General features: G+C 43.9%; 4 protein-coding genes and 2 long non-coding RNA genes across 7 annotated transcripts; 4 read left to right on the top strand and 2 right to left on the bottom strand.

The window, feature by feature from the left end:
* Positions 1 to 6,667: 6,667 nt before the first annotated feature.
* Positions 6,668 to 18,524, top strand: CREBL2 (cAMP responsive element binding protein like 2). Its single transcript, XM_039570938.1, has 4 exons — positions 6,668 to 6,837; positions 15,212 to 15,409; positions 16,500 to 16,647; positions 17,355 to 18,524. Coding segments are annotated over exons 1-4 (363 nt in total). The 5' UTR covers positions 6,668 to 6,822; the 3' UTR covers positions 17,357 to 18,524.
* Positions 18,525 to 28,167: 9,643 nt separating this feature from the next.
* Positions 28,168 to 40,715, bottom strand: LOC104696105 (probable G-protein coupled receptor 19). Its single transcript, XM_010410229.4, has 2 exons — positions 40,315 to 40,715; positions 28,168 to 31,371 (listed from the first exon to the last, which is right to left on the bottom strand). Exon 2 carries the CDS (start codon positions 31,334 to 31,336, stop codon positions 30,107 to 30,109), a length of 1,230 nt encoding a protein of 409 aa, XP_010408531.3. The 5' UTR covers positions 31,337 to 31,371; positions 40,315 to 40,715; the 3' UTR covers positions 28,168 to 30,106.
* Positions 40,716 to 125,332: 84,617 nt separating this feature from the next.
* CDKN1B (cyclin dependent kinase inhibitor 1B) lies at positions 125,333 to 129,058 on the top strand. The gene is made up of 3 exons (XM_039571431.1): positions 125,333 to 126,259; positions 126,825 to 126,955; positions 128,169 to 129,058. The coding sequence occupies exons 1-2, from the start codon at positions 125,785 to 125,787 to the stop codon at positions 126,944 to 126,946; spliced, it is 597 nt and encodes a 198-aa protein (XP_039427365.1). The 5' UTR covers positions 125,333 to 125,784; the 3' UTR covers positions 126,947 to 126,955; positions 128,169 to 129,058.
* Positions 129,059 to 181,946: 52,888 nt separating this feature from the next.
* On the bottom strand, positions 181,947 to 468,703 carry LOC120411941 (potassium voltage-gated channel subfamily KQT member 1-like). Of its 2 annotated transcripts, none has more exons than XM_039571408.1 (6): positions 468,605 to 468,703; positions 377,714 to 377,789; positions 374,083 to 374,177; positions 373,060 to 373,100; positions 366,326 to 366,387; positions 181,947 to 183,928 (listed from the first exon to the last, which is right to left on the bottom strand). In XM_039571408.1, the coding sequence occupies exons 1-6, from the start codon at positions 468,637 to 468,639 to the stop codon at positions 183,773 to 183,775; spliced, it is 465 nt and encodes a 154-aa protein (XP_039427342.1). In that variant the 5' UTR covers positions 468,640 to 468,703; the 3' UTR covers positions 181,947 to 183,772. The 2 variants fall into 2 exon arrangements, with proteins under 2 accessions (XP_039427342.1, XP_039427343.1); XM_039571409.1 differs by lacking the exon at positions 181,947 to 183,928 and adding an exon at positions 306,084 to 306,474.
* LOC109146160 lies at positions 188,535 to 200,926 on the top strand. The gene is made up of 3 exons (XR_002048018.3): positions 188,535 to 188,673; positions 191,336 to 192,088; positions 199,505 to 200,926. It is a non-coding gene; the product is annotated as an uncharacterized LOC109146160 (long non-coding RNA).
* Positions 315,717 to 321,064, top strand: LOC109146159. Its single transcript, XR_002048017.3, has 3 exons — positions 315,717 to 316,242; positions 319,360 to 319,464; positions 320,622 to 321,064. It is a non-coding gene; the product is annotated as an uncharacterized LOC109146159 (long non-coding RNA).
* Positions 468,704 to 492,184: the final 23,481 nt, after the last annotated feature.

Below are 492,184 nucleotides of genomic sequence, written 5' to 3'. Positions count from 1 at the left end.
GGGAGAGCCATTCAGGATTTGGTAAAGCTTTAATGCCCACTGCTCCCAGGTCTGAGAGCAAAACTGCTGGAGACAGTGCAGGAAAGGGGCACAAACACCTTCTGCTGCACACAGAACCACCCTGCACAGCCTGACCAGGAGTGGTTTGTAACACCAGACTGTACAGACATACATGAAGCAAAGTATTTTGTATAGTTTCTAAAACTCTAGTCTTATTTTCCAGTTCTGGGGGGACAATATAGTCCCCAGTTGCAAATTCTAAGGGGAAATCCTGAGGTAGAAGTTCAAAAATGACCACTTGCTTAAAAAACAGGTAACTTGATTTCAGTGCTAGTGTTTCACAGAGCCCATTTCCTTCTTCCCTTGGATCAATCTTGTCTGACATTTGTCTGGTAGTGTTGTAAAATTCAAAAGAAAAAATAAGAGTTCAATGTGTGGGTTTTTATTATGGTCCTTTTAGACATAGGGGAAATCCATACACACCCACCCCACCCCTGCCCCCATCTTGTACTTTAATGCTTTTTGCAAACTAGTCAATATTTTCTAATTTTGATCTTATAATTACAGCTAATCCTCCAAATCTTCAAACAGTTGCCACGTATCAATTATGCTTTCAAGTCAGAGATAGTTTGGAGCTTACAATTGTTTTGTGTATATATGTGTGTGTGAATGAGAAAACTAGATCTTTATGTGCATTTGTAGTCAATCTTCTTGGTTGTTACATTTTTGATATCATAGTTTGAGAACTATCAGCAGTCTGACTTGCAAATTTAAATGCCATTTCTTCCAGTGATGCCAAGATCAAAGTGAGCAGAGTTAGAGGCATATGCCTGACTGAGGAGTTTAACAGAACTTCTAAGACTCTCATTTTAGTTGTTATGTAAATTACTCTGAATACCTGAGAAGCCATTCCAATTTGCTTCGATTTACCAAGAGAGAAGCATGGGAGAATTTACATTCATTGTTTAGGTGTCAATAGTACTTTTCAAGGAATCTGACGAAGCATCATGTTGTGTGAATGTAAAAAAAGAAATTCAAGAGTATCTGCACTTTTTTACAGGGTTGCACCTGGCCCACCTGATAGGCAAATTTTTGCAACCTCAGTGAAGTAAAATGCAAAATTTGATCAGCCTATTTTTCAAAATACACGCTTAAAAGTAATTTTCTCTAAAGCCAACCTACCCATGTGAGTCAAACTGTGGTAGCCCCAGTGACATTAAAAAAATTGTTACCTGTTATTGTTCTTCCCCTTTCATCTGTCCCATGTTCACTGAGCATGACCATGTCCATCTGTGACTCCTTTAGGCACTGGAAGGCTGCTCTAAGGTCTGCCTGGAGCCTTCTCTTTTCCAGGCTGAACAAGCCCAGCTCTCTCCAAAGGAAGGGAAAACTTGGGAGCTTTTTTTTTAGGAGATATTGGTGGAATGGGAGCTCTGGGACATGTCAGGAAGATTTTGGGAGCCATGGAGAAAGGAGCTGACAACAGGGTAAGGGGTAACTGTGCTTTTTTCAGTGTATTTCTGAAACAACCCACTTTTATTTCCCCTGTATGGATATGGATGGGTGAGGCAGGCAGCCTGTCAGCTCCCAGGAACCTGCTGCGTATTTTCCCTGTTGCATTGAAATTGCCTGTGAACAAGTGTGTGTTATCCAGGAGTGTATCCTTCATTTACATTTATTACACATTACTGCAACACTTTTTGTGGTGCAGGTTTGATCCTGTAAGTAACTCCTGTTCACATGAGCAGTCTCATTAAATATGAACCTCATTAAACACAAATATGAGGCTCATCGGCAGCTACAACAACGTAGGAAATCCAATACACTTAAACACAGTTGCAAACCAGAATTTAGCTGGTATGATGCTGACTGAAGATGGGGTGAGCAGTGCAGACCACGGCAAAGGGCTGTATATGATGCCCCAAGCCTCCATATGAGGGACAGTGGCATTTCTGAAAGTAGTCAAGGTTGTCATGGAAGTCCTCTGACCCAGTTCCAGTGCAGCTCCAGCTTGCCATATAAGTCCTTCAGTTTTTGCTCAAGCTATGCAGAAACCTTGTTTGTGCCCTTGGACAAACAGTATCAGGCTTAGATTAGTAAATGTTTTGAGTGTGAGCACAGCCCATGCCATAGAATGTGGGGCTGGACAAAACTGTTTAAAATGATTTTACATGTTGTGGAAAGCAGCCAGAAATGCTCTTACCAAAACAGCCCGCTACTGACAGCAGTTCTTGACTGGCTCTAGTAGGTATGCATATGCAGGCATATTTGTTTGTGTAGGCCAAAGGGGAGGAGCATGTTGCAAAATATCTTAAGAACCAAGAAGAGACACTGAGCTGAAGTGGATTTTTAAACCTCTTGAGAATGAACAATATGCCTTTTTAGTAAACCAGTTGTGCATAGAGATCAATGTACACAATTAAAAGACTAATCCTGCTGTAAGTTCACCTCAAGTATTTCATGAATTTCACATGATCCACCCACTTTTTTCTGTACCTCTGCAATTACCATATCACCAGCAATAATTCTCTGTTGTTCAAGTGCCAGATACAACATGGCTCTCACATTCCTGAATGTGGCATATTGTGCTGTTCTGTTTGTTTGTTGTTTCGGAACAAGATTAAATTTTACTCAATTGCACACCTCACTGAACTTCAGCCCACTCTTTGTGAGCTCCTTAATCAGTGATTTGTCTATCTTGATCCTTGGCTCTCAGTTTCTTGTATTTAGTTTAAATTTTGTAAAATCCATGTTATTTAAATGACTTTTTGAACCATTCCTAGTTTTCCCCTTTGATCATATTTGAAACTACCAATCATACGTGTGAAGCATAGGATCATCTGACATCTTTTTCTCCCTTCCACAAGCTAGAAAACATGAAGTAGCTCCTTTCCAACTGCCCCATAAGCATTTTAATTCAATATTTTAATTTACAGATAGTCTTCAGCAATATAAAAGCATCATGAACACTGTCTCAAGATTTTGCTTATGTGGGAAAGTTAGTTTGGCTAGATAAAGCAGTAACTTTTCTGCCTGTGTGTATGCACAGGAAAAGAGCTGATTATTCCAAATTATCTTATTTCAAGTCCATTTTACTTGAGAAGTACATTTGCAATAGCTAAACAGGAAGAACTGCCCTTGTAGATGTGACTTCAAGCATTTGCAGCTACAGAAGGCGCTCATCTTGTCACAAAGTAGAATTTAGCAAATATTAGAGTAACCCCCTTATCAACGTTTAATTATAGTGTATAGGAAGTAGTTGCAGATCAGGCTTCCAGTGTGCTGTGTTTTGTTCAAACACTGATTAAGTTTTAAAAACCAACTTTCAAAGAGCTTTTGTTTTAAACAGAATTTTCTTTTAATCAATCACTGTACTTGTGAGCATGTGCTGTTCATGTGTTTACCAGGTCTTCTAGGTCTTTAGCATAGACAGCTGATTTCTCTAACGTAAGGAAAAAAAATCCAAACCAACAACAAACTGGTATACTTTTATCCTAGTTATATAAACAACAATAAGATATAGAATATTAGGTAAGTAAACTTTTTTTCAGTCACTCCTTGGTGACAAATACTTTAAGTGGTGGGTTTAAGTGACAAGTTAAAAGTTCTCTGTCTCAGTGTGAACAGAGTCTACAAACTGAAAGACAGAGAATTTCTTGTATTTCCAGAAACATTTCTTGGGTATCATATTAAAGGATCTAGAAAAGTGCAATTTCTCTATCAGTTCCACAAAAAACCCCCAAACCCCAAGGGATTGAAAGACAGGCTGTTGTTGCACATTCTTTGCCCCATGGCAAATGAGTTAGCATCTCTATTAAAGCAATTAGCATCTCAGTACATTTGGAAAACAAACAAGAGAATATCTTAGCTTTATCTTTGCCTTCACATCCATAAATGAACTCATCTCAAAGGCTCTGAATCTCTAAAGGCTCCACAAATGTACAGTGGAGCAATTGCAGCAAAACACTTGATACCAAAAGATTGCAAGATTTATTTCAGGCAGGCTTTCAGAGGAACAGATTTTGAATTACCCAAATTAACACATTTACAGTTATAGGGAGAATAAACACCCTGTTGGGATGTGTTGAAATATGAGCACATGGTGCAAAATCACTGTGAGTTACATCTCTTTTTTAGTCACACTGACATCGGCAATGATTTTTAAGCTATTGCCTGATTGCCGAACTCACTTTATTTATCTTCCTCAAAGTTCTCTCTGGATCTCAGAAGCAGGACCCTTCTTTTAATAAATATTACTAGTTTCATCAGGGACCTGCCAATAGTTATTGCACAAAATGATTTGTGACACTGAGTGTATCACAAGGTAGTATTTCCTTGGTGTACATCACTATGGCTCAGCAATAAAGCCCTCAGGATGTCTCAGAGAATTTCTTCGGAGTTACCAGAAGTAACCTGCAGTTAGTGGGGATGAGTTGGTCTAGGAAAGAGATCATCTGCCTTTACTTTTACCAAGGAAGTTTTACTTAAAAATCTTAATTCATTTGTCAGTTTTTGGGGGTCAAAATGGTGACCAAAAAAAAAACCCCAAAAAACCCACCTGCTGAGTCAGACCTTTGGTCATCAAGAAGAGACACTTCCTAGGAAGAATATGTGAACTTGGCCTTTTACTGTCCTCTGCTCCTCTCATCCCCAATATCCCAAACTGTTGGATTAGGGGTGATAGAGAATACATGGTTCCCTTCATGAAACATAAATTTTTTTTCAGCTTGCTGTACTCTCTGCCTTACAGTATCCTGTGGCAGTAAGCTCCAAGAATTCACTATTTGCTGTGTAAAGTACTTCCTCTAGCTGCTAAAATCAGTTTAAAATGTTATAATCATATGCTCTCTCTATATGAGCATATATATATAATATCCAGTTCCATTCACAATTGTTCTTTCTGACAGACTCCCACTCAACTTGCATATCCAAATTCATCCAGAAGGACAGCAGAGCCAGAGTGGAAAAGCAGACTGAAATGCATAGTTTGAGTTGTTCCCTGCTAACATACAGAAGCTCTTAGGTGCTGAGGCAGGCAACTTGTGCTTATCCTGCTCAGAAGCTGGGAGCTCTGCTTCTTACATGATATAAAGCAGGATGGGTAGTGTGGGGCAATCTAGTGGGAGGAAAAGATGCAGCTAAAACTTTAATTTGCTGGTTAAAAGGATTCTGGCCTTTCTGAATCAGCACCAGGGCTCTGTCTAATCTCCTTCCTCCACTCATGTTGCAACAGAGGGTTGCCTAAGTGAGCTATGTTGGCTCTTTGCCACTCAATATTTCCCTTCACCGGGGAAACCCCCAGCTGGCTTTTAAAGCCAGCTTTATGGCCCCAGGATAGTGCCAAAGGCAGTATGAGGTGCCTCACCACCTTCTGGAAGAATTTGAAGGCAAAGGTGGGGGTGGGATCACGGGAGACAAGCTCATACGAGCTATTCCTTCCACTTTATTAGCTGCTGCCTCTTGTTTAACACACTAATCATCCCTGCTCTTTTATTACTATTATTTCAGGGGGAAGTTGCCAGAACTGATTCATTGTTTTCGGACAAGCAAATAGGAAGCAGTGTGCAAACTGACTTGACTTTGACAACTGAGCAGCATATAAGCTTATAGAGAAAAAAAAAAAGCTTTGGAAAGTGCTTTGTCTCTGCCATCTAGCAAGCATATCCCTACAAGGGGAAGGTCTGTGATTCAGGGGGAAAATCCCATGACAAAGCCTTCAGCCCCAGCAATTGCATGTAAGAGAGATTAAGTCATGGGAAACTCCTGTGGATAGAGTTGCATGAATAAAAAGAAACATGCAGCAACATGAAACACGCCAAGCTTCAGGTTTCACCGCGAGCTTGAAACGTGGGCCGTGCTTAAAGAATTGTGCACTGGGGTACCTGTGTCTTTCCAGCAAGCACAGGACTAATTTCAAGGGACAGGCACGGGACGATGCATGGCCTTGCTTTGCATCGAGCATTCAACATTAAATCTCTGCCATGTGTCCACAGGAAAACGGGAGGGAACTGGGTATTCTCAAAGGATTATACAGGATTGCTTCTCCAGGCTTGGGGGAGCTCAGTACGGTGTCCAGGTGGTCTGGAAAACTCGGCTCTGTCTTCAGGAACTCTTAGGGGAAAGCAAGGCAAACAACACCTTTTGGGGGTCAAAATGGTGACCAAAAAAAACACTTAAACGTGTTGTTGTGTTGTTTTGTTGGCTTTTTTTGTTGTTGTTGTTGTTTTGGTTTGTTTTTTTTCATCTAGCTCGAGACAGCCCCGGCCCCACCAGCCGCTGGTCATGGTTCCCGAGCCATTGGGGTTGCAGGAGAGCAGCCGTGGAATGTCGGAAGCGTTAGAAAACAGACAAACAGACAGACAGACAGCACCACCCCACCCCCCCCCAAAAAAAAAAAAACCCCAAAAAAACCCAAAACCCAAAAAACCACCAATAAAACAACAAACTCAGTTGGTCCGCGAGGCGGGGGAGCGCCCCCAGCCTCCTGGGAAATGTAGTTCGCCCAGCTGGCGAGGCGAGGACCAATTGCCGTGCCGCTCCTCGGCTGGGCCTGCTGGGAGTTGTAGTTTTTTCAGTTCCCATCAGGGCAGCGGCCAATGGCGACGGGGCCGAACAAGACTATACTTCCCAGCGTGCACCGCTCTGCCGGCGCTACCGCGCCCATCGGCTGTAAACAAACATGGCGGTGGGCGATGGCGGCGGCCGCGGGCGGCCCTGAGGCTCTGTGAGCGCCGGTGTCCGCCGGGGCCGCGGGCGGGCGGGCGGCTCCGCCTGCTCCTCCTGCAGGGGCTGCGGCGAGGCGGATCGGGGCTGGCAGCACACATGGATGACAGCAAGGTAAGGGCTGCGGGGCCTATCCGGGAGCTGGAGCCGAGGGCAGCCCGTGAGGCTGTGGGTGCAGGGAGCCTTCTGAATTCTGCTTTTGAAGGGCTCTGCTCGCTGCAGCCGCCAGGAAGGAGGGGTTGCCCCCTTCGTTCTTGCTTGCAGCGCTTCGGTGCTGCCTCTGGTGTTTCCTTAAAGCCCCAGGCATGGGCCAAAGGCTGGATACTACCAGTGGTGTGGTGCAGTGGTTCATGCTGCCAACAGCACCCTGAATTTATTAGATAAATAGCAACTGTGCATAAATGGTGGGGTACGAGCGTGAGTTGCAGCCTTGTACTGGGTGCTGGAGCTTGGATTCTTCCAGCATTGTCTCATGAGAGCAGCAGAGCGGCATCCCTGACGGTGCAGGGCTTCCACTTGAGCAGTGCCAAACATGGGAAGATGCCCAAGGAATGCAGCTTCCAGCTGCTTGTACCGGGGTGCCCCTAAAGCCGGGCCGGCAGGGACAGCTGCTGTGCCCACTCCGTGCCGCGTTCTGCAACTCAGCTGAGTTTGGGTATTTCAGCTCACGGGGGTGCTGGTTAGGGGCTGTCCTGGGGGTCGTGCTGGAGACACCACTTGAATTTTTCTTTTTCACGCAGCCTGTGCTGATCTGCCTTAATTCAAAGAGGGGAAAAATACTTGATACGATTTCTTGGGGAATAAAGAAATTTAGAAGCGATCAGTAATTTGGCAATCCACAATCCACAGAGTGGATTGTAAGTATATGAAAGGTTTATGGTCATCTGCTGTTTTAACAGGTATACTAATTTATTTTGTTAAAGCCTTGTCTGAAAGCTGTGAAGGAGGTTGGGGGAAATCTGCATGTCTGAGAACTGCATCAAAGTTTGTGTAATTGGGGCAGTAGTTTAGAAGATCCAGAAGATTGAGTTCTGGAGGCATATATAGTTCATGAGTATTATGTGATTTTTATTTCTCTATCAGATGTAGGTTATTTGTACTATCCAACTTCCAGATTTTCATTTAAAAATAATTTTTGATCTACCATTGTGTTATGTGGGGGCCTGATAGTCTGCATTTTTTTTCCTGAAACATTTTATGACACATTTGCTAAATAAAGTGTATCTATTTACAAAGTCAAATCTTTGGTCTTTTTTTTTTTTTTTTTTTTGACTGATTTTGAGTTGAATAGGAAAAACCCAAAAAACAACAGAGTGGAATAGTCACTCTTCTTCCTGTCTTCACTCCCAATTACAATTTTTATAGTTGAGGCTGCAGGTCACCCTGAGGGTTTGGTGACTCTGTTCAAGAGATGCCATTTCCCTTGGGAGGGCTCTTCCCATGGCAGGTTGCTGTGTCAGGATGAGGCAAGCACTATTTATACCTCATCTTATGGCCACTGTGGTTACAACTGGAGCCAGCATGTCCTTGAAATCTCCTAAAAATTCCACTGAGTCATGCTTTCCTCCTTGCTGGCCTGTGAAAGGACTTTCCCTGCAAAAACTCAATCAACTAAATTGTGTTGGTAGTGTAGTGACCATTCCATAGCTGCCTGCAGCCAAGTTCAGTGTTTGCCTTCATCTATGTGATATAAAGAATTTAGAATTGAGCTTGCAGGCTGAAAAGTTTTCCCTAATTCATGGTGCACTTTAATTTAGCCTTAACTGGTTTAAGAGAGCATTAGAAGAATGGTTCTTGTTAACATATTCCTCAAAATTGGAAGGAAACAGTAAGAAATAAAGGGATAGATAGAATATCTTAACATCAGATCTAGAAAAATGTCATGTTTCATTTCAGAAGGATGTTCTTAAATTATTCATACACACACAAAAAAAACCCCCAGACCCAAAATATTACCTTTTTTTCTTCTACAGAACTGCTTTTAAAGTAGGGTTTATTCAGGTACTGGCCTCACTTCTTGCTGTGGTTTGAGCTATGGTGTAAGGTGTATGGTATGGTGTGTAAGGGAAAGAGTTTAGTGATGTAGCAGTTCCTTGGCAAGTAATTCCTGTTAAAACAAAACTTGAGCATCTCTGAAGTATTTAGACAGAGGAAAAAGGAGAAGCTCTGTTACTGTGGTTTCAGCCTTTACAGGTGAAATTTCTTGGTCAGTTTACAAGACTACATATAACATATTATGTATTTGTTGTATGCATTGGGGAGCAGGGACTAGGGTAAGAAGTTGATAACTCTTGTTAGTAAATATTAAAATACAGTTTTATACATCTAACTGCAATCTTTTGTATTAATTACAGAGGTTTTTATAGGGAACACTGACAAGTTTTCTTTGAGTAATTAGATTTTCAGTTTATAGCTAGAAATGAGAAATAAAAGTTTTTAACATCAGATCACTTTTGTTATTCCAGTGAAGTTAAAAACAAGCGAACAAAAACCAGACCGCCACCAAAAAAGGTTGGGGTTGCTCTCTTTTATTACAACTATTCTTGCCTTGCACAAAAAAGATGTTATGTTACTATATTTATGGATCCAGCAGTTGTTGATGTCTTGCTCTGGTGTTCATGCAGCTTTCCTTTTTGAGGGAACGCTTGGTGTTAGAGCAGGGGAAGGCTCTCAGCAAAGACCTGCGCTCAAGGAGTTGGGTTGCTTTCCACAGCCTGGCTGTGAGGCATCAAATACGCAGTCCTGTGTGGTCCTGAGTCATAATTGTGGGGATGCAGGTGTCCCTTGGAGGGAGTGTGGGAGCAAGCCAGGTGTGAAATCTTGTGTTTAAAGCAGAGAGCTTGAGGGGTCTTTGGCCATGAACTGTCTTGTAGCCTGTGACCCTTGCTGGTGTGGCTGACTGGGATCAGGGAGAGAGATCTCCCAGGCAATGCTGGAGTCAGCTCTGGGTAATGCTTTGAGTGCCACAACAGGGCCAGAGCTACTGTGGAGATGATCTCAGTTGTTAAGGAGGTGGGCTGCTATGTTTTCAGCCTTCACGGCCTTTTCAGAGTATGCAGGTTCTCAATGTGCTAGAGAAGTCTTCCACCCAGGATCATGTCCAAACATAAAGCATTCTCATTGCTGCTTGCTTGGAAATATAAAACCTTAACAGTTTTGGTTATAATTTGATACAAGCAATTTCAAATCATTAACTGTTTTAAGAAGCTGCTGCTCAGCATTGCTCAGATGACACGTCTGCTCATATTTGCGAGGAGTGAGTAAAATGGAGGAGCTGAAAGCCTCTAAACCAGGTAGAACAGTTTTATTTCATTGTTACAGTGGGCTGGGAGGATGCACATGTTAGAGTTAGCTGACCATCCCTGACCCTGAGTTGTAACAGAGACAGATTTAGAAAAGTGCCTGGTTTCTGTTCGTGTGAACTGAGAGAATGTGTAGGGCACAGTGGTGGACATAATTCCCTGTGTGAGGCTGTGTAAGTCCTTCAGGGGGGGAAGAGGAGGGTTGTCACCAGTGGAGTGGCAAGGTGGCATCTGAGTGACTGCTGCCCTGAACATTAGCACTTACTCATCTGGGTGCCTGAATAACACCTTATGAAAACTTGATATTTAGTCCTAGCTCATGCTTTTTTAAAACAGACGTTGGCAGCAAAGACAGACAGTATTCTTTATGCATCTGTGCTGAACATGATATTCTTACTACATGAAGCACTTTGTATGGTGAGAGTTTTAGGATTCATTTCTGTTGACACATCTGCCTAAGACTTAGATCATGTTTGCTCACTATATAGTATCTTACATTTTTGGTTCCTTATCAGATGCATTTTGTCTGCCAATGAAAGTAAAATAATTGTGTTGGGCATATAAAATGTCATTCAATGGAGGAATAACAAGCATGCTCTCTAGCTGGGTTTTGTACTGCTACTGTGAGTGGTATGCTTTGAACTGGAAGATCAGAAACCTTCATCTTTATTAGGAGACTTGTGACTGGCTTCATTTGCTGTCTGATTTTGTGAAAATGTTTGCAAGGGGGAATAGATTCTTCCCCCCTCTACTGTAACACAACACTTAGGTTTTATTTCTTACTAATAATTTTTAAAGTTTTATATAAATTCTCTAGATGATCACCAGTTCCATGCTAAGTTAAGTTCTGCAGACCTATACCTTCAGCTGCCAGTGCAATGAAGGAAGAGTCGGCTTAAGATGATTCCTTGAGCTGGATCTCAAGTACTGGTTGATGGAGCTGCTTGTTTATTGGTTGTACTAGTTGGAAAGCAAACCAGTGAGAGATTCCAAGTCAGAACTGCAACTTAATAGGAAAATTAAAATAAATGCAGTAGTACAGAAACACTGACAAAGTCAGTGCACAATCTGACACCCTGTCGGTCAGGGTGGTGGTAGCAGTCCGATTAAATGGTGGCTGCAGTCCTTGCTGGAGTGATGGATGTGATGCTGTCAAAGCAGTGATCCTGTAGAAAGATCTGGTCCTTCTCCAGTGATGGTTGTCAAGCTCTTATCCTCTGGGAATCCTGTGGTAGATGCTCCTGTAGGAATGCTTGGTTCCTCCCCCTGGGCAGAGCATCTCACAATGGGATGATGTAATTTATGAGTCATGCAGTGAGACCTTGATGGCCTATTAGCAGAAGGTATCCCTTGGAGGGAGTTATCAGGGATGAGTCATGAAGGAGGTAAGGAACACAGCCCCACCTGGTTTTAACTGCTTATGAAGATGGCGATAGAATACATACTTTTGGTTACATCTTACATTGTAACCTCGGACACTGGTAAATGAACTCAGAGCTTCTGTGAGATGCTGACCTGCTCAGTGTGATCATCATTGCTGATCACAGGTGCTGAGCAGTGCCTAGGATGGTGTGGCTTTAATCTGCTAAATTGATTCAAACCTGTAGATGTCATGATGAGGCCAATTTTATCACAGTCTTCTGTCCGAGGGGCTCAGCTCCTCAGGGCTGTGAGTGCTAGTAGCTGTGTTATGAGTGCATCTCCTTCCTGAGGAGGACCTCTCTGCTGTGCATTCTGGCAAGGATTTTGGAGAGATCTGCTGCATCCTTCTAATAAAACAATCCAGAAGTCTGAGGGATTTTCTGTATCAGGTTGAGTAACTGCAGCTATTTCCAATCCCAGGTCAAATAACTTTGTGCCTGGACACTGATGGGAGGCAAGAATGAGGTTATGATCTAAGCAGTGTATTAAAAAGGAAATAATGGAATCACAGAATAGGCTGAGTTGGAAGGGACCCATCAGGATCATCGAGTCCCAACTCGTAGCCCTGTGCAGGACACCCCAAGAATCACACCATGTGCCTGAGAAAAGAATTATGTTCTTCTATTTTCTGAACTGTGAGCGAACTGAAATGGGAGCTCTGTCAGATCTCTAACTAATGCGTGCCTTTATTAATATTTCTATGAAAACTTTTATGATTAATGTTCTGAGTCTTGATTGCTTATGACTCCCTGAAAAAAACCCACATCCCCACTGCTGAATGCTAATAGATCATGTTCCTTTATAAGCTCAAGAGGAATACAAAGGGACAAAAAATGTGTGCTTGGTCTGTTGCCATGTTCAACATCAACTATCACTTCTGCTTTGTCTCCTTTCTGTCACATCAGCATAGCAACTGAGTAGGCAAACATGACTAGAAGCCAGGGAGATACGGTGATGCTGGATGGGGGCAAAGGATTTCCCAGGCCTTTTTCTCCCCAGCTGGGTTGCTTAAGGTTACAGCAGGAGTTTCTGAGTATTGGTGAGACAAAACTGACGAGGATGTAGGATTTAATTATATTGCTTTCCACTTGCTGCCTTTGCAGGGTGATGTGTAATTGCGTGGCGAAGTCCAGGAGCCATGAAGATAGTATGAGTCTTTGGGGATGGTGTGAAGGCAGATTATTAGGGTGTTAGTGCTTAGAGTCAAAAGGCAAGGAAGCTTTTTGTTATTTCCATTGTCCTGGTGGTTAGAGTGTTGGCAAGCAACAGTGGTTGAATGGTTGAGAGGTACAAGCCTTTTCCTGCCCTAAGGGAGCTTGAGTGCAGGGCTGCTACAGTGGTAAAAGATCTTGGAGGGAGAGCAATTGGCACACCTGTCTGTAGAATGCTCTCTGGAATGATCAAAGGGAAAGCAATTTATGGATAATGGTGGATCCGGATCTGTTTGCCTTGTGCTGAGCAGCCTTTAACTTGCTGTTTGTGAGAAACGGCGAGGTGGGAACCATGTACCTGCCTGAGGCTGGGGGGAGAGGGCATGGCTGTCAGTGCTCCCCTGCAGGACTAGGACTCGAGGTACTGCTTTGTTCACACAGCAGTGTGGGGTGTGCTGGGGCCCCAGCCTTGAGTGCCAGCTCACTCGAGCTCTAGAGGGTCAGAACCCAGAGTGGCCAAGGTTTTTTGAGAGAGCTGCAGTGTATGTCTCTACAAGACCTTATCTAGCTCTTGAATTCAAAGATTTACTTTGAACTACCTTGCATTGGCACAGAAAAGCCTCAGGTGCTAAAAGTCTTTGAGAACTGAAGTACTTTGGCTGTAGTGTGTATAATGTAATATCCATCAATCTTCCAAGTGCAAGTAATATTAGAAAGCAAATTGTGACTGCCTGCAGCCCCACCTGAGAAGACTCTGTATAGTTCTGCATTCTGCTGAACTGGGAGTATGGATCACACCACGCATAGCCAGGAGTGTGTTTCCATGAGAGGACAGACCTTGTCATGCCTGAAAGAGGACAGTCAGTTTCCCTTTTTCAGAGCTCCTGCGCCCTGCCTTGGCCACACCTGGTTAGTTTGAACTTTGAACTACACTAGATTTTCTGAACTAGAAAATTTTAAGGGGAGCACTTTGATGGAGTACAGAATTATTCAAACTGTATTCAGCAGTTCAAGTGTAAAAGAGCTTCATTTTTTTTCCTTTGCTCTTCTGAATGTATTGTGTTTGTTTCATTATCATAGATGTCCATTAAGTACTTTCTGTTCTTTCATTTGCTTATGGTAGGCAGCTACTCCTGAATAAATTAGGAGGGACAATACAGAGAGGGTAGGATTACGTTGGCATGTGATTGTTGACTCACTTTCCAAAGAAAGAATAGGCTCAATTGTATAATCCTTTTTTCCCCTCTTCATTCTGGCACATCAATTCACTGTTATTGTTTTTATTGCAGCTTGCTAAGTTTGCAGAACAAGTGACTTCTTTGAATGTTAAAAATGACTTATTTTGTACCTTTTCACAGTAAAAGTGCCTTTTTTTTTTTTTTTTTTTTAATGATGAACTCTGATATTTTGAACACTGCCTATTAGAAAAAGTCCTGTCTGTATACAGGATGGTGAAATACTAAGGCAGCAGTGAAATTCTTGTATGCAGGTGTGTGTTAGGTGTATTTCTCCACACCCCCTCCAGTCAAACAGTGTGGTCAGAATGCAAATAAAGACAAATCCTCGCTTCAGAGGGGAGCTGGGGTGTGTGGCTGATGTAATGTTTACAGGGTGATACTACCCAATGACCAGTGAACTGAGCTTCAGACCATATTTAAGACTTTCTTGTGCCATGCCCCCATGTTAAGAATAAAATATTTGGGTGGGGAAGAACAGAGTAAACACACAGGAAACTGGTTTTGGTTTGGTGGGGCTTTTTTTGTTGTTTTTGTGTTTTGTTTTGGGTTTGGTTGTTTTTTTTTTTTTTTGTTTTTTGTTTTTTAGTTTATTGTAGCAGGAGAAGTTCTCAGACCTGTAAAAAAGGAGCCACAAAGAAAAGGGGAAAGTGATTGCAAAAGCTGCATTCCATAGGGCAAGAAGCTAGGGAGTTACATTTCTGCAATGGAGATCTAAATTAGGAACAGGGAGAGTTCAACACTGATGGGTTGTGTGAGGTGTGAGGAGACTCACCAGGCTGTGTAGTAGTGTTTTGAGGGTGAACGTGGCCAGAGTGGTGATGTTCTACTGGAGCAGAGGCAGCAGAGATCGGGCTCAGTGTGACTGAGTTCCCTGTTCAGTAAAACTCCTCAAGATTCCTTTGAAAGAAATCTAGCCCAGGGAAGCTCAGATGGCTAGTGAATAATTCTGAATTTAGAGTAGGCCAAAACTGTTGACTGCAGCAAAACTGAGTTTTGCATTATATTGATAGAAATAACTATATTTTTTTCTAAATTGAAGTGTTAAACTCCATAATACAGTATTTCCAGACCTGGCAACTACTAGAGCAGGGGCTGTTGGTTATATGAAAGCAGCTTCACTACAAGCTGACTATGCCTCCTCGATACCCTTGTAGACACCTGGAGTAGTGTGTTCAGTTCTGGGCTCCCCAGTATGAGAGAGAAATAGAGCCACTGGAGAGAGTCCTGAAAACTTCATAGCTCAGCATTCTTATTTCCTCTGTTGCTCCAGAATTTGTATGGAAGATTTTATACTTGGGACTCCTAGTAGTTACAATCACATGGTTCCAGCATTACCTTTGCAGAACAGGATCTTTATTGTGCTCTTCCTTTCCAGGTGGTTGGAGGCAAGGTAAAGAAACCAGGCAAGCGAGGTCGTAAACCAGCCAAAATAGACTTGAAGGCAAAACTTGAAAGAAGTCGTCAGAGTGCAAGAGAGTGCAGAGCCAGGAAGAAGCTGAGGTACCAGTACCTGGAAGAGCTGGTTTCAAGTAGAGAGCGAGCCATCTGTGCTCTCAGAGAAGAGCTTGAAATGGTGAGGAGCTATCACTTAACCTAACCCTCAGTATTATCTGGGACCTGTCCTCGTGAACACTTGTTCTTGAGACCACAGTGACTGACAGTGGCATTTGGCTGGCCCGGAGGTATCAAAACATCAGATGCATCCAGCTGTTTGCCTCCTTTGGTGTGTAGAATATGAATTCACGTCACAAGTTATGTGCTGGTTCCGAACTGGAAGCAAGTGAAGGAAGTGCCATTACATTTGAGTCTGTTGTCTTTGAAATGTCTGGTTTTGAAAAACCTTTGACAGAGGTAGATTGTGGGAAGAGGTGTTAAAATATCAAAGGGGAAACATATATCCACAGGGTGTCATTGCTTCTCTGTTGGGGAAGTGGATTCTTGCAGCATGCTCTCTGTGTCGATGGTTCCAGCATGTGTAAGATGGGGTCTTGGCCAAATGAGCAGCATTAACCAAAGAGAGTGTTTCATCTGGAAATACAGACACAGCTCCTCAGGGATGCCATTGAAGTGTCACCAGTGCTGAGGACACTGCTTTGCCCTGGCTTTAGGTTCGTTTGAATGGGCAGGGCTGATCACTACGAGGCAGTAGGTTTAGGATCAGGTGAAAAGCCAGCCAACTGTCCCCAGGTTTTTTTGGTGTACTTCAGGGTTTGGCAATGAAGAGTTTAAGATGAAGGAAGTAGGAATAAGGCACATGTGCTTCCACTGTGCCTTGCGCAATGGGAAAGGACCTCTTAATAGTCCATCAGCCCCAGAGTCATGTGAAATATTTGTTTTTAATAAGCCATGAACTGGAACAGTGTTCTTGCATGCCAGCAGCGAGAAATTGCACAGAGTGTTCCATGTTGTTTAATAATTACAGTGTTCTGTCTAGTGCTGCCTCTGAGTAGCAGTTTATTGACTGAAAGAGCCTTTGCTGAGGCCAGGTATGCAGCCATGGACACGTGCTCAGCTCATTAGTGCTCTGCAGTTTCGTAAGAGGCTTCAGCTCAGTAAATTCAGACCTTAAATGAGTATACCGGAAGGTAAAGATTACAGCCCTGTTTTGTCTGCTAATGTGATCCTGGCAGTTTGCTAAGGCCTAATGTGTTTGCATATTTCAGTACAAGCAGTGGTGCATGGCCATGGACCAAGGGAAAATCCCCTCAGAAATAAAAGCCCTGCTAACTGGAGAGGAGCAAGGCAAAGCACAGCAGAACTCAACCAAACTTGCCAAGGCTGCGAAGACAGAAGCAAACAGCAGCAATCCCTGTAAGTATCCAGGCTATGATTAATTCCTGTTTTGTTACATCTTTTGTGGTGTAGGAGGATGGCTGTGGTGTAGGAAGAAACATAAGGATGTGCTTTTGGGCACAAATAGTTGATTGAAGCAAAGAGCTTAGTGGGTGGTACAAAGGCTCTGTGTAATGTTTACATGGACAACACAGAAATTACACTATAGAGGAAGCTGGGCAGTTACTTTAAAAGAAGACTTTGTGTTTCACCAAAGCCTGTGGAGACCTGTGAAGACCTTAATTTCTTACAGCATATTCTGTTTTTTTAATGCAAGCTAAATGGAATGCATAAAACACAATTGAATTTTAAAAACTCCACCAAGAAAACATTATTCTAGCTGCAAGCACTCCAAGAGAGAAATGCCGGGCTTGGGATTTCCTATGGGGTCTTCTTTTTGACTCCTTTGTGCTTGTGCAGGGAATGGAATAGGGTTCTTCTGGGAATTGGAAGGTGAAAAGACCAAGTGATATGAAGTCATATTCCTGATATGTTTATGCAAAGAGAGAGAGTTAAGGTGTAGCATAGGCAATTCTATATACTTCTTATTTTGTAATAGTTCATGCAACAGGGTAAATTGCACTTCACTGAAGATTTTTTAAAAATAGGAGTTTCTAGCTTTGTAAGATTCAACATGAAAACCACTTTTTAAACTGTAACAATGTTCCCTGGTGCATCATTCTCAGGAGGCCGATGCAGAACCTTCTGCGCTGCAGCAGAGGTGGCTCGGGAGCTCGCAGAAGGAAGAATGCTGTTCTGAAGAGTGGATGCATCCCCAGGTGCAGGGGAAAGGATCCCAGTGGTCTCTTCTCTTTGTTCCTCCCCATCTGAAATTCTTTGATTATGGTGTTCCTAAGGCTTCGTGGAGTGGGGCTTTTGGGGCAGCAGGTGCTTGTGTAAGTGGAGCGTTGTTCTTCCTTTCGCTACACTGCCCTCCCCATAGAGCTATGGCAGCTTTGGGACATTCCCAGCACAAGAGTGGGGCTGCTTTTATATCAGAGCCCAGAACTGGGCTGGCTTCGTGTTTGGTGGTTATGTGGTTGTTAACTGTTGTGGGAGTCTGGGAGGTTCTGTAAAAGAAAAGCAAGATAAGGATCTTGGTAACAGCTTTGCTAAAGCCAAACCTGGTACTGGTGAGGAGAAGGAGCTGGATCAAAAGCTTTCAGTAAGAAGATTTATAGCAATGTCATTTGTAACGTGAATGAAGGTGTTGCTCTCAGCATCCATCTGTAATGCAGCGTCTCTTGTGTGTGACTGGGATTCTTAAAGAGAGGTACTAGATACATTTCCTGCTTCTGCCCATACTTCTTCCACCGGGTGCATTTTCCACCTGCCGTGCTCCCAGGAAGAGAGTCAAGGCATGTCCCTGCATCCTGCTTCCAGCAGGGGAACAGCAGCCATTCCCTCTCACCCACTGGGTCCTGAAACCTTCCTGTAGCTACCTACATTTTGGGCCCTATTACCTCTCTGGACAGCAAATTAATGTGAATTCTGCTGTGCTATCCTGGTTGCCCAGCCAAAGACAATGCCAGGAACTGGTAGCAAGGAAAGCAAGTTGCATCAGTTTAGTTTTGTGATCAGAGAGGTGATGTCAAAACTCTTGTGGGCTGATGTTATCCCAGTTATTGACAGATAACCTGCCACTTTCCTCAGACTGCTCTTTCTCCTGGATATGCTTTTTGTATTCATCAGATGCAGTGTGGAGAGTGGAGCTCAGGATTTTCAGAGGGGGTTTGTCTTGCTTATTCTGTTTTGTTTATGACAATGTCTTTCTCTGTATTTTATGAAATGCATGGAACATTTTTTAATCTTATGTTTTCAGCATTGTTTCATAGAATAAATATTATAATGAATGACTTTGCTAGACTGAATGTTGCCTTCTTTTTATTGAACGAATTGGGTCTGTTTAGCATTATCTCAATTTAGGGGGGGTCAGAAGCACTGAAAATAGTCGAGTGCTGTATTTCAGGGTACAGCACAATTGTTTTCAGGATTCCATTCTAAGCACCTGTATGTTGAAGGTTAACACATGGTTTTAAGTTTATTCTTTAGACCCTGCAACCATGTACTCAGTTAGCAATTGCTAGAAATGTTGCACAGACCCACAAGACTGTTAAGAGAGGTCAAGTCACACTGAAGCAGAGATGGGGAGGATATTAGGGTTCATGTTGTGTTGTCTGTGTCCTATCCCTCCCACCCCATCTCCATCATCCACCCTCTGCATCTGAAGTTCTGCACTGCAGTTTGTCCTGAAAGATAGCAGTAAAGCCATCCTGTAAGTTTGGGGATTTGTCGATGTTGCATCCTTACCTGTTCCTTTTCCTGGATTTTCTGGAGGAAGAAAAACCCTAGGCCAAATGTTCAGAATTATACTCTGCCAACCTTGTAGTTGGACTTTATAACATGATCATACCAGAAGTATAATGGATTATTTTGGGTTAGAATTAGTCTTACACAGCCCACTTTCGGATGTAAACAATGTATTGTAATTAGACACATATTCCAAATGTTATGCATATGTGTAAGTGTCTTTCAGAATCAGGGATATAGAAAACATGCAGAGGAGTTATGGTATGTGACCAGAACATCTCTGCCCAGCACTAGGTAATGTGACAAACGCAGCTCTGATCTTGCCAGAAATACCCTGCTTGCTTTCTTCCCTCTCTCTGTTTCACGTGCTGTGATACCAAACAAGAAGCCTCTCAGCAGAAGGGTTTCTTTTCTGGAGGAAGTGGAGAGTTGGAATTTCTCATTGTGGTAAGCAAAGTTCCTTGTCATGGTGGTTCCTGCTTCTTGGCTTAGTCAGCACCTGACATTCCAGGGCTGTGTTTGGCAAGCCTGGGCCCAGCTCTGTGGCACAAATGGGGATATCCATGTTCTGACGGGTTTCTTGTGCTTTGTGCAGATGGACAGGAGGCCTGGTACAGCCTCTGTCATTCTTGATTGTCCTGCAAGCAAAAATCTGTGACATGCATCTTTTCCATCTGCTCTAGATGCTGTAGTCCATTACAAAATGTAGGATTCCCAGCTGTAATCTTCATTAAAGTTCTGTGGCTTCCATCACACAGCAGATTGTGCTGTGTACCATTTTTTGGCCTTAGCTGGATTTCTGGGAGTCCTTTATTTTGGAGCTTGAAGTTTAGCAGTTCCCCTTGAAAACCAGCAAGTGTTTGTGGTTTGTGCTTGTTTGCTGCTCTAATGCTTATACTCTTCATCCTTGTTGGGGTGGCTCCTAGAAGTGATACAGCCAAGTCCTCTGGCCAGGAGTCTCATCTAGTTCCCTGAATAATGGAGGGTGGTATAGTCTTACCCTCTCTTTGTGTGTAGGCTGGGTACAGCCTTTCACATGTTTCTCGTCCAGTGAGTGAGCACAGTTGGTTCTCTCTCACAAGGGCTGAAGGAAGGAAATGAGCCTGGAAATGCCTCATTTTCCCACTTGCCATGGAAATCTAATGCTCCGCCAGAGCCATTTACCCAGCTAAAGGTGGGTTTCTCTTGGAAATATGAAATAAGTCTTTAAAGTCTTGGAAATAAGTGTTTAAAAAATGCTGTCTGTACTATTTGGTGTTTACACCAACACTAGAACTGCTGGTAGGGTTAAGTGTAGTAAGGCTGAACTCAGTGGATGATGGTGGACTAAGCACTGTACAGTTACACCAATCCTTTTGGGGAATGTAACCCAAGGATGGACCAGATAGTGGCAGCTTCGTAAGAAAAACATGCAGGAAATCTTGTCTCTTTATATGCTGCATATGTGCTGCATGCACAGAATCCTGCAGTGGATACATTTAATTGACTCATCACTTAACTGAGAACATTTGTAATTATGTGGAAAAGAAAAAGAAACTAATCACAGTCTGCTTTCATAATCTGATAATTAATGTTTGTCAAAGAATCAGTATCCTGTTAAGTTCTTTTCAAATACTATCTTAACTTGAATTGGGTTTTTTTTAATGTATTAGATAAATTTAAAAAACTTTTCTCTTTCTTGACAGCTGAAATCTGGCCAACTTTGAGAGTGCCTGTGACTGTTTGTTTTTCCATTTCTTTCCCTTTTACATTTTAGGGTGAAGATTAATCTACATCAATAATGAATCTAGTTTTTCCTGAAGAGCTGGAGAAGGTTTGGGATCATGGATGCATTTGCTACTTTCCAAGAAATCATGATCTCTATAATTACCTATAAAATTCCTGTTAATAAAAGAAGCAAATGCTTGAGACTAGTGTCAAAATGCAGAAAAATCTGAAGTAAGGACCATAGTCCTCCTCATCGCTCAAGAGTTACAGCATGGGTGACAGAGGATGGGCTGATGTAGAAATCCCTGTTGGAGGTAAGCAGGGCAGAATACCAGTGAGTTCCTGCTCTTTGTGCCACTGAGCATTAATTCCTCCATAAATTATGTCAATAACTGAATTTCTTACATGACTCCATTGTGAATTTGTATGAGAAAACATAAGCTTCTAATCCACAGTAAAATCTGAGGTATCCCACACTGAATAGCACATCAGTGGACTAAAATGCAACTGATGCTGTATTTATGGGATGTACAGATTTTTGTATGTGATCTGTCATGGCCTTCCAGTGCCTGAGGGGAACCTGCAGGAAAGGTGGAGAGGGACTGCTGACAAGGGCCTGGAGTGGCAGGACAAGGGGGAATGGCTTCAGACTGAGAGAGAAGGTTTAGATCGGGTATTAAGAAAAAATTCTTTACTGTGAACCCTGTAACAGATTTCCCAGAGAAGCTGTGGATGCCCCGTCCCTGGAGGTGTTCAAGATCAGGTTGGATGGGGCTCTGAACAATCTTTAAATTGCAACTAGAAAATGCTGTCATTGGTCAGCTAATGATTTTCAGCAGCCCTTCATGAAAAAAATAAACTAAAAGCCCTAAACTGCTTTTCAGTTTGGTTTTTTTTCCCTCCATAAAAAGCACTTGGGAGGCAGGAGTTTTGCTTCCATAACTAGTACAAGATTAACTCTGCTTTTTTATGTGTCAGCCTGTGTCTTACAAATGGCTTAATCAACATTACTGACACTAACTGCTGCTTCAAGGAATTCTTGTGTGTGATCTCTGTATGTTTGGGTGGGTATTGGTGATATTCCTAACTATGCTGCAGCTGATGAAATAAATGTGTGAATAAAAGACTACAAGTGGATTATAAAATGTGTGTTTTCATGAGACAGGCTGTTCAGTGTGAATAGAAATAGCCCATGAAGGGTGACTTATTCCCATACCTTCTTTCTTGTGACAACTTTCATGACAGAATACATTTTGATCAAGTTTGACAGTGCTGCCAACAGCAGTGCTGGGTGTTCTTGTGGCAGTGCATTCCAGCAGTGTCCTCCTACTTCACCGTCTTTATGTGGCATGCTCTGAGTGCCTGCTGATGTAAGAACAGTCCTTTCCTGCTCCCTATCAAACACAGAGCTGGCCATGTTGCTAGGTCAGTGTTTTCCAGTTTGCATTTCTGGGCTTTTTCTTTCCTCTCCCCTTTGAAATCTCCTTTTTGGAATGCATTCCTTCTTTGGTACAGAAAAAGGCTTTCTGTGAATCTCCTTTCTTTCTCAAGTGGCCTGGCAGCTACTTTCAAAAGCTGTCAAGGTTTCCCTTTCTAGAGGACTGTGTATGAGTAACCATGAGTTACTCTGCTGTTTCTGCCTCCGCACATGTGTACCACACCCACCAACCCACCCCTTCTGCATTTCAAGCTCTGTGACATCAGTGTAAATACCCCTTCTGCACTGTCCTTAATAACAGCATCACCTTCTGTAGCTCAGGACCTTCTTGTTTCTCAGCCCAGCACAAGCAGTGCTTGCTCAGGCATTCTGATGAGCTGTATGACCAGGAAGAAGGTGACAGCATTAGCAGACAGCAGTTGTGCAGTAGATGCTGGGCATGCATTGAAACAGTTCTGCAAAGCCCAAAGTGTAATTCTTCTTTCACTTGAAACACTGGAATTTAGATGATTCTGTTACTTGTATTTCTGTACAATTCTAGGTTGCCCAGCATTTTCAGCAGTAGTTCCAAACAAAAGGGCAAGCTCAGTTTAGGTTTACATATCTGAAACAGTCTGTGGAGTTAAGGGAGGGATTCATTTAAAAAATTTTGGCCCAAAGTTATTTATCTCATGAACATAACCCAAAAAAAGATTTCATCAAAGTAATACAGTAGTAGTGTTAGTTTTCCATTTAAAGCTAGAATCATATCTGGGATCTCAGATAGTGAAAGGGGAAGGAGGTATCTTCTAGCTTTCTAATTAGCTAATTACTCTTGTGACAAGTCTGTGTGCAAACCTTCCCAAGGTGATGGTGCTGTGGGGGTCTCTTGGTGAGAACAGCGTTACCATTCTCACTTCAGCAAGCTGCATTCTCATTACTTTATTCTTAGGGTTTCTCACTTTCTGCAATAAAATAGTAATTAGCTTTTTAATTACTGCTACACCAGTGGAGCCAATGTTGCTTGCTGTGGGTGTTTGAGGAACAGCCAATTAACTGTTTCAGCTTTTTGGATTTATGTAATCTTTTTTTTTTTTTCCTATTTTTTTTTCAGTGGCCACTTAATGTTGTCATCATTTCAATCCAGTGCCACTAAATGAGTGGCATTGTTAATGCAGCTGATATTGTCTGCACATGCTGGCAGATAAAAAAGGTTGACTGATAGCTGGAGAACAATTATAAAGGTTGGCTGTTTTAATCTCTCTGCCCTGAGCTACCTGTGGAATGAGCACAGTTGCAGTTCTGTGAATGTATTAATAAAAAAATGTAGGCAGAGTGATGAATGGCCTCTTGTGATTGCTTGCATTCACCTTGCATTTTTTTTCTCAGTTGTCTCCTTTGCATGAAATAGGGCATAGAAACAAAACAAATGTGCCTGTTACTAATACAGTTTATCCTTGATCTCTCCTAAATACTGCCACCAGCTGTAACTTTAAATACCACCTGTTAGCATGGATTAAAATTATTTTCTTTATTACTCTAAAACTTCCTTTTCTCTGTCTTTTACTAGCATATAACTGTTTTCAGATATCATTGAGAATTTTATGAAGTAGCAATTTCAAGTTAATTAGAAAGGATGGAGAGAAGTGCAGGGATTGACGGGGATGCTTCTAAGTGCTAATTTCTTCTCTGTATGCCATTTTTCTGCCACACTTGATTGGAAGATCTACATGGAGGTGGTAAGAGTAAAGTGGAGGATCAACACTGGTGCACTCCAGTTCTGTTTCTGCTGTCAGGAGCTTTCCAAGGAGCACTGAGAGCCTTTGAGGACACAATTTTACTGTAGCGAGGGACAGGGAAAGCTTAGCTAGTAATGTTTGCACTGCAGTGATCAGGCTACAGGAAAGAACCAAGGTGTGGGGGCCAGAGCTTGGCAGCAGTTGTTTGTCCTGGATAGGTGACATTTGGAAACCTGGCCCCCTGCAAACTCCTCTTTTGGCCTTCAAAGAAAAAATGGAACTTGAGTTGCTTCTCATTAAATGTTTCCCTTAAAGACAAGTCTCCCATGATTTGTTAACTGGTTAGGAATTTCTTTGGGCAGTTAACAGGATCAACGTGCAGGAAGTGATCTTTTGAGGATGCAGTTGTGCTGAGGGCCACATCCCCAGCATCCCTCTTCTTACAGGAAAAAACCCCATAAAACCCCAAGAATGAAGATTCTGACAAAGGTGCCCTGAAACAGTGTGAAAGACCAAGTCAGTAGTGTGGCAAGAGCTGTTTCAGAGTCTGCAGAAAGGCAGAGGGCAGATCAGCTCCCAGCAGTGAGTTAATGAGGGCTACTCCTGCTGCATTTACAGCTTCCTGGTAACTAGTCTGAAATCTTGCTAACTCTGGATATTTCTTAATAATTTTCCTTCCTGTATTTGGATCAATATGGGGAGAGGCTCTGTGGAGTATGTGTAGAAGTGGAGACAGTAAATCTCCAGGGCTGAAGAGCTGTAGTGCCTTTGGAAATAAGGTGGCTAATTATATCCATCCATATGTGGCCTCTGCTGCCTAATTCTACATGGCATCAAAAAAATTCAAGTCTTTGATCAGTCCCTCTTCCCCAAACCATGTAAACAAAAGCATCTCTTCCTTTTACTGGTGCATGCAGAGAAAAAGCTTGTGTCTGGCCAGCCATGAGACAAGAGCAAATTTAATTTTTTGGTGATGTAATACTTTTTTCTTTTTCTATTCCCCTGCAAATGTAAGACCAAATCAAGAGCTGGTGTAAAATGGTTGAGATGCTGCACACAAAGGAATTACTGCTGTCTTTGTCACTCCTGAATTTTATCCAGGGACCATTTTCATGAAACAAATGAAAGACTTTGTGTGCGTTAGCAGTAGTGTAGAAAAAAATCTGTGGTTTAGTCCAGACTGGTCATTGGGAGGTGACATTTATGCAACAATTTTCCAGTAGGTCTGTTATGTTTTACTAGAAGCCAGTTCAAGTAAAGCTTCTGTAATTTATAATGGGCTATTCCACAACACTTGCTAAGTTGAAAAGAGCCAACTAATAAAGACATATTAACTTACAGGATCACTTAGGGAGTTAATAACCCTTCATTTGAGCCTATGGGTCTGGCTTTAATAAACTTCAAATCTGCTTTTTGTTCTTTTAAACAGGAAGGATCTGATATTGAGAAGGGCTGAGCACTCAGAATTTCAGCTGCAATTGATGGCGTGTGTTCAACACCTTGGAAAACCAACTCCTAAATCAATGTCAGTTAAACCTGAATTTAAATGGGTTGAGTTGAGGAGACTGAAAAACTCTGGGGATTCTTAAGTGGGCGTATGGAAACCCTTAAATCCAATTATTGGTGATAGCCACTTTGGTATCACCTCTGTAAGGCTGATGGAAAAATAGGTACAAGTGATGTGAGTCTCTGCTTCTCACTAGCCCCAGCCCCTCAGCTGGAAATTTTTAAAATATACTTAACCAAAAATCCAACTTTCTGCTGAAATTAAAAGGAAGGGACATAATTTGACAATTTGTAATAAGATTTCCCAAGGGCAAGCCACTTAATACCAAATATAAACAGCAGTGATGGAATCTCTACTGAATGTGTGTCTGCTTAATGGGAAAAAAAATGTTTCATGGTCAGCACTGTATCATGTTCTTACACAGGAAACATTTAAAACTAAGGGGTGGATGGGCAAGAGATGCAGGAGTGCTTTCTCCCAGAACTTCTTTGCAGAGGGGGTTGAGATGTGTTTGTGATCTGGGATTTTATTCTGTTTGTTTTGTGTCTGTATTGATCAGGCAAATCCTACAGAATTTTCCATTTCTTGCTTAGATAATCCATGATCTTCCTCCTGTCTCTGGGGCCTTGGCAAACCAGGAGGTACCTGGTGTTGGTGCTACCAAACCCACCCATTGCCTGTCCTAAAGTGATGGAAGGAGTGAGAAAGATTTCTCCTTGCTCTTGTGTTTTAACCAGTGTAGTTTGGGCTAAAAGAGTGAGCCATGCTCACTCTGCTGCAAGTGTGATTGGGGTTTTGCTGATGTGGAAAGGTGGTTTAAGAGACCCAGCCACCAGACTTCACTCATGGTTGCAGGGCTGGTTATGCCCATGATATCAGTGCAGAGCTACCAGCTCTTTCAGCCTGGTGACATTGTGTCCCTAGCTGTTGTGTCATGGCAATCCTGGCCTTTTCCTGGCCACCTTCCGTGGTTAAAAACCTTTTGAAGGTGGGGAAACACAGTAGACTTGAAGAAACAAGTGTCCTGGCTGCCTCTGGACTCAGACCTAGCAGGAGGTGGGTGAACATGACCCTGTGGTCCTCTGTGACTTCAGGGCTCATTCTATTCAGTTCCTTCTCTTTAATAAAACTACTAACCAAAAGGACAAGTGTTTTGTTTCAATCTCCAACCCAAAGTTAAAATTAATGTTGAAAAATTGAACTGGTCTGCTTATCCTAGATCTGATTTTACTGTGTTAGAGGCAATTAAATGGCAAAGAAAAACTAAGCATATGGTGATGTTTCAGGGAGAAACAACCAGCCCAGAATATGAACCACACAGAAAATACTGGTCTTGTCTCAGTTTCAAGGTCCTCTCATCTCCTAATTCATGGGAGTTTTTTGCTAGTGGCTTTAATGAGAAATATCAGATCCTTATTTAATGGGGATTTCTGAATTTGTGAAATACATACTGGATGTGTTCCTGTGGTCAGTGAGGGTTCTTCCAACCCTACTTTGTGTTTCAGAGGAGGAGGATGAAGGAAGTTTTTTACCAGACAAGTCAGATATTTCTCAACAAAAGGGATTCCCCACTCCTGCATTGCCAGCAGAAATTCTCTTCAGAGGATGTAAGCTTGGGGCTTCAACACACGTGTTCTTCTGCTCCCTGCTGATGGCAAAGGGAGACACTCAGCCCTGTTCATTACACCCTGTGGTACCTGCTGCTCTTGTTCTATTGACTTCCACTGCTGCAGCACTTTCAGACTCCAGGCATGCACAGGAACCCAAGTGTGCCACATTTGCTCTGAAAGCAGAAGAAAAAAGATAATCCTCTGAGGGGGCTGTGACTAGGGATGTCTCTTGCCAACAGACAGCAGGGAGCTGGAGATTTTGAAACAGAAGTATGAGGAAGGATAGCTGACACCTGCACACTATCTTCCATTGTCTGCTTTAACACCTGGGTTCAAAGTGTTCACAACGCTTTTAGGATGCCTTGAGTGTGAAATGCCTCTGATAGCCTGGACTCGAGGATGTTTGGCCATGCCCTAGCTGCTCCGAGGAGAGGCTGGTCTGGAGCCAGTTCTGTGCAAGAAATGAAAAAGTTGGGTAAAGAAATAATTGAGAATACATGACAGAAGTTTACAAACTCAGGACTGGCCCAGAGGGAGTGGATGGGACCAACTATTCACCAGGTACTGACTTTGTCAGAGCTAGTCGAGAAGAAAATAAAGAATAGGAAGAAAGTACTTGAGATCCTCAACTGAAAAGAGGTAAAATCCTTGGTTCTTAGGCAAAATGCTCCTGAAATCTGCTCAGATGGGGTCTGAGCAAGCAGAGTTGGGCTGTTTGTCCTGTCTTTCAGGCTTTGTGACTCTGTCATTCTGGACCCACTCTGGATTTACAGAACGGCACTGCTCTTTGGCAGCTACCCTGTGAAGGGTGTTCATTCCTACCAGTGACAGCTGGAGGCTGGGAGGATGTGTCAGGAGTCCTTTATCTTCTCTGCTTTCTCTGCCCTGTCCTCAAGTAACCAAGGCTACAGTAAAGAGTGGAATACTGGGAGGGACAGACCTCCACTCTGAACCCTTCAGAACTCTCCTGTCAATTTTGTAAGAATTATAAAAAGGAAATCTTTGCAGGCAAGGGGTGCACTAGCAGCCTGGGCTGGACCTTCCATGGGCCACAGAACCATAGTTATCCAGCAGAGTGAGGGGAATTCACCAACAGGATGCTAGTGCTGCCGTAATTTAGAGGGCAGATAGTTACCTTTTCTGGGGGTATGCTACTGTACTTGTGGGCAGTGCTATGGGAATTGAGAAAATAAATCAATATTCCACACATAGACTCAGTCCAATTCTTATTAAAGAGATTGATAACTAGGAGAAAGAAAGAAAGAAAGGAAGGAAAAAAAATGCTTTCTGTTTCAGGAAGTATAGATGGTTTTGGGTGAAGAAATTTTAATTCACAAAGTCCATTTTAAAAGAGAATGGCTTGGATTACAGTCCCTTTTTCCTCCCCTTTCTTTCATTAAGTCCTCTTCTTTACCTGCCAGACCCTTGCAGTCCTTCCTCCTGCTTTCCACCCCCTCTACGGGCACTGCCCTGCCTGAGCATTGACCACATACAGCCTTCATGGCTCAGAGGCTGGGTAGAGAACGTCAGCAAATTGGTGAGCACGAGGCAAGAAAAGGGGTTGGAGTGGGGTAGAACAGACAGGATGGGTCTGTGGGCTGCCAACCAGCTCTCTATCAGGTGGATCATAGCTAAGCTTGGGGTTTCTAAGCAGCACAAAGTGGTCATCACACATGGTGAGAGTCCAGCACTCGTTCTCTCATTGCTGACTACACCATCCCCTGAACAATAACACAGTCAATAATCCATCTGCTTCTTAGATGATGTTTTTCCTGCCTGGATGCTCAAGGGACCTCTGCATTTCTGAGCTAGCACTGAAACAGAGCTTCTGGGACCTAACCATGTTGTTACCTCCTCCTTGGGATACAAGTGGACCTACTTGCCCTAGGGAGGAAGCACAGTTTGCTTCCAGAGCACGTGCTTCCAGCGGCAGGACCCAAGGTGTACACACCCAGAGTCACATGTCCCCCATGCACAGTGCCTGTTTCCCATGAGCTCGTCATCACTGTGCGAGACAGGGCTGTGCAAAGAAGCTCCTGCCTCTCCCTACTGGTCTCCACTGTCATTCCCCTTTTCAGCAGAGCTGAAGACCCAGCCATTCCCACTGGGTTGTTTTTTCACTGTGCTGGCAGAGGAAGAGCAGCAGGAGTTGGCTCCACCTGCAGCCAAGAGCTCCCAGGCAGGTTGTGTCCTCTGGGACACCAGTTAGGGACCTCTTCTAACACACCTGAACAGTGGCAGATGCTGCCAGGCCACTGTGAGACTACAGAGCTCGTGTTCCTGCTCCTGTTTGGGAAAGGCCGCTCTTTGCTGCACGTGCCACGGCCGTGCCTCAGCAGGAGGGATGCAGACCAGGGGACACGGCCAATTTCAGATGTGAGGAGGCCCTGGGTGCCTGGCATAGGTGTGGCCCCTTTTGCTCAGCAGCTCTTCTCCCCGGCTGTGCCCACCCCTGGGTGGGTGCAGCAGACTGGGGGTAGAAGCAGCTTGAGGGGCTGAGGAGGGTGAGACCAAGGAGGGGGACTTTTCCTGGGCAGTTCAGACCACGAGACCTCCAGAGAGGTGAAGGACAAAGATGCAGAAGCATCCAGCGCTGGCCCAATGCTGACCCTGCTGGGGCAGTGGGAACTTTGTCACTGATGAGGCCAGTGGCCTCAGGCTGAAGCCAACAGGGCCCCCATATGGACATCTTACCTGTGGGGTCTCAACAGGAGGGACAACCCCGGTGCAACTCTGTTTGTGGGAACATAATGGAAGGAAGCCTAGATGGCTCTGGGTGGATTTAGGCATTTATGCACCATGGCCCATCCTGTACAGGGATTAAAACAAGCAGTATTTCTTTCTTTCCCTTTTCTGCCTACAGATAGAGAGTGTAAGGACTCTTGTTTTGCAGATAACCGCTACAGCATTGCTCATGATTCTGGGTGAGGAGTTCCCCAAAGCAGAATGTAGTAGCAGAGTGTAGCAGAGTGTAGAAATGAAATAGAACGAAAGCATCAAACCCAAGGCATTTAATAAAATAAAACATCTCTTCTTTTTCCCCCCCTAAAAGCTGTGTTAAAAATACATAACTGTACATTGGTTCAAAAGGGAGAGAAAAGTCCTTCTTCTGGGGATACAGAGTAACTTTACAAAACAATGAAGCCCACTAGACAAACGTATTTGGGGGATTGGATGGAATAGGCCAGGCAAGCTTTCTTTCCTTGGCTTCTCTGTTAAAAGCATCATAGGTGGAGTCTTTGGTGACACTTTTGGCTGTAGCTGGAATATCTACAATACCAACATGATTTTTTTTTGCCATCCTCGAACTGGTGGTGATGGTGTATGCATTGCTTCTGTAGCATTTCATGGCAGACATGCAAAAAGTTTCTTTCATCCCTCTTCTGAAGTTTGCATTATAGATGGAGTAGAGGGTTGGCTTAGAGGCTGAGGAACTGAAAGAGATCCAGGTGACAGCCAGGAAAAGCAAGGAGCTCTTTCTGTAGTCTGTTTCCTGTGGGTGCCACAACTGTACTGTGAAGAAAGGGAGCCAGGACAGGAGAAACATCGAGTTTAACATTAAGAACATCTTGATGGTTTTCACTTTTGTTCTTGGAACAATATTTGTTGTTCTCCTGACAGTCATTCCATCTGTGCCTATTCTCCAAATGTACTTAATGATTTTCTGGTAAAAAAGGATTATAAGGAGTGATGGGATCAAAAACACCACCAGGAGGTGGATGACACTGTAGGCAGCTCCTTGCCAAGAATCGGGGAGGAAGAAGTTGCAGTGGTGGTCACTGTCGGAGCCATAGAGAAAACAGGCTGGTGATGCAAACAGAGCACCACAGAGCCAAGAGGCCAAAATCATTTTTTTGGCTTTCCCCCTGGACACTTTGAAGCTCAAGGGGTAGACAATAGTGTAGAATCGATCCACACCTATGGAGAAGAGCACGTAGATCTGGACCCCGGGCGTGAGGTACTGGATGTACCTCACCAGCCGGCACACCCCGCTGCCCAGCATCCACCGCCCGGAGCTCAGCTGCAGCAGCAGGAAGGGCGCGCTCCCCACGCTGCTCACAAGGTCTGCACAGGCCATGGACACCACGAAATAGTTGGTGGTGGACTGTGTCCTCCTGCTCCTGTGTATCACTAAGCAAACAAGGAAGTTTCCCAAGACAGAAATCAGCCACAGCGCTCCCCAAACCACGCTGGCAGCTGCGATTTCCCCCGGCCTCAGCCCGTATTCTACCAGAGAGTGGTTCCTGCTGGAGCTGGCGCCTGGAGCTGGGGGTTCTGCCATTTCGTAGCCAGCACAAGGAGTGGAGGCTTTGGGGTTGCTCATGTTCTGCAGCAGGAGCAAGGTAAAGGGAAGAACAGGACAACTGCTGTTATCCATGCTGCGAGCAAACTCGGCCACGTCTTTTGCTCAGGCTGCAGACAGAGAGGAGAGAAAAGGTTCTCTTGAACAGCTGTGTATGAAAAGCCCATCTTAACCTACAAAAGAATATTCTCAGTAGTAGAAATATATACTGTGAGTTCTATATTTCTGAGCTAACACTGAAATACAGCTTCTGGGTTCCACTGTAGCTGGTCCTTTGTGGTGGTATGACATGCTGTGTCAGGGCGATCCCACCCCACCCCCTGGCTGGTTTGTGGTGGCTGCCAGCCTTTCACGCCCCCTCACTTGTGTTCCTAACAGCCCCATTCCACATCTGCAGCATGGGCACCGTGACAGGCAACAACTGACAGAACAAGAGGACACAGTCTCAAGCTGCGCCAAGGGAAATTTAGGTTAGATGTAGGAAAAATTTTTTTACTGAAGGAGTGATAAAGTTCTGGAATCGTTTGCCCAGGGAGGTGGTGGAGTCACCATCCCTGGATGTGTTTAAAAAAAGATTGGATGTGGCACTCAGTGCCATGGTTTAGTTGAGGTGGTGTTAGGGCATGGGTGGGACTCGGTGATCTTGAAGGTCTCTTCCAACCTGGTGATTCTGTGTGTGATTCTGTGACCCCAACGCTGCCTTCATGGGGGGAATGAGAAGGGCAGGACCCCTTGGTCAGCACAGAAGGTCCCCAGGTATTAAGAGGCCTAAGTCCAGAGAAGTTTCTGGACCGTTACCATATATGTCCACAAGCCCTGACCCAACCAGGTTATAACTCCCTTTTTGCTGTGGTTTTCCTTGGAGCAGGATGTCTGCAGCGGGAAGCCCTTCCCTTGGGGCTGGGGTGCTGCCCAAGGAGACTTCCTGGGATTGGGCACCCTCACCACCAGCACCAGACCTCTGGAAGAATGACTGGTTTGATCTTGAGTGGTCCTTAGACCCTTGTGGATGAAGTGAGCAGAATTTTGGGGAACCCTTCAGTGAGAGGACTTCGGGGTGCATGTGAGTGTGCGTGCACTTTGGGACATCGTTCTTGTCTGTGGCATAACAAGATCCCCGACTGGTAACACCAAACCTGCCACCTGTCAAACGTCACTGCTTGTGAGTTACAGTTTGTCTGAGGGTGTTACCTGTGTCAAATTGTTCTCCTGCACCCTCATGGCACACACACCACAGAATGCGATAGGTATGACCTCCTGTTCTGAGGAGCAAGAGACAAGAATGCCTATATTGATAGAGTTTCTAGTGTTGACTTTAGCCAGATGGTTGGGTTGGTCTTAGCCTGTTGCAGGGATAAAATGGAAAAATAGCTAATTTTAGTGGCTATACATATGCAAACACCCTGCTGCTATCTGATGTCCTTTCAGTCATCATCTTGACATGCAAAGCCTTTTATTCACTAGAAACACAAAGTCTTTTCTGTGGTTCTACTGCGAGAATGCTGAACTCCAGAGCTTGATAATGTGCAAGATAAATCAGGATTCAGTGAACAAGCAGAAGATCAAAAGGTTCATCCTAGAAGCCAAATGAACAAGCTCAAAAAGCCACCATCATCCTCCTCAGCTTTTCAAGTGATCCAAATTCCCATGTTTGCTTTCTCTTGGGCTTTTTTCAATGCTTTGCTGATGCTTTTTTCTGTGCTTACTCTAGCTCTGCATCTACCACCTATTATTTTCTCCTTGTCTGCCTACTCAGAGTGAAGCCTGAAGGCACAGAGCCCCTGGATGAATTTGGGATCTTGCCCCTTGTGCTGTTTCACATGTCCCCTTCAATAATGCAGTGCAAAAAAGTCATCAGATGTGGAAGAAGAAAAGATGTACTAATTGCTTGTTGTGGTTATAGAAGATTTTTTTCCTCTAGCTTTTTAGAGCCTGTACTTCATGTGACTGTTTGTGTCACATGAAGGAACACCATCAGCAACATTGTCCCTTGTCCCCGCTTCTGCTAGAGGGCTGTGGGTGCTGCCCAGCCTGGCCTTGCTTTCCCCCTCATCCTTGGTTGCCTTCCCTCATAGTTTTCTTAGTGGCTTTGCCTGGCAGATGATTCCTGATTTCTCCAAGGGCTCCTGCTTGTCTTTCCCCACCCTACTTTGGATGGATCTGCTCCCCTGGAAAAATCCTGCGGTTACTAGCTGTTGGCAGGGCATTTGGGCTGCTGTGTCTGGCAGAGTGGCAGGATGCATTGTCAGTGCAACCTGCTAAATTACCTGTTAGAATTATCTGTAATAAAATAATACATGTGGAGCCTATTAACTAGATAGAAAGGAACCTTATGGGATAATTTTCTTCCTTAATTTCCCTTCTTGCCGTGCAGAAGTATGTCCCATTTAAAAATAGCCAGCTGTACAAATTAGGCTTCATAGAAGAATAATCAGATAAAATGTCTTGACCAGTACTGAAGAGCAGTGGAAGTCTGGTATGAGAATGAAATGGCCTTTCTTAAGCTGTTAAAATAGGCAGACTTGCTAACACTGTTCTCATGATATTTCTTCTCATGAGACAAATCTGCTCTCTGTGTCTGTTTAGACCTGGCGCATTTAGTTTTGCATGTGAGTAAACCCCAAAATATTTACAGGGTTGTAGTGCTCAGATAATACTTTTTTGGATTTTTTTTCTGATGCATCTTGCCTAAGAGCCAGCCCAACCACTGTTCACGGGAGAACTTGGGTTAGCTGCCAGCACACCTTGGAGAAGGCAGGAACCGAGCAGCCCCAGGCAGAGAACAATGTGTGACCCCCATGGAGAGCAACCAGTGGGTGCCCAAAGGAAGGAGGATGCCAGGAGATGTATCCTGCTGCCTTGTGCTGGAGCTTTGCTGGCAGAGGAAGCAACATGAGAGCAGGAAAAGCCGCCCATGTTCAGCAGAGATGGTTCTTGTGTGGTGCTGGTTTCCTCGCTGTGAACAGAACAGGAGAGGCACCAAACAGAGCAGCAAGTAGTGCTGTGTTTATTGATTCTTCCTTGGAAAAATTCCAGGCCATCCAGCACACTGCCCACGAGGCAGAGGTGAAAATACAGGCACAATTATAGGGAGTTTGACTGACTTGAGCATAGGGTTTCACTGGTTGTACAGCAATCACTTGTTTTATTTTTCTAAAAAGTAAAATGCTATCTGATTAACCAGTGTGCTCTGAGATTCCTGCATTCCTGGTCATAGATAATTTTGTCTTCAAATGGACCAGAAACTGATATCTTTTATTTTAAGTGATCTCTATTCAAGCCTATTTTCCTTATGTGGCACTGAGATCTGGATCATACCCTGATTTAGTACTAAGAACCTGAGTGTCTATGGCCCAACATATATTTTTCTTCAGTGGGCAAGTCTGGTTTTTATGAGTCTTTTTTTTACAGTGGAGACTTGAACTTCTTGCATTATGAGTAATGCTCCAAAAGGAAACGTGACCATAAAAAGCTCAGCATAGGCACAGCTCTGTAGGGGTCTGGGACACAAATAACTGGAGATTCCATGACTTGCTACCATATTTATCTCCAATTCCCACATCCATGTTTGCTGCATTGTTTGCTGAAATATGGTTTAAGTGTTAGGGAACCATTCAGCTTGCAAATATCAGATCCATAAAAACCAGTGATGAGTTCTGTCACCTCCCTCTGCCCTGAAGGCCAATAAGCAAAAATTTAGAAGCACAACAAGTAAAAATTACATATAGCAAGTAGGTGAGGCCTAATTACATTTTTAGTAAACAAAAATGCTTTTATTAATTTTCCCTTTAAACCAATATAATACTGGTCTGAATGGCTGCTTTCCAGTAATTATGAGTCTTCATGGATGGAGCAGTACCAAAAATCTCACTTTGTCTTTCAAGCATTTTAGAGTGGGAATCCTTTTAAAACTGCTATGAGGCCTTTCTGTATTTCTGTTTAAAAACCTACTTTTTTGTGCATTAACTTCAGAAAAGAAAGAGCATGTGAGATGACTCATAATCATTGAAGAGGGATTTCCTGGTGCCATGGTTCCATTTTATTGACCTCAATTTGCAGTTTGGAAACCAAATCACTCCATTTTGAGCTGATAGCTCTCCAAAACAGATCTGTTACTTAGAGATTAACTATTTGAGTCACAAAAATTTTGTGAAATCACTGCCACATATACTTGGCTGTTGCACAAAGCCCATATGGCATAGTCACTGTGTGTTTGCATGTTTACTGTCCTGTCTAAAAATGCAGCACCCATTGCAATTGGGAAGAGCAAAACCTAGTAAGATTCACCAAGGGTTGCAGTAAATGGGTTTTTAAAAAATGTTTAGTCAAAAGAAAAAGCATTTTGTTTCCCAACTAGTGTTTTTCAGGATTAAAAACAGCTAAAGAAGCAGATCATTGTGCATGATTTGACCTAAGCACTAGCAGAGGGGCTTTTTTATTCAACATATTTTACCTCTCTGCATCGTAGCTGCAAAACATCAGGCAAGCATTGATCCAACAAATTATTTCAAAAGCATTAAGCTGGTAATTTACTCCATAAACTTCCCTCTCTGGAGAGTATCTCGGGAAAAGTTGCCAGACTGGAAGAGAAATGCTTCATCTAACTGAGTTTAATCAACATTAGGAGTGTGAGTAAATTGAATCTGGATGGGGGAGGGGGGCTTTTGTCCGGCTGTGAGATGCTAGAAGGTGACATCCACCCTGCCTAAATTCAAATGAACTGCCCTGTGCGTGCATGGTGCCAGTGTAGAAATCCCTTTGTAGAAGAGCACACTCCTTCAGCCTCAATCTGTCCCTTGCTAAGCAGAGATGACTGTTGTGCATATTGAGGCCATTTAGTCCTCCTGCTTCCAGGGGAGGAATGCGGATGCACATGCTTTTGTAAGCACACAGTTTCCCTGCCAGTTCTTTTCCCTGCTCTAGTGCTCATAAAAATGCTCAGCTCTTTGCCCTGCTCCTCTTACCAAGGCGTTTCTATTCTCTGGGCAGCTCTTCTGAGCAAAGCCTGAAATTCTCCCGAGGTGAAGTGTGTTACTTCTCACTCTCTGCATTCCAGTGTGTGGGGATAGGAAACATCTGCCCCTATTTTATCAGGAGAACAACATGTTTTGAGTGCAGTGAAGCTTTGAGATCTGTACCCACATCTCACACGCTGCTGCCTGCTCTCTAGCTTCACCCAGCTGGTGGAGATCCCTGTCCTGCAGCGTGGATAACCAAGGATGACATGACTGTAAGCAGGGATTGGTTAATGGATGGAGCTCTCAGTGCTGGTGTGGACACGGCTCAGCTGATTGTCAAAGCTTCAGAGCTGAACCGATTGTGTGAGCTGATCTGTGTTTTTGCATCTCACATCAGGATCTGAGGGCATAACCTGCACTGAGCGGTGAGGTCATGGGAGCAGGAAATATGGATGGAATCAAATAAAAGAAGGAAGTGTTCTAATTTTCAGCACTTCTAAAGAATATATGTTATACTCTTCTACTGAATGAACGTGAATCTAAACAAGCTTTTTCTGCTGTGGGCTGGAGGAAATTCAGGGTACCCAGGCAGCCTCTTTCCCATCGACCTTTGACCCTTCAAGTTCTTTTCTGACTGTTTTAACAAGGTATTAAAACTGAGGACAAGGTATAACACTGCAACAACTGCTGGGATTGGAATCAATTTTTATTTCTTGAACTGGCTGCTTGAGGAAGAATCCTTTTTCAGCTTCATCCTTCTAACTAAGCTTAGAAAGGAGTGAGACATGCAGTGGAACAAGAACAGGGTCCATCTATTGCTTCTGGGTCTGTCAGCTCACACCTGGAGTAACTACTCTGACCTGGAGCACCGGGCTCAGGGCAAATCCACGAGGTATGATTTTGATGAGCAAGCAGGATTCAAACCCGTGCACAAGTCACAAGTCACTGCATTTTGGCTGAGTCTCCTTAACAGATGTTGCCATCTCCTGAAGTTCATTGCGGTTTTAAATGTTCTGGGAGCAGTGGCTTTTCCCTGCATCTGGAGGGAATGAATTTTTCTCATGTATTTCCTGTGGGTTAGGATTGACCCACAGGGAGCCACTGTAGGTCTGTTAACCTGGGGTAAGTTGCTAAAACCCAGTAATTATTCATGCACCTAAACCTTAAGATGTTCATTCTCTCTTGGCACTGCGAAGGAGCCCTCACTGTAATGGCAGATTCCACTTACACCCAGCATTGTGCTCTGGTCCAGGTACAGGCAGCGGTAAAATATGAGCCAGGTTTGTGCTCAGTGTTACGCAGACAGACATCCTCAGCTCCTCAGAGGGCACCACACTGTTTACAAACAGGTACACAATGGTTGCAAGTCTCTTGTTAGAGATCTAACTCTTGCCCCCAAAGGACAGCCCCACAGGTTTAAGTGTTTCAGGGCTTTATTTCATCCTCCTACTGCTGGGGTTAGTATGCAAAACTCCAGATTAGCCCTGTTCTAAAAATGATGGCAGAACCCAGATCTGTGCCCAGTGTGACTGTGGGGGCATGAGAAAGTGGGAGCAAGCAGAAGGACTGACCTAATTTCCAACTCTGCTGCCACAACAGCTTCCACCTACTGGAATTGTCCAAGAGGAGTGTAACAAGCTTGAAATACAACTTTGGAGGCTTTTTGTCCTCCCTGATGGGGATTGGGTCTGTCCTTGGGCATGGATAGGCTGTACCCTTTCCTGATTCAGAGGTAAAAATATAGATGCTCTCTCCCACGCGCTTGCAACAATTTTTGGCAACACCAGGCCCTGCCCACAGCACAGCACGTTCTTCTGCTTGATGTGAGGAACATGGTGCTTACCAGGGCTGCTTTGCCATGGTGGGTGTTGACAGATAAGAGGTGGTGAATCTCATGCCTGGCTGATTTCTCTGCCCATCTCTTGGAAATTCTCACCCTCTTCCCACTGAGTGTCCTCTCCCCCACAGGGAAAATGCACCAGCAGCTACAGCAAGGACTTTGGCAGCTTAGCTCACCCTCTCACCAGCAGTGAGCACAAATTCTCCCCCTACAAAAACCTGGGGAGGTTTTTTTATTGTTGGTTTTGTGTGAAAAGGTTATGTAGAAAGGAATTCTTGCTAGGAAATCTTGTGAAAACTGCTTTCTCATTGCACAAGAAGTTAATACGGCAACAGGATCTTTGCACTGGTGCGAACATTTGTGCTGGGCTGCAAGAGGTCCTGTCACATGGCTCTTGACCCTTCTTGGTAACATGGGTCCCCTGTGCCAGACATGGTGACAGGGAGTGGGGTGACAGTGGTGGCTTATAACCAGAGATGCCTGAGATGCTTCCAGGAGGACTTCTCTGGTAGGACTGAGAGGAGCTGAGCTGCACGAGCAGTAGAATGACACTCCCACGGCCTCTGCCAGAGGATATGGCCATTAGTGAGAGCATTTCAGTTGTCCTGTACCAGCTTTATCGGAGAAGCTGGGAGGGCTGAGGGCCATGCACAGCCCAAAGCTGAGTTGGAAATGCCTGATGGGGAGATGATTGTGGGAAGGGAGTCTCCCTGCTGAGCAAGGCTCGGGGAGGATGAAAGCAGCCTAGGGGAAGCCACTGAGGCAAGGTGTCAGCCTGCTGATAGCCCCTGAACTGGAGATGCCTTCGAGGACTGGGTGCCAGTTGCAAGAACTGTGTTGGCTGCCTGCCAGAGGGAAAACCTAGGGAAAGATGGAAGCTGCTGGAATGAAGAAATCCCAAACACACAAGCGCTGCGTCATATCTTGGTGCTGGGAGAACTGTGTGGTGGGGACGGTGAACTGACTCCACCTGAGAGTGTTAGGGGTTTGTTCTGCATTGTCTGACTGAAATTGCTCTCTGTTGAGCACCTGAGAGAGGATGCCTGGTGGGGCTGCAAAGGAAAATGCAGATGGAGATCATATGGTGTGACCCAGATGTGGGAATTGCACTGCACAGCTCTGCAAACAGAGGCCTCACAGGAGAGCTGTGGGGGAGCGAGGGTCTGCAGGCTCTTACTTTGAGACAAGGAGCAGAGCTCCCCACATGTGTTTAAGGTGTAGAGATTCCTCCCCTTACTGACTCATCTGAGACCAAGATGCCTAAAATAAATTAGAAATCAAGCTTACTCATAAATCAAGTTTCAAAAAATCCATATTTAGACACCCAAATAAGCTTTTAAGGATGCCTCAGGGTTGGCAACCAGTTTTTCTGCAAACCAAGCCACTTGTTTAAGTGGTTAAGAGTGACTTTAACAACAAACCTTCAAGAACCACATCTGCAAACCTTTGCCAGAAAGAACTGGCTATGAATCCTGCCTCATACACACAAATGGCCTTTTGAAAGCAGAAGGCAGCTTTACTTCCCCATTACTCTGTGGAGCCAACATACTGTTTGACATGCTGGAAGCCAGCTGGATAAATGGGAAATATTGCTATGCATTCTTAGAGAGTCTGTGCCTGAATTAGCTAAACTGGAACAGCCCTCTTGCCTGTGCTGGCTACAGATAAGCAAGGATTGCTCTGCCTGTGGGGTTTCCCTGAGTAGCTGCACCCAGGCACCCACACAGAAAAAGGGAGACAGCGCTTTAAGAAAGTATGATTTGAAATTAATGACTGAAAAATACAAAAGCAGCTGTTCTAGAGCAATGACATGAGGAAGAAAGAAGCTGTTTGAATGTATTTAGAGACAGAAAAAACCAGATGAGCAGATCAGTCTGCTCCATTGCCATAAAGTAATTTTCTGTTTTCACTGAACTGATGATGTCAGGAGATTGTTTCAAACAAATAGGTAGCATAATTGAAAGATAATGAATATAGATAGAGAGAATGTAGATTTGTGAAGAAAATATGGGCAGTTATTCTGCAGTAATTCTACACACCCCCTGCTTTCAGCAGATAATCTTAAAATTCTAGCCCCACAGAACATTTTCTCCTGGGGAATGAGTCCTCCTGGCTAAAACCCTAGTGATTTAAACGCACATAAGTAAATACACGTAAGATAAATTACTGGAAAAGATCATGTCGTTTGCCTCCACAGGGAGAATTACCCCTTTAGCTACAGCAGTGCTCAGCACAGCCCCTATCCATCTACATACCTGCTCCAAAGCATAATCCCAAAGCCGCTGGTCTCCTCCTTGCTCTGCTGGTTATCCCAAGTGAAGCCACGTCTGGGAAGGTGCCGGTCATACTGGGAACCCCGCGGTACCTCCAGGTCTGCAGCTACCTCTGCCCGGCTGCTTGCAAAGCCGCTTGAGGGGAGGGACGGGGTATTCTACCCCTCTTCTTCACCGGAGGAAAAAATGACGTTTGGCAGGGGTGGCCGCTGCCCAGCGCCTTTCCGTGTCATGTGCCATGCGGATCATGCGGCCGCCCCCCGGCCGGTCCCGCGCCTCCTCCCGCCCCGTCGGGGCCATCAGCACCACGGACAGCGCCGGGCGCGGCGGGGCGGCCGCACCGCGGGGACACCGGGGGGACACCGCGGGGACACCGGGGGGACACCGGGGGGACACCGCGGGGACACCGGGAGGGCCCCGGGGGAACACCGGGAGGGCCCCGGGGCTGGGCCGCCCCCGGCCCGCGGCGGGGCCCGGCTGCCGGCGCTGACGTGCCGGTTGCCATGGCGAGCGCGGCGGCTGGAGAGGATGCTTTTCTCCCACGATGGTCGCCATGGGACCCCGCCAATTGAAAGGAACGGAGCGAATGAATAAGAGGAGCGAGGTGGAGAGAATATTTAACTAGCTTCCTCCGGGAATTTGTGCCCTTTTCCCCCTTTCTTTTTCCTTTTTTTTTTTTAATTCCCATGTGGATACTGAAACTCCGACAGCCTGGTCCGTACCCCTGCTTCCCCCCTCATTTAAAACTGGGCACCTTTTATGTTTTGTGGGGAATGGCACCGACACCATTTCCTTATGTTCTCTGTCACACACACTTTATTAAGCAAGTTGGAATAATAACAACCCTCCCCAAATCTTAATCTGTCCTCTCTCACAAACGTTTTTCCCGCAGAATTACAGCAGCTCCATAAATTATATTACACTGCAAGCTTAAGGAAGGAAGGGATCATTTTAGTCTTGACAAACTTTCTGCCTGGGAACTAAGCAAGAAATTTGTTTGGAGAATGGATTTCTATTATTTTGGGCTTTCTGACTTGAAATGCATTGGTAAACTGAACCAACAAAGCCTGGGTATTTTCCTTTGTTTTCCCTCATTTTTCAGTAGAGAACTCCAAGTGTATTTTAAAATTTTTTTTACCAGATGTCTTCAGTGGAGAAAAAGTACAGTTGTATATTGAAAAATACAGTCAAGGAAGAAATAATCAATGTGATTTTTTTACATGAATTACTGTGGCGTAGTTCAGTTCCCTATATTTTACACTTTTAAGTTACATTACATACAGTGGAATGGGTGTGCTGGGAATCAGGTCAGAAACATAGAATAACTTCTATACAAAGATTAGACTAGGTTAGAAATGAGTAAGGTGTGGGAAGATTTTTTAGACTGAATTACATGGAGAGTGTCAACAGGAATTATCTGTTCATCTTCCAATGGGAGAACTTGGAAGGGAGCATCAGATAAAGGAACCTGGTTCAGAACACGAAGAAGGGGTAGGGGGAAGTTCCTCAAAGTGTGGGTGCAACCTCCTGGGGTTCCTTGCCAGAGGATGGTGTGGGTGCAGAATTGCATGTGAAACTGAGGAGAGGTTGAACAAATGTTTAGAAAAATGCCAGATAGAACTGAAGTCTCTAAACTAATAAAACCCATTGCTTTCAGAAAATCATCTGAGCTCAGTGCACTGGAGGTCGGGAGAACTCCTGGAGAAAGGATTGTACTGAGGTTCAGTGAAAGGCATTTTTACAAAAAACCCAATAATTTTATGAAGTTTGGGCTGGGAGTGTGACTTTCCAAATACACCTACAATATGCCTTTGTCCTCTTAGAGAATGGCAATAGCAATGGCAGCTTGGCCATACACCAGCTTCATTGCCAGGTACTTCACACAGTGTATTTCAAAGTTTGTTGGGTTTTTTCCCAGCAAATTGGGTTTTATGTTTTGTTTTGGGTGTTTTTTTGTTTTGTTGTTGGTTTTTTTTACTGTTCTCCTCCCTGATTGTCAGTGTTAGAGGAAAGTAATCTTAATTTTCACCTTCTCTCCAGATTGGTTTTCCTGACAGTGCAGGAGGGTGAGGGAAAGTTTCATGACACCTGTGTTGAGGAAGTGTTGCCCAGGGAGATGGAAACTGCTCACAGCTCAGTTCCTCCAGTTCAGGGGTGGAACCTTTGGCAGCTGTAAATGCACCATGTTTTGAAAGAAGGCATAAAACCCTGACAGTTGCTTTGGGGCTCACTTTCTCCTTCTCACCACATAGACATAAGGATGAGTGCTTGAAATATTTAGTGATATTAGTTTTTCATGAGCTTTGCTCACATTATCTTCTCCAGTGGCTGTTGGATTGATCACACCTTTGTAAAATCTGAGCACATCATTTTGGTGTTGATAAACTGGAAGAGTGTGAGGACGTGCACCTCGTTCAGCATATCCAGAGAGCCTGAGGCATGAGGCCTTATTGCTTGGAGACTTGTTTCTCTGACAAGACCTAAGCATTTTCTCAAATTTGTCCCAAACAACCCACGTTGTTCCAAATCTGATGTCAGTTGTTGCCAGAGCCACAGTTGCTGTTGATTATTTTGGAACTGTTTTTGCAGGGCAAAGTAATTTTCATTCAGCATTGATTTGATTTTATTGTGTGGTTTTTTTGACCAGACCTGGAAGTAAATCTCAGATTTTTTTTTTTTTTTTTTTTTTTTTGACTCCTGTAACATTCCTGGTATTAAAGATGCTTTTATTCCTGCCAATGAATCCAGAGACAAACCCAGACAGAGACGGCAAGTACCCCAGCTGACACTTGACAAGTCACAAAAGGGTTCACCCCCAGAAAGTTTGCTGTGGGGAGGGGGAGCAGAGAAATAAATCCTTTGAAGGGATGAGAGATAATAGGTGCAAATTAAAGGCTGTGCCTTTGGTACATTGGGATCATTATGGCTGAGTTACTCCCTGGGGTGCGACTCCACATGGAGTCTGTGTTTGCAGGGGCAGGCAGGGAGAAAGCATTGTCATTTTTGCACAGGGCCAGACTCTGATCTGGCCTCAGTAGTCCTTATGGGTCCCTTCCATCTCAGGATATTCTGCCATCCCGAGTTTTCCATTTTATTCAGGGGGATCAGGCTCTGGGGCTCAGTACACAAAGGTCTGGCGGGCTGGAGGCAGCTCGGGGGTTGCACCAGGAAAAGTCTGTCCTTAATTCCTGCCTGTGTTAGTGCCTCAGAGGTGTGGTTTTGGATCCATCATTTAACATCTCTGGGCTAAATTCTGATCAGGAGAATCTGCACTGGGTTAAAGTGAAGTCCACTAAAGCCACGTGGCAAAACCCAGCCTGTTACCAGTTAAACACATCTGCACTGGTTGTCCTTGGGCTGAATTTGGCTCAGGACCTCGAGAATGAACAGTGCATAAATGACTCCAGGTTCTCTAAGAACGCTGCATTTCAGCCTGGTTTTGTTTCAGGGATGGACAAGGATCCCTAAGTGTGAATTGTGCCACCTAAGGGTAGCCGACCAAGAGCAGGAGTTTTTGTTTTGTTTTGTTTGTTGTTTTCACCTGCTTAAATCCCAACAGTGGTTCAGAGAGTAGTAAGAAATGCCCCACAGCTGAGTTAAAACCTTATCTTTTCTTAGCTGTGCTCAGACCCCTCTAAGGTCTGACCTTGCCCTTCTGGGGTCTGAGCACAGACGTGAATAGAAGTGAGATTCTGGGATAACAAGCTCCAGGGACACCTTATATGTGCTTAGTGTGGAAAATAGTAACTTGCCTGGAGGAAATATGACTCACTCTCACTGGAGTTTGGAAAAGTAGGGGGAGTTCTAGGTTTCTGTTCAATTAAAGCTTATTATGAACTCATTTACTTTGCCTCCTCCCCAAGCATTGCATGCAAAGCAGGAGTCACTGGCCCTTGGAGTGAACATACTGTACTGTGCATCCTGATGGATGTCATTCCATGTGACCTACATGCACAGAGAGCAGCTGGGATGAGTCAGGTCTCTGTGGCTGAGGCTGCCACAGCTCCTGCACTCTTGAATTAATGCATATGTTTGAAACAGAGCAGGACTGATGTCGAACCATTCATTGAGAAGCAGCAGTAAGATCTGCAGCAGCTTTAAAGAGGAACTCATTCCCTGGAGACATTGATCCTTTGCCTCTTACTTAGAGAGAGTTTCCAGTCCTGTGGTGATGTCAAAGAGGATTAGGACAGAAAAGATTGCTGGCAATGCCAGTCAGGGAATCCTGAACAGGGAGGGAGCTATGGCAAGCACAGCAAACATGGATAATCCAGTGCTAAGGAAAACAGTCACAATTTATTATTGCAGTCTGTACACACTCTTGGCTGAACATGACTGAATGGGAGGTCTTTCTTGATTGTTGGGGTGGCTACCTCCTGCTCAGCAGAACAAAAGCTGTATTACTTTCCTGATAGGGCCAGAGAACCCAGGATGGCTCAGACTCAGTCAGTGTAGTTTGGAGACCTGGTACAGGGCAGAACTGGTGGTGTGAGCTTGCCTTAAACCAAACCAAAGCAAAACAACCCTCACTCACCCCCAAGTTTATGAGTTGCTCTCATCTGCCTACCTTCAGGTGAGAAGACTGGATCCATTCAGATTTCCACGGCTCTCCTTGGAAGAACTGTCCCCATTAGAAGTTCAACATGCTCATCAATAGGCAGGATTAGTGCTAACCCTGCTTTATAGCAGCATCACCTGAGGGGCTGCAGAGATGGGAACTGGCTCTACATCCACACTGCAAAATGTAATACTCTTCCCAGCAGCAGATCTGATTTCCCAGGGACGTGGAGGGTGAGAGGAGCTGCTTTTTAGCTGCTGTGTTACATACTCTTGGTCAGGTCAGGGGCATGTCCAGCCCTGAGCATGTGCTCCAGCTTGGTACAGCAGCTCAGGGCTCAGCCTGGCTCAGTGCCATGGGCAAGGGCCCCAAAGGGACTGGTGTTTAAACACAGAATCTTACCACAAAGCTGTCTCTTGTACCACACAGACCTGCTGCAGCCATAAAAGCATCCTGCCATATCCTAGCCCTTAGTCCTCAGCCTCTTTTACCCAGTTAAGACTTTTACATAAAATTTTGCCCAGTGAGCCAAAAATGAACTAGGCATTGAAGAGACAAAGCCTTCCTTGCACTAGAGGTAATGAGTCTCTTTGGTGCTGAAGTGTCTCCTGAAAATGGAATGAGAGGCTTGCTGTGTTGATGAGAGCAATGGTAAAATAGATTGCCAAAATCTGGGCTAAATTCTAACGAGCTCTGTCTTATGCTTGGGGAAACAGAAGCAAAAGGAAGTGAAATTGTAGAGCTGTGAATTGAGCCCTTATTACCCAGGCCAATGTAGAGAATGTGCTTCTCACTGGGCCTAGGGAAATAAAGAAATAGGACTCCCTTGAAAATCTGAAATTTTGCTCTTTTGAATAATCACCAAGATTCTTCGTATAAAAATCCCCATAAATACTTTCACATGTTCACATTTAATACATTGGCTACTTTCAGGTATTTTTCAGAAAATCCTTGCCTTGTCTCATCTTTGGTGAAGGAGGGCCAGGGGTCCCCATAACTTTCTCATCTTCTGTACTTTCCTTTCTCATGCTGTCTTTTTAAACATGGAGACACTTGCCTGTGCTGTGATGGAGTCTATTTAGCAAATCTGGTATTGGGCTTGGAAATTCTGTGTGCTCCGACCTGTCCTTGTTCACATTCCTCTGGTCAAGCCTGGCTGCTGCTGATGGCTGAGAAACCAGATCCACCTGTTCCCTCCAAAAGAGGCAATAGAGTGGCTTTACAAGGAAAACACACCCAAGAAGTGCTACAGGTGTGTTTGCTTTCAGCCTGATGGCAGTCTCATTAAAACCATTAAAAAGGCTCCCCCTGACTTCAGGAGGGAGAGCATTTCCTCCTCTGGAGTTGTCTGCTTGAGTTACGCAATGGAAACAAGGTCGGGCCTTATCTTAAAGTTGCTTGTATAAATAACTTGTTCCAGGGTTAATAACTGATGAGCCAATTCTTATAGAGCCCCAGAGGTCAAAGGGTTGCTTATGACAACTGATAAACCACCCCTGAGTGGTGTTTTCCCAGCATCCCTGATAATGCTGCTGGTAGGCATATCATGCTTATCCATCAGCCCTTTATGGGCTGCTTATAAATGGCACATCACTGTGAATCTCAGCTAGCAAAACAAGCAACATCTGTGTCACAGAGCTGCACAAAAAGTTGGGAAACTCGTGTGATTCTTGGCATTTGCAGAATGCTTGATTGGTGGATTGAATGTTGTGAAGTGTATTTCTGGGAGAACATGAGAGATGCTCCAGCCACAAGGCTCCCTAACGTGTCATTAGAAAGTCAACTTATTTTCTGGCTTAACTTTACCATTGTAAACAAAAAAAAAGTGTGTGGGGCGGAGGGGATAAGTTTACTTATTTCAAACAAAAAATACTGCAAATGATGGACAAACCCTGAGAATGGACACCAGGTTTTCCCACATATCAGCTGTTTTCCCCCCTCACCTCTGAATTTGCTTTTAAAAATGACTGTGGGGCCATTATATGAGTCTGTTATAAAAATAGCCATTGTCTGCTCACTAGGGACACCAGATTTTCTTACTTGAAGAGATATGGTAATTTCTTTCTCCCCACTGTGCAAAGAGCTGAGCTTATTTGTGAAGCACTCCAACCCTTAGTTTGAATCCTCTCTGTCTGGGAGCAGCCTAAATGGAGTCACCCTCTGAAGTGTCAACAGTGGCACTGCTGAACTGGGACCCTTTGTCTTCCCTGGGTGAAGCAGTAGCTGCACACCCAGCCCCAGTGCCAAAGGGGGGATGGGATGGTGCAGGAAGGTGGGGGTGGCTGTGGGGACCCGGGCGCTCCCCTTGAGTCAAGCCCGGGGGACCGTAGGGCTTTGGGAAGTGGTGATCCCAGAGTGACCTCACAGAGCAGGGGAATTTGGTGAGGAGACACCTGTGTCAGGATGTAAATTCCTCTCTGAGCATCAGCTGAGCCCCCAGGTCATTAATCCTTTCTGGGACAGGTTCAGGTTTTACTGCTCGAGCTGGGAGAGCTCACAGACATCCGTGGCTCTTAGGAACGGCTGCAGCAGGGCAGAGCCCTGGCAGCTCTCTCCCTCAGGGGGAGGGACAGAGAAGGATGCACAGGGGCTTCCACCTCTCCCCTGTTTTCCCAACAGATTTTCACAATCGTGGCAGAGAAATTTCCCACATGAATAAAACTGTACGAGTGAGAAGGGTATTATTCCAAAGAGACAGAGAAAACAGTGGCCACAGGTGGTTTTGGGCATTTACTGTCTATAGTCAGGTTGCTTTTGGGAAAATGATGTACAAAGGGATCTGTTCCTTGTCCCAGCCTCCTGGCCAAGAAGGCTCCACCACCAGGAATTTGGCTCGAAGGGTTTAGAAACCAGAAGAGAGATGCAGCAGAAATCTGCCAAGGCTGCACTTACACTTCCTTAGTGACCCTCCGCTGTAGCTTTTCACACGTTCGCCCGGACAAGAACCCGCAGCAGTTCCACGTGGTTCGTCTTTAACAAGCTCGCTGCGTAAAGAGTGGAGCTCGCTGCGCTCCGCCGCGTCTCGGAACGCAAATCGCTGCTGCCCTCCCGCGGCATCCCCGCACGGATCCTCTGCTCCGCAGGCACGAGGGAGAGCCACCGGGCACGGCCATCTCCGCACCGGGGCGTCTCACACCTGCCCCCACTCTGACACCTGGGGTCGAAGCCTCATTTTTTAAATCAAGGAGCGGTAACAGCTTAACGAGGTTGGTCATTTCCCAACCCCGCCCTTGGAGGAACGTGCTTTTCCCCTTGAGAGGGTGGTGAAGTCAAGACTGTCAATGTAGAGTCATTGAATCTGTGCAATGACAGTGCCAGCCACGGCAAGGTTTCCCTGAAACCCATTTCCCCCCTGCATTTGCCTATTTAGGCCTTCCCAGTGACTGGTTGGAGGAGGGGATGACTCTTCAAGAGGCTGTGTTGTCTCGTTTTCCCTATCTCACACATATACACTCATTTCTAGCACCAAGGGCCAGAGATGCCTGCCCTGCTACAATGAGACTTCAGGAAAGGAGGATTATTATTGGAGGAACGTCGAGACAACAGCAGTTGCAGATTGAACAAATGTACTGTGCTGGGTGACAGCTGGGGAGGTGGGGATGTGTTAAACAGGGCTAAATTCTGTACCAAGTCTGGAGCAACCACCCCAAAATAAGTGAAGTAACTTTGGTCTGACTCCAGTGTATTGGAGAGCAAAATTGGCCTTGCAATTATGTGAAAAAGTAGAGCAGATGAAGAGTTTTAGATAAAGCTCACTCAAGGGAAGGTTGGTCAAAGCTGTTGTATTTCACTCTGTCTTCTCTTTTCTGGTAGCATTTCTGGGTCTGGATTCTCATACCACATTTCTCTATGTTTAGGGGGATTTTTGGATTTTTATAAAAGAGGCCTGGACTCTGCTCTTACTTATACTTGTTGTACACCTGCTTATTTCAGTGTAGTTCAGCTCTACTTGAGCTTTCATAGGCAAGAAAAAAGAAATCACCATTGGTCTTATTGTAGCTGAGCAGCGGGTGAGTCACGATGGGTTCAACAGACACCTTGAATGCTGTGAACAGAAAGACTTGGGGCTGACTTCTGTCCTCACACACAAACCCTGCTGACTTCAACATCTCAGGGTAAAATTTTGCATCTCTTGCCTCTTCCTGTCCCTCAGCTTTGTAGTTGGGAAAACAAGCCAGTAGTTGTGAGGAATCTCTCCAGAGGGCAAGATTACTCCTGCAGGAGTAAATTTTCTGGGTTTTATGAGTGGATTTTAGTGCTTATCAGATGTAAAGTGCAGAGGAGGAATAATGAAGCCCCAGCAGGGTGTCACTTCTGCTGAGAAATGGCCAGGCATGTAAATGTGTTCATGCTGAGGGACCATACTTGTAGCAGATTAAAGTGCATTCTATAAAGTATTACATACAGTTAGGGCTGCAGGTAAAGCTGCTTTAGGGTTTGAAATGAAAAGGGCACATCAGCCACACGACTGCTGCGTGCACTCTGCATGTGTGCGCTGGCTTGAAGATCAGAGGACAAATCTCACTGCTGGCAGCCTTGTGCTGGGGCCATGGCGTGAATTACCTGTCCCACCTCATCTCTTCCTCCAGGCCCTACATATTCTGGTGAAATTCAGCATGATGATGGTGCTAATTCTCTTCTTCCAAACCTCTGCTCATACCAGTCTTGGTTTGCAAATGGACCCAAGTTTTGCCCAAGTCAGTGGTGCTGCGTTGGTTTGTGCAGCTGGAGCTCTGGAGCACTGAAGTTACGGGAATTTTTAAATTCTCGGGAAAGGAAAATCGAGGCGGATGTCTCCCCTGTTGTTACTGTCTGACCTTTTTTCCTGTATGTTCTCCAGTGTATCATTTAGCATGTGAGCACCTCAGGGAAGAGAGGAAGGAAGTATCCTTAATGGGCTCCTTTGTGAAATGAGGTAGATTTGGTGACTGTTTTTTTTTTTTTTTTCCCATGGAGGACTGTAGATTTAACACTGCAGACTTCACTCTTTCAGTGTTCTCCCTTAAACTGTGAACTTGGCTTAGAAAGGATGAAAAGGTTGCAGTGCTTACATCTGAGTGAGGTTAAACCCTACCTTTGCACTTGCACTGGATGATAGGTTTTTTAGTCAATATGCCTGAAATCTGTGTAGAGGCACGTGGCCTGTCAGTCTGGAGTCTCTGTAGATGGAAATGATGGATAATGTTATTGGAAGGGATTGAAAATAATTTGTCTTTGGTGCTTCTGAAATAGACTGGTCCCAAGACACTGCAGTGTTGTTCTACCCAACATGAGTACATTGTTCTTACCCTCCTTGGTCTGACCTGCAACTGCTTTGCCAGCATGGAAAGACAGCTGGTAAGGGTATTTAGGGGGCAATGCTGCTTTTATCAACAAGCTGTGAAGCCCATGGTCAGTATCTTTAGAGATCTGGACTAAGTAATTGAATGGTGCAGGTATAATCAAGTTGCCCTGCTCTGGGCTGGAGGTGGCTGCCTGCAGCAGGGTGATGGATGTGACTCAGTTCTGCAGAACCCTGCTCCTGAAGTGGTGAGCTAATGAAATGTCAGTGGCAGTGATGGACTGAGTTAGAGGCAGATGGGATTTTGAATCTGCTGCTGCCAGTGCTCTCCTGTTATCTACAGTGAATCATGCACAGCTGTGGCTGCTGGAAGATAAGCTCTGGGGTCTGGGCTAAAAAAGGAGCAAAGGGAAGTTCTCAGTTTCTGCTCTTCAGGCATGAGATAATTTTTGTATATGGTGAGTGAGATGTGTTGCCTTGTGCTAAGTTACCCAGAGGAGGGAACAGAATACAACTCTTCTTTTTAATGATTCCTTGCGGGGACTCAAGGCCTGGCAGCCCTGGGAACAGGAGGACTAAACACTCCTTCAGTCTTCCAAATCACAGAAATATAAGTCTCTTACAGATGCCTCAGTAGGTGGTTTAACTATAGCCTTTAATCCTCCTGTGCCTCAGCTCCCTCTTTTTTAGGATACAGATATACTTTGCAGCCATGCTGGCAGTATAAATATCTCAGGGACTGTGATATTTTCTGCTCTCTTTTTACTGTGGTGGCAAAATATAGAGGCAGGGCATTACTATTTACTGTTAAATTTCCAGAGCTGGCATTTTAACCTAGTGTATGTTTTGGAAACACAGTGAGGGAGAGCTGGAGACAGAGAGGACTTGCTCTGTCTGGGCAGGGAATGGGCAAAAAGGCTGCTCCCAATCTTCCTCTCTGCTTATGGGGCCACGTTGGTGGATTTTGAGGGGAAAACCTGCCTGACTTCCAGGCAGTCTGCTGCTGAGCTCTGAAGGTCTGGCACTCAGGAGCAGAGGTGTCGGGAAGCTTGTCAAAACCCACCGTGGATCTGCTCAAATAGCCTTCATAAAATAATAAAAGATGCACCTTGACATGTCTGAGCATGAGGGATGAGAGGAGGTCACAGGAACTTGGGGTCCTGCAGCAATGCTCTTACAGGCAGCAGTATTTTGGAGCTTTCCTGTTTTGTGCTGTACCCTATGGAAGGCATGTGATTAATCCACTTAACTTGTGGGTACCAAATGCTTGACTTAAGGAGAGAAAGGATCTAATACAGGGCTTAACACCTCAAGTGGATTTCCTGGCAAGCCTAGGCATGAGATTTTCCTTACAGAGATTAGTTAGGTTGTTTGGTAGAAATGGAAATCAGAAGACCTGGGCATGGTTAAAGGAGGAAACAGGCAAAGGATGGTGTAACTTCAGGGCTATGGGAAGATAAGAATGTACTTTGGGAAGTGGAAGGTACTTTTTTAGTGATGGGAAAGGACTGTGCTTTGAAAAGCCATGATATGAGAGGGATGGAATGGAGGATATGTAGAAATAAAAGGCTCTGAGACCAGGAGAGTACATTTATGAAGTGTAGCCAAGTGAGGAATGATACAACAGTGAAGAAAAAAAAGAGCTCAGCATGGTCAGCAGCTCATTCTTACTTTTCTTTAACATTTTCCTGGCAGAACCTGGAAGAATCACAAAATGAAATTGCCAGTTCATGCTATGTTTCAGCTTCTATCTGGGACAGTACTTGTTCTGCACCTGATACAGAAGCCTCCAAAATCTGCTATGAAACGGAGGGGTCATGTAATGCCTGTGTTGGTAACAGCATTTCTGCGGGTGACCAGAGGGGTGTTTGAGCAGCTGCTGGCAGTCCCACAGCCCAGGCAGGGAGGCTGACCGAGCCGCACGAGTGATCTTTAACGCAAATTTGGAGGTGTGCAAGTGTTCACAGCACAGTACATGCAAACACACGTACACATTTATCCAAGGAAAATTTTCCCCAGCGCCGGTGCTGTCCTGTTCTACACCTCCAGCTCTTTCTCCCCTGGTGCAGGAGAAGGGTGAGAGGTCCTCCTCTGGCTGCTGCCTGCTCGGAGGGCGAGATGAAGGTTTTGACCCCCTCGGTGCGCTGGATGCTGCAGACATCAGTTGTGTGGGAGACTCAGCAGAGGGAGCCTCGCGTTCAGTCCTGGAGCAGAGCTGATGCAGCTCGGAAGGAAAGGTCGCCTGCCTTTCCTCCCTCCCCGGGGAGCCTGAGCTTGCCGCAGGAGTGGGAATGCCTCGGCAGGATCGCACGGTTCCCTGTGGGAGTGCTTTATGCTGCCTGTGCCGTTTTTTGAAGCACTCAGAGCCTGTCCCTGTGACGCTGCGCTCCCAAATGCAGCTCTCCCACCACATCCCTGGGGCAGCTGTCATTCTGCTGGAAAAAGTGATGGAGGAGGAGGAGAACTCTGTATGGAGTTGGTCTGCATTGTCCGAACTTGTTTGTTACTCTGAAACTGCCCAAACATCCTGCCTGGCAGTGGCTCTGGTGTGTGCAGGCTGGGGAGGTGTTTCTCTTGTGTGGCAGATCCTGAGCATCCTCCCCATGTTAAATATTAACCTGTTGCTGCTGATCTTCCGGGCCATTTTACTCTATCTCCAGTTCTGTTGACACACGAGGAGAATACTTGAAGTGTAATGTGAATTTTCTATGCCTGGCTGCTTCACTGTTGATTTTTTGATTGAAAAATCAGGTTTTCAGGTAAATGATTATTTTTTAAGCAAACGCCTACTACTCATAAAATATTTTTGGTCAAAACCTAACATATTTTAGCTTTCATCTGCAAGGCTTTCGTATTTGTGACAGTCATTGTGTGAAAACGTTTGCTTCTCATGTTAACATATTTTTTCCCCCCAACAGCAATTAGGACTTTATTTTGGAAACGTCCTGTTTCCCAAGGAGTTTTCTGTTTGAGCAGCCTGTGTGCCCAGCCCTAGTTCAACAAAAGCTGTTCTTGTTCCAGGCCAAGAGGCAGAGGAGAGGATGGGCAGCGGTGGTGTTTTTGTGGCTATGCATTTTTCAGGACAGCAATAGTTAAGAAAAAATGACTTTGAAACAGAACAAGCAAAGAACCAACTTTGGCGATGTATGTCATGTAAAACATTTCCTGCTTTTTTATCCCAGAACTTCAGGGTCTGAGACATTTTCAGGTGGGTCTGTTTTGTTTGTTTACATGTCCATGTCTTACCTGAGCTGACGTAGTTCCTGTGTCCCTGGTGGGCAGGAGGTGAAGCCCCAGCCCAAGGCATCAGACATGATGTTCCTGTGAGCTCACTTTTTGTTTTCCTCACTTCTTCCCTCTCTTTTCTCTTTGCAGTGAAGGGGGAGCCTGTCCCCTGTGGGGTCCCCAACTGAGTTTTGACACAGTCACCCTGCAACTTGAGCTAAAACCAGTTTGCCTGTTCCAATAGGTAAGGGTGAAGAAAACAACCCCTACTAGAAAATGTATTGGCCTTGCCTATGATTTTAAACACCATTTGGCATGTAATTTGATTCCCTTTCAAACAGGCCAGCTGGTAAAAGTCTGGCTCTAACAGGCACTTGAGAGGAATCTCAGCAAGTTAACATGCTTTTAACACATCCTGCTCCATCATTCATAAAGACCTGATGGAGAGCAAGCAATTGTGCTCTCTAACGGTGCTGTCTGATCTGCTGGAGCACTTTCCAGTCTCTACCACCACCCTCTCTTCTGAAACAGAGAGCAATAAACCTGAGGAACAGCTCGTGAGCCTCTGTCTCATGTGCAGTTGTGACCTAACTGAACAGGACAGCTCCCACCCTTAAGGAGTAGCATCCACGCAGGTGTGGCTGCTTTGATGGATAGACCTCCCTGCAGAGGTTTCACCCTTGATCAGAGCAAGGCAGTCATGACCATCGTGGGCAATTGCTGTCCTGGGAGGACAAGTAAGTACTCCAAAATGCCGGTGGGAGAAAAGAGGGACCTTGAAGCCCCTGCCCCGTGTATAGTAATGCAAATTAATATTCCCTGCAAGCACACCAGATCTCCTCAGGGGACCACAGCAGCTCTCTTAAGTTGAACCAGCTGAGCCCACGGGCTAAAATCCTTATGGGCACCCTTGCCTGGGCTGGCAGGCAGCTCATTGTTCAGAGAGTAACTGCTTTATGGCATTCCTTCCTGGATATGGAGAACTGGCAGGGGTTTCTCCCTCAGAACAGGTAAAGTGGGAGCACTGCGGTGGGCTGTATGGGAAACAGAGGAAATTCAGAGGGGCTGCTTGGATAAACATGAGTGAACAGCTTTTATTCCCAGAGCCCTGTGGGTGCTGTGCTGCCTTGGCAGAGGAGCTGTCTGAGGCAGGACATCTCTGCCAGCCCTTCACCACCTGCTCTTCTGCTCTTCCACAAAGCCAGCCAACCCCAATCCCAGTCCAACCAAAGACGCCTTTGAATTTCATCCATGCCAGTCCAAAAATCATAATAAAGTTCTGTAGGGCTGACTTGCACCCTGTACTCCACCCTCATGCCCTACATATCCCCTGTACTGATGGGCAGACCCCCAGACACTTTGGCAGGCCCTGCAGCTGTACTGCTTGGGGGTGAAGCGAACAGCGATGGGGTGGATCTGGGTCCAGGGCTATGGTGGTGTGGTCATCCAGCTCCCAAGCCCACCCATATATGGCAGTCATGTAGCTGAATTACTGCTGGAAACCCCTGAGCTGAAGGAGATCAAACCACTCTCTGGGTCCTGGAAAATGTGAGGATGTGACCAACAATTCCAGGAGGAAGACAGGAGCATTTTGAGGTGAATAGCAGTGCATAGCACCAGTCCAAATCACTTTCTTTAACCAGGTTGACTACCAAGGGTGAAGATGATGGGCTTGAACCAGGGCGACCAATCTCCCCAGCTGCCTGCAGCGAGAGCAGCCCTGCTGGGCACCCCAAGGCTGGCAGGGCTCGTTTCCAGCTCTCTGCCTCACGGGAGAGTGCCTGCTGCTCCTGCTCGAGGGGTGCTCATGGTGTGCAGCCCAGCTGGCTGAGGCCCCAGCACGGTGTGGGAGGATCTCATGGCACCAGCACGAGAAGGGGGAACAGCTGTGGGGCGGGTGCCACCTCTGAGGAGTGCTGGTGGGAGGCTGAGACACGCTGAGGGTGCTTGGCCCAAAGCCTGGTGGCTGCATTAAGTGCAGCCACTGGGAGGCCATTTATCATCCCCTGTGCAACCAGCCACCCATCAGCAGCAAAACTGCTCTTTAACAGCTTCCAAACAGTGTTCCAAGCTGTGCTTGCTGTCATAACCTAAAAAACAGACAGAGGATGAAAAATCTCAAACCTAACCAAACAAAAACACAGCTTTGCAGGGATTTTGTGCTTTTCTTTTAAAATCAACAGGTGTTCCTGGTCACTCCACAAAACCACAGGGAAAATATCTGCATACCACTGAAATGAGCAACTCCAAACTAAGCTCTGTGAAGATAATCCCATCTTTTGCTTTTGTTTGGTAGAAATGAATGGGGGGGTGGGGGATAAAAAGGTTCAACTCTGGGTTTTCATGATGATAGAGTGGGAGCTTTCACCACCATCCCAGTTTTGGACTGCATCTGATGCAGGCTCATGGAGACAGGGGACTGTTATTAGAGCTGCGTGAATAATCTACAGCAAGTAACTGAATGGAAGTGTTTGGCCTTTTATCTGTTTGCAAACTATCTGTGAGCCTGCCTGGATGTTCTTGAATGTGTTTGTTGTTTGAAATAATACTGCCCATAATTTCTGTGAATAATCATTTATTTGTAGCCTGCCTATGAGCATTTAGATAGTCAAAATGTCATTTCTGTTCCATGGTTCCATGAGTGCAACCCTGAGATTCCCACCAAGAGTACCCACAGTCAGGAGTGATAAATTCACTTTCTATAAAAACCTATTGAAATCTTCTCAGGAAATGTGAGTTCATCTGCAGTAGTTGTGGGGGAAAAAGGGAGGAAAATGCAGTTAAATAACAGGGAGGGCCTGGTAAAGTGTTAAAAAGCATTTCCTCTAATTCTTTCTACGGCCAATTGGATGATTTAAGTTTTTATGGTTTGCAGTCTGGAACCACTCAATCAGAAGTAAGTTTGCTTAGAAGATTTCTGCTTGAGCCAGACACGGTGGCCTGGCCCTGTGACTCTAAAAGCATCTCTGCGTGGCTTAGTCCAGATCTGACCCACTTCCAGATTCCAGAAGTTGTGTGCTGACATACTCAGGTCTCCAGCTGCTAAAGGACTGTTCAAAGCTCAAAAGAAGAACTCACCATTTGGTTTCGGAGCAGGGCCATCCTGGCTGTTGGTGTGTATTGGGTTTGTGTGGTGTGGCTTTGGTAGCAGAGGGGGCTACAGGGGTGGGTTCTCTGAGAAGCTGCTGGAAGCTTCCCCCAAGCCCAGCAGAGCCAATGCCTCCAAACCCAGGATGGACCTACCACTGAGCAAGGCTGGGCCAGTCAGGGATGGTGGTAACGCTTCTGGGATAATGTATTTAAGAAGAAGGAAAATAAAAGTGATTGTGTGGTTGTGGTTGTGGCCAGAGAAGAGCAGGGTGAGAACATGTGAGAGGAACACTGCAGACACCAAGAGCAGTGAGGAAGGAGGAGCAGAAGAGTCCCCTGTGCCCCTGCAGCCCATGGAGGTCCATGGGGATGCAGAGATCCACTTGCAGCCCCTGGAGGAGCCCACACTGGAGCAGGGGGATGCCCAAAGGAGGCTGTGACCCCCTGGGAAACCTGTACTGGAGCAGGGTCCTGGCAGGGACCTGCGGACCCATGGAGAGAGGAGCCCACACTGGAGCAGGTTTGCTGGCAGGACTTGTGACCCTGTGGGGGACACAGGCTGGAGCAGCAGCCTGTGGCTGAGGGACTGACCCTGTGGAAGGGTGATCCTCCTGGCAGCAGCTCGTGCAGGGCTGTTGCCCATGAGATGGACTCACACTGGAGGAACTCATGGAGAACTGTCTCCCATGGGAGGCACCCCATGGTGGAGCAGAGGAAGGACCCCTCTGCCTGAGCAGCAGCAGGAGCAATGTGTGATGTACTGACGGTACCATTCCCTGTCTCCTTGCAGCACTGGGGGAGGGGAGGAGATAGAGCTGGGAAGGAGGAAGTGATAGGGGGAAGGTATTTTTTAAGGTTTTATTTAACTTCTCCACCATCCTGACTCTGAACTGACTCAAGTCAGTTAAGATCTCCAATTCAAGCCTGTTTTGCCCGTGGTGGTATTTGGGGAGTGATTCCTCTCTGCCCTTACCTCAACCCATGAACCCTCAGTTACATTTCCTCTCCCCTGTCCCCTGTGGAGGGGAGTGGGAAGGGGCTTTGGTGGGTGCCTGGAATCCAGCCAGGGTTGAAGCAGTACGCGGGGTGCTGGTGTCCCAGCAGGGGCTGCTGCCTCCTGTGCTCCCCAGGTCTGGGCACCGGCGCCGCCGGGAGCTGACCCAGCTCAGCCCGGCACCCGCAGCTCGCCGCTGCTCCCGGCCGCGCTTTCGGGAGCAGGGAGCGATCCCTGCCCTGGAGGAACCCGCTGTACTGGGGTGTTTGCCATGTGCTCATGGCAGAGACGGAGCAAACATTCCACCCACGTGCTCCATGAGCCGCCCAAAGGGGTTTATAACCATCTTGTGCTTCAAACAAATGGTGCAAACTGCATGCCTGGAACACTCTGAGCCCTGTCATGTTGTGACCACTTGTCCAGGAGCACCCCAGGCCAGGTCTTTGGCAGCCACCAAACTCTGCTGGCAGCTCTGAGAGGTGTTTCTTTGGCAGCAGTGCAGGCAGGACCAAGAAAAGTTTGCAGGAATCCCTCTTGTGTTTGTCTTCCTCCACAGTTCATGGGTTCCCCAGCGTGGCTGGATGGTTTTGTGATAAGGACACCTTGAGGGATAAACTGCATAGGAGTAGTAAGGAAAAAATTGTCAATGCTGTAGGCAGGCTAAGTACCTGCATTGCAAATGGAGATTTATTTTCAGGGGAAAACCAATATTTTGCAAACAAAATAGGGCATGAATCCATTTTGGGTGTCTGTAAAACTTTCTTCTTTAATTTCTTCAACAGAGACTTGTTGTTTATCTATTGCGTTCTGAAAGAAATGTACTACAGAAAATTATTTTTTCTGCAAATATTTCTCAAATCCTGAACCCTCTGTTTCCAAACAGCTTTTCTCTGAACTATTCTATGTGGGTAGGCATTTCCAAAATATTAGATCTCTTTTGGCTCCCCAAAGAGTGGTGTGGGCTCCACCTTTCTGTTATCTTGTTACAGGCTGCTTAGAAAGCTAATGGACAGCACGTCAGTGACAGCAAAACCTAAAGCTGTGTGGGCAAAGGTGTGGGCTCGGGTTTGGGAGATGAAACAGGCTGTGACCTCATGCAACTCTACTCTGTTTCCTTTCCCAGGCTTTGTCTTTACCACTTAAAACCATAAACATGTGGGGTTTTCTACAACAGATGAAGAAAAGAAAATTAAACTTTCTGTAATGGAAGGGGGAGAAAAAAATAACACTGTTCTTTCTTTCACCCTTCCTGCTCTCCCTCTCTGTGTCATTTTGCTGAGTACTTTCATCCTCTTTTCTTCTGTTCTACCCCTCATTGTGACTCCTTTATTGCCCCTCTTCCTTGTCTTATTCTTCCTTCCCCAGGCAAATTTTAGTGGAGGGGAGTAATTGGAGGGAGTAAATATCTGCCCATCCAGCTTGTGGCCAGTACAGACTGAGATGAGTGTTGCACTGAAGATGAGACTTTTTTTGTGGAAAATGAAAGCAACAATAAGTTTTTCTCATATTATTGACATTTTTCGGAGGGTATCGTCATTGGTAGAGTGAACTAAAGCCAGAATTTAGGCTTTGGCTGTTGAAATGTTTTGACGAAAATTTGCCAAACTCTTAATTTATTTTTCCAATTCTCCAATTAAGGAAAAAACCCCCCACAATTATTTAAAGCATCTTGCCCACACAGCTCCCACAGCTCCCTCCTTCCCCTGTTTTTTTTTTTTTCTTTTTGGTCAAAGAACCAATTTTCCACTTGCACTAATTCAATACACTCCTTTTGTTTCAGAAGCCACATTGCAGTAATGCTGAGAAAGGAGTCCAGAACCAGCTGATTTACTGCTTTGCTCATGGTTGTTTGTACCCTTCTCACTTTGCTTTACCTGTTTTTGAGCTGCATTTGGGGAGGAGTGTTTTATATGCTCAAGTACAGACAGCAATTCTGTACTCTACAATTCTGCCTTAATGCTGAGCTGTATCACCTGAGCTGTGGCTGCAGGGCTGCATTGTGAGGTCACCTCCTGCCTCAGCCAGCTGATAGCTGATGGTGGAGGTTCATGTATGCATGATCTGGTTTTTTTTCCTCCTCTGGAGGAAAAAAAAAGTCTTTTAAAATTGTTCTCAACGAGTTAGGCTGAAAGCCAGTCTGTCATTTTGGGCTCTACATGATGTGTGCGTGTGGAGGGTAATGGAGGGTTGGGATTGATTTCGACCTGACAAAAAATTGTGTGAAATGTTGGTAGTGAAGTCATGGAGCTCCAGACCAGTAATTAAGCTGTGGGAAGGCTTCATCCTTCCCCCTCCTGCAGAGGAAATTAATTAATGTAATTTACTTTGAAAATCTCGGGTTCTGTTTCTTAAGTGATAAAAGGTCTTGGGGTCATGTTTAAAAGTGAGTGCTGTGAAGGGATGTGGTGATGGGATCCAAAGCTGTTGTGAAGGACTGCAGAGGATCCTTACCTGCAGCATTTCCATGGGGGATGAAAAAGATGTCTTTAAAACCAGCATTGATTTGCACCTTAAACATGCTGCTGGTGTGCCTGTCTGTCCTTGCCTTGCTTCAGGACATCACCAGCTCACAGCACCCAGCCTGGTTCCAGGCTCTGGGCTCTGCCTCAGCCTTTAAACACGTGGAAGATGCACATTCTTTGAGCAAGATAAAGGATACTGGTTCTGGGGGAGGTGGGATGCTCCTTTCTTGGTCGTAACTCTGAGGGACTTGGGAAGGGAGACCTGAAGTGGAGCACAGCCTGAGTGCAGGAAGTGTGAGGAGTCAGCAAGGGGGGAGTAGTGGCTCACTGCCAGAATGACCTTAGCAACTGTTGATATTTAACAATATATTGGACGGAACCAGCCCCAGGACAGACCTCTTTGCCCCAGTGGGTTGGGAACAGTGACTGAATGGGGCTGCAGCCAGGTTCCAGAGCTTTACTCAGGTCCTAAGGCATTAAGTCACCTTCATTTGCAGCTAGGACAATGATGCCAGTGTCATTTTGCAAAGAAAGAAATGAGCTGGCTGGTGGGGATTAGTGCACCTAGGTGCACCTCGTTTGTGGGGATGCCATGGTTAGGTCACCAGGAAGGTTAAATTCCATTTTTTAGGCATGACAGAGACTTGGCCCAAGATGCCTGAAGGGTCTGGCAGCACCCAGGACAAGGAGTTAACAATGGAGCTGGGAAAGTGGGTGTCTGCTGCTTCCTTGTCATTAATTAGGGACACTTGGTCACAGCAGGGTAACTCAGGCCAGGCTAGTTAGGCAACTCAGGCCAGGAGAGTTAGCTACGGAAAAAGGTTTGACTCTAGCCCTTGCTAAGAATAACTGTTTCTTTCACAGGGAATATCCAAGACTGAAGCAGATTTTGCATGAAAAGTGTTCTCCATCTTTGTAACCTTAGGGATTTGTGGCACGATCTGGAAACACAAGAAGGAGAGGCTCTGGGGCTCTGGGTGCCTCTGTGTTCCTGTGACTCTGAAGCAGTATTTAAACCCTGCCCAATTCCTGACTCTTGCAACATCATAAATTTTCTTAATATGAATCTAAATATCACAAACTTCTATCTTAAGCTGCCACTGATTAGTAAAAGATACAGTCCTGGAGCAGAGTCGAAACACATGGACAGGATGGTCAAGGCCAAGATATTCAATAGTTCTCATGGTTCTGTCTCCAAACTTTCTCCTCACAGCCTGTCCCAGCATGGGCATTCTGTAAATGGGCACTTAGGACGTGCCCAGCACGGGAAGAATCTGGAATAATCGTTCATGTTGCAGTCTTCCTACCAGATGTATTTACACCTGGAAAACAAACTTCGTTATCCTTCTGGTCACTATCTAGGTGAGACTATGCAGACAAGGTTTATGTGCCTGCAGTTATGTCCCCCAGACCTTCAGTTTTCAGCTGCAAAGACAAAAATCAGTGGCTGAAACGCTCCTCCTGAAGACCCTACAGATCTTGTGTGTTGGCACTTCATGATCCTAGAAATGCTGTTGAGCTTGGCAGGACTGGCCTAAAAGCAGCAGTGCCTCAGACCAGGATGGAAGTTCACTGGCCAAACAATGTGGAGGAGTGCTTGACTGTGCTTTGATTTACTGTCTTGCACTGCTAGCAAAGCTAGGTGCATAAATCATAGTGATTAATAAATCTGTTATATCCTCCTTTACTTCCTATTTGCAAACTGCCCAAGCAATTTTCTCAGCTGCATTTTTTATTGGGAATTTTTCACTGAGTAATTTCTGGAGATAATTCTTGTGTTTTTATCTTGTCTGGGAAGTTGTGCTGAGCCTGACATTGGAGCTGTTTTCATTAGAGACATAAATCTTTCTTTTGTTGTTTCAAAATCACATTTCCCATGCTACCATTTGCAATTACAGATATGAAACTTGCTTTCTTTGACTGCTCTTCAACATCCATTTATCACTGGCTGCTTCAGCTGCTGTTGAAATGCTGGTAAACTGTATCACCCTCATATTTGGGACCAAACACTGTACAGAGAAGCATGAATTTACTTGTACAGAGGTTAAAAAGTGTGAATGATCATCCGTGAAATTTTGGGGATGGGGCGGTGGGTAAAGAAAAAAGAAAGTGAACATTCTGTGAACTACTTCATTCTGTACTTTAAAAGAAAATATTGGCCACCACGGCCTTCTGGAGGGAGGAGAATCCTGAAAATATACCCTGAGAATGGTTTCTAGGTCAGGAGTCTCAGGGAAAAGTGGAGGAGAAATGTTTTGGTCCTTGCCCATAATTCAGATTAGGCACTAGCCTGCTCAGAGAACTTTAGGAATGCAGAAATGGAGATGTCTTGTTTCTGGGATCAGGATTCAGCTGAGAAAAAGGTTCTCCAAGACAGTTTTTGTAACTGGGTGCCCAAATTCCCCTGATATCTCATGGGCTACAGCCTCTTTGACCTTGTCTGATATAAGTGTAAGGCTTTGGGGCACACCTGTGAAAGGAGAGGTTGGGACAGAGAAACTGCAGGAAAACACCTTAGTTGAGGAATTTTATTGTTGCATATTTTAGTGGGGTAATAGAGGGGAAATCTCCTGACAAGCTTGAATTCTAGGGCTTTCACCTCGAATTAAGCAAAGGGTGGCAGCAGCAGTTGGTGGAATAAGAGTCTCTGAACTCAAAAGCAAGCCAATGCATGCATGAAAAAACATTTGCAATTGTTTAGTGGAACAACGACAGCCTTAATAGTACAGCATTAGGCAGAGAGCCAAGAGGCAAAAATATTTGTAAATAGGGTTTGCTAATATTTTCCACTGGCAAACATAGCAAAAGAAGGAGGGGGGAGTTGGTGCTCTGAAGAGACAGTCAGACTGGGAGCACAGGTCCTTCTAGGTTTTTGAACAGAATCCCTCTGCAATCCACTTCCCAAATGCAAATAAGAAGTTTGTCTCTGGGTGTTCGTGGGGTTTTTATTTGTGTGTGTGTGTGAGTGTGTGTGCATAGCAGGGGGATATAAAGAAGACATGGTAAGGAGACATTCCTCCAGCTCAGAAACAGGAGCTGTAGGATAGCAAGAAATATAGAAGGAACTTTCCTTTCCCTAAAAGGATGTCAAGGACTAATTGTGAAGCAGGCAATGTTGGGTATTTCTTCCTGGAGAACTGTCTTTGGAAGGTTCTCTCACGTGTTGGTGGTGGGGAGCTGATGGGGAGGCTGTGTCCCTACTCCAGCTCTCCTCCCTCCCCTCCACGGCTTCCTCCTGGCTGTGGAAGGAGTTCTCATCTTAGAGAGGCACTCTGGAGCACACTGAGATAAAAGGATTTGGGAGATCTGCAGCAGAATCCCCCAGCAATTGGGCCTGGAGAAGGTTTTCTGCCTCCCTCTGACACACAGCTCAGAGATGTTTCTTCCACAACCCCTTTTCATTTAGAAAGAAAATCCTCTGCACAGGTTCTGTCTGTTCTGTGGCTGCTGCACCTGCATGGTGAACCCGAGCTATGTGCTGTGGGCAGAGAAACTGGTGGAAGTCATCAGGGGTGTCACCTCTGTAGAAATCAAGAGATTAATCATCCTTTGAGTACAAGCTAACAGAGCTCTTGCAGTTTGTGTATGGTGGCAAATAGAAGGGCTTTTCACAGGGAGTATCAAAGTGTGGGCTGCAATTTTATAAAAACATTCATTTGTCTCCATTCTGACACTTGCTCATCAGATCTACTTTTGCACCCACCTGTTGCTCCTTGCCACAGTAAGAATAGGATCGACTGAGACACAACTTTACTGCAGAAAAGGACAGGCTATAATTTTTTTTTTTTTTAATTGAACTGTCTCCTCAAATTCAACATTCTACTGTTAATGTTTCTTCTTGACCTTGAGGCACGATCATTCACCTCTTTGATCTGCACACATTTCAGTATCCGAGCAGGTGATACTTGTATCTGAACTGGACAAACTGAAGCCTTTTGAGGTTCCCTTTTGAGGTGGAGCTTATCTGAAGACTGCAATCAGTTTGGCTTCAGATTAGACAAAACTCAAGCTGCGAATAATTTGTATCTAAACAGTGAAAAAAGGAATCTTGCAACACTCACTGTTCATGTGAATAGTATAAACTCTTACAAAAACCCAAAGGTGGTTAATGATAAACCTCCTGTTAACATTTACCTGAAAAGAAAAAAGGCATCTTAAAGGTGATGAGAAGGAACTAATGAGTGTTTTACACAAATAACGCCAGCAGTTCAGCAGAACTCTCTAAATCAGGGTCTGCCATTCTTCCTTCCTCTGAAGTAGTCTGACCACATACAAATGAAAAAAGAGAAGACTCTTCTTTAGAGTCCAAGGAAGAGCTTGCACATGTAGCAGCACTTTCAGAGGGGACTGGGAGCAGAGTCAAACCAAAGTGTGTTAAGCTAAAATCACCACATGATGGTTAACAATGCCCTGCTGGCATGTTTAGGTTTTCTGTAAAATGTTTTGCACCACCAAGTCCTTACTTGCACAAGAGCTGAGAAAATGTGTGGAAGAGCTTTGGGTGCCCCTCCTTTTTAAAACCAAACACTGTGCTGCATCCTTGACGGTATATGGAAGTGAGGAGAAGGTTCTTGGGGCAGGCAGACATTTAGTGAAGGTTCAGGCACCGGTTTTTACATCTCCTTTTCAACTTGTCAGCCGCATGCCTGAAGACTTCATGTTTTACCCATCTGGTGGTGGGAGGATGAGCCAAACTCCCTCTCCAGTTCACTGATGTTGCACTAATTAGGTGAGCATGCAGCATCTTTGCACCTTCCCGATTTGGGAGGGGATGTGGGAGCCATGCAGGAACGAGACAAGGTAGCTGAAACATGTCTGGCCTCCACCAGACCTCTCCTGTTCCTCCTGTTTGGTCTGGGGGCTCTGCCACTCGTGTTTGCCTGCAGACTGGGGCTGCAGAAGCCTGGAACTAGACCCTGGGAGTTCAACTTGTACTTATTTAATAATACATTTAATAAATATTGAAAGATGAAAAGGTCATGGACTGACCCTGATGTGAAGGTTGTGCTCTTTCCAGAGAGTACAGAAAGTTGCTAACAGGGAGATTGAGAAGTAACCCCCCAGCTCACTGCTTTTGTGGCTTGTGACAGAATCCCACTAAAAACAACTTGTGATTTATTTCAGCTGCATAATAATATTACAAAGTAATAAAAATAAAGGCATATTTAATGATGTCCTTCCATTAAATGGTATGCCCTGGCTGTCTACCAATGGCTCCACAGACCTACTGGCGCCTGTGTGAAGACTCTTTCTTTCAGCGTGGGGAGAGACATTAAATACCATGATAGAGTCCTGTGTACCACCAGGTTATGCTGCACAATTCATTTCCATTAGGCAGGTCATTTTTTCCTTTCCTTGGCCATTGCTACTTCGTTATGCTAATAAATATGCTTGTGCAGTGGGACCCAATTTAAACAGAGACTTGACACAGTAACTTTGCTGGACACATCCAGAATGGGACATCTGGGTCTCATCACAGCCAAAGGTCTCTCCCTTCATCCTCTCATCTTCACAGCATATCAATGCTCTCAAACACAGCTCTCTTCAAGTCTCCAGAATGCATTTGTTATTTTCATTATTAGCTGGAAAAAAATCAGGCAATCCCTGCTCAGAAGAGGACAGGGAGAAGGATTTTCAATTGTAAAGGAAACTGGAGAAAAAAATGACGAGAGGAATTACTAAAGTGGGATAGAAATAATTTATTGACATCCTCCTTCTCAAAGTTTTCAGAAGCATTTTACAAACTGCATCATATCATTTTTCCAAAACACAAAATGCTGCTATCTCTTGGGCAAGAGCACTGGGGCTGTGCTTGCTGTCCTGGTGTACAATGAGATGCATGAGATGGATCCTACCCCAAGCAGCAGTTCAGCAGGGGAGGGCTGAGCAGGCAGGATTACAGCTCACCAAAGGTTCAGAGTGTCAAAAGCCAGTTTCTGGGGAAAGTGCACTTGCATGTGCTCGTTAGAATCACCATTTTCTGTCTTTTCTGAGCTATTTAGGGAAGGCTGGAAGTCTCTCTCAAGCAGTCAGAGTGAGGTGAACAGCTTGTACTCCCATGTGCTGACTGGCTGCAGAAAGAAATGGAGCTGTGTGTGCTCACATCATCCCATCCCATCCCATCCCATCCCATCCCATCCCATCCCATCCCATCCCAACCTGCTGTGTCCTACCTGGACAGCACCCAGTATCCCACACTAAGGCTGCCCAAGCCGTGGGGTTGAGCTGCTTGACCAGCCTGCTCTGTTCTGAGGGGCAGCACAGCAGACAGGCAGGTGCAGGGGTACCTGGAGGTCAGAAACAGAGTGTCTGAGGATGGCTGTGCTGCACTCCCCCCACCGGAACAAACACAAATGCACGGAGGAGGGAAGCAGGGAAGAGGGCAGGCAAAGGTGGATGAGTCACACACAAAACCTCAGCAGTTTCCTGGAGCTGCTGCTGGAGTTTTGTGGTGTAGTTGTTGTGCAGTGTCACGTTAAAGCTACCGCCAGGAATGGTAGTGCCATGAAGGTCCTTTCTGCCGTGTAAAGGGCTCGGTTCATCTCCGACTCAGGGATGGTTCCCCACAGAGTTACCAGAACCACTTTGGTAGTGCTTGTGCTTTTCTTGAAGGTTTCCCATCCAAGGATCCAGCAATGTTGACCTTGGTTAATTATTCCCAGAGGGAGCCTACACACACAGCATCCTCCCGCATGAACCTGCACTGCCAGATGAATCCCAGCCTGTTTCAGAGGAGGAGAACAAGGAGCCTGGGGGCAGGGAGAGCAGCTCTGCCCACTTGCTGAATCCTGGCTTACCCCATTCTTAAGCCTGACCTTGAGCTACCCATGCTTTTGGGTTGAAGAGGCGAGTTTGGCACCTGCCACTTTTCCATTTACAAATTAGTAGCCAATGCTGAATGTGTTCTATTCATTTTTATCCTCTTCTCATAAGATATTGTTTGTTTAGTCATAGGAACGAAGCATAAATGATTACAACAAGGTTTCTGCCAAGCGATTTTGGTGCACTCCAGAGAGAGCCCCTTCTCAAGCCAGGATTGTGTCCACTTAGAGGTAGTGGAGACCTTTTCGAGAGAGGCAAAAAGATGTGTTCTTCAAAGAGTCTTCTGGCTTTTCAGGTCCTCAGCAGTGCATGATGAGGAGGAGGAGGCAGAGGAGGAGAAGAAGAGGAAAGGGAAGGAGGGGATGAAGGAGGAGAAGGAGAAGAGGAAAGGGAAGGAGGGGATGAAGAAGGAGGAGAGAAATAGAAGGTGTAGGAGAAGGAGAAAGAGAGAAGGTGGAAAGAGGAGAAGAAGAAAAAGTGAAAAAGAAGGAGGAGAAGAAGAAAGGAGGAGGAGAAGGAGGAGAAGGAGAAGGAGAAGGAGAAGGAGAAGGAGAAGGAGAAGAAGGGAGAGCCCAGCATTTTTCCCTTCCCACTTTGCATGTTAGTGAAATTGCAGGTCTGTCCAGCTCTTTGATAAAAACCCAAGCTCCCGAGCAGGGAGGGGGTGTGTGACTCAGGGAGATTGGCTCGCCTGGTGCAGGGCCTAACCTTTAATCTGCCTTGATCGCTCCTCCACGACCTCTTTCAAAAGCTCTTTTTCTGCACTGTAATGTTCTGCCAATCATAATTTGCATTTCTGAACGCATGAAAGAACAGTTTCCTGTCTCTGGTGGAAAAAGGGGGGCGGGGTGGGGGAGAAGTATTTAAAGTCAAAACGAGATTTTTCTTTTAAAGCCTACTACGGGAAAACAAAAGGCGTTTCCTGTCCGGGCACGGCTCAAGAGCAGCCGCAGCCGGGAGGTGTTAACAAGCGCGGGGTTACAGCCCCGGTCCCGCTCGGGTGCTTTGCCATCGGGGCGGGTGGGTGAGTGATCCCTGGCGGAGCGCATCCCACAGGTCTGATGTCACGGCACTCCATCCATCCATCCCCGGCCCCGCCGCTCCATCACTGCCGGGGAATCGCCGGGAGGGCAGCGCGGAACCCCCCGAGCTGCAGCGCTGGAAGCTCTCCTCTCTCACCCAGCCGCCGAGCGCTGGAGCAGGTCCTGGGCACCGGCGGGGAACAAAAGCTCTTTGACGGGGCTGGGATGCCAGGCCCTGCTCGGAGGTGCCGGTGTGTGCGCAGCAGCTCCCCCCAGCACTCGGCTAATCTCTATTACATATCTACAGACAAAACAGCTACTTGGCATCGTGTGGCGGATGTCTGCAACTTCTGCCAGGACGCTGAACAGGGGCCAGGAACTTGGGTGGAGACAGGAGCCAGAAGGTCATCTGGGGTTGCTGCTCTTTGTTAGAGCTAAATAACGTTGTGAATGTATTAAGCTCCTTTCCACGCACCGATTTTATTTTTTTTTTAATGCCTTCAATAGTCTTTTTTTTTTTTTTTTTTCCCACTGGGCTGGATTCACGTACAAATATGCAAGGCAGAGCAGTCTGCTCATTTGCACTTAGCATGAAACCCGGAGTTTGACTTTTTTTGAGAAAAATGAACCAATATACTCACTGCAAAGGTTTGCTCTGTGAGAACAACAGCTCGTGTGCTTTGTCATTTCCTCACTTTCAGATGCTGATCAGACAGTCACCTTCGCAAAACTATCAGGTGATCTCATTATTGTTCCCTAAGAGAAGTTGTTTTTCTTTTTTTAAATAAAGCTGAAAGTGGGCCGAAGCAAGTCGTGGCACCTGGAATTGCAAAGCTGCAGCTGGATCCCAAAGCCCTGCTGAGCACGGGCATGTTGCTGGAACCTGTGGGGACTGAAAAATGGCACAAGTACGATCTGCATTTTATACAATTGATGCTATTAAATGAGTTCCGTGGCTGCATGGATGTATCTGCTTGTTCTGACCTGTCAGATGCCAGAGTTTATAAATATATAAAAATATGAATAGAAATAGAATTAGAAATAAAACTGAGTCATTCGTGTGGATCTCCTTCTTAAAACAGCCTGCAGATGAAAGGAGGTTAATAGCTCAGCAATCCAAAGTGCAGTTTCTTTCCATGTCAAATTACAGGAAAACAGTTACTTACATGGAAATAGTAAACCATCTACTATCAAGAAAATCATGGTTTCTTTTGGACACCCTGAGAAGTGCCTGGGTGGGTGAACACGTGGACTTCAGGGTTTCATGGCAAAGACTCCTCTTCCCTGCTGAGACTGATGCTCCTGTGACTTCTTCCTTTTTTTGTTCAGGTATTCTTTTACCTAAACATGTGCTGTCTATTGAATTTCACCTCTTCCCTGCTCCCCTGCGTGAGGTTCACAGTCATGGGAGATGCGTTGTTAAAGTTGACATAACCAGGCTTTTTGGTGGTGAGCAACAGCCCTATTCTTCTCCAGACTGGACAACATATATGTGAACATCCCCGTTCTGTTTTTCCTTCAGCCCCTGTTATTTTAACCAGCCCTTTCCATGTCAGATAGCACAAAGTACGACAGAAAAATCACAGGCCCTTAAAAAAATGGTGCTCTCTGCAGTCACCTCTGCTGAGCCAGGCATGATGTGCTTGGGCTGGGATGCAAAAAATCCCACTGGAGACCACAAAAATCCCATCATGGATGCCCTTGGCAGACCTGGGGGAGGTCATAGCACATCTTCTGTGAGGCCCCTCTCTCAGGAAAAGCTTTGTGCTGCTTCCTTGTTATGTAAAAGGCATCACAAGCATTACGTGTCACCCACCTGCTGCTCCAGTTCACCCCTGGAACAGGATTCCTTTGTATCAGGCCAAAAAGTGTTTGGGTCTGAGATGCAGACACACCTGTATCTCCATATGTTTATATAATGATATGAAACATCTTATTATTTCTTAAATAGTAAATAAGTGCTTTTACAGGTTTTTCCCCCTGGAGCCTTGCTGGATGAAAGGTGTTGTTACATAAAATATTTTATTCATGGCTGTGTTTATCCAGATTGTGACACCCTTTTCCAGGGACGTTATCTAATTCTAGCATCTGAGAGAATCTTTGAATAAGATTTTGTGGTAACCACAAATAACAAAGGGAGGAAGACTGTGGAAAGGTAAAAAGGCTGATCTTGATTTGCAGCAGGTGAACTAAAAATTCCCCGCAGTCCCTCAGTCCTACATCCCAGTCTCTTTGTGCTTCTTTGCTCTTTAATAATGGCTTTTTTTTTTTTTTTTTTTTTTTTTTTTTTAAGGACAAGACAAATTGTCTAGCCACAAGAATTTAAACAATGCTTTTAATCTGAGTGAAGAAATGTACTGCACTGCTCGGCTGCCTTTAAAGTCTGCTATTGCAATATCTCAGCAAAAGGTGTATTTGTAGAAGAGAGAGCTGTAGCTTAATGTAGCTGCACCATAAAGTTATTTATCCCTGCTCTGCTTGATTTACAGTTCTCAATGACATCCTTGCCATTTTTTTTTTCAACTGAGAAACCTTGAGGTGGTGCGTACACTGGTGGAAGCAGGGGGTGATTCACAACTCCTCACCCCTGGTTCTGCCCTTACCCCTCAGTCAGACAAGCTGGTTGATGATTAATTTTAATTCTTCTTTAAATAACCTGAGTTTTAAGAAAAAGGAAATTTCACTGCACCTTTTCACTCTGAAGCCATGGGGAAATGCACTGAACAGCACAAATTTTCCTTGAATGGAAATAAACCTTTGCACCCTAAGGGCTGGTGACATTTTGATGCTCTTTTTGCACAGATCAAGTGCCTGACATGAGCCTCTGCCCTGCTGGTGTCCAGCTCTGTCCTTCCTCCCTTGGCCCAAGACAGTCTGCTATACAGGGCCCCCACATCACTGGTGAGATCTTGTGTGCACATCTCTGTCAGGCCACACAGGTGGGTTGTGGAGGAGATTCCATAAAACCATGTGAACAGACAGGGATTCAGTTCATGTCTCATTTCCCATCAGGGGAGACCGTGCCAGATGCTGCTCTGGGACCCAACCCCGACCCAACACCAGCCCTGACAGACTGGTGGGAGCAAAGGGGATCAAAAAGTGTTTCCCATTAACTCCTGGAGTCCCCAGTTTCCTTGACACACCAAAATGTGCATCTTGTGGTTCACAGCCCCATGAATAACTTGATACATGGCTTGTAAGGTCAGAAGTTTTGGCTGTTCCTGGGTGCACACGTTTTCTTACCACACATTTGGGAGGGTCTGTGCACTCTGTTAGTGAAAACAGCTCTGCACACAGATATAAATCCATGTATTGGAAAGCAGGGAGACAGATGGCCTCTATTACCCCATGTAACCAAACACAGGATGCAGATGATCTGAAACAATTAGAATGGGAGTTTTCCTATCTGAGTTTTAAAGAGATGTCATTCATCATGTGCTTAGTGGCATGGCTCCAGCTCCAAGGATGTATCTGAGGCAGAGATTTTAAAATATTCATAATAAAGCTTTTCTGCTCACTATAACTTTATGATTTTAAAGTATTACTTTGCTTGAGCCCTTACAACCAGAAGCAACTGATATGCATCACCCGAAATCCTGTGAGTTTCCCTTTTTTGGGGGGGTCATGAGAGTGTTCCTTCACTTCCTTCCTGCCAAAACTCACCTTAATTTTTAGGAACAGTGCAGCAAAACACTTGTGTGGGGCACTCCTTTCCAATGGCCAGCTCTCCTTGGCCCAATGGCGATGGAGTGGGGAAGGCTCCTGTTTTCAGGCCTAATTGTGTGGGAAGAATTGTTGTTGCCTGTTCCAAGCAAGCTGGGGAGAATGTTTGTTTAGCAGGTGTGTGTGTTCTGGCTTTACCCCATCTGCTGAGGCTGCTCAGCACTCTGGAATGCTCCTTGCCTGCACCGAGGGGATTACTGGGCAGGGGGAAGGTTTTTATCCTATAAACACAGCTGATCACATGGAGCCACCACTTCTCAGCACCGCCTTGTAAGACAAAGGGATGAGTTGGGAAGAGATCATGTGAAAGAGGGACCTAGAGAATCAGAATCCTAGAATCCATATTTAGTTCCTGAGCTGATTTTTTGTTTTTCAGAAGAGTTGCTTCTGAGTAACTCCTCCTGTTCAGTAGAAGTCACCGTAAAAAGAAAACCAGTGTATGTGCATGCCATGTACTATAAATCACTTCATCACACATTGAAGCATGGCCAGTCCTGGGTGAAAACCAGGAGATGTTTAACATGCCATGGCACAGCAGCTCCCTGGAGCAGATTTCAGTGGGGCAGGAAGAACGCCACAAAACTGCAAAGAAAGGTTGAGTTAGGCGAGACGTAATTACCAACCTTGGACTATGTCCAGGACACCGGGGCAAACCCTCCTTCCTCTGCAAATTTGATTTTAACAACTTTAATTTTAAACACCTGATAGTCGTATTTCTTGCCAAGCGAACAGATTGCTGAAGGTAAGAGAGGCAGCATTTCCTAAACAGAAAAAAACCCCTTAGAAAATTAGGAAAGGGAAGGGAAAAAGCAACAAGAGTTTCGTCCTATAAGATTTGTGACACCTCCGTGGGAAACCATGAAATATCCACTGCAAAAACACATTTTCTGGGTGGTAGGTAAGCTTAAGCACCCCACAGATCAGGCCAATATTTTGTGTGTGGAAGTGATGAATTGTAGGAAGTGGAACCACACAGGGGCATCAGCAGAGGGAGTCCGGGTCAGAGCAGTACAGAAACAAAACAAGAAGAACCTGCGTAAAATAAGAGGAACACTCAGCTTCTTTTGCTATTGAAATGTATTTGTGCACCAGCATTTATCGATGATTGCAAATATCCACCTCTGACAACCAAATGGTTTGACACACCAGGTTGCTTATGTGGAATTCAGCTGTGCCTACAGTCCCACAACAGAACAAGCAAAGCAAAACGAACACCTGAAAGAAAACCTCTTGTATAACACAGACCCTCGGGATATTGGGAGGAACACTGCTGACCTTGGCTACCCCTGAGATTTGCCACGTGAGCAGAGCAAATCAAATCAGTTCTCACAGCGGTTTGCAAGCTCTGGAATAAGCAAGTCCTGACCCTGCTTTAGCACAGGGGGATGGAATAGGTGATTTTCTAGGTTCCCTTCCAGCCAGAAATTTCTGTGATATTAAGGCCCACTCCCAAACCCTATAAGCCAGGATCCAAAAGATAATGGTAAAATAATAAAGCATCAACTACTGCAAGCTGGTGGGTGCTGCAGGAAGACAATGCTACCCTGCAGAAGGGTGCCCCAGAGTAGTTTGCAGAGGAGTGTCTTTAAGTAGAAGAAGCTGTACTTGCATCACCCTGAAGTAACTAGAAGCACATGGAGAATCTATTTTCCTGGCTTTTTCAACCAAGTGAAACAACCTTCTCGAGTTGCTGCTGAAAGGAATTTAATGAAATAATCTATAAGTGAGATTATTTCCATATTTGCACAAAACATAAAACAAGTGTTTGGGACTTGCTCTGTCCCATTTTCAAGCTCTGGTTGTGTTGCACACATTCATCTCAGATGGAAAAAGTCTGCAGCACTGATTTCCCTAATGTGTGTGCCAGTCCCACCGGGGTGTTGGATACCACTGTAAGAGCAGAGCCTGAGGTGTGGCTACTGAGCACATGGCCCTGAGTCACACTTGAGCTTCCATTCCCAAAAGGGGAAGAGGAGGGCTCAGGCAGGTGCAGCGGTACCTGTCTGTCAGCGTGCTGAGGATGCTGTGGGCTCCAGTTGCAGCCTCCTGCTGCGTAATCCTCAGACCTTACACCAGCGCTGCCACCCGGTCCTGAATACCCCGAGTCTGAGCACATCCACCATGAGAAAGTGCCACTTTGGGCTTTGAGGGATGGCCACAAAACCCTGCAGCCAACCAAAGCCAGAGGTCAGCACGCGAACCCTCAACAGCTTTGTTGTGGGGTTGGGCTTAGCATGTCCAAGGCAGTTTATGCCCAGGGAAGGCAGCAGACCCAGGCTGTGGGGTATTGCATTTTTAATCAGCTCTGCTGCCTCATTTCAAGAATGGGAGTGTTTACATGGCCTATTTTAAAAAGTGTTATTATTCCAGCTTTTCTACGTACTGGCACGTTGCCAGCTGCACACTCTTAAACAAGAAAGTGCAATTCACAAGTTGAACAAAATAGCAAAACATTCCATGTTCCACAGTCCCTCCAGCAGCCTGGTAACAAAACACAGAGAGACTTTATCCACCCTGCCGGTGATGAAGCTCAGACACTCGTCAGAGGTTTGTTGTTATTTTTAACCGTGACGCAGAGAAAACTATAGCAGAAACCATTTTTCTTTCCCTTTCAAAACCCTTGTATGTGGAAAGGAGGCAATGGCTTTACATGGCTATTTGTCCATTACACAGCTGCTTGTCCATTTTTTCTGAGCAGAGTAAGGAAAAGCAGCAGAGCAAAGCTCCAGCTGCAGTTCTCCTCTGGTGTAAATCAAGACAGTTCCACCACAGAGCAGTGGAGCTGTCGTACAGTGCACACCAGGGTAGGGTTAGGCCCTCTGATACAAGTGTAAGACACTAATTGCAAACACTGGAATGAAAACAATATTTCCCTCTTCATTTGTGTTACTCTATATCCTCACCTCCGATATTCTGTCTCTCCTAGAACTATTAATGAGTCGTTTTTTTAATGCAAAAATGACTTTAATGAATTGGCAAGCAAAAGACATCACCTTTTCTAATCAACAGGAAACCCTTTTCTACCCTAGTCCTGAGCTCTCAGTCACCATCACAGCTGAGATTGTCTATAAACACGGACAGGACCAATGTCCAGCCATGGTCTGCACCTTTCAGTCTCAGGACACTGAAATTCCACTCTAAGCCCATTACCTGAATTGGTATCCAAAACCTGTGTTATCAATAAAATAAACAAGTGTTTTACTGATTCCTATGACAACCCAGTGTCCCTATTGCAAAACATTTAGGGAGATAATTCCTTTTAAATATAGGCCTAAGCACTGAGGTGTTTTGGTATTAATATGAAAAACAAAAATACCTTTCTTGTTTTTCTGGGACAGCAGTGCATTGAGTCATTATTTCTCCTAATAAAAGAAGCATTCCTTTTTCACTTAAAGACTTCAAGATAACCTTGTGCATGGCCGACTTTAGGGCTTTTATGCACAGCTCATGTCACCTCAGTCAGAAAGTAATTCTGCAATTAACCTTGCTACAACCCCAAAAGGTGCACAGTGTCATTGGTCTGCTTTAAAATCACAAACACATGGAGAAACAGGGGTGCAATTTTTCTTAATTAGAGAAAATGACCACACTTCAAAAAAAGGAATAATAGATTAGACTGTTCTAATCACAATCAATGTTTAAAAATTAACCCAAATATACAAAAAAGCCCAGTCCTGCACCTTCATGCTACGTCCCAATAATCTGAAAAGCTTGTAACAGACTGGCCTAGCCCATGAAGTCTATTCAGAAACAGACTGAAATCACTGTCTTATGTCATTTGGGGGAAACCCAACTAACTCCTTTATTTATGTCTAAATAAAGAAAAAAAGAAACACAGTAAGCCCTTGCGATGTTGCCTGTAATGTATTGCTTCCACCACTTCTCATGCACACACCTGACACACACACACAAGCACGTTAATTTTTACTGCTCAGGAGAAGCCTTAGTTTGTTTAGATTTGAGACAAAAAGCAGCAGTCCATCACCTCATGCCGTTCTAAACCCCTGACATTTACAGAGCTCTTTCCAAACCAGTTCATTAAACACTGCATGCATCTTAGGGCCATATGCAGCAGTATAATTTAGAGTGTATATTTTATAGGTTTCTTTTTCTGGTTTACCCGCTGATTATTATGTGCTGTAAAATTTCAATTATTCCAACCAGTCAGGGGAATAAAAAAGGGAAATAAAAAGCAGGTGATGGAAAAGTGTGTGTTAACAAATGCCGTAGAAAAGAAGCCAAAGCAACACTCAGATTTCAGTGTTATTAATGCACTTTTCTCACAGACAGATTAGCAGTATGAATAAAAAGCACAAAATGACAACTAAATAATCTCCCTCATTCTTACATGCAGCAGACCTTTCAAAACACAGTGGACAAATCCGTGGGTGAAATTTATCTTAGCTTTCACTGTGCAAACTCATAGACCTGGGAGGAGCAGCACAACCCAAATTAAGGGCTGAATTTGGCCCAGCTAGTAACAGGAAAGACTTGAAGGAGACAAGAATATGCCTGCAAATTTTCCACATAACATGTAAGTTAAACAACCCAATTCTCGTTTGTGGGGCAGACGTACAGGGCTAGAATGGCTGCTGATATAAAGGGGGATGTTCCCAAATAATTTCAGCTTTGTCCATTTACATAGTTTACATTGACACCCAATGCAAACACAAAATGCTGTACCTGAAAAAAATAATCACAGAAAGGGCTGGGAATTTGTTTTTCAGTGTGCCAAACCTGTAAAGCTGAGAAGGTGAAACTTGGTAAGTTGTCCCTGCTAAATCCAAAAAAGAGGGTGTGTAAACATGTGGCAATATGAAAGGGCCCAACTGTACAGGGACTTGTCCAAGCACATTATTTCACACATACAGTTGTTTTAACTCTGTACCACTTTCTCATGCACCATGATTTTTAATGCACATTAACCTGGTAGTCTCAGCCAATTTCTGTAGTGTCCAAACTTGTTAAGGCAAACAATTTCTCACCAAAGTGATTCCAGCTGATTAGGCCTGACCCCGTGGCAACGGTGTATTTGCTGTTGTCACTGCTGCTGTCAGGAGCACACCTCTGAGGGATGCCCCTAAGTATCCACAGCCTGCACACAGAGTTTTTGAAAGCTGAGGAAGCTTGGCAGATGTTTCCAATCTCTTATTGTTTTTAAGAAGTTGACTTCTTTGCAGCAGCTTGCACATTCCTTCTTACTTGCTTCTTTGCTGAGTAGTAACCTGGAAAACACACAAACAGAATGAGGGTGCGACACTGAGAACAGCTGCTCTTCAAGAAATCTCTCAAATCTCGTTTTCGTGTTGAAGAAATCATTTTGACTTCTCTACAGCTCCTGAATGAACAAAACTAATACCTTTAGCATGTCCCACATAAAGTTATGTAATACCAAGCAAAACAAAGGAAATGTGCTGGCTTTTATCCAGTTGAGATCAAAAGCATTTGGACCCTCTCATGCAAGATGAGCAATGCAACATTACACTCCAGCTTTGAGATCCACTGCTGCGATGCTCTCCTGGCAGAAATAGGGCTGGGGTTTTTTCCTCCTTAAAAGTAACAAAAATTATGCTGTAAAACAACATCAGAAGAACTATGTATAGGCAGCACTTTATTTCTGCTTACTATCTCAAACTGCAGATTCAAGGGCTGCATCGAAACTTGCTATCGCTGAGTTATAACTAATTCTTTGCTCACAGATGATGAACTGTGGCTCACGGGGACAACATCCTTTATATTTTCACCTGTACATGCAGCTGAATCTTTGTTTCAGGTGCGAACTTAAATCATCCCGAACTATAGAAATGTGATTATAACACAGGAGTTCCTGTATGAGTTCCTTCTCTGCTTCCCAATCTTGCACAAAAAACCCCCAAACATACTTTTTTCAGGCCATAGAGCAGAACTAGCTGAAATGGAAGCTAGGTGAGTATTCATCTTTAGAGTTCATGGCATTTACTTGGTGTAGATTGTTTATATCCATAGCAATGAATTTGTTTCAATTTCAGTTCAGGATGATATTTAAACCTGAGCTTTCTACACAGTCAAATTGGCAACAGCTATCAGGTCCTCTCAGCATGAAGTCTCGCATTAATTTCAAAGCAGAACATTACTGGCAGCATGACTGGAATTCTGTAGGCTTTAACTGCCAAGTTTGTGCAGAGAGATTCCGGCAGCCAACTTCCTTAAGGATGTGTCTGCTCAGCACAGTGGTACCTGAGCTAGCCCTAAGTCAAATTTCTGGAGCAGGATGTGACCCCAAGGAGAATGCACTGTTAACTCTGTTAACTTGGTAGAAAAGCTAATCCTGCTATTACCATAACCCTCTGTAGTCTCTTGGTGGAGCAGTAAGCAAAAATTGCCTGAATTACTGAATGTGATCCTTACTATTTATTTCTTCCATTCAAAAAGCTTCTCATAGCTAACCTTAATTTTGTTTTGGGGAAAGAAATGCATTAGGAATTATGTTTAGCAGATGAAATTCAGAAAAGACTGAAATAGTTGGTATTCCCATTTCTGCCTGTGGAGAATTTTAGCAAGAGCCCAGCTGCTCAGATGCCCACATGATGGAGCCTGGTTTCAAAACTGAGCAGCCAGGAGGATGCAGGTTCCCCAGAGCCATGTTCAGAGGGTGTAGCCTCCATCTAAGATGCTACACAGAGTCCATGGGAATTGGCTGGTTTGCCTAAGGAACCCCAAAGAGCACTTGCACTGGCACAAATAAGTGAGGGTGCTGGAGCCTGTCAGAAGGAAAGCCTGGCTAGAGAAACCTGGGAGGGAAAGATTTCTGTTGTTCAAATAAACCTGCCCAAACAACTGCTTTCCTTTCCTCCCCATTTTCTCCCCAGCCATTTTGCATGGGGTCTCTGCTTCACAAGTAAGACAGCATAACAAAAACATAGGATTTTTACCAATTTTCACTTTGACTTTTTGCAGAGGAGGCAAGGATTTATGAATGTCTCCTTGGAGAGCCAAGGTCTAAGTGTAACAGGCAGAGGCAAGCCACAAACTTTGGAAGAGAAGAGCTGGCATGGAGCACCAATCTCGCTAGTGGCAGGGGAAAAAAAAGGGAAAAAAGGAAAAAGGCCTGCATTGGACCTACTTTTTGAATTTCAGACTCTCCCAGAAAACAGAGCAGAACCATCCTGGGTCCACATTGAAAAAGAGAGAATGGAGATGGAATATGTCTATATAAAAGAGTTGGGAAGTAGAAGGAAAGAAGGAAAAACCTACTTTTGTGCTGGTTGTCTCTCTGCATGACTGAGGAGTCAAAAGCAGCAGTAAAAACTCTGCTCCTTCCATTCTGGAGGCTCCAATGTCCATGAAACCCCGTGGCTGGGTTCAAATACATTGATATTCATTTGGAAGTCTAAATTAAATGCACATTGCTGAATCTCAGTGTAATGCATTACAGTGTTCTTGACCAAAGCAGAACACAGATAACCAGGATCACATCCAGACTCAGATCCTAATCCCAAAGTGATCTTCCCTTATGGGATGGCAGAAGATGAACAAAGGGGTGGTACCGTGGGGTCAGACCCTGTCTGTAGGTGTGACTTTCCCTGGCTCATTTTTGCCTGAATTACTTCAGTTGTGCCCAGAGGGTCAAGGTGACACCGGAGGGGAACACCTAATGCCCCCTTCAGCTGGCAACGAGAAGGATCTGTGTGTGTGAGAGAAGGATTAAGAGGCCTGATCTCCAGGCCTCACCAAAAGAGTAGACTGCAAATGGTCTTCCTGGCCCATCTTGCACCCCTACAGTCCTTGGGGACAAGAGGACTGGTTTCTCTTATGAAAACACATGTGGGAAAGTGTTAAACTGTGCAGTGTGGTATTTTGGTTTCTACATCCCCTGATGAAATGCTTCTTGCCTGGGGAAAACAAAACGGAAGAAAAATATCCCCTGGAAATATCTGCATAATTTACTCCCACACACCTAGTGAGAGATTTACAATTGAACAGCAGTTCCCCTGAAACCATCACCATGTTGTGCTCTGAATTACACTTCTGTACTCCTACCTGCAAATTATACTGTTAATTAGTTAATGGCTGTAAAGTGCTTTGGAGAAGAAAAGAGCACTCATTAAATACCATTGTTCTGCTCTCCAGTGTGTAATGTTCCACTCTTCATTAATCTCCAACCTCTTCCCAAACCTCTTGCTAGTAATTAAGTTTCATAATCTCAAGTAGCAAATTAGTCTGAGATCAACATCACTGTTCCAAACGTGTTTCCTGAAACTTTAGCTTCAATTACATCCTAGAAGATTTCAAGCTGGTGTCTTACATGAAATTCCTCAGACAAAATCCTTGATCTATGTCCTGAAAATCTCCCTTTGGATAAACCAAAACCTGCTTTCCTTTCCTTGTCCTTTCCTATGGACAAGGAAAATCTAATATATGGGACGAGATTTTTCGAAGACATTCAAACCCCACTGAGAAGAGCAAACAAGGGGCAAGATGCTCAGAAGAGCTCAGCACGCAGAATACTGAGAACTAAAGCTTTTTTCTGTCTGCTGGAACCCAGTCCTGGCAGCATATCCTGGTGAGAGGCATTTGAAAACTTAGCCCCTTCTGCCACCCAGCCAAATTTAAGATCGATTTGCCCTTAAAATTCCTGGATGCCTTCACTGAGTATAATATCCAAGCTGAAGTTAGCAGGAGACCTGGCTGCTTTCTTTAGTTTTGGGTTTAGATGGCTGAACTGTGTTCCTTGCTGTACTTGGGAAAAGATGCCCACAGCCAAACTTATAAGCAAGCAAAAAACCAAAAAGGAAGTGAAAAATGTCCTTTGAATTGCATGACCTGGGGCAGGAAAAGACAGACAGCACAGAAGTGGTACCTGGAGAAAAAAACCATGACTATCACCTTTAACAAGGGAAAGGGCCTGAAAAAAAGATTTCCATGGCAACAAAGTCTGATGGCAAACCAGTGAAGTACAGAAGACATGTTTAATTTACAGCTGAGGTGGTATCTCTGTCCTGACTGCTTTTACCACAATTTGCTTTGCAGTTTCAGCCAAGCTGGGAGTTAAAGATGATCTGGGAAGTCACCTGATTCTTGCCTGGTATTTTCATTCCCTTTTCTTGAAGCAACTCTTGCCTGAGAAACGGTCACAGTCAACAAAAACACTGCCTTTCCTACAATGGCAAATCCCATGCAAGCAACCAGTACCTGGCTTTCCCATTTCCCAGAGGCTGCCATGGGGACAGAAGAGATCAGGTTTTCACCTCCTCCTCTAGCAGGTAAGGTGGGGACATGACAAGATAGAGAAAATCTGGCATTTTTCAGGTTTCATAGATCAGAAGGGCATAAATATACCAAATGCATTCACATACTAATTCCTGCACCAGGAATTCTTCAATTTCTGGAAGAGCTTAAAAATAGATCTTAAAGGTCATTAAATTCTTTCTATCTCTCTGGATCCACAAAATTCAGCCCCTGCTCACAAGCAGTGGATAGTTTAAAAAAAAAAAATCTCAGAGAAATATTAACAAACAGCCAAATTCTGGATTTGTTGTGCTACTGGATTCTAAAGGGCATAAAGAGTCTGGGAAGAGAGCTGAGAGGTATGAACTGGTGATTTGTCTACAGACCATGCAGACAGGCAGAATTCCTGCAGAACCTGAAGCTTCAGCTTTGTTCTTCAAGATCTCAAAGGGTGCTCCAGCCACAGCAAACACAAATCCGGGTGTGACCGGAATAATCGCCACCCCATGTTATCTTTGCAGGGTCGTATCTGAGCTCTGAGCATCGCCTCCTAATCACACACCAAGTGCCTACTCTGAGAATGTCTCTTGGTGGTTTTGGTATCAAGAGATTGTCAGGGACAGGGCAGTGTTGGCACTTAGGTGGTTCTGCACAGAAAAGTGCCACAGAAAACTCAGATACTGAGGGATGGGGCTCCCTGCTCCTAGGCAGAAGCAAAGTGTCAGTTCTGCAGCTGATAAGACTGATACCACACCTAAGCAGGATGCCCAAAGATGGGTCCTCATCATTTATAAATCTTATTCCCTGTCCTTAGTGGCTCTGAACCAGTGTCCTGCAAACACATGGCCTAGAGCCACAGGAAATTAAACCAGGGAGTGCCAGGTCTGGGTCACGCTTCTGGTACATGCGCTGATTTCCAAATCTTGTTCTCCGGAGGTGGATGGAGCTCCAGGGTGGAAAAGAGAGCGTGAGACACCATCTGGGGCTGACCATGAGGTGTGGTGGGACTGCAGTGGCTCCTGGGCCCCAGCCAGGTCCCACTGGTGGTTCTGCATCCTTCTGCGTGGTTCCACCTGCTCATCCAGCGTGAGCCCTCGGCGCTCCGCTGCCCACGGGAGCAAAGTTGGCAGGGCCCCACCAGATGCTCCCTGCCCCCTGCAGGGCTCAGGAAAGGTGGAAAAGCACTTTTCCTGAGGAAAAGCCGCAGAGAGCACAAGGACAAGGATAATCCTCTAGGTGGCATCCAGAAACTCCAAACTTCGCACAAAACCCTTGCCGGGGCTGCGCACAGCCTTGTCCTTCGCCATCGGGATACTCGGCGGGGCCGGCTGTCATTATAGCTGGTAACAATCACACCTCCGATGCTTCTTCACCCCGTGCCAAGCCCTCGGCAGCTTAAACTGATCTCAGTCTGAGGCAATCAGCTCTTAGGAAATGGCAAGAAGTCTAAGGAAAGGTGCTTTACAGGAATCTCCGTGTTAGAAATTTTCCTCATTCGTAGGAGGAACTGGTTGAAACCAGTGAATCAGGGTAGGGAAGAAAGGAGGTATTTATCAAATAATTATGGCCTTTCCTATTAGCACACTTTAATAACATACAAGAATGAAGTAGAAAAGACCCAGTGTTGCTCTGTTAATGATTATGTCTATTCCACTGCAGCTTGTGAATCCAGTGCCTTGTCTTTAAGACTGTCTAATTCCAGGTGTTTCAAAGGAAGATAAAATGCCTGCAGAGAGGATAATTATAGAACAACCTTTCCCTGTGGAAAGTTTCCTTCTAATGTGCTTAGTTATGTCATCAATCACAAAGGTTCTAACTCCTCTAAACTTACATCATGTGTATATAATGCCTGTTGTCATTGCCATTATTTACGGTCACATCCAGGGCGAAACTGCGGCCCTATAGAGTCAGTGCAAGTTCACTGCAGCACAACCGGGATGTGGCTCCTCACTTTTTTCAGGACTCTTTTCAGGTCTGGGCTCCAAAGCTGCACTGTCACTATTCCCACGGCTCGGTCTGGGCTGCGTGGGTGTATTAAAACATCTGTAAAACAAGACCAAAATGCTTCTGAAATGCAAAGGCTTTACCGGTGGGGTCCTTTCTCAGCCCATGATTTTTGTGCCACCTAAGAGCACACTGTCAGGTGAACTTTGTGGGTTGAGATATGAACAAGTGAATAATTAAAACAGGATAAAATCTATTATTACTACTAATTGCAATGAGAATGAGAGAGAGGGAGAGAAATAAAACTCAAGAGAAACAAGTAATTCCCAGTACAGTTGCACCCCACCCACTGATTGATGCCCAGCCTGTCCCTGAGCAGTGGTCAGTGGCTCTCGACCAACTCTCCCAATTTCTATACTGACCATGATGTTCTGTGGTGTGGAACATCCCTTTGGCCAGTTCAGGTCAGTGTCCTGGCTGTGCTCCCTCTCAGCTCCTTGTGTCCTGCTCACTGGCAGAGCATGAGACACTGGGAAGTCCTTGATTGCAGTGAGCCCTGCTCAGCACCAAGTAAAACATCATTGTGTTATCAACATTCTTCTCACCCTGAATCCAAACCATACCACTGTACCAGCTCCTAGGGAGAAAATTAACCCTATCCCAGCCCAAATCAGGACATTATCTACCTCTTATTCCATGCCATGTAAGTCATGCCAGTTCCTACATTTCCCAATACGTGATCATCTTTCCTGTCTTTTGATATATAGATATATAGATATATAGATATATAGATATATATACATACAGAAGTAACATTCCCACATTCCCTCAGTCATGGACCCTACCTATACAAGTCCATTATGTTCATTTAGTCCTTAGTTCATAACCTGGGGTTCCACCTGTTAACAGTCTTTCAGGACAGGAAAGGTGGTGCCGAGCAGCTTAACAGTATTCCTTCTGCTAGAGATGGAAAGAAAGGTGCTGAGAGTATTTTTGTGGATTTTAGTAGCACTTTGGCTGAGATTATGGAGGGTCTGGACAAGCTGAGGTGCTCCAGGGGCACCAGAGCCCCTCTGGGTGTGGGTGTCTAAGCCAGGCTTGAGTACCTGGAGATGCTGGTGATGACCTTTGTGGTGTGTGCATGGGGGGGGGTCACATTCTACATCAGCAGAGGAATGATGAAGGTACTGCTGTGATGGACTGATCACTGACAGTCATGGTCAGATTTGGTCACAGACAGAACCCCAGAGTGGGTCAGGTTTGAAGGGACCGGAGTGGGTCATCTGGGCCAACCTCCCTGCTCAAGCAGGGTCATCCTAGAGCACACAGACATTTATGTCATAATCAACATTATATTTTCTAGGGTTTTAGTAATCTAAAAAAATTCTTCAGATGTAAAGTGTTTTAATTTCCATGTTGCTCTCAGCAGACTTGTGAGGCAGGCTGAAAAACACCTTTGTGGGAAGGTAGGACTGTATTATTTACTCCATTTTTCAGGTTATGATACACAGCCAGAAGTGGGCAGAGGGTTTGTTTGTACTGGCGGTGGGGAGGGACTCTGCCTTTGGAATTTTCATTTCTGAACTTGAAAGGCCTGGTTGTTTTTATTCTTCTCTGTTCCTGTACTAATGTTCAAGAGCAGGAAGAGAGGGAAGAAGTGGAAAAAGGCTACAGGGTTCCTTAGTTCACAAACCAGGAAGTAAACTGTCATTAATGATCAGAAAGATGAAGATTTCAACTGAGAAAGGCCCAAAAATATTAATTCTATGAGACATGACTGTTGTTAAATTCAGGCATCAGAGCCCTTTTTTCCATCTTCCTCCACCCCCAATGATAAGACTCACACCATACTTTCATATTCTATCCCTTGGTATCACCCCTGCAAAGGCAGAGGACGAAAATTTGCTTTACATCTCCCCGTTCCAAACCAGCTTTAAACTCTTGTGGGGAAAACTGGGCATGGCCTGGGGAGACCCTTTTTGCTCCATCTGTGCTACAGGTGCTCCTGTGCTAGTCCAGCGTTTCAGCGTGGGGGGATGCAAATGGGGAGCTTTCATTTTAAGTCTAATGGCAATTTCAGGTGTTAAGAAAACCTGCCTCTATCTTCATTGTTACATCTTGCAAAGTGTTTTGAGGTTGTTCCTTCATCAAATCACAAACTATGAAACCATGTGTTTTGCTGGCAACATTTGTTTTTCTTGTAGTCTAAGCAATTTCCTATGGAAGTAGCAATGTTAGGGCTTGGGTTCGTTTCACAGAAAATTGAACTCTTTGGAAACCGAATTCTGGGTTTTCTTACTGAATTTTTTATTTTAGGAAGCTCAAATTAATAATACAGTTTCTGGCATAGCTATGTGTAATCACATGCCTTATCTTAGGCACATGGAGGTATTTGTGCCAAATGCAATGAATCATCTTCTTAGCCATTTCCAATCCTGATCTGAGGTTTCACAAGACTTATAAAGGCAATTCATGTTTAGGCACCACCTCAACCTCAAGGTTCTGCTCTTGGTTTACAATGTGCTTTTTACAGTGGATTACTTCCTGCAGGATCATTCCCTGAGGCTAGGATTGCTATCCGTGCTGAATTTCTGGAATCACTCGTGCTTTGACATCTCTAGCTCTCAATTTGATGCACAGCTACTCCTCACAATTCACGACAGCAGGTGAGGACAAGGGGATGAAGCAGGGGCTTGCAGCAGAAAGAAGGTTGTATGGATGTGTCTCTCTTCCAGCCATGTACCAGCTGTTTCTTCATGCCCTTTGATCCATTGGGATTATCACTCTGAGATGTGATGCTGCCTTTATGGTTGGGAAAAGTAGACTAAGAAAGGAAGGGACATCAACACAGTAGGTCTTCATAAACACCCTTTTTTTCCCTTACTTGTGGCTGTGTAGAGTTTTGCAGCTTCTTATTTCTTACGCCAGTAAGATTTAAATGATAATTAAAAAGTACAGCGTTTGTATTCCTGAACATTCTTGACAACCCAGACTAAAACCCAAAGAAAAATGAAGGATGATGGCAGGTTTGGTGGGAAAGGATTGTTAACTTAAGTCAAGTGTGATAAATGTGAAGAGAGACAGCTACGTTATTCTATCAGTTCTGGTGTCTGTGCAAAGCTAGGGGCTTGGATATTCTGTAGCTCATAGCCTTTATGAAGTGCCAGTGAACTAAAAGACAAATTGCTGCATGACGCCAGTGCTTTCTAATAGTGTGTGCCTTGAAAAACGGCACTGAACGAGCTCCTATTTTCAATTAACTCTCTAAGTGAAAAGATAAATGGAGACAGAAGAATCACCACTCCATTATCTATTCACCTGTTCACTGGAGATTAATTTTCAAATAGGCTTAGGAGTATTGACTATAACATAAAACCCAGATGTAAACACAGGAGAAATTAGGGGCTAGGCAATCTTTCACACTCCATTTATTGTCCTGCACTGCATTTAAAACTCAGTCACAGAAACTAGACCCTCTAAGATTTTGAGGAAATAGAACTTTTTCCTCCCCCTACCCACCCCAGAAACAGATTCCCCATTAGTTTTCATATCTGCAGTGTCCTTCACCTACTGAAACAAAACTACTTTTGCCTTCTGAAGAGTGTGTGATTTAGTTAGCCTATAGAAAACCCAGCTAAGTATATTTCTGAGCAAGTATACCCCATTTTAGGGATGGAGCAGTAGGGATGGCCTTTTGCCTGTTGGCATATCCCTGAACAAATATCGAAAAAGAAAGCATATATATAAAAGAAAGAGGAAGGCTGTTGCAAGAAATATCAAAAATACTTATGCAGAAGTAACATAGATGCTAGTGCAGGGAAAGCTGACACTGTACGGAGGAGAGGAAAAATGCATGGTCATGTGGAGAGGTGGTAAATGTAAAAGCACAGCCAGGAGCCTCTGTTTTGGAAGGGAGGTGGGAAAAGCCCTCACTGAACCTGCCCTGCATATCCTGGCAGGACAGCTGAGATCCAGGCAAACAAAGGCAAAGTTCTCTTCTGGCCATGGACACAGGGCTTTCCTGGGACTGTGAGTGTTTGAAGGGGATGTTTGCAGCTGCTCAATGCCACCTTTAAAATGAACTTTGGCCCTCAGTCCTTAAGCAGCAAAATTCAGTCACCTCTGCCTTTTGGTCAGCTTTTTCTCAAGTGACAATCAGCAAGACCACAAAACAAAGGTGTGTAAATTAATAGTGTGCTTCTGGAGAGGAGTTCTTGAGCTACATATTGTAATTCTATCTGTCTTCATTCACTCCTGTGCAGAGATGTCAAAGGTGTGAGCAGGAGATGGAAACACAGTGCTCCTGAGCTTTTGCTTTTCTTCTTCCCCTTTTTGGAGAGCAGGAGCTCTAGCTGCTCTATATTCCAGGCCTTTTCTGCTGGGCATACCATGGAAGGGGGTGTGCAACCTCTTAGCCATTGCCAGACAACAAAGCATCAGAAATAGATACAACACCCAAGGACGCCTGGGCACCTGATGCTCTTTGCCAGCTGTGCAGCTTTAGTGAGACTCTTTGGATCTCCATAATGTTTAAACTTGCAGATACCCCAAAAGCTTTCTTTACAAAACCAAGTTACATAAACTCGGTGTTGCTGTGTCTGCAGAACTCACTGTGAACATCACACAGTAGTTTCCACCTTATTAGAATGGGTTAAATGTTAGGTTACAGTATTGAAAGTGAAGGTAAAAGTAAGAGTATTTCTAATACAGAAACAAAAATGCAAACTATAGCTGATGTAATTTCCTTGCTGCCATTTTATCCTGGTCTCCTGAGGAAACAAAAGGCCTAAGAGGTCTGGCAGTTGTCCCCTAATCACTTTTAAGCTCATGGCTCAGAAGCCACCAGCCTTGAGGAGCAATGGGAGGGAAATTTTTCCAGGCAGGCTTTGTCCTGCAGTGAGAGGAAGTCCACAGCTTCTGTTTGTTTCCAGTACAACAGTCAAATTTTCCCACAGAACCTGTGGATGCCCCATTTTTGGAAGTGTTCAAGGCCAGGCTGGACAGGGCTCAGATCAGTCTGGTATCTCTGACCATAGCAGGGGGGTTGGACTAGATGATCATCAAAGGTTCAACCTGACTCCAACTGTTCTTTTCTCCTAATCTGACAGTATTTTTGGCCCTTTTTTACCCACTCTCCCAAAGCTGGTAGGAACCTAAAGGATGTGGAAAGCCAAAGGGTTTCAATCATTTTCTCTCGGCTGGACACCAGTGCCACCAATGTTCCACAAGTGTCAGAAGTGATGAGCCTGCTTCTTAAGGATTTGAGCCCTTTGCCTACCCTCTTGCTGAGAGAGCTGTGACACACAGGATTAAGGCTAAAACTGTGCATGCCTTGCCTGAGCAGCTGGATGTCACTAGATTAGAGTACATGACTGAGCTCTGTTTGCCTTCTGCACTGGCACCTAAATTTGGGGGCATTTCCTTTATTCAGCTGCCAATTTTCACAAAACTTGAGAAAACATCTTTTTTTTTGGTATGTTTTTTCCCTTTACACCGAATGTGCCAAAGCTGTGAGGCAACGTTTGGGGTCAGCGAGGAAAAATTTCACTGGCTGTTCAGCTGTGATCCTGGATTTGTAAGGCAAAACTGTGCTTGGCCACAGTTACCTGTAATCACATAAATGAGCCTATCTAAACCTTATTAAATATATTTTGTACAACCTCAAGAGCTAAATAAATTTCTAGCTAAATAATAATTAAGATGCTGCATAGGGCAACCTAGGACAGTGTTAATGCCCTGAATGAGGTTTTAAGTGATAAGGGGATAAGGATGCTTGGTGTGCACACAGCCTATAGCAACCTCTCCTCTGATCTAAAACTCTGGGAAATGTTCTCACTGCAGTTGTTGTCCTGGAATTACGTGCCCAAAAGGGAAGGATTGGTGTTTATTACACATGTTAAAAACATGATTTCTTTGAACCCATGGGATCTGAGTTCAAAGTTTTTGGTCAGTGTTTGTAGCTCTGTTCACACCTCTGTTTGTCTCTGCACTTAAGAGGTGGTTGTATTTTAGCAGAGTGGATGTGTTATTTCTCACATACTGTGTTTCTGCTAAAAGGGCTGTTTTCTGTGTGAGATGGAGTAAAATGGGCCATATAAACATAGGAGATAGCTTTAACCCAAGAAACACTGTAGTTTAGAGCCTGTACTGCCCTCCACGATTAGGCCTTTGAGGGACTTGGGAGTGAAACTGAATTCCTCAAAGCTAGTGTGGATGGGATGGGCAGAAAAGGGAATAAAGGGAGAGAAGGCACATGGTGAAGAGGTGACCTGCTCTCTTGTACAAGCTACAGTCTCTGAGAGGCAGAGGACATCCTGGATGGTCACCTGAGGCTGACAGAGAGGTAGGGAGCTCACAGTGCAGATCTCATTTTGGCCAGCCAGAAGAATTACAGTTTCTGTAACATCCTTGCTATGGAAACAGCCCCAGATCTGTCAAGTTATTGGAGAAAGACCTGGTCCTCAGAGATCATAGACTCACAGAATCAGAATGTTAAGGGACGGGAGGGACCTTAAAGATCATCTATTTGCAACCCCCCTGCAGTGTGCAGGGACACCTCCCACTATCCCAGGTTGCTCAAGGCCTTATCCAACCCAGCCTTGAACTCTGACAGGGTTGGGGCAGCCACAGCTTGTCTGGGCATCCTGTCCAGATGCATCAGGGCTCCCACTGGGAGCAGTACCAATGTCACTGGGAGAGCCTCTGCTCAATTCTGACCCTTTTCCATCAATTTTGCTTGCACCTGGGGCTGGGGTGTGTCTGCTTTTGGCCAGCAAGCTGCACTGGTGGCTGTCCTGGCTAGAGTGGGGTTCTAAGGACTTGCTGTCTTCATGCCTCAGCACAGTGCCTGACAGGGCAGGGCTTCCCTCCTTGAATGATGCTGTGCAAATAGGGGTGTGGGGGGTGTTTTCTCCCTTCCCCTGGAGCACCTGGCCCTGGTCACTGTCTGGGACAGGCTGCTGGGCGGGTGAGGCACCGCTCTACTCCAGTGCTGCAATGCCGACGTTGCTGTCTCCCTGGTGGGCTGGAGTCCTGTGATATCTTTCCAGCTGGGAACATGCCCAGGACAGAGTTTTAGCACCATCCGCCACTTGAGCTGTTTGCAGCCTCGGTGTAGCATTACCAAAAATAAGGCTGTTTGAATGAAACAAGTGTTGGGAAACGAGCTGTCTCTCTCCCGCCCTCTTTATCTCTCCCCGCCGAGGGTGGCCGAGTGTGCAAGAGTGGAGGGAGGAGAGGAGCCTGGTGAGGGCTGACCAGGCACAAACTCTCCCTCTTTTTCCTTCTGTTCCTTCTCAGGGAAGCAAAAATCCTTACACCTCACAGAACAAGCTCACTAAAAAAAACGCCCTGATTTCCTCTGCCAAAAGGAGCTCTCAGGATCGGGTTCCCATCCCTTAACCCATCACCCGACACATTGAAAGAGAAGGGAATCAGGAGCCAAACACAACATTAATCAGATTAGGACCTTTCTTGGGACACCTTTATTTTTACTTTGGTTTCCCCGTTTCAGTTACTTACCTCATCTCTCCTGAACACCAGGGGCGGTATCCCAGACAATGGCCTGTAACATCCTTCACAGCATAGATTTTCTAGTCTCCAGCCCAAATGTTTACTCCTAGGTCTGGCTAGTCCCCAGCTGAAGCAGTTAGTCCGTTGGCTGGACATCTCTTTGTACAGTTCATGCTTTCATCAGGGGCTGCAGCGAGCCTGCACCGTCAAGGGAGACAGCAGGGTTTTTTTATTCTATTTTCACATTATGAGCTCTGAAACAGCTCAGCTGGGACAAGTTAAGTCTTCGAGGCATGTGCATTGCTGCAGAAGTGTCAAGGAAGATTAAAAACAGGCACAGAAGTATGACTGCTAGACTAACCCCCAGAAAATGCTAGAGGGGAGCTTTTTGTCTCAGTGCAAGGTAGATGGAGGTTAAAAACTCTGAGCAAAAGACCACCTTCATCTGCTGCCTTTTCATTTCTACATTGTGTCTTTAGGTTACAGGCTGGTTATTCATGCTTGGTAGTAAAAGACAGAAGCCAATTTTTGCCTGTAACAGGGAAAAAAGGAAGAGCATTCAGCCAACTGTTCCAGTTAGAAAACACCACGGCAGTGGTGGTGCCATCAGTTTACTAGTGCAGGTATGTGACGGAAACACTGCTGTCCCTGGGCTTCCTGTCTGGCTGAGCAGCAGAGATGGATGAAAAGTGACATCAGCACTGTTTGGTTAAGAGAGGATGGGCGGGAGAAGGGAGCAGTGGGAGGCTGGACCAGCCTGCTGGCATTTGAGTGTATTGAGGCAGAGGCGAAGCGGGGAGTGTTTCACATCATGAGCAATGAGGAGTCAAAGGCTGGGTTAGAGGATATGCAAAAGGAAAGTTTAGTCTCGCTCTCAGGAAAGATGTTCCGTCAGCTGCTGTATTGTTGACGGCTTTCCCAGGGGAAATCATAAGGATGGGATTTTTTTAAAACCAAATGGGGCAAAGAACAAGAAAATTCACAGTCAAAACCAGTCCTAAACCAGCTCCTGCATGAACAACTGAGGTCCCTTCCCTTCTTTATTGACCTCTGTTGCTCCTGCTCCCCAGCTAATTCCTCCCTTTAACCTGTTTATAAGAGCAGCCACAGTGTCTCAGATGCCTGTGGACATGACATGTTGGCTCCTCTTGTCCCTCTTCCCCTCTGCTCTGTGCTCTCCATTCTCCTTCCTTCCCTTGCTCTCTCATCCGCTCCCACCCTGCTGCCTGCCACCAGAGTCCAAACTTCTGGGGACCTCCTGCTTCTGCTTTCATCTCTCCCCCAGGTTTCTGTGAATTTCTTACTGCGGAGGACTGCAGTGTTCCCAGTCATGGGTCACTGGCCAGGAGACAGAATTTTTCATCCCTACAGCTCCATGCACCTGGCTAGGAGCAGGGGAGGCTGTGATCCATATTTTGCTTATATGAAGAAGCTGAGAGGCAGCCAAGAGAAGAGGTTTACTTGAAGTGGGACACAGGAATGGGCTGACTCAGTTCTCTGGTATTCCATCCCAAATCCTTTCCACTGGCTCGTGGTTCCCGCACTCCTGCCTGACCTATTCGTCAGGAAAGCCTGTAATGTGAGAGCACTCCCAGCATGTTAGGCAGTACAGAGGAAAAAACATGATAGAGGGGGAGATTAGACTTAGGTGTGAGGCTGGAAACTTCCCTCTGGATCAGGAATTGAAACCATTTTTGGCATTTCTTTCAACAAGAGACATGGCACTAAACAATAAACAAGGCACAAGTAGCATTATTTACCAATTAAGGAAGTCGGAAGTCTCCATAAAACATTCCCCAGATTTGAAGTAATCATGTTTTTCAATGGAATATTTAAAAAAAAAAAAAAAATTGGCACACAGCATCTTTCCTGAAATCTAGGCTAGAGGCACATATTTATTTGCAGTAGCAGCACAGACCGTACTGAATGTAACTAGGTGAGAATGCTAAACACACCCAGTTTCCTTGCTGGCCTCTGAAAACAGGGATAAATTCTTCTGCAGACAAAAGACAGATGGTGTGGGCATTGCTGAGATCCTGGCTTCCCAGAATCAGGAGGCCGTGCAAATCCGGAGGTTCAGAGTGTGAAAGATTGCTAATTAATTATTATCTTTGTTGGGATGCTGTCATGCTCTGCCAGCGGTGCTGAGGTCTGGCAGAAAGCTCAGCCCTATGGCCGGGCAGGGTATTTCTGGGATGGTCTTAATTTATCCTCCCTGGATGACTCATGTGCTATTTCTTGTGCAGAGGAAGAGCAGTCGGGCTGTTGTTGTCACAGAGGTGGGGGATGCTAAAAACGACCAGGAATCAGGATCTTTGACAGCTCTTGTCTTCTGGAGCATTTGACTGCACTGTCAGAGCATGAATCAAGCAGCACGAAGGTGGTGAATAGGAGCAGGTGGTTAAAAGTGAAGCTGAATCAGTGGAAGGATGACTGATGGCCAGGCTGGGGAAGAAGGCAAACTGAAGAAGGGCAGTGAAAGCAGAAGCCCAGAGGGAGAGTGGGAATAGAGCTGGGAGGTCTGGTTGTCTTGCTGGGAAACAGAGATGAGAGATCTACTTTAGCTAACTGGGAAAAAATGGCCTGGAACAGGGAACCAGAAATACAAAAGAGATAAAACAGGACAACACTGGGAGGAGCTTATATGCATGGTTTGCAAGAAATACTTGTCCAAGGAGTACAGCCCCCTCAAACCTAGAAGGGAGCCACAGCTTGCTGTTCTCCTCCAGCTGACAAGTCTCAGTGAAACCCGAGGGCACATGTCCTATCTGTCTGTGGTACAGGGACAACTTTTTGGCTACCTGATGCTTAGTTCAGGTGACAGAAATGTCCTGGGCATCGGGAAACTGTTTTACTATGAGGGTGACTGAGCACTGGCATAGGTGGCCAAGAAGGGCTGTAGAGTCTCCCTTCTTGGAAACACACAAAAGTCGTCTGGACATGGTCCTGGGCAGCTGGCCCTAAGCAGTTCCGCTTGAGCAAGGGTGGCTGGACCAGAAGACCTCCAGAGACGCCTTCCGACCTCAAGTAGTCTGTGGTTCTGTGGTTCCTGAGGCTGTCTCATCTTCACACACTCCCCTCCTGCCTCTCTCTACAGCATGAACTGTTACACCAGCTGACCTCTCCTCCTTCCTATAGCTGGATTTGGCAGGCTGAGGTGCTTGAGAGGCCTTGAGTACTGAGGAAGACTCTAGAGAGGTCTGTAGTACAGATGGTTGAGCAAGTGCACGTGTATGATTCTAGTTGTTTCTTTGTGTGGTCAGCAGTGTTTCTGGAAGGGCTTGTTTTACTTCTGTGCTCATAGATAAAACAGCATCCAATCCTGGTAAGGGGTATATCTGGAAACACATTAATCATGGCAGCCAGATGGCCAATTTCAATGACTCACAAGGGCTTCCCAAAAGGCTTCTTAGTGCACATCGTGTGACATAAATATTCCTTTGATCCTCTCAGAAACTGTATTGTGATTTCTCCCTTGTTTGATTTGAAAAGAGCATTTGTCCCATTTCTCAGCTAGTTCAGGCTTTTGCTTCTCCTGATTTTACAGCATATTAGAATGCTGAAAATTTACACGTGGCTCCCAAAATTTGCACAGATTACAGGATGGGGAGGAGGTGGGAGAAGGAAATACATCCTCTTACCACTTCTTCTAATGCTGGAGGCTTCTTTCCAGTAAAAACATGGCTTTGTCAGGTTTACTTATCTCAGGGATCTTAAACGTGTTGTGTGTGCTTCAACAGCCTGCAGGCAAGAGACCTCACTCTCTGCTGTGCTGGAGGGAGGCTGCTGATATTCTTGGAGCCTGATGACTGTTGCTCCACTTGAGAGCTTTTACAGCACCAAAACATTGGCTCATTTGCCACCTGCTCCCTCCCAGCCTCTAAAGGAGGGCTGTGGGTTACTGCTGTGCATCAGTTGTGTGCAACGTGACTGCTGTGGCACATCACTGTTGTTTTCTTAGTCCTTTCTGTCGGTGTCCTGAAAGCTTTTCATTACTCATCCTGGAGGGGGGAGAAACCTCAACCCTCTCTCTTCACATTCTCATGGCGAGTTTTCCAGCCTGACTTTTTTTTTTTAAGATGCAAGCTTTGGATCCACACATGAATTTTTTTGCAGTCATGAACAACCAGGTCAGGAAACCATGGTTTGTAAAAAAATGGGTCATTTGGGCTTCCAGGTTTGTGGCTCACTTCATTTTGCCGCCAGACTGCATAGCGCTGTCTTGGCTCTGCCATGTGAGCCACGACTGCTCAGCACTTCTGGACATTTGGGCCATTTACTGGTAGGGGATTGAGAAACAGATTTAGATTCCTGATTCTAGCTCTCTAACTTTAGAGAAGGTATCTTCGGTTTTTGTGCAGGACACCTAACACCAAACAGTCCCTGCTATTTTTAACAAAATCGTAAGAATAGGGTAAAAACCTGGAGGCCCCTTTGAGGTTCTTTGGAAAATCCAGGGGCTATAAACTGAATTTTTATCTTTCTCAAAGGGATCCTTAAGCATTTTTTGCACTAAACTGTGGAAGATTAATCTCCAAGCTATTCTGCATATAATTCCCTAAGGGAGTCTGGGCTTGACAGGGCATTTTTAGCCAAAGAACACCACTTTTCCTCCCAGACCATTTTGCTGGATGAGGAGATGTGCAAGGATGGAGACACCCAGCACTGGGGCAGGTCCTAAACTCTGCCCAGATCCTTTTTCATCTCCACAGTGGGCTGATTCCAGGCCTTTACAGGTGGCTGCTCATGAGAAATATGAAGTGTAGTGCCTAAGGGGAGGTTGGGCTGGCTAAGTGGGGCCCCTGATATCCCTGGCTCAGTAGGGTATGGATATCCAGCTTAGTCAGGCTCCCTTGGATAGTCCTGGCCAGGAAGCAGCTGGAGATCCTCAGCCATACAAGGTCCTGTTTGCACTTGCTGTGATATGAGTCTAATCTGGTTATTGATGCCATCGGTGCTGTGGCCATCCCACAAGGGGGTCAGCTCACACTGGAGGTCTGGCACTTGACTGCCATGGCCCTTGGAGGTGGCTTGGTTTCCCACAGAGACTTCCAGAGAGGTGCTGGGGAATCAACACCATGGTTTGGGGTGGGCACAGGTCTGGGATCAAGCAAAGAAAGCAGAAGCACATCTCAAACTTGGGCATTACAACACAGAGGTTCAACTCTAGAGCCAGAACTAAGGGGGACTTTGTTCTTCTTGTTGCTGTGGTGATCCTGTTTTTTGACTGAAGGTACTCTGTGTCTCTTCCTTATGTGTCAGTCTTCAGCCCCCCTGTCTGAGATCTCTCCTGGCTTGATCTTTGCTTCATAAACACCATATTCAAAGCTGCTGAGGTCTCAAAATAAACCACAAAAGGAAGGAGTTAATTTGCTATGGGGTTTTGGTTATCTCAGAATAGGTCAGCACTGCTGACCACCACTCATTTCCAGTTTCCCCCCACATTGCCAGTTTCTCTCTTCTCTGCATCCCCTCCATAATTTTCTCATACTTTATGTCCTCCCTGGCCACCCTTCAGTCACCAAGTCCTGTGCAGGTGGTGTCATCCCATCCTGGCAGCAGGACAGAAGCTGGGTAGGAGTGGATCAGGGGCCAGGAGGATGCTGAGACCTGGTGCTGCTTGTTCAGACAGTCCAAGGGGCAGCAGTGGGTTAGGGGAGCCAAGCTCTGCCTATTTTCATGCCTGTGTTCCCCTTGCACTGGGCTGTTTGTGTTTGGGGTGTGGAAGCCACATAGCTGTGTTCCCACTATGCTCCTGGGACATCTGGCTTGGCCTGGTATCAGCTCATGGAATCCCTGCAGACCACTGCTGGGATGTCTGTGTCCTTTTTGTTTTTTCCTTTCCCTCTCCCTGGACATTTGCAGGTCACATAGGCTTGGTACAACCATGGCTTTCCTTGTTTCAGGTTTTTGTTTAGGGAAAGATTTCATAAAGTGGCCCAGCTCGTGCCTTTGTCCCCTCTTTGGGGGACATGTACTCTTTGTCATAGGAGGATGGTGGCCCCACCATGGAGGTGTTTCCCTCCAGCATCACCATTGCCCCACATCATCCCCACCATTCCCTCTCATTGCCCATATGATTCAGTGATGACTGGGAGGAAAGTGCTCATTGTCTCTGAAAATGGGGCGTGTTGTGAGCAGAGAGAGGGAAAGAAGACCACCAGTACTGACCTCCTCGCCCTGCTAAGCCATAGCACCACCAAATAATCAGCAGGAAAGTCCCCATTAAACACTTGGGATCACACAAGGATTTGAGTAGCTGGTGCAGGAAGTAAAAGGCAGAAGAGCGTGTCTCAGCAGGAAACCTGGCTAGTGTGATGTAAGGACAGAACAAAAAGGAAACCCAGCCCTCCCTGGTTTTTCCTTAGAAATATGCCCATGAGTGAAAGCCTGTCATCCCCATGGCACAGCTTTTTTGCTGGGGGTGAATTCCTTTATCCTCCTGTGAGGTGGGTGCTTTGCAGTTGTGGTGTGTTGGAGCACACTTGTGTTTCCAAACCAAGCCTCTCATGTGAGACTCTGACATCCTTCACTGAACACACAGGAAAAAAGGATCCCCTTTCTTCTCACTGCCTAAGACCAGATAGGGCAGGGGTGGAAGGAGAGGTAATTCAATACCCCAATTCAACAAGGTTTTTTTTTTAAGGCCTAAGGTATCTAAAGGCTGTTTCTAAAACTCATATTTCCACATCCCTGCACGTGTGCCTTTGCCCAGTCCTGGCTCCCCTGCAACCTGCTGGGCAGCTGTGCCTGTGTCCCTCTCTGTGCCCTACATACACTGAGGGCATCTCCCCAAGTTCTGGGTCAGAACCCTTTCCACTTGTGGGTAACTGCTCTAGGACAGGCTGGAGCCTCAGAAGGAAAGAAGGAAGATAGTATCAAAGCCTGGAAGGAAAGCTAATTTTCCATTTAAAGCCATCTTCAGTCTGGAATTGCATTTAGTGTCTTATTAAATGACACTACTGAGTACTATTCTAGCACAGAGCTGCTTAGAAATAGCTTTAAATAAAAAAACCAGGAGAATGAGTTACAGAGCCCAAGGTACAGATGTTCAGCCAGCAGAAATCATCTTTCTGACATGGGAGTCCATTGAATTGAACACTTTTACAGCTGCTGATCTCTGAACATCTAAATTGATTTGCACAGAATTAAATAACAACAATAAATTAGAATACTTAAACAGATAGCTGGCTATCCTTTAATTACTGTTAGAAATCTGTGGTGAACTAGAACAACACCCCATCACCTGAAACTGGTATCATGGCTGTGAATGCCAGTGAGGAGCCTGTGGAGGAAGCCACTGTGGACTATATTCCCTCAATTCTAAAGAAAAGGGACCAGATTTGAGAACTGCAGTGCTGGAGGCGGTGGTTTGTAGGTGCCAAGTGAACACGCTCTTCATCCTGGCACAAAAAGCAATGGCTTGGGCATGTCTGCCACTGCAGCAGCGAGGACAAGGCTGGGTTTGGTATGTGTTATGGAAAAAGCTTTTGCTAAATGCAGATCAAGCAGGGAGGAGGAATCCGTTAGCTCCTGGAGGATGAGTTTGCATGACAGAGGTGGGGTTAGGGTGGGCAGCAGCAACGGAGAGTGGAGGAAGAGGTGAGTAAAGACAGGATGGGTTTGGAGGAAGGAAAATGCATTTGGTCTTGGCTGTATTAACCCTGATCTGTCAAGGAGAAGCATATGAAGGATAGACAGAGACAGGGGGCTGGCACTAAGAGATGGAGGTGGGATGGGGAGGCCTGTGCATCTGTGGCCCATCAGCTCCAGGGGTGCAGCTAAAGAGGGTGATCCTGAGGGACAGTGAAGCTCCACGGCAGGGCCGTGCTCCTCCAGCTCCCTTTTCTGCCCTCGTGTCCATCTCCTCCAGCCCAGTGAATCGCTCCTGGTGCCCCCTCTGCAGCCTTTGGCTTGGTTTCCACCACCTCTGCCACTGGCCATCCCACCATCTGCAATGGAGGTGTTTTCCCAGCAGGTTTGATGCTTTTCAGGGCGCTCTGCTTCCACACGGGGGTTCAGATCCTGGAATTGTCTAATTACTGGGGAGTGTCAGGAGCACAGATCCCTTTGAGGGTGCTGGGTCTCCCCTTCTGGGTGTGCTGTGGGTGCAGGGGAACAGTCTAGAGCAGCCTGAGTGATTTGTTCAAAACCTCTCCTAGTCTGAAACTGAATTAGTGGGAGATCTGTGCTTTGTTTTGGTTCTTAAGTAGAAGCAGCTGGGTTGAAGGGCTGGGGAGGGGGAATAAAAAGAAACTACTAAATCAGCCTTACTTTTGGGCAGCTGCTTGGAGATCTCCCCACAGGGCTGGGTTCCTGCTTCCCATACTCATCTACTGCCATGTCTTCCTGGGGTTTTTCTTTTTCAGTTTGAGAATGTGGGTCATTGATAGAGCAGAAGTTACAGCATGCTGGAATATGTAGGTCAGGAAAACTGTACCGAGAAAAGAAAAAAAAAAAAAAAAATTTACAACTGCTTCCAGCAGGAAAAGGCCACACTGGGATTTGTGCTTTTGAATGGGATATCCTCTCCTGATCCAAGTGCCCCGGCTGAAACGCCCAGCAGTTTGTGGCCAAGAATAACAGGAAGATCAGAGAAGGGGGAGGGGGGAAAAGGGGAAGGCAGGGGGTCTGACCAGCTCATATGACCCTCCATTAGAGACTTATAAAAAGGGCTGGTACGAGCTCATTTTTCATGAGTTTTAATCCCTCCTGCTTATGATGCTGAGCCAAGGGTTTTCTGGAGAATCTGAGTCACAAGGCTTGCAGCTGGAAAGAGAGGATTGATAGCAGTGGCTCAGCAGGCACAACCACGTCTGGAGAGCTGGGAGGGGAGCAGCAAAGCCACCGGTTTTCAACACCACCACAGATGTCTTTGAAGGAATGGAGGAAAAGTGGGAGGAACACACCAAAAATATTAGGAAGGGGAAGACAGCAGTAGTCCTTATGTCACTGTTTCTGCTGCTCTCAGGAGCTCCCGGAGCAGAGGATTTTTACAAAGAGTGTTGTGCATGTGTGCGTGCATGCAGGAGAAGTGAGTTGTGAGTGGAGTTGTGATTTCACAGTAGGCTTAGCCAGACGCATGTTTGGAAGCAAGGAGATGTCTTATGAAGTTTGGTGTCCCATCTTGTATTTGTCTGTCTCTGGTTTTACTTAGAAATTGATGTCAAATTTTTTGGGTTGTTGTTTGGGGTTTTTTTCCATGGAGAGAGGGTTTTTTGCTGGAGCTTGACTGACTGGAGTCCTGTCCCCTGTGCTGCCAAGTCTGATATCTGAGCAGGAGAAGGGAGGAGCAAGGAGAGATGCTTTTGCCCTGGCTCAGCCTCAGCACATTCCCTCACGGTATGGGCTGGGCTTCCTTTAGGCAGGAGAGCATTAAAGCTGTTTGGAATGAAACACAAGGCGCTTTCCCAGTTCCAGTTGGGGTTTTGTCTTTCAGTCAGTATTTCATTAACGTGTTCCATAGCAGATGCTGATGAGGGACATGAGGTGCCTTCTGTCCTGTTACATCTCTCTGCCTGCTCTTTCTGTCTGACAGTCCCAAATCTTATTTTCTACTATCCTTTTCCCAGGATAGGTGGCAAGCAAAGGCCATTGTAATAGTTAAGTCTTGTTAACTCTAACAGGAGTTGCCTGCATGAACGACTTTGCTCTGGGAGTGGGAAGAACATCCCCTTGGGTGTTAACCAGAACATGTCTCTCCTCAATCCTCACTGCAGACTGATGTGTACAGCTGGTGCTTTTCTAATTCATTTTTAATTATGAAATCTGATGAGGGGTATCTCACAGTGTGCTGGCAAAGGGCATTTACACAATGGCAGAGCGCTTTCTCGAGCTCCTCTGACTGGTGGGACACTTAGCTTCCCTGGCCATGGTGGCATTACTGTCACCTGAGCAAAGGAATATACCCAGACAAAAACACTGTCTGCAGCTCTGTTCAGACATTCTCTGGTTGAATCACTCTTTTCTGCCCCTTGAAGGAATTTCAGTTCATATGGAGGAAGGAATTTCACTGTGCCATCAGAGCTGGTTAAACAAGGCAAACTCCAATCTGCAGCCTGCCTTCATTTCACTGCAGGACCTGGGAATGCCTGTGGGTATTTCCTGAACCCTGCTATCCAGGCAAAGGATGCCTGGGTCGGGAGGGGCTGCTGCCTCCTCTAGCAGGTCTGGGGACTGGGACACACCAGGGGTCTGTGCTGCAGTGCAGGCACAGTCCTAACACTGAACTATGCACAGCAGTCCCTTGGCTCTTCCCACAAACCTGGATCCTGCTCCTCATCTCCTTTCTATGCCATGCCATCACAGCTGACATCTCCAAAGCATCCCCAGTCCTACAACTCAGCTGTGGTGCTCTTCTCATGCCAGACCTTCATACCCATCCACACCATACCATCATCATCACCTTCACCTGAGCTTCCCCTGTAACACTCCCAGCTCTGCCCTGTGGGCTGTCATGTTTGATCTCCTTCCTACTCTATTTTACCAGTCTTGGAGCTTTTAAACAGCTCAGTTATATCCCACTAAACATCCTGAATGAGCAGGCTGGTTCCTCTGCCCCTGGTTCAAAGGCAGCTGTGGCTGTGGAGCTCACTGACAGATGTTTTGGACCATCAAATATCAAGCCTCAAGAGCTCAAACAGACCCTTTTCTCCTAGTTGCATCCTTACCTAAATCCCTTTAAAATGTGGACCCAAATCCCTTCTGAAAGTGGGACATGGGCTCCTAAATCACGGAGAGATTGTTTGGAAATGTTAACTTGTGTTAGGAGTTTGTGGCTAAATGAATCTGTCCTTACGTATGCACAGAGGATTTGCCTCTCAAGTCTGTTTTGCAAGTCAGGGAGGAAAACTGACCTGAAGGTAATAGACTGACAGTGGTGTAAAGCTGAGGTAAAATGGAGTGAACATCCAAGCCTGCATCAATTTCCTTTGAGCGCCTGGCTGTGTACTAAAAAGCATAACAAGCAGAAATAGCATGGACAACAAAAAAATGCAGAGTCTTAAACTCTGGAGAAACTAAAGGCAATATCAGGGGAAAAAAAATGCCAAATGGTATTATCTGAACATCCTAAAAATGCATTAAAATTGAAGCCATGGTCACCAGGTAGTCTGGTGGTGTGCATTTGTATATTCATCTGCAAATACCCATCTTCCAATGCTGAATGTGAGATAAAATCATACAATGATGGTGTTGCATCCAGGCTGGACTGTTGTGATACTCCAAGCACTCTACTGGCAGATCATCCTGAAAGGCCTGATTTTGAGCTCTTAATTTTACCCCAGTGTCTTTTGAATTTCAGTGGAACCAATCGTGTGCTTATAAATTAACCACAAGCAGTGTAAGTGTTGGCAAACTTGGAGCTGAATCATTTCCCATAAGGAATGGAATTGGTGCATGGAAAGACATTCAAACCAGAGTTAATAACAAGGAAAAGCTGTTTTACATCTGCTTCGTACAAAGGTGGAAGAGTCCTACAATGCAAAGCTGTGGAGAATCAAGTTGACTTGGTTTTCCTGTGTTTCATTAAATCAGACTCCTCAGTTACCTTCCAGAGCAGCAAGGAAACACTGTAAGATCTCATGGCAGAGGATGTCTGGTGCCTCCAGCTGTGTGACACAAGATGTGATGTGTCACTAGTGGGTAGCTGTGAATTTTACCTTCTTGGATGACCCTTCCCAGCATTATCTGTAAGTGCCATTGTCACCTGCAGTTCTCACACACAGTTTTACTGCGTGGAAATGACATCCTCATTGCACAGGTCATGTCTCTGGGGAATCTGTGCCAGCCTTTGAATGTCATGTCTGGGATCCTGTGTGCTGGACCCACCCTCATATCCTTCCAGTGTAGTAAATACTGATTTACACTACTGTAAAAGTGGGTAAAATTGGTTCACTCATCCATCTAAGGGCAGAAAATTTTAGGAAAACATGATAACTGCAGTCAGCCTGGAAACACCATGATACAAACTTTCCTAGCATTTATAAACCAAGTTCCTAGTTTACCAGTGAGAATGGCTCAACCTCTCTGTGTTTAAAACCAGATTCATTTAGCAGAGTTTAGCTCAGAGGTCTACTGTTTTACACCAAGTGCTGAGGTAGATTTAACAGTGGTAGCTTTCTCCAAATACCAAAGAAATTCAGGTTTGGTCAGAGTTGTGAACAAAGCTTTGGATTGCTTTGGCATAAACCAGGTTAATGGAAGTGGTCTAAGCAGTGAGTCCTTCCTGGTCCCTCTCCTTCAGGCTGGAAAACATTTGGAGCTGCTCATGGATAGGTAATCGGGCTCACCTTGGGGCTGGCAGCTTTGGCATCTCTTTAACAAGCAAGTGTCCAGTAAGTCCAGTGTCTTTAACAAGTGTCCAGCTATGTAGATGATACCACTGCTGTACATCTAGCTGGACAATTCGGATGACTAAATAAAGTCAGAAAAGAGGTTTGAAGTTACTCTTGCCATCCACAGGTAAGGTGTAAGTCATTTCTACTCCTGCAGACACCTTGGGAGGCTCCTCGGGAGGTGTTTGTTAGGGGGCAGAAGATGTCAAATGAGGAGAAACTTCCCCTGTGGTTTGTGACCCTCACCAAGAGGTCAGGGGCAACCAAAACAAGAGCCAGAGTGATGGTACAGCCATGAGCCAGGCCATGGGAGAGTCAAGAGAGAGCCCACTTCTCTCTGGTTGTTTTTTTTTTCTGTCTCTTACTACAGAGGAAACCTCAAAATAAAACATCTTCCTCAAAGCAGCAGCCCACAGGTTCCTTCCCTGCCCAGCTGGGCATACCCTTCGTCTTAAAGCTCCACTGCAAATGTCTGTCAGAGACCTGAAATCTCAACTCTTTCATAATTGTTTTACACAGGAATTGTTCCATGGTGGGAATATCCTGATCTTTTTTTACAATTTTTTTTGACTGCCCATACCCTTCTCTTCCTGGCTTTCTCACCTCAGGTTGCCTCTGTCCTGCAAAAGTAAAAAATTACACCCTCAACAAGGGTAACAAGGATGTAAGAAAAAGCATTAATTTTAGGCTTCCTATCCTGCAATGAGCTCAAGATTTACCCTGTAGTCTCTGCAAACACTCCTGGTTTTGACAACAGCAAGACAAAAGAATTCAAATTCCCTTGTCATCAGCTATCAAACAAGATGCTTCTTTCTTGCCTTCTATTTTCCCAACTCTGAAAGGAGTGAACTTGCCAAGAAGATACAGACCCTGCTGCCTGCAGTGGAACAGGGCTGCAAGGTGGGTGAGAATGGCCTGAAGCAATCTGCATGAGTTCAGCTTGCATTTATATCCAGGGAGGTGGGGTAAAGTCTCCTTTCACGTTACTGTGATGAGATTAGAGGGGATGCAAGGTGTTAATTAACAACCACTTTAAATAATTTTGACGTTTTTACTTTACAAGACAATGATACTGAAGCTCCTTGATCTGATATGAAAATCAGATCAAAATGGACATCTATATTTCTCTGTTGGCAGATGGAATAACAAGTTGGGAGTGTAGCTGCCAGGATGATGCCTAAATGCCATGCAAACTGAATTTTGCTTGAAAGTGAGTTCAGGCTGTTACATGCATGAGATTTTTCAGAACTGTCCTGAAACAGATTAACCCAGTTTCACTGAGAGTGGGATGGCAAAGGAGCTTGGAGGAAGGTCTGGTCCATCCATGTTATGTGTAAATGCAGTAACTAGCAGCTTGTCTGGGAGTTGAAGGGAATTCTTGGTACCCATGAAGGGAGTGGTTATGTAGTAGTTTTTATTTTCAAAACAATTACCCATCCTCTCTGCACACACAATTTGTAATGTGTATTGTATTGTTTACAACTCATCACCCAAAAGGGAGCAACTCCCTGAGGGATGGAAGCAGAGGGGGAAGGTAAGAGGAGAACACTGTAAATAACTAGGTATCTTCTCATTCCCAGTGTCTGCAAGGCTAATCCTGAGCTACTTGGGGTACTTGGGGAAGGGATCCCATGACGTAAGGGGGATTTTTGCTGCAGCAAAGAAAACAGAGTTCAGATCTTTCCTTTAGTGTAAATAAATATGTGGGGGAACTTCCAGAACCAGCAGAAGCAGCGGGCATTGTGGAGCTGAGCAATTTTGTCTGTTAGGAAGATAATATCTAAATGGACTAATTATAGCTCCAGTTTAGCATCCTAGGGGAATCCCCACCATTACTTTTTAGTAGCTGCTACTGTAAAGTTTCAGGATCTGAGCCATGACCTCCTTGATAACTTAAGTTTACTACAAGCCTGTCAAACTACAAATATTTCTGTTGTTGAAAAAATCCTCCTTTGCTGACCCATCCCTTCTCTGTCCTGTATTGAGAACAGTCTGCATTGGGAGCTGACTGCAGCTCAGTTTCCACGAGCACACCTGTGGCCTCAGGATTCACAGAAGGATCACACAAATACTGATGATGCTGTGGCTCCACTTGTCACACAGAAAGCCTTGAGAGCTCCCCAGGGCACTCAGACCTTCAGGCCATGTGTATGACAACCCATTCCGTGCCTCCACTGAGCTTTTCTTGCCTTCCTCAACTCCTCTCCTGAGGGTGGGTCATTTCAATGGTGATGCCTGAGAGCTTCCAAAGCAGAGTGAGCCACCTTGCAATCACTGGACTCAGTTGATGGAGGACTCCCTGCCCTTGTTTCACTGCCAGTATTCTCCTCTCCCTCCCCCATAGCGAGGTGCAAAAGCAGGGCAAGCCATGGGACCAAAGTGCTCAGGGCTGGGTTCGGGGATGTTGTGGGGCTGCTGAAGCACCAGTTTGACCAAGAGATGATCCCAGAGTCTCGCTTATGCACCAAGGTGCAGCTTCCACCATGAAAGGAAGTCTCTCATGGACAGATCCTGACCTCATGGAGAGTAGGGGATTAACTGAGGGAGGGACTGACCACCCGTTTCCGAGCCCTCCTCAGGCCCACTGATGTTTCCTCCAGAAATCCTTTGCATGGCACTTGCCTTATATCTCCTATTTCATGATCCTGTCAGTCCCCTGGGGATCCCATAGGAATAGCAATCCCAATAATAATAATAAATGCAAGCCCAGAAGAACCTTCTGGCAAGGCACAAGTTCTCAGACCAGTCATCTCTGTTCAGGCCTTACCCTGGTGAGTGCCTCAGTCACACACAGTGCTGTACTTTGCCCCTGTTATCACCTACTTGTAGAACAGGAGCCTAAAACCTGAAGGGAGACAACAGGGTTGGCATAGGGTTCTGTATGAACTGATTGATATGGAGTCAGTATCCATACTGGGAATTTCCACTGGCAGAGTCACAGAGGTCCCATTGCTTGGAGGGCTACATGACAGGGGCCTCTCTGCTTGTCTGCCTTCCAAAGTTGCCCTAGTGCAGTGGACAGGACAGGCACAAATCTCTTGCGTAGGCAAGAGGAAGGAAGGCATAGTTACATGAGCATTAGATCTGGAGAGTCACTGGGTCATCTTGGACAAGTCACTTGGACATCTGAGTTTCTGTTCCCTGTGAGTTAATGGGTAAACAGGACTGCCCTGCCTCCCAGGAGTGTTTTCAGGATAAATATAGCAGAGATGCGTGGGTGGCACAGCACATTTACCCTGACAACAAGAAAGGCCTAAAATCCACACAAACCCTGAGTGCATCGCACAGTTTAACAGCTTTCTTGTATGAATTCCAAACGACCTACCAGACACCACTTGCTTAAACTCCTTCAATAAGTCTCTTTGGTGTTTAGATGTTGGGATTTTTTTGTTGCCATTGTTGTTATTTTTGGTTGTTGGGGTATTTTTTGCTTATACCTTTGAGGAGAGGGGAAGCAGCCCAGTCAGAAGCTGAGGGTGCACTTGCACTGTCTGTGCCATTGATGCAAATATTGAAGAGCCCCGGTCTTGAGCCAGAGCCCTGAGAGCCACCACTTGTCACCAGCCTCCACCTGGACACAGAGCCCTTGACCACAGCTCTCTGGCTGAGCCCATCCAGCCAATTCCTTATCCACTGAATGTCTGTCCTTCAAATCCATGCCTCTCCAGTTTGGGGATCGGGATGTCATGCGGGACCATGTCAGAGGCCTTAGTAAGCCTTACGCCTAAGGAGAGTCTGCTTAGGTGACACCAGCTGGTCTTCCCTTGTTGAGCATTGCAGTCACTCCCTCACAGAGGGCCACCAGACTGGTCAGGCACAGTTTGCCCTTACTGTGGATCTGCTCCATGACCTTCCCAGGCACAGAGGTGAGACTCTGTAGTTCCCCAGGTCTTCCTTCCTGCCATCTCTGAAAATAGGAGTGGTGTTTCCCCTCTTCCATTCATAGAATCAACAGAATATATCAAGGTGGACGGGACCCAGCAGGATCATCGAGTCCAACTCCTGGCCCTGCACAGGACACACCAACAATCCCACGCTGTCCCCGAGAGCATTGTCCAAACAGTTCTTGAACTCAGACAGGTTCACTGCTGTGACCATTCCCTTGGGAGCCTGCTCAGTGCCCCACCACCCTCTGGAGGAAGAACTCCATTCACTAGAGACTTTGCCTGACTGCCATGCCTTTTCAAATGTGGCGGAGAGTGACTTGGATCCAACATAGCCAGCTCCCTGGGGATCCTGGGATGCATGTCATCAGGCCCCATAGACTTGTGCCTGTCCAATTTCATCAGATGGTCCTGAACCTGCTCTTTGCTTACAGAGGGAGACCATCTGGTCCCAGCAGATGATATCAGAGCAGGGTCAGCTCAAGCAGGTTGCACAGGGCCTCATCCTCTTTGGTTTGAATACCTCAAAATGATAAAGCCTTCTGACTTTTGGGGGGGGGGGGGGGAAGTATAAACTTTAACTCTCAAGCAAAACAAAATCAGATCACCTGAGCTACTTATGCAGTGAAGCCCTATCTTTTAAATTTACATTCAGCACAAGACCATAGTGGACAAAACAGTTTTGGTATCTGACAAGAGACTACTGAGTGAGTGTAGTCTGTTAACTGACTAGGTGGGGTGCAATCCAGGGACAGAAAAATAAATTTTAACTTTGTCCTAGACTCAGAGAGGATGGCAGGTGGGAGGGATATTGAGGTGAGCAGCATTGCTTTCTCCCTGGATACCCACCTGGGCAAAGCAGAGCTGACCCTGTTGCTTCTCCTCTCTGGCAGCTCTCTCCAGGGTTGTAGTTACACAACATGTCACGAGGAGAAGAAAAACAAAGTCTTTTTTTATCTCCTCACCCATCTGTACTTCCTCTTTCTGAACCAGTACCGCAAAGAAAATTATCAGAAGCATCATGTTGGCAGCATTTTTAGTAAACAGCCAGAGACTCATGTGAACTTGTTCCTCCTTGTCCTTGTCCCTTTTACAGACAACAGATTGGAGAGTTTTCTGGGCAGAATCTTTTGAGGTTCTCCTATTTCTGCCTTCCAGGCAAAACAGCTGGATTGTTACAGCAGGTCTAGAGCTGATTGGAGAGGCAAGTGCTTTTGAGGTCTAAAGAATAATTCCCCCCTTGAATGGTAATACCAGGTTAGGATTCCCAGAGTTCCAGGGATTGACTTGCTGTTGGATCATGAATGGCTCTGTACACAATAGCTGGCAAAGGAAGATGATGGAAATCCACAGGGGAATACAGGAAAAGAAAATAGAAAGTATGTTTATTAATTAGGAATGTTCCCAAGGGTTTCCAAATTGTCCTAAAATAAGCACACGCATTCCTAAGGACAGTGCAAATGTGGGTGGCAAGATCCTCCTGCTACTGTTTGGGGAGAAATGGGGAGGGAGGTAGAAAATAAATTTGAAAAGGTGTTTTCATTTGGTTCCCTGGCTTGGCTGAAGCAAGGAAACCACTATCAACTTTTAACCTGCACTGTTCCAAGAGCATTTCTGCCAAGAGCTGCGTCCTAAGACTGGTTTGAACTTTGCCACTGGTCTGACCCTCAGCCCCACAGAAGGGAAGAGTTGGCTGGGCCAATTCTTGCCTGGTGCTTCAGGAATACAGACTGCGCTGCTCCCTGTAACCTCTTTCCTCTGTTTCATAAAATCCCTTTTTTTCACATTTTGAGCTGTCACTTCCACAGCACCTCTGGTTTTATAATGGTACCTGTGCACCATAAAGTTCCTGATGTGGAGGGCGGTTGCTTGCCCCCACCCCACCTTTATGTGGGAAACTTTTTCTTGGTGGTCTTCATTTTCCTCCCAGTCTTTTCCTTCCTGTTCCTCACAGTTTGGATTGACACCTACTACCTGGGACAACTTCTGCAGGGCTCTGCTCCCTCTCTCATGCCAAAACACTTGCTTTATATAAAGAAATGTAGGCCTTGGGCTGGAGGAATTTATCCAGAGAAGTTGAAGGAGAACCTCCGCTTGCATCTCCTTCTAATCTGCAGTTCTCCATCCATCTCCCTGTGAAGTGAAAATTCCTTGATTTTAATATGTCAGGCTACCACTTAAAAAGCCCCATTATTTCCTCTTCCTTTTGCTCCTAGTTTTTAAGGTGCATCATCCTGTGTTTCACCAGAGAAATTCCATGTGTCTGCACGAAATCCATTGGTTTTATTTTGCAGAGGTAGTAGGTGTTCATAAATAATCAGCGTAGTCTGGGCTAAGCTAATTTTCTGCTGTTTGCTCTAATTTTTGTGTTTTGTGTTCCCTTGTTGAATTGTTTTAAATGAAGCAAAACAAATGAAAAAGTAATTACTGAGCATTTCCCCACATTTCCCAAGCTTCCTTTTTGAGTCATTGTTTGTGTGCCCTCCCTGGGAACTTAACTCTGAACTCTTCTGCTTCCTTGCTGACATGGTCTGAAATATTTTGAAATCTGCAGGATAATTTAACCAACACACATTTCTACCCTGGCCTTGCATTTGGTATCACAGTAACTTTTAAAATGTGCTACTACTCCTTGCCACTGCTTTTTTTTTTTTTTTTAATCCTGCAGTTTATCAATAAACTGATTTTCCAAGCTTACATTTACCCACCAAATCACTTTAATGACTTCATGAGTATGGGGGGAGGGGTTGGTGGGGGTGATTTAATTTAATAAAGATTTGTGTCCTGTTTGGCTTTTATCAGATTCACTTTGAAACGATACAGATGAAATATCTTACAACATATGGCTTTTCTTTCATTAGTCATGTTTCATTCACAGAAAAATGGATCTTGTACCAAGTAGTTCCCATTTATGTGTGCTGTAAAATTAACTGAGTAGTCACTCTACACATAAATAAAGCATGTGCCTACGACACAAATTAAAAACACCCCAAATACTTCATGTCCTATCTTAGCATCTCTTTTTGGCATGCCTAGCCATGAAAAGCCTTTTTTAACTTATTGGATTTGCCATGTGTCTGGTAACTCTGGTTTCTCTATACAAGCCTGGATATCTAAATGTGGCCAGAGATATCCCCCAGCCCCAATGCTCCAGAGCAGGGGAAAGAAAAACAGCTCCATCTTTCCAATGGAAGCACTGGTCCTGGGCTGTGCTGAAGGATACAGCAGTAGCTGAGCAGTGCTGAGCAGGGGTTGTAGGACCCTACCAGATTTTCATGGATTTTCCATTTGACCCAAAGAGACAACAAGAGGTGCAAATCGCAAGAAAAGTTACTAGTGTGTAATAAAAACCATTCAAGTAAATTGGTGACTCGAGTAGGCAGAGTAATGGGATAAAGGTGGAAATGTGATGTTTGTAACCATGGCCATTTGTTTCTGAGAGCATCTGTCAGAGAGAGAAGTCCAAGAGCAGCCAGTTGCCTTTACAGGCTTTGGTTAGAAGGGGTTCATTCTGGCTGGGCTGTGAAGAGCAGGGATGGGTGTAGAGGGTCAGGTAAGGGGGAGGGGGTGAGCCCGAGGTTCTGTCTGTACCTGATAGTCGCCCCCACTGTTACCCCTGGGGTGGGCATGCTGCCTCCTTGCCTCTGGCTTGGTACCCGGATGACAGCCAGCCCTTGAAGCTGCAGCTTGCTCTGTGGCAAGAGGGACAGGGAGCTGTGCAGGAGCACTGGGCTCTGAACAACAGCATATGAACGAGCTGAAGAGCAGCTCAGTGGGAACAGGCAGCATGGATACATTATTAGTGTCACTGTGGATAAACACAGAGTGATGCATATGGGAAAAAGCCTCCCATGGAAACAATGGGCTGAGTGCTCACCGCTGTCATGGAGGAACAGTCGTGGGCTGTAATGCAGGAACAGGGGTCAGCAGGGGTCAAAGACCTTGACTCATTTTAAAAATGAAATCTTGTCAGAAATCAGAACTCTTCACCCTGCCCCTATGCAAATCTGTGGTATGCCTACCTCCACGAGCAGTTCTGCTCTTCTCAGCTTGGAAAAGACTTGTGGAAATGGGAAACATTCAGAAGATGACAAATGTGATCCAAAGTATGGAATGGCTTGCCAATATGCAAGCATTAATTGGGCTTTTTCTTGGAACCTTCCCTAATTCTTCGGCCTGGAGAGGATTGATTGAGGACATCTATGATAGATGCCAATAAAATCATGAATGTCTTGGCCACTTTCTCTTGCAGGACAAAGCAAAGAGCTGTCAAGGCAGCAGTTGAGAATAAACAAAGGTGAGCAGTTTTTTCCAGTTCCCAAAGGTACATGTTTCCAGTGGAATTCCCTCTGAAAATCACCCTCATTTATCTGAGGTGCTGTTATTTCTTCTAAAAACCAACAAAACCGACAAAAAAGCAACAATCTAGAGTAAAATATGGCATGGAAGGCAATCTCTCAGGTCCAAGGGGCTCGACTTCCCTCAGAAAAGTTTTCTGCTGTTAGACTTACAGTCAACAAACACATTTGGTCAATTTGCATGACTTCAGACCCAAATGAGTTCAGACTCATCATTTCCAAATGAGGGCTTTTCATCTGCATATCCTGGCAAATGCTATTGGAAAGCAGGAGGATCTAGTGGTCTTGTAGCAACAGCCTGGTTCCCTCAGTGGATCTTTCTGATGCTCCTTACTTAGATACCCCCAGCTCCTAAAAGGGGAGATGGAAAAGGTCCAGTAGTTAAGCCTTCCTGAGGTGGGATGTCCCAAAAATGGCTGCAGCAGTTCCACAATGACACCAATGACTGTCCCAATTCCTGCCCACTGTCAGCAATTCTCATTTAATCTTTTAAGCTTTCTGAAGGCAGTGTTTAGCCCACGCATCCTTCAAACACAATAAGTCTACTTTGCTACAGTGGAAAGCTGGGCATATACACAATTGTTTTTCTTGATACAGTATTAAAGGCTTTTATTCTGAGCACAAGTGTGGATCCACTGTGCAGCCTTGTCACAAATCCGGAGCAGAAATTGTCTTTTCTTTCTTTGCAGGAAATCTAACCGAGGTGGAAGTGCCGAATACTTACAAGTGGGGAAAGCCTGTGAGCTTGGTCCAACACCCTTAACCCCTGGCAAAGCTTTCATTTTGTAATGTGTCTTGGAAGATAAATACTCTAATAGGAGGTAGGAAGGCAAATGAAAACAGGGGTGTTAATTTGGGGTGGGTGTGACTCTTTTGAAATGGCTGAAACTGCCCTTCCTTTCACGGAGTCCGGATTTGCTGCCTTTCCCCTCCCCATACCTGTGGAAGAGCAGGTGTCCCACTCAGCTCAGGTGGGAGCCTGGGTGTGCATCCTCAGCTCTCAGTCCTGCCCTTACCCCGTCTTTTTACCAAGTCAAAAACAAGCCCAGAGGAATTTTAACCTGCTGTTTTTGTTCTGTTAACAAATACCAACCACAAACCTGTTTTTCTTGCTTCCTTGATGGAGAGGGAATGACAGTATATGGAGATGGAACTGATGTTTGTGCTTGTGGAGGTCAGGAAGGCTGAAAGGGTTAAACAGGCCTGGGTTTGAAAGCAGTGGAGAAAAAGAGCATGACAGCAAAAAATATTAAAAATAAAGCCAAAACAGGAAAAACTGGCTGCAAAGACAGACTTGGGCAAAAGCTTTTTATTGGAAGAGTCATAGACACATATGGGATAAATTACAGAGAAAGGGCAGGGAAAAAAAAGCCCATCTTAAATATATATTTAAAAGCAAAAGAGCAAGGGGGGGAGAAGAAGAGACACGGGATGTTGCTAAAGAAATATGATGAGAAAGACAGTGTAGGAGCCAGCAGGAAATGGTAGCAAAAGAGCTGCCAGCAAAGGACTGGTGGGGCCAATGGTGCTCTGCTGCCCTGGTTTGTCCAAGGCTTTGTAGTACCTTTCCTGCTCGATTTTATATGGATGCACATGGAAAAGAGAAGTAAAACACCTGATCCCTCTTTGGGGGAATTCCTGTGGACTGAAGGGCAGGGGGGAGAAGTAAGAGAAAGGGAGCACAGTACTCATTGCAAAATATTCCCCTTGGCTGCCACCCAAGAATTCCTATGGGAACCTAAGGTGTTTTTGGCATGTGTGGTGCTAAAACAAACCTTATCTACGCCACAGAAAATTAGATCAGCACTGATTATCTGCACACACTGACGAAGGCAGCTGCACTGTGACTGTTCTGGTTCGTACCTGCTCTGCTCCCCAGGTTTATCCCTGCTTCCAGCCAGGTCTCATCGTGGCTGCAGCAACACTGCTGAACTTAGCTTGTCCTTGTCTACACTTGCGGCTAATTCACATTCAGCCCTGGTTCAGCCGCTCCTGTTGCTGACACCTGTTGTCAGCAGTCGGTAATTTCTTTTTTTAGGACCAGCCTACATTGCCCTGGAGCTTAGAAAGGGCCTTAAATTAGACTTAATTCTATTCAGATGTAGTTAGCAGTATTTAATTAGCACAGTCCTAAAGCAAAAGTCAGTCTATTCCTTGGATCACTGGAGTGCATTCTGGATAGCTTCCATATTGCTGCAGGAGTATGACCTTTTTTTTAATTAATTTTTTTATTTTTTATCTTTAGTCCAAGAAATGTGCTGGGGCTTTTCAAGCACTTCCAGAGTAGGGGCCATGTCTTAATAGACAGATTCCTTTGCAGATGGCTTCCTGCTCGTTTGCAATTGCAAAACTCCACTGAGGCAATTACCATGATTGCAGACATGGGAATGTGACATTAGGAAAGCATTTAATGTATTCTCAGCATCTGTTACAGTGCTGCTGCAAATGGAAACCTCGGGGAGATGCCAGCACTGTGGGCAAGACTCGCTTAGATTTGGCTGACTGGAAGTTCACATCCAGTCTGATCTCGACATGTAGGTACTCTCCGAAGCCCACGAACAGACACGGGCACCTCCAGAGGGTGATTCACCTATCCCAGCTGGTGTCCCAGAGAAGAGGGATGACTTGTCTTCTGATGGTGCTCCATCCTGTGGGAAAATGAGTAGTTTAGATGAGGAATCCCATTTTAGGCAGCTAAAATGAGGTAACTTGTACCCTGTCCTCTGTGATTGCTGTGATTTTCACAGACCACTGGAAACTGCCCCAGAAATGATGAGCCAATGCTATTTCACTGCCATGGACTTGTAAGCTGACAAACTAGGAGATCTTCTGCTTGCCAGAAGAGCTCAGTTTCCCACAAAGTGATGCAGGAGCTGGCAAGAAGATACTCTATGGGAATAAGGAGAAAGAGGGATGTATCAGCAGTGATGAAGACAAATCCCAGCCTTAAGATTAAAAGCCTTAGCTGTGTAGAGAACAATGCTCTGGGAACTATTTCTTTTAACTTTGCTGCTTTTTCATCCATTTTCTCCCTTATTTCTATGAAGATGCCTACACCACATGGCTAGGCAATCATCCTGCTTGAATCCATTTTTAAATGGATGTTCAGAGAAGACTATTGAACTGCTTATCTTAGAGTCTCTCTGATGAAATATTTTCATTTTTCGTAAATATGAGAACAAAAGAAACAGAGAGAATTAATAACATATATATTCATTTTAAAAAGACCTATGTTTCAGGCCCTGAACATGAAGCAACCCCAAAAGACAAGGAGGAAGCCCCAGGCTGGGTGACCTGGGAGAGCTTGTTGGTTGGGGTGCAGGTGGGATCTGAAATGGGGGTGCTGGATGAGCTCTGTGCTCCGCACACAGCCGTGCTTTGAAGGGATTGATTCCTTGTTTCTGGAAAGGAGGAGTTTGGGCCTCTTCATGGCTGCAGGTCTTAAGAGGACAGGCTGCTGAAATGGTGCGGACTCACCCAACCGAGATGGGTCTCCCAAACAGGCTGGGAACCACAATTTAACGAGGTTTCACTTCCCTCATCCCCTCCTCCTGCGGGTTTTGGGGCTTGTGCAGAGCTGGGTCCTCCTTGCAGTTCCATGGTTTCCAGAAGAGCCTGCAGCAGGCACGGGTGGTGACTAGAGCAGGTCTTGAGAGCAGCAGGTCTTAGGCCAGAGCTTCCCACCTCAGCCTTTGCTATTTCTCACCTACTTGGATCCTTGCTCAAAGTGCTGCTTCAGCTCCTCACACGTCCACTCACATTGTGGAGGGCAGTGTGATCCAGCGACCTCACAGCTTGTGAAAACATCTCATTTGCTTTGGGGGATCTCCCCCTCACGTTGCATGGAAATACCAGCTGGCAGGGACCAGCCGAGGACTGGGAATCCCCTCCGTGGCTGAGCACCTGTGGCCAAGGTTCAGTGCCTACCACCTACTGACCCGTGGGCCCTGCCAACACTGCTGTTGGTGGGGTTGTGGTGTGAACCAGACCTGGGAGCTACACTGAATATTAAACACACCCCCACTCTGTCCCTCCTTTATTGCTAGTTTAACCCAAGGCACTTCCCAGGCCTAGCTAAAACCTTGCCGAAGACGGGCATCCACTCCACTGAGGGAGAAGGTGAAACCAGGGTGAAAACGTGCAGCTGGAAATGGTGATGGTGGAAAAAAAGCAACTTTGAAGCAGATCTTAAGAGTTTTATTTTGGTGGGCTTTTTGTAAGAGTCTAGGCCTAGATTTTAAGAAGTTAGCCTGAAGTTTGGACTAACGTGATTAGTTTCATATCAGCTGTTAGGGACAAACACACTGCTTCTTTGAATTGAAAGTACCTTTGAGTACTCAAAGTACTTTAAGTACTTCTGAGCCTTTGAGTATCTCAATCTGTCTGGCAGAGGGAATCCCATCCCCTACAAACACTCTGATGGGACACTGCCACAGAAATCATCCAGCTCACCTTCCCTCTTCTCCAAACCCTCATTCCCTCTGCTGTCACAAACATTAGCATGGCTGTGTGCTGACACAGGTTGGGGAAATAGTCCTGTGGTTACTACTGAGTTTAGCATCTTCTTTCCTGCCTCAGAAAAGGCCACTTTGTGACCTCCCTCTTCCTCAGCAGTGAAAGTGCAACAGTTTGTAGCAGTGCTGCAAAATTATCTGGATTATTCCTCCCTCACAATCCTTTTATTTTTGTTAATTTCTTTTCTTACTTTTCAGTTTCATTTTAAAGGCCTTGTTTAAAGCTGAGGTGAGAATAAGTGGCAAAGGATGGAAGCCTCTTAAATTGGCTTTGTGATATTGTAGTTCTGGAGGGGATGGTGCAGCAAATTGAATTGTTCAACCCTGCCCTACTGGGGCCAGGAGCTCAGCTAGGGGCTGCTTTTGGCACTGGAGCCCATCCCTTTGGTGTGTGCCCATCTGCAGGACACTCCATGCTGCCCACTCCTCCTCCAGGATTTTGGGGAGCTCTGTCAGGGGCACACAGGCTTGCGACAACTCGCTTACGCAACACAGGCTGTATCTGCTTGCTGCTGCCAGATTGTGGAAATCTGCAAATAATTGCAAAGTCTGCCAGTTTAATTGGATTGTGGTGTATTTGCACAGATGGGTGAAGTCTTCCAGGCCAATATTTTCCAGAGTGACTTAGCAGTCTCTCAGCTTTAAGGTACTCAATATGAGAGAACATAGAAGCAATGGGTTTCTGCAGCCTTTTTTTAAGAGAAGCACCCCCAAACTGAAATAATCCAAACCATCAATAACCCAGATATCCCTTGCCACAGAGACCTTGAGATGGGGGATCTTTCACAGTAGCTTGATGTAAGCCAAACTAAATTCATAAAAATAATACAAGACATCCTAACACATCATTTGTTCAGCAGAAAAATCCAGTGTAAATGTGTATGTGTGCAGGCACTTTTACAGGAAGCATAATGAATAAATGAATATTTGTAAAACAAGAGGAGGAGGAAAAGAAAGACGTTTTATTTCATGTGCGAGTTGGCTGTTGTTGTTATTTTTTTTAATGAGGTACAAAATGTTACTGTGGAACATTGTCCCTGTGTGCTCTGGCCCTTTTCCAGGCCTAGAGCTCAGTACCTACTGGGGAAAAGAAAGCCTCGTACTTGACTTTCTGAAAGATAGGCTGGTATTGCTTGTTAGAGGCTGAAAAGGAAAAGAATCAAATTACTTATTAATTAAATACAAACTCTGTAAAATTGCTCAGAAGGAACTAGCCCCAGGGCCCAAGCTACAGATGTCCAATATCTGAGTGTACAAAAGAAAAACAGTTGATTAGCATTATCATCAGCTTTTTCTACCAAGAATTCACAGGGAGACAAGAAAGCTGTAGAAGATGCTGCTGTTCTCTCTGAGAGGGTCCACTAAATTACCCTTACAAAAATCCGCAATTTCTAAGAAGAAATAAATGGCTATTTTACAATATTGTTAGGAACATTCACAGAAGCGGTAGGACCAACTTAAAATCATTTCAAATAAAACATTTTTCAATCAAAACATTTTTCACAGGCAGCAAAATGATGTAGTTACTTGATCTTGGTGTAACTACTTCTGAGAATGTGACCTTGGAGGTCTGCACGGCTGTAATGAAGTCAAAGTGCCCTGGTGCTAAAGTCACTCCTGAACACAGAACTTCAGTAGCTTTGAACGTAACCAAGTTGGCTTTGGAAAGTCTTCCCAAATACTTCTCCAGATCATATGTCCAGAGCTGAAGTACCTTTCCTTTGAGTAGACAAAGTGGACCTCAGCTCCTGGTGCGAGCACTTCTCACTGTTTTGCTGTGTCAATTAGCTTTTGTCTTAAAGCTCATGGTCCTGAAGCCATGCTACTGCCAGAATCTTTGAATCTTTCCTTCACAGAAAAATGAGCTTCTGGTTCTTGTGGGTAAGGAGGAAGCCTCAAAAAAACAGAAGAAATGATAAAGAGCCCCAACATTTATTTTTTTGAAAATTCAGCATTATGAAGTCCCTGAAGTGACTTTGCACCCTCAGAGCCATTAGATCCCAACCTCCCCCTTCCCACCAGGCACCCTGAGAAGGTTTCTTGCCAACCACCCTCTAGAGCATTAGAAACAGGTTTTCAAAGGTGCTTAGACACCTGAATGCCTTGGAGGAGTTGGCCCTGACTTCTCAGCAGGCTTAACCTGGCCTGGTGGGGGGCTGACCAGCCTCTTCTGTGTGTTCAGAGTTGGGGTTTTTGTTTCTAACTCTGGGGCTGAGCAAACCAACCACACTAGAGCAAGGCAATCCCAAGGCAGGGTCTAGCAAGGTCTCATTGTTTGCTCTGAAGACTTGCAAGAAAGGGCTCCCCACTGGCCTGGGAACCTCCGGCTGCGCTCAGGTTCTTCAGTCCCCTTTGAAACGACAGGGTGCTGTAGGCTCAAAAAGACACCCACAGGGCCAGATGAGGGCTTGGGTTAATTTTTGGTAGTTTTCATTGCTTTTGAAGGGCAGAGGAGTTCTGAGAGGTTGGCAATGGCTTCAGAGTGCTGGAGACCACCAGGAATAGAAGAACTTCTTTTAGGACCTTGTTGCAGAGATCCAAGGAGCAATTTTTGAGTCAGACCATAGCTTTTGCTGCTTTTGTGATTTCCCACCTGTCTTTTGCAGGTTTGGGGGGGGGGGGGGGGGAGGGGGACAACAGAAGAAAAGGAGAATTGCCAGGGCCTCTCATAGTATTAGCCATGTTTCATTGTTGTCAGTAAAGACAGTTATTAAATATAAACCGTGATATTTGCAATGCTAACTTTGCCCTTTGAAAACATTTTGAGTGGAAGTTGTTCTCAAAAAGCCGTTCAAACTAGAGATAACAAGGTGACAAATCCTTTAAAGTGATGCTTTCAGGTACTCCTCTTTGAATAGATGTCCCAGTTTAGCTGCTGGCAGCCAGAACAAAGGGAGTAACCAGGCAGCTTTAGAGACTCAAAATCACAGCAGATTAGGCCTCTGCTCAGAGAAACCTTAACTCCTTAGGAGGGAAACCCAGAACACATGCTGGTAAATAAAAGTCCTCTCTTTTTCTGTCTTTCTCATAAGCCACTGAAATCATGGCCGCAGTGCATTTTGCAATAGACTGGCTTCAGTGAAATAATGTTTGCTTTTTGACTTGCCAGCTTGCTCTACTTTTTTAGGCTTGGCTGGTTTAGGTCAGCCATGAACAGGCTTAGGAGCACTGATGCAGCCCTTTGGTAACCGGGCTCAGGAGGCTCTTGGCCTGGCAGGACCATCCTGATGGGCACAGCTGGAGGGATGGTGATAGAGCACTTCTTTTTACAAGGGCATGGAGTGATAGGACAAGGGGCAATGGCTTCACACTGACAGAGAGGAGATTTAGATTGGATTTTAGGAAGAAATTCTTCCCTGTGAGGGTGGTGAGGCCCTGGCACAGGTTGCCCAGAGAAGCTGTGGCTGCCCCATCCCTGGAAGTGTTCCAGGCCAGGCTGGACGGGGCTTGGAGCAACCCAGGATAGTGAAAGGTGTCCCTTACCATGGTGGGGGGTGGGACTAGATGGGCTTTAAGGTCCCTTCCAACCCAAACCATTCTGTGATTCTGTGATTCTCTGAAATGCCTGTCACCTGCCTCACTACAATTTTCTCATTGCCAGATGCTTGCAGAATCCACTTTCAATCTTCCTCTGTAATAACATCCCATTACTGTAGGTTAATGCCCTGGCTTTTGCATCCTGGAGCTGTACAATTCCCTTGCTAGGTTGGTTAACACAAACAAGATGTGGTACTGTACAAAGAGAGTGTTTCCAACAGCTAAAAGTCTAAATAGATTAGGAAGAGGGTGAGGGAAGAAATGTAGGTGCCAAGAGTTACAGCAATGTGCAGTGACATGGCCAAGGGAAGCCAGAACCAGAACTCAGATCCCAAGCCCTGATAGTAATCTGTTACTTAATGCCATCATTTTGGTATGTGAGATGGGTCATCTTCCTTAAAGGGTTTAGAAAGTAGCCAGACCAGTTCCTCTGTTTATATAAGGAAGATGTTTGTAGATCTCTTTATCCTAAGGCAATTAATACAGCCCATTGGTGAAAGAAAAAAATAAAAAAGGGGGAAAAAAAAGAAAAAGAAAGAAAAAAGAAAAAACAATGAAAAATAATAAAAAGGAAAGGAAAAAGAAAAATAAAAGTAAAAAAGAGAACTGGGCTGAGAGTCTCATGTAAACAGCACCCAGAATGCCTAAAATTCTAACAGATGCAAATGTTTTTATGTCGGGGTGCTTTTTTCGTGAGCGGCCTCTTTGTGGTCAGCTGTAAGCATCACATTTACATAGTTCTGTATTTCTGAAAAAGCCTATTGCATGAAGTTGGGAACCTACCAAATGAAAACAAAACACACCAACAAAAAATAACAAGCTCTTCCAACAATGTTCAGTAACTGACTTAGAGGTTAGTGCTGTGTTCTGGGAAAAAAAATTATCCAGGCACCATAGAATTTCATGCACTAAAAACTTTCAGCATTTCAGAGGAACATAACATATGACACAGGGTGTTTTTATTTAATGAATGGCTGTAAGAAATGGGGCCAGCATCCCTTCTCACAGATGAACGCCTTGTGCCAAGAGCGTTGCTGTACAATGTGTCATCACTCGGGAACCTAAAGAATTGTACTTGAGAAAACATTGCTACAAAATATCATCCCCTTCCCAGAAAGGTTCACTTCAGGCTTTGTAGAAAAACAGGACAACTCATTTCCACTGCACATAATTCTTCTGTTGGGAAACTTTCTTAAAGGCATAGGTGGTGGAGCAAGGGGCTGGAAAACTGTTTAATTTCAGAGTGACAGTAACAGTTCCTGGTTTTTGTTGGTAATCAGCTCTTGCTTTGGGCTTTTAATATTCAGAACTCTACAAACATGGAGCAGGTTAATCCTCTACACACCCTGAAAAGGGGGAGGGAGAGGGAGAGAGGGAGAAGGAAAGGGAAAGAGAAGGGGAAGGGGAGCAAAAGGAAGAGGAGGGGAGGGGAATGGACATGGAAAGGCAAAGGAAGTTTAGTTGCCATAAGAAACCTCTAGTTAACTCTTATGTCAAAAATTTGCTATTCTAACAAAGTGGTGTGAGTTATGTGATGTATTGAATGGGAAGTCTTACAGACACGGAGTTAGACTGGCCTGAAAATGACTTTTTTTTTTTAATATGTTGTGTTTTCTTCCAAGAAATTAGGTCAGTTCACAGCAAGTAATCAATTTAGGCCTCACCTCTACAACAGTAGTGTTTGCTGGGATAACTCAACATAATCATGTGTGAGTGTGTGTGTTTATTTTTAGGGACTGTATATTAACATCCTCTTTCTTGTTCCTGATTTGAAAAAGGAGAAGCTGGTTACTGAGAATGGTGCATCCATCACTGCTGGCTTTAGGACACTCCTGGCTTCACCTGCTTTAAGAGCAGTTTAAGCTTGCTCCTATTTTGCACTTCAAACAAAATGAAAAACAAAGATAAAATTGTCTGAGCCATACCAGAAAAGTCTTCCCTGAGACCAAATCAGGGCACTTTGGAAGGGCTGCTCCTTTAGCAAGTCAAGGGAAGGCTGATGACAAGCAGAGAGCTCCAAAGAGAGAAGAATGAGTACTTCCAGTGCTAGTAATTCAACTTGTATCTTCTGCAGACATAACTGTTTGTGTAACCTGCCCAACAGTTATAGCACAGAGAAGGCGTTTCTGACACATCACCCGCTTCTTAAAACAAATCCCATTAAGGACACCCTCAAAGCCCATTAAGGACACCCCAAACCCCATTAAGGACACCCCAAGCTGTACCTGCAGCCAGCACCCTCTCAAGGACTCAAAATGCCCTGGGTCGGTCCTCACACCTGAGCCCTCCCAAGGCTGCTGCAGGTGGTGACGGGGCCGGTATCCCTGGGCACCGCTGCTCCCCGCCTGCCGGGAGGGGAGCGGGAGCAGAGCCCCCCGAAGCGCCGGCAGCGGGGATGGCAGCGGGGATGGCAGCGGGGATGGCAGCGGGGATGGCAGCGGGGACAGCCCGGGGACAGCCCGGGCGGGCAGCGGGGAAGCTGCCAGCTGCGAGGCCAGGTCCTGGCGCTGGCCTGATCTCTGTCCTTAGGCTCCCTCTAGAGTTCACAGCAAAGGAGCAAAAGGTCTCAAACGCCGCTTGCACAGGAGGGTAGCAGCTCCTCGCCCCCCCCTAGGCAGTGAGTGCTCTCTGGTCCTGGGCACTGCTGGATTGTATCCCAGGGCCTTTGTACACTCAAATGGCTCTTTCCTTCTTGACAGCCCCTGCTGCTGAACCTCACGGGGTCCTAATCCTGCCAGGAGGAAAGGGCTCCTGTTAAGTAAATGTTATATGGTGAATACTTGGGGCCTGCACCTCGAATCTCATGGCAGGCTCGCCCCACATCTCTTGAAGAAATTGGCACTTGGCCTGAGAACTGGAGAGGTGGAGAAGCAGCACTGGCTCAGTAACAGCTGAGGTGGGTTAGGAGCAAATCTCAAACCTCCAAATGGGTCATGCCACATCCCTGCCTTCTTCATCCTCAACTCTGGAAGACACATCCCATGGAGGAGCTCCAGTATTATTCCCAATTTCCCTGCTATTTGCAAGGGAATGTATAAAATCCCAAGCAACCCAGATGCTTTATGTGTGCGGTTCAGATGGGCTTTGCTGGTTCCCTGGACAGCCTTATAAAGTGCTGGGGAAGGAGGGTGGCCAAAAAGAAGACGGGAAGCTTGCCTAAGCGATTCTGGAGGAAAGAAAAACAGCGAGCAGCTTTGCCAGTGGAAAAGCCCAAACAAGAGCGAGGAGAGGGGTAATGGGAAGAGAGGGGACAGGGTGTCCAGAGCCTGTTAGAGAAGCCAGGACATTCTTCGCCCAGACCTCCCTGTAAACACTCCTCCCTCCTTCCTGGTTCACTCCTCCAAGTTTTGTTGAGCTTGGGGTTTTTTGCTGTTGTTTGTTTTCCTTTCTTTCTCTAATCCTCTCCTCCGATCTTTGACTGGCTGCATCTCCAGCCGAAGCGGCCGCAGAGCGGGGCAGAGCCGGCTGCGGGAGGCTGGAGCTCTGCGGGGGAGGCTCAGCTCTCGCCCCCGTCCCACCCCGCACCGCCTCCCCCGCAGCCCCACTGTTGTGCCCCTCTTTTGCAAGACGATGGCGCTCTGATCTTTCCACAGCTTCACTCCGGGACTTTCGAGTATATTTTTTTCCTGCATTCTTTTTTTTTTTTTCCACGCTTCACTGCTACTACGGGCGGGCGCCTGCCTCTGTCCCGATTTGCTGCAGCCATCGGGGGTGCCTGACTGTAAACAAAACACTTTAGATCATGGCAAGGTCGCTGCAGACACAGCCTTTTTTTTTTTTTTTTTTTTTTTTTTTTTTTTTTTTTTTTCCCCTCTGCAGCCGCAGCGATTTAAGGTGGATTGCCGAGATCGCCTGGAAGAGGAGGGAGGACGAGCCGAAAGAGCGGCGGGGCCCAGCCCCGATCCCCGAGCATGGCCGCGGATGCTCCAGGCCGCGGATGCTCCCACCCCGGGGCAGACACTCTGATTTTTTTTTTTTTAATTATTTTTCTCTTTAATTTTACCCCCTTTCCTGATGATTTGTCCCAGCGCGACCCCAGCGTTTCCGGCTGCGTGGGCTGGGGGCTGCGCTGCCCGCGGAAAGACGCGCAGCTACCGCGGCTGCGGGGGTATACCCCCGCCCCTTTTCCCTTTCCCCAGCCCCTCGGAGAGCAAGGCAGGGTGATTGAGGAGAAGGGATAGAGGGATAAACCAAGGGGCAGACCGCTCCTCTTTCATTTTTTCCATTGCTTCCATCAGTGGCTTAAATTATTCGCGCCCCTCTTCTCCTCCCCCACCCCCCATCCCCCCTCCTCCGCCCCTTTGGATTTAATTATTCGTGCTCAATATACTTGTACAGCATCCAGGGACTCAGTCTCAGGTCCTTGTGCTAAGGGAGGTATAAACAGAACAACAGCAAAAAACCCCCAGAAGGTACTTGTCCTGCAGTAACTTGGTTTTTTTCCTTTTCCGAAGGCTTCAGATAAATCAGTGCTCTCTGTTGCACTGCCATCATGTTGCTGCTGCTTTACTCGTGGGGCACAGAAGCTATTCCAGTATTTGGAAACCCACACTCCCCACTTCTTTTTTCTCTTTCCTAGTTTGTGCTTATACTCTGGTACACTGTCATAATCCTACACACAAGAGGGTTGCCTTTCCCTCGTGGATTAGGGAGAGAAGAAGTGTCTCCCAGGGAGCAGAGAATGGGAGCTCCTCACCTAAGGAGTCAGGGGTGGGACACTCAGCAGGTTACCAGCAGGCAAGCCCCCATCATCAGGATGAGCCCTGGGCAACCTCAGAAATATTCTGCACATCCCTTTGTTACAATGCCCTTGTGTGGATCAACAAAACAAGCTCAGTGTCCCTCCACCTGACAGAGAAAATGAAGTGTGAAATGAAGCTTCCTTGCTGGTGGCAATGGAAGTCAAAGACAGGAAAACCTAGAGAAATGAAGATGAAATCCTGCAAATACAGCAGATGCAGGCCCCACTTTTTCCAGCTGATGGAGTTTTATCATGGACTTGCAACTTCAAAAAAACATCTCACGTCCTGCAAACATGTGAATATTAGCTTTAATTTTCTGCAAGTGAATTGCTAGAACTTGTGGTTTCTGAGAAGAGCTGGAAAACAATTCCAAGTACTAAAATGCCCAGCATATAAATAAAAATAACATGGCTAATATTGTATTTCAACCTTGTGGTTTTTAAACTAATCTCTTTTTTTTTTTTTTTCTTGTACACATAATTTTTTTGAGCATGCTGATGATACGAGATTACTCTGCTGAGTGGTATGAGCAGAAGCTGGAGGCCTTGAGTCTGATGATGGTCAGCAAAGTGCTCTGGGCTTGAGCACTGTGTAAAGGTTGTGTCCTCTCTCCAGTGTGTAAAATCTCCACATCTTCAAGGCCAAACGTGCTGACTCTCGTTTCAGCCAGTTAAACCCAATTGTGTTGACCCCTGCCTTGTTGAGATAGCTTGCTACTTGTGTAGCAGGCGATCTCAACCCCTCCTCACCCTCCCACCCCGAAGCAAAGTTTGCACAGGGTTGCTCTGCTTGCAAAGGAGACCTGGCCAGATGGACTGGTGTGAAGAGCTTTCAGGGCCCTCCAAAGATTCAGGCACAGGATCTGGGCACCTGGGAATGTCATAGCCTTTAGTGCCTGGGAGAACCCGCAGTGTCACACAACACACTGAGGGGCCTGCCCTACCTGGTAAGGGAATATGGCTGTGGAAAGGGGCTGGAGAAAAGGGGGCCAGAGAGGAGGGCACAATTGCTCTCATGTCCACCACACCTGCTCTAACTAACCGAGGAAGTTGCTTAGAAAATCCCTGGCTGTGACTCTTTGCTCATCTAATCTTTTGAGTACACAAACAGGACAAACCCCAATGGTTATTTTTTTTTTTCTTTCCACGGGTTGCTGATATCTGAAATCTCAGCAGAGGTTATTACAGAGATATTTCTTAACCTAGTCCTTTCTCTGCCGAGAGGGCAGGAGATGATCGTCTCGGCACCAGGAGCCGCCAGCCCATCTGCGCAGGCAGTGGGGTCAGGGTGCTGGTCGCCGCTGCATGCCCTGGGGTGGCCATTCTGCCCATTAGCCCCGAGCTTGCCCCCAAGCCCGGACTTCGGCGGCGATGTGTCGCCAGAGCCCAACCCGGGCAAACCAGAGCGGTGGGACACTCCTGTCACAGCCCAGAATCAAAGCCAGCCGTCACCATTTCTCAGGCCGCTCGGGCGAGCGGCGGGATGGGGTGGGTGTTTTTGTGGGGTGGCACAAACCCCGCCGGGCTTTGCGGGGGGCTGAGGAGAGCGGGCCCCGCGGTGCCGTCCCACCCCTCTCGTTTTCTCCTTCGCTCCCGGGCTCGGCTCACCGTAGCCGGCCGGGCTCGGTCCCGCTGGGCAGCACCCAGCTCGCCCCGTCCCGTCCCACCTTTAGAGCCGGCGGCGGCGGCGGGGCAGGGCGGGGAAGGGCCGGGCGAACGGGGCGGCGCCCGCCGCCGTAACCAATGGTTCGGCGGGGCTGTTTAAATAGACTCGTCCTGTCAATCATTTTCTTCTTCGTCAGCCTCCCTTCAATCGCCATATTGGGCAACCGAGAAAAGGGCTCGTCTGCTCTTGTTTTTTTTCGTCTCACTTTTACTACGCGGCGGCGGTGCGAGCGGCAGGGGCATCAGCAGCGCCATCGCCATCGGCGGCGGGCCGGCACCGCGGAGGCAGCGCCGCGCTCCGCTCCTCACCCGCCCGGGGCTCCCCGGCGGCGGCAGCGGCGGCTCTCGGGGCTCATCCCCGGGCCGGCGCTTATGCAAGGGCGCCTCCTCGCCCCTTCTCCGCGGGCCGAGGGCGAGCGGGGCCGAGGCGGGGCCGCAGCGCGGGGCAGCGCGGAGCGGAGGCGCGGAGCGGAGCCGCCGGGCGCCGGGCAATAAAGGGCGGCGGAGAGGCGGCGGCGGCCGCGGAGAGAGAGCAGCGAGCGCAACAACCGCCGCCTGGAGCCACACGGTGCGGGGAGATGTCAAACGTCCGCATTTCTAATGGGAGCCCTACCCTGGAGCGCATGGAGGCCAGGCAGTCGGAGTACCCGAAGCCGTCAGCGTGCAGGAACCTCTTCGGGCCGGTGAACCACGAAGAGCTCAGCAGGGAGTTCAAGAAACACCTGCAGGAGATGGAGGAGGCGTACCAGAGGAAGTGGAATTTCGATTTCCAGAATCACAGGCCGCTGGAAGGCAGGTACGAGTGGCAAGCCGTGGAGAAGGGAAGCTCGCCCGACTTCTACTTCAGACCCCCCCGGCTACGGAAAGCCGTCTGCAAGTCCGCCGGCCGCCAGAGCTTGGATGTAAACGGGAATTGCCAAACCGTGGTTTTTGTCGGTTCTCAGGGAATCTCAGAGGACACTCACTGTGTAGCTCAAAAGACTGATGTTTCAGAAAATCAGACGGACTTAGCAGAGCAGTGCACTGGCCAGAGGAAAAGACCCGCGGCCGATGGTAATGTACCCCATGGCTCTGCCCCGCGCCCCATTCGTGTCAGCGCCGGGGCTCCGGCCCTTCCGCCCCTGCCACGCGTGGCCCCGCCGCGGCGGGCTGTGCCCCGCCGGGCACCGGCTCGGCGTGCCCCCCCCCCCCCCCCCCCGCCCCTTTCCCCCTAAAAAAGCCCGGGTAGTGTTTGCAGTCCCGGGGGGCCCGCCTAGAGTGGGAGCCAGTAGATGATTTGCAAGGAAGAGCCCTTAGACGCGGGTCATCCCCCTCGACCCCTCGCCGCCCCTCCGCGGGGACCCGGCCTCCTGCCCAGCTGCGAGGAGGTTCACAGCGCTCAGCAAAAGACGAATATGGATTTTAGCCGAAAAGAGGGAACTCGGATCTCCTGCCTAGGGAGAAGCCCATCTCCCCACTCCCTGCTCGCTTCACGCAGCCGATACCTGACACGGGGATCCGGGAATGTTCCCCCCTCGGCTCCGTCTATCCCCCCTGGATGCCGAGCAAACATCTGGAAAGAAAATATTTTAATATCTTTCCCCCATCCCTCTCCTCGTTTTTAATTTTCCCCTCCTAGATTCCTCTCCTCAAAATAAAAGAGCCAACACAACAGAAGAAGAGGTTTCAGAAGACTCCCCCAGTGCCAGTTCAGTGGAGCAAACACCCAAGAAATCAAGCCCGGGAAGACATCAAACGTAAAGCGTTTAGGTCAGTGCCCTTTAGGGTCTGGCATTAGGATGCAAAGAAGGGAAAGAAGGGGTAACCGAGTGTCTATCCCGCGTCTCTGAGGGGGTGGGGAGGGGGCTTCGTGCCTCTGTGGGCTCGCTGAGGGGTGTTTTCTTCGAGGAAGGGTAGCTTCCCCCGACCGCTCGGGAATGGGTGTGTGTTGGAGGGTGGGGAGTGGGAGGCGTAGGGCTTGAAAAGAACAAAACAAGGAGCGAAGCCCAGCCTGGGCTCGGCAGCGTCAGGGGCTGGGGCAGGGGCTGTAGTGGGACTGACCCTGCCTTCCTCCGGGATGGGCACCGGGGCAGGGAGGGCCCTTTCCTAAGGACCGTGCGGGTGGAGGGACGGAGACGCGGCTGGTGCATCATGTTAGATGCTAGAGGATTTCGGGGGGCTTCCCCTGTACCCCGCCCCCGGGGCTTTTTCACCTCCAGTGTCAGCCTTGCCGTCGCATGTCGCGGCCACTTCCCACTGCGGGAGAAATAAGTCAAGAAGTTGGGTTTAAGGGGAATCCGGGCACTTTCTCAAAATCCGAGCGATGAAAGGTTGTTTTGTTTTTGTTTGGTTTGGGTTGTTTTTTTTTTCCCTCCCCCCCTTTTTTGTTTCTGTTGTTTTGGTTTGGTTTTAGAGGCTGGCAGGGGGAAGGGAGCGGGTTAATGGGAGGTTGGGTTCTGCAGCTTTTTTTTTTTTTTTCCCCCTTCTCCCCTACCCCCTTCTTGTTGTTTTGTTTTAAGGCGAGGGCTGGGGCGGGGAGAGTTGGTAAAAATTGCGCCGGCGGTTTGGGAGCCGAGGTTAGGAGCGAGGTTTACAAAAACGATTTGCGATTGTGCAGAGAGAGATTAAGCTGTAAAGCAGAAGTTGCAACAAATTAGTCCCGCTGGGGTGAGCCGTGGCCGAGCGCGGCCATGCGAATGCCGCTACTCCCGCCCGCTTTTGGGGGTGGGGGCACGGGAGGGGCCCCCCCCGCGCTGCCCGGAGGGGCCGGGGCCGCTGCAGAGGTGCGGGGAATACGGCCCGGCCCGGCGGGGGCGGGGGGGCGGCGGGGGCCCCGCCCGGGCTGGGCCCGCCCGCCCCGGGGATGCGGTGTCGGTTTGAACCGGTTGTGCCGCGGATCGCGTTTCTTGTCGATGTTTTCTAATCGCTTTCCCCCTCCCCGTCCTTTTTTTTTTTTTTTTTTCCTTCATTATTCCCGTTGCAGAGCGGAGGATGTGCGTCCTCGTTCGTCGAGTGCGGCGGGCGGCGATGAAGCGAGGAAGATGTAAAGTTGTAGTGGGAAAGAAAAAACACATATCGCCGATCTCTGTGGGATGGAGGTCCTGTACAAGCACTGAAAAAAAAAAAAAAAGAACAGTAACAAAAAGCAAACAATAACACTAAATTTTAGGCACTCTTAAAAGACCTGCCTCTAAAAGCATTGGATGTAGCATTGTGCAATTAGGTGTTTCCTTATTTGCTTTATTGTACTACCTGTGTATATAGTTTTTACCTTATGTAGCACATAAAACTTGTTGGGAGGGGGGAGGGACTGGAAGAGGGTGACCGATTGGAACTTGCTTTCACAATCTAGCAAGCAAAGAAATCTATGAAGAGAAGCAGTGTAGGTTTTTTATTACTTAAAGATGTATTGTCCCTTTAAGTGGGTCCGCAGTGTTTTTCTTTTTTAATTTTAAAAAAAATTTTTTAGTATTTTTAAAAATGTATAATTGTGGTAACTGTTCAGAGCAGATTTTTGTCAAATTTCTTCCTACTGCATTAAGCTGAAGAGGTGGGAGCTGTGATGATTCCGTTATGTTATGTAGTAGCAAAAGTTCCCCCCCAAATCCATATACGAAAACTGAATGCCTGTAAAAAGTTGTATAAAATCATCCCACCTGATTACATTGCCTGATTCTCTTGGTTTGTTTTTTTTTTTTTTTTTTAGCCTAATCTGGAAGGCTTTTGCTCTGAATCTGGAATATTGTTGTTTTCTGATCTGACCCACTTCCCAAAGTGCTTGTGTGTGAGGGAAAAAGGGATACTACATCTTTAAACAGTATTTCTACGTTGCCTGTGTACCTGTATGTAAAAATAAAAAAAAAAAAGTTTGAAGTGTACCTGTGTACATAACTCTGTAAAGACACTGAGAAATTATACTAACTTATTTATGTTAAAGATTTTTTTTAATCTAGAAGACAATATTTTTTCCCCATAAAGCCAAAGTGGCATGTTTTTGTGCATTTGTAAATGCTCTATTTGGTAGACTTTTTAGAGGGTTTTTTTCCGTTTGGGTTTTTTTTTTCTTCCTTTTTTTTTTCTTTTTTTTTTCTTTTTCTCATAATTAATATGGCTGTGCTTAAGAGATTGCAGACTGAGCCAATTAAATTTTTTTTTTTTGTAATGTGTGGGGAAAAAAAAATCCAGATTGATATTGTTTCACATCAAGCAATCAATAAAGAAAACTGCCATATATAAGAAATATGGTCTTCATTAGTGTGTGTTTCAACCTCCCTCAGCCTGGCACAGGAGGAAATAAGACTGCAAGAAATAACAGCACTTTTCCTTTGGGTATCCGTTTCTTCACGGGTCTGTGGCGCAGGTGAAAGTAAGGGATGCGGCACCCTTAGTGCAGGGATGCCATTTCTTCATGGAAGGGTGCTCAGGCATTGGAACGAGCTGCCTCGGGCAGCGGTGGAGTCCCCATCCCGGGAGAGATTTCAAAGATGTGTAGATGTGGCACTTGGGGACAGCGTTTAGGCTGGGTTAACAGTTGGATTCAAAAGAGGGCTTTCCCAACGTTAATGCTTCTGAGTTCCTCTGTGATAATTGGGAATGATGTGCCCTCTTAGTGCAAAAGAGTGGAATTTCCTGTGTTATAACGCTTTTTGGGTTTGGGGTGGGGTTTTGGTTTTTTTTTTGAAAGAGAAGAGGTATTTCGAGGTACTTCTTGCACATAGTCCTGTGACTCCTAGGGCTTCAAACTCGAGCCCAAAAAGCGCACCTCCTGGGCCGGGACCGGAGAGCCAGCGCATCCTCGGGATTCCCGGGATCGTCCCTCCGTCCCTCGCTCCCGGGGCCAGCACCGGTGACCGGAGCCCCGGGGCATCTTCCCCGGGCGGTCGCTCGTGGCTATCAAAGATGGCGCCTCGCACGCCCCGGTCCCGGCAGATGCTGGCGGAGGCACCGGCCCCGCTCCCCCGGCCCCGCAGCACCGCCGGCATTGCTCAGGGCCGGGCTCCGCCGGACAGAGGCGAGGGATGGCACCGCAGGGTGGAGGAGGGGATGCCCGAGGTGCGGGGGGGATGGCGGGGGCTGCCTGGCCCTGCCCGCCACGCCCGCCAAGGTGCGAGCGGCCCCCTCCGCCCGGGGATGCGGGGGAGCAGCGTTCTCATCCCCAGGGCTTGCGAGAAATAAATAAACACGCAAATGAACAGAACGGGGGCGCGGGGGGGAGCACAGCTCTCTGCGAGGCTCGCCAGGGTCTTCCCCCCTCCCCGGTGCAACGCGATCCTGTTGTTTATCCCGGCCGCGCCCCGGCTCGCCCTCGCTCCGAAACCTCCCCGAGAACGCGGGGCTGTGCCGGGCTGGCGCTGGCGAGGGACGGGGAGAGGGGGCGAGCCCGCGGCCGCCAGCCCCACTTCAGTGTCGGCCCCGAGTCGGCCAGGGAGGGGCCGGAGCGGGCACGGCCCGGCGCTGGCGCTGCCCTTCCCCGGCTCCGCCGGCTGCGAGGGATCGCCGGACACGCTGCCGCCCGCCGCCGGCGCGCTCCGTGTCCCGGCCTCCTGCCCCACGCGCAGCGACTGCAGCCGCCCCGGCGGGGCTGCGCGCCGTGTGCGCAACTCAGCCCGCTGAACGTGGACAACACTCGCGAAGATTTAGAAAAACAAAAGTAAAAAAAAAAAAAAAAAAGTTACGTGGTGGAGTGGTTTTTTTTTTTTTTTTGTTTTTTGTTTTTTTTTTTTTTTGCCCCAGCACGAACAAAGTGATCTCGGTGGAAAATAAATAGCGGCGCCTTCCCGAGCCGGCCTATCCCCGCGGCCGGCGCAAGCCAAACCCCCCCGGGCGGGGGACGGGGGCAGGGCGGGGGGGGGGGGGGGGCCGGCGCTGCAGCTCCCGGGCCGGGGAGGGAGGCGGCGGGCGGGGTCTAGCCCGCTTCTCCGTCACGTAGGGTTTGGATGTGCCCTCTGACCGCCCCCCCGCTATTATTTTGGTATTTTTTTCGTTGCTGCTGTTGTTGTTGCCGCGGCCGATCGATGCCGCTTCTCTCCCTGCGCGGCGGCCCAGGGCCGCCCCGGCCGCCGCTTCCACCGGGGGCCGCGCCCGCCGCTATCGCAACACCGCGGGGGTAGCGCCGTGCGGCCTCCACCGCCGCCTCCTCCTCCTCCCCCGGTGACCCCCCCAGGGCATGCGCGGGGCCGGAGCCAGCGGGGGGAACATCCCCGCCGCCCCACCCGCAGCGAGGGGGGCAGGGCGGCAAAGGCTCGGGCCCGCCCCGCGCCCCGTCCCTCAGGGGCTGCTTGTGGCGGCGGAGCCCGCGACCCGCACGGCCGCGGCCCCGCGGGGAACTAGAGACGGGGTCGGAACCGCGCGGCGGGGGCAAATTTTTAAATTTTTATTTCCCCCCTCCCTTTCCGCTCCTCGCCGCAACGTTTCCTCCTCGGGCGGCTGGAGGCAACCTTGCCTCGCTGCTTTCCTGCGCCTGGCAGCTCTCCCCGGGCCGGGCGGGGCCGGGCAAAGGCCGCGACGGGGGAGGGGAAGGGCGGAGCGCGGCCGCGGCCCGGCCCGCCCCGTCTGATGCAACCGCGCGGCCGCCCCGCGGGGCGCGCGCGCAGCCTCCGCACTCCCCCTCTGCTTTTCCCCTCCCTCCCTCCCTCTCTCCCTCCGTCGCTCCGCGGACACACGTACGCGCAGCTGCGCGCACCCCCCGCGTGGGCACACGCACGTACCTGCGCGCACACGGCTGCGCGTCCCTGCTGTGCCGGGGCCGCTGTCGCCGCGGGGCTGCGGCGCTCCCCCGGGTGGAGGCACGGCCCGACGCGCGCCCCGCCATGCGCCGCGCTCGGGTTCCCGTCCCGCGTCGCTCCCGGTCTGCCCACTGTGGGAGCGCGGCTTCTCCTCTCGGGGCTTCCATGCGGGGCCGTGATGCAGGAAGGGTTGACTTTCCCTTCCATAAAACCGCGTGTTCCCGTGCCAGAGAAGAGGGATATGACCCCTTCCTTAGCAGGAATATTTTGGACGTAGATCTGACCGTTTTTCACTGGAGACGTTTGACTGGAAGAAAAAGTACTAACTATGTGTCCTTAAAGTCAGTATTAACACCCATTGCTTTTCAGCTGCAGAGCCAGCCTCCTTCTTCCTCAGATGGGGAAATTAGCTGCAAAACGGTGTTTTCCGACATCCATACCCATCTGTACTTCTCAGTAGCTTCAGCTGAAAAAAACCGAAACCGAATTTCAAAAGAAAACATTCCACTTCAGAAATGTCAACATGTTTTGTTTCAACATTTTACAGCATTTTTTTTTAAGTTGAAAAGTAATTTACTATCCTCATTTATTTTTGTTTTTAAATACTCTCCAAAATAAAAAGGCCACAGTATAATGGCTGAAGCCAAAAGGTTATTAAGTTAAAGAATGAAAGTTGTTGGTTATATGTGGTGATGTTTTTGGTTTGGATTTGCTCCGGTTGGTTTGTTGGGTGTTGCTGAGCGCTGGCAGGGGGGCGGGGCTGGAGACCTGACTGAGAGAGAGGTGGGACGAGAGGGGAGGGGAGAGAAGGGTAGGCGGTCGGGAGAGAATGTAAGTTCCCGAGTACCCAGCCAATGGGCAAGGGGACAGGGACCGCCCCGGCCGGGACAGGGCATAAAGTGTAGCCATTTTGTGGGAAGGTGTGTGTGTTCGGCTCTCAGGGCAGGGAGATGTCCAGTCGGCTGAGCGGAATCGTTACTAATAAGCAGCTTTGTTTTGCTTCGACGACTTTGTCCCCATTCATTTGTATCTGAAAGTTAGTTACACTCTAACAGTAGCTTCAGCTGAAAAAAACCGAAACCGAATTTCATTTTCAGAAGAAAATTCCACTTCAGAAATGCCAACATGTTTTGTTTCAACATCTTACAGCATTTTGTCTGTTTTTTTTAAAAAAGCATTGAAAAGTAGTTTACTACCCTCATTTATTATTGTTATAAATACTGTCCAAAATAAAAAGACCACAATATAGTGGATTTAACAAAATGTGTGATCTGCAGTAAAATAATAAGATTATACTGTATGAATTGTTTTGCTCTGTCCCTAAATTAGATGTTTTCTGCTTTCATTTTGCTGGAAAAACTTTGGAGACTTTCTGTACTTTTTTAATACCGATTTTTTTTGCCCCATCTCTGATGTTTCATTTACTTACGGAGCTGAAAAAAGGCATTTTTTTTCCTGCTGGACGAGTTGTATCTGCACTTGTGGTTTGCTGTGCTTCATCCAGGCTCAGCCACCTCCTCCATCCAGGCAGCTTGCGTGCCCTTCCTCTCCCTGCTTGCTTTCTGTCTTGCCCTCATCAGTCACTGCAAGACTCAAAATTAGGCCAAAAAATAGAGGGAATGTGGTTTTTTTCTCTGTTTTTTTTTCTTTTTAATAAAAATAATTCCCAATTCACTTCACTCAAAAAAGCAAGCAAAGGTATCTTTTCCTATAATATAAAATTAATAATGATGAGAAAAATATGAAAATAACATGTTAATATATAATGATAATATACAAAGTGCAACTGCCTAAAAACAAGCCAGCATTGCACTCTCTGCTTCTCCCTGGAGAAAACAAAGCTGCCACTGCTGCGGGTGAACAGGCCTCGGAGGGTTTCGAGCTGCATCTCCCTGCTTAGAAGCAGCAGTATGGGATGTGATGGCTTCACAGGACAGGTGGAGAAGAGCAGGGTGATGCCTGTCCTTTCGTGGGACACTGCCACTGTGTGCACCTCATCCACACAGGAGCTGTGAGATAATGGAACTTCTCTGCTTCCAGAGGGGCCAGCTTGTGTTCACACAAGTCTGTCTGCCATTGGGATGTACTCGAGTTAAACAGACACAGCTGCTTTGCCTTTTCTTTTTTGTGCTCCCACCTCAGCCAGGGGTGCAGCTCTGCATCAGTGGAGTGTCTGTCCTGTGAGATGGGGCAGCTCCTGCCCGCTCCCCACTGCTCCTGCACTCTGCTGGCACTGAGGAGTGGGATTGGGGGTAACCTCTCTGGAATCCCCCCATTTCCCAGCTGTGCCTGGCTGTGTGTGCCCTCCCCATTTTAATTAACCTGCAGATCCACAGGTTCTCCACGAGCCCTAGGCAAAAGCATTTTGTTTGCTTTTGAGGATCCTGTGGGGATCCGCTCTCAGGCCTCTGGGGGCAGTTCCGTGGCTCTGCATTTTGGAAAAGTTGTTGCTGCAGCTGACACATTGAGGGATATCACTGGAGTGGAGGACACCAGTCCATGGCCCAGCTGGACCAGAATTACCTGGATGGTTGCTTGTGGCAGGCTGTTCTGTGCTGTGGTGTGTTTTTCTGTGCTGTGCTGTAGTGTGTTTTTCTGTGCTGTGGTGTGTTTTTCTGTGCTGTGCTGTGCTGTGTTTTTCTGTGCTGTGCTGTGCTGTGGTGTGTTTTTCTGTGCTGTGCTGTGCTGTGTTTTTCTGTGCTGTGCTGGCAGGGGCTGCCCCGCTCCTCCCAGCAGCTTTGGCACCTGCCAGCCGGCTCTGGGTGGAAGCAGGGAGCAGCACACCTTGTGGTTCAGCGTTCCCCATCTGCAAAGACAGGCTGTGCCAGCTCAAGCTTTTATACCTGGCCATCCTACTGTGCCTGCAGCTGTTTGGAGGAGACAGCAGGCGGGAACATTAGTTTCATTCCGGTTTTATCCTTGGCCTCACATCTGAGGCTTCAAGCAAGGATTCCAGTCGTGGGCAGACACCCCATTTTGTGTGCTCCAGACGCTACTCCCACAAAGACCCAGCAAGTCCTTTACATGACGGCCAAAAATCCAGCTGTTGCCTGATAAAGCCCTTCTGTCATGACTGGCTCTATCCAGAGTGAAACCGGGCACCTACAAGTGCAGAAAGGGCTCCTATCCCCTGCTACCTGGGCAGGCTGGAAAAGCTCTGCAAGCAGGTGGCTGTGTCCCAGCAAGCACAGTTGCAGCTATGGTCCTCGCCTTCTTTGGGGAGAGAAGCTGGAGGTCTGGGACTGGCTGTACTGTAAATTTTTCCTGCCAGATGCGAAGCCTGAAGTTGATAACCACGAACTTGGTAACCTGGTACACCACACCAACTTCCTTTTTTTAAACTTTTTTTTCTGGAACAAAGTGTTCCCATCTGAGCTGCTGGCTGCTGGATGTATATGTTTTATTCTAGTTTGAGACTGGGGATCCCAAGTGAGGACACATGCATATACAGAAGAATAAAGATATTTATTTATTTTTATTAGTGGAAGAGAGACCTCTACTGGCTCAGCTCACAGAGCCACTCGACTGACCACAGCCGAGCTCTCTCTCACCTTCTCTTCCCCTACTTGGGAAATCTCCTCCTGCATCACAGCCATCTGCCAAGGGAAGCTAAGAAGCAACAACCTTTCATGTTTTCTCATTGAAAGATCCAGCATGTGGGGAGTCCCTCAATTGCGATTGCTAGCACGTGAATTTGTGAGGGCCCTTGGTGTAGTAAATCAAGTAGCTTATTTCCTTTAGGAGGGGATGAATCTTGGGCACTGATGCAGAGCAGAGGATTAGAGTGTTATTGGTGCCGGAGGACAAGTCAGCAGGGTGTTTTCATCCGCTCCATTGGTTTCAGTCGCCTTTTATTCTCTTTATGTTCTTCCTCCAAGCTGGTTCTGTAGCGCTGTGATGAGGGTGGCTTCAGAAACCATCTCTTGTGGGTCAGGGCTCTTTAGCATCTTGCCTCTGCTATCAGGTGGATAGGTGTTGACTCCTACCTGGGCTGTACCTGGGGTTGATGATCAGTTGTGTGCTTCTCTTCCTGGGTTGGGGAAGAGTTAATATATAGTGTGTTTTTCTAGCAAAGCTATCTTTATCTGAGCACAAGTAATGCAAAACAGGGCTTGGTGCTTGCAAACAGGTGGAGCTGGGTGAGCCAGTCGTGTAAGGCCTGTAGGTCCTGAGCTGCCAGTCAGGCTGAAAGCAACAGAGGCAGTAGTTCCACAAAGTTGATCAGGGGCCTGGAGCATCTCCCTGACAGGGAAAGGCTGAGGGAGCTGGGGCTGTCCAGCCTCGAGAGGAGCCCCAGCTGAGAGGGGCCCTCAGCCCTGTGTGTCCCTGTGTGCAGGGAGGGCTCCGAGCAGGGCCCAGGCTCTGCTCCGTGGGGCCCAGCCATGGCACCAGAGGAACGGGCAGGGACTGATGCCCAGGAAGTTCCACCTGGACAGGAGGCAGAACTTCTTCCCTGGCCAGTGCCCGAGCCCTGAACAGATTGTCCAGAGAGGGTGTGGGGTCTCCTCACTGGAAATATTCCAGACCCCTCTGGACACATCCTGTGCTGTGTGCTCTGGGATGGCCCTGCTGGAGCAGGGAGGTGGGATCAGATGAGTCACTGTGGTCCCTTCCAGCCTGACACACCCTGGGATTCTGTGATTCTCAGTACTGCTGAAATGCTGGTTTAGGCATCCCCTTCCTTCCTCATCCAGCCCACTCATTCCTGCCCCTGGCACTGCTGGTGAAGTTAGTTCAGGCACTGGAGTAGGGAATGGATCTTGCAAAGATTTCCCACCTTCCCTTCTTTGTTGTTGGTTTGTGTGTTGATATCTTTTTCTCGCCAGCTGGATCCATTTCTGGTCTCACTCCTCACGGAGCTGGCACTGAGACCTTGGCCACAGTGGGTGGGAAGGAGCAAGCTGGCTGCACTTCCATGAAGTCACAGCCTTGGAGCTGGTGTGTCTTGCTTGTTCCTTGCAGTAAAGCAAAAATTAAAGCCTTGTGTGGGACAGCTGCTGCCCATCTTATGGCTATGAGGCTTGCTGGAAGGTGCTGGGCAACCTCTGGTACTGCAGCCCAGGGCTCTGCCTACCAGCTTTCTCCTCACGTCTCTGGCCATCAAAATCTGCTCCACAAATGACCTGAGAGCTGCTTAGCTGGGGAAACAGAGGTTGGTGTCGATAGCCTGGAGTTTCTGTGTTGTTTGCCAGGGGATCCCTATCACAGAGCTGTTCCAGAGAGATCTGCTGAGTCACAGTTGTTAATTTTTTGTGGGATAGTGGCCTGGTGCACTGGATGCAAAGATAGAGGAACATGCAGCAGTGGTTTCTGGAGCTGTAGGCTGGTGGAGTAGGTACTCTCACTGTGCCTTTCCTGACAGATCTCTGTAGCTAAAGCACTTGCTTTATTTCAAAAGAAAAAGTTGCTCTGCAGCCACCTTTTATACCTTTTCCTTTCACCTCTCTCATCTGTACCCCTTTTCCAGTCACTGAGTGGTGAGAGCACCCACTAATTTGCAGACATTAATTACCTCTTCTTACCAAATTTCTTTTCTCTCTGGAGAGCATTTTGGGTGCTGTATTCTTGGCTTGCCTGGGTCCTGCTGTCCTTGTGAGCTGCTTCATACTAAAAAAAAAAAAAAAAAAAAAAAAAAAAAAAAAAAGGTGTATTGAGTAGAAATCTTTTGGGGAGGAGCTAGAGCATTGTTCTGAGATGAGTGTCCCAGATGCTAAGTACTGAGCCTGTTTTGTTTTTTTTTTTCCCCCCTTTCCTTTCATCCTTCCTCTCTCCTTTCAGATCTTTGAGGCCCTTGTGAGAAGAAAAGCTTGACAGACCTGATCAGGTTCTAGCATGTCAAAGTCTCCAAGACCAGCTAAGCTCACTGCAGCAGGTGAACTCCTCTGCTGTACTCACTTAAAATCTAACTAAAAGCATACCTCTAATTTCTACACCTTACTGCATCACTCCCAAGGCCATTTGCTGCTCCATCTAATCTGCATTTGTACTGGCCTGTTTGTTTGAAATTGCTCTTGGTGCCACCACATCCATAGGACCATGTCCTACCTGCCACTCTCACCTTAAAGTGTAGTTCTTGTCTGAAAAAAAAGATCCTGAGGGTATTTTATTTAGCTATCGTGTTCAGCACAAAAAAGTAAGAGGGTCTCTGGTTCTTCTCCTGAAGAGCAGTGGAGCAGTTTGCATTGCCCTCGTTCATACCCAGTGGTTAGCAAGGGTGTTGCAGGGGGCTTTGCTGGCTGGTGGTTTACTGGGATTTAAGGAATCACTGTTGCTTCTTACAGAAACCTGCCCTCTGTTTCTGACTGCAATGGCTTGGAATGGAAGAGTTGCATCAAGCTTGTGTCTTCTGTCTTTATGTTCCAGATGTTTGGTGGCTTGAACATCTCCTAAACGAAAAATCTGAATTTCAAACCCCTGCCTTTCAGAAGGGATTGTAGAATCACAGGATGGTTTTGGTTGGAGAAGACCTTTAAAGATCATCTAGTTCAACACCTCCCCCTGCAATGAGCAGGGACGTTTTCAGCTCGGTTGGGTTGCTTAGAGCCCAGTTCAACCTGGCCTCGAATGTTTCCAGGGATGGGGCTTTTGCAGCCTCTCTGGGCAACCTGTTCCACAATCATCATAAACAATTCCAGATCAAGGGGAACTGTTAAACTTACCTGTCTGGGAGACAGACACTTTCTCAAGGACCAGGCTAAGACCAAATGGTGGAAATTGCACCAAGGAGAATCACAGACTTCCATCTTTCTGCTCTCTGTTTAAGGTATGCTTCCTGGTGCTGATTTCTCTTTGCTAGAAAAGATCCAGAAGAACCTTAAAAATAAAATGCCAAATGAAACAGGGCACTGAACACACAGACCTTCCCTGGGCAAGAGGATGGGAGTGAGCAAGCAAACCACATGTGACGAGTGTTAGGCATGTCACTGAATGCAACTCTGGAAGCTGCTTAGATGCTGTGGTCAGGTGGGTGGGCATTACAAACGTATCTGGGCTAGAAAAGAGAAACATTTGTTCTAGAAAATGAAAACTATCTGGTGGACAGAGCACTGAGAGGTAACAAACATGCAGCAGAAGCCCTTTTGGGGTAAAGCTGCATCATTGTGGTGCTTTATATAAGCAAGCAATCCATCGCTTCAGAGTTAGGAGGTACCAGATGTGCTCGTGGCAGTGCTGCTGAGGCAGGAAACACGAGAGACAGAGCTGCTGTATCTTGGCTTCAGACTGGGTTTGCTTCTTTCCAAACAGCCAGAGACTTCTGAGAGGGTTTTTTTCCCAGTTCCTGGATGTCCTGCATGGGTTTTGCAAGAAGCCCCGAATGAAGGGCTTGTTGTGAGTACTTGCTTTGAGTAAGAGTGCTTTGTGCTTGCTCTTCAGTTTGTCTCTTTGCTGGCTGAAGAGTTCAGTGCAGTGAATTGCTCTTTCTTAGATTCTGTGTGCCTTCTAAAAAAGACTAAAAATATTGTTTGGTGAAACAATGTTTTGTAACTGTGGAGAAATTACGGAGGCTAAAACTGATATACAAGTTAGTGTTTTGTCTGAGGAGATGAGAAACTGTGATTCAGAAATCCCAGGGCCATTATTAGACCTTTCCCAGTACAAATCTCAGTGCTGAGGATGCTGCCGTGCTCCTTGGAAAAGCTCTGTTAACCAAAACCAGGTACGTTCCTCTTGGCCCCCTGATGATCCATACTTTGAACTGAGCCTGTGAACCTCTGTGGTGATGGGACTTTCATTAGGGCATTTGCTTGCAGAACCTGGGACTTGAGTAACATATGGGAAAGTAGCCACTGCTCTAGGTACACTGTAAGAAAAGGGTGGGAGAGTACAGGGAGAGACATGGGGAGACCATCTGAATTTGAAGTCTTTGATCAAATGCAAATTTTTTGAGAGGTCAGTGAACAGAAACAGGGCAGAAAAGCTGTAAGAAGCCATGATGCATGAATATTTTTTGGGTTTTTTGCTTGCTTGCATTGGTTTTGAAGCCTGATAAGTGTAAAGTTTTCTCCTATATGACGCATAAAATAGCACACAGGATGATGGAGTTCTTTCAGGCTGCCAGTCTCCCTCTGTCTGGAGATAGATAATTTATTGTCATATATGACCTTTCACTAATATCTGATGGTACCCCAGGGTGGCAATCTCAAAAGACCAAAAGAAACTGAGGACACCAGGATTATGCTGAAGAATCGGAACTTCTTTTTCCTGCTTTTTGCACCAGCCACAAAGAATTACAGCATTTCTTTGGTCAAATGAGGGGCAAATATCCATTTTTCACTTTTTCATTAGTATCCCACCAGAGGCTGGATGTCTGTAATTTTACAGGAATACTCAGAATTGACAGATGGCCATAGGTGTTTTTTGTGGGATCTCAGTGGAGGTAGGTAACACTGCATCTTTAATCTGCCCTGAAACAGATTAAAAATGACAAATGGGCCTGTCCAAAGAAAGGGTAAAGGTTTTCCTTCTTTAAGAAAATTTGCAAACAACCTATCCCCTCCATCTCTTCCCTCTTTGCTCTGCAATTGTTCTGCAATCTGGGCCAAAACCCTTCCAAGGACTTGAGGAACTGTGGCCAAGGCTGGGGAGACCACTGATTCTCCACTTCCCTACAGTTTGTTGCCTCTTTGAAGAGCAGCTGTTGCCTAAGTTTGAAGTGAAGTTTCAAGTGAACTTTTCTGAGCAGATGACTATCAGAGAGGGTGAGATTTTGGCTGGACATGGACGGCAGAAAATTCCCTTCCCAGAGGGGACTCTGCTGGCAGAAGCCTTGCAAGATTGAGGTTCAGCTGCTCCACCAGCCCCTTCTCACTGGGAATACACAACAAGTGGGGATGAAGCAGAGGCACAACAGAGCTGCTGTGTGTGAATCTCCTCCTGGCCTGAAGTCCTTGGGAAGGAGGGAGCTCGCTGTCCTGTGTAGCTCCAACCCCTCAGTCTTTTTGCTGCATTTCTGAGCTGACCTGGAGCTCAGGTAAACGCAGAGTTTGAAGTCCAGGCTAACCTGCCTCCAGAGCAGGATGGAGTGCTGTGTTGCATACATTTTGTCTGTGTTACAGAGGCCTTACTGGGCAGGGTTGAGTCATTCCAGAGAAGCACCGAGTCCTGCAAATGCCCAAATGCCTTTGTATTACCCTTCTGCCCCCTTTTGTTCCTAGTGGTTTTTTCCATATCCAGTTATGTCTTTATTCTCTGCAAGATGTCCTTGTTTTCTCTACACTTCTCATCCGACCTGCCCCTGACCTCTGAATCCAAACCCAGTCATGCTGGTGGTTTGTGCTCGTATTCAGGGCTATTCCCTGTTTCTCCTGAGCATCTGGTACGTGCCCCAACCCTGAGTGGCTGCCTCTGGCTGTGAGGGAGGTGGCAGGTTAATGTATTAGAGACTGGAGCCAGAGCCTGACTTTTCATGTTAGGTGCTTAAAACCCAAATGTCTGTCCTTAAAACTCTGTTGTCTGTTGCCTGAATCTGAAGGTGCCTCAAGTTCCTTGGTACCTGCTTTACATGTGATGCTGCTGAGGTGTCAGGGTCAGGAGTCCTGAGCATGGCTGGCTTGCTCCCATGAGATCCTCCTGAAGGTATCCCTCTGTCACTCCTGGGATGCTGGCACTGGGTTCAGACTTTGCAAATATTACCAGGAGGGCAAAGACTGCGAATTCAGTAAGGGAAAATGTCACTCTATAACTTAGTTTGGTGGGATAATGGCTCTGTAATACACACTGTGAGGCAGGTGTGGGTGTGGGTGTATATGGCTGTACATACACACTTTTCTGTGCAGGACTTGCCCTTTGGAAAGTCAAACCTGGAACCTGCTGCATGGCTTTATTGATTTTTGGGTTTGCTTTGTGCAGGGCGTTTTCAGAAACAAGACTTGTTCGTGGACATCAGGCCAGTCACTGTGTTTTTATACAGCTTTTCACAAGCACTAATAGAGAAACAAAGCAGTCTTCATGACCACTCAAATTTGTCTTGAATAAGCACACCATTGCTGAATAAAGTATGCACCTATTGTTTGCAGACAGCTGTAATCCCTCTGCAGACTTTAGGGTAATTTAATCTCTTGACATGACTGTGCAAGTCCTGTTATTTTTAGGCACATACATTAAGAAAAGAAAAGGTCCATTTAATCTGAAAACATATTAGCAAGCATTCCAGGTTTCACAAATCTGAACCAGGTACCACAGGGAATAAACTGAAAGTCATTAACATGTGATTGCTGTTTGATGGCCAGAATGAAGCAGTTTCAGACCTTCTCCCTACCTCCTTTTGCAGATACTGCAAAGTGAATTGCTACTCTTGAAGATCATGTCAGCAAAGGTTAAAAACTCATTGCAGATTGTTCTTTGCTGATACCAGCTGTCCACAATCTGTGTGTGGCAGCCTGCTGGCCATGTGGGTGAGCTGGTGGGGATGAGGGAAAGGCCTGAAGTCCTTTCGTGTCAGTGATGGTTGCATGTCAGTGCCCTTCCCAATGATGCCTGAGGATGCTGAACTCACCTGGCTGCCATCCCTGGTGTTGCAGCCCAGAGGACTGTCACTGCCTGCTCTCCTCCTCCTCCTTCTCCCAAACTCCTGAGTCACTCAGGACAAGTGACAATGGAGACTGTTAGGCTATGTGATGAAGCTGGTGGCTGTGGGCTTGTAGCTTCCAGATGCTGGAGCTGAGGCTCTAAGTCTCCTCTTTGGCACAGCAGGGAGCTCCTGTACTGCTCAGCATGGTCCTTGTGCAAAGCTGTTTCCCTCCCCAGCTCTACAGGGGAGATGGGGTTACTAAAACCACTAAAATCGAAGCAGTTTCCTGAAGGAGGTGAGGATTTAGTTTCTTTCTGGGTATTCCTAGCAGCATCATCCAACGGGCACTGGGACATCTGATGGAAACTGAGGAGGATGTTGTTCAGGCCTCCACAGACTTTTCTAGGCTTAGCTTGGGTGGGAAAGTGAGGTTATGCTCAGGCTCTGCTTATAACAGTCCTCTTTGAGAATGAATGAGGGAAGGCAATGTTGAGGGACAAAGTGAGGAAAAAACCTTAAACTGTGGCATTTCATGGGGTGGACAGCTAGCAGGAGATTGTTGACTGTTTGTTGAAAAGCCTCACTGGCTGTGTTTGCTTTGGATACCACAAGTCACTGGGTCCTGGTGGGGACTGTGAGTCATGTTCCTCCTTGCAATGGAAAACACGGATTCATCGCCGTGGTGCTGCGCTCCTGGCAGGGCGGACAGCCCCTCGGGAAAATGGGAAGGTGGCACAAGGCAGGAGGCGTGGAGGCCTTCCCTCCAAAGGGTGTAGGAAAGTGTTTCTGAAATGCTTTTTTCCCTTTGGGCATCCATCCTTAGTTTTGGGGAGAGCTTTGCTGTGGCCTCGAAAAAGGGACGTGCTGGAGTTCTTGTGTCTTTGTGCTGCTGTGGATACAGGGCTCTATTTTTGTGCCTCTTGCCTAAGTTTTACCTGCATCTTGCCATGCTTTAAATGCATTTTTATGGTTTAGGGACCTGGGTAGCTCAAAGCATTGAAGTTGGATCTTCTGTGGTCTGTGTGGGAGTTTTGAGAAGGTTCGTTGTGACCACATTCCCTCTGCTGTCTGTTCCTTTGGCAGAACGAAACCAAGTGGTGGTTTCATCTAGTTTATAAAGGAGAGATGCCTTTGTCAGAAAGAGATGCTAGAACTCCCTTTCTTTGGCTCACAGGGAGAAGCCCTCAGTAGAAGAGTAGTGCCAGCAGCTGTTGGAGGGCCAGCATGGGGTCAGTGTGGTCCTACACTGTCAAAATACCAGCGCTAGTTCTGGCCCTGAGCGCACAGAGCACACAAATCACCTATGACTCTTGGTTTTCCTTGTACCAGTCCAGATTCAACCCTTGATTTTATTCCTGCTGGAAAGGAAGCACAGACCTGCCATGGCTCCAGGTGTGGGTACAGGCTGTCACTGGCCTTGCCTAGCAGGGGAAAAGGACCTCTGTGCCAGGTGGTGGTGAGCTGTTAACTCCTTCCTTTACATCAGGGACAAGAAATTCTTTCCCTGCTCAGGGACCAATAAGTCCTTTGTTCTGCTGCACATTAACACGTGCCTTAGTGTTACCCAGTAAACGGTGGAATAATAATAATGTGGTTACAGGCCATCTGAAAAGAGGTTGTGACTGTAGCTGTCCCCATGGGCTGCCTGCCCCTGCCTCCTGTGGAAGACTGGTGGGCTGGTAAAGAGGCTGTGTGTGGTAAGAGAACAGGTATTTAAGGAAATGGGGTTTAAATGAGAACTTAATTACTCGCTTTTGGCCTTGTATCTGAGCAAGAATAACATGAAAACCTGAAATTAAGCACTTGTTGCATTCCAATACAGGGAAGAATGCCTCCAGTATTTGAAAATAATTCGAAGATAAATAGAATTAATACTTAACATATAAAAGAGACAGCTAATGTTTTGACAGACGAGCTTTCTCCTCAGAGCCAAGAACATGCATTACCTAAAGGAGGAAAATCCTCATTTGTACTTCAGGTTGCCAGGAGTCATAATTAAAGAACAAAATTAGTTGAGGAGAGGGTGGAATGAAGAGCAAAAAAGATTGCTGTTTCTTAGATAACTGTGCAGGTGTTGCTGAAGGAGCACACACACATTTCTGTGTGGGGTTTTTTTCTTGATCTGTGTCCATCAGAACATTCACTGCAGGTTTCCTTATAGTAAAAATAAAAATAGAAATGTTCTGCTGAGCAAGCTGTTCTGCCATGGGTGGAGATAAGCCAGCCTGCCCTCTGTTGTGTAGAGTCTCTGATGTCTAATTAGGGGCAAGGTGGTTTTTTTTGCTATTTTAGTGAGTCCATCATTGGTGTTTCTTTCCTTTGTCATCCACTTGAACAAAGTGTGAGGGTTCCTACAACCTTGGATACAACTGCCCCTCTGGCACATTTGATGGCAATTTCCTGGGCTGCTGAAAAGCTCCTGGAAGTGTGAAGGGGAAGGGCAGAAACCAGTAGTATGGACCCACCCACAGGCTGTATAATTGCTCATTTCTGCAGGAAACCAGCCTGAAGTTTCACAGAGGATTGGACCCGTTTGTAGGAGATTTATTACTCTGATATTATTAACACTGGCATTGGTTACCCAGATCTTCCCAAAAGGCAGGGAAAGGTAGATAACAGCAGCGCCATGGCCAGAGAAATGGTTAGCTGGAAAGGAGAACCTGAGGCATTTTTTGTCAGTGAAAAACAGTGTCTCTCTTAGATATATCAAACACAGTCTTCTCCACCTTGCACACCTTTCATAGCTGCAAATGTGTAAATCTTTTCTTCCAGAAAGGAATCCAGATGCTCACTTACTTTAATTTGAGCCAAGACAAGGTGGCCACATTTTCCCTGCCTGACACATCTGCAGAAATGCCACTGAGGTATTTTGGCTTGTTGTTTTAGTTAGAGAATTACAGAAGTCCTCCCATTTTCTCCTCTTTCGAGGTTAGACCAAGAATACATTCAGCAGTCATAAGCTGTGGCACATTAATAGAAAGATTTTCTCTTAAAAATGTCCACTACTCCTAGAGGGAGATTTATACTATATAATCCACCATTTCAAAGGCTAAGGTCACCACCAAACATGTCAGCCCACCGGGATATCATAACACATAAATTACATAATCAATAGCACATGTTTTCCCCCTTTCTCTACCAATTAATGGATTTTTGAGGTAGAGAGCTTGTCTTATATTTTTCCAACCATGCTGTATGGGGAAACGCTTCAGATGGAGGATTCAGAAGGAAAAAAGCTGGTGTTTATGGTGTTCACATAAATTCTTTCTTCAGCATATGCACAGGAGCACCAGCTGTACTTCCAATTCTGCTTCCTGCCTTCTGACAATTTTATTGATTCTTCACAAAAATGAACGTATGTACTACCAGAAGATACTCAAATTTTTAAGTTTCATCTCAGATTTGTAATGTTTCCATGCCAAAAGACTTCTCCTCACAGAACCATCTCATTATTCTTTACCTCTTCAGTTCTTCTTGCAGATTCTGATTAGAGCATTCCTCTAATTTTGAATGGGATTAGGATAAGATAATGAGTGATTTATATCAAGTGATAGGATGTTTCCTGCTGTTACCATGATGTTTTTGTATAAATTAGGTATTTCTTTGTCAAGGTAATGGGAGTTTTTGCCTCACTCAGCTCTTTGCACTAGTTTTTCTTCCTATTGATTTACTTACTGAAGTAGAGGTATTTGGGACTGAACTGTGAAACTCACTGTCACTTGTAAGGATAGTCCCATAATCATACTTACCAGTTCAGCTTGGCTTAATTCTTGTTTGCTTGCAAAAACCATCCAGAGCAGCGCAATATTTCATGATATTGATACCTGATCATGTCATGTGAAATTTTTAAATGTGCATAGGGAAGAGAGACAAACACAAGCTCATTTTCCTGCTGGTTTTCTTAACTGTTCCAGGCTTGGCTTTTTCACCTTCACTTTTTGCTTAGGATTTTGTGGATATAGAGTTAGTGTTCTTAAATGAGAAAAAACTAGAGAGAAACCAAACTCCCCAAAGCAAACTGTCTCTGCATTTGTGTTGTGTGGAGGATTTCCTGAGTCCCAGACTCAGCATGTTTCCCAGAACATCTTTCCTAAGGCAGCCAGAGGCATCAGGGGCACATTTCTCTTGGCTAGCCTCTCTCTGGAGAGATCCCTTGGAGGAAGCCCATGCTCTGGTAGGTTTTGCTCTCAGTTGAGATGAGACTCAAGGAACCAGTTCCTGCTCCAGAGGGACAGTCCCATCCTTTTGTTTTCTTGTGGCAATGGTTAACCACCGTTAATGGAAGATCTGCTGTGCAGTGCTTGGCAAATGCAGAGGCTGAGCATATGAGAGGGCATTGCTTCTCTTCTGGGGAGTGACTGGTTGGCAGCAACTCACCTTTTGTGAGCCAGAAGCTTTTGGAGAGCCCAGAGCTTGGGAAGACAGGCCCCTCATAGTTTGTCCATTGCTTCCCTGCAGCCCCTTATTCAAATGAGACATCGTCCTTCATTCCACCATGATCCAGGCACTTGGTTAAAGCACACAGGTGGAGTTTTCCAACCCTAAAAACTCTCCCCTGAGCCTGCACAGACTGAGGTTTCTGGAAAGCTTATAATGTGGCTGATTTGGGGAAAATCACACAAGGGCAGCAGAAGGTCAGGTATTGATGGCACAAATGCCATATTCCTTTTCCAGTGTGTGGACCCATCACAGAATCCCCCAAACAGCTCTTTTCATACACATAGTCTGTATAACAGGGTCAAAATGTGTTTTTTTCCCTAGCCTTGTGCTGAGAAGCAACTGAGCCATTTTGCTGAAGCTTTCCCAAAAACCACTTAGCCTGGGGCAGGCAGCAAACGTGGAAAAAATCCAGCCCAAACAGCTGAAATCTGGCAAAGTTGAACACAAACTGAAACACATTCTTCTCATGGAAAAGTGTTGGGTGACCTCTGATGTGCAGAGTTCCCTGCTCCACCTAAGTGAGACACACAGGCAAAGAGTGCAGCTCGCTCTCTGTGCTCTTCACATTGGGTCTGTGTGCTCTGAACTGCAGGTCTTACGTATAAAAATGTACACCCTTCTCTGTATACATAGAGCTGCACAGCTCCCTGCTGCACAGGATTCCTGGCTCCAGATCATTGCATCACTCCCCTGATGTCATCCTGGCATATACCACCTCCAGCACTCTTCTCTGCCCAGAGGAACAGTATAGTCCACACTGGGTTTTATATTTTTTCTTTTTCTTTTTTTTTTTTCCCCCTGGTTGGTTGCTGCCACTGCAGAAAATCAAAGGCAGCCTCACACATTTGTCTCTGTTTTTCATTTTGTTTTGCTACAGAAGTTAAAAAGAAAAGCTTTGGAAGGACTTTCTCTCAGCACAAGTGAGGAAGCAGCTGTTTACCATGAAAAAAAGCCCACAAGTTTGTGCTTCCTGAGCTAGGAAATAGCTGCTGCTGCTGCCACCACTACTGTTTCTCTAGACATTTCTTGTGGCCTGGGAGATGACACTGTGGCATACAGAAGGCTGGAGGACAACACTGGGGTGGGGATGGGAGACCAGGCAAAGTCATATGGCTCTGACTCACTGGAAGTTATTTTTCAAAAACTTTACTGAGACCTTATGTCCAACAGTCTTTGCCAAGCCCAGTAAGAAATCTACCCTGTTATACTTTCCTTGAAAGAAGAGTGGAAGGAGCAAATGCTGTGGGAATGTTGGTCAGCAAAGCCTGTGAAACTGGTGGCAAGGAAGGGACATTTTGCTGTTTTTGCAAATTTGAGAGAGCAAGATCACTGTGATCCACTATCGGTGTTGGCACTCAGCTAAAATCTGTCTGTGTGAAGACTGAGCAGGGGAGCTGGGGCAGGAGGTACAGGCCTGCATGTGGCATGTGTTGCCTAATGTCACAGAATCATGGAATACGCTGAGTTGGGAGGGACCCACCAGGATCACTGAGTGCAACTCCCGGCCCTGCACAGACACCCCAACAATCCCACCCTGTGCATCCCTGAGAGCGGTGTCCAAATGCTCCTGGAGCTCTGGCAGCCTTGGGGCCGTGCCCATTCCCCGGGGAGCCTGTTCAGTAGGGGGAGCCTGGGGAGCCCCCAGCACCCTCTGGGGAAGAACCTTTCCCTGATACCCAGCCTCACCCTCCCTGACACAGCTCCAGCCGTTCCCTGGGTCCTGTCCCTGGTCCCAGAGAGCAGAGCTCAGAGCCTGCCCCTCCTCTTCCCCTCACGAGAAGCTGGAACTGCGCTGTCTCCCCTCAGTCTCCTCCAGCTGAACAGAGCAAGTGTCCTCAGCTGCTCCTCACACGCTTCCCCTCAAGGCCCTTCACCATCCTGGTGCCCTCCTTTGCACACTCTCTAATGGCTTTATGTCTTTCTCACATTGTGGCACCCAAAACTTCACACAGTATTCGAGGTGAGGCTGCCCCAGCCCAGAGCAGAGCCGGACATTCCCTCCCTGGCCTGGCCAGCCATGCTGGGCCTGGTGCCCCCAGGACAGGGATGTCCCTCCTGGCTCCAGGGCACTGCTGCCTCATGTCCAACTGGCCATCGACCGGGACCCCCAGGTCCCTTTCCCTGGCACTGCTTTCCAGAATCTCATTCCCAGTCTGTCTGTACATCCAGGGGTGCCCCATCCCAGGTGGAGAATCCAGCACTGTCCCTTTTGAACTTCACATGGTTGGGGATTGCCCAGCCCCATCATTTGTAGAGGTCTCTCTGCAGGGCCCCCCTGCCATCGAGGGAGTTGACAGCTCCTCCCAGTTCCGTATCATCTGTGAACTTGCTCAATATCCCTTCCAATCCTGCATCCAGGTCATTTATGAAGATGTTGAACGTGGGTCTCCAAGTGTGTATGGAACTGTGAAACCTGTGTCAAGGGCTGTGTAGGCATTTAAGACGTCTCCACATGTGATGTTCTTTGAGTGGCCTGCACTCAGTGGTGCTCTGTGGCCCTGTGTAGGATGAGGAAGGCAGGCACCTGCCACAGTGCTGTGGGACCCGCTCTGATGGCCAAAGACCTGTTGCCTGTAGGTTATTTTTGAGGCCATGGAAGAAGTATGCTGCTGGACAAGGATTTGAAGGCAGGCCCCACCTGCTCTAGGCTGGTGTTTTATGCATAGTCCCTTCTGTGTTCTTTCATACATGCAAGAAGCTGGACATGCAGTGGGGTCTGACAAAGGGGGTATAAGCACAGGTCTCAGACATGGTCTGGTGTGATCTGATTTAGTAACTCCACCACTGACACACCTGAAAGCAGGAAATCAAAGAGAACTTTTACCTCACGTTTCTTCTGCTCTGCCCTTGGGAACTGGCTCTCCTCAGCAGATGCTCCCTGCCAGGCTCTGCAGGGGCAGTAGGTACGTTCCACCTTCAGGTCCAGTGAAGGTGAAAACACTCACCATTTCCCTTTCAATAAGGGAGCAGTACTAGACAGGGACTGCCACAAGAGCGTCATTGATGGGCTTGGGGTTGCTGTCACTAGAGTAGCACCCAGCAGTGAAGACCACCTGGGCAGTGATGGAAATCAGCCAGGTTTGTGGGAGAATTTTGTTTCCTATACTGCTGAAAGCCCAGTACTTTTGAGTATTAATTTCCTTTCTCGCTTTGGTGGGGGCAAGAGGGTGAAGTGTTATATATGGAAAAGGAGCATAATGAGGTTACTTTTTTCCCCCGGGAGGTCACAGTGACAAGTCCTTGAAGGACACGGAAGTTAAGTGCATGCCAAGAGAGCCCAGGATACCAGGTTTGGAAAAACCTAACCTGTATTTTTTTTCTGGAGAAAGGGGAGAATGCAGGAAGAAAAGGCTTTTACATAGAAAGTAACAAATAGCAGGACCAGAAGATTGTCTGATTGGGAGGAAGCGGGGGGGCCGGCTGGTGCCTTTACAAGCTGCTCTGAACAAGGTGCCGAACTTCCTGGGAAGCTGTTTGGGGTTACCCAGTTTTTGCAGCCGTGCCTCTGGCTCGGGATTTTGCCCTTTCCCTGTGGGCAGTTCACGCTCTCCCTCATCGTCCGGCCAGTTTACATCGCTGGTTAACTGGGAGGAGAAGTAGTTCCCCCTTAGCTTCCCCTCCCAGAGTGGAAGTGGGAAGCTGGAGCCCTCCCTTTCTTCTCGGGGCTGGGATCCTGGACCCGTGGCTCAGGGTGAGTCCTTACAGCCGTGGATGGAGAAGTAGTCGGGGGCAAATGAGGAAGCGGTGGGCTGAGCAAAACCCTTGCGCTATAGAAATCTGTCTTCCAGAAAAGCGGGAAGGGGGCGGGGCAGGGAAGGCAGGGCACCAGCCACCCTTGCTGCAGTAGCAGCGTGTTTTCATTGTGATGCAAATCTCTTCATGTAATTTGGGTCACATTCAGGTTCACCCAGTTCTTGTGGCTGGAACTGAAACCAGCACGTTTTCACTTTTGCTCACAGCTCTCCTCTCTCACGTTCCCAGAGCTTGTTTTGCGACAAGGCGTCTGTATCCCCGGAGCGGTGCCGTTCCATGGAGGATATCGGCGACCTCAGGGAGCCGGGAGGTCACCACGCCCCTCTCCCCCTCGCAGGTGGCTCTTTGGGGGGATGTGCCCAGGCACTCACGGGCGTGCTCTGATGCTGTGGGGTTTCGAAGAGCGGTTTCGTTCAATCAGAGTTGCTCACACCAAAACCTTGCAGGGCTGACACCCCGAGCAGCGCCTGCAAACACAGAAAGCAGCCCCACAGCACCCGGATGCAATCGCCGAGACACTGCCCTGCACCCCAGTCCGGACGGCTCTGAAAACACTGCCTTTGCTTCTGGGAAGCCTGATGTACAGATTTGAACAGGAAATTTACAGCCTTCTTGCACAAAACTTGACTTCTCCTCACCCCCCGCTTGGAGGGAGCCTGTAAATGTTTAAGTCACCTCACTGTTATCCTGTGTGGGGTCTTTGTTCCTCTCCTCCCCTGCTTAAGTTGACCTTCTCTTGCTGCACAGTCGGCATTAAATTCTGGGGCACAGGGCAAAGGCAGGGCTTGGTCACCTCTTCCCTGCCCCCCTTGGAAGGGCTGACTTTTGCTGCTGTCTGATATGGATTAGTGGGGCTCCCCTCTAGTTTTGGGCCCTGGGCAGTCACCTCAGTTGCTCTCTCCTAAATCTAATTCTGTTCCGCTTTGTCCGGAATATAATGCTCCCTGGAATTCATTTTAAATGCAGAGCAGGGTCAGGGGAGGCTTCAGGGACAGCTCGGGTGCTGTTAGGACTCGGGCTGTGCTAAAGGCACTTCAGGCCCATTTTGTACAATTGGCTGTTAAGTCATAGTGGTTTTCTGAGCCGGCTGTTAGAAAATCACCTTCAGCGGGCTCGGCTCCCTGCAGCTGCTGCTGTCTCTCCTGCTACCCAGGCTCACAGGGTGGGCTCTGTGCATGGCTCCTCCTCCCACCCACGCCAGCTCAGACCTAAAAAATCTATGGTGTCCATCAGTGGAGGGTCCAGCCTTTGGTACTTCTCCATCCTGATCCTGTCCCTTGTGCTTTCTGGCCCAGCTCTGACTCAGCTGACAGGAACCTGCCTGTGTTCAACACTCATCAAGCCATTTTGGTGCACTGAGTGGGGACTGAGCATGGTGGAAGAGGCACACATCTCAAAGTCTTGCATTTCAAAATCACCTCTTGCTTTGAAAGGATCTGATCCCGCTTTAGTCTCACACTCCCATAAGGCAATCTGGTTTCCTTGCACTTCACTGCAGCTGCTTCTGGTGAGAAGTATGGCAGCTGCTCCACACTGCATAAGAGAACACTTTGGTAAAAGAGACCTAATGATTGTGCTTGGCTGAATCTGCAGAGGAAAATTAGGGAGAGGGAATGTAATTATTGGAGTTCGGCCAGGACACTGGGATAAAACACCTGCATTTGTGCCGTGACATGATCATTTGCAGCAAAGGAAAGGGTACACAGTCAGTGTTAGGTCACTCTTCTGCATGCACAGCGTCGTGAGGAATGTTCTGCCCTCTCCATCCACGGGGAATGGGTTTTAATTCTTTGTACATGACAATTGTGTGAGCCAGCCATTTCCCTTACATAACTCATAGAAAGAGGTAGTGGTCCTCTCTACTTTTGTAGGGGCTTTGGGGAAGCTGTTGGTATGTTCTTCTGAAACAACTCTGGTTTCCTGGTCTTTGGTTTCACGTATAATTAGAGAAATAAAGGCAAAACCAGACTCTTGGATCTGTACAGCCTGAAACAGTAGGGATGGAGGAATAAGGGTTTCTTCATTACAACTGTGTCTCTTCAACCCTACCCCAGCTGAGACCCTAAGAGGTGAGGGGCTGAGTTTGGGTTTTGAGGTGGTAGTGCTCAAGATGCTGAAGTTCTAGTGGATTTGGTGTGGGACAAGATGGTGCCCTGGTCAACCTGAAACTGAAGTTAAGAGAACAGCTTCTTTGGTTTTTCTGTTGATTTGTATCATCCCTAACCCATAAGCAGTCCCAAACCCAACTGAGGGGAGAATTTTGCCTTGGTGACCATCTCTGACCTTTCACAGTTATTTTAAGATCCCTTGGAGATGAAGATTATAAGATCATCACAGAGGAAAAAAAAAATTTTTGTGTTGTGTTTTGGCAGTGGCTAACCTGAGGGGGTGGTGAAATCTGTAACCTAACTCATGGATGTGACTCATATCAAAGTACAGATGATAAATGCATGTAGCTTATATTGATCCCAAATTTGACATCACTTTGATCAGCTTCAGGATTAGCTGTGCCTGACAGCATTAATTCTTGTAGCTGGACTCCTTCTCGAGGTGAACAATAGCATCAAATTATCTTTTATTAAGTAAAAAAAAGAAGAAAAAAAAAAGAAGAAAAACTCCTCGAGGCTCACTGCCATCCCTAAGAAAACAATCAGCTTGTTTGGGATGAGCCACAGAACTGCTGTGAGAAGGAGCCACTGACTTTTTCTGATGGAGGAGGAAGTGTTGTATTGCTCAGAGAGCATGAGGAGCCTACAGATAGTGGCACTAGCTCTTGGAAACAGCTCTACTAGTTTTTTTCCCAAACAAATTCAGGAAAATGTAAGGGGATTTCCAAAGAGGAGAGTTGTGGCTGTAAAGAATGGGGGCTGCTCCAAGCAGTCTCCAAACACAGTGATCCCCAAGAGAAATTGTGCTGTTTTCTCCCAGCTATTAGTGAGACAATTATTAACCCCCACAAGAAGGTTAAGAGGAAGTTCTTATGATGCAATGTTTACAAACAGGAAAACCCCATGGACTGTCCTCTTAGTACCTAAAGAAAAGCCCAATTCTGCTGGGGGGAGGTGAAAGGCATTCCTTAAACCAGGGAATGAACTTCCCATTCTTTCAGCTCTTCAGACCTTCAAAGGGGCATCAGGAAACCCCTCAGCCATCAGGGGAGTTGGGCTGCAGGATCCCTGTCACATGTGGACACATGGCCCCACTGCTCCACACTGTCAGCTCACAACTGATTGATTTTATCTTTGTTCCCTCTTGGAGGAACCGTGTGTGATACCCAGAACATCCCAGAGAGGCAAGAAGGCAAATGCCACCTTTGCCTTGAAATGTTGAGCAATAGCAGCTCGGACCTTCAACATTTCTTGGAAGCTGCTTTCAGTTTCCAGAACTGCTGGTTCTGGCTGATCTGCCACCTATCTCCGAGGCACACATCTCCTGTGCTGTGTGTAAATCTGCAGCAATGCATCCTAGATTCCTGTAAGCTCAGACATCCCCCTGCCCCCATTCGATTAATAGAAACCCCGAGTTCCTTTTTTAGCTTCCTTTGTTGACCACAACTCGCGTCAGCAGTGAAGTCCCGCCTGCCATGCTGCCTGCCAGCATGTGTGCATATGGTCTGCAGAACATGAATGCACCAAACCACTTCACAGCATTGTTGTTTTCTTTTGCCTGTTTTTTTCATTCTCTCGGTGGAAACTATTAAGGACCGAAAGCCTTTGCTAATAAAATTCACACAGCTGCTGTTGCTGCAGATGAAATCCTGACACCACAATAGGGATTTCGGGCCATGGCTGCCCCCCTTGCAGAGTGCACTGAAAGAGGACAACACATTTCGAGAGCGTGGAAAGCCCTAGCAAAGACAGGTCACTGTGTGTCTGGCCACCAGACCTGTGAGGCTGCTCTCTGCAATCAGTGCAGGTTTGCCATTTCCCCCCTCACCCCTGCCCTTCCCCCAGGCACAGCTTGGTTTGGTGAAGTCAGATTTAGATGCCAATTCTGTCCTGAAGGTGCAGGATAATAGAGTTCACCCAGGGCTCACACTTGGCCTGTCAACAGCTGGCCACTTTTCTTCCCAGCTTCCAGTTGTCTGATAATGAAATATTGTAATGAGAGTGCTGACACTTCAGTGTGGCTCTGCTAAAGGGCAAAGGTAGGGGGCAAAATTACCTCTGTTATTGCTTTTCCCTTTCTCCTAAACAGAACTGAAGGTGCTGTTTAAAGGACCCCAGCTAAATTAATTCACAAGTTTGGGAGTGGCTCCATTTCAGGAGGAGTGGCTGGCCATGCTACAGAAATAACATTTTATGTTGCATCCAGCCATGCCAGGCTGAATGGCCTTTGTAGGGTGGCAGACACCTCACACTGGGCAGGAGTGTTTAAAGGGCAGAAGAATGTTCAGTTTCCATGGAGGTCTCTGCTTCTGAACTTCCCTCTCTTTTTCAGTACAAGCCAGTATTTCTCCATTGGTTTGTGGAGGACAAGCCACATCTGAACCAGTACCTTTTGGTGCAAATATAGCCTAAATAGCCACAATGGGAAATTGCTCTTACTCTGTCTGACTATTCAAGCCATCAACACACAGACATAAGATTTCCAAGCCACGGGGCTTTCAGTTCTTGTGTGTGATAATTTGTGCCAATTGCAATAGGGGCTGCTTGAGGTGGTTGCTTCTAGTAACAGAGTTGGGAGTGAAGGAAGGTCTTGATGGGAAAGAGAGCCCTGCTGCCCTGTTTGAGGGCCAACAGAGCTTTTACAGAGCCTGCCTGAACTTTGCTTCACTATGCGTGTTGTCCCAAGTGTGAGATGGATGGCTGAACCATGAGGCAGGGCTGGATCCATCACTTAGGGGAAGGGGGAAGGAAGAGTCTTTTAAACAGTCCTGGCTGTTTGTGCTGTTAAAAAAATAAATAACTCTAGGGGAAAAAATTCCCCTCCTTCTCCTCAGTAGTGTTTCCCAATTTCTTCAAAATCTTGTCCCTGAGCATTTTGCTGTGTTTGTTAGAAACCACACGTTCACGAAGATACTCCTGCAAGGGTTAAGGCTTCTGCTCCTGTGGCCCAGGAATGGGATGTGCCAGCTGGGGTCTGTGGGGCTTGATCCTGCAGCTCGTGTTCACACAAAGGTCTCCGTCTTGCACCTGTGCAGGGGTGCAGTGCAAACCCTCATCCCATTCAAGCACGATGTGAACAGGGCCTTGTTCAATGCTCAGCCTTTCCTTGGGTTTGTGGGTGAAGGGGTAAAGGGAAAAGAGGACTAAGGGAAAAGAAGTCTTCATTGACTTCAGGGGGAATAGGCCTTCTGGCTTGATTGGAGACTACTTGTGAAGGTAAGTGTGAGCCGGTCCTGGCAGTGCCTGTTGCCATCTTCCATCCGTAGTAAGATACCTCACCATGTGAGCAGCTGTTAGTTGCTTACTTATAAATAACCTACATATGTTGGCCTGATTCAGTAAAATTGGCTATTCAAAATTATAGCTCTTCAGACTTGTTGCCTTCCAGCTCTGCCCCTCCCATCACTGCTTTTTCCCTGGAGAAATGGTCCATGTTTTCTTGGTCTCTCTGCTCCCCCGTCCTGTTCCAGCCTGGATGCAGGAGTCTTTCTTCCAGCCCCAGCTGCACCAGAGTAGGTTATTGTCCATCCTGCTCCTGCCCAAGCCCTGACAACCCCAGACATTTCAATTCTCAGGGGCCATATTCTGTTTTTCTGAGAGCAGAGGGCCACTGAGCTCAAAACATCTGAGGTGAGTGGAGAGATCTGCTACCTGCTCACCTGTTGAAGAAGAGCACAGAAGTTTATTGCTCTTTCTTTTGAGCCTTTTAGGCACGAGCTTCAGGCTGCTGACAAAGTGCTGTTTGGTTTAGTACTAATCTGGCAGAGAGCGAGCCCCATATCTCTTATTTACAGCTGCACTCCTAATTAGTTAGCAGCAAAAATACATAATAAAATACAGCTTGTACTCAGACGAGTCCTGGCTAAAGCCAAGCTGAGATACAGTAAGGTAAAAAACCCCTCAAGACTCTGAGCCATGCTTAAGGTAAATCCCACAGAATACAGAAAATTACCTCAACCCTGGGAAAAGCAGGAATTTTAAGGTGTTCTCCATGCAGAAAGCCCTGAAAGTAACAAATCAGAGCCAAGACTAGACTAATACTCATAATGTGCACATAATGAAGCCTCTGGATATTGAACAGGCTGGAGCTTGAATCTTTCCCACTGTGGCAACTCCTGCATAAAATACATAGTTGTGATGATGAAGTCAGAGGATGTTTTCTTTTTAAAATATTACTTTCAGATGAGATGTACAACTTTTCCCATGTTTAAAAATAAGAGTGTGTGGTACACCACCTTTGGTTTTACTGCTCTTCTATCTCTTTTGCTGGGTGTTTGCTAGCAGGGCACAGAGAATGCAGAATGACCCAGATACTTGTGCATTTTAACCTCACACTTGTGTTTTGCTTGGAGACCCACAGTAGGCCTGTGCTGGTAACATCCCAGACCTGTCCTATGGCTAGAGATGTGCAATACCCACAGTGCAGGGCTGGGAGGATTCCTACCTGTTTCTACTAAAGCAGCCTTCTCCCATATTGCTTGCTGTGACTTGGCTTTCAGGACATGCCAGACCTTTTTTGCATGTTTTTGCCAACATGAAGTGCCCTCTTGTGCTTTATCCCAGAGCCTCCCTGGGAGGGTGTTCATGGATGCTGTCAGAGAGTCCTCCTTCTGCCTTCAGGGACTTTGGCCTGTCTCTCCCAGGTGGCTGTGGTGACATCTGGGCTTTTGGGGGATCAAGCCTGGCTTTTCTCAGCCCCAGAAATCAAAGCACTTGTGCATCAGCCTTAGCCAGTTTTCAGAATGGAAACTGGATGCCAGTTGTCTTAGTCCTAGATGAGTGCCCATCCTACTCGACTACTGTTGGCACTGGCTTTCTTCTCCTCTCACTTTTCCATCTCTCTCTCCATCCTTTTGAGCTATGTGGATATGGTGAGGGCTGTAACTCAGGGCTGTGAATCCCATCAGTCAGCAAACATTTGGAGTGTGGTGGCCTGCTTTGTGAACTCACTGAGTCCAGCTCACCAGCCTTATTTCTTCCTGAGGCTCTGCAGAATGTTGTCTAAGAGTCCTTGGGATGTGGTGATATGTTGTGGTTTCTTTTTATTTCGATTAAAAAATAATTATTATTCTGTTTTATTCAAGCATTTTCCAAAGCACAAGCAAAACAACCTTTTAAATTTCTTTTTAGCTCTCTGGTGCATGAGTGAGTAATGCTGAAAGAGGAGCTCAGGGCCAGTGCTGTGTCAGGTACTTTCTTTCAACATAAATACTGCTTGTAGATGCTCCTTGTTGCTCTCAACCAGACACATCCCCCCTTGCTGGTGAGCCAGAAAAAGTATTTTAAAACCTTCTGCTGGCTATATTATTCCTGTACCTGTTAAATGGAAGGGTTACCTTTTCATTAGAAGTGACTTTCTATGTGTCTTGAGGGATGTCTTTTCCGATGCAGAAGGCAGCAGTGGTGCCAGACCAGAATCAGACCACACACTTGTGTCTGCCTTTGTCTGACCCCAACCTGCTTTGTCAGATGAATAAACATCAGCCTCAGGGGGACTTCAGTGCACCAACTTCCCCATTTTCAAGTTTTGAGGAAAAAAAAGAAAAGGTTTTTCTGTGATTTCTGATGAAATTGGCTGTGTCAAGATCAGCAGAAATGCTGCTTCCTCTGTCTCCTTTTGAGGCTTAGCAGTGATTAGGGCAGAGCTTTCACCCCTGATCTGGAGAAGTGCACATATGAACGCTGCCATAAACAATGCAAAGGTGCATGTAATTCCCTTCCCTCCAGGTGAGGCCCAAGGCAGCAGGTGTGCTGGGAGCATGAGGATGTCTGTGAGGGGAAAAAAAAACTCCAAACAATCACAGAAGAAAAATACATGGAAAAATTAGAAAGTGATCAGGAGATCAATTAAATAACCAGACAGTTAGAAAAACAGAAAACCCCAAAGCAGTTTGTGTATTTTTATCTCCTTCCTTGTGATAGTGATGTTGGTACTTTTCCTCTCCACAGCAGTGTGGCTCTTCTCTGAGAGCTTCAGTGACAGGCGTTGCATTTGGGACAAAACTACACCCATCAACAAGAAAGCCCAGAAATAACCTCTGCAGGCTATAAAATTTCAGAGGAAATGGAGAAAAGGTGGTCCCCAGACAGGGGAATCAGGCTTGGCTGGGCTGTGCCACCCAGGGAAGACATCCGTCTCCCAGTCCAGGGCTGCCTCTAGAAAGATGGATGAAAGAGGGGCAGACCTGATGTACCCATCCCATGGAGTGGCCACTCATCCTAACACGGCTGCTCCTTGAAAGGCCTGGCCTTCCCCCCTGGAGAAGCAGCAGCAGCTGGGCAAAACTGGGCAAAGGCATTTCTGCCTTTTGTCAGCCTGGGACAGGGCTCGGCCCTGAAACTCTTGTCCTGTGAGCTGGTGGTGACGTGGTGTTGGTTGGAAAGGGGAGGCTTCCAGCAAGGTGTTAAAAAAAAAATTTAAAAAATGGAGAAAACTGCAAAAAATCCTGGTGAGAAAGGTTGCAGGAAGAAACCGGGGCTTCCCCTGGGGAAACTCCCTTTGGCCCTTTTAAGGCACATGAGCATCTTTCTTGTCCACAGCCTTGTGGACTTGACTGACTGCAGGCCATGCCCTCTCCTGCAGTGCAGTGGGTCTGTCGTTCTCGACGCCCTCCCTGACCTCTCCCTGCCCTCCTGCAGGGCTCCACTCATGCACAGAGAGTCTTCTGCATGGTTTTGGCCACTCTGCTTTCTGCAGTTTTCTCTTGAGCCTCTCCTTTTGATGACTGCTACCAGCACCACCTCCCCTCTCTCTTTGCAGGAGGGTCTTTAGCCACAGCCAGGAGCATCTGCAAGCCAACAGCTCCTCGTCCCTCTCCTCTGCCCTGGGATTTGGACATGGAGCTGGGACATCACCCATCCAGAGGGTTTGCACAGGTCCACAGTGCTGGCATAAACTCCAGCTGCCAAAGCCTTGCCACAGTGCTGTCTTCCCATCCCTTTCCACATCAGATAATGTCCTGAGGCTTGGAAATCTGAGTCTAAGCCATTGGTTATTGTAATCTGTTCCTGCTACAGCTGCTTCCCATCCCTGCTTCCCTCCCCTTCCCCAGTCTTTTATTTGTCTTTCCTGGCATGGGCTTAGGTGGGCATGCATGACTTACGAGTTTTAATTTCCTGTGGGAAACATGTCTCATGGCCTGCAGGTAGGTGCTTTTTTTCCACCCTCCCCTGCCTCCCCCATTAAGCTTTTCCTTAGCTTTAGAGCTTTTCTGTGTCCCTAAACTGCCCCTTTTAAGATCCCAAGCCCCTTTGCATCTCATTTACTCCAGGATGTTACTTGACTGGTTTCAGTGGTGTTAGCACTCATTCACGTACTGGATAAATGAGGGGAAACCCTTTTTCCTTGGCAAGCGTAAAATAGCCTGTCCATGCTGATATTTGCAACTGGGAAACTTTCAGTACCAGTGCATCCTTGCACACAGCATTTAGTGGTCTGTCTGGTATGGGAGACTCTGGATGGGGGGAGGAAAGTGAAATGAAAACTTGTAACTTCCATGCTTACCGAAGGGGCAAGGGATGGACACGTGGGTGGGGTGTGTGCTCTGCATGGTTGTGTATGCCAGTGCCTAAAGAGGCCTATGCATATCCATACACACATACAGACACATCTAGAAATGCATACACATAGTCTGAGCTTTGAAGTGTATCTCTTCCCACCCAAATTTTTCCATCTGGGATCCCAAAAGATACTCCTTTTTCATTTCACTCCCACTCACAGATTCCCTTGGCTTTTAGGACGTAGGGTAGGACTTCATAAAATCATCCTTCCCCAGGACTCTTGTCTGGTTAAGCCATTTAACCATCACTTGCAAAGAGACTCACGGCCAACACGTGTCCTGCTGCTCCTGGGGTCTCTCCCAGCAGCCAGAGAGCCAAGCACATGGGTTCTCCGGGGTCTTGGTCTGTCCACCAGAGCCTGAGACTGCCCCAGCTGTGCTGACTGATTCCCTGAGCTCACCTCAGCATCATGGGGAAAGCTGTGGCAGGTCTGTGCCACAGCCTGCTCTTCTTGGGAGTGTCAAAGAGGAAATCACAGCCAGGGAAGGAGCTCTGGCAACCTGTGCGTTCGGGAGAGTCCAGTGGGGCAGCTACTGAGGTGAGAAGGGCAACCTGGACTGATGTTTACTCCTTTTTTTTTTAGGGCAGCCCTCATCCTGACATCCCATATATTTAGCTGGTTCTTTTAAGAACAGTTTGGAAATACCTGACCTAGATTGAGTAAAAGGCTTGACTAGTGAAGCACAGAACTCAGTGCTTTGCATTGGGAAGAAATTTGGAGGTTTTGCTGAAAACTGAAGCTTTTTTTCTCTCCAGTCCTTCCTTTCTCATTTATTAGCTGCCTCTGGCTTGGGTACCTGCATAGCCCCACATAGCATTGCACAGATGCTCTCCTTGCTCAGCAGCCCCATAAAATCCTGATCTTCAAACGAGCCGAGTGTCTGAGCAGGTTCCACAGGCTTCACCTTATTATCACGGGGCTCCTGCACCAACCTACCAGTCAGACCCACCAACATCAAAGGCCTTGTGCAGATTCACAGCAGATAAAAGCCTGGCCCAGCCCTCGTGGGATACACCCATTCCCTGCCCACGTAATGCTGCTTTTCCACCTGGCTGTGGGGTGGGAGGAAGGGTGGGACCACTGCTCAGCAGGGCAGCCTCTGACCCCGTTCCCTCTCTGCTGGAGGCACCCACAGCCCAAAATGCTGCCTTTGGCCCGGGCCTGGCAGTGCCCTCCCTGGCAAGAAATGCCACACACTGCAGACAGGCACAGCGGGGTCTTTTCCTGTAGCCACACAGTGCACTTTTCCAGGGACTATTTGGACAGTAGCACTTTGCCTACGGATTTGTGGGAATCCAGCACGAAGTGTCTGAAATCCTCTTTGTTTACACCCATTTTTTAACCTGCGGGTTGGAAGAGTCCCAGTCCCTGTCTGCCTTGCATCCTTCCCATCTTCCAGGGTAATGCAACTTATCCTGGACTGCAGTTGTTTTGGGCAAAACCAAGAGCTTTGCTCTCCTTTCCTGGGCACAGGACTTGCCTGGATGCGACCTCCTGATTGTATTGAAGTGAATTGGTTTTAAAATCCTGGATTCCACTGGGTTTCCTGTGAAATTGAATCCTGAAAGCAGGCTGCACCTTTTCAAGAAAAGGCCCTGCTGTCAGCGAAATGCAGCTCGGAATAGTGGGGCGGCATCCCTGTGTGGTGTAACAGGCTGCCTACAGGCTGGAAAGGGATGAGTTTGCACAGCTTAGCTTATATAAATTGAACAGCAAGTGCCAGCAAACTGCAGCCATACGAGAGAGCTCAAAAGGTTTGAAGTGTTGCAGAACAAAGCTACTTTTATGATTTATACACTTGCCAGACAACCATCAAATTCTTTGCTGAAACTGGAGCTTCCCTGGTAGCACCACGAGGGCTGGCCAGCCTGTGTGGAATTCTTGGCATCGGAGCAGCTGTCCCAGAGTGGTACAAAGGGCTTTGCCAGTGTGAGATGGAGCTATCAATAGGATGTCTATCAGGGCAGGCAACAAACGGGCCGCTGATCTTGGCTTCCTCTGACTCTCCAGCCCAGAGAGTGTGATAGACAGTGGTAACAACCCCTAGACAACTGTCACAACATTTCTGTGCAAGGTGTGGTAGCCCCTGAGCTACCCCTGTGCCTCATAAGGAGCTCTGGGCAGAGCTGAGGGGCCGGAGCACAGGGAGAAGCCTGCGGGGTCTGATGCCCTTGTGCAGACAGGCTTTGGTCTGGCCATGGGGCACAGTGTGCTCAGGCAGTGGGCAGGAGCTGTCTCTATGGGGCAGGACACTCTTGGGCCATCCTGTGGACTGTCCCCCAGGCATGTAATCCAAGGAAATGGTCTGGAAGTCAGGTTTATGTAGGATTTTGTTCATGAGGAGAGTCCTACCAGGCTCGCAGCTTCGCAGTACTTCTGAGCTCCTGCATTCCCAGTGAGGGGGTCTCAGCTGTGACCTTTCTGAGGGACTGTTCTCTCCTGTGTAAAATGGAGGTGATAGCAATTAATTACTTTATAGCCAGATGAAGCCTTTTTCATAGGGAGAACAGGAAGGGTGAGGACTCCTGGAATTTTGCGAGTTGAGTGAGCTTTGGTGACTGTACCCACCTGGGTGTATGGCTTCATGAAAGGAGCTTGTGCACCAGTGCCTCCCTGAAGAGGGGTAAGAAACACTGGTTAGAGCCTTCAGCCCAAGGTCTCTGTGCTAATGCTAAGCTTGTATGCATTGAGACATTATTTATTTAGAGAACAGCTCTTATTGCTGCTGTTTTGCCAGAAAACATCCTCTGGTTTCCGCTGGCCTCTGCCCCTGCAGCATTAGAGATTATTTTCCACATTTGTTTGCACATTGCTCTCATTAACGCTTCCAGCAGAAGTCTGTGGGCACTAAGCGAGGAGACAGGGCACGAAACCAATGGCAGACAGGCAGAAGGATGTGGCATGTGAAAGCCCTGCAGGAATGTCTTTGAATACCACCATAGGAAAGGGTTTGGAGGTTTTGCAGTGGTTGTAATGCTACACAGCCGTGGTGGGGCTGTCCCATTAGAACTGTGTCCCATTGGATTCCTCGGATGAAGGGACTTCACCTCAAGTAAGGAGCTGTGTCTGCTCAAAAGATTTTACAGGGCTGACAGTATCCAGGGATCTCCTGTACCCAACAAACTGTCACTGGAGAGCACCAGACAAGTGCACAAAATAAATAGCTGATTTTACTTTGGGCATGGACTATGGTAAGCCCGGCCAGTTCCTTCCTCTGGCTTCCCCTTACAAAATGCACGTCATCTGGGATTTCTGTACCAGCTGGAGTGACTCATTTTGCAGGAGTGTAATGGTGGTGGTGCTCTGTAGTGAATAGGGGCAGGGGGAAACCCATGCCAGAAGAGAAACATGTCAGGTTATTCTGGAACCAGGTGGAGTGGGGGACTGGTCCCATTTAAATAACAGATTTTGGCTCAGACTCCCAGTGCATCCATTCTTTTCGGGTGAGGCAAAGAGGGAGGCCAGTTAACACATGGTGAAAGAACTGGTCCTTCCTGTTGGGAGCAGTTGGTTTTGCCCTGCTCATCCTGTTTATTTGCAGGAAGCTGACCTGTCTTCTTCTTGGCTTTCTCTTCGCCCAGCTAATGCAGACTGGCCATCTCTTCCATTTAAACAGATTCCAGCAGTATTTTGATGCCAGGGAAAATACTGAAATGTTGCTCTGAAAGCCACAAAGGGTTCAATTATTTCCTGGAGACGATATGAAACCTATTGAATTGCAAGTGATGGTTATCGGCTCTCACTTGTGGAAGAAAAGGGCTGAGAGTGAGTGGACTAGAAATCATTGTGCAGGCAGCTTTTGCCTATGAAAGTCACCCAGCTCAGCTGATAAAATTAGGTTAAGCATGGAGTGCAGGATGAGAAAAGGGGGACTGAAAAACTTGGTGCTTTCTTATTGTTATCTCTTCTGGTCTGCACTGGGTCTGGGCTCCAGGGATTGATGACTGTAAAATGGGAGCATGCTCAGCTCTGGATAGCAGGAGAGGCAGGGATGTTTCCAGGAGTCCTCTCCGCTGCTCCTCCTGGAAACCAGCAGACCCCAGAAGGGCAAAACTGCAGGAACGAGAGGGAGCTCATTAGCTGTCTGAATGTTTTATTGGGTGGAGGAGAAATGCTGTTCTGGGAGAGCAAGGGAGGAGGACACTAAGAAGTCATTTTTAGTCCACTGTTTTTTAGCCCACTTGCTTATTTTCTGTAAGAACTGTCATTTTCTGAAGATGGAAAACAGGAGATGTATCAAGAGACCATCAGGGAACTGGTTTATGTGGCTGTGCCTGGTAGTAAACAGGAGGCATGTGGAAGCATGTGTGCATAATGCCTGTTGTACAGGACTGTCTTTGTGTAGGATTTCAAAATAGTTCAGAGACTTAATTGTGGTAAAAACAAGTAATCTTCAGTGCGTGGTGTGGAGGAGCTGGGAGAAAGCGCAGTTGGCTCTTTGAGACAGCCTCCCTAGCAAAGGCTGGGGAAGGAGAGTTGCAGTTATTTCACCAGTTAAAGCACCTGCATTTTGGCTATTCAGTGACAAGAAACTCAGGTTTTATATATGGACTTTGTAGACTCAGCCAAGAAAAAGCATTTGTTAGGTAGCCCAGTAACAGAGTCTGGTACAAAGAGATCGTAGCTTCTACAAAGAAGCTCAGATAAGCAACAGCTGATTCCAAAAGCATTGCCTGAGATATAGCCTTTAATCCTATTATGGCAAGCAGTGGCCTCTCCAGGTCTCTTTCAGTTTGCTGCTGCTTTGTATTTTAAACAGGCAGGATTTTCAGTTTGCTGCATGGGAAGACACTCTCTTTTTTAAGGAAAGAGGAGGAAAACAGACTTACATGGCGTGTACACTTAGGTTCTTCTGCGTTGTAAGAGCTGTTGTGGTCACAGCAGGGTTAAGGAGAAAGAGGAAGGTTCCTTTGTGTGCCAATAGGTGGGGATTGGAGCTCAGTTTTCAAATTAAGAGTTACTAAGGAGAGAAAGCAATACCCTGATATAGAGTCCAATATGGTGGGAGAGTCCAAGAACAAGAGCTGCTGGCTTGGCTCAGCCTCACAGAGTTGTTCCTGCAGAGGAATGTGAGCAGGAATAGAAAACATAGCTCGCCTCTGCTCCCAGCATGATGCTGAGGGCCAGGGAACTGCCCAGAGCACTGTCCTGGCCAGAGGGGATGAGGCACTGGTGCCAAAAGGGCTGCTTGCCACTTTCCTTCTATCTCTCTTAGCATGGTCGCAGTCCTGCAGGGGAGCCCTCAGCTTTGCTACTCAGAAACCAGCAGCATCAGGTAATCCTGGGGATTCAGGAGGGTGCCCAGGCTGTCTGGTCCCACAGCTGACTCTTCTGGCCATGTGGGCGCACGTGCTTCTCTCTCTTTAAGGTTTGCAACCTAAGATCCTGAACTGTAGCGCAAAGCACAAGTTCTCCTCTCCATCAGAGCCAGTCCTGTGGGTGTTTTGGTGTGAGAGCCCCCAGAGTGTCTGGAGCTGCAGTGTGGATTGCTGGTGGCAGTTTGGGCTTGGGATGGAGCTTGAAGCATTTTGTTGCTCACCAAGGAAAGTGGGGCATTTCTTGACTGTGGAGATGTCCATTCATTGTTTGTCTTCCTACTTCAAGGCTTAATACAGCAAACACTGAAAATGTTTCAGCTGGTCCTCCCGCTGCCTACCTCCCCACCTTCACTTCCTCCAGCTGTTTGCTTTGAGTTATTTGCTCAGGATTTGTTTTCCCTCTGATTTTACAAGTTTGCCTTGCACAGCAAAAAACCTGCTATTTTGTTCTCTCTGGTATTTGGCAGGAAAACAAAAAGAACACAAAGAAGAAAAGGATAATAATGTTTTTTTCCAGATGATTTAACACACAAGAGTTCTTTTTAGTGCTACTGTTGCTGCTGTGTTAAAGCATCTTCTTTTCTTAGGCATGCCAAGAGCTACGGTGGAGAGAAGAAAACAGGGTATCTCTTAACTGTGCTTTGCTGGGCTGGCAGTGGGCTCTGAGCTGAGACCTGCCCATCTGCCTGGTGCTCGCTTGCAAGGCTCCCTCACATGTTATTTTGATCCAGGTGATGGAATTGGACAGAGCAGCTTTTGTGCAGGGATTTGCAGAGCTCATCTCTGTGCTGTTCTACTCCAGTGGAAGATGAAACAGGTGTGCCGGAGCCACTGCATTTTTTTTTTTTTTTGTGGTTCATGTTCCCATGCATTATTTTGCTTCATGACACTCCTTATTTCAGGTTGGGGTAACCTTCATCTCCTCGGGACATGCAAAGTGCTTGGTAAAAGATCCCTAGCAACTTCTTCCAATTAAGTGGGAAGGACTGGTTTGACAGCAGGGTTGGTTTAGGAGGTTCAGGAGTGTAACTGAGCAGTTTGATCCTTTAATTTGGGTTGCATACTTCCTAGTTTCAGCCGTGAGACTTGCGTCTTTCATGATATTTTTGGTTTTTTCTTCCCCCACCTGCTGAGAGCAGATGATGCACAGGGAACACTGAACTAGAAGGCAACGCAGCAAGGCCAGTGAGGTCAACTCTCCTGAAGGACTCTTCTGAGGGCTAGAAGGAAGAAGCTTGAGGGTACAGGCTGTTTTTTCACCTTTCTCTCTCCAATGTTATCAGTCATTCCCTGGCCTCTCCTGTTTGCACAAGAAAAAGGAGTCCCTCACCTTCCTCTTACTGCCCAGTGGGTGAAAAAGGCTTGGTCACAGAATGAAAGAAGAAGCAGGAAGAGGAAAATAAACAGCTGAGTCATTGCTGCAAAAAAAACCAAAAAACAAACAAAAAAAACCTACCAAAAACCTACAGGAAAGGGGAGGACTAGAAGGGGCTGGCCATGAAGCTTTGAGAGAAACCACAAATGCAGCAGTGGACCTTTACAGAGGCATCCTTCCATCTGCTAAGGGAAGGCTACAAGGGCTCCCACAGAGGATGTGGAGGGTACCAGGCAGCACTTGCCCAGGGACAGTGGCAGCATTCAGTGGGTTCCAGCTGCTGAGAAATATGTGGAAATTACACGCTGTAAGTCAGCTAAATAAACCAGGCGGAAAAATAGCTGAGTCAGAAAAACTGGGCCATTAAGTTCAAATGCGTTATTAATTGGAAAACTGCTTAACACAGCTGGAGATCCTCTGGGTATGGGTAAACAAAAATATGATGGTGAGAGAACCAATTAAAACACTAATTAGTCCTTTTAGGAAGTTCTCCAGGTCCATTAATGATAACCCTTAATTGTGAGCTATGGAAGAGAAAACTTATCTATATTTCTGCTGCTGCCTGGAACATTAGTGCTCTGTGTGTGTGTGTGTCTTGCCTTTTTGTGTCTATACAAAAATCATTAACTCAAGAAACTGCACACTTACCAGTGGCAAGTGCAGGTTAATGAAAAATTAGAGACTTGGTCTCCCAACCCCCGCCACAGTAGTTCAACAAAGAATTATATACCGGGATATAATTTATGCAGGCCCACTTTTTGAAAGGAAGGACTACCAATTCTTCCCTCTCATTCTCACAGCAGCAGAAACAAAGCAGCAGCACTGGAGCTGAAACAGTTTGCAAGAGTTTGCATTAAGTGTTAATAACCAAGTAATTATCATACCAATAACTCTAATGAAAAACACAAGGTCTTGCTTCCAGAAGATTGTGTTTTGGAGAGATGGAAAGAGATCTCGTGTGGTCCGCTGCCCTGGCTTACAGAATACAGTTTCTAGACTGAGGAATTCAGCAATTACTGAAGTGAATGTTCACTTAATCTTGGCCTCTGCAGCTCTGCCTTCACCAATAAAAGCAACCTTGCAATGAGTAGGGTGAGGAAAAATGCTGATGTGCTTGCAAATAAGAACACCAGCCCCTCAATTTCTATGTGGAGCTGTTTTCCTGTTCAGGCACCTCTAGAAGAAAGCAGTCCCACATTTGTATCTTATTTGAATGAGTATGTGTGAAGGGCAACTTCTGCTCAGAGGCAAAAGAACATCTACAACAAACAGCAAAATTACCAGGACACCAGGAGCCCTCTTGTACATTGGTGAAACTTTTCTCAGACCATCATGTTGGCCTATGGTGTTTTCCCAAATCTCTGATTCTTAAGTTTTCTTTGAAATACTAGGTTTTATGCTCCTGAGACAATTTAGGTTGGCATGCAAGTTGCTGAGAAGGTTTTCATTAGCTCTGATTTTCATTTACTTCACTGGTGTGTGAGCTAAACTGCACATGGACCTTTGCATTCACCCCTTTAGTTTGCAAACTCCAGGGCGGGCAAGAAGCACCTTGCTCTAAGTAAAACAGTTATATTGTCTGGCGTCCTGCTGCAAGGAACTGGAAATGAATGCTCTGTTTATCAAATGATTGAGGCTTATTTCCCTCTTTCCATGACTGGGTGGTTAGTCCTCTGCATCCTTCTGATGCTTGGCCCCAGCTAAAACTGCACCACAAGTGCTTCAGTAGCTAAATTGTCCACTCAAAACATGAAGTCCAGAGATGCCCAGTTTTCTCATGCTGCCTGGTATCTTGAATTTTGTAAAAAGTTGTGTGGAGTCCACCCGCATAAGGATTTTACCCTGGATCTCACACATTTTTTGAGAGATTTTTGAAGACATCTTTGCATTAACGCATTTGAAAAATGCTGGAGATAAAAGGTTTTGTAACTTTTGAAGCAGAGCTATAAAGATGTATTATGCTTTTTTTTTTTTTAGAACTAGCAATTGGGCAAAAGTACTGAATCCTTAGATTTCCCTCATATCTGAAATTTTATGTTGAAACCAGGTGGGATAAATTGTCTCTCAAGAAGCATCTGTCTGTCACTGGTGGCTGAGTGCTTGATTTAGAGCAGATGCCCAACTTTTAAATAGATGGCTCAAAATAGGTGACAGAAATCCCACCCACAGGGAAGGTTTGTGGTCAGTTGAAACTTGTGCAAGATTATGGGAATGGGTGTTACATTTTCCATTGCTGAGATTTAAAAAAATACTGGGAAAATCAAATATCCAATAACTATAGAAATGATAATAGCCTAGAACAACCTTGCAAACCACTGGCTCATTGAACAAAACATCATCTTACAGCTCTTGTGTGGTGGAGACTCCTCTATTTGCTTTCCTTTCAAGATGCAGCTGCAATAACAAGGCATATGTGATTTTAATGTGCAGCCATAATCTGTCAGCCCTGAGAACCAGGGAGCAGGCCCATATAAGATAACTAGCTCACCCTAACAATGATAAACATGTCAAGATACAGAAATCACTTCTTCCCTTACAAATGAGAGAAAGATGTAATGTAATTGGAGATGTCATGCTATGCTGGGATGAGCAACATTCCCACAATTAATCATACCAAATACATTATGTAGTAGTTGCTGCCTGAAGACAAAGGAGGAATAAATACTCGTGTAAACATGCCAAATATGAACTCTCCACAGATGTTTGATTGCTGCTCCATATTTAGCATGAAGCACAGCCGTACGTGGAAGATTTGCTCTATATCCAAGCAGAAGGAGAGCTTGGAAAAGGGCTTATGATGCTGCTGGGAACGTGGCTGGTGTCTTTTCTAGGGGCCTTAGGGGACTGGTTGTTAGGAGCTCCCCCCTGGACACCAAAGGAAAATTTGCCATTTTCTTGAATTAGGCCTGCATCGGAGTCCTGGTTGAACAAGAAATGTTTGGCTGACAGTGCAGCAGCTTAGAAACTGAAGTTCCCAACAACGCTTCCAAACAAGAACTTTGTGAATACAATGCAAAAGCCACCATGCATATTTGCTGGAATAAAAAACCAAATTAGCTTCAAACTGGGTTTGTGATTCCTCCCTGACTTGTATGTTTACTTTTCATTAATATTGATTCCTTCTGACCTTCCAGTGCCTCTTCGTCATTGTACTTACTCCCCAGTGAATAGCTTACTGGCAACAATATTAACAGCAAAAGAAAATGTTAATGATAGAAATGACTTGCATGGAGGATTTTCACCTTGTGAATAAAGATTTTTATTTAATCAGAAAACCTCATTTGGAGACTTCAGATGATGTACTGTGTGTGACCCCATATGTGGTGAAGCTGACTGGCATTGCATGAATTCTGATATCATAACAAATGCTTGACAAGCAGTGCAGAGACATATGATATATCCTGAAAACAGCTCTGACATGAGATCGATACATAAGATTAGGAAGCCATAACCTCTAGGTGACCCATATGGAAACAAGAGCAAGGCTACATTTGGTGAGTAAGATGCTGGCTTAGATCTAGCTGAAACAAAGAAGTCTTGCACTGAATTGATGTTTGCCCTGGCTGTTTTTTAATGCTTCTCTTTGATTTCCTGGTCAGCAGCAATGTTTCTCTTCTCATGACCAGCAGTGATTTGGGAGTGTTGTTGAGGAGGGCTTCTGAAGACACTCCTCCCTTGGCATCTGCCCCGGATTCTGTGGCTGTGTTAGTCCCTTCCAGTCTTTGGCCTGGGTTTCCTTCAGCTGTGTCTCTCTGTCCTCATGAGAGGCAGCTAGGAACGGCAAAGGCTGCTCCCTGTTCCTGAAGTGTGTATTCCATGATGGGATGCTCCCCTAGGTGCCATGAGATCCTAGAGATCAGCATCCTGCAACACATACCCAGAGTTAAACAGCATAGACCTTGGTGTTCCTTTGCTGATTGATTTCTGCTCCTTGTGCTGGCTTGCTCAGTAAGTGAAACTCTCCTAGAAGGAAAAACTGCTTTTTGTTCCATGTTTTCCATGGGGAGCTCTTGCAGAATTAGAAGTATGGAACGGCTTACTCTGAAATAGCTGTGCCAGGAGTCCTTTGGCCTTTCTTCCAGGGTGAAATTTGGTTTTTGTTTTCTTTGTTTTTTGTTTTAATACTATGGAAAAAGTGCTCTTTCCATAAGAAGCAGCTAAACACAGAAACCTTTTACAGTCCCCCCATACAACTGTAATAAAGTTTGCATGAGAGAAGAAATTGTGCTTGTTTATTTGGTGCCCTTTATACCCCCTATGGCCTAGAGCTAGCACATCTGACAGCAATGATGAGCTGTGGATATGGGAATAACAGTGCTGTGAAATCTTCCCCAAAACAACAGCATTTGTGGTCTGGTTCATAACTGCAAATGCTCTGGTGTGGTATCCATGGCATAGAAGCTGACTCCAGGCTTTAAAAACTGGTTTAAGTTTAGAGTCGTGTTGAACATGGGAATCCATATTAGGTGTGATTCTTTGAGCAGGATCAGGCCAGCAGACAAAGTGTGATGGATGCCCCACTTCCTTGGAAGAATCCTCACCCCTGGCTGCCACAGCAGCTACTGTGAGCTCTGGGCATTTAAAAATCCTATCGCTAAAGATGTGGATGGAGGGCTGAGATTTTCCAGAGCCTTTAAGAAGTGCTATACGAGGCACTTAGATTCCTGTGTTATTAAGATGCTTTTGAAGCTTTTACCCAGGAGAGACTAATTTTAGGCACCCACTTTTGAGAATCTTAGCCAGAAGGGAAACAAACCACTGATAAAAGTTAGACAGAGTCTGTGTTTTGGAAACCTACCCACAGTTATTTACATGTCTGTGTATTATCTTGTATTGGTCACTGGTTTTTTGTATGTGTATGTGTGGTTTGTTTGTGTTTTCTTGTTTTGTTTTGCTTTTTTACAGTGCACCTACCACAAACCTCAACTCAAATACACCCCAAGCACCCAAGCAGTCCCCAGCGTGTCGGGACCCCATCCAGGGGGAATGTTTTGTAGAGGAGGAGCACATACAATCCAAGCAGCAGTCTCTTGATGCACAGATGCACGATGGGCTGCCAAAGGTTACCTGGCTCAGTTCTCATCTCATGGCAAGTTTGCAGCTGCTCCCTGAGTATTGAAGGTGATGCGGTGAGAGGTTGCCATGGAAATCTGCTTGGAACTGTCTGGATGGCCATATGCAAAGAGTTGCTTGTGTGAGAGCAGCCCTATGGAGAAGGACCTGGGAGAAGGACTTTTCATGGTTGATCAACGTGAGATGGCAACTCCATAACTAAGCTTCTTTTTTTTCCTTTACATTCTTTCAAGAATTGTGAGGCCCCAGAGACTTGAGGGAAAATTCATACAGCTCAGGTCATTTTACCAGTCTGTGCAGCCATTCAGTCAGTAATAAACACTCTAGCAGGGCAATGATTACTGGAATAGTAGGGGGCATTCTAGCCAGCAAGCCACATGAAAATGATAGACAGTTGCTGAAATCAAGAGAACTACAAAGCAAAAGAACAAAAGCATAAGTAAGTGAATCAGTAGGCTGGGCTCAGAGACGTGACATACCAAGTGCTGTGCCTCCTATAAATTTGGTGAGTTGATGATTTACCATAGCAGGGCTTTTCAGTAAAGAAAATTAAAACTTCAGGAGGGCTCTTCAGTTCCAAGAAACAGCACCAAGAGAAACATACCCTTTATGTCACAACAGCTGACTTGGTATTAAAAGCATTGATACCAGTGAATGAGCCTGGAATAGGCTTCAGACTCTCTCACTCCTATTAGGGTTTAAGAGCACCAGTGCCAGATCCTGCAGTTCTTACTCGAGCAAAGCTCCCATTGATGTGTTCTTAATCTGGAAAAAGTCAACATGGATATTTATGGAGCTGTAGTGCCTAGGGGCTCTAATAAAAACTGTGCTAGACATTGTACCTATATTTAGTAGCAGCCAGTTCATGTCTCATAGAATTTGTGGTCTGCATAGACAAGACTGATAAAGCAGATATGGGGTAGGAATTGCTGTTATTCCTGTTTTACAGATGGGAAGTGAGGGTTGGAGATTGTAGGGGGATTTTCAAAGCCCCATAGTGATGCTGGATATTTATTTCCTGTGCATTTTAAAGGGAACTGGATGTACAGATGCCTTGGTGGTGTTGAAAGGCTCAGCCAAACACAGGCATCCCGGTTTTGGCGGGATGACGGGAAGTCTGTGACAGATGTGTAATTAGTTTAGATCTAGACATTCCAGGCCAGTCTACTACACCAAAGACATCCATTTTTGGAAGGAGTTTGCCTCAAGTTAGGGCTGTAGAATTCTGACCTATGGACAATGGCTGCTGCCAGTGCATGGGTGTAAAACCAAAAGGGTAGAAACCAGAGTGAGAGGGAAAGGGGAATCCTCAGATTCTCAACTACTCTGAATCATCCTTTGTCTTTTGTTCAGGTGGCTGCTCCTTCTTGCCTTTTCAAAAGCCATGTGAACCCAACCAAGGCTTGGATGTGTCACATCTGGGTACTTGAGCCCAGGCTGGTGAGCTGTAGTGAACACTTTTAAGGGGAATTTGGCAGCTGTGCTTGGAGCATCTTGGTCCATAGAAACCTCACCTGTCACAGGAACTTCCAGGCCAATGACAACCACCATGTCTTGGAAAGAGACCATCAGGGCTGAGAAAAGGGCTTGGAAAATGGGAAAGGGTTCAGAGAAACCTGCCTTGCATTGGGAGTCATGAGAAGCTCCATGTGTTTTACTCAAGGGAAGACTGTAAAGTGATTTGGTAGAAACGTCTGGGAGGGCAGTGATTTTTCAAAAGAGGCAAGATGATTTACTCTTAATTTATCAGACTCCTCCCTATAAGACTCTGTGACTGAAAAATGCCTTTGGACAAATTTGGTCACAAAATCTTATTTGCTTTGTGAAGGATTAATTTCACCGCTAGAACAGCAGATTGTCCACCACTGAAAGACTTGACAGCAAATGTGAAGCTTTTCTCCAAGCTGTGGCCTTAGCCAGGCATGATGATCACTGCACTTTTTCAACTCACAAGTTGAGTGAAGGTTTGTTTATCTGCGAATATTGTATTTTTAAACATCTGATAAAAATAACAGCAGAATAATAATAATAGTAAAAGTCCGAGTTAGCAAAAAAAGGGGATTAGGTGCATGAGTAAAAATAATGAACTACACTGGTTTGTGAATACAGAGTCACGGAATTTTTATTTTGCCTTTTTACTGTGCATTTTGCTGCTCCAAAAGTGCCCACTGCCTTTAGTGGGAAAGCCTTCAATCCTAGACAAAAAGGAAAGACTTGTCCTTTTAATGCTTTTTTTCCCCTTGTTCCAAAGGATCATCTGGAAGATAGAAGAAGGGCAGAGTTTTTCCGCAGGGCGAGACGGAAAGAAAAATCAGCATCCCTCAGATACCCATCCAGCACCCCGTGAATACTGAGGGAAAAGCAGGGACGCTGTGTGCTGTCAGTTGCTGGGTTCCCCTCCGCTTTCCTCCTCCCCACTTGTCCCCAGCCCCTCTGGAAGTGTGAGATGGGATTTCAAGGAGCTGTGTCCTTGGGGGGTGAGGCAGCGAGGCTGACACAGCCAAGATGAAATGTCCAGGTGCAAGGAGTGGGGACAAAAACATAAAAAAAAGAAAGATGAAAAGACGAAAACGCTCGGGTGTGCCTGCACACAAATCAATAAAAAGTGTAATGCATCTTTCTTTAATTAAATCCCACCCTGAATTGGCCAGGCAGCCCTGACCTCTGCCCCTCCAGTTTGCTGACTGGCACAGCTGTTAGTAAATCACCTGCTGGGGCTGCTCTCCAGGGCTTTAAAGGTCATCTGTCAGCCACTGCTGGGGAGAGATAAAGAAGGAAAAGAGAACCAAAAAAGTCTGGAAAAAAAAAGGCACTTTATGAAAGCAAAGCCATTTGAGTGCTCCAGCCTTTCCAATGTTTACGTTGCTGGCACCTGGGGGTGGGGGACATTTTATTAATCCAATTCCCCTGACTCTTTTGTATGCATTTTTCCAAATTTTTAGATACTTTTATAATCCTTTTGTTTTAAGCTTTTCTTTCCTGCAGGCAATACGAACAGCTTGAGCCTGGCTTTAGTCCTGTGGGTCCCTGTCAGTGACACCACGGCCTCTGCTGGCCTCCTTACCCCCCGTGGGCATCTCCCCTTCTCACACAGAGCAGTCAGCCTTCATACCCCTCACTCCCTGCTCCAGGTTATGCCAGGAGCAGCCAGAAGAAGCTGTGCAAGCTCAGCCTGCTCTTTCATTTCCAGGCTCCAGGTTCTCCAAAGCAGTCACTTCAAACAGGGCTGCCTGTTGAAGGCCAAAGACATGATTTCACCTACACTGGAGAGTAGGCTGGGAGCACACAGAGCAGCTTCGTTCCAGAACATGAAAGAGCATGATTGTCATAGGTGATTCCTTGCCACAAACCCCTTCTTCAGCTATTTATGCTTGAAGGGATAAGCTGGCTTTATGCTTATTCAACACTTGCACTGTCACCTTAATCTTTAGCCTCACGCAAAATGTTGCCAGTGAAAATGATGTTATTTTTGCAAAATGGGTACATGGGCAAGGCCCAAATAATTTGGGAGCTTTTCCCCACCTGATCATCACTGAGATATTTTCAATTACTTGCCATTTTAATTCAGCCCTGAACATGCAGCAACCTTCTCAGACACTGATCCAAGTCAGGAAGACTGTGCAGGTTCTGCTGCAGTTGCCACTTTTTTGCTTTGGGTTCATTCATACATTAAACTCAGAGGGAAGCTCAGGGATCTGAGAACCCACTCAAAGTAGTGCCATTCACAAAATAAATCACAGTCCCTGGGTACCTCCATCGTATCTGTCTCTGTCCAAACTCAGGTTTTCTGTGGAATGAAAACTACTATCTGCCGTGTAATACATGGGTTTGAAGGCCACTGGAAAATTTTTACTCCAATTCAGAGCTCCAGTAAGGTTAGTGAAACCAGGGGGGTTTTTTTAAGCCTCCCAACTACTTATTCAGACACGTGGTAAGAGAGATCAAGCCAAATTCATCTGTGGTGTAAGCCCATGACTCCAGTAGGTTCATGTCTGCATTGAATTTTGCCTGCTTTGAGCACAGACCCATCAAGTACACAACCTCTCAGTGGTCCGTGTCTGCAGAAATTTCCATTCTTCTCCCTGATGCTCTTCCCTGGAAAGGAATGACTGTAGCCTGTCAGCTGCAGCCCTTTGGACTAGTTCTGGGTTGATGCTGAAGTTTATTGCCAGCTTTCCGAATGCAATAGCCTTCCTCATCTGGAGGACTGGCTTAACTGGACTGTGGTGAGGGGAATAATATGATAACGCAGAGGGGAGAATGCACCAGCTCAGTGAAAGGGACACACGTGGCTCTGAGGATGGAGACTCTGTTGCTCTCTTACTGCACTCTGCTTGTCTCCAGCCAAAGCAGCAGCTCCCTGGGAGTTGGCCAGTGGGGTTGGTGGAGTCCAAGAGTGATGACACTCATGGTGTAGCCAAACTGAAGAGTTTGGCACAGCACTGATGTGTAACAGGAGCTGTCCCTCGCTCTTCTTGGCCTCCTGACCTGCTATCAAACAAATGGAAACTTGTACTTACAATACCAACCATTAGAAATAAAAAGGAGGGAAAAATCAGTAGCTGGCAGGATCATTTGTTTAGATTGGAAGAAATGAGCTGTTTAGTGTTTCAGAAAGGGGGAAATTCTCAGCAAAGAAAACAAAGGGAATGAGGACACTGAATCAGGCAATTGTTCTTCTGCTACAGGAACAGTGCACAGGTGGTCCCCCTTCCCCCTCATGTTGAGGATATAAACCCCAGCCCCTCCACCACAAACACTGGCTGCTTGAAGGGCCTTGGTGACCAGGATGGATCTGTCTCTGTGCCAGAGATTGTGTGAGCTTCTGTCCATAAGGAGGACTGGGGTAATTTGGATCAAATCTCAGAACCAACTGGTGAAGTGTCCCAAGTCACCAAGCCTCAGGAGCAGAGTGACTTCACATTGCACTGCGGGACGATGACAGAGGGAAGCTGTAGGCACAGAGGGACCCACACACTGCCCTTGCCTGCTGTCACAGCACCCATGGTGCCAGAGATGGCTGAACCATGAGCTGGGCTGCCCTTCAGCAAACCACTGCTTGCTTGACAAAGCAGAGGCCGAGAGATGTGGCCAGAGCCCATTCCTGCCTCTTCTGCTGCTCAAGGACTCTGGATGTCTTTGGAGCAAGTGAAACTCATGTGCTTATCCTGCTGTGAGCATTTCCATCTCTCAGGGCCTGCTTTATGAAGCATTTCTTTAATCTTTTGACAGAGAAAACACCCTTTTTGGTGAGGGTCATCTATAAGGTGTGAGCTGGCCAGAGGTTGCTGCATTTGAAGCACCGGGGAGGTCATTGCTTCTCTGTAAAGTAAAGTAGGTGTAAAATGCTGCTGGGCTGTTTGGCTGCATGTAACTCTGCTAACAAGAGACATGACAACCCAAAGTATGTGGCAGTAAAGGAGAAAAGCTGCATTTTGGCTAAGCCTAAGTAATGCTCGACAGGTATTTTTGAAATGTGAATTTTCTTTCCCCTCTAAGGCTGAGGTGAGTCTCAGGCAAATGCTTCAAGGCATTGTTCTTGAAAATTATGATTCTTTGGTTAAACAAAGAACAACCTTTGCCTGTCTGTTTGGCCAGACAAGATACAGCAGTTTCATTAATCACAGAGTTCAAAAATTCCCTTCCCCTCACTGCTTATGTCAGGTTGGTCCCTTGCACGCAGTTCCACCCACCCCAAGGGGAGATCAAACAACATAATGAAGATGAGTTAAAATTCTGTTCACAAACTCATGTGTGCCAAATCCAAGCCCTTAGACGAATGGGTGTTCAGCCAGGAATCTAAGCAGAGACACTGTACTTTTACAGAGTCATTTGGGAGCCACTGTAACCCTTAATGAGGGCTAAACACAAGGTAGTAAGTGTTTTGGCAAAGCAGCTCCTTGTAGGGAGGATGCTCTTTTGCTGTTTCTCTCTTTCCTGTCTGACAGGCAGGGAACACATGCACATCCCCAGCACCAGTAACATGAATCCAGTCCGGAGCTCAGGGTCCTCTGGAGGTTAGAAAAGCATGTGGGAAAAGGGATAATGACCATTAGTTAATTAGACTTTTTTTCTCTCTTTTGGTATCTAATATTTCCAGCTACCTTGGAGTGTCTCTTGACTAAGAGCAGAGGTTGCTTTAAGTGAGAAAAGAGGTTGCTCTTCGGGCTGGTTGAGAGGGACTCAAACCTTTTCCTACCATGGAGGTAGCACAGTACCATCTTGTCTAGTTCTGCTGGCTGGGCTCTGCTGCAGCTAGAAATTATGTCTGAGAAAGATCTACCCTGGGCCCTTTACCATGCCTTTCCTTGGCCATTGCAATGATTCTAGCATGTACTCCTTCCAAGTACTAAATAATGCAGTTTTGATGTTTGGGATTCTTTACCCGGCGGCATTTTTCTCCCTAAACCATGGTTTTCTTTTTAGACACATTGTTCAGATTGTTCAAAAGAGTGCTGAATGGGCTCTGCTGTTTAGGGCTGCACGAGATACAGCACATCCTAAATGTATTGTCACTCCACACCCTTCAGGGCTTAGCTTGGAAACATCAGTGAGAAGAGAAAACTGCTTGAGCTACGGAGAAAAGAGGCATCCAAAGAACCCTGCTCATTCACTGAGCTGGGAATTTAGCTGTCCTGGTCCTACAGAGATTGGAGGGGCTTCCAGCACAGGTTCCTCTGGTGATACCACATCAAGACAGCTGGATGGAAAACATCCATGGCTGCTGGACAGGCCCACTTCTGAAATGGGCAGGTGTGTCTGAGAGTCTTTTCTCACTTTTTACTCTCCAGAGATGAAGAGAGTGTTCTGGATGAGGCAGCAGATATGTGATCTGTCACCCATATCATCTGTTCTGGGGGCACAGTTACCTTTTCTCAGGAATGAAAACCCCCAGCTGATGGAAGCTGAACATTCATCTCCCCACTGCTGCGGCCTTATCATACACAGGACTTTAATCCCACACATCACTTAAGAAATATCCTCATCAAAGATCTGAGTACACATCACTTAAAAAATATCATCATCAAAGATCTGAGTACACGTTTTCGTTTTCAGATAAGATTGGTTCATGATATTATTACTGACTGTGTAATTATGGAAATGAGAAAATAATCCCCTCGGGCTTTGTTGTAATGACTTCTGAGCATCTTGCATCATCGCAGGCAGACAGCAGACTTCAGGATGCCATGCATTATTAGAAGGAATGTGGAAAATCTTGTTTTAGTTGGTGTCGATTTCTCTGGTAAGGGAGGACACCATGTATCTTCCACAGTGAAATTGGATCAGGCAGAAAACCATGTGATCTTTTGGGAAAAAAGTAGCTCATCTTTACTTGATCTCCTGCACTCTTGTCTTTTGATGCCCTGGTAAACTGCACTCCTGACAGCTACCCCTACTGATCCTGTGGCCTTGGGAGACCTTGACTGCCTGGGCTGTGCCTCTGTTCTGAGTCAAAAGGCAGTGTGGGACCACTGCAGACCTGGCTGCACAGTGCTGACAACTTCATGGGCCATGTCCAGTCATGGCATTGTCACTATTTCACTGGCGTGAGAGGAGGTGCTGTGGGAGTGACCTTCCTGAGTGTTCCCTGCTCAGCAGCTGCACTCCCATCCAGCAGAAATTAATAGGGTGAACACCAGTGCACCAGTGTCAGCACAAATGGAGATAAAAACACACACACGGACTTCCCTGGGAATGCTTTCTGTAATTTTGGCTTGTGTTAGAGCTACCGCCGGGGGGAACACTTGGTATCACACTTTTTTACAAGGGGGAACAAGCAGGACCCTGGGACTGCTGACCAGTCAGCCTCACCCTAGTGCCCAGTAAGATCATGGGACAGATCCTCCTGGAAGTCCTATTGAATTATATGGAAGACAAGGAGGAGATTAGTGAGAGTGACCATGACTTCAGCACGTGCAGTCATGCCTGACCAATCTACTTACTTACTACAACAGTGACAACTGAGATCATTTACCTGGACTTCTTTAAGGCCTTTGATAGACTCCCCCTTGACAGCCTTAGCTCAGAATTGGAGAGGTATGGATGGAAAATTAGATGGACAAGGAATTTTCTGGATGGTTGCATCCAAAGTGTTTCAGTTTACAGATCAGTGTCAAAATGGAAACAAGTAATGAGTGACGTGCTTCAAGGGCCTGTACTGGGAAAACCACTATTTAATATAATCCTCAGTGCCCCAGCCTGCGGGATGGAGTGCCCCCTCAGCAGGTTTGCATGTGACAGCAAGCTGAGTTGGGCATGGATGGGCTTGAGGGAAGGGATGCTATCCAGAGGGACCTGGACAGACCCAGGAAGTGAGCCCATAAGAACCACATGAAGTTCAACAAGGCCAAGTGCAACTGTATTAATATACAGTTTGTTCCCTGTACCAAACAATTTTTGCTCAGAAGAAGGGTCAGGAAGTGTCACCAGGTGGTCACATCAGTGCCAATTCTGTGTACATTTCCCCCTGGGCAATCAGAAAGATTTTGCTGGATGGCAACTCCTGTCTTAGCTGTGGGTGTGGAGATTTTCTTAAGTATGGCTAATCTATGTTGCTTGAATTTTTTTACCATTAATCTCTTCATATGGTGTCAAAATGGGTGTCTCCCACCAGTCTTCTTCCTTCCTCACTGCAATTTGCCCAGGCTGCACCCTCATCTCTCTGTTTTAGCAACAGGGAGTGTTGTGGTCACGGGTTCTGCCACACTGTGGTGTCCACAGCACCAGCTGTAAAGTAGATGTACGGCCAGCACTGCTGGACTTTAAAACTCGAGAAGTTCTGGCTCTGGCCTCACTCAAGACTTGCCTGGGAAACCCTGGCTTGTGTTTAAAAAAGATATGTTTGCACACACAGATGCATACACACAGTCTGGGACACATTCTGTTTTTCTGTTTGTCTTTTCCTCCCACCCACTCATCCCTTCTGACACTCACCATAGCTGTGACCACTCGTATTCTATTTGGCTGGATTTTCCAGGCACTTCAGAGTAGTAGGTGTTGCTATATATATAGTGCCTAAACACTTCTGTTGAGGCTGAATAGTAAGTAAAACACTGTTGCATTACTTGTTCCACCAAGTGATCAGGATATCCCTCACACAAATATCTGCAGTGTTGCAGGAGGAAGCATCGCCTTGTGTTGGCCACAGCAGCCCCTGAGCTCTTCTGCTGAAAGCTGCACTGCTCCTCTTATGAACCTCCACGGCAAAGGGATCTCCAGGCAGATTTATTTTCTTTTAGCTGTGGCTGATGAAATGATGTTAGCCCTAATTTGGTGTCCAGTTGCCCATTTAGCTCTGGCTGGCCAGAGTCAGGGACATTTAATGAAGGACCAGAAGCTCAAGACCCTGACTGAAAGCCAGGAGCAAGTCAATGCTCTGGCAATGATTATTTACTGTTTTTCCCATGTTACATGCTGTATTTGGTCATGTTCAGTAACTCTGTAGTAATCAGACAAGATGGAACGGCAGCTTGTCAGCTGATTTAATTAAAACCACATTGTTTCTTTTTTTTTTTATTGCCTCTCACACATCATTAATATTCTGTCTAAGACGCGCCTGCAATCTAAAGATTGGAATCAGTCTCATTGTGCTCTTTCCAAGCTTGAATTCCCAGACACACAAACCTGGGAAAGAGTTTTAAAGGGACAGGTAATAGTTAGAAACTAATTTGATTACATTGAAATGGACCACTCATTTGTCCAAATAAATGCTTATTAAGGGACCAGTCTTTCAGGTTGCTTTTAAATGCAGTGCAGGCTTGGCTTTCATGGATATGAGTGGGAATAGAATATATTTAGGATTTCCCAGGACTCAGGTCTTTGCTCTGCAGTCTTCTGCTCATTCAAATTGTTGGTTATGTAAATATATTAAAAAAGACTGGAGTAAGTAACACTGCACCCATTTTAGCTTGGTTTATTATTTAGGTCTTTAGCAACAGTGTTGTATTGTCCCTTTTCTGAAGTGCCAGGTAAGATCCATTTTATGGTGACAGTGTTAAGGAAACTCCCCAGTCGGACCATTCCCAGGACTCCCTGGCAGGGGCACTCCCAAGGTCAGGGACTTTCTGGGACCGAAGGCCCTTCCCCAGCTCCAGGGACCGACAGGTCCCTGCCTGGCTCCCCACACACCCCCCTCACATCACGCCAGGTTTGCATGGCAGAGGTGGCAGAGTCCCAGATGTCTCATTCCATAAAGCCATTTTATTCCTGGGGCAGTGACACACAAACAGCCGAGCTGGTGCCTCCAAGGAGGGACCCCAGCAAAGGAACCCCTGGGATTTTATCTCATCACAGCCTCCCCGTGGCCAGTCTTGCTCTTCCTCCCGAGTCTTCGGCTCCTGCCCCCATCTCTGTGTCCATCCACCTCGCAGGCATCACCCGTCTTCATCTCCCTTGCTGTCCAAAAGGTCGGCAATTCCCGGCTGCTGCTGTGTCTCAGTGTCCAGTCACCTGGCTGGCATCACCTGCCTTTGTGTTTTTGTCATCCCAAAGGTCGGCAGTTCATCCTCTTGTCCCAGGCTCCCACCCAGATCTCAACCTGTACTTCAATCTGCATTTCCATCTGCAGCTTGCGAGCCCAGCTACCTGCATATAACCCATGACACTGCACCAGATGTGTTCCTCAACAGCAGTACATCAGCCAGCATATGCACTCGATCTACAGCCAGATTACAAGGCAAAAAATAAATCTAGCATTTAAAATTATATACAGCAGTTTATTTAAACAGCGATTAACTTTCATCAACAGTGCGTGCATTTCTGTTTTCCTTAAGAAACCCTGCCACTCTCAGTCACAGCTGCAGCCCTCCTGCAGCACCCTGCTACTCGGTGGCTAGAACCCAGCTTCACAGACAGTCACAGCCAATTACCATGCAGGTTTCTTACGTTAAAATTAAGGTAACTGGAGTCAACAACCGCTGCTGAATGAAGGTAAAAGCTTGAGAACATTTTGCATAACAGTCATCAGCGTAGCTGATAGCTATTACAGTGTTCTGGTGCAGTAAGCCTACGCAGATCCTATCTCTCCTGCCTGTCTGTTCCAACATGCATCTCATCTCACTGGCAACCCTTTGCTTTAATTAGCTGAAATCTTTGCTTCAGCCTTTCATATGTCAACCAGCCTGTGTACACTTCCATATTTTTAATCAGTAGCCTGTTGTCTTTACTTTGTCATTCGCACTAGCATATAAATCTGCCCTTCTTATGATCCTCACTGCTTGGTAGAAGTCAAAACATGCTGTTTAATTTTCCTGTTCACTGATTTCCATTTGTTTCATGTTCAAATGCTGGCTCCTTTCCCCCTTTCGGGCATGCTGTGAGCATTAAACTTAGTGATTAAATGCCAAAAGAACAGTTCTTTTCCCCTTCTGTGCCCACAAATGGGTCATCCTAACCCTGGCTGGGATGCTTCCCTCGACGGCGTGCCCGGTGCCTGTGTGCTCAGCCCGAATGGGGCTGGGGGGATGGGACCGCCGCGGGCTGGCAGAGTTTAGCTAACGATGGCTAAAATAAAACAGGTGCAAAACTTATGTGCTCTTCTTCTAAGGTCATGACTGGCTTCTTGCTGTTTCTTCTCTTTTTTTTTTTTCTCTATTTTTGTTTTTCCTCATTAACCTACTACTGCAGAATATTTAATTTCACCCACAACACAGCTGAAGACACCAAGACTGAGAAATACTCGGATGTGAAAGAACAAGAGGGTCACATGTGAGTGTCCACTGGCTTTCACATTTTCTGGTTCACTGGGGGGGACTCTGTGGTTGTCTGCAGAGGTCTGACAGGTGGGATGGCTGGCCCTGGCATCTGTGCCTGGGACTGATCCCCCAGCTGAGCCTGGAGCGTGCTCAGGATGTCATCCAGCTTCTGGTCCATCTGCATGACCTGTTAAGGAATCAGAGAGCAGACGAGCTGTCAGATGGTTGCAAATGCTTCTGGTGAGAGGCATTCCAAGGCCAAAAGCAAGGAAAAGGCCTGGCAGGGAGCACGGGCATCTGAGAACCACCAGCTCCTGACTTTTGTCCAGCCTACTACTCTAGACCAGATGACACTACAAAGTCACAGGGTAAATGGCAGCAGAATGACAGGACATGGCTGGCCCAAGGACTCAACTCAACCATTTTGTCTCTCAGCCTTTTCCCAGGGTTGATGATGATGATGCATCTTGCAAATATCTGCCCTGAAACTCCCCTTCACTCTTCGGTTTATTGTGAATGTTTTTTTCCCAGTACCTCTCCCAGCCTTCACCACCCTTGGTTGTAGGACATCATGCTTTCCATTAGTGTCTTGGGAAATGAAACAGCCTCCCCTCCCTTCACACTGTAAATAGATGCCTCTGTGATACGTTACAGTCAGAGATCCTACCAGATAGGGTGTTTATTCCCATGCGTTTTTAGGATAGCCTCCTAAAAACCACATAATAACACCAATGACTTCATTAAAAAAAAAAAAAGAACAACCATTCTATAGGAAGACTGACATGCTAATTCCTTCTATCATTTCTTTGCTTTCTAGCTGAAATTTCTCAGCTGTAGTCCCTAGGTAAAGGAGTCTTTCCTAATTGTTATTATTATTATTACCACGAAGCAGGGAAAGGCAAATCTAGATTGTTAAATGGAAGCTTCACTCATGCTTCCCTGTATTTTTTTTTAAAGTTCTGACCTTTTTTTAGGAGCACACAGCAGGTATTTCCCCCCTGTGCTGGTAGGGCTTGCCTTCACTGCAAATGGCTCCCACTCACCTTAGCATCACCCAGTGGGACAGGCTGGGGGCCGGGGGCTGCTTGACTTTGCTCCAAAGGCAGAACTATGGCCAGCATCATGTAATCAGCTGGGACCACTTCTAATGATGCTTGAACACAGTGCAGCTTTGTGTTACAGATGAGCCCAAGAAAAATGAGCATTTTGAAGAACATTGAATGGTTCACTTTACAGTTATCTGCTGTGAAACTATGAGCCTCTGCAAACTGTGATCTGTCCCAGTGGGTCTAATAAACTTTGATAGCAAACCTTTTAGAGTGATATCAGATCTAAACTGAGCTTGCATTAAAATGTGAGGCAGAGAGAATGAGAGAGAGAAGGATTCCAGCCTTTTTCTGTGCAAAGATAACTTTGGAAATAGCCATTGGCAGCATGGACTGAAAGCTTAGCAGGCTGAGATTGCTTTAAAAACCAAGGCAAGGAAAATCACCTTATCTGCTTTCGCCTCTTCTGTCTCTTCTCACTCCAAGTGTTGGCTTCCCTGGGGGCCCCTCAAACCTCAAGGTACCAGGAGCTTATTCAAGTTCTATCTTTTTGGCAACCACTACTCTCTCCTAAATACAACCTGCTGGGGGAAGAAGGAGTGGAAAACCTCTCCTACAGCATAGAGGGAGAGATGTGCTGGTCTCTCTTCCATTCCTACATTTACGACTGCTAGCTTCTGGTAGAAAAGCCCTTCTCCCTGCCTCCGTTTTGGTGTGGGTCTGGGTTATCTGAGGCAGAGTTTACAAGCAAGAAGGGAGTATTTAGGACGTGGGCTGGACAGCAGAGACCTTCACTACAATTTCTGCCTTCCAGGTACATGGCCAGCACTGCCTGAGTGGTCAATCACTGACAAAAAGCACTGACATTGCTCTGTCTCAGGCACAACAGCCCCAAATACTGCTCAGCATTAACTTGGCTGAGAGTCTGCAAGTCACTAGTGGTTTAAGGGTTAAGCAGCATGGAATTAATTTAAAAACCACAGCCTTTATTTTCTCCTCCATTCTTGAAAAGCCTGTTTGGCTGATGCTGGTAATGACTCAACAGAATCTTTCTTAAGCAGAAATGTTGCTGCAGAGCACAAACTAAAGCAGAACTAATGTATTGCAATAGGATAAAAAGAGGTGTAGGCAGGGAAATGGGATCAGGCAGATGAAAGCTTTTCTGGGGCTTTCTTTTGTGAGGCTTTGTTGATTTCGATCTGCACGCTTTATCTTAGATAAGCTATGCCTGCATATTCCATATCATTTAAACTCACTGTATTTCACTGTGTTTTGCCAGCTCAGTGAAAGAATGTGACGGGGAATAATTTTATGCACTTTTCTTTCCAGGAGAAGAGGAGGGTGGAGAATATTCATTTGTAGGGATGGAAACTGAGAAATTCTTGCATAGGGGAGTAGAATACACTACACTTCTGTCACACCTTCCACATGAGGATCAGTAAATATTTCCTGAGCGTCAGCAAACAAAACTGCAAAGTTCTCCTGTGTCAACCGTACACACAGGAGGGTTTTCTTGATAATTTTTGAGATTAGAAGCAGGACTCTGCAAAATTAAGTGGCCCATAAGAAAATGTAGTTAGTGGCAGATCTGTTCTAATCCTTAGCTTTGTATTTTATACACAGGCTCAGGCCACCCTTTTCTGGCTTCAGATGCTCTAAAGTATGCCTTACTTGTAAGCAAGCAACCAGGCTGGTAAAACTTTAGTCAGAAAGACAAATTCTTAAGCACCTTGTTGAATTGGGGCTTTTTAAAGAAGGGTCAGATTTGGAGGCTGGGTAACTGTGATCAGGGAGTGGCAAAAGAAGAGCTGTGGACACTTTGCCCGAAGTCAGTAGGATGACTTGCAGGGTTAGAGGAATTTTCATGTGGGTGAAGGTTTTTTTTTTCCACAGGAGGGTCCTGATTTCAGGTTTCTCCAGATCTACCTCACAGCTCTTACTTTCCCTAAGCCCAAACAGAAGTTGCTTGTTTTGAGCAACACTCCCAAACAAGTGCTGGGAAAGGGTTAAACTGAGCAACGTGTTTTTCAGATGAGTAAAGTGAGAAGCCATCCAGAGCTGGCCGAAGAGTTTCCAGAGAGATGTGATACGGCCCTGGAAGGCTCAGTGGAGACAGGTGAGCTTGGCAGCTGTCCATGAGCAAATGGCAACAAAACTCCTGTTCTCCCACATCACAATAGCGCGCCGGAGATGATCTATAAAATTGTTAAAATGCTTTAATATCCTTTCAACTGCCCTGTAGAAAAGAGACTTGCAAAAGCAGTTTAAAATATTGCACTGTTGTTATTGGGTCTGTGAGGTGAGCTGAAGGAGTGTTGAAATGTGTGTTTATTCTAACATCCCCCTGTGAAAGCAGGCTGGACTCCATGGTGACATGCAGCAGTGTTAGACAAAAAAATAAAAATGCCCTGCCACCAGCTCCAGCGAGGCACAGCAAGCCACAAAGTCACTCAACCCATGGAGCTCAAGGTGTCCCTCCCCTTCACCTTGAGCACTAGATTGGCTTTCAACACCTATGGGCTGTTTGGGGATACTTTTGAGCCTCTGTTTGCGAGAGCTGGTGTTGCTTAAATACCTCTTTTTACCTCAGTTGACTCCTGCTGCAGAAATGCCTTGTGGAGAAAGACCCCTGGAATGGCAGCAGGATGGAGGAGGAGGGCTGGGTCATACTGGGGATTTGCCACATGCTGGACAGATTCCTACCTGCCCTGAGAGCTTTTTTTTCCTGACATATTTTGCACACACAGACCATGAAAAAAATGTATGTGTGGAAAACTCAGTTGGACTAGCCACATGGTCTCCCCAGCTCCTGTCACATTAGGCCAGAAAAATCCCTCCCCCTAGGTTTTGTCTATCTTTTTAATATGATTTCTGGAGGCTGGGAAAGCCAGTACCAATTATGTGCACAACACACTGACTTGAACTGTTTCCACAGAAGCAGCAGAAGGGGAGGATGGTCTGCTGGAGCACTGGAGTAAATCTGTAAACCCACAAACACACTCACATGTTGCCAAGTCAGTGAAGCTTTGTATCAAAACTTAACCCCATTCATTTCATAGAGTTGCTGTCACCTCCTGGAGGCTCTGCTCTGTCCCTCCCTGGAGCAGTCCTACCCGGGCTGCTGGACACGGCTGAGCAGGGCAGCCTTGGTGCAGTTGTCTGCAGCACCTCTGGGCTGCTGGTCCCAGGGATGCAGCACGAAATGGAGGAGGGAGAAGGGGCAGCCCAAGTTGTGCCACCAATCAAAATGTCATGGAGCAAGTTCTGCTTTTGGTTGAGCTAGATTGACTTTGGCTTCCTGTTTGCCTCACTGCAGTGCAGAAAGCTGTGAGCCCACAGGACAGCCCAAGGTGTCCTGGCAGGGGTGGAGGATGGAAGAGACCCTGTGTGGCTGAGCCCCATCCCCTGCTGACAGAGCTGCTGCATGAGGGGGGCTTTGTCCTGGGAGATAAGATATCCAGACCTCCCCTCCGTGCCATGCAGCCCTCATCCCACAGCAAACTGCATACCTAAGCACGGACAACCCAGAGCCACCAGAACCCAGTGGAGCTCAGCAAGGGCATCCCCAGGGCTTTGCCTGGTGGTGTGATATTTTCCAGCTGACACTGCAAAGTCAAGCCCATCTGGGGCCATGTAAACATTATGTCCCAGCCTAGGGTTTCCAAACCACCGGAAGCCTGAGCTCAGCCCACTGAACACCCCTTCTCTAGCAGTGGCCCAACTCTGTGCTCTTGGCTTTGCCACCTCCTCTGTTTCCAGCCCTTGCTGCAGCTCCTGCTCCCAAGGTAGCTCCAATGAATCAGGATCCACTCTCTGCAGCTCTGACTTAAACACACCTGCCTGGAGGGTTTTAACACCAACTGCTTGGAAAAGAGTCATTTGATAGGTAGGATTTATTTTGTATGGATAGAAGTGTGCATATGAACCTTAGTCTGCCATGAGCTATTTCTACCGGCGTGTACTTGTTTCTGATACTCCCAGCTTGTTATTTGTGATAGGTCACCTAAGGTCAGTTTGTAGGAGAAAATGGTATTAATGTAGTAAAATCAGATGTGATTTAGTTGAACTGGTGTGATCCATTTTATGGATACTTCCACTTCTGACTCACGTGACATACTGATTTAGCTTAAGCTGGTTATCCTGAAATTTGTGCCATTTTCACATGTTGACCAGGTCTGTCACATGATGTTTCTTCTCATTCCAGATGGTGGACTGATTTGATTAGATTCTGTAAAGCCCATGTTTAGCTTTATATGCACATCTGGTCTTGTAGCTTCTCTCTGCCTACAGTTACACCCAATTATTCAAACTAATTGCCTATTGTACAGTTCGAAGCCTGAATTGTTTATTTTAGGAATTGCTTTATTTTTTAGCATGTGGATTTATTGGTGCCCAGAGACTGCTGATTCTGGGAAGGAAAATCTTTTCTCTACAGCACTGCATGCAAAACTGCCTCCCTCTCACCTTGCTTGTATTGCTGGAGATATTTCACTGAGGTGAAATGCTGAATCCACTGAAACTTTTTTCCCTTCAGCAAGGCCAGGCAATGTCAATGTTGACATAGCTTGTTGGTAGCTGTGAGGAAGCCACTGGCCACACCAGCCACAGAGACTGGGACTGGCTTGGGGAGATTTCTCTTGTGCAAGGTGTGGCTCTAGTGCAGCCTCTGAGCCCGCTCCAATGAAGTGCTTATGGATGTGTTAACTTGAAGCATGTGAAGAATCTTCCTGAGTCCACCAAATATTTAAGTGCTTTGCTGGAGTAGAGCCAGAATGGTCAACAGTTTGCAGGGTTATACCTTTAGGATAAGCTTTTGGAGTCTCCTAAATACTCGTACACACATATGCCCAGAAATATATCTACACCACCATTTTTCAAGTCTCTGAGGAGCAATAATTGCCATCTATCATGATATCCTTCTTGAAAACACTTTGGCATTCATATTAGCAGAGAACTAGCAGGTCGTGTCTCTTAAACAACAGGAAGGCTTTGATGAACAGGATCCCATTAACTGTCTGGTTTTGGGATGAGTTGTAACAGATTTGGAATTGGCCTCAACTCTACAACGATGCTGTAGGAAAATAGCCATGTGGCCAGACACAGGGAAACACCTCACTGGGGGACATCAGCGTCCTGTAGCCAACTGCCAGCACTCCCTGGCCCAGCACTGAGCTGTGCACCCCTTGCTGGGCTCTGCTGAGGGTGCAAACAGCACAGAAGCACCAGCTCCAGACCAGGGGAGCTCTTGCCAGTAACTTCAAAGGTCTGGTAAACAGGTACATGAGTAGAACCTAGATAAGCTCCGTTGCCATGGCAGTTGTTCTGGCAGACCCAATTCTTCATGAACACCAAAAAAATATATGAACCACCAGACTGTCTTGTTTGACTTATTCTGTGTACCCCTTAGCAGATACCAGCTGTTTATTTTCATTCCATGAAACTTATCTAGATAATGCCACAATTTTCCAGGCCTCCCTTCCTTTATCCCAAACATCCCCACCCATCCTTAGGTCAGGTGTTACAACCTCTGTCGGCCTAGAGTATAGTAATCTTTATTTTAAGTATAGCTTCATTTATTTTGGTTTCCATGTACCTTTCCTGTTTCAATGGTAGCACAGAGGTCTATCCCTGTGCCCTGTGCTCCTGGGGTATTTCCTGCTGGTACCCTCTCGGTGAGCATTTTATTTTTGTATTTCCCATGCCACAGTTGCACTGATGAAGCTCCCCAGTAAGACCTGTGTCTGTGGTTGCTGTTTCTGGTGTAAGATGCTGTTTGCTTAACTGCTAAGCAACTATCACAAGTTGAGCCCTGGCTTTCTAAAGCAGGCCTGGTCAGCACACAGATCATGTGCTACTGCTTTGGGGAAGGTGTGATTTATTTTTTGAATATGAATCCTCTCTTCCTAAACAAATGAGGTTTGGCTGAAGATGTATCTGTGTGTATATTGCCACGGCAGCTTTGGATGAAGCTGGCCAACTTCAGGCATGTTTGCCAGAGAGTCCTTACAGATATAAAGTTCATACAGATTTCTGCAAGTTTGGCACTTGTGCAGAAGACAGACATCCAAATTAGAGCCTCTTTGAAGGAAAGGCAGAAGAGGAAGGTGAACTGTATTATTAGACCCTGGAGAATCCACACAGGATGCCCTGACCACAGGAAAAGCTTTATTCAGCTCTTGCCCCTTATTAGCCTCGGATAATCAACCACAAAATAGAGAGTCACAGGAAACCAGGCAGCATAATTTCTGCTGCTCCCAGAAGTACTTGTTTCTGGCTCAAGAAATTCAAGTGGTGCCACTCTTTGAGTGGACACTAGGGTAACTTCCTAGCTGCCATTCCACAGCAGCAGCACTTGGCCACTGGCTGAGCCGGACCCTTGTGAGAGCTTGTCCCATTCCAGCTCTTTGCACACGCACCTGTCTGTCTTTGTGTCTGCAGCCAGTGCTTTCTGACGTTTGGAATTTGTTCCCCCCAGTAGGTGAATGAGACTTTGCAGAACTCTCTGTCTCCTGAGTCACACACATAAATGGATATTTCTATTGTTGCAGGGCATTTTGTTCCTCACCCTCCTCCGGATCCTGCTCAGATCCTCCCTGTAATCTTGCCATCTCTCTCTGTGACATCGCTCCTCAGCCACACCCGGGATGACGCACTGCCATTTCTCAGCTCATTGCACTGTGTGGCTACAAGTCCTGCTGCAGAACCAGCGTGGAGACAAACAACAGGCAAAAATAGAGCCAGGCTGGCCTCAAAGGTGGATCTGCAGCCTCTGTGAGTCACGCTGCAATTTCACAATAAAGCCACCTCGGAACTTACGCTCCAAGATGCTGATTAATTTAATTTTTAAATCTCTAAACAATACTGGGCAGAGAGGAACAATAAGAAGGAAAAGCAGCACTGAGTATTCAGATGATACCAAAGGAGCACTGAGAAAGAAGTGACCTTATGCCTTTCACTAGATGGGTGCGATAACTCAGCATTTTAGATGGGTGTGATGAACTTGGTGTTTGCATCTCACCTAACCCTTGGAAGAGATGGGATCAAGCCTTCTATGCTCTGATTGCTTTGCCTTCACTTTGGCTTTTTTGAGCTCAGATAAATCCCCTCCATGAGAACAACATCTAACCACACCAGCCTCATGGCTAGATAGGGTTCACCAGTTCCTGCAAGAGAGAGGTCACTTTGGACTGATTCTTCTCAGCTGAGTTGCAAGAATAACTTGCTGATACTGAACCCAGTGGGAGAATTCCCTTAATCCAGCCCTGGTGACCTGACACAGATGATGGACTGTGTGTGCCAAGGTAACTTTCACACACTTTATCACAGGTGTTGATACACAACTACCCTCCATTCACACACACACACACACACACACACACACACAAATCCTTACTTCAAATTATCCGCTCATCTTTACTTATAGGTTGGTGAGAAGGGCAAAGCGAGAGGGAGAGAGGGAGTGCTGTTATTGGGAGGAGTACAGGCATCATGGTGATGGAGATTTAGATAGAGAGACATGTAGGTACTAGAAGAGTTCCAGGCAGCTCTTGTAGGACTTGACCAGGAGCTCAGAAACCCAAAATCCAGTCTATACTCCAGCCCAGCCTTTGTGCATTGAGGACAAGTCACTTCCTGGATGAGCCTTACCAATATTAACCACGTGGATCACATAATCTGTCATTTCCTGTGTTTCTGACATGAAATCACTTGAAATTGGATAGGTTTCAGTCTTGGAACAAAACAGAAGACCCAGACCAACACAAAAGTAAGAGTAATCTAATATGGGGGCTGAAATGTTGGCTATAGGAAGGAAGGAAGTTGTGTTGGAAAAAGAAGATCAGTCCCTGTTGGCAGAGGACAGGAGAAGAGAACGTGGTGGTGGTACTTTGCCTTTCTTAGTGTTGGCTCTTTGAGGATTGACATGGACACAGTAGAACAAGGCTGGAAGTGTGGCCTGCTGCTCATCCCAGGAAGAGAAAAGTGATCAGGAAGCAAAAGGATGATTGTCTGGAGATCAGAGAGTGTCACTGGGAGGCCACTGTCTGGGTCTCTATTTTCAGCTTACACCATTTTAGCCAAACCCTGTAGCCAGAGTAAGGGTTGGTCTGTGTGCAGATTTGTGCTGCTGTCAGAAAAGCCAAGCTCACAACATGTCCTGGGGATTGTGGAGCCTGTCCTGGGCCCTCATTCTGCTGTGCCCTGTTTCAGTGAAAGCAATGCAGAAAACTTGGGAGAAGCTCACTTGTGAGGGTCTTGGGAAGTAAGAGCTGGGCCTTTGCACCATGAGCTGTCGAACAGGTTAAATGAAAACTTGTGCCCTCATTCCTTCTCTGCTCAGCATGGGACGAGTCCCTGGGGTTGTCTTTACACAACACACTCATTGAAACTCCCATGGGCTCTGAAGGTGCCACAGGACTTTGCCCAACGCTCATGAGGCGATTGGAGGGAGAAGCTGCAGAAGCACAGTGTGCTGTTACGTGTTTAAACAGCCAGGATTACAAAACACCATTGTTTCCTCATTAAAACACAGAAACCCAAAGCAAGTGAAATATTATCAGGCAGTGCTGACTGAGGGTGTAGCAGTTCTTGATTCTGACTGACTCAAACATGCTCTGCTGAACTCTTTGGTTTTAGCCTGTCTGGCTTATCTGTCATTTGATGGATTTTACTGGCTTGACGGTGTAGTCCAGGCCTGATTAACAGCACTGCCACACATTTTTAATGAGTTCTTGAAAAAACCATGGCAAGTGGGTAGACTCTGGACTCCCTCATCCACATTTGGGGCCACAGTGACCTGGTGCTGAGGGTGTCCATCTGTGTTCAGTGACACCAAGCAACAGCATTTTATCCCAGATCAGCAAAACCCACAGGCATTGACGGTGCAGGAAAAACAACAACGCAGCAAGAAATGGTTCCTGACTTGATCTGGGATAGCTCAGCACCTGGAAGGGTCTGAGCAATGTGTGGGGTGTGACAACACAAACCAGTGCATGAACAGGCTGTAGCTGCAGTACCGTGTATGCAGGACAGCAGAAGAGGTTACAGGGACAACAAATTTGGCTGGATGTGTCTTTTTCTCCTTCCCAAGCTAGAGAATTTATTATGTTCTGTAGCTAAAGAGATGTCCATGGGCATTTAAAACACTGACTGAGAACAGAAGACTGAGCAAAGCAAATTTCCCAAATGCAGAATCTCAACAGCAGCCATTTTCCATTTCTTTCGTGCTTGAAAAATAAGCGAGAATTTTGAAAAATCAGCAAGGCTACATCCCCAGGGGAGACTCAAATAATGCATTAATTAAAATGAAGAAAGGGAGGTGTCTTATTTGAACTCTGCTGAGCTGGATGGATTACCTATGAGAGCTGGCAGTGACAGGACAGCTGTGTGAAGAAGCCTGTGGCAGAAGCACCGGCGTCTTACACAAACAACAGGAGACAGGGCGGGAGATGCAAAGCCATAATTGCCAGATAGATTTCTTCCTCATGAGGCACTTGCTAAGTCAGCAGAAACCTGCCTCAATTTTCTGTTGCAAGGCACTGTGCTGTTAATTAAGGGGAAAAAAATATTCAGCTATGACTACTATCACTTTTACAGCTCTTTAGCCTTATCCTGCAGGGAATGCTGCCAGGGGAGATGAGTATATACCATATATATATATATAACTTTTCTCCTCCATGTTTCTTCTTTTTCATATATCATTGCAGAGAAAAAGTACAGCAATAAAAAGGGACGTGTATTAACATGAACATGGAGGTGTACGAATATGAGAATGGCCTGGTGAGATTTCACTGTCCCAGCATTTAGTAGAACAGTTTAAACCAGTGCTGCAGTTTAATTAAGATTTTGGGTTACTGGGTTTCTTGAGGTTCTAGAGGTGGAACTGGGAAGCCATGGAGATCTTCACACAAATTTCTGCCATGAGGGAAAACATATATTTTTCAGGTCAGAAAGCTCAAATCCATTAATAAAAGAGGAATAAGCTAAAATTCATTAATAAAATAGTGAAAAAATTCATTTTAAAAAGTCATTAATAAAACAAAACTTGTGACTACTGAGAACCCCACAGATTTAATTGCTTACAATAAGTAGCTACATCTACTTATGATAGAATTGTAGAAAACTTTAGGGTGGGAAAAGACCTTCAAGATCATCGAGTCCAACCTTTGATTTACTTTTACTCACCATGAGCTGTGACTTTGATCTACTGGCTCAATATAATCTATATGTCGAAGCCATATTTAAAAATGCCTGGGTTATTTGCTGGAGCTGCCTCCAGTCTGGATCCCAGGGCCACGGATGCCTCCTCCTCCTCCATGCAGAAGTGACCATTTTACTGCTGGCAGATAACACAGGAGCAGAGGGCAAAAGCAAAAGCCCCAAGAAGAGGGTCTTATGCTGTGCTCCAGCTGAGGCACAGTGCACCCCACCAAAAAAAATGGGGCTCCTCACCCTTCTTCCCCTTACCTCTGCCACAGTCAGCTGAAATGTCCATGGTAAGGCACAAAACTGCTTTTTTTCTAGGAATTTGAGCTAAGGTTTTAATTACTGTTAATAAGGATGTGGATTTTATGTCCTGCAAAAAGATTAAGGAAAAATTCTCCAAGCCCCCAGACTGTGCCAAGCCTGGGTAAAAGCAAATAGTTTCTTTGCCATGCAATCTAATTTCTCCCCTTTATTGTTTGCTAATGATCTGCAGAAGAGAAAAATCACTGTGAAATACATGATCCCCTCCCCTTTCATTTTTAAAACACTGAAAAACCTCCATTCAAATCTTTGTTTGTTTTTGCTTATCATTCCTGAAAAATTCATCAAAATCAATACAATTTCTTGCAGCGCAGCAGATCCTGAAGTTTTGCCTGGGAAGGGACTTCCTGATGCAAGAGCTCCTGCCAGCTTTAATTCAGACACTTGAGACTTAGCACGTGCCAAAAGCACACGTCCTGTTGGGAGCCTCGGGAGCCAGCCTGGCTCACAGAGATCGTGGAGGAGTCTGGGAGACAGGAGGTTCTCTCCTTCCCAAGCTGCTGGATGTCCTGCTAGGAGCACCAGGCCACAGCACCCTTACGGGCAGGTCCAAGGTGTCCACATTTCCTCTCCCCTGGCCAGAGCTCTGCAGAGCCTGCTGCTCTTTATCGCAGGCACGGAGTGGAAGTGGCTTGATTTGTAATGCTTTTGTATGATGTATTTATGGACAACCAGCTCTTTGGAAAGCTCTCCTATACCCTGTTAGCTCCAGGTGGAGTCCCGTGTACATCTGCCCTGGGTCCAGGGCCTCTCCCAGTCTGGGGAAACCGTGACCTTCCCCTCCTCTCTGATTTTGTGGCCTGTCCCTGGTGCACAGTGTTGCCCAACTAACCAGCCTTGGGCTGTTTGGCTGCAGAGCCATCACTACTGTTCTGGCACTCAAGCCCTTCACCTCCATCCCCAGGTCTGGCAAGAGAGGCAGAGGGGAGCAGGACCCGTGTGCACAAGGGGGGGATAGTGAAGGCCTGCGCATCTGTGGTACCAGCCAAAATGCTGTGCTTTCCTCAGCCCTATGCAGCGTTTCCCAGGGCCTTCCCCAGGGACTCACAGGGATTACTCAGCTCACAGTGGTTTCAGTGCCATACCCTGGGTCAGAGCAGGATTTTGGACACAGCTCTATTTACCCACATCACTTGGGCATGGCCAGTGAATGTGGCAATCTGAAACACTGTTTCTGAAAGCCAGATGTGGTGCTCATGAGTGGATCTGCACTGGCAGCTGGGGAAGATTAAATCATCTTGTTAGCCACAGGGCAGCATGGTGTGGTACTTGGTATGTTAGGCAGAGCTGAGAGAGACTTTGGTAATGAAACCAAAAACTTTCCTGGCCCCCAAAGTCTGAAAAGGCTCAAGAACCTTTCAGTTCTTGAGCAGATTTATAATTTCAAGGAGGAACCTCTAAAAACACCCTGGTATGTGCACGATTTTGAGCCTGGACCCAGCCACACTTGGCACTTTGAGAGTTTTGCTTTGGGTTTTTTGCATACAAATCCAAAACACAATGTAGACTCAGCAGGGAGGAACCAATGCAAACCAAAACTGCTGAGTTTTGCACAGCTCTAATTATAATCTCTTCACAGTGCTGGTTTTATTTATTATTGTTTGTACTGTGGTAGCAGCGTGGGGCTCCAACCAGCTCTGGAGCTGCGCTGTGGTAAAGGCAGGAGAGGGAGGCAGCATCCCCAGCCTCAAGAGTGTATAATCTAAATAAACAAAAAAGATAAAGAATGAGGGAAAGACATAAGGCACGTAAGCAGAGCGATTGGGAGCAGTGTTGGCAAGACAACGCTTCTCTTTGCGTCTCTCTCACCCACACACAAAATCATGTTTATTTATCCTGTAAACCCTTCGGGGTCAGGGCTGCATTTTCCAAAATGTGTAGGGAGATGGGATGCAAGAAATGTGTGGAGAAATGGAGGTGCTGAAGGCAGCAGCAGGAGATCAGCAGCCCATGGGGCTGCCATGCCAGATTTTGGCAGCGAGGGTGGGAGCAGGAGGAAGGTGATGGGGAGGGAGGGACAGAGCAGGAGGCTGAGTGCCCTCCTTAGCTTGGGTCAGGTCAGAAAGCCCACTGTGACAACCTGGGACAAGTCACCAGACCACTCCATGCTGCAGATTCCTCTAGGCTTGAGCAGAGAAAAAATGGCATAATTCTTCCTTGGTGTAAACTGCTTTGAGATACTCAGGTGAAAGGTGCTAGAGGAATGCAAAGATTTATTTTTCATAAACCTCTTGACATATTCTTTTCAGTGCCAAGTCAAGGCCTGAAGCCAGGAATTTTGGAGAAACAGACTTCTCTCTAATTATATATATATATATGAATATAAAAATATATTTATGAAAGAGGCCAAGGTATATTTTTTCAAAATGAGGGCTTAGGTTAGATTTCCTAAATCTATATATAGGATCTTAAATGAACTACCAGATTTAAAATCAGGACACTTCATTAAAACTGAGTTCAGGAGTCTAGCTATAAGTTCTTACTTGAAAATGTTTAGCCACAAGCTAGATGGAAGTTTCATATCTTAAAAGAAGTTTTTAATGTCTGGTTTTGTTTTTTATTTTTTTCCTGTAGGATTTAGGTGAAAGTTTGGGCCATTATTCACCATTCTGCAACTATTAATTAAAACAAACAGCTCTCTGAACCTATTTCTCACAATGGGGAAGATTTATATCTTGAAACTGAAGCTTGTTTTTTTCACTATTTTCTACACTGCGTAAACATCCAAGGTTGTTATTGCAGCAATCACCAACACAAGCTCTCAGAGCTCCTTGCCAGGCTTGTGATATTTATTGCTTGAAAAGCCCCAGCTCCCGGAGTGAAGTGATTAGATGAGAACCTCAGCTTTCAGTTCAAAAACAAAAAGTCATTTTGAGAGAAATGGGAAACCATGAGCAGAAGGCAGAGTCAAGGGTCCAAACATCAGAAAGGCAAGCAAAAAGAGAAAACCCCACATGTATTATTATTTTTTAAAGCCTAAGGACACTTAAACCAACCTCCCCCTTATAATTTGGCAGAGGGGGGCTGACTCATGGCTTGTGGCTGCCAGGGCATGGCCGTGGCAGGGGTTACTCATCGCCTTGGAGTGCCCAGAGGTTTTTCCCCAAGGGGCTGCTCACCCTCTGCTGGGCTGCACGTGTTTGTACTGCCAGGTGCTGGGCTCCAGCCACTTCTATTTTCATGTTATCTTTTTCTTTTTCCTTTCAAACCAACTTTACTGAGGCATTTGTTTATGAAAATATCCTGCACAAGGAATTAGCACCGACTTGGCAAATAGAGACAATAGGTCAACTCCTGGTCCTTCCAAATCTGACAGGATCTCTTTAGCTTTCAAAAAAAGAAGAAAAACAGAACTATTCAAAAGTCTTGGCCGCCAAATAGTCCATAAGCCCATAACAATGTAAAGCAAATGTAAATATTATATGATGAAATGCATTTTTCAAAAAGCCCTCTTTTCTCAGCAGTTAGATGGGCTTTATATACAATGGGAGGATTCATTCCTGAAGGTAACTCCAGCCTATGAAAGAAACCCCTACATATCATGGCCTAAAATATCTATTTTATACAATGCTTTTACCTTGTGAAAGCTCATTCAGCCTCCTGATTTATGAAAGCTGTACTTCTCCCTGCTCTGCTCTCCACACACCCTCTGGGGAGAGGAGAAAAATACAAAGAAACCTGGCTAACTCCAGTGTGACTAAGGGGCATTAATACTGGAAAACCCATGCAAGGAGTGCAACAAAAACACAAGCAGGATAAAACCAAGAATGTTTGTGCATGGCAAAATAGCACGCGTGGTGAAACCTTTTGTACACAAAAGGCAGGGTGGGGATGCCCAGATGAGGCAGGAGAGAGGAGTGAGGTCTTTTCAGCTGGCTGGAGGTACAGCCCAATGCCATGTTGCACTTTGTATGGTTTGCATTTGTTCATTTATGGGGTACAACTCCCACCTCTCTTCAGGGTGCAGTTAAACCTGATTTCTTCAAATGGTGGCTTCAGGAATCAGGACAGCTATAGACCAGCAACAGATACAGCTCAGAGGAGAGATAAATCTGCTCTTGCAGGAGTGAATAGATGCCAGAATACTCTGAGATGCCCCTCTTTACCAGAGAGCCTTGCATTATGAATGTAGCTCTCTACTGGAGCTTGGGTTGTGCCTCAGTAATGACCTGGTATTGTCCTTTCTGTTTCAGACATACTTTGTGAGCTGGTGGAAGACAAATGTTGGACACACCAGTGCTGTCAGCTGCTCCAGCACTCTTGAGGAACGCCATTCTTCCTATTGCTGCCGTTAACTCAGCCACACACCCTGCCAATAAACCATAGCAAGAGCTGCCTAACAGGTCATCCTCACTGCACAAGAGCGGGCAGTTTGCCAGCACCAGACAACTTAACCACCAACCGTGGCTGTTTTGGGATAGCCAAATTCCCGAGGCTAATGACAGCCCCTTCTGAACCGATGTCTTGTCCCACTGAAGTCCAGGGGCTTCCCAAACTTTTGGAGTCACAGCTGGTGAACACAAAGGTGCAGCCTGATACAGTCCTACTGTTCTGTGCGTGCTGTTGTGGTCCAGAGTGAGCCAGCACTGGGGTGTCCACAGCTGGTGAAACCCAGGCCAAGTGTCTCTGCTCTGCCATGTCTCAGCCTGGGTGAGCTGCTGAGCACTGTTTTGTCAAGGTTACAAGGCAGGGCTGAAGTGGCCTCCAGCCAAATCATCACCTACCCAGTCCTTACGTCCAGAGAGATGCACAAAGGCAAACAGCTGGAACAACTGGGCACTCGCTGGAAGGGAGGACACGACAAACCAGAGACTTCTCGTTAACTTTTGCAGACAGATCAAGGGACAAAGGCAAGTATCCCACAATAACTTGGCAAATACCGCAGTACAATGCTCAAATCTGTGGGATGTGGCTTCACAGAAGAGCTCACCACCTAACGCAGCCCAAAAAGCTTGGCACAACCATATGGCTCAACTCAAACACTGCTCCAGACTTTGGAGGCTGAAACTCAAGAATGCCAGGCCCAGAAAAATTCTGCTGCAAAGACAAAGTCAAAGCAACTCAGGCAGATTTGTAGATTGAAATGGAAATGCCCTCACCGTACTGATTACTTAACGCCATTTTATTTCTTCCTTCCCCTTTGAAGAGAACTGTTGTGCGAGCAAACAGAGCCTCAGTTCTCTTGTTGAAACTCCTGACGCCAGTGATCTCCCACTTCCATGCAAAGCAAAGCTATGTGGAAGTCATAGGGTCAATTTGTTTACCTTGCCTGTGGCAAGGCTTGGGTTCATCAGGTTAATTCCAGTAGTTGCTAAAAGGTCTTGAAATTTTTTCTCTGGTGTCATATGGCTTTTGCATTTTTTTTTTGTTTCAAAGCAGGGGGTAACCATGAACTGTTCAAAACACACCGAAGTAAACAACATTTTTCTGCATCAAGCTCATCCTGTGGATTAATTCATTTGCATTTCTGGCCCTTTCAAGTGAGGGGAAGTCATACAGATGTGAGCAGTCATTTAAGGATTTTAAGGGTTATGGTTCACATCATCCAAAATTGATACCAGGACTACTCATTCACAGGAAAAGGAAAGATTATGGTGGACATACTGATGTTTTGGGGAAAATAGGGGATTTTTAATAATAAAGAAATGTATTTTACAACTGCTATTATTTGTTTAAGTTCAAAGCCTCTGGCACATCCACACTGATCTGTTGTGAATTGCTTCTTTGTTTTTGGTGGTAGAAAAGTTGATTTCATATTGCTGATTCATCTACTGGGTTTGGATTACTCTTGTTATCCTTTCAGATAATGGACCATTGAGCCTGCAAACAAGTCTGCTGTCTGGTACCATCAGCTGATTTACATCAGATTTCTGAAATTGAGTAGTTCCAGTTCTTGGGGCTTGCATGTATGAAGGAAAAGCAAGAACTTCATGACAACCAGGGCAGCAAAACACTCTTTTGCTCAAGAACCAGCACATCTTAAATATTGCTAGGGTGAACTAGGCCTGTATACAGGAACGAGTTAATCCTGAGATAACTGTCAATAATTTGCCATTAGCCATGGCTATTGATTCTGCAGCCTGGCCTTGGGTGAAAATGTAAAAAACCCCACAGTGGCAATAACAACAGAGTGCAGTGTTTTCTGGCAGGCTCTGCGAGCCCCTTCAATGCAGGAAGCAATAGATTATAAACAACTTTTATTTTAATCCCCGCAGGACGCATTGTGAGAGTCCAAAAACAAGACCTGTTTTTCTCAAAGCCCTCCTGAGAAAAAAAAGGTCTTGATATTCCAATACAATATCAAAGAGATCAGCAAGTAAAGAAAAACTATCTGTTCCTGGCAAGACATCAGAACAGTTCCCACAAGTTTATAGTTGTCCAACTGATCATCAAAAAAAGAGTTTTGGTTGGGTTCAGGACGTTTTAGTGCCAAGAGGTGTTGTTGATTGTGAGACGCCTGGTATTTTCAAGTGTGCCAGCCAAAGGACTGTTGAGGGAACATAAAAGGTCCTTACTATGTGAAATGTGTTATCTCTGGGCTATTTTATGCATAAACTGGTCTGTGAGCAAAATGTTCCATGGCGTGCTCAATGCAGGCAGCTATTATGCACACAGAAGCTTCTACTTGCACACCCTGCCATTCACCTAAAAAGTGTGCACAGATCTATTTCCTGTGAAAAACCCCTAATATCCAATTCTTCGAAGTACGCAAGTCCATCAGTTTTTGCAGTGCTCACCATGAGCACATAGCAAGGGTTTATTTTCACAGATTTTTTAGGCAGGGACTTAAGGAAGCCAGCTTTTCCCTTGCACCAATGGCTGGATATGGGGTTTTTCTTTCTCTCCTTCTCTTTTCTTCACTCTCTTCCCACCTCCTGCCTGCTCCCCAGGCCAGTGACAAGGGGCTGATTGAGTGGCAGTGGCCAGGGGACAGCTGCAGGCTTGGCGCAGCTCTGGTCCCCCAGCAGCAAGGTCCAAATATGCAGCCACCCCAGGGTCTGTGTTGTGCTCGCAGCCATCGTGTGAGCTGGGCTGGGAGCTGGGCTTTCACACTGAATGGGGACTCAGAGAAAAGCAGCCAAAAGCAGGAATGGGTCTTCTGGCTCTAAAGGAAACCTGCTTTTGGAAGGTCAGCTGCAAATGCTTCTGAGCTCCCAGACAGTCATGAGGTGAAGCTGTGCTGGGGAGGGCTCTGTGCTGAGCAGTGCTGCTGCCTGGGACAAACACAGTGTCTCTGGGAGCACAAGCACAGGGATTTTGGCAAATCTTCCTCAGTGTCAGCTTAGACTTTGACTCAGATGATGCTGTAAGGCCATTTCCATCTTAACACACAGCCTTGCCATCCGATCTGAGTCATTTTACAGTCTGTATTCACCCTTCTTACAGACTAGCAGAGTATGTACTTATCTAAGGTGACCAAAGTGGTCACTTGAATGCTGATAATTCCCCTAGATGGAAGGGAGGTCTGGGGGCAGTCCACTATCTTCTCAGTACCTTCCTTCCTTCCCTCTCCCCCACCTGCTCCCCTTCAACCATCTCACAAGTTGTCAGGAGAGCACCTCGGTTCCCAGAAGCATGAAACAAATGCTGTCCTGGCAATGCATAGCTTTAATGAAACACCAGGTGGGGGCTGGTGCTTGCACATCACTCTGCAAAGCTGCTGGAGGGACTGCAACACCCGGCCTAACTCTGAAGGAAGCTCATTGTCACTGCAGGGTGCCCCATGCCTTCCTATCTGTTCCCCACACACCTTAGTCGTGGTCCTTGCCCCTCCAGAGCTGGAAGCTGGTGCTAGATGGTGTCTGTCCCCACAACTGCTTTGTGCACTCCGAGCTTCTGAGCCACCACCCAGCACAACTCACCCTAAATATGTACCAGACAAAATACTGGCAGTGCCAACATTCAAACCCTGTCACTTAAAGGTCGTGGTCCCACAGAAGCAATGTCCTTGGCGAGGCTGCAGCCGCAGCCCTCCTCTCTTCAGGAGAGTGGAGATTTCAGAAAAGCGCAGCTCTGACAACAGGCAGTGCTTACTTGAAGTGTTGCCAGCAATTTGGTGAGTTATTAGCTTTGCAAATCTCCTCAGCCATAGCTGCCCAGTCATCCTCCTCAACACAAATGTTCCTGTCATCTGTCACAGGGTCCTGCCATTTTGCTGCAGCCCAGACTGTCGAGATAGGAACTGGACTTTGGCAGGAGATCTGTGTGAGTGGGGAGTGAAAAAAAATCCTGAGGTGGAAACAAGCCAGCAGGAAAATCACACTGCACTGAGAAAGCAGAGGTGCAAAATTTCTGAAAGCAAGGGGGCAAGCCCTCTTCAGTGTCTGCCCTTCCCAGAGTAAGGTAGTTTGCTGGGAAGTCAGACTGTTTGTTGTGAAAGCCACATCCCAGTGGCCACTGCTGTTAGGCATGGCAGGGAGTTTTGGAAACAGCACGAAGCAAATTCCAGCTCTCGGAGCCGAGCACGGAGTCCTGCAGATTGCCACGAATACTGACCCTCAAAACTGATTCTAACTGTGCTTCGTCCTCAGAGATTCCACCTGCATTCCTCGTGACCAGAATCCTGGGAGGAGAAATTCAGCTGGCGATTTTCACTAAACCGTTTCCTACGTCTTTGCAAAGAACGCCTTTGCAAGGGACTTAATGAGATTTTGTTTTGCTGCACAACTTTTTTCATACATGCTAGTCATTTGAAATGGTAAATCACCAGCTCTGGATATGCAATCCTAAAATAAAACAATAGAAGGGTTGAAAAATATTTCTGTAAGTGTTTTTCACTGAATTATACTGCTTAATGATTTCTTTTTAGTGATATAAAAGGTACTCAGAATTTTCCTCTTTCCTTTTTAAAGCTAAGTTAACACCCTAAATTTCCAGCCTTTGATTTTTTTTAAAAGTCTTTTACTAAAAGTGTGTGTATTTTAACCAAACCCTTTTCTAAGGAGTTAAAAAAAAGTTAAAGTTTTTATTAAAATGGAAGAAAATTGATAAAGATAAGGGAACCCTCCCCACTCCACTGTTCCATTCATAATTGCCTTTTTATTTTAAATCAGCTCAGCAACAACGGCAAATAAAAGCCTGAATCCCAAGCATCTGTGACTTAAACCAACAACACGGCACGACAAAGTGTGCAATTACACTAGATTTGTGCAGTTTTTAGAGAGGCAAAAACTCCTGGCCCTTTGCCACATCTTACAGGCTGAGAGGGGGCTCTGGGACACCTTGGGGTGACTGCTGGGGGGTGCCCAACCTCCCACCCACCTCGATGGGCCCAGGCACAAGTTACTTGCCTGGCCTTTCCACTCAGGCTTTAGCAACTGGCTACAATTTTCAACTGTTGTTCAGGATTTAAAATGACATTTTTATTTGCCTGACCAAATTCTGAATGTGACTCAATCCTCCCCCACACCAGAGCTGTGTCCTCTGCAACAGGAATAATGTTTAGGATTCAATTCATAGGCCACCAGGCAAGTATAATCAAAGTGACTTGGCACACTTGGGTGTGGGGGGGAACAAAAAACAAAAGGAAAAATCCCAAACAAGCCACTCCTTCCCCCCCCCTCAGCCCTTTCCTGGTACAGAACAGAGTGTCTTGTACTCCATTCAGGTGGCCTGGCTGCAATGGTTTTGTGCACAGGTACAGTGACCTGCCGCTGCTGCTGCTAAACAACTGGGGGAGGCCCTGTGATTTTGGGGGTGAAATTCCCTGATGGATGTGTTTCCCTAGGTCAGCCCAGGGTGACAGCTCCTCTCTGTCCCTGTCCTGCCACGCTGTGCATGCTGTGTGTGTGTGTGTATTTCTAGGGAAGTATTAAAAAGAAAGAAAAAAAGAAAAAAAGAAACATTTTCAGGGACTGCACAGAAACGGCTGCAGGAGTTGCTAGAGCAGTGTGCATACGCTCGAGAGGAATCCCTTTCAGTTCCTCTTTTCTTCAGCTTTATTTAAAAAGGGTTTGAAGGCTGGTTTAATTACGAAAACCAGCTCTCTAGACACCAAACAAAACGGCAGCCTAGCCTAAGTTGGCACCAGGACAGATGCATATTTTGCTCCCTTCTCCATGCCAATCGGCTGTAGCTCATCCAGTATGTCAATCCAAGTTGGCTGTCTGAAATCCGAGTTTAGTGGTCTGAAAATATCCCGGTCCGGCTTTGTTTCATGTGGTAAACAGCTTGCTCAGTTTATTTCTTCAATGTTCAAAACAAAAATCAACACACACCCTCCCCCCCAAAAAAACCCCCACATTACTACATATTTTGGTAATAGCCTCTCTCTGCATTTCACCCCACTGCAGGATTTCCCTTTTCCCCCTCTGTATACACTGACCATGAAACGCTGGCAAAACACACTGCTTTTGAAAAGATAGGCCCGATTCTGCCAGGCACTGAGCTCTGGTGAATGGGCTCGAAGTTAAGACTGAAACAACTGAGTTCTGCAACAAAAATCTTTGAGGCTGTTTTGCCCTTGCAGCTTTGCCAGCTCCTCTGAGCTGCCTGGCCATCTCCTGGATTCAGCTAAAATTGGATCTGGCCACTGTTGCAGGATCCCCACTATGTTGCAGTGGGGATCCTGCAACAGGCCACCTGTGGGAGCAGGCAGGGCTCGGATGGTGGCTTTGCAAAGCTGGGTGTTTGTGGAGCCTGGTGGCTCTGTGGGGTTCAGCCCCCCACCCTATAAAGGTTTGCAGGACAATGTGCATAGGGCAAGAATAGCAGGCAGTAGCAGGGAGGGTTTATCGTGATTTACCATTGATGCAAATTCCCTCCCCTCCCTTCCCCCTCTGCCATTTTAGCACAAATAAAGGGGCCCAGGCTCCCTAGTCAGCCAACAGGATCGGGACTGCCAAAAGAAAACAAACCCAGTGTGGGGAGGCTGCCCACAAAACACGGCTTAGTCAGTACTGCGGGGATGAGAAAAAACCCAACAGCCTCCCAAAGGCCAGGGATGGAGTATGGTTTCCTTGATAATTAAACTTAAGCAAGGACTCATCTCTCCAGGTTTCTTACTGCCTGTTTCTTCACAAAGGAGATTGGACATCTCTGAAAACCTGAAATTGGGTCTCACCTTGCCAGCTTTCTAAGCAGAAGCAACAGTTTTCCACAGGGTACAGCTAAACCCCAGGAGATGATTAACAAGTCACTCATCTAATTTTCACCTTTCCTGATAGCTTTGCAATTGACCCAGTGTTTACCAATACATTTACGGGTCACTGAAGAAGAAAAAAAAGAGAGATAGAATGTGAAGGGATGAAAGAGATATATAGCTTGGGAAAAAAGGAGATTAAAAATGTCAGGGCAACTGGAGAAATCCCTAGGAAGTCAAGAAATACCCCCAGTTGTCACCTTTCTTCTTCTACCTTCCTAGTGAGGAGTTATATGGTCTTCAAACAAGGCAAGAGCATGCCACCTTTTAATTACCATACTTACATGGGTGCTTTATATGGGTACTTCATGTAGTGGAAATGCTGGGCAAATATTAACTTTGACTCTTTGGAGCCTTTGGTTTAAAACAAAGAAGCCTGGGAGGCATGGGGAAGCAAACACTGGGAGAAGAGGCTCAGTTCCAGCTTTTAACCCATCAGTGAGTCCGACTGCAGAGGAAGATGCCACTGAGCATGGAGGAGAATTCAGCTGTGCTGAGAGCATATGTTCTGTCCTGCCCTGTGCCTTCTGCCCCAGTGCAACCTCTGCTTTGTGTTTACATCGAGAGGCCATAAGAACAGAACCTGAACGCAGGCAGCCTCTGTCCCTCCTGGTCTGGGCTTTCCTGAATACGCTTTTCCTCTTCCAAACTGCAAGGCAGGGACACAGGATGGGCACTGCCTCTATTCCAGGGCAGTGGTGCTGTTAAATTTGGCAGGTTTGGTTAAAATCACCAGCAAGAGGCAAGCAGCCCTGCCCTGCCCTTCCCTGCCCGGCCCGCGTGTGCTGGGATGGAGAGGTGTGGATGCTGCATGGCTTGGGAATATGCCACCCCATTCTCTGAAAACAGAGCATTTCTGAGACTCGGGCCATCCATCCTGATGCCACACCGCAGTGGGGAGAGAGGGTTTTGGGGAGCAGGAGGGGAGGGCAGCCCAAGCAGCTATGGGAGGCACCACGCAGGCACAACCCAGGGCCCTGCCAAGCCCAGGGGAGCCGGGGCAGCACAGGCAGGGTTAATCCTGACCACAGCACACACTTCCCCTTTCCCCTCCCCGGAAAGAAAATAACATATTTCCTGTAAGGGGACGATGACTTTGCAGTGCTCCGAGCAGCTCTCCCAGTGGCCAGGGGATTTTCTAGGCTGGGAGGCTTCAAAAGCCTGTGTTTTTCCACCAAAAGGCTCTCTCAGTATCTCTTGGGCTCAATTTCAATTGCTCCAGTGAGGAACACACAGATTCATCTGGCTTCTGTACTAACCCAACAGGATAAAGGCACGGAGGGTTATGCTCCCAAAGGCATCTGCCTATTTGCAGGCAGTTCTCAGGAAACGCACATCAGCACATGTAGACAGACACATGGGTGCATGGAGAAAATGCCTGCTTGCTGGATAACTCTGGTGAGCTTTTATCTCTTGTGCAAAATGATTCATATGATACGCTGCCTACTGAAACTCACGGGCGTTTGATTTCTTTGCTGCCTCCCAGGAAAAAGAGCAGAAGCTCGTTTTAGATATTTGAGGAGGAAAGAGGAGGAAGAGGAGAGGAGAAGCAGAAGAACAAAGAAAGGAGAAAAGGAGGGTGGGCATTATTTGCTGGTGAAATCTTAGCACAGGGACTTGATGTTTTCTCACTGGAAGTGGAAATTCCATGGTCGCGCCTTTGAGAGGGGGGATGGCGAAGGCTGAAGGAGCAGAGATCTGCCCTGGTGAGCAGGGGGGTTGCTGTGTCACTGCCAGGCAGCCTCACTGACCCCTCAGGTGTAGGCAGCCAGGCCTTGGAGGGTTGTCAGCAGAAGGGTGGCAAAGGGAATGTGTCTCCTGGAGGACCATGAGACCCTCGGGGATACAGACCCATCTCCAGCTCAGGAACATTTTGATACCAATGGGAAGCAAAAGCAAAAGTCATTTGCTGCCGTGGGTACAGCAATGCAGCTGTGTTTAACAGAGGCACAGACATCCAGAAGACAGGGAGGATTGCCAAACCCAGGCTTTTTCTTTCTTAGCAATACCTGGCATTTTCTTTTTGTCTGGATGCTGTCCATCCAGTCTGGCCCCCTTCTCTGCTCTCAAGTTTCCCCCCAGGATTTAGATCTTAACACCTCCAAATGCAACTTGGCTTCCTTCCTAGAAGGAGCAGGCCTGTGGGAAAGGGGTTGCACAATGGCAACACCTTGGTTCAGTAGGGACAACAGACCTGCAAACCTTTTCAAGCCCAAAAGCCAGGGTGATTTGCCTTTATACAGGAGGGGCAACCCAGTGTCACTGGAGCAGCTTCCATTCCCAGAGCTGAAGGACTTGGGCTCCCTCTCTGTTTCACATCTGCACAGATGGAGAGGGCATGGTGTTCGTACTTTATGTAATAAGGTCTTATTTGCACAGTAATCTCAGCTGTGGAAAGGAAACGTCTTCTCTGGCCCAAGTTGTGAGCTGTTAAAAATCTGGCAGATCCCATGCTGGAGGTGGCTGCATTTCAGTGGTGGGAAAAGTGATTTTCATATTGTTCTGGCATGGTTCTTGTAAACTGAACTTCTGTAACACTTCTCTTTGAGATCCATGGGAGTTTTTGCCTTCTCTAAGGCCTGTGGTGCAGGACTATCAGTTTGTAAAACTGACTGAGAGGAATGCTATAATGAAATTTGTTTGTCAGAGGTTTTCTTTTTGTCCTTCTGTTTCATTTCTCTTGAGATAATCAGAGTTGACTTTTGCATGTCACACTTGAATCTTTTTCAAAACTATCCGCCCTCAACAGGACACAACTCACTTGTACAGTTATGCCAGTGAAGCATGTTTTTGATACATGTGCAGATGCAAATGACTGTTTTGTGATGACTGTCTTGTGTAAATGACAATGACTTTGCCTGCTAATGAGGTGTGCCACTGGGTGCCATTCAAAACCAGATCCTTTCCAAGGCTGAGGTGAATATTCAGCATGAAAACTTCATGAACCAACTTCAGCAGCTCTTTTTCTCTGCTCCTCCACTTGTGGGCACTTTTTTCTGCCTGTCACACTGTGGGCCCACGTAGCTGTGTGGCTACACAGGAAACGGATAGAGGAAACTGATGCAAGTTAAAGATAGTTCAGAAAACAAAAATGGTTATTATTCAGCAGGATCTATTCCCTGACCTGCTCTACTGCACGGCCCCATCAACAGTTGTGCTGGCACAGTGCAATAAGGTGGTGCAAGGGTGGAAACAAGGGGGTCAAGGCTTCCCAGAATCACAGGATGGGTCAGGATGGAAGAGACCGCAGTGGGTCATGTGATCCCACCTCCCTGCTCCAGCAGGGTCAGAGCACACAGCACAGGATTGTGTCCAGACAGTTCTGGAATATCTCCAGTGAGGAGACTCCACACCCTCTCTGGATAATCTGTTCAGGGCTTGGGCACTGGCCAGGGAAGAAGTTCTTTCTTCAGGTGGAACTTTCTGTACATAAGTTTCTGCCCATTCCTCTTGTCCTACTGCTTAGCATCTCTAAGAAGAACTTGGTGCATCCTCTGGCTCCTTCCTGCAGATACTGACAGACACTGATAAGATTGAAGCAGCTGCAGCCTGGGTTCCTTCTCAGATATTCCCAAGATTTATTTAAGATGATCTGTTTGCAGGGTCTTTTCCAAGAAAAGATCTCATCCTCAATGACTTAACAGAGGATCAGATGCAAGCATGGACTCACCTAGACATGTCTGAGGCTGCAGCTCAGGCAGTCCTCAAGGTGATGTCCTGTTCTGGACCCTCAACACAGTCTGGCAGAACAAGGGCAAATAAAGAGCAGCCTGTTTCCTCTGGCTTTTGCTTGTACAGCTTAAACCATCAATGCCATTAGGGATAGGCTATAGTGGAGGCACACAGTAATTTCCCAGTTGGCGTGCGAGATCTGCTGTACAACCTTGTAAGATCTCATGCGAAAACCATTTAGTTCCATCCACATTTTGCGCTGCATCTCGTCCCTCTTCTTATGCAATTCCAGGGAGCAGCTGAGTTTTTGCTCGTATAATAATACTTAAAAAAGCCCAACCACCCCAAACCCAAAAAAACAAGACCCAAAGGAAATTAAACCACAAACAACTATATTCAAAAAACAAAGGGTCTGGCCGCTACCCAAGAAAACAAGGAAATTTAAAGATAAAGCAAAGTGTCCTTATTTCACCCTGTTGTGCCTGAGGATGGCTGGGATTTCCAAAGAAGGCAAGACACGGCTTGTCCCACTCTGCCAGGGAGTGGCCAGCAAAGGCCAGGCCCTCCCAGCAGATGAGCTGGACTTATCCCCACTCCTTAATGGGAAAGTCATGCAGCAACGTTGAAACCCAGACATTGGAATCTAAAAGACCTCTCAGCCATGTGTGCGGCTGGGATGGATTAGGACTAAATGAGCCCGGACTCACTGATGGACATGGAATAGGGGCAGGCTCAAATGGGATGAGTGTGCCTCAAACCCACTGATGGGGGTGATGTTTTGAAGGAGCAAGTGGGCCCTTTTAAATTTTTATTCTTTTGTGATACCAGTTTTACTACTATCACAGTTCTCCAGAGAAGCTAACTCTTACCATTTCCATTCATAAGTCATCATCAATTTAGCAAAATCTATTTGATTTGTTCTGGAATAATTTGAATAGCAAAGGCTTTCCTCTATCCTCCTTCTGAGCCTACGTGGCCCTGGTGAATGTCTGTGCTTTAATTTATGATGAAATTAAAAGGCATAGGCAGTGGCCTGGAACGGGAAGATGTTCCAAACCGCTGGGAAAAAATATACCAACCCCCACCCATGACATCTGCATCCCTGTGAATGCTTCTTGCAGGTGCATGTCCTGGGACAGGGTAAAATGCACACATCTGATTTTGATGTTCATGTTGCTTGCTGAAATCCCATTAAACAAATGAGCTGCATATTTTTTTCTGGTCTTTTCTCAGTGTCATGTTTAGACTCTACTAATTCCCCTGTGCTCACTTGGACCCATCAATATTTTATGCCATGAAGTGAAAAACCAGCAACAAAGACAGTCCTTTCAAACCTCCTATGTCTTAAAGACTGAAATTGTTTCCAAGTGGTCAGAACATTTTGCCAACTTTTGTTTTTGATAACGCCCTTTTCTAATCCAGGAATCAGAGGTGGATCCAGGTCTTAGAGCTGACTTCATTTATAAGCACATTTCCTAAAGATAATGGGGTGCAAAAGCTACCTTCTCCTTGCAGCTGCACTGACAGAACCAGCTGCCCTGAAATCCAAGCTTTTTGGCAGTTTCCAGGGGCGCTGGGAACCTAGAGGCCATCTCCGAGGGACCCCTCATTGCTCGGAAATAACAAGCTCCCCCCAAGGCTGCCAGCCAAGAATACTGGGGAGCCTCAACTCCCCAGCAGGCTGGGAACGTGGGGAGCTGAATTTGGCCTCCCATGTCCCAGCTGACAGCCCTAGTTTCAGACCTGCTGATTATTCTGGGGTCTGGGTTTCTTTTTTGCCACGCAACATTTCCAAAGGTCTCAGTTTCATGAGTGAGGGAAATTTGATGGAAGCTTGAAAAAACTTGGCAGGATGGAAAAGCTCTTTCTCACCCATCTAAAGTCTTCTGTTTTCTCCTGGATGAGTGTAGGAGTTTTCGAGCTTATCTAAATTTTCCCAGTGGAAGTGAAGACTCCTGCCCAATGAAGTAGTGAGAATAGCTTGCTTCTCTCAGTTATCTTTTGTTGAGCTTTCAGAAGTGGCACACAGTCTCTCTGAGCTGGATACTGTTCAGTGAGAGGGACAAATGCTGATATCCAGCATGGGCACTCCTGTGTCCAATTCCTCCAGAGGCACTCCTTTCCTCTGCTCTTTGAAATGTCTCTATCACCAGTTATTTAAAACTGCGCCTTTTCTTACTCTGGCCCTGAGGAATCAATGCATCTGGCAGGAGACCACAGCACTGTTTCAGAGCCATTTGTGTGAAATACTGATGTCCAGACTCCTATTAGTTCTTACCAGCTGCTAAATAAGAACACCTTTTCCAGTGATTCCTAATTCCCTGAAGCAGTGTAGTGCTGCCCAAGCCTTTCAGCGACTGGGCCCTTGTACGTATTTTTCAGTAGTCAGGGCGCAGTGCAGGAAACTGTTGGAGAATTAGTTTGAACTGGATACACACACAGATAACACTGCTAAGAAGTGCTTCCTTGTTACAGCGGGGATACTGCAACACGCATATCAGACAACAAGGCCCGTGGAAAAGAAATATATATGGACAGATTCTTGGTAGATGTTTCAGAGATGTTTATTTCTCCAGCCGCATGGCCGGAGCTCTGCCGAGGAACTGCGGCAATCATGGGACCCAAGGGTCCTTGCCCGCACAGGGGAACACAAACCAACCAATGGGAATGAGGCTGACCAGGAGCAGGGAAACCCTGTGCCTCCCTCCCAGGACCCCTCTCCCAGGGCTACACGGCAGGAGGGAGGAGCCCCAACACTTCACCCGTTTATTTTTAACAAAAAGAGATTTAAAACTTAACATTGAAAACAACTGGATAAACATAACAAGAACCGTTTCAAAACAAAACAAGCCACCCTCCTGAGTCTTTAAATGTCCAAACAGATTCTCTGGAACATCTTAAGGCTGACAGAAGGGAGACAGGACTCTCCGTGCATGCTTTGTGGGGAAACTAAGACAGGAGAGGGTTTCTTCCATTTGTGCCTGTTGGAACTCTAAACAACAGTAGTTAATTTCTTCCCTCCCCCTTTTCATCCCCCCCTCAGCATTGGAGAGGGGTTGTAAGGAAAGGGAACATTATAGGGAAGTCATGGGGTGAAAAATGGATTAGGAATAAACTGGGGATGGGGTAAACTTAGGAAAGGGTTCATATTGGGTATAGGGTAAAAGGGGGAAGTAGGTTGTGAGTAGGGAGGTTGCTGGGATGGATATTGTTTATAATTTTGTGCATAACGGCTGCCTTTGACTGGAATACCTCCAGGCCCAGTAACATTTGCTGCTTGTAAACCCTTCTTTCCTTGCACTATATCAAACTGTACAACTTCTCCATCTCCTACACTTTGCAGGTAATTTTTAGGGTTATTCCTTTTAATGGCGGTTCTATGGATGAATAGATCTTCTTCCCCTGTATCATCTCGTGTTATAAATCCATAGTTGTTTTTTACATTGTACCATTTCACAGTTCCTGTGATTTTCGTTGCTACTTCTCCTATCATGTGCTTGCGTGTTCGTCGTGGCTGCTGGTCCCGCGTGGCCGCCGCCTCGCCGACTCTGACATCTTGGCCGGGCCCCCGCGTTGCAGCTGCTCCTCGCTCTCCGAGCGGCGCAGCTCCGGCGCATGTCTGGGCTCTGCGCGGCCCCGCATTGCCATCCCTGCTGGCTCCATGCCCTGTGAGCGGTTCCGCTCCGCAAACTCCACGCTGCTTTGGGTGCAGCCCCGTTTCAGCTCGGTGCTGCGCTGCGCGGCTTCTCGTGTCGCTGTGGAAACCGATGCTTCTCCCTCCATAGAGCTTTCCGAGCCATGTGCTCAGAGCGGCCTGCCACGCCGAGCCCCGGTTCCTGGCTGCTCCTGGGGGCTGCCTCTCTGCTGCACGTGGCCCACAGCACCCGCGGCGCCTGCGGCATCGCTCCCTCACTCGTGGTCACGTGGCCGGGGACCCCGAGACAGGGATGGGGTCCGCGATAAGGCGCGCGCTCCCGAGGGGGCCGGGCGCATCCAGCACAGGCACCTCCGCCAGCACGGCTGCAGTCATGCGCTCCTGGGATGGCGGCTGCACGGTCTCGGCCATGGGATTACGGCCATCCTTTACTTTAGGGGTAATGGGACCATACAAATGCTCCTCAAGAGCTTCGCTGATTACAAGGGATGCACAGAGAGGTTCTATCACTAGTGCATGTTTTGTTTGATCCTTTATCTCACACAAGATCTCGGACCAAAAACACCCGTGACTAGTTCCAGGAGGATCAATATCAAAAAGTAAGTCTCAAGAAATATAAAAGAAATTTTTGAAAAGCCAGTTAAAAAAATGTTGTAGATCTCCCGGAACAAATACTTTCCTGTTTTGTTGTTCAAGGATTCCTTTAACTTCTAGGTACATTTCTTTCTGTGACTCAGAGAGCCACATTTCCCACGATTCTTCCATAGTCCAGAGAGAATATCCAAACCAAGGTGAGAAGAGAGAGATCTAGAGTGGTTTTTACTCACGAATTTTCTGTCCTTAGGGATCGGGGATCGTTCTGCCTGCATTCTCTACCATTTGTTACAGCGGGGATACTGCAACACGCATATCAGACAACGAGGCCCGTGGAAAAGAAATAGATATGGACTGATTCTTGGTAGATGTTTCAGAGATGTTTATTTCTCCAGCCGCATGGCCGGGGCTCTGCCGAGGAACTGTGGCAATCATGGGACCCGAGGGTCCTTGCCTGTGCAGGGGAACACAAAACAACCAATGGGGAACGAGGCTGACCAGGGGCAGGGAAACCCCGTGTCTCCCCCCCAGGGACCCTCTCCCAGGGCCCCACGGCAGGGGGTAAGGGACCCCGACACTTCCTCTTCCAAGTGTCCTTTATGCCTGTTGTCTTGATAGTTTGCAGCATGGACTTTCTCCAAGGAAGCCTCCTTCCAAGTCCAGTCTCTGTGTGGAAGCTGGCACGGAGTCCCTGCTGTGGGTGACTCAGTGGGGAGTGTGCACAGCTCCATGTTCCCAAATGTCAGCTCCTTGCCTGCCAGCAGCATCCCAACTGCACTTCCCAACAAGAGAAGGACTAACAGGGTGGGCATCTGTCTCACCCTGACATTCATCAACTGCCTGAGAGGCACAGCTCCAGTGTGTAAATGCTCTGCTTGTAGCCAGGGCTGCAGCTTGCCTGCCCTGTGGCTCTGACTCACGGCACCACCCCTGCAGCGGGGTGATGGCTGTGAGCTTGGATGGGATTAGGCAGCACAGGTGGTACCACCTGCTGCAAAGCTGTCCTGCCCCAGCTCACTCCCCAGTGGCTCCCAGACGTGTAAGAGCCGGCTCAGTTGCTGAAGGGGAAGTGGCCAGGGGACAATGGGCTCCTTGTAGCTGTTCAGCAGCATCACTGCCCTTGCCACTGGCTGGCATTTGGCACAGCTCCTTGGGCTGGGTGCAAATGGGGCCAGTGGTTTTGGCTGTGCCCCTCTGGAAAGGTGGCAGGACGAGTCACAGGTTTGTGTGGATCTCTAACACAGACTGGGGCTTTCTCTTTGCCATGAGATCCACAGGGATGTGAACCACTGCAGCCTCTGTCACAGCCACTCCGGCCTTTGTCACAGCCACTGCAGGTCAGCGGTTTATGGCTGCTGCTCTCCTTTATTCCCGTGCTTTCCTTGCTGTGCTTTCTACTCGTTTGGATAAAGTACCCAACTAGGCATGTTTCCTGGAGGAGAGCCTAAAACCTCCCTAGAGCCAAGACACTGCACCCTGACGGTGCTGCTACCTTTGCCTGCAGCCTAAGGGTTTAAACCAGTGGAGTCATCTATTGATAAAGCCACTGCCGATGTCCCTGTCGCTGTCACTGCTTACCACAAGACCTGCTTTGAGCAAGTAGGGTCCAGCACTGCCAGAACCTGTAGCTCTACTGTCCTTAGCATCTTCTATGTTGGTAGATGGGAACTGTGTGTGGCATTTTTAAACAAATCCCATATGGAGGCCAATCTAAAGTCTGTGAGTCTCATTACACACCTCACCTCTCTGCCCCCTCTCCCTTACATCCCTCAAGCATCCAAGAGGTAGAACCCCCAAGCCCAGACCCTCTGAACTTCAACTCTTAGCTGGCTGGCTGCGCTGCAGAAGAGTCTTGGTGTTCAGAGGATTTAGGGGAGCCTTTTGTTTGTATTCTGATGCAGGTTTGTTTTTTTTTACCAGGGCCCCAATATCTCGTGCAGATAAATGCTGTATGCTCCATGGGCATGTGTTGTTTGGCTTTAACAGCCAATAAAGTGACCACAGAAATCAAAGTGGATGTGACTTCCTCTACCCCATGCCACAGAGGTCACTGCCACAGTCACCTCTCTTCTTAGGGCAGGCCACACCATGAGCTTTGACAGAAGGCCAGGTACCTGCAGACTGACCCCAAAGCAAAGCACAAAACCTGCTCTAGCACACCACTGATGTAATTTCTTGTACTGTACCATCCCACGGTGCCAAGATTACACATGGAAAACCAAGATTAAACTCTGCTTCTTGTGGCAAGGGCCCTTTGATAACTCCAGGAGGAGGTCTGTAGGCAAAGTATGAAGTGTAAACATCCCAGACCCCAGTCCAGCTCCAGGAAACTGGAAAGAAGGACTGATAAATTTACCCATATTCATAGCTTCAAGCTTCCTCTTTAATCAAAAGAAAGTTCAAGTGACTTTCACTCTACAGCCCCCAAATGATAAGACTTTTCTAGTTGTAGCTTGTCCTCACACACTGTAGATGTGATTTGTGTATGTAGTCCAAAGAAAGCAAGGGTTTGAAATTTTTGGAGGACAATCTATGCTCACTTAAAAATTCCAGAGTATCCAGACATGATGAGTATTCATTGTAATGCCAAAGTCAGGAGAAGCAATTGGCACCAGTTGTCAGAGTTCATCCTTCAGACAGTTCACTTGGGATAAATTTTTTTTCAGGTAAGGCAGCTGAGGAAAAAAGGACCTGTGTTCCCTGCAAGTCCATTTCTAAATGCAAGGACATTCTGATCTACATATTTGTGTGAGTTTAGAGAGAGCTTCATCCTGTGGGCCTTTTGTGCAGTTTTCTTCATTTCCTGAAAGCACATCCTGCAACAAATGCTCAAAACCTAAAAACCTGATGACATTAAAGTACCTAGATTCATTTACTTCCCTGAATGTCATGCGGTGGAAAGATGAGACAGATTTTCTGCCTCTGGCCTAGTCCTCCCTTTCTGGTCTGGAGATGTCGGCACCGCTAAAGCATCTTGGTTTGGCATTTGCTTTATCTGTTGTTTGCACAGATACTGCTCTGAATAGTACTTTATTTTTTGTGGTACCAGATGGCTGGATACTAAAGGAGGAAAACACTAGTGGAAGAGACATTTGTCTTTTCTGAAGAACAACAAACAGAGCTCAGTGTTGACCTACAGCCTCCAACTGTCTGGTGGACTGGCTGCCCCAAGCTGCAGAATATCCATCCTTACTGGAGCCAACCTCCCAGCATTCCCATGCACTCCCACACTGGCATTCACACCTCACAGCTTGGTTCACTTCAGTGCTGATTCTTCAAATTACTCAAAAGCATCCAATGAAAAGTAATGAAAATCATAACAATATTTTCAGCCCTTGATTGAGCTACTCAGTTTCTACAGCTGGTGTGTACAAGTTTTTGTGTATGCTGTAGGGTTTCTAAGAGTGTCACTAAATTGACAACAAGTGTCAATCTGGGAGGCAAGAGGAGGAAGAAAAGGTTTCTGCTGTCACACAACAGGTTTAATTGAACAGGAGCAATGCATGACTTTTAAATGCTCATCTCCTTAATGCTGCATTGACATATTAATGTCTCTTTAATACATTACCGTTAAAAAAGAGAGATTCCTTAAAGCTCCAGCCATCCTTCTGCTGTATTAAAACCACAAGAAGTCAGGAAAGGGAAACTTTGTGTGTCTTAATATAGTTTACATTGCACACCTGATAGCAATCAGTTTGAAAATGTTATGCATATGTACGTTTAAATTATCTTTTATTATTTAATCTATTTTTCATTATTCATTGTTATTAATTATTATACTTTAAAATTATTATTTATTTTTATTATTTATTTCATTAGAACCTGGGAGTCTCCTGAAATCAGCTGCCAATTCTTTCACATCTGAAGGACCTCACTAGGACCATGTCTTTCATCAGAAGTGGCTGCCCAGGAGTGCAGCGATGGGCTGGTTGTGCAAACCCCAGTGGCTGAGGCACCCACTGAGGAGAGGTCAGTTTTCTCCTTTGCCCAAGGAATGCGGACTCACATCTCTAGTGGTGACTGCTCTCACAGCTGGGAAGGAAACTGTGCCCCCAGTGACTCCAGCTAAATGCATCTTTCATGGCTGGGAGTCATGTGCAGTAGGCTGAGTAGGAAGGCTGGGAATGACCTTCCCCTCTCAGGACAGCTCAAGGAGTTTGACACTTGGAGGAGAGAAATCTGTGTCTAGCCCTCCAGCCCCAGAAGCTGAAGTCAGACCCCCCATACTCCCCAGAGGAATGCAGGCATTGTTGAAGCAGGAGTCACGCCACCCTGTCACCCTCTGGGCTCGGAAGGAAAGCCACCCTGACCACAGCGTCTCATACAGAGCATCATTCAAGGGGCTGCTCAGTGATGGCTGAATGAATCGAACCATTTGTGTGAAATCTGTAGAAAAATGCTACATCTGTGGTCATGATAGGGCCTAGGATTGAGGCAGGCACTGAGCAGCACAGTCCAGGGGCACTGCTGGTCACACCCTGGAGCACAGACTTAAGTACATTTGTACACTTCTGTGCACAGAGCTGTGGGTGCTGGGGATGAGTGTTGAGTGTGAGGTGCTAAAGTCTTATTTTGGGCACCTAAAGCCTCGGATAGCTCTAGATATGCCTACAAAAAGCCCATTTACATCCACAGAAATGCCTTTGCAATGACAAGGAGAGGTTGCCAGTGCTACACTAACCAGGGCTGGGGCCAGAGGGCTCTGCATCACAGGAAGGAGCCCGAGGGCGAGGACTGGAATGACACTCCCTGCCTTCCCTGGGACACTCCCAGCAGGCAGATAGAATGCACAGAATTCTCCAGCCTGTCTCCACATGGCTGAACACACTTGAGGGAGAGGGGACAGGGGTGACAAGTCCCTGCCCAGCACAGCAGACATGTCTCCTTTGTGACTGCCCCACCTCCCCACCTAACACATCCCAAAACCCACAGGTAATTGATAACTTCCTATTACAGTAACAGGATAAAACTGCTTATTTTGTGTGTGTGTGTTGCAGAGAGAAGGTTTGGTTTCACTGATACTTTTCTACTGCCAGTGTATTCACACTTGAGTTGCTTCAAAGTGCTCCTGCCTGTTCCCTTGGATGACAGGCCATCACAAGGTGCCCTTGGACAGCAGGTGCCAGTGGAACTGAGCAGTGATGATGACAGTGGTTCTCTGGTATGGAGGTGTCAGCTTATGTCCCTCTTCAAAGCTGCTTCCAGAAAGGAAAAAGACTGGTTATTGGTCATAGGGGACTCTCTCCCGAGGGAACAGGAGGGCACTTATGCAAACTGGACCCACTTGGTGGGGATGTTTGCTGTCTCCGTGGGGCCCAGGTTAAAGATGTGAAGATAATGAAGATAAATCTTCCCAACCCTGGTGCAGACCTCTGATTACTATTCATTACTGATATTCCAGCTGGACAATAATGGAGTTCCTACAAGAAGTCTGAGGTCAGTCAAGAGACTTCAGTACCTTGGGATGACTTGTTAAGGGATCTGGAGTGTAAAGAGTGCTCCTCTCTGTCTTCTTGTGGCAAGGAATGAGAGAAGAAACAGGAAGACCCTTTGAGCCTGGTGTCAGTGGCAGAATTTTGGGTTTTTTGATTGTAGAATAATAGTTGGAAAAGACGCCTCAGATCATGGTGTCCGTGGCCTGGCTTATCTCTAGCAGGTCCGGTTTTATCTCTTTCTTCCCTCAACTCTAGTGCAAAGCTCTTTCCATCAGCCCTGCTAACTCCTGCACAAAGATCCTTTCCCTCTTTAAGGCAGATGGACCCTGTCTGTTGCCAGCAGGGGACATCTCACTCTAAACTACCTCAGGAGATGTCAGGCTCTTCTCCCACGTAACAAGTGACAGGACAAGAGGAAACACCAGGGGAGTTTTAGATTGGATATTGGGAAAAAGCTATTCACTGAAAGGGCTGTCAAGGACTGAAAGAGTGGTCAGGCATTGGAATAAATTGCCTAGGGAGGTGGTGGAGTCACAAGAGGTGTCTGGATGTGGCACGTGGGGACATGGTTTTGGGGTGGATACGGTGGTGCTGGTTAATGGTTGGAGTAGGTGATTTTGAAGGTCTCTTCCACATTGGTGATCCTGTGGGAATACCCCAGGATCAAATCCTACTTGCTGCCAAGCACCACTTGCCCAGGAGTGCAGGCAGTAAATGCAGAGCACTGTGTTCAACCAAAATTAAGGAGCTGCTGTAGACACGCTGATATATCCAGCCACTAATATGGGATAAATTCGGTGTAATGCCTTGTAAAAATCTGTTTGTCACTTCCAGATGCTTGTACTTGTAGCTGGTTACTGAGCTTGGGGGGCTCAGATGTAAGTAATTAACGTTCTGGCCCTGTTAACTTTCCACTTTCTTCCATTCTGATGAAGCGTCCCATTGTAAAGCAGACAACAATGAAAAGCATGTCCATTTTCAAATTGTTTAAATGTATTAAGCATACAGGCCGGGGTGGATTTTCATTAATCATTTTTAAAGTTGTGTATGGGGGGAGGGATTAGCTGACAGAACTGTGCAATGTCACTGCCAAAAGCCCTGACTCTTTTAGTAACTGTGTATGAAATTAGGGGGAAAAAAATCTTTAGCTTAGTGACCAGACCAAAATATATTTTTACAGCTGCCAAGGTTCTCACTGCAGATATAAACCAGAATCTAAAGGGATCCTGTGTATGTGCATGCTACACTATGACATCCTACTTCCAACAGCACTGGCATTACTTTTGTTGGAGGCTGAGTGGTGGACGGGGAGGGCAAGGGCTTGGCAGCAGCGGCACCCTGGCCAGGGCTGTGTTATACACCCAAACAAAATCATTTAGGGAGACAAGGTTCATGCCACGAGCTGCTGTTGTATTTTGAGTGTGTGTAATGGCTCTGGCGGGGCCGGGTTCACCCCTGTGTCCCGCAGGTGCCGGGTGGGGCTGGGCTGTGAGGAGATGCTGCTCCTGGGAGCAAGTGCAGACACAGAATTGCAGAATCACAGAATTAACTGAGTTGGAAAAGACCTTTGAGAACATCGAGTCCAACCTGTGACCCAACACCACCTTGTCAACCACTGGCACCACTGAGTGCCACATCCAGTCTTTCCTGCAACACCTCCAGGGACCGTGGCTCCACCGCCTCCCCGGGCAGCCCATTCCAATGCCCAATCACCCTTTCTGTGAAGAAATTCCTCCTGATGTTCAGCCTAAACCTCCCTTGGTGCAGCTTAATGCTGTGTCCTCTTGTCCTATTGCCTGGGAGCCACCGTGGTCTCTCAGTGTCTCCCTCCCCCTTCCCACCTCAGCCCAGGCACTGCAGTCACCTGAAGGGATAGGTGAGCTCTGCTGCAGTAATCACCCCTCTAGGCTGTGACATCTCTTAAGGAGCCTGTTCCATCCCCCAAGTGCCCCAAGGACAGCCCTTTGCTGGATCAGAAAATGAAAAGGCAGTCAGGAGCTCAGGCACAGGATGAAACTGATTCTCAACACTCGCCTGGTGGCTGGTGCAGCTACAGGGAAACACTGCAAAATTGAAACTCAGCACAGAGAGAACTGGGCTTGTGCTTTTGCCATGTGTTCTTTTAAGTTCCCTTAGTACTTCTGTTGCATGAGCTCTGAAGATCTAATGTCATAATTCATAAGTACCATAACGCTGTTTCCACTTAGAGGTTTTCAGCAAATTTTGCAAATAAACAAATGGCTTCATGACATGTATTAAATGCAAACTGAACAAGATGAAGATACCTGAGCAAAACAAAGTACAAAATAAAGGAATAGCCACAGATTGTAAATAGCAATTCATAAATTGCAGAGAATAAATCACAATTTATAAATCACATATTATAAATCTCAATTGCCCTTCAAAATCTCCCACCCAGACTTTTGAATTTCTTTTCTGATGCTGATGGCCTAATCCATGTCCAAGTTATCACTTGGCACTTGCAATAAATTCTTAAGATGAATGCAAAAGATTATTAGTTTGTTCTATTACGTTAGAAAATGCTGTGCAACATTTGAAACATATCCTCTCAGATGAATGGAAATCAGATGCAGCCCTGTTTTCTCACAGTCTTTTTCTCCCACTTTTAACAAAAAAGTGCAAAGAAACATGAAATGGGTCTGGAAGGGCAACTAGTTTTGTAACATTTTCCTGGAGAACGGAAGAAGTTGGATTTTCTTCCTTCAGACTAAATCTGAAGCACATTTGAAAAATGAGCAAGAATCATATGTCTGAAATCTTCAAGGAATATTAAGGCTAGCAGGCCAAATGTCTGCCTCAGAGATGCTCTGGAGGATGCACATTGGCTAAATGATGTCCAGCCTTTGAAAACCTGGATATGCTCCAGCTTGGGGCTTGGAGAAAAGGGCCTTAAGGAGCCTCCAGTATCTGCATCTACTGTTCAACAGAACATCTCGGGCTGGGTGAAAGATGGATGCAATTTGTGAGGATCTAAACCTAAGGCAGCGGCTCCTGTCCTTATTTGCACTGCTTCAAAGGCTTCCTGTGAAGTCTGGGAGATCAAGGAAAAGAGAAAGATCAAGGAGAAGGGAATGAACTGTCTCAGCCTGACCTGCCCTTTGGCCAGGCTGTCTGGGGAGGTGGTGTGGGGGAGCTTTTAGACCATTCTGCTCCCCAACCCAGCGACCTTGGGCTCAGGAGAGGCTGGGATTGCCTCTGCCTTCGTCCACATCATCAGCTGTGCCATCATATGGACCTGAGGGTTTGGGTGGCCACGTGCTGCTGCCACTGGGCAGTTCCACTATTACCCTCCTACACACTGAAAAGGGAAATGTACTTGATGGTTTTCCTCTTTTTTTACCCCCTTGGCTGGAAGAGAATGCCCAGCTATTGAAAGAAAACATAGGACAAGATGCAGGAGTAAGAAATAGCTTGGAGGGACTCAGTTCAGGTCAAGTTTATGGAAACCCACAGCTCTACCAATTTGCTAACTTGAATCAGCAAAAAAAAAGTCATTTGTAGCCCATGCCCCCCTCAACTCTCTGCAGTCTGTAAAATGTGTTTTTAATCCCAAAAAGCCTCACCACTGCTGGCAGTCCCAACTCTGCTCCTGCTGCCAGGGGAAAATTGGGGGAAAAGATGTAAAGTGACTGGATGGCATAGGAAATTTTAGTGAAATATTCTGAAAAATGATTGGCTGGAACACATTTCACAGATTGAGCAAGCACCTAACATTCCCATCAGGTTGGGTTTGACAATGAGAGGGTCACCTTGAGGAGTGACAGATTAAACAAGCTTATAAAGCCGTAAGAGAATTTTAGAAAGTATTATTTAGCCTTGGTGAGGACAAACAGGGAAACAAAAAAGCCAGCTCTGCTCATGTCTCAGGACAGCCCTGCCGCCAAGAGTGCACTGTTCCTGGCTACCTTAAATGTCTTTGGGCTGTGCTGTTCCTTGTTTCTATTTTGCTTCACAGCTGCCCCCAAAGTGAAAAGTACTTCGGATAAAACAGAAAAAACTGATTAGCAAGTTGTACCAAGCATGCAAGATCCAGCCTCCTGAAGTGGGACAAAGCCAAGAAACATAATGGAAATTTTGACTGCGTTTGAAAATGGTTATTGTCACAACTTCAAAGCTACTCTCGAAGTTTTCTGCATACTTAATCTGCTTTTAGCATTTCACCAGTACACTCAAAATCTACTGCCTGTATGTCCAACCATCACCATAAACATGCAGTGTTGTTGTTGGGATGTAGGGCCCAGTTATGCATTTTGAAGCACAAGTAAGCCATGCCAGTTTCCTGATACTCAAAAGTAAACAGAAGGCACAATTTTGATCCAGTAAAATTTGGTCGTGAGGGTCATGAACAACTAGAAAGCTGTGCTCATGGGTGATAGGATGGAAACTGCATTCATGATTTGCTGGTGTACAACCACAATAAAACATCGTTAATCAGCTTTGATGGAAGATGCAAGTCTGTTACTCCAGTGGATTCTGTGGGACTAACAAAAAGCCTTTTTCTAAGATGGGGAAGGTTCCTTTCCAAACACCACTGGCCCTCTAAACTAAACACACCTCTGGTCTAAAATTTTTTATGCAACCGTGGAAAATAATGGAAATGAAGGTGCATGGCCAAAATTGCTATCCTGCCCTGGGAAAGCATTTTAAGAAAGCTCACTATCCATGGGCAACGCTTACTGGAATCCTGTCACAGAACAGATGAAGTCTGAGCTTATGATAGCCCCAGATGTGCCAGGCCTCCTGAAAAGAAAATGTGAGAGAAGGCAGGTTCTGTTTCCACTGGGCTGGAAAGAACAAGAGTGAATTATCCTGTACAGAGCTGTGCTGCTTCTGGTACCCAAACCAGTTCACTTAAAGCGAGTGTGGCTCTCTCTGCCCTCTTCTGCCACTGACAGTCCCTTTGAGTCCTCCTTAAATGAACAAGGAAATCCAGATTTCTCTTCCACAAGGTGAAAAGATAGAGCTGTTGAGGTCAGGTAGACTGCACTTACTTTGCTATTTTATTTTATTTATTTTATTTTATTTTATTTTATTTTACTGAAGGAGGGCTAGCACAGGGTGGAGGCTCTTCTGCAAGCAGAGGATGAAGGCAATGGGTGCCTGTCACAGGGCAGCACCAGCCCTGCAGCCCTGGTGGTGTTTTGTGCCATCAGAGGGAAGAAGCCAGCGAGGTCTTGCTCCCATTTGGCCTTAGGAAGAAAGGTTTAATCACCACCGTTTTTGCCAGCTGGGGAGGCACCAAGCCAACAGAAAATTGGGAGGGGAAGCAGGACAACCAGCTTTTGGGAGTGGGAGGGAAGAGGGGCTGCCAGGCCCTACTGTTTGTGTTTCTATTTCTGTTTTAAGTTCTGTTTTGAAATAAAACACATTATTACACCTCTGCAAACTGCTGCATTTTCTAAGCCAGCCCAGAAACACGGCCTATGATCTCATGGCAGCAAAGTCTGGGGGCACACGTAGAAATACAAAGGCAAAAGAAGACAGGCTGTGGTCTCAGCAGCTCCTTGTGCTGGCAGGAGCAAATCTTTGCATAAAAGCAAAGCTAGGAAAACATCCATCTGATATCCCTTCCAAACTGCAGCTTGACTCAGTCACAGCTCTGTTTTTCAAGCTCAGCTCCTTTGTTCCAGCCCTACTACTGCTTGTTTTCAGATCGACTCTTTGCTGCAGGAATTTTGCTTGTAATTTCCCAGGCAGCTGGAGCTTATTAAATGTGATTTTCCAGAGCAGTATTTTACATCAGTACCCGATAATGGCTCACCTGTAAACACCCTCTCTAACGAGCACCTTTGGGCGCCCCTGGCTGTGGTTGACACGGGGGGGGGATGCCGGGTAAAAAGTTTAAGCCCCAACTTTCTTCAGTGCATTTTTCCCCTGCTCCCTAATCTCTCCTGACATAATGTTGAAAGTTATTACTTAGCTGCATAAAGAAAACCATCTGTCAATTATTTACCTGCTCACATGTGGGACCAGGTACCCAGAAACTGTTAGTGCAAGCCAAGGCAACCACTGCCCAGCTTCTGAGAGAGCAAAAATCCACTTTTAGTCCTCTGATTCAATCATCTGCATAGGGTAAGTCAGTAAAAAACCTCTGCTCTCCCTCAGAGAACAACTGAGACTCCTCCAAATACCATTTTTGACATCCAAGTCACAGCTGAGGAGCCTTTCAACTTCTTTTGAGAGCATTTGGAAAATGAGATTGTTAGCAGCTGTAAATAAGTATTTAAGTGCACATCTTGATGAAGAGATGTGTGGAGGTTGTTTGTGCTCATCTGCGAAGTGTATTCTCATGCTGTGTAGTAAAAATGCAACACTTGAGCTCCAGTCAGCATCCAGAACACTCAGAAATGACAACATTTACTGCTTCTCCAGTTTCCCTGTCATGGAAACTGGGCTTTTCAGAAGCACTTGCTGGATCCTGGTCCTGTCACCATCAGTTTAACAACAATTTCAGTTGAGCTAGACTCTGAATAGAGGGCTTTGGCTATGTGTGCCTTGACTAAAATGCCCATTTTTTTGCCTTGCATCCTGCAAATAACAGGAAATTGCACCAAAGATTTTGTGAGACTGCTCGAAAAGAGCATCTGGGAAAAAAGTCACTCTTGACGAAACTCATGAACTGTAGGCAGACTTCTGCTAATGTTACTCCACAGCAGATACTTTCTGCTGTGGTTAGCAGAATCACTTGAGGTCTGTGGATTTCTTATTGGCCTCTCTGGAGCTTAAAAGGAAAAAAACCAGGACTTCTTGTTTTGGGCTTGTGTGCTTGAATTTGCTGTAGCATAGCCTTCAATGGACACTGCCCCCCTGGGTCCATAGAATTGGGAAAAAGCCTGAAAGCCAGCATTTAAGAGAATCCTTGCTTAAAATCAAAATATATATTTTGGTAAACAACGATTCTGCCATTTAAAAATCTGTCTCGTGTTGTTAATGTTTTCATTGTTCTTACAATCTTTTTTTCTTCTGGTGATCTCCAAGGAGAGGCCGGCAGTTCCGAAACTGAGTTGTCTAGATGGGTCTTTACTGACACCCTGAATCCAAGCTCGGTAAAGCTGGCTGGGTTGGTGGGGGTGCCTCAGCTGAGATTTACTAAAAGAAAAAAAGGCTAATTCCCAAGGAATTTATGCTATATACCAGCAGCAATATTGCCAGACCTGGGGAGGGTTAAAATGCTTGCTAATAGATAATTCCAGGCAATTGTTACTCACTTCCCTGTAGAAGGACTGAAAGCTTCAGGAAGATGTTTTTCCTCCAAGACTCCGAACTGGATGGAATAATAGAACTGTTTCCTTGAATTATACACTCACAAATCATAGCAGTTATAACTTGAACTCCCAGAAACAACGTGCTAAAGATTTTGTAGAAGATAAACTGGGATTACATTTGCTGTAAATAGCCAGCATTCATGGAGCAGCGTGTCAGCTACTGGAATAACTGTGCCTTAATTTTGCAGATGATCTGCTATTTGTGGGTGCTCCATCCTCTCCAGAATAAAAGGAAGAGGAAAACAGAGCACACTCGATATTGGTTACAGTGAGATCAGTCAGGTCAGTGCTGAGCATTTTCAGAAATCCCAGGCAAGGGAAGCTAAACTGCTTGTTGTGCTGGCTGGATAGGAAAAATGTGGAATCTGTAGAAGCCAGAAACAAAATGGCCAGCTTAAGGCAGCATTATCAGCAGCTGTCTTTTGGTCTTAAATAGAAAGTGCTTTTTAAGGAGGTCTGTTGGGAATACTCCTACAACTAAGTGAGCCCACAGCAGCGTGCTGCTGATGACTAAGTAAATGGAGATGGAGCAGAGTTGAATGGCTCCCCAAGGAGTTGCCATATTTCTTTCCAGGATTTCTTGGACAGGACTGTATGTCTGAGCTGTTTGTGATGCCTTCATAATAAGTATGGCCCTGTGAGACTGGGTATGCACAGACTGCTCCAGCGCTGAGGGGTGAGCAGTGTGTCCAAGGCACTGGGAACACCTCAGGCTGTCCCTGTACCCAGCACCCAGGGCCAGCCCTGGCACCTGACCAGCCCTGCTGTGAAAAGCAGCATGGGGCTGGCTCTCTTTGGGCCAGCTCTTGTCCTCCCAGACAGTGCATGGGTATGGAAACACTTCTGTGTTGGGAGGTGCAATAGGATGAGTGGGAACTGTGCCAGGCCTGTTGTGTTTCATGTTAAAAACAGGATCCCTGTGCATGGGCTGCAGAGCTGAGCTAGGATGCCTTTTGCTGCTCTACAGGGGGCCTCTCTGAGATGTGCACAGGGGGATGTCCCAGAGAGTTGTACAAAATCTCCAGATTTTCCCAAGACAGAGACAGATAATTGGAAAAATTTGCATAAAGGATATTCCAGGATTTATAACTTCCTTTCAGCAATGTTTGAACAATTTTGCCAGCATCCAGTGTTTCTGTTGCATACAAGATGCTGTACAGCCAATGCAGCAATGAAGAAATCACTGCTTTGCTACAACTTCAGCATAAATTTACAGCTCACAGTGACATCCAAGGATGCTGAGACCCAGCCATAGATGATAGTGTGTTCTAGATCCTCCTCTCTTTGGTTCCTAAAATCACCTCTTCCATTCAGGACATGCTTTTTCTAAACACATTTCCTTGTCAGTTTACAAATTCTATTTCTGAATGCTTCATTTTTACCTGCAGTGGGAGCAGCCTGACAGCACAGAGGACAACTGTCAGGGGCACACACGCTGCAGATGCCATTAGAGGCAAGTCAGCCCTTTCAAAGACATTTTTAAAATATCATCTCCACAGCCGGTGTGGCCATTTGTTAAAAACAAATGGCACTTGGGGAGCCTGGAAACCAGGGTCAGCCATTAGGTGGATCTAAAATATGTGTCATCTGTTTAGTGTTGTATCCCCTTACGCACTGCCTTTTCTCAGAAGGCCGGTCCCTCGAGGCTGGGGAGATCAGAGGGAAACAGGAGACCCATCTGCAACCTGCTGATGAGCCACTCATCAACAGATTATCTCTGCTGAGGGTGAGAGCCACGGGCTGAGTGCATCTGTGGCAGTGACAGCACCAGTGCCACAGCCATGGCAAGGACCAGCTGAGGTGACTTCTGAGGAGGGCACCTTCACACAGGCAGCAAAAGAAGGGTGGGATTGTTGGGTGAGTCACTCCAGGGTACTTGGCACTGGTATAAAATCAGTGGGCTCAGCCTGGCCCTGCGGTTTCCTTTCTTTCTGGGCAGGGATCTGCACAAGCCGGAGGAGCTGCTGGGTGGATGGGATTTGCAACCGCTTTATTTTCTCTGGGCTAAAAATACTCGGCAAACTTGGGTTTTATTTTCCACTCCTAACAGCTGAGCCCCGGTCTGGAGGGAATGAATGTGTTATCCCACTGTGAAAACATCTAAACAGGTGGAAAAGACAAGGGAGGGTAGAAAGAGAGGGTGGAGAGTCTGCTTTTAGACAGAAATCCTGTTTCCTTTCTAAAAACAGACCAAAGGCCCTGTAGGTCATTTTAAACTAAAACTCGTATTCACCTTCTCACCTATTTTCTTATGTGAAAGAGCCTTGTGTTGGAAAACACCAGGAGGAAAATAGTTATGGAGACACTGTCAGAGGAAAGAGAAAACTGTGGGCACTGTGCTGCTCTTTCAGTCAGACCCAAACATTCTGCCAATAAACCTCATTTTTCACCTGTAGCTTCTGTTGTGCCAGCTGGACTCTCCCATTCAGCTTTACCGAAGGGCTTTCTTTTATCTTCTGAGAAAGCTCTTTATGAAAACTATCCTAGCTCTGAGACAGCTCTGTTGAGGCATCTCAGTGTTGCCTAGTGGTGCTGTTTCTCCAGCCACCCCCGTGCCTCAGCACAGAAAAGGCTATCAGACAGGTTGAATTGTGCTAAATGCTACATTTCCCATTTTTTCAGTATGGAAATATTTTCCACTAAGAAGTGTGATCCTGCCTGGTAAGACTCCCTTCATCCAAATCCTGTCTGGATTGCAAGTAAGTCTGCAAAGGCAAGGGCTAATGCACTAATCCATTCTGGTACTGTATGTCTTTATAGGAGCTTTCTAGATGAGAAAAATACAAGTAAGAGTCCAGAGACTTGTGCTATAAAGAATGTAATCAATAAAGTTATTCAAAGTTTTACAAAAAAGTGCTCACACGGATCATTAGGGCAGAAACTTTAATCCACTGAGCTTTAGAAATGAGGAATTTCTTAAGTAGCACCTGAGTTGTTTTTTTTTTCCCTCTGCAAGTCTTTAGGGCTTTGTGGATTGTAAATCCTGCGAAAACACTTATTTTCAAATAAATATTGTGGAGGAAAAATGAAAAGAGGAGGGATTTTGGGACACGATGCTCTTGTGGTAACTTCTGCCACTGCCATCATTTGTGTGGCCTCTTTGGTCCAAAGCAGAGGGAAGTGTGGGGGATGGAGTAGCATGTGGGAACTACACAATAAATGAGTGAAAAGACACATCTAGCTGGTATAGTCTGCTCAGGTAAGGCAGTTGTACATCTCAGCTGTGCATTTACTGCACATGTGCTATTTGCAGTGTTGTAGGCATCAGGCTACAAGCCCATTCGAGTTGTCTGTACTAGGCCTCCACAGCAGGTCTAGTGAAGATGTGAGGGTTGTCCCCCTCCACCAGGACTCCTGTGGCCTTTACAATGGAAATTCAGGAATCCTGCTGTTGCTGGATGAGTCTGGGTGCATGACCTAGAGGTGCCTCGGACAGCCACATCAACTAAGAACTTCTGTGCTCATTAGTTTTATGCTAAGACTAAGACTAAGTTCATTTCAGGGCTGCCAGAGGCTCATGGCTGGGAATAGCTGATGTAGGCTTGTTTGGGGGGCCATTTCTGCTTGTGGGTAAAAGAGAACACGGGGGAGAACTCCTCACAGATTTCTTCTGCTCTCTATAAGCCACTGGAGCAAAAGGTGAGTGGAGTTTGCTATGATTCATTCAGACTCCACAACACTAATGGCCATTACAATGGATTCAGAATAAGAGAAAAAAAGTTAAAAACAGCAGAGCCAGAAGAACTGGTGGGGTCACCACCAACAGAAATATTTTTACTTCATCCTGGTTACAAATAGTCACAGTTCAATATTGAAAATGTTGTCATGCGGGTACTGGTGTTCTAGAGAGCCCCTGTGAATTGGAAGTCAGGGAAAAGCAGCCTGGCCAAAGTCAAACACACCAGAAGCAAGTGCCTGAGGGGGGAGAATGGAGAAAGACGACTGAAGGAGGAACACATGAGCAGGGAAAAATGATTTTGCTGCCTGACTGCTGGTTTCAAGGTTAAAGAGAAAAGATGAAATCAAAGTACCCATTAATTCTAACTGTTCAATCTAACTTAGTTTGCTAATGCTGCAAAACCACTGGTTCACTTTTATCTAAAATTGCAAAAGCGTAATTCAAAGCCTGTTCAAAGAGAATAATGAGATAGCCTGGAAGACCATTACCTAAAACCCAGTTAGAATTATATGTTATCTGTGTGGACTCAAGTTTTTATTAGCTTGCATTTGCCCTCCGGGGCATCAGACAAAGGCCATCTATTTGTCAGGCTTTGGAGGAGTGCTAAAGCTCAGCTGTTTGGCCAGGGTTGAGGGCAGAACTCCATCTCTCTCCCTGGGATTTCCTGGAGGGATGTAAGCATGCGTGACTTATGCAGTGCCTTCACCCCGTGCATGTCCTGCACCAGTGATCTGCAAATGCATGGCTGGATTCCCCTGGGCTTTGGTCTGCAGCAGGAGCCCTGCCTTGGCTATAGGACTTGCAGTCTTATCGCAGGCAAATGACTAAAATTGATTTCTTTTTCAGCTGAGCAAGATTTCTGGACAGAAAAGTGGATTCAGAGCTGGGGGAAGCAGGAGGGGGGACTGCTGTACCTCCTGTTGGTTAAATACCCCTTGCTCTTGTGTGCTAGTGGCTGCCTGACAATCTTGTCTGAGTTGTTGTCAGAGTATGGCTCATGTAGAGGCAGAGGAAGTGTGTTAAATCCAAGTAAGTTCATGATACACTGGACAGTTGGAAGCAGCTAATTCTTATTTTGCCCATCAGAAGCCCAGTCCCTCCCTCTGCAGCTGTGATTTAGTAACAGGGTACTGTTTTGCAGTCTCAGATTAGTCTGCCTTTGAGTACAAAATTAATTCCTTACATAACTCAGTTATGAAATTAATGGATTGATTGATGTTGATGATTTGATGTTATTCTGTTAAACTGTTTTTGCCAAGGCAGAAAAATGTGTCATGATATGTTTATTTGTATGCTGCAGAGCATAAATGAAAGAGTTGATTGAACTGTTTTTTATTTAAAAAAAAAAAAGGATAATAATATCTTGGCTGTCAGTACTCTTTTGTATCTTTATTGTCTTTGATTCTTTATGGTCTTTACTGGCTTCAGTGGACTTTGGATCAGACAGTTGCTAATTCATCTTCAAATCTTTACACAAATGACAACGGCAAGTTCACCATGTGTGCAAATTCCTTTATCTTCTGGGAAAAAGTGAAGCTTACATCATAAACCAGAGGCCTACGGTAAGTTCTGAGGCCACTTCTGTCACCTCTACAAAAGGATCATTTATCAACCATCCGATGTGTTTCCTCGCCAAACGGCCAATATGAGGAAAAGTAGGTTTGTGTGTGATGCTGTGTGTGATGTCACGTAGCTGTGGGCAAAGAGTCACTTTTAACAGACATTTTTCTAAGGAAAAAACCATCCAAGAACAACATCTTGTCTAGCAGAGAATGATGGCTAAAGGCAAAGGACAAGGATATTCAGAGATGGAAAAGCTGTTACTTCAATGTGCAGTGGTAACATACCCCATGTGAGCAAGAAGTTCAAGGTCCCCCTTATTTAAAGTGTTTAGGACACGGAGAAATGCAGGGGTGGAGCACAGGAGACAAAAATCTCTCTGCATGTTCTCTAAGACTTGAAGACAGCTCTGGAAGGAGCCTCTTGCAGAAAGAGATTTTAAGGAAAAAAAAGTGGAGAAGCAACTGCTCTAGTCTGAATTTGGATCCAGGCAAAGCTTAACATCCATGGTGAATAAGGACAACTCCTTTGGCAGGTGACATGGAAAGGTGTGACTGTCCTGTCACCATGCTGAGCTGAAATCTTACATGATCTGGCTGATGTGATCAAATGAATGTTTCTTCCACTTGACTGCAGCTTCTCTGAAAGTATCAAGCCCCAGTCTCTGGGGTGAATGTAGAATTTTGCTCCTCATTATTACAGATTATTATATTTCCCGTGCCAGTCACTGGAAACCTGCCTGAAAAGACATAGATCCCCGTGGAGCAACAGCCAGAACCTGGATCCCAAAGCATCCCTCAAAAGGCTGCACGATGGTAAGTGCTGGGTCATTCTGAAGCACTTCCAAGCCATGACTGTTATTTTTCTCTGCTAAAAACCATTAAAAAACTCTGAGGAGTAACACAAATAACAGGGATGAAAGCCTGACCTTTGTCAGAGATCCAGACACTGGCTGCATTGTAGTTTCAGCAGTGGGCATGTGGCTGACTTAAAATCAAGGAGGCAAATAAAATAGGAGCACTCAATGCAGCCATGAAAAACTGGGATTTAACCCTTTTTCAGCCTAACCAGTTGCAGCTTGGAGTGAACAGTGACCATGTATTTCGTAAAGGAGGAGCTGTTTTTGTTTTTGTTTTAACAAGAGCATTCAGATCAGCTGAGTTTGAGCCAATGCTGAAAACAGAGCTGCCAAATTTATCATTGACCAGAAGATTTGTATGGGGCCAAAGGAGGTTGGTACAGAGAGATTAGAAGCAGATTATCAGCATGCTTTTAGCTTTATCTGTTTCTAGAAGCAAATAATTAGCCTCAGATACAACCTCATCTTAAAATAAGTTCTAAAATATAAATGATTGGTGTGAAAAGACTGATAAAAGTTTTAGGAACTGTTATTTTTGTCAGAAGAAATTAATTCCCCGAGGACTTAATTTCAATCAATGTGGTTCCCGTAGCTCTGCTACAAAAAGCCAATTTCAAGAAACTCATTTAGTTCCTTATTTCAAATCCTCCCTGCAGCCTGCCTGAAGAAAAGGGCAAAAAAAGAAACAGTTCTGATGACAGAAATGGGGTCATGCAACTTCTGGAGCTTTGTTACAAAATGGAGAAAATTGCTGGTAATGGTTTCTTTTTTTTTTTTTTTTTTTTTTTTTGGTAGATAAAGTGGGTTGATTGACCTTGTTTTCTGAATTGAGTGACAGGAGCAGCTCCCAGCAGGAGCACTGGGCTTATCCAGGAGAGATTGTCACCCAGGGAAATGAGTGTTATCAAGTTGAGAAGGGACATTAATTTGTGCTTGTGCCATGTGTGGTCCCAATAACTTTGGAAATGAAGGAACTGCCCATGGTTTGTCAGCACCATCCAGGTTTCCTTATGTTCTCCATGGCAGCCTGGGTATCTGATGTCACCTCTTGCAGCTTAGACAACCATGTGGAAAGCATTATAGGATTTTTGGCAACAATGGGGAAAGAGTGGTTGGTTTAAAACGGGTATGTTTACATGTTTTTTCAAAGCAATGAAGATTCAAGTAGTTTCCTTATGCCCTGTTCCCTTATGCTGCTTTGAAAGCCTCCATTAAAGAAATTATGGACCTTTCTGGAGAGTAGACATAAGTCCTTTCTCATATATGAAAAATTACAAAAAATTATTGGAAAAAATAAGCTTAAAATAAAATATTGTCCCATATCTCAACATAGGCAAAGTGATAAAGGCAAATCAGAAATGAAAACTCTCTGTACACTGGTCTAGACACTAGAGAGGATTTTTATAAGACAAAACTTTATGCTGCTGGTACTCTGACGAATAAGAAAGCAGACCTTTTCAGCTATATGATGGGCTCCTTGGCCAAACTTGAAAACTGCTGATTTTGCCCAGCCTCCTTCCTTCCTGGGAAAACATCTTCCATGCTGTGCCTCCAGCACTGTTAAATTCTCTTCTGCCTCCCCATTCTGGGTGTCTCCACCTGGTGAAATCCACATTTCCAGTGGAACACAAATCCTCAGGAGGCCAGATCAGAAGGTAAGGCTGAGGTCTCCAGTGTGTCTGTGCCAGGAGACTATCCCTGACCTTCCCCTCTGTAAGGAAGAGCTGGCAAAAAAACAGACCTTGCTGCAGGGTTGGGACTGGCATATGTGGATGGAAACACTTCTGCCACTGGAGATTCACCACCAAGGCTTTTAATTTCCCATATGAGTGTATCTCCCTGTCCCCCTCTGACAGCTGGGTCACTCCTGGTGACTTAGGACTTATCAAGTTCTTTCCTAGGTAGTTTTAAATCCAGGAATTCAATTGTTACCAAGAAATCCAGGACAAAGGTACATAGAAAAAGGGCATCCTTCTCAATGAAATGCAAGTTAACCCCCAACTCCCTCCAAGTTACTTGATGAATAAGAAGCTGCATTTTTTCACAAGGATGTCCTGATTTCTCTGCTCTGGGCCATTGGGACAGTGCTCCAGGGAAGGTGACAGTTCCATGCCTGGTGGGACATGAGGGAGGAGCAAAAGTATTTGCCCCACTGGCGGCTCCCAGTTCAAGGTGACCAGTGGCCTGTCCAGGCAGTGACTTTGGTGAGGGTGTGATGCCTGCTCGGGTGGCACGAGCTACCTCACAGCGCCCTAAAGAGAGGGATGCCACTCTGCTCAGTGTGAAAATAAACCTGCATTTCTTCCTTATGGCAAAAGTGTTTGTGAACCTGTGCCCGAGTCAGGGGGTGGGGGCAAAGAAAGAAAAGACACAAATGGGGCCCAGCATGTGCCAAATATATGAGCTGTTCTAAAAGTACTATGTGTCATGGGCTCATTATTCATCAATGCTTCATCACACTGAGTTTATGGTGGCATTAAAACTGGAGAAAAAAAAAGATGTCATTTACATGAAATGCTGGAGACACTCCCTCCACCCTTTGATTCCTTCAGTAAGCTGGAAGGATGTTTGTGTGCGCATGAGAAAGTGTGCTATACAATGCCAGCCTTTATTCTCTCCTTGAATTACTCATACTGTGCAGTATGTAGAAAAAAAAAAAAAAAAAAAAAAAAAAAAAAAAAAAAGAAAAAGAAAAAGAAAAAAAAAGAAAAAAAGGAAAAATGTTTGGGGCTTATTTTGCTATAAAGAAATAACAGTGAAACACTGGAGCCAAGCTGCAATGTGAGCGAATGCACTGATGGCTTCTGGAGTTTGTTTTTCAAGTGGCTTTTTTGAATGCTGGTATCTCTCCATGCTTTTCGCTGCAGTTGCTACTTTCCTCTGCACACAGGACAACCCAGATTCCTTCCACAGCCCCCTGCATCCTGACCTCAACAAAGGAGTGACTGTTGTCCCACTGCATGAGGTTCTGCAGGCTGTTAAACCACGGAGGTGGAGAGCACCAGGCTGGTCCTGGGGAAAGGGCTGGAAATTTGGGATCATCAGCACAAGGGATTGGGGCAAGGTGGAGAGCTCTGCATGAGAATCCAAATCTCACTGTCTAACAGAGGACTTGTGAGTTCCACAGCTGACCTCCTTCCCCAGGGTTTTGGGGTTTTTTTGAACCTTTGGGGTTTTTTTGAACCTTCTGGGTTTTTTCTCCTGGCAAAAATGGGCATGTTTTAAAACCCAAGCCATGGCACAGAGCAAGGAGGGATATGGGAGGCTGAGGCCAGTGGCCTTGGAATGGGGCACTGCTGCCTCAGAGCCAGGGGAGCACAGCCAGAGAGGGGCAGGACACCCTTGGAAGGACATGGGAGACAGAGCAGGGGGTGGAGGGCTGTGCATTTATGCCTTGTGCTGACGTCCACCCTAAGGAATTCACATGGGTGTGTTCTCACTGAGTGTCTGGCCATCAGCTAAGGTTTAAGATGATTTGATAGCTCATTTTGGAGGCTGTTTAGTTCTCCAAAGTTAATTTCCTAATTTAGGCAAAACACCAACCTTTTTTCCCTATCTTTTCCCCATTTTTTGCTAAGAGGGGAGAGTCAACTTTTACTACCTGTGGCATTATCCAAGGTTTCTTCAAGCCCAACATAACACAATAGATTGGCCTGGCTCCAGAAGAGTTTGTTTTGTCCCATATATAATTATTACCTTGTAAACAGGATGCACCTTTAAGTTATAATTTAAATATGATAAATGGGCCAAACCCAAGAGTTTTATTATCCCAGGACACAGTTATTACCAACTTAACAGGAAACACCTGCAAGTTATTGTTACAATTAGAGATGGCTGAAAAATGGGGAAATCATTTTTGTGTAACAAAAAAATAGAATTATTGAAGTTATTACATTCTAAAAGGTTCAAATGTATCCATTTGGGCAAAAATTTTATGTATCGTTTTTATTGAAATCATGTTTTAATGTTCTCATTGGCAGAGAACCATTACAATTTTTCACTGAGAATTAGTGTTTAGATAGAGGAAGGGTATAAATGATATTTGAAGCCATGTAAACTTAAAATCTCATCAAAACAGTGATCACAGGTCGGGGTTCAGTGAGGAGAGTGATCTCAGCAGTGGGAGGCGTGAAGGTCACTGGAGAAGGCTTTAGGAGAGCCACAGAGCACTGGTGAAAGGTCAAGAAGTGTCTGTCAGCAGTGTGGTCACCATCTGAGAGGGCTTTCCCAGCAACTCAGTGTTGACGTTTGTTTTTTTTTTTTAAGAAAGTGCTTAATTTCAGAAAGTTCTATAAAACCATTTGAAGATTTTTACTTCATGGCTTTGAAAGTGTTTTTGTTTTACTGGTCATCCTTCTGCTGATGTCAAGAGAGATGAAACAGATGATATTATATTAAAAATCAGGAAGGGCAAAAAAGATTCATTATCCTGTCCTCCAGATTAAAATGATCTACTGTGTAGGCTGTGCTTTAAATGCTGCTGCTACATTAATGTGCCACTGTCAGATGTACAACCACAAGTTTGCATGTGTTTCAAATGACACTGTTGGGCTAAACCTTGCAGGGGTGACACGAAACCCTTAATGAAAACAGTTTTCCAATCTTTGAAACAAGGTGGCATTAGATCAAGGGATCATTACTAAATTAATTAGCATGGAAAATGCATAACGATGTGTCATTGAACAGACCATCAACCTGAATAGATTACTGTAGAGGCAAAGTGTTTAATTCTGACTTTTTAGTGATACAGTTTAAGTGCTGCAGATTTTTAAATTAAATAATACTTCTTTTTTTCAGTAGATAAATGGGCATAGTTGGTGAGCTGTTTCATGACAAAACTTTTAGAATGATGGAATATGTCTGTAAGAGATGGTTTTGAGAGTCTGTGAGTCTCAGGAGACTTCCTTAGGCCTGGATCACTTAAACATGGGAATGGGGTCATCAAGTCAGTAGGAGGCTTTAGAAATGTTACCTGACACACACTGTCTACTCCATCTCCCCAGACCTGATTAGGAAGAGTGTATTTTGTACATGCACTTTTCCTGTAAAATGTACTACACTCCTTTAAAGCAGCATGCTGTTTGGATGACAACACTTCTTTTTGCAGCATGAACAGAAAGACAGAGAGCAGAAGGCCAAGCTGACTGGAAATCGTGGTAAACAAAAATGAAATAGAGTTATTGCCATCCTTTACTCCTGGACATTTTTAACCTGTCATTTCCCTTTAAATTCAGATTCGCCTTCTAAATGTGCAAAGGTGAAATGTCTTATTACTCACTCTTGTTATAATGATTGGCTTTTTAGTTTTGCTACAGCGAAGTGGTGAATAAGAGAAGCGACTGGAACACATGCTGCTCCTCTTTCCCCTGGTTCCATCAGACTTTCCCATTGTGCACACACAAGGAGGAGGGGACATGACTGAGTAATCAAAATGAGTCACTTTTCTATCTTTGGTGAAATAACTCTCTGTTCAGCACTCCCCTCTGCCAAGTAGCAGGCAGCTCTTGCAAGTAGGTAATTGCCCTGCTAACACATGCCAGGGCTCAGATAAGAACCAAGCTGGGTACACGCAGAGTATTAACAAATTCTCCAAGCCCTGACTCTGCAGAATAAGATTCAGCATTTTCATCCAAGATAATATGCTCTAATTAACCAGTGCATGGTACTTTACACTAAATACAGGGCTTGAGAAGAACTTTGGGAATGGGATAATGGAGGCTTATTAGGTTAATAAAGAATCATGTGTTCCAAGGCTGACTTAAAAACACAATTAGACTTCCTTTAAAATAGGCCAAAGTATTTCAGATTTAATCAGTCCCCTGGAGGTTATTGAAATTATGAAATAGGTTTGGCAATCGATAAGTGACATCATTTATGCTGTTCAGAAAATGAAAATGCTCTAAAGAAACACCAGGAGCTTTGGTGGCTAAAAGCCACCTGAAAACAGCCTCAGAGACTGGATGCTTTTTGTCCAGCACTTGGATAGAAAACATTTTATTACAAAAGTGGGAACCAATCTCTAATATTGTGTGAGACATGTAAGATGTGTATTTTCCCCCAGAGCAGGGGCTTCAGGCACTTTGATGAGCTAATGGTGTCTTACAAAATGCTTTCACAGTGCTCCTTTCTCATCAAACCTTGGGAATATCACAGTTTTTCCACAGGGTTCCATGGGCCAGTTTTGGGTCACCTGGTCTACAGCTCTGAGTATTTGAGTGGTCCATTGTCTGTGAAGCACCACTACAGTGGTGTCCCTACTGGCCTCTCCTTAAGCCCATGTGGCATCTACGTGACATCAGTGGGCACCTTCAGGTGGCCACAAATGCTGGGCTGCACATATCCAGGCACAGGGAACTGATTCGAAGCTCTGTGCTAGATCTGCATGACTTCCTTGGGGTGCTGGTGGATGGGCTGGACACGAGTCAGCAATGTGGACTTGCAGCCCAGAAAAGCCAATCCTGTCCTGGGATGCATCAAAAAAAAGCAGGATTCTGCCTGTCTGCCCCGCTTAGGTGAGATCACCCCTCCCTGCAGAGCTGCCTGCAACCCTGGGAGCCCAGCACAGGAAGGACAGGGAGCTGCTAGAGCCAGTCCAGGGCAGGGACATCGAGATGCTGAGAGGGATGGAGCAGCTCTGCTGGGAGGAAAGGCTGAGAGAATTGGGACTGTTGTGCCTGGAGAAGGGAAGGGAATCTTTGGGGTGACGCAACTGTGGCCTTCCAGTGCCTGAAGGGAGCCTGCAAAAAAATGGAGAGAGACTCTTGACAAGGGCCTGGAGTGACAGGACAAGGGGCAATGGCTTCACACTGACAGAGAGCAGGTTTAGATGGGATATCAGGAGGAAATTCTTCCCTGTGAGGGTGGTGAGGCCCTGGCACAGGTTGCCCAGAGAAGCTGTGGCTGCCCCATCCCTGGAAGTGTCCAAGGCCAGGCTGGATGTGGCTTGGAGCAGCCTGGTCCAGTGGGAGGTGTCCCTGCCCTTGGCAGGGGGTGGGACTCGATGGGCTTTAAGGCACAAACTCTTGGAGCTCTCAATCCCATAGAATGGTGGGAGTTTATCTTCTCTTTTTCTCAGCAATTTTCTCTCAACAACTGCTCTCAGCAACTTGAAACAGTTGCCGGGTTGGTCTGACATTTGTCATTGCTGTCTGAATCCCTCCTTGAGCCTTCTGTTGTGAATGTATAACACAGTAACACACACAACATTAGCTGCGTTTCTACTTTTTTTTTTTCTTTTTTTTTTGAAGGGGCGATTTTTCTTACATATACAGCCTGAAATGTATTTGCTCTGCCAGCAATCTGTGCCATTATTCCTGCTTTTTATCAATTCAAATTTTTCTTCGCTGATTACGTAGCAACTGATGAGCCAAACACCCCAGGGCCTGATCATTAGGCAAAAATCCTCACCTGAAATCAAAGGGAGTTTCAGCCTAAAGGGTGGGACTGTCTGTCATGAATATTGAAAAACATCATCAAAATGGATCATGCCATCATGTATGTGTAATCTTAACAGCCAAATGTGTTTTAACCTTTCTAGTGGAAATAATATTTAAAAAGAAAAATACCGGAAGGGTGGGAACACATCTGAGGAAAGAGTCTGCAAGTAAAATTTAGCTCGTGACTGGTTTGGTACATTAACAGGGGATTATTTCTAGTACTGGTGCTGGCAGAATTTAATCTTTCCTCTGCAGATCTTCTCAGATTAATTTGAATTTTCTCACATTTTAAAAAATCAAATATTCATCCAACTTTTTTCAGTTTTTCTCCACTCACCACCCATCTTCCTCCATCTTAGCTGAAATTAAACTCTAGCTGTCCCATAACTAATACATGAAAGACTGTAACTCTCAATAGCTGCAAAAAAATATTTTAAAACACTTCAGCCTGTCAAGGCACAAACTGTTCTCCTCCTCCTCCAGCTATTCAGTGAGAATCACTGTATTTCATTGCTGTCTCCTCTAAAAAATGTCAAAGAGAGTTAAGTACATAGGACAAATCCAGGCTTCTAGGAGGACTCCCACATGCTTTGCACTGAACTCAAATTTCAGAGCCTACCATAAAATACAGCTATTTAGACTCAGTTCAGTGCCAGCCCCCCCAGCCAAGAGATATGCAGGAAATATGTGCAGGACTGGCACCAGCTCCTGAATGCCAGGTGAGTGTTATCTGTGCATCTCTTCTTATCCCAGGATGTGACAGAGGTCTGAACAAAGCTGTCCTTTGCCGGGATAGGCCATTAGGAAAAATATTTCCTGAATTCTATGCAATTTCTGGAATTATGTGCAGAATTTTCAGGCCAATAAGAGTTACGTTTAACCACGCAGTGCGATACTGCTCTATACTGGCTGCACAGAATAATTAAAATAACAAAGCCCATAGCTGTAGTTTGTTTGCCTCAAATCACATTAGAGTACAAGGAGATAAGAAAGTCAGTCTTCCTTTCATGTTCTGGAAGTCTGCTTCCTGCTTCCATGCAGATGCACTCTAGGACACAGCAGGTTAGGTGCGTTTGGAAGTGCATCTGTCAGCCACTTTGTTCACGCTACACTTGGGTGATATTTGCCTGGAGCAGGGCTGACTCCACCAGGCTTCTGCTGTTTTTCAAGGCACCAGCTGATGGTCAATCTGCTACTGATTTGTCCCAAAAAGGCAAAAGGAAGAATTTACCTTCTTCAGTGGCTTAAACACAATTTCAGCCCAAATGCTGGGCACATGCAACTCAGCACACATTTCTCCAGTGGGATGCTGCTCCCTTTCCCTTTGAGAAGAGCAGGCACATATTGTCAAAACAGGAGAATCCAGGAGAGCTGATGGAAATGCAGTTCTGGGTACCCCAGTGATGCCGCAGCTGTTCACATGCCGTGCCACCAGCACATGGGTGGGTAACGTGCAGGGTGACTTGGGTAACACAGGGCAAGATTTTACCCTTTTCCTGTCTGTAATTCTTCATCCTGACTCTTTCCAGCTGTGGCCAAGTCAAACACCCCTAAAATGTGAGATGGCTGCATTCAGCAAAGCCACATGCAGCAACTTCTTAGAGATGCCACAAGCCTTTTGTCCCCTCTCCATTGCATGGCTGCACTTGAAGCCCTCTTTGTTCTTGCAAAGGTTCAGCTCTGCACATCTGCAGCTGTGCAGAGCCCCACCAGGAAAGGAATACATTTACAGCAAGTGTAAGGATAAATATTTACCAGAATTCATCTGTAACAGCACAACAGGAAAACTATTTAAAAACAACAACAACAACAAGAACAACAATAAAGAAAGCAGCCAAGAAATAAAGGAGCGGTTAATCCCATTGCCTGGACTGATCTATTTTTACACCAGTAACAACAAAGAGATTGGCAATGAATTGCACTTACTATCTTCAGTACAATAGCACTGAGGACCCATGTTCAAGAATGTCTGTCCCTGACATTGCTGGGTTTTATATCAAAAACTGAAGCATTGCTTTTTTATAGCCTATAATGCCAGTGTTCACAAAATATCCAAGTGCTCAGGTTTCACTCCCACTGAAGGGAATTTAAAGGCTCCTGCTGACTTATGTGGGAGTTGGATCAGGCCCCGTAGCAACTGCTTATGCCCAAATGCAACCTATTGCTGCTGCAAGTAGGGGCAAGCCTTAGGTTTGCATGATGATGATTCTATTTTAAATTTTGTGTAGGGAACACACACACACACACACACACACACACATATACATATATATATATTATTGTTTGTTTTTCAGAACTGCTTTTATCTCTAAGTGTTATGATAACCTTTTATTAGGCTCTAAGCTGGGACTCTGCAGGTTCAGGGAGGAGTGAATGCTTCTAGTGCCTCTGCCTAGGAATAGATCTGGGATTTATGGATGCTTTTGTTTGGGTTGTAACAAGCTTGGGAAGAACAAAGGAGTAATTGCTCCCTGGTTAGAGCCACTTTTCTGAAACTTCTCTGTGGAGGGCAAGGTCTCCAGGGAGCAGGTGCCTCCCAGGAGGGAGGAACAGGAGTCAGCACACAAACCTCAGAAGGAGCTGCAGACAGAAGTCCTAAGGAGGATGGAAGAGGAAATGGACATACAACTGTGGGGAAATACCATGCTGGAGCTACGAGAGTCTCATTGCAAGACTCAGACAACGTAATTCATGTAAATCTGAGGTGACCTGAAATCTTGAGAAGACACTGGTGTAATACATGAGGAACAGTAGCCAACAATGGGGGAAGAGCAGCAGAGAGTGAATAAGAAGGGTGTCTAAACTTACCCAGATCAGTACAGCCTTAATGTTTCTTTTCAGTAAACAAAAGTGCATCAGAGGACTTTTTCAAGTTTTAAAGACTTTTAAAGATGGAGAATGGTACAAGAAAGAGAGGAGGAGGCATAATGCAGCACAGAAAATCAAATGGCCACCAAGCACGTCCTCTGTTTCCAGCAGCAGATGTTTATGGGAGAGTATAAAGCTGAGGTTGTGTTATTCATTTCCTTGTTTGGCCTCAGTAATCGTCTCTTCAGGGGCTTCCTGAGGTGGATGCACAGCATGGACAGTCATGTCCTCCCGGGCCAGCCTTCCGGCATGCATGTGGCCAGTGTCTCCTGGAACCTCTTGGAATATCACCCTCCTCACTGTCCCGTGACAAGACACTCTGCAAAGTTACTCTGTGCTGCCCAGTAAAACAGGGAGCACTTCTTTCCCTCCATCCTGCTAATGCCACTTTTTGTGTCCTGTCACTTTGTTGTAACACTTGGCCACTAATGGTTAACTGCTGTCTCTGTCCCCCCACTTACGAATTTGGACACATCTCCCACATCTCTCCCCTCAATCATGTCTTTTCCAGATCATCTTCATATAACTTATTTATGGTAAATTCTTCCCTTTCTCTGTAAACTAAGATAATGTTCCCAAGGACAAACAGGCAAAATTAATACCCAAATGTATTTCTGGTTTCAAGAAAGTGTCCATGTGAGCTGGGCTTAAAAGCATCTATGGGGAATCATAGCACGCACATTTGAAAATCCCAAATTCAGTCTTTGGATTTTTATGGAGAGACCTATAAGACATGCATTCTTAAAAAAAATAAATAATGATTTTAAAATTAGGTGTTTAAAAATAATCCACTGGCTGCTGAACAATCACGACTGTTTTACTGTTTGGAGCATCATTGTTAATTTACGTAAAGAAGGCAGATAATTCAAATAATGGGAAGACCACTCCTTGCTCAACCTTTACAGCTGATCCAGTGTCTCAGCCCTGTTTTCATTCAACTGTCTAAATAGTCATCTAAACTATTGACCGGATGCAGTGTGGAAAAAAACTCTTGAAATAAACAGGCTTCTATATTTATACACATTCTGTTGTGCTTGTGCTGGGGCTGATCAAGAAGACATGTGTTCCTGGAAATCAAATAATTCTGCACAGAAATGAAGATTAAAATGAAAGAAAAAGACAATCCAGTGTTGCATCAGTGGACAAAGCCACATCTCAGTGAGTTTCCCTGTTCTCAGGGGCTAAGGTGGCATATAATACTTTCTCTGTTGTGGCCATTTTAATTATGTATTTTGATTGAGCACACGGGTGCTCTGATGAAGGACACAGCCATATCAGAGTTGGTGAGCTGCACACCTGGTATCTGCGGCATTTATTTAGGTGTAAGTCAGCTACCTGAGTCACACCAACGGGGGGAGACCAGTTCTCAGGTGCTTTTTTACAACTGTTTGGTTTAGCTTTCCATAAAAATAAAGAGGAGCAGTGGAAACAAAGTTTCAATCACTGTTATCCAGAATTTTATCAGCATTATACAATTTTTTAATCATGGTTTATCATTTCAGAGCAATAAGAAAACACTGAGCAGAAGGCTTATTGCCCACTAAATCTTATCTCAAACAGAAAGTCCTGGCAAGGCACAAATCATCCAAGGCAAGTTCTGCTGGCATGAGAGTTATAATACCCAGATTAAGTCAGTAGATATACCTGAGAAGGTATGAAAAAAGCACTATAATTTTAAGGCTATTGCTGGTATCTTGACAATGTTATAAATGAGATCCCATCTCATTTTGTGCAGCAACGTGACCTTATTGACTTCAGCAACAGTTGCATGAAAATTATTGCAGGGTAGAAACTGAGTCAGTGCCAATGGAAAAGAACAGTATCCCCCAAATTTAAGGTTACGCAACCACGTGGCAATGCAGACCAATCAGAAACAGAGAGCTCTGAAGAAACATGAAAGAGTAGGACACAAAGTTTGTGCAAATTATTTATAAAGGGAGTTTTTTCCCTTTAATGAAGTGATGTACCATTAGCTGATGTACTTGTTCTTACCTAGAAGGTGCATGAGGACATTCTCAGCATTGAGAAAAGAGAATAGCTTTGCCCTCTTGGATTGCAGACAGCAAAGCGCAGGAAAAAAAGATACTGTGTGTCTGAACATGGGAAATATGAGGCAACACACACAGAGAAGTAAGTAAGGTGTTATTGTCTATACAGCTATATTTAGCACTGAGGACTGGTTAAAAGAGAGAAGACAAAAGATGCCCAAACTCCTTTAGAGGTCAGCTGATTCAGCACCAAGCTCTAGGGACCTCTCAAGAAAAATAAGGAAAACATCCCCAGACAAGGAAAATTCAGTGAAATCCAGCCTTGGACACACGCTGAATAACAGCACTGCCTGGAGAGAAGAAGGTTTTGGGGAGAAATGAGAAAGGCCATAATTCCTAGGCCTTTATTTCCACAGGGTCCCAAACTTTGAAGTGTACTTTAACTAAACCTCAGATCGCTCTCAGATGGTTTCTCTCAAGGACGAGCACAAGTTAAAAGAGAACAGGAAAACATAAACAAGTTGTAAGTCACATGTAAATAACAACAAGCGGCGCTTCTGAAGGAATGGCTGCGGATTTCAGGGAGACATGGACTCATGCAGGATGTGAGTAACTCCCAGAGACTTCCCACTATCTTTCAGTGGGCTCCCACTGACGTTGCTGGTATCCTGTGGCGAGAGAATAGGACCAATATTTTTAGATGTGTGTGCTGGCTGTTCTCTGGAGCCTTCACAGAGCCGGGGTATTTTTAGTGGTTCATTATACGAAGTGGAGGAGTCTTTGCGTTGTGTTGTGTCACATGCAGCATGTGAACTTCCTGTCCCTGCTCCTCCATGCCTTTGATCCTGCCCATCCAGCCACCACAGCAGCAGAGCTGACACATCAGCCATGGCCATTTTTTCCTTAATAGGACTTCCCAGGTGGGCGGAAATGTGCCAAACAGGGCAGGGTGCCACTGCACTGACACGACAGCCACTGCAGAGGGACCAGTCAGAGCAATGCCAGAGATACTGTGGGTATTTCAACCCTTTGCCTGTCAATATTCTCTATTCCACGTCGCTGTATCCTAAGCATATTTTGCAGCTGTAGTAATGTCTCCTTGCCACGTACAGCTGCCTGTGCTATGGTGTACATGACACAGTTTGCTAGATTGATGACAAGGCCTGATGCACATTTAGAACTCATAATTGAGTGGATCATGACTAATAAGTTGATCTAGAGAGGTCACTTCTGGTGGATTTTTTTTGGTGTATATTTATAGGAAAGAAGTTCAGTTTTCCTTTGTAAAGTTTCTTAGACTTTCTTGTTATGATTGTTATTCAAAATAACCAAAAAGCGATGTTCTACTAAATCTATGTTTTTCTTACTGCCTTCCTTTTCATCAGTGAATCCTTAATAGGTGGTGTCAATAACACATGCTAGCTGTTGGAAAATCCAAATGAAATTATACAATGCCTCATGACAGATGCACTGTTCCCCATTCCTCACTGTTATGCACCCAATCCATCATGACAGCTGTTTAAGACCCACAGTGCCAGTTTCATAGGTGAATTTCCTAGAAAAAATAACACAGTACTCCTTTTAACTTTGAAAACATGGGAGTAGCTAGATTCTTATTTCCCAGTATTTTGAGAATGGTTATGTAAGTTTAGCTTTATGCATTTCAACAGAATTTGTGAAACACTTACATTTGAGAGAATCACACAATGTATTTTGATGTATTTTCATCACATTTTCTGTACTGACTCTTCAGACTTTTGGTAGTTTATGAAGCAACATGACTATTTTCTGAGAGCCATTATCTTTTTGTCTTTTTCTCTCCATCTCTCACAGGTAGAACAGCTTGACTACTTGCTTCCTTCCTTTTTATTTTTATTTTTTCCCTTAATTTTGTGTGTGCACATTCATTGCACCACAAATTTCTATTAGTGAAAGAAATTCCAGGCCTCAGTAACACTTGAACGGGAGATCTCCAGGCAGTGTTGAGATTTGTGTCAGAAAGTTGCATCAGGGACTTCACAGGTGGCATACTGGAATAGTGCTGGCCCAGCATGTTTGTAGGGACAGAATATTGCAAGAGAGCAGTGGCTTTATTTTCAGCTGCTTTGCACAATCCTTACCTCAGCATGACAGTGAGAAGTGGGAGCCAGAAGAGAGGAGCGAGATAAGGCTTTTGAGAAGAAATTCTGCTGCTCCTGTCCTAGGCCTCTCTGTGCAGGGTTATTGCCACATGCCACAGCTCAAAGGGTGGCTGCTGAGACTATGAATGACAGGGCTTCTCTGCCAAGGGTGCTGGCCCTTCACAAAATAAAAGAACCAAAGTTTTCAACCGCCTTTTTTTCCCCCAAAGAATTGAAATCCAATGAGAGTGGATTTCAAGCTCTCCTAAAATCTCCTGCAGCCTCTCTAAGGGAACCCAGAGAGTACAGAGGCCCTGGTTGCCACCTCATTTTTTAAAAAAATACTGGGCTCCCCAGATGCTGTGGGGTGCACAGGAGCTGTCTGTTGTGAGGCCTTTTTCCTCCTTTGGGTTGATTCCCAGGGGAATGTCTGAAGTGCCCTAACCTGACATTGTCCTCACAGTTTCTGTGTATCTGTGCACACTCGTACATTCATATATCTGCACACATGAACGTGGACACACGCAAACCCTTCAGGCAAGAAAGGAGAGACAAGTTGTTGATTACAGAAGAAATTCTATCATTATATGTAAGGTAAAACTGAGTGGCTTAGTCAGGATATTTATTATTGTTTTTGCTCTGCTTTGGTAGGTGGCAACCCCAATGAAAGGGAGGAAGAAAAACCAGAGTTGGGCACCAGCCAGTGATGGGAATGGAAACATCCCTCTGCTCCTTCCAAATGTGATCTCCAGACCAGCCTTACTTCATGCTGCTCCTTCAGGCAGCGATACTTTGGAAAGATTTTACAGCTCCAACTGTTTTCTCTATGCTCAGGAGAGATTCCTGGTCTCAGGAATGTTTTAACTGAGATTCATGCTTGGCTATTCAGGTCACTGCTTTCTCTTCCGGCCCACACAGGCCAAAATGCATCTATATAAGCACAAAGTGTCCAAAATCAACACAGTACTTTTCACTTGAACACACCCATGGCACGTGGCTCCCTCAAAGTACAGGATACAATGCCAAGCAGTAGATTTGTACATTTGCCTGATATGAACTTAGCATGATTTATAAAAAAAAGAGGCAATGGGCCGGTTGTGTGCCCGAACAAATCTGGCTTGGCAGAAACTATCATTCCAAAGAAGGAACTCAAGGAAATCAAGCTCTCCCTCTGGTCTTGAGAAAGGACTTATCTAATGTAGGAAGTGTTCTCGAAATATTTAATTTGTATTATTACAATGTATTTCTTTCTGAATTCAAGTAACCCTCTATCTCCTTTGCTGGAAGAATAAAATAAATTTCCTTCTGCTGTTTTGACTTTATGGTTTAAGGGGTTTAGGGACACCTTGAAGCTCAACAGCATTTAAATGATTAAAACACCTTCAGTTTTAGAAAGACCCAGATACCTCTAGAGACAGATTTAACCAATGCACAAATTTTCAGGGATTCTGTTCCCACATATTCTCATCCTGCCTGCAACTCTTTGTATGTCATAAAAAACAACAGCTTTTCCCACAGCTGATCTTGCAAAACAGGAGGAGGAGGACTTTCCCTAAACTTGGGAAAACAATGAACAAATAAGGCTCCAGAGCAAAGAGATTGATGTAGCTGTCTTAAACTATCTCCACTGGTGCATCATTGTCATTGTCACCACTGTCACAACTCCCCCTTCTCTTTGCCAGAGGGAGGTGCTGCCCATGAGCCTTCCCACCCAAGAACCACCAACATGTCTTAACTACAGCAAAGGAATGCTCTAACTGCTATTTGACAGGCATCACATTTTTTCTCCCCCACTTTTAAAATCTATATCCACGTTCTAGCCTTGTATTTCTTTCCAACAATATTTATCTCCACAGATTTGGGTAAAAGTTAGCAATAGTTCTGGGAGAAGAAAGTCACTATATTTGAGAAATCAGTATTGGCAGAAAAAAAAAAAAAATCAAATATTTTTCTCCTTTTGTTCAGGGCAAAGTTACTCTGACCTCTAGATAGCCCAAACTGCAAATGCATCTGTGTGCATCACTGTAAGTAAACAAACTTCCCCCAGGAGGCAGAAGAATATTTATGTGCTGCAAAATGCTTAATGAATCTCCTCCTGAAGGACATGTTGCTCACTGTGTACCTTCCCAGCTGCATTAATTACAAGTAGTAATTATGCCTGGTACAGGTAAAGGCAGGTGATTCACATGATGGGCCAGTGTAAAAGGTGCCTCACGGAGGACAAAAGTCAAAACAATGCAGAAGTTGAAAATATTTTTCCATAGGCTTCTCCCCCCCCTTCAGAATCAATGAAGTTGTGACACTGACATTTTAGGGCAACTGTCACTTGCCTCAGCATCTTCAATTCACTCGGTATTTCTAACAAGATGCATTGACACGGCCTTAATGCTGGGATTCAAATTCATATACCAGAGCAGACTACCAGACTGAAGGAAAAATATGTTAAATTTCAACTCAAGTTTGAGATATAGAAGGCGAAGTGTGTACTGGTGAAATCTGAGTAACTGTAGGGGCAAATATTGTACTGTTCTTGAATTCCACTTAGTTCCACTTAATTGTTTCTTTTGGGTTTTTTTAACCACACATCCACACCAGCTGCCACATCTGCTCCAGATGTGGTACCAGGACAATATGGAGTAGCTCCAGGCCAGGTTAGAGCTGCACATTTAAGTCCCTTAGCAGTATTTTGGGTAGCTTTAGGGGAAAGCAATAAAGCCACCCAATGACACATAAAGCAGAGCCCAGCATGAGTGAACAGGACCATCCATCCCCATTTCCCTCACACACCTCACTTTGCATTAACAACTTATTTAATGTAAGGTTGCATTTTGAAGTTTTTTTAGTAGAGAAGTTTTTTTTTTTTCCCTCCAAGTTTTCAGCCACTTCCCATTAGTTTCTATTCAGTCTGTGTAATTCTGTCTTATAACAAGTGGCCTAGCAAGTCATGGCATCAGAGTTTTCCTTATGGCAGCAATCAGTGATCCATAACCACTGTGCTGGCTGCTGGGGAAACACTCACTTGTCCTAAACGTTTTACACAGCCAAGATTAGTGAAGTGTAAAAGGAAACACGAACACCCTCATTATGGATTGGAAATAAAAAATGGAGAGTTACTCAGAGCTTTTCCCAAGTTCAGACAGAGGCCTGAATCACAGTTTCAGCTCCCTTAATGCCAGACCTACACTCCAGTCACCAAAACTACACTTCTGTCAGTAAACCTTTAAATGTGCTGATTCCTTCTCCGGCACAGGCTGCTTCCAGATGCTTCCAGCCTGAATGATAAACTAAGTCAATTTTCTTGCTAGGTAAGGATGCAGATTATGTCTGAGCCTTCATAATTTTAGAAGTCTATTTTGGTAACTTTGATTTGATGACTCTTTTAGAAGCAAATAATGAAGTGTGAATCTCAGAAGACATGATCTGGTGGCAGCAGTAATGCCAGATATTCCAAGCCTGCACCCTGCTTGTTCCTATGCCTTGAACTGTGCCAGGAAAAATCTAGCATATGAAGAAGGCCAGGGAATTTGGTACATCCTCCCAAAACCAAGTTGTTTTGTTTTGCATAATTTAAAAATAAGGGAATTTATTCTCGTAGATGCAGAAATGAGAAGTGTTACACTGGAAAACCTGAAGCCACATGGCTGCTGAGCAGTCTCTGCTCTGGAATCTGTGATGCAGATGTGAAATTGTAGGAAATTTCATTTAATACCTGTGTTATATGTCCTGACCAACACCATACCCACAAAAGATAAGTGAATGTGCATCTTGTAAATGAGTCACCTTTAATGAAATACACAGCCTGAATCCCCCTCATCCTGCTCCCCATGTTTTGTTGGGCTTCATCTTAAAATGAGCTGTATTTCCATGCAACAAAACATCTATGAGGGACCATGTTTTACTTATGATCCCAAGAGAAAATGTACTATTACCATGCTAATTTGGAGAAGAGGATGCCAGATGGCTGGAACAGACTGCAGAACCTATTTGAAGTTAGGAGGGCTATACATTCTGTGTAGGATGTGCAACATAAAAAAATTAAAACAAAAAGAAAGAGAAGAAAAAATGCTAAGTCTATAGTAGCCTAGGGGTGCTTTATCAGTCATGGAGAGCATGTGAGTAAAATATTGCTAATTAATAAGGGTCAAGACGTGCTTAAGGAGGAAGAAAGAAGAATATGTCTGGTATAGAAGCTAACACAGCCCACTCAGCAAGCATCCACACTGCAAGCCTGAAGCAAATCCTAGTACTGCTGATAAAAAACCCCATGAGAGCTGCCAGAGGTCTTGGTCTAAGAGACAAATCTAAGAAAGAAAATACAACAGCACACTGCCTGTTACATGTAAGAATATCCAGATCCATCTATATGTAACATCCTGTATCTCACAGCATCCAGAAAGAGACAATTAAAGAGTTTGCTTTTCCCTATTTCATTTTCCCTGTGAGCTGTGGCTGAAGGTTGCACCCACGTTGTCAGAGCACTTGATGCACCCTGGTTTTGTTAATTGGTCTACATTACCATTTTGGATCTGTTTATGTATATCTAAACTAACCTGCAATGGTGCATTCAACGTTAGCCACAAACATGGCATTTCCTTTGATTAAGTTGGCAACTGCTGTTCTCATTTGCTGCCCTTTATTTCTTGTACAACTGGAAGGAGGGAATGGCCATTGCTCCTTTTTCTCCCACATGTTATGTTTGGTCTGATGGACGCTCTCCAGTGACTCTTTTCCAGGCTGAATAGTCCCGGTCTCCTCAATCTAGAGTTGTACAGAAACCTCATGTGTACATTCCTGCTCCCCAGGCACGCCTCCTTTCTAGCTTTGTTATAGCCTTTCTGGAGCTGCACACAGAGATCCACAGAGTGGGGTCACCAGGGATTTATGCTGCAGAAAAATGCAGTATACCTTCTCCTCACTTTTCATTTCTCTCCCAGTAATTCCCAAATGCCCTTTCCACTGCTGGCCTCAGAGAACGGTAGGAAAGGACTCCAAGATCTGTCCTTTGCGAGTGCTACCTGCTCCTGCAGGGCCTTCCCAGTAGAGAAATTCTTAGGTTCTTTATCCTCTTACTTATTCCTTTGCATTTACTGACTCTGACCTCTGTCTATTTTTTTACCACCCTGTCGGCTGAAGCTTTTCACAGTCATTACAGTTTTGATACCTTGAATAATTTTGCAGCAACAGAGGACTGCATTTCTGAAATGCTAAATACTTCTAAAGGGCTGGTTTTTGTTGCCACTGCTCACAGGTCCCATTAACACTTTGGTCTTACATGTCTGTCCCATGAAGGGTGTGTTCAATCAACCTTTACACAATGCAGAGAAGGAACACATACACAAACCCCAAACATAATGGCAGAAGAACATGTCTGCACTGTTGGAAGGGGTTTGTCTATTGTACCTCAAGTCTGTGTGAAATGAAATCGAAACCATAAAAGAGCCAGTGGTGCAAGTCAATTATATCAGAAGAGTCACTGAACTCCAGGGATCTCTTTCTCTGCCTGCCACAAATGTTCAGAGTAGCCTGGTGTCTCCAGAGCCTCCAGGGCATTGCTTTGGTCCACTCACACAGAATTGCTGTCCCAAACTGAAGTTAATAAGGATTTATCCCCCCAATATAATAATCCTCCTTAATCTGTAAGCCTGGTTGCTGGGCTGGTCGTGTGCCTTATCCGTTGTGTCAGAAGATAAACCTTTAACTCCACAACTGTGGCAATCCCTCAGTGATCCCACGCAGAAAACACAGCAGAGGAGCTGTGTATGGCGTCTGCCTCTGATTTCTTTCTGCAGTTAAAGTACACGAGAATCACTCTCAGTTTTTGAAGCAGCCCCCCTTTCTTATCTTCCTGACCACTGCTTGCAACATCTGTCAGTGCTTATTTAGGAGGGCCCTAAGACACAAAGAGCACCAGGACAATTACTCTGAGCTCTGTACTCCACTGTCAGGATGCTCTTGTCTTGGCTTGGAAAAAATATGTTCAATGGGAATAAGATAAAACCATGTGAAATTTTTTATGGTTTAGAAAGTATACGTTGGCAAAGTCTTGCCTCTAACAAATGCTGTTTCTTTCTTAAATAACGTCAGGGGAAAACCCCACCATAACTCTTTTTAACTATTGTAAGACAATAAACCGCTCTACCCAAGTAACATATGACATTTTTCTCATTTCAACCTGCACTATGTCTCTTTGGCAGACTTCAAAATGTCCTCATAGTCACAGGGGGACAACTCTGACAGATACAGAGCTCAGGAAAGTTAAATGAAAATTTTCCAATCGTTTCAATGGGAATCTTGGCAGAAGAGGGAAGAGGATAAGACAATGGAATTTCAGCTGATGGGAATAGACGATCCTTCTGCTGCCACAGAAAGCCTAATGAATCTGCTGACAGTTGTTGAAAGATGCATTTCCTTCATTACTTTTTTGTTGAATACCTGTATGTTTAGGGACAGTTCTGTTCTCATGCCTACTTAGTGTTGAGAAAAACAAAGGAAGGGCAACTTTCTTCCCTTCCAAACTGAAAGAAAATTCAATGCAAAACTTTTATTTTCATTTTTGAAAGCAGCTCATGAAAAGTAGCAACTAGAAGCACATGTAAAAGCAAGCAATTACTGTTGAGCATCACAAGAGCCCCAGCCCTGCAGGCATTTATGTGGCAAGTTCTGGGACCGCCTGCTGAAATAAGCACAGCTGACAGAGTTACACACCTGAAGCACATCTTTACACGGAAATATCTGCTCAACCTGGGTGCCAATGCACGTGTTTTCACAGAAGGTTCTAAGGCTCGACTAAATCCCACTGAAGCTGGTGGAAAGGGTCCAGGAGCTCGTAGGAATCAAATCAAAAGGAAGCATATTGTACCTTCAACCCAAGTCTGCTTTAGCAAAGGTAACTTGGGTATCTCTCCCACTACAAAGCCATGTCCAGTGTGCCTTTGCTCTTTAAGGATCAGATTTTCCTTTCATCAGACCCACAGCTCTTCCCTTCTTACAGACGAAAACCCACGAAAGGAAAAAACACTGCAACTCACAACTTCATGCTGAAAACTTATGCAGACTAGAAGAAGCAAAACAGCTCATAATTATGATTGCTCAGTAGGTATAAAGTAATTCCTCCTCCTCTCCTTCCTCCAACACTCCCATGAACTAGAGAGAAGCACAAACAGCACAGTGTAGTTTAGATGAAAATATTACCAGCTGAATTAAAAATCTGAGATACCAAATGACTTCACTTGCCCAGTTGGTTAATTGACTGTAAGGGAGACTTGCTCTGTTTGTGGCCAGGGCAGAATTCTGCTCAGAGTTGTCATCTGGGTGGCTGTGAAAAGCCTGTGTGTACCCTTTGTGACTGACTGGGATGTTCTATGTGGCAGACCAGTTTGAGAAACTGTTGTGCACCTAAAACTAAAAAGGAAGAATTGCTTGTGCTTATGGAAGAGAATTTAGAGAAAAAATTTAATTTCCACTAACTAGAATACTCTGAAATATGCTGTTGATGTGCCCATAATAACTGTAATAATCCTCCCTGATAAAGGCCCCAGAATACATTTCACTGTTACACCATGAGACATGCAACTATTCTGTGGAATGACTGACAATTTAAATAATCTCCCAAAATAGTGTCAAGTGTGGAAGTAACTGATTGCATGGTTCCATAGAAATGCATGTGTAGAAAAATCATGCCAAATTTTGAGAAATTAATTAAACAGCAATTTTACTAAGTGACTGGATGAAACAATAATTCCACGAAATGACTGGAAATTTTAGTCATTTTGTAGATGACTAATTTTGCAATGGGAATAGAGCCTACTGATGTGCTTGGAAGTGAACTTAACACCCAAGAAAATGAAGGATTAACTAGCAATCACTACTCCCCAGATTCACTCCTTAGCCCTTTGAACTCCTCAGCCCCAGCTCTACAATCCATCTGTCTCTTGTCCTGAGCTGTCCCTCCCAGGGCAACTGTTGGCTTCCTGGGGAGATGATTTTATGTTGGATGGCCCAAGGAACTGTAAGAACAGCTGGCTCAGGACTGAGAGTGATGCGGCTCCTTGGCTGCCTCTGCTAATCTGACCCAAATGGATCTGCAGCTTGAAAAATCAGCAGAATGCCCAAATGCCAAAAATTCTGCAACTAAACATGCAGGCAATCCCCAGGTTTGTGGGAATGTGTGGGTGTTGGAGCCTGGGGTGTGCATGTGCATGCCCACAGCAAATCCACACCCACAGTGACTGCCATTAATCACCCTGGGATGTCTACTCCTGGCCCATCAGGATGCATCCAAAGAGCAAATTCTTGGTTTCAGAGGGCATTACATTCATAGACATTTAAAAAAAAAGATAATTGTGTTTCTTGAGCCCCAACCACCCCACAATGGATTTTCTCTTCTGTGGTCTTAAACAGGCTGAAGATGATGGCCCAGCTGTAAACTGTGTGGGACAGGGATCATCTTTTTTGCACATGCACACAACATGCAGAAACCAGCTTATGACAAATGGCAGAGCCTTGGCCAATGCCTTTTCCAGGAGAAGGGGTCTTTATTCTCCTGGCCTTCCCACTTGCCCTGTCTCCAGCCATGACATCAGCTGAGGTCTCTTTTGCCAGCTTGCTTCCTTCCATCCATTGATGGCATTATGAGGAAAACACAGAACATCTGGTGATCACCTGCGAATGTTTCTATTAGAGGTTCTGATTCTTGCTAGCAGGCTACAGAAAATGAATACACACATCTGAAAATGAAAATACACATTGGCATCCACTGCACAACACTTCTGCAGCAGCCCAAAGACACCAGAAGCTATTTAGTGGGGCAAAAATGCAAAGGGATGCTCTGAATCTTCCTTTAAATGCAGAGTGTTAAATTCTGCATTGCCCTAACTCCTCATCACTTTCTTCGTCTGCAGCTGTGAGGAAAGCTCCCACCCGAGCACAGAGCTGCCTATGGGAATGGGCCATGGTTTATGGTAACAGGAGCCATCAAAGTGGTCATCTCTTTGGCTGAAAGGAGATGTTTGCTTGCCATCTCAGTTGTTTTTTGTTTTATTACATCCCAAACACCAGGGAAATTACCTGTATATTGCTACCTGCCTAGGTAGAATGAGTAATCAAAGGGAGTTGTACAAGAAAGGCTGGAAGGGTTATTTATGGTCCCTAAGCTCCACTTCTCAAATGAAATGACTGGTGATTGTCTCTTCTGTCAGACAGTCTCACCTCCCAGTTTCATGTGAGAAATCCTCAAGGGATCAGCTGGAAGAGGGACCCTGAATCTTCCCTGACTGAGAACATCTTCATATGGGGGAGTCTCTCATCTGACTCCATAACTAGGGAGAAAAGAATCAGGCTCCATGTAAAAATTCACAGAAGTTTTCTTGCAACAGAAGATATCTGAGATTCCCAAAATCATCCCTCTCCTCTTGCTTAGTCCTTTGCTCCTTAGCCTGCATTTATGTTGCACAGAAGAAAAGTCCTTTTATTGTGAGACCAAGCTCCCAGGTACCCAGATCCTAACAGAACTGTGTTTTTCAGTTCCTATCACTGTACTGAGTAAAAATAAAAATAAAAATTAAAAAAACTAAACTAAAACTAAAACAAAAACGAAAACTAAAACTAAAAAAATTGGAGACCATCTACAATCAATGTCCTGTACAGAAAGTAAAATAATTAATCCTTGAGAGATCTGGTTTTGTTCTCCAAACACAGGTATGACTTGGCGGCCTTTCTGAAGCAAACCTGTGCTTAAATTGTCTGAGACATTCAAAAGTAGAACATGAGTGCTATAAAATGCCTTCAAAAGATTTGTTTTTATGGAGAGGACAATTTAGGGTTTGGGGAGATTGCCTTAATGAAAATGCAGTGGATAATACACCTCAAGCATGAACTAAACCAAAGCATATTAACCTTTGGGTTGGTCTAGGAGCTGGACTTTGATGATCCTAGTGGGTTCCTTCCAACTCAGGATATTCTATGATTCTATGAAATCCACTTCTATTCTTTTCAGTCAGAATAATGTTTTAAAATGTTGTGTATCACCTCCACATAAACACAGTGGGCACACACACAAACAGGCATGCACAGATTTGGGTAGAACAATAAATAGCACATAGATTTATATGAGAACTTCTGCGTGCAGTGCAGAAGGTGCCAAACAAAGAGAACTTTTGTCTGCCGACGTTTGCACATCGACCTGGACAGGAAATAATGAAGATACAGCTGAGGCAGTAAAGGAGCAATTTCTTCAGAGCAAATTTACTCAACATCTAGAAAAATGAATAACACAACACTGAACCAACTGAAAACAGTCTCAACCTTTGTTGCTTCCCAACGGCCATGACACTATTTGGAAACCTCCTGTGAAACATACACAAGGACTGGCATCATTTCTTGGGTTTGCTGCTTACTTTTTCCAAAAAAGGGACCTTCAGACCGGTGCACCTGGAGGACACCATATGCAGTAAAATAATAATAATAAAAAGGAAACTACTCAGAAATACTTCTTTGCCTCCAACCCTAACAAGACTTTGGGGATGTAAAAATTCTGTAATACTGAACAGATGTTAAGGTAACTCAAATACAATACCCAGAATCCCTTTTCCAGCCTGTTATTTTATAATTTATCAAAATGTTTAAATGCTCCTTCACTTGGCTATTAAAAAAAATATTATTAAATGAAAGTAAGACTCTTGAGAAGGCTTTGAGCTTTAATGCATTTCACAGAACACCCAGTCAGAGAGGAATGAAGGTGCAAAAACCCTGCCAAGGGCTCAGTGAATGGATAAAGTGTTAGAGGTGATGTGTGTTTTCAGAAGATTTTAGACAGTATAATAATTTCAAAATTAGGAAAAAAGTCTCATTCAGGTAAGATGTTCATGGGATGAAATGAGTGGGGAAGGGCAGATGCTCAGCTTGGGCTTCTTGAGGTCATCTATTCAGCCTGGAAGTTTCTGTTTAGTAGACACGATTCTCTTCTTTAAATGCTAAATATTAGCCTATATCTAGCACAGTAAACGAGTTTACATTCTCACTTGTACACATATCAGAGTCCTCATGCATCTTGCACAAAAGCAAGGACATGAGTCCAAAAGCAAGAGTCCATTCTCTGATACCAACAAAATTAGCTAAAAGTTGATAGAGCTACACCCATCTAACCCTGACTCAGAGGGAAATCAGAAACTCTAGAAAGGAATGTGCTCAAATCCATATTCTATATTTGAAAATTTGGAATACTGGTGAGGAAGGAGCAAAGCCAAGACCTAGATGTGAGTTTGGCAAGTGTTACAAATCCCAACTCAAACCACTCAGGAGCTTTGGACACTTAAGTTACGCTTCCAAATTGGCTGCTGGGCCTTGAGCACATCTTGAACCTGGGGTGGATAAGTAAATCACAGCACCAAGATGATTTATTTTTACCTTCTCTTATATGCAGTGAGATTGTTTTTATATTCATTCATTTTTGATACCTGCCTTGCTTACAGGATTTACAGATGTCTGTTTCTTGGAAACTCCTTTCGCTCCATTGCTGTTTTCCTTCTAGCCAGCAGGGAATGCTGGTGTATGGAAGTAACTCTCTCCCTGTCATAGGCAGAAATGTCTCTTCCTCAGTTAGGAAAGCATAGAAAACACTCCCTGCACAATCTGGAAGAGATTTGTTTCTGGAACAGTGCTGTTCAAACAAAAGGCCGAGCTGGCTTTCAAAGGCAGAGTACTCTTACCTTAGTCCACCCTGCTTTGCTAGTGCTTTGAGCAGCCTTAAAGCAGGATGCCCTATTTTACCTATTTTTCCCATTTTAGTGCTTGCTCCTAAGGCTTCAGCCAAGAAGGACCCTCATGCTGCAGTCGTAGAAAGCCCAGCTTGTCTCCAGGCTGGAAGAAATTCTGATCCTTGATCTGCCAGCCTCTATTCTTAAATAAGTGAATGCTCCAATGGTCTCTCAGAGCTTGATGTGATATGACAAAAGAAAAGGTATTTATGTTCCATGGCTATTTTCCCTTGTCAGATCCAGTGAGGATAACATACAGATGTACTCCAAGCCTTTCAGTATTCTCAAGAGAGAAAGCCCCTTTGGCAGGCATCCTCACTTTTTCAATAAACATAAGGTTTTTCTCAATTTTGATTTATAGCACTGAACATGTCTCTTTTCCATTCTGCAGTTGATGATACTGAAAGATGGAAGTTAATAGCGTCATAAAAACCCCCAAAGCCTTGTTTTCAAAACCTGCACATATTTAAATTTCTGAAGCAGAGGATATTTGGGAGCAAATTCTCCAAAGTAACTGAACTCAAAGATAAATTTCCATGGGGACATTCTCCACTTTGCACTCCAAACCCACAGTCTCCAAGGAATAAGTTGCTCCCCACTTACTGTGCCCCATAAGAATATCAAATGGAAATGTCTGCCAAAGGAGGGAGGAAAGGAGGGTGAACCCATTCCTGTTTTGCAATTGCAAACCTGCTGGGATGAATTGGTTGAGACCAGCTCTCTAGAGAAGGATTTGAGATTACTGGTTTGTGAAAAATTGGATATGAGCTGGCAATGTGTGTTTGCAGCCCAGAAATCCTGTGACGCATCCAAAGCAGGTAGGGCAGCAGGGGAAGGGGGGGAATCCTGCCCCTCTGCCCCGCTCAGGTGAGATCACCCCTCCCTGCAGAGCTGCCTGCAACCCTGGGAGCCCAGCACAGGAAGGACAGGGAGCTGCTGCAGCCAGTCCAGGGCAGGGACACCGAGATGCTGAGAGGGATGGAGCAGCCCTGCTGGGAGGAAAGGCTGAGAGAATTGGGATTGTTGTGCCTGGAGAAGGGAAGGCTCCAGGGTGACCTAATTGTGGCCTTTCAATAGTTAAAGGGGGCTTATAAGGAAGATGGGGAGAGACTTTTTACCAAGGGCTATAATCATAGGTTCATGAAGGTTGGAAGAGACCTTTGAGATTATCAAGTCCAAGCTTTGACCAAACACCTTGTCAACTCAACCACAGCACTGAGTCCAGTCATTCCTTGGACACCTCCAGGGATGGAGACTCCACCACCTCCCTGGGCAGCCCCTTGTGATACCTGACCACCCTTTCAGTGAAGAAATTCTTCCTGATGTCCAACCTGAACCTCCCCTGGTGCAGTTTGAGGCTGTTTCATCTTGCCCTGTCACTCCTCACATTATCTGTGAAGGAAGCCAGAGCACTGAAAGAGCAGTTTATGACAAGACAGAGCTGTTTATCAGTTTGTGACACAAGCCACCAGGATACACACTGTCCTGACTTTCCATCCCCTGCTTTTTTTCCCCTCTGAGCCTCCATCCTTTTACTAACAGCCCTCCCTGGAACTTCTGGAGCCCTCTCCCTGCCACAGCCACAGGAGAATGACTTTCCTAGGTGCAGGCTACCTTCCTCTTCTTTGTGCAGGCTGCCCACAAGTAATGGGAAATCTGTAAGTTCTAGATATGAAGGGTTCCCAGGAGCTAAGGCTGGAGTTCCTCCTGCCACAGAGAAGCTCCTGAATCAAAAGAACAAAAAAAGTGTTGGTTTTTTTTCTTTTTTTCTTTTCTTTTTTTTTTTTTTTTGATTTCTCTCTCTGAATAGGCCACATTTGCACAGACAAGCAGTGACCCAGAAAGAATGCTTTCATTGCTACTGCATATTGCTGTTTTTAAACACTAAGCTCCTATCCTGATGGAGGTAGCTAGGCAGAGATAATTCCAAAGAGCAGTTCCTGTGAAACTGCAGCCTTAACTTTTACAACAGGATACTGGGGAAAACTGTTATTTTTAGAGTCCTGGTTTATCTGGGAAATTTCAGCCTGCAGTTGAAATATTACTTTTGTGATCCATACACATGGATTTTTATGAATGGTTCTTGAGGGATCCTTTTTGCTTCCAAGCCAGTCTTTGGTGACATTTAAAGTTATAATAGCAGCCCTGTGAGCAGTAACCTGGTCCAAGAGCCCTTTAGATCCATGAGCACGCGTAGCAGATGTGCAGCTTCCACGGGCAGCTCTTCCATTCACCAAGGTGTGCAGGCTCTGCAAAAAAAAACTCTCATGGACAAAGCTGCACAAGCCACCACGTCAGCTGGGCTGTTTGGGCTGCTCCTCTGCTGTTCCATGGCCTCCCTGAGCAGAGCAGAGCAGAGCAGAGCATTTGCCATGGCTGTGGAGAGTGCTCCTCTCAGAGATCACAGGCCTCCCTGGTGCAGCTGAAACACTGCAGAGGCTTTGCACCCCAACACTCCCCTGCCCTCAGGAAAATGAGCTTTATCAAACAACTGGGCCCCCAGTGTCTGTCTCTCTGGGGGAAACACCTGAAAAATTCACTCTCTTTTATGCCAGGATATCAGTCCATGGTGTGACCTGCACACCCCCACCAGGGCCACTCTGAGAGCCCCCTGTGAGGCTTCCAGCAGTGGCACTCTCCCTACGTCTTTTTTCTCTTGCCTCCTTTTTTCTTTGTTTACTTTCCAGGAATTGTCTGAAGTGTTTCCAGTCTGCCTTTACCCAGCTTCAGTTCTGATCTTTCTTTTTTTTCTTCTTTCTTTCTTTACTTTTTTTTCCCCCTGGGCAGCCTCAGTTGAACCTTGTGGCAGCTGAGCAGCAAAGTCTGCTGACTTGCAGCATCCCTGGGGAGCTGATTCAGTCACTCTCTGTCTGTGGGTCTCTTCAAAGGGCTTCAGCTCAGCGCTGCAGCAAACTGGCAGCTTGCTCTGCTTTTAAATACATCATGGAACGAACTGAATGTCAGAGCAGGAGAGCTGGGAGGGTGGGGAGCAGAGGGCTGGAGTCCTGAGGGAACTGGGGCAGGAGAGGAGGGGAAGGGCCTGAAAAATATCCTGGCAAAATCCACAGATATACCACAGGGAGAGACCCAAGGTGGGAGTGCAACCTGTGAGGTATTGAAATTTTATGAATTTTATAATGAAATAGAGGAACTATAAAATTTTCTTTTCAGTTGACTTGAAATGTATTGTTCTGCTTTTGGAAGTTTATCCCTTAAAAGCCCTCCTTCCCTTGCTTTTAATGAAATACGGTTTGATTTTTTTTTTAAAGGCCATCTTGGCGTAAAATAAAGTTTAATTGCAGGATGGTTGATACACAACATTTCAGCTTTCCATAAGCAACATGTTTTTGAAAATATTGAACTGTTCTTTCTTGATACTTTCAAAACCCTTCCCTCCTTACTTTTGCTGGGACAGATCCCTAAGTTAAAGTGGATTCATGAGTGTTTTAATTTCTCCAGAACTCTGGGGCTGGATTTACTCTCCAGGAACGCTGGAGCCATGTGGTGCTGTCAGCCCTTGTGTGGAAGAGCAGACTCATGGCTCAGCCATCACCCTGGGACTCAGGAGGCCTCAGCAGAGCTTCTGGTTCTTCCAACTGCCTTCACGTCAGTCTTCACCCAAGGCCAAATTCTTGAAGACACTGGCAAGCTATTTTTTATTTTAAAAGGTGCCCAAATAGGCTGGGCATCTAACACAGGCATTGACGTGATTTCCTGATAATTACAGCCAGCAGAAGCCCTGGGGGGATGCAGGATGGCAGAGCTGCCCTTGCATTTCTTTGCTGGGTCCTGCTGTGCTCCATTCAGGGTGAAAAGCCACCCAGAGAGGACACCCAGAGATGCTGCTGGACTCTGGGTCTGGCACCCAGATCCATAAGACACAAATCTAATCTGTTCCTGATTACCTCGTAACAATTAATTGCTACATGGCAAACTGGCAACCCAACACACTAATTAAAGATGATAGCATAGAAAAAAACAGTGAATGTGGAAGGTATTACATAATTCAGAAATATTCTGGGGAAATGAGTGCAAAGGAGAGCTAAGGAAAGGCTAGAACACCAGAGCAAGTTGTCTGTCAGCCTCCCTGCAATCTATATTCCAGCCAAACTCTCCTCATTCCCCCTGAGACACTGCATGCCTGGGTCACACTGCAGCACAGATGGTTAATCCATCAGAACAAGTTCTAAATCCAGACAGTTCTGGGATGGTCTTTTCCTAACTTAAAAATCAAAGGTGGTAGCTGCTCTGAAGGAAGGCACTTCCACTGTCACCACACAGACAGGGGAGATGAGGAAAGTGTCAGAAGAGAGATTTGTCCCTCATTATACTCTGAAGCACCACAGGGGAGAGACTGTCGCACAGTGTCACAATTAATTTTTTCTCTTTTCTGCCCTTGCTTTCTTGGTGGTATCCCACACCTTTGTAAGAGGCTGTCAGCCCCTCAGAGCAGGAGGCACCATTGCAATCAGAGGTACAAGCATGGGTACAGCCATAGCCAAGCTGCCCTAGAGCTGCCCCACTCACTGATGCAGGTGGAGCAGCAGAGGCTTGAAATTCAGGGAGCACTAGATACAAAGGTGTGCAAGAGGAAGAGGCACTGGCTCTTGGACAAGGTCACAAATTAAATTAAATTAAAGCTAAATTCAGCTCAGATGCTGTAATCACATCTCCAGGTTCCACCTGAGATGTAGCTGTGTGCACTTCACTGATCCCCTGGGTTACCCTACACATGCACTACTTATATACAGATTGCATGAATTCCTTGCTCAAACTGATAGTCTGACTTCTGCACTGGTATTGAGACTCCTCTGTGGTTCCTGGGAATGACATATTAAATTATTAAACATGGCTGATCTCTGAGCAACTGCACTTTTCAGAGCTGACACAATGTATGCTCTCTTTATGAAAAACTACCCTATCCAGTCAGTTACACTCACTTGGAATTACCTCCATCATTAAGGCCTTTAACAATATTTTTTTATCAATGATAGTACCCAAGATGCTAAAAGCTCCCTCCTTTGTAAATGAAATCACATCTTTCTTAAGGCAAGAACTTGAATGTGAGTCTCCTACACCACAGGGAGATGCTGAACCAATTTCTCCCTGCTCTGGCACAAGGCTCAATGTCAGGGCAGGGACTAACCCCGAGATGCCTTTGCCACCTCTGGAGGGAAGATCTTGCTCTCTTGAGCTGAAATCCTTCCCTGCACCAAAGTTGCTGCCAATGACAAGTTCCAATGAAAGATCATGTTTGTGGCAAGGCAGTGTTTTGTTGAGCAAAACATCTTTTGCAGAGAAATTCTTTAGCTGCTCCTGCCTACTCACTGCCCAGCTCTGCAGGGGGAAATATGGGTAGGCAATGAATTCCCTCCTCTTTTCCACTTGCAACCCTGGCCTGCAGGTACCTGTATGGACTCACAGAGCTGCACCCTTCTAAACTCCCATGGTGCTGTAAAAAAACCTCAAGATGTGAATTTTTTAGTGGAGTTTCCTGCAAAAAAATGAAGAAAGGATCCTTGGAGGGTGTATCCTGGATGTACACAGGAGTGCTGTATAGCTTGAGAGTGAGTTCCTAAAATAAATGCCTCTGTGCACAGTCCCTGTGAAATTGTCATCTGTAGAAACCCTCTTGGATCAGACACTTGTACAGAAACGTGTTTTCCTAGCTGGCACTGCATCTGTTTGTCCAGCTCTGTAAAGCACAGAATTGTCAAGGTTGGAAGAGGTTTTTAAGATCATCAAGTCGAATCTCCAGCCTTGGAGATGGATAAGGAGGTGGATTTAGTTTTCAGACTGGTAACCTTTCACAGGCAGCCAGTTCTCACTTAAAAGGTTCAGAAACTCCCCTCTGGTAAAATGCTTGTAAAAAATGAAGCATCTCTGCTCTGACAGAGGAGTGGACCATGCTGTCTTACGAAGTGCAGTTTTTTAAGTCCAAAAAGAATTGAGAGAAGAGGGTATGTATGAAAAAAAGGATTCTGACTGCTAAGGAATTATCTGCATGTGAACAATAAAAATAAGCAAGTACTGCTCATTTTGGAACTGGGAGGTGCAAGCCTGAGGGTTGTTTGTGCATCAACTTGTCATGGTGGCTTTACAAGTGTGTGCCTGCCTGTTTATTCATGGCTGCAGCGAGAACAGCCTGCTTTCCACCCAGTCTGTACTGTAAGCAAGAAATATAACTTGCAGATAAGTAGTGTTGTGGGGAGACAAAACACCCATCAAAAAACGGTGGGAACTTTGGTGTCTTTTTAAAACGTGTTTTGATGGGGAAAGACTAGTATAACAACAAAGTTATCTCACTGGTAACAGGAGTTCACATTTCTCCTAATTTCATTAATGATTTAATTCTGAAAGGAAGAAAGGCTGGCAGAGTTCATTTGGTTGTAATTAGAGGGGTGAAGTAATAGGTGACTAGGGTTTGCAAATCACTCATGTTGTTTTGAGAAACCGGTGTACAAAAATATTATTTTGCTTATGATTTGCTTTCTTAAAAAAAAGAAAAGAAAAGAAAAGAAAAGAAAAGAAAAGAAAAGAAAAGAAAAGAAAATCTTTTCCAGGTATGTTTCCTAGCTTAAATGAGGCTTGTAATAGGTGCTGGGGTAAAAGTAGAAATCCAGGGGGACTAGAAATAATGATTTTGAAATTGTTTTTCCCTGTCTTGAATTTATGTTCAGACTTCATGAGCTCTTTCCAGTGCATGTCTTCGGCGCCTCTTACCACAACATGCTCTTCTCAAACACAGGCTTGTAAAACTCACAAGGGGACAGGCAGTCACCCACTTAACGATCTTCTTTAGTGTGGTTTTTCACACCACATGAGCTGAGAGCTGGGTTTCAGGAGGAGAGAAGTGTTTGTTTTGCTGTTTTGTTGCATTTGCCCAAGCGAAAAAAAAAAGTCAGACGAAATCTGGATTCATTGCAATGATGCCAAAGAAGGCCATAAAGTGATTTTTACTAGAGTTCAGCTCTTGGTCAATGAGATTCATGTTTGCACATCTATGAGTGAGCCGTGGGGGTCCTGCAGCAGGTGTTGTGTGGGGAAAGGCTCAGCACCACCACGGCACCTGTGCCCATGAAGCCATCACCCACCATGGATTAGTTGGGTTGGGAAGGGTTAATGGCACAACCACCCTCTCCCCTCCTTGGGGCAACAACTGCCAGTGCCACACTTCCCTCCTGCCCCTCGCCAGCCCCGCTCCCAGACAATGGAGAGGTCTGGCTGCAGCTGCGAGGATGTCAGGCTGAGCACCTGTGGCCAAACAGGCACAGCTGCAGCAGAGCTGAGCACCTGTGGGCCAAACATGCCCAGCTGAGCGTGCCAGGGCTGAGCTCTTCTTGTGCAAGCTCTGCACACCCCACTGCCAGTGCCTGGGAATGATGCAAGTCAAGAGATGGGGCCATTGGAGGTGGCAGAAACAGGGGTTGCCAGAGCCCCATTATCTGATTTTACTCAAATGCCCTGCGAAGTCTTTCTGTGCAGAGGGAGTTTCCTAGAGCTGTGCAATGTATGGAAACCACTTCTATGCCTGAAGAATTAAGTGCCTGCTGAGGAACTTCCTCGTGAGGGGAAGAGGAGGGGCAGGCTCTGAGCTCTGCTCTCTGGGACCAGGGACAGGACCCAGGGAACAGCTGGAGCTGTGTCAGGGAAGGTGAGGCTGGGTATCAGGGAAAGGTTCTTCCCCCAGAGGGTGCTGGGGCACTGAACAGGCTCCCCGGGGAATGGGCACGGCCCCAAGGCTGCCAGAGCTCCAGGAGTGTTTGGACACCGCTCTCAGGGATGTTGGGGTGTCTGTGCAGGGCCAGAGGTTGGACTCGATGATCCTTTTGGGTCCCTCCCAGCTCAGGATATTCTGTGTGTGTGTGAAGGCCCCTTCAGAGACCTCTTCCCGCATGTTACCATGAATACCCAGACACTTGCATGTGTCTGACTGCTTCTAGGTCTGTGCTCAGTGTTCCCACTTCTGACCAGACAAAATAGGTCATCACCTTCAGAACAGTTTATTCTGTCAGCTTTTTTTGGTTTTTAGGGATGCTTGGAAATATCCAGGGAACAGGCTGGAGGCCTGCCAGTATTCCTGTGGACCCTGTGATGTCTTGCTGGGTATGACAAAAGTCAGGGTCTTTTGAGCCCCAGCAAACAGGCAGAGACAAGGAATGGGATGGATGAATTGTCTTGGTGACTGCATATGTCCCATGAGTGTCGAGTGGACAGTGCAGGACTGTCTGGTTTTGTACTGTTACTTCAGACTCTTAAATAAGTTGGACTATCTGACCAGGGCAGAAACATGAGCACCCTTTTTTCCGGGTGGGAAATTGACTGTGGGGCTTCTAAATGTTCAAGTCAACCTGAAAATGAAAATATTTGCTGTGGGTGTGTTCCATTTATTTATTTATTTAATATTTCCAGTCCATGAAGCTGTTTTCTTGGTGAATTTTTTAATATATTCAAAACAAAAGAAATTAAGAACCTGAACTTAATATGTCAAGGTGCTTTTGGAGGGTCTGTGTTTACTATGTTCTCTGCATGGCAGTGCAGATCAGCTCAATTCAGTAAGAATTGGTGGCTTTTGGGAAGCTGTCACTTGTGAAAAACAAACACCCAAACCAGTTGTTTTTCCCCCAAACCAGTGAACAACACAAGGAAAAATCATTATTCAGCCCATGTACCCACACACTGATATGAACAAAACTTCCAAAAAGGAGAGCCTTTGCCAGCTTATGGGAACTATTAAAAGCGTGTTGAGTTTTTTATGCTCACTGGGAAATGGACAGAGGCCACCAAACTCATTTCACAAAGGCTGCTACAAATCCTGCAGTCAGTAAAAACCTTCAGTCATCCACGGCTGGATTTGAGCTGGCAACTGCTGTATCCCTTCAGCACTTAGCCCCTCCTCCCCCATTTTTATGGTCAGCAGGTGTGTGTGTAGGAGAGACTGTGGTCTCCCATTTAATTTGTTGCTGCTGATTTACAGCATAGTATTAGTTAGGCAGGCTTCATAAAGCTGGGGGCCAGAAGGGACAGCTCGATCATCTGCCCTGTCCTCCTGTCTAGCACAGCCCATTAAGTTTCACCCGGACACCAGTATATTAAGCTCACAAATGAAATTGAGACTGCAGCACTTTTAAGTACACAGGGGATTAAACCATGTGCCACAGACGGAAACAGGAGAAATGAAAAGTCATCGCTGCTCAAGAGCTCTGCAGTCTCAAGGAAGAAGAGAGTTGAGAGAAGTCCAGCTGATACCAGCAGACAAACCCATCCCTGTCTTGGAGAAAGAGGGGAGAGTCCCCAGATAAAAAGCAACGAGGCAAGAGAATCTAGTCTGAGAGGAGAACAACAGCCAGAAACTTGTGCCAACCTGATTTGTGAACAAATCGTATCTTAAATCCAGATATAGTGATAGGCAGAGCCCTGGGTATGACAAGAAGGAACTGCAGCAGGAGTAGAGGATAAAAACCTCTCTGTCATCACATTCTCTTTCCTTCTCCCTTCAAGCTTCTGAGGAACACCAAAGTGGGGGCGGGGGGGAAGGCAAAAGGTTGCCTTTATGGATAATGTTAGAATTGCCTTTTATACAGGTTTATAAGGGCACTTGGAAACATTGGGCATGTGATGCTGAGGAGTGATGAGTGTAATGTCATCTCACCATGAGAAGTTACAGCATGGGGAAAACCAACCCTCGGGACAAGCCGTGACACCAGGGCAGCTCTCCTGAGCCCTAACCTTCCTGACTAGGAAACAACTGACTAATGAGGAACACACATGGAATTAATTTACTGTCAGACCAGGGGCAAAAATGATAGCTTTGTTTTATTCCTTCAGAGCAAAAGCATCACTGGAGAAAAGTCAGCCTGAGCTCCACAGTTTCTAAGGAATTAAGAATGGGAAAAAAGAGAAGCATTGGAAGCAAATACAAAGTTCAAACAATATTTGGTGGACTTTAGCATCTTGTTGCCTTCAACAGGTTTTAGGGAGAAAACATGTAATATCTTCCCTGGAATTATTAGGTGAAATATTACGGCTTTTTAATGGGTCAAAATCCTCAGTCGTCATCTCCTTTCCAATTTTATTCTTCTGTCTGTTTCAGCACTGTCTGTTGCTGCCCAACAGCATAGTGTGACTTCATTTGTGCAACTCATTTTGCTCATTTAAATGGTATTTCTCCAGCAAAAAAAAATTGCATGTGTACTTGGGGTTTCTTTTGGGTTCAGATGAAGGCTTTGCCTTTGCAGACAGTGAGAGAGAGAGTCTGTCTGTCTGTCTTTGCACTCGCCTTGTGCTTTCTGAAGTTCATCCATGTCCTATTATTGAATCTGATTCAAGGGGGACTTCAAGAAGTAAAACCACAACATAGGGCATGTATTGGTTAAGGATATTCCACAGATCAGCTTGTCCACTGCCCCTGAATAACAGAGCAAGTCATTTTTTCCGCTGATATTTCCAGGTTTCCCCTTCTGGTTGTTTTCTGAACATCATGGTTTTAAGGAGTAGAATTATCTTCTCTCATTGTGTATCTGACATATTTCTCTTTAGCTGCACTAACTTCTGGAAAAAATACGCTCTTGTGGACACCATCATCAACTCCTATTCTGAATAACTACAGGGGAAAAAAACCCTTTGTTATTAAAGAAAAAAAAAAAAAAGAAGGAAACAGGAACATCAGAAAATACTGGCCTAAACTGAAGATTTTATAAGATTCCGGATATAAGACCAAGTTTTCTTGTGCAATGATGTCACCTGCACATACAATGTGATTGGGAAAGCCTCTTTTGATAAAGCCCCCCTTGCACCAAACTCTCTCTTGATGTTTTTCTAAGCACCAAAGAGACTTTGGGCTCCCTCCACAAGCAATGGGAGGGAGGGAAAAATTAAGAGCTGTGGGGAGAGGCTGGAAGGGAAAACAAGGAAATGATGAAGGTTGTTTTAATAAACCAAAAGAGAGAAGGATGCAAAGTGCTGGAAAATATGTCTAGAAGGAAAAAGTGTAGAAGTGGAAAGGAAAGAGGAAATTCAGCAAAATATGTAAAAGTCAGAGATCAGCAAGCCAGGTTTTCAGCTGGGGTAAGCCAGTCAAACTCCACTAAAGTGAGTGGAGCTGAAATGAGTCCCAGCAATTGGGAATCTATCCCATTCTGTTCCATCAAAGAAATAAAGAACAGGAAATTGACTTTATAGAGAAGCTAGAACTCATGAATTAAGTGTGATTTAGCTGGTTCCCAGAAAAAAATCAGCAAGAACCCTGCTAAGGCCTGCTGTTCTATAAATACTACCTGATTAGGCTAGTTCTATTTCAGAAAGCCTGGTGTTCATACACTCAGGGTGGATCCTGGGGATGCCCAAGAAGATCCAAATGTGATGCCTGGGGTCCTGGATGTGTCCAAGTACAACAGGGAATAACTAAAGGCGGACTGGGATTTGCCCACTGCATCTACACGTTCAAAACAGGTCACCCAACTTCCCCTGAGCCTTCATATTTGTATCACTCAGTCCTCGGGTTTATCACAGCAGGCTGAGGAGGCAGCAAATCCCAGCCTCTTGTTAGCAATTGCCAGACCACCAGAAAGATCTAGAGAGCTGCTGGCCCAGCTTTGGAGGACAGGGCTATTTGATTTGACACAGAATGAATAATAAATCAAACAACTCCCTGCCCCATAATTAAACCTCATGGAAGGCTGTCCTTCTTGAAAAGCTGGACTAGTCAAGGCTAAAGGCAGACGTGTCTTGTGGGGTGGCAGGGAGGACTCCAGAGCTCCCCTCCCACCCTCAGTCTCTCCCTGCTGCACTGTGGCAGCCCTCCATCCATCTGGAAACACTCTGGAGTTCGGAGGAAGCTCGAGAGCAGCAATGTGCAGTGATCCCTCTCCCAGCCTGGGGAGCTGTGCCAGGGACCAAGTTCAAGACCTGGACAATGCCCTGCTTGGCCAGTTGATTGGATAGAAAAATTAATTTACAGCCACATTATGGAGGAGGGCCCAGATTCCACAGAACACTGAAGTCCCTGGAAGCTTAGCTGAGAGATCAGCAGTGCTGCTGCAGCAGCTGAGATTTCCACTTGTTGCAAACAGAGATGAAATGGGATGGTCACGTACACAGGGAGCCCAAGGGGACCTGCTCTTCACGCTGGGTGATGCTGGCTGCAGGCACCAGCCAGGAACAGGGTCTGGCTTTTCACCATGACCACAGGGAAGGTCAGGTCCTCTTGCCCATCCAGGTGGTGGGTGTTTAAACTGGAGGAAACACGGAGATGCTCAGAGCTGCAGTGCATTGTACCTGAGTGCAACGCGTGGAAGTGCTTCTCCTTTGTGTCAAACACCAGAATGGGTGCAAGCAGATCTTCTCCTGGAGGCTAAGAGCAGGTTCCCCAGCTGCTGGAGAAGAGCCAGGATTTCTCCCAGGCCAGCAGGATTGCCTGGTGCTATCAGCTACCACATCTCCATTTCAGTGTCCCCCTGACTCTGCTGTGTCAATACATTTAGACAGTGGAAGGATTTACATTTACAGTGGAAGGATTGCTGAATTGCTGCGCTCAGGAAAAGGCCTGCACCAGTCTGGAGTGAGGGAAACCATCCAGCACTGGTTTTAAAACTTGTGCAGCAGACTGTGACACCCAGCCCTCCCCCCAGGGGCTGTGGCTGCTGAGATGTGCAGTACAGGGAGCAGCAGGAGAGGAAGATGCTGAAGACTCTTCCCTAAAGCAAGGGGAGATGTTAGGGGTTTCCCAGGGGAAAACAAGATCTGTTTCAACAACAACAACAACCAAGTGGGATTTTTAAGAAGTGTAACACAGATCACAGGCCTATTTATACTGTGGCCAATGAGTATTTCTGAAAAACTTTCAAAAGCTCTATTTCACATTTTTACTTGAATTCTCTACTACCTTACAGAGAGGATGCATCTTTTGGCAGTAAAACAAAGCACAATAAATGTTGCAAATTTAATCTGACTTCCCAAGTTTTGGGATAAAAGAAGAGGTTTTGAATCTGGTAAAAAAGACCCAATGCATTCTTGTCTCTGAGTGAGTGGCTACTAAGAATAGATCTTGACTACCTGCCCCATTCATTGCCCTCAAAACACGGGGAGCCATCCCTTGCAAAAGGTGTGCCAAGCCTGTTCAAAGGCAGTGGCTCGTGAAATAAAACTTTACAGCTAAAAAGCTAAAAATAAAACTTCACTTCTTCTCAAGAGTCTGGCTTAACAGCCCCCTCTGTTATTCTTCTTATTCTGATGATTCTTCCTGTTATTTGTACAGCTGAGCCAAAGTTTCCAGGCAATTCACGAAGTTACTCAGAGAGCTCAAGTGGGACATAAGGTATTACAAAATGTAATTCTGACTCTGGTTTACACTACAGTTTCATTTACACCCATTTTTATAATCTCTTTACATTCAAAGAGGTATGAGGGGACTTTTTTTTGGTAATATTATCAGAGGTATTCTACATGTACCATCACATTATTATTATTATTAATTTGATTATAATATCTCCTAATCAAGTTTTGGGGTTTTCCAAGAAGAATTCAATGCTTGGTAAAATTCTCACAGAAATCAAGGGAATATTAAAAAGAATTGTTTTGCCCACTCCCATTAGATTTAATACTTATTCTACTACATGAAAGAAAACTGGAAGAGTGATACAGAGTGCAAATTAGGTTACTCAAAACAGGTTCTTTCTGGAGTTCATATGCAGGAATGCTGTCAACTTTTGTAGCCTTGTAAAAAATAAAAAGAGTTCTCAATGATAGTGATTCATTTTATAATTCATTAATCCTATTTCCCTCAGGTAAAGGTAAGATTATTAAAAGTCTTTTCAGTACAAAGGCAAGGTATTTCTCCTACTGTAGGGGTTTTTTAACAGCAGTTTTTTTAGTTAGTAGGGTAGTTACAAAATTAATCCAATCATTTTCTCCATACCCATAACCACCCCAAACCTGCTTTCAGTTGACCAGACTATCATTTATTCTCTTGCCTTTCCCAGCAATTAGGAGTAACATGGGTTATGGGAATATGGGAAGATAATATTTAATGTAATGAGATTTTATATATACACTTGTAAATAAAATAATTCCATGCTGTGGAAGGTATTTTTATACTTGAACACCACACTAGTATTTTTTAAAAAAACCTTTAGTATAGATTAAAAGGAGAGTTATTTGGAACTGAGTAATGCTTTGTTCTCCATTCAATCTTCATAAGCATCCTTTTATTTCTCTGCCTTCTCTTCCTCCCTCTCCACCTTTTCTTGGCTGGTGCAAATGTACAGGAGAAACTCTTTTAATAAAAGCTCATGCAGATTTTTCAAACTTTTCTTTTCACAGGGATAGCTCAGGTCCAAGGAGCATGCCTGCACATGTGGGGATTTTGTTTCAAGACACAGTATGAGAGAATTTTTGAAGGTAGTCATAGGCTGGATTGAGCTCACCCCATATAATGCGCTAACATTTTTTGTTGTATGGGATGACATCACCTAAAATTGGCTTTTGATACCGGGAGCAGGGCTGGTTCAGAGCATGCTGAAAGCAGTAGGAGTCTCTCTACTGACTGCAGTGCACTTATGATCAAGTCCTTTCATACCATCTGCAGAAGGCAATTTCAAGGCGTTCCTTTCATTTAAAAACCTCACAGACCCTCTGGTGCACAGCTAGGCTTTAAGAAGCTGCCTGCATCCAGTGGAGCTGCCAGCCTACCTGCTTCCTGCATGTTCCAGAGCCCTGCAAATTGCCCTCAGTGTTTGTTTGGGTCAAAAAGATCGTAATACTACTCATTGTACCATCTTGACAGCTGAATGCAGAGACCCCTTGAATCAATAAAGTACTGCTGATATGCCAGGGGCTAAAAAGCCTTTGCTTCATTTTGACTTTTTACTCCTACCAAATTTCCATTCACATTCCAACAAAATTAAATATCCTTCTGTTTAGGTGCCAGCAACTGATGGGAGCAGTAAAAGAAGTTAATTGAAAGCTACTGGCTGCAATACTCAGGCAAGATTAATAAAAAAAAACCCCCAAACCCAATAAAACCTAAAAGAAAGAAAAAGTCATGGTTTCCTATAAGTTCTGCTGCTGTGACACAAAGTTACTTAAGACTATAAAAAATAGAATATTCATAGAAACTTCATGTTCTATTTTGGAATGTTCTGTTGCATGGACTCCTTCTTGCACTCAGATGACCATTTTGACTTTGCAGCAGTCTGTGTGAGCCACAGTTTGCATCAGGTGGCTCCCTGCACCAGTCACTGTCCCCACCCCTCTGTCTCGCTCCAACCAGCATAAGGTGTCGCCCACCCCTACCCACAGACAGCTCTTCCCTCCCAGGCATTCCTGCTTGTAGAATAGCCCACAGACCTCCCTGGGGGAAAAGGAAGCAGAACCAGGCCCAGAGGTGTGCACAACCTCCACCTGAGCTCGGGCAGATGAGCAAGGAGAGAAGGGGCTGCAGCTGGGGACCTGTGGCTGCTGCCAGCACTGATGCTCCCTGCAGCTGGTACATGGGATAGAGGTGCTGGTGTAGGCCATAGTGCCCCAGAGAAAAATGGGAAGCACATGGGAAGCAGGGGGGAGAAACTCATGGGGGAGAAGGAAGCATAAAGCCCCTCTAGCCCCTGCTCAGGAAAATGTGAGCTGTGGGGACTGTAAGATGCCATGAGCAGCAGGATGTAGGCAGCTGCTGTGTCCTTGTGGGGCACGTCTGAAGCTGGGTGGGCATAGCCAAGTCCAGCATTCAGCCCCCAATCCTGCAGCCTACTAAGCTAAAAGTTGAACCCAAGAGAGCACTATGTCCACTAGCAAAAGTGTACAGGATCAGGTTCAAAGTATGCAATTTTACTGGAAACAAAGTTAACCTACATGTGGGGAATAGGAGCAGGCAAGACAGCAGGATGAGAAGGCAAAGCAGATGGGACCCACACTTGTGTCCACAGCTATGAAGTTCTGTGACTGCTTCCAGGCCTCTCACTACCTTTACTGGCTGCTGGTGTGACCCAGGGCTAAGGAAGGTGTGGCTCCTGGTGTGATCCTTCCTGCTGCAGGAGCCTCCTCCTGCCTCTGCTCCATGCTTTTACCTCTAAATGCAACCCCTCATGGCACAGGGGTCACACAGAGCATGGAAACAAACATAACTTCTAAACCAAACTAGGAATTTTAGCATGGATACTATTCCTTTCTTGTTGTACTTCACTAAAAGCAAACTCAGGTGGACTTGATGCCTCCTTCTGCTCCACATGTATTTGGGGTTTCCCTGTAAGCTCTGCTTTATAGATTATTCCACGCAGATCCTGCTTCTCCGAGCCTGCCTTTGATGCTAATCATCATCAAAGCTGTCTGAGAAGAGCTCCAGAAATGCTGCAGGAGGAAGTCATGCTCTGGGTTTTCAACTCCTTTCACTTGCTAGTTTTGCCTGCAGAAATTGCAATTGGCCACATACATACACTCATTCCTTCTTTGACCAGAGCCAAACTCTCACCTCAGCAGCTTCCTGCAGTCGTGAAACCTGTAATCTAATTACACACCCTCTGAGAAAATGGTTCCTTTCATCAGTTGTGAATAGGCTATTTTTTGGTCTCATTGTCTCCTTTTCCCAATATTTTTAGACAGAATCCCATTCTGAGCAAATAACTTAAAAGCCCCAGATCAACTCATCACTTACAATATATACACAGACTGAAGACAGATTTCCCTCTTTCTCCTCTGGGGCTTTTCTTTTTCATTGGCAAATTCAACATTGACTTTTAGTTTCTCCTGGCAGAATCTGCTGTCTGCTGGGTGAATTGTGCTCATACAATCTGGTCTTCATAAGAGATTTTTTTTCTTTTTTTTTTTTGGTTTCCTATTAATTCAATACTTGGCTGACTAAACAGAGTAGAAGCAGGTACCTGGCACAGGATGGACTGATCTCACTTCTACGTACTCTGCTTTTAGAATTCAAGACATCTCTGTCATCAGAGCTTAGGCTTGCCTTTATTTTTTATTATTTTTATTTATATATCTATCTAAAAGAATTAAAGCCTAGAAAATTTAGTTCCTGGTATGACTGCAAATAATCAGGCAAAGCTGGTTCTGCTGTTTGGGTAGATGAGCATGATCTCCAAAACCTCCCAGAGGTCACTGTAGCTTCCTTGTGTAATAGATGAGTTTTCTAACAGGTTCCACCCACAAGAGTTGCCAGAAGACCTGCAGTTTCCAGTAAGAATCAGAGATCTTGACACCAAAATCTTCTCAGGTCTCCAAAGGAGCTTTTTTTTTTATTTTATTCATGACAAAAGCTGTTAAAACCATGTATTAAAGTACTAACGTCACATATCCATGAAACACCAGTGGCAGACACCCAACTTGCTGCATAATTCCATTTAAAAATTACTATGAATATTGATCTAGCTGTGTTCCTATAGCTCCAAGAGTCCAAGACTATTTGAATGGCCCTTCCAGGATGTGCATTGAAATGTCCAAAATGGCACTAAGAGTTAAGAGGGATAAGCTTCTATTATAAGATAAATTCAGGTGTGAACTTACAGCAACTCTGGTGCACATGTGGCAGCTTGTTTGGCTGTCCATACCTTAAATTATTGAAGATCAGTCTAGTTAAATGAAGGACTTTCCCAAAAAAGCAAAGACAAGCTGCATAATCCTTTATACAGAATCAGCAGCCACCATGGCTTTGTAAAATGATCTAAAAAGCTCATTTACAAACAAACTAGAAGATTATGTCTTAATTCAATGTAACTCTAAAAAGAAGGGTTTTATAAAATAAGTTATTTTAGTTAGAATTATTTAGTTTTAATAATAAGTTACTTTAGTTAGAAGAATGAGTTAGTTACTCATTCAAGTACACTGGTACTCCCCTTTTTGACCTCTGCAAATGCTAACTCAGGTCTGGATGGAATATTCTTCGGGGTTATGAGACACGAAAAAGCTTCTTTTCAAGCTGGATTTCTTAAGAGGAAAGGAGGAGAGGAAAAAGGAATTGACCATCTGTGACAACAGAAAAGAGAACCTCTATGGATTTACTTCTTTTTAGAAATCAAGACGCAAGTGCTGGAGGAGATCTTTGTGGTCCCCAAACCTGGTCCTAGTCCCCAACACATGGAATAAAGGGTATTACAGCAGCTGAAAGAACAGGGGAGAACAGAAGGACAGAGCACAAGGATGAGAACAGCAGGCAGGCAGGTGATAGTGACAGATTCGTTCCATGGGAAGTAGGAATGTAACTTTGAACAGAAAGGACAGGGTGTATCTTAAAACGAAGAAACTGGAACAAATGGTGCAGGACATCACTGAAGGAATAACCAAATCCTGGTCTCACCATGGCTGGAATGGGGGTTGTGACCAAACAGCTTTTGCTGTTCCCCAAAAACACATCTAATGATAAAAGCCATTGGTAATCCTGCACATTAGCAGAGAGAGAGAACATGGATAAATAGAGACAAAACTCTAATTCTCTCATTTCAAATGGGAAAAAAAAATGGGCTACGGATGCATTTTGTTGTGAAAAAAGATCTGTGGAATGCCAGTCGAGACAGAAACCTTTCTGAGCATTGTACATTGCTGAGACACTGTAACTTTGAAGAAATATGTCGGAGAACAAATTCTACCAATAATGTTAGAGACAAGAGGTTCCTGTCAGGGCTTCCTGACAGGTTTTTTTCACTCTTGTGGAGCCAGCAAAAGGAGATGTGGTCTTTGAACTGGGTTTGGAAGGTACTTGAGGAAATGACAGACTGTTCAGAAAAGTAACCTTAGCTAGACTGCTCATGGCTCAATCCACCTTAAACTCAGGAGACTGGGAAACCAACAAAAACTATAAATAGGAAAATCTCAATGAACTTAGGGCAACAGTGACACAAATTGGTGTGAGAATTTCTAGGATTTGAATGTGGAGGAAACTTAGACTATCTTTGAATTAAGGGACACAAATTTATCTGGAAAACTTGTATCCGACTGGTGTTTGAAGAAGGATTTCACAGCTAATCCTATCTCAAAACAGGATTGCAAAAATAATGAGATCCTCCTAATATGGGAAAAGGATACATTTTCAGAAAAGATCTGTCAAGGAAAACTCAGTCTTACAGCTGCAGATTTGTAAGGCTACCATGACAATTGCCCAGCCAACTTCTTCCAGAAAATTCAACTGCCTTAAAGTGAATTGAGTGAATTAAGCCCTTAAGTGGCAAAGGGCTCCTCAGGCATATAAATGGAACAGAGGAAAGGGAAAGTAAGTATAAAACAGAACAAGAACTTTGTCATATTTTTCAGTAAGTACAGTTGCACAGTCTGCAGTGCCAAAAGCAGGAGGGGGAATGGAGCACAAACGCAGACTGTAAAGCACGTGCAAGTATTTTCTAAATTTGCACGTTTGCTGTGCTCCTCCTTTCCGTGTGGTGTATTGGATCCAGGAGTGGGTTAAAGCCTCGTCTTGGGCAGAGACACAAGAAGTTTGGAGATACTCGGATCTCCTTGTTTTTCTTGGAATGGGACAAACCTTCAGGACTGCATAGCACATAACCTGACAGAAAACACTCCTCTTCAGAGACAGAGGCAGCACCATCCATTTGGCATTAACTTTCAACAGTGTGTCCCTAGAGCATGGATGAAAGGAGTCCCCTGAAAAACAAGGAGGAGGAGAAGCAGAGAGGAGCTAAACAAGCTCAGGCAGAGAGCCTGACACTGTGAAGGTTTTCAAGGCTGAAGCACAAAGACCTTTCCAAGACAGTTTCTCACCTGGGAACTCTGCTTCTTTACCAGATGACCAGCAAATATAAATCCATAGGAAAAAAGTTATCTGGCCCATCTACAACATCATTCTGATCTGTCTTGAGAGAATCTGCACCAATTTGGGTGTCTCCAGTGGGGCCATGGAAGTAGCACACTGTTGTCAGGGCTGGGGGCAAGAGAAAGATGTGTCTCTGTCACAAATGCAAAATAGGGATTTCCATGTTGGAGGTGGAAGCAGAAACATTCCCGTGCTGTAGTGAGAGGATTAGCTTTTGGACTGATCTCTTCAATTATTTTCATGAATGGTCTTGGCACAATAATAGGAATGCACAGGAACACATTCATCAAACTTTTTGATGAGAATTTGGGATATTGCCAGTGCAGCAAAGGATCAAACTGTCATACATTAGGAACTGAACTATTAGAATAAAAGAAGTGTAGTAGGTCATGCACTTATGAACTAACGATAACAGTTTCTGCAAAAAGCTGGGCATTTTGCAGTTGGAAAAGTTCAGGGGAAAAAAAAGCTCAGGGAAGCTTGAAAATGCTGGTCAGTACAGAATGATTTGAGTCAGGGTGTGAGGCAGCTATGAAAGAGATTGGTGTAATCCCTTGATAACTATTTCCACTCAAAACAGGAAAGTGTTCATATCACCAGAGACGGCAGGAACAACTTTTCCTGGAAAACTTTGAACTGTTCTATTCACCCATGCCTAAAACAGAGGAATTCCAAGTGGGACAAACACACAGACTCTTCAGTGATGCAGATTTCATGTCATGGTGAACTGAGTCCCATTTGGTCTCACACATTTCTTGTGTTCATGCAGCCGTGTGGCAAACCACAAGAGAGGAAAAAACCTTTAGAGGCAGAGATTACCCTTGTAAGATTTGAGGATGCAGTTCTTTTAGAACAGGTGATACTTGAAAGTCATGTTATTTATTTCCTTTTTAGGACTTTAAATACAAACATGGATTTTTATGGATATTTAGCTCTCATTATTTTAGTAGAAACTTCAGGAGTTCAAACTGCCATTTTTCCAAACCTGCTCAGCAGTTAAAACCATGGGCTATCCAAGAGCTGAAACTCCATCAAGGAACTGAAACCAGCTGGCTTTCCAGAGGTGCCCTGTATCTCCCAGGTTTTGTCTTTAGATGGAGATGGAGGACTGGAAAAAGTAGAGCCAACCTCTGACACTCTGGTCACCTCGGATAGATGGGTTAAGAGTGCCTTTATGAAAATCCGACTTTCTGTTACTACTACAGCCACAGTGGGAACTCGCGGATACCACTTTTTTAACAAAAATTGGTGTTTTCATGGATCATCTGGGTTAATAAAAGCATCAATAGTCCTTAGGCAAGGCTCACATGATGTCTTGTCTTCAAATGACATAGTCTTAAAATGACGCAGAGTAACACGTGCACAGATCACAGGCACCAGGGAGGCTGAGCACCACAGCAGAGAACAGGGCAGGGAGATCTTGTCCTTACAGAAGAAAGGCAAGGATTTCTGCCAGGGTTTTTTCAGTTGTCTTCAGAAAAAGTGTAGAAAACTGATGCCCAGATTCCTGTAAGGAATTATGTGTTTCAAGCCCTTTGGTTGGCCCGAGCCGTCAAGTCAAGGCCTGTTCTGGCTGGATTCACACCCCAGATCTGCCTTCCTATGAAGACGTAATCAGGAGTCATTGCTGTCTTTGAAAACACAGATCTGTTTGGGGGGAGTCCTTCTTTCATAAAACACGATGGTGTTTGAAGGGTTGAGCAAGAATTGGCAGGTTTGGGATAGGTGCCCCTTCAACCCGCTGCTTTGGAGAAGAGTTGGACACTTCCTCCCTCCATGCAAGAGCAAGAGGGCATGAAATGAAACAAAATTGAAATGAAATGAAATGAAATGAAATGAAATGAAATGAAATGAAATGAAATAATGAAATGAACTGGAATGATGTGTTTGCAGCACAGAAAGAGCACTCCAGGTCACACCGAGAGTGGGACTCATTGCCACAACTCACCCTTGGTGCCAAAATTCAGCACAGGTTCAAAAGGTGATTTGACAAAGGCATGGAAGAGAGCTCCAGGAAGAGCTTTGCTTCCAAAAGCTTGTCTTTCTTGGGAAATTCCCTGGGACATATTGCTGCAGGCTAGGAAAATGCTGTGGGGAATTTCACTGCCTGTTTGCCATGCACTGACTGTCTCCTCCAGGCATCTGTTTGGGGACAGGTCAGTGGCCTACTTGAATCTTTGATCTGGCCTAGAACTACCCTTCCCATGTTCCTTCAGAGCATTATTAAACTAACTCATCACAAAGAAAACAGTAAACTCTCTTTCCCGCTCTTAAACTCCTTTTCCTTCCTAGAAAAAAATCAGTCTGTATGGATGAATACGAACTTCAGGCAACCAATAACATCAACAAGTTGATGAAAAACTTATAATAACAATTCATATGAATAAATCAGTCGCTTCTAATGATGTCTAAATTCTTCAAGGAGATCCACAGCTGCAAAAATTTAGACACATTTTCCCCCGTAAAAGTAGGCTCCTATAGGCAGTCTCCTAATTCCAATATTTAAGCACATGCCTTTTATTCAGAGGCAGCAAGAACCCAACTGTTTCTATTTTTTCCTTTTCTTCTGTGCAGTAACTGGTCAGTTGCAATCTGTATTAATAAAGTCTGCTCTGTACTAAAAGGTCTGGATGATTCTTGTTCCCTTAAGGATACCCTGTAGTTAAATAAATAGCTTATGTTCCTCAAAATAGGACAACATAGAGATTTAAAAGTCTGGGCAATAATTTCTAACCTGGAGCAAGAAAAAAAAAAGAAAGAATACTAGTTAGATTGCAGAAAAAAGTTAGATGTCTTTTTTCCCCCTCAAAGCTGTTGATGACTCAGCTGTTTTCCTCTCAAGTTATGAAATAAAGCTGTTGCTTTAACACTGATTAGTTGTGTACAACTGGATCTCTTTAGCCAGATTGCCTGTGTGAATGTATTCATGGAAAATAAACCACTCCTACAGATGAAATATATGTTTATAGGTTTGATTTTATCTTCATGCTTCATAAATAGCATACCATGTGGACAAGTACTGACAAGATAAAACAAGTGTCCCTAAAAAGGTTTGGCCTGGGAAAAGTCTGCTTCTGAATTTCAAAGCTACTTCCAGTCAGGGCACTGGACACAGATGCAGCACCAGCCACACTTCCCAGACCACCACTAACCAACCATGAAAACTGAAATTCTAAGACAGTGCAACTCCAGTGTGAGCACTTGAGCAAATGCTCACTGCAAAAGCTGACAGCAAGCTGGAGATGCCAGCTCTTGGGTAACTACTGAAAGTCTGGCTGCAGCTCAAAAGATAAGCAGAGACCATATGAAAATGCAGTCCAATTTATGGGTTTCCAATGCTTGGAATGGTAGGTCTGTATATGAACATCAGCAGTGAGCAGCTGGAATGTCCTCTTCAGAGACACTTCGGAGGGGCAGTGATGTAGAGAATAAAGAAAACCAGTCTGCATTGCTTATAGATGCTCTGTTAATTTTTTCCCCTGCTTGTTTGTGTATTTCCTACTTTTGGGCTGTAACTTGTAAGCACCGAACTGCTCTGAAATATGGACTTTGAGCTGCAGTAGTTACCCTGCATTTGGTGCTCCATTCAATGTCTCTGCCATTTATTGCAGCACCCAATGGAGATTTCTGCACAGCACCTGCAATCCAGGCTGGCAAAAGCCTCAGGTGCTGGACTGTGTTGGGGTATGTCTCGGCTTTTGAGACAAAACTTCAGCAGGAAACACTCCGGACTGGGTGTCTCCTCTGAAGGGAAAAGGACCTCCCCTTTTCCTCCGTCAATGAGACAATGGGTCACAAGAAGTGAAAGTGGGAAAAAACCCCAAACTCTTTATTAACACACAAACAAAACAGGGTAGAACTGGATAAAAAACCCCCTCAAAATACAACAAATTCCCGGAGAGGGAACAGACCCCCGGGCTCAGACCAGCCGGGGCCACCCCCGCAGGCTCCCCGGACCGGCGGAGAGGGAAGGGAGGCAGTGAGGCAAGGGGAAGGAAAAGGAAAAAAGAACAAGAAAAAAACCCCAACAGAACCTTTTCCCAGCTAGCTGGAACACAAAGGAAACCAAAAAAGCAGCACAGTGCTCCCAGTGCACCTCCCGAGCCCTACCCAGCCCCCGAGCCGCTGGGCCCGGCCGTTCAGCCGCCCCTCAGGCCCGTGGCGCCGGCCCCCGGGCCCATGTTAAAGGCAGAGCGTCCTTGGGCACCGAGCAGATGGCTAAGGAATAAAAGGGCTTCACAACGTCACCCCAGGACAGGCAGAAGAGCCCACACGTTTTCTAAAAGGGTTTTCTCGTAGCACAGAGAACACTTTGAGCCCTTCTTGTGGTCACTGCTGCAGATATTCAGCATGGCAGGGTGAGCCCGGGCCTGCCTGAGACCAGCTAGAGCACTGCTGTCCAAACAATAGGCACAGTAATGCTGGAGATCAGATCCATCACCCGGTGCTGGGACAGCCCAGCCCTGCTTGGGCACGGACACCACGCAGGTTGCTGTAATCTGAGAAGAAACATCTGGCTCGCAAGCCTTCCCTCACTCTTTTCTACAGTGAAAGAAACCCCAAGCCACTCCAAACCCACACCCCTTCAGCAGCCCACGAAGTGTCCGGTAATTGGCTGCCTTTTCAAAATTAGCGAAGTACCACTTGGTTGTGATAAAGCTCATTTCAAACCTGCTCCTCAGGAAATGCCACTACTAAATTCCAGGCAATTCTTCAGGTGAACTCACTTAGCAACACATTTGTTCTCACTTAGAGAAACACATTTGTTCCAGGTGCTTTCTTGGCAGAACCTGATATTTGTGTCTGTTTATTCTTCCCTCTGTCTCCCAAACTCCCTGTGGATTTTGCTATTCTGTAATTGTCCAGGTTGTCCTGTCTCCTCCTCATGTAAGAGATGGCTGGGGAGGGAAGGAGCTTTAATGAAAGGAGCATGGATCAGAGCCACAAAACGAATCTAAATATGGCCCTTGTTGTCTTATTTTGCAGCTGACCCACATGCATTATAAAACACACTCCTCCATAACCCCATTAAAAATATTTTGAGTCTCAAATATTCCCCATGTTTTAAATGGAATTAATTCCTTTGTCTGTGTGCTTTGTTTATTAATTAACATTGTGCAGGGAACTGGATAAAGCAAAAAGGACAACGTGATATGTTCTTCCAAGTCTTGCAGTCTAAGTAGACAGGCAAAGAGCAGGAACAAATAAAATAAAATGCTGGAAATTACGGTCAGAGCTTCCAAAGTAATTTAGACACCTGTGTACCTGATTTTAAAAAGAAATCTGTATTGTATTTGGTCATTTTCTGGGAGTGGGGATGGGATGACTGGCAAGTGCTGAAAATTAGGTGCCTATAGGAAGTCTTGAGCACAACCACTAAAAACAAATGTGCCCAAAACACCTGACTGCTTTTAAAAGCTTGATACTGGAATTTTTAATTTCTTTCTACATAGCTTGAGCTTCATTTACCAGTTTGATAGGTGTTCATTGTATTTTTATTAGATGGGCTGGGATCTGTGGAGCTCTTAAGAGAAATAAGCATCATGCAGAAGCAGTTTTTATTAAACATTAGCTTCCTCTCAACCAAAAGTGAATATTAAAAAGGTTTACAGGCTGGGTTTTTTTCCACCTCTGAGTTGGAAGAGACCTTTGGCAGTGGCCAAAGAGTCCAATAACAAGGGACTTGCCACAGAACACAAAAGAAAACCAAGAGAGAAATCCAGAGAGGAGAATAATATGGTTTTATCAATAATGAGATTAGGATTTTATATTTGGATCTCAAAGCCTGACCCACTGGCTTTGCCTCTTATCTGCTGTATATTTTATTCTACCTCTTACCTTACTTACCACTGACTCACTTCAGTGCAACCTCTCTCTCCAGGTTACAGTTGTATCAGATTAGGACATCTGCTTGATATTCATGGCAAGGTTTTATTAATAGTGTACTTTCCTGAGTGGAACTCAAGTCAACAAGGTAATTGTATCTAGAAAGAAAATACTGTTGTTTCTTCCTTCTGTTACTAATTTAGTTAATTTGTACTGTGGACAGAACCTGATGTGTGAAAACCCCTTTCCTCCCACAGTTTTGCATGACTGATGAAGGCAAAGCTTTGCTTTACAAAAGAAGCAATAATACAAATCCCTTTTCAGGCTTTCATCTCTCAGAGCACTGTAAAAACACATCCCATCTACTCCTTTAAAAGGGAGATGTGACTCTCCTGTCCTACGTAAAAACTGGAAAACCACTGGACCATTTTAGAACACGGGCCCTTTCTAATGACATTTTTTTCTTTGCTTATTTTAGAAATCCTGTAAAAACAAAACAAGCAAACAAACCACAAAACCCCCCAGCCTAAACAAACCCCAAACCCCACAACAAATGGATATTTCAAGAGAGATCAATTTAGAGGAGATGTCTACATTCCCTCTTAGCCTGCTCTTGCAGAGGCTGTGTGAGCAAACACATGCTGAGCATGCTGGAAGATCCTGGAATTTCTAACGTTGAAAACACAGGAAGAGATGATACTCCAAAGAAACTCAAAGGAAAAAAGTCTTACAGATACCTTTGAGACTCTCACTCTGTGAAATACAACATTTAAGGAAGCACACAACCATTGGAAAAAGTATTTTGCAGTTTAAGTAGAAACTGTTCAATGCCGTGAAAGAAGTCCTATGATCATTGCAGTCAATAATGGTTTGCAGCTTCACAGAACGGTTGTCTCCTTAATCCTGTACTAGGAAGCTGATTTTCAGGGCTAGGACCACACAGAAATGTGCTCTGTGACTGACAAACTGTCTACAGGCAAGCCAGAGACTCTTCTTCAAAAATCTGGATTCCTAAACTAAATAATCAGAGCTGTCTGCCTGTAGAAATGGTTTGCTTTCCTGAAGGGCTGACCAGTCAGAAGTTCCTGCTGATGTTTTAAAAACCCAGGCCTTCTTCCTTAAGCAACCTTGACGCAAAATTAGAAAGCTAACTTTAGACACCGGGCTTGGCAAATGTTGGTGGCCTGTAAATGTGATTACAGGTCAGACAGTGCAATTAAAGTTCCCAGGAAGTAATCAGTATTTAATCTCTCTCTCTCTCGATATACTCACACACCCATATATCCCTGACTTCCACCCCCAGCCCAGGGACCACGAAACCCATCTGTCTTCCCTTAACTCTGGCCCATTCTTTCTGAATGAAGTGACCTACCTAAGCACACTTCCTGCTGATGTACTTGCCTTGAAATTGGAAAATAAATGGTATGTGATGCTATTGTGCCCATCCTTAGTTACCTCACTGAGAAGTTCCCCACCCATCTTGGCACTGTCTTTTTGAGACGGAAGCACAAAATTGTGACCACATAGGGTAAAGGTGGTGCCCCAACAAAGCCACAAGGACTCTAAATTTAAGCCTGCCATAAAAGCTTTGAAAATGATGACACACAAAGAAGGAGAAACTATGGGGAATGAAACACCTTAATTTTGAAAAACCACAATGATCCACCCAGCACTTTTAGAGCTTTCAGCTCTGAGGCATGAATTAACCACAGGCAGAGTTTTTAACCTACCAAACACAGGCACTCATTCTTCGCAACTTTGCAGCTGCTTAAAATGGGATGGATGTGTCTTACAGACTTAAAAAGACAACTCTCGACATGTCTATGTCTGTTTAAAAAAACCAACAACACACACTCACAGTCCAGTAGGCTGGGATTCCCAGAGATGAACTGGTGACCCCTCATTTTGGAATGGAAAATTCAGGATACTGTACTTGTACCTGGCTTTAAGAGTCCAGGGCATCCTCGTTCTGCAAAAAAAGTGCTCTGCACTACTTCATCTTGAGCTTGGGTTACTCCCAAAAAGGCATCTGAAGTAAGCAGTGTGAAAATTTTGGTCTGGAATTTGTGATTTCAAAACTCTCGTGGGCTGGCCATGTTCCATCCACATAAAGGTGCTGACATTGTATTTAACCGTGACCATAATTAAATCTATTTATTGCATCATTCAGTATTAATTTGTATTAATTAGTTAATTACTGTTATTAATTAGGTGCTTTCTGGGCTTCACTTTCATTTGAATAACACTCTTTAGTGGACATGGAATGGTGTGAGGTGTCTTCTCCAACATGACACTATCCAGAGCCAGTGGTGAGTGGAAAACTGTTCTCTGCGTTAAGCTAAGCCCTTCCCTGAATCAGGGGAATGCTGACGAGTGTTTCCCCTGAAGGTATGTTTTGGGGGAAACCCTGAGTGCTGGTGAATGTGAATATCAAATTAAATTGAAAACAAACCCTGCCCTCTGGAACCTACTGCCCCTCAAAGCCCAATCACTGCTTTTCTTGGAGGGATGCTGTGTTTTAAGGTTTGGGTTTGTTTTTTTGGATTTTCTTTGCACGTGCTCAAAAGACAGGGTGAAATTATAGGAATACAGGGATGGAGGAAATTCGAACAGAAATAAAACATGTGACAGGGCCAAGGCACAGTTTATAGCCTTCTGCAGGTTACTGCACTTGCTCTCTCAGCCAGGATTTGCCAAGAACTCTAAGGTGTGTCTTTCCTGAAAAATTTAGTAAGAGCCTACTGCCCAGAGCTGTAAGATGGATTTAAAAAACAGAGCCTGGAATTGCCCTGAAATTTCTTGTCAACATTAAATCTGTGTCCCTCGTAACTCTGAATTCCAAATTTGAGGTGATTCCAGTAGCATTGCCAGAAGAGAAGCTTCAGACTGAGACCAAGGTTTTACTGAATCAAACATGGGAAGCTCCAGTCCGATAGTTTTACAGAGCTTTTTTCTGTGTGCACTTGTATACATGCATGTGCAAGCAAGTGTTTTAAAGCAGATGATATCCAGAAACCACATTTACTAGGGGCACATGATGTTTCCCCATCAGTCACTCCGACAACAAACTCAGGACTTCCAATCCATTACAATCTCAAGACATCACCAATTCACTTAAACTACTTTAAAATGCACAGTAAAATAATGTTTTTTGTAGAAATGAGAAGTTGGATCATGCAGCAGTGGAGAAGTTTGAAGGAGTCTTGTGGTTGCAATTAGCCCACTGCACTTATGGAATCTGTCAAACTGTAGAGGAGAAAGTGAGTCCAACTCTGCCAGAGCCAGAGATACACTTCTGAAAAAATGGACAGGAACATTCTCCTTACTGGGAACTCATTGCTTGAGGTAGCAAAGATGAAGGGTTATTTTGCTTCCTTTCAAATTTGGGACACTGTTGCTTCTCTAAGGAATGGTTCCCCAGGAGTGGCTGGTGACAGTGGGTGTCACAGAGAGGCAAAGCCACCATGCCTTCCATGGGAGTGCAGTTTGTCTCTGCCCACTGCTCTGCCTCGAGGGCTCCCTTCCCAGGAGGAGGAAAGAAGGAGCTACAGGAGGGCAGAATGCCTGGCCTTAAAAGGAGATTTCCAGGATGGAAATGTTGCACACAGCCTGACTTTTCTGGTTGCAAAATGAAGGGGAAAATATACAAACAGGCAGGCACACTCACATAGATGTTCTGCAGGGAACCTTTACACACTCCTCTCCTCTGGAAACATATTACCACTCTTCCCCTTTCACTTACAGAAAAGTCCTCATTTTTATGACTTCAATAAAGAATTATATTCTGAGACCAAACTGCTGAGTCCTCTCTGGTAAGGGGGGGCTAAATCTTCTCCATCATGCTGTGGATGGACTGTTTTTCCTCTGTGCACTTTCTAAATGCGGGGTGTACCATTAAGAGGCTTGTCTGCAGACAGAAGGGCAATAATCTGACTGGAGCCAGTCAGTCCATGACCTCAAGTGCACCATTTGAAAACTACACCTCAAGCCTTGCCCTCATTCTTACTCCACCCTCTGCAGAGCAAATCACACCACTCCAGTTTCATAACTCTGGGAGGCTACTCACCCACCCTGGTTATAATGCTGCCAGCAGCTTTTGGGAGAACCCAGTTAGATAGGGACAGCTTTAAGACAAAAATCTTTCTTCTGACTTTTCTTTCAGTAATACCTTGAGTGCTCCTTGCTGTTCACATTGCCCTTTCCCAGCTTGCTAGCATGTCTGAATGAGTTTGCATGGTGTTTATAAAGAATAGCATTATGACTAACATACTTTCACAGGTCACAGAACAACTTACATCAATCCAGCTAATTAGCTCTTTTCTGTGGTATTTTTTTTGTACATGAAATATTTATTCAGTTTTCTTATCTACTGGAATTTGTGATGTGCAGACAAAGGCATACCACAAAGCAATTCGTTACGAAAACCGCAAGACACTGATCTTTATTTGTTCACAAAAACAGTCAAAATGAATTTATCCTAAGGGATAAAAGAGGCAGGGAGAGCAAACTGAAAGATGAAGATAAGGCAGTCTGAAAGAGACGGAGCAAAGCTTTGCCCAACATCTAGATCTGGCACCTCACCCTACAGACAGTCAGCTGAATTTTTCTACTTTCAGCCTCTTTTAGGCTGACTCCTGTCCAATTCCTACCAGCTCAGAGAAGCCAGAGCCTGCCTGGTGACATAGCTCCTCCTGTCAGGTACATCTCTGTGGGGTTGGAGGGGCTTTGCTGTGTCATAGCCCCTCCAAGCTGTTGGCAGGGGGCCAGGAATCAGGGAATGTAACCCATGGCAGGCCCATGGAGCTGGCAGGTCATCCAGCTCATCCTTTGCCCAAGGCAGGTCTCCTGCAGCCCTGTCCTTCCTGGTACATGCTTTCCAAGCCTATCCTTAAAGGTCTCTACAACTCTCCAGGTAATCGAATCCAGGTCTTCATTTTTCTCTGCCTTTAGAAAGTGATGAGTACTTTAACTGCATATTTCTTGCTCCAGTTTATCTTATCTACCATGCAAATGGAGCATGGAACATCCCTTCCCTCCTTTTAGCTGTCTTTTATGTACTTGTGGGATCATGCTCCTCCTTCAGTCTTCCTTTTTCAGACTAAATTACCAGAGATGAGTCACTTTTCGTTGTAGGCCATTTCTCTAAAACCTTTGATCATACCCTCTATTCTCCTCTTGCTTCCTCCAGTACAACAAACTACTACACCAAGGACATCACCCGACCCCTTATCTAAAGGTTTATGAATGCTAGGAGAAATAAAAAGGAAGATTTTACTAGTCCCAGACTTTCCTCAAAATAGTTTTTTTTACCTTTCCTTGCAGACAGGACTTCTACTGCTTTTGAAAAACCTTTTGCCAGAAGGACTGATGCTGCATCCAGATCTTGCAAATAAGACTTTATTATTTTGTTCTTCCCCTGGTTTGCCATTTATCTCAGTGGAATTTCCACCTGCTTCTTCCAGGTGCTGCCAACACAGATTCATAGGAGTTCTATTAACTTTAAAAGTGCAAGTTAACGTCATTCTAAAAAGCCTCTTGTTTTCATCTTACTGCCGTCAGCCCAAAAAAAAGCAGCAGTCCTCCTTTCAGCAGCCCATTAAAACTTATTAAAATACATGCCTGAAAAAATAGGTAAATTAACTCCACAAATCTGCTGTGACAGTGTCCAGTCTGCCAATCTTTTTCTTTCTTTCTTTCTTTCTTTCTTTCTTTCTTTCTTTCTTTCTTTCTTTCTTTCTTTCTTTCTTTCTTTCTTTCTTTCTTTCTTTCTTTCTTTCTTTCTTTCTTTCTTTCTTTCTTTCTTTCTTTCTTTCTTTCTTCTTTCTTTCTTTCTTTCTTTCTTTCTTTCTTTCTTCTTTCTTTTCTTCTTTCTTTCTTCTTTCTTTCTTTCTTTCTTTCTTTCTTTCTTTCTTTCTTTCTTTCTTTCTTTCTTTCTTTCTTTCTTTCTTTCTTTCTTTCTTTCTTCTTTCTTTCTTTCTCTTCCTTCCTTCCTTCCTTCCTTCCTTCCTTCCTTCCTTCCTTCCTTCCTTCCTTCCTTCCTTCCTCTCCTCCCTCCCTCCCTCCCTCCCTTCTTTTTTTCCTTTAAAATAGCTCAATGAGGAAAATTAATGCTCCAGACTTATCCTGAGGCAAAGCTTTACTGCTAAACCCAGCCAATATAGGCTAACTGTTTTTAAGTAACCTTACTCTCTTTACTTTTCTCACATATAGAGAGGTATTGCCTGTGGGTCACCCAGCAGGACATTTACAAAAAGCAGCTTGTATGTCTCTAGTTTGCAAAGGACAAATAAGAACCACTGATTCCCTAAGCAGCATTTCTGATAAGAGTAGCTGATTAAGTGAAATGCAGATGGAATAACAGACTGCCATCTGCCTTCCTGTTTTAATTTTTGTGGTAAATTCTGAGAGCCTGTATCTCTCATTTATGCATATACACACTCATGAATCTTAGCTGCAGGGCAAATGGGGAGTACATGAGCATTATTAATTTGATTTAAAAAACCAAAACAAAACATGAAAAAAAATTCCTTGTGTTATTTTTGAAGGGACCTTTATCTTTTGTTTGAACTTCAAACAGAGCTAATGCCAAGTAACCCAACCTTAATTTACCATGAAAGGCACTAATATCCAGTCCTTCACAGAAATGATCCACAATCAGCATTCCCTGCAGGATCTTTGCCACAGTCAGTGGAGATTTTTTGTTGCTGTTTCCTACTTCTGAATGTGCTTTACAATCAATTATTCATCCCGTGTCCTCTACCTCCAGAGCCTTTCATCATTATCTCTGAAAAGGGAATCAGGATGAAAACCATAATTGCTGCAATTTCATTAATTTATGACTGTCATTCCCTTCTGTGACCAAAAGAGCACCTCACTCATCGCTGGATTGCTCAGACCATTTGTAACTTCTAAAAAATTATTGCTACCTAACAGTTGCCCTGTTAAGTTCAGGTTTATCAGGAAAGGGGGAAAAGAGCCCAGGGAGGCCCCTGGGTTTAGTCCCAGCACTGGTGCAAAAGCTGCCAGGTGGTGACTCTTGGTCATGCTGTTGTCCAGCTTCCCACCTGTACTGGCACTGAATTTAGCTCCTTCATCAGCTCTGGTGTGGACTAGGAACCTTCCTCTGGGAATAGCTGGGATCTGGGGAGCAGGGAATCAGCTGTCCACAACTGAATCATGACAGATCTGTTTGTTCTCCCTTTATCCCCAGCACTGCCTGTGCTCTGGTTTGCAGAACTGCATAGCTACCTCTTAGCTGTAAACAAGAGGAAGCCTTCTTGTGGAAAGAAATAATATGAAGAATATTCTATCTTATATTTCAAAGTATTTCAATCTTAACATTTCAAAATTATGGAGACCAAATTTTTTTTTTTAAATTGCCTGAAGTATAGTGTACTGAGATCCTTTGGCCAGAAGATAACAAATTTTATTAAAAACAGAAAGAAAAATGTGTCTGTTGATGTAATTTTAAAGCTAAGAAGTGATTTGATACAGCAATAGGGAATCTTTGACAGTTACACCAATTTCCCCATTAAAAGGAGAAAAAGACCACAACTGAAAGCCACCCTTTGCAAGTTCCTCGTGCAATGGCACCCAGCAAAGTGCCAGCTGAGGATGAGTAAGAAATCTGGAGCTGGATGGAATGCCAAGTACGAGCTCAGTTGAGGGGAAAGAACATCTCTCCTTCTGCAAGAGAGCAAAAGCCCATTATGGCTTTTCATCTTCAACTCCCCAGTGTACCCTCGACTACAGACCAAACTGCACAATTTTTGATTGGATGGCAAATTCAGCAGCTCCTGTCTCAGGCTGTTCCCTTTGCTGTGTCCAGTGCACAAAGGTCTGCCCTGGCCACTGCTGTGGATGGGTGTAGCCTGGTGACAAGATGAGGAAAGGAGGCTCGGGCTTGCAGTGCTGTTTAAACGCCAGCTTTAACTGTATCTGGTTGCTGAGATGCACAATGCTCTTAAAAACTGGAAACAGAGACTGGCTGCTCAAACAGGAGCTGCAGAAGCCTGCTGACAATTTCATCTGGTGACAGCAGCTGGTTTCAAAGCAGATTAGTCACTGCTATTGAAAATATTAATTAAGGATTCGCTCTTTCTGCCTGCAGATCACAAAGGTTTACTGGTGATCCCACCTAAACTGACCAGGCTGGTTTAACCATCCGGTTCCAGCCGTTTTCCAATGTCCTCTGGACCCGATTTACCACCAGCTTCTTTTCTGCAGCAAGTTGCAGAAAGGAATACGACTCTTAAGGCTGGTTTTTGCCAAGAAAACTACGCTAAGGAAGAGCTACATCATACTTTAACTAAGATTTCCATCCAGTTCTAATTAGGCTGCATAAAAATGTCTCCAAACATATTTAACTTGTATGCAGTGGCGTAACATTCAAGGCTTAAAATTTTAATTTATGGGTTTGGGTGGGTGCCTGATACTTCTAATGTTTAATGAATCTGTCCTCACTTGGCAATTTGCCATTGGTGATCACAGGGTTTGTGTATGCCCCTAGGTATTTATATCTGCAAAATTGATAGTGTGTGAAATGTCTTATATTTGACAAAACATGGCTGTTTTATTTTCTTCTGAAATGACATAATTACTCCTGCAGGATATGTGGTCAGTCGAAGATTTGCAATTTTTCATATTAAAGAGTTCTATATATTATTTCTGAAAGGCAATGTTTTATTTTCGTGAAGGATTCAGAGTCTGTTTAGTTAGAAGCTGCATTTTGTTTAAGTCTCACACTGGAAGCTCTCTGGGACAGGGGCTATCTTTGTGTTGTAATACAATTGAAACAATAAGTTTAAAAACCTCTGTAAAATGGTATTTTCCATTAATTGTGCAGATGGTGGTTTGCTAAAAATACACACAGAAATTAAAGTGGCACAAAAGCTAGTTAGAGTAAACACAAAAAAAATCTCTTAGTCTAAGTCCAGAAAGAAAGGAACAAGAGACAACAAAAAGCTCATGGATGTTAATAAAAAAAGAAAAGGAAAATCCTTTGTTATTCAAGCAGGACTTTTAAAATATCTTTATTTTTTCCTTTCAAATACCACCACTGACATATTTAAGTAAAATTTCCACTCCCTTGCCAAAAACGACTGCAAAACTCCAGTGCTAAAAAAAGACAGGAAAACAAAATCAGGAAGGCAATCCTATATGAAAATAAAACCAACCTAAAGCCCACTGGATACAGTCTGAGGGTTCAGTGCTGGTACAACAATAAGTCTTTTGAAGGTCTCTTAACTCAGCTACAGTTAAGGAAAATGATGGTGTTGTCAGCCCCTCTGAACTGCTCTGGCTTTTGTAGATGTGCCACCATAAAAATTCAAAGCACCTCCACTTTGAGTGTCTGCCCAGGTCCATCCAGCTCTGAAGTAAACTTGCTGTGTCCCTTCTAACACAGTGGCACTGACAAATGCAGCGAATCCGAGAGTCAGTCCTTCCTCTCTGATGTGCCACTTCCTGAGCGTGATGCAGCCCTGGATATTTTTAACAGCTTTCTTCTCCTCTATAGCTCCCGTTCTCCAGGGATCCTCCCTCTGGCTGAAGGATGGCCAGATATGCCCAGAGCCCAGGAGTCCTTCTGCAGGGTCAGTCTGGGGAAGCACTGCTGCCTGATGTGAAACTCCAGTGAGGGAACAACTCCCTGGGCTCACAGCCTGGCATAAGAGTTTCGCCACAGAAACCGGGCAACATCTGTCAGTTCAGATTGATAACACGTTTTCCTGTGGAGTAGGGCTTTTATGGAGGATGTTTGGTTTGTTAAGATGGAGACAAACTTTTGAAAACCCATGCAAGCTTTTGGGCCAGCTTGTTTTCCTGTTAGTTTGCTGCTCATTGCTGCTGCTCTCCTCCTGGCCTAACCTGCTGCATCATTTGCTATCTCTGTTTCTCTGTTCTTACAGGTTGTTCTTAAATTTCTATTCAGAAGTTTTCACTTTTTGCTATGACTCGCAGCAATTTTATCTCCCAAAAAGTGGTTTCTTTCCCTGATGCAAGCCTGTCTGCTCCACTCTACCTTTGGCCTCCTTTGAACATTTCTTTGTGTCAACCTTAAATGTATTTGTGGTCCCAGATCACAGTTTATCCTTGGAACTCTCCAGCTCAGAATAACTGAAATTAAGATTGTGACTTTAACTCATAATATCTGTCCATTGAAGTCAATATTCTGAATTAATTTGGCCTCTTTACCCCAGAAATCTCCCTCCTTACAAGGGATCAAGTATCTGAGTTAATCATCACAGAGGTGATGGGGATTTTTTTGCCTCACAGCTGTACCTTACTTCTTTGGCCCACTGGGCCAGTTTAGTTATCTTGGCTAAGAGTGACCCATTTTGGCCATGCAGATGGGCTGCAGAAATTGTACACCATTTTCAGCCTCTGAGAGAGTTTGACATCTTGAGCAGAGCTCAGAGGTACCGACAACACACACAGAAGGGGAAAACTGCTGGTGTTTCTGTCTGTTTCTGTTCACTTAATAAATGATTTAAAATGTCAAGGCTTTTTTGTCAGATCAAAATTTCACCTCAATAATTATGTGCAAGAGGAACATGAGAGAAAGAAATTGTATAAACAGACATGCCTGGCATTAGAGCTTGAAAGAATCCCTCAGTATGTCCCCAAAATCACAAGCAGACAGAAAAACACACACACACACGTGTGTGGACACACACAGACCCCAACTCTCACACACATTTGTTTGGGGTTTTAGGGGTCTCAGAAAATGAGACAAACCCAAATGAGATTACAGCAAAGAGATTCACATTTCTAAGCTACTGTTTTCCTAGAGTAGTATATTCACATTCTGAATCAAGATGCTTTCCATCCCCAGGGTCTATTGGGTGGGTGGGTGGAGCGGGGAGGAAGGGGAGGGCAAAAAAGAGTAAAGGCAGTGAAGACTCCAGTAGTACTCATTTAGTTTGATTAACTGAGTGATGCTTAAATTATGATGTACATTGATACATATTTCTGTGCAAGTTAGACCCAAGAAAGGACACTGGAATAAGGATTATTTATTAAATTCTACTGTAAAGAGTGGCTGCATGTTTGCGTGTCTCATTAACTCCTCTGACATAAAATAACTGGTGTTCCTGGAATATTTCAGTTTAGTAAAGAGGTTTCACTGCTGAGCACAGCTTTTTTTTCCTCCCCTTTTTTCTCTTCCCTCCCCCTTCTTTCTCTTTGAGTCTGAGGCTAGGATAAAACCTCAGTGATTAGCTTCGTTGCCGGCAACAAGCCTGATTCTTTAATGTAGCTGCTCTGCTCCTTAGCTTTGTTTTCATTATTATTTGCATTGTGCAGCAGATGACTAAGAGATAGTCAAAAGATCAAAGGTTTCCTTTGATGGTTTCTATCACGGATCCCTGCTGTATTAAAAAGGATCTCAGGTCAGGACATTCTTGTTCACACGCAGACCTGAACAAGGGGCTGCGCGGGGTGATCAAACTGGATGAAGGCTGAACACATCCATCAAAGGGCTGCCCACATTGGCCCAAACAGAAGAGGAGGTTCTACCTCCAAAACCATGACATCAGCTAGTGACAGATGTCTCCCCGTGGCTGCTGCTTTGATGTGTCCGGACTAAGGAGAAGCAGAGAACATGGAGGGGTTGTGCTTTCCACGTTACTCTAGAACCGTTTCACAGAATACAATACAATACTATAAAGTAAATAAAATAAAATAGTAATTCATAACAAGCGATTTCTAACAGCAAAGGGTATTTGCTCTTCACAGAAGAACACAGACAACCCAGCTTGCAGACCCAAGCCATGCCTATGTCAGATCTTTCTCACACATTGCATTTAATCTTGCAAACATTTAGTAAACAACAACAACTGAGTCAGTGCAGCCCCTCTGTGAAGGGAAGCACCTTCATGCATGGGAGGGAGAAGGAGATACTGAGGCCAAAACCAAGACCTAGTCTCTGAAAAGTGGGCTGGTGGAACTTGGTCACATCCACGTTTCAAACTCCTGGCTGCAGGCTAAAATGATTTTGGGTGTTTCTTTGTGTCTGTGACAGAGGGTGGTGACATTTTTATGCCATCTAGTATATATCAGGTGAAGAGTGCTTTTGCAATTTTGTCAAAACCCCTGATCTAGGCTTGCTCCTGGGTTTTCCACCACACCACCAATAGTGCCATTCTCCTGCACTAAAGAGACATTTACTTGGAAGGGGTGTCCAAACAACCTACATCCATTTCCTGAGTAAAACAGAAAAAAAGCAATGACAAACCCCCACTTTTTATGCCAGGCAATTTTTGTTTACATTAGGACTCTTGCCAGGGTAAGTGCTGTCATGTCTCTAAAGAATATTAATCTACCATTAAAAGATTTCAGTGTGGACTTGCCCTAAATTTCACAGACATCTCCAGCTGTCATTCACTGCAACAACAGCTCAGTTGCACCTCAAGGGGAAGGATTCAGCTCTGAAAATGTCACGTGAAGAGAGGTTTCTAACCTGAAGTAAGTATTGAAACCACCTGCCTCACGTCAGCAGTGAGCTCAGGGCACTTCCATGGTTCCCACAGAATTCCCACAGAGCAGTTCATTCTGTTTAGCCCATCTGTTTTACGATGCTGCAGAGGGAGTTCTCCTGCATGACTAGACATCAAAAATTAAGCAAAATGAATCCCACCATAACACACGATGGCTTTCTATTGGGCAGCTGATGCCAGAGCTGGGATTTTAGAAGGAATCTTGCAAGGCTTGTGGTTTTGAATTACTTCAGCACCTCTCAGTCAATTTAGATCATCCTAAATTGGTCTCTTTATTAGAAATCATCTGGGCTGATTTCACATTTCAAGCAGCATCTATCTTTGAGATGGCTCGTTCAGTTGGGTTACATTCTGTGCCTTTAAAGAAAAAACCCCCAAACCAACCCTTCCGTGATGCCCTCCTTGAGGTAGTCAACAGATGCGAAACTAGAAGAACGTGAAAATTGAAGGGGAACTTTAAATACAAAGCCCATTGCTGAGCAGCTTTGTACCAGTGTGTACAAGACGGTGTGTGTCCCTAAAAAAGGGAAAAAGGAACCTTCTCCTTTTGTCATCAGAGCAGCTTCTCCTGATGAACAAGGAAGGATACAAATTGGCAGGAACCTCATGATCTGAGTGTGCTTATGAAGCAATGGGAAAATTCCACTCTTGGTCTACAGTTTAAGGGAGCCTTTTTGCTAATAACCATATTACCGGTAAGAGCCCCAGAGTTACTTGATTTAAATTCCAGAAACTTGACAGACTTACAGCCCAGATTTTAGCTGTCCTCCTCCTCTCTGCTGAGAAATTACCTGACATCATAACATGGTTTTTCTCTCTTCTCAGAACATCAAATATCCAGTTCCAGTAACAGAGGGTTATTTCTCTGTCAGTTCAGTCTTCAGCTCGTGGAAAAATAGAGGGGATTCTGTCTTGTTACTAGTGCACTTTTGATACACTGCCTTGTCTCCCAAAACCATCACTTTATTTCATGTTAGTTATGAACCATGTTTTGAAACACATCTCCACGGTGGTGAATGTTTATGCTATAGTTTTAGTGGTGGTAGTGTGAACACCTGCAAAGTGGAAAACCGTCCCGAATTTGGTCTTAAGGACACGTTTCTAAAGCACAGTTTATTGTAGTCCTATCCATTTTCTCATCTAAAATGGGACCCTTTGCTTGATGACTAAATCTACTGGAAATTTTCAGATCAATATTCCCTATTTGCTGATGATTAGGGAGAGCAGGAAGGCCTGTGTGCAGGGTTCTGGTACAGCGTTCTCATGAGCTGCTTTTTTTTGTTGTTGAATGTAGGCGCCGGAGTTACACCGCTGCTCGCAGAGAGAATGCCTGGCAAAATCGTGAGGGCAAAAGCACATTTGTGTATGCACAGGCCATATCCCAGCCTGTCAACGACTTGAAATAACATGCAAATAGGTGCCAGTACATCTATCATTCTGTTTATTGTCTTTACTCACTTTCAGTTTGACTTCTCATACAATTCTGGCTCTAAGCAGTTGATAAACACCATTGGGCTACTGGATTTTGTTTCCCACCAACATCACGTCTTTATCTTTTGGAAAGGTTGATGAAATACAAACAGTATAAGAAAAACTTTACTGGCAAGGGCCTCTGTGTCCTGCTTCACCACAGCAATGTACTGTGGGTGCTTTGTATCTGTTGCATAGTTTGTTTGAGTGACACTCTGACAAATGGTCTTTTTAGCACTGAAACTTAAACAAGGAGTGGATTGAGTAAAATCACAACCTGGACTGACTCAAAATGACATATCAGGAACATTTTTCAGTGGTCAGTTTCCTGATGGTTGAATTAACTGCAGTTTTATCTTGCTCTGTATTGGCTGCTTTACCTCACTTTCACCAAATTGCTTTCTTATCGTCATAAACACCACTGAATTACTGTAAACTGCCTAAGTGGCAGAGCCCTGCTCTCCAGCCCATGGGTGCAATCACTGAAGGTTTCCCTCTCTCAGTTGTCCATTGTATTTGAAATCATCTCAAGAGAACCAAGCCGACAGAACAATATTGCCCGAACTGTCACACACAGTTAACAGTTCTATTGTCATACATCTGGAGAGGAATTTCGTGGGCAAACACGTGCCAGACAGATACACAGCAGAAAAATAGCTTTGCTCAAGCTTCTGTCAGGTGTGGTTGGGTTATAAAAACAACCACTTTTCCATGCATTTCCTTTCGTTTTGTAGTTGCCAAGATGACATCCAAAGGAGGCTGAAGGGAAAGCACTGAGACTGGCATGGATGGGTCACAAGTCCCTCTTCTGAGGGTGAGAAGTCTCACTGAGAAGAGGTGTGAGAGGCCAGGATATAATATTCTGCAAGTTAGGGATGAACTGTATACATCAATCATTTTTTATTTCAAAGGCACCTGGTCAAGATTCACCGAAAGATTTCACTGATCAGCAATGTTAGGGGAAAAAAGCCCTAAAGATCAGAATGAGGAGCCCAAAGTCAGCCCTGCAGCTTCTAAGAAATGTAAGGAGAAGTCTGATTTTTGAAAGTCTGAAGTTGTTAACCTTTCCTCCTTAACTTCTTTATGGGAGGAAGCAGGGTCCTTCTGCTCAGGAGAGAGAAAAACAGTGTCTAAAATTTATCTTGTGTTTTCAGTAGCTAAGAGTCACTATTACACTCACTTTGTGACCAGTGCATGTCACTGGGTCACAAGAACTAAACCCAATTGCAGCTGCTGGAACACAGAGAAAGACAGAGGTGAGTCAAGACAGACTGGAAAGTGGTCTGGGATCTGATCCCACCTCATGCTTCTGAGCCCATCAAAACCTTTCTTTGAAAATTCCAGGTTTTCCCAAATTGTCCCTTTCAAAGACAAAGCAAGAGCCACAAAGCGTAACTAGAAGACAAAATTTTTGTGTTGATTGGAAGCTTCCAGATTTTAGGAAATGGCAGTTTGTGTCCCCAGCTTCAATTAATTTCACTTGGCTTTAGCTGAAACACCATTTCTCCCCCTTTCTCTTGTTGCAGAAAATCAGGAAAACATGTCTCCACAGGAAAAGATCCATTTTGCTTCTGTCAATAATACACTGGGAGCTGTCAGGAATGTCTGAGCAGGTGTGTGTGGATATGATTGGTAAGCAGCCTATAAGCAGCTATCATTAAATGTGTAATAATAGCACAGTGCCAGCAGAATGAGACAAGTAGAGCAGTCAGGGATACAGGATTTATAGACTACTGCTCTATGCACCATCCTTAACTCTGCTTTCTAGGCTGGCTCTCCAACAATCTCATGTTTGTACTACCTGTTCTGTCATATGGCATCCACATTTTCCTGGGATTTGAAAACACAAAGTCATCTTTGTATAAGCACACAATTTACCTGCTCTGGTTCAAGGAGGTTTAACAGCATTTTTGAAGACAGTTTTCTGTAGGAGGCTTTCTGAGCTGTCCCTTATCATCCTTTGATACAGAGAGAAAAGAGTTGGTATCTCCTTATTATGTGATTTTAGGATTCAGGCACTTTGTTGAGCTTCCTCCCTTTCCAGAGAGGACAAGCAACAAGCTAAGAAAGTCATCATAATTTTATATCTATTTATATCTATTTCCTTTCATGGAAGTGTCATCTTTGCTGGAGGAGCCTGTGCACCCCTCTAATGAGGTCTGCACTGAGAAATCAGGGACAGCGACCACAATATTGTTTTCAAAGGTGACTTAAAAGCAAAATAATGTTCATGCTATGAGAGATAAAAAACAAAAAGGAAAAAAAAAGGAAAAAGGCATCATCCAGCTACCCCAGTGGCAGCACACTGGGGGCAGTATCTTCGGAAAACTTCTCAGATATACTCAGTGGGGGTCAAACCACCATAGCCACCTGAATTCATCCTCTTATTTAACATGACAGAAACTGGACTGGATGCAGAACAAAGAAAAGTGCTTGGGCCTTACTGTAGGTCATTCCTGAAATTACCGTGGGTCATACACCTTCCAAGATAAAAAGTGACTGCTGATAATCAGAAAGGGTAGAAATAGTGGTACTGTACAATTTTTTGGCTCCAGTAATGTGAAAGGGAATTTTTAATTCTTCTTCTTTTCCTTTCCCCTTCTGGAAAGCTGCATGCCTGGATGGTGTAGATGGGGTGGAAGATTAAAAACAATGAGCAATCTATAGCAGTTAATCTGCCCGACTGGGAGGGCCTGAGGCTGTCCTGGACAGTTGGGATTCATGTCAGCTGCCCGGTTTAGGGTTGCAGCAGGACCACAAAAGGTTGCCTGATTGGAAGTGTGTGAACTGAAGGCTCACCACAGCAAAGCAGATGGGGCTGCAGGGCTGTAGAGAGGGATTCTAGGCAGACCCAGAAGAGACACAGTACGTGAAAAGCCATGGGGGTTATTGCAGAAAGTAACACAGCTCAAGGGATCTCAAGTGTTTAAATGATTTCTGGATTATTGCAATGGCTGAACGAGTATTTTGTGACTTGAAACATCCAGCGCTGCGATGCTCATCTCAGGCTTTGGGTAAAATTCTCCCCAAAATAAAAGGACCATACTAATCCATATCACTTGGACCTGCCCATCTGTCTCTGACAGCCAGACTCTCTAGAGCTTCTTTGGATAAACCCAGGGTTATCAGGTTAAGCCCTTTAAAAACAGCTTTTGTTAAAGGAAAAGGAGAAGATCCTGCAGGTCCTAAGAGGATAGCTGTGTTTTGGGCAGAAGTTCCAAGCATCAGAAGAGTTTATTTTCTCAATTCTGCCTGTGTGGCAGCCTCCAGTTTAACCACATCTCTGGCAGCCCTAGATAACTTATGAGATCATACCCATCCCTTGGATAGCACAGCTGGGCTCTCTGGACAGGAATACAGTGATAATTCATGTCTTTGACACCAAAAAATGCCTATGTGCATTATTAGCTGAATTAGTGTCCCATGGAACTCTTTCTTCACGGCATTTCTTTGGCCTATGTTTATTATATCAGTGCACATGTAAATTCATAGACTTTTGTGGGTTTAGAGCATTTTTTTTTTTAAGATGGCTCTTACAATTGTCTTCAGAATGATAGCTAATTATTTCTCTCATCTCACAAATAAAATAGCCCGTGATTTATCTACACTTTCAGAATGAGCCAGGGAAAAACTGAAAAACTTTTGCTGGAATAAATTAAAAAACGGTACAGTGAGATTATTACTTCCGTTCATCCATCCAGAACATCCTGAGAGGATGACTAAAGGTCTTGGTAGCCCATTAATTTAAAGCACTGCCAACTTTCTCAGTGCAAACATATATATGAATACAGAGGGAAAAAAAAAAAAAAAAAGAAGAGAGAAAGATGAGTGAATCACTTCTTGCATATTCCTTATGGTAAGGGTGGGATTTTGTGCTGGGGCAGTATTTCATCTGCTTGTGAGGATCCCATGAGAAATAAAAAAATGTACCTGAAGGGTGAACTCCGACACAGCTGCACAGCTTGTTGGGTTTTCAGCATATAGGGTTCAGAAATCAAAAAATGAAAAACTCTGTGACTCCTCAGCCTTACTGTAGAGCACAAGCCAAAGCAAAATTAACTTAAAGGACTCAAAAGGTTCTACCCAGGGTTTTTAAAACACCGGGAATATTTTCATGTTTGTAGAGGTTGTGGGCACCTACCTGGTGACTTTCTGGTTAAATGAATTATTCCATATAAATAGCCCCGTTTAAAACTTAAAATGCCAGCCAAATGCTAAGTGACCAACCTAATTTTAAAGTCCATTTGTAATAACCTGCAATTAATCAACTAGTTTTTTAATTAAGAAATGAACTTAAAATTGCTGATTTATAAGCACTCTAATTCATAGCCAACACATTTTCATTTTGTTTGCCTGGATTTACACTAGAGGTCAATTAATCCTGATGAGATTAAAGTCTTGGTAATTTTGAGAAACAGCATCTGTATGAGATCATGCAGTTTAGCTTTAATGCATCTTAATCCACTTTCATACCTCTAGTTAATTTGCATTAATTTTCCTCAGGGTCCGTGTAGGTAAACACCAAACACAATTTTAGAAGTATTTAGGCAGGATCCCTGATTTATCCCCGTTTTCCTGGCAGGAGTGTGTGGGGGTGCCACAGGATCAGAGCCCTCACTCTCCAGTTGGGAGAAAGGCAGAGGAGGGAGATCTCTGTGTCTGGTTTTGGCAGAGGAGAGGAGCTGTGTTTTCACTGTCCTGCCTTTTATTTGCAACTACCATTTTTTTCCCCTTGCAGCTGAAGCCCCTAACAAAAGGCAAAGAATAAAATGAGACAAAAAAGCATCTGCTCTAAATGGAATTGGGCCAGTCCAGTCAAGTTTAAAGACTCTGAATCATTTGAGGGGTATGAGACTGGCAATTTACTAATGACTACAACTTATTAAAAAGGCATGAAAAGCTCCCTAATTACATATTTGGATGCTAAGTAGCCATTCTCAGCTTCACAGACAGCATGACTTTCCCTTCCAGTCTTGTCCCAGACCACACATAAAAAAGAAAACAGGCATCATAAAGGCTCAGGCGTTTTAGGTGCTAGAAACTAAAATATTGTAAAAGACTTAACCAGACTTTTACTTGAGGCTTTAGGCTACTCTCTGGATTAACTCTTATTGGAGGTTGAAAAATTTTGGTCATCTTATAATATATGCATTTATAAATAAATTACCATATATCCCGAATCTTTCAAAAACAACACAGCACATTAATCCCAACCACCTTTTTTTTTTTTCTGCTCTACCAGGCTAATTTCACTGGAATCATTAGTTTTAAACATCTATTACACTGTAAACAAATCCTGAAAAGCTTATGGACAGAAAGTCAGATATTCAAAAGATTGGAAGCGCTAGATTTAGTGCAAAAGTTCTATGGGGCTCGGCGCAGGGAAATCTATTTACAATTCCTATTATACAAATTGCTCAGTGCCTTTATTTGCTGCATAGCATCCAAAGCCAGCATTAAATATAAAATTGTTCATTTCCTGATGAGTGATGAGTGTTTTGTTTTGTTTTAATAATGTATTGACCTACAGTCGGAATGCTCCACAAACATTCTTGACTTTATCTGCAGGAGACACCCTCCAAACATGCTATGATTGTTGTTGTCCCAGCTTTCCAGGATTCACCCTCTTCCCTCTGGGTCCATGAAGCAAAGCCACTTTTCTGGACACGATGGGTTCAGGGTGTGTGTGCTGCACGAGGCTGCACATCACACAAAGTCCAGCCCATGCAGGCTTTGCAGCGTGTGACAAACTCTCTTCTCAGCAGAGGCGCAAACCTGCCCTTTTTGGACACTGCCACCCCAGGCAGAAGCACAGTGACCCTCCATGCAGGACACTCATTTTACCTGTTTCACAGGAAAGGAAGGGAGTACAGAGAGTAGCACTATTATCAGACAAGGAGAATCGATTCAGCGCCTTGCTTCTGGTTGCAAAATTTGAAATCCGAAAGCTCCCCAGCAAGCAAGCACGCAGTGAAAATCAACAGCTGTTGATTTTGTTTGACTTTTGTTGTCTGCAGCAAACATTTAAATATAATGTATGTGTAAAGCCCAGCAAAACAAAGCTGATCCTGTATTTTTACATCAACAGCTCTACAGCTGTGTGAGTACTTAACATACACCTACTTCTTTTGCAAAACAACAGTCAGATAACTGTAAATTCATCTGAAAGCTACTAATCCCCTATGTAAAGTTCATGTAAGTCTTGTTCTGCTCTTTGGATGGACTTATGCAGACAGGTGGTACATTTTCCAGGAAGAGAGACAAAACTTCTGTGTTTAATTGCTCCTATGAGTAGCACCCAAATCACCACCAGTATTTCACCACAAAACACTGTGCATGAGACACATCTCCTGTAGGAGCTGAAAAGTGCTGGCTTTTTTAAAACTACAGCGGTGAGTGCCTAAATTACTCATAGGCCGTAAGAACTCAGCTCTCCTGCCAGTGCAATTCCATTCCTAAAGAGGGTGACACCGACAGGGCTCTTTGCTGGAGCATCACTCACCTTTCAAGCCTCACAACAAATACAGAACCAGGCACACTTAAACCCTGAGGTGAGGCTGCAAGTGCAATTTGAACCACGGTGGCTGCACCTTACTTCATTTACAGGAAAAAAGGACTGGCAAGGACTTTCTGAGGAAGCGAGTTTTTCCTTGAAATAGCAGTGGTCACATTATATTAAAAAAAAAAAATAGAAAAAAGTAATACAATATTGAGAAAGGGTTACTCTACACAGAAATAAAATCCCTTGCAGCTTTTCCCACAGAAACAACTACAGAGCTGGAAAAAGAAGGGTAGGTGGGTAAGAGGCAGGTGGTGCTCCTAACTTTGTCACAACAGCAGTCACTGAAGTTGAGGCATTTTGCACAGCCCCAGAAAACCCAGATCTTGTCAGTCATGGAATTCACGTGACACAGAGGCGGAGCAATGAAATGGGGTGAGTTCCTGCTTCGTGCCTCTGAGTAGAGAGGGGAGAGATAAAAAAGCCAAAGTCATTCACTTATGGCCAGGCACAATCTGAAGACCACACTCATTTTCTGGAGCATTCTTCAATAAACTTGGACAAAAGCCATGTACTATTAAACCAACAGAGGCATAAACACCAGGCTCTCTGTCAGCTGATAGAAGGACAATGGAGAAATAATAGTACAACTCACAAGTGTTGGAGAGAAAAAGGCTAAAGATTATAAAGGTATTTTTATTCTTGGCTGACACTTCTATCAACCCAAGCCAAAAATCACAAGAAAAAGAATAGCTGCTTTCCTTTATCCACATAAAAGGATTCTGTGCTGAGCAGCACTTAAGAAAAATGATCAGATTGTGATTATATAACCCTAGCATGAACTTGGTGACCAGTATAGTCATGTCAAATTAGGATGCATTATTCAAGCAGCAGGGAAGGATGAAAGTGTTTACCATCAGATATAAACCCCCTGCATTTCCCTTTCTTCAAACCTGTTCTCTTCTTTTTCCTTTGCTGGCTATGTTGGTGGGCTGGCTCACTCACTATACCAGCTCTTCTTCAAAAACACAGAAATTATCAGTAACAGATGCTGATGGTAACTGAAAAGAAAAAGAAAGACATCCACTCATTATTTCTCCCCTCTGCCTTTATCAGAAGCTCCCTTCTTCTCCCCCTGGTTTATTTCTTGCTCCTCTTGTCTCCAGACCTTTGCCCATTCTTTCTTCTTTTCCATCAGACCAGGGTCCCTATTCTGATTTTTTTTTGCTGGGGCCCCTTCACCTGACCCCATTCTCACTTTCTTTGTCATCTTGCCTTTAACTTCTTTTCATATAAAGGTGTAGGATTCTGCCCATCAATGTTTAGACCACAACTTGTCACTTTTTTTTTTTTTTTAAATCAGATTTTAGAAAATGAAAAGGCAAAAAAATGAAAGAAATAAACGCTGCATGGGTAAAACATAAGAGGAGGCTGAAGCAGCCATAAGCAATGTAAGTTTTTAGATGCAGTTTAACTATATCTAATTAGTATAATGCAAAATTAATTTCTATTTTTCAGGTATATTTTGTGCACAGTCATTCTTACTCTCTGAAAATTCCCAACCATATCATGACCATAGCAAGTTTAATATTTTTGACCCCTTTACAGCTTTGAAAGTCATCAAAAGCCAAACTTAATTGCCCAAGTCTCACAAAAAACAGAGTGCCAAAGCCAGGGTTGGTATTACTAAACTGACCACCACAGAACTTATCTAAATCCGAGATTAATTTAATTTATGCAGTTTCTACTCTCCATCTGGAAGTCACAATAAAGGATTTGGAAAAATCAGTTAAATATTTTCAACACTATTTAATTCCTCTATCAAGCCAGTGTAGACTGTCTCTTTCCTTTTCTTAACCAGTCATCAACAATGGAGCATAGAAGAGAGAGTTGATACCTTGATACCTTGATGCCTTGATACCATGGAGCTACATGTGGGCATTCAAACACATACAGAGAGAAAAATTCCTTTTCACTCTTCTTTTTTTTCATAAGAACTTGTCAGTAGAAATGGGTCAAGCCTTGGTTAAATATGTTTCTCCAGTAACACGATTACTTGATTTTGAAAGTGCAACAAAAGACTTTCCATAGCACAGACCAGGTCCCTGGATGCTTCTGAAAGATTCACTGGCTTACCATTGATATATGATAGAAGTCATTCAAAATACTGCGTCCCTCTTGAGGACAGGTGGTGAGGTGAACTGATCACCATCATTACCAGAGACATGGAGCCATAGTCCTGTTAAGAGCATTGCAGTATAACCATAGCTTTTCATCTCAAATAATCTTGCCTTTTGCACTAATCCATCCAGAAATCAGAACCACCAAAATGGAGGACTACTGTTGGGATGAAGTAGAATTAATTCTTCCTCTCATCTGCACCAATTCTGGCAGTTCCCTGAGTGCCTGGCTTCTCCCTCTGCACTCTCAAAGGCAAGAAATGGCTGCTTGGGGGGATGAATTTGAGCACTCAGCTTAGGTTCCTCTTCCACTTCGCTCTGGGAAGGGGCATCCATCTCCCTCCTTGGGCTCGGGCAGGGCCCTCAGTTCTTCACACACCCTCTGTGCCATGGCCTCACCACCCTCACAGTGAAGAATTTCTTCCCAACATCTCCTTCAGTTTGAGCCATTTCACCTTGTCCCCTTAGGATACTGGAAGGCTGCTAGAAGAGAAGGAAATGCTGGAACATTTAATATTCCAGCACACCCTTCTCTTTGGAGCAGCAGTGGTAGAAACCAGCAACTGCTCCTCAGCCTGGAAGCAGCCTGTCATCTGCTTGGAAGACATTTCTCCTCCCTGCATGCTTTTGGGATGTTTCTCATTGATCCCACAGAAGGTCATTGTGCAGCCAGCAGCACACAGGACACTTGTGCAGCAGTTGCTCCTTCGGAGAGAAAGCACAGCCCAGGACAGACAGAACCAGTGCAGCTCCAAGGCGAGAGCCTGAGTGTTTCTGGCTGCAGAGGTAGCCCCTTATTGGCCAGGTCTAAAGGAACCCTTACTCACAATCTCACCCTTCTCCCTCCCACCTTTCTTTTTTTTCCTTTTTCTTTTCTTTTCTTTTTTTTTTTTTTTGGTATTTGCAATGCTGTTCTTGGCACCCCCTGACATTCCAGCTGAGCAGCACCTCACTAAGGTATTACCTGATTACACTGAGCACTTTCACATGTGGAATTTTGCACATCCAGCACTCAGCCAGTGACAGTAACAAATAGGGTATTAATTAACACCACAGTGATTAAAGACTCGGATCCCGACATCTGTAATGAATGTTCCAAAGATAGTGTCTGTGCATGCGGGATCTGTAAATCAGGGCATTTGCAAAATGAGCTCTGCTCTTTCTCAGCTCATTGCCATTCTCCGGGTGCTAACGAGGGGAACAAGTCAGAGCTGAAGCACTTGAATAAACCCTCACTTTTTCAGAGGACTTAATGAATCATGAGCAGACCATTCTATCATGTGTTTTGCAGCACGTTGATGAAGCCCTTTGCTTACCCCACAGTGTATGAAAGTCACAGTGCATCAGAAGGAACCCAATCAGTTACATGAGAATTGGTTTTATTTCCTGCAACATCCAATTTGATTATCTCATTATGTTTCAACCCACTTTTTCTAACCTAGCAATTTGCTTCTAGATAATTTCTTTCTTCCTTTTTGCTCACTGTTAAAAAACAGTGACTGGTCAGATGGAAATTCATTCTCCAGTAGGCCTTAAGTCAAAGATGAAGTTGATTAAAATGTCATATATGTAATAAAAAATACTGGCATTCAGTCAAAACCTGACAAATTAGTTATGGCTTGTCTAATCCACATTCAGCTATAAAACATGATTTACCAAATACCCTCACCTAACAAAGGATATTGGGTTTCTTACTGAATTTCCTATATTTGACACTCTCATAACATGCAAACATATATGGATTTAATTTTTTTCATTTCCTTCCGGATGGAATATTTCAACCTGTTAATATATACACAAATCCTGGTAATCCTGAAAACTGTTTAGGCTTTATTTTTCTTTCAAATTATATTTTCTCCAGTTTTCTTTATGTTACATCCATCCTTGTGCATGGATTTACAAGAGCAGGCAAATGATGAAAATGACTTTTTCAAAGGAAATAGTGGAAATAGGCAGAAAACCAAGATTGTAAAAAGATATATTTTAATCAAAGTTGTTAACTACCTAATGAGTCTTAAAATTCTCTGGAGAAATGGCTAAAATAGACTCCTCACCATGCCAATAAAGGTTAAGTTGGCAATGGCTGGGGAGAATTGCAGAGAGTCACTTCAGAAACCTTTTTTCCCTGGTGTTTCCACCAGGCAAGGGCTGTATGAATCCTGGAACTGTCACCCTGTGGAAGCACAAGTGCCTTTGCATCTGTTTAGGGACACTTTCGGATTTGTGTCCTCTGTACAATGGAGATGTGAAATTCAATCTGCGACATTAATGGGATCAAATGGTGATGCTTAATCCTGTGGAATCGTTTGAACACTCTCTTCAACCTTCATGGCCCTTGCTAAGGTCCTGACCTTTATCTTCTCACAATAAAGTTTCCTAACCAAAGGCATCTTGTTTCTCTCTCTAGGTATTATAATAAACCAGATACATATTAGTTTCCCTGTCAGGTGGTGTCAGAACCAAGAATGTGTGACAAGCAAAAAGTGTCTCTTTTACTCAGAAATTAGGGTCTTTTTTTAGTGCTACCAATTTTCAAAGGAAAAAGTACCAAGTATGCATCACTATTTTTCAAGATTAAGCATGCCTAAAAACAGGGTTTTTTTCTCTCAGGACACCCTGTGTGACCAACTATATTCCTGAAAACATGTTCTTTTGTACAAAATGGATAAAGCCACAGTATTTGAAGTGGTTATTTGGAGAAAACTCATGGCACTTGTGCACTTGGGCTAATATAAGAAAGAAAGCAATGAAAATGGGTGTTTGCATCTTTCTGATGGGGCCCAAAGACAATGGAAGGGATTATGAGTTAACAATTCAACTGTACCTAAACAATAGGTTTGTTAAGGAAGTTGACTAAAGTTTAAGACAACTCCTCCAAAAGTCTCTTCCACAGGCAGATGTTTAATGAATGGAAAACTGCCTGGCACAAAATAACCATGGAAGAAGTTATGGGCCAGGGAAGAAAGGGGGTGAGAGCACCGGGGTTTCCTGTAGGAGGGCAGAGAGTCCAGATCAGCCAAGGCACCTCAGAGAAATCATCCTCAGCTGCAAATACCTATTTTCGGGAAGCAATAGCACAGAGGATGTTCTGCCAAGGAAGTCCTGCAAAGCCAAGTGAAGAACCAGTGCTAACAACCCAATGTGCTTCAGGGAACTGTTGGCACAGGCCTGTCCTTGGTACCCCTCGGGCCAAAGAGTGAGGACCTTGAACTGCAAGCTGTGAGGACAAGGCAGCCGAGGAGCCATGGGAAGTAATGCACCAAGGGAGATTTGGGAGGAGCTCATTTCTTTGATTTTGATGCCAACAGACCTCAGAAATTCTTGCCTGTCCCAGGGAGAAGAAATGGCTTCAGGTAGCAGATTGTCTATTTGAGAGACACCAACTGCTGCCAGGTTCTGAGTCCCTACCTACACCAATAAATCCTAATTTGAGAATGGAAAACATAACCTGGCACACGTATGCTCGGCAGATCCATCACTCCCAGTTTAGCATACGGAGTCCTGGGACCCAGCAGCAGTGGCCAGGAAAGGGAGTTGTGCCAGCTCTGCACCCACAGTGACTCACCAGCTCCTCAGCACAAATAAATCAGCTGTCAGTGCCTCTCCCTGCCTTGGGCCACATACTCCCAAGGATTTCTTTCCTATGTCCCTTCTCTCTTCCATGGCAACGTTAGCATGTTTTTCAATGCTTCTGCTCCATTTGGTTCTTCTTTTATGTATTCTCCAACAATTTCCTTCTCTACCACCATCCACTCCTCATTTTCCCAGCTGCCATTCTGCTCCTCCAGACTCAATCTATCCCTGCTACTGCCAGCTCTGCAGATATTTTTCTCAGAGGACATCCAAAATACACACAGCCCTTCTGAAAAAGTTTTTCTCTCTTTTTATTTGGGTCTTTTTCTGACATCTCTCTTTTTTTCCTGGGCTATGTCTAATCAATGCCAAGTGACTGCCATGACAAAAAAATTATCCCATCTTAGAATCTGAGCCATTTCAGGACAAAAACGAAATAAGAAAGAAAATATCTTGAGGTCCCCAAGAGTCAGACCAGACCAAGAGCTTATACAGAAACCTCATTTTTGTGCTGTGTGGGCTTTGTTCCTTAAACTCCATGGGACAAACTCCCTGATGTGGATGAAACAGAGCATCTCATGATTGGCAGGTCACAGCATCCTCTCCAAGGCTGCTGCACACCCACAGAAAGCTGTCAAGTCACCTCTGAGAGGCAGCCCCACCAACATCTTAGATTTAGGCCAGGGTTTCCCAGCTGTGGGTCATGACCCCACACAGGCCAGGGTCAACACAGGGTTCACACGGGGCCACAAAGAGTTGGAGAAAGCTAAAGAAATATTTAAGCTTAAGGATTTGTATTCAGGGTATTTTTCCCAGTTGGTGGGGGGAAGGGAAAGAGTGGAGCTGCACACAAACAGATGATCCAAGGAGGCTGATTGCTTCAGAAATCCTGACTTGAAATATTGGGAATTCCACACTGGAGAGAAAGAAAGTGGTTCTGTGGCTCATGTACTTTGTCTATGCACTTTTTTTTTTTTTTTTAATGTATTAGTTTGAAACTAGCCAGAAGTCTGGAAAGGTTTTAGTAACCTTAGAAGACAGACTAGCAAACAAATACAAGAGACATCAGCATGAGCATCCTTGTAATAGTACCTGGCTTTCATCAGAAGAATTTGAAAGGGTTCTCAACAGTGAAAGCACTTATACATCCCATGGAGTAAAAGGAGGTTTTCATTATCCCCATTTTACAGAGGAGAACCTGGCTAGGTGACTTGCTCAATGTCATGCAGAAGTTCTGTGGCAGAATTAAAAGCTGAGTCCAAAACTGAATTCTTATTTAAGTTAATGCCCTTGTCACAGCACTACTCTGTGCTCAGATTCCCCCCCAAAATGCATTTTCAATCAAATGGATATCAGCAGCACCTATGTAATTAGAACTTGTGCAATCACAGGAGCATTGCAACAGACTTCAGGGTCATGAAAGGTGTGAGAGGTATGAATCCAATGACTGGATTTTTTTGATCTTACACAAATAACACAGATAGAGTCATAGACAGTGATTTGCCAATATGGTTTCATCCCTAAGGGAAATACTTGCAAAATCTTGCCCACACTTGATTATGAAGATCGAATTTGATGGCTGTTTTTGTCCTTCAGGAGCAGGATGGGAGTCAAACAAACAACATCGTCACACAGCAGTTAAGCTGCTGAAGGTCTTCCCTGCGTGGGCCACCCTGCAGCCCCTTGGCTGGTTGCTGGAGCTTTGGACAACCTGGACCAGTCTGAAGTGTGGGAAGTGCCACAGTGTGGGACAATCTCACAGCAGCGAAGCCAAGCTGGGCTCACGAGCAGCTGCAGCGCTGCCCTCCTTGTGAGCACAACCCAGCGCAGGATGTGCAGGGTGGGCCTCGTCCATGAGAAGACAAACCCTCTTCCACAGCTTTGCTGAAACTCAGTGAACTGCTGTGGCAGCCAGACTGACCCGTGGGGGAACAGGTCACCATGGTCACAACCCCCTGGAGCAGGGACAACCAGCACCCCGAGCCTGCACTGGTGACATTTTACAAGTCAAGATACTTTTAGTTAGCTGGTATTTGGCACTGGTTCATTAACCCAGCTGCTGGCACAATCCTGCTTTCTAGTGTAGATAAGAACTTGGCCTCACCCATTACAGACTGATTTGTTAGCTGGGAAAAGATCATTTATTGCTTTCACATCATTGCTTCAGCTATCCTTGGATAAACTGGCTATGCAATTGAATGGTTGATAGCTTTCTGCTTGCAGTATTTTCTTTATATCTGTATTCCATATACTTCCCTACTAACTTTTTTCCCCCCCTCATTTACTTTGAAATATTTTAAAAGATGAAAACTTGTAGTAATTTTCTGTGTCATTTTCTAGTGAGGGAATCAATCTTACACATACCTTTGCATGTAAGAATAAGCCTATTACAAATGAACAGATTCTTCCACTGTTTTCTCCCTTGAGTTTGGGAAACTTATCTGTTTACAATCATCACCTCTGTCTCTGCAGGGGAAGGTTGGGAAGCCTGGGACTTTCAAGAAAATATTTATGCATGTGCTGAGTGGGGTGGAGTAGGAATGGATACACACTGGGAACATTTTGATTCCAGAGCTCTTAGAAAACTGCTAATAGGATGATGAAAGCTTGATTTCACAGATCTGTTACACTCCACCAGCCTATTTTGCAAGGTTCCTTTGTGCATGGCAATTACTAAGTTCCATCAAAATACTCATAAAATTTTCACCTGCTAGAAGCAAAATCACTTTTCATTGCCTAGACAAATACAATGATGAAGATGCTTAAAAATCTCTGCCTAGAGACACTCTGGACTCCCTTGGTGTCTGATCTCCCCTACCCTTGTAGGCATGACCCAGGCTGTATTGAAGGCATGTGCCCTTCTGGAAAAAGCCTGAGGTGTCCTGGGGCATCTTAAATGGCACTACGAGCTGTTGTTTCCATGGTAACCAAATCCCACATCTATATTTTTTCTTTTTTTTTTTTTAATAACAGAATGAAAAATATTATGGCTCTTAATTTCATTGTTGTAGGTACTTGTGTGCCTGTACATTTATAAACATTAGAGCACTGCACAGCAGCAGCAGCTTGAATAAAAATGATGGCAAGGCAAGAAGGCTTGCTGGCAAGAGGGAAACTCACAGGACCTCTTAACTGTTCATTTTCCAAGATCTGGATTTTTTTAAACATGAAAGTTTGCTTAGAATGTGTAATATCAAGATCTAGGTGTTTGAAAAAGACTTAATGTTGAAGTTGGAGCTAATTGTTTGTTCTGGAAAGTGCTAGTAACACGTATATATAACCATAGATATAATTTGATATATTTTTATATATACATTACATATATTTCAGTATGACAGCAGAATCAGCTGAGTTGCACTCCTCTTCTAGAAGGGGGAGGATGGCTAAGCACAAGCTCACAGTTTCTGTTAAATATCATACCTAGGTAGTCAAGACAGGGAAAATATGGTACAGGAATACAGAGCCAGCAGGGACTAAAAGTGACACTTCCAGCTCACGCCACTCTCTCTCCTCTGTGACTAAGTAGGAAATCGTCTTTATTTTCCTTCACCTGGAAGGAAAGGGCAACTCAACTATCTTTGCTGGAGTCTAAACGGGATCTAAGAAGATGAGGGGTCAGTTCTCCAGGTGGACTGGTAGTTTTCTGTGTTCCCTCACTACCTGATCCAGGAGTTGGGCCAAGGAGCAGGATCCTGATGGAATCCTAGCCTCAGGGAAATCAAGGCAAAAGTCTTATAAGGTGGAAGTGTCAAAGGTAATCTCAAGTTGTTTGAACAATGGAAAGGTCTCCAATCTCAAGTATGTTATGGAGTGTAAGATTTCTTGCAGCTGTAAACAGAAGGAATAAAGAGTAGATGTACCACTCATCAGAACATGGCTGGTTTTTCTAAAGGTTTGACAGCCTTATTTCTGCAAAGAGCAGAGCTAATACAATTATAAACACAGAAAAGAAAGGCCTCCTGAACTATTCTAGCCAAAGCCACATGTTTAAAATACATTACAATGGGGGTAGACTCAACCAGCAATTATCTGGATCTGGGCAATAAATAAATACTGATCACCCTAATTATGGATCCACGATAGAACTCATGGAAGGAACATAAATACCATGTCTGGAGCTAATTAATGCTCAAAAATTAACGAACAACAGAAAGATAAACAGAATGAGATCATCTTCAAGTACTGTAAGGTTCTAAATTGTGGTGTATTCCCTAGGCAGGGTTGAAAATGGTGACAAATCTAAATCAGTTTTCCTGGGAATACCAAGTTTTTTGAAGGGCATATGAAACACATACTGCATAAACATCCCTGATACCTAATTCCAAGGAGCTCAATGCCAGGTATGGTGATTTAAAACCGTTCAGCTCCTCCATGCCAGCAGAATTCTCATAAACACTGGCATGCCCAATATATTGACTGTGTGATTTCATATAAACCCACGATTATCCCTGTGCTCCCAATCCATAAACAAGAGTTATATAAATGGCACAATTTCATGCAGTGCTTTTATCTGAAGCAGCTGCCAGCTGTGCCTTTACTCACACCAGCACATCTATCAACAGCTCCAAGCCTTTTCAAACACAAGACTTGCACTACAGAAAATACAACTACTTGAAACCTAAAATTATCTCTGTCTTCACAGCTGTGTCCGTGGGTTGGTGTGAGCTGGTGCTGGCCCTGTGTCCTGTACTGTGGAGCACTCACTGGTGGGGCACCGTGGTGACAGCACAGCTGCCAAAGGCACTGGCCACGTCAGGTACTTCTTGTCACCAGTGTGTCTCTGTCAGCACTGAGCGTGGCTCTGGTGAACAACATTCAATTGTCACCGCTGTCCATTCCCAGGACAGGAGCTGAGAGACACAGGTGGCATTTGTCCCCAGTTATCTGTACCATCTCTGCAAAGGACAGCATCCAGAGGTCAGCAAAGTCCCAGGAAAGTCTGCCCCTGACTCCAGGGACTCTTTGGTTGGTCTGCAGTCACTCCTGCCGGATCCTGCTGCTGGAATTGCCAACAAGGATGCCATGTGTGAAGCTGGTTCCCACACCCTGCTGCACACCGGCACAACAGGAACCCAGGTGAGGCTGTGACTGATTAATAATAATTCATTGCAGGCAGATGACTCCAGGCCTTGCTTTTCCTCAGTCTGAATCTGACAGCTACCAGGCACTGATGCTTGAAGGTTTGTCCATTCACTTTCAAACACTCCAAATGTGCCCTCTGCTCTCCTCACCCCCTTGCTTTTCCTCTTACTGTATGACCCCTGGTTACAGTTAATTTCTAAGTGGAGACAAGCCCAATTACTACAGATTGCTGTAATATTCAAACTGGCTCCATGGTGAATTCTTGAAGTTGCTAATAAAAAATGCTAAGCCAAGTAATAAAATCTTGTTTAATTCGAGTAACCTAAGCTCAAAACACAGAGAAGGGAGATTCCTCTCTCTCTCCTCCATAAAACTGTGTCATAGTTGTACTATCAAGGCAGATAAAAAGAACATATTTCACTCCCTGTGTCTTTACTCCATTAGGACTGTTCTTCTCTTGTGGAGAAAGCACAAGTGTACCTTCAATACCACTGAAATATAGCCGTGTGGCAGCAGAAGAAACTGGTTCATGCTGCTGTCTCAGCACAACTGTATCTGCTTTAAAATGTTCCAGAGAGCTTGCAATAGAGCAAGAAATTATTTTTCTATGAAAAAAACCTAATGATAAAAATGAAACCAAAAAGCTTTTGCTTTAATAATTAAAAAAGGAAATTCATTTTCCAACAGTCAAATTCATTTTCCAAATTTGTGGATGATGAAACCACAAAAAGGATCTACCACAGAAGTTAGGCAAACATCAACAACAGTTAATACAAAAATATATATTCTTGTAAAGAAAAGGCAATAAAACACAGAGGAGCTGGTTGTCCATTAAAACTATTTCATAAGCTGTTCTTCAGACCTTGTCTGTGTCTTGTTTCCATGCCTGTTAGAAACTTAAAAAGGAATTTGCAGTAAAGTTTCAGAGAGTTAAAGTAAAAAAGCCTTAGTGGCAGCTACGGCTGTGGGATAATTGTGCAGGTAGTGCGTGGTCTGTCTTGTTTTTGCCAAGGCAGAACTGGCACATAACAGACAAGGGAACTGGGTTAGCACTGGGGAAAACCTGGAAGTCATACAGTACTTAAAAGCTTCCTTGAATTTTGCTATTTTATCTTGCATGGCTAAAGCCATAGCTGGTGTAAATCACCTCCTCAGGGGGAAGAGCACGTATCACATTGTACTTCAGCCTCCTGTAGAGTCAAGCTCTTGCAGCAGAAAAAATCAAAGCATGCTTGACAACTCATTCTGCCACAGAGTTCCAGTGTACTACGTCAACTGATCTTCCTGTGCCTTGGTCTCCCCTTTGAAATATGCAGAGGGTACTATACACAATATTACAAATTAACTCCAGGAGTAAAACCAGGAACAGCATATCTTGGGATTTTTGACACTACCTAACTAAGGCAAGAGAAGCAGGTGAGACTGGTATAAATCATCAGGATCAGTGACTAGAAGTGGGCCTTGGAAAGGGCTTTCTTCCTCAGGCAGAAATGCCATTTGCACAGCAGTTTTGCCTTGACTACTTTTCTTTGGGGCTTTGCGTAGCTGGGCTATTGCATTCCTGGTCCTGGCTCTCTTCCACAGCAGAAACAGTTGATCACGCATAATTTGCAAGAGTACATCGTGGTTTACTCTTCCTGTCTACCAGGGACAGTGTTTGGCAAGCAATGAGCTCTGGAGGTGAGGCTCCCTGGACTGTGTGAGTGTGCACACGTGCCCAAAGGAGAAGGGGCTTCAGAAAACGTCAGCTCTTGGGAGTAACTTCTGGAAAGACTTCCAGGACTTGGAATCTGTCATGATTAAAACCAGTTGTTCGCTTTCTTATCTTCTGTCAAACTTGAGAAGTGTAATGACAGCTCTTAAAGATCGCACTCTCCGAGGATTGGGAATGCTCAGAGTGGCACGTGAGCCAGAGAGAGTGAGGGAGATAAAAGAAAATCAGGGGTGAAAGTTCCCTTCTGCATATCACAGAAATATAGGCATGCTTGGCTTTGCCTCCCCGCTAATGATATAAAAACGTATCATCCCCAAATGTTTTTGGCTTTAGAGTGAAAAGTCTGAAAGGCGTCTACTGGTATTGATATCACAAACATTGCTCTGTGCTCCAAAATGAACTCTTCTGGCTCGTACTGCGAAATGTCAGCTTGGAAAATAGGAGCTCTCTGTTGTGGCAGCCTCTGATTGTCATATGTGTACACGCATCACACGCACACAAACAAATCTGTTTAGGGATGGCCTCCAAAGCAGGGTCTTTGGGAAGGTTACCGCTGCACCATATGTAGCACTTTGATTTATAGTTATATTTCTCACAGCATGACACACATTGTTGGTGAGCTGCGGCTGTGATAAAATCGTGGAGGTGTAAAGTTACACTGGCTGGATGGTGAGGAGCAGGCAGGGAGGGTGTAATGCGAGTCGAGAGCTGCTCTCCAAATGAATGAACTTGTATTGTGGATCTGGTTACAGCCGGCACACTGCCTTAATCCATCAACAGCAAGTTCACTTACAAACCAGCCTTTGTTTTTAATCCATGAGCCTTTGGGGATTCACTATAATCAAATGGCCAATCACAGGAACACATAAGAGGGGAAAAAAAAAAGGATTGCTACAGTGAAGTTTACTCTCAGCCACAAACTCTCCCTCAACCCCCCCAGGTAATGCAGATAACAGTATAATGCACGGCATTAAGCTTACAGGCATTAAAACTCCCCCAGGTTGGAAGCTAAGGCATGGCAAACCAGATCTCGTTACTTTCTGGGCGTGCTTCTCCGAGGCTGGGGCAGGCTTTGATTTCAAACCACGTGTGCTCGCAGCACAGACACAGCCTGGTGATGGAAGACAGCCACAGGGATTGTGAGTGCTGCGGCTCACTTGGAGTTTTCTCCTGTTCTGGACGAATGAAAAGAACGTCCTGGATCTTGCAACCAAAATGTGTCAAGCTGAAATAACATATGTTCCTTGGCAAGGGTCTGACATTAAGCCTTGGGGTGTGTCTATGTATATATAAACAAATGCTTTTCTTTAAAAATGTGTGCGTGTGTTTTTTATTCTTTCTCCGTTTATCATAAAACATAAACAAAAGAGCAACCTTTAGGCTACTTTTCCCTGCAGGAGACTGAGCCAAACATCTTCTGCTGCGCAACAGCCCACATTAGGATGGCAGACACATCCATGAGGATGGAAACGGGGACAGACCATACTTCCCATGTTAGCACGGTAATATTTTGGTTTCTACTCCAAGGCCATAACTCTGGGCTACCTGGGCCACCCTGCTGAGCTCCTGTCCCCACAGTCCCCCAGGACGGACCCAGAAGACAAGGATGACTCGGTGCCATATGGCTGAGCTCCCCAATGAGTGTGTGTGTGCTGGGGGGGGCACAGGGTGGCAGGGGAAGGTGGCAGGACACGCACGCCACGCCATTAAAGGAGTGACAGATGGTGATGAAAGTGCCATAAAACCCAGGCACTGACAGCTCAGGGCCAGCTCTGCAGCAGCTGCTGAGGTATCACGTTGTAAACAGCCCCCCGCCAGGGCACCTGCCTTGCAGCGCCTGTCACAGGAGCTGTCACCTCTCACAAACCTGCCCTGTCCTCCCACAGACCCACCCCACCCAGGGCTCCCTCACCCGCGGGTGAAAGGTGGGTGAAGGAGACGGTGGCAAGGGGCTCATGGTGGGATTGGGAGAAATCCTTTTGCACACTGGGCAGCCTGAGATGAGAGCAGAGGTAGGGAGACAAACACAAAGCCCCCTGTGCCAGAGCTTGGTGGCACCAAGCAGCCACCGCACATTTCTGGGCACTTGTCCCCAGCCTGGTCTCGCAGCCCCACAGGTTTCATACCCAGGTGGGCAGCTCCTTCCTAGGTAAGCCCTCATCACTCAGCTGTTCAGCTGCTGTGAGCTCCCAGCCTCCTCTAGAGTCTTCCAACAGACCATGGAATCTCTCTTTAGGAATCTCTCATTCCCATCATGGCAAAGAAAGAAACATTCAGCATGTCCTCTGCATGTAAACTCTGGATGACCAGAAATCTGGAAACAAGCTCTCTGCTCTTAGAGAACTCTTCTTTCAAATCGTAAGGAAGGTGTGACACCACAGCCTCTTCTCAGGACAGGCAATACTGGAGAACAATGCTCATGGGAGTTCAGCTGAAATCTCCTTTCTTTTAATCACTTTTCCCCCTTTATATATATATTTACACACACAGAGAGAACTACAGTGCTGCCTGCTTGACCAAACACAGACCATGGGAGCACTGCAGGACTATTTCATTTCCCTCTGAGTGTGCTGGGGGTGTCAGTTTAACTGTGAGATCATCCCAGCATCCCAACTGCATAACTTGAAGTACCTCTGTGCCTAATTTGCTTTGTTTTCAGTTTTAGGAGAGGATGCAGAAGGGTCCCTCTTGTCATTTACAGCCTGAAGAGCCTGTGGCAGGTGCCCCTGGCTAACCTAGCTTGAGCCCTGCTGACAACAGATACCCAGAGAGTGCCTGCTTTCCTCTCTGCACTGGGAAAGGAACAGGGAGACTCCTCACTGTGGAAATACTGCACAAGAAGCAGCACAGTCTGCTGGAAAAATTTAGCTGGACCACTTGTCATATGAAAAGCTCTGTTCTCACCCAAATAAAAACTTAAAAATGTGCTGACTTCAAAAGAAATTGCAAGATATTACGTTTTTCTATTTTTTTTTCAGGGAGGTTTTTTTTACCGGCTGGGCTTTGATTTGTCCTCTTTTTTATTCTTTCATGACACAGTAGGAATAATTTACTAATACCATGCCATTAAAATAGTTCTATAAGTTTGTTTTAAGGCTTTTTTTTTCTGAAGTAGGCTTTACTATGTCATGTCGAGGAAAACATCTTGTCTCCTTTTCTTGACTCATTTGATGTAAAAAACAGGCTTGAGATGTAGCTCAAAGTACAGTTTTGGTGGGGGGGGGAACCTGTCAGGTGCTGTCCACTGATACATTTTAATGCACAATTTTATTCTGCCCTGCTCTCTCCTTCCTATTCTGCTCCTTACCTGTGCTGGAACTCCTGAAAAGTCCTTTCACCCTGGTGTGCCCTTCCTTTCCTTACACTTACCTCATCTGGACTCCATAGAAATTAGCAGTTTATTCCAGCTTCCCTTTGGAGGGAAATGTACATGGCAAGCCTGGAGTTATTTTCTGTTTGCACCAGAAACAATTTAGCTGTGGTGAAGCCCAGTCCAAGGAAATGTCTTTTTTAGCAGCACCACTGAGCCCCTGTGAATCTCCATGTGGCTGTTCCTTAGAAAGCATCCACCCTTTGGCCTTGCTCATTTAGAGCCACTTGTGCTGTAGGTCGTTCTGCCCAAAGACACACCCATGGTCTCCTCACCACGGAGTCTCCTGAAATCTGTTTGATTTTGAGTCCCTACTCTTTTATTTCTGTGCCTTTCAAACTTTGCCAGTAATATGGACCACTATTTCTTCTTTGTGTGGGTGTGGACTTCTGCATAAAGAATTTAAGTCTTCTGACTAAATACTTGCTACTCACCACTAGCTTCTGTGGCTACTCTCTAAGTCATCCATGGAGCCACAGATCACAAGCTGCAAACCACTGTTCTGTGGTACTTCGGTACGTATGTCTATACTTAGTTATGAAAATGGTAGTTCTTTAGGAAAACACAGATAATCAGGCTGCAAAGTTACAAAATATTCCCTGTTTTCAGCATCTCTACTCCTGAACCGTGGTGTCAGTACAAGAATCTGCTTCCTTGAAAATAAATGTAAGAGAAAGATCATCTGGGTGCTGAGGAGTGTTTCCAACATGAACTCTGCACACTTCAATACAAGAAGACTTTGTAGAAAACAGAGTGATTCCCCTTCCCTTTCCCCTCATCCTGCCTCCTATAAGTGTGTTCATTTTCACTCTAGACTGGTTTAGGCCTCACAACAGCAAAGGAGGAATGAGAAAAATTGTCACCACCACCATTAGGATATTGGCAGCAGTCTGTCACTTACTAGAAAGTAAGACTGAAGCTCCCTGGTGGCAGTGAAAAGAATGGTTACAGTGCAGGCAGACAGAAAGTCCCCAAGGGCTCCCTGGAGATGCCATGGGCTGACCTGATGGAGAGCAGCTCTGCAGAGAAGGACCTGGGGCACCAAGGTGTTCCTGAGCCAGCAGTGTGTCCTTGTCCCAAGAGGGCCAATGGAATCCGGGGGTGCATCAGGACAGGGCACCTGCTGCAGTGCCAGCAGGTCAGGGAGTGATCCTGCCCCTTTGCTCAGCCCTGTGAGGCACATCTGGAGAGCTGTGGCCAGGTCTGGGATCATCAGGACAGGAGGGCCATGGAGCTCCTGGAGCAGGGCCAGCAGAGGCTGCAAAGATGAAGGACCTGGAGCATCTCCCTTATGAGGAAAGGCTGAGGGAGCTGGGGCTGTCCAGCCTGGAGAGGAGCCCCAGCTGAGAGGGGCCCTCAGCCCTGGGTGTCCCTGTGTGCAGGGAGGGCTCCGAGCAGGGCCCAGCCATGGAACCAGAGGAACGGGCAGGGACTGATGCCCAGGAGTAACTTCTTTACTGTGGGGGTGTCAGAGTATTGGAACTGCTGTCCAGAGAGGCCATGGGGTCTCCTTACCTGGAGATATTCAACACCCACCTGCACCTGATCCCGTGCAACCTGCTCCAGGTGATCCTGCTCGAGCAGGGGAATCTGGATGATCCACAGAGGACCCTTCCAACCCCCCCATCCTGTGATTCTGTGGATTCAGACACCTGGCAGAGTAACACTGAAGACTGATTTGGTATCTTAAAGGATACATGAATATGTTACTAGAGGCTTGGACTTACAAATGAATTTACAAACTTCCTTTAGAGATTTTGGCTCTTTTTGATGAATTATTTTCTCGTGTTACTGATTTTTTTTGTTATTTGATTTTGTACTGTATGCTCATCCATTGACTGAACATGGATTGACAAGCTAGGTTAAGAAAACACACAAGTATTTGGCATTACGGTTACGTATCATCACCAAGCCTAATGGAAAGCTGGTAACTTCACAAACCTCTAGTTCCTTGTGCATAGAAAACCAAGCTCAGCTTGACAAAGAACTAATATTTTGCTAAGGTAAGAAAGTTGAAATCAGATAGTGTTGTTTTATTACCTTATTATTGACAAACATGGACTGCTAGAATGTTTTAGCAGTGATCCAGCCCAGCAATCCATTACTCATACAGTCCCTGTCTGTAAACTCAGGCCCTTAAATGGCTGAACTATTCTTAGCCTTATGTGGTGAATACACAGGAATGTTCATGGACAGAATATTAAGGACAGAAGATGGCCCTAACAGTGCTTGGCAAAGGGAGATGGGATTTATGGAAAGTTTCCTTTGATGCTGTTGACTGCTAACTACTGCCTTCTGATGCTGCCCCAACATACAAAATTAGCTTTAAACTTGCATTCCAGAGGAATGACAGGGAATAAAAAGGAACAGGGATTTCAGTTAAAGCCTATGGAACTAGATTCAAGCCCAGGACCTAGCCAGGTTTAAAACCAGGCTGGATCTTTTTAGCTGGAAATTCCCTGACTGAGAAACTCTCCAGCCACTTCCTAAACAGTATCCTTCCTCTCCATCTGCTTTGTAGGCAATACAACAAACCTGGTCCAAGTGCTGTTTGTGGCTGGCATAATTGCCACAAAGATGCTTTAGAACTGCAGCTATATTACATTGAAATCTGACTTGGGGCATTCTCCTTTCAAAAATGCTCAGTGAACAAAGGAATCCTCTAAAGTCCTGCCCTACAGTAGTGCTTGTTTGTTATCACCAAAGCAAGAGAGAAGCTTAGCCAAGCAAGATAAATACACTATTTAAGAAAAAGAAAAGGGAGGGGAGGGATGACTTCTACAGCTGTCCTAAAAAACTAATCCATATGTTAATTTATATTGCCTAACAGCCACAAGAAGGGACTGAACTGCAATTGCACGAGTGTATTTTTTGGGGATGGATGGCAGGTAGAAGGATGTTGTAGAGCTTTGTGACTACCAGACTGCGTATCTCTAACAGAATATTATTTGTTTTCATGTTGAGAATGAGTCTTTCCTGAACTGGCTTGTAAACCACTGTGATTCTCACTGCAGTGAATCAAACGATGCCTTTTGCAAGGCAGAGATGAAGGACGGCTGGGCCTGTGAGGGAGGGACTTGACCCGTTCTTTGGAGCAGGACAGAGCAGCTGCTAAAACAGCACCACAAAAATGCGTGATACTTCGAGGGCAGAACCTCAGGACTCCCCTCCCAGACAAACCCAACCTGCCAAGCGAAAACACCTCATGCAGTGAAAGAGGGAGGGAGGGAAGGCTCGTTTCTGTCCTGGGATCAGGTGTAGGAACCAGCAGCCACCACTGCTGGGAGGTGGAACCGGGGGTCTTCAGCAGCCACGGCAAACTGGGGTTTTTTTACAGCTCCCGAGCCCCGGAGCAGCACGTCGGGTGTTGGTTTGGGAGTGACACAGAGGGGATGCTGCCACCTACTGAAATCAGGATTTTTAGCACTTAGGTTTCCCGACTGGGCTCCCGTCAGCCGCAGTCTAAGGATACTGCAGCATCAGTACGGTATTCATCAGATTGAACAGCTCTTCGTCCTCCCTAATTATTTTCAGGAACTGAAAACAGCATTGTAAAAAACTCCACCAATCCAACCCTCAGGACCCCAAAACAAGCAATAGTCTACCATCAAATGGTATTATTGTAAAGCTATTAATTTGAGAAGTGAAACCTTGCTGTGAGGGTGTATTTAAGCCCGGGCAGACTTTTAAGCTAGATCAGAATTTTAGATCTGCTCGGGTCCTATTGACAAAACAAAAAAATTTGCAAAATTATTTTAGTGGCAGCAAGTTCACTCTGCTACTTTATTCCAGACTAACTTATTTAGTGTTGGACCAATAGCCTTGAACTACGAATTTGAAATTAATTATTCTAGGGACTGGGGGGGGGGGGCTTTAAAAATCTTGACTAAAAAACCTGAGTTTAGTTTTTAATCACGCTCTCTCTCTTTTCTGTTTATAGGATAAACACAACTCTTTCATGGTGGTAAAACAAAATCCCCATCTCTCGTATCAATGAACATGCATCATAATGCCAGGCTAGAGAAGCACTTTCTCTTTTCAGCAGGTGGAAGAAGTACCCCAAAGTCCTGTTTCCAGATATTGATTAGTGTTGCTGTGCTGCCACCCAGCCATGCAGAGTCACTTCACTGGTAGCTGCTTATCAGCAAGGACTGAAGTGGTCCTTACATTTCCCTTAACTACTGACTGGAATAGTGAATGCCTGCAAACCCCATGGGGGAGGCTGGCTCAGAACGCTCCAGGAACACAGTGACATAACACTCACCCCACGGGCTCTAAACCAAATTTACCAGAAGTATTCATTAACAACCAAAGCCATAAATAACAACAATAAAACGAAGCAACTCAGAATCATCTCAGGCAGCTTCCACAGCGGATCTGACCAACTCTGGATGCTGTTTCTGCTGACCCACCAGTAATTTTATTGCTGCAGAGGCAACACAGTGTGTCAGGCCATGATAGATTTGGTCTTTTCTGACATCCAGCTGTTTGCTGTTTGTGTTGGCTGCTGCCGAAGTCCTGGAGATAATACAGGTGTTCTGTGCTGCTAGAGCTGACTGTGCTGGAGAAAAATCTGGGCAAGCACGGGGTGAGGATTTGTCTGCCTTGGTGAGTGAGAGCAGGCAGTCTGATGGAAGGAGAAAAAGGTCAAACAGGCTTCTTTGTGGTCCACCTCAAAATTAATGGAGGCCTATTGAATCAGGCTCCCCCTCATTAAAAAGAGTGGACAATAGAGAAATAGAGATCTCTGTGAGCTGCTTGGTTGGGTTTTATCTCATTTTTGCAGGTCAGTTGGATGACTTGTACTCCTGCACCTACAGTGAACATCTAATCACATCCCCAAAACTATGAGTGTGTTTACAGTCGTGTTTTGCAAGTTTAAGGCTAGCACTCATGCCTAGTTCACAACCCAGAGCCATCCTCAATCTGCAGATTGATGCAAACTGAGGTGCTGACCAAGTGACCATTACTACACCTGAAGATGAAGCAATTTGTCCAAAGCTGCAGTTAAGTCTAGGGAAGAGCCTCAGTCAGGACACAGGTCACAGGTGCTTCCCAATCTGAGCAGAATGTTTGGATAACCAGCCAGAGCAGCCAGGATAGTTCCTGCTGAGCACCAGCTCAGGTGAGTGCTATCTGTCTCCAGTATCAAGGAAGAAATACAAGCTACTCCTATGTGTCTGTTTTTATAAAAATGCTCGACAAATATCATGAGCAAATAAACAGCTGCCTCTGAGCTATTTACAGTGCTGTTAACCAGCTTTTAGGCTTCAAAATTGATCACCAGAGTCAACAGAGGGTTGAACAAACATATCCATGGTCGAGTATTTGTATTTGAGATTAGGTACACATATACAAGTGTGAAGGCGTGTGTTCAGCCAAACTATAGAGGAACTGAGCCCAGACCATAAATGGCATTTTAGGCAAAAAGCAATCAAATTATTCATGCAGCCAACTCATACTCATTCTTATCTCCTTGCAACTCAACTGAATACTTATTTGGAACCCTTGTCAATACTTTATATTAAAGTTTGGACCTGATCTTTTCTTTAATGAGTTGCTTTTGGTTTTTCCATTTTGAATTCTTTCTCCCCTGCCAATGTCTAAAGCCTCAGTATCCTTTAAAAGGAGTAGTTTGATAGCAAAGGTTCCCTCCACACCCCTGGGAAAACAAGGAAACAGATAGTGCACATCCTGCTGGAGCTCCACTTGGGAGCATAGCACTAGGAAAAAAATTCACTGAGGCCCGTTTCTATTTCAGACTTAATTTTTCCTACTGCAAGTAAATTAAACCCCACAAGTGCTCCAGGGTCTGAATCTGTGCCTGCAGCAGTGTTATGTGTGAGCAGGGAGATGTACCCAGATGGGTGGATACTACAACTATTCAGGAGGGACCTGGATAAACAACAGAGCCAGAAATAACCCAGTGGTAAACTCAAATCAAGGCAAACAGTTTGGCTTTTGCCAAAAGGTGTTTATCTTTTTTAACAGTCTTTTTTTCCAAAACCTTCAGGGAGCTATGACAACCTGAGATCTGCTCTTTTCACAGTGCATCAGTGAACTGAAATACCAGGAGAATATCAATTATTGCAGTATTTGGGCTTTACAAATCACTCCCCTGAGGCATTTAATAAAAACTTTGGAAACAAATCTGTCCAAATGTGAGAGAATTTGTGCACCTCTTGGCATGTATCTTTGGGGAAAAAACCCCAGTAAGGTGTATTACACAGTCATGGAACATTGCACTGCAGAGGGAACATCTGCCCTCAGGGAAAAGCTTGACTCCAAGCAGTGGTTGGCAGGGTAGAGGCTCCACCAATTCAGGTTCCCAAACCTGGACTGCAGGGAGGAGCTGCTCGGGGGCAGAGCGCAGGTTTTAGATGCTGGTGGGGGAACTCGTAGTTCCTGAGCCCATCCTACTTCCAAAAAAATTTTTAAAAGTGACTCATTTTCTACTAGTCTAGTACCTTTAGTCTGCACTAAATCTTCATGGGATGAAAAAGGAGATTAAATCCAACATCATTCTTCTGCTCTGTATAAGAGATTTGAGGTGCAGGGGTTTGTGTCCTGAATAACAAGCTACTTGACTAGAGGCTGACTTTTAACAATGCCACGTTTTTATATAAAAAAAAAAAACAACCCCAAGCTGCATGCACTGTAGTTACACACCCTGATACCCTGTTTCACTCTGGCTCTGTCTTAACAGGGTTTTAAAGCCATTTCACCTGAGTGCCTGCTGATTACCATGCTGAGTTTTTTAAACCAATCCATTGAATTTGCTTCCTTTCTGTGTCCCCAGTGCCCATTCACCTATAGAAATATAGAGACAAACAAGGCCACAGGTGCAGAAAATTGGGCCTTTCCTGCTGTTTATTACAATGTTGACCTTGGCGATTTGTTGAGGGGGTGGAGGGAGAAGGAAAGAAAAAGAAGAAATACGTGCTTTGCAATGGGATTCTGCTAGAATCCTGTCTTACTTTCCCCATGAAGTTAAAAAAAAAAGCCTTCTACCTGGCAACAAACACAGACATTGAATTATTAGAAGGTGAAGTGGGGGCAGGGCCATTTCTTTGGCATCTCTGAAGGGATTTTGGATGAATTGCTGCTGACCAGAAAGCCTGCTCTTCCTTCAGCCCCGCTCACTCTCTGCAGTTTGCCTTCTGGTTATTCTGGGGCATGAGAATTTGCCTTGCCCCGCAGTCACCTTTGTGGTCACGCAGCTGCCTGGTGAGTGTCACATGAGCATTGGAGGGCACAGCCACCTGCTTGGTGTGTCAAGGAGGTGCCTTGTGCTGAGCAGGGAATCTTGGAGAGGTCTCCTCTCACAAAGGCACGGCCCCCACCCAAAACTGGGTGGCCTTGCACCAGAGGCTGCACTGCCAAGGGAGCCCTGGCTCCCCTCCAGGAGCAGAGTGGGGTCCGCAGAGGAAGGGGGCTTTGTCCACAAGAAGAGTTCAGAGCTTTCTTGATGTAAACTGGCAGTAGTGAGTGGGTCAGGTGTTAAAAATGGCACTGCTGGCTGGATGGATGGAGAGGGTGGGTGGGTGAATGCCACCCAGGGCTTACCTGGGGTCACCCGAATGCTGAGGCAGTGCAGCACACAGGGCTGCAGCAGGAGAGGGGTGTGCTGGAGTCTGGGTGTATGTAAGGGTTCAGCCTCCTTGCCTGTCTGTGAAGGTCTTTGCACCAATTTCTGTGGCTGGATCTCAGTGGATGGATATGTGAATGCATCCAGTAAGGGCGAGACCCTCACTCAAAGACCTCACAGTCAAGTTAAAAATCAGGGACCACAGATGGGAGAAAAGATGTGTTATGCCCAAGATGAACAATGTGGATTTGGTGTGCAGAGAGTATAAACTGTATGTTAGGGGTGATCTTTCTCACCTGGAAACTGAACTAATTTCTACTGAGCACCAGTTCAGTGCCTTAATTGGATGCCTGCTGAAAGGGAAGTGCTCCTCCTCAAGATCACGCAGATTTAACCTCAGATGAGCGAGGTTTTTTGGGTGCTTAGGCCCTTTGGAAGCCAAGGTGCATCTGGTCAGACTGGTCTGGAGGTCAAGCTCGTGCTCGGGTCAGTGAAAGAGGCACTCTGTGTTCTGCTGTACATCTCAGCACAGAGCTGACCTGCAGAGAGCAACCTGCTCCCCCAGAGCCTGCTCTGGATTTCACTGCCCTGCTTTCACAGGAACAACAGAGGGACACCTTTTATGTGCTTGCTTAGGAATATCGACGGGGGCTCACTTATTCTGTTGGAAAGTGGGTGCCAAAAACAAACCTCTCGGAGAAACCTGATCTGCAGGTCCTGATCCAAAGCACTTTGCAGCACTTTTGTTGCCCAACGTGACCGAGAGGGTCTCGAGAGCAGCTTGTGCAAGCCTTCCCTAAGCCTGGGCTTTGGGGAGCAGGGATGGCCATGCCATGACTATGCTGATCTCAGCTCTTGAGCCACAGACAGAGAATTCTCACTGGTTACTACTTGATATTAAATTTTATCAGTGATAGTCAGGAGGGATTCAAAGTGTGGTCCTGCATTTCATGGAGTTTTTTTCCTCTCAGCACTGTATTTCTCTGCCATGATTATTCACATGGCCTTGGGCCTGATGCTTTACTCCTTTACTCTCCCGCCTGTGCCTGCAGCACAGCCATTCCACAGAAATACTTGTCTCTGCCTTTGCCTTCAATAAATGCCACCAAAAACTGTAGGTAACAAACTCAGTTAACACAGCCAAGGACAGCTGGCCCAGCAGAGGAAGGGCTTTCAGCAGGTTGAACTCCCTCCTGATAACATAGAGACCTTCCTCTCTGGGCACTATACATAGGTTTTATCTATAATTTTTAAGGTACTGTGCAGCCACAGATAAATATCTGTGAGAAACTTTCATTTCTATAAGTTTCCTTTTTCTGACATATGACTGGAAATACAGGACCTGGAATTTTAAGACTTAGGATGTCAATATGCCATAGTTGGTGCTAATTACCACTTTCTGCCTTCCCTGGCTTAGACACACTCACCTATTAGCAGTTGTGTTTAAACAACAATAAAGTACACACGAGTTGTAAGAGTTCCCCTCCATCCCTCGTGGTCACTTTGATGAGCTAAGCAAAAAACACAGTTTGCTTTGTCTGAGTTAGGAATTCAGGTTGTATTAGTTAACAAACCTCAGGTATGAAAATGAAGCAAGTCTTTTCTGCAATATAGACAGGACTTGATGTTAAGTCCCAAAATGAAATTCATCTTAGCCATTTTTCATGTAAACTCAGCTTTCTGTATTTCTCGTTTTCATTTATTCAATTTTCCGCCTTGGAATAATTACTGTAAGTGAAAAAGCATGTCAAACCCCCAAGTTATTACAAAAAAGCACGCTGGAACTCTCATTCTAGAATTCATCACTTCATAAAACTGTACATTATAAGACTGGCCATTCTGGGCCAAACATGTGCTCCATGTAACCCAGTATCCTGTCTGGTACCATGATTAATAGGGGAAAGTGGAGAAGAAGATAAAAAATGATCTTTTCCCCTGCTGTTCTCTCCCACCTTCTAGTAATCAGTGGCTTACAGACACAAAATGTGTGGTAATAACATGAATATAATGCTTCAAAAAAATCAAACTTAAATTACTATCTACTTACAATAAGTTACTTAATCTGATTTTATCACAGTATCTGCTTTTTAAAATTATGTTTAATTTTTAGAAGCAAATGTGTATCTTTATGCCAGCTCCAGAGAATGAAGCTAGAAATATTCCATTCAGATTGTGATACCCAGGAAGAAAGAGGGTTCAGCTGGAAAAGAAGTTTTAACTGAAGACATGGCCAAGTCTTCCAAGGTGAAGAGAGCTGTGAATTTTCTCCCATCCTGTTCTATAGAAACTACCTGGAAAGCAGATTTTAAATCTTTTTTTCCTTTCCCCCCTCTGCATTGATTCACATTCTTTATTCTCCTTCCTTCCTTCTTTCTCTTTGTATTTTTTATTCCCACTGCCTCTTTTCTCAGTTACATCTTAGGAGAATGGAAATAAACCCCCAGTTTAAAACTTCAGACCTATAGGTACACGTCTGCTTAGAAAACCTGCAGGGATTCCCCCCACCTCAAGCCCTTTTTAAACAAACACATCTATTTAGACAGTTTGTTTCTCTATCAATCTGTGAAAAGTTAATACAGTTTTGTGTCATTTTTGTTATGGAAACAGCCCTGTAAAAATACCATATGGTCCACTGAGGCCTGCCCTTGTAACCCCAATAAATACAAATCACCCTAGAACTTATCATGGTAAGTTCAAATATGTAGCTAATGTAATCTCAAAAATCCTTCACAGAAAGAAAACAAACGAGCTCCTTTTAAACCCCTGACTTGTTGCTCTTGACTTCAGCTATTTGTTCAATATTTCAACAACACTAAACAAATGTGCCGGAAATACTTATCATTTCTGAGTCACCCCCTTGCTATCCCACACTCCAGACTCTTCAAATTAGGGACTATCTTAAAAAGATGAATGTGATCCATTCTCTTTGTTACTTTGGTTTCAGTATTGTCTTCAGCATATCCCTGGAGAGTCTCCTATTATCAATCTGCCTAATTCTGGCTAATCTTTCTGGATAATTCATTTCCCATCTCCCTGTCACAGGCTGGTTTGGCTGCTCTGCTCTGTACCTTTCCTAACTCTGAAACATTAGCATTATTAATGGCAGACAACAGTGTATTTAATATCCAGCTTATGGCCCACGTTAACGTAGATTTTTCTGTGATTTATAATCTGTACAGAACTATCAATTAAGTTTAAACTGCGTTGCAGCAGAGCATTACCTTCCTACAACTCCTCTGTAATAGATGGCAATTAATTGGCACTTCATTGTTCATTTACACATACTTATTTCAGACAACCAGAATCTGCCCTAATTCCTTGTGACCTATCATAAAACATAACAAGGAGCTTTGCAAAATGCCTGTTCTCTGAACTCACACTAAATAGAAGTACTCTGGGTGTTGTGGATATCATAGGAAATGTGACCAAACTGTGTCATTTTATTATTTATCAACAGTATTTCACTAATGAGCATCTAGAACGATCTTCATGTCATGGACACAGTAGAAAGCAGCTTGATTTCCACACTAAACTCTCATTTCAATCTAACTGCTCTTTCAGAGATGCACAAGAGTTCAGTTCTGAGAGTGAGCAGCAGTTTTTGTGCCTCTCTTTCTGAGACATCTGCATGACGTCTGATTTTTAGAACATGTTTTTTTCCTGTCAAGGAGTTCTGACATAGAAATGTCAAAATGAAAAGTGGCAAGAGTAAAATAGTTCCTTTTGAGTAATTTCAGTCTCCATGGCTCCTGTGTCTTCTTGAAGTGTGGGTGAATGGGAAAGAAAACCAGTGCTGTACATGGTATTTTCAGGGACATGATCTAGGTCATTGACACAGCCTTTTTATTTTTTAATTCTGCTCTTGGAGTGGATTGGTAACAGTGGAAGTCAAGAGCAGCAACAACAAGCTACACCTTGCTCTTCCTGATGACTCCTGCCTCTATTTTATTCTTGTCTTTTCCCTTGCAACTCTTCAACTGTTGGATTTGCGTCAGCGAGAAAAAATCTCACAAATGCAGCACCATTTGTATGAAAAATGGGTGTGCTTCTTTTTCCTTCATTTCCAGCATTGCACTAGGACCACAAACGGCAGAAAAACAACTTTGAAATGCGTCTGACAATTTGTTCTGTGTGTGCTTCTACTCTCACCCTTAAGAAAGAAAGCAGTGCCAGATGATTGAGCTAATAAATGCCAATTTTAGAAAGGACTATTTGGGATCAGCTCATATGTAAACAGTTCTAAAAGCTGAGGGTAAATCAGAGGACTGGCTACATATATATAAATAAATCTCTGTTTACTTTTACTCAGAGGTATTGGACAAGAAAAAAATCAGAGTTCACTGCAATGCCATGAAGGAACCACAGGTTGAAAGTTTTGGTCTCAGAGGATTTTGGGATTATTCCCAAGTAGCCTGAATGCCATCCAGCTGTCCCCACAGCTCCACTGTGTTACCTGTGCAAAAATCACACCCATATTAACCTTCAATATGAGAAAAGGCTGTGCCAAAGACTGAGGCAGGGACTGGTGAGGTTGCTAATTCTGCTTTTGTTTGTTCTTGGAGCTGTTCTGAGAGGAGCTCTTTAGGCTCTGATGCAGCCCAGACTCCCAACCTTAATGTGTTAAATACATTGTCCACTTTGGATTGTTCACTTAGCTGCAGCAAATGCCTTGTATTTTTTCCTGTCTGAGTACAATTAAAATTGCAGGATATTTGCCAGACAGGCTGAGACTCTTTCACCACTCTCGGCATCCCTTTGCAGTGTTGTGAAGAATGATCAATTAAATCGCTCAGTCTCACCTATAAACAATGTATTTTAGCTGTCCTGCCAGGTTTGTTTGAGGCAATTTAACACCCAGACTCATGCAGAGAGCTATCCTGCTCTCTGTGCCAGCCTGCACTTCCATTCACAAAGAAAAATTGGGGTAGCCTGAATGAATTTATCAGTGAGCTAAATTTGGCCTATGATAACAAATAAAACCAAGCTATAAAAAGAAGAAATGGCTACTCAAGAATAGGAAAATGCCTACATTCCTCTCTTGTATGGCTTCACATGAAAGCCTTAATGATTTTTTAATCTCATTATATTTCTTATGCAGAGGAATACCTGAGAACAACAAACATGCAGCCTTTGTGCAGTCTAACTCTAATTGTTAAGAGCTGATATACTGCTGATCATATTCCAGGGAGTTTCTTGAGCAGTGATTTTTTACAGAGCCTCTTGGCATTCACTTCATTTATGGATCCAAGAATGCCTACCTAGTGTAAATATGTCCTGGGCACAGAAAATAAATGGACAAATAAATAAAGAAGGAAAAATTCATTTGTGCAGAGGCCAGAATAACAATATGCTTCATAATGGTATCAGTTCTGAAAGCATTTCAGAAGTTTCTTCCCCAGTAAGTTCATACTCAGCTTTCTGTACACTTATATTTTTTACCTTGCGCAAGAGAAAAAGGCCTTAATTATACTATATACATCTCTTCTAGATTGTAAGAAATAGAAGCAAAACAAACACAATTTATATTTTAGCAATATCATCTAGAGTAGATAAAACTTTTTAAAAAAACATTATATGCTGTAACTTGCACTATTTTTCCTCACCTTATTTATATCTCCTGGCTTTCAGGATGAAATCTGAAAGACAACTTTGTCCTGCCAGGTTTTGTTTGACAAGTACACATCTTAGTCAAAAAATACTGGAACCCATTTTCTGTTGGCACTGAATTGCAGCTGCATTATTCAGTGTAGTTCCTGCCCTGTTCTCTTCTCAGTATCCATTCCTTTGCTCACCACTTGGCCAGTGCTGTTTCTATTAAATTAGAAGCGCTTTTAGCTTGTCTGAAACTGAAACCTCTGGTGCTATAAAGCAGCGTGTCTGTGTATGACAACAAGCACAGGAGGGGCCCTACCATTTGAAAGTTTGTTTTACTGTAACAACCCCCAAGAGATTACAGAATTGGATTCAGCCTAAAGTCACTGTTAGGCGCTTTATGAAAAGTTCATCCAAAAAACCATATGAAATTGGCAGTTTTTGGGGGGAAAAAAAAGTTGTCTGGACAATTTAGTTGCATAAACTTTCATTCTAAAAAGTGCAAATCATTAACTCAGTGTCTTCTTACAGATCCCCGTGCCAGTGAGCTTGTCCCAGAATATTTTTGTGTCTGCGTGCATTTGCACTTTCAACACATTCTTTTGGTTCTCTGCATACCCTTCTCTGTGTCCTGTCTCTGTCTTCTGAAAACTACCTGAGCCAAACAATGGAGAAATTGAGAGCAGGGTTTTTCCCCCTTACATTTTTTTGGAAACTCTAATTTTAGCACTTGCATATGTGAACTTATGTGCGCCAGAACTACACCTGTACTTCAGCAAGAAATTAAATAATATAATTTGTTCTGCCTGAGAAAGTACAATTCACCAACACAGCTCAGACAGAAAATCCTTCAGAGGGAGTGCACAGGTTTTATGTTATCTGCCAAGTTAACACACACATCTGAGGAAACCACATGAACAACTTGTTTGTGCTCTGGAAACCCGAGGAGTTTCTTCTGTTTTGTAAAAAGCAGATTTTCATGTATATGGCTGATTTGTTAAGACCAAATCCCCCATGACATGGCTGCAACACCTGAGTACCAAGAGAAGCTTAAGACCCTTCCCCAGCTTCCTCTTCCACTACACACTTTCAGTATGGGTTGCTCTCTTCTCTCTTGAGAGCTCTGTCTCTGATATCACCTTATTTATTTACTGATTTCTTACAGCACGGCACTCTGATAACTTTCCATGCAGATGATTTGTGCGACATCGACCTGCTGGTCACAACTGAGAGCACCACTGCAGCAGTGAGTACATACACAGACTGAAAGAAGGATCCACTTCTGAGGAAGTATCCCAGTACACACTTTTGGTAGGAATAAAAACTCTGACCCTGCAAAGCCTTTCATTTGACAAGTGCCCCCCCAGCCTGTGAGAACTGTGCCCACAGTGGCAGGGCCAGGCTACAGGTGTGGGGGTGCTGCAAGTCCAAGTCCATCCTGAAGTCCTCAGCAGGGACAGGTGAAGCAGCTCCATTTTGAGGTCCTGCTGTGGAAACATCTCAGACATTCCTGTGTTTGTGACCGTGTTTACAGCCTGATGGAAGTGTATCTGCTAGAAATACCAGAGTGCTGCTGAAGGAAACAGCTTAATGTGCACTTCCCATGTCTCCCACCACTCCTGCTGGCCCCCAGGGATACGCCACCTGTGTGCTGTCTGGTATTTTTATCCTCCTGGTTGGTCTTCTCTTGAATCTTTATGCCATAATGCCACAGAGCTAAATTTGTGGCATTCCAGTTGGCAGCAGTGAAGCTGACAGCAAAACCATCCCAGGGGAGAAAGGAGAAGGTGGATATGGAGAGAGGGGAGAGGAGCTCCACAGGAGTGCCTGTCTCTCATTCCCAAACCTGAATGTTATGAGCTACACCATATTTCTTCAGTTGTAAAAAAAAAAAAACCAACAAAAACCCAACAACTTTATAAACAAGGGCTGAGCTTCAGGTAAAACACCTTCTTTCCCTGCCAGCTGGAAGGAGAAGGTAATTTGGAGGTAAGATAAGGAAGTGATAATCTGCTGCTTGTATATGATTCACTTAGTAGCACAACTACTACTTTCTTTAATAAAGAAAAAGCCCACATGTAAATACCATTCCCTCTGCCTAACGATTTCATATACTATTTGTTTGCCTTTTTTTTTTTTTCTTTTTTAACAACTCCCTTTTCTGCTCCTTGAGCTGTGCAGTAAATGCCACCGCTAATGAGATAATACCAGTGTGTTTGAGAGCAGACTGACCCTGCTGTTTTCAAGCAGTTTCAGCTCTCGACAGTCAGGAGCCTGCCTAATGTTTTGTGGCTGCCTCTGGTCACTGACAGGGTACAAACTGCCTTATCTCCCAGTGGGAGGGAGCTCATTGCCAAACCCACGGCTACTTGACTGGGGAGGCGTCTGCAGCCATTCACACACATGGCCTGAGCCAAACACAGGGCTCCAAACAAATACCCCAAAATAGCTCTGCTCTGAATGGGCTTCAATTTTTCTCTGCATGTCAGCAGATGACATGCATTGTCACAACTGCTGGGTAGGATTTGGGAGGCTCAGTTAAGCATATTACAGTCAAACTCCCATTGTTCAGCATTTCTGCAGCTTGGGCACTTTCTCAAATATCCCCCTTTACTTTTTGCAAAGCCCTTTCAATGACCCTTTTTGTGTGAATGTAGAGCTCAGCTCACAAATCAATTGTTCTATTTTTATTTCCAATATTACGCTTCCTTCCAGAGCGCTCAGAGGACGATGCCGTGCATTTTGTCACCAGCTCTGGCCAATATCCCCAAGAACTCCCTCACTGGGCAGGAAAACAGGATTAGCAGGGAAGTGGAGAAAGCAACAGGAGTTCAAGCAATGGTAGCCCTCTCACCATGAGGGCTGCTGGTGTAGAGCTGGGCAATGGATTTTCACCATACTGGAGTAATGTCCCAGCTGACCATGGGATGTCACACAGACGAGCCCAGGGGAACTTGTGGCTTGTGGAAGGAGGGAGGGGACACTGCTGCCCTGCACTTCCCACGAAGTCCAGTTCATCCAGAGCCCGTCCAGCTCTGCCCACACTTGGCAAGGCTTGGCTGTGACTTCCCAACCCTGTGACCCACCACGCGTGAGCAGCGTGACTCAAATGCCAAATTTCTTTCCAGGATCTCCAATTCACAAGACTTTCTAGAGCACTGGACAAAGTCTCAGGTGCATGTTGCCCCTCCTCCCATCTGGCTGCTTCTGGTGCTGCTCAGCTCCTCAGCTCTTTCTGGGAACAGAGGGTCCCCTCAGAGAGGACAGGGACCTTCGGCACGAGCAAGAATGGCTCCTACAAGATGACCCTACTCCTTTTTGCATTTTACCTCATGTTAGTGGAGTGTCTTGCTGCAGACCTGGGCTCAGGTGTACTGCTGCTGTACAATGAAGGAATATACTACCAGAAATGGCAAGTTCCTCCTGACCTGTGTATAAGGGAGATACTGTCATTACAGACAAAATAAACACTCAATTTTCATATATATCAGACCACAGACAGCACTGTGTTATTTATGGATGAAGTCTGCTCCTGAAGGAGCATCCTGCTTCCATTTAGCTCACCTGCAGATATACATTATTAGCCATGGATATACACTGATCACATGTACAAGGATTTCTAATCTCTTACTCGGAAAGACTGAACTACAAAATTGCACCTTACCTAATTAATTTGTCCCTTGCTTCATCAATTTGCCTTTGCAGAAGCTGAATACCGGCTATGTTCACTGCTTCAGCAACTGGAAACCAGTTATGAATGGAAACATTTATTATGAAAGGAACAAAACAAAACAAGAACAAAAGCAACATGGGAATCCCATGAGGTTTAACAAGACCAGGTGCTGGTGCTGCACCTGGGTCAGGACAACCCCTCAGAGCAATCCAGACTGGGGATGAGCAGATGGAGCAGCCCTGGGAGAAGGAACTGGGGGTACTGGTGGTGACAGCTGGACGTGGCCCATCTCAGAGACGCCCCATGCCCTGGGCTGGGAAAGGGGGGATTCTGCCCCTCTGCCCTGCTCAGGTGAGACTGCCCCTGCAGAGCTGCCTCCAGCAGCACAGGAAAGACAGGGAGCTTCTGGAGCCACTCCAGAGCACGGACACCAAGAGGATCAGAGGGATGGAGCAGCTCTGTTGTGAGGAAAGGCTGAGGGAATTGGGATTGTTCAGCCTGGAGAAGGGAAGGCTCTGGGGTGACCCAATCGTCCCTTCCAGTGCCTGAAGGGAGCCCACAGGAAAGATGGAGAGAGACTCTTGACAAGGGCCTGGAGTGACAGGACAAGGGGCAATGGCTTCACACTGACAGAGAGCAGGGTTAGATTGGATATCAGGAAGAAATTCTTCCCTGTGAGGGTGCTGAGGCCCTGGCACAGGTTGCCCAGAGAAGCTGTGGCTGCCCCATCCCTGGAAGTGTCCAAGGCCAGGTTGGATGGGGCTTGGAGCAACCTGGGATAGTGGAAGGTGTCCCTGCCCATGGCATTGGAGTTGAAACTAGATAAGCTTTAAGGTCCTTTCCAACCCAGACCACTCTATGATTCTATGACTCTGTGAGGATAAATAAGTGAGTGAAAGACCACAGGATGCAGTGTGGGGCAGGGCACTGGTGTGAAGGACAAGGGCAGTGCAGGACCAAACCACTGCCCCAGTGCTGACCCCCCGTTTGTCTGGACACCAGTCACTTGTGTTGGTAGAAAAGTGTCCTGTGCAGGGAGCTTGCTGAAGGGATACTGATTTTTAAAAAGCCATCAATTTATTTCAAAGGTTTTCTTTTTTCTCCATCTTGTACCAAAATTAGGTCGTTCCCCTACACAAAAGTAAGTAGAAAATACCCCAAGGTGTGATATGGCAGAATGACTTTTTCATTATGACTGGCAAGGAGGAGTCTTCACTACTCCCCAAAGGTGCAGCAGCACCAGCTGATGAGATGATTGCACCCTACGAGAAAATAGCAGCCTGCTCACAAACGTGTCTTCCTGTTTAAAAAATTCAAGCAAACCACTCGCACAAATAGCTTTTAAGTCAGATTTATGTGAACAGAATGACAAGCTTACATCAAATCTCGAGTCAGAGCTTATCACAAATACACAGGAGGGATTAAAAAAAAGAAATCCATCAGTAGAATCAAAGCTGAATTAACATAATGGCACAGTCCTAAATAAATGTACTTCACAATACATTCTTTGAAAGAGAGAGAGAGAGCAAGAGAGAGTGCAAACTACGCATTTAATGTGTGCTTAAGCAACTGTAACAGCATAGTGAGAGCTTGTATTTTTTCTGGCACAGTCCTCTGCCATAATCCCATTGCATACTTTCAAATGTATTTTTAAATTGCTCAGCTTCTGTCAACAGATTCATTCAGGGCTGTGTTATTCAAAAGGTGAATGCAAAATTCACAGAGCTCACAACATCCACTCTGACCGACACACCCATAATGAAGGATCACTAAATCACCCCTTTCCACATGAAAGTAAAATTAGAAATCACAGATATCAGAAAAGGAAGACAGTCCCTGAATTTAGCTCCAGCATGCCAGGATGATGCCAAATATAATTCAAGACTAATTTCCATTAAAAAAGGTACTGACCAAAAAGCATGTTAAAAGTGTTTACCTTGCCTGACTTTGCATGGGTAAACATTCCTGCATCCAATGTAAGAGCTATATTTAGAAATGTATCCTCACCAGGAAACTAAGTAGGCTTCAGTGAAATCAAAACAGTCCAGGGCTTGACTCTGAGGCAGATGAAGTCAATAGGGACCCCACCCAGACCCAGAAAGTGCAGCCTCTCTCACCCCAGCGTGGGCAAATCCCCCCTCCCAGGCTGCCCAGGGAGAGCAGGGCTGCTGGAGCCATGGGAAGCCACACCAATTACTGAAAAAGGAACAGCACTATTGAAAAAATGTTATACAAGCAGTGGTAAACCTCAGTGGCCTGGGTTTGAGACAACAGAAAATCCCTTTGACGAGTAGTAAACAGACTAAAAATAGGACTTGGTTCTTTTTAAAGTCAGCCTAAAATAAATCTCTTTGCTTTTTGTATCCTGTTTTGCAGTTTCATATGAAGGTGCCCAGCAGTCCTTTGCCAGCAGTAAAAACGAGCAAGGTCTTATTCCCCAGCCTGTCCTGGAGCATAATGCAAGCACAGAAAATCACAGGACTATCAAGCAAGGACCACATCTCAAGAGCAAAATTCCAGCCTGTGAGGAGTGGCTTCATCTCACAGTGAGATTTTAATGTACCAAACATATTTGGGAAAAGAAAAATACTGTCTTCAATGTCCTGAGCAACAAGGACCAAGAGGATAAGGAATAATCAGACTGCAATGTTCTTGTAGTTTGTCCAGACCATATTCAGAACCATTTCCACCTGGTTAAAGACTGACCTCCCCTCCAGGTCTCAGCTGTCACTGGGAGGACATCATCCTCTGCTGATAAAAGAAGGAAGGTGTATCTCTTTTCACACCAGGCACTAGGACTGGATGGATCCCCTCTCCTTTGTGCTTGAGCTTGATATCAAGACACCCTTAGCAGCCAGTGGAGATAACCACGTACTTCCAGAGGAAAGAGCACCTGTGTCAGACGCGTGCTCTAGGATGAATTATACAGGAAGAATTATTTTCTTCTACATTTCCAATGCAGGGAGTTAGCTCAGACCTAAATTTATATTTATAAATTAGATCCTAGGCTGGCTTGCTCCAGTAGACAATGCCATCTGTACAATCACCATCATTTATTCTATCACCTATGTTTCTTAGGTGCTCAGAGTATGTACGACATCAACACCTGTCCTGTAGTGATTGTGGAAGCCTCGGCCAGTCACTCCCCTGGATCTTCTGGGGGTGGATGTGGAAATATAAATTCTGTAATTCTGGTAAGAGTTTCATTTTGACTTCCACAACACGTGATTCTGTGATCACAATCTTCTAATTTAGTAACTGACTATCCCCAAAGTATGCTTGTAATTCATTGCTGTATCTCTTGCACAGCTATAGCTAGAGTGAACTCATATCTAAAGTCTGATGTGTTCTTTAGTTTTCAGCTCATTAAGGTTCACTTCAGCTTTTCTACGCAAAAAAAAAAAAAAACCACCAAAAAAAAACCAAAAGAAAAAAAGAAAAAAAAAGAAGCAACGTTTCCATGGTCATGAAAGCAGTAGATGGGGGGATAAAAAGTCTTTGAACATCTGGCACAGTAGTTTGTTTTTTTAATATTCTCCTTGTGAGTAAATTTAAAAGAGAAATACACTGCTCATAGGAGCTTCTTTTTAAGTGTAGGCAATTATGATGCAGATTATGAAACAAGGACGGGAATTTATTAACCAATTTTGCAATGTGTAATCATACATTTTGAATAGACAACAGAATTACCATAAAAGCCAAGATGGGGGCTCTGAGCAACCTGATCTAGTTGAAGATGTCCCTGCTTGTTGCAGGGAGGCTGGGCTTGATGACCTTTAAATGTCCCTCCCAAGCCAAACCACTCTGTGACTCTATGACACACAGCAGCAGAAGTTTGGGATCCAGACTATATTATCATAACCAAATCTATGTGCTCTCGATGGTAAAGTATTTTGTCTGACCCCTGCAGAACTCATGGCCTGGATGAGCTGAACTCCTTGTTCCCCCCAGACGGTTTTTCACTGCCATTGTTCCGATGGGGATGTTGAGGGACTTGTCTGTGGAATAAAAGGTGAGGGACAGAAGCAGCGGAGGCAGAAGCAGCACCGTCTGCTGCCGCTGCCTTTCTGAAGGACCAGTGGAGTGTAACTTTTGCCATGTATTTTTCCTTCTAAAGAAATAAGGAAGGGCCCATGCTGAGATATCTGAAGGTATATCTTTTGGTAGGGCAACATACTAGCCCTGAAATTGTTTCAACGTTCCTCCTCATCTAGCAATTACTGAAGCACAAACATATAATCATGGGAAATGCTATAATTAACCATAAATCTCTGCTTCCAATCAAAAGGGCTCTGAGCTTTCATTTCAGCCTGAAAGACTGGAACAAGAGCACAACTATTAGAGAATCTACCTTTGAATCAATTCCTGTCAGTGTGCTGGCATTGCTTTTTTTGGTCTAACCCACAAATTTGTACTGGTATGGTTAGCCAAAAACTGTACATTATTTACCAACATCAGCACTAAAACTCAAGGATCTGGCAGTGCTCCATCTTGGAACTAAAGAGCTGATACTGTGCCCTTACTTCAAGAAACATCACAACTATGCCTGAAATTACTGCTCCTGCAAACTGCACATACAAGAACTGGAGATGAAACAGAATTTTCTTACTGCTTTTTACCATTTTATCCATTGAAATGTCCTGGATTTGTGAGAAACTCAGTATTCCCAAACACAAGGCCTGATGTTGCACAGCATTTCACAGCTCTGCTCCCCCTGAGTATCTACCGAGGTTGCCTTAAAGCCCCACTTCACCATAGCCTATGAACAATTAAATATTTTGGAGGCAACAGAGCAGTAACAGTATTGCTTTATGCTTCACGTTTTAACACAGGAGAAATGCTGATTGTAGCAGAACTCCAGTTTTGCTATAACTAAAGTGGAAAGCCTTGAAATTTAGGTTGAAATTGGGCTGATTTTAAAGTACCTAAAAAACCTTATTTAGCTTACACTGCAGTTTTCTGGCATCACAAACAAGGTCCTGGGGGGGATTGCTGGGGCTGGAAAACAGGAGTGCAAAAAGAGGTGGTGGAAGAGAAACTGGAGCATGATGAAGTGACTGTCGAAGTCAGCAAGTGTGAGGAGCCTCCCAGTGGTGCATTCTTCCCTCTAAGTGTGCTAAAATCCAGTAGAGATCACAGGGAAAGGGGGAAATGTCTGAACTTCCACAAGTGCCCACGTAAGGCATACACTGCTCATACATCAGGCAGAGAACTGACTGCACTGAAAGGGGAGGGATGGCTAAAACATCTTCTTCTAAATCCTATCAAAATATCCCTCTGACACTAAAATGCAGGGATTCTACTGCCAAAAACCCCAAGCAAAATAAAAACAAATGCAGATTGCAGCTTGCCTGCTGATAGCACATGCTGTTCTGGAGCATCAGGCTCAGAAAAACCTACTGCACTGAACTCATCTGGAGAGCATGCCAGTAATTCCAGGGACTGAGGCTTCCAGGGAGTCACAGTTAAGGTTCTGCTGGTTTATGCCAGGACTCCTCATTTTCTGTGTTTTCAGGGCGGTGAGTTTTGCTGAGCAAGGCATTTTAGTAAGACATGAGAAACCAGTGGGCAATTTTAACTCTCTGTTAACAAAGATGTTTTTAGTCAGTGATTGAGCTTATAGAGGATTTGCTTTAACTGTGTCAGAGTGTGTGTTGGAAAGAAGCTGAAAAGGGGAAGCTGCATTTCTGAGAGAAATTCTCTCAAGCTGAAGCACTGCAGAACACTAGAGATTGAACTGTTTGTTAAAGATAATAAACAGAAGAGTTGAGGGGCAGTAACTGCAACTTCAGGTTTCTGTACCTGTCCACCCTTCCTGCCATTCCTCTTTCTGGAGGAGGAGAAATCCATGGAGAGAGGACTCCAGCACCACCTGGACCTCAGTTTTAGACACAGAAATCTTAGATATTCACAGTGACCTGAGGATAGCTGGATGTTTTCTGAGCAGGATACTTCCAGATACCACATCCCTCAGATCCTCATAAGCCACACACAAGGGTCTGATTCTTTAGAGAAGCCTAAAGGATCGCTGGCTAAACATATGTGCAACCTGGTTAATGATTTTGTTCAAATGGCTGAAAGTGAGGGGTTTTTTTGAGTAGGGTATTGTCCTCCTTGTCCTCTGATACAAAAAGCCCAAGCCAGCAATGTATTTTTAAACACCAAGGGTTGTTTCGATTGCACTGGCCTGGTTCCACTTTTGGGAGATCCTTTAGCTACACACAAACTCTGTGGAGCTTCTGCACCCTTCAAAAGGTTTTCACACCCATTGTTCTGTTGTTCAGAGACAGCTCTCAGTTACAGAGTGTGATTCAGGATACCTTGTCTTTGGCAGGCTTATCCTGACCTTAAGAGAAGTTTTAGCCTCGTGGCATTTAAAGGGTTCTGGTTTGTGTTGTGGGGCACTTTTTTGCAAAGGAAAACAGGGTTTAGCATCTGGGATGGATAACAAGATGTCTCACAGAGAGGTGATGGCATTGTTAGTGGACAGTTATAAGGGATGAGCTGGCCACAGCAGAAATTTCTTTCTAAATCCATCACGCAGTGGTTAGACTGAGGCTCTGAGGCATGAAGAGGCATGGGGCATATGTCTGGTTCTGAGAAAATGCTAAATAATGTCTTCTAGCTACTCATAAAGCACCTAATCCTGCAAACCTCTTCCACTTGATAGTCTATGTAGCACTGACTCCTGCAGATGTGAGTATGTTTATTCAGGGAAATGAAAATAGCCTTAACCTGCCTTTGATTTTATTTCTCATTTCATCTCATTGCATAACGCCTTCTATCTATAAAAGCATACAACTAATTAACTAAATGGGTTATTAATAGTCTGATTTTTTTTTAAAGATCATCTAATTACGCTTCCAAGCACAAGAGTCTGCTTCTCAGAACCACACAATTCAGTCTCACTGCTGTGCCCTAACCAAGACAGAGACCCACATTACAGAAATGAACTCATCAGCTAGTGAGGCACAGGAACTGAAAGTGGTCTCGTGTAAAATGTCACGAGATTTCTCACAACTGGGCATATGGAAATTAAAAAAAAAAAAAAAAAGAAAAGCAACTACAGCAATATACACACACTGAATGAATCAGAAAATTAACTAGAAATGGAACCTGGCTTCCTACAGAGAGCATATACACTATATCTGTATATATTTATAGCTACAAATGTAGAATATATATTTAGCAAAACTGAGTCTCACCAGAAGAAAGTGCTGACAGTCATCTCAACTTGAGATGTCTATTAAAAACTCAGAGAGAGAGAGAAAGAAAGCACTGTTCTGATGAAGGACTGAGCATAACAGTTCTAAGCTGCTTTTGCCATGCTGTCCCTGAGGTTAAGATCCTGGCTTTACAGGTATTTATAGTGTTGTTTTGCTGTCTTGAAAAATGTTACTCTTCTCTGGGTGATTCTGAGTATTTTTCACATAAACCAGCCACGTGGACAGACAATCAGAAAAAAAAAGAAAAAAAAAAGAAGGGATGGATCCGATTTGATGTCAGCTCTGTGAAAGGTGAGTGTCAAATTTAAACCCAGTCATCTGAGAGGTACCTCAAAGGCAGAGCCACTTTCTCCACTTCTGGATAAACCCAACAGCATTTCCAAGGAAATTCTCTAGCTCTGGGAATTCTGACAGTTTGCAGTGAAACCCTGAACAGCTGGTTGTAGAAGCTCAGCCCCATCAGCTCTGATCTCAGCCAGGTGAGAGCCTGGCTCCAGGCCCATGTGGATTCCTACAAATGGAAACTGCTCTGTATTAGTTATTTCTCTGAAGCACATTGAAATAGCTGGAAATGGTATTCAACAGTTTTAAATAACTGTAGTTTTTCAGGCTGATAACATCCATCTCACACACACACACAAGTTATAGCACCCACTCATCCCAAAATCTCACTCTTTTGGTTACATCACTGAGATCTAAAGAATTAGCTCTATGCATGTCAAAAGGCTAAACAGTCATTTTGCAAATATACCTGATCTCCCTCCACCCTTTGAAAACACAACATTTTCCAGGAGCTGTCATATTCAGTACTCAGTTAAATTTCAAGCTGCTTCCTTCAGTGAGGGTTGGGAGTAGTGAAAATGTTCACATGCAACAGCAAAATTTTCCCCAAGCTTTGGAGTTTGCCTTGGGGAAGTGCAATGATTTTTTTTTCTCCTATGTATAAGGGACACTTCTGAAAACTTGGGGCCAAACAGATTTGTTACTATGATCAAAGCTGAATCTGTTCATTTTGACAGCTTTACTGAGCAGAATGCAGCTTGCTGCAAGCAAGGGGTTTTATCAGTGAAGTTAGAATCTCACAAAGCATGTCTTTGTGCAGCCCATAAAGGAAAAAATCCAAACTAAAACACTCCACTGATATTAAATGCACACATAAAGCCTTATGCTGCTTGTTGCATGCCCTGAAGATCAGAGAAAATATAAAAATCAACAGCTGGAAGGCATCCTGCCTTCCTGCACGGGTCCCCATCCTACATAAACGTGGTCAGGCAAGGGACTGGGGTGGTGTTGGAATATACCCCCTGGAAAACATGGAAGATACTGCTGGAAGGTAATTCTGTTGTTTGCAGTAGCCATTTGTGCTCCCTGCCTGTCCCCTCCTCGGAGAGCAAACAACACAGGTGCAGCAAAGGGGTTGGCTGAGCTGTGGCCCCTCCAGGAGCTGGGGGGTCACTTGAGAATGAGGAACAAAGTTTTCAATTTTCAGTGGAAAACATGAGCAGAGCTGCCAGGAATCAATCAGCACAGAGGCTTCTCATGTTGTACTCAGTTACACTGAGATCTGTCCCTGGACATCAGGGATGCAGAGGAGCCCAGATCTTTGCACAAAAAATCCACCCTAAAGCTTTACCACTGAAGCTGTTTCAATGTTGATGCTTTGGAGACATTTCCCCCCTTCCTGTGCTGTTTCCCAGAGCTGGAAGATCAAAAAGTACAGTAAGTTTGCAGAGGATGTTTGTTCAAATCCCCTCAAAGGGATCCACACACATAATATTGCCACAACATTACTGAATACTGGACCTGAAGCCTTTCTTTTTTTTGTCCATCTGTAAAAATCTGGTTGAAAACAGATTGCCTTTTTATCATCTTTTGATTCAGACACTTGCTCTGACAGACCATGGAAAGTTCCTATTTTTGCCTTTCGATGCCATCCTCATTATGCATTGGGGACCAAGAGGAATCTTCAGAACAAATGTGTTGTGGAAGGAAGTGAATGACAGCACTGCTCAGAGATTGATATTTTCCAAGAGAAAAAAGGATTAAAAAAGGAAAACAAGACAAAAAATCTCCTATACAGGCAACAAAAAAGACAAGCTCAGAGTATTCTTAGGCAGAAACCATGAATGGAGGGGAAGCCCATTCAGAACCAAGAAATCCAGGTCAGAAGAGCTCTCCTCTCCTCTCCTCTCCTCTCCTCTCCTCTCCTCTCCTCTCCTCTCCTCTCCTCTCCTCTCCTCTCCTCTCCTCTCCTCTCCTCTCCTCTCCTCTCCTCTCCTCTCCTCTCCTCTCCTCTCCTCTCCTCTCCTCTCCTCTCCTCTCCTCTCCTCTCCTCTCCTCTCCTCTCCTCTCCTCCTCTCCTCTCCTCTTCCTCTCCTCTCCTCTCCTCTCCTCTCCTCTCCTCTCCTCTCCTTCCTCTCCTCTCCTCTCCTCTCCTCTCCTTCTCCTCTCCTCTCCTCTCCTCTCCTCTCCTCTCCTCTCCTCTCCTCTCCTCTCCTCTCCTCTCCTCTCCTCTCCTCCCTCTCCTCCTCTCCTCTCCTCTCCTCTCCTCTCCTCTCCTCTCCTCTCCTCTCCTCTCCTCTCCTCTCCTCTCCTCTCCTCTCCTCTCCTCTCCTCTCCTCTCCCTCTCCTCTCCTCTCCTCCTCCTCTCCTCTCCTCCTCTCCTCCTGTCCTCTCCTCTCCTCTCCTCCCCTTCCCCTCAGAAGTCTTTGAGCAAATGCCCACTAACTCCTTTAATATAAAATGATTCCCCTTCCTATAGATATTTTGAATTTTCTGAGGTTTTTCCCTGCCTGTTCCCAGAGCTTCTGGAGATTGCCTGTCATCTGGGAGAGACTGGCATGGACTCATCTGCCAGGAGAGGTATTAAGCAACTCTAGAACTGCAGGGACTGTAATTTTTAAACAGGATTGTCTTCAAAAATCTCTGGAGGTTTTCAGTGGAACATTATTTTTCTTTCCATACTGGATGATTGCAATAGAAATATAAAGTTCCCACACATGCACAAATAAAATCATCAGCTTTGTACCTCCTCCTGAGCCTGCATGAAATGACACATTTTGTGGGAAGCACATGAAAGAAGATTTCAGCATTGATTCTTGATGTGAATTCAGTAGTTGAATGAAAAGAGCTGAGAGTTGACACCTTTGCTGAGCTGTCAAAAAAACCCCCAACAAAACACAACCCAACCACAAAAATTAAGCCTTCCCCCCCTCTGGTCTGTGTCTTCATATCACTGTTAAAAATCCATCTGAAACCCAGACTTTTTAATCAAAGAGCAAGATGAATAATAATAGTAAATCTAAACCTACTCCAAACCATCAAAAAATGAACACAGAAACCACCACCACCACGCCCATAATATTTACCCCAAAAGGGGAAAGTGGCAAAAGGGATTTAGTAACTACTGTTGATATGAGAGGCAACCTGCTCAAATACTATTTCAGCTGCATGCAGCTCTGAAAGAGAATAAAAGAGGGAATGAAAGAGAAAAAAAGGACAAGAAGGCCCTTTTAAGCAAGTAAAAACGTAGGAAAAGAAAAATCAAAAGATCTGCTGCATGTTTTTTCCAGTTTATTTCTCCCCTCTTTTCTTCTCTGCACTAACAATTTTTAAGAGGCCAAAGATATTCCAAGTGAAATGTCACCATTCTTACAAGCTTGAATAAACTATTTATTAGCAGTAGACTAAGTACTCTGAAGAAATTTATTTGCCCTGGCAATAATATTTATAAATGTCCTCTGAAATATTATGACATTGTAGCAGCAGCAGTGTTGCAGTTTGCCTGTGAGGATTCAGTTCCAATCAGCACAAGTGCATTTAGAGGGGGAAATACTTCTGCAGTGGAGTATGCACGCAGCCCTTGGGGGGAGATGAAAAGCCCGTGAGCACAATCTTTTCTTTGACACTGGCAATAAATAAATATAGAAGCAATAAATAAATAAATCATTCAGTTCCAGCAGCGCATTTACGGTGCCCATCAACTGAGTGCGTGCTGCTCGTCCCAGAGAGGTCTAAATGCAGTGGGTGGAACAGGGAGCTGAGATCCTCAGCCACAGCCCCTCGAGGCTCCCCGAGGGGAACACAGGTCCCCATTGAGCCAGGGACACACGGGCTGCTCTTTACGGGGCTTTTTCTGACCAAAGCACCACAACAGAAACCCAGCTATTAGGTATTCCAAACAGAACTGCTATTTTGAGAACAACAAACTTCATTAATGCCTTGGGGGGGAAGAGGGTGGAGAGGGTTGAGAAGTAAAACGCATGTGTGCACACAAAGGTGTAAAATTCAGACCATTTAAATGCTAATAAATACTGTGTTTGAGCACTCATTCCCCCAAGTGACAGAGAAGACAAAATCTATTTGGCTTTGCACTACAAAGCTGTTTTATAAAACAGCTCAAGTTGGTGATATTTGTTCTCCAACACAGGACAGACAAGAAAAAAAGGAGAGGAAAAAAAAGAAATAAAACAGATGATTTATTCTAAAACTGGATATTACTCCCTCAGGTGAAGATAGCAGTTTTGAGCACAGAGGGAAACATGAATCAAGGACTTCAGGGTTAGTTTTCTTGAGCATTTTCAGTTCAAGCCTTACTTGATTTGTTGGGTTTTTTTTAGTAAACAAGTCAAGACACGCACAACAAAAGATCGTTTTCACCCCCAGTATCAGGTATATCACAGGGAAAAGTCAATAAAATCTGCAGATATCAGAAAACAGCTTCTTGTATGTCCATCTTTATTTCCACTAAGGAAACAGTTAGCAGAACTAGCAGTGGCACAAACACAAATGTCTCCTTGGGATTCAAACACAGAAGCCCTCATTTGTAAGACCAAGAGATGTCATGTAGAACACAACATCTACCTAAAACATTGTTAGACTGACACAATGGTACGAAAAGCCCCCAAATCCCAGCACTGTGGTGCTCTACCATAGGCTGTCACACTGATACAGTTGACTTCAGTGCATGGTTTTAAGTTTCCTAGATGTCCTTAATTTTTCACCTGGATTTGGTTTTTTTTCCTAACTGACCCCTAGCTCTTTGCACACCAAATTTGAACGTGCTCAAGGCAGAAAACCCTGCTGAGATGTGGTCAGGAGCAGGCCCTAACAATGTGCAAGGCACAGGGCGTGTCACGATTTTCATCTTGACAAGAACATCGAGCCTGAGCTCATCTAGGGAGTGGTTCTGGACAAGAACCTCCACAAACTTGGCCCGGGTTTCCTGTTTATAACCGAATAAGGTGTCTTTTTGCCTAGTTTGCAAAACAAGCACAGCACTACCCACTGCTGATCCTTAACTTCTGCTTCCCAGAAAGACTTGTCACAGTGCACAGATATCTGTTCTTCTGAGGGTATTTGTCAGGCTCATGGGAGTGTAAGGAGGTGGGTACAGAAGGATTTTTTTTTCTCCCCGAAAATAATGACCCAGGAGACAGACAGTCAGAATTGTGGGACTGCCTACAAAATTTCCTTGGGATTCTCCTTACGTGTCTCCTTGCCTTTCAGCACTTGTGCTGCAGCCCTGTGAGTGTTCAGGATTTTCTCTGTGTAGGTCCAGGCGACATAACCACGATTTAGACTACGGGACATCCCTGTGAGCTGAGGAAAGCCCCGGCTGCAGAGGAGGTGTGTGACGAGCCAGTAAACCATGCCACGGCACATTCCTGCAGCCCAGCTGTGTGCTGGGGGGAAATGGGGAGCAGACAGGACACGGGGGGAAGGTGCTTCCCAGCGTGGCTCCACACAGCAGCACACCCCCACCTGCAGTGCAGCACCACGGCCTTTCTCCTGAGGCTTGCTGTCAAAGACAGATGTCAGTGGTCGTGATTCAGAGATCAGACCAAACCTGAAACTCAAATCAACTCCAGAAATGATCAAGACTCAGCCCAGGTGGGTGAACAAGAGGTGAGGATTCAAGAATCCAGCTCAGTATGCGTGGGACTTGAGAGGCCTCTGCTCAGGCCACACCGAGGGACAGTCAACAAAGCAGCAAAGATCTATTTGCTCTGGAAAACAACAGGCTAAATAAATTTTGCTAAATCAATTTCAACAGATCAGTAGGATTCCCTTCCCAGCTTTTTCTCCAAGAGATTATATTTTTCTTCCTTTCTTCTTACTCCTCCTTCCTGCCCCCATGGGTGTTAGTTACCTCGCTGCCTGATCTTTGTGTAGGGGCTGGGTGCAGCTCAGAGGTTCACGTGTGCCATGACAATGACGAAACGAGAAAGAATCAGAAACGGAGGCTGACACATTGAAAGGTGCCGTACAAGATATATTTTGTTCCTTGCTGAATCCAGCTTGGTCCACTCTGCCTGCTTATTCTAGTTAAATGCACATGTCAACATATAAAAAGTTATTTCAGACTGCAGCATTTGGTTCCCCGAGCCAAGCCAAATGAACACAGGAATAGCAACAGTACACACGCCAAGGAAAATGAGCTTTTTTTTTTCCTCCTACTGTGACATTTTTGAAGGCAGCCAATTATACATTAAAAACACCATGAATGAGCAGTGTAATTTTGGAGCCATAACTTAAAGTGAAGTATTCCTTTAAGTATGAAATTAATATAATCATGACATTTTAACAGTTTTTCATGGTCCTGCATTCTTCTACAAGGACTCACTCTAAATAAACCTATATGCTATATAAAAAGACCACAATAATCTTTTCCCACTAGTAAAATTGCTACTCTTATGAGTGTTACATATATAGGAGTTTTTACATACATAAACATACTGTGGTCACTTGTGGGATCTATAGATTACATTGGGGGCATATTAAGGGAGTAATGCATGCACCAAATTTGTTGGTGTGTTTTATAGTGTCTAGATTTTTCTATCCTGTGCTATTTTGTACATTTCCTGCCCTGACATAAATGACCTCATTAACAAGAAATTCTAAGAAGTATACAGAGTTGCTATTTTTTTTTTATTTCAAGCCCCGAACTTTGCTGGCTACAGCTTATTTTTATTTTGTGACCTCCCTTTGTATGTATAGTCTTGGAGGAGGAGAATGAGGAGGAAAAAAATAATAAAATGAACCAAAAATCTGCTCACACAAGGGAGTTTTCTGCTGAATGACATAACCTGTACTCCAGTCCGAGCTATGGTCAGTCTGCCCAACCGGCCAGTAAAATTAAGTAAATGCAGCGAAGATATTTTGGGGATTGAAATTTGCCTTCCAAATACAAGCAGTGGGTTTTTGCCTTCCAAGCCAAAGAAGGAAATCACACAGCAGCATATGGAGTACTCTATTCCCCACATATTAAAGCTGTGTTAGCTTTACAGCAGTTCCTGTCACCATTCAGTATCTTGCCCCCCAAGCAGATATGTTTTACCACAGGATCAGAAGTCTATTTTTGCAATCCCACCTCAGGGTAAAACTCATTGGGACTCCAGGATCTGACCCCCTTGCAGTGATCCCTGCAGTAACAGCCCCTCTAGCTGGGGCTAGAAATAAATTTGTTCTCAACATCAGATATACAGTTTTCTTTTGGAGTTTTTTCCCTCTGGATAGTGAGTTCAGAATGTGCTACAGTAGGAGAGCTGAGAGTACCTAGCAAAAGCTCCCGTCAGAAATAATAGCAATATTCAGTACTTCTAGAGCAACCTAAGTTCTTTTTAGACTCTAAAAAATGGAGGCTGGAATGCATAAAATGTAAAAAATAGCCAAAAAACCCCCAGTGTAGATGCAAAAACTACAAAACATCAATCAGAGCTCTATATGTTTACTGCACACCCAGTTAACACACACACAATACACCCAAAAAATGCTGCCTAAGGCACAACCATGCAGGGCTGCAGGACCAGACTCTGTTGCAGTGGGGATCCTGCAACACGCATATACCAAACCAGGTGTCCCGTGGAAAGGAAATATATATGGACAGACAGATTCTTGCTAGATGTTTCAGAGATGTTTATTTCTCCAGCCGCATGGCCGGGGCTCTGCCCAGGAACTGTTCCAGTCACGGGACCAAGGGTCCTTCTGCCCGCGCAGGGAACACAAACCAACCCATGGGAACGAGGCTGAGCAGGGGCAGGGAAACCCCGTGTCTGTGCCCTCAGGGCCCCTCTCCCAGGGCTACACGGCGGGGGAGGGACCCCAACACCTCACCCGTTTTATTTTAATAAAAGGAGAATGAAAACAACTGGATAAACGTAACAAGAACCGTTTCAAGACAAAACAAGCCACCCTCCTGAGTCTTTAAATGTCCAAACAGATTCTGTGGAACATCTTAGGGCTGACAGAAGGGAGACAGAATTCTCTGAGCATGCTTTGTGGGGAAACTGAGGCAGGAGAGGGTTTAACTTCTTCCCTCCCCCTTTTCATCCCCCACTCGGCATTGGAAAGGGATTTTTGGGGAAACAATTGGCAAAAGCATGGTTTTGTGAGGGAAACCATGGATGAAAAAACGGATTGGGAATACACTGGGGTAATAGGACATAGGGTAAAAGGGAAAGGTGGGATTAGGAAAGGGAGACTGTAGGGGGGGCTTACAATGGAGATATTGTCTAACATGACTACGATTTTTTGCATATATACTGCCTTTTACAGAAACACCATCAGGCCCAGTGACCTGTGATGCTTGTAACCCTTTTCTCCCTAGTACAATATTAAATTCCACCACCTCTCCATCTCCCAAGCTTGGGATCCATTTTTCAGGGTTATTCTTTTTAATAGCAGTTCTATGCACGAATATGTCTTGCTGGTTGTCACACCTTGTTATAAAACCATAATTTTGCTTAACATTATACCATTTTACTATCCCTAAGGTCTTAGTTATTATGATCTTTTCCTTTTTCCGAGTGGCTGCTGTTTTCTGTCTCGCTGCGTCTTTGCTCTCTCCTTCGGTCGCTCCCGTGTTGGAATTGTCGGGGCTGCTGGTGCCTGCGCGCTCTTCCCGGGGTCGCGTTCGGGGCTGCGCGGGCCGGGCCGGGCCGCGCCGCTCAGTTCTCCGTGCGTCGCCTCCTCTGGTCGCAGCTTCGCTGCCGCTGCCAGGCGCTGCACCCACGTCTCGGCCGGGCCCCCGAGCAATGACTCCCCCGCGCTCCGCTCCAGCGCACGTCTCGGCTGGGCGCGGCTCCGCTCCACCGCCACTGCCGCCCGCCGCCGCCCACACGCCGCCCCTCTCGGCCGGGCGTTCACGGGGCTCGCTCCACCACGCGCTGCGCGCGGCCAGGCAGGCACCGCTGGGTCCCGCCGCTCCCGCCGCTCCTCGCTCCGCCACCGACACTGCGGCTCGCGTGGCTCCGCCCGCACGCGGGAACTGCCTCGCTGCTGCTCGCAGAGCGCTCGGTGCACGTGGCCTGGGCCGCACGGTCCCTGAGCCAGGCTTCCCTTCGCCAGGACACAGCTGACATTGCTCAACAGTCTCGGTAACTAAATAATATTCACGAAAATATTCTTCCATCGGCATATATTTTGACTCCAGTATTAACTGTGTCCAAATGGTTTTCCAAAAGCCCTTCGTAAGAATTAAATCCCAAGAAATGTAGAAAAAGTTCTTAAACAACCATGCCAGGAAGTGTTTCAGTTCTTTCTGAGCTTGAATCAAGCTAAAATTTACAAATTGTTGTTCAAGAATCATTTTAAGTTTAAGATAAATGTCCATATGCGGCTCTGAGAGCCAAGAGTCTCCCACGGTTCCTCCATAGTTTAGATACGGAATAGCAAAGCAAAACCAAGAAGAGGAATCCAAAGTTTCCAGGGTTTACTCACACAAATCAGTCGCTTAGGGATCGGGGATCGTTCTGCCCGCATTCTCTACCATTATGTTGCAGTGGGGATACTGCAACACGCATATACCAAACCAGGTGTCCCGTGGAAAGGAAATATATATGGACAGACAGATTCTTGATAGCTGTTTCAGAGAGATGTTTATTTCTCCAGCCGCATGGCCGGAGCTCTGCTCAGGAACTGTTCCAGTCACGGGACCAAGGGTCCTTCTGCCCGCGCAGGGAACACAAACCAACCAATGGGAACGAGGCTGAGCAGGGGCAGGGAAACCCCGTGTCTGTCCCCTCAGGGCCCCTCTCCCAGGGCTACACGGCAGGGGAGGGACCCCAACAAGACTCCAGTGACACCTGGTCTGAAGCAGATTCTGAGCTCAGGCTCCAAAGCCCTCTAAGAAAATCGAATCTGTTTGCAACTTCCACATCCAGCAAGAATGACTTCTTGTTTCACCTCCATCCTTTTCCTCAGTCAAGCTACCATTTCCCAAGCTCCTGCTCCTGCCCTGGCCTCACCTCCCAGCCATCTCCCCCCATGCTGCAGTGACGCTGCTACCCTGGGGCAGCTGCCCACTAATTTAATGATGAGGGTGAATGGAGAGGTCAGAGCTAAGGGGGGCACAGAAATGCATGTCCTCAGGGCACTACTGTGGCCTTGCCTATCCAGCCCTTCATTTCTGAAGATGGATATCCCATTTATATGGTAATCATACTTATAAATTTGGTTTTATGGTGAGCATACTTTTTGGATATAGTCCTGCCCTTGGAAAAATGATTTCTAACTGGCTTGCCTGGACTAATTTCAGGTATGTGCAGTGGTGCTGGGAAAAGACTGCTGGGCTTCAGTTCCTGGGCACTCATCAAGGACCGTCCTCTTTCTACAGTACTACAGAAATTTGAAATCAAAGTGGAGAAAGCAGCTATTTCTCCTCTTTGACTGCAAATCCTGAGGCCAACTGAGCACTGCACAAAGGTGTAAATGCTGTCTGCATGGCACCCACTCAATCGTGGTACGAGTTCCAGGCTCAGCCTGTCACGGGCAACACTTGCTGCTGGTGGCTTCAGAAACTCTGCAGATACCTACGGTGACGAGTCGTGCAAAGCTGCCCAGCCCTTGGAAGGCAGTAACAAAACTGACATTAACAGGCAGCTCGGGGTAAGGCTGAGGAGGAAAGTTAAAGATGTTGATGTGTTTTGAGCTGCTGTGAAAGAACGTGGGCTTCTGCTGCCTCCTAGGGTATGTCCTGATGGCAGAGCTCGGGAGAGACCTGAACTCCTGCTAACCTTCCCCAGGGCAGGGCAGCTGGCAGTGGGCTTATGGGGACAGAGAGGCCAGGGTGCTCTAGTTCTGAGCATTGGCTTGGCCTTTCAGCTGCTTTTTCTGCCTCCCCTGGACCGTGTGTAGGGATATAAACCAGAGTCTGCAGCAGCTACTTAGGGTCAGTACAACTAGAGTGCCTTAAAAAGCCTAATGTTTTAAATACACACTGCATTTCATGTTCATCTTTCTTTTGGGAGTTTTGAGGCTTCAGTGTTTCTGCTTTTCATAGGTATCTCCACAGCAAGGGCTAGAAATAAGCAATTTTAAGAATTCTCACTGTTGAGGAACACATCTGGTACAGGGAGCTGGGCTCACAAGCTGCAGGTTGAGCTGCAGGTTGAAATGCAGGTTGAGATCTGGGTGGGAGCCTGGGACAAGAGGATGAACTGCCGACCTTTGGGATGACAAAAACACAAAGGCAGGTGATGCCAGCCAGGTGACTGGACACTGAGACACAGCAGCAGCCGGGAATTGCCGACCTTTTGGACAGCAAGGGAGATGAAGACGGGTGATGCCTGCGAGGTGGATGGACACAGAGATGGGGGCAGGAGCCGAAGACTCGGGAGGAAGAGCGAGACTGGCCACGGGGAGGCTGTGATGAGATAAAATCCCAGGGGTTCCTTTGCTGGGGTCCCTCCTTGGAGGCACCAGCTCGGCTGTTTGTGTGTCACTGCCCCAGGAATAAAATGGCTTTATGGAATGAGACATCTGGGACTCTGCCACCTCTGCCATGCAAACCTGGTGTGATGTGAGGGGGGTGTGTGGGGAGCCAGGCAGGGACCTGTCGGTCCCTGGAGCTGGGGAAGGGCCTTCGGTCCCAGAAAGTCCCTGACCTTGGGAGTGCCCCTGCCAGGGAGTCCTGGGAATGGTCCGACTGGGGAGTTTCCTTAATGTCCCATAATGGCACGATTCCAAATACAGAAGCCTTAAAAACACGCAGGGTAGCAGGAGACTTGTGATAGTATTGCTGATAGTCTTTGCAATCTCTACTCCTGAAGAGGAAAGGCAGCTGTGTGAGCCAGATCCTGAATCCAGATGGAGATCTGGTCAGACAACCTGACGTGGCACCAACAGCCTGGCCCTGTACTAACCCACATTTCAAATGACACTGTTTTGGCCGTATTCCACACCTGTAACAGTTGCTTTACATGCTTTGCTGTATCCTTCACCTCTTGAAAAACAGCCCTTTTTAAGTCACTTACAGCCTCCTATTTTTGTTAGCATTTTTCAGAAGAGAAAATGTGACTGGATTTTCAGTATTTCTAGTTGTCAGGTTTTGAAAACACTGACGGCCAAGACACTGCCATGTTCCACATGTGTCATTCAACCATGGGATCCAGGTCTAGAAACAAATACAGATCTGCCAGTTTGGTCCTTAATGATGCCTCCTAAACCAGAGCAGGCAGGGGAGATTTTATCTCTATCTACAATTACCTGAAAGGAGGCTGCAGCCAGGTGAGGGGTCGGGCTTTGCTCCCAGGGAACAAGGAACAGGACAGGAGGAAACGGCCTCAAGCTGTGCCAGGGAAGGTTCAGGTTGGACATCAGGGAGAATTTCCTCATGCAAAGGGTGGTCAGGCATTGGAAGGGGCTGCCCAGGGAGGTGGTGGAGTCCCCATCCCTGGATGTGGCCCAGAAGGCTTGGACAGGGCACTCAGTGGCTAATGTGTATTTTACTCAAACACCCCAGAACACCCAAACTTCTCAACAGGAAAAATATGAATATAATTTATCTACATTATTTACTAGTAGGAAAAGTAATTATGCTGTAGAGGTATGTATTACTGACTTTTTTTCTGCTCCATAAAATTTAAAGCTATTCACTGAAAAGGACAAGCTGGCGGTAAATACAGGCAAAAAAAGAGTTTTTCAGTTTTTCTCTCCCTCACCTCATAAGCCTTTATATGAACTCCTTTATATGAATTTACTGTTGAGTGAAAGTTCTCTTCCCTGGATGCAGCCAATACATCAGGGAATGTTGTCATAGTACTGCAGTGTGTCTTGGCGGGTTTTTTCTCATTTTTGTTTTTCTTTTCTTATACAGAGTGCTGTCATCCTGTAACTTGCCTTGTACAGCACTATTCTTCACACTGCTTCTTGAATATAATCCATTGCAAACACCCAGAGACCAGTTATAGCAAATTAGGCTTGAATTAGTCCATCCCTCAGCTGCCATCAGTGGATGAATAGCTCCAGGATTAAACAGATGCTTGCTCTGACTCAGCACCACAGTTCTTGCATGAAACAGAAATCCAACTGGTAGTCTGGGAACTATTTGAATAATATAGATCTGGGGGTTTTTTCAGTGTACTTTCCGTGATCAAGAGGAATTAGAGGTCAGTATTACATGGCATTCAAGTAACATTAAAATTGCCCTACAATTACTGATCTGAAAAATGTGGTAGGTGAAATACCTGCAGTAATTCTGAGGTAAGGAACACTAGAGGAAAATAAATTATTTTCCTAAAAGAAAATTTATCTATGTTCTCTGTGAATTCTTCTTGTTGCTGGAATGTCTTTAATGCAATCATACAAATGACTTAGAAATGAACCTGTTCAACTGAAATGCTCAGAAAATCAAGAGTATTTCACCCCAATTCTCATTTTCAGAAAGTTGCTCTGAAGTGGAAAACTGGAAGCACTTTCCTTCGGTACATGATTTAAAACACATGAATGTGACACTTTCTCAAAAAATGTTCCATTGGAAACAAATTGTCATTTTCAGATGGAGAACCATTCCGAAGAAATATTCTCAACCTGTCTGTAGGAAGGGCACCACTTGCAGTGCACAGCCATAACCAACAAAGAACAACTACAAAATCTATTTTGGAAAAAAAGCTTTCTAAATTAAATTGTTCAACGTCTGCAACAACTGGGGGTTGCACAAAGTGTTCAAATAACTTCTTTTTGCATCAGAAAATAGCAATTTTTAAAACACTGCTCATAAGAAAAGACAGGCTTAATGAATTTACAATTTATTTTTTTTTAAAGAGGATTGTTAAAATACTCCCTTTTCACATTGCTAATTAAAGGCATTTTGTTTTGGGGCCCAGGATCATGTAGAACATTATGTTTCTTTAGAATAACCTACTAAAAACTACAAAAAGCAGAAGTGAAGTACTTAGAGCTGATCTGTTATCTGTTATTCTTTGGATGCTCAGGTCAAAGCTCTCCGTGGAAGGATCTGACATTTTAGAAAAAAAAAGGTCAAAATCTCCCAAATACTCGAAAAATATTTTTTTTTTCACCCAATAATAGTAAATAAATTACTTTATTGCATCATAAACAACAGAACCAGCAGAGCTGGTGATTCCTATCCATTTGTGGCTGGACTTTCTGGCACCTGAGAAGAGCCACACTCACACTGCAGTCAGTTCTGGGAGCAGGGGGATTTCCAGAGTGTCTGTTCTCTACCCAGGCACTGATTTTCTCTAAAACTTACAGGAAATCACCATCTCCAAGCTAATGACTTTCCTCAGTGCTGGTTAAAGCCAGTTGTGATGCTGGGAAGGTTTTGGTGGAGAACCAAAGGCATGGACAGGGCCCCTCATCCACAGCCTTTTTGGTCAGCGCTGCTATTTCCAGGACCTTTTCCCTTCAGGTTAAACAGCTGGCTGCATCAATATGGGTTAGATTCCCAATGTTCTAACAGTTCCTTTCCAAGGGCTGTGGTATTTCCCAGCAGCCCTAAGTCACTCTGGTGTTTCTCCCTCCTTCAGTGCTCACAGTTAATCTGTGTGCTCTTCTCCAGGAGCACTCGTGCTTCTTCTGCAAGTGACTCTCCTTCTTTCTTACTAAAGGGAAGCTTTGAACCCAGCTGATTCCAGCTGCTCTGCCACATCTGGCTGTCAAGCCCCTGCCTGCCCCCTGCCCTGCATGCTCCAAGGTGTCCTGGGCGGTGTTAGATGGGGGTTTTTGCTCCCACCAGTGCAGTTTCAGCCAGGAGAGCAGAGGAGCAACAAGACTGCACCAAGTGCCTAATCAGAGCAATCCTTGAGACTGCTCTAAATGAGATCAAACTGCTGGGGCTGGATCCCAGTCAGTGCAAGCCCTGGGGAGCAGACACTGCCATCTGCATGCTCATTTACTGGGCTTTGGAATGATTTATGGTGGTGAATTGCATCCTGGCAAACGTTCACTGTGCGAAACTCTCTGTTCCCTCACCCATTAAAAATCAGGGCCTGATCCATGTGAAAGCTTCCTGATGAGTTCACTACATTTTGGATCAGGCCTCTGGGACCCAATGGCAGATAATATTCCATTCCTGTCCAATTTTCTTGCTCAAATTTAGAAGCTCAAGTGTTTTCCATCAATGTTTTTATGTTTACTTTTGGGAGAATCCTCACAGTGGGTCAGGTTACTGTGATATAGAAAGGATGACCCACTCTAACATATAAATTTTCCAAAGGATCTCAGCCTGAGGCAAGCATCTGCCTCAGAGAATTTCAGCCCAGATGGTTGGAGTTTGGCAAAGCTGTAAGGAACTGAAAATAGAGCTCTGTAATGGAAAGTGGTGAAGAACCTTAATAATAGGAGGGTGCTACCAAGTACCACATATGATAAAGCTCCACAACAAAAAACGTAAGGGAAGCATTGAGGGAGGATTCTTTCCATTATGCCTCAGAATATATGATCTCTCTCTTCTACTTGAAAGGGTATCAGAATTAGCTCTTATTTTTGCCTGATCCTTTAGAAATTACCATCAAAACCAGGCAGCTCAAACCCAGCCCTTCCCTCTCAACTGTATTAAACAAGGCTTATCTGAGAAGCATAAACCCATCCCAGACAGTCAGAAAAAGTCAGGGCTGCAATAGTTCCTCTCTGCACTGAGGAGTCAGTAGTAGGGTAGAAAAGCTGTGTGACTGAGATTGAAGCAATTAAATTTTCACTACTTGGTTTGCAGATTAAAAGTCCACTTTGATGTTTCAGTACAAAAACACAATTTCAGTTCTACAATACCCAGCATATCACAAAGATTCCCTTAGTTGTAACAGGTGAAAAACATGATTTCACTCAGATCGGTTCTGAAATGTTTGAATCCCTATTTCTGCTTTCTCTCCTCTCTGTCAATTCACTCCTGACGAGCAGGATGTGAACACAGGAGCTGGAATCTTGTTAAAGCCATTTAAGAAACTTGCTGCCATTTACACCTGTGTAAATCCTGAGTAACTTCACTGGTATAAATGGAAGCACAATTTGGCTTGAGGCATCAGGGCTTTCATTTTCGGTTAGTTTTGTTTTGTTTTAATTCAGCAACAGATTAAAAATAAAACGAATGACATCATGCTCATGGCACAGAGTCAATGGATTTATGCTGGACTGCTCCAGAGTAAATGAGATAAGGCTTTGACTTCAGAAAACCCACACAACACCCATTTGCAAACAGCCTGCTGAAAAGCTTTCTGCTGTGGAATGACTCTGTCTTTAACGAACTGGGGGCAAACAACCCACAAACACCTTGGTGCCAAAACATGGTTTGGTTAACAAAGGGGTTTATTTCAGACATATTCTTAAAACCTCAAAAGTGCAGCATGCTCATATTGCAATTGACTCATTGTGCACCAGTTTTTGGCTTTTTTTTTAATTTTTTGTTCCTTTTTTTTTAATGTATTTCAGTTATGCCCATCACCCCACTCACAAATTAGGGGTTTGGAATGGAAATTCTTACCAGCCCTTCAAGCTGGTGGTGCTTGCAGGCACTGTCATGATAAATAATTTACTATTTAATGACTCCTGATGTAATCACAGCAGGAATCAGATTCACAAACATCCATCTCTCCATTGTTACCACTCTTCTCTGAGACCATCTTTTTAGCTCCCAACTCAAAAATAAGTGTTTAAATTGGTAAAGAGAGAGTTTACCACCACAACCCAACCTCTACATTTGTTTATGTTGGATGACATTTTTGTCCTGGCTCTCATTACTCAGATGGATAAAACTCAGAAGGGTTCTGCTTTACTGCCCTGTTTTCTCTTAGTGTTCCTGCATTTTTTAAATGCTACCAAATGGTTGCTTTTGGCTCTCAGCATTATCACATGTTGTCTATAAGTATGGAAATAGTTATGGTAATATGGACGTAAATCATAACTGTAAATACCACATAAAAAAGACTGCCATGTAATTATAAAAATACCTAATAGATTTCTTTTTCAAAGACAACACAGCTGTCCTTTCTAACCTTTCATTTGCAGATTCTTTTCTCTCCTGTTTTTATTTATAGGTTGCCATGCAGTTGGACATAGCACACCATGATTTTTCTTTCTAATTTTGAAAAGAAAAGGAAAAGAAAGAATACTCATTTCATCATAAAGAAGCATTAGTTTACAATTTTGAAAAGAAACTAACGCCAGCTCTAGAACATCATCTTGGAACCAATCTCCCTCTTAATACATTTCAAAAGGATCTGTCAATGGCTACATACCACAAAATAAAATTAAACCCTGCCATGGAACCAAAGGAGGGGTCGGCCAAATGGCACACATCACGTGTTGGGAAAGAAGCCCCATTCTTTCTCTAAACATCCCAGTGGATTTTTTTGTGAAAAGAACCACACTAGGTTATTACACTGGCCACAACAAAATAAGAATTTTATGCCCTACTCAAGGAAAAATAGGCTGAAAAGTGTTCCAGGCAAACTCACACTATGCAATGTGCCATGTCAGTGAGAGGAGTGAAGCCTTGCACAGCATCGATGTTGCCAAAAAGGGGTTTGGATTTTTTTGCCTGAGAGCTGCCACCATGCATTTTACCTGTTTCTAGTCAGCTTTGCAATGCTTAAAGGCAAAAAAGAGTATATTTTTTTCTGTGTTCTGCTGGAGTCTCATGGTGCTTCATCATCCAAAGACTGGATGAGGTTCTTACCTCTTCCCTGTTACTTCAAACTCCCAGAAGGAGCCTGTTTGGTCACAGAAGAGAGGCTGCAGGCAGTGCTCTCATGCCACATGAATGGAAGGTTGTTATCTTTGCATCTTTGAAACATTTTTGCCTCAAAGCTTCTACCTCTCACCAAGCAACCCCTTCAGAGACCTGCACCTCTGCCTTTCTGTACAGCAAAAGCGATGTTTCAAGTGAAATAACAGCAAAGCTCTCCAGGGAATGGAGTTCATCTTAGCCATCAGAAAAGTGTGCTTCTCTCTCCCTTGCTTTGCAAGAAGAGCAATTACGGTTTTATGCAGAACAACACACAGCTCTCAATGGGTTTGTCACACTCTGATTCCCCTCTGGAGAGACAGCTAAAACAAATGAACTGCAAAATGCTGCTGGGAAAGGTCAGTCTGGACCAGAGGTGTACTCATGGCTTATTGATGCAGCTTATTTAAGCAGATAAAATGCTCAAAGCCACACTGCATTTTTATCAGTCTGCACTAACTGGCCTTTGTCCAAAAATGTGTCGTTTTATCAGATGTGTCACTCTTTTGGGAGGCTGCCATCACTAGACTGGGTGACTGAATGTTAAAATAATTTCTCCAGGGGAAAGAGGTTGATCCCAAAGGTTTTCTAGTTCCAACGGGGAGATCATTTTTCACCACCAGCTGGAGCCTGATGTCAGACATGCCCTTGCTGCATTTATTCTCCTCAGAGATTGAAACTCAGTTTGTCCTTCCTGATTCCAATATTGTTTCACATTTGGGCACATAGCAGCTACTACAGAGTGAATTGTTAGGGCATGAGAGCCCATGAGACATGGGAAAATAATTTAGGGGAAGCAGTTTGACAGCAGGATGCAGTAGTTTCTATTGTCCCATTAAAACAGAGATAGCTGGGAAGCTTAGCTTTGTATTTATTATGTAAACATGTATTTTAGCCTGATGTGCCAAAAAGATGCAAACACAAAAAGAACCCCAAACAAACCAAAAACCCCAAACTTATGCCACCAAAACCCCGAGCAAACCAACACAACAAATATTTGCCCTTTTTCTGCACCTCATCTATTTTCTTAGCAGGGATATGAGACTGAAGCCCTGTACACCTGAAGGAATGATAATTTGTACTAAAAGATTAAATACCCTCGGTTCTCTCCGCATCTGGCATTTTATTTTACACTTGCAGTTTGGTCTGAGAACAAAAACGAAACTGCAATGATTGACTCATCTTACGAAAACATCTTGACGCATTTTTATTCTTTTCTACGTGTTTTCTCCACAACAATAAGTGGAGAGAGAGAGCAATCACCAGTTCCCATGCAAAATTTAAAGCACCAAGTTTAATTCTTCAAACAAAAGGGCAGCTTGGTCTCGCTCACCAATGCTTTGAGCTTGGACTGACTTTATTTAGATCACGCCTAAATTAAAGGCAGAACACAAGCAGGTATCTGCAATAGAGATCAGTCACTGCAGCATTTCCTGCATCTCCTGTAACATTCCTCTTCTTATACCAAGATGCCTCTGCAGCACTCTAAGTCAGGCTTTGAAATAAAACTGATCAAATCCACAGCACATTGTGCTAAAGCTGGACCAAGGCCAGACACACTAAAAACTTTCTCACCTCTCTTCTTCATAAATATGGAGCAGCCAGGAGACCATGAACTGCTGCTTCCAGAGGTATTTACAATACCAGCAGTATTTCTCACTCAAAGCACTCCAGCTATTATCACAGATACTTTTATTGCTAGATTTTCAATCTGTATTGGGGATTTCTCTTTATCTGCACATTCAAGAAATCTGAATGAAGTCTTGGTATGAATTTACAGAATACACAGAGCAATTTATCTCTTTTGAAGTGAGTAAGGCAATCTGAATGAAAGCCATTTTCACTTTGAACAGCTGTGTCTGCACAAGGGACCAATCCACTTTAAAAGTTAGCCCAGATAATGTCTTTATCTGAGGCTGATTCTTTGACACAGTGCAAGAAAGCTAAAAATCAAAGAAAATTGGTCCTTTGACAGTGCAGTGTCACATATTTCCTATGTTGCCCTAGCAATGATGATTAAAAATTAGGCAAGAGATTGTATTAGTTTAATGTCAATTTCTGCTTTTTGGCAAGATGCACAGTTCTTAAGAATTATGAGAAGTTTCCTTCCTCTTTCCTTCTTGCCTCACTTCCCCAGAAAAAAGTGAAAAGAGAATTTGCATGACAAATTTGAGTGAGACAAGGATACAAACAGGCAATGGATACACCAAATTCAAATGGACTTTTGTCTCAGCCACATCACACCTCCCACCAAAGCCACTGTACTGCTCCTGCCCACACAAAGTGCCCCGTGGAGGAACACCAGCTTTTAGAGGTGGGTAAGAGAGCTGACTGCTAGAGAAATAGAGTCTGAGTTTTGAGCAAACTTGTATTTTTGTTATTATTTGAGTGGAAAAAGCTCTGGAGAATGTTGGAAGAGGTCTAAGACAATAGAGCCTCACTGAACTGTGGCCTTTGGGCACACCTCTAAGTAACTCTAATTAATAACAAATACTCCTGGAGAGAAGACAGTGAGGGAGGGGCAGAAAATGTGCAAAGGTAACTGCACAGGGGGAAACATGCAGTAAACATTAAAGAATTTCAGGATTTGTAACTGGGATGTCAACTGCTCGTCACAAAGATTTCTGACACTAAGATTTCTGTTTAATTCACTAATTCCTGTGTGACAAACACCAGCCAGTTCACAGCACTTGTATACAAGGTGTGTGATTTGACTTCAACATGAAAGCAGCTCCTTTTATAATCTAGAACCAAAACTGCATAGCAGGTAAACGGTTAATGCTGAGCAACATGCACATGATACTTCATCAACTCCCTCACCAAAATTAGGATATTATTCTTTATTATGGAGCCCTGTAATTCTAAAGTAAATCATACCAAGATACTATCTTGCAGGTCTCTAGATCAGATATCATTTCTCAGAAAAAAAAAAGCAAGCTTTCATGCACTTACCTTATCCTCCAGCCGGATCAGTCTGGCTCCTATACTGTAGTATCCTTTGTCTACCCCTTTTTCTAAAGAAAGAGAATAAAAATGGGACATTCATTAGGTGGAGAATAAATTCAAACTAAGAATTATATCTGTGGTATTTAAAGCAAAAAAGAAAAGAAGCTGGTAATAGTAGGGTACCATAAAATGCATGAACGTAACGAGAAAGAATGAAACAGAAGTGAAAGAGCGTGGCTGGAGAGAAGGGAATTACTTTGTCAGACTGACAAGATGCAGTTAGTCTGAAGGGCAACCTGGACCTTGGTAGAGGCAATCTGTGGACATGAAGGACTATAGGTGGAGTCTGGAGTAACCTGTTTAATTATCTGAGTGAACTGTATGTAGTTAGATGGAATGGGCAGGGTACCTGGGCACACCTCCAGTTCTGAGTATCACTGGCCTGAGCAAGGTAAACTTGCTATACATAAAGGAATCAGAACAGTTTTCCACTGAGGTTGCAGGTCTAGGAGGCAGCACTGTCCAGGGGTTCAAGGGCTGGAGTGGCAGAGATCGATCCATCTGTCTATAAATCCATCCATCCATCCATCCATCCATCCATCCATCCATCGCCTCCCTGCAAAGGAGTGACACTGGGAAAAGCTCTTGCATCCTCATTTTCCCTCCCACTCTTTATGAGACCTGGTTAGTAAAGCCCACATTCCAAAGTTACACATTCCACTGCAAAGGGTGGGATTGGGAGCCAGGAGTGAAAGCTGTGGAAAATGGGGTCTTATCCTTTCTGTTCCTGGGATCTATTGCTAAGGAATGCCATAGTTTGAGGGTGTTATTGCACAGGCAATGAAGCACAAAGCCACACATATTCTGAGTTGGGAAAAAGCATCCACAAGTTAAAAACCACGGCCTGATACTGAAATATCTTAGAAGCTGATGTCGATGGAAGTTGGACAATTTTTCTACTAAACTATATTTCCAAAACCGGGATGGAGTAATTACTCCTGGATTTTTTCACACATCGCTCCATTTTTATGAGTGATTAAGGTTTGGTTTTTAAAGCTGTCTAAGTCAATTTTACTTAGGGCATGAGCAAGGCTTGATGGAAGTTAGGCTGAGATATGAATTTACACTGCATCAGAGCTCACAGTGAGTGCCTGTGTGTGTGTTCCTCCTGCAGGGAACTCGCCTTCCTGGATTTCTCAGGGAGTGGTACTTGCTTTACCATATACATTTGCTAATGGGATACGTTTAGGGATCTATTTGCAGCAAAGTTCACCTCAAGATAACTTGTGTTGCATGCACCAAACCCGAGAGGAAGATAAGCAAAAGCAATACTGGCAAGCAAACTTTGGGCTTTCCTTCTCCTCCACACATCACCCAGAACATTTGAAAGGTCCTGCACCCTTGGCCCCTCTTTGCAGGCTTAGAAAAGAGAAGTGTTTCCCCAGAGCACCTGCAGGAGCAAATAAAGTCAGGAAAGAAAATGTGGGACAGAGAATAAATGACACAGCTTGGCTCATACATGTGTGCTATTCATCATTCACAACCTCAGAAGCTTGTTAAAATATAAGTGGTTGAGGCACAAGTTTATCTCTGTATTCATCTCTGCCTAAAATGAGATAACTGGCCCTGCTGTCTACTTTCTAGTTAGGAAATCTGTATATCTTTCCAAGTATATATCAGAAAAAATCATGACTTTAAGGATTTCTAATTTGGGATGTGGTTTGAACAGCAGTGGGCAGGTAGTGTTTTTGTTTAGGTCTAACACCAAAAAGTCCCCCAAACCTGAAGAAATACTTCAGAAAGCTTTTTGTTTTTCTAAATAATAAAAGAATAATTTCCTAACCAGCTCTAATTCCATCCTTCAGATAATCACCAAGACATCCCAAACCTTACTAATAATGTTTCCTATTTTAGTTATTCCTGAAAGTTGTGTGGATGAGAAAACAAGAAAATAGGAAGCAGATAAGCAGTAAGAAGTGGTATTGTGGTAAGTGGCACTGCTAGAAGATGTGGAAAATCAGGAGTGGGAGGAATGATGCACATGGAGGGAGCTGTGTCTCATGCAGCCCTTTGCTGGCATGCAGACTGTGCTAGTCACAAAATGCTGTGATCTTCCCCAATTTCTTATCAGCCTCCATTGGGAAGAGCATCCAGCCCTATTTTACAAGTTTTCCTTCTAATAAAGACCATCTTTAAAAGCAAACGTGGTGTGTGCACAACACACCGAACACTGGGGTAAGTGGGGTGGGCACAAGTTCAGATAAAGTCACTTGAGTACATTTGATTTCTACTGCATGTTTGTTATCTCTCTCAAGTCTCTTCTAGGTAGATGATTTTAGACTTCCTACATGATTAGATTATTTGTTCTTACAGAATTGAAAAGATTGTGTGGCCAACTATAAATCTGAAACATCTAAATTCCTCCAGTCTTCGCTTTGCAATCCAAAATAACTTTCCTTTAGTATTGAGTTTTTGCTCTTTGTGTTGGGCTGCAATAAAACAGAGACCAGCTAAGCAATCCTGCAACACTTCTGGGAGAGGCACAGAGGGAAAGGGCACATGGCATGATCATGATGAAAGGAAACACAATTACTTAGAACTGGATGAAAATACATACGGAAAAAATTTAACTCAGAAATAAAAAAAATATTGGAAAGATCTTGTGTCACATGGTTGGTATGATACAAACCCATTATTTATATACTTAGATTTGAATCAGAGAAAACACTAGTAAATAAACAACAGGCATTCTAATCCAGGAGACTGAATAGTTGTTAATGTAGATAAATAATATTAATATGTATTTATTAATACAGACATTTATTCCCTGAGTATACATACTATTCTACTTTCAAAACAACACAATCCTGCATTCATTTCCTAATATTTTCACAAAGCTGACCCATCTGTTTTCCTAGTGAAGAACAGGAGATGCCTCTTGTAAAAAAAAAAAGAAAAGAAAAAAAAAAAAAACAACCAACAAAAACCCCCAAAACCTTTCTTAGGTTTGCTTTACACCAGTTCAACAGATGATAGCTCTTGGAAGCACGTGATATAAATAACATATACTGACGTAAGAAGGAGGAAGAAAGCAAATCAAAGGAGGAATGGCACAATAATCTTATTTTTTCACACAGTTAATGTGCTCCATCTCATCAGAATATACCAAACTTTAAAGAAAATCAATTTTTTTCCTTTGCTTAGGAAAAAGTACTTATGAGGAGCTTTAGGACAGTGAATGAATTGCAGAGAGATGGTCTGAAAATGGAAAAAGCAAGAAACGACCCTTCTTTATAGCGCAGGAGTCCCTCCTTGATTTTCACACAGCTAGAGGGGAACTAATTCAAAAATATTCAAATTTATCTGAAAGCCATCAGTTTCTTTTACACAGAAAATGAGGAATTTGACCATTGTGACACCAAGAATATTCCAGATTGCTGAAGACATCTCAAAACCTTTGTAAATGGTATCTCAGAAAGCAGACCAGCCCAGGAGACACTGCTGCCTTCTTTTGGCTAACTTGGTGCAAATGCAGCCTTCTGGACCTGTGTTTGCTTCAGCTCTGCCAAAGCTCCACATAGGGATAAGTGTGATGAGCTTATGGCAAGATCTGGATTCTTAGGTTTGTAAACTGTGTGCTGCTGAAAAAGAAGGTCAGGATTGCCCCTTTAAACCCATAAAATGGCAAGTAACAAATTGCCTCAGTCATGGTGACTTTTGGTTGGAGTCTCTTTTCTTGTCTGTCAGAGCCTTTTACAGCTGATTGGTAGAAGAAATTAAAAAAAGATAAGGTATAGTCCTGGATCAGGCACTTGTGGTTTCCTTTGGACAGCCTAAAAAGTAAACTGCCAAAATATTTTCATCTCCAGGAGGGGTGGGATAAATCAGTTCCTGCAGAAATATGTGTATCTCTCATTTCAAATATTAATTGACTTAAAAAAGATAAAAGTTAAGCTGATCATATTTATTATGCTTTAAATGATACAGTGACCCAATTTCTTCTTAACAGACGGGAAGGGAAAAGTATCAGAAAGCGTAGGTGGGACTTAATGAAAAAAAAAAGCAAACAATGGAACTGTCAAAATTTTGTAAGAAAGCCCTCTTCTTCAGGCATTCCCACCCGTGTCATGCAGAACCAAGAGGTTCAGATAAACTGCTGATAAACATCAGCTTTTTGCGTACTTTTCTGAACCCAACACAGGATCTTTTGTTTTACCTTGGTATTGTTCTTCACCTTATCCCCTGAAAAGCTACAGTAAGCCTCAAAAATTGCATTCAAAAGCAGTTAACTCCATTGTGCACAGTGAAGGTCAAGTATGACACTCTCTTTATTTGTGTTGTTGCACGTGTCTACTTCGTTGATTCCATAGATTTAATTAATATGCTCTTTGCCTCTACATCAACACTCTCCATTATTAAGGCATGTGTTTATTATGCCAGGAATCTGTTTCATCTGACAAAATGGTGTCCCCTGGAACACTGGGACAGGCTTCCAATGAAACCCAGACAGAGTCTTCTGAGTATACTCCTAAAGGTGGAGTTATTCCTATGTATAAAAGTGGGGTCCAGGTCCTTGGAAAATTGATTCATTATCTTAGTGTTTTTAAATCCACTCCTGCTTTTAGGAGTTTGAAAGAAATGTAGGAGATGCCAAGACCAAAACAAGCAAAAAGGGAGAATTCCTCACAATATGCACACGTGAGGGTGAAATTATGAGAATTCTTTGCACAGAATATGGCAGATGTTGTAAGTTTAAAGGGGTAATTAGGCAAGTTGGTTGAGGACAAACCATTTTGGACACTACACATACTGAAACCTTGTCAGGAAGCCTCTGATGTGCAACAGGCAGAAAGTTGATGGGAAGGTTGGAGGCTTTTTTACACATTTCCCAAAGCACCTTGCTCTTGGCTCCGTCAGAGTCAGGACTGCTCTGACCCAGCATGGCTTTTATTCTCTTCTCGTATCCTTATCTTGTTTTAACACAGCTTTTAGTGCTTTTTATCTCGCAGAAACTAACTTGAAAAATAACAATAACTGCTTCCAGTGAATTCACATTCTGGGTCTTATATGACATCATTCACTTTTGAAAGGTAATAGTACTATAGACAGGCTGCAATTACTTTATATAATATTATCAAAGTCCACAACAGGGTTTCAATAACAGCCTGATCCAAACCCACTGAGGTCACTGGAAAGATTCCCGTTCATTTCAACGGGCTTGGAATCAGACCTTAAGATTCTTTGAATGGGAGTATAATAAAACAAGGAAAAAAATAAAAGGAGCTGGAAAGGAAAATTCTTTTCATGTTTTTTCTCCTTGGCAGTTTAATTTTCTTTGCATTGTCATTTCTTTTTTGCTTATCATCAGTACAGAAATAACACAGTCTGGGGGAAACACCCATATTGTTAAAAATGAGGGTTTTAGCAATGCCTGGAAAAGTATTATATTGAAAATCCATGTTCAGTGTAGAATAAGCCATGCATTCTGAGGGAAACTCAGGGATAACTCTTTTTCTAGAGGAGAAGGATGGTGCAAAAATCTGTTTTCACCCCAAACAGACAAATATTGCTCATCACTGTTCACCGCTTGGAAAATCCTGGGAGTAAAGGCAGGTTGGATAACACCAGGAGTAATTGCAAACTAGGTTTAGTTCTGCAGACCATTTCTCTGGAACCACTTACCATATTTTTGGATTTCTGGAGGGCTTAGATAAAATGACTACTAGATCAAGTAACTTCTGGTTTTGGTCTTGCAAACCCCTAACTGAGCTCACCAGCTTCTGCATCCCTAACCACCATTCTACCTTTTCCAGTCAGTTCCTTGGTACTTTAGATTCTTTCCAACACTTGTTCAAAGCCACAGGCCCACCTAAGACCCTCCCAGTGGTTTCTATGACCCTTTTGACTCAAGATTTGGTGAGACCAAACTTCCTGAACATCTTCAGCTTCTCTTACCTCTCAGAACATTATTTCACAATGAGTTTCTAATTATTCATCTCCTCTGAAACCAGAAACTGTTTGATAAAACGTGCTTCTAAGACTGGTCTTCTTGAGCACAAATTCCAGTTCGGTAATGCTATACTTGAAATAAAATAATACATTTTTGGAGGTAAGGGATGTTTTTCCATAAATTTAGCTTGCACATTGTGGAATGAATCCCCATGTATAAATATTTATAGAAGTATTCAAGCTGACAGATTCTTTTCCTGTGGTCCAAAACCAGCTACAGGGAAAAAGGATTGTCCTACTGAGCCTTCTGAAGCAATCAGATGTTGAAAATGTGTTTTGAATGATATTCCTTGTCCTGATAATATTAACCACTGACAACTTGCCATTTTTTAGAGGCTCTGGAATTACTTTGCCACCCTCAGTCGTGCTCCAAGTCACTTGGGGATATGAGTCTTGAGTTCAGAAAGGAAGAAACCTTTCTAAGTGGAATCAACATATATTGTAATCCCAGACCAAAAGATTTAGAAAGAATATTTTCGTGGAAGAATTTCCCTCAGGATATTTCCATCTCATCATGTACTAATATACATCTCAACATTTATTCTTAATTTCCATTTATTCCACTACCACCTGAATGAAAGGTATTTATCTTTGCACAGGCATTCCAGGACTTTTTAACAGAATTACATTCATGTATAATTGGCTGGATTATAAATCCACACTACAGTAGCCAAGGGTATTTTCCCAAAGTTATGAAGATAATAATTTTGCATAAAATGCAGTCACTATACCTGGGAGGAAAAGACCTGGCTTTCCCAAGGATTGGTCCAACCTGAGAAGCAAACAGAGAATTACCAGCAGAGCAATTACCAAGCAACTTAAACTCTGTTGCTAAGCACGGGAGCATAATTTACATGAGAATTTACAGTAGCTCTAAACCCAAACCAAAACAAGCAAAAACATGATACCAGCATGACTTTATGCACACACAGTCAACAGTTCAGCTCTTTAGAGTTTTTCCTCCAAAATCAAACCATATTATTATTGTTATTTTCTTGAGTACTAATATTTCTCAGACTTTCAAGTTGTAACTAAAACATAGCTCTCCCGTGTCCTATGTAATCTAATAACAAAGACTATACAAACAGAATGACTTCTTAATAACATTTGCAACTATTCCTAGAGCCTCATGCAGGCGGATTTAATATCTATATATGTTGACACAGTAGATTCCATTCAATAGGATTTTTTTTTTTCATTTCATTTAAGGGCTGGGGGAGTTCATTCTGATGTCCCTGTCCACAGCATTAATTTGTAAAGAGAAAAGCACTTTGTGCTGAAACAGAAGAGAATAGTTTTGTGGCAAAATATTTCAGCTGCAAGCCCCAAACTTGGAGAAAGCGTGTGCATGGAGGAATGTGGGCAGGGAAAAGTTCCAGACAGTGCAGCACAGGCAAACCAGATTTCTCTCAGTTGTGGAGAACCACAGAATGGAAACAGAAAGGTAAATCATTATTTGAAAAGTTTTCCTTTTCTAAGAAGAGGACAGAAAAGCTTGGATCACACTATAAACTTCACAGCATGCACCTTAATTTCTTTTAATTCCACTTGGAGAAAAAGGAGAGGAGAATAAAGGATAATTGTAAACTTGGTCATAAAAAGGGTTAAAAATGGCTCCAAGTTAAATCCTCCAGATATTGTGCTCCCTGTTGTGCTTGCAATTTTGGACAATTACTGTTCATTAAGTACACATCTCTCCTAAAGCCAGCTGGCACTAGAGAAATCAGATATTTCATGAGGTGGACAGGGCCTACCTTCTTTGAAGTTCTTTTATGCGAACCATCATGTTGAGGTGTCCTTGGGAGTACTGCTCAATCACGTCACGGACATCGTACGGCTTCTGAGCTTGCTGGGAAAGGAGGCAGGCAGCACGTTGAAAGGTGAGTATTGGTCAAACTGGATTTTTATTTCAGTCAGGCATTCATTCTGTTTTTTTATCTTCCAGAGCTTATTTGCCTGCCATTTTGCAACAGTTGTCGTAATGAATAAAAAGTATGCAGCCGTTGTGGGAGTGAATGAATATTTGTTGTGGAGATGGAGCCAAATGATTCCCATTACTGCCAGTTAGAGTCATGTCTTCATGTTACTCCATACTGAGCAAAATATTAGCCCTTCCCAGTGTATTTGAGAAACATGAACCCAGGATGGGTAATTTATCTGGGACTCTCATGTGCGGTATCTCCTGGCTCATTCCAAAGCCATCTGTTAATCATAATGTCGGGGGACTGAACCCCAGGGATTGGCCCAACTCAGAACACTTGGACCCAGAATCATATGTCTCTTAAGACCAAAGATGTCTGGTGACAGAAATATTGCTGCTTGAGGAACAGGGAGGACAGATGCTCTGCATAACTCAGGGGACTGCCGCACGTGGGTTTTGTTTGTGCTCCTTTGTCTTTCATGATACCTTTGAGATCAGAAAAAAAAGGTGCAATTCAAATAAAAAAGGACAGATAAAAAAATGCAAGAGAGTGAAAAAACTGCCACCTGCCCAGCTTTATTCCCATCCTAAGGAGAACCCAGATGCTTCTGCCAAGCTTTGGTTTCTTGCTGCAACTACTGTGGCTGAATTTTGAAACAGGTCTAGTGAATTTGCATAAAGTGATGTGGTTATAAAAGGTGCAGCACGGTGAAATTTTAGCAAGTAAAATCAATGTGTCTGTGGAGGTTTAAACACAAATCACGGCCTTTTGGAAAGACCAGCATTTTGAGAACCCTTATGGTAAATGTGGGGCAAGATGTCTCCCTTTTTGGCTCTGAATCAAGAAAAGAAGGGGGGGACAAAAAAGCAAAGGTGAACTGCAAATCTAGTAATTGGGAATTACTGAAAACAGCTCATTAGTCATCTTGTTGTCTGTTTGCACTCTGTCACAGCCTCAGCCAGAGCCATTAGCATGCACCACTGCACACATGCATTGAACACCTACAGTATGTGCTGGAGTCATGCTTGGAAGGCAGCCACACGATCCTAGAAATTTCAAATGAAAGCATGGAACTGGAATGGAAACAAATCCTGTGAAATGACTGAGGAAGCGAGAGCTCTTCGTGACAAAATGCCTCCCCTGCACTCAGCACTTACCTGCACCAACACTTCCAGAAGAGTTGTGGCTTTGGAGGTGTGTGTGTGCATTTGAGCGCATTTGGGAGCAGAGGCTTTGCGGGGGAGGGAGGGTTCAGCTTTCAGTTTATCGTTTGGTTTTTGGGGCTTTTTCCCCCTTCCCCAGCTCCACATTTTGCAGACGCTGACACATCACTATTTCTGGCCAGAAAAGCAGCCTATTGTCTTCACCCCGAGAAGCAGTGCCAGTATCACTCTTTAGATGGTCTAGTGGGGGGTGCCTGGAGAGCATTTTGGCTAAATCCTGTATCCTTTCCTTTGGACACTCTCTATTAAACACCATGCATGGCGCAGAGCCCGGATGTGCTGGGGAGTCTTCCCCTCCCCTCTCCCCCATGGGCTAGTATGCGCATAATTAATTCTACTCATTCCCAGTGAAATTTCTTTACCCCCTCAAAAGAATTCCTCTGTCTGTTATCCATTTCACCAAACCATCAGCTCCGAATCCTGTAGCTGCAAAGTGCTGGACACTGCAATCTGCCTGAGTCCTCTCTGAAGCTGAGTAAAAATATCCCTCCAGCTTTCACCATTCTTCCCTCCTATTTTTCCATAAAGCTTTGGATCTGGGCATCTTATGCCCTGCCAAACTTTGGCACAATCCCCTGCCATGTTTTTATTAGGAAATGCTAGAACGATACAACTGAAGCCAGGAGATAATGGGCTTCCAGGGAGGTGTGGTAAATGCAGAACTTGAACAACTCCTTCAACTTTCATTCTGCTCATAATCCCAAATCCTGGCCACTTGAGCTCAGTATTCCACAGTCAGCATGCAAAACTAAATAATATTACCCAGCTTTGAACTCCCAAAATCTAACTAGCATGGGGAGTCCTATAAACTGTATTTCATGGCCCCAAGAAAGGAAGAAAAAAAAGATTATTCCTTCTTCTTCTTTTTCCCTGTCACTGACTCACAGAATTCTCTCCATAGATTGATGAAATTCAGTTTTTAAGGTTTGGCATGACAGCTCCAGAACATTAGGTCTCTAGGGGTTTGAAATATCCTAATTTTTAACCTAACTCATTTATAAACTGATTTTATTTTCCAGAACTGGTGTCTCTATTTTCTTTTACTATTTTTTTTTTAATTTCCCATCGTGTTTATCTCTCTGGTATATTTACAATATAATCCTGCTCTCCCATTTTTTGCTGAGTTTAACAAACTGACTTCTCCTAGACTTCTTTCAAAAGGTAGGGTTATCTGAAGATACATGTCTGCATGGGATTAGGAAATATATAAGCTATTCTGTCTGCCCTAATTCAGAGTCTTCTGAGTGCTGGGAGCTTATCTCAGACTTCTATCCCTTGCATTTAAGTGCTCAGCTCTAATCAAACTTGCCTTAAATGTAAGTTTTTGATTTATTTTTTTAAAACCTCTTCAAAAGGATTATGAAAGGCTATTAACTTGCAGTGGATCCTCTTGGACAAAAAAGCATGAACCTTAAGATAGAAATAACGAGGGCTTTGAAAATCAGTCCAGAAGTTAATTTTTCATTTCCATAGCATTTCTAGCCCATGGATAATGAGAACAATGATATCAGGATCACATTCCATTCAAGTTTTATCATAAGAAGTTTCACTAAACAGGCAAAATGAAACAGTATTTTCAATGCTGCACATTTAGTTTGAGCACTTTTTAACCTGATTGAGAAAATTAACTGAACACTTCATAAAGACAGCAAATTTCCAGAAGGCAGATGCTCCACAATTTTATAAAATATGGCCTGTGAGGTCCCTTTCTGGGAAATACATTTGGAAATGTGGGTCACACCTATGAAAGCAACTTTGCACCCATAGTACTCATCAGTGAGGCCTATTGATCTGTCAGCCATACATAGCATGGGACTGAACATTCCCTAATTGATCAGATGATTGATAACATTCTTGTTATGATCAGCATTTTTGCAGACACCCGTACAGAGGTGTTTTCACCTCAACAGCAGGCTTTTCTTCAGTTCTGCTAGTGCATGGGTAAGTATTGGTGAGTATAGTAAACACACAGAACCCCAAAAAACAAGTGCAGTAAGAAAAGAGAAGTAAAAAATAACGATGCTGACTCCACAAAGTCAGGGGTTTGTGTCACACTACACCCATGGATCATTGATAATTTTGCCCACACCATTAAAAAATCCACAAAAGATGTGAGACCAAGAACTTGACCAATACCTTTGACTTACTACACCACATTCACCAAGACAAGTCCACTCTGAGAGCACCTGCAATGTCAGGCAAGCTCACGAGCTGCACTTGTGATTAATCCTCCTGCTTACCTGAAATTTTCTTCTGGCCACAAAATACTGCATTCTCCTGATGACTTTCACAGCTGTTCTGTGTGCTTCAGTCAGTCTGCCAAGGAACACAAACACAGACACACATCAGCTGGGGGAGGGCAGGAAGGAGGAAAAATGTCTTAATGGAAGATGTTGACTCCAAGCACCAAAATCTACAACTACGTTTTATCTTTACAATGCAAAACTGCAGCGTAGCACGCTGTGTGTGCATTAATGCTTTGTTCTGCTGCTTTGCCTTCCTGCAAATTGTGGTTCTGAGTACTCAAAACTGATAAGTGAGACAATGAAAGCAGGTGTACAAAGATAATTCATGTGGAGGGGATTAGACAGGATTACTGTCAATGCACACAACTGGCATCAGTTTGAAGAATGAGAAACGTTTTTTAGAACCATGAGTACATTCCTTATTTTGCATTTCTTGAGTGTTTGCCCATGAGCTCTATTGCACAGAAATTAAGTCCTTTAAAAAGTACTTTGAGCTCTCTAAGAAGGAAAGAAAAATCAAAGTGTCACATCCTAAAGAAAAGTAAATTAAAATGAACACCACACACCCTCTCAGCACATGTGGGTGTGCATGTCCGTACGGGTATTCAAACACAGAACTGGACATTTTTAAACTCAGCTGTATCATTTCACCCAGAGGATCCTGCATTTACAGAACATTAATTGTGCCACTTGGATGGCATTTAATGACCACACCTCTTCTTTACAGTGAATTTTGGCAGGGTAGGGAGGAAGCAGGAACATGGTAATTATAAGAATGAGTATTTTCTTTAAGGACTGACTCCTTCCCCATGGACTCCTTTATTCACTCAAAATGAGTGAACTAAAGAAAACAAAATTTTCTTTCCAAGGAAGCTGCATTGTTGGGAAATCTATGTTCTATATGGACATCATCCTTGACATGTGATGATAACCCTGACAAAACTTTCCAGCAAGATTCTTAAGTCTCCTGAAAACACAATCTGCTGCTTCTTCCCAGTGTGTCTGGCTGGGAAGAAGGAAGTATTGGCTTGACCACCTACTTGGGTGCCACAGTTTAGAGACAAAAGTCTAAAAAGTGGAAAGGTTACAGTGGGTTATTTCAAAGTGAAGGAAATAAAGGCTAAACAAGCCAGAACTGTGTTTTAAGAATTAGCAAAATTATTCATTTTTATAATTATTCTTGGGGAAAAATAGTGCTTGTCACAGAATCATAGGATATGCTGAGTTGGAAGGGACCCATCAGGATCACTGAGTCCAACTCCTGGCCCTGTACCCCAACAATCCCATCCTGTGCCTGAGAGCTTTTGCTTGAGTGAGATACCACAGCCACAGGCTTTTAAAATAAGATTCCAGTAGCTTTTTCTTGCTCTTTCTATGTCAGGTCCCAGAAGAATATTAAATGCATGCACAAACAGGTGTTTGTGTCCTACCTATACACTCATATTTCATCTATCTGTGTATATCCATGCACATACCCATATAAATACATTCACACATGCAAACACACAGAGACAAGGCAGGGTGAGCACGACTAAAGAGCCACCTTTGCTGCACACCATCAGCAGCACTGCTGAGGAGGAACCTTTACACTCGTGTAAGCCCATCAAAGGGATTTCAGAAATGTCACTGATGGGCTACCAGTAGTTTAGCCTGCAGGACCTTTATTATGGTGAAAGAAAAAGCTCTCAGCTTGACATTCAGGGCCCCAGCTGAGCTCCTGTGGCTGCTGACTAGAACAGAGGCGACACTGGTTACAAATGGCACAGACTTGATAGAGAGGTCTTTGTCAGCCCTTACAACTATGGTTTGTTTTTTTTTTTTTTAATTACCAGAAAAGAATCACAATTTAAGGTTTAGGGGTTAGCCAACCTCCCCCGTTAAGATAAAGACTTGTTAAGATAAAGCAGTTAAGATAAAAACTTGAAATCATCCCCTAGAAATAAATGATGTGAGACTTCATATATATACTTGAGGGATTTTTTATTAGGCTGATCCACATGAGATGGCCCAGTCACTGTTTAAACAAGCTTAAATAGACAAGCTTAAAGAAGTCAGAGATGGAACCAAACCAAGGCTGTACTTTCCTCCTAATTCCCCTCCTTCTGCAGAAAGCGGGGCTACAGAACTTTTTACAGTTTGTTATCAAGCTAAAATGTTCAAAGCCATGAGACTGAACTCTTGGAACTTGATGTACAGTTGAACAGGCCTCATTTTCAGAGAGAAAAGTCATTAATTTGTGAAATACAGCTAAGAAGGTCACCCAACTATCATTCCAAAGCACTTGATATCATCATGTTCCAATTGGCAAAACTCACACCAATCTCTTTAGGAGCAAATTCTGAAATAAAAGTGACTGCTCAGATTTGATGGTCACTAGTGTTAAACTAGGAGTCAGAAACGTGTGAAACCTGACTTTGATGGAAAAATAGCGTGAAAAGGTGCAAATCCATAGAGTGAGACACGTGGATAAGTCATCCTAATTGCCCCAAAAAATCCCCAGGGAGCACAGCAGCTCCAGGTGATAGAGAGCAGCTCCAGATGAGATAAATTCCTGCTCTGTACAGCAAGCAGAGCTATCCTCCTGATGGGGTGTTGGGGCAGTGTGGCCGTGGTCCTAAACATTTTTTGAGATTTTAGCTGATTTTCTTAGGTTTTCAACCACTAATGTCCATAATGGATAATTACAGCTACTACTGACCAGGTTACATTTATCCCTGGATGTAGCCCAACATATTTACCCTGCTAAACCTTCTATTTTATCCCAATCCCCCTGGATTAGGCAAAACTCTTTCAGCCTTGAAGGTGTCAGTCTGTCACATTCCAGAAACGTCCAACAGGAGAGAACTAAAGGACAGAGATGCTCTAGGCCCTGCTTTGGTAATTCTCAGTAGGAGCACAGCACCACTTCTGGATCTTCTGGATATTTTGGGATATGCAGCTGATGAGACAACAGCCTGAGGGAGGTGTGATGGACACCACACTTGCACAGTCTTTCCATGTGGCATTTTCTAGGGACATGAGACAGAAAGGACAGATCTGCATAGGGACTGTGGTTTCTGCATCCCTCGGAGGTGGGGATTTAACTCCTTTCATAGCTTGGCTCCCAAACAGCAGGCCCTGAGCACTTGCTCTGAGCAGGAACAGGGGTGGGTGGGTGCCAAACAGAGCAGCCAAACTCTCCTGCCTCTGTGCACCAGAGGGCAGTGGCACGCACACGCACACACACACACACACACACACACACACACACACGGAGATGCTTTCCAGTACTTCAAAAAATTTAATTATTTTAAAAAATTTACCCAGAAACGCAAGCTTAAGCTCTAGACCTCGTAAGGATGGAGTCCACCACACTGAGGTGGGGTGGGTGGTAAGTATTGGGAAGATTGTTTTGTCTGTATGTTATGCTCAAAGGAATAGAATTAGAGTTTTATTGACACACAGTTAAATGCTTTTCCATCTTTTAACCTAAACAACAGGAAATAAGGTTTTGTCAAAACCCTCCCCTAAAACGCTTTCTAAAGGAGAACAAAATGACATTTGAACAGAAGTGATCTGGCTTTGGGAAAGTTATGAGCACATAAATTAATAATTGAAGCTTGCAACATCTGTAACTATAATGGATACCATGAAATGTCTACTGAAATAACATATCCTTGGATCCATAAATGGTACTGACATCATCTCTAACTGTGTCTTCAATAGGACCCAAGCCTATTGAAGCCAAGCAGCATGAGTTCCTTACCTCTCTGCTCAAGGGTTTCTCAGCAGGATGCTCAATTTTAAAAGGGCTCAAACCTATCCTTAATTACAACGAGTCGTTCCTAGTTTGGCTCCTGGGCCGTCACTGTGGTAGGGCAGGGAGGAAGGGGAGCGGGTGGTGGTCCTGAATCATGGATGTTCACACAGTCCCTGCCCTGGGGGGATGCTCAGAATCACTTGGCAGCTACCCTGGAAGGGCTGGGGAAGGGGACCCCTCTTGGCTGGCTCAGCCTCCCCTCTGCAGGTTCTGGCTGTGCCTGTGTGGGTGCAGAGCCTGGTGGGACAGCTGCGTGCCCAAGTGCCACTGCAGCCTGGGTTTGCTCCTCTGCTCCGGGCTCAGGCAGCACTGAACGGCATCACTTTCAGCTAAAACACTTGGATGCATTCAAGAGTGGCTTTTTTTTCTTTTTTTAACTGCAGGAAGGCGGTAGCTTAAGCCAAAGAAGCCAAACATTTTCTTTTTTGTTGAAAATAATTGAACCAGAGGAGGAAATAGAGATGATGACATCCAAAGCAACTGCAGAAACTATCCCACAGGGATGTTTTTATAACCTTTCTTTGATATAGCATTCTGTCTGTTAAAAGCTGGTGTTGGCCAGTTCAGATGTACTCTTTTTCTTCTTCTGTACGGAGCCTGATAACTTCCAGCTTAATGTGCTTTGGAGCAGTCAGGGGATATTTGAAGCAAAAAAGAGATGCCTAAATGGACCCTAAAGCCAGGCAGAGTTACAACTACTGCAGGCCACGCTGAGGCACAGCTCAAGTCTCCAGACAAGCCTGTTATCAGTGGGATGCACTTTTCAGTCCAGCAGCATTTTTTTAATTGTTAGAGTTGACTTGGGTGTAGGGATCGGGGACGGACTTTGCCCAGGCTGTGCTGCAGGGTGGCTGCAGATAGGGGAATGTGCATTCCAGACTGGTTTTCCTGATGTTTATTCAGGTGTCATGAATTAGAGGAGCTATTCAGTGTAACATCATGAGCTGTGGAAAATAAAGGCCACTTCAGTAAGGTCAATTATAGCTCTCTGTGCCAGTTTGCCAAACGGGTTTGAGGATACACGCTCACAGTGCCTGGGTTACTGCTGAGCTTCATTCATTTGTCAGGTTCTGGTTGCTTAGAGAAAACACATACAGAGTCACACTAACTCTGGTTTAATACCAGTCCCTGGATGATGTGGTAACTCCTCCCCAGAGTAACATACAGCATCATCTGCTCCAGAGTTGTCCACTTGGCATTAGTTTCTAAGCCAGCACAAACAGGGACTAGATCAATGATGGCAAGTGAAATGTACAGAAGTTATTTGAGAACTCAGCCCTCCATCTGCCTTTTTGTTTTCCCATCACATTTGATTAAGATTATTCGCTTTCCAGCTCTGTTTCTGGGAAGAACACTGATTCCTAGTCCGAACTTTAATTTCTTTCCATGTACAATTGTCTCAAATGGGCTGATATTTTATTAGGTAAAATTTAAAGGAAATCTTATTTGCACTGAAAGCAAAGGACAAGAAGGGTGGGAAAAGAGAAACCAGAAAGAAGATAAAATTAGAGAGCTTCTCACAGGCAGATGCAGCTGTTGGTCCACAAGAAGTCACACACACAGTGTGGACCTTCCCTTGCTGGAGAAAAGTGGTGGAGAGACATGGTTCTCATCACAAGGGAAAGGAGCTTATGTAATGTGGTTTTAAAACTGAGCGAAGCTGCAATGTCCAAATTTTAAAAAAATCACCTTCCCTATAAATGAAAATATTATTGCCTTCAGCTAAGCCAAGCCAGACAAAATGCCTTGAGCCTTTTAAACCACATGAGTTAAGAGAAGGTCGCAGCTTGAGTCTGACATGCAAACACCTGGAACTGTCAGGCGATGATTCTGGTTCCAGAGCTCATCCCAAGCCAGGAGCAGCAGAGAAGTACAACATAAATATAATATGAGAGGTTTCCAGTCTTGTAACATTTCATCAAAGCCTTGTAAAGAACAGATACTTCTGGAGCATTTCCACCACTTACACCATGGAAATTAAATAAGATGCTATTTGCACTGAAACCTGAGGGAACATTTCAGAAAGTGTTGGCACAACTTTACTTTTCCCTTTATTCCTATCACAACTCCACCTTAAACCTACCTCATCTCTATTCTAATCATATCCTTACCTGAACCTTTTCAAGCCTGTGTTTGGCTCAAAGCTACAAATAAATTAGGATTGGCTCCTCTCAAAGCAGCCTGGAGGCCTATTTGGCTTCACCACACTCTGCTGACAGCCTCAGTTTGTGAAGGAATGCTGCAGACTCTGCAAATCTCTCCTTTGCAGGTACAGTCCCAGGTAGGAAAGAGTACAGAAGTGAGAGAGTACAGAGAGCAGAGTTTGTGAGGGGCTGCTTTCTGGGATCTGGTTATTTTGCTGAAGATTTTGTGGCATTTTCTGTCTTCACCCACCCACCCATCCCACACACACTGCTGCCTCTGAATTCGTTCCAGAACACAGCTGCCTCTACTTCTACCTGCCCCTCTAACCTGACCTTCCCTGAAGTGAATGGGAAAGAAAGCAGATTTCCTACAGCAGGGAATTTAGGGGCAGGGAAGACAGTACAGGGACAGGACAACAGCTCTGAGGGAAACTGCCAGAAGAGGAAGAACTAGGACATCATTTAGAGGGAACAACAGGCCAGCCAATATATTGGCATAGGAAGCACCACTGGGAGAAGCAGCAGCACAGGGTGATTGCTTCATGTTGTCCAGGAGCAGAATAAAGTTAGTAAAAAGCGCCTGAAAATGATCAGAGGTGGATGTAACCTGCTCACTGAATGTGATTTCATGAAGAAGAAAAGCCCTGAACTTGGAGTTGTTTTTCTCAACCACAGACAGTTGGAGTTTTCAGTTACAAGTTTGTTCTGTAATATTACAAAGTGGGTTTATTGAGAAAGTGGGAGAAAAGCACTGTGTTAGTCCCCTGCTAATTAAAATGCATAATTAAAATGAGTAATTAAGCTTACTACAGAATGCTCTTGTGTCTGGGAGCCCAACTGCCCTTGAACAACAACTCATCTGCTGAACTGTCTCTGAGAACTAAAGTAGCCATTGGATATTGTGGTTACATCTTTCCTCTATTTTTTGTTGGCAGCAAAATAAAAGTTCCTGGTCTCTTTTCTGCCATTTTATTTCTTCCATTCTTTCTGCAATGTCAGAACAAACAAGATGATGTCATAGGGATGTCTTTTCAGTGTGGAAGTGAAAACACAGAAAGATTTTCTTTTTTCTTTTCTAAGCAAACAGCTTCTAGAAATTGCCACAATAACTTCCTGTGTTAGCGCTGACCATCACTACTGCTGGTCCCAGGATAGGTGAAATGCTCCTGTCTCCATGCCAGTTCTCATTTGCTTAGAAACTCCCTCAAGCCACAAACCCCTTCTTGGGATGTGGACAGATAATGACACATTTTTATCCCACATATTACAACACTCACTAATCCTAACAGCTACGTATTTGTTTTTAACTTCTCCCTGCTCAAAACTTGGTCTTCATGAATTCATCTTTTAAAAAACACCTCCAGACCATCTAGCTGGTAAAAGACACTGCAGAGACAGCCATCACCAAGCCCAAACAACTTCCCAGAGACGCCTTTCTGGAATCTGAATAGCCTTCCCATCTGTGCAGCACAGGAATGGGACACCCTTCTTCCACAGGTTCTGGTTTGCTCACTAAAAAAATGCCACAACCAAAATTAATGAACTTTAAGACTTCATTTTCCTCTTCACTGTATTCAGCATTTATGGGAACAACGTGGTGTTGTTAATATACACCAATGACTAAGCGCTGTATTTATGCCTCAATGATTTTCTGTCATGAGAATATAATGCCTGGCAAAGACTGATTCTCTGAAATACCAGTTTGTTTGGGGTCATTAATCTTAATTCCTATCTTGCCTGAATAGGAACTGGATAACACTCAAGTCAGGGAATAGTTCTGAGAATTAAAACTTCAATGGCTTTTGGGCTGCCCAAGGCTTTACATTTCTTTTAAAAAATATGTAATTAATTAATCTGCACCAAGTAGTAGGGAGAGACCCTGTGGAATTAAGGAAAATGCTCCTTGCGGCTTTAAAAAACAAAAACCAGTGGCTTTTGGCAGGATCTTTCCTTAGTAGTTCTCGTGATTTAGTAGTTGCAGCAGGGCTATGGAAACACAACTCCTGGGTTCTTGAACTGATTGATTTAACTGGCCTCTGTGTTTCTGGGCGATCTTGTTCAAGTTCTTTTACCTGGCTGTGCTCTAGTTTATATGTCTATAAAATAGGTGTAAAACCTGCCTAAGTCATGGAGGTGTCACGGGGATTTTAAGGCATTTAGCAGTCCCAAATGAAGTTGTATTTTATTTATAGAATGACTCAGCAGAAAAAGAAAGAAAAAGAGTAGTGACAACATGTTTATCCCTTAATGGTGATGAGAAGCAAGGGATACTGCTCTGCAGGCTTGGGATAAACTGCCATGTCACTGACCCCTGAGCAGAGGCTGTTTTCCAAAGCATTCTCCCCTCTCCACCTTCCCTGCTCCTCCTCTTCTGAGCACCTGAGTAATCCCTGTAGGAATTAGTTCCCTGTTCACCAGATACTCAGCAATGCAAGACACCCGCAGCATCTGAAGCCAAACAGGACCATTAGATCATAAATGTGACCTGCTCAACAGTGCAGGGGATTGCATTTCACACAGCTGCCCTTGCCCTGAGCCAAAAACCTTGTGTAGGACTAAAGTAACTTTCCAGAAAGGCATCTGGCCTTGATAGAAAGACCTTTATATACTGTTAAAAAGTGCCTTATTTTTTATTTAAATTTGTCAGTATTCAGCTTCTAGGCTCCTCTCTCCAACTGGAGTAGCAGAGCAGTTTTAGCCTTTTCCAGCCCTGTCTTTATTCCAGGCACCTTCAGGGGTGCCAGATGCACTGCCCATGGCCTGGCAGGGAGACCCAGCCCTGGTGTAGGGAAGAGAGAGTACAGTACTGCTCTCTGTGGAATTGCAAGGGGAGACTGAAATCCTACAACATTTTTTTTCATTATTTTTCTGCCTGTGGTTTAAATCATGCTACCAGTAATTTCAGAGATTCATAATAGAAATGCTTAGACTGGTTAGAATGGAGAATGAATGGGAAGGTCTGTGTGTGGAAGTGTTAGAAAGGAGCACAAAAAGCCCTGTGAGGATGGCAGGTGCTAGACCATGAACATTACAGTACAATTATGAACAGCTTTGGAAAATACCCAATTCAGGAACACAAAGGAACAGGTTCAGTCTGGAACTGAAAGAAGGCCACTAAGAGGTAATGGTAGGACGATACAGAACAGGGCTGGACTCTTAAGACACGCTGGTAAGGAGACAGAGTGGAGGAAACAAATTCTAATCATTCCCAGAGCTGGCAGAGAACAGAGGAAATAAAAGATTCTGGTCACTGTCAGCTCCCAAAGGCAAAAAAGGTTTGGTGGCACCTGGGATCCTGAGGAGATCCCAGCATGAAGATTCAGTAGAGCATTACATGGACTTCCACACAACGGCACGAAATCCTGAGCATCCTACCTGGATGCAGATGTATTTGTGAGTAGCTGGTTATGGGATGTGAATCACTGAAACTTGCCATCTTCAAAGAAAATGACCCTGCCCTCCACTAATGTTTTGTATCGAACCTTGGGACACAACAACCAGTTCATACCAGCAGAAAAGACCCTTGAAAACTGGTTCTCAAACTGATCTCCTATTTGATCACCTGCAAATTCACCTTTTAAGGGTCTTCTCAAACCCACAGGTATTCTCACAAGGTCCTTGCAAACTTCCATCACAACCCATTTTGAGCTCCAACACCAGTTTCTACAAACCCACGTGCCAAGAAAGGATATTGCTTTGCCACTGGAGGAACTGCCATTTCAAAACCAGACAAAAAAATCACGTATCTTTAGAAAAAAAAAATTTAGTATGCATGAACTCTTTTGCAGACAAAACAGTGATCATACTCATAGAACCTCACAGGGAACTTTACGTGACCACAGACACGTATTATTTTTCCACCCTGTATTTCACGTAAGAACATGCGTAAAAATCCTACAGGTCTCACTTGCCTAATACTGAAAATATGCAGCACTTATCAATAGTTTACTACAGAAATAAATATCTTCCTAAGAGCTGCAAGCATCACTTGTGAAAACAATCACTGAAACCAGAAGTTTTGCTGAGCTACTTATTTCAAGAGATTTCAGTTGCTCATTGAGAAACTGCTTTCTGTTCAAGGGTTGTGCATTTTTTCTGTACTTTCAGGAAAAGATGCTATCTCTTGGTGTTTTTATTTTTCTGGCAGACCTTCAGCTCAGCCAGTGGATGAACAGAAGGAAAGTGTTCATATACCGATTGCTTGTGCCTTGCTATTAAAGAACAGGAAAAATTCTGTTTTCAATGTAAGTGAGGAAATCTGTGCCTTCATGCTCTGGGGAATTCTGATTTTCCTGTCTTTGTTTCCATCCTAACACAAAGGAAAAATACTTTAAAAGTCATTATGAAACAAAAGATTCTGAAAGCATTTGAGCCTGAAATGATAATATGCTTCAATTTGCCCTCCTCCATTTTAAATACACTTTTGATTTCAAAAAAGAAATATTTTATGCTCATATAAAATAAATATATTTTTTCTGGTTTATGCCCTTTCTCCTCCCTGTAACTGGGACTCTTCCCTGCAGACATATCCTACACTGCATCATCTGGTGCAGAATGAAGACCACATGTCTCAGAGAAGATGTAAACTGGTTTATGGGATACTATAAAAGAATGGCATATCCATTCTATGAATCCCATGAAACAGCAAATCATCCTGGGAAGACTCAGTTCAAATATTGGAACGGACTTTGACAATTTTCCACTAATAACAGTGTCCTGAATTCTGCCTGCATTGAGTGAGTTTTGTTTTCACTCCTTCTGTTACAAAATGAAATTAATAAAACTTCCTCTGCCCGTCAAAGTTTTCTTATGGAAAAACTCAATTTTAAAGTGGTCTTTTTCCTCCCCTTTGAAGGACCATCAGCTCTTTGTCCACCTAAAGTTATTAGCAAACGAAAATCTGATTGGAGCAAAAGATAGCCATTTACTATTGAGTGCACATGAGGTGATCTAATTAACAGGACAATGGCTATTAGTGCTTCAAAGTCTCAACCTTTTGGGTTTTGATTTTTTTGTGTGTGTTTTGTTTGGGTTTTTTTAATTGGGCCTTGAGGATGCCAGTACTGCAATCAAAAGTGTTTCTAAATAATTATGCACTCATTTAGGTGGCTAACCACCTGAACTGCTGTAATTAGAACACTTGATACAAACAATTAATTATGTTAGCACTGCTGAAGGCTGTTTTAAGATTTAGATACAGAAATATGTTCAAACAAAGAAAACCCCAAAAACAAGGGGATCTTTATTTCATTTGACACATGCCCACTGATCGTTCTCTGAACAGCAGTCTGAGAACTCCTCTTGGAAGCCCTGTAAGAATGAAATAAAAACTGGGAATGATGCTATCAAGAGTCCCACTGAAATGGAATTATTTTTTTTATCCAAGGAACCAGACATATAGACATTGCCTCAAATCAGCTTTATCTTCTCCTTGAGCAACTAGCTTTAATCTGGATCTGAAGGAACTTACTGCAGAGATGAGGCAGCAGCTCAAGTATTCACATACTCAAGCCCAAAATTTCAGTGCTCCAAAATGTGAAATAGGTCATGACCATTTGTCCATTTGGAGCTGAAATAAGAACATGCTGCTTCTCCTCTAATTCAATTCTCTTACCCAGAAGTTTCCCAGCATTCTGCTGTCCTCCAACAAGTCCTCCCAGCATTGAGCTGGCTTGATAATGAATTACAGGTGTAGTTTTCTAAAAGTTCACAAACCTATAAACTTCAACCCCATTCCAAAGGAGCTTGACACAATTTATCTTTCTGCTTGGCTATTATGCAAAAAGAAACTATGCAAAATCTCAGGTTTGGCATGGATTCGAAACAAAACCACTTGAAAGGCTGCAATTTAAAGTGAATTTTCTTTGACAATTTCAGTTTGCCCAAACCTGAAACTCAAAGCAAACCTCAGGGCAGAAGTGCAAACCAGAACAGATAGAAATCAACGTTTACACAACACTCCATGAATCAAAGGTACCTAACTTCACATGACATCAAGCAGAGGCTGACAAACCAGGAATCAGACAGGAACATTTTTGAACATGATCTACTTCACATTTAACAAAATAATTCATCTCTCCTATTATCAGTCTTCTCATAATCTCAAGTTTTAAACTCTTCTCCTAACCTTAAAATTCCTATTATTATCACTTCAATCTTTCTCAAATTTTCAAGCCTCATGCTGTGAGAACTACAGGGGAAATAAAGCCATCTTATTCTACCCAAACACATCTTTAAATGTGTTCTCTGTAGAATAATCACCTGTGTCTGATGAACTGCTGAACCAGTTGAGTCTGAGTGATAGCTGATAATTTCCCTGAATTATAAAGTGTACAAAATGTCACAAATATAATCAAGATAATTGATAATGGACACTTAAAACTATGAAGACTCTTGAAAATGCACAGGAAGTTTTAAAAAATACATTATCTCTGTGTGTTGCTTTTCAGATACCTCATGGTGTGTTTTGAAAATGCAGTTTCCATTCCTGGCAGCCGTAAAGTTAAACCCTGAACGTGTTTACACACCTCTCCTACACCTTCCAAAATAGCTCTGTAATGGAAGTACCTAGGGAATGGGGAACTAGTTGACTTTCCAAATGACTGAGGAAAAATACTTGCATAGGCCAAGATCTGTTCAGAATTAATGAAGGGCTTGATTCTGCAAACCCACATCCAAGTAATTCTGTACATGAGTTATTTCCCTGAGCACAGAGGCTGTGAAGAGGTACCAAACTGTATTCAAAATTAAAGTCTGCAACATGGCAGCCTGATTATGCAATTAAAAGTGATATTGAGGCTATGTCTGCATGATTTTATTATGTATTTTCATATCGTTCACAAGAAAATTGGGCATTTTGGAGACAGACACATATGTGTATAAAACTCCACATTTAATGCACTTCCATGAGTTAAGCTCTTTGGTAACCTTCAGAAAATAATTAAACTTGCATTAAAGTATATGCAAAGTTGTAGGTTGTGAGCATAAATATGGATAAATACAAACTTGATTTATAAGCTCAAAGTAATCTCTCAAGAGTGATTTAGCCATAATTTTAATAGCATGAAAATGACTAATTTAAGGTCAGGAGTAATTTAGTTTTGACTGACTTGGCAATCCTTTGTTCTCTGGGTCATGTAAGTGTTGAGTAAATTATAAACCTGTAATTCTATCCTGAGGTCAAGGGACTTCAGAATTGATTTGATATATTGGTCTCCTGGAAAGTTCTTCCAAGGCCAGTACCCCCTAAACTGTGTTTATGAGTTGACTGCATTAATAACTGATAGAGTCATATAATATTAGCAGAGGTGAAATTAACCCTTAAAAAGAAGAGTATGTTGAAATGTGGGATTTTTCAATGAGAGACAGGAAAACCAGATATATCTGTGAGAAGTCAAGTTTCTACAGAGTACTGAAAAAAACCCAAAACAAACATGATTGAAAAAAGGTGTAGACGTTTGACTTCAGGAACAAAATCAGACTGACTGATCTCATGAACATTACCTGGGAAAATCCTGCATTTGTGAAGCAAAACTATTACATTTCTATCTTATTAGGGGCAAAAATAAATAAGCCATCAACTACTCTGACAGATTATGCCAGAAGCATAAATACATTAAAAAAAAGAGCAACTGCTGGTTTAATGCAGGCTTTGCTGTATCCCATAACACTTGCTATTGAAAATCTGAGATGGGATGTAAAGTGAGATGTTTTCCATTCAAGAATTTAAGTGTGCATTATAGCAGCACTTCTTAATTTTGAACCTTTTAATGCTTCCAAATGAAAGCCATCGCACTGCTAAAGAAATGCACTGTAAAGCCCAGACAAAGAGCCTGGACTATTCTTTCATCATCAGGCAAACATTAAAGTTAATGGTCCTCAAAGTGTTTAGGGTTATTTCATTTGCCTGATGTCACAGTCCTGAACTTATTAGTAAGAGGTGTATTCAGATTACTCTGTTCAGTTCTGATTTAAAAGAAACTCAACAGTAATCACAATCTGAAATCTTGAAATCCTTAAGAATAACCTGGTGTTAACCTTGAGCACTCCTGTGAAAAATCAGAATTAGGCTCCCCCCACCTCCAAGACTCTAGATTTCATATGAATATGAATATCTCCTGTTAGCTATGAATGTTTCTCCTGGACAGTCCTTGGATATCTCCTTCCACTGCTTTCAAATTCCTAGCAAGAGCACTAAATTCACTTTTACTGTATAAAAATCCAACAGTTGGTTAGATTAATGAGCAATAAACACACACCCAAGATAAAGAAATATCAGCATCAGAATTAAAATTGCTCAGGCTCTTCCCACAATGGGTTACAGCATTTGACCTGGTCACACAGTAAGAATCACTCTGAAAAGAGGCATTATAATGCTGACACTACTTCAGGCCCTTCCCAGGTCCTGTCCCTGGTCCCAGAGAGCAGAGCTCAGAGCCTGCCCCTCCTCTTCCCCTCACAAGAAGCTGGAACTGCGCTGTCTCCCCTCAGTCTCCTCCAGCTGAACAGAGCAAGTGTCCTCAGCTGCTCCTCACACGCTTCCCCTCAAGGCCCTTCACCATCCTGGTGCCCTCCTTTGCACACTCTCTAATGGCTTTATGTCTTTCTCACATTGTGGCACCCAAAACTTCACACAGTATTCGAGGTGAGGCTGCCCCAGCCCAGAGCAGAGCCGGACATTCCCTCCCTGGCCTGGCCAGCCATGCTGGGCCTGGTGCCCCCAGGACAGGGATGTCCCTCCTGGCTCCAGGGCACTGCTGCCTCATGTCCAACTGGCCATCGACCGGGACCCCCAGGTCCCTTTCCCTGGCACTGCTTTCCAGCCTCTCATTCCCAGTCTGTCTGTACATCCAGGGGTGCCCCATCCCAGGTGGAGAATCCAGCACTGTCCCTTTTGAACTTCACATGGTTGGTGATTGCCCAGCCCCGTCATTTGTGGAGGTCTCTCTGCAGGGCCCCCCTGCCATCGAGGGAGTTGACAGCTCCTCCCAGTTTAGTGTCATCAGAAAACTGATTTAGTATTCCCTAGGGTGCTGTGTCCAGGTCATTAATGAGGATGTTGAAGAGCCCAACACTGATGATGGAGCCCTGCAGAACCCCAGTAGTGACCAGTGCCAGCATGGTGTCACCCCAGTCACTGTCACCCTTTAAGCCCAACCTATGAGCCTGTTGCTCACCCATCATGTAACAGTTATCCAGCTGTGCACTGGACAGTTTGTCCAGAAGAATCCTGTGAGAAACAGCACCAAAAGCTTTGCTGAAGTCCAAAAAGATTCATCTCCTGGCTTTCCTGGATCAGCCAGATGGGTTATCCTATCACAGAAGGAAATCAGGTTTGATAAGCAGAACTTTGCCTCATGAAGCCATGCTGGCTGTGACCAATGACTGTGATGTGGTCCAGGTGTTTTTCAATACCTGCCAGAATAATCTGTTCCGTGATTTTCCCAGGCACTGAAGTGAGACTGACGCAGCTCTGTGAATTGGCTCAGAGCTGTATCACAGGATGATGGGCAGAGCAGGGAGGGGAGGGATGTGCAGCAGGAGCAGGACCCGCCCATCAGTCATGGAGAGCTTTGTGTTGGCTCAGCCTCAGCCTGACTTGCTCCTTCAGCTCAGTGACTCCACGTGCTACAACAGGCATTTGACAGCTTGTGAAAAAATAGGTGAAGCCTGGCAGGTTTGAGAACCAAGTGCTGTAACTGCATCTGGCAGGGGAGGAGGGCAAATTAGCAGTGAAAACAGCCCGTGCTGATTTGAGAACGCGGGCACTTGAATTGGCTGGCTGTGAGCTCGCTTACATAAGTATTATTTACATTATATGCAAGGTAGAACTCATCTCCTTATGCTGAGCTCAGGGCACTGGCACATTCCTTGCCAAGGGTCAGAGGGAGTTTAGCTCAGGTTTAGGCTTTAACAACATCAGCAGAAGGGTGAGGGCTTGAAGCAAGGACTCAAATCTGGGTTTAACTTGCATTACAAACTTCTCCCCAAATACTCTGTGAGTAGCAACCTCTGACTGTTCACTGTGAAAAGGAGTAAATTTGAATGGATGATGTGTGGGACAGAAGATTTAGTGACTAAAGGCTGCCCTCTGTAACACACAGAGTTCCTACAGTTGCAGTCACTGTTTTGTTTTCTAATCTCCATCAAAAGCGTCTTCTTAATTCTATATTTGAGTTTCTTGGTGTATCAGTACTACAAAATAAAATCTCAGTTTGCAAATATTTATCAGCTGTATTTTAAATACAAGCTATTTTCTGGGAGATTCTGTAAGAAACTTCCCTCCGCCCTCATTTTAGATAATATATACTGTATGGAGGGTATATGCTGTATTGTATATTTTCTATAAAAAACATTACATTTTTAACCTCCTTGAGACCGTGTATATAAATATTTGTACATGAAATTATAACATAGGCTTTGAAATTTATGCCATAAATTTCTGTTAATGTTCTAAAAATATTTGTTCAGGCAAATGAAATTGCAGTAAAATATTTTACTACAGATCAGTCAAAGGTTCTCAAAACTTTATCTTCCTAAAAAACAATCTTTCAAGCTATAAAACAGAGTTCCATTTTAGATATCAAAAAGGCAAATTTAACCAGCTTGATTTGATTAATACCAAGCAGTTTAACATTTTTGAAAACACTGAGAACTAAGGTGAAATTAAGTCAACTTGTAAGCATTTTCTCTTATTACATATATGTTTTAATTTTGTTTTCTAGAAACTTACACTGCTAGAGGCAAATGGCAGTGGATGGGGGATTACAGGCATATTTCCTACTGCAATTAGCACTAACGAGAGCTGGATGTGTTGCCCAGCACACAAAGCTCCAAGTATACAAATTGTTAATAAATCTGACTCCTCACAAGCCAGAAAATTAATGCTGCATTCAGAACGATGTGTGGTCCCAGATATACGTCTGAACATGCTCCTTGGGGTGTCCCAACACCTCAGCCAGGAGCTCAGCTCCACCTGGACACTCCCAGTGGGTTTTACCACCCACAGTGGAAGCTCCTGGGCAGTGAGGGAGAGCCCTGTTCTGCCCCACCATTTCTGCTCAAACAAAAGTCCCTTTAATGGCAGCAGCTTTCCCTCAGACAGGTTCCAAACAGCCCCCAAATCACAGGCACAGCATCAAGAGTTTTCCTGCGCGTCTTCATGGAAAGCTGTTTCCCCTTCTCTCAATCCCCACCCAAAGACCACCGTCAGGTGAGCTGGAGTTCCCAGGAGCTCACAGCTTTCCCACAAGCTCAGCGGAGCTGCAGACACCTCTGAGCCCACCTCACACCTCACCCCCAGCATTCCGGCCAAGCCCAGCTCCTGTGGGAGAGGCTCCTCACCGCACTCTGCAGCCTCTGCTCGCCGCCCGGCTCACGCTGCCCGGCCCCGACCACCTGCAAATGGCAGCAGCCAAAGCTCGCTCCCTTCTCTGCAGGAATCCCACACCTCCGGATGCCAACACCCCTCGGGGTGCCCGTGCTGCACACACCGAGCAGCTGCCCAGCGCCGAGGGGCTGTTTCAGGTGATGGGTGCCAAGGGAACAGCACAGAGAGATTCATGGGCTGTGGGCACAGACTCAGCTTTAGGAATTTACACCAGCAAGTTTTAATCCCCATGAATCTTTTAGATGTGCCCAAATACTTCTTCCCCTTGCGGCATTAGTGTGTTGCCCAGCAGATGGAAATACTTTTTCTTCCTCTCATTCACATGTCAGCAGCAAGCAGCAACTCCTTGGGCTTGTGTCAATTTTACAATTTTTTCTTTTTTTACGGGGGAAAGGGCATAGTTTTGTTCTTCTTTTCAGATTTAACACAATTTTCTTGTAGTTCATGTCTCGCCTCTAAAGACAGCAGTCTTATGGTCATCTCAGATGTTGTTCAAAACAAAAGAAACAACACCAGTAGTCACACCCAGATCTCTAAAACCAGATCTCTACATAAAGTTTGCTGTTTTCCATTGCAATGGATTCTGGTAAGACAGGACAGAAGAAGAATTTGTTATATAACAGTATGTGTGTGTATCTCCTTTGGTGCTGGCCCACAGAACAGTTTTGCAACTAAAGTTTTGAATCAAGGATAGGATGGCACTGTGTCATTACTGCTCAGGTATATTTTTGTTTTTTGAACAACAGCAAATGCATTCCAGAAATAAAAATCGTTGATAAAATTTTAAAAAAATAATGTCAGGGTGGCAGCATCAACCAAGAAAGTTTAGGAAATGCCATATGTTAGGTTCCTTCACAAACTCAGTTGAAACCTCTATGCATTAGCATTATATTAGGATTGCTGGAGTCTTCAAAATGAGTGAAAATATATTCAGATATTATCTTCTGCACTATACTCAGCAGAGAATGGAGACAGTTTGCAATACAATGTATTCATTACTACAGTCTCCTTTACCTGACTTATCTTGACCTTTGCAATAAAGTTCAGGTGACTGCAGTTTTTATGTGGGCTTTTTGTTTCGTTTGGGTTGTTTGTTTTGGGTTTTTTTAATGTAAAGAAAATGCCATGCAGTAAAAATAGCACCCCAGTAAGGAAGCTTCAGTTCTTGTATTCATTTAAAATCTGTGTCACTGCACAAACATTAAAATAATCCTAAACCAAACAGACAGCCCATGCTTACAGCTAAAGAAAGGTGGTGGAGAAATTAAGTGCCTGGGTTGAACTAACAGAGGTGAGAGACTGAAACACCTGAAGATGGACTGGCCATGTAATTCAGCCACTAACCAGCTTCAGCTGTGAAAGAAGAACTGAGGCCACCACAGGTGTGCCTTTCTTCACACATGATAGCAGACTGCAGAGTCAGCAACACGAAATTGAAAACTTTGTTTGTCAAAGGTCTGAACTAAAGTGCACACAACCAATTCTGTTTAGGAGGAATTTGTTCCAAATTGGAAGTTAGGCTAGGCTTAGATGTCTGTGCAGCTCTCCTAGTGATATTGGCTACTGTGCATTCCTCAGAGGCCTTACTTTTGTCCAATAAGTCGATTGCAAACTCTGTGAAGAACTAAAGAAGTCGCAATGAACAGATGACACAATGTCCCACTATATAAAAACCCCAAAAGCATTGAACAAAAAACTTAGTACAAAAGCTTTCTATTCATGTAACGTAACTGTAGATGTTTTTTATACCTGGAAAATCAGAAAGCTCAAATCAGTGTTCACAGAGAAACCTGATTTTAGTTTTTTGGGGTTTTTTTAAACATACTTGTGCTCATAGTTTGCAAACTGCCTAACAGAGGTGGCTTTGTGTCAGAAATGTAGAATACAAACTTTTAACTCAGACATTAACTCAGATCCACTGCAGCAAATCAGGATGGGAGATAGACACAAAAGCTAAAAGTTTAATGAAAAAATGCAACAAAACAACCCTACTGCTGAAACTTCTGACTTTTGTGCCTTTGACTTCATGACCATAAGGTTTCACTGGAAGAGTGTTTGCATTGAATATAATTTCTTTGCATTCTTTTTGGAGATGGATTCACATGAGAATTGTGTCTTTGTTTCCTGGGATTTCATCTGCTGCCACTGCTTGTTGCTCACCTGAAGCCATAACCCTCTGTGTGAGCCTTTCACAAATGGCTCTTGTGGACACAATTCAGGGCTTCAGGTGAGGAACAGTTACAAGAGTAAGATTAACTCTTCAGATGAAAAGGTCTCCTTTTCATTCAAACCTCCTTGATAATAAAGAATGAGAGAGAGTGAGAAAAAAATAAAAGAGGGAACAGAATACATAGCAGCGACAGAAGTGTTCCTAAAGAAAAAGTTGCTCTGAACTTTTTCTTCAGAAGAGTTCCTGCCTACATGGGAAGGGTGCTGGGTTGACAGAATGGGTAACATGAACTCCCTCAGAATTAGATGATGTTCTGCCAAAGCTATAAAAAAAGTGTGAGAATGAAGTGGCTTAGTCACCACTAAAATCACAATCATACACTCATCCAGGTTGGAAGAGCAGTTCGATTCCTTGTTAGCTCAGGGCTAACGTCAAAGTAAGGTCAGGTTGCTCAGGTTTTGAGAATCTTTGGTACAGAATCTCCAGTTACGAGGTAATAATAACCCCAGAGGCCCATCAGGCTGGCAAGATGTATTCCAATATCACATAAAGGAACTGGGATCAGCTTTGTGGCATGATAATCACCAGCACACTACACAGAAATACAAGTAAGGACAACACTACAATTGCAAATGTTTAAGAAAATTTCAATCACCACATGAGAGGTTTATGGAAAGGATTTTGTAAGGGCAGCAGAAAGACCAGCTTCTTTCCCAAAAACTACCAATGAACTGTTGCGTGACCTCAGGCGAAATCACTTCAGTGCTCCATCCTTCTGCTTCCCTCCCCACTGGGTCTATTTAGACTGGGAGTGCTTTGGGACAGGGACTGTCTCTCCCTGTCTATTTACACAGTGTCTCGCACAGCCAGCCCCTGATCCTGCACGGACCTACAGCTGTTATTGCATTACAGAAAAATAACTACAGTGACAAGGAAGATGGAACCAAATTAGGCAAATGCGAGAGGGATTAAATTTACTCGTGAGAAGCTTTGCTGGGTTCTTTGTTGAAGAGTTTATTATGACAGCAGATTTTAATGCACAGTTAGAGCAGGCAAAACCAGCAATGAAAACGCTTGGAGGGGAAGAGCTGCACACACTGAAGGCTAAAGATCAGCTTTGGGTCTCTTAATGGAACCTACAGTTAATCTGTTAGAGCTGATTTTTGTTGCATGTGATATAGCACGTTTTCATTTCCCTATTTTCAAAATGGGAAGATGTTTAAATGATTTTAGAGACAGAAAACAGGTTAACAGTGATTGCGCTTGTTAGTGAAATTTCACCCAGTTGTCCCTCATAATGATACCAATAACTTGTTTCATATTCTTATCTTCAAGGATATCCTCTTTATTTTCCAAGTTTCAATGAGACAGCTGTAATGACTTTTCAGTATTACCCTGAATTTCTTTCAAATTCATTTCAATCCTGTGTGAACCACCCATTTCTGAAGTCCATGAGAATATTACTGTAGACTCCAGCAGAATTTTTAGCTCTTTCCAAGAAATGCTTCTAAGAAGAAGGAAGAATATACCAATGCCTGATGAATCATTCATTTTTTTTTTCATGTCAAGGAAAAAAGCAGTCTCAGGAGGAGGTAGCAGATAGTAAGCAAATAGATTAAGCAGCCTGTTAGAAACATTTTTACTTTCTTCCTAAAATACACTTTAGGATGACATGACTTCATATACAAACTAAGATCACTTGAAATGAGAGATTAAGAATTATTTTTTGGTATTTCTCTATGGGGAACATTTTTGGAAACACCTGATACCTGAGGCAGTCTATTCCATTTCAAAGGCAAGTGTTTGCTCTTTAGCAGTACCCTCTGCTAATGGATGCAAACCTAGCAAGGTAGCAAAATCACTTTGATCTCCCTTTCAAAATGGTTTTGGAATTTATCCATTGCCAGGGAATGAGTTCCTTCTCCTGGAAAGCACTGAACACTTGTATTAATTATACCCCTTGATCAACAAAGTTGAATCCTAACATTTTAGACATACAATATGATGTGTATCAATACAAATGTGCCTTCACCATCTAAATATTCCAAAGATTTCTAGGTCCTTTTCTATTCCAGAAATAGAAGTGAAAATACTTCAGCCCCAAACATTTGTCACTTCTATCTCAGTGTAAGTTTTACAGGCAAGAAACTGTGCAGAAACTGCACAATTACAGTGCATACAATCAAAAAAATGATACTATACATTGCGTCAAGAGTTACCAAAATGATTTTTTTATTTTTGTGCAATGAAGTGGATGTCAGTGGATGTTATAAATGCTGGATATCTGTAGCTTTTAGTACTATTAGATGATTTACCCATGGACACAGTCCTGCATAGCTTCAGATAAAAATAACTGGAACATGGAGGAGTTCAAGTCTGAAATGGACTTTGGACCTTTAATACAGTTTGATCAGGAAGTTTATAACTCTTGCTATATGGAATTCTTAAGTCTTAGGGAAACAAACTAAAAAATACCCCCCTATCTGGAATTTGTTTGCTTAGTATTTTTTTCATTAGAACCAATTATTTGTCTTGTACTGCTGTTTTGCCTCAGCCAGAACTGAAGAGCTGTATTCAATGAGCACTTTATCTTTGTGAGATCTCTTGGAATAAGTATTTTTCCCACAGAGGCAATCTAGTATGCTGAATCGTTGAGGACTTAATAAAAGAACAAAAGTCATAAGGAACAATGGAAATTTCACAGGCAATTCACAGCCCTTGCACTCAACTTGCACTAAAATACCCGTTGAAAAGCCAGTGTATTAAAGAAATCACAGCCCACAAGGCAGAACACTGAATATGAACTCTGCAGCCTGGTCTCCTGGTTTTGTATATTTTACAGAGGTCAAACTGAGCCTAAAAGCAAGTGCACAAAATGAATCATTGGACCATTGGACTAGCAGTTTAAAAGGTGAGAATTTAGTTATGTTTTATCTTTATTTTGGTTTCTAGTCTTAAAACTGTTGTTATTGGCTGGTAAGCCATGTATAAAAACAAATACTCACCCAAGAGAAATATTAATAATAATAAATACAAGATTGCACAATAATTTGATTAACCCAATAAATTAACAAACCATAACAATCCAGTACCCTGGGTATAATTACTTAAAAAGAAAGCAGAATAATTCAATTATGTATTTTAAACACTACCAGATATACGACCAAGTCATACAATATAAATCAAGATGAAGATCTTACTTTCCATGTTCTTCATTCAGACTTTGACAATAACATCATGCAAATGCAAAGTCTGACTTCTGATCAGAATATTGCTGAAAAGAGCAGATACTGATTCCTGACTGAGGTCCCCTTTGAAATATCACACAGCCTTTCTATCCTTGATGAATGATTTGGATGATATTTAAAATACATTTTATTATTTGACCTAGACAGATGAAATCACATTTATTCAACCTGGAATGAATTTAACTGATGGGTCTTCTCAAAGGTGTAATGCCACCCAAGCTCTGACCAAAAGACTGGTAGAAGCAAATCAGCCCATGGCTTAATTTTGAATCAATACTCACCTTTGAGCTATAAAACATATTGACTGTGTTTGATGTGAATATTTAAGGAATTTGTGTTTGGGGAAAAAATGGCAAAATGAGCTTTCAACACTGAGACTGTAAAAAAAAAAGAAGGAATATTAATAAGACAACACTATATTTCTTACTGTTTTGGAAGGAAAGAGGAGGTAGAAAAAGAAACCTTAAGATGCAATATTTGTTTTTTTCAAGTGAATAGACCTGACATTTCTCAGAGAGTGGCTGAGCACCTCCTTCAAAATGCACAGAGTCCCCCAGCACCAACACATATTGGCTTCCACTGCAGAATGCCTTCCTATGACACTGCAGAGACACTTGACTTCCTCCTGGGGAAGTGCAGCTTTCTTCCCTAACAATGGCCCAACTGGTTTTCATAACGGAGACAAACGCTCCCTGCTGTGAATTGTAATAGAAAAACATGTCAAACAACCAACAATAAAAAGAAGCACAGCCAAAAGACTGGCTTTTCCTGTTTTTATGTGCAGCACAGAGGAAACCAAGCACGTGAACTGCACTTGGCTCCTTACAAGTCAAAATATCATTTATTTTAAATGAGAAGAGGAAAAAATGCAACTCATTTCTGACCCTTTTTTTCACTCTGAAATGCAGACATGAAAACTGAACCCATTAGCACTTAGTTGCCAGAGGTTATAATGAAACCTGTGAATGTGAAAGTCATATGCTTTGTTAAAAAAAAAAAAAAAAGAAAAAAAAAAAAGAATGGCTTTTCAGTTAGGATTTTTCCACCCTTTTAAAAGCTGTTATAGTGTGAGTGATAAGGACATCCAGCTGCCATTCTGATGACCCCGTGGTATTTTCTAGTTTTATATTCTCTGCTTTGGCTGACAAAAGGTCACTTGCTTAAACTCCCCTTCTCTTTCATCCCACCGTGTCTTTGCTTTCTCCTGCCCTGCGTGCTTCTCTTCACTGCCTTACTTTTCCCCCCCCAACTAAGTTTTAATAGCCTACTGGTTTTATTTTGATGTATCCAGTTAATTAGTTTGGTGAAATTCCCTTTCTTGCTGTCCTTCTCATCTGCTTAAACTGGGAGATGCCAGAAATGAGGTTCTTTTCAGTGAGCATGGATGAGTCTACAAATTATTATTTAATATTAGATCTCAGTTTGGGTTAAATTGTGCAGAAAATGGTCAAAGAGATCACATTCACCCATTGCCATGGCTGAAGACAGCCCAGGTTTATGGTACAGCCCTGATAATGGTTGATGAGCAGGTAAGAAAGTGTCATTTGGGGTCTGAACAGCTGCTTACAGTGCCGAGAGCCGGTCTGATAGGAGTGAACTTCTGACAGTCCTGCTTTGACAGAGTGAACACTGCAGCTTGTTAGTGCTTTTCCTCAAGCAGAGATCTCATCTGTTCTGTTTTTCTGTTCCTCTCGTTTGCTACCTGTAGCAGACTCCTGGAAGGAAACACTGGGGCATGTGCCAGGCACACTGAGCTTCACATGCAGCAGACCCCCAGTATCTAATCTCTAAGTTTTTCTAGGAACACCAGTGCACAGAGAGGAAACCTGACACCTCCACGTCTCAGAACATTTCACTGAACACGCCTAGACTGACTCCACAGTGTGTATTTGGGTGCATCTGACTCATTAAACCTAAATATCAATATTGGCTTGAGATCTGAGGAATTCTAAGCCACAGGTGCTGGGAAGGTGAGCAAGTATCCCTGTGTGCCTCTTCTATTTTTCCTAAAGTATCCACATCACTGGCAGGTGATGAGGCTGGATGGACTCTTTATTCAGTATGTTCTTAGGTGGGAATCCTGCTGGTGAGAGATGGTGATGGAAGGGCTGAATCCTCCCGGGGCCTCTGATGTTCAGCATTTCCACGTGGTACTTTTTGTTAGCTGTGATTCTAACTGCAACGAGCCCATTGCTGCTTGATTTTAAACCAAGCATTTCAAAACGGCAAAATTAACAGACTTCTTCTCATGTTGCTGTTTATGTACTACATTTTAACACGCCCTTGCTCCATATATAAAGCCAGCACCTCACACCTGGAAGTTATGGTGATATTAATCTTGAACCCTAAATCTCCCAGAGCCTAAGAAGGTTCCTCACTCCCTCTCATGGTGGATGCCTGTGCTTTGGGAGCAGAAGGCACTGGACTCTGTCTCTGTTTATATAAGTGACATTCTAGACAAGCACAAATTGTGAGATTAGGAACAACAGATTAGAGAATGCAAGATGTTTGTTACTGTTTAATAAGGATGATTAGACTGCGAGGGGAATGGGAGAGGTCACGGAAACAGCAAGAGAGGAGTCACAACGAGAGGCCTCCAATGTGTGGTTATCAGGAAGGCTGCTTCCACCCTGCTCTGGTTTCTGTTAACAAGACCCCAGCTTGGAGCCCATCGGAAGACTCTGAAATATAAGTGCATTAAGGTACATTAGCTACCATGGCTATAAAGAACCTTAGAGTCATGACATTATCAGATACATGGGACAAAGAACAGATTCTCAGAGCAGCCAGAGAAAGCAAACAATTAATTACAAGAATAGCCTGCCCACATGTTGTTCTTCCCAGACCTGAGCCAGACACAAAACCTTCAAAAGGCATAAATTAGATTTTGAGATGCTCCTAACCAACGGAGATGCCGAAACTCACTTCCATTTGATGAAGAATTAAGTATTCTATGAAGCACATTCACACACTGTCTGTGCATGGTGTGGAGAAAAAAGAAATAGTTCACTTGGAAGCATAATGATGATCACAATCTCTGTGGCATTGCAAAAGAAGTGGATGCTGGAGGATCTCTTGAGCCAATGTGCTCAGACTGGGGTGGGAAAGGGTAGGAAATGGGCAAAGAATAAAGCACAATTTTTAGATGGCTGAAATTTTCTTTCTCCTCAAGTCACAGCTGTCAAATAGCCCATACGGAATCTTAGAATTGTTGTGATATTTAGGACAAGAGTTTTTGCATCATTAGGTCAAATGTTAAAGACTGCTAAAATTATGAATATTCTCACAGTTATATTGGTTGATATTAACTACCTGTTTGTTCACTCACTGGATTTCTGACCTTTAGAATGAAAAAGAACCAGACCCTGTATTTCTGAGGGTTTATATCATATCAGAGAGGCAATGAGTGATATGTTGTAATGGTTGGAGAGTCTCCAGCTGCCACTATTGAAGAGCAAGAGCAGTTTTTTCCAGGTAGGAATTAAGACATCTTTTTTCCTAGTGGCTGTCAGTCCTTATTACCACATTTTACTGAACTGGGGCCAAACATGTGAGCTGTTGGAAATGGTATCAGTCAGAAGGATGTCATCATCCATACCATGAAGTTTAGGTTGCAGTTTTTAAATTCACTGAATAGATGTAAATAAACATCCCCCTGTAAAGGAGTGGAAAGAAGCAGCTGGCTCGGTTGCATTACACTTGAGACTAGAAAAGGCAATGCAGTGAAAATAAAGGAGAACTGGTTAACTTGCGTTGTCTGGTTTTGTATTCCAACAAAGAAAAACTTGACACTTAGGAATTTTTAAAAATATATCAGACTTTGAACAGTTTAGGATTTGTTTAGGATTTGATAATTTAGAATCTTAAAGCTAAAGGTAGTAGGGGTGTTTACTAATTCAGGTTGCCCAGGAGTTCCTTTGTGCCAGAACTTGCCAGCAATGCCCATGTCAGAGTTGAAATTAGCACAGTATTGGTGTGGCCTGTACAGGTGGGTGTCTCCTACTGTACACAACCAATGCCACATTCACCATTGCTGGACAAAATAAAGACACTTAACCTCCTGAGAAGCTGGCCCGTGCAAGGCACGATGAGCTCTGGCTACTGAACTGCAGCACTGAGGCTCTTGGCAGTAATTACATTTTGATTCATGTTTGCAGAGATTTTTCTTTCCCATCCTACGCTTGAACTACTTCACTGAACTTCTGCATAGTGTGAAAATGAACCTACAAAGGAACAAAGGAAAGAGACAGCTCCTGGAGACAAATACACCATGTGGAGCCACTTCCTCAGGCCCAGACCTGCTCACTTCCAGCTCCACGACCATCAATATCTTCACTGCCTTCAACAGCAGTTTTTGCAACCCTGGACTGATGTTTGATGGGCAGCATTGGAACTGTAAATTCCCTACTTCTGAGCTAACATAAATAAATAATTAAAATTACCCAGTCTCTTCATAAAGATTTCCCTCATTTTTATAAGACATACCTTTTCCACGTGAATGTCTTAAGCGCAGAATAGCTCTGATGATTAAAACTGCACTGAGGAGCATCATTCCAGTGGGTATAACTAGCTCTGTCATGAGACATGTTTGTCAAATATTGAAAAGTGTATCAAATATTTACAAGGTATTTTATATTTTTTTTTTCAAAAGCCATGTACAATATGTGGCCTTATGTTACTGCATATCTACCCTATTTGTATTACTGCTTATTTAAAATCTTGGTGTGTCATAGTTGTGGTTCTCTAGCAATCTGACCACTGTGTAGTTACACTGCCTGTACTTTGTTTCTTTTCACAGCAGAACCACAGAAAAAAATGTTTATAATTGACTGTGCAGTGACACACAGTCGCCACATCTTTGTTTTACTTTGCATGAGTTATCTACACTCTGTACTATTTCCTGTTATGTGTACGGCTGCATTCTCCTGTTTTCAGCTCGGATCTGCTCCAAGTAGGCAGAATCTGTTGATATCTGTGCCTACAGCCCAGAAACAGTCTGTAGTTCAGCAAAGCACGTAAGGACAAAAATAACCTCTTTGTTACTCAGCAAAGCAATTTATTTCAGTATGCAGGTGAGCATTATGGTAAAAGTGGATGGAATGATTATTATGTGGTGATAAAATCGTGGTGAATTGCATTTCTTGCCCAGGCAATGGAGGAATTAAAGGATGACCCTGCAGATTCAGCTATAGTGAAACTGTTGGTGAAAACTTAGAAAGGAAACAGAGTAGTTTTCTCAGCTCTGTTTTCCTCTATTCTCCACAATAAACTGCGGTGGCAGACACAATGGAAGGAAAACGTGTCTGTAACCCAGAACACCTTTTTGTGTGTTCAAATGCACAGACACACTTACGTTTCAGCTGTGTTTATAAACTGGCATTTTCCTGCATTAGTAGTAAACCAAGTGACTGTAAATGCATATTTTGCTTATTTAAACCAGTCCCTTATGAACCATCTATATTTAAAAATAGAATCCTTGTATTTAACGTCACATCCCAGCAAAAATGTGAACGCATTAGAACCATGCCTTTCGGTATTGTTAAAATTTATTTCCACCACAGATTTCCCCTCTGCTCTTGCAGTCTTCTGGCCTTTGAAAGGAAGGAGGGCAAGCCTCCCTTTTCCATCACTTTCCGTGTGGTTCGTGCTTCTTCAGAGTAGATCCAGAAAAGAGCAAAGAGGAATCTGAAATTTTTATTGCTGTGAGTCATCACCAGAGGGGTTCTGAGATGCAAAGGTACTTGGAGGGATGTAAGTGAAGAGAGGAGGCTTGAGCCTGATGGAACAGAGAGAAGCTACCTAGCCTGGAGAGAAGCAGAGCGTGCAAAAAAAGAGTTGTGCTCTGTAAAGAAAAATAAGCAAGGTTAGGAAAGGCATGAAAGGCCAGAAGAGATGTTATTTAGGTGCTTTGCTCTTGAAGATGAAGGAGTTGGCACTGAAGTGTGCAGGAAAGCAGAAGCAAGAATTTCAAGTGTTTATCACATGGTTCAAGGCATGAGGGGACTGTGAGCAATTTGAGGAGCAAGGAGCAATGTGAAGTACCAATATGTCACAATATTAGACAACAGCAGTGAGACCACTTCAGAACAAGGAGTCTACTTTTTGGACATCTAACTATGCCAAAAAAACCCCCATCCTCCAAGAGCTTCTCATATCTCTGGATGGAAAGGATCGTTGGGATGCATCAAGGAATATCTACAAGACGCCCTTCTTCAGTTGCCACCTTAATGAAATATTTTGGTGGGATCCTGTCCACTGTTATACTGAATATTGTTACAGGACCTGGGGCCTCTGTAGCAGGGTCCAGCAAATCATTTCAGCCAGGGGACATGAGGAATTTGTGTCCTCCAGCAAAGCATTTACACACACACATTCTGACATTTGCAGTGCAAGGGTTATTGTTGATGACAGAGAGTAGGAGAGGAAGGGGGGGAAACAACTCTCTGCACAATGCAAGCCAGAAAATTTATGGAATGAAAACTCAGATACATCCCAGAAACATGAGAGAAGATCAGATTAATCTAGTCTTTTCTCTGCAATTGTTTTTAGTTTACATTTTGGGACATAATTTATTCCTTGGGCTAAGGACACTGGCTTAATAACTGGAGATAACATACTGCATTTAGACTCACCTATGAATGGGCAGAATATATTTTATATTATTTATTCCAACATAATAGTAATCTCAAATGTATCTTTTCACTGCTCTAATGATGTTGTTATTATTTTTATATTTATGTTATTATTTTTATAGCAGGTGCTTCACAAAAATATTTAATATGCCTATCGGTCATTAAATTTGGATTTCAGTATTTTAGTATGGCAGGATACAACAGCATGCTTTTAACCCCTTGATGGATAAGAATATACCTAATGTGTAGTAAAATCTGTAGTTTTCAGTAAACATATAATAGCTGTGAAGTTATAATTCTTGTTCCTCTTTATTTCTTACTATTCCCATGAACTTAAATGTTACTGGAGGTTAATGTTTGCTACTGAAAAAAGACGGAATCAATACAACTTAGGACAGTTTACTATAAAACTTGAATATTTTCCAAAATGTTTTTTTTTTTGCAAGGGAAGCAGGGAAAATGAAGAAAAAGAAGAGGTGGGAAATTATTTAACTAGCTCTAGACCTAGATTTACAATTTTTAATTTAATTTTTTTTTTTAATTATGTCCTCCCTCAAAGCGCATTTCTCATTTTATTTTGATGAGCAGCTCAGACAACTATTCACAAAGTCCTGGTATTGCTGGTAGAAAACCCAGAAGAGGTAAAGTCTATGCTCTAACTCATATTACTGGAGAGCTCATCTAAGCCCACGTGGGTCATCTCATAATTAGTGCAAGGCATTATTGTAAGGGCTAGCAGATCACAGCCTGATACCCCAGAGCTCAGTCTGTTTATTGGATCTTGCCCTGAGCCCCGAGGGAATCCACAGCGACTTCTCCCCTCAGCTGCAGACTTTGTGGAGTCTCTGTAGCCTGGGAGTTTGGTAAACCCAAGACTCCCAAGATCCTTGGAAAGCTCCGTTTTGCTTTGGTTTTAAATGGGTGATTATGTAACAACAGCACAAAGTGTGATCACCGCTGTAGCTTGTGGCGTCACCTCTCTGCCATACCGAAAAGGCCATTTTACGACTGTAGAGGAGCACGCTTTAAAAATAATTATTTCAGGGGTCAAGAGAGCACTGATCAAGAAGTAGGAGCAAGAGTATTTCATTTACAGAAAGGCAAGCTCTTCCCCCACACCCCCCTGCCAGAGCCAGTGACCTGTTCAGCCCCTGTCATTGCAGTCCTGGGCCCCTGCTTGGCTCTGCCAAAACCCCTCTCTCCTGACCCGTGACACCCTTGGCTCTTCCAGTCCTGGGGCTCCCAAAAGGCTCTGCCAGGAGCTCCTTTCTGCCGTGCTCTGAGCTCCCTGTGTTGCTCTGCCCGAGCTCCTGATCCCTGTGCACTCCTGGGCCCCTCCATCCTCTGTAAATAAGCCCCTGTCCTGACCTGCAGCAACCCTTCCCATTAGGAACCAGGGTCTCCTCCGAGCAGAGCCTGCCAATCATTCCAGACCACTGCCTAGGGGGGTTGGGGGGATTTTTCCTCCTATTTTTGCTGTATGTGCGGGAAGGTGGGGAGGGAGAAGGAAAAGGCTGTTTTTAAAGCTTAACAGAATCAAGGAAGAATTTAAAGAATACAGTTTATAACATTATGAAAACAAAGGCTTTGCCCTGGTTCACTGCAGCAAAATCACATGAAATGACACTTTTCTACTTGTGGGAACACAACATGGATTGAAATAGAAGGAAGGAGCACATAGGAAAGGATTAGTCAGAAGCAATCAAAGATCCTGATAGGCAAAAGAAAAACATAAATGTCTTTGTGTGCAGTTGGAGGTGCAGCCCTGCACAGCTCAGCCCTGCTCCCTTGTAGCATTCCCTGCTGATTTCCCATATTCAGCAGTTTTGCTCTCCCCTATCTTTTTGTATCCTTGCCCACGTGGGCCATAACCCATCAAATCTGGTGTGCTGAGTCTCCCTGAGCTCAAGTGGATGGGTTCACATGCCTAGAGTTATTCACATGTGACAAGGCAGGCAAATTCGAGGATTCAAAATTTGAGGATTCAAACCATGAAGCATTTGAGATAGAGATTTTTAATTTTTGCCTGTAGAGCTTCATTCAAAAGGGTGCATCTACAGCAATACTATCTTGAATTGTATTAAAGTACAAGATGACAAACCTTTAATGTAAAATCTACTACTAGTAACAAGGTATCTTCTGTTTCTTTCTTCTAAGGCTTTTGTAAATTCTTGCCCTACAATCTTAAAATCTTAGTGTTCCCAGTCTGGATTTTTCCCCCCCTCTCTGATCAGTATCAGCATTTAAAATATTTATTTTGTGTTAATTTCTTACAGCAGTAACATCCTCTTTCCTTGGTTCTGAAACAATGTGGGTTGAATACTCCCTGTCTCTTCTACCCGCTCCCAATGCTCCAGGCTTTTGGTTTCTTCACATCACCAGGAACATTTGTTTGCTGATAGTTGTTTTTTTAAAATCTTTAACTGTGCACATTTAGGAAAAGACATGAAAGCAGTAAATTTCTGTGAATTATTTCGGATTCATTAAATGTTTGTACTTCCCAGATTTATGTCAAGCCTACAGGTTGAAATTACTCTGATGCATTCGCTGATTGATCTATTTGGTGACTTGCTGGAAGCATCATCTCCTAGTTCAGATAAAAGCTGCCAATCATTAGAGACAAAAATGTTTATTCAGAAATTTTAAGGATTTTTAGGATAGCTCTGTAGCTTACAACATGATGCACTGGGTGGAAAGTAATTTTAGACATGTATGGATCTTGCTGGGCTGAGCCAAAAAAGGAAAAGTGTTTCATGCCTGTGAAATTACTTTAAAAAATAAAATTTACATATATTTCTAAGTCAAAATTTAAGTCAAAATGTTCATGTTAGTCCTGATAAAACTATTTAATAAAAAACTTCATTTGGGTTTAATTTGGCCAAAAGAAATGAATTCTACCTGATTTCAAGAACAATGTATGTATAACCAAAACTCCAAGTAATCGAAATATCTAATCAGACATTGCTACAGGGGATCTTCCCTCTGCTTAGACCATGATTCTATTTTTGCCTTAGGTTCACTTTGAGTTCTAACTACAATATGGGAAAAAGAGTTGGGTGTTTTGATGGGGCTTTTTTAGCTAAATATGTCCCCTGAGCAGTTTGCATTGGGTTTTATAAGGAAAACAGAACTGATTAAAAAATCTTCCTCTTTAAATTGAAGGTGGGGGGGAATGGACTCATTAAAAGAATTGGAATCCTTTATTTCATAAAGCCCTAAAAAGGTTAAATGCAGAGACAGGCATGACACACATGATAATGCATTGTAAATGAATTCCATGAAAAAGGCCCACTTAAATTAAGTGTTTACCACATCTTAAAGAATATTTAGAAATGGCAAGACGGCAAGAGAGATGGCAGATCTCAGAGTAGCTAGGAGATATTTATGGTATATATTGTGAAACACAATCCTTCAGATTCCAAGGTTTAGGTCTTCCTTTTCCAGCAGGACAGGGTACCAAGGATGTGAGCTAGAGCAGGAGAGACCAGAAGCAATTAAGCACAGCCAGCTAAGACACCTCTAGGAGTGGATGCTGTCCCTCCCGCCCCAAACCCAGCAGCTCCAGGTGTATTTGACAACTCCCGGGGTTCAGTGCCAGGGATCCTGACCCGGGGTTGTACCAAATCCTTGCAGTGTGAGGTGAGTTCCTCACCTTCCCTCCTCTGTTCCTCCTGTGTCATCAGGTTCTGCCTGACCCATAGTTTGTAAACCAAAGGAAATTAATCGAGCTTAACCCTGCTCTTACTCAGCTGGTTTTCATGAGAGCTTTATTTTAGAAAACTCTCCCTCTAGGCACCAGTCTTCCTTCTCATGGTGATCCTATAAGCCAGATGCTGACTTGATTTCCACAACACCTGGTGAAACAGCCCTACTTCACTCCTGCTGCAGGAACAGCAGCAGATCCACAGGTCCAAGCAGGCTCTGGAGAGGGGCAGTGCCCACTGGGAGCTGCAGGTTCTGCAGGCTGTACTCCTACATCACCAAAGACAAGACTCTAAGTGACTTAAACTACTTTATGCAGGTTTGATGCATTTCAAAGATCCCAGAAACTTGGTGAATGCAGGGCCTCAGTGTGAAAAACACAAGTGTCTCACCCAAGGGAAAAAAATAAAGATGTGCTGCTATTACAGGTGCATCTGAAGGAGAGACATGGCTTGACAGTCGTCCATCACACCACCAACCTAACAAGGCCTTCAATCCATCTGGCATTGCCCTCCAAAAGCACAGTGAGAATGTAGGTGCAGAAAGGTGCAGGTTGGGTTTTAAACAAGCTCCTGCTGTCTTTACTTGCCTCCCCAGGGTTTGTAGTGGCCCTAACACAAACCTTATTGAGCACAACCAACACGGGAGGATGGGGGAAGGGAGGGGTAGAAGCAGTCATGGTAGGGATTGTGTGACTAAAATAAGGTATTGAATTTCTGGGTTTCACAATGAAACACTCCAGGACAAATGAGGTGCTGAAGCAGGATTTATAATTCATTGAGTAATAGGATTTTGTACTGTTTAGCAGGATTAGGCATGTTAAAGAAAGACCTATTTATTTCAGTCTGACAATGGATGAGAAAAGTGTATAGTGCTCTTCGTTGTTATTTTAAGCAATTTACAGGATTACTCAGTAGTGGAGGCCCTGTACTGCCCTATCTGCAATGTGTCACAGTAATGGTGATATTTGGATAATTGCAGTTTTCTCCATACAGTTTCAGAGTCCCAGCAGTTGAAGGATCAAAGGTGTGAAGGTTGGTGGAGGGGAGGAGGGAGGGAGAGGAGGGATGTCAGGGGAGAAACAGTAGAAACCAATTAAAACACTCCCTTATTAGGCCCATGACCTCAGTGACCTCAGCCTGCCAAGCCTTTGGGACAGCGTGTTCTGTGACTTAATGGTTTTTTTCAGGGGTTTTATGCTAAAGTGCTGACTGTGCTTTCTCCAACGATGTCTGCCATTGACATGGGGACCGAAACCTCTCTTGCAAAGTGGTTGGAGAGGGAAATTGTTTTTCACTAACACTCAGGATGAGATTTCCTGTTACAGACATTATTTTGTTCCCTCCTACTCCTTTCTTAAAAAAAAAAAAAAAAAAGAAAAAGAAAAAAAAGAAAGAAAACAAATAAACAAGATGTACAGCTTTCTGACTTTTCCCTTTCTTAATATTTGACAGTTTCCATGCAGTTGTTTATTTCTGTTGGCCAATGTGGAAATAAAACTATCAGCACATCCAAGCAAAGGTTTCAGAGCAAAAGGCATGTGCAGAGCAAGTGAGACTTTTCCCAGCAATGTTTATTCTTAAGCAAATGTACGAAACAGCAGCTTCTGTCAGGAAAAGTGCTCAGGTCAGGGAAGAGAAGCTGAAAGCCAGATTATTCCTTGGGAATCTGAAATGCATCTTAGTTAAACCAGTATTATTCCTTCACAACCAAGTTTTTAATTGTGACCACTTTCTTTCTGAATTTAAAACATCTAAGGCAGTTTTAAAAACTCAAATCCTTTCTCTCCAGAAAGTCAGATGGCCAAACTCCACTGCCAGTTAAGTTAAAGAATTCCTGTGGAAATCTGCAGAGGTTGCATAATGCCCAGCTCTAGGCAATTTTAACCCCGAAAATAAGCCCTGGTGGCATGATCACTTCTCTCTCAAAACCCTTGAGCTCTGCTCTGAGCAATAGAATGTCCATGTTTCTTCTGGAAACCCCATTATTGCTGAAGAAACTGGAAAACTAGGTGCCTAAACTGGGATGAATTTCTGCTGGACACTGCATTACAAATATAATATGCAGAAAATGAAAACCTGCTTTTTATTCTTCCTAGTAGATGGAACATGAGGCTATTTAGAACAGGAAAAAATGGGTAATGGAAAACAACAAGAATCTTTAAAATCTTTGTCACAGACTCATTTGCTGGTGTTCTCAGCATTAACTACTGGCACATATTCTGCTTGCAGAACAGGGTGACAACTGAGGTGAGCACCTACCTCATTTCCCTTCCTACCTAAAGGAAGAGCAAAACCTAGTAAAAAACCCTCTGAAGAACAGAGTAAATTTCATACATGTGCCTATTTTAAGCAGCACCTGCAGAAGGTTGTTGCATTCTCATGGTCTCCACAGAAAGAACTGAATTATCATCATGTCAGGAGCTTTCTGGTCTTATGGCAACAATAACAAAAACCTGCAAGTTTTGTTCTTCTCAGAATTTGAAAGCAGATATTAAATACTTGACAATGCTAATCATCATGTGGCAGAATTAATTAGGAAACAATCTCTTGAAAATTGGCCATTAGTGCAGGCAAAGACAGAACAGAGGGGGGTTAATAATCTAACAAAATGGTCATTAGCAGCAGTTTAAATACTGTGATTTGACTGGATTCTTGCTAGGATCCAAACCAGCAGGTTACCCAGCAACGAATAATAAAAATGGGGTCATAAAAATATATTCATGCAGTCTGGCAACAAACACTAATCCAAAAGACAGGACAAATTATTTTGGACCACAGCATTGTGGATGGTGAGGATCATATTTTCTGCTCAGAAAATGTTTAGCTGAGATGTGAAACCCTTTTTGCAACCAGAATTGTACCTCAGGGAATTCCTGGGAGGTGAATGTGCCAGGTTTTAAAAGTAGTCTGTATGCTGACCATGACATAGAGAAGTACATAAAATATTGCAGATAAAAAGCAAATTTGGGCACTGATGGATGTGCTTGTTTACAGGCACGAGATCAGAGCTCTGAGGTAGCTAATGAACCTTCACTCTTGTGACCTCATGGACAGTCTCACGATACTCCATGACTTTCTCAGAACCCCAAGCCACTGGCAGCAAGGGATTATGTAGGAATTGTTGGAAGTCCAGCTCCCAGGGCTCATGAAGAATTTGTGTGTGTGATTCAAAGTTTGGAATAAAATGTGGAAGAATTGAAAATTAATCATAATAATGCAGCATTTTGTGATTTTTGTGATTTCTGGCTTGCAGTTTTGGCGTGTCTTGGAATGGCAATACTGGCTGAACTCTTGGCTGCACTGCTCATTAGATACAATAAGAGGTCTGTAGGTGAATTATCAGAGGAAGAAGACCTGCAATTATTAACTTATCTATTGTTTTTGTACAACAACTTCAAACTGCATTTAGAATCCAAACTAAAAAACAGCCCCACCATGTCATATTTCCTCAAAGGGTACAGTTAAAATGTCACTTTAGAAGTCATAGTATGAGATTAGATTTTTAGACTTTAGGTTTTTAATCTATTTCAACATGTAAAATACTATTAGTACCCTATGCTTGATGTTCTGAGAAGCATCCACCTGTCACATTGTTTTATACTGACTCATTCTGACCAGTGAGTAAAAGTGGCTAGTGAGAAGACAACCAAATCCATCAAAATGATGTTTAAAAATAACCTTAAACAATTATTCACTTTAGCCCCATTTGTGCTGTCAGTGGTTGGTGCTCAAAAGCAGACTGGGAGGTCACATCTGAAATGTATTTTCTATGTCCCATTGTTATGAACAGCAATTATCAACAACACAGATGTGTTCCATCACCTACAAAATAATGTAAGAATGCTGTGAGATGTGCTTTGAGGAGGATTAAGGTCATTTTAAGTCAAGGACCTCATCAGAAATGAGCTGATGTCTGCATGCTAGGAAACTGCACTGGGAATTTATCCACTCACAGTCTTTCCAGTCATTGTCTTTTATACCTGAAGCCATGTTTTAACACACTGATTCTTTAACTTGAATTATATTACAATACTTTGGATTGCTCCTTTATTTAAAGACATTATTTTAGTAGCACACAGCATGTGAGTGATGCTGGCAGGATTTGGCCATTTCTCCAAAGAAAAGATTCTACTGTTCTTATGGAGTGTGGGATAAGGTTTCTCAGTAGTATCTTGAAGTAATCCATGAACAATTCTTGAGCTCAGTGAAGCTCAGTACCAAACCCTTCTTTTATAATGATAAACCAATAATGAAATAGGTGGCAAAAAACCTGAAGAATGACTGCAAATGTTTCAATTAGTTCTGCTTGGATATTGCAACACTCATATTCCTCTGAGCCTCCAGTTCCCAAGGATTAGCTCTGATAGATACAATTTGCAGTACTTGTTCACAATATTTGCTAAAAAACCTGGTGTTTCAGTTCTGCAAACTCAAAACACCTCTGTCTATACAGTCCAAGCAAATTCATTACAAACCAAAATCGACTGCAAGGCAGCATGAGAGTAGAATGCTGGTTCAAATGCTTTAGATATAAGAAGCAAACTAGGAAAGGCTTTTGAAAAGTACATCAAACATGTCTTAGAACAAAAACAGAATGTATTTTAAACGTGGATATTAGGCAGGCACTTGTTAGTAAATGGTAACTAAAAATACAAGGTGTAGAATATTAACTTTCCACTGCTGTTACAAGTGATTTAAAGGCTGACACTGTCCAAAGGATGTGTAAATTCTCTCTCCTGCTACTGGAAAAGGAATGAAAGTAACATGGCCATGGTAAAAGAGCAGAGTCACGTGTGTGCAGTTTGCCATGACAACGTGGGAACACGTCCCACAGGCTCCACAGCAGAGCTGAGAGTTCTGCCACAGAGGCAGCGGAATTTTATCTTGTTCAAATACTGCCATGTCCACAAAACCCCAATAGGGACAGGCTCAGTTCTGTGATGCCCCCAAAGCCTTAATTCTGTTGGAGTCCAGGCTGGGCCGGTATCAGTTTGGGAGGTAATTAATGTCATGAGAGTGGGCAGCTCTGGGATTGCAACAATCTACTCAGGAGTCAATCCCTTCTCTGGGAAAGAGCTAATATTTACTCTTTTCTATCATTTATCAGACTTGCACTCTTTGGTTTTCCATCATGTCTAACACAATGACACCTTGGTGTCCAGAAACACAAATGATAAGCAAAATTATCCCCAGTGAAGGACATATATTTATTATGGTTTTTTTTTCCACTGGTTACAGTGCAGAGTTTGTTTATTAGAGAACATGTCAGTACCCATGCACAGCTGAAACAGCACGTATTCCAAAACCCAGTAACCTGTTTGTTCTTTCCACCCCTTGGAAACCTGAAGTAGGATATTGTCTCTAAGGGCAGATGACCCACAGCTTCCAGATGTCAAGTTTCTTTAAAATGTCAGCTGAGGTACTCAACATCATCAGTCATTTTTAAAAATGGTAGTCCTCTTCCCTGGGATGCTGGCTGTAGATGAGTCCACCCAGGAAGAAATTTGATTCCCTGTTTAAAATAAATACATTGTGTTTCTGCAGCAATGACAGTGGATACTGGACTGACCTTCCTAAATGTAACAAATGCTTGTCCGTTTAGTTAAATGTAATGCTTTGACCTTCTTTCCCCACAGGAATTGTGATTTGCTGTTAGCCAGCCAAGAGACATTTCTGTCATACAGCATTTAAAGACAAAGATGTAAAGAAAACTTTGTGGTTTTGATATGCTTTTTTTTTTTTTTTTTTTTTTTTTGGAAAGGAGGAAGTTCAATTTCACCTACTACTTCGAGGAAAAATACTGTACAATTGCATTATGTGATGGCAGATGTAAGTAACCATTTAAAAGAATTCAGTATCGAAATTTGTACCAGAATGAAGGCATTAAATCCAGGAAATAAAAAGAGTATGGTTAAAAGGGATAACTATCTTTTTATTGTTTCTGATTTATTCCTAACTCTGATTGCATTCTCTTTTTTTCCAAAATGGAAAATCACTTGTATAATTCTGGCCTATATTTCCTGAGGATGAATATAAAGAGAGATTCAGTTTTACTACTTTTCACAAGGTAGTTAATCTGGCTAAGGATCTAATACTTTCCCTAAAATATTTATATGCATATGAGCCTTCACATAAGCATAACTGTACCACCATAAAAATGCCTTGTACCGCTAAAGTGGAAATTCCCTGACATGTGTGTGAACATGCACATCTCTCTAAACCTACATGAGGGTTGTTTATACTCAATTACTCCATCAGCCAAGTTAAACTGCTGGGCTGTATGAATTGGGACCATTGTTTCCTCCAGTTTCATGCTATCAAATGAAATAGTCACAAGAGTGAGAGAATTAATTTGTATGTAGCTTCTCAGTGCCTGTTCTGAGCACTGCCCCTCCAGATTATTTTACATGTGTGGCACTGCACTGAATACACACCCCCCTACTACTGGGCTGCTTTTCATTGCAGACTTTAAGCACGAATGTTGTTGCATTAAATTCAATTTCTAGAGCTGTGGACATGAATATTGCCAGGGTGAAAGTGCCAAGCTAACCAACAACATGTGACAGAGGTTAGTCCCACTGCAGAGTGCAGATCTGTCAGGGAATGGGATTTGGGAACCTGTGCAGAATGGAAATTTCCTATTGCAATATTGCAATATGGGAAAGTTCTGCAGAGGAAACAGCTATCAGGAATAGAAAGATGTGGAATGAAATGCTCTATTATTTTTCCCCCAAGACTTCTAGACCCTTTTTCTCACCCAACTGTTCAATAATAATTTTTAGAGCTATATTTATCAGAAATGACAATTAGCATGTTGTACCCCTTGTTCACACACAGTAGCAGTAAACTACTACTTTAAATGCAGCAAAAAGTTTGGGGGTTATTTCTTATTGTTGTGTTTGGCTTTTTTTTACTGGTTAGGGGTATCTTTTCTAATGATTCTCTGTGTTTAAATAAAGCAGTTAGATATGTGCAAACTGAGTCTTTTGCCAGCTCTATTTTCCGCGTGTGTTTCGTTTGGAATACAGATCTGGGGTATGACTATGGAAACTTGCAGGAGCCATTTAAACTCCCGTTGTAGCACTAAGAGTTGCTCCACAGCAGCCTCCACCAGTGCCCTGTTGATGTGAAAACAAGGATGGACACAACAAGGGATACAGTGGGTGTGTAGTTCTGCTCTCCAAAACCGGCTACAAAATCTTTCTCACTTAGTTCTTAATCCTAAAGGATGCATTTGTGCCTAGGAGCAAACTCAAATAGGACATCAGCTCTACACCTGAGTACCACCTTCTTTTGACTGGGTTGGGCAAAACTAGAAACTTTTAGCAGGCTGCTTTTTACTTGGAATAGCAGGGTCTGTGTCTCTGTCATCTGTTCCACAGTCTGGGTGTCAGAGTGAACCAGTTGGGTTTGCCCAGCCTGTGCTGGCAGAAGGAACCAGTTGGGTTTGCCCTGCCTGCTGACCCAGCACAGGGCTGGTTGGTGCACTTGGCTGTGCTGCTCTGGAGATGTGGCCAGGTTTCATGTTGGAGTGAACACAGGAAGACACTTCTCTGTCATCTAAAGCCATTTAAAGCTCGTTGGACACAAGTCTCCCTGCAGCCTCTTGGTCCTAAACCATTCCCTCTCTGGTGCTTAAATGTCCAAAACAAAGCCAGACGATCCATCCTCCAAACCTGTCTTGTTCCATGTGAGCACATTTTTCTGATAAGGTAAATTACAGAACAAAGGGAAAAGCACTGCTTCAGCCCTCCCTCCCCCCTTTAATTATCAGTGGCTGGAGACACAATTAATTTTGGAATTAAGACTGTCTGCTTTCATAAAAACATATCCTTCCTTGTCTGGCTACACTTGGGGTTTTTTTTCCCAAGCAATGTTAGTAATTATCTTCTGGGTCGCCTCTCAGTTGTCAATGGGCTGTCTGTGTGCCCCTCTGTTTCTGCAGTGTTTACAACAACTGGTTGTTTGTGACACAATGTGGCACAGCCAGGGAGAAAAAAAACAACCCCAAAATGCTTCATCAGGGCTGCAGAGGCTGATATGATGGAGTAATTACAGATGTCATACAACCTGATAGCATCTCTGAAACACAGGGCCTCCTAATGAGAATGATAAAACTTAGAGCGATTGTTTCGAGTCTTGAACGTGGTATAATTATGGAAAACAAACCCCCAGTTCTGAGGTAACTAAACCCCTGACTAAAAAGCTTGTGGATTTCACAAGCTTCAAACAAGTCTTAGAAAATGCCACCATGACCCACTCTGCATGATCCTAAGGGAAGGCATTCAAGGAAGAAGATGATTCAGGAATGGTGACACGGACAAGGATAAAACTGCACACATAAGAAATGGCAGGGATTTCCTGCTGATAAAATGTGTTCACAACAGTGGAGATTGGAGTTCTTCTCATAAAGTCTCTGCCCAGACTGGAAGAAATGACACCTAAGGCAGGTGGGGGTAGGATAATTTTGCCTTCATGAGGTCCTTGATCTCCCCTTGAGAGTGCCCCAGGGCTGACTGTCACTGTAGCCTAGACCTTACAAAAAGATCCAAAAATGAAGGCTGGGACTGGAATCATAATTGTCCAAGTAACTTAGAGGTGTGTTGTAAATTACAACACGAGATAGGCTTAGACCAGGATGCTGTCGATGAAAATACAATAACCCAGTACCTTTGGTCAGCCAATCAATTTCTCTCTGATTTTAATCTCAGAAATGCCCCTGCTATGTTCTAGCCCTGCCTCTCTGAATTGCAAGCCTTAGGGGCAGTCTTTTACCTTTGGATCTGGACAGAGGGAGGAACATTTTCAGAAGAAATGCAAATAAAAATCACATCTTACACTGGGAACTGAAGCAATGCAGATCTCAAAATGATAATTCCACTTCTCCTAGCAAATGAGCACTTGGCTGGCTTAGGAATCCCATAAATTTCTGGGCCAGGGATCCTGCCAGCCAGCAGATGCTGTTACCAGACTACAACACCAGAATATCGTTCCTCAGTTTCACTTTCTGATATGGTGATTAAGTGTAGTCCCCTTGCCTGTAAAACAAAACTTCAAGAAACACTGGCTCATTCAATGCATCTCATGATTTTATGATCCTATTTTGCATCCTTTTTGTTTCCTCATATTTGAATTTCTAGCAGGCCTACTGATACAGTATTCTTTGCTCCATTTTAAATTTTTGAGTTTCCCTCTCTTTCTTTTAAATCCCTATGTGCTTGTGGATAACCCAAAGGCAAGTTAAAAGCAGAGAGGAATTTGGTAATGTAAATGTAGCTACTGTCCTCCTTCAGAAAAAGCAGATTATTTACACCGTGGCCAACATCTTTCAAGATAATTTTATTTTTCCTAACAGTTATAGTTCTATTCTAATCTGCCAAAAGCCCCACTGTCACAGATGAAACAATGTCTTTTTTGTTGTTTATCTAGTGGAATGCATTCTTTGTGTTTTTCTTTCATTTTTATTTTATACTTTAGCATCTTAACTATCAAGTGTAAGGCTTGATTAAACAAGATACCACTCAGTTTTCATGTAGGGTTTGGGCTACTCTGGTTAATGGAAGTCGTTTCCAGGTATACCAAAGGTTTTAATAGCAGCAGCCAAATGACCATCCACCACAGTAATAAAACATTTTAAATACTTGATTTTTTAATTTTTTTCAATAAAGTGATGGAGTAACTGTAAAAGCCAAAATCAGCAAGCAGGAAGAAGGGATCAGCACGTTATACTTAGAAGGCCTAAGAAGCACATAAAATTAGAAGGACATTTGCCTTCCATAAGGTATTGCATATAAAGGACATGCAAAAAGGTGGAAGAATTTGATGTTTCCATCAGGAATTGTTAGGTCAAGGACTCCATTCAGAAGCTGTCCAACAGGAACATCTGAAACAGGTTGTTTCATCCAGTACCCTGCTGAATGGGGTTCTCTGACCAAAGGAAGGTCCCACCTCCTTCAACCCCTGTTTCCACAGCACTGCTCTTCTCTCCAAAAGCCGTGCTCCCACAGTTGGTCCTTGTCCAGTTTACAAGTTACCCTTTAAGTAACGCAGGGCCCTTCTGGAGCCCCCAGCACAGGATCCACTTGAGTGGGTCCAGAGGAGATAATGAAGATGATCAGGGGCACCTGTGCCATGAGGACAGGCTGAGAGAATTGAGAATGTTAAGAGAAGAGCGCACTCTGGGCAGACCTTTTTTGCCTTCCAGTTCCTAAGGGTGGCCTACAGGAAAGAGGGGGAGGGACAGGGAGTGTAGTGATAGGACAGGGGTAAGAGTGAGATGAAAGAGGGTAGATCAGACATTGGGAAGAAATTCCCTGCTGGGAGGGTGGTGAGACCCTGGCACAGGTTGCTCGGGGAAGCTGTGGCTGCCCCATCCCTGGAAGTGTCCAAGATCAGGCTGGATGGGGCTTGGAGCAACCTTGGATAGTGGAAGGTGTCCCTGACCATGGCAGAGGGTTGGAATGAGATGATTTCTAGGGTCCCTCCCAAGACAAACCACTTTGGATTCCATGATTTTATGATTTTGTTCTATGGCCTGTGTGGAGTCCATTTTCACTTGACAATTTACCAATAGCTTGGCATTTTAGCAATTATTCAAATCAAAGGAAAGAAGGTGTAACTTCTCAGTAAAGGAAAATGCACAAAGGTGGAACAAAAATGACACAAAAATAAAGTAAATAATTCAGTCTTCCTGCCTCTCTAAAAACTGAACAACGTCATGAGAAATCTCACAAAGTTTCTTTATAAAAGGCATCATTTTCTGTAATTTTTTCACACATTGAATTTAAGGTTAATTTTTGAGGCCAGAGAGCCACTTGGCTGCTGCTACTAAAACCTTCAGCTATACCTGGAAACCACTTCCATTAACCAGAGTAGCCCAACCCCTATATAAAACCTGAGCGGTGTCGTTTAATCAAGCCTTACACTTCGTACTTAAGAAACTAAAGTGTAAAATAAAAATACAATAAAAGCACAAAAAATGCGGGCCAGCAGTAAAAAAAAAAAAAAAAAAAAGGATTGTTTTACCTAATGAAAACAGGCCTGCTGAAAATACAACATCTTCTATTGAATCACACCTCAAAAGAAATGGAGGCTTATAAATGCCAAGCTGAAACAGAGTAATGTCTTGCCCTAAAAGCAGGGTTTAATTTACCCAGGGGAGAACAAACAGTTGGGCAGATTCCTTCTGCAACTGAAGATAAGCTCTCACTACTTCAGGCTGTCTTCCAGGCTACGTAGCAGAGCAAAGGAAGACAGCCAGGGAAAAAGTGTAATTTCATAAAAGTATCCGACCCCATACCTGTAGTAACAAGATGTCACATCTAGTTGACAAAGATGTTCCTTCTGATGAATGAAATACAACACAACCACTCTTTCCATATGGCAAAATGATTTGTTCTCTTTTATTCCAGTTGTATACTGATGTAACTCACTGCTCTGACAGATTCTTGGCAGCAGGGTTGAAAAAAGGTGATCAACTTCAATGATAAGTACCTGTCAAACAAAGGACACTGATTTGCCTGGCTACATGGGATGTAAATTCCCAGCCTACAAGAGAGGAAAATGCTCCTTCAGCATCAGGTCCCTCGCAGTGAGGAGTTACCTGGCCACAGGAGAGATTCTCTGTGAGTGGAGGGAGTATCTACACATAACAGGTTTCTGGGATTTGCACATGGAGGTCAGCTCAAGGAATGGAGGGCAAGGCCAGGGAAAGAATCCTGCTTTAGCTCCAGTGGTGTAGGAAAGCATGGAAGAACTGTTGCTGTGCTTCATCTGCAGGTCCAAGCTGCAGCCTCTGAGCCTCCAATACATGGAGAACAAAGAGCAAAGCAATGCGGGGTTTACAAAACTCAGGGAGATGACACAATTATTAAGGCTAGGAAAGAATTCAGGGCCACATGTGATTGCACCAGAGGTGAAGGAAAATCTCACTGCAATCCTTGAAGCAGCAGCTTGGCCAGGCCAGCAGGATTAACACCTCCAGGGTCTGCAAACACATCATCAGAACTTTAAGAACCAAAGTGCTCAGCACTTTGTTTTCATGTCTTCTCAAACTTTGTGAGCCAACAGCAGAGTTTTGAATAAATGAAGTTTACCTACACTGTCTTCTAGAAGACCAATACACAAGAGCTGCAGTAGTTCATCCTGGATGTTACCAAAGGAGTTTCAGTTCAGGTCAATCCTTTTAACTGGCAACTTTTGGCATTCAACCAAATAGTTGTGACTTAATAGGATCTGCAAGCTAAAATTAAAATCTTGCATGCCTGTCTGTTTCAGTTCTTATCCCACACTTCTTCTCTGGGCAAAACACTTCAGTTCAGAACCTCAGAGGCAGAAAAGAGACACTGCATAAGCTCAGCAAACTCAGAGCTTTGGAGATGCATGGAAGACGTGATAGAGCATATTCCTGAATCCAGCAAAAAGAACTTTAGAGGGAGCATAGGGCTGAAAGTCCAATTTAGAACACTTTTTTTGAGACATTTCATTCCCTTACTTCAAATAACAAAAGGGATTCTGATACCTGCTCAAGCAAGGGATTAGAAATAATGAACAACTGCTGTGTTTGTATGTTATTTTAGCTGCATGGAAAGGAAACAATTTACGTTATGTAGTATAGGCCAGCACTTATAAAAAATTACTTATATGTGCTGTAACTACTGAGGACAACTCTGAAAGACATTAGCAGCAATAATTTCAATCACAGATCAACTGTGAATTTTTCCTTTGCTTTTTTATTTACATTCCTTTTCCTCTTCCAGGCTTTTTCTTCCCTTCATCTTTTTTTCCGCCTCACATTTCTATTCAAACAAGTCGGCCAAATGCTTTAAACAATAAAATGTGTAGCAAATTCAGTATCTGGCAGCTCCTTGTCCTTTTGCACAGTGAACATACACCGTGTTTTCTACTGCAGCCTCAAGGCTTTGCAGACTTGGGAGTCACTGTGCTTTTGTATACCAATAAAAATAAATATACATGTATTTTAAAAAGGATGCAGTTGCTCTCAGAAGAGCTTATAACCAAAATAGTTTCCTGCTTTATACTTTGCAGTAAACAAAGCAGAGATCAGAGTTACAAACTGAGAAATGCTGAGACTGATGTTCCCAAAAATTTGCTGTCAAATATCTCTTAAGTGTATATGTAACATTTATTATTCCTGTGAACACTGCATAAGGAAAAGTTCAGCAAATTTGTTAGAAATTCTTATTTAAAGATGATTTAAGACTTCATAAGCCTCTGTTGATAACAAAACAATTGGGGTAAGATAATAAATTTCTACCCTTGATTACTTTTCTGCTTTAGTGGGGTGCTCCCACTGTGACCTGCACCAGACATTTATCTGCAAGAGAGAGGATCAGAGGCAAACAGGCTGAGTGATTAAAGCTGATGTCTCCTTTCTCCAGACACGTGCATGGGCTTAATCAACCCGACGCCAGCAGTCTCCCTCTTCCCATCTGAGCCTGACAGTTCCCACCCCTGTCCAGGTCTGTGGGAGGATGGAGGTGTGGGGTGGAGCGAGCAGGGAGAGCTGCCTGAGGCTGATCCCTGCCTCTGCCTCTGTCCCACAGCCTGCAGTGCACACAGAGTGTCCATGAACAAGATGGGATTGCTCCTGAGAGCCCAGGCGTGCACAGAGTGAGGCTTGCTCTGCTGTTTGCCCCAGACGAGAATGGCAATGCTTTCAGCATTAACGAGCCTGCCTCTTTGAAGTGTTGAGTCGTCCATCTCCACATCCTACACCAGTCAAACAGGAAACATATTGTAGCAATGGAGGTGCTTTTGAGAATTTCCCAATTCAGCTTACACACACTGACCTACGAGGATTTTTTAAAGCAACACCTATTAGGCTTGCTATATGAAAGCAGTGACTGTTCCAGGCCAGGATTCTCCTCAGGGGCAGAAGCCAAACAAAAGCCTGTAACTCAATCTCCAGCATCCACTCTCCCCCACGAAAAACGCCAGCAATGCTGCAGTTTGAAATTCAGGAAGAAAACCTGTTGGCATAATAAATGTCTCTGGGCTCAACTTGTCCTCGCTGAGGGTAATATTGGGTTCTCCCCTACATAAAAACATCCCAAGAGGATGAAATGCTAGGACAGTAAATATTATGTTTTAAGAGGAGGAGAGGCAGACCTGCCAGCTGTCTTAAACTGAAACCCAGGAAAAATCCCATTTCTTCCCCCATCCCTATATAATTTGGTATTTCAAGGTCCAAATGAGGAATCACATTTATGCACAGGATGAAAGAAAGGCACTGAAGAAAATGCATGACTGTGGAACACTTTAAGTAGCTCAGGTAATCGAGAATCAAACTCAAAAAATCTAGTTTCAGATTTGTAAGTTCACAAAAAATTCCGAGTGTGAGAGTGAGAGATGACTAAAATAATTACAACAGTATGTGTAGCTGAAATGAAAACCCATACCTTTACAAATTCCTTCAATCTGCTACAGTTCTATGATAAAAATTGTAATAAAATACTGAATGAGAAAAGTTCTTTTCAAACAGATCTTTAATAAGCTGTAAATAACTGGAAGTTTCCCTTTCATTTTGTGGGAGAATATGGTTATTTGAATGGCATCTATTCTCAGCCATAAAACATAAGGAGGATCCTTAATTCAGGAAAAGCAGGATAAAGAAGGCTCCTGAGAATTCTAGACCTTCCCAAAAATCCAGATACAGAAAAGATAATTGACTCAAACATAAGGGAGGAAAGAGAAGAACAACAGGAGGTGTCTTGACCCCAGTGTTTAAATAGTGGTCATATACAAAGTAGCAGATGGACAATCCTGTCCTAACAAAATGTTCCTTAAAATTGTCTCCATTAAGATTTTTTTTACTAAAAATTTTAAGGATAATGGGACAAAATTATCAGTATCTTTTTAACTGTTTCTTTTTGGAGTGCTGGTGCTTTTTCTCATACTTAGAGAAATATGCTTGCCAAAAGATGCCATTTTTAATGAAATATTATCATCACCCATGACAGCTGAGTGATGGATCTTCCAGCAGTCTGGAGAAAGCAGGAGGTCATAGCATTTCACCTAAAATACTCTGAATTCCAAGTGATTCTGTATGTCAATAGCAAATACAGCCAGATATACACATAGCACAAAGTCTCCCAGGTTTCTTTTAAATCTTTTCAACATGAAGCGAATTTTGAAGAATAAAAATAAGGAAAAAAACCCCACATAAAAATAGGGAAATCAAGCTTTCCCTACTTCTTGTTTTAAGTCTCAGTTGACAGCTGAGTCCTACAATTAACAAACTTCTATTTCTGCCTGATCCTGCCATTGAGTAACAGTCCTGGGTTTGAGACACTGGAATCTGTTACCCATAAAATGACATTGATCCAATTCAGAATTGTCTGAACTGGATCAGATGGGAAAGCACAAGCACAAAAAATAAAGCAAGAGAGCTCCAAGTTTCCACTGATGTTTTCAATAATTAGAAGAACAGAAAGCTACATTTTGAAAAACAAACAAAATCATTTCTGTTTAAAGAATGATGCTGTCACCTTGCTAACAGCCTTTCAAGAAATTAATCATGTGCGAGGAAGGAGAGATTATTTTCTTTCTAGTCAAGAACTGGTGAGTCACCACTGCTGGGGCTGCCAAGATGCAATCACTACACTCATCCTTCTGCTTTCTTTAAGATTTATTTCCACAGGAACATCACGCATTTAACAGACCTACTGCCTTTTGCACCTGAGACACCTTTTTACCTACTGTTCCCTTTTCTGGCTGTCAAGTCTTTTTGTAGCAGGCTCAAAAGACAGTGTGGAAAAGGCAGAGTCCCTTCTCTGGATCCTCCCAACCCTTTCTCTGTGGAATGAAGGCAGTTTTGCTCAGATCTGCATCACCCCATGTCAGCCAGGATTTACGTTTGGCATGTCTGAAAGCTTTCTTGGCTATGAAAATCCATCTTTAAAAAGAACAAACAAAAAGCAGGGAGAAAGAAAGCTCACTGAGCAGTAGAAACTACCCAAGTAAAACAGGCTGAAGGCTGAGGTATGTGATTTAATTGGGGATGTATTTAGGCTAGAAGGAAATGCCACTGATAAGAAGTTAAGGACTAAATGGACAATGTCTTCTAAGGGATTTCAAATTCTTTGATGGGCCTATAAGGCAGTAGTCTCCTTACAGTCTCTGCTGCAACCAGAGTTAATTATGGATTTATATATGTGGAGAAAAGGCTTGATAATTATCTGTAATAAGCCTAAATTGGAGAGAGACAACCTGAGGTCAGAGAAGTTATTAGTCTGCCACAGAGAACTTGTAATGAAGCCAGAAAATGATGTGTGTGTAAGAAACCTCAAACCCACCTCCCCCTCCTTCCCAACAGGAGGTAGCCCTGCCTTCATCACCCTCACTTCCTTGCTGACTTGCACAAATCAAGGCTTTCCCCTTTCACAGTATCTGTTAAATTTACTTCTCCCTTTCCATACGGAATCCAGATTTAACAATCGCTCTGTTAACCATGCTGTCACACACACAGAAGGAGTCAGCTGAAAAGGCAGCTGGTTTCTGGAACACAGAAATTATTCAGGATATCACCATGTTCTGAAGATGGAGATGGTCTTCCTTGTACAGGAAAAAAAAGGGTATTTGGAGGCCAACAGCAACTCCTCATCCAGGCAAGCAGCCAGGATTTACCTGGCTGAGTCTCTGCAGCTCTGCCAGAGTATGGAGGTCACAGTCTGGAAGAGTTCCAGCTGTGATGTAAAAGGGCTAGAAAAGCTCTGGAGGTAGTGGATTGAATGCCAGTTTTCTGTTGTCTTGTCAAAAACATGTGGTATCTACAAATGAACAAATTATTCACCCCGGGGCTCTCTAACTTAATTTGGTGTATGCGTGTTAAATCAAATTAAAAATCTTGCCTTTCCAAAAAGTTACTTTACTGCATTTCCAAAGGTGCAGCTTGATCAGCTGACTCTGATTTCACCAGAGACCTAGACTGTACAGAGAGTGCCTGCCAAACCTGCACATGCACACACAGAAGTGTTTAAGTGCCTGCTCTAAAAGGAGAGAAAGAGAAAAAAAGTCCGGTCTTCCTGGCTGAAAATGTTTGATACTCTCCACATTCTGAAACAGAGAAGTAATAGGCAGTTTTCAAGGGAGAAATTTAAACAAAGATAGTGGTGACAGAGCAGGGCTCCCAGGCAGGGCTGTAAACCATTCTTACAACTCAGGGGAGCCTGTGCAGGAACTGTCCTGCTGCCCCTCACCATTTACAGTGCTGGGTGCTCACACCACACTCTGATTTTGGTAGTGGTCAGGCAAAATTCGGAAGTGCCAAGGCTTAGGTGGGCTCTGAACACTCAAAGCAATACTAGGAATGGATTCTTACTCTTGCCCAAAATAAAGAAACTCGAGGAGGCAGAGCTCTGTGCAATACTGGACTTGGGGCTGTTTATGTTGGGAACTGGGCTTCCCCTGCACATCCAGCACTTCAGGGAAGAACCAGGTATGATCCCCATGGCTGGCTCAGCCCTTTTTGTCTGCCCTGCATCTGCTCACAAGGGCTTTAATGATTGCCAACTGCAAGGACTGGTTTTGTTAGAAGGCACAGAGGAGTGGAGTATAAAGCTTCCTTTTGCAGATTCCCACTAATTGCTTTCCAGAGTTTTCCTGTCCAAAGGGAAAAGTGGTGCTTCTCTCTTTCCCTTTCAGTGAAGGCTACGATTTCAATTTGAGTTATGAGTGGGATAAAGCCTATCTTTAAATAAGCAGGTGAGTAGAAATGGCTGAAGAGCCTGGGTTTATGGATCAAAAGCTTCAGAGTCAGGAGACTGCAGTAATGTGTGCTTCCATTAGAAACACATGTGCTGAATTTTAGGCAAAATACTCTTGTTTCCAATACCACCAGATACTAGAAATCCACCATCCATATTTAGGTCATTAAGTTAAATGAGCACACTTGCTACAGACATCATTCCTAACATGAAAGAAATACTTTTTGGTCACCTACAAGCCCAAGATTTCATTTTCATGTGACTAGCTGCTCAAGTAACGTCTTTTCCCTTCTGAAAACATTTAGGTCTGTGTAAAGTCTTCACCTGAGACTCATGTTAAATGTTGATTTTATCTGTGACTAAGAAATTATACCAAGGCTTGTACAAATCTATTTCTAAGCCTTGCAATTCTCAGGAGTGATTGCATTTTAAATGCAGTCAATTAAAGACCTTTCACCTTTCTTGTGAAAGATGTGGCAAAAATGAGAAACAAAAATCAATTATCTGTTCAACCTTTGATTCAGAAGAACCACACTGCAGGTGTGCTCTGCTGCATTTTTGGACTATGACTTTTTGGGTCTTTTTTGATGGAGGACATGCTAGTTGGATTACAAAGCACTTAACACATTTGCAAAGATGTCTGGGTATTTTAGTGCCAGGAACCACCACCAGATTTTTACCATGCTTAACCTAAGTATATAAATTGCTGCTCCTGATTTTTTTACTGCATCTGTAGTTCAAAACTCATCTGAATAATTCCAGTGCTGGGATGCACTTCTAACTCTCAATTGCAGCAATGGAGCAAGCACAACCCAAAAAAGGATGTTTCAACAAAAAAATCTGTGCCAAATAATGACCAGGCTTAGCTTTATTTAGCTCATGTACCTCACAAGGCACAGCCAGTGGCACAGTAGTGATGTCACAGGAGGAAACTCTCTCCCTAAGTTCTTTTGGTGCAATGATTTTCTTTCCTTTAATTTACCAACGGCTACATAAGAAAAGAGGAAAGAAAAGCAACAAGAAGTGTTTTACAGCTGAGTGAGAATGGAAAACCTTAATTTCCATCATTGTGTTCTGGAAAAGGTATGTGCAAACAACCACGAGGTTTGTGGTAAATGCCCAATAGCACTGATAGAGAGAGTCATTACTGCTAATCTGAACCAGAGATGCCAAAAACCAGCACCCCCCAAAAATGAGAAAGGAATAAAAATTACAGATGAATTACAGAGCTTATCTGCCTCTGTGCTTCATACACAGTTCTCACATTTAATTCAGAAAAAAAGTCAAAGTACAGCTGGTGGGTCAAGTCTCTGACCTCACTTAAATCTTTGAGATAATCTTGTGATTATGGCATTTCCTTCTGACTGTTCTAATTTGTGAGTTATGATATCATGATTTTCCTGCTATAAGCTGTTCTTTCAAAACATACATTTGGATTGACAATAATATATAAAGTATCTTCATGTGTCACCCAAAATAAAGATAAATCAGGAGAATATTCTATGGGGTATATCTTACTATTAAAAATACATTTATTGGCTTCTAGATAATATCCTAGGTATTGGAACATTAAGGAAACAATGGGGCTGTTCTGATGGCTACAAGAGAGCCATTCATTACTTTTGTTGCATGAATTTCTCCTGGTCAAACCTGGTACCAGTTCACAGTGGCTACAGAACCTACAATCACTTTCCAAAATAAGCACAATCTCCTCCACAGCACCTGAGTAAATCTGAATGGCTCCTGTTAACTGCTGATTTTCTTCATTTTGTAAATGATCACTGCTTCAGAAATCCTGGAGTGAGCCACAGAATAATCAATATTTGGAAGGGATGCACAGAGATCATCTAGTCCAGGCTCCTGTTCAAAGCACAGCCATCCTAGGCCAGATAACCCAGGCCTTGGTCTTATCAAGTTGTGCATCTCTCTAAGGATGGAGATTCCCTACTCTTCCACCACCAGCTGTCCCAGTACCCCATCACCAAAACATTTCTCTGTATCTGCCCAGCATTTCCCATTGCCCAGCTTGGATCTGTTGCTCCCCTGTTCTGTCACAGGGATGGAGTTTTTTCTGCACCCTCCCATCAGGTGGTTGCAGACAGCAGCAAGGTTTCCCCTGAGCCTTCCCTTTTTACTCCCCAGCGCCATGGATATGGCAGGTACCCCAGTCCTAAATATCTTGGTGATACTCTGCCAGACAGATGGAACAGCTGCAGATTAAAATGACACATGAAAAAAATACATTTGGATCTGGTTAAGTATAAAATAAATAAAAATTTCCAAGTACTAAAGAGAAGTTATTTCTCAGAGGAAAAGGGTGTCTGATGTGCCCTCAATGCTCTCACATCTTTCAGAAGCACTTGTGCATCACAAGGGTTTCTGTGGCACATCTGGATCTTGGAAGCACCTTTCAAAATGCATCATTATTCAGTGTTACACAGCAGAAAGCACAAGCTGTAGTGCTTACAGTGAGCTCAGGAAAAACAACACACCCTTCCTCCACCTGAGCAGGGAACTGAGCCACACAGACCATGCAGGCAAACCTTCATCCAGCATCAGATCAGGGAAAACAGCATTAGCTGCCAGTGGAGAATTCATAACCAACCTAAGGGACACATCCTAACCCAGCAGGAGCTTCTCTTTTACAGGATGGTTTTTATTTATCAAATACAAAACAAGGATTTATAGAGATACAACAGTGGATAGACAGCTTTCCAATAATCATATTAGAGACATGCAGAGAAAGCCTATAAAAACCCAGTTATTTGCTATTGCTGGTACTCTCTAACCCAACCTTCACCAACACAGCTCAACCACAAAATAACACAGCTCAATCACATCAAAGCTTCTAAATATGCAACCCTGCATCAGATCTCAGCAATTAACAGCAATATGAGCTATCTCTTAATGGCCCAGGTAGTGCTCTCCATCAAAACACCAAATTATTAATTTCCATTAATAATGATCTAATTTTTGTTATAGATAGGAATTCATATTCTAACTTCCTACAAAACCTCATAGATAAACACACTTCCCTTAAATTATTAATATTTAGTAGTTGTGTTGTTGAAGACCTTGGGAGTTCCACACATTAAGCTCTCAATTTAAAAACAAACAAACCAGTCAAACAATCCCTAGCAACAGAGAAACTATCCCTGGCTTATCCTAAAATAAAACTGCAGTTCTGAAATTTAAACCAGATTTTTTGTTTCTGTGGAATGGAGACAAAATGGTGCTTATTAGCAGTTTGGTCACTTGTTTTGATGTTGCCAGCATCTCCCCAGGACATGAATCACTAACAGTGGGACACTCAGAGAGACTTGGATCACTTCCAATATTTCTGTGCTTCAGTAATGCCTGGAGCCTTTCAGATATCAGAAATTATCATTATTATATTCCTGTCTTCCTTCTAGGTAATTGATCTTCAGACTCTAACAAAATGATCACAGCTGCTTAATTAGTCTCAGATTTTAGGAAAAAGAGCTTGATCAGTATTTATGCACTTTAATAGGCACTTCCAAGATCACCTCCAACATGGTGTAATTTGTCAGCTGCTCCATGATCACTCACATCAGCCTTTTCAGACAGACTCAGCATTTGATTTTAAAATCCTCCTCTAAATATGCATTTTAATGAAACTGTCTGAGCTGTTTATTTATTCATTATCACTGATTCAGAATTAAAGAATTCAGAATTTAAAATGTTGAGGTCAAAAGAACATGTATTCCTTCCTACAGAAATTCAAGCAGAATTTATTTTCTCCAGCCACACAACATGGACACAAAAATACCTCAAACAGAGTACCTTTATACAGTTTTGGCCAATGACTTTAGGTCATTAAGAGCTAGTTCACATTACTTTTAATTTCAAGCTACAGAGAAATGTTATGCATTTAAGAAGCTTAAATTCTTATTAGCTCAGTCTTTGACAATTTAGCAATACTTTGGTCAATTATTGCATGGGGTTCTAATGCCTTTAATGATACCATGCTCTTAATGAAAAATCATGTAATCTAGTTGAACTGCAAGTTCAATTTTTCCTGACGAGGGTCACAATTCAGCACCATTCTTCTCCATTTTTTTTTTCCTCTTTATCAAAGATAGTCCAGCTATACAACTCCCAAAGCATCTACTTCTCATAGAGTGCAGATTTCCTAGGGAATGGAATGTGAAGTATTTAGAGGTTTCCTGCACATTGAAGTATGATAAGAATTTCTAGTCTCACTGCTGGAAAGCAGTGAGTGTTCAAAAAAAAAAAAAAAAAAGTATTATGTAAAATAAGTGTTACTTCTAGGGGCCTGTTCTGCTGTTATCAACAAGGATGCACCTTCTTTGATAAAGTGTGGCTCCAGCACTACAACAGAGCAAGTCCTCTAGATTAGAACCATGAAATCACAGATTCACAGGATGGTTTGGGTTGGAAGGGACCTCAAAGATTATCCAGTTTCACCCCTGGCCACAGCAGGGACACCTTCCACTATCCCAGGTTGCTCCAAGCCCTGTCCAACCCTGAGCCCCTGAGGCCAGGTTGGAGTAGGTAACTCTACACCTGTCCCACAGCCCCAAAACAGCCTCACTGAACTGCGCTGTGCAGCATCACCCCGCAGGCTGCAACAGAAGAGACCTCTGGAGCAGATTTCCCAGTCCCACCTCTCAGACTGGATGGAGTTGCTTAGGCCTTGCTCACTTGAGCTATGAGTATTTCTTGGGATGGAGATTACACACCTCACACAACCTCTTCAGATGCCTCTCCCAGCTCTTCCTTGCTCTCGTGGGAAGAACTTTTCCCTTCCAAATATTTGCAAATCCCCTTGGCTGCAAGTAGTGTCTGCTATGCACCTCCAAGAAGTGTTTGGCCCTGCCCACACCGTGAATTCTCTTAGTGTTCTGAACAACTGCTGGTCAGCAGCAAAAGTGACCATTATGTATCTAACACTGTTTACCAAGACAATCACCACACACGTGCGTTATAAAATGGGATATTCGGTGGTATTTGCACGCTGGTCATGAACCCAGATGCTGCAAACCATGAGCAACCTGGTATCACTGGATACAGGCACTACCCAGACTGAAAGCTCATTCCCCTTAAATCCAGTTTCTCAAAAGACTGCTTTTAATGCAACAATTCTGTGAAATTAGCTCAGGAAAAAAGTTACTCAAAATATAACTTTGTTTGACACAGGAGTCCACTGAGGTCATACCCAGACCTCTATAAACATGTGAGTGCTTGAGGGGTATGAACAGTAAGAAATGGGAGTTTCCACAATAATTGAATACTGACAAAACCGTTTATTATGAACATCAGCTGTACAGACAGACACAGGAACGTGGCTTTTGCACTCCTCAGAAGAGGAACTGCCACTGGACCAGTATAAACACAAAACTAAAGCTTCAGAGCAAGGGATGCCAGACTCACTGTCAGCTTCACTTTAGTGTATCTTCAGTCCCTTCCATTAATGTTTGCTTTTTTCAGGATATATGACTTCAGATAGATGTAATTTAGCTTTTTCACTTAACAGATGTATTTCTATCAATCCAGCAACGTCTTGTTTTGTGTATGCAGTAATGAGAGGTCAGGAGTGCACTACAGAACAGATCCCTCAGGTCAGGAGGCCTTGAACAAAGGCAAATATTGCTAAAGGCAACATCCCCTTAACTGCTAAGTGAGGGGAACTAGAAAAACACCACATTGTCTTCATCAGAACACGTTTGCCTCCAACAGCTGGAACTTTTCAACAGAACTATTACTGGAAGAGAGTGGCACAGTAATGTTTTTATCAGTTTACATGGACAGCTACTCGTACGAGCCAGGATCAGGCTGTTGTAGGTGTGCTGGCAAGAGATTAGTGGGAGCAGCTGGAATCTGAAAAATACACTCCTGTGGCCAGCTGTTTGAGTCAGACATTTTGGGCTCTTTAGCTGGTCTATGACAAATTTGCTTCTTTTTGTTTAAGTAAACAATGGCTTCTGTCACAGTATTAAAAAAATCCCCAAATTATATAAGGTCTGACAGTTAATTTAATTAAGCAATAACTGGCTTTGATGAATGGCTAACAGAGTTTATCTTCAGGAATGCTTCATTGCCCTAGAAGCAAAAAAAGAAAAGAACACTGGCTTTTTTTCTGATTCTATCCAATAAGTTCTCTGGGGAATGAAGGTATCTTGCTGTCTCCTACAGCATATGCAACTTTCTTAGGAATTTAGTTTTATACTTAGTTCTGATCACCAGGTGTTTTCCAGAGAATTATAAATCAGGCAGCCAAGCAGCAGTAACAAAATCAAGATAACATTTATATATAAGAATTATTGCCTTTGAAACACTGGAGCCACAGCAAATCTCAGCCCAAGAGCACCCAAAGCAGGCCAGGTTGTGGTCTCCTCACCTGCAGTGCTCACAGGGATCATGCTTTTACCTTCTTGTCCCTGTCAGAAGGTCCAACAAACATCTTGCACATTTCCATCACAACTCTCAGAGTTGTAAGTCTACATCTCTGCCCCTAAATTCTCCCAAAAGCGATGCTGAAGATTTTGATTGCATCATCTGAAAACCCAACCCATCACCGAAGGTGTGTTCTTCTTGCAATGCGTGATTGTGTGAGGACTCTGGGATGAGCTTGGCAGTGGAAATCAGTCCATTCAGCCCCATCAGGCTAGGCATGACTGACCATCTTTCTGCAGTCAGCATCAAGGACTCCTCCTGTGCCAAGACCTCAGTATTTAACTGTGGTTAAGGTACTGCATTAATTACTGCTTTGTGCCATAGCTGAAATTTGACACTTTAAGATCACACTCTTTTGCAGAAAAACCCTTTATGATCTACTGGAGGTTGCCCAAAATTTTTGTCTTACCCTCATCAGAGATTAAATCTCAAAACCACATACATGATATGCAGGAAAAAGGCCAGCAGTTTAATGAGGTTATGTTCCCAGATTGCCACTAGGATGGACGTGCAATGTGACTTCAGCATAACCTTTTCCAAAGTAAGCCATGACACTGAACTCAGAGAGAATCCTCAGTGAGATCAGAGAGAAGGAAAACAGCACCAGACTCCTCTTGCTTTCTTCAGCAGTGCTGAATGCAGTTTGCTGGATGTGGCAGGACTTTTAGCAGGACAGTCCTGAGAGCCCTTGTAAAAGGCTCTGAACTACTGGCCCTTGAGGAATCTCAGCACCCCAAAAAATTAAAGGAGCGGCCAAAACACCACGATACAGCAACCATAGTTCAAGACTGAATTGCAAAATATAAACTTCAGACTACATTCATATCACCTGGTGGAGGTGATTAATTTAGGTATCCCAGCAGCCAAGATTTAGGCACTCAGCCCTAGCAGGACATTTCAAAGAAATGCTCAAAACAGTCTGTAGCCATTTCATCACCTCTGGCAGACATTACCCAGTCATCTGCCACAGGGGCTGAGCTCCCTCACTTGATAGTGATGGGGATACTTTGGAATACCTCTTATTGATCTGCTTTCCTGCACAACAAACACCTACTTCAAACACTGCCTGATTGTCAAACTCCTTAAAATTACATAAATCCATCTGATTATGGTAGGAGAGCTGCTGCCAGTATTTCAGCAAGTCCTGAAGATGACCAGCACTGGTACTTGTGCCAGTTCTAGCACTGTGGCTGGGAATGCCACAGGAAAGCTTTGCTCCCCTCTCATTTCCCACAGTCCAGGGCACAGGTTGGTGCTGAGATGTTTGCGAAGGGGACCACAATCTACACAGCAGAGCCACTGCAGAAATATGACCCAGCAGTGCCTGAGCTGCTAAAATTACTGCCACATCCAGAGTGTGACAGGAATGACACCTGGTTTTGTCAAGTAACATCCATCCATCCTGGAGGGGAAGGTTTGACAAAGGAAAGGCACAAAATCATGTCCAGCACAGACGCAGGAGTGGAATTCTTACAGATTTGTCATGTCTTGAATACTGACATATCACCTAAGCACCAAGTGGGTGGAAGTTTCCTCCACTGTCTCTTTGGAGCCACTCAAATATGAGCCATGGGAGTTGAATTTAATCCAACTGGCCCGAGTCCAGCTGTGACAGCAGCAGCTTCATCCACTGCCACTGCAAACATCAAAATCACCTCTTTATTTTACTTCAGGTGCACAAAGATTTGTTTGTGCCTACCCCCATTTGGAAAAAGATAAGACTCTCTGCATGAAAAGCACAACCAACCAACAACCCCCCCCCACAAACAAATATAAAAACAACACCTCCCCAATCTGCTCTTCTATTTTTTAAAACCTTTAACTATAAACAAACACCAGTAAGTTTGTTGTGTTTCTGTGATCTTGAGAAGCAATGTCTATGTTCCAGAGTGTTTTCCCAAGCATTTGTATTGTAAAGATGTTTCCTTTGAATACTCACAGAGAGATCAGAAGGGCTGCTCCAGCATTCCCATGGGAAAGTTTAAACTTGTGAAATAAATGTTTTCATTGGCTGTGCTAAATCACGGTTTAACTCTTTTTTTTTAAACCAAGAGCAACCCACATTATTACTGCTGCTTTGTCAAAAATATATGATTTCAAGAGAGGAAAAATGGAATTGCTCCTAAGGGTTTACAGCTAATGGCTGAGGGATATACAGCACCATTGTTATTTGTTCACAGATGGATAACTCAAAATGCTAGCAGTGATTCAATGTTTAAACAAACAACTTCTAGAAGTAATTGACTGTTCAATCACTTTTACTTCTGGATAGTATCAACTCTCATTTCCAGTTTTTCTGCCTTTCTTCACAGGCCCTGCTGGTACTTGGATTTGTTCTTCCCCTTAGAAGTCCTGAGGCACTTGTATCCATTATCATCAGTCAGAATAACCATGTTTTATGGTATTGATGGCAACCTATATTATCATATTAAAGTATTATCACCATTTGTAAAAAACAGTTCTTATTCATGTTTTACTTAGAAAAAAACCATTATGTTGCCTGAAAAGCCAACCCATTTTTTAGCCCTGTGTCATAAGAAAATTAAAGTGATTGTAAAACCTCCATAATTTTACATCTTTGTTGGCTTTTCATCTTAGCATATCTGAGATGGACTTTTATAACCAATCTGACAGAGGAGCAATGATCATAATCAGGCTTTGTTCTAACAAACTTAATGAAAACAGAAGCAACAAAGAAGATAAAAAAGGGAGCCCCCATCAGCAGTGCCCCACAAACAGGAAAGACTGCAATATAAACTCCTATTTTATTAGACACCGGAGAATTGAAGCCCACAAGAGGCTCTGTAAATATCTCAGCTGTGGGAAAAGCTTCAATTGGAACTTGGATTTTACTGGACATCAGAGAGTCCAGCCATGAAACTCAAATCCATAGGAAACCAAGCTTCATTAGCTGCACTCCTCACAGACAGTATGTTAGTAAATAGGTATTTATCAGAGATTTGGTCCCCTGTTCATGCCCTCTGCTGTGTACCTGCATATGTCAGTAGATGCAGCCAGCACACACTCAGCCTGCAGGAGATAGTCTGTCTGCAAGAACAAAGCACTGCAAACCAGGAAACTTTGGCACTCTTCCTAACTCCTTCACCAGGCTCCAATGTGTGATCTCAGGAAAAAATCAAAACATTCCCATGGGTCAGGCTTCCTCTACCCATATATATTTATCTTTATACAGCACTTTGTGATTCCCAGCTTGAAGGTGCTCCATGAAAGCGAGGAAGTTTGGAAGTGCTGCTAATATTGCTCATTTTCCTACACACCACACCTGACTCTGTAGTAAAAGGTTAATTGTTATTTCTATAGTAATTTAATTTCTTCAGTTATAGAAGTCCTCTCTCAAATGAAAAACAAACCAATCATTTCTGAACCACTCTCTCCAACCCCAGTGAGAGGACCCACCCACTCAAAATGCAATGCAGTTTTACAGGCTATAAAAACATAACGTTTTAAAGGTCACATAGAGATCTTTTACTATAAGGGCAGAAAATTATACAAGAGACAGATTTTTGAAAATAACTCTGTTAAAAAAAAAGTATTTTCAGAATTTTTTCCTTCTGCTGAGGCAGCTGTCCAAGAGGAACAAATTCTACATCTCAAGAATCACTTAAAGCAAAGGCTTTACCCTGCCAATCAAGGCTACAAGACTCGAACCCTTTTAAAATTAGTGCCATCTCAAAACTCTAAAATAGCAGGCCTTGGATACCTTATAGCATCTCTTTGTGCTAAAGACTCTTTTCCTAAAGGCCAATTTTGAAATCAAAGCACTCGCTTTTTTCCAGGGAGCCAGCACAAAGAAGGCAGAGGGGTTATTTGATCCCAGCCACCCAGTGCATGGAGGCTGCAGAGCACAGCAGTGGAGCGGAGCTGCAAGCCCAGCCAAGGGAGGAGGACAGCAAGGGACTCTCGTGGCCAGCAGGGCCACAGCGTGTGCTGCCTGTGAGAGGTCATCCCAGGATACTCGGGGAAGCCTGTGCACACTGCTCTGCTGGGAGAGGGATGTCTGCAGCACTGACACACAGTTTTCCATGGAAAGGGTGTGGCCAAGGATAACACCATGTTTCTTAAGTTAGCTCACTGCCTCTCAGCAGAGCCCTTTCAGAAAGTGGGAAGAGGCAGGAAGAGGAAAGTAGCTGTCTTGTTCCTCTATCTCTTCCTCTGTCCTTTCCAACCCCCCCGTTCCACTATCATCATAACACCAATTTCTAAGCTGCAGCAAACAAGAAGTCAGGAAATAGGCTCATAGGCACGTCCACTCTGTCTGTCTCTTCTCCAGGCACCGTGGATGGAAGCTCATAATTAACAGGAAGTGTTTCAGTGTTATGACTAGGCCAGAAAAAGCAAGGGTTTACCTAAAGTAACACTGGCAAAGCCACTATTAATATAGTACATAGTCCTTTAATGAGGTAATCTCTGCACCATCAGAGCCCTTCTCTGTGTGCCCCCAGACTGACATCTGACCTCAGCAGCCACCAGAGGGGAAGACAAAGAGTCCATGACAACATGGCTAATAACACACAAACCCCTCTGCTTGTGCTGGACTTTTACTGACAAAGGCTACACCACAGCTGACTTCCACCCCAGGAGCTACAACAACAAGCCAAGCACAACCTAGACACGGCCTGAATGGGTGTTATGACAGAGTCGTGGCACTGAAGAATGGCTTTAACAGCCCATCAGAATTATCCTTTCTGGCAGTGGTAACGTATCTGCCCAGCTCCAGGCCCATGTTATGATTGGGTATTGTTGGCCATTTGGGAACTGCCCATCATTACCGTGTGAACAAAAGCCACAGGTCTTTCCATCGAGCTGGGCAAGCGCCCTGCCCACCGATGGCCCTTTGTATAAAACTGATAATTGATGTGTTGAAATGTCCCCAAAGCCCTTCATTATATTTTACTGTGTAGGGCCAGTGGATAATCAGAGGAGAATGCCAGCAAAACCCAAGTAGTCTGCTGAGGCAGCAAGTGCTAATGCAATTTTTTACCACAATATAAAAATAACCCCCCAAGTTCCTCTCGTAAGCATATGTGGTAAAAGGAGCATGCAAAGCTTTTATCACACAACTCTTGTGTTGCTTTAGAATAGTTAATCAAATAAAAGCTTCCAGGGCTCTGACTAATGAAAATCTGCACCCTACATTTGCTTTGGCAGTTGGACACCAATATTATGTTACTAAAGCAATGGAGCTTTAATACAAAAACGAGCAAACTGAGGGAATTGTGCTAAGAGAAGAAAGATGAGAGGAACAAGACGGTGTTAAATTCCCACAACATCATTAGAGAGATCCACTGTTTTGCCCTTCTTTTCAGGAACGTCTCCAGATCTCTGTAACAATATGAGAACATGTATGTGGAAATAAACATAGCACAAAAGTGTTTATAAACTAACATTTCATCTCCACCTCATCCAGCTGTGTCTGCCTTTACAAAAGCTGCCTGTGGACTGAAGGAAAACCCTCAGTTGCCTCCCTCCATCACACCTATGCTCTCCATGCTGTGCCTGAATTTTAACATCCATTGTAAATATTCAAACTTCCTTTCTTCATTGAGAAGTTTTGATATTTCAAACACACATCAGTATAACTTAACTGCTGCTTATGTAAAATAAAGCTTTTTTATTTCTTTTATCTCACAATTTTAAGGTGATTTTGGATAGCAGGAAAACCAGAAAAAAAAAATATTCACGGACAGTTTCTGGAGGCCAAGGAAATTTTTACTTGCATTTCTCTTGCTATCAACATTCATGTGTTTCTATAATTTTTAAACAAAAAAATCTCATTTAAATCTATTGAGCTGACACAAAACACACTGTCAATCAATCTCAACACTAAAATGCATTTCCCATTGCCAGTTCAGATCCCATCTATCTTAGGCTTTCTGTATCTCCCATAATAAATTCCAGTTGTGTAATTCCATGATGACTTGCATAAGACCAACCATGATACGTTACAAACAAGATTGGTTAAAGGGAAACTGTTAATTTATGTCAGAAATAGCCCTCTGGTCAGCTCAGGCCGCAGGAAACAAAGGCAGCTTGGATTTCAGGCCTCGGAGGGAAATGTGCTGCTTGGAAAAAGCAGGTATATTAAGTTGTTTTAAAACTAAATGTTCGCAATGCATTCAACTAAATTCTAATGGGCACCAAACTGACCTGAAACAATATACTGCAATGTGGATTTCCTGCTGTGTTTTGGCAAAATTTCAGGCTCTCACATGGAAAAAGTAGATTTTGTAGACACTGGATTTTCCACCAGACAATGGCTCTCCAACAGGTCCTGTCAGTAATTGAAATTACTCAATATTTTAGTGTATACAAGGCCCTCTCCCCTCCCTCACTCCTCCTGCCCTGCCTACACACACAAAAAGGGGCCAAACCAGCAAAGGGGAAGGGTAAAAGAAATTTAAATTACACCAGACACCACTTGGCTTCCTTGGATTTCTCAGTTCTATTTTCAGGGCCCCCAATAATTTCTTCCTCCAGTTAACTCATTAACGAGCAGACACAGACAATCCCTCATCACATCAGGCTAGGGCTCCAGGGAAATTTGCCAATCATTCATCCAGAATCCATTCTTCTTCTGGAAATGCTTTCTTCTTTTCTGGACATCTCACAAAGGCTATCCCCGGTTAGCTTGAAAAGTGGGAATACCACTGGCCATGAAGAAACATGACTGATGAGCTGATCAGTGTCAGTTTGCCATTAACCTCTGCTTGATGGGAGTTGAGAGAATCTGGCCTTGGCCAGCTCACAAAGCAGGAACCAGACTCAGTCCAGCTCATTCATATGTGTAAACCCCACAGAAACCAAGAATATGACAGCACACACCTCTAAACTATTAATTCTTTTACCTTTTCTTTATTTTCATGGGGCATCAGAAGCTCAGCTTCCCAACCAGTAAGAGAGCCTTGAAAAGCGGAGGCAAATGCAAATGTCACTGCAAAGTTCAGTTCCTGCATCCACTGATGACAGGAAATCTCCAAAAGAACCCCCTCCTAGATCACTGGCTTTAAATCCAGGTGACAATCTGCAGCAGTGGAATTAACTCCTCACAAATAACGCAGGTTACAGGTGGAAGGGTGGGAGCAGTTTGGCACACAGAGGTTAAGGTACAGAAAAATGAAATTATACTTCTCTTTCCCTTTGCCTCCCCTATCTCCACTTCCACACAGAGGTTTAAAGCAACTTTGGGCCCAGAAACAGCAGAGAAAAAGGAGGTTCACTTTTCACATCACCAAAAAACCTACCAATAGCAACAATTTAAAAATGACAAAAATCAAAACAGCTGCACCTCTCATGTAGGCTGTTCAAAGCACCAACCAGCATCCCCTTAAGTGAAATCCTTAAGCTTTACCCAGATGTCCATTATACAGCAGGTGACTCAGAAGGGGCTGCAAGCCAAAGTTTCAGCTTGGTGGCAAACAGAGCATAACAACGAACAGCTAAAATCCAGTTCAATCCGTCAAGAAATTCTTTACCTCCTCAAAAGTGAGGTTCATGCTTTATCTCAAATTAACTTTATACATTCTTCTAAACTTCTTTTTCTTCAACACCCTCAGAAGACTTCAAATCCAGCTTGCCTAGCCCAAGGGAGAAACATCCTAGGCCAAAGAATTAATATGAAAATATTATGGTTGAGTAGCTCAGTTTCCAAGTGACATAAATTGGCAGTAGCTGTTGAGATTGTTGGAAAATTTAATAAAAAATTAAGTTTTATTGTGCCAAAAACCCCTTATGCCTGGAATCGTATAACACTGTCCCACTGATACCAGTACACAGAGACCAGAAAAGCAGAGAAAATGAGCAAATTCTGCCCAAGGGTTCTAAAAATGTCACTGATTCGAAGTGTTTTGGTTACTGAGCGCCCAGCAGGATACTCCCAAAACATGCTCTGGAAATCTGCATATTCCTAAAGGTTGTGAAGCTTCACAAGGGTGCATTACAAGACAGATTTGTGCTTCTGAAAGAACTTGACTTTAAGCATAGCCTTGCCTGAAGATTAATACTGAGAAATGTGGCAGAAAGCAAAATTTCCTATAGTGTTTATTTTTCGGAAGTGCAGGGTGGCTACGCTAAAAACAGACACACAAAGGATAAACAGCAGAGTGCTGAGATGCTTCTGCCAACACTTCCCCCTTATGGTGGCTTCCCCACCAAATGTCTGACAGGCTTTGAAATAATAATAATAATTTTTTAAAAATAAGATTAATATCCATTGGAACAAAAACTAGACAATTGTGAAATAGGAGCACAAAAATAGCTAAACCAGAGAAAGAGAAGCAAAAAAATATTCTCTATAGCTACTCTATTCTTGCTCCATTCATGGGTTTAATGAAATTGCTGACTTTAAGTACCAGTAAACTCTCCTGTTTTATTTTTTTGGGGTTTGTTTTGTTTGTTTGTTTGTATTGTCTGTTTTTGGTGGATTTTTTTTGGTTTTTTTTGTTTTGGTTGGTTGGTTCTTTATTGGAAGTGGGGGGCTGTATTGCTTGTTGCTATGTTTTCTTTCAGAGATTCCAGTTTCAACACTTGCTAGGAACCTGAGATGCAGCATTAAAATAAATGGGAATGTGATCATGAGAGTTAAAGAATATTGATTGGGACATCATAGCTACTGGGAATTATCTTCTAAGACAGAGACAAATATAAAAGCACCTCTGGCAAGGGAATAACGTGGTGTCAAAGCAAAGCCTTCAGAAATGAGGAACACCCGTTAAAAATACTCATTTTCATACAACCCCAGGCAAATGCTCTACTGAAATATGCTGAGTGATTCTGCAATTAAAGACTGGGTTACACACACGAGGTTGAACACACAGTGAACCTCCAGCCTCTGAATTATGGTATTTGAACCACTGGTGTCCTTTTAATGCCACTTATAATACGTAATAATTCCACATTTTTCATCTATGTGCATTTGTAAAGCACACACAAATAACTTCAGTTTGATGGAACTGCCCAGATTTACTGCAGCAATAAAAAGTTAAGAGTCTATGCAGTAAAGAGAGATCTGGAAGAGTTTCAAACTAAAAGAATTTGTTCACTTCATGCAAGAGAATGGGTCTCTGCAAAATGAGGAAACCCCATTGGGGTTGGAGGCCCATTTTGGTATGGAAAAAGGCTCTTTCAGAAATGCAGCATTTTTATGTGTTTGTGCAGTTCTGACTACAGTGGAGACTGGAGTACAGCACACCAACACTAAAGCAAATAAGAATTACAGAAAAACAGAACAGAACAGAAGCAATTAATCATATCTGACTTGAGTATGTTTTGTATTACAGTGTACTCCAGAGACAGAGTGTTTTCACTTCAAATACTGCATTTCTGAACAAGATGCTCAAAAGAAATGCACAGCATTTTCAAGCACATAGCTACAGTAACAAAGCTGCTGTCACATCCCATGGCAATTATGACAAGCTGAGAATCCTGGGAGGACACATTCCATCAACTCCACAAAAGAATCAAGCACAGACAATTGATTTCTCTCATTTGAGTCTCTGCAGAGCCTCCACAATGTGACAGCTTATCTGAAAACAGAACCAAAAATGGGTTCAGAGAACACTTCTCATGGAAATGACTTGAATGAAAAGGAAATCATAATAAGGACATCACCAAAAATACTCAGTGAAATGGAGAAAATCTTTCAGGTGGCTCTGAATGATTGACTTAAATCAATCAGTGCTGAAGTGGAATATATAGAAATTCCCTCAGAATTCCTTGTTTGCTTTCGCTCCCAGTGTGCAAGCACAGTTCCCAGGGACACAGGCTGGAGGTGTCAGGTCCTTATGACACGACTGTGTTGTTTCAGTGAGCAGCAAAAGAAACTTCTGCTCAGTGTCAGCAGCTTCAGCCCTGACATTAATTAATAAAGGGAACCCAACACCCTCCTTTTGTTTTACAAAATGTGTGTAACAAGAAGGGCTCTGCCGTGTTTTCAAAGGAACTGACACCCTAGATAAGGTTTCATCTGTGTGCTGGTCACCCAGATCACACAACATGGATTGGAAGGCTGCAGCATGTGGCAGGAAAAGAAGCAGTTTTAGTTTAGAAGTGCTGTCAGGTTAAGAGACTGAGTTTACTTCCACGGAATAATCAGGTGCTTGATTCAGCCCTCATGGTACTGAAAATGTCCCACCAGGTTTCATTTATGTCCTCAACAAGCCAACAAAACAAAACATTACATAAAGGGGAGAAACAACAAACCAAAAAAACCCCACCACTGCTCTTCAGTGAAAACAGGCTCTCTTAGGGACTTAACACAAGACCTTTCCAAGGCCTTTTTCCCTCCTTGTTGGTTGCACCTTGAAGAGGAGCAGTCGTACAAGAGGGACACGAACATCATTCCCTGTGCATTCAAAGGTAAAAACCCAACTTATTAAAAAAATACACACTTGGAAAGGACACACCATTGTTTTTTACTCCCAAATTTTGCCAAAATGAAACAGCAGCCAAGTGAAAGGAAAACGCTTCCATGACAATTCGACCTTTTCACTGCCTTTGTAAAAACCATGTTTGAGGGCACCTGCCTGGGCCAGAGTGATTCACACTGAGGCAGGAGGGTGAATTGTCCCAACTCCTTTGCCATCTGGCTGAGCAGACTGGGAGGTGTGTGAGGTTCTGCAGGCCTTCCCTGCTGGACTCACCTGGGAGAGTGACCAAAGGCACCACAGCAGGACAAACTGCCGTGAACCTGCAGCCAGCAATTTCTGTACAGGATAAAGGATGAAATCTGCTTTTGATTGCAGCAGAGGAAAAAATCTGGGTGGGGAGGAGAACCATCTGTTTTCCAAGAGTAATTCCAGAGCTGCAAATAAGGCTCCAACACCCCTGTACTCTGAGGGGCACAGCAGGGTTAGAGATGAGACTGATGTGAGCAGTTGCCATGCCCCGTTCCCAGAGGCTCCATTTGCCATCTCATTTTGGTTTGGTTTGTATTCCTGCCCTTCCTGGTGTCCTCTGAATTGACCATCAATGAGAGCAGATGTGGAATTAGGCAAATAAAGCAGAAAAAACGTTTCCTTCTTAATTTGCAGAATGTATTTTTCATCCAAATGCAAATAATTTTATTTGGTTAAAGAATGATCTAATGCAGCAATTTGGTGCTGTAGTTTTTCAAGTTGATTATGGTTGGCCATGGCTGTGCCCTGCAAACATCCCAGGTTCATGTGTAATTACTGGATTGAATTAATCCTTTAGGAAACAGGAAGCTTGGTTCTACTACATTTCTTACTATATTTTGAGAAAAGGCTGGTTTTTTCCTATGAGGTTTTTTTTTAAGCTATCCACAATTTTCTTGTTGCTTCTTTTAATTAATGACATCATTACTACTCCCTAAATAACTAAAATACAAACACCCAGATTATAATCTCTTACTTTCTTCCAAAACAAGGTCTTGTGTTTTGGTCCTTCCAGGCCATCAAGCTCTTTTTGCCACAGTTCTTTGGTAAAATACCACAAGTACCACCATGACTCAGCTAGCAAACAATCCATGGAAAAAATCCAAACAACACCTTCTGTCTCTGAGGCCTGACACTCCTTGAATTAGGATCTGTAAGGGAAAGTAGTTCTCTTCATGCCATGTCATGCATTTATAGTATTGTTATTAAAAATTAATTTATAATATTATTCCAGGGAGACATGAATTGGTGAAACATTGATAATGGATATACCCATGGTGAATTGCAGATTATTTCAGTGACCAGTAACTGAAGGAAATATTAAATAGTCCATTGTGGAGAACAACATTTAGTACAGTATAATGCTATTGAACAAATTTATCCTTGAAACAAATTTAACTCTGATGTTAATCTCAGTACATCTGCAGAGCTGGGAGACACAGAAGCTGATGTCAGTACAAGAATCTAGATCCTGAAATCTTTATTTTTTGGTGGCTGAGATCAACTAATTTGGCAGATGTAACTGGTAAGTATACACTGAAAAATTAAATACAGAAATACAGACAACAGTCACAAGACACTATTGAAATGTGTTTCCTAATGCCATTTCAAATATGATTCAAGAAAGAAAAACAAATAAACACAGCACACACACTGAATCAATAAAAGTAGCTATGGCATTTCTTGAGGTTTTTTTTCCTAAGTCACTGGTGAGAACATCATAAACCTTCTTTGATTCATTTGAGACCATCATTCATGGCAGGACTCAAAAAGTAGCAAATCAGTCCCACAGGGAAACCCCCCTGTATGTCTTTCTATAAAATTTTGCATTTTGTTTTCTGTCTTTATGCAAGAGAAAACCAAAAGTAGAATTTATTGCTAATATGATGACAGAAGTTTTTCAAAGACTGCTACCCTTTAATTAAATTTCAACTTTTTTTGCCGGCACTAGATATTTTCCTAACATAAAAGTGTCCTAATTTTGTTTCAAGAAGCCCTAATTGCAACACCATATTGAGTAGTACTGCAGCTGACATGAAGTAAGTGTTCTACCAAAACTAGATCTTAAATAGCCTGGTTAAAAATATTTTGCCACCAAGGAACTCAATTTTCAATATATTTTTTGACAGTATTTGGCAACAGATATACTGGATGGGGGAGATAATATAAATACTGGGCAGTAAAAATCAGGATATTGTAAATAGTTACATTTTCAAGAGCCTGGATTGAACCATACTATTTTTAAAGCCTATGTATTTAGAGGTTTTCCTATCTGTTAGATTTACTAAAAAGAACTAAAAAAACCACCAAATCAAACAAATAAAAAACCACAAACAAACCAAAAGCCTAAAATATTCATCCTTCAATCTATAAGTAGAGAGTTTTCTTCATTCATCACTTAAAAAATAATAATAATAATAAAAAAAATTAATAAGCTTCAAAGGATATATAAAGGCAGGTATTGTACACCAAACATGCAGACATACAAAAGCCCAGATTGGACACAAACCCCGAGCCTGAACTTCAGCAAGGAGGTTGATTTCCCCACTTTGGCCATACTGAGACTGCACAGTGGGAATGATTTATTCATGGGATTTAGTTATCACTTCCTTCGTGTTCCTGCTTTGGAGCTCTCACGGTTACAGATGGAAAAGGAGCCCCAGTCCAGAGAGAGAGAGCTGGTCTGAAATGGTGCAGCAAAAATATGCGTGTTCTTATTTGGCTGGGGCAACAGGAGAAAGGCCAAAGTATACATTTCTAGTAATGTTTGAATTAATAACTCTGAGAAAACCCCCAGTGAGATTGCTAGGAGGGGAAACCAACACCAGAATTCAGAGGGTATAAGGGGGCAAACCAATGAATGGAATTCTTTCCAATTTCCTAAAATACGTAAAGCTAAGGGAGAGGAAATCAACATATCAAGATCCCAGCTAAGAGCAGAGAAGTGGGGACATGGATGGTTTGATCTGTGGCTGTTCTCTGCAGCGCCAGGGCAAGAAAACACAAGGAGGAACAGCCAGCAGGCGTGGATGGCAACCTCCACCTTCCCATTCAGAACAGCTCAATGGCCCCACAACTCTGAGAAACACCCCTTTAAACAGCAATCTACCCTCTCAAAAAAAGATAATGTTTCACCAGCCCAGACAAAAAGCGCCTATTTCCCTGCTCACCTGTCACTGTGCAGCTTTAAAATAAAAAGCCAAGCCCTCCCCACACGGAGACCCACAAAGCAGAAGTGCATATTGTGCACACATGTCAGGGAGAGGTGGCAGGGCTGCCAGATGTTTGGGTCCAGATCAGTAACCAGACACCACACAGCCCTGAATAACAGGTAAAGAACCCTTCTCCCCCACAATGACATTTGCTTCCTTGGGAGACGACAGATCAGCTCAGCTTCAGTGAAAGTGATTCATCACTTTATAATGACAAACCAGAAACCTCAGGAGGAACACGCCACCCTCCCTGTTCTTTGATTTCCCAGGGGTGAAGAACAAAGTAGCATCAATTAATCATTAATTATAAAGATCTTTTCACAAGTAGGATGGTAAATTATTGTGCTTTGCTAACAATAGTTAATTTGTTTCTGAGCAAGACTTCTGAAATATTTCAGTATTTTTTCTTCATGTTATATACAAAGATTTGAGAGATTAATTGTCCAGATGTTTCCTTGGGTTTTGTTCTCTCTTTCTCACATAATAAAAATCTTTCAGCACACTTTTTTTCCTAATAAACCCACAGTCCATCTGTTATACTTTGCTGGAGACATAAAACAGCACTACATGTGTGTTACAATCATTCTAAAAAGTAAATCTTCACCATTTTCTTTTACAAATAAGGTGAAAGATTCCATTTTTATTTGTTAGGTAATGTCTTGATAAGTTGCCCTTTGCCCTAAAACAAAGCTCTGTTCACTAATACCTTCACCTTTGCTTCTAATGTCACGGGGTAAAATATCCAAATTCCGAGTCAGGCCATCAAGTATTCCTGTCTCTTTCACAGCAGAAAAACTCTGGAAAAATACAGCAGAGCAAGTCTTTAACAGCTCTCTCCATTTTAAATACAGCACAACTGCTTTAGAACAGTTTAGAACTACTCAGTCTAAGGCTGTCATGAGTGAAGTGAATAATGATAGTGTGCATTTTTATTTCTGTATGTGTTACAAGAAGCATTTGTTCTGTTAACTGAGCAAGAGAAAACACAGATTAAAGTGTAGGAAGTGTCAGAACCCACTTCCTAGATTGCTGCTGCAAAATGACAGTCCTGAAGCAGAACTGATAAGGAATTTTTTTAGCTGTAGCCATGCAAAATTGGCAGTTTTCAAACTTGGTTTCCAAACATACTTTTGGGAAGCAAAGTTTCAAAGCCACCGTTGACTTAATGATTTTTAGTTTAGTTGATACTACAAAAAAAAGTCTCAAAAATCTTTCTCATCTAGTCCTTCAAAGTCCCACTCCAAAAAAAAACCCAGCAGGAGAATATTGAATAAAACAGTAAGGGAAGACGATGTCAAGAAGACATCAGCAGATGGGTTATTGTTCAACTTCCACAGATTTGAAGGAAAACTCTATGTAACAACAACATTCTGATGAGGTAGGTGAGACTTGAAGTGGGGTCTAGTACTTGTTGGAAGATTTCAGAGTCTTGAAGGTTTCCTAAGCATCAAAGAGGTTTTGCACAGGGCTAAATACAAACTGGTGCCAGTTTGCAAGAGAACCGATGAATCCTTCTCAAAGGGCATTTCAGGGTGTCCTCAAGTCTTGCAGGAAGACATAAAAGATTTCCAGCTACTTGATTTTTCTTATTTTCTGCCATTTAAAATGGAGGGACCTGGGCTTTTTCTTCAAATGGGAAATGCCAGCTTTTGCCATCCATGAGGAATATGGTACTTTTCCTAAAACAAACCACTCACAGCTAAGTAAAACCAACCATCTGCATTAATTAGTAAAAAACCTCAAAGGATAATTTGTTTAAATGTTTACATAAACACTATTTCATGTGTGCCAAAAAGAGCATAGAAATACAGCTAACATTAAGAAACACTTCAAAGGGTAGGCAATGAATAATCTATTTACATTTTTATCATAGTTAAAAGACCAAGAGATTACTTACATTGACGTATACCTTAACTTTCAAAACAACATCTCATTCAAAAATATTCATCCCAGCATCATCTGCATCCTCTGAGAACCCAGGTGCTCTTCTCTACCAAGTTATAAAACTGAGATTTTTTCGCATTTCAAGATAAACAAATAGTGACACTGTAGTCATTTAGCAGTATCCTGAGTTTCATTACTGCCACTGCTCTACACCAGCTGGTTTCAGTCTCAACACAATGACAAAAATGTGCTTCCAGGCAATAAGGAAGACCTGAAATTACTTAAATATAGCCAGCATTTAACTCATGAATACCAGTTACAATAGGATTTTAACAACCAATTCTAAGAAGCCACTGTTTTAAGTAAAAAGTGATTTAGTTCAGTCAAGAACACTCAAATCCATAGCCATTATTGTCAAAGATGAAACAGGGAGGTATTATAACGGCTCCTTGGTTTTCTAGCTGCTGCCTGGAGAAACCTGGAGTCTGCAGACTATTTATAAGAGGCTAGGAAATGTCCTAAATGAAAGCAAATTCATCTGTGCTGTGCACATTTGTGACATTTCTAAAGAGGTTTGCATACTCACTGGAGAACGTTTTGGATGTGTAAGTAAAAACATGCTGAAAACCCAGTACTCCTGTCATCATTTTCTGGGAATCTGGTGGTAACCAGATCTTGCAAAGTGAGAACACTGTTTCAGAAGGGCATTTGTTTTCCTGGAAAGGCATGGGAGAAGCATAAGGAACAAGGCAGGAGAAGAGAGGAAAACCTTTCTTCCTTTTTGTGAGAGACCAAAATTCCAGTGTAGCTCAGGTTGGTTCTCCTCTTGGAGAGCTGTCTTTGGACTCATCATGGCCTGTTTCAAAAGGCAAAGTCAGCATGTGGTATCCATTCAAGACAATGCCACAAAGCAAACACTGCAACTTGATATGGGATGCCAGGCTGGCCATGACCACTTTGTGGCACTCAGCATTTTTAATCAACACCCCCAGTTCTCATTTTCCTCAAGGCTGAGTAATTATTGCACATTCAGACATGACAAAAAAACAAACAAGGGAAAACCCCCTAACCAACCAACCAACCAACCCAAGGTTTCAGTGAGCTATGCAATTTCTTTTAAGTAACAAAGACTATAGCTCACCCCCTCTCTTATGAGCATAAGCTACTTATTATGTCAGCCAGCATGTGCTGAAAACATGAGGAAAGAAGGAAGAAAGAAAAGTCCTTCTCTGATAAATGCATTCAAAATTACAAAGTCACCTGCTAAAGTCTCTACAGCCGCCAGAGTTCCTAGGTGGGTACAGAAATCTTCATTTAAGTTTACTGACACAAGTTCAGTGTTTCTACACTAGCATAGAAATTACACTGTGTAAATGCTCACCAGAAAAAAACAATTGAAGGCTTGACATTGCCACCTCTGTAACCTTACCCGGCCTTTGGTGTGTCTGAAGGGATGCTGTAACATGAGCTTTTTAATAACACTTAATAAATATTTAGGGCCATCCGTTATAAATGGTGGGTGCCACATGCAGAGCTGGGTGGGGTCGTTCTTTACAGCCACTCACCATCTGGTATCCCTGAGGAAAGCGATCTCCTGAGCCTGGCTTTGCTGCTGTGGTGTTATATTTCCTTCCTCTGCCCCCATTCACTTGCACCAGGAGTCAGGTAGATTCACCTGTCTGTGTCCCCTGCAGGACCATGTTTGCAGCTGCTTCCATCCCCAGCACGTAATAGACTCTGTTACATTATTCTACTGCATTTAATGGGCACAGTGTGAGCAGAGGAAGGAACAATATCCTCGGGTTAGTGTTCAAAGGGTCAAACTAGAGAGTGAATCCCATGCCCTTCTCTCAGCTGCCACTGCTGCAAGTAGGCAACAAAACCTTTACCTGACAAAGATTGCTGGGTCAGCAGTGATTGAAATTCAGTCACCACTGCATTTCTGCTTTCCTTTTGTGTGCCAGAGCATCCAGTTTCACAGAAGAGGCACAACAAGGTGCTGCATCTGGCCTCAGATCTCTGAGAGTGAGGAGAAGAGCAAATGACCTCTCCGCGTATGACCCATATGTAAAGCAGGTCACATGCTCCCCTTAATTTGAGCTACATCCCACCATGGAAACCACCTGGTTCATGGACAGTGTCCCTCAGAAAGGCTCAATTCCTGCCTCCTGTCCCCCATGTTCTCCTTCCCATTGTAACAATTCCTTATCTTTAGGGCTTTATGTCAGCCAAGAGACACAGCCACTGCAGGTGATCTCAATCCACAGATCTTTCCTGGGGTCCATATGTCTGTATTGACTTGTCTGTCTGTCTCCTATCAAACAGACTCTTTAATAGCCACATTTTGGTTCAGTAGAGGCCTTAACTTAAAGGTCCCTTTCCCTGTCAGCTTCAAAACTTATAATGGATTCAAAGTTTTGAGGAGAAAATAATAACACACCAAAGACAGTGATCTCACCTAAGAACTACTGCCCTAGGAAGGCACACTAAAAGATAATTATATCTATACCCTGGATATATTAACCTAGGTATGTGTGTTCTGTTCTCCTTATGTTTTTTTATGCTACTTTTCAAAAAAAAAAAGTAAGAGAAAATGTTTCATTTTAATATATACACAAATAAAATCATTCCCTAGACAGCAGGTTTCTTAATGGCTTTATTAAAGAAAGAGAGAGCAAAAGAAAATGTATCAGACTAGAGTCTCTTCTAAACTATGAGAAAAAGCTTAAACATTAAAGAGATAAAATGTTCAGGTATCAAGGTATCTCAAGTCCCTATTTGAATAATAACAAAACTAACAAAGTGATATCTAACAGCTGTATCATTGCTGTTCCCAGTATTTTTTTCTCACTAAGTCATACCATGTTCCCTCTTCAGTTCTGAACTTTCAAACATTTAAGCAGTGTCTAATTTTATCTGCCTGAGAGGTTCCACTGAAATCCCTGAAGCCATTCACAGGAGCAAATCTATGGATGTGGTTGGGTGCCTACAAGATGAGGCTTAGATAATGAGCATTTTATGGCAGCAATTTTGTGCTGTTTATTTGGACTGCTCACCCACCAGCATACTTCTGGGCACTGCATGATGTTAATCTGAATATTTATTAAAAGATACTGGGAACCAGCATCTGGATCACCAGGAAATTTTAATTAAAGTATAAATACAAGGCTTGGAGAAGTGTCACACCAGTCACATTGCTTATGGTGCCTTGTCTGCATGGGTAATCATTTCTGGGCTGACATAATCTGACTTCTTTGTGCAGTATCAGTTCCTAAACAATACCAGCAAAAAATGACTAGCATATATTAGAGGAAGCTTATACTGTACACACAACCTCCTTGTGAACAATTCAATGTACAGATGTCACTGGTGTATCATCATTCTTGTGGGGTTTAGGTTCAGAGCAAAGGAATTTTTCATATCAGTGCAGGTTTCATAGAATCATAGAACGGCATGGGTTGGAAGGGACCTCCAAGATCACCTAATTCCAACCCCCTCCCATGGCAGGGACACCTTCCACTAGACCAGCCTGCTCCAAGCCCTGTCCAACCTGGCCTTGGACACTTCCAGGGATGGTAGAGCCCTTGCCTACATATTTTTATAGTGAATTAAAAACAAATAATAGTAATTTGACATTTTTTCTTACAGATAATATACTTTCGGAGGAAAACTTCTTGTGGTCATAAACAGAAGCTGCAAGGAATTACCAGACCCCACAGAAAGGCTGCCTGTTGAATTCAATTACTTGATTGCCACCGAATTCCATGGGGCAAGGTATCACATTAAAACCAGGTAATGCAGCATGTTTAACTTTGCTTTGTATCTTACAGAAGAGCAACACAATCAAGGGGCAGGGGGAGTGAAGAAAGGAAATGATTGCTGCTCTGTGCAATATAACCATGCAGGCACCTAGATGAGATAACAAAATTCACAGTGCACAGAAGAACACAGCAAAGCTGAGTTGAAGCTGGGATCTCTAAGTGTCTGTCCCACTATGAAAGGACTTTGAAGTGCTTACATTTGTGGGGGACAAAGTGCTACAACACAAAGCATCAGAAATGCTGGAAGCTACCTCACAAAGGATCCCTTTTGCTGAAGCAGCAGAAGAGACAGTGGGAATATTTGCCACTGAAATTCCACCACGTGGATGCAGAAGAAGTCTCCCACTGGAAATGAAGACAGGGCACATGTGGGAAACAGAGAGGCCGCTGATGAGGGGAAAAAAGTGCTGAGCCACTGCTGTTTTAGCTGGAGCTCTGACAGCAGAATTGTCCCTGGGAAGTTTGGCTGCTGTTTTTGCTATCTTTATTCAGAGCCAACAGGAACTGAGTATATTGTATATTCAGGGTAAGAGCTACGTGATCCATGAGGGTGAACGATGCACCATGGACACTGTGCTGATTCCTCTTTTCACAGGAGTGGAAAGGGCAGTGAGAGAAGGGCTGTAGGAGTGTCCACAGATATTAATTGCCTTCCCTATCCTCTGCTGGCAGCACACAATTGTGGTCAATCAATTTTTACTCAATTTCTGCAGTTTTGCTGGGCTCATACACAGAACACAATGATGATGAAAACTGCTAGGGATGCTTTGACTGCATACAGGAGTTTTACTCGGGTCACTTCAACATTCTGTGCTTTGTTGATAAAATTAGACAGCAGAAAAAGAATTGGCAAGAAAGGAGAGTCACGCACGGCAGAAACTGAAGAACAGTTATTGCAACTGTTGTGATCTTTCTCCATGCTACCATGGGGTGCTCAGAGAATCTCCTACACATTCCTTATTGCAGCAGGCTTCTTGAATAACTGAACTCAAAGGGAATTTCCATCTTGCTTTGACCAAGATTTTTAGGTTTTATTTTATCCAGTCTATTGTGGGTGTTATGGATAAAAGAAAACACAAGAGAAAACCTCCACTGCCTTAAAGAATCCAGCAGAAAGCACAAATATGCATTAATACACATGCCCAGTAATAGTACAGATGTTTACAGCATTCATGCCCATGTTCTGATGCATCTTATGAGAGAGGAAAGCCAGGAATGCATCCAAGCCACTCGACACTGGTTTGATGTAGTGCACAGCATGACCAGTTTTCCCATTCTCCAGTATCAGGAAAAGAGGGAGGAACTCCAAACAGCACCTCCTTCCTTCTCCTGTGTCTTCCCTGATCTGAAAATGAACCATCTTCTTTCCAGTCTATCTTCTAGAAAAGTGACAAAATTGAACCATGAAGATGAAAGAAAAGGATAACTCCCTGGCACACTGAAGCTTAAAAACTTGTCTTTAAAACATCAGGAATGGAATGGCTTGGAAGGACTAGAGCATCCAAGGATTTTAGGTAATCAAACCAATACCTACTTAAATCTATTGCAACCACCACCCAAAACAAATCATGGCCTAAGCTGGACTATGAGAATCCAAAGGGTTGTTCAGCACAAGCTTTTAAGCATTTTGAAACACCTGAAAAAAACCCCAAAACTTTAGTAGGTGTCTTCTTTGCAATATTCCCTGCCTTCTAAATTACTTTAAACCAGGAGCAGGGAAAAAGACTAATTTGGACTGGATTTGATTAATAGCACCCTCAGCTTGCTGTCTGTAACTGATTCCTACCTGCTGCTCATAAAATGGAGCTGCACTATCAGGATGTTTTCTAAAGCCTTTCCATTGACTTATATAAATACAGTAATAAATGAGATGGGATTAAAAAGAACCATGTTTTAAACAGAGAGGAGAGAGATTGGTGAGAAAAGTTATTAAAGCACGATTGAAAAGATAACTGACAATATAAAAATAACCTCTGATGTAATTTGCATAGCAACTGTTCACTCTTTTTAATTTTTGCATAAATGGATTTTACAAACATAAACACCCAACTCCAACCAAAGTCATAGGAAATCCATCAGCACCTCCTAGTTTTCAGCCCCTCTCTCACTATTCTTTAATTTTTGGGGGAGTATGGATTTCATGGGCAAAGACAGAGGGATGGGAAAAAACAGAGTTCACTTTTACTCCTTTTTTTACTAAATTCAACTATCTGTTTGCACTACTCCCTAGCTACACAATTTAATAAAACTACAATGGTTAAAATGCACATTAATGTTGTAGTGGAACACATCTATTCTACTTTAAAAGAAAAGCAAGCCTGACAGTAAACTCCAGCGTCAAGTTTCAAAACAAATGGAGACTTATCTAGCTGTGTAAAAGAAGTATGTATATAACAACATGTAAATTAAAAATAGACACTCAGGCAAACATATATTCAAACTTTATTTACATTATATAAGTTCAATATTCACCAGAAAGCACAGATATGATGTAAATAAGCAGCAGTTATTAGGAGGTACTGCAAGTGCTCATGGAATGCAGGACGCTGTATTATTTCCTGATGCTTTAAATGAGGTTTATTTAAAACAATCTGTTGTTTAATGAGTATTTTACTCTGTAGAGATGTATCAGCATTCTGATTTGTTGACTGCTCTTTTCAGTCGAGGAAGGAGTTGAGCCAAGGAAAAACACAACATTCCCTATTTATGTGTCCTAATGCTGAGTCAGCACATTAGGCAGAAACACAAATAATGATCATTAAACCTCAGAGAAGCAACATTTAGAGCCAGAGAAGTTTACTAAACCAGCCACAAGATCAACCTGTGTCAATTCTTATTTGAGATTTAGAAAGTTGGGAAAACTATCGGCAGTGCTGACAGGTTCAGCACTAACAGAGCACTTGGATTCTGTCCATGGTCGTGGCAAAAACACTCTGGAAAAAAAACAACTTCTCTGAAGGCATCAGGAAATTCCACTAGCAGGCACCGACTCAGGTAGTACACTTGGAGCTTGATTCAGGAATTGATGGTTTAGAGGGACAAGACTTTTCCTTATGGATCCCAGGGTCAATCTTGTGAAAGCGAAACCCACACATTGGCAGTCAGTTTGTCTGCCCTGCTTATTCTCTCCCAGAATGTTGGACCTGAAACTGCTCTGTGCTTTCCCACACAAACAGTGGAAACATGGGCAAGGTGCAGAGGAAGCAGAAGCTTGAACAGCACCCAGAAGGACTCACTTTACTCTGAGCAGTCCTCAGACAACAGCAGAAAAGGAATTACCAAGCTGATTGAGGGAAGTGCATCATGTAACATTTCCCCATTCCACTCAGGCATGCAACAGCTGTCTGCCTTCCACTCTCCTAAGCAGGTAACCAAGAAAATCTGTGAAAAAATTCACAGCTAAGAGCCTGAAACTAAGCTTTTCTTCTGTCACTAGCATGTTACAATCAACTTCTTTCTGAATAACATTCAAGGTCTGAAATTAAAGTTATTGTTATGATGTCACTTGAATATACCATAAGCCAAAGGAGACACATAACTAGAATCTGAACAGACCTGTAATTTTTTATGGTAATATTGCATCTGCCTTAGTTAAAGTTTTAAGCATAAAATAACTTTCCAAAATGGTTGCTTTTATCCAAATATTAGAGAATTTGGCCTGAAAATAGTTACTTTCTGTTCTGTTACACACCTCACGAAGAAAGGAAGCTGGACTGAAATGCTTTGTTTTGGTTAAAGTGCCAGCTCTGCTCCACTCTGCTCACACCTTATACTCAAAGCACAGGGGTTTCATGCTTGTGGTATTGTGACATGTAAAAAACATGATACAGGCTTTGCAAAATGCTCTGTCTTCAGGTCTGTGAATGGTGGATACTTCCTTACAAACTCCCAAAGACCCTGATGACACCATCACACATCATTAAAAACCTGACACAGCTCTTATTCCTCAACAAATTTAGTTTTATTTCTGGTGGGAAAGGAAAATGCCATCTGGGTCAGACTTGGCTCAGAGTGATGGGTGAACAGAACTGGCAACCTGAGCCTTGAACAGTTCCAGCAGTGAGAACTCAGAGAATAAAAATGCGTGTCCTGAAATGGTTCCAGGTCAAGCAAGGTTTAAGCTGGCATGGAAATATGAGAGAGAAGTTGTACCTGTGTATGAAAGTGCTGTCTTGAAGAATAAAAGCTGAAAATGGCCAGCTGGACAGAGAACTAATATTGAACACAGTATGAAATGACTCTGTATTAATAAGTAATGAAAAGTATCTTGGATATTTAGCATGTGTTTAAAAAATTAGTTCTTCCTGAGGACTGCAAGTGCTAAAACAAATTAGCATTTCCCAGTTCATAAGCTAGGCACACGAACAGCAGACTGTTTCCAGAGCCTGGCACACGCAGAAGTTATAGTATTACAAATTCCTAACTTACCTAATGTCTTCAGTGTATTTATGTCTTGGTTGTATCAGCAGGGTAATTATCCCTGCCTTAGTAAAGGCACTGCTTAAGGAATCCTGGCATGCACTTCTTCAGTAATAAGCACTTCATTTTGTCAATGACTTCACTTAAAAACTCTTAGCTTTCCAAGATCTGATTATTTTTACAGAGCATGAAAATTAACAACTCTACCTCATATAAATTCTTTTATCTGCTTGGAAAAAAGTACTGGTCCAAACTGCTGCACCATTTACATGTTCAGGCTTGGCTTCAGCTGCCAGTGGTTTGCATATTTGGCCTCGTGATATTTTTACTGCACTTTTCTTTGTCAATGCCAACTGTGAGCTGTTTTCTTTGGTCAGCTGGGTACTGCAGCCAACAAATCCCCCTTCCTCTGGTACCAGTGAGATAGGTGTCAGTCAGAGGCTTGGCACGCTCAAGACTCTGCTCCCCTACCCAAGACTCCAGAAAAATAAAAGATACAGAGACAGGCCCATAAATCATAAGAAGAAAGAAAACATTTGTATTACACTGGGAGCCCAACAGCACCGCTGAACCTCAGAATCTGGCAGCTGTTATGGTACCACAGAATTGTCAGAGCCCATAAACGTTCACACTGGACTGCAACTTGGCATGAAGTGATGCCACTTGACTGATCCACGTCTTATTCCAAACTCTGTTTCTCATTCAGAGGCAGTGATGGCACACAGCACTCTCTATTCATAGCAGATTTGGGAGATTTGTGCCACTGCTACAGCAAACTCCATTGTTTGTAACTGTGAAGGTTTCTGAACTTGATGAGGTTATGTTCTGAAGTAAAAGTGACCTTAGGGATCACTATTCCCCAGACTTCTGATATGTAGAATTTATTCCAAACTCAGACGTGGCAGATGACTGCTTTTTCCTGCCTTTCTCTGCCAACAGACCAATTGGGCCACAGCAGTTTAAAAAATCTCTAAAAGCTGTGGGAAGCCTTGCCTTTTTTTTTTCCTTCCAGTTTTTGTCCAGAGACTAAAGATGTTTTCCTTTTTCCCTTCCTTCCTCTTTATTCTTCTCTCTATCAGATAAAGGAAAATTTTCAAATCAAAGATAACCTTGCCCAAAGGCATCAATGTTCACAAGCCTGCACAAGGGCCCTCAGGTCCAACATGCTGTCATCAGGACTGGCATTCCACCCTGAGAGCTGGGATATGGGGAAAAATACAAATTGCTGATGCTGTTCCAAACAATATCCTAGATTCTAAGAGGTCCAACATTTCCAGCTACCTTCTACTACACTGATCCGTTTTGTCAGCTTGGCACCTCTCTGTGGTATTATCTTAAATGCACTTGAAAACAAAACTGAAGGTTCTGTTGCCCTGTGTGATTGAAGCATTCAATGTTCCAAGTGCTCCTTGCTGTTCTCTAGCAAGAAGCCAAAACCAGATCATTAAATAAGGTGTCAGCACATCTGAAGGTTGAGGTCAGAGGCAGATCTGCAAAATATCCAGCATTTACAGTGAAGGTGAAGCCATTTTGAGTGAGTAAACTGAATTCAGGTCATATCCCAGTGAGTTTTAGTTTAGGATTTTATTGTACATTGTTCACCATTACATTGATGTTTTAAATACCCCCTCTTTAATCAAGTATGTGGGGGGAAAAAGGTCTGCAGCTGAAAAAGAACAGCACTCTGCTTTTCCCAGGACATCTTACTATGGCTTTTGGTGGCCTTAGGAGGTGGAAGCAGCAGGAAATTAATATCATTGGATATCACTGGAAGTGTTAGCTGAGGTGTGGAGGTATTGAAGGAAATACCCAAAATACACAGAAAAATCTAAGGTGTTGCTGTTTGGCACAGAAGGATGTTCCCTCGAAAGCAAAGAGAGACCTAGCTGTGCTAAGAAAAACTCTGCCTCTGTGATAACTTCAACAGTCCAACCAGCTCAGGATGAAGAGAGAATCAATCCCAACATAAAAAAAGCCTGGAATGAGAGATAAGGCTTAAGGAACAACATCAGTAAAACGTTTAGAAAGAAAAATCCCCACACTGTGATGTAAATCAGAAAGTGGCAAGTGAGCAGTTAAACCATGGCTGGATGATGAGACCATTGACCACAAGGTTTTAATTATTTGGTGCACATAACTGAAGCCTTCAGTTCATGTCAGTGCCAGGAAGTCGGTGCAGCAATATTAACAAATGCATTAATTAAGCTTGGATAAGCTTTCATTACACTGAATAAAAATAGATTTACTATTATTCAGTAAATCCATATCACACATTTGCAGCCCTTCATGGATTTACCTTGGGACTTCCAAAAACAAGGTGTTGACTGATAGACTTTACAGCAGTAGGAAATCTGGAGGCTGGTTCAAAAAAACCCCAAAACATATTAAGCTATGAGCTTTCTAATCTGTGCACATATTTGGAATTCAAAGATGTCTAAATAAAAATTAGACATCTTTGAATCTCTGATTAAATTCTGAATATGCCTGAAGCAAGAAACCTTGGGCAGGGATGAGATGGGACATGGTAAAAAGTGCTAATAAGTGAAAGGAAGGTGGGTGTGAGAGAGGGTAACTGATTTTTTTTTTTTTTTTTTTTTTTCAATTTTAAGTATTTGGGTTCAGGTTCTGATTGAGCAAAAGTAGGATTTGTCTTTGTCAGTAGTGTACAATAGTCCAGTTACATGCATATGTATAAAGAGAAGAAAGCCTCTCCCAGTAGAGCATCTGACTCTATGTGCTACAATCTTAAGGACTTTGCAATGGACAGAAGGCTCAAGCTGAACTTTCTATTTCCCTTCTTTTAGAGGTTTCAACACCTATTCTTTATTTTTGCAAATTAATAATAAGAGTTTAGCTAGAGGTTAGCTTACTCATTAATGTTGAGCCTGGGGCCTGAATTTTATAAACAGCTAAGCCCTTTGCCTGCTAACATACAACGTCAGCACATTTTTGTTGTGGAATATGATCTAAATGGATTAAAAAGAATAAGACTTGCCTTTATGAACCCTTTATAAACCACCAATACATAACAATAATCTTTTCATACATTGAAATCTCAGTAGAGGTTTTGTAACACCACTGTGCACCCGTGATAATGCTTCACCGTGGCCACAAACACCCCTAACAATCCTTAATTACACATCCTCCATATCTTTCAGTACACTTTAAAATTAAATGTATTTCATTTGAAATTGCTATCTCGTGTTGAGGTTCAGAACATAACTCAGACTGTGCAAAATGAATCTTTTCTCCATTTATCAGAAGTTTTGAAACTATTGAATAAACAAAGAGTAACATATTGAACAGCTTGCCCAGAATAGTGTCTGACTCAGAAACATGCATGTGATATATGAAAGGAGTACCAGAAACTTAAATACACAACTAAAATTCTTCCTCTTAGAACTCAATGAGCATATTACTAAAAGTTAATTTCTTTTTTCCAAACAAGGAAAAGCCATGCTCCACCACTAAATGTGTGACATCAGAGCTGACCTATGTGTGAGGATGCAGCCACCCAGAGCAGGGAGGGGATGTGGCCCTTTTGTGCAAAGGTAGGAGCTTACTCTGCTTACTCTGGCTTTTCTTACATGAGAAAAAAAGAGTTTGTCTTTCATCCCAGCCAATCGTGATTGGATACTGTCATTAGGAGTAACTCCTGTCTGGAGCTCTGGAGAATGATTGACTGACAGCCAGAAAGGGAGATTTGAAGCAAGTTAACCATATGTTCAGAAGACAAAAGAGATTTATCATCTGTCTCCCCAAAGGAGGCCAAACTAAGTTTATTGAGTCTGCACAGAAAAGTCAAATAATCACAGTGACATCAAAACTGACTTAATTGGTACAAAAGACACAGACAGCTATGCTGGTTAATGACTAAATGAAGTACGATGTTACACATAAAACACTTATAAGAAACTATATCTAGTTGTGTAAGCAAAAAAGGATCAGAAGCTGAAATACAGACACAAGTGTTCTAATGGCAAATCCAAATTTCTAGATTGAGAGATTTTATTTCTAAAGTCAGCTTCATATCCTGGCAGCTGAAACAATACTTCCTTGCTAAATCATGATTTTCAGCAAGCAAAAGATAACAAAGAAATACAGAGCTGACCGGGCTAATTCCATCTCCTAAGTTGAAATGAATCAAACACGACAAATGGAGCATATACAGCACAAAGAATATTGGTCAGCTAAAACCACTGGTTTATTTTTTATAAAGTTTAGCTTTTTTTAAATTTGTCCCCCTAAACTGCACCCCCCCCAAACAAAACAAACAAAAAACAAATAAAAACACCTCCCACCCTGCAACATTTATTATTAACTTATGGCATAGAAATAATTTTACTAAACAAATGAATTTCTACATTAAAAACTGGTGACTAATGATTTCCCTGCCAGGACACATGTTCTTAACTAAGAGCCCAGTGGGCACTAGTGAATAAACATCTGATACCTCTCCACTGAGGCAAGGGGGGAAAAGGAAGGCTAACAGAGCTGACAACAACATTCTCACCCACAAGAAAATGAGACCGGATAGACTTCATGTTTTGACTTCCAGGAGAGGAAGAAAAAAAAATTACTTCCCAACACAAAGGAAAAATAAAACATACATTTATATATATATATATATATATATTTTTAGGTATGGAAACTGCAGGTAATGAGATGTGCATTCCCACGTCCTTCAAGGGACTTATTTGTCTGACCTTGAACTGTTAGAGTTTGCCCCTGCTTAGCCACAAGAGACAGGAAGTCTTCTGGCCTTAATATTTTCTTTGTGGATATTTTCATGCACATTTCAGGAAGAAACAGCACTGCAGAAACAGATTCACCATGGCAGAAAACTTGCTGGAAGTTTTTCAGCCCTTTCTGCAGGTAGCCAACAATTCATCATGCAGTAGGTAGGGGTGCAATGAAAAACCACAATAAACCTGGAATACCAGAACTGAGCTAGAGATTTGGATCAGTGAACACCTACTCGGCAGAAAGCAAGATGCTGTTGGCTCCTACCAGAGTTTTTTCAAGTGCAGAGTGAGTTTGATTCTGTGTTACTTAAAAACAGTTTCCAGCCAAGAATTTACCAGGTGTCTGAGGATGCAATGAAAACCGTCAAAATGTAATAAAAAAACGCTGAAGAGTCAAATGTTAGGTGATGGCTAAACACAAAAAGGAGGAGCTGTTCAGCAATGGATTAGAGTGTATAACGAGAGAGTGGAGAAAACACACAGCCGACTTTTTTCTTTAAAACAGAAAAAACCTCGAGTTCAGACTGGTTTATTTCAACCATTTCTATTAGACAAACTCCTACGTGGCTTTGGAACTGGACAATCTACCTTTTTCTGGGTCATCATGACGAGAATCCTCCAGCACGTTACCTGGTAACATTTTTTAAATGAAGGAAAAGAAACAGCCTAAGAGCAGCCCTACTTAAAACTCAGATATTGCTGGGTCACCCATGTTTGCTTCTGACACCTGAGGGTGACAGCAATGTGCTCCTGTGGGTGGGTGGCTCTGCAACCCCAGGAAAAAATAAGATCTGGTAATGCTATGAGGAAACTAAGTTCTCTCAAATCCTCAAGTTCCCCTTTACTCTTCTGTGCTCAGAGCACTAAAAATAAGGAGGTCAAACACAACTGGCATGGGCAGTTCAAATGCCATATTTAACAGACGTCATTTTTTGATAAATTGTATAATATGCTTAGAACTGAATTTCAAAACATTCATCTCAAAAGTAGATGATTGATAATTTCTAAAAAGAAAATATGGTATCCAATAAAAAGCAGAAAAAAATCCCTTTACATTTCAAAATTGTGTGCAAAAGACAGCTACAATCCCAATTAACAATACTTGTTTTGTAGTAGTGTTGTCCCACCCTCTACCTGGTTAGGGCTTCAGAAACGTCCCCTTTCCTAAGGCAGCAGGCTTTACACAAATGCCATTTCTGATATAAATCCTGTCTCAGCCTCCTCTCAAAGACCTTCAGTACAGTCTGAGAGCATCTCCTAGAGACAGAAAGTTTACATGAGATTTCTCCTAAATCCATGTTGCTATAGTAAATGCCCTAGTTTAAATCTTGCCTGTCAGGGAAATGGTGTATAAATGTACATAGTGTCTGTGGTATATCAGTTCCTACCTCCTGACACAAGTTTTGTGTAAATTCTCAAACCCTCACAGTCATTGTCAAGCTTCCCTTTCCTTCCCCAGGCAGGAGAACAGGTTCCTCACAGGTCCAATTGTCCAACTTTCTGATCATCCTCATTGCTCTCAGTTAGAATCTCTTTTTCTTTTTAAACACTGTTACCCCAAACTGAACACAATGCTCCCTCCCACTGAGGTTTTGTGGGATTACTTTGTATTCCTTGAAAGTTGCATTCCTGTTTGTACATCCCAAGGTGCTATTTGCTCTCTTGAGAAAAGAAAGTGCTGCCTAATCCTCTGTGTTGGTTGTGAAATAACATCTGAACCCTTTTCTGTAAAGCTGCTGCAGTCCCCCACCCTTTGCTTATGCACTTTACCATTCCTGCATTTGAGCCTAGGGAAACTTCTTGTTAATAATTTTCTCTTTTGTTTTATTTTGCTTGACAATTTTCCTCACTTTTCAGGATAATTCCATCTTAGCTCAGCCTGCCCTACCCACAGCAACCTACTCTCAAAGGGTGATTTCCCCAGCACTTCTGCAGACCCACACAGCCAAACCCTCCTCCTCTGAGTCCCATTTCCCCAGCTCATCTACGTCACAGGAGACGGTGTCGTGTCAAAGCAGGGCTAAATCAGGAGAAGGTTCCATCTTTCCTTGTTGAAAGCAAACCACTGGCTCTTTTCCTGAAGAGTTGAGCTCTTCCCCGGGTGGCTCTGAAATACTTTGAATTCAGAGAGCTGTTTGCCCTCACTGATGTAAAAGCCACTCACCATTGCTGCTCTTGGCACACTGGGCACCAGGAGAGAGGCCCCTGGGGCAAAGTCCTGACTCATTTTTCTGGATGCTGATTCCTATTGATTCACTGTTGCTTTTGGAATAGGACAGTTCAGCCTTGAATGAAAGTTTTTTCCAGCACTAGAACGAATTAGCACTGACAGGGAGGGACAATGGATTTGTTATCACTGACACGCATTTCTAACTGTATTGCCCCAATTAAACTGCTGTCATACACAACACTACAGGAAAGTGGCCTGAATTTCAGGGAACTCATGTGAAGACCTGGTAGAGTTATTTCAGACCTGATGGAAATGTAATGAAAGAAATGCAATGTAATATACAGAACTGATGGCAGAAATTTGGATGAGATTCACATTGCACTTTTTACTCAGCAAAGGCCTAGAGCATACATAAGAAAATGATGGATTTATTTTTCCAGGAGATAAAATAAATAGGTAATTTATTATTCTACTGCTAGTACTAGTATTTTAAAGAGGTCACCCTCTCTCCATATATATGGTCACACAAATGAATATATACTTATCTGCTGGAAGCCTTTTCTGAAGTATTCTCAATAAAAACAAGAACCTCTAAGAATGACAAATGTTTGAGCAGTCACATACTGACATAGCATAACTGCTCTGCATTCCTTTGCCCCTTTGCAACAGAGTCAAAAAGTTTCAGAATTAAAAATCTAAGAAAGTAAAATTCAGTCACTTTTTAAAAGAAGCCAAGTGTGCTATTGCAAAGTAACTGCAACTGTGGAAATACATTTCTGAATTCCATGCTCAAATAAAACACTGAATGCCCAGGAAACACTACTATTTTTCAAATTAAAGGACTAGGGGTATGAAAGGCAAACACACAGTTCAGTAGTGCCATGATATCATGCTTACAATAAAAACTATTACTGTAGTATGAAAGCTGTAATAAAAACAGCCACCTCTAATAGCAAAACCTGAATTCTAGCTTCATTTCTAAAGCTGGAAATCTCTATCTCCATAAACAGCACAAAGAATCCCTGGACAGAGTGTTCCTATCCAGTACTTGACCATAAAGTTTCATTTTTCAAACATCTTCCCCTTTGCTCCAGGGTTATTCCACTTTAATGACAGAGCTGTCAAATGCACTCAGCTGGCCACAAAGACCTTTCATTTTGGTGACAGCAAAGATGAAATCATAGCATATTTTTGAACCAATATGTATGGAGACACACTTTTGTTTTGTGAAACCAGATTTTTTTTTGCAAGGCAGCAAATCATAGAGTACCCCAGTCAAACTGCAGATAATTCACTGCTTGTCCAGGAGCCAGACAAAAAATACAAGTAATGTAAAAAAATCTAAGCAAGCTGAAGAAAAAGAGGGTTTAATTATTCACAACAGCTCTCCTGAAAATCCACTGTATTAATCAGCATTTTGTGTGCCATAAATGCTAGCAGGAAACAGAGTTCAAAACTGAGGGCACTGGTATTAAAAATGAGTTTAAACTTCAAATCACCCTCATAACCAGGAACCTTCACCTTGTATAGTGCATTGTTTTAGGAAAAGTTAATTGAATGAAATTAAAAAACCCTGAACATATTTAAAATGCAAATGTCTAGATAAATCCACTTAAGTTGTTATTTGCAAGCTCAAATCCAGAGTTACAAATGTTTAAAGAGCATCAGGCTAGTGTGCGAGTTGGTAAAAGCTTGGGTGCCTATTTGAATCGGCTTAAAATGAAAATTCAATTTCTTCTCTTCAGGGAAGAAAAAGAAAAGTAACTTAAAATTTAGACAGATATAGCCGAAAAAAAAAACCCCATCACTTTTCTCTCAAGACACAGGTGCCCCTTTGATCCAGCTGGCATGCTGGCTACAGTCATATATTGGTATGTGACTTAACTGTGCCACAAATTAATTTAACATCAAATTGCTACAGTTGAGAGTTGGCTCAAATCACAATTACTTTAATTCAAAAAACCTCAATCTGACATTTTCTATACCACTAATAAACTTAATTCTCAACCATTTTGACTTAAATAGCACGTATTTGAAATGATTAATCTAGTATGAAAATAACCTTAAGTGAAGGAGCAGTCCATGGCCCTGACCTTTGGGAATTAATTTTGATTTGCATACTCAGTTTTTAAATTGCCATATTGCAGCAGAGCTTTGAAGGCAGAGCTCAGACTCTTTATTCAGACCTGTTCTCCATTCTCCCTTTTGCAAACATAGAATTCTACCAGAGAATTTAACAGCAAAATCCCAGAAAACATCACAGTTAAGTTGATTGCACCATCCTAAGTTTCTCTTTTTGTGCATTTAGAGTATGAGGCAGTCTTAATTCCCCAGTCATGTGTCTCAATGCAATGTTTTTCAAAAGAAAGACTGGCCAAGTTACATGGATATATGGGGATTGATTTTTTTTAAAGGATTTAGGACTGCTAATTGTGAAAGACTGAATTACTCCCAGCTTAGAAGAAAGAATACAGACTTTGTCTGAAGTTCTGCAATTCCAGAAGTTTGGACCAATCACAAAATGAATAAAAGAACAATTTAAAGAAATCTTGAACATCTTTCTTGGAAGAGGAAGGTGAACTCCTGAAACTTCGTTCACTTCGTTTTAGCCTTAAATTCTCTGGTAGAATTCTATGTTTGCAAAAGGGAGAATGGAGAACAGGTCTGAACAAAGAGTCTGAGCTCTGCCTTCAAAGTTCTGTTGCAATATGGCAATTTTAAAACTGAGTATGCAAATCAAAATTACCTAAACTGAAATTTCATCTACACTCATTTGGAAAAGGCTGTTCTGGACACCTTTGTCCTTTTGAGCCCTTGATGTCCTGAATTCCAACTCCTGTATTTCCTTTGTTCCCTGACTCCTACCAGCTGCTCCCTACCATGACTTTCCACACCTAGGGATGTGCAAAGTAAAATCATTTTTAAGGATTAAGCACAATAAATGTCCCAGTCAACAACTCAAGAGGACTTACTTGTGCACAGATGATCTCTGATCTGTCAGGCACATTCACTCACACAGGTCATTATTTACTCCTGCAGTTCAAGCAAATGTTTCTTCTTTATTGGAGCTGGGTTTTGGGACAGGATAAGGCTAAACAATAAGAAGTGCTAGCAGAAGAAGCCAAGAAAATAGCAACTCTCTAACTATTGTAAGAATGTGCAATCTTAGTTGGAATAAAATGAAGAAAGAATGAGGGTGGTAGGGGGGGTGACCTGCACCATATGATTGCCAGCTGGAAGAGAGAATCAACCCAGAACAGTCTGTTGGAAAACAGCTTCCAACAACCCTGTTGGATTGAATTTAAAGTTATTTATTTGAGGTACACTTAACCTAGGAAATGGCTGCAATATCAAGAAAGGCCTCCTTTGGGAAAATACTTTCTGTACCCCCAAACTGATGTGATTCTATTATATCAGAAGCATTTGTAAGAAGTGACACAGATGAGTAATTGCAGCAAGTGTCAAGTGTGGGTTTTGGTATGACCACTATGAACTGAATGTAATCTCATTTCACTCCTACTGCTGTGTAATATGCTCCCAGCCTTGATTAGTGCTCCCTGAGTGACCTGCTTCAGCATTCATGACATTTCTAGAATATCGATTCACTTCCGAATGTTTGAGTTAGCTTTTGCCCATTTGACTTAAAAATACCTGTATCACTTGAGTGAAAATCCTTTAAATAGTTTTTCCTCCTCATGAACAGATTTAAAACATTTTCAAAAGGAAAACACACTCCTCCCCAACTCCTCCTCACTATTCTGTTTTCTCATGACTGATTTTAAGTATTCATCAATTTTTTTTTTTCCTGAAACCAGGTCCTAAAGCAGGAATGTTTTGATCTGTCAAATCAAAAGCAGGTTCTTCTTTTTTCTCTTTCTGTAGGAAGATGAGTAGGCTGTCCACCCTTTGGAAAACTCATCTTGAGCATTTTTATTGTAGATAATTATTCTGGATTGAGTCTGGCTGAAAATAAATGTATTCTTCTACATCAGAGATTAACCCAAAGGTTAATTTTATTCAAAAATTTTATTTTATGAAACTTTATTCAAGAGTCAATGACTTTCCACATTATATAAGCTCAGTACCACCATATTTTTCATATTCTAAGTAGATTAACAATAACTAAATCAACAATACAACAATAACACAAATTGCTTCAACTTTACACTTGATTTTCCCGCATCTAAAAGCAGGTAAAAAAGCAAAGACTCACTCTCAAAATACAAAAGGGAGTGTATATAAAGTGATTAAAAAGTTCTAGTCCACATATGTGTAAATCTCTGAGAGCCTCATGCATTATTCAGTAGATGAAAGAGTAGGAAGAACCTGGAAAAGGCCAGGGAAAAGTGTTATTACTGCTCTGCTTTGTAAAATTAACTATTTCAAGCTGCTTAACCTTAGCTCAGAACATTGTGTCGGATTGGTGCTCTTATAAAGAGGAATCTGCTGCAAATTAAAATCTTGTCTGCTGCTTTTGAAAATGAAAAACTTGAGAATACTTATAAAGTGGAGCCACCTTCTTTCCCCTTTTACTGATTTGAAAATGAGTCACATTTCAAATTCTTATTCCCATGTGTCATCCAGAGAAGACCACCCAAAGTTACTGCATTTTGAGCAAACTTTCAGTTCTCCAAACCTGCAGTAGCCCCCTGCCCTCCTCCCCTCCTGACCTCATCTATTTGGCTCTCAAACACAAGTGTTAAGCAGGACAAAGACCCACAAGCCCCAGCTTCTTTAAAAACACAAAAGGAAAGGGAAAAACAAGCCCCTATAATCTCAAGGTGCGTTTATTAAAACAGATTGGTAAGAAAGATAAGAATTTCCACTAAAACCAGAACATGCCCCCCTAGTCTTACGCCAAAAGTCCAGCATCACAAGCCCTGGTACAATGACAGAGGCCATAGGCTTCCACCTCAGCTGATCTCAACAGGTGGTGTAACTCTGATAGTGACATTTTCAATTAACACTGATCATCAGGTGACAAGGGAATTCAATTTTAAATAATAATTAAATAATGTAATAATTAAATGCTAATGCTTAAGCACTTGCAAAACTGCAGTCACTTCTTATTCCTGGAGTACTGCTCATCTAGAAATATGTACATGACAACCAGCTGATTAAGAAGGGTTAGGCTTTGTAAAAAAATAAAACAACCCCAAACTAAGTAAAACATCACATTCCATTATATTGTGGGTTTGTTTCCAATAAATGCCTACATTGTATTCCCAAACCCGCTCAGACCAAATAAAAGATTTGTTTATATTTTCTGCTTTCCCACTAGGACATACACTGAACTGCCAGTAAATTCATCAAAAGCCATTTCCTCTCTTTGTTGAGTTTTCTCCTCGACTCAGGTTTTCCCATTTGCTTGCATTCTGGGGTAGAAGTTGAAAACAAACTTGGTGCTTGAGAACTGTTGCACACAGAAAACCCCTTAAAACATAGAAAGAAGCACTGGTAGATAATTCCTGAATTAAATGTTAATTGATTTGTCTAATAATATTCTGCTTCCATCTAATACATTTGTCATGTTTATACCAGCCTTCCAGTCCTAAACACCATTCCTGCTAAACTAAGAAACAAAGCTGTGGGCATTTTGTTCCTTTAAAGATTTAGCAGATGGCAATTTAAAAGGTTTTTTGATCTGGTACATTCTGTTGCCCTGATGTGGGATTATTAAAGTTGTTTGTTCCCTCCTGTGCCTGTTGCTTGTGTCTTACACAATACAGAAGAAAGCAGCATATCCCTCCTGACACCTTTCCACATCATTCACAGAAATCTGATTGAAATTACACCTGCTACAAAGGATAAATGATGATGGCAACAGGTATTATACTTTCCTCATGAGATAATTTTTGAATTTATGGGTATGTGGGACAGGGGTACCCTCACTTGCAGCTAAACCATTCCTTCCTACCCTGGCTGTGGCTCACACAGAAAACTGCACAAAATGGGGAAAATTTCAGAAAACAGCTCCATTAGCAACATCAAACATTTTCACCCAGTTAATAATTACATTACTACATATAATGCACTTACATAATTAATAACTTGGGTTATTAAATCTATCTCTGTATAACACATTTAGTCAAGACTGGTATGAGTGTCATAAGCCATTCTCCCCTGATATGTTTCATGTGCTGGTTCCCACACACACCTTCACTGTTGATAGTTCCTGCTGTGAGCATAACTAGTTTATCTGTTGCCTAAATATTTTCAGTTTTTATCAATCTAATCCAAAATATGCCTGGTACTGAGTGGGGGGGAAGACAGAGTGTGTGTTTATATATATATATTTATATAAAACATATATATATACATTTGTTGCAACATTTAATTTATGAATCATAAGTGATGACTCACAAAAATTGAGCATTGACTATAAACTATTATCACCAACAAAAATGATAATATAACCTGAGTGCTTAAAATAAAACCAGGTGTATTTCAATCATTGCCTACAGAGAGTATCACCACTCATTTAGACTGGACTACTGGAAGGTGACTTAGTAACAATTACTAATGAAAATTCAATGCAAAAAATCATAAACCTAAATATTATCAAATATCTATCTGCTGGTCCTATTGTCAATTCATTTGTTCTTGAAAATAAAATTGGATTCATGTGACCAAACTTCTGTGGGTGCCTCCACTGGCCAGGAGCTGTGGCCAGTCCAATTTGTTACCTTTTTCAAGCCCCGTCACTTTGCTGGCCAGAGAAAACAGCCTGAGATACTGCTTTGAAAAATGGAGAAGTGTGTTGGATGCTCATGCTTTCAGAGAGGACACTTTTCCACTTCAGCCTTTCCTTCCCAGTTCCCTTGTGGAGGCCTGAAGAGGGTTTAGCTCCTGTGCCATCCCTCGCCATCTGACAATCTCCCCGTGTCGTGGCAGTCCTGTGCTTAGGGGACCCTGTGCAGCTCTGCCTGTGAGAGAAGGGGCCCTTTGACCCAGTGGGACAGAGGTGGATTTGCAGGTCTTGGTCTTCAGGGACTTTAAACTCATCTCCACAGCTGGTTTACTCTGGAACCAGCTCTACTGGCAAAAAAAAAGTTGTCTCTGAAGTGCAGGGCGTGATTGATGGCTCTCAGATTCAGCTTCTTGCCCCACGCTCCTCTCCCTCCCCTCACACCACAGCACTCTCTGCAGGTGATTTTAAAACACTCCAGGAGCTGCATTTTTTTTTCAGTCACAGGAAAAGGTGCTGGCCAAAACGCTTGTATCATTCCTGCCTTACTGTCCTGGGTTGCAGTGTATTCTATCACCATCCTCAGGAGCTGTTGAAACCAGGTGGGGCAGTGTTTCCTTGCCTCCTCCCCCCAGACTATCTTTCTGTTAATTGCCCATCATTGTCCTGCCGCCTGACTCAGAGATAACTCCCTCCGGACTATCTTCTGTTAATGAGCCTAATCAACACTTGGCCTCATGACTCATTACCCCATTGTGAGATGCTCCACCCAGAGGGAGGAACCAAGCATCCCATCGTGGATATAATCTGGGACTCTGACCACCAGAGACACCCCTTCCCACTGGATTTCCAGAGGACAGGAGCTACACAGCCACCACTGGACCTTCTGAGGAAGAGCAGACTCTTTTACTACAGGATCACTGCTTCAGAGGACTGCAGCCACCATTCTACCAGACTGCTACCACCACCCTGCCTAACAGGGACTCAGGTTGTATCTTGACTCTGTCAGTTTGAACCAGTGTTTTCTTTTAGTTTTTTTCTTTCCTTTTCTTTAACTTCCCCATTAAATTGTTATTCTGACTTGGTGCCTCCCACTGGTTTGTTTTCAAACTAGTACACTCACAAATTCTGTATTTAACTTCCAGGTGGGAGAAGAGGAGCTTTGCTGATTCACATCCAAACAGAATTATCCAAGGAACTTTTCACACTTCCTAAAAACCACTTTCCAGCTCCTCAGAAATGCCAAGCAATTGCCTAACAATGTAACGCCAGGAATGCCATATCAAATCTGTGGCCTTGCAGACTTAATAAAAGCTCTTTTAAATGGACAGCACTATTCATTCATAAAACCTACTGAAAATACAGAGAACTTAAAAACCACTGAACAGCATTTTCCACACTTGTTTATCCTGAATCACTTCCATTGTTTTTTCCCAAGAAGGTCACACACTACCATGACCCCAGAATTCAGTGTAAAACTGACATTTTAATATAGGCTGAATGGGATAAATTAACTATACATGAAATGTAATGGACTGAAAGTACTCCAAAGAGGACAACGCTTGAATTATTTAACAACTTATTAGACAGTGTTTTAACATTTTCAGGCTGCTGTAGATAATGCCTTATCAAGTAATGATGTATCTTTGTAGAACTCTGCATTTCCCTATTACTGTCTCTATAAAAGCAAATTACAACAGTACTCATTTGGCAGCTGATTTGTAGATTATCAATTTAGGTTAGATCGGAGAGGTAAAAACTACTTTAATGAGAGAAACTGAAACCTGAAATCAAGGGGGTTTTTAAATACTGTCATAAATTTTAAAGTGATAGTAACAGATAACCATGACACTTCAAGTTGATAGCATATTTTCACTTTTTTGGTGAAAGAACTGGTGTTTGGCCAAGTTTGGTTGTGATGAGATTAGAGAATTTGCTGCTCTAATTTAAACAATGTATTTTACCAAAAAGCAGCTGTAACCGGGGCTCCCACGGAAGTGTATTCTTCCACATGGAAGTTCAGAACCCTCACACTTCTTTTTAAAGGACATATTTACTATCACTGCGAAATATATAGCACATCCTCAATGTGTGCTTACTGTCTCAGAATTCATCAGAAATGGTGATATTGTTTTGTTTTGAAGTTTATACTATAGTTTTCAAAGCACAGACACCTGCAACTTTCTGAAAACAAGACTGTTATGATGCACCTCAAGTTAAAATCTTATAATTAAAGCAACCAAAATATTTAAATGATTCCATCTGTCTTGCCTTAAAACAAACAAAAAGTTTGGTTTCCTTACTCTAAATGTAAGTCACTTGATTTATCATAAATTGGGGAGTCCAACCCTCCAACCATACACATTGCATCAAAAACAATGTAATAGAATTAGCTATTACAGGAGATCTCAATAACTATTTCAAGCTCCACTTTGTTTCTGAACTATTTTCTATAACTGCACATTTGTTCTTACTTCTATTACCCTGAAGTAGACAGGGGAAAGAGGGAGGAAAGAGATCATCTCAGAAGAAAAACTTCGAGTTTACTGGTGATTTTCAACTTCCTCCTCAAGTAGCTGATTCAAAAATTGGAAGAGCTGTTTTGCTATGTAAGAGCCCAAGTGTACAACCCTGAGCCAGAAATGGATCAGAAAAATAAATCCTTTATTATAATACTAATATTTTACTTGGTTCTTTCTGGATTTTTTTCCTGTAAATTAGTGAAAAGTTTTCTCTTGATATCTCAAAGCTGGTGAGTTACATAAAGAGAACATTTCCACATTTGTTGGAAAGTGACTTCCAAGTTAAACTAGTAAATTAAAAAGCTAGCTCAGCCTTTCTCATTCAGGAACTGCAGGGTATCGCCTGAGTGGGGAGTGACACATCAATCATTACTTACACTTATGAAGGAATGCCAAGCTTAGCACAGAGGAATCTCTTCAGCCCTTCAATTTATTTAGATTTTTTGCAGTAAAATGGTCAAGCTTTCCTGAATTCACTCACAGAGAAGTAGTAGTAAGCTGAATGTGAGAATGCCTGCAAAGGGAACTCATGCAAGCTTAGCTTATCCTGAGGTCAGAATTAGCAGACTCTGAAATTTGGTAGAAAGTACAAGTACAACTCAGTAGAGGTGATTTGTACCTTGAAGCACAAAAAAAAAAAAAAAGAAAGGCAGAGTTCGGAAATGAATTCTCTGTGTTTCAACCAGAATATTAATCCTATCATTACTTAACATCACTGTAATTAACTCCATATGCAGGCACTACCCAGGAAAGATCCTTGGGGAGCAGGGGGAAAAGAAACATTCAGTGCAGTGGCACCTCATCTTTGGAGGAGATAGCTGAGTGTTATTGCAAAATAAACAATATTAATTGCTGCTATGCAAAAAACTGCGCAGTTTACCTCTGAAAATATGAGCAGTGCTCTTAAAGGTTATCTTTTACACTCAACTAGATGTCACAAGTCTTTCTAGCCTTTAGAACTGAACTTTTAGCAAGCTGATCTGCAGTCACAGAACACTTGCAATATAAAAGTTGCACTTCCTCTTGAACACTGATTTCTACAAACCCTGAGGTTCCATTTCTGCACAATTTACAAATCAGCCTCTGAACAAATCAACCACACCAACCTAAGGAAGAATACTCTGAGGTTTATTTTATGTTCCAATACACATTTTAGGCTTTCCTAATCACAGATCTGACAGTCTGATTACCAAAACCAGTGTGAGCACACAAGGGATGCACTCTTTGTGCAAACACTGCACACCAATCCACCCCCAACAAAACACCACCTCCCATCCACTTTCATAGGGATCAGCCAACTGCATGGTTAAACTTTTCTCTAATTTCCTCACAAGTCACCATATTCCTCCCCAAATCAACAGCCAGGTTCCTGAGATACAATATAAAACAGACTTCTTTTTCCCCGTTAAATTGTCTTTGTTTTCCTCATGATTTCCATTTGCTTTAAACCACAATGATCTCCTGTAGTGGTCCAGTCCCAGTTTTAATTTTTACTCACAACCTGTGGAGAATAAAATACACCACTGTAAGCATCCCTCCTTCTTAGCCAGCACTCATATAGAAGACAGATAATAAAATCTTTATAAAGAGTATTCTTTTCCATAGCAACACATGATAACAATACTCTGGATGTTTATCCACACAGTTACACCTTTTTGATTGTTGAACCAGGACTAGGAGGCAGGGCTTTGACAGCTGTTTTTTTGCTACTTCTCAAAACTAGTATTAGACTAAAAGTTCCAGGTGCAGTGCTGATGGAATCTATTATAAACATTGTATACAGATTTGTATACAGATGGTTTAACTTGGAGAAAGCCAGGAGAACTGGAGCAAAACAAGTTTTGCATCCATGAGACACCACTTATCATTCAGTTGTCATTTGCTGTGTAAAAATAGAGTGACAAACACTGCTGGGGACACAGAGTGTGTGATTAGCACAGACAGGTCCTTCCCAGACTTCACCACTGCTAAAATAAAATAGTATGCCACAAGTAACGTTTTTGAGGGAGCACAAACTTTTACACCAATGTTGTGCATCTGACCCAGTGTTCTAAGCAGCATCACTGTCTTGAAAAATGCTGAGGAAACATTTCCTTGGGCTCTCCTTCAGCATTATAAATGTTCAGCTAAACTTCAGGCCACAAATAGGTTAAACTGAAAATTCAATCACTTCCAGTGATGAAGATATTAGGAAAAGTATTCTACATCCCACTACAGTATATTTACCTTAGCAAGTAGGGCAGTAAAAAAAGGATTAACTTTGTAAAGAGATTTTCTGCAGGGGAACTGACAGGTATTATGGGCATGTTGGGGTTTTACCTCTGGCTAGATCTAGTCTAGATTTGTGGGCTAAAGGATGCTAGGATGCATATTCCTGTTTAACTTCAGGAAACAAATCCTGAATGCATGCTCAGAAAGTGCTGTAATGATGTCATATTTTTAAAGAATTATCATGCTTAAGCACCTACTCACTAGTAGCTGATTCCTTAATCTGGTTACAGAGATCCCATCTGTGTCCACTGATTGTGTTATTGTCCTAAGATGTGCAGGAAATTACAGCTAAGGCAGTGGCCAATTATCTTTAAATTCACTCACTCTGTGGGACAGGTAAGCAAAGCTGCAATGAGGGAGTGAAATACCAGATAGAAATAATATTCTTCCTCCTAGACTTTCATGTGTCCCTGAAATGGCAGGAAAATGCACCACAGATTCTCAAAAGCCCTCATGCTTTCTGATGAGGGCTGGCAACCCATTGCTCCAACTAAGGTCAGTAGCAGAAGCAAGCCAAGGATCCAGTCTGCTTCCCAGGTAGGAACATCATGGCCAGAGTACAAACCTTTCTGCAACAGGAAATAAAGGATTGCATTTAACCTGTTAGACTATACTGCACCTGGGAGCAAGCAGAAATTTGGCAAGGAAGGATAAAAAAGCCTAGTAAAAAGCTGCATGTAAAAAACAGGAATCTGTTCCATAATAAGCAATAGTGATCGTTAAATTAGCCCAGGCAAACTTCTTAATTGTTTGATGAACTGAGAATAAAATCTATCATTTTCATGAAGTGAGTTCTCACCAGATAGAAATGGTGGAGAACAGCTGACTTCTGACCAAGGAGTGACACAAAGTCAGTGACAATTGAAATATCAAGATGAATGTGCCAGCTGACTTGGTTTAGTTATCATCCCAACTGACAAGGACAGCGAGGGGGGAAAAATCCTCCTCATCATAATCCAGTCTTTATTGAAACAGCCAATCTCAGCATGCCATTGTCCCCAGCCTCATGATATTCATTCCCCACAAAAGGACCATGAAATTACAGAAAGGGGTTTGCAGCTCTTCAGGAGCAGGTAGCAGAAAAGATAAACCTACAAGCCTTTTATCTGCAAAAGCTTCTATTTTAATCTGGTCCAGGTCACAAGAGAGTGGTTTCAATCAAATGTTCTTTACCAATGAGGTGCCACACAGCTCAACTGAAACAGCAGAGACCAAAAACTAAAACTTTTTCTTTGGAATAACAAAAATGTGTTTATCAAGTTATCTGGGGAAACTCACATAATGCTATTTGTTTTTGTATCCCATGCTGATATTCTGATATTTTCAGATCCAGAGATACTTTCAGTGCCTGCTGATTTAACAGTGAAGGTGTGCTGTGTAGGCACTGTGTACCTCCTGTAACCCCTATTTCTATTTCAGAAGCTTAGGTAATTTTTTTTTAAATCTCCATCAATTTTTCCTTGCTTGCTGTCATTTACTAAAAACTGCTGATAGAAGTAAGAATCTCTCTGACCAGTTTATCAGAAGTTTATTTAATGGTGGAAAGAGTGATACCAGGAGACACTTTTCCAAAAAAATTCTGTAAAATTCTGTCATAAATAAATTAATATTTTAATCAACAAATGGAGTCTAACAGCAAAAGAAGCTCCTTTTTTTCTGTATTCTGACTCTGAACCAAAACAAATAGTAATGTAATAATGCTACATCAAACACTGTAATGAATTTACACTGGTGAAGTCTTGGCTGTCTGATGACAGCATTCCCCCAGTGAATAAGTGCACAGTGCATTGTCCCCTCTAGAGCTCAACTTCAAAGCCCTGGAAAATCTCCTTTGAGTTTTGAACCTTCCAGATCAAAGCCTTGGAGTTCATTTATACTTTTAGGCTCAGATGAAGGCAGGCAGTAAGACAGCCGTGATTTAGAGGATAAATCACTTCAGAACAATGTCTATGAGCATTCTCTATGGCATTACACTTGAAATTAGGTTTAGAAAGTGATACCACACAGACACAAATGCAGTTTTAGGAAAACTGAGGCAAAAAACCCCATTCTTTTTTAACTTCCCCAGTGGCACTTACCTTTTGATTTTGCAAGTTTGTTTACAAAATAATCCCCCACATAGGTCTTGATGGCTCACATCCATGAGAATTTATACATAACTGGGATTTAACCTATCTGTTCACTGCATTAGAGAAAAATAAAGACTTCAGTGTCTAAAAAAATCCCACACAGATATCTGAAAAAATAAGCCTCCCCTCATCAGACAAACAAACACTCTCTGGACCAAGCCTGTGGTTTGATCTGCATGCAAGCTACATCAAAGCCTGCCTCGTCCAACCCTGCTGCATATGAATCGTTGAAAAGGACAAAAACAACCCCTACAGCAACCCTGCTCACACTGAACAATGAAATAATGAGTTTAGATACATTATCCATAATTTTTCCAATATTTATAGACTCCTTGGGTGTGCTTAAACATAGGAAAGCGATAATCAGCCCAGCACAGTATCCAGGCTCCAAAGCACTCCCATGGCTGATGAAAGGGAGTGGTTTAAGGCCTTGGCTACTTCTCTTGGCCAGTTGTATAAAAGATTGAAGCCCAGGGCAGCTTGGGCCATGGAAGATCCCCTGGAAGAGGCTCAGTATTGGGAAGTCTGAGCAGAGCTGAGCAGCGCAGCCACAGCACATCTTCCACTGCTGCCCCTCTGCTCTTGCAGTGCTCGAGATCCCTGTGCACCTTCAGAAGGCAAACTATGCAGGGACTTGCCTGATTCTTGAGACACCATTTCTTTTTCACACCTAGAAGTGCTTTTGAATAGTGTGCCCTAATAGGCACTGAGCTATGGGGAGGAGCAAATCTCCAGTCTGAAGAGTGGACTGGGACTTCATTTTGTAGAAGACACATCATCTATTTTAAAGGCCTACTTTTTAAAAAATGCTTACTTCTAAATGTAAACAGATTTACAAAACGAGTGAAAAAGAATTTTACTTCTCTAGGTCCTCCTTTAGATCCTTTGTAAACCATCTGCACAGAGCTGAAAAATTTCAAATGGAAACTTTTAAGATCTCAACAACCAACAGTCACAAGGTTTTCTGAGTTTGGATAAGAGTTTGGCTTGGAGTCATGTACAAGCAATTGCTCAGGGTGTATTTGGGAAAAGACTCTGGGAGAGCCTAGAGGGAACTCTGAAGAGATAACCCAACAAATACAATTGAGCCCCGACATTTTACATAGCGGTTTTAACTAATTAAACTTCTAGCCTATAAAATTATTTAATTATGTTCAAGCATTATATTCAATTAATACCTTTTTGTTTCTTCTTATTGTCAGTGAGGTCAAATACAACCAACTGATTTGCACCTTCAAGCAGTAAGGGTAAAATGCTCAGCTTGTTTGTACAAGTTCTGACCAGCTGCTCAATATAGAGAAATGCTGCTGTATTCAGAAAAAAACCCCAAAACATGATTTGCTTCCTGCCAAATAAAAACAAGACCTAAAAGGAGCCAAGGGACAGCTGACTGGAAAAACATTCATTTCCTTACTGGTCCCCTATTAAGCATTGCAAGCTGTTGGACAAAAACAGTGCACACCATTTGCCTCCATGTAAACAAGACAGGGACTTACACAGATGTCACCTTTTGATGTGACTAACAGAAACCCTGGAAACTGCTGATGCTGCTGAACTGGGAAGTTTGGGGCAATTTTTGCCCTACATTTGAATTGTATGAGTTACCCTAAGCAAAGAACCTATCCTTCCCCTTAGGAAGCTGTCTTGGGAAGTCTCTTGGTCCCAACTGCAGTAGTGCGTTTACTCCATAGGAATGAACTCCTTCCCTGCCTTCAACCTGTAGAAATACATATCCTGCCATAGAGTGGGATTTTAGGAATGTTGACTGAATGCACACAGAGTGAAGCAGAGTTAGGCCATCCTTAACTCACAGGTATCAATCCAAGTCCTACTAACAGCTGATGTTAAATATTGGGGCAAGACACTAGTTTTTTTGAGGCAATCAACCAATGCCAATCTATGGTAAGTGGTCTCTTTTCCCACCTGTTCTCTAATTAAGCATGAACACTTTGAGCAGAGTCCACTTGGCTTATCAGTCTTTGTATGGCTCTGACTTTATCTGGGGGTTTTCTTTTTTTCTTGCTTTTTGAAGTTTATGTTTTGGATGCAGGAATTCTGCCAGGATGCAGAAGGATTTATAGAGCAAATGCAGCGCAACAGGCAAGACAACCACTAGCTGTGGATAGCTTGGGTAGCCACTGGAAAATGACTTTTACATGTTCCTGCTTCACTCTCCAAGGACTCCCATTTGCAGAACACACTGGAGCCAAGCAGCCAGGAGATTACAGACACACAGGTGACAAGCTCTGAGTAACACTAAATATTTCAACTTTCAGCTAAATCATCTGGATCTGTGGCTTGGCTAAGTGAAGACAGAGTCAGTAACACATAGATGGGGACTCCAAGAAGTAGCACTGACCCAGGAACATCTAAAAATTAAACAATTCTCAACAAAGCAAACACAAAACACAACTTCCCTGATGTCTTTTATTTTCACACCTACAATTCCTGTGCAGGGGAACAACTTCTGCTGGATAGCACCGAAGCAAAAGCCAAATCAGCTTGGTTCAACCCTGAGTTTGTTCAACCTTCCATAATTACACAACCTGGAATTTGAAACTGCTTAGAAGAATCCTGCTCCTCACCAACACAGAAAAAGGAGAAATGAAAGGAGACAAAAAGGAAAGAGAGCCATCTCTACAGTTGCCTACTTGGGTTTCCTTGCAGGGAAGCTACACATCCGTGCCTGTGGACAGCAACTAATGTTAGAATATTTTCCTACCAAATGTTTAGATATGAACCACTTTCTCTCAATTAAAATTGTGTGTTAATTATTTAAATATGTTACTTTGAAGTCATGTAAATGTGGATAACAAAATCTGTCCACCATCCATTAGGTCACAATCTCACAAATTACAGAAAAAGGAAGAATTATTTATTTATGCATACTTGATTACTAAATGCTGTGGCACGCTCAGGCAAACTTTTCCTAAAATTTGATGGAGAAAGACCATTGACAGACCATTTGCCAAATGTTTATTTACAGGGAAATAAAACAAAAAACCCCAAAACATCAACAAAGAAACAACCGAAACAAAAAACCCTCTATGGAATATGGTTTGAGGGCATTAAAAAAATATGACATATACATTAATCTGTAGTTAAATCAGAATAAGTGGGAATGAAGGCACATTGCAATTGTAGCTATGCAGAGGCTTTTATTGCTCAGAGTGTCATGGGAGTGCAAAATAATGCTACAACTTCAGCACAAACTACAGCCCAAGAGTAATTTTTAACTCTCATAATGATAAACAATTACTCAAAAGTTTACCAGGAACCTCAGAATGTTTTGCTGTCTAAAATCAGGGGGTTTAATCAAGTGCTAAACCAGCACTGCATTTGTTGACAGTTTATCTACTAGAAATGGTGGAGGCCAAAGTAGTTCAAAAGAGATGGAGAGCTGCCCTACCCTTTCCCTTCTGTTATGCCAAGAAGGATGGGGAAAAGGGATATTATGTGGAAGGTTTTAAAGGGAAAACATCTGAAGCAGACAAAACTCCATCTGCTGAAAGGCAACATAACAACAGCAGATAAATTACCAAGCACAGGATGTATCTAGGACTCAGAGATTTTGAGGCAGCATTTTATGGCGTTGTTTGGGCATAAAATGCTGAGTGAATAAGGTCAAAAAAAGAGATTGAAAAGAAACCTTTGAAATCTTTCCACAGTTTTTTAGACACTCGGCCTTTCACACATAAATAAATATAAAATATTGCTTTGTTTTTTTAGGCATCATAAAGTTAGACTAGTCCCATGTCTGATGGTTAATTGGGAAATACCAACCCAAAAGTTCCGAGGCAAAATATTATGAATTGTTTGTAGGTCCAAAACCAAAAGATGAAACCAGAAATGTGAATAATATTACTCTACACTCCTGAGAAGTTCACGAGTAGGCCAGTGATGCCTATTTATTGGTTACAAAGTAGACAGTGGGAGAGCGAATGGGATTATGATTTTAAAACTGACTGTGACTTCAGAGCAACTGGACACATTCCTGAAGGATTCAGAATTCCTGGGAGGACCTTTGCATCTGTAGACTTTGCCCTGCTTTGATTATGATCTTCTCTAAGCATCGGTAACTGCCCACAGATGCCCAGAGAGGCTGGACAGGCCTGATGCTTCTGTCAGCATTGCCACTGGTCTGCTCCCCAGGATGTTGCCCCACACAGGAGCCCCACGCAGCTCCCTGGGGCACAGACTCCACTTACACACGTTTCTGGGCTGGGTTTTGCTCTCCCTGCTGTACATATCTTGTTCCATGTGACAGAACTGGCAGTGCTGCACTGCTTAAAGATGCTGACACCTGACACACGAGTGCTGTTCTTACTGGGATTAACATTTAGGTGAGAAAATCTCCATATTAACATTACTGTACATACAGCTCCACTTTAAAAATATTTTCCAGCTGGCAAAATCAGTCAGGTATGATGTGACCTGTCTGTGTGTAAGTACTGGAGCTGCTTGAGACACTATTCCACATCTGAAATGTTTGCACAGGGCTTCAGGCAGGAGAAAGATTGACTAGGGACTTGCACCCCTCAGAAATCGCAGCCAGGAGCCAGATGGAATACTTTGCTGTCTCAAATGGCAGCAGATACTGAGGTACTGAGGTTACTGAGGTAACCAAATCCCACCCTGAACAAGACAAGTGCAGAAGTTCAACGTGCAAACAGCTTTCTCATGCATCTACTCCATACACAGTCAGGAAACTGCAGCCAGGCAATTAAAGAATGCATTCCTAATTGCTACCAACTTGAAATAAGCAGCAAACTGAAACAAAGTGGTTTTTTCAGTCTTTCCAAGGTACCACTTTGCCAGGAAAATAGACCTTTTTTTTATTTTTGCTAGGATGTTTCATATTTCATTAAATATGTCACTAAGGGATTCTAAACTATTTAATGTATTCTGAAGCACATGAAAAGAAAATCTGTTACTTAATTATCAACCAGCTCTAATCATTGTGCTTATGTGTGCAGGGACTGTATTGATATCACACCGACAATTATCAATCTGGCCTGTCCTGGTTTCCAAACACAAGCCTCTTCAAATATGTGTCTTCAATGTGGTCTTTGTAATGAATATGACTTATCTTTATGGCATCAATAGTGTTCTGTTTACTTCATGGACAAGTAAAGTCATGACCCTGTCTGCTCCAGACTGTCAGTGGGAATGAGACCTGAAATATTAAATATCAAGAAGTACAGCTCTGTGCATAAAAATCCTCCTTGAACTCTAAAGACAAAACCCAGACTGCAGAGCTGCTGAGATCAGCTGCTGGTGAGTCATCCCCACGTAGTCAGGCCTTTTTTTTACAGTTTGGTCATGTATAGACAACATGAGAAAGAAAATACCAATACTGGACTGTGCAATTAGAGTATTCTATGTATCTTATTAATGAAAATAAAAAAGAATGTATCATAAATACACATACACAGGTGTGTATAAATACACACAGTTGTTTTTACTGCTGAATCCTGCCTTGGGACACAGCCCTTAATATGGGCCTTTGAAAACCTTTCTAAACATGTCTAATCTTTTTCCTATTTCAAGTCTGTGATTTCCCTTCCATTGCTTTGCACACTGTCACCATCCTTACTAGTTCTGGGTGTCCATGGTGCAGGATATTCAAAAAACTCTGGGCACATGGCTACTGCAGACAGCCTGAGAGGTGTCTGTGGAGCCAACGTGGATGCACCCACCGATTCCTGGAATCCCATGACAGCCAGAAGTGGGAAAAGAGTTCCCTCCATGCCAGGGCTGTGCCTGCCGTCACAGAAACACCTGGAGCATTATCAGTGACTTACACAGGAGAAGAGGCAAATTTTCCTCCTGTCTTGGGGTGACTTTATGATCGCCTATCACCACTCTATGCCCAGACATGAACCCTGTGCCTTTCTGTGCCTTTAAACTGGGTGGGAGAGAAGAAAAAAAAGTCAGACGAACTTTTCAAAGCAGTTTTGTGCTCCAAGGTCACTCTACTCCTCTGCGTGCTCCTACAGCAGCAAGAGCAGAGAAAGCACCCCTCCTTTTTTTTTTTCCCCCGAGTTTTTCGGCTTCTTCTCAGGAGAGAGACAGAGATTTAAAATTCTTTGCTGTTCAGCCAACTCGCTAGCTGAGGCAAGAACTTTCCTTGGACTGTTCTGGTCCAGCCCGGATCACCAGCACCAGCCAGGGCCTGGAGAGGCCACACTCCAGCTGCAGAGAGAGAACAGCCACACCTACAGAAGGACTTTGAATTTTACCAGGTTCTCTCCACAGTGAGAGGTTTTATTATTTAGCATTATTCTGTTCCCATGTGTTTGTTAAATAAATAGTTTTTCACTTTCCTGCGAGGAAATTTTTTTTTCACAAACCCTGTGGGGGAGGGATAGCTGTAACCTGCCTTCTATCAGAGGACGTTCAAATTTGGATGTTCTTCCGCATTTGTCTCAAACTGGGACACCTCCCATTAGCAAGAAAAGAGGAAAACGTAGCATAAAATATCTGCAGAGGATGGGTTTGGATTGCAGGAACATTTACCACCAGTTATATTCCAAGAGGCTTTCACAGTCAAACTGCTTCACCTTTGCAACACGGCCACTACACAGGTTTGTATAAAACATCTTTTTCATGTTAATACACATTTCCATTTGTCTATAAGCAGGAACAGAAGCAGAGACAGTGGAGAGCTGAGCTCTGAAAGGCCAGCCCCAAAGGCTGATAAGAAGTGCGTGTGTCTGCATCCCCCAGGAGCCTGGTGTCACACACACAAGTGTGCAAACAAGTAAAGAAAATAAATTCATGTCTGACTGCAAAATGTTCCCATAAATTTCCCATGCAGCAGCACTTCTGTGATTAATCCTGACACAAAGCACAACATTTAGCTGCCTAAAACCAAACATATCTGCTAACACTAGGACTCATGAAACAATGTCTTTGTTTAGAGCTGCCCCTGTGTTGATTATCTGCACTCTAACAAGGGCTCTGTTTTACACTGGAAGCCTTTTCCTCCGTGGAGGACAACTCCTTGGAGTGCCTCTCCACTACCTGACTGCCAGTTTTCATTACACCTCGAGGAATTTAATACATTTCAGACTTCTGCTTCAGAAAATGAGACTGAACTCAGCCAGGGGGTTCAAAAGTTATTGGTGAAGACAAAGGGAGAAAGAGGGGGAGGAAGGGAGGAGACTGCCAAAACCAGAGACACAGGGGATGATCTCATAACCCTCCTCTCCTTGGGAAACCATGAAAATGGGATCGGCACATGACATGTTAGAGCTGGATTAGAGCAATGCCTTTTTCTCATGCCTTCACATGACACAAATATGGAATATTCATTTAAATAATAACTTATTACATCTTCTGGAAAAACTATGAAATAACTGTTAGGAGCTAGAATACACGGACATGGGCTGCAGAGCACAGACCCACAAACTCTCACCTTGCAGACCATCTCTGTCAGCTCAACCAACACAAATGGAAACCAACTCTGCTTTCTTATATGCACAGGATCAATGGAATGGTGAGTGATCCTTGCAGAGAAGAAGATCAACGAGTGGAAAAGCATAAAAAAGGCCAGTGTGCCTGCATAAACTGTTTTTGTCAAACCCGTGTAATGTAGTCACACCAAAACAGATTGTCTTGAGATGTGTGACTAGGGATTATGACCCTTCAAAAATTCCAAAATCCTGTGGGTGGAGATCAAATTATTATTAGTATCATCATCATCATCATTTCCCATTTCAACTACAACTTAAAATATACTATGTATATGCATTTCTATGTGTGCATCATATGAAAAAATACTTTTCTCAGCCAGAAAACAAACATAAACAGGCATAAAACATTAAAAGTTTGGAGAAAGCACTTCTTCCACAGAGCAATACAAATGGATAGTTTCAACCTAAATGAAAACGTTTTGCAGAACTGTAAACATTTTAAAAAATGAAAAGAAGAGTGCCTCATCACTCTAGGTTTTGTTCCATATACCATCTCTAATTATGCAGGCATAGTCAAGGGCAGATTGTCAAAAAAGCTGACGAACAACAAAAAGAAACTCAGCACAGATAACTGGAGTCAGAAAAAGTTCAATCTTACACTTCCATGCCTAGTGAATAGAAAAGAACAGATTGCATAATGTTGGGTGCTGTTCACGTCTGAAGATCTGGCTTAAATAAATATATGAGAGAAAAAAGTAAGAAAGCCAAGACACCTCTATTTTGCTCAAGCCAGGTTTTGAAGCCTAAATTTAAGAGCAAAAAAGAGGCAGTTTTGATTATTACATGGGGATGTTGAGGTACTGCAGACAGTTGTCAGTAAATCTTAGGCCACATATTAATACTAGAGCTGAGTTTTGGGTTTAGGTAAACAAATGCACAAACTCATGTACCTTTAAATATTTTTTCAAAGGAACAATTTACATTTCCAAGCATAATGCTGGCATAATTTTAGACACATTATACCTAAGAAAGAAGGGAATGTTTTGTGTACAATGTCTGCTGTCTTTCATACTTAAAATCAAATTCATTATTGCCATTTCTAGAGTTTAAGAAAGCATATTACAATACGTATTCCTTTCAGTAGCTTTCATTCTCCTAAGAACTATAAAAAACACCCTCCAAAATGCAAACAAACCTTGAAACACCATTCACCTGAAGGTGTAATCACTTGGTTAGTAATTTTAATTATAGGATACAAGATGTTTTACAGAGTCAGAGGGCACAAATTAAAGCAGAGCAGCTCAATGCACCGATTATTCCTTTGGTGTCTGAGCGCCCTCTGCATCTTTTGAGGTGCACATTGATTTAAAGGTCTGCTTTAAACAGACTCCCAACTCCTTTTTTCTCTTGCCAACTACTCCCAGGCATGACTTTTCTTTCTCTGAGCAGTGGAAAGTAGGGAATCATCTTGTTGCTTTACTTGGGAATGACAAAGGTCAGTCCCAGTCAGGGCATGGTGCAAGAGAGTGGAAGGATGAATTTTAATTCTCTCCTTAGCCAAAAAAGTGACACCTGTGAAGTGACCTGGTGAGGGTTTGTGGCACTGTTACATGGCAATGGCTGAATTTCACCTTCAAACTCTCACACTGAATGGCCAAGTCTAGGCCTGGGCAGGACAGAGCTACAGGACAGACAGAGCTTTCACTTCAACACACAAACAGAAGCTGGCTGTGCCCTCGAGCTGCTGGCTGTTTTTTGCTCCTACAGCATTTTTCAAATCTCATTGTGTGAGAACAACTACTAGCTGGTAGTAGTCAGAAGGTTTGGCAATTTTCTTTTCTTTTTTCTTTTGCAAGACAATTACCTACATTGAGTAACTTTCTACATTAGAAATGGTTAGAACAGCTGAAAAGTACCTGCAATATATATTGCTTACAAAATATTTCAGCAGTCAGTGAAGTGTCCATACAAGAGTTGGGAGGGGAAGTTATGCTGTCTGAACAGCCCTACTCCAGGGCTGCTTCTACTAAACAGTATTGCAGCAACTGCAGTTTCAGAAGCATTGACACACAGACAGGGATGACAGATCATCTGACAGTGAGAACAGAGTAAATCCAACAGGAACAGGCTCAACTTTGAGCTGGCCTTACAGGGACACTGATAATGTGAGGCTTTGAGCATGCAGGGCTTCCCCAGAGTTCAAGGAAAAAGAAATACGAGGGTGTTGGGATCACAGAGAAAACTTCTGCAGCCAGTAGAACAAATGGACAGCTGGGCTAATTTTGATCTATGCCTCATTGAACTCTACACCAATTTTTAACTACATAGTTTACTCCAGGATGTGAAGCCTCCAGTTCCAGAGACTGAGGAAAATAAAGTTCCTCTGAGCTGCTTGGGATGATGCTTTTTCTACTCTGAGATGTACCCATAGCATACATACACTGCCTGCTCTCCTCCATCATCACCTCTGGAACAGAGCTTCCAAAACCACGTTTTTCAGTGGTTTTGTGAGAAACCATCATGAGCTGAAAACAAAAATCCCTAAAGGGCAGGTTCCCAGCTGCTGTGATATGGGAAGTTTCTCAGCCTCGGGAAGAATTCTCTGATAAAAATGAGGATGGGACCCTTTTAACCCCATACCTGCTTTGTCATTTACTGAATATGTAATGGGAGACCCAGGTTCAGCTGCCTGCCCTGCCGACTGCGATGGAGAAACTTGCAACTCAGTTTCCCACAGTCATACAGAATAACAGTCCCTGCCCAGAAAAAAAAAGAAATCCCACGTTTTTCTAGACAACAGCCCTACTGCACCTTCTCCAGTGTCCCAGAGTTCTCCTTCCCTTTGAGCCAATCTAATTTATGTATTAAAAGCCAAGATACATTAAAGATTCACTCTTTCCTGCAGCATAGCCTGCCAATCACCTGGCAAGGAGATACCAGCACCATCATTAACTGAACAACAAAATGTTACATCTTTTTCACTGACTACGTGAAAAATAAGAATCCTTTGGGTAAACCTTGACATAATCTTCACAACCCAACATTTATGTAAGGTCATGGGGCAATTAGAGAACTGGGTGAAAAAATACACATGGCAGGCTATCATTAAATTATTTACAGTGAAATTGCAGCAGATCAGGTGCACAGCAGAAATGTTATCCAACTTTTGCCCTTCCAGATTGGCTTTGGACACTTCCTTCAGCAGCAGCGGGTGCTCTGCAGCTGTTGAGCTGCTGGTGGATCTGGGTCACAGCCCTGCTGAGGAAACAGAGCAGGGTTTGGATTCAGATCAAGTCCTGCTGCAAACTGGGGCACGCTCTTGGGAAAGGGGACTGGCTGGAACAACCCCAATTAAAACCCTTACACAGAGCTGCTTGGACCAGTGAGGAGATAAAGGCCTGATTCTGCTGTGCCCCACTGGACAAAAGCACCTCAGTTCTCCCTGTCTTCCCTCCCTCCTGTCCTGTATCTCTCTTTTGATGTGGTGGGCCTTATTTTGAACCTCATTATGAGCTCTTTGAAGCAAGAACCATATTTTCCTATATGTTCATAAAGCACAGAGTACAGCTGAACTTGCAGGGATGTTTCCAATAACAGCTCAGTCATTTAGATAATGTTCTCTCAGAATGACTGAGAGCGATGCCAGCCATGTGTTGAGCAATGCTCTCTCTCTACCAGTAAATAAGGAACCCAGAGGTTGCATGAAGTCAACTACCCAGAAAGCCCACAACAATCAAACTTGGTTTGTTGGCTCCAGGGAGGCAAAGATCGGACATCTGCACTATTCATATTGAAAAACAGCCTCCTCCTGTTTTATCTTAGAGTGCCTGTGGTCCACTTATGTTGCCACATATCAAAAGGGCAATAAACAGCACAGCTTAGTGATTTTATTACTGCAGCATGTTATGGTGGGAGTTAACAAATAGGTAATAAGATAGGCTTCCAGTTGTAGTTTTTAGGGTACTGTTACACGCAACTCAGAGCAATGGTGACCCAAGAAACATTACTAAACACATTTGCACTTTTTATTGTTGTGCTTACAGGGAGATTTATGTAGGCTTTTTACAAACCTAAAATGGCTGTGATAATTTATGGCCACAAGATATTGCTTATAGAAAATTTTTGAGACTTCTAGGTACAGACTGCCAAAAACTATAAAATCTAGCTCTGAAACCTTGAAGTAAAGAGCAATAGGCTATTCAGTTTGTGTGTTAAACCACATCTGTGTGCAACATACAGTAGAGTACTTTAATGCTAAATTATTCCAAGATGAACAACCTGCACAAAAAAAACCCCCAAACACTCTCCCCCTCAAAAGAAACTCCCCACCCAAAACATTCCTTTCCAAACTTCTGCATCTCATGCTTTAGAGGCCACATTGCATAAAGACCCATAAAGTTATTGATTTAATAAATCCACTCCTTATTGGACACACAGCCCTCAAAATGCCTGATTTTCAGCAAGTATTATGGCAAGGCAGTAGCCTTTCCCAATTTTAAGGCAACAACTCTGTTTCAGTCCTGAGCCACTCTTTCTACCATACAAGAAAATCAGTCTCACAATGGGTAGCTGAGGCCTGGGAACTGAGATACAACACTTTAGTGAACCATAAATGAGCTAGATTGACAGGACTTTTTAATGACAACATTCTTAAAAACATTAAAATGGTATGTAAAAGCTGCATTTTAATTTTGATCCTCCTAAACAACATCAGCAAAAGGCCAATAAAGATTTATGGCTTCATAACAAAATAAAGTGGATGTATGTCATCTTGTCCTGCTACTTGCAAAGACAAGGAGGGAGGTCATTGAGAAAATGTTTATTATTCTATTTTGTACTAAGAAAAATAAATAAAATCACAGTTAATCAGATGAACTATTTCTAAATTACAACATGTAATAAGGGATGGCAGACATTATAGTGAAAAAAAATTCCTCTAATTTATTTTTACTCTGGTGGTCAGCAGAGCAGGGACAGTGGAAAACAGAGCGTAGCAAAGGGTGGCATTCCAGCCTCATTCCTACCTTAATAGGCTTGGTGGGGCCCCCTGTTTGCAACTGGCAAAACTCCAGAAATTACCCCACAATATCTGTCTCAGCAGGCTCAGCAGGAGATCCTGCAAACAGCCTTCACCCACTGAAAGCCTTAATTTCATCTGTCCCTGCCAGAACTGGGATATTTTCAGCATACAACCCAGGAGCACACCAGCTAAGCAACCAGCAGCTCTCTAGAGAAAATACCATTTTGGAACTCTTCCACTTGACTCTTTATTGCAGAAATGCATCTTTTTCCCTTTGAAAAGGGTAAAAATTATTTTTTTTACAGGATGGGTGATTGTATGCCTGTATACAAAGTGTTTGCTCATGCAGAGCCCACTCTTCTAAAAGTTTTAGAATTAGTAAATTAACAAAATAACTGCTCAACAAGCTGTTTTTTTAAATCAATCTACAAAAAGCAGACTTGACAAGAATTAAAAAAAATCCCAAAACAACATAAGTAGATGCAGCAATAGTTACCTTTCCCT

This window comes from Corvus cornix, chromosome 1A (genome assembly GCF_000738735.6).
Source record: "Corvus cornix cornix isolate S_Up_H32 chromosome 1A, ASM73873v5, whole genome shotgun sequence".
Lineage (NCBI taxonomy): Eukaryota > Metazoa > Chordata > Aves > Passeriformes > Corvidae > Corvus > Corvus cornix.
The sequence above is the reverse complement of the archived record's forward strand: the minus strand, read 5'-3'. Positions and strand labels throughout refer to the sequence as shown.

What these genes read in the sequence shown, in the direction of transcription:
- CREBL2 (XM_039570938.1), top strand. An exon ending in TCAGAGAAGAGCTTGAAATG is followed by an intron (nt 15,410 to 16,499) that starts GTGAGGAGCTAT and finishes TGCATATTTCAG; the next exon opens with TACAAGCAGTGGTGCATGGC.
- LOC104696105 (XM_010410229.4), bottom strand. Translation starts at nt 31,336, where the DNA reads ATGGATAACAGCAGTTGTCCTGTTCTTCCCTTTACCTTGCTCCTGCTG.
- CDKN1B (XM_039571431.1), top strand. Translation starts at nt 125,785, where the DNA reads ATGTCAAACGTCCGCATTTCTAATGGGAGCCCTACCCTGGAGCGCATG. An exon ending in GAAAAGACCCGCGGCCGATG is followed by an intron (nt 126,260 to 126,824) that starts GTAATGTACCCC and finishes TTCCCCTCCTAG; the next exon opens with ATTCCTCTCCTCAAAATAAA.
- LOC120411941 (XM_039571408.1), bottom strand. Translation starts at nt 468,639, where the DNA reads ATGTGCCTGACAGATCAGAGATCATCTGTGCACAA. An exon ending in CAGAGATCATCTGTGCACAA is followed by an intron (nt 377,790 to 468,604) that starts GTAAGTCCTCTT and finishes GTTCCTTGGCAG; the next exon opens with ACTGACTGAAGCACACAGAA. An exon ending in GCCAGGTCTTTTCCTCCCAG is followed by an intron (nt 366,388 to 373,059) that starts GTATAGTGACTG and finishes CTCTTTCTTTAG; the next exon opens with AAAAAGGGGTAGACAAAGGA.